The sequence below is a fragment of the Scyliorhinus canicula genome, chromosome 18, assembly GCF_902713615.1.
Source record: "Scyliorhinus canicula chromosome 18, sScyCan1.1, whole genome shotgun sequence".
Classification (NCBI taxonomy): domain Eukaryota; kingdom Metazoa; phylum Chordata; class Chondrichthyes; order Carcharhiniformes; family Scyliorhinidae; genus Scyliorhinus; species Scyliorhinus canicula.
In genome coordinates, this window is record NC_052163.1 from 124,842,290 (window position 1) to 125,419,005 (window position 576,716).

At 48.7% G+C, this 576,716-nt stretch overlaps 2 protein-coding genes, 1 long non-coding RNA gene and 1 other non-coding gene across 18 annotated transcripts in view; 3 read left to right on the forward strand and 1 right to left on the reverse strand.

Moving 5' to 3' along the window:
* LOC119952908 overlaps positions 1–3,733 on the forward strand; it is a 10,973-nt gene extending 7,240 nt beyond the window's left edge. Inside the window, exon 2 of the long non-coding RNA XR_005457914.1 lies at positions 3,583–3,733. This is a non-coding gene — a long non-coding RNA (uncharacterized LOC119952908). The remainder of the gene's footprint in view (positions 1–3,582) is intronic.
* A 76,815-nt stretch (positions 3,734–80,548) lies between these two features.
* Positions 80,549–294,614, forward strand: LOC119953663 (transducin-like enhancer protein 4). 12 transcript variants are annotated; one of them, XM_038778151.1, is made up of 20 exons: positions 80,549–81,225; positions 84,241–84,353; positions 102,111–102,186; positions 117,179–117,223; positions 156,179–156,241; positions 176,350–176,424; positions 180,589–180,784; positions 181,633–181,655; positions 237,306–237,425; positions 253,058–253,111; positions 253,776–253,928; positions 256,754–256,928; positions 258,172–258,332; positions 263,226–263,302; positions 267,699–267,948; positions 275,083–275,330; positions 279,338–279,485; positions 284,681–284,831; positions 290,615–290,691; positions 293,103–294,614. In XM_038778151.1, exons 1-20 carry the CDS (start codon positions 81,202–81,204, stop codon positions 293,208–293,210), a joined length of 2,337 nt encoding a protein of 778 aa, XP_038634079.1. In that variant the 5' UTR covers positions 80,549–81,201; the 3' UTR covers positions 293,211–294,614. The 12 variants fall into 12 exon arrangements, with proteins under 12 accessions (XP_038634079.1, XP_038634081.1, XP_038634080.1 ...); XM_038778153.1 differs by having other exon boundaries at positions 237,306–237,413; XM_038778152.1 differs by having other exon boundaries at positions 180,592–180,784.
* A 3,477-nt stretch (positions 294,615–298,091) lies between these two features.
* LOC119953674 (transducin-like enhancer protein 1) lies at positions 298,092–485,963 on the reverse strand. 4 transcript variants are annotated; one of them, XM_038778186.1, is made up of 20 exons: positions 485,332–485,963; positions 475,017–475,129; positions 461,690–461,753; positions 452,929–452,973; positions 405,429–405,491; positions 403,908–403,919; positions 386,084–386,282; positions 384,350–384,366; positions 355,943–356,047; positions 340,034–340,087; positions 337,806–337,976; positions 337,215–337,344; positions 335,989–336,164; positions 334,796–334,872; positions 333,467–333,716; positions 326,235–326,482; positions 318,982–319,129; positions 316,147–316,297; positions 303,023–303,099; positions 298,092–301,174 (listed from the first exon to the last, which is right to left on the reverse strand). In XM_038778186.1, the coding sequence occupies exons 1-20, from the start codon at positions 485,353–485,355 to the stop codon at positions 301,067–301,069; spliced, it is 2,232 nt and encodes a 743-aa protein (XP_038634114.1). In that variant the 5' UTR covers positions 485,356–485,963; the 3' UTR covers positions 298,092–301,066. The 4 variants fall into 4 exon arrangements, with proteins under 4 accessions (XP_038634114.1, XP_038634113.1, XP_038634111.1 ...); XM_038778185.1 differs by having other exon boundaries at positions 403,908–403,931; XM_038778183.1 differs by having other exon boundaries at positions 403,815–403,931.
* Positions 415,506–415,577, forward strand: trnae-uuc. Its single transcript has one exon. It is a non-coding gene; the product is annotated as a tRNA-Glu (tRNA).
* Positions 485,964–576,716: the final 90,753 nt, after the last annotated feature.

Sequence of the window (576,716 nt, forward strand, 5' to 3'; positions counted from 1 at the left end):
ATGATCTCTGGGAGCCAGAGGGCACCATCTCTGAAAGTGCGGGCATGAACTGTGGTTCCCGGGTGGAAATTCTGCCCTGGCATCCTGTGGTCATGATACCGTCACTGCGGGTCCCACTGCAGCTCCACACTCCTACCCAGGCTTCGGAAAGTCAGGCTTAACCAGGATGTGAGGCATCGGCCTATCAGCAGCTCCATTGGTGCCACCTCTCCATGGCCCTGCACTCTACCCTGGAACACCTAGATAACAAAGACCCCTATGTCAGACTATTATTTATCGACTACAGCTCAGCCTTCAACACCATCATTCCTACGAAACTCATCTCCAAACTCCGTGGCCTTGGCCTCGGCTCCTCCCTCTGCGACTGGATCCTGAACTTTCTAACCCACAGGCCACAGTCAGTAAGGATAGGCAACAACACCTCCTCCACGATCATCCTCAACACCAGTGTCCACAAGGCTCTTTCCTCAGCCCCCTACTATACTCCTTATACACCTATGACTGTGTGGCCAAATTCCCCTCCAACTCGATTCTCAAATTTGCTGATGACACAGTAGTGGGTCAGATTTCAAACAATGACGAGACAGAGTATAGGAATGAGATAGAGAATCTGGTGAACTGGTGCGACGACAATAATCTCTCCCTCAATGTCAACAAAACGAAGGAGATTGTCATCGACTTCAGGAAGCGTAGTGGAGAACATGCCCCTGTCTACATCAATGGGAACGAAGTAGAAAGGGTTGAGAGCTTCAAGTTTTTAGGTGTACAGATCACCAACAGCCTGTCCTGGTCCCCCCATGCCGACACTATTGTTAAGAAAGCCCACCAACGACTCTACTTTCTCAGAAGACTGAGGAAATTTGGCATGTCAGCTACGACCCTCACCAACTTCTACAGATGCCCCATAGAAAGCATTCTTTCTGGTTGTATCACAGCTTGGTATGGAGCCTGCTCTGCCCAAGACTGCAGGAAATTGCAAAAGGTCGTGAATGTAGCCCAGTCCATCACACAAACCAGCCTCCCATCCATTGACTCTATAATTCCTGCTGCCTCAGAAAGGCAGCCAGCATAATTAAGGACCCTTCGCACCCCGGACATACTCTCTTCCACTTCCTTCCAGCAGGAAAGAGATACCAAAGTTTGAGGTCACGTACCAACCGACTCAAGAACAGCTTCTTCCCTACCGACATCAGACTTTTGAATGGACCTACCTCGTATTAAGTTGATCTCTCTACACCTTGCTATAACTGTAACATTATATTCTGCAGTCTCTTCTTCCTTCCTTATGTACGGTATGCATTGCTGTACAGCATGCAAGAAACAATACTTTTCACTGTATACTAATACATTTGACAATAATAAATCAAATCAAATCAAATCAAATATGGCCTGGTCCTTTAGTTGAAAAGGAATCTCGCCAGTTGATGGTCCAGCAAGCCTGCAGTCGCTTCTTTCTAGATGTGAGTCCAGTTTCAATGGTTGATACGTGTGGTGGTTCATATCAAGTTTTATCCAGTCCATCCAATTTTGCATCTAAGTCACCTCCCCGAGGCATAGGGTAAGGGTCCAGGTGGGAGTCCCTGTTCACCATTAGTTTGTAGTCCACACAGAGGCCAACACATTTGTCCAGCTTCATCACTGGCACTATGGGTGCAGCCCATTCCACAAATCACACTGGGCGCATGATGCCCAGGTTTTTCAGCCACCGTAATTCTACATCTACCTTAGTTGGTAAGGCGTAAGGAACCCGCTGTGTCCTGAAATATCTGGGCTGAGTCTTTGGGTCTATGTAGGTGGGTATCCTGGCTCCTTTATCTTGCCCTGGCCTTCCTGGAATACCACTGGATATGTGCTGCGGACCTCATACATATTTCTTTTTTTTTAATATATTTTTTTTAAATTTAGATTACCCAATTATTTTTTCCAATTAAGGGGCAATTTAGCGTGGCCAATCCACCTACTCTGCACATTTTTGGGTTGTGGGGGCGAAACCCACGCAGACACGGGGAGAATGTGCAAACTCCACACGGACAGTGGCCCAGAGCCGGGATCGAACCTGGGACCTCAGCGCCGTGAGGCGGTTGTGCTAACCACTAGGCCACCGTGCTGCCCTTCATACATATTTCTAATGCCCAACCAAAACATCTGCTGCCAATCAAAATGGATGACTCGTAGCCAATCACAGCCCAGCAGGTTAGGTCCCAGCCCCTGAACCATGACCAAAAGTAGCCTGACAGTTTGCTATCCATGGGTCACCGGGGTCACGGTGGTTGTTATGATGCTCAGTGCTTCGCCCATGTAGGTGACCAATCTGCCCTTGGTTTCACGCAGGGTTAGTGACAAGATTCCTATGTGAAGTTGGCGGAAGGTCTGTTGACCCATGATGGAGACAACAACCCGGGTGCTCATTCCACTGCAGTGTGACCCAAATTGGTTTCACCCTAGAGGTTGTGATGCAGCTTAGCTGCACCATGTTGTCTTCCTCGGTTGGGGCCACGTTCAAGGCCCTGGCTCGCAGCAACCTCATCTCCTGCCCAGGGCACCGCTCCCTCCGTGGATTCTGGCAGCCCTGACTACCTCGTGCTCCACACCCACATGCCTGGCAAAGCTGTCGAATTCTCCCTCGTCCTCGGGGGAGCTCTCCTGCTTGTCTCTGGCGGCTCCCGAATATTATGCCCGGTTGCAATTGGAGGTGACCTGGTCATTTGGCTGCTGCCCTGGGATGTTGCGAAAGTGCCCCTTAATTGGAAAAAATGAATTGGGCAATCTAAATTTATAAAAAAGAAACAAATGATTTATTTAACTTCAGATAAAGTCTGTCCATGGCAGTAACTATTTACACTCCACAGTTCTCGTTGGGAAACCAACATGCCAGTCTCTGCTTGGGCCGGCTTTTATGCTCAATCATACGAGCCCCAGCTGGCTGGGCCTCTGCCCACTGCCAGGGAATCTCATATGAGCCCCACAGGAAGATCAATTCTGGATTCCCGTGGGCTTCGTGGGACTTATTGCAATTGCAACTTTAAAGACCTCTATTAGTTCACCCTTCAGCATTCTGTTTTCAGCAGAAAAAGGGACCCAGCCTGTCGACCGTTTCCAGATATGTAAACCCACACACTTTCCCATCTTTCCTCCCCAAATCTCCCGAGGACCCGATCAGGCCAAGAGTCAACTGAGGTGTTATGGAATGTTGCTATCGGACTCCTCTTTTTGGTGATCTTTAGCTTCCCACGTCCCACAGGTTGTGTTTTTATTTGCCAATATATCCAGATACATTAACGGTATGCTTGGGGAATGAATAGGGAACACTGTTCCATTTATTTCAGTTATTGACTTTATCAAAGGATCTCAAAAGAGCTTCCTGCCTTTCATTGGCAGCTGAAAATTACTGGAGTAAACTTCGACCTGGGCTTTAACTTTCGAATTGAATAAACAGGGAACAAGCAAAGGGTTGCACTGACATTACAGACATTTTTGCAATAGTCATTAAGTTTAGCAAACTCCCCGAATAATAGATAACAATAAATACTGGGCAAATGCTGTGATGTTCTAACACGCCAATTCTTTCTATTTTTCTCACAGTAATCATTGGGTTTGATTACCTTGCTGACAAAGGCTGACAGAAGTGGCTGATTTGAACAAGATGGACTGTTCAATACCTTCAACCAAGTCATTGGGAACAAGTAGCTTTAAGGAAGTGTTTGTAAATTTCAAATAAAGATCACCAACTGACTAATTGTTAACAACTGCCCTAAATTAAGCAGGTACACGAGGCTGTACATTTACCAAGTGCTCAGCACACACACCCGATACCTCACACACTGTGGGTGGGCAGCAGAGAATTGCGGGAGTTCCCTCGCTGCGTGTGAGAATCTAGAAAATGTATCCTTGGATTTCTGTGCATGAAACTGTTTTTTAACCCTTTATGCACCATGGCAGAATTAAAGGAGAAATCTAAGACAGAAATTCTTCATGTCTTCCCCCCACCTTCCCCCCCCCCCACCCCCAACCCCGACTTCATGTCACCCCACCCGCTGCTCCCCCACCTCATGCCCCCATGCCCACATCATGTCCCCCCCACCTCATGCCCCTCCACCTCATGTGCCCCACCAGCAGCCCTCCCCCCCCACCTCAGGCCACACTGAGCTAATTGCCGTTTAGACTGCAGCAGTCACTGGCAGATTGCAAGGAAGGTGGCTCTTAGAAAACTAAAGGCCTTTTACAAAGCTGCTGTCCACAAAGATAATTGCAGGTGAGCCCAACATTCCTTTTCGGGAACCTAATAATCTCTTGCGCAATTCTGGTGTTTCTGCATCCACGACCCTTTCTGAAAGGTCACTCCTGGTATTGATCATTCTTTCATTTATATAGCGACTGTCACGTCCGCAGGATGCCTCACAGCGCCACACAGTCAATTAACTACTTCTATTGTAATGCTGAAAATGTGGCTGACAATTTGAAGCAAGCTCCCGCAGACAGAGATAACGGCCAGGGAGAAATGGGACAGGACACTGAGAAGCACTCCCTCCTCCTCTTCCACAGCACCATCGAATTATTCACTCTCACTTCACACAGCCCTGGTTTCATGTCTTGTCCAATAAGCAGGACCTGCGACAGTGCGACACTCCTTCGCTGCTGAACTGCAGAGTCAGCCTAGATTACACCTCAAACTCCTGGTGTGGGGCTTCGGACCCAGGCGAAGAGAGCTATCAAACTGAGCCACAAAATGGAATGTTTATTGCTTTCTGCAGACATTTGAGAGGCTGGAGGGTTGAACATGTGACGGGTTGGATTGTCTGCTGGGAGCTTACGCTTTCCTCTAACAATAGCCTCTCTATCTCAGTCTCGAGGTGCGCTTCCCCAATGCCACTTTCGTACCGCGACAGTCCAGTCCTGCCGAAAGTCAGTGGACTCTGAGCTGGGCGGGTCCCAGCAGTGCCAGGTCGGAAAATCCCGGCTTGGTTGCTGCAAGGTTCCGAGTCGTTGGAATGTGGAAAACTGGAAACAAAGTTTTAGAAAATTCTATCCCACAGTATCAGCACTGGAGCTAAGCTGTGATTTTCCATTGAATTGATTCCAGGAAGTTACTGTGCAGTTGCTATGTTTGGGCAGACAACAGAATATCTGGCAGGAACAGAGAGCAGCATTGGGTGCTGTCATTGACTGAGTGACTGAGGATTCATCACCTTTGGTTGAGTTCACACTGGAAATAATGACTTGCTGGAAATCAGACCCATCAGGATGCATCAGTTTGGTGAACTCATGTCACTAGGAAACAAACCACGGTCAAGTCAACGTGGGTCAGTGAGAGTATTTTGTATCTCTGAGACAGAAGGCGATGGGTTTGAGTTAAGAACTTAGACTGCTGGGGGCGGCAAGTTGGCACAGTGGTTAGCACTGGGACTACGGCGCTGAGGACCCGGGTTCGATCCCGGCTCTGGGTCACTGTCCGTGTGGAGTTTGCACATACTCGCCTGTGTCTGCGTGGGTCTCACCCCCACAACCCAAAGATGTGCAGGCTAGGTGGATTGGACACGCTAAATTGCCCCTTAATTGGAAAATGAAAAATAATTGGATAATCTAACTTTATTTTTTAAAAAAGAAATGAGGCTGGTGCTCCAGTGCAGTACTGAGGGGGTGCCGCACAATTGGAAGCGCCGTCCTTCATGAGGAACGTTATACCAAGGCCTTGTCTTCCCTCATAAAACAAAGAAGAGTAGGGAATCCTCAGCAATATTCATCAGTCAAAACCTAGAAACAGATCGTCAGCTCATTATTGCATTGCTGTTTGTGGGATCTTGCTGTGCACAGATTGGCCGCCATGCTTGCTACATCACAACAGTGACAAAACCTCAGAGTGTTTGGATGGCTGTACAGTGCATTGGGATGGCCTGACATTGTAAAAGATGCTAAATCAATGCAGGCTTCTCCTTTCTTCTCCCGATCTCAGTGGAGGCGGGGGAGAATCCCAGACGGCTGAAATCTCTGTTGTGGAACATTTGTTTAGGTAAATGGTGGGAGCAAGCTCAGCTAAGGAGCTCCCGAGACTATGGACACACTTTGGTGCTCCAGACGAACCCCGCATTATGAGCTGCACGACCGGAAGGCCCAAGCTGCCCCGCAAACTCAGTGCAGCCTCACGCAGCCAGCCAGCCAGCAGGAGAGAAATGATATGCAGGCACACCCAATTCTCAGGCTGAGAAGCTGTGAGTGCCCCACTAACCTCTGTGTCAAATGTTCCTGTTGACAATGCCACAGTACATGGCTGCACCCTGGGGATAATTCAAGCTGCTTGAACGGTTATTTGGTCTAGAAGGAGAAGACCAGAAGGCCCCTCGAGCCTGCTCTACCATTCAATATGATTGTAGAATCCCTACAGTGCAGAAGGAGGCCATTCGGCCCATCGGGTCTGCACTAACCCTCCAAAAGAGCACTCTTCCTCTGCTCAATCCTCCATCCCATCCCCGTAACCCCATCTAACCTTTGGCTATTAAGGGACAATTCAGCGTGGCCAATCCACCCAACGTGCACATCTTTGGGCTGGGGGAGGAAAACCCACGCAGACACGGGGAGAATATGCAACCTCCACACAGACAGTCACCCGAGGCCGGAATTGAACCCGGGTCCCTGGCGCTGTGAACCGGCAGTGCTAACCGCCGTGTCGCCCTGCCCACTCCTCTTTGGTTCAGGGTCTCCTGCTCCCCATAAAGCTTGATTCCCTGAGGGTTCAGAATTCCCTCTCCGGGCCGGATTTTCCGGCCTCGTTGCGCCCTGTTTTCCGGAGGCAGAGGCAGCACGCCAGAGGCAGGTCCCGCCGATGGCCAAGCTGTTTTGCATGGCTCCCCCTGTCCCCCCCTCAAGCCTCTGGGATAGGCAATTCCTGAAAGAACGGAGCGGAGTGGAGAACAGGAAGGACGACCCCCATCTTCATTCAGCGCTATCCAGCGGGGATCAGCGAGCGGGAGAAGGAGGTTGTTGCTTTCCCTCTCTCTTGGTTCAGGGAGAAGTGGGGGGATGGAGGGTGGGTCAGTTTGTCCGGTGATCCACTGAAACCAATAGTAGTGTCAGCGGCAACCGACCTAACAATGTCCCAGGAAAATATTATCGGAATAGTCATGAAGACTGTGAGCCGCGGTGAAGATCAATCTTTTTAATGAGGCTTGTTCTGCCTTGGATGAATTCTTGCAGCATTTAAAAAAACAGAATTAACACTGATCTCTGCAATATTCTTCCGCTACAAATATGTTACCCTCCTTGCCAGAATCAGACTTGAAAAGTTTCCTAATTGCGACGTTAACAATAAAATGCCGTTTATGCCTTTGTGTAAAATCTGCTCACAACAATAGGGATTTGTTTACGTCCGAGATCAGTACAGTTGTACAAGTCCTTTTGATCAATAACAGCTTCGGTGCAGCTGGGTAAGTGTGTATGTAGGTCATAAGAGTGCTAACCCACAGAATTGGTAACCACAGCAGATGTCAGGAAGCTGGGGTGAGAGGGGGAGAATATTATAAGCTTCTGGTTTTTAATTTTAGAGCTAGCTTGGGTGTAATGCCGCTATCTAATGCAAAACCACAGGTGAGAAAAAACTGTTCCATTTTCGCCTTGAGTCATGCAGGTTGTGACTACAGGCTGGTGATTAACGCTTTGAGGACTGAATGGGTTCCACTTGGCCAGTGTGGACAACCTTGAATCCCACTCAATTCACGCTGTAATGATAATAATAATAATCTTTATTATTGTCACAATTCGCCTTCCATTAACACTGCAATTAAGTTACTGTAGGACATAACGGTAAATATACTTTGTTCAAAAGCCCAATAAAAAACATTTATATAAAAAAAGTTGCTGTCGGGCAGCACAGTGGCACAATGGGTTAGCACTGCTGCCTCACGGTGCCGAGGTCCCAGGTTCGATCCCGGCTTAGGGTCACTCTCTGTGTGGAGTTTGAAATTCTCCCCATGTTTGTGTGGGTTTCGCTCCAACAACCCAAAATATGTGCAGGCTAGGTGGATTGGCCACGCTAAATTGCCCCTTAATTGGAAAAAATGGATTAGGTACTCAAAATTTATTTTTTTTAAAATAAAAATTAAGTTGCTGTGAAAATCCCCTAGTCGCCACACTCCGGCGCCTGTTCGGGTACACAGAGGGAGAATTCCGAATGTCCAAATTTACTAACAAGCGTGTCTTTCGGGACTTGTGGGAGGAAACCGGAGCACCCGGAGGAAACCCACGCAGACACGGGGAGAACGTGCAGAGTCCGCACAGACAGTGACCCAAGCCAGGAATCGAACCCGGGACCCTGGTGCTGTGAAGCAGCAGTGCTACCCGTTGTGCAACCTTTTAGACCACCCAACGCCTCGCCCGAGTTAGCTCTCATAACAATGAGAATTCCGGCTGTTCCTTCCCCATGTACTTCAGAGCCCTGCCTGATCCTCTTCCCACTCAGCCTCCTACTCTGCTGCTTTGGCCGCGATTGATTCGCCGCGCACTGGGAATTTGCGACTGGGACCTCCTGGCCCTATGTTACTTCTGCGAGACAGTAAGGCCTTCAGCAACGCTCGCTGTCTGTGATCCAGATACACAATTCTTTAAAACCCCTGACGTCAACTTGGAGCCCGAGAGCATAATCCCAAACATTAAAAAATTAGTTGCTCCATTGGGCTTAAAAATAGATCTTACATTCTGTATAAGTGGCCTGGGAATGAGCAGACAACAGATGTTTTAAGGATATAAGGCAATTCTTCATCTTCCGTCGGCGGGCAATTTGCGTCAGTTATCAAGACTGAAAAATAAGAGCAGAAACTCTGCGATGATCTCACTGCAGTCTGATCGTGACTTGGACGGGTACTGATTCTGAATGGCTGCGTTCTCAAGCTTGGGCGATGAGTTTTCCTTGTTACATAAATTATGCAGGAATCTTTGGCCCCAGGTTCAGCATCCTGCTTGGTGGAAACTAGAGTTGGGGATGGGGGGGAGGTGGGATTGGGGGAATTAAAATGAGGGACGCAACTGATCTGATTTTGTGCTGTGATCTGATGGTATTCCACTCGTTTGAGTGGGCAAGTGGGATACCCTCATGAAGCAGTCCCCACATTTAACCAATAGTCTGAGTCCTGAGCTGGTGTGCAGCGGTGGTCCCTCCTTCAGCTATGATCTGCCAGGAGCTGGATTGTCTGCCAGAAGATTGAAAGCATTTTGAAAAATGATTTGATCTGCACTAAAAGGAACACGTGTGCTTCTCTGGACATACTCACACCCATTACACACACTCACACAGTCTCACACACACTCACACAGTCTCACACACACTCACACAGTCTCACACACACTCACACAGTCTCACACACACAGTCTCACACACACACACACACAGTCTTGCATACACACAGTCTTCCACACAACCTCACACACACATACACACAGTCTTATACACACACTCACTACCACATAGTCTCACAGTCCTACACACACAAACACACACACACGCAATCTTACACATACACAATCTTACACACAGTTTCACACTCTCTCTTACACGCGCACAAGGGGCTGGATTCTCCGTTGTCGGGATTCTCCGTTTTGCCGGCAGCCCAGGGATTTCCCGACGGCGTGGGGCTGCCCCTCAATGGGAAACCCCATTGCCGCTGGCGGGACGGAGAATCCCAGGGGCGCGTCGCACCAGAAATCTGGTGCAGCGGGACGGAGAACCCCGCCCATGGTCTTACACACATACACACACAGCCTAACACACAAACACACAGTCTTACACACATACAGTCTTACAGTGGTTAGCACAGTTGCTTCAAAACTCCAGGGTCCCGGGTTCGATTCCCCGCTGCGTCACTGTCTGCGGAGTCTGCACGTCCTCCCCGTGTCTGCGTGGGTTTCCTCCGGGTGCTCTGGTTTCCTCCCACAGTCCAAAGATGTGCAGGTTAGGTGGATTGGCCATGATAAATTGCCCTTAGTGTCCATAAAGGTTAGGTGGGGTTACTGGGTTACGGGGATTGGTCGGAAGTGTGGACTTAAATTGGGGTGCTCGTTCCAAGGGCTGGTGCAGACTCGATGGGCCAAATGGCCTCCTTCTGCACTGTAAATTCTATGTTTGTATACATATGCACATTCACTGCATGCACAGTCTTACACAAAGTCTTACACACAAAATCTTAGACACACAGTCTCACAGTCTTACGCAGACACACATAGTCTAACATACAAACAGTGTTACACAGTCTTGCACACAGACACACAGTCTCACACACACACAGTCTCAGAGTATTACACACAGCCGTACACAGTCTTACAGACACAATCGTGCACACAGTCCCACAGTCTTCCACACACAGTCTCACAATCTCACTTTCAGTTTTACACACACGCAGTCTCACAGTCTTACACAGTCTTACACTCACAGTCTTACACACACACAGTCTAACATACAAACATACAGCGTCTTACACACACAGTCTTGTGCACAGACACAGTCTCTCACACACATAGTTACACACAGTCTTACACACACACAGGCACACACAGCCTTATGCACAGTCTTACAGACAGTCTTACATACACACACAGTCTTACACACACAGTCAGACACACACACAGTCTTACACACACACTCACACAGTCTTACAGACACAGACTTACACACACACAGAGTCTTACAAACATACACACAACAGACACACACACACACCCAGCCCACTGCATAGGACAGATATTCCCTCTGTGCTATTCCTGTGTGCTGCCAAATGAGATAGCCAAATTGGTCATGGTCAGAATAAGAATTGAGCAATATGTAGAAATCAGAATGAAGGGCTGTTTGGAATCCAGTTCACGTTGGATGTTTAATACCTATCAGTGGTGGTCGGGTAACTAGAACAACTTGGAACAAAGATTGCCTTTGACAACAAAGAACATTTTTAAACATTGTGCCTCACCATATCTGATGCAAAGGTCACCCTTCCTGCACAAAAGTTTTTACCCAGGTATCGTTCTCTCACTGTACATAGCTAAGCAGAGTAACTGCATGCCCCAAATAATTCACTCACCCTGAAGCATTTTGGGGCGTCAGAGTTGGTGTGGAATGCGGGGGTGCAATGGTCTTCTTCACATTCTGAATTAGTCTAACACCAGCTTAGTCCCTCCTCCACTCAGAGGTGGCTACATTCATTCCACTACTTTCCCCACAGTAACACAAGTGAGTTTGGCTCCTCGTGCTAATGATGCCCTTTGACCTGTAGCCACCTGAGGTGGCCATGTCCCGATTCCAAAATGGACACTCGCAAAGAGTACAGGGAAAATTGGACAGTAATTGGAAAACAAGCAGGTGCAAGGTTTCCTGTGGATTGGAACTTGCAGATCCCAGACAGAACTGATACTACAAGCCATTAGCATAGTAATGAGCTATCTCCGGGGACAAAAGAGAAACATTTAAGCAATCGGTGCCAGGGCAGACTCCCCGGCGCCAGTGGAGACTAAAACAAAGGCAGGCCAACAGGTACCTAGGGCCGGCCCAACGATCGGGGAACGACCCCTTTATTGGAGAGAATCGATACAAATGATTGGGACATGGTCCAATTAATTGGGGCCAAGTTCAGGAACCGCCCAGAAGGGCTCGAAACCCTTTGGGGCATAAAGAGGAGTCCCCAAAGACAGATTGCTCTCTTCTTCTTCACCTTCACCTTGGCCTTTGGCTCTCAGCGACGAGAGGCCCGCCAAGCACCAGCCAAGTAAGTCTACGGTCAACGCTCGCTACGAGATAGGCGCTCCTAGCTACTACTCTATACCAGTTCGAAGCCAACAGTATCAGAACCGGACAACGGCCATTGTTCCTCTGACTGAGTGGGTGCCCGAAGCTAAGTATAGGCTTTTAGTAGTAGTTGTAGTTTAGTGAGTAGAGTTTGTGCATGAGTAATAATTGACTGTGTGTGTAAATAAATGTGCATTGATTTCAAACTTACTAACTGGTGTATCGAGTCATTGATCAGTATTCGGGTTTGAACCTTGTGGCGGTATCAGAAAGATACCTGGCGACTCTTGAGCAAAGGTAATTAAAACAGAGCAAATTAAGGGAAAGCATAACGAGCAACAGGCCTGCATGGCCACCCACAGGTAGAGATTTTCTGCACTTTAAATACCGTGTCTGTGCAGCCACACAAAAAATATTTAATTAAAATACTGACCACATACTACAACAACAACATTTTACAGGAATGTCACTCGGTGCTGTGCGGATTTGAAGTCTCGTTGCCCCGGTCCAGGGTTGTATGATGTCTACCGATTCTCTGACGCACTTTACGACGTTCGGTACTTTTCTTTGAGGAGAAATAAAGTACTGCAGGTGCCGGCAATCTGTAACAAAATTGGAAAACCTTGCCCCACCCCCGCCCTCCCCCAGCAAGTCCGACAGAAAAGAATGTGGCATCTCAGGGGGAAGAAAGACTTGTGGTTATGTAGCGCCTTGCACAACCTTAGGACTGTGGTGAATGTGATTCACACCAGATTATAATCTGTATATACATGTGTCTGTATTATAAGTGCAGTTGCACTACTTGTCCTCCAGGGGGAGTAGCTCCTGGAATGCTCGAGTTGTACAGGGCTTCTCCCTTGGCTCTGCCCAGGACTCCTCCCCCGGAAGCTGCTGTATAAAAGATCAGTGTGCCATATGGTCAGCCGGCCAGTTCACCGAAAGTTCAATGGCCAACAGGCTGGCTCTGTTGTGAGTATATTAAAACCGCTATTCTAATCCTACAAGCACGTGTCCGTAGAATTGTTGGTTCCACCAAGGACGTCCCCACGCGCCTTACAGCCAATTGTGCATTTTTGAAAGGGAGCCTATTTAAGAGCGGCATGTCGGCACGGCGGTTAGCACTGATGCCTCACAGCGCCAGGGACCCGGGTTCGATTCCAGCCTTGGGACACTGTCTGTGTGGAGTTTGCACTCTCTCCCCATTTCCTCCGGGTGCTCCGGTTTCCTCCCACCGTCCAAAGATGTGCAGGTTAGGTGGATTGGCCGTGCTAAATTATCAAAGTTTAGGTGAGGTTACGGGGTTACAGGGATAGGGTGGGGGACTGGGCTGAGGTAGGGTGCCCTTTCGTACGGTCAGTGCAGATTCGATGGGCCAAATAGCCTCCTTTTGCATTGTAGGAATTCTATGATTCTAAGAGCTTATATGAAAGAAACGATTGAGGGTTAGGTGGGGAGGTGGGGGGGGGAAAGAAAAATGACCATAAGTTCAGAAGTTTTAGGGGCAGAATTACGCCATTTGGCCCAGCATCCACCACACTCTGGGGTAGCGAATTCCACAGATTCACAACCCTTTGGGAGAAGTAGTTTTTCCTCAAATCCGTTTTATATTTGGTACCTCTTATTCTAAGACTATGACCTCTCATTCTAGAATGTCCCACAAGAGGAAGCAGCAGCTCCACGTCAACTTTATCCAAACCTTTTAGCATCTCGTACACCTCAATTAGAACTCCCCTCATCCTCTAAACTCTGGAGAGTATAGGCCTCTCTCCTCATATGACAAACCCCTCATCTCGGGAATCAATCTAGTGGACATCCTCTGAACTGCCTCCAATGCCACTACATCTTTCCTCAAATAAACAGACCAAAACTGTGCACAATACTCCAGGTGTGGCCAACTTGTATAATTGCAACAACACTTCCTTACCTTTACATTCAATTCCTTTTGCTATAAATGCCAACATTTAATTTGCCTTCTTTATTATCTGCTGCACCTGCATGCTCGTTTTCAGTAACCCATGCACAAGGACTCCCAGATCCCTCTGCACCGGAGAACCCCGAAGTCTCTCCCCATTTAGATAATGAGTTGTCTTCCCATTTTTCCGATCAAACTGCATAACTTCACACTTCCGTTAAACCCCATTTTGGCCCATTCTCCTAACCTATCTATATCCATTTGTAAGGTTCTTATTTCAAGGTTCAAGTCGTTTATATAGATTGTAAATAGCTGGGGCCCAAGGACTGAACCCTGTGAATTGTTCGTCGTTGGGTGCGGGGTGGGGGGGGGGGGGGGGGGGGGGGGGGGGGGTTATATGTTTGGACTAAAATACATTTTTTAAGGACAAGATTGAACCCTGTGGCACCCCACTAGTTACATCTTGCCATCCAGAAAAAGACTCATTTATCCCCAGTCTCTGTCTTCTGACCGTCAGTCAGTGCAAACAACAAAGAAATAGTGTGTTTCGACGGTGTAGAACATTTAAAGTTTGAGAATGGGTTGAGAGTGTTTCGTCCCCAAGGCCTCTGATCATTCGCTTTTCCAGATGAAACTGTGTGTGGCCAGGCACCAGCTACCCAGCGGGAAATTCCAGAGGGAACCAGCTACTAGATGACAGAAGTGATGACAGAAGCGATGATAATGTGAGACCAAACAGCATGAGGGGAGAATTGAACTATGTACACGCGTCCCTGAGAATGAAACAGCTCCGGGGATGGGGAGAGAGAGCAAGTTGGTGTTCGGGGTGAAGGGTTTACCCATCAGAATAATGGTTGGCAGCTCCACACCCCTGGCATTGTCCTGACTCTTGTCTTCCTCTGCCCTCCAGGGTCACTGCACACAATCTGAAATACCAAAACTTTGTTTTAAGTAAACCTAAAAATTCTATGAACTAGAAGGAGAAATGGATTCATTTAAATGTTTGTGTTGCCCTAAATGCTACGAGGAGACTTGTTCTTTTGTGCTTACTGGCATCTGTAGTCTTCGTTGTTAGTCCGTCATTTCACAATTTAAATGTGTGGGCCTAATCAGACATTTTGTGTTGAATCCTTCCTTCAGTGACATCGTGACACTCCACTTCTATTGGATGGTGACTCAGGATGACAGGGACCCAGCCGGGAATCGAAACTGGGACCCTGGAGCAATGAAGCAATTGTGCTAACCACTGTGCTACCGTGCAGTCACTCAGAGGCTGACACCAAAGTGCTATGACCAGCGGTCCGTTCCTGTTGGCAAAGACTGAAGGACGACACGATCTGAATAGCTAAAATTACAAAGGGACTCGTCGGACTATTGCACAGGAATTCTTCTCATTGCTCCAGGAAATAAGAGATAAGGTTAAGGAATGGGTAAACAGGGTATTCTCGGAGTTCGGCTGACTCAAATGGCTCATTGGTGATGGGAAATTGGAACCTCTGATTGGCTAACCTAGGGCGGAATTCTCCGACCTCCCGGCGATTCTCCGGCCCCGCGATGGGCTGAAGCTGTCATGCTGGTCCTGCCGGCGTGGATCAAACCACCTACCTTACCGACGGGAGCAGGCGGCGCGAGCGGGCTCCGGGTCCTGGGGGGGGGGGGGGGGGGGGGCAATCTGGCCCCGGGGTGTGCCCCCACGGTGGCCTGGCCCGCGATCGGGGCCCACCGATTGGCGGGCAGGCCTGTGCCGTGGGGGCACTCTTTTCCTTCCGCCTTCGGCGTAGCCTGCACGATGGCGGAGGCGAAAGTGACGCTCCGGCGCATGCGCGGACTTCCGCCGGCCGGCGAAGTCCCTTCGGCCCCGGCGCCAAAGGCCGTTCCCGCCAGCCGGCGGAGCAGGAACCACTCCGGCGCGGGCCTAGCCCCTCAATGTGAGGGCTTGGCCCCTAAAGGTGCGGAGACGTCCGCACCTTTGGGGCGGCCCGACGCCGGAGTGGTTCACGCCACTCCATCACGCCGGGACCCCCCGCCCCAGCAGTGGGGAAGAATCCCAGCCCTGATACCTGAGCTACACAGATCTGCACTATTCTGGGGCAGAATTGAAAATTTAACCAGTCAACATGCCTTATTTATGGGCGGCACGGTGGAACAGTGGTTAGCACAGGATAGATTTTTGGAGATGTCTATCCCTAGGAATTTGAAACTGCTAACCATCTCTACCTCAGCCCCGCTGATGCTGACAGGGATGTGTACAGTATTTTACTTTCTGAAGTCAATGACCAGCTCTTTAGTTTTGCTGGCATTGAGGGATAGATCCAGGTACGACCTCCGCAAAGCCATGTCAAGAGGGAGTATCAGACAAAGCTAGAGTCACAGACTAGCGTTACAGACCCTCGGCAGTTGTGGCAAGGCCGAAACAACATAACGGGCTACAAAGCAAAACCGAGCAGTTTCTCTAACGTACACCTCCCCGATGAACTCAATGCATTCTATGCTTGGTTTGAGCAGGAAACTAACGATCTACTGTTGAGTGACCCAGCAGCCCATAACTCACCCATACCCACCATCACAGCTTCCGAAGTCAGATCGGCCTTCCTGAAAGTGAACCCTCAGAAGGCGACGGGTCCGGACGGGATCCCTGGTCGTGCACTCAGAGCCTGCGCGGGCCAGCTGGCAGATGTGTTCACGGACATCTTTAACCTGTCCCTACTCCACTCCGAGGTCCCCACCTGCTTGAAGAAGACCACCATTGTACCAGTGGAAAGAAGAAACAGGTAACATGCCTCAATGACTACTGTCCGATGGCCCTGACTTCAGTTGTAATGAAGTGCTTCGAGAGGTTGGACATGAAGCGCATCACCACCATACTCCCAGAACACCTTGATCCACTGCAATTCGCATACCGCTGCAACCGGTTCACAGAAGACCCCCATCTCCCTGCCCTTCACTCATCCCTAGAACATCTCAACAACAAGGACTCCTACATCAGACTCCTATTTATTGACTACAGCTCCGCCTTCAACACAATAATCCCAGCCAAGCTCATATCAAAGCTCCAAAACCTTGGACTTGGCTCCTCACTCTGCAACTGGATCCTCGACTTTCTAACCCACGGAACACAATCAGTAAGAATAAACAACAACATCTCCTCCACGATAGTCCTCAATACCAGGGCCCTGCAAGGCTGCATAATTAGCCCCCTACTCTACTCCCTGTACACACACGACTGCGTGGCAAAATTTGGTTCCAACTCCATCTGCAAGTGTGCTGACGATGCGACCACAGTGGGTCGGATCTCGAATAACGATGACTCAGAAGACAGGAGGGAGATAGAGAACCTAGTGGAGTGGTGCAGCGACAACGATCTATCCCAATCAGCAATCCATTGGTGAGGGAGAATGCGAGGCTGGTAAGACAAGAGTCTGATCATGTCTGGCAAAAGGGATTATTTTTGCACCAGTAGAAATGGAAAGGGTTGAAAATGCTCAGCAGCATCTGTGCAGCAACAAAGGTCAGTGACCCTTCGTTAGAACTAATGCAGATCATGGGCCTGAAGCATTGACTCACATTTTCCTCTCCACAGAGAGGCTGCCTGACCTGCTGAGTGTATCCAGAATTTTCTATTTGTATTTCAGATTCCCAGCACCCGCAGCACTTGGTTCTGTTATCTGCTCCATGCTGGGCATTTGTAAGTGTGGCTAGTTTGAATTTAAAATGAGAAAATATTTATCATTCAATGTAAAATGTAATTTTTCTGTTAACTAAGCCCATTTTTGTGGATAGAAATAGCACATTTTTGCATGTGAATTGGTTGGTGCTAATTTACAAGCAGGTTTCGCGATTTTGATCTTGACAGTGAAACCAGGAGCCATGCACCAACTGTACATGTCACTGTTAGTTCCAAGTATTTCTCATTTATACATAGGATTGTTGTTTGCGGTGCTTGCCTGTGCACGCGAGAGTGCTTGTGAAGTTCAAGTCCCCTGGATGTTGTTGTGCAGATACTGCATAGGGGCCAGCCAGGTTCAAAAAAATAGAGCTGGTTGCATAATATGCATGGCCAAGTGGTGTGTAATTGTCTGACAAAGCTGTGGTTGCAATGTGTATCATACTGAAACCTGAGCTTTCCATCGGTTTTATAAATAGAGGAATAGAGCTCAAAAGCCAAGAAGTTTTGCTAAACCAAATCAAAGAGTTCAATCCCACTGTAGTAATAATAATAATAATCTTTATTAGTGTCACAATTAGGCTTACATTAACACTGCAATGAAAATACTGTGAAAATCCCCTAGTTGCCGCACCCCGGTGCCTGTTCGGGTACACAGAGGGAGAATTCAGAATGTCCAATTCACCTAACAAGCACGTCTTTCGGGACTTGTGGGAGGAAACCGGAGAAACTGGAGGTAATCCATGCAGACACAGGGAGAATATGCAGACTCCGCACGAACAGTGACCCAAGCTGGGGATCGAACCCGGGTCCCTGATGGTGTTAAGCAGCAGTGCTAACCACTGTGTCTATGGTTCTCAATTCTGGGAAGCCATGGGATGTGAGGGGAAGGGTTAAAGAAGGGGCGGGGGAGCAACATCAACAGGAGAAGCACCAGAGACGATGATTTGTTTCTCTGGGCTCTACATAAACCCGCAACCATATCCCTAACCGATATGGTGGTCCGAACTGGATGAGTGGCATATTTGCTCGTGGTCTGTGCTGTCAGGCCTTCCAGTTGTAGCCAGTTAAATTCCAGCCTGATGACTTGCAGGCTTTATAGGTAAATGGATTCAATTACTACAGAAGATGAGACAGTGCATTGCATATTAAGGAATGAAAATCCTCTGCATGCAGATTACACAATAGTTTTGTTTCGAGACATCCAAACATGGTGGTTAAGTGCATTCAACAGCTGGTTAACCAAAATGAAAAGAGAAGTGGCACCAAAGTCTTAAGGAAATGAAAATGATCTAATTGGATCCTTTCACTCAAAAATAAGGCAAAGTGTACACTGGGCAAGAGGCACTTTGGCCATTTAAGGTCTTTGTGTTAACAGGCCGTGGATAATTCGCACTGACATCAATATGCAAGCAGTTCTCATTTCCTTCATTGAACGGGTAGAAATTGCACTCAATATAAAATCAATGTATGTTTCTACTTCCAATAATCGCGAAATGAGAACACAGACGGGTGCTGCAGTATTGGGTTAGTCCCTCATAACTGACTGGCTAAATGGTGTCGGACTGCGCAACATATCTCAGGAAGCTCCCAGGTTCAATCACTTCATGTTGACAGGAAACCTCCAACTTATTACACTGAAATGCTTCAGCTACACCCCGCACCAGCTGTTCCTTCCGTTTCCATGGCAATTTAAAAAAAGATCTTGTTTTCTCCTGTCACTTCCATCCGTCCCTAAAGGAATTGAACGCTGCTGCCGGTGTCCATCCTGTCAGGATTGAGAAACCTCCAACGCTTCGTCTAACTGGGCAGTCCACCTGAGGGTGCAGGGACAAAAAACATAGGTAATAGGGAAGGCAAATGGAATGTTGCCCTTTATGTCAAGGGAAATGGAGTAGGTGAATGGAAAAGTCTTGCTAAAACTATACAAGGCACTTGTTAAACCACACCTGTTATTCTGTGTACAGTTTTGGTCGCCTTATCTAAGGAAGGGTCGGCACAGGCTTGGAGGACTGAAGGGCCTGTTCCTGTGCTGTTTGTTCTTTGTTCTTTGAAAGATAGGCTGGCATTGGAGGCAGTCCAGGGAAGGTTCACGAGGTTGATCCCGGGTATGGAGGGATTTTCTTATGAGAAGAGGCTGCGTAGGTCGGCCCTGTACTCACTGAAGTTCAGAAGAAGGTGAGGCGACCTTATCAAGACGTATGGAATTCTCAAGGCCTTGACAGGGTAGATGCTGAGAGGTTGTTTCCCTTTAAGGGCGGGTCTCGGACCAGAGGACATAATCTCAGAGTAAGGGGTCGCTAGTGGCACGGCACGCAGTGGTTAGCACTACTGCCTCACGGTGCCGAGGACCCGGATTCCACAGAATGTGGAGGCCATTCACCAACTTGATCCAGGACCTGTTCGAGGCCAACAACCAATAGAGCGGGATGGGGGGGGGGGGGGGGGGGGGGGTTTGCAGGGAGCCAACAGGACTACGGAGAACAGACAGGGAAGGGAGTGGAGGGGTGCTGGGGAGGGCAAAAAAAAGTAGGGGGAGGCTGGAAGAAGGCCAATACACAGAGATCAGGGGGCTTAGGACAGGCCGGAAAAGAAATGGGACCCCAAAGAGACGCCGATAACAGGATAAATCATAGAATCATAGAATTTACAGTGCAGAAGGAGGCCATTCGGCCCATCGGGTCTGCACCGGCTCTTGGAAAGAGCAGCCTACCCAAGGTCAACACTTCCAGCCTATTCCCATAACCAAGTAACCCCACCCAACACTAAGGGCAATTTTGGACACTAAGGGGCAATTTAGCATGGCCAATCCACCTACCCTGCACGTCTTTGGGCTGTGGGAGGAAGCCGGACTACCCGGAGGAAACCCACGCACACACGGGGAGGATGTGCAGACTCCGCACAGACAGTAACCCAAGCCGGAATCGAACCTGGGACCCTGGAGCTGTGAAGCAATTGTGCTATCCACAATGCTACCGTGCTGCCGGGAGGTGGAAACAGGATAAGGGAGGTGGAAGAGAAAGGGGTGAGGTCAAAGAACAAGAGGGGGGTGGGGGGAGTGAAGGGGAGGACAGCGCTCACATGTAAATAGCAGATAACTGCCCACTGTCCAATAATTGACCCGGGAACCGATCCTGAATCATCAAATGTGTGTGTGTGTGTGTGTGTGTGGGGGGGGGGGGGGGGGTGGGGGGGGGGGGGTGGGGGGGGGGGGGGGGGGGGAGGGAGAGGGTGTCATTGCTGATGTGTTAGGCAGGTTGGGTCGATGTGGACTTCACTTGTAGCGACAGACAGACCTCTAACACTGGATAAGATCCAACACTATTTTATTTAACGTCTTAACTAATATACATGTTCAACTGTGGGTTGACACTATACTGAATTGACTGGAGACCTCGTACTAGCCTGACTAGACTTACTAGCTACCGCATGGTGTTTGCACTGACTAACTCATGGACCCTGACTGTCTCAGTGGCTGGGTCCAGAGAGAGCGGGAAACCGGGTGCCCTCTGGCGTTATAGTGGTCGTGTCCTGTCTGGTGATTGGCTGCTGTGTTCTGTGTGCTCACTGGTCATCCTGTGTGTCAATCACTGCCTGTCTGCACTCCATCATATACACGGGTGGATATTATGACAGTTATAGAGGAAAATTGCTTCTGTTGTATATTGTAACCGACGTATATATCCTTAACGAACATAAAGTATCTAAAATATAAAAACCTCAAAAAAACGTTTTTTAAAAAAAGACGAGGGTTCCTCCAGCCCAGTGTTATTGTTCCCAGTGGCTCCTGGGACAATAGTCAGCGAGTCCAGGTTCCAGGCAATCGGTCAAAGAATCAGAGGCAATGTGAAGAACGATTTTCCAACACAATGATTGGTTAGGATTTGGAATGTGATATTTGGTGGAAGCATATTCAGTAGTAGTCTTCAGAAGAGAATTGGATGCACAAATGACCTGAAGGAGGAAGTATTGGAGGAGCCACGGAGTGCGACTGCCTGGATTGCCCTTCAATAGAAATGGTTCAGACTTGAAGAGCCATTCGGTCTCCTTCCACGCTGTACTGTTCTGTGATTAATCTTGAAGAATCATTTTAACGTCCAGTCCTGATGCATTTTAGGAGAGCCAATCAATACGTTTCCCCCATTCTCATCTACTTTGTTTCTGCCTTGGCATGTCCATGTCCCCACCCTTCGCTAACCATTTCAATCAGAATCTGACGCCTTTTCTGATCGGGAGTTGCAGCTTACGTTTGGACGAAGGGGCTGAATGTCAATATGGTCAGCAGGCATCTGGAGCACCACCCACAATAGAATATAGAACATACAGTGCAGAAGGAGGCCATTCGGCCCATCGAGTTTGCACCGACCCACTTTAAGCCCTCACTTCCACCCTATCCCCATAACCCAATAACCCCTGCTAACCTTTTTGGACACTAAGGGCAATTTAGCATGGCCAATCCACCTAACCTGCACGTCTTTGGACTGTGGGAGGAAACCGGAGCACCCGGAGAAAACCCACGCACACTCGGGGAGAACGTGCAGACTCCACACGCAATGACCCAGCGGGGAATTGAACCTGGGGCCCTGGCGCTGTGAAGTCACATGTAAACAGGCAAAAACACATGTAGCTACACTTAACAGAGAAAGCTTCACTTTATGAAAGAAGCCATCACCCATTGTGCCTTCTGCTGCACCCAGGCCTATAAACCAACTCCATCATAGATCATAGAATCATATAATCCCTACAGTGCAGAAGGAGGCCATTCGAACCATTGCTTCTGCACCAACCCTCTGAAAGAGTGCCCTACCATACCCCTGACCTATCCCCGTAACCCAGCAACCCCCCTAACCGTTAGACGTTAAGGGACAATTTATCATGGCCAATCCACCTAACCTGCACATCTTTGGACTGTGGGAGGCAACCGAAGCACCCGGAGGGAATCCACACAGACACGGGGAGGAAGTGCAAACTCCACCCAGCCAGTCACCCAAGACTGGAATTGAACCCGGGCCCCGGTGCTGTGAGGCAGCAGTGTTAAGCACTGTGGGCAGCACAGTGATTAGCACTGTTGCTTCACAGCACCAGGGTCCCAGGTTCGATTCCCGCTTGGGTCACTGTCTGTGCGGAGTCTGCACGTTCTCCCTGTGTCTGCGTGGGTTTCCTCCGGGTGCTCCGGTTTCCTCCCACAAGTCCCGAAAGACGTGCTGTTAGGTAATTTGGACATTCTGAATTCTCCCTCAGTGTACCCAAACAGGTGTTGGAATGTGGGGTTTTGGGGTTTTTCACGATAACGTCATTGCTAATGTAAGCCTACTTGTGACACTAATAAAGATGATTATTATTATTACTATTAGCGGATTCCCTGTGCTCATGGTCACAGCTACAGGTAATAACCCCATGGGAGTGCCTCACCAGTTTGATCCCGACTCCGGGTCACTGTCCATGTGGAGTTTGCACATTCTCGCCGTGTCTGCGTGGGTTTCACCCTCACAACCCAAAGATGTGCAGAGTAGGTGGATTGGCCATGCCAAATTGCCCCTTAATTGGAAAAAAATAATTGGGTACTCTGAATTTTTTTTTTAAAAGAAAGAAAGTGGGATGTTGTAGTATGCCTTTAAGGGACATCAGCATGACATCACTGGAAGGGAAGTGTGTCATGTGATCTAGCCTTAGTTTCACTTTTGCCTTGAGCAGAGCAGATATGCACAGCTCTGATGCCTTCATGCACTTATGTATAACATTTCTCATGTGCCTAGACTTAATAAATGAACCCACGACCTGCTTACCAAATCCCTTCGGAGTGATTGGCATCATTATACTAATGAAGCAGTAACCATGGGTGCATGAGATTTCAGCCCAGCATCTGCTTTCTCTCCTGAACTCTCCATCGTGCAACTCCCCCGGGAGGAGGGTGGGGTCTCTGACTGTGGCGTTTTGGCATGTGTGAGGACTCGTAGAAATGAACACGTTTACCCAGTTGCTTCACGGTGCAGTGTTTTGAAGACCTTCTCTGAACCAATTTACCTCTGTTGTTGAGTAGGATTTGTAAATAGACCCAGCCTTCTTAAAGCAGCCCAGCCTAATTTATCCACTTGTGGTCTGACGGGAACCACAGCAAAAAATCTTAACGGAACCACAGCAAAAATACACTTCTGAAATCAAAATCTGTTTTCTTTTCGCCTGAGGCTCTTTTGAATATTTTGACGCAGATAGATTAAAAGGAGAATGTAAAACAATCCTCTCGCATCTCACCACAGGGTGGCAGTTTCCAGTATATGCTTGATCTTTATTTGTGTAAAGCTTGATCATGGTAGTCCGCATGGCATGGAGATGATTACTTGTGACATAACCATACATGTACTTGTTGAATCGATATCACAAGACTGTTATTTTATCAGAGATATTAACCAGGTTATCATTTAATGGATTAACACCTCCACTGATATAATGGGCAAAAGAATTTGACCATCATTTCTTGGTTTGCACCTTTTAAAATGTTTGGACTAGAGAAATTGATCAATGTCAATCTTCTGCCTTTATTTTATGGCGCTATTAATCAGTGATAATCTGGGGTCATCAGGTAGAATATCACTAAAACGAAACCCATACTGTAAACCTGAAATAACAACAGAGAAGCTTGAGTGGACTCACCAGGTCAGACTGCATCTGTGGAGCAAGAAACAGAATTAATGAGCGTGATCTCCGGTTCCCCCAGCCCCATCGTTCTCTGGCGGTGGAATTCTCTCTTCCCGCCACTTGTCCATGGGATTTCCCATTGAATCCACCCCACGCCACCGGGAAACCTGCGGGCGGGAGTGCGCTGCCGGCGGGAAAAGAGGATCGCAACGGCCAGAGAATTCCGGCAATGTTCCCGATCATCAGAACTGACCAAGGGAAAATATTCCTGTTGCCGGGGTCCAAAGAAACCCTGGACCTGAACCACAGGGGGCTAAGCTTTCATTTGACATGTCACTTAACTATTAACCTGCCCAGGACCAATTCAGCCTCACGGAATGGGCCAGGCTATTGCGTTAAAGATATTGAATTGTGAAATAGAATTTGTCAACTTTCTACTCACTGTTATACTCACCTTGAAACTCTTCACCTTGAGATGGAAAATGTTTGTGGGTTTAAGCCCCACACCAGATTCTGATTATTTCGTCAAGGCTGAACTTATTCTTAGTTAGGGAAGGTAAGGGCCTTGTCCTTCCCAGACTGTGTCGTCTATGTGTAGGTGAACTATATATGTCTGTGCACAGTGTAAGGCACAACTAAGTGACACATTCTTTAGTTAAGTAAAGCTTCCATATGCATTTCCTCTCTAACAAATGTTGTCACGTGTGATTTTACCTGCGTATTCTGATGTAAGGGAACCTGGGTATGGGGATTTTTAGTGCTCCTGGTACTGGAGGGAGTGCTGCATTGTCTCGCATTTCTGATGAGGTTTGTTCGGGGGGGATTTGAAAAATCTCGTGGCGTTAGTGAAAGACGAACAGGCAGTTCTCTTGGTGTTCTGCCCAAGGATCCTCCCTGAGACAGTGCCACCGGAAAGCTGGCCATATTTTGCTGTTTGTGGGATCCTCCTGTGCGCATATGGCCTAGAGTCATAGAATTGACAGTACAGAAGGAGGCCATTTGGCCCATCGAATCTGCACCGGCCTGTGGAAAGAGCCCCCTACTTAAAACCACGCCTCCACCCTATCCCCGTAACCCCACCTCACCTTTTGGACACTAAGGGGCAATTTAGCACGGCCAATCCACCTAACCTGCACATCTTTGGGCTGTGGGAGGAAACCGGAGCACCCGAAGGAAATCCACGCACACACGGGGAGAACGTGCAAACTGAACACAGACAGTCACCCGAGGCCGGAATTGAACCGGGCCCCTGGTGCTGTGAGGCAACAGTGCTAACCACCTTGCCGCTCCTCAAGAGGTTCTTGCATTTCAAACCCAACAAACTGTATATGAGGTGCTTTGGGGGCATGACAAACTCATTGAGACATTGAAATAATCCTGAATATTGCAGTTATCAAGTAATTCTGATATCAGGATTCATTTAACATCTAAATAGGCAATATAACAAAAATTGAGATTTATTTTCCTTAAAGAAAAGGGAAATTTTTGATTCCTTACTATTTCTGTTTTATCTTTTCATAAAGACAGGGAACAAGTAAAGATAGCGAATTTCAGTTGACAGGTTTCCTTGAACAGTTAGTCCTAACATAATAATAATCTTTATTATTGTCACAAGTAGGCTTACATTCACACTGCAATGAAGTTACTGTGAAAAGCCCCTAGTCGCCACATTCCGGCTCCTGTTCGGGTACACAGAGGGAGAATTCAGAATGTCCAACTCACCTAACAAGCACGTCTTTCGGGACTTGTGGGAGGAAACCGGAGCACCCGGAGGTAACCCACGCAGACACGGGGAGACCATGCAGACTCCGCACAGACAGTGATCCAAGCCGGGAATTGAACCTGGGACCCTGGAGCTGTGAAGTAACAGTGCCAACCACTATGTTACCAAGCCACCTGATTGGACTGCCTCTGTAATTTCTATGATGCTACTGCTTTACACTGTCCTCTAATTTTACCCTATTTCTTCTTCTCCTTATTTTTTTTCTTTTCCTTCTTGCAATTTACCTTCCTTTGTCTCTTACGTGGTGCACCCCATTTTCCGCCTGTGGCTATTGAAAATAAGTTGAGAGCACGGTGGCGCAGTGGGTTAGCCCTGCTGCCTCACGGGGCCGAGGTCCCAGGTTCAATCCCGGCTCTGGGTCACTGTCCGTGTGGAGTTTGCAGTTCTCCCCGTGTCTGCGTGGGTTTCACCCCCACAACCCAAAGATGTGCAGGTTAGGTGGATTGGGCACGCTAAATTGCCCCTTAATTGGAAAAAATGAATTGGGTACTCTAAATTTATTTTTTAAAAAGAAAATAAGTTGACAAATTAAGGGCTATTTTTCCGCTGGATCCTTCCATTCCTCCTCGGTGAAGTAATTAACTTCTAATCAGCCCAGTCTCATGCCACTCACTCAAATGCCTGTGGGTTCAAGCCCCGTTATTTACTTGTGCACATATTCCCGGTTGGCACTCCACAGCAGTATTCTATTTCAGTTGCTGCAATATTAAGCCAAGATCTGTCTGCCTATTCAGGTGGACTTAAAAGGTCCCCTGGCACTGTTCAAAGTGGAGCAGGGGAGTTCTCCCAAGGTTCTGGCAAATATTCCACCCTCAAAGGGGGAGGGAAAAACGCGCAAAAAACAAATTAATGACTTATTTATCTAATTTTCTACTTGTGGGATTTGCTGTTTGCCCATTGGCTGTCCTGTTTGCCTTTGTGACAGCACTACCTGCACTTCAAAAGTAATTCATTGTTTATGAAGTACTTTAGACTGTTGCAAGATGTAGAAGAGTGCTGTATAAAAAGTAATCACTTGGTTTAATTACTTGGCAACAAGCCCCAAAGACTGTTTCATTTCAATCCATTGAAGCCAAGAATGATCAATTTCAGCAAAATTGCATCATCTTTTTAATGGCATTTTTCAACGAGTTCCTTGCTCCCAGTTCCATGGGGGATTAATAGGGGGGTCAGGAATTATGGGGCGAAGGCAGGAGATTGGGGATGAGAAACGTATCAGCCTTGATTGAATGGCGGGGCAGTCTCGACAGGCTCAATGGCCTAATTCTGCTCCCATGGGCAGGATTCTCAGCCCACGCCGGTTCGGAGAATCGGCGGGCTGGGCATGATTCGCACGACGCCACTCCGATGCCGGCATTGGCGCCAGCGTGGTCGCTCGGAGCCAATCAGGGGCCGGTCTCCGTTCTGCCGGGGGCGGTCTGGTTGGGGGGGGGGGGGGGGGGGGGGGGGAGGGGTCTGGGGGTGCCCCCACCGTGGCCTGGCCGCGATCGGGACTACCAATCGGCGGGCCGCCCTCTCCTGGTAGGGGCCTCTTTTACCCCGCGCCGGCCCCTGAAGCCCCACGCCATGTTGCGTCGGGGCCGGCTCGGAGAAGGGAAACATCGCGCATTCGCGCCGATCGCAGCGCGCATACGCAGACCCGCGGCGCCCATTTGACGCCAGTATCGGCAGCTGGAGTGGCGCGGGTCGCTCCAGTGCCATGCTGGCCCCTGTAGGGCAGAGGATCGCTACAGTTAGCGGTCTGATGACGCCTTCGTTAAACTCTCCACTTTTTACCACGGCGTCAACACTCTGCTGTCAGAAGGGAGAATCCCGCCCTATGTCTTACGGTCTTACGGTCTTAAGGCAGATTTAGCCATGCTGAGATTAAAAGTGTTTGTGGCCAAGTGGATAAAAATCATTGTGCAGCAGAGTGCAAAGCCACCTCAGCAAGAAACTTCAACCTTCAACCCTTGATGTGAGAAGCTAGCAGATCTTAGTCAGGGCAGCGGTTCAGAAGCTACAGTTGACCTCTGCCCTATGGAAAGGCAAAAACAAATCAGCTGGGCCTTCTGTCCCTGATGATTATCCAGTGGCTATTGCTGAGAAGGATTAAACTCGGCCATGTTATCTAAGCACTGTCTGTCAATGCTAATGCATGAAGAATGGCCACTTGGTTGAGGTACCAATTCACTGTTGATGCCAGTGTTGGTGGAACTGTGAAGAACAATAACCTATGCCTCCAGGATGAGAATGAAGGAGTTGAAACAGTTGGAAGAATGACACTGATGTTATGATTGATAGGTTAGACAGCCTTTGCATTGAAACACTGTGAGATCCTTACCGTATCAATCAACAACAGCTACTAGAAACAAAATGTGAGGCTGCAATTACAAACAGTTTAGCCACAGCATATTCCAGAAAATTAGCTATTTTTCACTGTCAGTAACACTTCTATTCATTTTCATATTTCCATTAGCTTCAAAGGGGATGAATTACAATTGATTTTGCAACTGCAAGCTGGCAGAAACTCATATTAAATGTCAGCGTTAGAGCCAACCACAGCTGAGTGTCGCTCAATCAGAAACGGTGCAGCGTTTACATTACCCTCCAAAGGCTTCTCAAATGGGCAGCAACAACTCCATTTCTGTAACGCTCAAGAAATACCCAGAGGTGTCTCGGAGCAGCCTTACCTGGCGGAGTGTTGTGTGTGGACACCAATAGGGAGGGGAAAGGGGGCAAGAAGAGGAGAGGAGCACCATTGCAAGAAAGGATCACGAGGAGGACTTTGCAGGTAGGCAGCAAAGTGACAAGGAGGAGGTGCCAAAGGAAGTAGCGCAACAGAGTCGGAGCACGGTGGCCGAAGAAGAGCGTACTGATGGCAGCAGATGGAGGAACCAGGGAACAGGAAGTAGGCCTTGTGGCGTTCTTTGTGATTCTTGTTCTCAGGATGGATGTTGTAGCGTTCACAAAGACCACAGAAGCTAAGGTCATTAACAAAGCTAACATTGGGCAGCACGGTGGCGCAGTGGGTTAGCCCTGCTGCCTCGGGCGGCATGTGGTGCAGTGGTTAGCACTGGGACTGCGGCGCTGAGGACCCGGGATCGTATCCCGGCTCTGGGTCACTGTCCGTGTGGAGTTTGCACATTCTCCCCGTGTCTGCGTGGGTTTCGCCCCCACAACCCAAAAATGTGTAGGGTAGGTGGATTGGCCACACTAAATTGCCCCTCAATTGGAAAAAATGAATTGGGTACTCTAAATTTTTAAAACAAACAAAGCTAACATTTATTTACACTACTTATTAAAGCTCACCACTTACTCCTATAGTAAACAATAGTCTTGCAATCTACAATCTACACTCTACTAACACTAGTCTCTACACTCTATAACTGTACTATCCTCCCGATCACTGTTCTCGCTAGCTCTCCACTCCAGCCTTCTCCCAGAAGCCTGTGAGTCAGTGCTTTATGTAGTTCTGCATCTGGCTCCATCTAGTGGTTAATTTTGATATGACATTAACTCTTTGTATTCTGAACATTGCCCATAATGTCACAGGCCTGCGTTGGAGAAGCTGATGGCACACCCAGCAGTCTAGTCGGGAGAGATTCAAAGAAGTAAGGAGGGGAAAGATATTAAGGTTACGGTTAGGGTTGTGGAGGGTTGTGGACGTGAGGATGAGAAGCTTAGAATTCATTTTCTGGTGAACCGGAACTAGTTGAGTTTGGACAAAGGTGACCAGGGCAATAGCGATGGGACCGTGCGTGCAGGTGAGAACATGTGTCTTTCTCCAGCTGCCCAGTTAAATGCTTTATAAAATAAATTTAGAGGGCCCAATTTTTTTTCCAATTAAGGGGCAATTTAGTGTGGCCAATCCACCTACCCTGCACATCTTTGGGTTGTGGGGGCGAAACCCACGCAGGCAGGGGGAGAATGTGCAAACTCGACACGGACAGTGACCCAGGACTGGGATTCGAACCTGGGACCTCAGCGCCGTAGGCAGCAATGCTAACCACTGTGCCACCGTGCTGCCCATTTCTGAATAATACTGATATTAAATGTTAACTAGGGCTAAATTTGAGGATAATATTGTGCAAGGAACACACTAAATTAAGATTGTTCAGATTTGTTCATTTGGGATCATCATAGTCTTGATGTTTTCCAGTCCAGAAAATAAGATGGTGGACAACATCGAAGCTCCCTCCAACCCCCCCCCCCCCCCCCACCACCCCATGCTATCCAATCATTCAACCATAAATTTTCCACATGGAAGATGACAAATTATTCACGCTCACAAAAGCTGCTTGTTGTTGTACGTATCCCACAATGGCAACAGTGTGCTGAGGGTTCTCTAAGGAGTTAGGAAATTATTATGAAAGCTTTTACCCCATGTCTGTGTAGCAGCAGCAGGCTCCATTATAATCTGCAATGTATTGGAATCAGGAATCGCCTTCCGAGCTGGAACAGTTCAGTATTAATTTGGTTCAAGAGGAAATCATCATCAGGAAACTGATGTTCTGCTGTCATTAGGACCAGAATAGAACAGGTGATCCGATTAAGACAAGACAGCTGTGGTAGCGCAGCCCCTTTAAGGGGTGAGCTCTCACACCCCACCTGACCGGCTCTGGGGCCTATCACGCGAGAGCGTTTGAAGCCCAATCTGTGGGGAGAAAGCACCGGGCCCTGGGAGTGGGTCCCGGGCAGATTGGACCCTGGGGCCAGAGAGTGAAAACCTGTTTAGTGACTCTGGGCTGGGTTCTCAGTTTCTGCGACTAAGTGCCGAGGCCGGTGTGGGACCCGTGGGGTTTCACGACTGGCAAATCGGCGCGAACCCCTCTCCGATTCCGATACCGGTGAGGGGCTAGCACCGGCGCTGCATGAAACGCCCGCGGACTGCACAGAAAACAGCCAGAGAATAGTCGGGTCCTGGGCCGCGCATGCACACGGCTGACAACCGTCGCGCCGTACAACATGGTGCCGGACGTGCGTGTAACCTTACCCGCAAACCGCGATCCCACCCCCTGGCCACCCCCCACCAATCTCCCAGCGTAACAGACGCCCCCCCCCCCCCCCCCCCCCCCCCCCAGCCAGCGGCATGGATCCCGGCCGAGTGTGGCGGTCTGCACACAGTGCGCAGCCAACACACCGGGTTCCCGACCGCTGAGACCACACGTGTCCCACACCGTCAGGAACTCGGCCCATCGAGGACGGAACATCGTGTGTGGGCTGGCCGATGACGCACCAACGCAGTTGAAATGGTCACGATGACGGCAGTTTGGATGGGGCGGAGCATAGTGGACCGGCGCCGACCCCGATTTCGGCGGGAAAATACATTCTCCACCCGATCGCCGAACACGATTTCGGCATCGGGCTACGGAGAATGCAGCCCTCTGTGCCTGTGAATAGTTTACCGTTACCTGTTACCAATAAACCCTTGTTCTGTTAGGCTGCAAGTCTCACTCGTGCTACCTCGAGCCATCACCACTGCTGTGTTTTCCAAAGCATTCGGTAGCATGTAAAATGGCGCAGTCAGGAGATAAACAGAAAGAGATGACATCAAAAGAACACACATGTGAGAGAATGAGAGAAAGCGAGAGACTGAAGGAGCGAGAGACAGGTCATTTTGAGTTTGTGCTATAGTTGTGAATCAATGGAAATAAAAATCAGGAGAAATGTAAAATAGACTGCCACTATACAAAGGGAAAATCTATCCCCAGAGAGAGAATGTTGGTGGGGGGGTGGGGGGGGGGGGGGGGGGGGGGGGTGGGGGGGGGGGGGGGGGGGGGGGGGGGAGAGGAGCAGAAAGGGAAGACAAGCAGAGTGAATTCTATGGAAAGAGAGAAACCAGATTGGTTTACTGCGTTGTGGGCACAGTGTTGGAAGTAGGATTAATAAAAAATGTGTTGCTTCTATCAATACCAGCGGGTATTTATTCTTGCATAAGATAACTTTTGTCACCAGATGCCACTGCTGTGCTATATAACCTCAGGAGGTGAATATTGTAATAGTACAATATTGTGGGAAGGGGATTGCAGATTGGCACTAGTAGTTCAGGAGTTGGGTTCAATGACCTATTAAAGAATGGGACTAAGAGGACATGTCTGTATCAGCAACAACTCTGCCATACTTTGGAAACCATTAATGGTATTAAATATTAAAGAATAATATAATTAAACTCTGAGGCAATATTTATTATTCCAATGTTAAAAACAATGTTTTTTAAGGCTTCATAGGATGTATAAACTATAATTTTCGCAGCTCCAGTAATACACCAAGTTTGTTGAAGGTGGAGGATAAAATTATCACAAAATCAGAATAGTAATCACATATTTTAAATATCTTTGAATTGTAACACTATATAGCTGAAATGGAAATTCTTTGCTGGGAGGCTGGTTTTCTTTAAGGTTTAGCTCTGCAGTCCAACTTCCTGCTCTGCCCTCCTGAAGGTGCGGACTCATGGAAGAAAACATTCCCATTTGGTACTGCATCCAACTATCCCTCTCTGCCGTTTGAGTTTAGGTGGGGAGTGTTGGGGTATCATTGCTCCCCAGTCTTCCACCAGGGAATTTTCACAGCAAGTGCTCCATGAGTGCATCACTTTAAAAAGTTCCGCAGATTTTCCTGAGGCAAAGCCTCAGAGGGCATGGAGATTAAATTAGTGGAAAAGTGTTCCAGTATTTAATTGTTCTTTAGGGAGCCAATAAGGAGCCATCCCGGCCAAATTCGATCGCAGCCACCCTCAAAGTCTACGCACAAGCATATGTTCTAGATTGAGTCAGGAGACAGTAATCAGGAGCAGGAACCCTGGTCCACTCCCCTAACCCCATAGACTGAGAAAACCAATTGTAGCGCCCCAACCTGTGGCGGAATATTATCAGTTAACTTGACATTGACGGCAAGTCAATCCTGCCTGAATCACTCTGTTTGATTTGAGAAAGTGTCCTTACTAATTTGACCATTCAGGGAGTAGCGGCAGATTGAGGACATTGATTTGGGTGGGAGAAGGAGTTGGGCGACGGGGGTGTGGGGAGCGGGTGGGTATAGTTTCTGATCTCTGTCCGACAGCTGAGTGTCAGCAACAACAAAGCAAAATAAATGTCTCTGCCAGTCATTGTGCTAGTTCTGCCGCTTTTCGATCTGGGGCGGAATTCTCCGACCCCCCCCTCCGCAGGGTCGGAGAATCGCCCGGGGCCTTCGTAAATCCCACCCCCGCCAATTCCCGGGTGGCGGGGAATCACGCTGCGCCGGTCGGCAGGCCCCCCCGCGTCGATTCTCCGGCCCGCGATGGGCCGAAGTCCCGCCACTGCCAGGCCTCTCCCGCCGACATGGTTTAAACCACCTCGGCGGGAGCAGGCGGCGGGAGCGGGCCCCCGGGGTCCTGGGGGGGGGGGGGGGGGGGCGCGGGGCGATCTGACCCCGGGGGTGCCCCCACATTGGCCTTGCCTGTGATCGGGGCCCACCGATAGGCGGGCGGGCCTGTACCTTGGGGGTACTCTTTTTCTTCTGCCGCCGCCACGGCCTCCACCATGGCGGAGGCGGAAGAGACCTCCTCCACTAAGCAGGCACCGGGGTGATGTCAGCGGCCGCTGACGCTCCGGCGCATGCGCGGACTCATGCCGACCGGCGAAGGCCTTTCGGCCAACCCCGAGGCCGGTCGCGATCGGCGGGGCGCCAAAAGCCGTTGGCGCCGGTCGGCGGAGCGGGAGCCACTCCGGCACAGGCCTAGCCCCTAAAGGTGTGGAGAATTCCGCACCTTTGGGGAGGCCCAACGCCGGAGTGGTTCTTGCCACTCCGTCCCGCCGGGACCCCCCGCCGGGTAGGGGAGAATCCCGGCTCTGGTTCTGAGTGAGGTGACCTCGCAGTCTTAAAATGAAACACTTTCTCATGCCAAATATATTGGGGTTGTGGGGGGAGGGGGGGTTTGATTAACACGGAGAGCAGGTTCTATTGCAGCACAGATTGAAGCCTTAAAGAACCAGCATCAAGGAACGGTGCATTCTTTAAAATAATTACTTATCCAAATTGTTTGAAATGGTTTCACCGACAAACACGAAAACAATGCGTTACTATGAAAAGTCACAAAACGAGACAAGAGCAGAATACTGCTATTCTCTCAGGAGGCCATTCTGTCTCCAACAGTACAACAAAATAGATCATTCACAATATCAACAGCCTCATGATAAGGTCTTATCAGAACAGCAGGGACTGTCTAATGGGAATCAGCTTGCAATGTGTTCCACTCTGAATGTGCCCTCGGCTCTGCTTGTTTCAAGAACTTTGAATGCTGCTTCTGTTTGCTAATTCCAGTTCTGAAAAGCAATCTTGCATTTTTACTTATTGAATTCCATTTGTTTCGTTTCAGAGATGCCAGACGTCTTAACCAGGCCAGCACGGTAGCACAGTGGTTCGCACAATTGCTTCACAGCTCCAGGGTCCCAGGTTCGATTCCGGCTTGGGTCACTGTCTGTGCGGAGTCTGCATGTTCTCCCCGTGCCTGCGTGGGTTTCCTCCGAGTGCTCCGGTTTCCTCCCACAGTCCAAAGATGTGCAGGTTAGATGGATTGGCCATGCTAAATTGCCCAGAGTGTCCAAAATTGCCCTTAGTGTTGGGAGGGGTTACTGGGTTGTGTGGATAGGGGGAGGTCTAGACTTGGATAGGGTGCTCTTTCCAAGAGCCGGTGCAGACCCGATGGGGCGAATGGCCTCCTACTACACTGTAAATTCTATGATTCTTAAGAGTAAAAGTTAAAAGCCCTGATTCTCTCCCTGTCTGAACTGAGCCAGGGTGATATTTCTTTATGTATATTATGCAATTAGATTTGTTGTCACCTGTACCAAGGTACAGTGAAAACTATTGTTCTGCGTACAGTCCAGGCAGATCGCTCCAGACATGAAAAACATAGGACATATGATCGATACACAATGTAAATACATAGACACAGACATCGGGTGAAGCATCGTGGTTTTAGAATTAAGTTTTTTAAGATTAGTACGGTTTTATGTAGGAGGAGGATGTGTGGGGGAGAGCTCACAGAGAGTCGCCACGCTCCGGCGCCATGTTGAATGATGGTGGCCGGGTTTGATGATTGCTATCGGTAGCCATGGGTTTGGGAGAGGATGGGTGGAAACATCAGCCAGAAATCCTGAAACATGCGCATACGTGGACATCAGGGCAGGTGCAAGGTGCGCTGTGCTTTTAATGCACATATTAGCCCAGGTTGTCCCTTCACATGTAGCATGACCACTTGGGGCAGATACTCGAGACTACCAGAGCTGATAGAATCCAACCCCAGAGTTAGAGGAGAGCAGAAAATTGGAGAATGGAAACATATAAAGAGATGGAAAACCAAAGCATTGCAATACTTCCTTAAGGCTCATAGCAGCCCTGCACTGTGTTATTGTGGTGATCTACCACTGTATATATATGTGTGTGCTTGCATTAGGGGATGTACGACAGTACCTGCATTACAGGTTTTCCGGTAAGCCCCTGCCTTCTAGCTCCGCCCACAGGGAGCAGTATAAATATTCATAAGTTTCCCTGAGATGCCATTCTACAGCTGCAGCCGGAGGAATAGCATCTCACAGTAATAAAGCCTCTCTTGTACCGATTCAAGTCTTTGTGTGCAATTGTTAGCGCCACAGTTATTCTAAAAGGTAAAATTTAGAACCACAACAATAGCCTGCATTTCGGTAGCACTTTTAACATCGCAAAGGCCCCTCACAAGAGCATCATCCAGCAAAACGTGGTACTGAGCCCACAAAGAGATATTTGGACAGGTGATCAGAAACCTGACAAAGGAGGTAGGTTCTATAGAGCGTGGTGAAGGAGAGAGTGGTAGAGAGGCAGAAAGGTTTAGGAAGGGAAGTGCAAAGCCAAGAGCCCAAGTGGCTGGAAGTACATCTACCAACGGTGGAGCAAGACGAATTAGTGATGTGCAAGACTACATTTACTGTCCATGGGTAGTTTGTGTTCCTTGGCATAGGAATTCCTTCCTCTAGCCAAGTGAACTTTAGCTGCAACTATAGGTTTTCAGTGAGTGTACAATGTCCTGGAGCAGTGGGGGGAGCTCTGCCAAATCAGGAAGAATCGCAGACCCGTGCTGACCTAGCAGAATTAAAGAAACCTCTAATCGGCAATCAACAAAGCCCCACTTTGCCTGCCCGGCCCAATAATTGAATGGGCGATGAGCTGGTGCAGCGACGTGGCTCCACGTTCCTGACTGATTAATTGTGAATGAGAGAGGTCAGAACTAGAGGCTAGAGGCCACCTTGGCACTGGAGACGTGGGTCAATGACCCGTGGTGCACTTCACATGGGTGATGCCCCGAGAGGGGGGGGGGGGGGGTCACCCCAATGCCAAACGAGCGAGGTCACCTCCCTCAGCAGCAGCAGCTTACTGGCTGGCGGTGCAGAGTTTGGAACAGTGTGGGTCTGGGGTGCGGGGGGGAATTCTAAAAATAATAATCACTTATTGTCACGAATAGGCTTCAATGAAGTTACTGTGAAAAGCCCCGAGTCGCCACATTCCGGCGTCTGTTCGGGGAGGCTGGTACGGGAATTGAATAAATAATTCTCAGCTGGCTCAGTGCTGTTGGCAGCAGAGAGAGAGAGAGAGAAACTTCCACTCTGGGACACGTTATTGCTGCCTCCAGGTTGCAGGAAACAGATAATTAAACAGGAGCAATCCTGGTCCCTGGATACCAGGAACGTGCGATTCCAGGTGAGACTGGTGCCTGAATGGGAGTGCTGAGCGTGACACGAGAGGGAGGAGGTGGAAGAGTACATTTTGCTGCTGCTTTACTGCCGTTAATTATGGGCATTTCCTAGCTGCCTGGATGGGGCTAATATGTCTGCAAGTAGCAAAGCTTTTGATTTGTAACATCAACAGTTACAAATGATGCGTAGCCAGCCCCGTAACTGCTACAAGCCAGCGAAGGGAAAAGTGGCCTGCTGGCATTCGTTCAAAGGGATCCTTGCAACAGAAGTCCTGACAGATGGCTCTGGAGGGGATGGAAATGAGTCTTTTCTTGTCAAGGCACAAGGGCATCAGCGGTGAAGAAAATACGATCGGAAAGGTGTCATTTTTCCGAGCGGGCGAAGGCGTGCTATTTTCTCAGAATGATAACTAATGTTCAGGACAACAGCCCACATACACACACACACACACACACAGAGGAAAAAATGCCTTGTCTGCGAGCTGGATTTATTCCGCCGGTAGCAATCGAACTAATAACAGTGTTAGTGAAGTTCTCAAATTTAAATAATGAATAAATAATTAATGACCCATCTGCTACTCCATTCACCTCGCCGCCTAGTCCAATTTGATTTGCTTCCTATTTATAAACTGCACGGTGTGGCAGCCAGATAGACAATTGTTTTCCTTGGAAATCGCCTTAACCAGAGACAGCAAACATTTAAAATGAGCAATTATCCTAGCACAACTCTTTCATTACCAACGCTATTTGAATTCTATTATTTATGTTTTTGGTGAGATGGAAAGGCTGGGGGAGGAGTGGAAAGTCCGAGGCAAATATTTGCCTTCAAATTGAGGAATAGAGTGCTTGTTTTCGTTTTTACATCCGGCATCATCAGTGCAAGGCCCGAGCTCGATACAATGTGGGCTGCGTTCAGCGGAAAGCTCAGCTCTTCTTCCCTGTTAAGTCCCCTCAGAGACTGGCATCAAACAGGGATGAAAGCTGGCAAACAAACTGGAGTGGCATCAGCTGGTGGTTTTCACCATTTTACTGCCCCGTGGAACGATAATTTATTAACTGCTTCGTTCTGCCATTATTTCAATGATCCTACAGTGCCGTTGCCAACACAGTTACTCTTCCTGCCAGTTGTCCCAGTTTTCCGATGGGAGTAATCCCACCCACCACCCAATGCTCCTGACCTGCATGGGAGTTGGATTGGATTGGATTTGTTTATTGTCACGTGTACCAAGGTACAGTGAAAAGTATTTTTCTGCAAGCAGCTCAACAGATCATTAAGTACATGGGAAGAAAAGGGAAGAAAAGAAAATACATAATATGAAAAATGAAAAAAAAAATAGGGCAATACAAGGTATACAATGTAACTACATAAGCATTGGCATCGGATGAAGCATACAGGGGTTGTAGTGTTAATAAGGTCAGTCCATAAGAGGGTCATTTAGGAGTCTGGTAACAGCGGGGAAGAAGCTGTTTTTGAGTCTGTTCGTGCGTGTTCTCAGACTTTTGTATCTCCTGCCCGATGGAAGAAGTTGGAAGAGTGAGTAAGCCGGGTGGGAGGGGTCTTTGATATGCTGCCCACTTTCCCCAGGCAGCGGGAGGTGTAGATGGAGTCAATGGATGGGAGGCAGGTTCATGTGATGGACAGGGCGGTGTTCACGACTCGCTGAAGATTCTTGGAGTCCTGGGCCGAGCAGTTGTCATACCAGGCTGTGATGCAGCCAGATCGGATGCTTTCTATGGTGCATCTGTAAAAGTTGGTCAGGGTTAATGTGGACATGCCAAATTTCCTTAGTTTCCTGAGGAAGTATAGGCGCTGTTGTGCTTTCTTGGTGGTAGCCATGAATGAGCGTATTTCTTGGAGAGCCAAGCCAGGTTGCGAGTTGTAGGCGGAAAAGTGTACTGTCCTGAATTACTGAGCGAGAGAGTTGGCAGATCAGAGGAAAGGTTATTGTTACCATTATTATGGAACCTTTCTACGGCCAGTGAGAAACATTTTAATCACAGTCAGTATTGTTAGGAAGGAAGGGCTCTGTAGTTAGCTCCGGGACTACGGCGCTGAGGACCCGGGTTTGAATCCCGGCCCTGGGTCACTGTCCGTGTGGAGTTTGCACGTTCTCCCGTGTCTGCGTGGGTTTCACCCCCACAACTCAAAGATGTGCAGGTTAGGTGGATTGGCCACGCTAAATTGCCCCTTAATTGGGGAAAAAAAATAATTGGGTACTCTACATTTATAAAAAAAAGTATTGTTAGGAAGGCAACCGTAGTGAACAAGGTAAAAAAAGTTAATAACCCACTTGGGCACTTTTGGGTTCTTTCCTCCTGCATTGGGGGGGGGGGGGGGTGGATTTAATGGTAAAGGTTCTGAGTGTCATATCGTGAACGACTTCCTGGGTATTTTCCGACAGCTGACCTGGCGAGGCCACAGCCCATAATAGTGCCAGAAATTAACCGTCACAAGCTTTACGCCGGTACTGGCTGCCCCGCCAGCTGATTCGCCAGACTCGCGCTCAGCAGCTCACTGCTCACAAGGGGGAGCTGCTTTAAATGCTCCCTCCAATCTCACTCCCAGTCAACACACAAGCATGGCACCCCGCAGACCTGCTCCACACTTTGGGGCGCCAACCTGGCCAGGCTGCGGGGGTGAGACGGGGCACCCTGTTCCCCCAAGGGGGCCGGAGGGCCAGCAGCAGGGGCCCACTGCCGCCAGGGAGGCAGTGGCCCTCAGTTCGGGCAGCGTGATCAGCTGTACAGTGCAGGAAGAAATGAAATGAAAGGAAAATCGCTTATTGTCACGAGTAGGCTTCAAATGAAGTTACTGTGAAAAGCCCCTAGTCGCCACATTCCGGCGCCTGTTCGGGGAGGCTGTTACGGGAATCGAACTGTGCTGCTGGCCTGCCTTGGTCTGCTTTCAAAGCCAGCGATTTAGCCCTGTGCTAAACAGCCCCAGCCGTCGACCTCCGCTGGGTTGAAAGGATTGGTTAACACTGGCCCCCTGAATTAGCAAACCCCCCCCAACCCCGGCACAACAGGTCCGCAGCTGGCACCTCGCACCCTCTCCACGTCCAGTCACTGTGCTTGTGACCCAGCACACCCTGGCACCCACCAGTACAACCCCTCCATGTCCAGGTGCGGTGCCCACACATGCCACTTGCCATAGACACCCCGGCAATGCACCAAGCACATGGCTCACAATGCCCCCTCTCTGTACCCGCAGGAGAAGTTCGCCCATTATAGGCAGGAAAGGGCCCAGGAGCCTGGCGAAGTCCCAGACATCAGAGTTCCCCCCCCCCCTATGAGGAACCGGCCTTTGAGATTGTGAGGTTGCCCGGGGAGAGAGCAGTCACCGACCGCGAGGTTGGCCTGCGCCACAGAGGTGAGGATCCACTGCCCCTTCACCCAGGTGACCTGTCTCAAGTGAACAGTTCATGTCGGACAAAATGATCCTTCCCTCTCGCTAACCACATGTCCCTTCTTCCACAGGATCTCCACCTAATGGGAAAGGGCCATTAGGGATCACCCTCCGCCTCGCCACGCCAAAAGAATACCTCGGAGGACAACAAAAGGAGGAAACATCAACAGCAGCCTCCAGGCATCTGCAGCCACCAGCAGCAGCAAACCAACCTGCAGCTGTGGAGCTGGGTACTCTAAATTTATTTAAAATAAAATATTACAGGTTATTAAAAGGGCGGCACGTGGCGCAGTGGTTGGCGCTGCTGCCTCAGGGCGCCGAGGTCCCAGGTTCGATCCTGGCTCTGGGTCTCTGTCCGTGTGGAGTTTGCACATTCTCCCCGTGTCTGCGTGGGTCTCACCCCCCACAACACAAAGATGTGCAGGGTAGGTGGATTGGCCACGCTAAATTGCCACTTAATTGGAAAAAAATACATTAAAAATTTATTTACATTATATTAACATTTATTATGAAAAATTAAGTACCTTTAAAACCGTGACTAGAACTTGATAAATTTTAGTAAATTTCTGTTGAATTTAAGAGGAGCTGCTGATTAGGTTCTAAAATTCTCATCCTCTATTAATTTCAATGAATATTGACCATCAGTTGGTTAATAAACAGAGAAGGGTTTATTAACTATGAACTATATACAGTGAACAATCAATGATGTCTTCATTCTCAGCACTATGGCTGCAGAAGTCCGTACTCTAACCTAAATCCCTGTGCCCTTACTCCATTGGCCAACCGGCTAACTGTTCAAAAAAATGAATTTAGAGTACGCAATTCTATTTATCCAATTAAGGAGCAATTTAGCGTGGCCAATCCACCTACCCTGCACATCTTTGGGTTTATGGGGGTGAGACCCACGCAGACATGGGGGGAACATGCAAACTCCACACGGACACTGATCCGGGGCCGGGATCGAACCCGGGTCCTCAGCGCCATGAGGCAGCAGTGCTACGCCACCGTGCTGCCCCACCAAACGGGTAACATGACCCTTCCGAATCCGATGCACTATTACAGCTGTTACATCCCTCCTCCTTTAAGTTCCTTGTTACAGCAACAACCATAGGTTCACACCAGCACTGACTGACGCCACCTTCAAAAGGATGGAGGCAGGACGGGGGGACACTGACAGTCAGGGACCTATACACGGACGACAGGATCGCAACACTGGACGAACTGACAGAGAAATTTCGACTAGCCAGGGGGAACGAGCTACGGTACCTGCAGCTCAAAAACCTCTTACGATAGGAGACAAGGACGTACCCACAACCGCCACGACAGACACTACTGGAAGACCTACTGGACGCAAGTATCCTAGATAAAGGGAACTGTAGCGACATGTATGACCGACTGGTAGAAAGGGACGACACCGTACTGGACGCAACAAGAATGAAATGGGAGGACGACCTGGGGATGGAGATAGGGTGGGGACTCTGGAGCGAAGCACTGCATAGGGTCAACTCCACCTCCACGTGCGCAAGTCTCAGCCTGACGCAACTAAAAGTGGTACATAGAGCCCACTTAACGAGAAACCGTATGAGTAGGTTCTCCCCGGAGGTGGAGGACAGATGTGAACGGTGCCAAAGAGGCCAGGCCAACCACACCCACATGTTCTGGTCTTGCCCCAGATTTGTGGAGTACTGGACAGCCTTCTTCGAGGCTATGTCCAAAGTGGTGGGGGTGAGGGTGGAGCCATGCCCGATAGTGGCGGTCTTCGGGGTTTCAGACCAGCCAGATCTATTCCTGGGGAGGAGGGCGGACGCCCTTGCCTTTGCCTCCCTGATCGCCCGCCGTAGAATCCTGTTTGGCTGGCGGTCAGCAGCACCGCCCAGAGCTGCAGACTGGCTGTCCAACCTCTCGGAATCTCTCCAAATGGAGAAAATCAAATTCACCATCAGAGGGTCAGACGACGGCTTCCACAGAACGTGGGAGCCATTCATGCAATTGTTCCGGGACCTGTTTGTGGCCAACGAACAAGAGGAAGAATAGTCGGGTGGCCAAGAATCAGGGGAAAATGGACGGGAATCGGGGGAAGGTAGCCGGGGGGGGGGGGTTCGTTATGGGGGTTTGAATGCAAGCTAAGGCCCAAAACCAAACTATAAATAAATGCCTATAAACATGTGCCTCGGCCATATTGGGGAATGTAAAATATGTATGCCGGCTAAAGGGGGCGGCCACAGTTGTTATTATGAAGTTGCTTACCTGTAAATATACATGTTAATTTTTACGTGTGTTTTTTTTTCTTCTCTAATGATTTGTAATATGTTGTATATAAAATATGAAAACTCAATAAAAAAACATTTTTTAAAAAAGTTCCTTGTTACATAATAACATAATAGTGGGCGGCACGGTAGCAGTGGGCAGCACGGTTGTATAGTGGTTAGAACAATGGCTTCACAACGTCATGGTCCCAGGTTCGATTCCGGCTTAGGTCACTGTCTGTGCGTTCTCCCCGAGTCTACATGGGTTTCCTCCGGGTGCTCTGGTTTCCTCCCACAGTCCAAAGATGTGCAGGGGTAGGTGGATTGGCCATGCTAAATTGCCCAATGGTGTACAAAGATGTGCAGGGGTAGGTGGATTGGCCATGCTAAATTGCCCGTAGTGTCCAAAAAAAAAGGTAAGATGGGTTATGGGGATAGGGTGGCGGTGTGGGCTTGGCTGGGGTGTTCTTTCTAGGGGTCGGTGCAGACTCAATGGGCCGAATAGCCTCCTTCTGCACTGTAAATTCTGTGATAACATATATGGCGTAAAAACATTTACAATAATGAACAATTTATTTTATCAGAAACTCTGGCCGGGATTCTCCCGCAATCGGCGCGAGGGTCTGTACCGGCACCAAAGAATGGCGTGAACCACTCCGGCACTTCCTCTGCACTTCTGTGGGCTAGGCCGGCGCTGGAGCAGTTGGCGCCGTGCCAACCTGCGGCGAAGGGCCTCCACCAGCCATCGCGAGTTGGCGCATGCGCAGGACCGCCACGCGTTCTGGCGCATGCACAGAACCGCTGGCGTGTTTCTTGTGCATGCACAGAACCGCTGGCGTGTTTCTTGTGCATGCACAGAGGGTTCTCCTCATTGTCTGCCACCATGGAGCCCGGCGTGGAGGGAAAGAGTGCCCCCACGGTACAAGCCCGCCCGCAGATCGGTGGGCCCCGATCGCGGGTCAGGCCAGCGTGGGGGCCCCCCCCAGGGCCGGATCACCCTGCGCCCACCCAAGGACCCCGTTAACCGCCCTCCAAGCCAGGTCCCGCCGGTATGGACCTTGTCTATTTCACGCCGGTGGGACTGGCCGAAAATGGGTGGCCGCTCGGGATTCGGCAGCCGGTGTCGGAGCGGCGCGGCGGGATTCACGCCCCCTCCCCCCCCCCCCGGCGATTCTCCGACCCATCGGGGGGGGGGGTTGGAGAATCCCGCCCTCTGTCTGTCAGAGGACTTTCTCTTTCTCTGGGAAAGACGTGGCTCAACTGGTTGGGTTTCCGCAACAGAGGTAGCTTCAGCTGGGCCTGTTACACTGGAACTCTCTGGGTGGTAGTGCATCACTTTCCACTGTGTCCTCGGTTCCGCTGAGAACAACACTTTGGTCTGCCAGAGGCTGATCAATCGCTGCGCCCGTTGGGCACACCCTACCCGCTGGCACAGTTAGATCACTGACCCCTGAGACGGTTCCCTTCTCCGCAAATCATCTATGTGTTTCTTCAAAAACCTGTCCTGCACTTTCACTTCATAGGACAGTGGCCACATCTTGGCCACCGTGACTCCCTGGATCCAACTTGGCCCACTTCCAAAATTGTTTACAAAGTCTGATTGTCTATCTCAAATGCTCCTTCCACATTTGCCGAATCACGGCTCCTTGTCTGCCAATTCTGCCTTATCCCCACCCTCCCCGCCAAATTTGGAACTACCAGGCTTCACCTGGTTCTCAAGAGTCGACCTATCGGCAGCTAGATATGTTTTATTCCATTAAATGTCATGAACTGTTGGAATTGCACATTTGTGAATGGAGTTCCCTTGTCCGAGACAAGTACTTCTGATAAACCGTGGGTGATGAAACAATGGCACAGTTTCTCCACTACTGTGGCATATATAGTTGTTGACCTCATTTTAAATACCTCCACTCATTTTGAATGGGCTGCCACTGGAAAAAGGAATAGAACACCCATGAACAGGCAAACGTAATCTACATGAACTCTCACCCAATGTCGACCCGACCATTCCCAGAGGTACAAGGGAGAGGCCGCTGGTAAATTCTGCTATAACTGTTATTACAATCCCAGCCAAGACCCCAAGAGTAGCTAGGATACTGGACCAAACCTCCAATATGTTATTTTATTTTGTAAGACTGTGCGGAAATAATACTTCACTCCCGGAGTGATTGCGCAAAGAAATAGAGATTTGGTATTTTAAACTAAAACTTTATTATTAACACAATATTAAATTCTTTAACATCACACCCAAAAATAACTTACATTTACCCCTTAAACAATACTACTGAATACAGTAAACACAATACCCTTAATTACCATTTCTATTCCCAATTAAACAACAAGAAAGAAACAAACATACAGCTCTCAATCCGGCCTACAACCCAATGGCACAGAGTAATATTTACCTTCCAGAACAGATTTGGCTCCTGTTGGAGCCACTGAAGACTCTGGCTGGATGTCTTCAAAAAGCTGTTTCAACTGGTTTGTTTCAGCTTCCCCCTTGTCCTCAGACAAGTCTGCACTGCTTTAAATGCTATTACTCTTTTTTTTACTATCCCACTGTGAGAGCAAAATACTTTACTTGCGGTCTAAAGGGTAACCAGATCAGAACTCAACTCAAAAGCTTTCTCATAGCCTGACTTACCGTCAACTTGTAATCTCCACAGATAGGAATGGTCTTGTCTGGTTTGACTACCAGCACAATGGGTGCTGCCCACTCTGTAAATTGTACAGGCCTAATGATGCCCAAATCTTTCAGCAATTTTTATTCAGTTTCTACCTTCTCTTCTAAGGTGTAGGGCACCAATCTTGCTCCTAAAACCCTTGGGGTGGCTTTTGGGTCCATGTGGATTTTTGCTTTTAATACTTTGATCTTTCACAATTACTCCTGGAACACATCTGGGTATTTCTTCATGACTTTGTGCAGCCCCCCCCCCCCCCCCCCCCCCCCCACCCAACTCCTTTATTTTAAAAATTTCCAGCCAATTCAACGTGATCTCCTGGAGCCAGTCATGCCCCATTAAACTCAGTCCTTGGCCCAACACCACTAACAAAGCGAGCTGTACAGACTGCTGTCTGTAACTCGCTGGAGTCATGGTCACACCGACTATTTTTATGGCCTCTCGAGTATATGTAGCCAGTCCAGCTCCAGCACCCTTCAATCCCAGGCGTTGAAACCGTTCTTAGAGCTACCGGGATGTCTGCTCACTCGTCGACAGCACGGTAGCACAGTGGTTAGCACTGTTATTTCACAGGGTCCCAGGTTCGATTCCCGGCTTGGGTCACTGTCTGTGCCGAGTCTGCACGTTCTCCCCGTGTCTGCGTGGGTTTCCTCCGGGTGCTACGGTTTCCTCCCACAAGTCCCGAAAGATGTGCTGTTAGGTGAATTGGACATTCTGAATTCTCCCTCTGTGTACTCGAACAGGCGATAGGGGCTTTTCACAGTAACTTCATTGCAGTAAATGTATGTCTACTTGTGACAATAAAGATTAACCCTAACCCTGTCCACTTTCATCTTCAGTGGCTGGCCATTCACTAACAGCGGCACTGTGACGGGGGCTACCTTTCCCCCTCTGATGTTTTTAAGGGACATAGCCATGGGGATATCCTCCGTCCTATACACTGGGGTTTGATTATTTATTCTACTGGGCAGGCCCTGCTTGATTTTACACCTGAGCCTCAAATTTCCTTTCCTCCCACATGTGTAGCAATCTGCTTCTCCAAATCTACACGTTTCCAGAGGAGTGACTTCCCCCACACCGAAAGCACTCTGTCATTCCTTGGCTGTTGTTTAAATCTTCTATACCTTGTGGCTCTTCCGACCTCTGCGTTATTCTCTCTATTTAAATCAGTGCCTTCACTCCTGGTTCCACTGTTGCTCACAGCTTCTCCCCCCCCCCCCCCCCCCCACCTCCCCCCACTCCCCACGATCATCACGCTCTGCACCTTGAAGTACCTGGATACCCTTCTTGGCGATCTGTATCGCTACCGCCTTTTCCAGCGTCTTCTTAAAGGTAAACTCCGATTCAGCGAACAATTTTCTTTGCATAGCTGCATGCTTTACGCCACATACCAATCGGTCCCTCAACATGTCGTTCAAAGCAGACACAAAATTGCAATGCTCCGAGTTTGGCTTAGTCTTGCTACATCTTTCGGGACTCGATGGGCCAAATGGCCTCCTTCTGCACTGTAAAATCTATGAAAGGCTGCAATGGTCTCCCCTGCACTTCTCCCCATTGAGTTAAATTTGTATATTGTAATATCATTGAGGGCTCTGGGTGGTGATGCCCCTTTGTTCGCTCAATGAGCTCTGTAAATGTCCTGTGTCGGGAGCATCCGGGGTCACTAAACGTTGGATCAAGTTATACACCTGGGTCCCACTTGTAGTCGGCAAAATGACCTTCTTCCTCTCCTCTCACTCTATTTCATTAGCCCGGGAAAAATATTGCAAACTCGCCACATATTGTACCCATTCTTCAATAGCAGTTTTGAAATCTTGTAATTTTGCTAAGAGAGGCACAACTACACTGCTCCTTTTTCAGGCTGGACTCAATTGGACTTGACGCTTGTAACTGAGCTCAGCTTCAAACCTCTGATGCAATTTTAGTTGCTGTTGTTCTCTTGTCATCAGTATAGGAAGTACAATGATTGGTGACCACCAGTTGGCTGATGGAAAACAAAGGGTTTATTTACTGATAAACTATATACAGAGCACAATCAATGGTGTCTTCATTCTCAGCGCTAGGATTGCAACTGGCTGCAAAACCCACTCTCTGCACCGAAATCCCTGCACTTATACCCCTTTGGCCGAAATCCCACCCTATATAATTCCTGCTGGTAAAGCTTTTTGTATCCCTTATACATGCTGCGGCCAGAGATAATGAAAATCAATGTGACAGGCTGGTGGTCTGCAAGGGTTCTCCATGTGATCCAGGAGTTGGCCTGAAATGCAGTTCACTGATGCACCGGAAGGGTGAGGACTTTTCACCAGGGATGGCGGGATTGCCCCCTCTGAGGGAAGATTGAGGAGGCTGGGCCTGCATTCACGACAGTTTAGAATGATGAGGGGGTGATCCAATTGAATGATACAGGGCTCTTACGGGCCTCGATGGGGGTAAAACAGAAAGGCTGTTTCCCCTGATTGAGGGACCTAAAACCCGGGAGGTGCACAGTCTCAGAGTAAGGGGTAGATATCATAGAATTTACAGTGCAGAAGGAGGCCATTTGGCCCATCGAGTCTGCACTGGCTCTTGGAAAGAGCACCCTACCCAAGGTCAACACCTCCACCCTATCCCCATAATCCAGTAACCCCACCCAACACTAAGGGCAATTTTGGACACTAAGGGCAATTTACCATGGCCAATCTACCTAATCCTGCACATCTTTGGACTGTGGGAGGAAACCGGAGACCCGGAGGAAACCCACACACACACGGGGAGGATGTGCAGACTCCGCACAGACAGTGACCCAAGCCGGAATCGAACCTGGGACCCTGGGGCTGTGAAGCAATTATGCTATCCACAATGCTACCGTGCTGCCCACGTAGGGCATTGAGTTCTGTGGTGAGGAGGAATTTATTCACTCGGAGGGTGGTGAATCTTTGCAATCCTCTACCTCGGAAGCTCAGGCACCGAGTGTGTTCAGAATACGTTCAAAGCAGAGGTCAATAGACTACTGGATACCAGTGACGCCAATGTGTGCGGGATAGTGTGGGAAGATGGTAGAAGATCAGCCATGATATAGTTAAATGGTGGAGGGGGGCCAAATGGGCCACTCCTATTCCAAAGTTCCTAATCCTCTCCCCAGGACTTACATTACGTCAAACCACCAGAAAAGTTCCCACATGCAGGCACGAGTCATAAGCCGGAGCAACAGCAATGCAGTTTTATAAGCAAGATTTATATTAGAGTTAATTTTGTTTGATTAATTTAGATCTAAGAAAAGTATTAGTTTCCTAGAAGAAGATTATTGTGATGGTTTTATAACATATTAGAATATTCTCTTGCAATATTAATACTTTCAGTATGAAAACTGTCTCTGGCACAAATTAATAATTTGCTTATAATATTTAATCTAAAAAATTAGTGCCTGTAAATTTATTACATTTAATAGTTAAAAAGCAGCAAAATATTTATAGTTTCCATAAGTTCCTATTAATTCTTTTCTTTTAATTTTTCCAATTAAGGGGCAATTTAGCGTGGCCGATTCACCTACTCTGTGAGACCCACGCAGACACGGAGAGAATGTGCAAACTCCAGAGGGACGGTGACCCTGGGCCGGGATCGAACCGGGTCCTCAACGCCGTGAGGCAGCAGCACTGCGCCACCGTACCACCCAGTTCTCATTAATTCCGATGACTTTTTCTGCAGTGGCAAATGGAGGTAGGTGGGTTCAGAGTGGTAGGTGGTCCGTGGGGCCTTTTTGCCCTGCGCAGGTGGTCAGAAGATGAAGACGTTTGAGAATCAATGCCACTGAGCACTCATACCCGCCTGCAGTAACTACTTTGAGTGTCTTGTGTCGGGGTTAAGTATTAACTGCCTGTTTCCAATAAGACTAAAACATGAAATGCCTGAGGCTATGCAGAGAGTTGGTTACCAAACCCTGCACCTTCCAATTGGCCAACTGTAGGGAAGGTCTTCAAACTGCTCTGCTCTCTCCGTGCCGGTCAATACAATTACAGCACAGAATTCTGCAAATACCCAGCAGGTTAAGGAGAGTAAAACAGTTGTGGCCTTACATTTGACCCCCCCACTCCCCCCACCGCGGTGTTTTTTTAGGCGGGGGTGAGTGGAGGGATTGAAGGGACATGATTCACCCTTGGTTTCAAGCTGGGACAGGCAAAACCTAAACGGGGTGCCCATCCTTGCCCGAATTGACGCCATTAATTGGCCAATTATTGGCCACTGAAGGGACCTTTCCGACTGAGTCTCAATTTTTAGGATGGTGAGAGGTAAGGTCAAAAATTAACAGGCCTCACTCTCGGCTGAGAAGTCAGGGGTGCCTGAGGGGACACCGCCATCATAAGTCCCCTCTGTCTTCAGCCACCCCTCTCCCCCCCCCCCCCCCCCCCCTTGAAGTTCAGTGGACACAGGCCCTCCTTACCCTCCCTACCCTGGGATCCCTTAAGCTTATCTTACCCTTCAGTCCTGGGACTGGGCTCGGGCACCTTCCTGAAGTTTCTCCGCATTCCATGACAGCTCTTGTCACTGCCGGTAGCCAATCAGATCGGCCGATAGCTAGACAAGGCAGGACTCCCTCCCGCACGAGGGACGGGAGAGCCACCTATAATAATAATAACCTTTCATTGTCACAAGTATGAAGTTACTGTGAAAAGCCCCTGGTTGCCACATTCCGGCGCCTGTTCGGGGAGGCCGGTACGGGAATTGAACCCACGCTGCTGGCCTTGTTCTGCATCACAAACCAGCTGTCTAGTCCACTGACCTAAACCTGTAGCCACTAAATGCTCGCTCTGGCCTGAAAAAGCTGCGGGAAACCCGGAGTCGGCGGGGATGAGATCGCCTCCGACTCTTTGGGTGGCGAGAAGGGAGATCCCACCATCGCCAGGCCACTCAGGTCTGTTTCTCCTTCCGCAGAAGTTGCCTGGTCTGCTGAGTACTTCCTGCCATTTCTGTTTTTACTTCAAATGTTCAGCACCGGCAGCATTTTGCTTCTGAGTACAATAATAATAGTGTTCTGTTTCTGTGCCACTCAGAACCTGAAGGCTCCAACCAGCGACAGCACGGGGGTGAACAATTGTTCCGTCCATCGAGCCCTTTAGACGGATGATTGATGTTTGGTCATTAGAAAATCAACCTCAGCGGAGCACAGCAGTCCCAAAGTCAGCTGAGCTTCTATCAATTAGGGTGATTCACTGGAGAATAGTCATGATGCTATTCAGGCAGAATCCAGCAGTAACATGACATACATAAATCAAAAGGTCTTTCATGCTGCTAATGTGCATCTAATATGTGACTGTGACTTAGAATTATCCGTGTGGGTACCCACTTTCCCAGGAGTCCCCTTGGCTCACACGTTCTGCATCAATCCATATTATCCAGCTCCTCAAAGGGGAGGAGAGTCTCCGAGGCTGGCTCCTGAGCCACGCACTGGAAGTGTGGTTTACAATGCTTCGAGAGGACTTGCCCACATATGGGCATTGAGCAATCGTGGCCGGAAAGGACCACGACGTGGTGTCAATTGAATAGGTCGCTGCTGTGTTTAACCACTCATTTGGGAGCAGCCTCTTAAATGGTCTTGAGCACAAAGTCAGCGCACCACGACCATTGACAATGCCGCCAGCACGGATTTCACAGGTGGATCAGAATGTGGAATGATAGGAACTTATTTTTCACTCAGGAAAGAAAGTAACGCAGGAATTCTGGCAGAGCTGGCTTCAACCCCTGAGATGCGGGACTGGGAGCATCTGTATCATAATGATAATCTTTATTATTGTCACAAGTCGGCTCACATTAACACTGCAATGAAGTTACTGTGAAAAGCCCCTAGTCGCCACACTCCAACACCTGTTCGGGAACACAGAGGGGGAGTTCAGAATGTCCAATTCACCTAACAAGCACGTCTTTGAAATGAAAATCGCTTATTGTCACGAGTAGGCTTCAATGAAGTTACTGTGAAAAGCCCCTAGTCGCCACAGTCGGGCGCCTGTGGTACGGGAATCGAACCATGCTGCTGGCCTGCTTGGTCTGCTTTAAAAGCCAGCGATTTAGCTCAGTGAGCTAAACCAGCCCCTTTCGGGATTTATGGGTGGAAACCGGAGCACCCAGAGGAAACCCACCCAGACACGGGGAGAATGTGCAGACTCCACACAAACAGTGACTGAAGCTGGATTCGAACCTGGGGGCCCTGGCGCTGTGAAGGAACAGTGCTAGCCACTCTGCTACCATGCCGCCCGTTTTGGCTGTAGTGATGTCCACTTCATGTATCAGACCACTGTTGGTCTGAAATTTATCGATACCTCTTTGATGTAAGAATGTGTAACAGCCACAGGATAACTAGAGACACCGCGATGTTTTAATTTGTGTTAATTTGTATTGAACGATAATATGCATTAGTGTACAGGTATCACTTAAGCGGCTCTGAACATTCATAGAGTGAACATGTATTGGGTGAAACAAGTATACTTGTGCGGAAGAGTTTGTGGAATTGGGTGTCCCCAGTAAACAAGTGAGATGTATTAACTGTAGGCTCTATCTGAAACTGATCGCTATGTTCTTACCTTCCCCATGAGATGTGGTCCCAGAGGTTGGTGCCACTAAAGCACCCCAATGCACTGCAGGAGGAGCAGAAGCCCCTCTGCCACAATCTGATGCATTAAAAACCTTGGGACAGATAATCCATTGACTCTTGTGCTGGGGCACGGCTTTAGCACATATTCGCCACCACCACCTTGATAGCTAACTGGCAAATTCTACACAATCACTGCATGTCCTTGCATGGGGTTATCGGCCTGCTGGAGCACAGCTTATTTAAATTACAGCAAGTCCTCCAGCTGTGAGGGCTGAAGCCTTGCACCTAATGAGTCAAAGCCGGTCAAAAGACTTGGTCCATTTAGCGCCCCCCCCCCCCGCGAGCTTTCTCTACATCTGCCTAACCTCACTGGGTATCATGTTGCCTAAGTGTAAAACCGATATTATCGGAGTTGTTTGAAATCAGCCACCTATTGGCCCTTGGGCCATGCAGGCGTGCCTTTGACCTTTCTTTACCAATGGAGTTATTTTTCTTCCCCTGATGTGGATTTTGAATTGCTTTGGAAAGGGAAAGTCGCAGCCGGGAATTGAACCTGGGACCCTGGCGCTGTGAAGCCACGGTGCTAACCACTGTACTAACGTGCTGCCCAAAAAGATATAAACGTCTTGGTTCTAACATTTTAGTGATGTCATTGTACTCTTTCAGAAAGAAGGAACGTTTGACATTGACTGTAAGGGTTAATGTTATGTCCGAATCAACCACTAGAGGGAACTAGATGCAGAACTATATAAAGCATCAATGCTAAGCCTTCTGGGAGAGTGTTGAGGAGAAGGCTCGGAGAAAGGCTGTAGGAAAGCTAGTGTGAGTGAGAGCAGATCATAGTTATTGTATTAGTGTAGAGATTAGTGGTAGATGAATGTAGATTGTATATTTATTGTCAATTGTTTATTATATAGAAGTAAGAGGTCGAATTCAATTAAGTAATATAAATACATTTTTAGCTTTGTTTAATGCGAAAGCGGTCTTTGCAACTCTACACCAACCCGGGTCACTGCCCTTGTCTGCGTGGGTCTCGCCCCCATGACCCAAAGATATGTAGGGTAGGTGGATTGGTCACGCTAAATTGCCCCTAAATTGTAAAAAAAAAATTGGGTACTCTAAATTTATTGTTTAATAAAAAATAAATTTAACTTCTCACTGGCAGTACAGTGGCTGGTTAGGTGGATTGGCCACGCTAAATTGCCCCTTAATTGGGAACAAAAAATAATTGGGTACTCTAAATTTTTTTTAAAAGAGTCTGAAAGCTTTGTATTTATGGTAACAGAACTCATGTAAAGTCCCGCTGCACCACGCCTCGAGGAATTGGCACTATAATCCAAGGATGGCCAGAATATTTTTAAGTATAATTAATTTATCAACTCTCCTTCATTTCTGACACGAGTCTGCCTTGTGCCTGTATGTAGACTTCCTTCAACAAACAGTGGAGCTTAAATAAAACTCAAAATAGGATCAACAAGGGGCAGCATGGTGGGGCAGTGGTTAGCACTGCTGCATTACGGTACCAAGGACCCGGGTTCGAATCCCGGCCCCGGGTCACTGTCCGTGTGGAGTTTGCACATTCTCCCCGTGACTGTGTGGGTCTCACCCCCACAAGATGTGCAGGGTAGGTGGATTGGCCGCGCTAAAATTATGCCCCTTTTAATTGGTAACTTTTTAAAAAATAGGATCAACTGAGGTAAAGTGAAGGATTGAAACGACTAATGAACAGCAAGAAGAAACTTACCCAGACTCCTCCGGGCAGGACAGGTCATTCACCTGCCTGGCACCAGACTCCTAAAGCTGCTGTCAACCTGAAGGTCCGTCGGGAAGGAGGTTCCCAGGGGGGCAGCAGAAATCTTTTAGGGATGACCTTGAAGAGGTCAAACACCCCCACCGACACATGGGAATCCCTTGTTTCTGACCAGGGAGGATCTTCATTCAGGTAGGCACCGAACACATTGGGGAATCTTGTCGGGCACACAGAGACACAAAGCCTAGGTGTCAGAAAGAGGGCACACAGGCCACCCAACCACTCATCTACCCCGGCCCTTACTCCAAGAATCACCAGCCCCTCATGGAACACAGTCTGCAGATCATGCAATGAATATTCCAGACATCTCAGCACCCATCTAGCCAGTGGAAGGAAGTCACACTTAACCCGGAGGGACATGCTAAGGGAGGGCACAATTTCAAGACTAAACCAACAATTGGAGCATGAGCCTGGATTTTATACGGTAATGGTGTCTGGAACCTCAGGGGGGCAATCATGCCTCCGCTGGCCCTGGAGCCCTGACTGAATTTGACGTTGATCGGGCAGTTAGTTGTCTGGAGCCATGGTTTACAGCCCCCAAGGAGATGTCCTGCCCCCCCCCCCCCCCCCCCCCCCAAGAGCTGCTGGACAGTTAGAGTGCTGTCAGCTCCTCAATCCCACTGGGAGCAGTGATCACTGATGTCACTTCAGTCAGTCCCGGACCAGCCATTTTGAGGAGGCCCCAGAGTACAGCTATGGTGTGTCAGGCTCGCCAGGACAATAAGGCAGGCCCCAACTGGGGGGGAAGGGGGGAGAGGTTGGCGTCAGAGGGTGGGTCAGGGGTCATGAGGGCAGGATGTCTTTCAACCTGGGTGGCCCTTGATACTGGGGGAGCCCACCATGGGTCACAATGTGCTCAATCAGAAGGTCCCCCTGCCCATGGTCATACTGTGGCCGCCAAGCCCATGTGGCAAAGTGCCCATTCCGTGCTGGTAAAATACCAGCGGCAGCAGGATAGGGCTCTTAAATGGCCAATGAAGAGCCTGAATTGCCCTCAGGATGGGCAGGCCATCCACCAGCTCCCCTGCCATTGGGGAAATGTCAATGGCTCAGGTAGGCAATTAGCACAGTATCCCTGCCATCCACCCAATTCTACACCCTCTCTACCCCCTGGCACGCACCCTCGGACTCCGTAAAATCCCAGTTAGGTATGTTTGCAGCTAAGACTCTTTCTACAAGCTGCACTTACCTGCCAGCTGTTACTGAATGTCAGAATCAATCACACCTACATTCAGCATTAACTATTTCCCCTTGACTCGACCTGCATTTCAGTGTTTGTGCAGAGGTTTATGCTCAGAGATGGCAATATCGTGCCCATCTGTTAATTGTCATCTATTTCCTGATTTGAAAGGAGGAAAACAGATGATACAGGCATTTCCCTGGCACAGTCTGATGGAAATGAGTACCAACACACCAACAGCTTGACTTCTATCTCAATGACAATATGTCACTTTCCCCTGCTCGTAAGGAACTACCTACAATTGCTGCCTTTTCAACCTCCCAAGTTCGTCTCCTCGAATTATCTTTTCTTCCCCTCTCACTCCAGCTCACTGTTCAATTAAAACCTCCATGTCTGAGTTGAGAATGAGTTTTGGAAGGCCATTTTTATCATGGATCACAGCTGAAGTTCCAGCATCTCAGCCGAGGCCAGAATTGAACCCGGGTCCCTAGCGCGGTGAGGCAGCAGTGCTAACCATTGTGCCACCATGTTGCCTATGGGGTATTGAACACTAATATTATACATGCAAAAACAATGGGCGAAGTTCTCTGGTCTGCCAGTCGTGTTTTCCTGCACGGCGCGCTATTCTCATAGATGCACGCACGCACGCCCATTCAGTTTGTGACAGTCCTGGGCACTGGAAGAGCTTCAGAAATGGAAGGTCTGGTTAATTTCTGCCATCTCTATCTTTCACAGAATCATTACAGTGCAAGAGGAGGCCGTTCAGCCCATCGTGTCTGCACCAGCCCTCTGAAAGAGCATTCTACTTAGCCACATTCCCCTGCCTTACTCTCCCCCCCCCCCCCCCCTCCCCCACCCCCACCCCCTCTAATCTTGCACATTCTTTCTTTTTGGATAACAATCCAAGTCCCTTTTGAATATCTAGATCGAACCTGCCTCCACCATCCCTCCCAGGGAGTTCGTCCCTGACTCCAACCAACAATTGCCCCAACCTCTCCAATCTATCCTCATAGCTACAGTTGTTTAATCCCTGGAATTGTGGTGACTGGTTTAGCTCAGTTGGCTAAACAGCTTGTTTATGATGTGGAGCAAAACCAGCAGTGCGGGTTCAATTCCTGTACCAGCTGAGGTTATTCATTTTTAAAAATAAATTTAGTGCACCCAATTCATTTTTTTCCAATTAGGGGGCAATTTAGCGTGGCCAATCCACCTATCCTGCACATCTTTGGGTTGTGGGGGTGAAACCCACGCAGACACGGGGAGAATGTGCAAACTCCACACGGACAGCGACCCAGAGCCGGGATCGAACCTGGGACCTCGGCGCCGTGAGGCAGCAGTGCTAGCCACTGCGCCACCGTGCTGCCCTATTCATGAACGCCCTGCCTTCTCAACCTATAATAATCTTTATTATTGCCACAAGTAGGCTTACATTAACACTGCAATGTAGTTACTGTGAAAATCCCCTCGTCGCCACTCCGGCGCCTGTTCGGGTACACAGAGGGAGAATTCAGAATGTCTGATTCACAAGAGTGGCATGTGGCGCAGTGGTTAGCACTGGGACTGGGGCGCTGAGGACCCGAGTTTGAATCCCGGCCCTGGGCCACTGCCCGTGTGGAGTTTGCACATTCTCCCTATGTCTGCGTGTGTCTCACCCCCACAACGCAAAGACGTGCAGGTTAGGTGGATTGGCCACGCTAAATTGCCCCTTAATTGGGAAAAAAAAATTGGGTACTCTAAATTTATATTTTAAAGAAAGAATGTCCAATTCACCTAACAAGCACGTCTTCCGGGACTCGTGGGAGGAAACCGGAGCACACTTAGGAAACCCATACAGGCACGGGGAGAATGTGCAGACTCCGCACAGACAGTGACGCAAGCCAGGAATTGAACCTGGGACCCTGGAGCTGTGAAGCAACAGTGCTAACTACTGTGCTACCACGCTGACCCTCAACTGAGGTGTGATGATCCTCAGGTTAAATCATCACCAGTCAGCTCTCCCCCTCAAAGGGGAAAGCCGTTTATGGACATCGGGACTACGGAGATTTTACCTTAACTCTTGTGAATCTCTTCTGCATTCTCTCCGATGTCTTCAGACTGGATGCAGTCTCCGGATGAGGCCTAAATAGTGGCTTATACAAGTTCAACGTGACCTCCTTACTCTTGTACTCAATGTCTCTATTAATAAAACCTAGGCTGTCATATTCTTTATTAAATGCGCTCTCAACTTGCCCTGCCACCTTCAATGAATTCTATACATATACAGTAAGGTCCTTTTGTTCCTGGCATAGTGGTAATGTCACTGGATGAGTTATCCAGATGCCCAGCCTAAGCTCTGGGGCCATGGGTTCAAATCGCACCATTGTGAAATATAAATTTAATTAATAAATTTGGAATATAAAGCTAGTTTCAGTAATGGTGACCATGACAACTGTCATCAATTGTAAAACCCATCTGGTTCACTAATGTCCTTTAGTGGAGGAAATCTGCCAACCTTACCCTGTCTGGCTTACATGTGACTCCAGACCCACAGCAATGTGTGTCTCAACTCTGATCTGACCTCTTTCAACAGCCCCCAACCGGCGCTGCATCGACCGCACGCGCGCGACTGCCGGCGATTCTCCGGTCACGGTTCTCCGGAAGGCGTCGGACCCACGATCGGATCCAATGCCCCATTCTCTGCCTCCATGCTGAGTGCCATTGTGGCATGGAGGCTCAGAGAATCACAGCCCTGAAGGGTTTTAAACCCAGTTGACTGCTGTTCTCTTTCCAGTAATTGACAGGTGCTGCTTCCTGTGGCTGGGCCAACACGTGTATTGCACAGGTGAGTTTTAAAGCAGTGATTTGTGTTCACTACCTCTGTGCAGACTGCTCGCCAGCTTCCAGGCAGGACTTTTTCTTATGGGGGGCTTCCGGGCAGGAGTCACTTCTATTTGGAGTTTCCAGACAGGAGTTTCTGTAACTGGGGGGGGGGGGGGGGGGGTCTCTGGTGCGGTCTCTGTAATTGGGGATCTGTGGTAGGGGGGTCTCTGTAATTTGGGGGTCTTTGGTGGGGTCTCTCTCATGAGGGGTTATCTGGTAGGTCGGGTCACTCTCGTACTGTGGGATTTGTCTTATGAAGAGAGATTGAGCAGTTGGGCCAAACTCTCTCAAACTTAGAAGAATGAGAGGAGATCGAATTGAGGCCAGTGGGATGATAAAAGCTATTGAGAAAGTAGAAAGGGAGCAGATGCTTCCTCTTGTGGGGTATTCTAGAACGAGAGGCCACAGTTTTAGGATAAGGGGTAGCAAATTTAAAACCGAGATGAGGAAAAATTACTTCTCTCAAAGGATCATGAACTGCCCCAGAGTGTGGTGAACGGTGGGACATTGAGTAAAGTTAAGGAGGAGATAGACAGTTTTAATTAGAAATGGGTTGAAGGGAGGGTGGCACGGTGGCGGAGTGGTTAGCACTGCTGCCTCACGGCACCGAGGTCCCAGGTTCAATCCCGGCTTTGGGTCACTGTCCGTGTGGAGTTTGCACGTCTTCCCCGTGTTTGCGTGGGTTTCGCCCCCACAACCCAAAGATGTGTAGGCGAGGCGATTTGATGACGCTAAAAATTGCCCCTTAATTGGAAAAAATGAATTGGGTATTCTAAAACATTTATTAAAAAATAAATGGTTGAAGGGTTGTGGAGAAAGTGGAGATGAGGCCGAGAGGCGATCAGCCATGATCGTATTGAATGGTGGAACAGGCTCAAGGGGTTGAATTGCCTAATCCTGCCACTAGTTCTTCGGTAGTAATTGTTTTAGAATAGTCACCAGATTACGGACAAACCTTTTGGAGAAATTTAGTAAACCGAAGAAAGATTGGAGGTGGTTGACGTCTTGAGGTGCAGGTGCCTCGGTGATGGTTTGGACTTTTGAAGGTGATTCATGGAGTCCCTTGGTGTTGATAACATGACCCAGATATTCATCTGAAGATTGGAAAAATTCACATTTGTCTTTTTGGATTCTTAATCCATAATCTTCTAACCTCTGGAATTTGACTCCTACATTTTTTATTTTTTTTTTCCTTTTTATAAATTTAGATTACCCAATTATTTTTTCCAATTAAGGGGCAATTTAGCGTGGCCAATCCACCTACTCTGCACATTTTTGGGTTGTGGGGGCGAAACCCACGCAGACACGGGGAGAATATGCAAACTCCACACGGACAGTGACCCAGAGCCGGGATCGAACCTGGGACCTCAGCGCCGTGAGGCGGTTGTGCTAACCACTAGGCCACCGTGCTGCCCTATTTGACTCCTACATTGCGGAAATGTTCTTCCTCATTCCTCCCAGTAACCAAGGTGCCATCTAGGTGATACTGGACTCCGTTGAATCGCTTAAGATTTGGTCCGTAGCTCGTTGGAACAACGTTGGCGCTGATGTGATGTCAAATGGTTATAGACCATAGAATTTACAGTGCAGAAGGAGGCCATTCGGCCCATTGAGTCTGCACCGGCTTTTGGAAAGAGCACCCTACCCAAGGTCAACACCTCCACCCTATCCCCATAACCCAGTAACCCCACCCAACACTAAGGGCAATTTTGGACACTAAGGGCAATTTAGCAAGGCCAATCCTCCTAACCTGCACATCTGTGGACTGTGGGAGGAAACCGGAGCACCCGGAGGAAACCCACACACACACGGGGAGGATGCGTAGACTCCGCACAGACAGTGACCCAAGCCGGAATCGAACCTGGGACCCTGGAGCTGTGAAGCCATTGTGCTATCCACAATGCTACCGTGATGATCTGCTACCCCTTGGTGTTGATAACATGACCCAGATATTCATTTGAAGATTGTATCAAAATAACCCCTTGTGTTGCAATCATCAATAACTGCTGTGAATGCTGATCCACGTTTATTTGAAGATCTGCTTGACTGAAGTCGAGTTTACTGAAGTGTTAGCCTCCAGCCAATCCAGCGAATAAGTCACCAATCAGGGATCGAAGGTACTGCTTTGCACACAGTACAGGATTAATAGTGACCTTAAAATTGCCTCCAATGTTAAAGGTAACCAGAGAACAAGGTCCATTGTCTAAACTTTTGAGTTAATTCCTGCTCACATACAGGGATACTGCGCACTCAGCAACCCAAGTTTCCCAAAACCACCCAAGACAAAAGAAATTGTCGTGGAAAAAGCAGCAGGATCAGATCATACGGTGGGAGAACAAGGTGGATCAATGTGTTTTTTGTCAGAGTCAAGGAATTCTGGCAAGATATTATACCACAAGTTAAAAGTAGATTCCTGTCTTGACAGGACCCGTCACCTACACCGTTCAAACCCGAGGCGATGTAATGTGGAGAAGGTGCGGGGACCAACTTTGGCGACAAGAACTAATACGCCACAGGATCCAAATCAAGATGTCCCGAGAACCTTGCGCGCAGGGCCGGCCCAAGGTACCGGCAACTCGGGCAGTCGCCCGGGGCGCCATGTGCTATGGTGCGCCAAAGACTCGGGTCCCACGCATGCGCAGTTGGGCCGGTGCCAACCAGCGCATGCGCGGTGGCCGCCCTCCCCCAGGGCGGCCCCCTCCGCCCCCCCTCCCGCCGCCCCCCCCCCCCTCTGGCCGCCCCCCCATCCGTCCTCACCTCCGTCTGCCCCCCCTCCGTCCGCCCCCCTTGGCCCCGCCCCCCTCGCCCCCCCGCCCTCGCCCCCGCCCTCGCCCCCGCCCCCCCCCCTCACCCCCCCCCTCGCCCTCGCCCCCCCTCGCCCCGCCCCCCCGCCTCGGCCCCGCCCCCCACCTCGCCCCCCCCGCCTCGGCCCCCCCCCCCCCCCGCCTCGGCCCCGCCCCCGCCTCGGCCCCCGCCCCCCCGAAGGGCGCTGAAGTTCAGCTTGCCCGGGGCGCCAGCAACCCTAGGGCCGGCGCTGCTTGCGCGAACCGAACCAACTGGGGAAAACAGCACCTCAATTGCAAATCAAACACCGACTCAACCTCAGATCACTATGGCAACTGAGGTTAAGGTCACCACTGACGATGCTCACCAAGCCAAAGACACCAGAGGTTGCAACAAGTACTAAAAAGCAAATGCCTGAACTTCGCCAACAACCACACAGAGAACAATGTCCTCCAGACATCTGACGTACTGACTCTGGTTGCTGATTGATTGGTTATGACACCAATTGATTATTGATGTTGTTACGACACCCTGAGCTAGTGCACGGTCAATTCCAGCCCCACAGGCCCCCCCGAGTGCCAAAATAAGTGAACTAACCAATAATTCATACATATATATTCTGAGATCTTTGACCCTTGATTGCTCCAATGACTTACAGGCACCAGATTTGTAAGTAAAACTTAAAAACTGTTTATTTATAACAAGAAAAGAGATAAAAATGTAATGCCGATAATAGAACAATGGTCTGCTAATCCAACCCCCTCACCGCCCCACCTTCTACCCACACACATACAAGAACAGACAGACACAGAGCGGGGAAGGGAAGGATAAAAATATCTGGGATTAAAATGGAAATGAGAGATGAGCAGCACGGTAGCATAGTGGTTAGCACAAATGCTTCACAGTTCCAGGGTCCCAGGTTCGAATCCCGGCTTGGGTCACTGTCTGTGTGGAGTCTGCATGTTCACCCCGTGTCTGCGTGGGTTTCCTCCGGGTACTCCAGTTTCCTCCCACTGTCCAAAGATGTGCAGGTTAGGTGAATTGGCCAGGCTAAATTGCCCTCAAGGTCCAAATTGCCCTTAGTGTTAGGTGGGGTTACTGGGTTATGGGGATAGGGTGGAGGTATGGGCTTGGGTAGGGTGCTCTTTCCAAGAGCCGGTGCAGACTCGATGGGCCGAATGGCCTCCTTCTGCACTGTAAATTCTATGAAAAGAGTATCTTTGCTGCTGAGATTGTAGTCTCTGTAGTCGGCTATCTTTTGGGACATGAAGTGTTGAAACCTACTGGTTGGATCGGACCAACTAGAACCCACAAGCTGTAGAATTGCATCTGGGGAGCCAGTTTCACTTGACTGACCTCCACCAGCTTGACTCTCAGTCTCACTGAGCTAAAATTAGTATTCTGTGCCTGAGAATTTAAAGAAAACTCTCCACCCTCATCCACTGGCCAGCTCTTCCCACAGGTCAGAACTAACTGCAGTGGAGAGAGCGAGAAAAAGAGTATTTTCTTCAAGACCTCTAGAAGTCTTGGGAGAGATATTAGCCTTTCAAACAGAGGTTAAGCTTTCACAGGCTGCCTGCAGAGAGAGACTGTTTGCAGCCTTTTAACATTCACAGGCTAGCTGGTGTGAGTTGTAATCGGCAGGCATTAGCTGATAGAGAGGGTCCAAATCTGTGTCCCGCCCTACTGAGTCAAAATAAAACTGAACTCAAAATGGCATTGGCCTTCTTCCTCCAGAATCTTCTGAAGCTCTCAATCAATCAAAATCGAAAGCTTCACAAGTCCTGGGTTCCAAAAGAGTTGATTGGCTGCTAGCCAAGTCCATCGAAATGTGACATCATTGGACCATGCACACTCTACCGAGGAGAGTACTTGGACCTGTCCAAATAGCACATTAGACTGGATTAGTTCAGTTTAACAGCACAGTCTGCAGAATTGTGGCAGCCAGCATTACAGAACATAAAGGGGATTACACAGGAAAGTAAGATTTAAATGGGTAATGCAAGGTTTAAACATGAGGATCCTGACAATTTAATACTGTTTATCGTGTCAGGGACCTTTGATTTAAAGAGGGACAAAATGTTGCGCATTCATAACGAAAGGGAAAATGCTGGAAAATCTCAGCAAGTCTGGCAGCATCTCTAGGGAGAGAAAAGAGCTAACGTTTCGAGTCTGATGACTCTTTCTCAAAGCCTGCAGACAGAGAGAGTGGGAAATATTTATACTGTGGAGTAGGAATGAAAGATGAGTCATAGCCGCAGAAACCCAGGGAAACTTGGTGCTAATGGCTACAGAAACCAAAGGGGAAAGAGTGTTAATGGCAGTCCCCAGAGAGGACAAAAGATGTGAAAGGTCAAACAGCAGAGAAACTAACATCAGAGGATGATCTGTAGGTGTGGGGGGAGGGGAAGGGGGAAGCAAAGAGGAGAAAGGTGCAGGAAAGGTGCACGAAAGAAAGAAATGGTAAAAGACAGTTAAAATGAAATGAAAACAAATGGGTCGAGGTGGGGCTGATCATCTAAAGTTGTTGAATTCGATGTTCAGGCCGGAAGGCTGTAGCGTGCCTAACCGGAAGATGAGATGTTGTTCCTCCAGTTTGCGTTGCGCTTCACTGGAACATTGCAGCAGGCCAAGAACAGACATGTGGGCATGGGAGTGGGGTCTTTTGTTAAAATGGCAAGCAACAGGAAGGTCAGGATCCTGAATGCGAACAGACCGAAGATGCTCAGCAAAGTGATCACCCAGTCTGCGTTTGGTCTCTCTGATATAGAGGAGACCACATTGGGAGCAGCGAATGCAGTAGACCAGATTGAAAGAGGTGCAAGTGAAACGCTGCTTAATCCGGAATGAGTGTTTTGGGCCTGGAATGTTAAGCATGGAAGAGGTAAAGGGGCAGATGTTACACCTTCTGCGATTGCATGGGAAGGTGCCATGGGTGATGGGAGAGGTACTGGGTATGGTGGAGGAGTGGACTAGATTGTCTCGGAGGGAACGGTCTCTGCGGAATGCTGACAGGGAGTGAAGGGAAGATGTGTTTGGTGGTGGCATCATGCTGGAGTTGGCGAAAATGGCGGAGCATTATGCTTTGCATACAGAGGCTGGTGGGGTGAAATGTGAGAACGAGGGGGTCTCTATTCTTGTTCTGGGAGGGTGTGGAGGGGGCGAGGGTAGTGGCGCAGGAGATGGACCGCATACTGTTGAGGGCCCTGTCCACAACTGTAGGTGGGAAATCACGGTCGAGGAAGAAGGAACACATTTTCGAAGCACCATTTGGGAAATTGGCATCGTCGGAACAAATGCGACGGAGGCGAAGGAGTTGAGAGAAAGGGATGGAGTCCTTACAGGGTGTAGGGGGTGAAGAGCTGTAGTCCAGATAGCTGTGGGAGTCAGTGGGCTTGTAGTGGATATTAGTGGATAGTCTATTGCCGGAAATTGAGACAGAAAGATCAAGGAAGGGAAGGGACGTGTCTGAGATTGTCCAGGTGAAAGTGATGGAGGGGTGGAAACTGGAAGCGAAGTTGATGAATTTTTCCAGGTCCGGTCGAGAGCATGACACGGCACCAAAATAGTCATCAATGTATCGGTAAAGGAGTTGTGGGAGGGGGCCCGGATAGGCCTGGAACAAGGAATGTTCCACATACCCCATAAAAATGCAAGCGTAGCTAGGACCCATGCGGGTACCCATTGCTACACCTTTGATTTGGAGAAGGTGAGATGAGTTAAAGGAGAAGTTGTTGAGAGATAGAACATGTTCAGCCAGGCGGCGGAGAGTGGTGGTGGATGGGAATTGTCCGGGCCACTTTTCGAGAAAGAAGCAAAGAGCTCTCAGGCCATCCTGGTATGGGATGGAGGTGTAGAGGGATTGCACATCCATGGTGAATAGAATGCGGTTAGGGTCCGCCAACTGGAAGCTGTCAATATGACGCAGGGCATCAGAGGAATCCCGGATGTAGGTGGGGAGGGAATGGACCAGAGGAGTGAGGATGGAGTCAAGATAAGAGGAAATAAGTTGGGTGGGGCAGGAGCATGCTGACACAATGGGCCTGCCAGGACAGTCCTTTTTGTGGATTTTGGGAAGTAGATAAAAGCGGGCTGTCGGGGTTGGGGGACTATGAGGTTGGAAGCCGTACAGGGAAGGCATCCGGAGGAAATGAGGTCACTAACGATGTTGGAGATAATGGCTTGATGTTCAGTGATCTGGTCATGGTCCAGGGGGAGGTAAGAGGAAGTATCGGAGAGTTGGCGCTCAGCCTCTGCGAGGTAGACGTCAGTGCGCCAGACGGCAGGTTTGATGACAAAGTCGGGGTTAGACCTGGCAGAGTGAAGAGCAGAAAGTTCAGAAGGAGAGAGGTTGGAATGGGTGAGGGGGGCAGAAAAATTAAGACGGCCAATGTCCCGTCGACAGTTCTCAATGAAAAGATCAAGGGCAGGTAATTGTCCCGGGGGGGGGGGGGGGGGGGGGGGGGGGGGGTCCACTTGGAGGCAGAATGTTGGAGGCACATGAAAGAATCAGGGGAATGGGGGAGGATTCTTACCCAAAGAAATGGGCACGGAGACTAAGGCGACGAAAGGAGAGTTCAACATCATGTCGAGCCCGGAATTCATTGAGGTGGGGACGTAAGGGTCCAAAGCTGAGTCCTTTGCTGAGAACAGCATGCTCAGCCTCAGAGAGGGGAAGGTCAGAAGGTATGGTGAACACGCGGCAAAGGGCTGGGATTGGGAGAAATGGGGTACGAGGGATTGGGACTGGTGGAGGGTCTGGGATGGGCTGTGGTGTTGATGAGTTGGAGGGAAGAAGTTGCGCATTCATAGTCTTTTTAGTGTTTCCCCACAAGCAGCCTTGTAGTTGAATAGGGGCACCTAATGACAATTGCATGATGTCATCGGATGACATCGTCAGCCGTTTGCACGGGCAAACGGGAAGTCTAACACCACAGCCTGAAGAGGTACCGTTGTCTAAATAAAGTTCTATGTTTTGGTTGAACCTCCAAGACCTGTAGACTCAATATTGAATCCACCACAGTAGCCACCAATGTAACCACTATCTCTCTAGGCACCTCCTTCAACACTCTGGGATGAAGCCCATCTGGTCCAGGCAATTTATCACCCTTCAATGCTGTCAATGTTTCACGTACCACCTCGTTACCGATACTAATTTCTTTCAGTTCCTCAGTTTCACAAGTCCCTTGGTTGCCAAGTATTACTGGCAGATTTCCTGCAGCATGAGGGCAGACACAAAGTAACTGCTTAGTTTTCCACCACTCTCCTGTTCTCCATTATAAAGCCTCCTCTCCCCACCTGTAATTGTCCTAACTAATCGTCCTTACCACAGACCTGAAGAAGCTTTTGCAGTCCACCTTTGTGTTCCTCGCTAGTTTGCATTCATATTCGCTTTTCCCCTTTGAGATCATCTTCTGAGTCCTTCTATCTTTGCTGCTTGTAAATTGCTCTCAGTTTTCAGGTTTATCACGTTTTCTGACATCCTTATAAGCCATTTCTAATGTAATCTTTAACTTCCTTGTTAACCATGGTTGTTTTACCTTTCCCCCACAGGAATGCATGTCTGTTCTGGACAGTGCAATATTTCTTTAAATACTAGCCATTACCTGTCCACTGCCAAATTTTTCAGTGCATTTTTTCAATCAACCATTGTCAACTTGCCCCCCTCCCCATACCTTCATAAATTCCTTCCTTCAGATTAAAGACCCTAGTTTCAGAATGAACGATATCACATTTAAATTTAATGTGAAATTCTATCATATTATGCTCACTATTTCTCAAAGGTTATATTTGAAGTTAATGCAGAGTTTGCTGGGACTGGGTTACTGCTGGGTCTCAGTAGTATTTGATATGGTAAGACTATCTAACAGTACTATCTGTCCTTAAGACTGCAAGTTACAAAATGTTGCTTTCAACCTTTGCCATATTTATCACTTGGCCATCCTAAGCTCTCTCACAATCTTACGACTCTATCAGTGAACATCATTCACATCTAAACTTCCACTGGGCACATTCTCAAATCACAATTCACCATGAAAGCATTTACCATACTCTCACATCTCCAAGTGCTTCACTTATCAAATCGCTGTAGCAGAAATGTGGTCACTTACTGATATTCTTGGTTTGGGGTTAGGTGCCCAGCGATCATCATTGGCGCCTTGTACTTTGGGAAGTCAAAACATGCTGACGTTGGAGCAATTTCATACTATCCAGTAGGAAACTAGAAGGCAGAGCAGACTTGCTGACCAATCCATCAGATCATCACGGTAGCATTGTGGATAGCACAATTGCTTCACAGCTCCAGGGTCCCAGGTTCGATTCCAGGCTTGAGTCACTGTCTGTGCGGAGTCTGCACATCCTCCCCGTGTGTGCGTGGGTTTCCTCCGGGTGCTCCGGTTTCCTCCCACAATCCAAAGATATGCAGGTTAGGTGGATTGGCCATGATAAATTGCCCTTAGTGTCCAAAATTGCCCTTAGTGTTGGGTGGGGTTACTGGGTTATGGGGGATAGGGCGGAGGTGTTGACTTTGGGTAGGGTGCTCTTTCCAAGAGCCGGTGCAGACTCGATGGGCCAAATGGCCTCCTTCTGCACTGTAAATTCTATGATAATCTATGATAATCACACCAGCAGCAATTGCAATTCTCCCTGGCAAAAAGGCTCAAAGCTCACAACTGAGGGCAGTGCCATCTCTCTGTGGCAGTTTCCCTTGCAGGTGTGCTGCTGCAGATGGTATGGCTGTACTAACTGGCACTCTGCTGACCACAGGAAGCTCAAGCAACTCTCCAAACTCTTTGATATGTCAGGATCTGTACATATGGTTTGTGGCCAGGGCTGGGTTGAGTTCCTTTCATCTGGAATGTAGCTCCAGACTGTTTTATTTTGAGAAATGGAACCTTTAAAAAACACACACACAGCTAGAATAGTCCCAAATGTTAGTATATTCTCCATTCACAAGAGAAAGCTGATCCGCCACGCTATCTGCATGAAACAGTGATTTAGTTGCACATCTTTCAATTTACTCTACTGTATTCACGCTCACAATACATTCTCCGCTACATTGGGGAGATGAAGCACATTCTAGATGATCGTTTTTCAGACTTCCCTTGCTCTGGCCGCAAGCATTTAAAAAAACAATTTAGAGTACACAATTATTTTTTCCACTTAAGGGGCAATTTAGCGTGGCCAATCCACCTACCCTGCTTGTGGGGGTGAAACGCGGGTTGTGGGGGTGAAACGCAAGCAAACACGGGGAGAATGTGCAAACTCCACACGGGCAGTGACCCAGAGCCGGGATCGAACCTGGGACCTCAGCGCCGTCAGGCAGCAGGGCTAACCCACTGCGCCACTGTGCTGCCCTAGACAGCAGTGCTGACCACTGCGCCACCGTGCTGCCCACTCTGGCTGCAAGCGTGACCCTGACCTTCCTATCGCCCGCCATTTCAATTCTCCATCCTTCTCTCCTATCCTCGACCTGCTACAATGTTCCAGTGAAGCCCAATGCAAGCTTGAGGATCAACAAATCTGATTAGGCACTTTATAGCCGTTTGCACTTTACATTGACAATTTCAACAATTTCAGGCCACAAACTCCTGGTCCATTTGGAATTTCATTCCCCCCACCCTTGGAGCCAGTCAGTATCATGTTTTCATATTTTGATTTTCACACACCTTTCTGCTCTTAACACATTCTGCTATTTTGCTTTCAGACAGCGCTGACCTTTAGTCTGCTATTAACACCTACTTTGGTCCAAAGTTTTTGGGCGCGATTCTCCCAAACCGGGAGAAATCGTAAGGCTGGCGTCAAACCCGCCTGGGTTTGACGCCAGCCCCCCCCCCTTCCCGACCGGGAACCGATTCTGGTCCCCGGTCGGGGCTAGCAGCCCAACGCCGTAAGCTCCGGCATCACGGGCTTAACGAATTTCGTTAAGCCCGCTTGCCCGAGTTAGCGCCGGCTGACGCGTCATATGACGTCAGCAGCGCATGCGCGGATTGGAAGACTCCAACCCGCGCTTGCGCGGATGACGTCATCGCGTATTTGCGCGAAACCCGCGCATGCACGGGCCGGGATGCCCATCAGCCGCCCCGCAAATGGATACTGCGGGGCGGCGGAAGGACAAATAGTGCGCGGGCATCGGGCCCGCTGCCCGCGATCGGTGGGCACCGATCGCGGGCCCATGGCACCCTTGGCACGGCCGTGGTACTGCCGTGCCAATCGGTGCCATGGTTATAAAATGCGAGTGTTTACGGCCGTTTTTACGAACGGCCAGACCAGGTGTGTTTGCCGTTCATAAAACAGCCGTAAAGGGCTGGGAACTCGGCCCATCTATCAGCTGAGAATCGCTGCCGGCCGTAAAAAAACGGCGGCAGCGATTCGTGTCGGGAGTTGGGCGTGGGGGGGGGGGGGAGAATAGCGGGAGGGCGTCGGAACAGCGTGGCCGTAAAATTTTACGATCCACGCTATTCTCTGCACCGTCGGGAGTGCGGAGAATCTCGCCCTTTGTGTTTATTGCATTCATTACCACTCCCTTTGTGTTATGGTCTATCACATCTTTGTCATTTAATCTCTCCTGCCCTCTCCCTATCCCTTCCCTCCTATTTTGCTCCACCTGCCCTTCCTCCCTTTTCTCAACAGCATAAAACCCATCACATTTCCACCTCTCTCTGGTTCCAACGAAGAGTCATCCTATTGGACTCAAAACGTTAACTCTGCTTCTCTTAGGGCAGCACGGTGGCCTAGTGGTTAGCACAACCGCCTCACGGCGCTGAGGTCCCAGGTTCGATCCCGGCTCTGGGTCACTGTCCGTGTGGAGTTTGCACATTCTCCCCGTGCCTGCGTGGGTTTCGCCCCCACAACCCAAAAATGTGCAGAGTAGGTGGATTGGCCACGCTAAATTGCCCCTTAATTGGAAAAAATAATTGGATAATCTAAATTTATTTAAAAAAAACTCTGCTTCTCTCTCCGCAGCGGATGCTGCCTGACCTGTTGAGTTTATCCAGCCTTTTCTATTTGTGTTTGTTTTGCTTTTATCCATCATAGCATCTGTCCAGAAACGAAAGAGAAAATGCTGGAAAATCTCAGCAGGTCTGGCAGCATCTGTAGGGAGAGAAAAGGACTAACGTTTCGAGTCCTGATGACTCTTTGTCGAAGCATCTGTCCATCCCAGGCCCCATGGGTGAGGGGCATCCTCTCACTTAACTGCTTTGAATTAAAAATAATTCTTTTGAAGCAGCTTCAAGGGAAAGCGTTAAATACCAATGGAGCGAACCTCAGAGCTGAGTTCTAATGAAGTTCACACACCAGCCATTAATCCATACTTTCCTTTTTTAAGATGCAGATCAGCTTGCTGTGAATTTCAAACATCTTTTGGGTTCGGAGCATGAAAAGACAAGAATAATGAAAGAATTTCCATTTATAGAGCGCATTTGTCATGACCCCCCCGGAGGTCCGAAAGTGCTTTGCAGCCAGTGAGGCATTTCTGAAGTGTAGGCACTGTCGTACAGTGAAAAATTAAAACAGACAGTTTGCATCCAACAAGGTCCCACTAAGCAAATGATAAATGGCCAGATAATCTGTTTTTAGCGATGTTGGTTGAGGGCACATTGGCAGGACAACTTCCCGGTTCTTTCACATCCACCTGAGGGCAAATTCAAAAGCATGAGGAATGCTGCTATTCATAGAGTACCATAGAATTGCTACAGAGCCGAAGGAGGCCTTTAGCTCATCACGTCTGCACTGACCCTCTGAAAGAGAACCCCACGTAGGCCTACTCCCCCACCCTATCCCCATAATCCCACCTAACCTGCCCATCTTTGTACACTTAGGGGCAATTTAGCATGGCCAATCCAGCGAACGTGCATCTCTGCGGACTGTGGGCCGAAACAGGAGCACCCGGAGGAAACCCACGCAGACACAGGGAGAAAGTGCTGACTCGACCGGCGGCACGGCAGCACAGTGGTTAGCACAGCTGCTTCACAGCTCCAGGGTCCCAGGTTCGATTCCTGGCTTGGGTCACTGTCTGTGTGGAGTCTGCACGTACTCCCTGTGTCTGCGTGGGTTTCCTCCGGGTGCTCCGCTTTCCTCCCACAGTCCAAAGATGTGCAGGTTAGGTGGATTGGCCATGATAAATTGCCCTTTAGTGTCCAAAAGGTTAGGTGGAGTACTGGGTTAGAACAAAGAACAAAGAAAAGTACAGCACAGGAACAGGCCCTTCGGCCCTCCAAGCCTGCGCCGACCATGCTGCCTGTCTAAACTAAAATCTTCTACACTTCCGGGGTCCGTATCCCTCTATTCACCATCCTATTCATGTATTTGTCAAGATGCCCCTTAATTGTCACTATCATCCCTGCTTCCACCCCCTCCTCCGGCAGCGAGTTCCAGGCACCCACTACCCTCTGTGTAAAAAACTTACCTTGTACATCTCCTCTAAACCTTGCCTCTCGCACCTTAAACCTATGCCCCCTAGTAATTGACCCCTCTACCCTGGGAAAAAGTCTCTGACTATCCACTCTGTCTCTGTCTATTTCCACATAATCTTGGAGACCTCTATCAGGTCTCCCCTCAACCTCCTTCGTTCCAGTGAGAACAAACCAAGTTTATTCAACCTCTCCTCATAGCTAATGCCCTCCATACCAGCCAACATCCTGGTAAATCTCTTCTGCGCCCTCTCTAAAGCCTGCACATCCTTCTGGTAGTGTGGCGACCAGAATTGAACACTGTACTCCAAGTGTGGCGTAACTAAGGTTCTATACAGCTGCAACATGACTTGCCAATTTTTATACTCAATGCCCCGGCCAATGAAGGCAAGCATGCCTTCTTGATTACCTTCTCCACCTGTGTTGCCCCTTTCAGTGACCTGTGGACCTGTACACCAAGATCTCTCTGACTGTCAATGCTCTTGAGGGTTCTACCATTCACTGTATATTCACTACCTGTATTAGACCTTCCAAAATGCATTACCTCACATTTGTCCGGATTAAACTCTATCTGTCATCTCGCCGCCCAAGTCTCCAAATGATCTAAACCCTGCTGTATCCTCTGAGAGTCCTCATCGATATCCGCAATTCCACCAACCTTTGTGTCGTCCACAAACTTACTAATCAGACCAGTTCCATTTTCCTCCAAATCATTTATATATACTACGAACAGCAAAGGTCCCAGTACTGATCCCTGCGGAACACCACTCGTCACAGCCCTCCAATTAGAAAAGCACCCTTCCATTGCTACTCTCTGCCTTCTATGACCTAGCCAGTTCAGTATCCATCTTGCCAGCTCACCTCTGATCCCGTGTGACTTCACCTTTTATACCAGTCTGCCATGAGGGACCTTATCAAAGGCCTTACTGAAGTCCATATCGACAACATCCACTGCCCTGCCTGCATCTTTGTGACCTCCTCGAAAAACTCTATCAAGTTAGCGAGACACGACCTCCCCTTCACAAAACCTTCTGCCTCTCGCTAATACAGTATGACCATTTGCTTCCAAATGGGACTAGATCCTGTCTCGAAGAATTCTCTCCAGTAATTTCCCTACCACTCACGTAAGGCTCACCAGCCTGTAGAACATAGAACATAGAACAGTACAGCACAGAACAGGCCCTTCGGCCCTCAATGTTGTGCCGAGCCATGATCACCCTACTCAAACCCACGTATCCACCCTATACCCGTAACCCAACAACCTCCCCCTTAACCCTACTTTTATTAGGACACTACGGGCAATTTAGCATGGCCAATCCACCTAACCCGCACATCTTTGGACTGTGGGAGGAAACCGGAGCACCCGGAGGAAACCCACGCACACAGGGGGAGGACGTGCAGACTCCACACAGACAGTGACCCAGCCGAGAATCGAACCTGGGACCCTGGAGCTGTGAAGCATTTATTTTTATTTTTTTTTTAAAATTTAGATTACCCAATTATTTTTTTTATTTTTTTTTCTATTAAGGGGCAATTTAGCGTGGCCAATCCACCTACTCTGCACATTTTTGGGTTGTGGGGGCGAAACCCACGCAGACACGGGGAGAATGTGTAAACTCCACACGGACAGTGACCCAGAGCCGGGATCGAACCTGGGACCTCAGCGCCGTGAGGCGGTTGTGCTAACCACTAGGCCACCGTGCTGCCCCTGTGAAGCATTTATGCTAACCACCATGCTACCCTGCTGCCCCTGATTATCCTTGCTACCCTTCTTAAACAAAGGAACAACATTGGCTATTCTCCAGTCCTCTGGGGCATCACCTGAAAACAGTGAGGAGCCAAAGATTTCTGTCAAGGCCTCAGCAATTTCCTCTCCTGCCTCCTTCAGTATTCTGGGGTATATCCCATCAGGCCCTGGGAACTTATCCACCTTAATATTTTTTCCAGATGCCTAACACCCCATCTTTTTGGATCTCAACGTGACCCAGGCTATCTACACACCTTTCTCTAGACTCAACATCCACCAATTCCTTCTCTTTGGTGAATACTGATGCAAAGTGGTCATATCGTACCTCGCCCATTTCCTCTGGTGCCACACATAGATTCCCTTCCCTGTCCTTCAGTGGGCCAACCCTTTCCCTGGCTACCCTCTTGCTTTTATGTACGTGTAAAAAGCCTTGGGATTTTCCTTAACTCTATTTGCCAATGACTTTTCGTGACCCCTTTTAGCCCTCCTGACTTTTGCTTAAGTTCCTTCCTACCTTCCTTATATTCCACACAGGCTTCTCTGTTCCCAGCCTTCTAGCCCTGACAAATGCCTCCTTTTTATTTTTGACGAGGCCTACAATATCTCTCGTTATCCAAGGATTCCGAAATTTGCCGTATTTATCCTTCTTCCTCGCAGGAACATGCCGGTCCTGAATTCCTTTCAACTGACATTTGAAAGCCTCCCATATGTCAGATGTTGATTTACTCTCAAACATCTGCCCCCAATCTTTGTTCTTCAGTTCCCGCTTAATATTGTTATAATTAGCCTTCCCCCAATTTAGCATTCACCCTGGGACCACTCTCATCCTTGTCCACCAGCACTTTAAAACTTACTGAATTGTGGTCACTGTTCCCAAAATGCTCCCCTACTGAAACATCCACCACCTGGCTGGGCTCATTCCCCAATACTAGGTGCAGTACAGCCGCTTCCCTAGTTGGACTGTCTACATATTGTTTTAAGAAGCCTTCCTGGATGCTCCTTACAAACTCTGCCCCGTCCAAGCCCCTAGCACTAAGTGAGTCCCAGTCAATATTGGGGAAGTTAAAGTCTCCCATCAACCCTGTTGCTTTTACTCCTTTTGAAAATCTGTCTACCTATCTGCTCCTCTATCCCCTGCTGGTTGTTGGGAGGCCTGTAGTAAATCCCCAACATTGTGACTGCACCCTACTTAATCCTGATCTCTACCCATATAGCCTCGCTGCCCTCTGAGGTGTCCTCCCGCAGTACAGCTGTGACATTCTCCCTAACCAGTAGCGCAACTCCTCCACCCCTTTTACATTGCGGGGTTGCGGGAATAGGGTGGAGGTGCGGGCATATGTGGGGTGCTGTTTCCAAGGGCTAGTACAGATCTCATGGGCCGAAAGGCCTCTTCTGCACTGTAAATTCTATGCCTCTGTGACTCCACACTGACAGTCAGTCACCCGAGTCTGGAATTGAACCCGGGTCCCTCACTCTGTGAGGCAGCAGTGTTTTTTAAAATAAATTTAGTGTACCGAATTCATTTTTCTCCAATTAAGGGGCAATTTAGTATGATCAATTCACCTACCCTACACATCTTTGGGTTGTTACCACGCAAACAGGGGAGAATGTGCAAACTCCACCCGAACAGTGACCCAGAGCCGGGATTGAACCTGGGACCTCGGCGCCATGAGGCAGCAGGGCTAACCCACTGCACACCATGCTGCCCGAGGCAGCAGTGTTAACCACTATGCTTCCATGTCGCCCCATCAGTAGTGGCATATAGCAACAAAAGTAAGGAAGTTATGCTAAACTCTTAGAAATCACTGATTAGGCCTCAGCTGGTGTATTGTACCCAATTCTGGGCACAAAACCTTCGGAAGGATGTCAAAGAGAGATTTGAGAATCTGTGATTGTTCTCCTTAGTAAGAAGCCTTACAACACCAGGTTAAAGTCCAACAGGTTTGTTTCAAACACGAGCTTTCAGAGCGCTGCTCCTTCCTCATGTTTGAAACAAACCTGTTGGACTTTAACCTGGTGTTGTAAGACTTCTTACTGTGCTCACCCCAGTCCAACGCCGGCATCTCCACATCATGTTCTCCTTAGAGCAGAGAAGGATCAGGGAGGATTTAAAAGAGGTGTTCAAAATAATGAAGGATTTTGCCAGAGCAATAGGGAGAAACCATTTCCCCTGCTAGGTGGATTGATACCAGAGGGCACAGATTTAACATGGAGGTCTTGTGGTGCAGATGGTCGCGTCCCCACCTCTGAGCCAAAGGTTCAAGTCCAAGCCCAGGTCTTGATGGCCAACGAAGGTGCATTCACAACACAGTCAATCTACAAATTCTTCCAAACACACCAATGAGTGGGGGTAAACGCGGAAAACACCTGGTCACACAAACTAGTGGAGGGGCTACTTTGAAGCTATGAGCCCCTGGCAACAGACCCGCGACCTGTTCTGGGAGTTACTAGCTATGGAAATGGATGAAAATCTACCACAGTGTACCGTTGGGTGCGGAGAGAGAATTACAATTGAACAGATGTAATGTTAGCAGCAAATAAACCAGAAAGAAGCTGAGGATAACCTTTTATTTCATGAAAACCATCAGTGGATTGTACAGAGCTTGAATATTGCTGAAAAGAGAGACAGGTTGTCGAAGATTTTCATCTCACGCTCACTAGAACAAATGCAAGAATTGCACATTTCACACAACCTCAATAATTTATACTACGGGAGGAAAGAGGGCTGATTGGTTGGCAAGTCAACTCCGATTGGCCAAAACATTTTCATGGGGAATTATTGGCTCCCCTAGTCGCCCCTGGATAATTTAACAAAAAAATGCAAAGCTTTACCATGTTTTTCATGGCAGCTTATCATCTGAAATGCACCACCTGATACAATTGTAATTTTCAAAAAGAAATTAAATATGCATTGAAAAGTTAAAACATTGCAGGGCCATGGGAAAGAACAAGGAAGTGACACTGATTGGACAGTTCTTACTTTTAAAAAAAATAAATTTAGAGTACTGAATTCTTTTTTTCCAATTAAGGGGCAATTTAGCGTGGCCAATCCACCTGCCCTGCACATCCTTTTGGGATTTGGGGATGAGACCCACGCAGACACGGGGAAAAATGTGCAAACTCCACACGGACAGTGACCCGGGGCTGGGATCGAAGCCGGGTCCGCGGCACTTTAAGGCAGCAGTGCTAACCACTGTGCCGCCCTTTGGAAAGCTTTTTCACCAGATTGACACAGTCTAAATTCTATGATTGCGCCTCTCACAATGCAGCCCTCCCTCAGTACTGTAATGATGCTTCAATTTAGAATATATATACTCCCTTCTCTGGAGTTCAAATGACCCAGACTCATAACTTAACAGTTGAGCCAAGGGTGGTTCATATACTGTAGGAGGACATTTAACCACTGTGCTATTTCAGGTGCCAAAATTTGCATGTTTCAAAAATGCACAGTACAACACAAGAAAAAAACAGCAACACAGCCATTCTGTTGTCTGTTGGTTAATTAAGTTGTCTTTCTACCTCAATATAGTACCACAAATAAATCACATGTAATTAATGAATTGCTGTGGGATTGTTCACAGTTTGATGAATAGGCTTCCTATATATAAAATAGTGTCTGGGAGACTTCAGACACTTATCCACGGCATTGCCTGCTGCCTAATGTGTTACAGGCAACTGTTTACATACAGGAGTTCCATTCTAAATGTTTACATTGGCAGTTTCCATGTTAAATGTTGACATAAAAGTGTGGACAAAGATCACGACAGCAGGAATTTGCACAGGAAGTGTGTGATTTTGAATTGTATACAGGGAGTCATGACCAAATTGAATATTCAGGTAACATGCAGCGAGGGAGAGAGAGAGAGAGAGAATAAGATAAATCGACCAGGACTCACGGAGGTAATTTGACCTTGACACCATATATTCTGTCTTCATCTTTGTATTTCTGTCAAATATTCCTCTGTGAGTGTGTGAACTTGTGGAACTGCAGTGGCTCCATTGGAGGGAGGGTGTAATTGCAATGTGGTAAGTTATAAGCATTTTCCCATGTCCCTATGGACATAGGAATCTATAGTAGACAAAGTTTTCAGGACATGAAAGCAGATATCAATATTATTCATATATTACAGTTTTAAAAAAATTCATTTGTGGAATGTGAGTATCACTGGCAAGATTTCTATTTAATGGCTCTCGTTGACTGGCTTACCAGAGACCTTTTCAGAAGACAGTTAAGAGCCAACCCCGATGTTATAGATCTGGAGTCCTGATTTCCTCCACCAAAAAAGGGTAGCAAACCATTTTTTTTAAACATTAAATTTAGAGTACCCAATTATTTTTTTCCCTCAATTAAGGGGCAATTTAGCGTGGCCAATCCACCTACCCTCCACATATTTTTGGGCTGTGGGGGTGAGGCCCGTGTTTGCGTGGGTTTCGCCCCCACAACCCAAAGATGTGCCGGGTAGGTGGATTGGCCACGCTAAATTGCCCCTTAATTGGAAAAAATTTATTGGGTAATCTAAATTTTTAAAAAAAAAGTTTGTGCTGCACATGAATAGTCAAGGCCAAAGGCAATCTTTTTGTGCAGTGGGTTCAGAGGGCAAGACATAATGGAGCTGGACGTTGAGGCATAATTGAGTCGGCATCTTTAAACTTGACTTGATTTTTTATATTTTCATTATAAGTTCCCTTGCTCACAGTCATGATTGAAACTTCCCATGTAAACCCGTGACGCTGGAAATACACTTGCCCACAAGTCGAGTCACTGCAGTCACTGTCCTGGAGGGCAAGACAGTTGTTCCTATAATTCTGGATTGACGACTGAACAAAGTTTTTTTTTTTAAATTTAGAGTACCCAATTAATTGTTTTTTTTCTAATTAAGGAGCAATTTAGCGTGTTCAATCCACCTACCTTGCACATCTTTGGGTTGTGGGGGCGAAACCCACGCAAACACGGGGAGAATGTGCAAACTCCACACGGACAGTGACCCAGAGCCGGGATCGAACCTGGGACCTCAGCGCCATGAGACTGCAGTGCTAACCCACTGAGCCACCGTGCTGCCCGCTCGACTGAACAAAGTTGACAGGAAGCACCCGCACGTGTAAGATTTGGAATATGTTTGAACACTAGCTTGCGTGCCTGCATCTTTAATGTAGAGAAAACATCCCAAAACACTTGACAGAGGCATCATCAAAAATTGGACAAAGGAGCCTGAAGAGATTTAGGAAGAGGCTGATCAAAACAGCACAAAGATGGGTTGAAGGAGGATCTTAAAGGAGGAGAAAGGGTACAGAGAAGGAATGGTTTAGGGAGGGAATTTCTAAATTTATGTATATTAACGTGAACAATGTCGCGTTTGGTAGAATACAGAAGACTGCCTAATAACAGATTAAGTTTGCAATAGTGCTTCTTTATTGAAATGAATAGTGGAATCCAACCTACCTCAAAAAACCCTCTCTGAGTAATGTCCTTTTCTGGTTTATAATGATGTGGAGAAGCATTCACCTGAGGAAGGAGCAGTGCTCCGAAAACTCGTGTTTGAAACAAACCTGTTGGACTTTAACCTTGTGTTGTAAGACTTCTTACTGGTTTATAATGGCAGTACAAAGAGTCATCAAATTAAAAAATGACGTTTACAGGAGACTATTTGGGGCAGCACGGTAGCATGGTGGTTAGCGCAATTGCTTCACAGCTCCAGGGTCCCAGGTTCGATTCCCACCTTGGTTCACTGTCTGTGCGGAGTCTGCACGTTCTCCCCGTGTGTGCGTGGGTTTCCTCCGGGTGCTCCAGTTTCCTCCCACAATCCAAATATGTGCAGGTTAGGTGGATTGGTCATGTTAAATTGGCCCTTAGTGTCCAAAACTGCCCTTAGTGTTGGGTGGGGTTACTGGGTTATGGGGATAGGGTGGAGATGTGGACCTTGGGTCGGGTGCTCTTTCAAAGAGCCGGTGCAGACTCGATGGGCCGAATGGCCTCCTTCTGCACTACAAGTTCTATGATTCTATGACTCTATTCAGCCCATCACACTTGTAACAGCGCCATGATAGAGCTTTCCAATGAATCGGATCCTCTGCTCTTTGCACATAACCTGTAAATGTTTTTTCTTCAAGCATTTTTCCAATTTCCTTTTGAATGCCTTTATTGAATTTGCTTCCATCGCCCTTTCAGCCAGCACTTTTCAATACACAACAACTGGCTGTGTGTAAAAAAAAAAAATTTCCACACGTCGAACCATAAGCTCATCAAAGGAGAGTGGCTTAACGTGCTGCCAAAATCGGGTCAGCACCCTTTTTTTTTGTTAGCTATCTCTGGCAGTCATAGAGAGCCAAGTTACCTCATCACTTTGCTATCAATTTCAGGGTGTGTGATAATGTTACAGGAAACAGAACTGCACCGGAGGTGTTGCTTGCGTTGCTTTTCTAAAGTGTGTTGGAGATTATTCTATCTGGAATGTTGTCTTCCAAGAAGGTTTGGCTATAAAATATTCCCAACTTTGTTTTAAAATTCCTCCATGGCCTCACCCCTCCCTAGCTCTGTAATTTCCCCCAGTCCCACACCCCTCTGAAATATCTGTGCTCCCCTAAATCTGGCCTCTTCTGTGCACCCGATTTTAATCGCTCCACCATTGGTTGCTGTGCTTTCAATGGCCTAGGGTAGGCCCTAAACTTTTGAATCCCTTCCCCACCTCACTGTCCTCTTCTTTGGGCCACCTGACCAAATATCTCATGTGTATCAGTGTCATATTTTGTTTTACAACACTCCTGCAAAGCACCTTGGTACAGCTTATTACATTAAAGGCGCTATATAAATATAAATTGTCACTGTCACTGTTGTTGTTATGAGAATGCAGCCGTGTGATAAATGCAATGGTGCAGCTGTAGTGCCATTTACATCTGTACTGGGCACCAGCCATCTTCCAGCATTTTCACCCAAGTGACCATTCTTCATGCTGAACCTTGACAGTGAATATTGACAGGCCATTCAACCGTGAAGGGCATCGCAAGACAGCCCAATCATCTCCACACCTGACCTCACACATGTGCAGCCTGCCAGCATGAGTTAGTAGCTATGAATCCGAAGTGGCAATCTGGCTGATCTGTTCATCTGCCAAGCCCTGGGGGTAATTGGGCTATTTTGAGCGTGCAACCATCTAACCGGGACTGGCCAATTTAGGGCGGGTAAGGGGTTGAAATGTGGGACTTTCCTGTGCTGTGATTCAGTACTGTACTGGGTGGGGGTGGGGGGGGGGGGGGGGGTGGGATAGAGACACGAATAAAGAATGTGATTAAATAGTTACAGTGCCTGCTGCATAATCAGTCTATTGTAGCAAACATGTCCTTCCTTTCACTCACTGATCTTGGCTCAAGATTATCCACTGAGGCAATATTGCCCTTAAAAAGTAAATATAGGAAATCGTGTAAATACATAAGCAAAATGGATTGCTGGCCAGCCTTTGTTTTTTTTACCCCCTCCCAGGCTGTCTTGTTGAATGTGGAAATGCGTCCCTTGCTGAGGATTGCAGGAAAATACATTTCCAGCTCCTCTTGAAGTCGAAACCATTTCTGGGAAAACCTGGGCAGCAGAGTGACCCACAGTCCCAGGAAAGAAAATGATGCAGCCGACCGGCTAGGGGTGGGGGAGAGCCACACAGCAGCACTCCTGCAGTTAAACAAGTCACCCTGCTCCCATTATAACCAAGCCTTTGTCCCTAATCCAGTGGGTTCTGTGTTCCACTCTGTTGCTGCTACTCCAGGGGAGGAGGAGGAGGGGGAGGGGAGGAGGGGGAGGGGGGGGGGGGAGATGTGAGTGTTAAATAAATGCAACTTCTAATCAGGGTGGAGACAGCTTTAAATCTGGGCATTTATGGTAGAGTTTCACTCATTAATCCAGCAACAGCAGAAAAAAATGACTCAGTCCCAGCTACTTCAAAATGACAATCCTGTTAACGCGATTTTTTTCCCCCTCTCTCTCTCTCTCTCTCTTTAATGCAAATCACAATGATTTGTTTGAGGCAGAACAGGACAGCCGCAGAATGTCTGTTCCTACTACACTATAATTAATCCGCCCTGGCAGTGGGCAGGGCCCCAGCAAAGCTGCCCCACGTTACTTTGATTGACAGTCTGCCTTGCTCCCCCGGGGGGAGGGAGGGGGAGGGCCTGCGCGGGGCCGACCCATCTCGCCGCGGTGCTCGCCGGGAGTTGTAGTCCGGCTACCCCGGCTGCAGAATGGGCGCGGGTCAGCGGGAAGACTACCTCTCCCGGCGGCCCCCGCGCACCCTCCTCCTCCCTCTCCCCGGCGGCGGGCGCTGGCCAATGGGCGGGTGGCCGCCTCCTGATTGGCTGGCGGGGCCAGGGTGACCTGCCGGCCCCACGTGGGGGCGCCGGCGCCCCATTGGCTGGAGCCTCCCGGCTGGTGTGTATCCAATTGAGGGGATTCTCAAAGATGTTGCAAAGACGGAGAGGAGGAGGTTTGCAACACTGAGGCCAGCCTGCGATTGAGGATTAACACAGGACCGGGGCAATTGCTGCAATATCACCCCCCGGACACCATTGCTTCTGCAAGCATGAACTTTATTTCGAGGAGGGGATTTATTCTGTCCAATCTTCACACTCTCAGCGGTTCCTGCTCCCTCAACACTCGTCTTTAGCTCCGGGCTTGGAGACTGACATTTTGTTCCCCCTGAAAGTTGGAATCGGTGGTGGTGGTGGGCAGAGTGTGTGTCCACACACCCATCACAACATTGTCTTGTCTCTTGTACTAACCTTTGGATTTACCCCCCACCCCCCTCAGACCCTCCGCCCCTGCCCTGGGTCTCCTCGCCGACCTGACCCATCGCCATGTGAGTGAGCCGGGCTGGAAGGATGGTTCTGCGGGGCCAGGACGCTCAGCTTGCCGTCCTCCTGATGTTGGGAATGTGAAAATTGCCTCTGACGCTCACAGCATTTTCTTCCCACGACTCTTGTCAAGAAGTCACCGGAGACATCGCCGTGTTTGTGTGTGTGTGTGATTCCTTTTTGATTCTCTTTTTAAAAAAAAAGAGCAGTGGGAGAGGAGGAAAGAATAACATCCAAGGATGTATCCACAAGGCAGGCATCCCGTAAGTACCAGTTTACTTAACAACATTGCAAATCATAGGCGAACGAGAGGGAAATAAAGATGTACACGGCCGTGTGTTGTGGCCTCTGATATTCCGAACATGTCGATTTCCACCCTTGTTAATATCAGAGATCGTTCGTGACATGGATCAGCCCCCCCCCCCCTCCCACAACCACCACCCCAGACAGAATTAAATGAATTTATCAACCATTGGGGGGTGGGGGTCTATAAATATATGTTTTTTAAATCTTTCTGATCCTTGCAAGTTGGTGGTATAGAAATGGGAATGAGTTCTGTTTGAAGGGAGGTGGCTGGTGAGCAAAGCAGCTCTAATTTCCCCTTCCTAATTGAAAGAAGAATTGTGCTTTGTTGCTGAAAGACTTGTCTATTCAGACCTGCTTTCATTATTGGGGGGGAGGGGGCAGGGCTGGGATTTCCTAATCCCTGGACATTCACATTCAGTGCACGGAGTGCCTGGTGATCTCAGCATCCTGCCCACGTCGTTTCATGTCAATATCCCAAATGTTATTTCTTCGGAGGGGCTTGTTTTGGGGGTTGGTTGGAGGAGGGAGGGAGGGGTGTGTGTGGATTTTAAACACATACAAATTCCAGCAGGTGGCATTGGTTAGTGACATTTCCGCAGAGGTTTAGTTTATTTCCGTTTCTCTCTCTCAGTTTAATCGCCTCGTCAGATGTGACCAAAATATGGTCGAAAAAGAACTTCTCATGCGCGGAATGTTACACGTGTAATGCTCCAGTTTTATTTTTGGAACCCGAAGTGCCCCCCCCCCCCCCCCCCCCCCCCTCTGGCGACCCACTCTGGAGATGATCGCCAGCGATAATACCATTAAGTCAATAAATCTAATCTGAGCACAGTATTAAAGATTGAGGGGAGGGGGAGCATTTCGATTTAACTACATTAACTACATTTAACTACATTAACTACTTCGGGGCCTCACGGTAGCATGGTGGTTAGCATCAATGCTTCACAGCTCCAGTGGTCCCAGGTTCGATTCCCGGCTGGGTCACTGTCTGTGTGGAGTCTGCAAGTCCTCCCCGTGTGTGCGTGGGTTTCCTCCGGGTGCTCCGGTTTCCTCCCACAGTCCAAAGATGTGTGGGTTAGGTGGATTGGCCATGCTAAATTTCCCGTAGTGTAAGGTTAATGGGGGGATTGTTGGGATACGGGTTACGTGGGTTTAAGTAGGGTGATCATTGCTCGGCACAACATTGAGGGCCGAAGGGCCTGTTCTGTGCTGTACTGTTCTATAATTCTACATAAAATATTGGATCAGTGAATTGGATCAATATAGCACTGTCCATAAATCCTTCAGGGAGATTGGCCGCTGAATCTGTTATTTACACACAGCAGCAAGTGGGCGAGGTTTCTCTCGACTTCTGGAGCACATTGTGCTGGCTTTAATGTAGAATTTGAGTTTAAAATACCCCCCCCCCCATTATATACCCCCCAACTCGCAAACAATTGTTATAATGGAATTGCGATCACCTCTCCCTCATTCGGCCCCCTCACCCCTTCTTTCTTGCCATCATCTTTCACTATGGACCCAGAGTGCCCAACTGGCGAGGTGGCAGCTTGATGCCCTGGAGAGGCTGGGTGTGTGTGTGTGCCTGGGCCCGGTGCATTGAGAGGTCCTCTTGAACTGTAGTCTTTGTGGATTTGCTCAACTGTTTAGAAGTAGCTGTTTAAATTGCAGCCCTTTATCTTATCAGTGGTTGTAAGGTGTGAAGACTTGCTATCCTGATGTTTCTCTCTCACGCACACACACACATTCGCACATTTTGTTTACCAATCGTAGCAGAATGAGAAATATTTTTTTAAATAAATTTGAGAGTACCCAATTCAGTTTTTCCTATTAAGGGGCAATTTAGTGCAGCCAAGTCACCTACCCTGCACATCTGTGGGTTGTGGGGGCGAAAGCCATGCAAACACAGGGAGCATGTGCAAACTCCACACGGACAGTGACCCAGAGCCGGGATCGAACCTGGGACAGTGCTAACCACTGCTTTACCATGTTGCTTAGAATGAGCAATAATAAGAATGGTACGATAGAGATCATTACTGCACTGGGCTGTTTAAATGGGTTTTTTAGTCAGACTGACCCTGTTGGCCACAACTTAGTTGGTAGAACTCTAGGCTCCAAAAAGTTCTGGATTCAATTCCCACTCAGGACTTCAGCACAAAACCAAGGCTGACACTCTGGCGGTGAGGGAGGAGTGCTGGCAGTGAGGTAGCACTGGCTGTGAGGGAGCACTGCTCTGCCATCTTTCAGCTGAGATATTAAACAGAGGGCTCCGTCTGCCTTGCGTGGGTGGAGGTAAAACAATCCCATGGCACCTTTTGGAAGAGCATGGATGTAATCCCTGGTGTCCTATATTTACCCCTCAGCTGAGATCACAAAAGAAGAGATCTTGCGTGGGCTGGAGTGTTTCAACCATGAATAGAGAGCTGGTTAGGCCGGGGTTGTTTTCCTTGGAGCAGAGAAGGCTGAGGGGGGCGGACCTGATTTGAGGAATACAACATTATATGCGATGTAGATAAGAGGAAACCTTTCCCCTTGACAGAGGTGTCAGTAACCAGCGGCGTAGATTTATGGTAAGGAGCAAGAGATTTAGAGGGGATTTGAGGAAAAACCCTTTCACCCAGAGGGTGGTGCCCGAAAGGGTGGTCGAGTCGGGAACCCTCACAACATTAATAAAGCATTTAGATCAGCATTTGAAACGCCGCAGCAGACAAGGCTACGGACCAAGTGCTGGAAAATAGGATCAGAATAGATAGGTGCTCGATGGCCGGCACAGACACGATGGGCCGAACGGCCTCTTTCTGTGCTGTCAAACTCTGGCTCAATGGTGATAATCACATCGCTGTTTGCGGCTGTTTACTGTGGTGCTCATTGGCTGCTGGATTTCCTACAATCCAACTACACTTCAACAAGTATTACTTTGGCTAGAAAATGCTGTGAGACATCTGGTGGTTGTAGAAGGCGCTATATAAATGCAGGTTTTCCTTTTGCAGGCAGCGCACCAGCCGGGGCAGCCATTTAAGTTTACAGTGGTGGAGACGTGTGACCGCATCAAGGAGGAATTTCAATTCTTGCAAGCGCAGTATCACAGGTAAAGTGATTATTACCTACAGTATCAATGTTGCAAGCGAGACCGGCCTGACTCCCCTCGGAGCTGATTGAAGCAGTTTAAGCTCTGACATTCCCATTCCTTGAAGTTATGGGGTTTGTTTTAACAAAGAAAGGTCTCGGTTTAACCACTTTGACTTTCGAAAATAAGGGTTCACGTTTTGAACTGGAAACGGGCCAAGTTCTTCTATGCCGAGAATATCCCCACCGAGATCAAAAGAAATCTGGAAACATTAAACCTCCAGAACGATACAATGTGGCAAAATCGGAGTCAGTGGCTGAAAAGCTAGATTAATATTTTAATTGTTGACTCACCTCGGGATGACTCTGATCAAGGTTCTCAACCGAAAATATTAAGTAGGTCTGCCAGAGTCAAGGTTCCGGATGCTGACAGTCCTGCTTTGGAAAATAAGCGAGAGAAATCCCTGGTAATATGGCCAGACGGGCTACAGGATCAGACACAGCTTCAGGTTCTGAAGAATAAACATGGGAAGCTTTTCAAAAGGCACAAGTGCTTTTAAAGTCCCAACAATGTTGCCGAAATAGTAGAGGATAGACTGTGGCATGCGAACATATGAATTAGGAGTAGGCCTGCTCCATCATTCAATAAGATCACAGCTGATCTGATTGTAACTTCCACTTCACATTTCCTCATACCCCCGACAACCTTCCAAACCCTATCTACCTCTACCTTACAGTACTCAAAGGCTCTGCTTCCACTCCATTTTGAGGGTGCAGAATTCCCAAGACTCACGATCCACTGAGAGAAAGAAAATCTCTCATTATTTCTGTAATAACTGGGCAATTCCTTAGTTTTAAACTGGGACCCCTAGTTCTAGGTTCACCCACAAGATCCTCTCCATAGCCACCCCGTCAAGAGCTGTAGCATGATGGCAATATCACTGGATTAATAATCCAGAGACCCAGTTTAATGCTCTGGGACTCTGAGATCAAAGTCAATCGGCAACTGGAAGAACTTAAAGGCAATGAAAAAATGATCTGGAATTTTTGTTTTAATTATCTTAGTAATGGTGACCATGAGCGTATCACTGATTTGTTGTAAGAGCCCATCTGGTTAGGGCGGCACGGTGGCGCAGTGGGTTAACCCTGCTGTCTACGGCGCTGAGGACCCCGGTTCGATCCCAGCCCTGGGTCACTGTCTGTGCGGAGTTTGCACATTCTCCCTGTGTCTGCATGGGTCTCACCCCCACAACCCAAAGATGTGCAGGGTAGGTGGATTGGCCACGGTTAATTGTCCCTTAAATGGAAAAATATAATTGGGTGCTCCTATCTGGTTCAGTGTTCTTTAGGGAAGGAAATCTGCCGTCCTTGCCTGTTCTGGTCTACGTTTGATTGACTCTTAACTGCCTTCTGAAGTTACCTGGAAAGCCATTCTGTTCAAGGGAAATTAGAAATGGCCAACAAGCTCTGGCCTTGCCCAGCAACACCCAGATGCCATGAAAGCAAAAGAAAAACGATGTTGAAAAATAATTGAATCTGGAATTTGTTCACTTCTATTATGAGTGAGGAACAGTTGCTTGTTTCAATTCAGTTGACTCTGAGTCACAGGGTTGTAGGTCAAATCCCCAAGACAGTACAGTCTAGGGTCATGCTCCAATGTAGTAATGAGCAATTGCTTTCTTGGTGGATCCATCCTTTTGGAGGAGATGTTTTTGAGGTACTGTCTACCTGTTCATTGATTTATGTAGATACCAACTTTTCATTTCTATAATGTCTTTAACTCAAACTAATGTACCGGGTGCTTCTGTAGACAGGTGCAAGGAACATGGGTGCTCTTCCAGAAATGAAAAGGCTAGTAGAGGTGACGGATTGGTTTATGAGTTTGTTTTCTAAGGGGAAGGAATTGCATGACTTTTGGGAAAGAACAGGGGAGTGGGACTAAGTCACCAGCACGGGCATGATGCGCTGAGTGCTATGTGGAGACTTGGGGACATGGGAGTAAGGCTTTGTGAAGAGATGCTGAGCGGATATGCAGAATGTTTTTTTCACAGGGAGTGGTAATGACCTTGAATTCACTGCCTTTGAGCCAGGTGACTGCACAGCCAGTGAATGATTTTAAAAGGAAATTGGATGAGCCCTTGGAAAAAAAATAAACTTTTCAGAGCTATGGGGAATGGAACTGAGTGGATTGCTGTACAGAGGACTGGCATGGACTTGATTGGCCAAATGGTCGTCTTCAATGCAGTAATGACTCTTGAGAGGCGGAGAGAACTTTGTGGAGCTGTTAATTGAAAGAAAAGTGCTGAGATTTGCTAAGCTGCAATACTGATACAAGACGCAAACTTTCCTTAATGTGTTGGTGTGTAAATTTAAATGATCTCATCCTTGACGACAATTTTAATCCTCACTTATCGCAAGGGTTTCAGCAAAAACCTTGACGATGGGCATGTTTAACGTTGATATTGCGTCTGCTGAAACTGAACAGTAGAGTTCTGGGCTCAGCCTTGTTAAAGTTGGAGAGAGTGGCCTGAGCTATCCTCTTCTGGGGTGAACTCTGGGTGATTAGAGATTTGCCACTGATATTGGCAGCAAGTTGAGGTGCAGAGGCAGAACCATTAATGTAAGAAGTTTAATGGCGAATGCTGTGGAGAAATGGTGAAAGTGCAGTTCGAATTCGAGCGGGACAGGGCGGCATGTGGCAAAGTGGTTAGCACTGGGACTGTGGCGCTGAGTACCCGGGTTCGAATCCCGGCCCTGGGTCACTGACCATGTGGGGTTTGCACATTCTCCCCATGTCTGCGTGGGTTTCACCCCCACAACCCAAAGATGTGCAGGTTAGGTGGATTGGCCACGCTAAATTGCTCCTTAATTGGAAAAAAAAAAATTGGGTACTTTAAATTTATTTTAAAAAAAGAAGAATTCTAGCGGGACATCATTCAATCCATTGCACCTGTGCTGATTCTTTAGAACAATCCAATTAATCTCACAACCCTGTTCTTGTCTCACAACGTCTTTTCTCAATTCTCCATCCAATTCCTGTTTGAAAGTTACTATTGAAACTCTTGGCACCACCATTTCAGACAGTGCATTCCCAACCACAACACCTTCATGCATAACTCGATAGGCCGAATGACCTCCTTCTGTACTGTAAGTTCTATGATAACAGCAATTCTCTGGTTCTTTTGCTAACTCTGCTTACTGACCCTCTGGCCAGTGGAAACCCTTTCAACCCAGTTACTTTATCAAAAGAAAAACCATCATAATTTCGAACATGTCTATTAAATCTACCCCGCAAGGTTCTCCACTCCAAAACAATAATCTAGCGCCTCTGGTCTCTCCCAGGTCTTCACAATAGAACATTGATGTCAGCAGCGTAAAATAGCCCAGTGACAATGCAGTATAAAACACTCCGAGCTCGGCTTTCATGGTTGATCTGAGCCTCCTTGATTGGATTACTGTGTTGTAATTCCCTGACAAGCATCCATTATCCGCTATTTATTTACAGCTATTTGTGGCTGTCGTAAACTTATGCAGAGTAGTTTTAACCAGCTCACTGCCTATTTTTGTGCCACTGGGAACCTGTAGCCGTGCGATGCAACTGAAGAACACACTCGACAGGAGTGAGAAAAGGTTTTTCCTGGACCTTTCCAACCCATTCTTAATGCATTTGCTTTCTGAACATGCGGACGGGTGGCATAGTGGTTAGCACTGTTGCCTCATGGCGCCGGGGAACGGGGTTCGATCCCGGCCCTGGGTCACTGTCCGTGTGGAGTTTGCACATTCTCCCCGTGTCTGCATAGGTCTCACCCCCACAACCCAAAGATGTGCAGGGTAGGTGAATTGGCCGTGCTAATATTGCCTCTTAATCGGAAAAAAATAATTCTCTTTTTTTAAAAAAAAAAAAAATTTTTTAAATGGACAAGAAGTTGGAATAGGCCATTCGGCCCCTTGAGTCTGCTCGACCATTTAATAAGATCATGGCAGATCTGATAGTAACCTGAAATCTGCATCCCGCCTACACCCTGATTACTCATCGCCCCCTTGCCTACCAAGAATCTATCCACCTTTAGGGTTGTAATTGGAGTTGTGTTGGGAGCTGGCGTGACTGGCAGATGCCCTGGCATGCCACACGAGTATGCTTTGGTTTATAGTGTTTACTTTCTGAAGGTTGATATTCATTTGAGGGTGCCATTGATCTGATTGTGGCGATAGCGTAAGTGGTGAGCTATGCCATTCTATGCCAGTGTGAGCCTTGACTGCCAACTGTGTCTTTCTGCACCCAGATAGATCGCTCATCTTTCAGATGGTAGAGCAAGGAAACTTTTAACAAGTTTCAAATGACTCTTTCTGCACTTTAATTAAACTGAATGTTCTTCAGTAACTATTAGGATTACTGTGAATAGGGCTTTCTGACTTACAGTGCGCAATGGAGAAGTAAACTTCAGCAAAAAGGTTAGTTCCTGGATTGCTAAGTAATTAAAAGCAAAACTTCACTCATTCAGTCACCATAACCCAATAATTCTGAAGATGAAAGATTGTAACTGCTTTATTTAGAAGCCAACATTTCTTCATTCTCAGCGATAAGTGAATCGAATTGCAGAATGTGGTTTTCCAAACCACCTGTTTTAAAAGAAAAATTAAATCTAGAATTTGATTTATTCATTCTGGTAGAGCAGTGGCCCTGAAAGGCAGACTAAAGGGTGGTTTGAGTCTAGTTGACAACTTTGTGGCCTCTTTGAGTGACTGCACATCAACACAAGAAGTTGCAGACTCCAGTGATATTTGCCACATCAGCCAGTGTGTGGATTTTAACTGGACAGCTCAAAGTTCTAGGCGACGGTGGGTGACCCTGAGTGGCAATGTGGGTGGCAAGACGAAACCGAAGCCCCAGCCCGTAACCTGGCACTGATTTTCTGATGGTTAAATAATGCCAGACAGAGGGCAGCACGGTGGCACAGTGGTTAGCACTGCTGTCTCACGGTGCTGAGTGCTCAGGTTTGATCCCTGCCCCGAGCCACTGTTCGTGTGGAGTTTACACATTTGTTTTTATAAAAAAAAATTTAGATTACCCAATTCTTTTTTTCCAATGAAGGGGCAATTTAGCGTGGCCAATCCACCTACCCGGCACATCTTTGGGTTGTGGGGGCGAAACCCACGCAAACACGGGGAGAATGTGCAAACTCCACACGGAAAGTGACCGGGGTCGAACCTGGGACCTCAGTGCCGTGAGGCAGCTGTGCTAACCACTAGGCCACCCTGCTGCCCGTTTGCACATTCTCCCCGCATCTGCGTGGGTTTCACCCCCACAATCCAAAGATGTGCAGGGTAGGTGGATTGGCCACGCTAAATGGCTCCTTAATTGGGAAAAAAGAATTGGGTACTCTACATTTTAAAAAAAAAAGTAATGCCAGGCAGTCGGTCAATGGATGATCCAGTTCCCGTACCAGCCTCCCCGGACAGGCGCCGGAATGTGGCGACTAGGGGCTTTTCACAGTAACTTCATTGAAGCCTACTCGTGACAATAAGCGATTTTCATTTCATTTTTCATACAGTTCCCCCTCTGAGTGACAATCAGTCCGTGCCCCGTTCCAACCACTCCTGAAATGGCAAATCAAAGTTCCCAACCGTCATTCTGCGACCAACTACTATTTTGACTTGTAACTCATTTATTTAGCAAGCCTTTCACGTGAGTTTTTTTCTTTCACATCCTTGCCATCCATTTGCTCCACCATTGGCAGCTCTGCTATCAGTTGGTTCGGTCCAAAGCTCTGCAATTACCGCTCTAAATCTTTGCTCTCTTTTTCTTTCTTTTTTTTCTCTTTTCTCTCTTTTTTTCCCCCCTCTCTTTTCCCCCCTCTCTTTTCCCCCCTCTCTTTTCCCCCCTCTCTTTTCCCCCTCTCTTTTCCCCCCTCTCTTTTCCCCCTCTCTTTTTCCCCCTCTCTTTTCCCCCCTCTCTTTTCCCCCCTCTCTTTTCCCCCCTCTCTTTTCCCCCCTCTCTTTTCCCCCCTCTCTTTTCCCCCCTCTCTTTTCCCCCCTCTCTTTTCCCCCCTCTCTTTTCCCCCCCCTCTTTTCCCCCCTCTCTTTTCCCCCCTCTCTTTTCCCCCCTCTCTTTTCCCCCCTCTCTTTTCCCCCCTCTCTTTTCCCCCCTCTCTTTTCCCCCTCTCTTTTCCCCCCTCTCTTTTCCCCCCTCTCTTTCCCCCCTCTCTTTTCCCCCCTCTCTTTCCCCCCTCTCTTTCCCCTCTCTTTTCCCCCCTCTCTTTTCCCCCCTCTCTTTTCCCCCCTCTCTTTTCCCCCTCTCGCTTTTCCCCCTCTCGCTTTTCCCCCTCTCGCTTTTCCCCCTCTCTTTCCCCCCTCTCGCTTTTCCCCCTCTCTTTTCCCCCCTCTCTTTTCCCCCCTCTCTTTTTCCCCCCTCTCTTTTCCCCCCCTCCTTTTCCCCCCTCTCTTTTCCCCCTCTCTTTTCCCCCCTCTCTTTTCCCCCCCTCTCTTTTTCCCCCCTCTCTTTTCCCCCCTCTCTTTTCCCCCTCTCTTTCCCCCCTCTCTTTTCCCCCCTCTCTTTCCCCCTCTCTTTTCCCCCCTCTCTTTCCCCCTCTCTTTTCCCCCCTCTCTTTTCCCCCCTCCTTTCCCCCCTCTCTTTCCCCCCTCTCTTTTCCCCCTCTCTTTTCCCCCCTCTCTTTTCCCCCCTCTCTTTTCCCCCTCTCTTTTCCCCCCTCTCTTTTCCCCCCTCTCTTTTCCCCCCTCTCTTTTCCCCCCTCTCTTTTTCCCCCTCTCTTTTCCCCCCTCTCTTTTCCCCCCTCTCTTTTCCCCCCTCTCTTTTCCCCCCTCTCTTTTCCCCCCTCTCTTTTCCCCCTCTCTTTTCCCCCCTCTCTTTTCCCCCCCCCTCTCTTTTTTCCCCCTCTCTTTTCCCCCCTCTCTTTTCCCCCTCTCTTTTCCCCCCTCTCTTTTCCCCCCTCTCTTTTCCCCCTCTCTTTTCCCCCTCTCTTTTCCCCCCTCTCTTTTCCCCCCTCTCTTTTCCCCCTCTCTTTTTCCCCCCTCTCTTTTCCCCCCTCTCTTTTCCCCCCTCTCTTTTCCCCCCTCTCTTTCCCCCCTCATCTTTTCCCCCCTCTCTTTCCCCCCTCTCTTTTCCCCCCTCTCTTTTTCCCCCCTCTCTTTTCCCCCCTCTCTTTCCCCCCTCTCTTTCCCCCCCTCTCTTTCCCCCTCTCTTTTCCCCATCTCTTTCCCCCCTCTCTTTTCCCCCCTCTCTTTTCCCCCCTCTCTTTTCCCCCCCTCTCTTTTCCCCCCTCTCTTTTCCCCCCTCGCTTTTCCCCCCTCTCTTTTCCCCCCTCTCTTTTCCCCCCTCTCTTTTCCCCCCTCTTTCCCCCCTCTCTTTCCCCCCCTCTCTTTTCCCCCCTCTCTTTTCCCCCCCTCTCTTTTCCCCCCCTCTCTTTTCCCCCCTCTCTTTTCCCCCCCTCTCTTCTTCCCCCCCTCTCTTCCCCCCCCTCTCTTCCCCCCCCTCTCTTCCCCCCCTCTCTTCCCCCCCCTCTCTTCCCCCCCCTCTCTTCCCCCCCCTCTCTTCCCCCCCTCTCTTCCCCCCCTCTCTTCCCCCCTCTCTTCCCCCCCCTCTCTTTCCCCCCTCTCTTTCCCCCCCTCTCTTTCCCCCCCTCTCTTTCCCCCCCTCTCTTTCCCCCCTCTCTTCCCCCCTCTCTTTCCCCCCCTCTCTTTCCCCCCCTCTCTTTCCCCCCCTCTCTTTCCCCCCCTCTCTTTCCCCCCCTCTCTTTTCCCCCCCTCTCTTTCCCCCCCTCTCTTTCCCCCCCTCTCTTTCCCCCCCTCTCTTTCCCCCCCTCTCTTTCCCCCCCCTCTCTTTCCCCCCCTCTCTTTCCCCCCCTCTCTTTCCCCCCCTCTCTTTCCCCCCCTCTCTGTCCCCCCCTCTCTTTCCCCCCCTCTCTTTCCCCCCCTCTCTTTCCCCCCCTCTCTTTCCCCCCCTCTCTTTCCCCCCCTCTCTTTCCCCCCCCTCTCTTTCCCCCCCTCTCTTTCCCCCCCTCTCTTTTCCCCCCTCTCTTTTCCCCCCCTCTCTTTTCCCCCCTCTCTTTCCCCCCTCTCTTTTCCCCCCTCTCTTTCCCCCCTCTCTTTTCCCCCCTCTCTTTTCCCCCCTCTCTTTTCCCCCCTCTCTTTTCCCCCCTCTCTTTTCCCCCCTCTCTTTCCCCCCCTCTCGTTCCCCCCCTCTCTTTCCCCCCCTCTCTTTCTCCCCCCCTCTCTTTCCCCCCCCTCTCTTTCCCCCCCCTCTCTTTTCCCCCCTCTCTTTTCCCCCCTCTCTTTTCCCCCCTCTCTTTTCCCCCCTCTCTTTTCCCCCCTCTCTTTCCCCCCCTCTCTTTCCCCCCCTCTCTTTTCCCCCCTCTCTTTTCCCCCCTCTCTTTTCCCCCCTCTCCCTCTCTCTCTTTTTCCTCTCCCTCTCTCTCTTTTTCCTCTCCCTCATCATTTAAGATGTCTTTAAAGGCATAGAACCTCGACCATGCATTTTGATCACCGTATGTATTCCTCTTTGGCTTGGTGTTGATTGTTATTTGAATTTCCACCCCGTGAAGCACTTTGGGGTGTTTCACTGTTAAAGACTTTATATAAATGCTAATTGTTTGTGGAGAAAAGAATATGCCAGCAGATCTCCCTTGGTATTGCTCGTGGCATGCTGGATGATATCCTGTTTTATAACTATCGGCGAGTTATGCCTTTAATATCCAGCTGTATTGTCAGATCCACTGATATATGATGACTTCACGCAAATTTTATCAAACTGAAGTTGCGTAGAATTTATAGCACAAGAACAGGCCAGTATGTCCATCTGGCATGTGCACCAGCCCATCAGCATAAACTTCCATTCCTTTCTCCCTTAACTAGCAGTCCTGAAATGTGTATCTGTGCCAGGAATCCTGTTGCAGGAAGCGCAAGACTTTAAATGAGAAGATCTTCCATTGCTGAATGAGTCAGAGGATTGTGTAAAAGAGTAACATCTGCTGTGATGATAAACATGATCATAACTGACTCCTGTGTGAAAAGCTATGTGCAAGGTGTTTAATACATGACAAATTGTGATTCCACTCGGTGTGTGTTTGGTCTGCTAACTTAGGTGTTCAAAATACCTTTTGCCCCATCCCTTTTCTTTAAATTTAGAGCACCCAATTATATTTTTTCCAATTAAGGGGTAATTTAGCGTGGCCAATCCACCGAACCTGCACATCTTTGGGTTGTGGGGGCGAAACCCACGCAGACACGGGGAGAATGTGCAAATTCCACATAGACAGTGACCCAGGGCCGGGATTCGAACCCGGGTCCTCAGCGCCATAGTCACAATGCTAACCACTGCGCCACCGTGCTGCCCTCTTTTGCTCCATCCCCGAGTGTCTTTCTTTATTGAGTATCCAGTATCTCGAGAGAGAGAGAGAGAGAGAGAGCGTGCGCTCACCAATGTATCATATACACACACACACACACACACACATACACATATACACATATACACATATACACATATACACATATACACATATATACACACACACACACACACACACACACCTGGCACTGCAAGGTAGAACCCTCTGGCAGGGGCAGTTCAACTTAATGCCAAATAAGCTGTAAAAAAATTAATTGTCTAGACTGCACTGTTAAACATGGCGATACCAGCTACCCCAGTGTATTCATTAAGCAGCTGGGCTGCACATACTGGGAGGGTTGCCCCTATCTTTGCTCATCTCAACTAGGCCCACAGTCAGGCTCCTCGAGTTGGCCCTGTGCATCCTGTATTGGAGACGGGGAGAATTGGCGCGGGCTCCTGGCCCTGATTGGTAGGCAGACAATCAGTCCTTCCGGAAGAGTGAGCACATGTGCGTTTTGGGAGAGGACAGAGCGAGGCCTGACTGTGAGACCCGCACAAAGTGCGGGCACCTGGGTGGGTGCTCGAAGGGCAGCCGGTGCCTACCTCGCCCTGCCCTCGCATGCTCAGTGGGGGGAGGTGAGGCAGACAAACTGGATGTAACATATTATTCCGTGCTAGTGCAAACTTTCCCACCCCAGCTGAATCCTGGCAGGGAATGTTTCGGTTAAACCTCCAGTGGTGTGTGTGAGAGGAAACTGAGAGTGCGAGAGGACATTAGAAGTTTCATGTTTAGTTAGAACGGAAATGAGCAGCGCCGTGCATTCTGAAATCACTGTGTTGACAGGTTATTTATGAGCTAGTCCAATGGTAAAGAGGCAGGCGGGTGTTGTGTTGTGTGTGTGATATTTTCCAAGTATAATAAACTTGCCTTAAGAAAAATAGGATGGAAATTGCTCTGATTTGGAAAAGTAATAAGAAGCCAAGTATGAGTGTCAGAACTAAAGATGCTGAACATTTGCCCCAACAGATGTTTTCAGCTTTAATCTCAAGCAGCAGGAAGTGACATATTCCCTGTTAACAGCCTAGCTGTTTAGGAAGTGTTGCCAGTGAATGCTCAGCAGTCCAGACTGGGGAATGCCAGTGAATGTAGTTAAGGAGGGCTAATTAGTTCCCAGCTAGTTTTGGGGGAGGGGAGATATTTTTAGGCACCGGTAGAAGTGTTGTAAAGTTATATTGTCCTATTGTCTGATCCAGTCTCAAATCCCAGGTTACAGTAAGCATTTGAAACGTACCTGTCCTCTAAAAGCCATGCTGATTTCCAAACTAATTCATTGTACAGCAATGTTCAGTTTCTTTCTGTGAGTGATGTTCACCTAATTGTTCTTTAGATCAATTTCCCTCCTTCCGTATTGTCCCTCCTTCTTGCTCCTCCTCTCGTTCTTCCTCTCGCCAAGGTGATAGTCTTTCCTGAAGTTAAATGTGCAACAGGTCAAATATTTACTCTTCATCTGTGAACCTAACAAACCGGAGTGTGTTGGGAGCCAATTCCTTTTTTAAAAATTTAGAGTACCCAATTATTTTTTTCCCAATTAAGGGGCAATTTAACGTGACCAATCCACCTACCCTGCACATCTTTTGGGTTGTGGAGGTGAAACCCACGCAGACATGGGGAGAATGTGCAAACTGCACATGGACAGTGACCCAGGGCCGGGATTAGAACCAGGGTCCTCAGCGCCGCAGTCCCAGTGCTAACCACTGCGCCACATGAGGCCCTCTTGTTGGGAGGCAATGCCACTGTTCGGGGTAATCGTGTGATCACGCCCACCTTCCCACAGCATTCACTGGCTAGCAATCCAACATGGCAGCTTCCTTCACCCTGCATTTATTTCCCAGAGTGTTAACGTCAGTCAATGCCGCGCGCCTGTGAGTCTTAACATGTAACTTTCTGGTCTCTATTGCTCAATTCTGCACTGGACTATCCAATTGAGCAATTTGGGAAAACAGTTCTTTGTTATTTTCTCCTCTTAAGATTTTCTACAACCCCTCCCATTTCCCATTACCCTTGCTGCATCTCATATCTTGGCCATAGGAATCTTATATCTGCCAATGCTGCTTATGAACCAGTTGTTAGGAGGTGCACCATTGACCACATCTTGGCGTGACTCACCCTCTAGTTTATCCTTTCTTCCTTATGGTGAGGCATCTGACCTCAGTCTCTCTGTGGTCACAAATCCACTCTACAGTTCGGAGTATTGCAGAGCTCCAACTTCCTAGTGCCAAAAATGAGTGGCTTTTCCTGGGAGCATTTTTTAAAGTCCTTTAATGATTGACAGTGGGTTTTTTTTAGTGTATTTGTCAGCATGTAGAAGGGTTATGAGTTGAGCTGTTGGTGACTCTTGCATGCTTTGAGATAGTCTTCAAAATTGGATTCATGGTACTGTTATCAATAATGATATTTGAGGGTGTGGCACGTGATGCAGTGGTTAACACTGGGTCAGCGGCGCGAGGACCCTGGTTCAAATCCCGGCCCCGGCTCACTGTCTGTGTGGAGTTTGCACATTCTCCCGCATCTGCGTGGGTTTCACCCCCACAACCCAAAGATGTGCAGGGTGGGTGGATTGGCCACGCTAAATTGCCCCTTAATTGTGGGAAAAAAAATTGGGTACCCATAAATTTATTTAAAAAAACCAATGATATTTGTCTCAAAATATTGGAAACAAGAAATTTTTCGGGTGCGAACAAGATCCATTGAATTTTCTTCCTCAATTCATTTTCTATCTTTGGGTTGTGGGGGTGAAACCCACTTAGGCACGCGGCGAATGTGCTAACTCCACACGGACAGTGACCCAGAGCTGGGATCGAACCTGGGACCTCACTGCTGTGAGGCAGCAGGGCTAACCCACTGCGCCACCGTGCTGCCCATGTCTTCTAATTCCTGATGGTCAAATGATGAAACAGGAATGCTGCTGACTAATCGTAGCGAGTCTCACGATATAAACTTGTGTTATTGAGAAATCAGATGAAGGGTGGTGATCTAATTGCAGAAGTTAGGGACCGAAAATACCACCCTGCCCATTAGGCTGGTCCTATCCTGTGGACAATGGAACCTTCTCCACTGATGGCACGTTCCCTGATAATTTGAGAACAACATTTTTCATCTCCTTGTTGGACACTGAGATTTGCCAGGGGGGGTAATGAAGCTCCAACAGTCTGGAAGGATTGATCACAGACCGGCCTGTATCACCTAAAGAGCCACAGGCTACTTCGCTGTTGGTTAATCTGCCTTTCCTTCCATCGCTGATCCAGGGGATTCCTTACACTCTAACCTGAAAACGGGAGGGTCAGCCCCACTGTCTCCCGAGAGGCACAGCGATGCAGGAGCCAATACCGGAAAAATAGCCCTCTCCGAGAGCAATTATGGGAACTCCATAATTGACTCTGCTCCTCCTTCATCAAGATTGCGAAGAGTGGGATGGAAGGCTGCCCAAATGAGGAAATGAAGGTTAAATAAATAAATAAAAACAATCTTTATTGTCACAAGTAGGCTTACATTAACACTGCAATGAAGTTACTGTGAAAAGCCCCTAGTCGCCACATTTCGGCGCCTGTTCGGGTACACAGAGGGAGAATTCAGAATGTCCAATTCGCCTAACAAGCACGTCTTTCGGGACTTGTGGGAGGAAACCGGAGCACCCGGAGGAAACCCATACACACACGGGGAGGATGTGCAGACTCCACACAGACAGTGACCCAAGCCGGGAATCAAACCTGGGACCCTGTGAAGTAACTGTGCTAACCACTGTACTACCGTGCGGCCAAGCTTCGGATTTAAAAGCCTGTGATTTGTAGGGAGGATGGAAGGTGAGGCACTCTCTAATTTTCAGACCCTGGGGAACAACTGGTCTGAAAAGAACATGAGTTTCGAAAACGCCTTTGACCAACCTCCTCCAGTTCCCAAAGTTCTTTCTAGCCCAGGACATACTTTGGAAGTGTATAGTCACTGTTACGATGTCGGCAACGTGGCAGCTAATTATGGTTTAAAAAAAAAAATGAGTTGGCCTCGTGAGGATGCAGAGATTAAAGGAATGTATAGGATGGATTAATCGGATGTTGGACAGAAACGTTTCGAGGATCAGTGATTATAGAGATAATGATAGAATGTAGACAGCACGCAGGACTGGGGTTAAGATACAAAGTTGGTAAGACCGCAGTCTTTCAACTTACACCTAACCCAATTATGTAGCACTGGTCGGCAGTTTTATTGAACTGGTTGCAGATGGGGCTCCATTATTAGGCATCTGGTTTTGTTCATGTGTATTCGTTTAAAGAAAAGTTCAGTAAAATTTAGAATTACTTGGCTAAGTGAGTTCAGCCGCAGAGCCTGGTGACAGCAAATTGTAGGTCAGTTCTAGCTTTGTTTGTTCACATGTAATAGGTTTCAGATTTAACCTGAACATCTCTTGTTAGTCTATTCCGACTCCCCCCTAATTACCTTCACGAATGCCTGGTTTAAAATATGTGTCCATCCCCATTTTCCCCTGAGCTAGGCTATTCACAGCATGTGACCCTGAGAATACCTGCCAATTACATATGTACCCCATTCACTAAAGTCACCTGCTACCATTCCCCTAACATTGTCCATCTCTGAACCCGCCTCAGCTTGTCTGCTGCCGAAGCCTTCATCCAATGCTTTGTTGCCCCTGGTTTTGACTAGTTTAATGCTCTCTTGCCAGTCCCCTCATTTCCACCCCCCACCCCATCATTTTGCTGCTGTGACAATGCATCTGTAAAGTGCCTCGGGATGTGATTTAAAGGTGCTCGAGAAATCCAACATATTCAGGCCGGTTGGGTGGGAGGGAAGGTACGCTCACAATGTTATCAGCTAACCTAGTTAAATGGGGTAATAACAAAGGGGCAGGTACGTGTTCAAGGTCCATCAGTACGTTAGCCGTTTGAGCCGACACATTAACTCTCTCCACAGATGTTGCCAGATCCGCTGAGTTTGTCTAGCATTTTCCGTTTTTATTTCCGATTTTGCTTTTCTCTTAGTTGTGTGGCAAGGGGTGGGACGGTGGCACAGTGGTTAGCACTGCTACCTCACCGTGGCAGGGACCCAGGTTCAATTCCGCCCTCGGGTGACTGTGTGGAGCTTGCACGTTCTCCCTGTGTCTGCGTGGGTTTCCTCCTGCAGCCCAGCGATGTGCAGGAGAGGTGGATTTGCCATGCTAAATTGTCCTTGGTGCCCAGGAATGTGCAGCTTCAGTGGGATTACAGGGATAGGACGGGGGAGTGGGCTCTTTCAGAGGATCAATGCAGACTAAATGGGCTGAATGGCCTCCTTGTGCAATGTAGGGATTCTATGGTTCTAAGGAAGGTGCTGGTTTAGAGGGGCTGGTTTAGCACAGGGCTAAATCGCTGGCTTTTAAAGCAGACCAACGCAGGCCAGCAGCACAGTTCAATTCCAGTACCAGCCTCCCCGAACAGGCGCCGGAATGTGGCGACTAAGGGCTTTTCACAGTAACTTCATTTGAAGCCTACTTGTGACAAGCGATTTTCATTTCATTTCTCAATGTGCTGAGTGGAGACTTGGAGTATCTCCGAGCAAACAGAGAGGAGTACCGAGGGCTGTGCTTGCAAAGTCCATGTCATTTCAGTGATTGACTAGGTGACATTTGCAATGACCTGGGGGGCGGGGGGGGGGGGCAGAGGAATAATGTACACCCACACGTCTAACTGTGTAGAGGTCATCAAACATCCGGACAACGAGGAAGGTTAGAAAAATTCTATAAAATAAACCACAGAAACACCCATTAAAATCCTATTTAAAATGGTAGCTTTAATCCCACCACAAGGCCCCACATTTATCAATGATCAGCTCAAACTAGGGTAGCTGATAACATTGTGAACGTACCTTCCCTCCCACCCAACTGGGCTGAATATGCAAGAATTCTCGCCTGCCAGCAATAAATTCCTCGTGGTCACGCGCCTTTAACAATGCGCATGGTCAATTGCTGTTTTAGAGCCCAAGGGTAGAGGCCTTAATCTAGGCTGAGCTGTTTGGATAAGCGATCCGAGACATTGTTGACTGGCAGCTTTGAGATGTAAAAGTTGATAATAAGGTGCGACATTTAACTGGCGCAAAGCCATGGGTTTCAGTTGTTTTGGGAGTGCTGGGGGGAGGAACGGGGTTGGTAGATTTGTCGCACAAAGGTTATTGCATCCTCGAGTGCAGCTCGGGGTACATTTGTATGGGTCTGTTGGTAAATCTCCTCCAGGAATCGGTCCTCCTCTGAATAGTTTACTGAGAAGGTTGATGTTTGGGATGGCGCAGTGGTTAGCAGTGCTGCCTACGGTGCTGAGGACCCGGGTTTGATCCCGGCCCCGGGTCACTGTCCGTGTGGAGTTTGCACATTCTCCCCGTGTCTGTGGTTTTCTTTTTAAAATTTAGAGTACCCAATTATTTATTTTTGTTTCCAATTAAGGGACAATTTAGCATGGCCAATCCACCTAACCTTTGGCTTGTGGGGGTGAAACCCATGCAGACACGGGGAGAATGTGCAAACTCAAGCACCAATTCAACAACATTGGTGTGGGCTCCACATCCCCACCACTTTCATGGGTGCATCTCATTTTCCAAAACTTTGGCTTCCTCCTCAGTCCAGATGAGTTTCCGTTCCACCATTTTATGTTCACTGCTGTGGCGCACTGACTCCTTCAGTGCTCAGCTTTTATCCCCGTCTTTACTCCCACTGACTCCTCTCGCCCCATCTGTAAAGGACCCTTTGGCCGTACATCCGGCTGCTACACCCGTGGTGTTCCGCGTCTACTTTCATACACTCACACTTTACCTGGCTGGTCACTCAAAGTCTCAGAAGCTCCCCCTCTAAATCTCCCAAGAGCTCTCCATTTTAAAACCCACATGACCAATTTTAGGCCAAGCACCACTCTCCCAATCTAACCCTCTGTGACCTGATGACCATTCTCCTATCCACTGCGTATCAATTAGGAGCAGGAGTAGGCCACTCGGCCCCTCGAGCCTGCTGGTCATCGCCGATCTGATAACTTAAACACCACATGATTACCTCCAATAACCTCTCCCCCTCTTGCTTATCAACAATCTATCTAGCTCAGCCTTTAAAAAAAGGTGAAGTATCTTGACACGTAGCTGCCATGTGATTTACTTTAAAATACCAAGGCTATTTTATTACTTGTTCCCTCGGCTTACTATCCCAGTTCCACTCATCACCCACGCTGTATCACTGTGGGAATACTGAAATTATTTATTTTGTACATTGTCTGTGGTGAGTTATGAGATTAGAATGTATTTTTGTAGTTCCCCCTCCTATTCATATGTTACTTAAGCTGAGACCCTGAGACCAAATTCTGTTCATGGTGCCCAACTAATTTTCTGCATGCTTGGGCGATATACTATTCATATCTACTTATCTCTTCCTTTCAAAAACAAAAGATTTGCATACTGCCTCTCGCATGACCGTGGGATATCCCAAAGTGCTTTGCAGCTAATGCGGTACTTTTGAAGTCATTGTTGTCATGTAGGAAATGTAGCAGCCAATTTGCGCACATCTCTGTCCCACAACTGTGCGATAACGGGTGGATAGTTTGTTCTGGTAGTATTAGCTGAAGGGTAAATGTTGGCCGGGTCTCGGGGGAGAACTCTCTTGCTTTACTTTGAAATCATCCCAAGGGATCTTTTGCATCCGTCCTAGAGGGCAGATGGGACCTTTGTGTAACATCTCATCAGATATTCAACATTTTCCACACCATGGCACGGCCTCATAACGCACTCAAATGCCAGCCTAGATTTGTTTTTGTTTGAGACTTTGGTGGCGCAGTGGTTAGCTCTGCTGGCTCACGGCGCCGAGTTCCCAGGTTCGATCCCGGCTCTGGGTCACTGTCCGTGTGGAGTTTGTACATTCTCCCCGTGTTTGCGTGGGTTTCACCCCCACAACCCAAAGATGGGCAGGGGAGGTGGATTGGCCACGCTAAATTGCCCCTTAATTAGAAAAAATGAATTGGGTACTCTAAACTTGTATAAAAATAATGAATATGAGGTTCACGTATTACCCGTTACTCACGGCTGTGTTGTAAACCAGTGGCTACTCTCACCGACTGTTTGTTCTTCCAATGAGTTAATACCCCTAAAATATTTCTGGTAGCGCTAAACTGTCTCGCTTCAGTGGTATCGGCCCTGTTGTTTACAACGTCCTAGCCTCCGATTAATGTGAGCAGTGCCACAGGGGGTCTACTAGTTTGGGGGGGGGGGGGGGGGGGGGCGGTGGAGAAACAGCATCTCTGTGGCTTCAGTGCACAGTGTTGAACAATCGTGTTTTGGAAAGGCTTATCGTTTTGTCCCACCTGCACTTTGTCATTATTTCACGTAAGGGTATTAAGCTGTCTTCTGTTTTATTGCAGTCTGAAGCTGGAGTGTGAGAAGCTGGCCAGCGAAAAGACAGAAATGCAACGGCATTACGTCATGGTATGTACTCAAGTATGTATGCCAATAATATCTATTATGCTTTCTCAAATACAGTGTGAAAATGCCTGTTTAATGTAACTTCTCCCCAAGTAGCAGCTTTCAGGAGGGAATTCCCCCTGCCGCCTGTGGCCCTAGTTTCAGTTACTGCCCCCTGGAGAGTACATTCAGCTCGGGTCATCCAGGGTTTAATATGAGGGGCTGTGCTGAGCCACTCCATTCACTGGGAGCTGTTAAATTACCCAACTGAAGCAGGTACTGGGTTTAACAGCTGTACAGCTGCAATCTGAAGCCCCACTCCCGCTTTGAGGATTCATATTTTCCTGAGGTGAACCTAAATATATACTATCTTCAAAGTGATTATTTTTGCCATACATAGTTTTAATTTGCTGATTATAATAATGTTAATCTTTTTTGTCACAAGTAGGCTTACATTAACACTGCAATGAAGTTACTGTGAAAAGCCCCTAGTCGCCACATTCCGAATTAGAGTTTCATTACTAGGTAAATTGGTGACTCAGAGTGTGGTTTATCAGAAAACCAGGGTGATTCGAGATTCCATATCTGACTTGCTGTGAATTGATTAATCTCAGTCAGGGGGAGGGTTGAGGATGCGGAACCCGCTCGCACTTGGGTGGAGTCTGGTCAAATCGCGTGGGTACGTTTTGGGGGACGTTAGCTCATCACATCTGCGACAAAGGAATAGGGGGACAGGGTGTTAGGAGTTCGATGGAGGGGGTGAGAGGCGGCTTGTGTGGAGCACAAGCTCACCGGCATGGATCGTTTGAGACTAATGGCTTGCTTCTGTGGTTAATACCACGTGGGGTGAATGTTGAGCACTCCAATTGGTCACTGCGCCTCTCTGGGTGGGGGAGGGGGTTCCTGTTTTTGTGCGTACGTGTCCGTGCGTGGGTGTGTGTATGTGCGTCTCTGTGTTTTGGCACACCAGTATCTGTGTAGGCACGTGTGTGTGTGTGTGTGCATTTGCTAACTGAAGACAAAATTGAGCTCAGCTGTTGAATAGCCTGCCCTGCCAACACTCCACTGCCAAGTATCGCACATTGGACGAGGCCCTGGAGGAGGCCTGGCACCTCTTGAACTGGGCCCCAAACAAAGGGTCAATTCCTGGAGGAGAGGCGGAGAGAATATTGGCAAGAAACAACCGATACATCTGCTTCTGAGTCCATGCAAATCCATTCTTTGGGCACATTTTTGCAGTTCTGACAGAAACGGAGCATTAGTTTAAGTTGTCTAATCTTTTCCTGTTTAGGATCCAAAACCATGTCACTGGGTGCAAATTGAACCACACTTCATTTTTTTTTAAAAAAAGGAGCCAAAAATAACATGATGCTGGGCTGAATGTGACACCAACAGTATTGTAATCACAACTGAATAAAAAAGGACTTTTGCTTCATGTGAAACACATCGAGATGGCCAATGAATCTTTAGAAAGAAAGGGGGCTGAGTTTAGTGGGGTAGTGGTTGTCCTGTCTGCCCTGTAAGCAGAATGGAGGGGGGGGGATGGGGATGTGGAATGGTGACCATGCTTCGGTAGTCCGCGGGATCCAGCATGCATTGTGTCAGCGGCAGCCATCTGAAGAGCGTATATCGCAGGATGTGAACCCTCCCAGCCCGTCAGGCTGACCCCAGTGAGCGGTTGGTGAGGACCAGTGGCCATTTTGTAACAGGGGGTCCCTGCCACCAGAGGGCCCCTCCTGGGACCATTGAATGCCTGAGAAAGAAAGCTCCCTCACACTGACTGCCAGCAAGTGACCAAGATTTAGCTGGCAGAATCCCCATGCAATTCAATTCCAGCACAGGTGGGAAGAGGCCCCCTAAGGGGACCATTCACCATATTTGTGATGGCAAAGTGGCAGGGTGACTGGCAGGCCACCCCATTGTATTCCTGTGCCATCTTGCCAGCCTTCCCACCTCCCAGCCTGGTCAAGTGGGCAGTAGGGTGTTGGGAGATTGGGTCTGCAAAGGGATTTTCTCTCCGCCTCTTCCCTGCCCATCCCACGTGTCCCCCTGCGCTGTTTGAAACAATAAATAGTGGGGCCCTGGGGAAATCTTCTTAACCTGCCCGCCTCACGTTGGGGGTCGTGTTTGGCCAGTCTCCATAGAGTTCCCAGCAGGTCAGTAGCACAACACGGAGTTTGTGTGCGATAAAGCCACAAGATCCTGTGTGAAACATTGGGAGAGGCAGGATTATGGTACAGGCATGTTGCATGTACGAGTCATCATGGCGGTTACCAGAACTTAAATCCACAACCACCACTTTCCCCTGCTGTAAGGAGCTGGGGTTGGGTGGGTTGCCTTAATATTTAGTCAATATAGGTTTAAGAACATGGATCCTGTCTGCTTTGTGTAAATACCTTCTACTGTGGTTGTCTTGTAATAACTTGTGCAACTACATGTTAAGATATCTCTGTTCCGTTGAAACTTGCCATTTAAGACAATCCTGTTACTTAAAAAATATATTGTTTCACAGTTTTCTACATTGAACTGTATCTGCCTCCGACCTGCCCTTTCTAGATTCCTATCTGGCTTTACTGCTTTCTTACAATTTTCTATCATTGTCAATTTCAATATTGTTTCCTCAGTTCCCAAGTCCATGCCATTAAACGTGAGCCCAAGACTGATCCATGGGGAATGTCGCTTGCCATACCTGTCACTCACTCTGTCTTTCCAGTTTCACAGAAGTGTTTGTGTAGCCACATGGCACAATCTTTGCCGTGACATGAGAATGTGATACCTTGTCGAATGCTTTTCCGAAAGAATGTCAAAGCCCCTGCTGCACTTTCACCTTATCTATCCTCTGTCAGTTGAGAAAAGGATTGGGTAAGGTTGGTCAAACACAATGTGCCACCTGCAACCGGGCACTAACTGGCCTTAATTGCATGGTAACCCAGGGCACGATTTAGCTTAAAAAAAGGAGTTTTGTTCTGGTCGGGATTAATAGCGGCGGGAACGACCCTGCTATCTAATGGCACTTTATTAAGGCCCGCCGTGGCAGCACTTCATCACATTCTGGAGCTCCTCCGTGCAGAGAGAGAAAGGAGCATCATTTTTAACTGGTGCCCACATCTCCCAACGCTCCCAACCCAATCCACGGATCCCTCCACAACTCATCTATAAGGGGGTGCTCTGGCTCTCTGCACCACACCTATATGGGCAGGACACATCCTGGGCCTGATCACTGGCGCAGGCAAAATGCCAGCTTAGCCCCCTGCCGGTGCCACCTGGGCATCCTGGCACTGGCAGTGCCAAGGTGCCCAGGTGGCACCAGCAGTGCCAGGATGCCACCCTGCATGGAGGCCGGCCACCTGGGGGCCTCCGATCACCTTCGAGACACCTTCCTAAGTGCCGTTCGCCTGGTCCTCGTTTGTGGGGACCAGTGCTAAACAGTGTGTGTGCTGTGGTCTCTTAGGTGAGGCCAATTGATGCTCGCTGGTCGTTCAATCTGGCGTCAGCAAGGTTAAGTGAGTTTTTAAAATAAATTTAGAGTACCCAATTAATTTTTTCCAATTAAGGGGCAATTTAGCGTGGCCAATCCACCTGGCCTGCGCATCTTTGGGCTGTGGGGGTGAAACCCACGCAAACACAGGGAGAATGTGCAAACTCCACACGGGCAGTGACCCAGGGCCGGGATCGAACCTGGGACCTCAGTGCCGTGAGGCAGCAGCGCTAACCCATTGCGCCACCGTGCCGCCCATCGGCTAAGTGAGTTTTTAAATTCCCTTAACTGTGTGAGGCTGGGTACCGCACAATATGGGCAGAATTCACATCGCAAGATCTGGTTGGATTTCATGAGGCGGAATAACTGTTGGGTCTCCCGGAAGATGCCACTCCCGCGATCTACCGGTTTCATCCCGTCCTGATTCCACCGGTAAATCACGCTCTCAATGTTATAAACCTTCATAGTTTGCCAACCAGTGTCCTGATCAGCATTCCTCTCTCAACCAAATCGTACCTAAAAACGGATTAACTCAGCACTTCTCTAGGGTGGCATGGTGCACGGTTGCTAAACAGTTCCAGGGTCCCTGGTTCGATTCCCTGCTGGGTCACTGTCTGTCTGTGCGGAGTCTGCACGTCCTCCCCATGTCTGCAGTTTCCTCCGGGTGCTCCGGTTTCCTCCCACAGTCCAAAGACGTGCAGGTTAGGTGGATTGGCCATGCTAAATTGCCCGTGGGTGTCCAAAAAAGTTTTTAAAAAAAATAAAATTTAGATTACCCAATTATTTTTTCCAATTAAGGGGCAATTTAGCGTGGCCAATCCACCTACTCTGCACATCTTTGGGTTGTGGGGGCGAAACCCACGCAGACACGGGGAGAATGTGCAAACTCCACGCGGACAGTGACCCAGAGTCGGGATTTGAACCTGGGATCTCAGCGCCGTGAGGCAGCTGTGCTAACCACTAGGCCACCGTGCTGCCCTCAAAAAAAGGTTAGGTGGGGTTACTGGGTTACCGGGATAGGATGGAGGCGTGGGCGTAAGTAGGGTGATCTTTCCAAGGGCCAGTACAGACTCGATGGTCTGAATGGCCTCCTTTTGCACTGTAAATTCAATGATGTTAGCAAAATCTATTTCCATGGCAGAGTAGACTCGAGGGATTGAATGGCCAACTGTTCCTATGGTCCTCTCTCCAACTTTTAGCGACACCACTGGGATTTATTACAAATTTCCATCGATCAGGACATTGATAAAAGCCTGCATCCCTTAACGAGGAATAATTTCCCATTTACTCGAGAGGTTTTCACAACCAGTGGGACCCCCAAAGCACTTCGGGGCAATGAAATATTTTTGGAGTGTAGTCAGGTTTTTAATTTGGAGAAAAGAATATGTGGATTCAAACATATTAGTTGATGTTAAAATGTTAGTAGGGATTTCAGGGTTAACTGGATGACTTAGTCCATGAAGTCTTGCGCAGGAAAACAAAATTCTAGTGGTGTGGTCAGTTCTTCCATCGCATTGTTTTTGCCCGTCGGTCTCTCATTCTTGTGGTTGGAGAATTCTGATTGCTGTTTTGCAGCGGCAGTATTGCATCCTCCAGCTCAATTTAACTCTCGCCCACTCTCCCGATCGATCGTGGAGGGTGGAGATTCCCACAGGAAATAACATGCCTTCAGTAATGACATTGTAATGATTATTAATGTGAAAAATATGCAGTGGCGCAATGCAATGCCCAAATAATAAGAGGGGGGACACAGTGTTCTTGCCACAGAAGATATGTAATGAGAAGCTGACCTCATAACTGTGGATGAGTTCCTCATTTAACCGATTGGCTACTTCACGAGAAACAGATTCAAAGTGATGTCCTGGCTTGCTGCTCTTATTTCTCATGTCAGTAAATCATAGGATATACAGTGCAGGAGGAGGCCAACGAGTCTGCACCGGCCCTTGGAAAGAACACCCCGCTGAAGCCCACGCCTCCACTCCATCCCTGTAACCCACAAACCCCATGGCCAATCCACTATACTGCTGGAATTGAACCTGGGACCCTGGAGCTGAGGCAGCAGTGCTAACCACTGTAAAGCCAGAAGGTGGTGGTTTTCGGGGTCGCACACAAAATGTTTGCAGGTGGCTTCAGAACTGGTCGCTCGCCCACCTCGGCCCCACAGCCGTAGCCAACCCCCTTTTTAAAAAAAATTATTTTTATTGAAATTTTTACAAAATATAAACATCTCAACTCTATTAACAAAACAACCGCGGTAACACCCCAAGAACAATACCCACCCAACTTCAAAAGCAACTACAAACAAAAGAAAAGAACACCCAAACAACAAAAGGGAAAGAGATAACACCCGCCACATCCCACAAACCCATATACACAGTTCTCCCTCCCACCGATCCAAACCCCCCCCATTTCCCTATTTCCCTACCGTTCCGCCAGGAAGTCTAGGAAAGGCTGCCACCGCCTAAAGAACCCCTGTACTCATCCCCTCAGGGCAAATTTCACCTTCTCCAATTTAATGAACCCCGCCACATCATTGATCCAGGCCTCCACGCTTGGGGGCCTCGCATCCTTCCATTGGAGCAAGATCCTCCGCCGGGCTACTAGGGACGCAAAGGCCAGAACACCGGCCTCTATCGCCTCCTGCACTCCCGGCTCCACTGCAACCACAAAAATTGCGAGTCCCCAGCCTGGCTTGACCCTGGATCCCACCACCCTCAACACCGTCCTTGCTACTCCCTTCCAAAACTCCCCAAGCGCTGGGCACGCCTAAAACATATGGGCATGGTTCGCTGGGCTCCCCGAGCACCTAGCACACCTGTCCTCGCCCCCGAAAAACCTACTCATCCTCGTCCTAGTCATGTGGGCCCTATGCAGCACCTTGAACTGTATGAGGCTAAGCCTCGCACAGGAAGAGGAGGAATTCACACTCTCCAGGGCATCCGCCCACGTCCCCTCCTCAATCTCCTCACCCAGCTCCTCTTCCCATTTACCCTTCAGTTCCTCCACCGAGGCCTCTTCTATCTCCTGCATCACCCAGTATATGTCCGAAATCCTCCCTCCTCCAACCCACACCCCCGAGAGCAACCAATCCCGCACCCCTCGTGGGGGCAGCAAGGGGAACCCCTCCATCTGCTGCCTGGCAAACGCCCTCACCTACATGTACCTAAACATGTTTCCCGGGGGGAGCCCAAACATCCCCTCTAACTCCCCCAAGCTCGCGAACCTCCCCTCCACAAACAGGTCCCTCAACCTCCTAACCCCTGCCCTGTGCCAGCACAGAAATCCGCCATCAATGCTCCCTGGGACAAACCGATGGTTCCCCCGTATCGGGGCCTCCATCGAGCCCCCCACTTCTCCCCTATGTCATTTCCATTGTCCCTAAATTTTGAGGATAGCCGCCGCCACCGGGCTCGTGGTATACCTCCTTGGAGGGAGCGGCAACGGCGTCGTTACCAGCACCTCCAGGCTCGTGCCCACACAGGACGCCACCTCCATCCTCTTCCATGCTGCCCCTTCCCCGTCCATTACCCACTTATGCACCATCGCTGCGTTGGCAGCCCAATAGTACCCACAGTGGTTGGGCAACGCCAGCCCCCCCCCCCCCATCCCTGCCCCGTTCCAGGAACACCCTTCTCACCCTTGGAGTCCCATGCGCCCACACAAATCCCGTAAAACTCCTGTTGACCCTCCTAAAAAAGGCCTTCGTGATAAGAATGGGGAGGCACTGGAACAGGAACAAAAACCTCGGGAGCACCGTCATCTTAACGGACTGCACCCTCCCCGCCAGTGACAGTGGTAACATATCCCACCTCTTAAACTCCTCCTCCATCTGCTCCACCAACCTTGTGAGGTTGAGCTTGTGCAGGGCCCCCCAGCTCCCAGCCACCTGGACCCCTAGGTACCTGAAGCTCTTCCCTGCCTGCTTCAGTGGGAGCCTACCAATCCCCTCCTCTTGATCCCCCGGATGCACTACAAACAACTCACTCTTGCCCAGGTTCAACTTATACCCAGAGAAACCCCCGAATTCACTAAGAATCCTCATCACCTCCGGCATCCCCCCCCACCGGGTCCGCCACATACAGCAACAGGCCGTCCGCATACAGCGACACTCGATGCTCCTCCCCACCCCGCAACAGGCTCCTCCAGTTCCCTGACTCCCTCAATGCCATGGCCAGGGGCTCAATCGCCAACACGAAGAGCAAGGAGGACAGGGGGCACCCCTGTCTCGTCCCCCGGTGCAGCCGAAAGTACTCCGACCTCCTCCTATTTGTGGCTACACTCGCCATCGGGGCCTCGTAGAGCAGCCTCACCCACCGGATAAACCCCTCCCCAAACCCAAACCTCTCCAGCACGTCCCACAAATACTCCCACTCAACCCTATCAAAGGCCTTCTCCGCATCCAATGCCACCACTATCTCCGCCTCCCCTTCCATGGCCGGCATCATAATGACATTGAGGAGCCTTCGCACGTTCGCATTCAACTGCCTTCCCTTCACAAACCCCGTCTGGTCCTCATGAATGACCTTGGGCACGCAATCCTCTATTCTAGTGGCCAGGATCTTTGCCAGCGTAGCAAACCCCCTTAATCACTGAAGCTGGATGGCCAGCTGTAAAAGGGTGTGGCACACCCAGAGCAAGAGTAAGGCACTGGAACAACATAAAAGGGATGGAGGGATATGTCGAGGGGGGTGAGGTGGGAGGAGACTGGCGTGGGGCATAGACAGGAGCATTTTGCTGAATGGCCTGTTTGTAGCCTGCAAAATACCCCGTCCTTCAGCTATTGTTTCGTAACATTGCAGCGAGGGCTTACAACAAAGGCATGTTTGTTTCATAATTTGTCGCGATACAAGAGGGTTGGTTTAGCTCAGTGGGCTAGACAGTTGGTTTGTGATGCAGAACAAGGCCAGCAGCGCGGGTTCAATTCCCGTACCAGCTTACCGAACAGGCGCCAGAATGTGGCGACTAGAGGCTTTTCACAGTAACTTCATACTTGTGACAATAAAAGATTATTATTATTATTATTATTCTAAGTATAGCCTGCACAAGGTCTAATTGTCTAGCAGCGGGACAGAGGGTGACGTGAATTGTGACAAAGAATCTTATAAAAACTGCGTTGGTGCTTTCCTGTAACATAAATATTGTTGCTGAAGTGTTACATCATCTGGGGAGATACTGAGACTGACAGTTTAAGGGAATGGAGTTAAAGTAAGTACCGATAATCTGAGCTTTTAAGAGGCTCTGGCTGTCTCGCCACTGGAACTCCTGCTTGATTCATCTTCAGGTTCACCAAGCTGGTTTCCAATGATGCAATCAGCCGCTGGCAGAAATAAATGGTGGCTTCCCTCGAGGTTCGGTGGGTAAGCGAGTTTGCAGGACTATCCACTCGGAGCAGAAGGCCCTGTGAACAGAGTCCCGGCCTGCGCTGAGTTAGTTGATCTCGGCTGGGACAGTCGGGACCCTGTGGGCAAGGGAGAATTGCAAATCAGCCAGCATTCAAACCTTTTTCTCTCTCCCCCAATCGTTCTCCAGTGGCTTCTACGTGAACAGTTGCCTCGCCATTAACGTCCAGCTCATTCATCGTCCCTATTCCCATAGGCTCCAGAAACTTCAATCTCCTTTACCAACCCGTCTTTCCATGGCCTCACCGAACTTGACATCTTCAGGCTGATATGTGCGGCCTGTGTTCCTCAGTCTTCTGATTGTTAGCCGCCCTCTGTTCTGACAGGAAAACGGATGTTCTCTTATTCTTAAAATAAATTTAAAGTGCCCAATTATTTTTTTTTTCTAATTGAAGGAAAACTTAGCGTGGCCAATCCACATACCCTGCAGATCTTTAGGTTGTGGGGGTGAGACCCACGCAGACACTGGGAGAATGTGCAAACTCCCCACGGACAGTGACCTGGGGCCGGGATGGAACCCGGGTCCTCGGCATTGTGAGGCGGCAGTGCTAACCACTGCGTCACCGTGGCGCCCCAGGCAAAATTGACATTCTGAAGCTTGTCCGTCTCCTTGTAAACCTTGAATGTCCTTTTCAGTCACTCCACCTAAATCCTCGATGACGATCGGTGCCTCGTTTGTCCTTGCTTAAGCCTCCAAACGTGTGTATTCCATGTTGAAAGCTCCCAATCGATGCAAGTTATTGTCGACGTTATTGCCGTCACCATCTTTATCCTGAGGCTAATTGCTGAGGACAGTTTCGGCAGATTGTCAAATACCATGCTTCCTGCCTCGGGGGGGAAAAGGCTAAGATGTGGAGATCGGGGAGAAAAAAACACACCAAGAAATGACTGGCTTTCATTCTTTCCCTTTGAAGCGTGACAGGCTTAATACTTTGATGAAGGCCATTCGTAAAGAAATACCTCTATGGTAAATACCCCTATGGTTGCAGTCGACAAAGTGTAAAGTAACCGCCCTCCATTGTTTTTAAAAAAAAAAATATATATATATATATATGCTGGATATGAAATTCCACTTGATGTTTGTTGCTGTCTGGTTTCTTGTTCCAAGTTTGTTCTTACCGTGGGAATACTATTAGACAAGTGATGGGACTGAAAATTGCCATTCAATTTGTATAGCATTGTACTCTCGGTGTCCACTCTCGACGTACAGTCCTTGGCCATTGAGTAACACAGTACAATATCAGAGATGCTCTATAATGTGGAGAGTAGATGAACTTCCATCTGTGGTAGTGAACTGCCGGTGCGGTAATTTACCGTGCAGCTTATTTGCCATTTGGCCCCCCCCCCCCCCCCCCCCCAATTGTTTTGCCCCCTTTCTCCTCATCTGAAGCCTGGGGCAAGATTCTTCAGCTGAACCAGTCTCCCACCCACATCTTGACAAGAAGTCTTCACGTGCCAGGCTAAACAAGGTGAACAGGCTGTTCAGCTGCATAGTTTCCCACAGCCACACCCAAAGCTGCCCGAGGACCATTCATGTAGATGAGGGGGAGGCGAGATGATCTGGAATGTGCTGCACAAGATGGTGGTGGAAGCATATCCTACAGTTACTTACAAAAGGAATTTGGATGAAGTTTTGAAGGGGCAAAGTTTGTGGGGGATTGGTAGAGGAATGAGCTGAAGTGGATAGCTGTTCCAAAGAGCCATCATAGGCATAGTGGATGGAATGGCCTTATCCTATGTATCGTTCTATGATTCTAGATTGATTGATATTTATTTCATATGTACTGAAGTACAGCGAAAAGTATTTTTCTGCAGCCAAGGGAATGTACATAGTAGGCAAAAAGAAAATCGACAGAGTACATTAACAAGTGGTACATCAACAAACAGTGATTGGTTGCAGTGCGGAACAAGGGGCCAAACAAAGCAAATACATGAGCAAGAGCAGCACAGGGCATCATGAATAGTGTTCTTACTGGGAACAGATCAGTCCGAGGGGGGAGTCGTTGAGGAGTCTAGTAGCTGTGGGGAAGAAGCTGGTCCTCTGTCTGTATGTGCGGGTCTTCAGACTTCTGTATTTTTTTTTCTGCCTGATGGAAGGGTCCGGAAGAGGGCAAAGCCTGGGTGGGAGGGGTCTCTGACCATGCTGTCTGACTTGCTGAGGCAGCGGGAGGTGCAGACGGAATCAATGTGGGGGTGGTAAGCTTGTGTGATGCGTTGGGCTGAGTTCACCACAGACCTTGGAGCGAGCAGTTGCCATAGCAAGCTGTGATGCAGCCAGATTGGGTGATCTCTATGGCATATCTGTAGGTAATTCTAGAGGTATTTTCCCCATTGCTCTATAGCCCAGGGCCAATTGAGAGGAAATTGTTGCCCCTCAATCTCTCTGCCCTGTTAATTCATCACATGAATTTCCCCCGCTCAACTATTCTCAATGGAAGTGCAAAGGAAGGGTATCTTCCTCTGTGGGCATCCAATGTGCTGTCTCTCTCACTGCTGGAGTTCTCCAATGGAAGCCGTCACCTGATTTCAGTGCTGCAAAAAAATTAACAACAATAAATAAAAATGGCCCAGTAAAGGGGCCGAATGTTGTTCTGCTGCCATGTCCTGGAAAAGTGAAATCACAGTACAGCTGTGAGGGATTGCTGCCTTAAAACAAGGAACACCGGTTAATGTTTTCCAGCAGTTTCAGTATCAAATTCCAGCGAAATGCGTCCTACCTTGATCTCACTTTGTCTGGGATCTTCAGTCCACAAGTGCATGTTATTTAAATCCTTAAGATAAAATCACACGTCCCCCAAAGCAGCAAGCTTTTATGACGTGTGGACTCCCTTTTATTGAGTTCCTTTCGGAGAAAGAATCTGAATTGCCAAGTTGTTACGGTAATGTTTGCATGGTAGTTTCTGTATAAACAGTAACTGAAGGTAACATTGTTGCTCAGTCTTTGGCCAAATGGAGCAGTTTCATCCAAATTTGGTTAAACAGGGATGATGCAAGACTGCTTCAAGAGTGGAGTTGCTGAAACTTTTAAGTTTTAACTCTAAAGCCGTGCATCATGTCGTCCTCCGAACTTGTGCACATGACCTTTTTAAAATTCTTTCATGGGATATGGGCGTTGTCATGATGTGCAGACATGCAGATGATGATATACAGACAGGCAGCTAATGAACACAGAGAACAGGACATGACCAATGAGCAGGCAGGACACTCGGGGGTGGTATCTCACTGTAAAAGGCACGAGGCACTCACACTCCACCTCTTTCCACTGATGAACATCTACAGTGTGAGTCAGGGTGTATGTACAGTATCACACCTCCAGCACGTGGCTGAGAGCTAGTCTGGTGCAGTCAGATAAGAGTAACCAAATTTAGGTTAACAGTGAGTCGAACTCATAGAGAACTGTGCTACTGGTTCATTAAATCAGATTGAACTAACTTCAAGGTCCGGAATATCTTTTGGTTAAAGCTGCATCCAGTTGCAGCCTATGTTATCCCAGAGTACATAACACATCAGACGTCACTGGCAAGGCCAGTGTTTATTGCCCATCCCTAATAGCCCTTGAGCAGGCAGATAAGAGTCAACCACATTGCTGTGGGTCTGGAGTCACATGTAGGCCGGACCGGGTAAGGGCGGCAGATTTATTTCCCCTAAAGGGACAATCGATGGTAGTTGTCAGGAACTCCATTACTTTAAAAAAAAAAAAAAAAAAATTTTAGAATACCCAATTATTTACTTTTTCCAATTAAGGGGCAATTTAGCGAGGCCAGTCCTCTGCACATCTTTGGGTTGTGGGGGTGAAACCCTCGCAGACACGGGGAGAATGTGTAAATTCCCCATGGATTTGCACAGTGACCCAGGGCCGGGATTCTAACCCAGGCCTCGATGCTAACCATTGTGCCACAAGTCCCCCTAGGATCACCATTACTGAGACTATCTTTCTATTCCAGATTTATTAATTGAAGGGGGGGGGAGAACTGGCATCCGAATATATGAAATGGGAGCAGCAGTTGGACATTCGGCTCCTTGACCCTCCTGTACCATTAGATAAGATCGTGGCTGATTATAGTTTTTGAATTCCAAATTTCAGCGGGTTCCAAATATGGGGGTCAGCTGGCTGTTTGTGTTGAAATTACTGTAGGAAAGTAACAATGGAATTGTATCATCGGTACACTATGTAGGAGTGTTTTCAAGTCCTGTGTATTGAGTCAGCTTCCACGTGGGGTTATTCCCTGTGGCTCAGCTCATTACAGAGAGGAACAAACATGACCACCTGGACAAAGATGGCTTATTTAATCAAGTTTGTTACGTGTACATGGAGAACGGACTGGATATCGGCCAAGACCTGTTCTGCTGAACAAATACCAGAACACAGTACATATACAACGTTCAAAAATCAATAGCCCACCCCAGTTGGATGCGATCCATTCCCTGAAGCTGCTACTTTTAAACTTATCCAATAGAATCGCAAGCAGTGTTTAAACTTCACCCAATAGATTTGCAAGCAGCACATAATTGATCCTCAGCCTGACAGTTGTGTACAATCCCAGCAGCCTGTGCTGACTGTTTGTGAGAAGCAGAACAACAGAACCAGCGCCCTCAATTGTTTTACAAAGACAAGGGGTGGGATTCTCTTCACCCCCCCCCGGCCGGGTCGGCATGAATCCTGCCTCGGCCCCTCAAAAATCGCCCAGGCGCGAATTGCGCCGCCCGCCTTGGAGAACGGCGGGGACCAGCGCGACTCAATGGGCCCCGGGGCCGCCCGAATTCTCCGGCCCGCGATGGGCTGAAGTCCCGCCCATTTTTTGGCAGTCCCGCCAGCGTAAATTGGAGTAGGTCCTTACTGATGGGAGGTGGCCTCTGGGGTTCTTGGTGGGGGGGGCTGCGGGGGCACCTGGCCTCGGGAGGTGCCCCCACGGTGGCCTGGCCCACGACGTGGCCCACTGATCCGCGGGCAGGCCTGTGCTGTGGGGACGCTCTTCTTCCGCACCGGAGGCTGTACCGGTCCGCCATGGCCGGTGCGGAAACTATGCCCTCTGCGCATGCGCGGGGATTACGCCAGCACGCTGGCGGTCCTGTGCATGCGCCAACCCGCGCCAGCCGATGGAGGCCCTTCGCCGCCAGTTGCCGTAGCGCCATGCCCCTTTCTCGCCGGCCGGTGGGGTGCAAACCACTCCGGGGCGGGCCTAGCACCTGAAGGTACGGAGGATTCCGCACATTTGGGGCGGCCCAACGCCGGAGTGGTTCACGCCACTCCTCGGCGCCAGGGACCCCCCGCCCCGCTGGGTAGGGGAGAATCCCGCCCAAGATGTCAAAACTAATGTCCTTTTGGTCAAGTTAGCTATCCTAAATCCCATTTGATTACTTATTTCTGCTGTGACCTAAAAATACATGTTTAATGGTTACTCAGTCCTGTAATTCATCTCAATCCTTCATAAAATAACTTGTGTAAAACCACTCTAGCGGCATGCTATCGATTCAGCCCCCCCCCCGGCTCACAATGCCACTTTGAGATTGACCCACACCCTCACTCACTTGACTTGGCTCCACGCGCCTTGACAATCTTTACCTCACAAAAGTAGTTCAGAGACAGATTGCTCTCGTGTTTTATCAATAAATAGGCGACTGAACAACTGAGGAAGCTGGATAGGTACGTGAGGGAGGATATGCTGATGGGATAAGAAGAGGTTCATGTGGAGAATTAACATTAGCATACACCAAAAAGGGGTTGGATGGCCACTTTGTGTTGTGAAGCATTGTGAGCTTTCTTCTGTGAGTTTTCAGCAGTAATAGAACATAGAACAGTACAGCACAGAACAGGCCCTTCGGCCCTCAATGTTGTGCCGAGCCATGATCACCCTACTCAAACCCACGTATCCACCCTATACCCGTAACCCAACAACCCCCCCCTAACCTTACTTTTATTAGGACACTACGGGCAATTTAGCATGGCCAATCTACCTAACCCGCACATCTTTGGACTGTGGGAGGAAACCGGAGCACCCGGAGGGAACCCACGCACACACGGGGAGGACGTGCACACAGACAGTGACCCAGCCGGGAATCGAACCTGGGACCCTGGAGCTGTGAAGCATTTATGCTAACCACCATGCTACCGTGCTGCCCTAATGTTCTCTCTTCCTGTTTTGTCTTCCAGTACTATGAAATGTCCTATGGCCTGAACATCGAAATGCACAAACAGGTAGGTTTGTTGTCTTCGACTGCTTTGCAGGCTGCGCTGTTCCATTAATCTCTGTTTACTGCACCTTCCTTTTCCAGACTGACACTAATTTCTCCTATCTACACAGTCACAGACTGCAATGTGTCTCCGCATCCGATTATCATCCATCTCGAGCTCTGGTAGCAGCAGCAATCCCCCAGGAATAGCTTCAGATGCAGCACTAACCCTGTTAAAGGAGGCAGGCCCAGATGGAGGGGAATGGGGTCGTGAAGCAGGTGTTGCTATCCCTGTGCTGGTTTACCCCCCCCCCCCCCCCAAATTCTCAAAGCTTTGGTTGATACGCTGAGGCTCTTTGCGAATGAAAGCTCCTGAATTGGGAACGGTCACTTTTGTTTACTTTCATACCAGTTCCACTTTTCAGTGGTTAGCACTGATGTCCCATGATGCCGAGGACCCGGGTTCGATCCTGGCCATGGGCCACTGTCCGTGTGGATTTTGCAAATTCTCTCGTGTCTACATGGGCCTCACCCCCACAACCCAAAGATGTGCAGGGTAGGTGGATTGGCTACGCTAAATGGGCCCTTAATTGGATACTCGAAAAAAAAAAAAAATGTTTTAAACTATTGATCTCAACCATGAAAATCCATACAAGAAGAATCCATAAAATTCCTGCAGTGCGGAAGACAGCCATTTGATCCATCAAGTCTACAATGACCTTCCGAAAGAGCACCCCACCTAAGCCCACTCCCCTGCCGTATCCCTATACCCCCACCTAACCTGTACATCTTTGGACTGGGGGTGGAAACCGGAGCACCCGGAGGAAACCCACGCAGACACGGGGAGAATGTGGAGACTCCACACAGACAGTGACCCAAGCCAGGAATTGAACCTGGGACCCTAGTACAATGAGGCAGCAGTGCTGACCATTCTGCCACTGTGCCGCACTTGAAAATGTTCAAGGATTGGGCCTCCACAGCTTCCTGGGGCAAATAATGCCAAAGATTCACAACTTTCTCAGAGAAGAATTTCATCCTCAAATCTGTAATTAGTGAGCACCACTTTTATTCAGTGACTATGCCCACAGGCTCACTGTGCCACCTCCTGCATTTGTGCTTTCTTGTTTCCTAATTTTGACTGGGGGGGGGGGGTCACTTATCTGCCTTTTATCTGAATGGTCCAAATAATCTTTATTATTGTCACAAGTAGGCTTACATTAACACTGCAATGAAGTTACTGTGAAATTCCCCTAGTCGCCAAACTCTTGCGCCTGTTTGGGCACACTGAGGGAGAATTCAGGATGTCCAATTCACCTAACAGCACGTCTTTCGGAACTTTTGGGAGGAAACCGGAGCACCCGGAGGAAACCCACGCAGACACGGGGAGAACGTGCAGAGCCCTCACAGACAGTGACCCAAGTCGAGAATCGAACCTGGGTCCCTGGTGCTCTGAAGCAACAGTGCTAACCACTGTGCTGCCGTGCCGCCCCCCCAAAGGGCAAGCACGACCTTGAATGGACATTGGAAGGGAGACAAAATGTGGAAAAGGATCACGATAATTTATTCCTGTCTCGCTGCTTGAGACTAATGAAGCAAAGGTCTAGGAGGAGAGCAAACTTTGCAGTGGGATCAGCAGCTGTTTTGGTGCTTGAGTCTTGAGGCATTTGTCCTGATTAAACACCGTCTGCCTTCCTGTGGTCAGTCTAACTTACAATTATCCGTTGTAACTTCCAAATAAAACCTGGAGTTACTGTGGCAGTTTGTTATTCAGTGGGGACAGTATCCAGGCTCTGACTGCACTTTGGATTATTACCGTGTTTCCATTTAAAATGTTGGGTACAGCAGCCCTGCAGTCATTCTGGTTTAGCACAGTGGGCTAAGACAACTGGCCTGTAATGCAGAACAAGACCAGCAGCGCGGGTTCAATTCCCGTACCGGCCTCCCCGAACAGGCACCGGAATGTGGCGACTAGGGGCTTCTCACAGTAACTTAATTGAAGCCTACTTGTAACAATAAGCTATTATTATTATTTTCCAGCCGGCTGGGCTGTGGGCACAGATCCGTGGCAGTGACTGGCAAAGGAAGGCCGGCGCTATGGTTGACTTGTCTTAACAACACGCCTTAACCATTGACTGTGGCTGTCATGGAGCTCAGCAGTGGGGAGGCGCTCTGTAGGGTGATGTCAGCTTTGGTCTGGATTGCAAACAACCACAGAAGAAGAAAAAAATGCTTATGTGATGTGTTTGTGCCATGATTAGTCTGTGGTCTGTGGGTAGCGTGTGATTAAAGCTGCTCCTGTTTTGTTTTCATACACTTTTTTTTTGGTATATGTAAACTCTGCTCACTGCTTGGGAGTGTTCGAGTGAGTTTATTACTTCGAAACCACAGGTGCAAGTAGGCGGTATGATAGCATCGGCATCTGAACCACTTTAACCAGAAGGAACTGTTCCAGCGCACAGTATGGCTGCCAACTGGGGACAAAATTAGCTTGGCCCAGAAGGTAGCACTTTTGCCTCTGACTCAGACGAGTTGTGGGCTTCTGGACCACACCGAGATTGAGCTCTTAACGCTGGGCCAACGCACCAGTGCGGTCCTGGCAGGAAGTGTGGCACCGGGGTAAGTGCCTTTCCTCAAATTAGACCCTCGACCAAGGTTTTTCGTCTGCCCCTCCTGGTTGTTCTTTGTGATTTGATTGGGGTATTTAAGGTGGTTAAAGGATTTGATAGGGCAGACAGGGCGAACCAGCCCCTCTGGTGGAGGAGTGCCGAGGCAGGGGATACAATCTGAAAATTAGAGCTGGTCCATTCGGGAAGCATTTCCGTGCACAAAGAATCGCTAACATCTGGAACTCGCCATAAAGCTAACGCGGCTAGGTCAGTAACAAGCGAAGATTGATTATGGGCGCGATTGAATGGTCACACTGCGCCCAGAAAGCAGCTTGACGTGGCGTGGTGTGGCCGAGCTGGCACACCCCACACCCAGGAGCTACCTGGATCGCATGCCTTGTGCAATCTAATGTGATCTCGTGCGACGTTGTGATGTGAATCCACCCAATGTGGGCGGGGTCACGTGTTAGAAAATCTACATATTAAAGCGAGACAGCTAGTTTCCCTTTAATGTGCAGATCCCTGAGGTAGCCGAGGCGTGGGATTCATCCCCTCTGGAGACCTTGGGCAAGCGCTATTCAGAGCTGGTCCCCACAAATGGAGCCCCTCCCATAGTGCCTTGGGGCTATGTCTTCCCTGTTGAGGCCCCTTGTCAAACGCAAGCGGCGTTTTATAGCCTTGTGTTTCTCGGCACTCCGAGCACCAGGAAACACGCAGTTAAACCCCTCATTATGGGACTTTGTTCCCATTTAGTTAAATCATGCCCGATGTTTTTGTTAGGTGAGGGTATCGGGGAATACAAAGTCAATTGGCCATGATTTTGTTGAATGGCAGGACAGTTCAGTAAATCCAGCTGTTCTTGCTTTCATTTTTTAAACAGATCCGTTTAGTCATTACTAGTTGGGCTATTTGAGGTTGGAATAGGAATGTCTGGGAGCCTTTTTCGAGTCCTTGGGCAGCGTTTTCCCAGCCAGGCAGACGGAAGGTTCCATACATGAAGGGTGGGAAAATCCCGGATGATGCTATTGAGTCAGGATCTCAATTTCATCCCACCCTCTTCCGAATTTCTCCGGGGCAAGTTCCCCAAGTCCTGGTTTTGTAAGTAATAGCCGTTTTAACCATTAATTGCTACTTTCACAGTGGTGCATGGCATGCCTGCTGTGTTAGTGACTGGCCAAGGTCACTGAGGTCGAAGCGCAGAGGGAGGAGCTGCTTTGGGGAGAAGGACAAGCTGTAAAGGCTTTGATCAGCGACAAGGTGGAACGCCAGTCAGGCCCAGACGACAGGCTGTTGTTTAAAACACTTCTCACACGGAGGGCTGTCACTGCTTGACAAGTGATTGGCAACTTCTTGGAAAGACACTTTCTCCATTTATCACTTCACTCGCCCTCAGCTGAATTTCCCTGTGGTCAGCCTTCATTCAGCATGGCATGGGAGCAACTTGGGCAGCTGCCCTGCTTGTAACCTGGGCCTCGCCACCACCAGCAGGAACAGCATCCGCTGTCGACTTCTCCGCACCATGTCCCCCTCCACAGGGCAGAGGGGATAGACACCAAGATCCAGCTGGGAGGAGGCAGGGGCCGCAACACCGTCTACAAGCAAAGGGCCTTCTCGACACCGGGCACCAGCAACCCGGGAGGCACAGACTCGAGCGGCAGGTCACTGACATCTGCAACATCCTGCAACCAGATCACTTTCCAAGTGGAGCAGGTGGGCAAGCATTGCCAATGCCCAACAAAGTGCCCGTCACTGGGCGGCCAGGTTCCTTCCTCAAATCTCTACCTTTATCGTTCTACAAGGAGAGAGAGACAGGGAGCTGTGAGCATCCATTGTGGCATCTGTGGCAATGAGAACAGGGACCCATTTGTGGAGAGTCACTGTGAGGCACGGGGTGCAGTAGGGTGAGACCAAAGAGAAGATGCTGGAAAATCTCAGCAGGTCTGGCAGCATCTGTAGGGAGAGAAAAGAGATAATGTTTTGAGTCCAGATGACCCTTTGCCAAAGGTTGAGAGTTTGCTGATTGGGGCTGTGGGCTGCCTGCAGAGGGGAATGAATGGAGCTGCCAAGGATGATGTCCTGAGGAATGCTGAGCAGGAGAATGTTGGGCAAGTCGGCAAGAGATTTGGCACCTGCAGATTTTCTTCCACTCGCCTGACATGTCCTCCTGAGATCAGAGGGAGCACGCTCCAACTATTAACTTCCTGAGCAAATTAGCGCGGCCAATCCACAAAACCGCCATCTCTTAGGGCTGTGGGGGTGAGACACACACACAGACTGGGAGAATGTGCAAACTCCCACGCAGACAGGGGGCTGGGATCGAACCCGGATCCTCGGCTAACCACTGTGCCGTCTTTTCATAACTTCCTGCTGTTAATATCTAGTCTGGGGAGATGAGTAAGAACTTGGCACAGACCCTGTGGCCTGGATTTAGTTTGTGGATTAGGTGTGATGAAATCGTACTGAACTTGGGAAGAGAAGTAGGGGCTGGTTTAGCACAGGGCTAAAGCGCTGGCTTTGAAAGCAGACCAAGGCAGGCCAGCAGCACTGTTCAATTCCCATACCAGCCTCTCCGAACAGGCGCCGGAATGTGGCGACTAGGGGCTTTTCACAGTAACTTCATTTGAAGCCCACTCGTGACAGTAAACGATTTTCATTTCATTTTTCATTTTCATTTCATTTCATTTCAAGAGACCCGTGTGGAATGTAAAACAACATTGGCCACACCAGAATGACCCTTACTGTAAAATCGACACAATTCTGTGCATATTCAGTCAGTATTGTAATCAGTTAAATGCTGATTATATCACACCTGTGTTGTAGCACCTTGGAAGCTGAATGTTTCCTCAAACAATGTGTGTAATACAGTGAGTGACGCCACAGAATGGCATTCAATATTATACACTTGTGACCACCCTGGGGAATGAGGACCATGGGGAATCACTGATTGATTTCCCAAGGGGCTTCATAGAATACAAATTCCCATGGTGAGTGGGCAGAGGCCCATCCAGCTGGAGCTCATTAGCGGGGCCTTTAAATGTAGCTCCCAGAGGGTGGCACGGTGACGCAGTGGTTAGCACTGCTGCCTCATGGCACCAAGGATCCAGGTTCGAACCTGACCCTGGGTCACTGTCCATGTGGAGTTTGCACGTTCTCCCCGTATCTGCGTGGGCCTCGCCCCACAACCCAAAAATGGCAGGCTCGATGGATTGGCCACGCTAAATTGCCCCTTAATTGGAAAAGAAAATTAATTGGGTACTCTAAATTTATTAAAAAGAAAGGGAAAAAAATGTAGCTCCCACACCCGGCGAGGTAGTTCCCGATAGTAATAATAATCTTTATTAGTGTCACAAGTAGGCTTACGTTAAGACCGCAGTGAAGTTACTGTGAAAAGCCCCTAGTCGCCACATTCTGGCACCTGTTCGGGTACACAGAGGGAGAATGTCCAATTCACCTGACAAGCACGTCTTTCAGGACCTCTGGGAGGAAACCGGATCACTTGGAGGAAACCCACGCAGACATGGGGAGAACGTGCAGACTCCTCACAGACGGTGACCCAAGCCGGGAACCGAACCCGGGTCCCTGGTGCTGTGAAGCAACAGTGCTAACCGCTGTGCTACCGTGCTGTCATAATCCTGGGGTGGGGCGTTTGTTTTGTGAGCCTTGGTGGCGGCTTCATCTTCAGTTTTAAAGGCTTTTCGCTCTGTGCCTCCTGGAATTATTACATATGCAATAAACCACAGAACCAAGGTCTTGTTGACATAAAACAAAACTTTGCAACCACCGGCCTTCAATGAAGGTGAAGTGATATTCTTGTTGTACTTTATCGGTTATTGAGAAGAGGGGGGGGGGGTTCGCTGTAATGTTTTCCCACCAGATTATCATTCAATTTAAATATGCCGCTCAGTATCATTCCAGGATTTCATGAACTTCTTTAGCGTCTTTCGACATGAAAACCCCAAGCAAGTTCCTTTTTCTTTTCCTTAAAAAGTCAGTGAGTGGTGACTGTTTGCAGCCGCTATGCAGCTGCTGTTTGGAGTTTAAGTCGCTGTGGCTTTGATTCAGGTCACAAGCAGGAACCAAGTCTGCACCACAGACTTTTTCAAAAAAAACAAAGTTTATTGTATAACTGCCAGTTCCAATGCATAATCCGTGTTGGGACTTCCAGCCATTCCCCCTGTTACTCTGCCAGGCTGTGGCCCCTGGGTTCCATTAAAGTCGAGGGAGTGTAGTGAAGGCTCGCAGTGCAGGATCATGAAGGTTGAAAGGAGTAAGCAAGAAGATGAGGGCAATTAAGGCATCTTGATTAGGCACTATAACTCTTGGGGTTTAACTGAGATATGTGTTTATAATTTCATAGAATTTACAGTGCAGAAGGAGGCCATTCGGCCCATCAAGTCTGCACCGGCTCCTGGAAAGAGCACCCTACCCAAGGTCAACACCTCCACCCTATCCCCATAACCCAGTAACCCCACCCAACACTAAGGGCAATTTTGGACACTAAGGGAAATTTATCATGGCCAATCCACCTAACCTGTACATCTTTGGACTGTGGAAGGAAACCGGAGTACCCGGAGGAAACCCACGTGTCGAACAGCATCAAGGATGTAAGAAGTGGGAGAAGGTGTGGGAAATGAATGAGTGCGCATGCATACTCACATGTACGTAGGTTAAATAATGTTCCATTATTTTGCATAGAAAAATAAATATCTTGTTGTCGATACCAATGCTATTGGTGTTCTAATTTAGAATTTGCCTACCGATAAAACAATGGCCCTTTCTAAAGCTCCAACCAAGAAAGTTAAATGAAACGTGTATGAAATATGCAGCAACTTAGTTGTGAGGGCTTTGTGTGTGTATATTTGTGAACCTTTAGGGGCACGAATACAAGAAATAGGAGCTGTAGACCATTCGGCCCATCCAGCCTTCTCTGGCCTTCAATACTATCATGGCTGATCTTGTGCTTCAACTCCACTTTCCAGCCTGTGATCCCTTAATTCCATGGGAGACTAAAAATCTGTCTGTCCCGGCCCCCCCCCCCTGTGTTTTAGATACCCCGACCAGCGGAAACAGTCTCTCCGTGTCCATCCTGTCCAACCCGCTCCAGAATTCTGGACATTTCAATGAGATCACCTCCTGGTTCTTCTAAACTCCAGAAAATGTGAACTCAATTTACTTAGCCTCTCATCATCATAGGATAATCCTAAGGGAAACACGGTGGTACAGTGGTTAGCACTGCTGCCTCACGTCTCCAGGCACCCGGGTTCAATTCCGGCCTTGGGTGACTTGTCCGGGTGGAGTTTGTATGCTCTCACCGTGTCTGCGTGGGTTTCTTCCGGGTGCTCTGGTTTCAAAGATGTGCAGGTTAGGTGGATTGGCCATGCTAAATTGCCCTTGGTGTCCAGAATGCTGAGGTTATGGGGCTAGGGAGTGGTTGTGGGCTGAGGTACGGTGCTCTTTCCTCGGGTCGGTGCAGGCTCGATGGGACGAATGGCCTCCTGCACTGTAGGGATTCTGTGAAACTTCTCATCCCAGGGACTTGTTTGGGGAACCTTCGCTGTCCCACCTCCAAAGCAAGTATATACTTTCTTAAATGTGGAGACCAAAGCTGCAAACAATGGGTGTGATCGAACCAAATGGGAAGTATGTCTTCTAACGAGCGCGTTTGCCCGCGTATTTCCTGACTTTCGCACCACGGAGCAACACACCGCTATCCGACTTTCCGACGACGCTATTCCGGTTAGTTACGGGACGCAGCTCGGAACGCTCAGCCAAGGCTGAACTTAGTGCTCCTCAATGCAGAAAGCGAGACTATCTCCGAAATGGCGTTCGGATCTGTCGGCCCTGCAAACCCCCCCCCCCCTCCCCCCGCGCAGGGCATCCCCCCTCTCTCCCGGCCTGATCGGCGCAAAAATAATACCACCCTGGCCCTGCCACCTGGGCACCTTCATGTCAGCCGGCACCCAGGTGGCACTGCCAAGCTTGCACCAGCAATGCCAGGGTGCCACCCTGTCCAGAGGGCAAGCAACTGTGCGCCTCCAATCTCCTGGGAGACCCCTTTGAGCGCCTTTCCGTCTGGTCTCTCTTTGCGGAGACGGCGCTCGCCTGAGGTCACTACAATGGGCGCGCTTCACATCGGGATGTCTCGCGATGCATGGTGAGACGGGTAGATCCTGGAAGCGGCGGCTGCTGGCATTTACCGGCCACGTAAATTTGCTTTTTGGGCGCAACGTGGCCGGTTGTTTGTGGTGGTCTTACCAAATGGTGGTCTTACCAAATATTCCAGGTGGTCTTACCAAAGCCAAGTATAATTTTGTTTTAAATCTTTTTCTTTTTTAAATTAAGGGACAATTTTAGTGCGGCCAATCCACCTGCCTTGCACATTTTTGTATTGTGGGGGTAAAATTTGCGCAGACACGGGGAGAATGTGCAAACTCCACACGGACAGTCACCCGGAGCCTGAGTCCTTGGCAGCAGTGCTAACCACTGCACCACCGTGCCACCCAAAGCCAAGTATAATTGTAGCAAGACCTAATTATACCTGTACGTCAAACCCCTTGCAATAAAGTCCAACACGCCAATCACCTTCCTAGGTGCTTGCTAAATTACCGTCGGTCCTAAATTACAATCTCCCGTGTTATGATTGTGTAATCATAGTATAAAAGTTCTAAACACTCCTAATTGAGACTAAAAACTGTAGCAGATCATGTCCTCAGCTAGGAGCATTAGTTAATCAGGCACTCAATTAATGGCTCTCCTGTAATGCAAGCAATTGAGATTAGAGAACCCTGAATTGAACTAATCGAGCAGTCAGTTGTAGGGCAATAATGATGCAGAACATTTCGCAACTGTGCAGTCGACCAATTCCTTTTAATGCGAGAGGTTATTGATATTCCCCAAAAACTAGTCAACACCTCACCACAACAACATTTTATTCCGATATTTATTTTCCTTCGGTGTCTCTGGAGTGTAAATTGGAACAAATCCATCTTACCAAGGTTACCTTCTGCTTGTTCTCTGCGCTTTAGTCACTTGACCAACATATGAATTAAGCATTACTATGTTGCAGTTGCCCTCGGAAGGTCTTATGAGATTGAATTATGGCATCTGCTAGAAACAGGAGGCCTTCAAAAGGATTGATGCATTTCTAATCAATAGATGAAGGATGTCCAACCCAGCTGAAAATGCAGTCGAGTTTAAGGAGCAATATACTGTTATTGATGCCCTCGTTATGAGCTCAGGCACGTCTAGTGTAAATATAGGGCTTGAAGAATCAAAATCAGTTAACCACAGTCTCAGTTCCTCCTTTGGCCGATTACCATCGATGGTGGTGGAACCTGGCACGGTGTGCTTTGGAATTGGCACCTCCCGCAGTGCGCACCCACATCTGAATTTTGCTTTTCCCTGTATGGGTCATGATGCCATTTCTAAAAACTCTTTGGCTATTTACCACCGACTGGGGGGGGAAAAAAAACAAAACAAACGGAAGTGACGTAAAGAAGGACCTGCGAGAGAAGTGGATTGGCAGGAATTTAAAAGATAAGAAATGTTTTTAGATGAAAGATTGTAACGTGTGGCATTTGACAGTTTTCCTTCTGGGACCGTGGTCTTTTCCCAGTGGGTTAGTGTGGAAGCGTAACGGATCGCTTTGATGATCAACTGTGCAGGGCAGCAAGATTTGGGTCTCATTATTTAAACTCTGCTGTGTTAAGCGGTCTCCTTTGCTCTTCTGGTCCTAGGAAGGGGAGAGGCCGCCCTGACGGTTTTTCTCTAATCGTCGTAGAGTCCCTGCTGGAACGTGTACCTTCATGTGGCATCGGTTCGGGATTTGGGGGGGGGTCAGGTTAATCTGCTGAACAACCAACCAGAGCTTCATCTCACACATTCTTTTTGTTTTTTTTTATAAATTTAGAGTACCCAATTATTTTTTCCAATTAAGGGGCAATTTAGCGTGGCCAATTCACCTAACCTGCACATCTTTGGGTTGTGGGGGCGAAACCCACGCAGACACGGGGAGAATGTGCAAACTCCACACGGACAGTGACCCAGGGCCGGGATTCGAACCCGGGTCCTCAGCGCTGTAGGCAGCAATGCTAACCACTGTGCCACCGTGCTGCCCATCATCTCACACATTCAATGTGCTGCTTAGCGAGGCATCGTGCTCTTCAATCCCATCACTTCACTCCCATCAGGAGCGGAGACGATGGCGATTTTTCTGGGAGGAGGGGGTTGGAAATCTGGCTGTTTCCCATTGAACATATGGTGGGAGACGGGGAGGAAGCCTACAGATTTTCAGGGTGAGCAAGCGTGGTCACGTGCTCTGGCGTTGCGTGTGCACAACATGTATTGTTTTGTCTCCGTGGATAGAGGATGCGTTTGCATGGTTTTTATTTTCTATGGTGTGAGACACTCGCCTCCAGTGACAAATACCGTCCAACGATTCCATACCACAGAGTGGCTGGTCATGAGCATAATGTTACATAGGGGCTGCAGGCCAGGAACAGACCATTCAGCCCAACTGGTCACTGCTGGCATTTATAATCCAAATCAACCTCCTCCCCATCCTCTTCATCAAACCATTTCAGCATATATCCTCCTGTCCTATATTTCTTAGTTTTCATATAAAATGAAAATCGCTTATTGTCACGAGTCGGCTTCAATGAAGTTACTGTGAAAAGCCCCTAGTCGCCACATTCCGCGCCTGTTCAGGGAGGCTGGTATGGGAATTGAACCGTGCTGCTGGTCTGCTTTAAAAGCCAGCGATTTAGCCCAGTGTGCTAAACCAGCCCTGTGGGGCTGTGGATTTATCGAAATTAGCTCTTGTGTGTCACGTCACTGAGGAATATCTCAACATTCTTTGATACTTCAAGACACAGAAACAATGAAAACTAACATGCTGAAAAAGGAGATTTTTTTTTTCTTGTCCGAGCTTTTCACCTTCCACTCCTCTGGACAATTTGCAAGAATTCAGTGCAGACTATGGGCCAAATGGACTCTTACTGCTCTGTAGGGATTCTATGATTCTAATACCAAATGTGAAGGGAACAACAATTTATATTGTACGAGAAGAGATTGTTGCTTGGTGGAAAGTGTACACTGCTAGAGTTGCTGTCTTGGAGAATGCACCAGTGGATGATGACTGACAGTTAACTGCCTAACATTGTTTGACATTTAAACCAGGCAGCTTGACTCTACACACATCGCCTGATTCAGCTAAACAAAATAAGTTCCAGCCATTCACTGGTTCATTCCACAGGGAACTCTTGATGAATCAGAGTCAAGCTGCCTGGTTTAAATTTCAACCCATGCATGACAGTTAACTATCAGTCACCATCAACTGGTGCATTCTCCATGGCAATGACTCTACCAATCAGGGTCCACTTGTCAAACAATCAGTACGGTCTTCTCATACAGTATGAATAGTTGCCTTTTCATGTGATATTCTTCTGCATTGTCCTGATGAGTGCAAGACGAAACGCTTTGACAAAAAAAGTATTTTTTCAGCGAAACTAAAGCTTCTGCCAAGAAAGAAAGGTGTTGGTGTTTAAGGTACACGAAAACTTTGTTGCAAATTTCTCCTCCATCCCCCCCTCCTGAGCATTGTTGCTTTGGTGCCAGATAGTCTTGCTAATGCTGTGCCCAAATGCCCATTCTGCATGGGAGGCTTGGCTGTTCGACTGTGGAAGGCATTGCAGCAGAGCAGAATCCAAACCTCACCTGCATCCTGGAATAGTGAAGCACATGAAGGAGGCCGTTTGACTCGTATTCCTCCTATCCCTGCATTTGTTTATCACTCCCAAGTATTTCTCCAATTACCTTTTGGAAGCACCCCCCCCCCCCCCCCCCCCTCCCCCCCCACCCCCCATTGGAATGGTGATTCAGTGGCTCATTACCGGGGAGATTTTGGCAGAGTCTGTGGTGCTGATGGGTCTTTACACAAAGCCGGCAGATGTCTGATGTGTGCTGACTGCACATGAGCTCTCCCCCAACCTTGGACCTCGCAGCACTTACCCTGGTACCTTGGGATGTACCCTGGGCCAGTGTTTAGAGGGCCCCAAAGTGTATCATGGTGTTCACCTGACCCACGACTTACTAGATTGTGGTATGGGAGCACACGGCCCACTCTACAGGTGTGGTGCAGCAGAAATTTAAAAGTAATTTTTAAAGCAAAACCATATTTATTCTATGAACTCAGTTTACCTTTTTAAAACATATAGTGAACATCTTAGCAACCATCAATTCAAATACCCCCCCCCCCCCCAAAGAATACAACACTCTTAAGTAATCCTTAAACTTTCCTTTTAACATCCATAAGACAAAAATCATTTTAACAGAAGCACATCAGGTTTAAATTCACTACTGAGAACAGTTATCGCCCTGAATTCACCAAATTATCAAGAGATAGTCTTTACATGGCAGAGAGAACAACATTACACCTTCTTTGGCTGGCTGCGGCTCCAACACTAAAACGAAACCAAAAAAACACAGTCACACCCAAGCTTTTCCTCAGAGCAAAACTAAAAGAAAACGCCAGAGCTCAGCTCCACCCACACTCTGATTTTTTTTTTTTTTTTTATTAATTTAGATTACCCAATTATTTTTTCCAATTAAGGGGCAATTTAGCGTGGCCAATCCACCTACTCTGCACATTTTTGGGTTGTGGGGGCAAAACCCACGCAGACACGGGGAGAATGTGCAAACTCCACACGGACAGTGACCCAGAGCCGGGATCGAACCTGGGACCTCAGCGCCGTGAAGCGGTTGTGCTAACCACTAGGCCACCGTGCTGCCCCTACCCACACTCTGATATCACGAAATGAAAATGAAAATTGCTTATTGTCGCGCATAGGCTTCAATGAAGTTACTGTGAAAAGCCCCTAGAAGCCATATTCTGGCGCCTGTTCGGGGAGGCTGGTATGGGAACACTCACTGCAGCCACTTGAGCAGACAAACATTTCTTAAAGTGACATTCCCATGACACCTGGTACCTGTCACTGTTGCGGCCCAAATTCGAATCCAGCCTAGGCTGATGGGTTAAATACATTTGCCAGCAGCCAGGCACCTACTATATGAAATGAATTCAGACGACTGTAACCCTGGTCCAAATGGGTGCTGGTCAATAGCATGGGATTGGCAGCATGTTGGCACAAAGTTGCTTCAAGTTGACAATCTCTCACTGAGTGCCTGTAACAGATGGCATTGCGTTACTGTTCTCGTAATCTTGCTCGGAAAGGTCAGAAAAGGTTGACCGACGTGGGGAATGGAAATGTCAAGACTGGTGCAGTGGGGGGCTGCTTTTCACAGGTTAGAGGTTCAGACATGTTGTTGAAGTAGAGAAGAGGGACCGTTGTTTTGTTTTCGCATTCTGCTCCTGATCAAGAAGCCAGAGATGTTGACACAGGATTAAAAAGTAGAAAACTCTACACACTGGCTTCAGTTTGAAAACGGGCAAGAGGTCATTCTACTTTCAATTCTCTTTGTTTTAAAAAAAAACACACACCTATTTGATCTATTTTGCAAGGGAGATCTAATAGCACACAGCACGGCAAGCTTGGCAGGGAACATCGCAGGTTATTTACGGAGTCTGACTGATATTTTCCATTATATTAGACAGGTTCTGTTACCAATGCGTGACACCTCTGCAGGTCACAATGAATAATGGAGTGAAAGGGCTGGCTTTAATGTACGGTCAACTATTGTGCCCCAAGGCTGAAATAGGATAACTTGGCATTGAAGAGGGATCGAACTGGAGACTTGCATCTGCACAACAACGGTAGCATTGTGGATAGTGCAATTGCTTCACAGCTCCAGGGTCCCAGGTTCGATTCCCGCTTGGGTCACTGTACGGAGTCTGCACATCCTCCCCGTGTGTGCGTGGGTTTCCTCCGGGTGCTCCAGTTTCCTCCCACAGTCCAAAGATGTGCAGGTTAGGTGGATTGGCCATGATAAATTGCCCTTAGTGTCCAAAAGGTTAGGTGGGGTACTTGGTTAGAACAAAGAAAAGTACAGCATAGGAACAGGCCCTTCGGCCCTCCAAGCCTGTGCCGACCATGCTGCCCGTCTAAACTAAAATCTTTTACATTTCCGGGGTCTGTATCCCTCCCTTCCCATCCTATTCATGTATTGGTCAAGATGCCCTTAAAACGTCACTATCGTCCCTGCTTCCAGCACCTCCTCTGACAGCGAGTTCCAGGCACCCACTACGCTCTGTGTCAAAAAATTTACCTTGTACATCTCCTCTAAACCTCGCCTCTCGTACCTTAAACCTAAAAGATGTGCAGGTTAGGTGGATTGGCCACGCTAAATTGCCCATAGTGTCCAAAATTGCCCTTAGTGTTGGGTGGGGTTACTGGGTTATGGGGATAGGGTGGAGGTGTGGATCTTGGGTAGGGTGCTCTTTCCAAGAGCCGGTGCAAACTCAATGGGCCGAATGGCCTCCTTCTGCACTGTAAATTCTATGATTCTAAGCTGCACGAGGATTTTTTGAGTACATTTATATGTAAATAGCAATACTGCACAAGAGCTGGCATTGATGTCGTAGCCTTTAATGTAGTAAAATGCTTCACAGGAGTGTTACATAAAATCTGACACCCAGCCACATGGGGAGCTATTAGGACAGGTGACCAAATGCTTAGTCAACGAGGCAGTTTTTAAGGAGCATCTTAATGGAGGAGAGTTTAGCAGAGAGTCTTGGGGAGGGAATAGTGAGGTGGAAGGTAGCACAGTTGTTGTCGCTATTGCTTCACAGTGCTAGGGTCCCAGATTTGATTCCTGGCTTGGGTCACTGTGTGGAGTCTGCACCTTCTCCCCGTGTCTGCGTGGGTTTCCTCCGGGTGCTCCGGTTTCCTCCCACAAGTCCCGGAAGATGTGCTTGTTTCGTGAATTGGACATATTGAATTTTCCCTCCGTGTACCCGAACAGGTGCCGGAGTGTGACGACTAGGGGACTTTCACAGTAACTTCATTGCAGTGTAGATGTAAGCCTACTTGTGACACTAATTTTAAAAATGTATTATTAATATCTGGAGTTTGGGGCAGCTGGTGCAAACTTTGGAGGGTGCTTTTTAATTGGCGCCCTTCCCATTTGAATGCTTGAAGAACTGCTCCTAAATTCCTCCCTGTGCTTCTGTTGTTAAGACAAGTTAATGGCTGCACTTGGAAAGAATAATTTTATTACAGTGTCATCAAGCTTTGACCCAAGGACCATGCCAGTTAGTTAACATAGCCATCGCACAGGAAGACGCGATGTGGAGTAGGCCATTTGCCCCCTCGAGTCTATCCCAGCATTCATTTGGATCATGGTTGGTTTGCAGCGGAACTGTTTAAAAATAGACTGCTCTCATGATGAATTATTGTCTAAATGCACTGGAAGCAATCACAGGTTGCTTCAGTCATCTCTTTGTTACAAGATGGAAATATAAAATGAATGGAATCATTGTGTTTATCTTGCGCTTTTACGAGGAAATGATTCACATATTCAGGTGGACCGTTTTAATGCTGGAAAATGGAACATTTTTCATTTCAGCCACTTAATTTCAATATTGAACACTCCCACGTCATGTAGAACACGGCTCGATTAGATTAAAGCTTCCCCACTTCATCTCAATGATGTATCTCAGCCCCGGCCTCCCCCTACAGAAGCAGTGTAACATTTCCCTCCTCTCCTGTTTCCACGCCAGCTACTGCATTGAGGCAATCCAATCCCATTCAATATGTGACACCTGCACCAGTGTTGTGCTTATTTTACTTTTTTGTTAGACATAGTAAGAAGATGCCAGCTTGAGGAGACTGTTATGAAATTCTCTAGTTTATTCTCTCTCTCTTTCTCCCATCCGACCGCTTTTTTAAATCCTGTTTCCCCGGGGTTGTTTACTTTTGCTATTTTTTTCCCTCATTCGTTCAGGGGACGTGGGTGCTGCAGGCTGGGCCAGCACTTATTGCCCGTCCCTAATTGCCCTTGAGGGGAGCGGGGTCTGGAGTCACATGTAGGCCAGACCGGGTAAGGGTGGCAGATTTCCTTCCCTAAAGGACATTAGTGAACCAGATGGGTTTTTACGACAATCGGCAATGGTTTCATGGGCATCATTAGACTTTTAATTCAAGACATTTTATTGAGTTTAAATTCCATCACTTGGCGTGGTGAGATTGGAACCCGGGTCACCAGATTATTATCCTGGGTTACTAGTCCAGCGACATTACCACTACACCCCCTACCCAATAAGGGAGTTACAGGGACGGCAGCAACATTTTTGACAGGTGAAACTCGACAGTCAGCAAGCTGTTTGATTATATATTTTTTTTAAAATCTTTCCAATTAAGAGGCAATTTAGTTTGACTGATCCACCTACCCTACACACCTTTGGGTTGTAGGGGTGAGACCCACGCAGTCTCTGGCAGAACGTGCAAACTCCACACGGACAGTGACCCGGGTCGGGATCGAACCCGGGTCCTCGGTGCTGTGAGGCAGCAGTGCTAACCACTGCGCCGCCGTGCCACCCACTAGCTGTTTGATTCATTGGTCACACCCACAGTCAATGAGCCCAAATTATTTGGAAATGTGTCTAATTTTAAATAGGCCTTTTGTTGAGAAGTCGGTGTAGCTTTATTGAAGGGCGTTGTGAAATCAAATTGTACGGGCGCCAGGGTCGAAGCAGCTGATTATTTGTCATGTTGAGCTGGGAGCGCACCAAAAGGTGGAAAGATTAACTTTGGGGAAAGCGCTCAAAGGAAAGTACATGATTTCCACAAGGCAAGGAACTGGAGACATAGCGATTGTGAAGTGTTGTTACGCAGGAACCTCTGTAAAAAGAAAATTCTCCCAGACATAAACCTATTCAGTTCCCATATTCTCTACAACCTTCACTTACTATAAGTGACAGTATAAAGGGAGCACTTAGTTGCTGCAGAAGTATTCCTATTAAGAAGGCCTCTGTTGTACCTCTTTACAATAATTCACTGGTACCAGCGGGTACAGGACGAAGAATTATAGTCCATTCTTTTGGCATTTTCCCATTGCAACCAATGGAAACAAAGGATTGTAATACATTTTCGACACTGGCCTGTGCTTATTGTTCTCTAGTGCTGTGTCAGAAATGTTAGATAGGAGCTACTGCCATAATGCTTCTTCATCCAGTTCACATAACAGAAATAGGGTATGTTATATCTACAAGGCCTTTCTTTAAGGTGATATAACACTGCAGATTTACACCAACTGGGAAAATCTGGAAGAAATTTATAAATGTTTTAATTTTGTGGGGTGGGAGCCAAAAGGGGGGAGGGGGGGGGTGCGGGCAAACAGTTGTTTGGTCCTAAAGACTGCCTCATCAGGTGTCTCTGCTTCAGAAAGCAAGGCCGACCTGTTAGTACAAGGCTGGTCAGTTCCCTATTTAAATGCCAGGCTGCCGCATCCAGGTGTGGCATATTATCATAGAACAAGCGAGGGTGAAAGCTAATAAGTATTTTGTGTCGGATAGACGCCTGTTAATTAAAACCTTTTCCGATGATGTGACTGCTGGGAGAAATCCAGGTATCGTTCTACATGGTGGAAAGCAGGATTAGTGGCAGGGCTGTGTGGACTGTCAGCACTGTACCTGCTACACAATTCCCTTCTATTGCTGGCTACTCGGGGGCCCATTATATATTGTTTCGTCTCCGATATTTTTTTTTCAAATTTGAAGGTTGTCGTATTGCGGCTGATAACCCATTGGGCGACTCCTGCAACCCATTGCAGGTGGCAGTAAAGAGAATTTGACCTCTTCCCCGTTGTTATGGCAGCTGCTTCCTGAGATTTCACTGAGTCAGTTCATTCATTAGTCTGCCAGCACGCGGGTCCATCACCTGCCCTCCCCTGAGCTCCTCCCAAGTGGCCGAATAATTGCACATTGTGCTACTTTGAAACCATTCTCTTGTTATTCAGCTCTCCCCACCAATCCCACCACCCCAGTCCACACTCCCCAGTTTGCTCCTGATGCGTAAAGCTCTCATTACTGGCTCTGGATTTGAGTGCAATAGGATTCTTCTAAGCAGGTTTTCATGAGGACGGGGCTTACAGTTAAAGAATTGGGTCCTAAATCTCTGAGCGAGTGAAGGAAGGGCACCGCAGGGCAGGCACTGTGCACTGCTATGCTTGGCTGGAGCAAATGTATAGTTAATACAGACTTGGATATGCCCAGAGTGCAGTCAATAACAATATCAGATGAGCTGGTTGAGGCCTGATGTAAGTACACAGCAGTCGCACTGCGTGAAGACTGCTAACCTACAGAGAGCCGGGGAGACGCTGTAAAACAGAACTGGAGCATGTAATCAGAAGCGGACACCTCCAAGACGGCACTGAGGGTGTGCTGGAGGGTTGGAGGTGCTGTCATTCTAATCAAATGTCAAACTGAGGCACTGCCTGTCTGTTCAAACAGACATCAGCAGTAATTTTGTGGTACTAATTCTCTGTGTCCTGGCCAATATCGATCACTCAACCCGCACCACTCAAACAGTTATCTTATTGTGAGACCTTGCTGTGGGCTGCCTCGCCTCTCTTCCAAGCAACGATAATTGCAGTTCAAAAAGGTTTCCTCGGCTGTGAAATGTTTTGGGGTGCCTTGAGTGAAAAGGTGCTATTTGAATGCACGTTCCATTTCCTCTGCTTCCAGCTGAACTATGCGCCTCTAACCCAGAACAGTAAGAAGTCTTACGACACCAGGTTAAAGTCCAACAGGTTTGTTTCAAATCACTGACTTTCAGAGCACTGCTCCTTCCTCAGGTGAATGTTCTCCTGAAGAAGGAGCTGCGCTCCGAAAGCTAGTGATTCGAAACAAACCTGTTGGACTTTAACCTGGTGTCGTAAGACTTCTTACTGTGCTCACCCCAGTCCAATGCCAGCATCTCCATGTCACATCTAACCCAGAAGACTGCCCTCTACTGCATCAGTATGGCATTTCACTCCCACCCCATTTTCCACACCAGCCAATCTGTGGCCACCCATTTATTCCTCCACAGCCATCAAGCAAGCAAGTAAAAGGAGTCCAGCTGCTCAGACCTGTTGAGCTTGGGATCCTGACGGTCACCAGTCTGAGCAGGAGAGTTCCCCAGTGATCCGGGTTTGACTTGAGCCGATATGGCCATGGGTGAACGGGCCATGCCTAATTTGTAGCCCCACAATGTGCGGCCAATGATATAGAGGATATGGCAATTCCTATACGTGAATAATGCTCAACCCTTCTGTAAAAACATGCGATCCAATTTTCTGATAGGCCATCATTTTCAGGTTCCCTACATAGAACAGTACAGCACAGAACAGGCCCTTCAGCCCTCAATGTTGTGCCGAGCAATGATCACCCTACTCAAACCCACGTATCCACCCTATACCCGTAACCCAACAACCCCACCCTTAACCTTACTTCTTAGGACACTACGGGCAATTCAGCATGGCCAATCCACCTAACCCACACATCTTTGGACTGTGGGAGGAAACCGGAGCACCCGGAGGAAACCCACGCAGACACGGGGAGGACGTGCAGACTCCGCACAGACAGTGACCCAGCCGGGAATCGAACCTGGGACCCTGGAGCTGTGAAGCATTTATGCTAACCACCATGCTACCGTGCTGCCCTAACATCTAACTGAACATCTTATACACTGATGCGGTTTACATATAAATAAAAAAATGGTACGCCATTTTATTTAGTGCAATTTTTAAATATTTGTTCATGGGACGTGGAAGTCACCGGCTCAGCCAGCATTTATTGCCCATCCCTAATTGCCCATGTGAAGATGGTGGTGGGCCACCTTCTTGAGCTGCCTCAGTCCATGAGGTGTAGGTACACCCACAGTGCTGTTAGGGAGGGAGTTCCAGAATCCTGACCCTGATGTATTTCCAGGTCAGGATGGTGGGTGACTTGGAGCAGGAATCAAACTGCGGTTAAAGACCATGCTTTCCTTTAGTCCATGCCCCATGAACAAATATTTAAAAATTGCACTAAAAAATGGCGTACCATTTTTTTATTTGTATGTGAATCGCATCAGTGTATAAGATGTTCAGTTCGATGTAGGGAACCCAAAAATGATGGCCTATCAGAAACTTGGATCGCATGTTTTTACAGAAGGGTTGAGCACTATTTACCTTTCCGTCACTTTGTGAGTTTGGCTGGCAGTTTGCATCCAGCTCTTTCCCCATGCATCCACCCCCTAGTCTCACCTGGAGCTGGGTTAAAGAAGCGGATTTTAAACAAAACCTGTTTAAACAGAGAGGGAAAAAGAAGCTGTGACACTGAGATAACCAAAATTGGTCGGCGCAAAGCGATATGGTCAGAGAAAGAAGAAATCCGCTTGAGAAAGTGATCGATTGCTGATTGTGGGGGAGGGGTTTAATTTCTATGAGCTGACACAATGTGCTGGTATATAAAAAAAACCCACGTGGACCTCGGGGTGTGCCATCGTGCTCGATACCCAATCATGTACCTTCTGAAGTGCAGTCACGATTACAATGCAGGAAAGGCGACAGCCAATTTATGCACAGCAGGATCCCACAAACAAGGTCAGAACGGTAGCACAAGTGGCTCGCACTGTGGCTTCACAGCACCAGGGTCCCATGTTCGATTCCCTGGTTAGAGGGGTTATTGGGTTACGGAGACAGGGTGGAAGTGAGGACTTAAGTGGGTCAGTGCAGACTCGATGGGCTGAATGGCCTCCTTGTGCACTGTATGTTCTATGTTCTAAAACCACGGCAACGACCCGATAATCCCTTTTTGTGAGGTCAATTGAGGGATAAATATTGGCCAGGCGACTGGGGGTTGCTCCCTTGCTTTTGTTCAGAATAGTGTTGTGGGATCTTTGATGTCTACTTGAGATAAGGTTTAACAGCTCACCTGACAGTGCAGCACTCCCTCAGTACTGAATTGACGTACCGGTTTTAATTTCTTAGTGGCTAATAAAACAAGAGTAACAATAAAAGTTAATTTCTTTGTGCTCAAGGCCCGGAGTGGGGTTTGAACCCACAAACTCTCTGGCTCCGAGAGAGGCTTGCTCCCAGTGGAGCAAACATTAATTTGAGCTGAGGTATGTTGGGTGTTTCCGGATTTAATATATTATGGCATGGGCCAGTGTTTGTCACCTTTCCAACTCTGAAATGCTACTTCCGCCTACTAATGGTTCCAGCAATCTGTTCGTCCACCAGTCAGCCTTGCGCCCTGGCTGAGAGGTCACTGATGGCTGCAATACATGAAAGATCTTTTCAGCCTCAATACTTTTGGAAGGGAGGGCGGGAAGGGATAAAGGACACTTGTTGGGATTCGATGTGCAGGTTAGGTGGATTGGCCATGATAAATTGCCCTTAGTGTCCAAAATTGCCCTTAGTATTGGGTGGGGTTACTCGGTTATGGGGATAGGGTGGAGGTGTTGACCTTGGGTAGGATGCTCGTTCCAAAAGCCGGTGCAGACTCGATTGGCCGAATGGCCTCCTTCTGCACTGTAAATTCTATGAATCTGCCCAGGATGAGGTGCCACCCAGTTCTGACCTGGCTCCACGTGCCTCCATTTTTGAGCTTTGACGTTAAAATCGGGTCACAGTGCGCAAAACGGGCCTTGCATCAGCCGTTAGGATGTGCGTCCCGTGTATGGCGTGGAAGTGCAGACGGCAAGTGGTCACTGTCCCATAAACACCTGAGCACAAGGAAGAGCAGTCACATTATAAATATGGGGAGGGGTCAGCGGAGATGGAGGTTGTTTGATGTGTGTGTGTGTGTGTGTGTGTGTGTGTGTGTGTGTGTGTGTGTGTGTGTGTGTGTGTGTGTGTGTGTGTGTGTGTGTGTGTGTGTGTGATCAACAAAATGAAGGGGGGGGGCTCTCTTGACTCATCATTGAACTTCTAATTGTGGTAATTAGTGCCACAGGAGTCATATTTTATACGTGAAGCTTCACTAATTGCTACCTGGGTTATTTGTCTCACTCTTGTGAGTCAGCCAGGCAGAATGACTAAATGCAGGAGCCCGTTTCCTATTTCAGATTCTTGTGGGCACCCATCCCCCTCCTAGTAGCTTTCTTAATCTGAACAGAGGAGCCAACCTCGATGCATCAACAGATAAACTATGATGAGTGGAGAAGACTCAGTAGGCGGTATATACATAATTCAGTGCAAAACACGGTGTCTTAGAACAAAGCAAATGAGCGCAGAACAAATGATGTATTTTAGCCCACCTGATGCCCCTCTAACAGTTCTTCTGTGTGTGCTGGTGACGCGTGTAGAGTATGTGGCTGGCCCCTGTGGTTACTCTCATTTCTGTCACAAATATATTCTTGTGCAGAGCGGAGGCAGGGCTGGTGACTTGAGCTGCGGGTCTCTCGAGAGCTTGGGCTGCTGGATCGCAACGGCAGGCCTCGAGTATCCGAACAGGCCCGAGCACGCTGGCTGCTGGATAGGCCTGTTCTTGTTACCAGCTGTGAATCTAGTGACATGTTACCTTACAGCTCGTGGACCCCTAATGCCCAATTCAGGACCTCACCCCGACAAAGCTGGTAGTCAACCATTGCCCCCCCCCCCCGCCCGGGCTCAGAAACAGGAGACTTCCCAGCTTCGTGAATCCAACCATTAAAACTGGTTGCACGTTATTATAAAATATAAAAGTGCAGGCCTGATGTATGATTGTCAGAGGGGGGGTGGGGGGGCTGGCTGATATAGTAGTTGGAGTGGGCGACCCCCGGGCGAGTACAGGGGCTGACGGGTGAGATTGGGCACAGGGCCTGCTTCTGTGCTCCAACACTGTTTAATTTTAAAAAAACATCCTTCCAGCCCTCATTGCTCACCTATCTTCCCCCCCCCCCTCCCCCACAACACATGCCCAATGCCCCATCCATGCCAACTATTGTCAACCCATACCCTACCCGTGTCCATATATCCACCCCATGGCCCCACAGCCCCCTCCAACTTAGTGTCTACTTATGCCACCACGTAACCTCTATCCTCCAAGCTTTGCAATTACCCCCTGCATGCCAACTTGGCTAGTATCCTTTGACAGTTCCTCGACTGATCGACGGTTCCTGGACAACCTGATGGTTCCGGGACAGCTTGACCATTCCAAAGAGCTTGTGTGTAAATTCTAACAATCCCAACCGGTGTCTTGCCACCCTCCAAAGGGTCCCAGAACTCTTCCAAAGTTGTCCCAGGACCCAATCGAAAGGGCTATTCGAAGAATCCACCAAGTTCAAACCTCCTTTTTCCTGGCCTGCTTTGTGCACTCTGGGATTCATACCGCCGGGCTTCAAAAACTGGAACTCCATGGAGGCAACCGGAGATGTAAAGGGCCAGTTGACTTTGCGAGGTGTACATGCGCGAACCACTGCTGGCCATTTAGGTGCCTGTTCAGAAATTGATTCGGTGAGTTCACAGGAGATGGCACCCGGTGTCTGCTGGCTCTCCAGGCATATAGCAGAGCACCCATTGCCTCAATTAAATAATGTCCAATGTCACTGGACTAATAATGCACGGGCCCGGACTAATGTTCTGGAGACACAAGTTCAAATCCCAACATGGCAGCTGGGGGGATTTAAATTCAATTTATTGATAAAATGTGAGTCTCATTAAAAACGATCATAAAACTACTGGACTTGTCAATTAAACTCCATCTGGTTCAATGATGCCCTGAGGGGAGGAAATCGGCCATCCTTACCCTGCCTGGTTTACACATAACTCCAGATCCACAGCATCGTGATTGCCTCTTAACTGCCCTCTGAAATGGCCTAGCAAACCACTCCGACGTATCAACCTGCGACAGTGGCAACATCGCACAGACTGGAATGGGTCAAGAAGGGGGGTGGCAAGGTGGGGCAGTGGTTAGCACTGCTGCCACACGGCACCGAGGACCCGGGTTCGATCCCAGCCCTGGGTCAATGTGGAATTTGCACATTAATCTTCCCGTATTTGCGTGGGTCTCGCCCCCACAACCCAAAGATGTGCAGGGTATGTGAATTGACCACACTAAATTGCCCCTGAATTGTAACTTTTAAAAACAAGGCATCTCAACATGTTTTCTGAAGGGCAATTGGGGATGGGCAATAAATGATAATCTTGTCAGTCACACTGACATCCAGGAACAAAAAATAAAAAAATCCCAACCTGTTGGGCACCAGTGACACACCACCCTCTTCCGTCCACTGTATAGGTGCCTGAAAGAACAGCAAAGTCCAATGAATGGCCTTTCCAACAGGCTGTGCTGCTAAATATGAATACTCCATGTGGTACAACACCCATCAAACCCGAAGGACCCCGGGGCCGCTCCACTGGCTGCCCTGATCTCAGTCGAGAGCCGCGACAAGCTGCTATAATTGGCCTCAGCACCCCTTGGCAATAGAGGAGAGAAAGCGCCCAGGGAATCTGGAACCCACTGCCTGAAAGTGGTGGTAGAGGCGGTGTGGTATTATCACAAATGTAAGAACTGCAAGGGTTAATGAAATGTCTAGATCAGCCACTAGAGGGAGATAGAGTTACAAGTATATAAGGCATTGATGTTAAGCCTTGTGGGGAGAGAAGGGAAGGAGTTGGCTGGAGTACAGACTGAAGGAAAGATAGTGTGAGTAAGAGCAGGTCATAGTTTATAATAGTGTAGTGATTAGTTGTAGGTGAGTGTAAATTATACGTTAATTATCTACTGTATTATTATCTATGATGATTTCTCCTGCTTATTGCTGTCTATAGGGCTGGTTTAGCACAGTGGCCTAAACAGCTGGCTTGTATTGCAGAACAAGGCCAGCAGCGCCGGTTCAATTCCCGTACCGGCCTCCCCGAACAGACGCCGGAATGTGGCGACGAGGGGATTTTCACAGTATCTTCGAAGCCTACTTGTGACAATAAGCGATTATTATTATTATTACTATTATTATTTATTGTTGATCTGAACTGGAAAGTTTGTGTGTGGGCGAATGTTGAGTGACCACAAGATGAGGTTGGGCTTCGATGTCCCTTGTGCCAAGTGGGCTAACATTTCCTGCTGAAGTTCACATGGGTGAATAAAGACCACACGGGCGGGTACCAGAGGCAGGTGGCACCCTGGGGAAAGAAACAGTGTCTTGAGGAGCGGATTGGGGTAAATGGAAGGGGAAAAATACCGAAGTAGAAAGTAGAATCATAGAATTTCACAGTGAAAAAAGGAGGCAGTAATTGCATAATCTCTGCTTCAATTCACAGTGACCATTTAGCAAGTCAAAACACACATTGCGGTGACTATCTCGAGAATTTGCATTCTAAATCCAGGTCGCGAGCTGCAATCATATTACGTGCCAAACTCTTTATTTATTGAATTTCCATTACAATGTACATAATCCCTAACTTGTTATAAATTTTAAAATGGAGGAGATTGCCTCGGCAGCCTTCGAGGTGTTAGATCAAAAATGTAAAGTAATGATTTTTTTTTGTGTGGTTGGTGACCTTGCTCAGCGCTCTCAATCAATGTAATAATAAATGGCTTCAAGTGAAGGCACTTTGTACAGAGGGCAAATCTAATACCACTCGGTGGGGATAGGTTCTCCAGCTGAAAACCCAAAGAAAGGGAGAGCATTGGAAGCCGGGTGCCCCTCTGGGAGGACAAGCGTGTAATAAGGGAGTGAGGCGGACATTTTGTGTTTACAAGCTGCACTTAACTGCAACCTGCTGTGTGAAATGTAAAAATATCCCCCGTCTCTCTTCTCCCTGTCAGCAGCAGAGGGCAATGTTCTTGGAGGTCTCTGGTCTGACGGTAGCTTCTGCTAGCTCTGCGCCCGATGGAGAATGGTGGCAGGCGGAATGGTGGAGAGCATGGCCGAGTCTGCTTGAGCAACGGCCCCCTGGAGCTCTAACAGCGCCTCACCTGTAGTAATAATAATCTTTTCTCACAAGTAGGCTTACATTAGCACTGCAGTGAAGTTACTGTGAAAAGCCCCTAGTCGCCACATTCCGGCGCCTGTTCGGGTACACGGAGGGAGAATTCAGAATGTCCAATTCACCTAACGGCGCGCCATTTGGGACTTGTGGGAGGAAACCGGAGCACCCGGAGGAAACCCACGCAGACACGGGGAGAACGTGCAGACTCCGCACAGACAGCGACCCAAGCCGGGAATCGAACCTGGGACCCTGGTGCTGTGAATGAACAGTGCTAGCCACTGTGCTACCCATCCCTCCTTCCCCATGCCCACCAACCTTCCTCCTCCTCACTTTATCCCTCACCACCTGCCACCTTAAATCCACCCCCCCCCCCCACCTCCACCGTCTTCATGCCACCGCCCACTTCAGCGCCCCCTCTGCTCACTAAATAAAATTCGCTGGCATGTGTGGGAGCTTTCAGTGTGCAAACTGGCTGCTGCCTTCACTAAGTCACACCCCGAGCTACACTCCAAAAATCGTTCACTTGTCGTGTGGCTGCAAAAGGCACCATGAAAATCGCAACCTTCATTTTCCCATCACCGCCATACCTCCTCTTTATCTCCCTCCAACTCCCTCTTTCTCTCTCCACCCCCACCACCTCCCCCACCCCCCCACACACACACACACAAAAACACAGCCATGTCATTGATCGATTGCCACCGTCGCTTAGCGTGCCCCGAGGGCTGGGAAAGTATTGATTTCTGGGGAAATAAAGAAGGGAGCTCTTCTGGGTAAATACTCTTGGCCGGCTGCTTTCTGGGAACTGGCTGTCAGTGACCTTGCTGACGCTGCTATCATAATACAAATAAATGGAAGTCTCGCAGGGACAGGAACTGCTCCCAGCTTTCTGGACTGATTTCATGGCCATAATTTGTTCTGCTGCATTGCTCTATCAATCAAGCTGAATATGTGTGCACATCAAAAGGCAGGCGCCGTGCCAGTGAAATGAAGCTGGCAAGGTGCCCAGTGACAAACAATGAAGGAGAACACAATTTTCATGTGCTACTGAAGCGTGTGTACGTTTGTGACTGATCGCTGCTGCAACCCAGCCCATCGATCCATATAATGGCAAATAATGCTCACCGAGGTATCTTAACGACTTGCTGTGGGTCAGCGCTAATTTTCTCATTTATCTTTCGTTTAATAGACTTTTATTTTCCCTCCTCCCCCACACCCCGCCATCACTCTTAATTTTTTTTATATTGCTCGGATCGTCTTGCATCATGGGAGATTTTCTCCCCTCCTCCGCTCCCAAATGTTGTGCTTTTTTTTTAAAGCAATTGCGCTTGTACAGGCGATAAACACAGTGGCAGCAGGATAAGCCCTAATTGGAGTGCATGTGTAACAAGGTTTAATTATGGTGTGAATCTTAATGACTTGTCTCCTGTCTGCGTTTCCACGGCCAGTCAATTAGAAGCAATATTTCTGTTATAGGTCTGTTTATGTTGGATGTTGTACCTCTGCAAAGAGGGTAAAAGGGAGCCTCAAATTCCCCCCCCACCCCGCCCCTCACGTCCATTCCTGTCAGCACCATGGGTGGACCTACGCCACACAGACTTTCAGGGGTTCAAGAAGGTGACACGCCACCGCCGTCTCGAGGGCAATTAGAGATGGGCGATAGGGGCGGCACGGTGGCGTAGTGGTTAGCACTGCTGCCTCACGGCGCCGAGGATCCGGGTTCGATCCCCGCCCTGGGTCTCTGCCCGTGTGGAGTTTGCACATTCTCCCCGTGTCTGTGTGGGTCTCACCCCCACAACCCAAAGATGTGCAGGGAAGGTGGATTGGCCACGCTAAATTGCCCCTTAATTGGGGAAAAAAAAATAATAGGGCACTCTAAATTTTTCAAAAAGAATTTTAACGAAGAGATTAGCGATAAATGCTGGCATCACAGATGCTCACATCCCGCGAAAGAATTTTTGAAAGCCTCTTCCCCCGACCACCGCAAGCAGCAGCGAGGTGAATAATAATAATATTTATTGTCACAAGTAGGCTTACATTAACACTGCAATGAAGTTACTGTGAAAAGTCCCCAAGTCGTTTGACCCTCCTTTGGTTAACGTCGGTTGGTAACAGTCAGGAACGCAAAGAACCATCTGCCCGTCTCCAAAAATTGTCCCAGGGCCATTTCTCTCTTTTGGACCTGGACATTTTCAATAACATCCGGCAACTTGCGAAGAAAGGTCCGGCCATGAGGAATAATGGGACATTTCCCCAAAGTCCATGTGTAATGGTTCAATGAAGCTGTATTATTGGTGCCTGCCTATCTGGACGAGCGCTCCTGGACGAGTCAGGCTACCCCTGAAGGACTCAATCCGTGGCCACATATTTTGGAGTTTAAAGGATGGATTTACGGAACGTCGTTATTTTAAACTGGTTGACGGCAACTTTGTTAAAAATAAATGTTTAAAATCCACCTAACCAGCGCATCTTTGGGTTGTGGGGGTGAAACCCACGCAGACACGGGGAGAATGTGCAAACTCCACACGGACAGTGACCCGGGATTCGAACCCGGGTCCTCAGCGCCGCAGTCCCAGTGCTAACCGCTGCGCCACATGCCGCCCCGGGTCATGGCAACTTTAAAATAAAGCTGATCGGAAAATCCAGCCCGAATCTGTCCGCCAGCGGAATGAGATTTGCGGCCAAAACGGCACTTTCCCGAGGGTTTGATTTTGACCTTTTCCGGGCTATAGGAATCACCCCTAGGCAGTCCCTAGTGGTACTCATTTTTGCAAGGGTCGTCCTTTTTAATTTCCTCCCTGTTTCACTGGCTGGGAAGCCCAAGGGTTTGGGCGGGCTTGGTTGAGAGCGCATTTGGAAATCATTTATTTAATCGTAGAATGCACTGGCAGTCTCCTGGGTGACTCGTTAATGAAATGTTTATGATTGTTAGACTCAACCCCAGCCCCTCCCCCCCCCTCCCCCCCCCTCCCTTTCTCTGCCCACTTCCCAAGACTCTCCCCACTGGCAGCTAACTGGCCGAATTGGAAACGCTGATTTGCAGTTAGGTAGCAGCAGCAGCAGCATGCCGTGTCATGTCCTGTAGATACCATTGCCATGACAACAGCCTCGCTAGCTCTAATTGTATTGATTCCTCAAAACAGCCGGAAGTTGATAATGAGGCCTTTGGCAAGAGACATTGTGAGGCCTCTTTATTTCCTGATTTGATCCAAAGATGCTAGCGTCTGTCAAGATTAAAATGTTTGTGTGTGTGTGTGTGTTTTTGTCATTTATATATTTTTTGGCTTTTTCCCTGAACGATGAACTGCTCCCGGCTTGCCTGTGCTGCTTTGTGAGCAGGTATCAGACCACAGAATGGTTCCCTGGTGGCTCAGCAAGCTGATACAGGGAGATGGTTAAACCGTGCTCACACCGGCAAGGCCCCAGATTGCAGATTGGATTTCTGGGCAAGTGTGTGGAGAGACACTTTTTTTTTTAGAGAGAGAGAGAGAGCTTCAGGGGGAGAGGGAAATCAGCCTCCGTTGCCACAAACTGATTATGTCAAACTGATGCCCTGTCTGATCGCTCAGGTCGAGCTCGAAAGGTCTTGTGGCAATATTTCAAAGTCAGAGTTCTGCCTGGTGTCCCCACTCAATACATGGCCTTCAACCAGCATCGCTAAAACTGATTATCCAACATTGGTGTGCAAGCTGCTGCATTTGTTTCTATTTTACAACAGTGAGTGCTCCCCAAAACTCATTTCATTGGCTACAAGGTGCTTTGCGATATCCTGGGGTTGTGAAAAGCGATATATCGATGCAAGACCACTCCTCGCTCTCGTACTGTCCCGCTGTCTCAAGAGGGCAGGTGAACAATCGGACATGGTGATTGCGAACCCATAGTTCAGCAGGAGGGAAGGGCAGAACATTAGCACGAGGAGGAAGGAAAGCCACTAAAATGGAAAGTACCCAGGCTCACCCAGCAGCTTTCCATGCCCATCAATCCCGTGATGGCACATCTAAAGCTAGTAGCCTGTCAACCGAGGATTCACGCGCAACCGTTTGTCCAAACACCGGCCAGATCTGAGCAGTGGCGTGTAGCTCTACCCGAGCCCTGTTACCAGCTGTACGCTCGGTAGGGGTTGGGGACTGAGATCAGGACAGGCTATGCAGTTGGGGGGGGGGGGGGGGGGGGGTGAGGGGCAATCACTTTGACATTTGTGAAGCTGGGGTCGCCGATGTGTTTAGGCCCTCCCCCTCTCAGTGCCAGTCCAATCCCCCCACCCCCCTATGTGTGGGTGGATTGCAATCTGGATCATGCCCAACCACCCAGCGGGACTTGCACCTCGGACGGGATTCTCTCAGCCCAGGGCCGGGCCGGAGAATCCCCGCGACTGGCGTGAATCGCACCACGCCGCCCCGATGCTGGCACGCGATGCTGTGGAGAGTTGGCGCAGCGCTGGTCGCGGGCCCCTCTGCGCGGCCGGCCCGCCGATTCTTGGGCCGGGATGGACCGAGCGGCCGCAGACCCTTCGGTGCCGAGTCCCGCCGACACCGTCCACACCTGATCTCAGCTGGCGGGAACTCCGCATTGAAGGGTCGGGGAGCGGAGGGAGGGTCCGACCCCGGTGGGGGGGGGCTCCCATGTGACCCGGCCTGCGATCGGGACCCACTGATCGGCGGGCCGGCCTCTCTATCTCCCGGCCTCCTTTCTTCCGTGCTGGCGCCGGTACTCCTGCGCCATGTTGGGTCGGGGCCGGCGCGGACAAGGGAGACACCGCGCATGCGCGGAAATCGCGCCGGTGGGATTGCGCATGTGCGGGTTCGCGCCAGACCCACTGTGCATGCGTGCATCCCCCGGCGCCCGTTCCATGGCCGGATCAACAGCTGGAATGCCGTGAACCGCTCCAGCGCTGTGCCGCCCCCCCCCCCCCGGACGAGAAACTCGACGGCATTTCCAAAGGCGTCAACACTTAGCCTCAGGATCAGAGAATCCTGCGCCACGTTTCCCGCCGGAGACCGCACTTCAAAATGTTTTAGGAGCAATTTTTGGGGTTTCGGAAGACCCGGGAGTCCAGGGTGAGAAAGAGGCCGATGTTTTGGCCTTTGCTTCCCTGATAGCCCGGCGACGAATATTATTGGCATGGAGGGACTCAAAGCCCCCGAAGACTGAGTGGTGGCTTGCGGACATGTCGAGTTTTCTGGGTATGGAAAAAATTAAGTTCGCCTTGAGGGGATCTGTACAGGGGTTCGCCCGGAGGTGGCAACCATTCATTGACTTCTTTGCGGGAGAGTGAGCGTCAGCGGGGGGTAGGGGTTAGAGTAGAGTAGAGTAGGAGGGATAAATTGGTGGGTAGTGCCGATGGGAAAGGAGCGGGCTTGTGCAGTATGTTACGATTGAAGTATTGATTGTACGTGGATGTTTGTACATTTTTGCCTTTTTTGCTTTCTTTTTGTTGATGCAATGCCGACATCGTTTACAATGCTGAAAAATACCTCAATAAAATTGTTTGTTTAAAAAAAAAAGAAATGTTTTGGGAGAATTGCACCCCAGATACTTCAAAAGCACTTCACTGACTGTAGTGCACTACAGGAAAGACAGTGGAAAAAACAATGAGTAGACGTGCGTTGATATAGTGGCTCTCGCAACCCCAGGACATTGCAAAGCTCCTTACAACCAATGACTTTCTTTCAAAGTGCAGTCGCTGTTGTAAAGTAGGAAACATGGCGGCCCATTTCTGCACAGCAAGCTCCCACAAACAGCAATGGTGAATAACCCGTTTTAATCTAGGTATTGCAACAGTTTCTTTAAACACATCATTGTTCCAGCTCCCTCAAGCAGCAACTCACTGAAGATCAGATCATCTGGGTTTTTTGGGGGTGATGGTGGTCAAAGGATGAATATTGACCGTGCGCATGGGTGCGAGGAGGGAAGGTTGGGGTGGGGATTGATATAAAGGGGTGGCACAGTGGTTAACACTTCTGCCTCACAGCACCAGTGTCCCAGGTTCGATTCTGACCTCAGGTGACTGTGTGGCTTTTACACGTTCTCCCCGTGTCTGCGTGGGTTTCCTCCGGGTGCTCCGGTTTCCTCCCACAGTCTTGTCCGGTTAGATGGGCAGGTTAGGTGAATGGGCCATGCTAAATTGCCCAAAGGTTAGGTGGCGTTACAGGGCTAGGAGTGGGGAAATTGGGCCGAGGCAGGGTGCTCTATCGGAGCAAGGGCCGGTGCAGACACGATGGGCTGAATGGCCTCCTTCTGCACTGTAGGGATTCTATTCTATTCTATTCAGTAAAGGACCCTCCAGCACTTCTTTGAAATGGTGCTGAGGCCACTATTTGCCCACCTAAGACGCAGATGGGGCCCCAATTTAGTGACATACCTGAGAGATGGCACCTCTGACAGTGCAGCACTCCCACAATTGCTGCACTGGAGCATCAGCCTGGCATGTGTGTGCTCGGATGCAGATGTATTCTAATACCCACATGGCCTCTTCAGCCAGACCATGCCCAATGTGAGAAAGGTTGTTAGATGTAATGGGAGTGCTGAATGAATAGATCAAACAGCCTGGGAATGTAATGTGAAGTGCTCTTAATAGCTTTTCATTCAGGGCGGACAAAAAAAAATGGAAAAATATCAATACAAAAACTGGGCTATCACCCTTGCGCAAACTAGAGTAATGTGCTCGTTAGCTATGGGCACCTCAATCACGAAGCCAGCCTTTCATGTAAATGAGTCAATCCTATTCAGGAGCATGGTGTCACCTGTTTCTGATTGCTGTGATAGCCGTGTTGTCTTTGTATTCTAATTACTCGCAGGAGATCTCAGTTCCCCTGCCCTCTTGTCCTACCCTCATGTGAATGACTGTGGTACAAAACATTGGGTTGTTATTGATAAAGAAGCTCCGTGAGTGATAGCAGTATGTGCATACAAAGCAGATCAGCTGCTGAAGCAGAGAGTTTGCAATGTAAACACAGCCCTCTCCATCTCCTCTCTCGCTGGCTGGGTGAGGGATCAGTGCCGGTGTAAAGCAGCCCTGCGCAGTGGTTTGCTTTTCTCTTTGTCGCTGCAACGGTTCGATGCCCGGATCAGCTGATGGGCTTTCCTCCATTGCCACTTTCTTCAATGGCTCTTCCGCCCTCAGTGGGCACAGACCAGCAATTGGGTTCGGTAGCTGAAAAATGGCACCGTGGCAGGTGGGATTCAGCATGATGCCTTCTTACTTGCCAACGTTCTAAATCCATTGCCCTTATTTTCAAATCCCTCTACTGTCCCGTCCATCCGTATCTGTGCGATCTTCTCCAGCCCCGCAACCCCTCCTGGGCTTTCTGCGCTGCCCCAATTCTGGTCTCTTGCACACGGTGACATGGTAGCACAGTGGTTAGCACTGTTGCTTCACTGCTCCAGGGTCCCAGGTTCGATTCCCGGCTTGGGTCACCGTCTGTGCGGAGTCTGCACTTTCTCCCCGTGTCTGTGTGGGTTTCCTCCGGGTGCTCCGGTTTCCTCCCACAAGTCCCAAAAGACATGCTGTTAGGTGAATTGGACATTCTGAATTCTCCCTCTATGTACCCGAACAGACGCAGGAATGTTGCCACTAGGGACGTTTCACAGTAACTTCATTGCAGCGTTAATGTAAGCCTACTTGTGGCACTAATAAAGATTATTATTATTATTAGTTGCAATGTTAACCGTATCACGATTGGCCGTTCACCGTTCCAGAGCTGCCTGGGCTCTGCTGCCTGGGCCCTGAGCCCTGGGCCCTGCTGCCAGGGCCCTGCTGCCTGAGCCCTGGGCCCTGCAGCCTGAGCCCTGCTGCCTGGGCCCTGCTGCCTGGGCTCTGCTGCCTGGGCCCTGAGCTCTGGGCCCTGCTGCCTGGGCCCTGAGCCCTGCTGCCTGGACCCTGAGCCCTGGGCCCTGCTGCCTGAGCCCTGGGCCCTGCCGCCTGGGCCCTGCTGCCTGAGCCCTGGGCCCTGCCGCCTGGGCCCTGCTGCCTGAGCCCTGGGCCCTGCAGCCTGAGCCCTGCTGCCTGGGCCCTGCAGCCTGAGCCCTGTTGCCTGGGCCCTGCTGCCTGGGCTCTGCTGCCTGGGCCCTGAGCTCTGAGCCCTGCTGCCTGGGCCCTGAGCCCTGGGCCCTGCTGCCTGGGCCCTGCTGCCTGGACCCTGAGCCCTGGGCCCTGCTGCCTGGGCCCTGCTGCCTGGACCCTGAGCCCTGGGCCCTGCTGCATGGGCCCTGAGCCCTGAGCCCTGGGCCCTGCTGCATGGGCCCTGAGCCCTGGGCCCTGCTGCCTGGGCCCTGAGCCCTGAGCCCTGAGCCCTGCTGCCTGGGCCCTGAGCCCTGGGCCCTGCTGCCTGGGCCCTGAGCCCTGAGCCCTGAGCCCTGCTGCCCGGGCCCTGAGCCCTGAGCCCTGCTGCCTGAGCCCTGAGCCCTGAGCCCTGCTGCCTGGGCCCTGAGCCCTGGGCCCTGCTGCCTGGGCCCTGAGCCCTGGGCCCTGCTGCCTGGGCCCTGCTGCATGGGCCCTGAGCCCTGAGCCCTGGGCCCTGCTGCATGGGCCCTGAGCCCTGAGCCCTGGGCCCTGCTGCATGGGCCCTGAGCCCTGCTGCCTGGACCCTGAGCCCTGGGCCCTGAGCCCTGCTGCCTGGGCCCTGAGCCCTGGAATCCCCTCCTTGCACCTTTCCACTTTCCTTTTTAACGCACCCCTTTGAAAGCTACCCGTTTGCACAAGCTTGTGGCCAGGTCTCTTGCATTGTCCTCGTGTGGTCCAGTGCCAAATCTGGTTTGATGGCTGTCCCTGTGAAACACCGTGGGATGATTAACGCCCAAAATAAACGCAAGTTGTTGCTGTTGCCACTGTACGTGTCATATTTAGCTGCCAGGCAATTAGGACAGCTCCTCGCTGGTTTCAAAAGAAGAAACAGTTGAAAGCATTCGGTTAGAATGCAGTTGACTGGAATATTTCCCCAGTTGTCCCAACATCATTTAACTTGTATGTACTGGCGGCTATCGATGTGTGACAGCCTGAGTTGCATTGACACACACCTATTATTTACTACTTGTTGTAATTTTGATTATTGCGATTTAGCACTTCCATGAATTAGAGGGGTGACGTTCATTTCTCAACCCATCAGCCCCCCCCCTCCCAACTTTTACCTCCATGATATAATCACGCATGCTAATGTAGGAAATGAATGAGAGCGTGTTAGCACTGAGGGACACACTCGAGCAGTTCAACTGCTGCCCAAGAATGAGGTTTGAACTGGCTGCAAAGCTCAGGAGAACGTTGCAGCCTGAGGCATTCCTTCTCCTTAATAATGCATTCAGTTTGTCAATTGCAAACGCCTTCCTGTTTGGAGTGTTCCCATCGCCTCCTGTATTACGGCCATTAACCGTCTCCTCTCTGACTACCAAAGTCTATTATTGCAACTCGCTGCCATATTCTAGTTGAATTTACAGTGCAGAAGCTGGTTGTTTAACCCAAATGATCCATGCCCATGTTTATGTATTGGCTCACTGCCTTGGGTGGCACAGTGGTTAGCACTGTTGCTTCACAGCGCCAGGGTCCCAGGTTCGATTCCCGGCTTGGGTCACTGTCCGTGCGGAGTCTGCACGTTCTCCCCGTGTCTGCGTGGGTTTCCTCCGGGTGCTCCGGTTTCCTCCCACAATTCCTGAAAGACGTGCTTGTTAGGTAATTTCTACATTCCAAATTCTCCTGCTGTGTACCCGAACAGGTGCCGGTTGTGGCGACTAGGGGCTTTTGACAGTAACTTAATTGCAGTGTTAATGTAAGCCTATTTGTGACAATAATAAAGATTATTATTATTAATGCTTGCCCCGGTCTCTCTGTTGGTCAGTGTTCCACACATTTTATAGCTGGAAAAAGAGGCACAATGTTTACCCCATTTACTCACTCTACACCAAGATAACCAGTGCAAGTCTCTTTAGTAAATGTCCATGCCTGTCTGTCTGTCTGAAGACAGAGCTGGAACTGTTTCTGCATGGCGAGGACAAGCAACAGTTACAGAATGGAGATACTTCAGGGTGTTAGGATACCGGACCAGACCCCAATGTTTGTTAGGATATCGGTCAAGAGCCCTAAACAGTTTTTCTATTTGTAAAATTGAGGAAAGGATACCTCACCGCAGGACTGATGACTCTAAACAATAGGTGTCTTTTATGTTAAATTTTAATTTAAACACAGAATGAACTACATTAACATCAAATAAATAGTTTTACAATTATCAGTTAAATTATACTTAAACAAAAGGAAAAACTTGAACTTACGATCTACATCTGCTGCTAATTCCAATTAAGCAACCCAATACAGTTCAAATGCCACTCATAAATAAAGTTGACAAAACAGGTTATTTGCTTAGCTTTGGAAATCTCTGGAGAGAGAGATCCCTTCAAGATCCAGTACACTTCTGCTCAACCTAACAACGTGTGGCAAAACTGCTATTCAACTTAAAATTCTCTAATGGACTGCAAAACTACAGACCGACCTGGTTCCTCCCATTAATGACACCATCTGCATCCCGCTAATTTCCATGGCCTGCTTAGCTAGGACTAGACACAAGCCCTAATAAATTATCTACACTCCAGGGAATCTCCATCAATCAAAACACTATTCCATTAGCCTTTTGTCTGGAACCAAGTAAGTGGTTAAAATCAATAATTATCTCACCATTTACAACTTCCTAATTACAGCTTTAGCAGGCATACTGCCGGTATGTATTTTAAAGCAGGGTTTTTAATAACGTTGCTGCAGCAAAGTATGAAATATAGTAGATAACAATTTCTGCCTGTATGTATACTGCCTGCATGGATTTTAAAGCAGGGTTTTAATAACGTTACTGCAGCAAAATATGAAATATAGTAGATAACAAGTTCTACATTCATCACAAGAGCAATCTCCTGGAGGTACTTAATTGCCACGGTGAATTTTATTTTTAAATCTAGTTTTGTGCCTTTCCCAGGAGATCGCATGGTTTGAGCTGGGGGAGTGTGAGTATTGTGAAGCACAAGATATTGCAACTGTGTGGGACGGTGAATGAAGCAGACTGTTTCATCATTGTTCGTACCTTTATGATGCTCTCTCGTTGTCTGTCTAGCTGGCCAAGCATCCATTTCAAGAAGAGGCTTTGTGCCTGTACAATTGTAAGGACCCTCTGCTTTATGACTGGTCCAAAAGTGGCCAATCAGATGACGTCACTAGTGTAGAAAGCAATACTGTGGTTTGTGGATGGTATATGGCTGATGTGGCAGGAAGTGCATGGAGATTTATATTCCGTTTCCCCTTCAACTTGTGAACATATTTATGCTGTAACTCGCACCTGTAATTTTTTTTTGTTTTGAAAATGTATTTCCATTTTCCTCTTGAAAGTTCACAGGATTGTTGCAGCACCGAAGAAGGCCATTTGGCCCATCATTGCTTGTGCCAGCTCTCTGAATGAGCAGTGCACCTAGTGCCACTCCAATGCCTTCTCCTCGTAACCCTGCACATTCTTCCTTTTCAGAAAATGAGCTAATCCTCGCTTGAATGCCTCGGCCGAACATGCCTCCATCGCCCGCTGGCTGTGCATTCCAAATGTTAATCACTCGCTGTGTGAAAAGGTTTCTCCTCGTGTCTCCACTGCTTCTTTGACTAGACACCTTTAAACCTGTGCCCCCTCATTCTCGACCCTTCCACCCAATGGGAACAGTTTCTCCCTAACTACTCTGTCCAGACCCCTCATGATTCAGAAAGTCCCCATCAAATCTCCTCTCGGATATTTGGCACTGACTCTCCCAATCGTCTCCACGGAAAGCATTCCCAACTTCCCCAATACACCTGCGCACCTGAGATTCATCGTCCCTGCAATCATTCTCGGGAATCTACACGTCTCTCCTCAAGTGTAGCGCCCAGAACTAGAGGCAATGAGTTCCTGTGCAGTCAACGCCTACCACCGCCCTCGCAGGCAGCCAGTTCCAGTTCACAATAATTTGCTGCAATTCCCCTCCCGGTTCTTGTGCCAATTATTTTAAACCTGGATCCTCCAGCCGAATCTCAAGCTAGCGGAAACTGTTTTTTCCCCCTATCTAATCCATTAAAACCCTTCACAACCCCAGACAGCTATTAAATCCCCCCCATAGGTTTTGCAGCTCTTAAGAGAAACAGTTATGGTTCCTTGTAACACGTCTACAGAACTAAATTTCCTCACCCCCCACCCCATACGAGTAAATCTTCTCCATGCCAAGGTAGTGTCCAGAATTGGATACAGTACTCCAGCTGGAGTCCGCCCAGTGATTTCAAAATGATTATAAATATTTACATTCTATGAAATATCTTCTTCAAGTTAAGAGGTACAAATAGGCCCTGGATCATAGTCCTGGGTAACTCTGATCTTTGTACCCCTGTCCCATTAGCTGTAATGAGTCGGGATGCCAAAAAGGACACGGTGACTGTGAGTGATGAGAATCGGACTCAGCTCCTCGAAGGTTGAAGAAGGAAACTGTCCTAACTTTAACAATGTGGATGTCATGATTAAAACTGTAGCAATTTCCAAACTTCACTTTTTTTTTTGTTGCAGGCAGAAATTGTGAAGAGACTGAGCACAATTTGTGCACAAATTATACCTTTCCTCTCTCAAGAGGTAAGTTTGCTTCTCTTGTTGTTAAACAGTACAAACTGGTGCATGGAAGGCTGAGTTTTAACTCCAGTGCAGCGACATCCAGCTCTGATGCATTGACACATCTTCGAAATGTAGGACGAGACCATTCTGTTCGAAACGTTGCTGGCCATTTGTTTAGGAAGCTTGCTTGTTTACATGGCGAGGCACGTGTAAACACACTTTCCAAAAACAGAAACCGCAAATCAATCGAAGGAAAGTTTTCAACAAGGAGACGCTCGATCACTAATGGTTGCTGTGTCCTCTGACTGGGCTCTAGGACACTGTGAAGTATTCAGACTAAAGTTCCTCCTTCAGTGGTTGATTGTTGCCCATTCCCACCCTCTCCCAATGACCGCCACCTACCAACCCCTGGAAAATGCCAGCAATGGTGGGGCAATGGCACAGGTAAGAGGTTGTTAAAACCTCATCCTGCCCAGTTTGAAAGCATATTTATGGTCGTTTTGCTGAAAGGCTGCCACAATCTTTACTTCCTTTGGAATAAATTAGTTGCTTTTTTCTTAAAAGAGAAGAAGTGATTGGCTGCTCATTGTTCCCCATAGTGTTTTTTTTCACCGGTTACATCAACCGGCCGTGTCACAGTGTGTTGACGTGGGCAGAAGTTGCACTCAGCACTTACTTCCAAAATAGCGAATGTTCCCGTCTTTAGGGCAATGCCAGAGGGCGGTATGTGTGAATTTTGTGTAACAGTTGGCTACCCTTTTGTCAGACTCACCTCAGGGGTTTGCATTAGCACTGGCAGGGGGAGTGGAAGATGGAATCTAGTGTATTTTAATTCAAAACTCAGTGAAGTGTGTAACGTGCTCAGGCAGCAGAGATATGAATGGCTCATGAATTGACACAGGACTGCTGTCAGGGGGGCTGGTTTAACAGATCACGTTTTCTTTGGGACAACGTTCTTCATGAGTAATAATGCAGCTGGATAATAACCATATGTGTTCTTGTTCCTTGGCCAAAATTAACTCTTTAATTCCCCCCCACCACCCAAAGCTTCTGGTGTGTGTGTACGTGTGTGTGTACGTGTGTGTGTACGTGTGTGTGTACGTGTGTGTGTACGTGTGTGTGTACGTGTGTGTGTACGTGTATGTGTACGTGTACGTGTGTGTGCACGTGTGTGTGTGCACGTGTGTGTGTGCACGTGTGTGTGTGTGTACGTGTGTGTTTGTGTGTGTGTGTGGTGTACGTGTGTGTTTGTGTGTGTGGTGTGTACGTATGTGTGTGTGCGTACGTGTGTACGCCAAGGACTGTGAGCTCAAGGCCCCACGTGGAAATCAGGGAACTACATCTAGGTGATACTCCAGGGCAGTAATAATCTTTATGATTGTCACAGGTAGGCTTACATTAACACTACAATGAAGTTACTGCGAAAACCCCTAGTCGCCACATTCCGGTGCCTGTTTGGGTACACAGAGGGAGAATTGAGAATGTCCAATTCACTGAACAAGCACGTCTTTCAGGATTTGTGGGAGGAAACCGGAGCACCCGGAGGAAACCCACGCAGACACGGGGAGAAGGTGCAGACTCCGCACATACAGTGACCCAAGCCGGGAATCGAACCCGGGACCCTGGCGCTGTGAAGCAACAATGCTAACCACTGTGCTACAGTGCCGCCCACTGCACTGTACTGCACTGTCACACATGCCACCTTCTGAATGAGGTTAAACTGAAACCCCGCCTACCTGTGAAGGTCAAATATCCCAAGGCACCATTTTGAAGAGGAGCAGGGGAGTCCAGTAAGAATCCCTACAGCACGGAAGGAGACCATTCGGCCCATCGGGTCTGCACCCACTCTCCGAAAGAGCACTCTACTGAAGCCCACCTCCCCACCCTATCCCCGTAACACTGCGCATTGATCATGGCCAATCCACCTCACCTGCACATCTTTGGACTGGAGAGAACCGGTGCACCCGGAGGAAACCCACGCAGAAATGGGGAGAAAGTGCAACTCCACACAGACATTCACCTGAGGCCGGAATCGAACCTGGGACCTTGGTGCTGTGAGGTAGCAGTGCTAACCGCTGTTCCACTGGTGCCCTGGCTAATATTTATCCCTGAACCTGAACCACAATTCAGGTTGCCCAGTCATTACCTATTTTATTTTTTGGGTGCTTGCTGTGTAAATTGGCTGCTGCATTTGCTACATTACAGCAGTGACTACTCGGCAGAAAGTCCTTCATTGGCTGTAAACATCTGTGGGCTGACATTTGCGAAGCTGCCAGAGTGATTATTTAAATTTGCTTTCACACCCAGGTTGATGCAGTTACAGTTACTGTTAAGTTTTACGCTCATAAGTGATTGTCACTGCAATTCTCATCACTCCTAATTGCTGCCGCGTTAAGGTCCAGTATGATAGCAGGCGGAGCGGGAATCAGTCTGGGTAGCCTGAATTTACAGTTTTATTTGATGGAGAGTCACCTAGTGCAGGCTCTCAGCTCAATGCAAGGAGTGAATTCAAATTTAGGAGGATGGCTGTGCCTAAATATATTCAACAATGTTTTGAATGTGCTAACCGTGAATGTGAACCTTGCTAAACACTGGTTTAGCACACTGGGCTAAATCGCTGGCTTTTAAAGCAGACCAAGGCAGGCCAGCAGCACGGTTCAATTCCCGTACCAGCCTCCCCGAACAGGCGCCGGAACGTGGCGACTAGGGGCTTTTCACAGTAACTTCATTTGAAGCCTACTTGTGGCAATAAGCGATTTTCATTTTTCACAAGATGCTGAATTTAGACGTTATCTTTGTTCGCCTCAATCCTTTGCCAAGGGATTTGAACGTAGAGGCGTTCAGCTCCCGGTTCCAGCAGTGCAATGCAAACAAACTTGGCTCACATTTCAACAAGTACAGTCCAAACATCCTCAACCGCCACTTCCTGCAGGAATTGTGCAAATACTCTCATTAAAAACCAACGTGTAAATAGAGCCAGTGATAAGAAAGGCCAAAGCTGTAGTGATTTGCTCACAGATCAGCGGGTTGGCCCTTCGGGGAACAAGGGGAGAAATCGGAGCAAGTCTTCAGGTCCTGGGTGAAGGGGGAGGGGGATTTCTCCAGTGTGCTGTGTATCACACAGTTCGGAACATGTTCCTTGCATGTGGTCGACAGGGTAAATCTCCACTGCGGCTCTCGCTGGGAAGTGGGCTAACTTGGTCTTTGACGAGGGCAACTCTGCTGCTCAACTTGCCAACAGCTGGAGGGCATTCATCCTAAACATCAGCACACAAAGGACATCCGCTCGAGGGCGGCCAGAGGCATCGGTGGAACTGTACCCCAGCACTAGTCACCATCTTCAAAAGGGGCCGGAGGAGAAGAAGGATAGCGGAGAGAACAACAGAAAGTGCTGGTAATGGATAATGATCTCTCGGTGTGAACAGTTTTAGGCAATATTGATTAACCATTGGGAGTGCGAATATTGTGCTTAACAAAGAAAGTCGGCAAAAGCAGATGCTACACTCGGCTAACAGCTCCAGATGCAGGATGGTTGACAGATGTGATTAAAGAGAGTGCTTAAGAACTGGGAGCACATAGTCCTTCACGGTTGATTTGACATGGCTGGAGGTATTGATATCTTGAATGTCCTCTGGTATTCCGTTCAGAGTTCATTTAATCAGTAAACAAGCATCTTGGTCCCTCAGCACCGTCTGACTGCACAAGCGACAGAGCTGGGCGCTCCCAAGCCACTTGACAATATTGTCACTACATCAAGTTACGTCCTGTTTCGCTCATCAGATCGTTGAAGGCAAGAAATTACTTTAGCTTTTGTTGTGTTGTGAAATTCTTTGCTTTCAGTACAGTAGCGTTATTGACCCAATTTATTCCATTGCTGCCCAGGAAGCACTCGTTTGTGTTGGGCTGTAGACGCCATTGGTACAGATAGCACTTCAATATACCCGTCTCCAGATAAAGATGCCAACTTGTTCTGTGTACCATCACACTGGTACTAATAATTCTCCTGTTCACCATCCCCTTCTGAGGGGACATCCTCTTTTGGGATGCCAGCCTAATGGTGGTGATGATGCTACAGTACGCTGCCCTCTCCTGTATGTGTGGGTACTCTAGGGCATCTTTTGCCAAAGTCTTAGCCACCCTCTGCCACCTCTCTCAAATGGCTTAGACAGTAAGTGTTGGCATAAGAACAAAAGAAATAGGAGGAGGCGTTTCCAAATGGTCTGTTGGGCCTTCTCCATTATGCAATAACACCATTTCTAATTGTCTACCTCCGGCCCACTTTCCTGCCCTCCTGTAGCTCTTTGTATCCAAAAAGCAATCAATCATAGTCTTCAATATGTTCAACCACTGAACGTCCCTCTGGCTTAGAGAATTCCAAAAAACAAAATCACAACCGTATGCAAACATTTCTCCTCATATCAATCCTAAATGGTTGTTCCAGCAGTATTGAGCATTACTTGCCTGGATGAGAGCAGCTCCAACAACACTCAAGAAGCTCAACACCATCCAGGACATTGATATCCTATGTATCATATTCAGCATCTACTCCCTCCACCACCGACGCACAGTGGCAGCCGTGTGTACCACCTGTACGATGCACTGCAGCAACTTACCAAGGCTCCTTCAACATCATCTTCCAAACCCACGTCCTCTACCGCCTAGAAAGACAAGTCCAGCATATACACGGGAACACCACTGACTGCAAGTTCCCCATCAAGCCACTCACCATCCTGACTTGGAAATATTATCCACGTTCCTTCAGTATTGCTGGGACAACATCTTGAAACTCACTTCGTCACAGCACTGGGTGTACCTATACCAAACAGATTGCAACGGTTCATAAAGGTGACTCACCAGCATATTCTCAAAGGCAATTATGTCGGCCTAGCCGTCGATGCCCATGCCTTGTGAAAGAATAAAATAAATTACTGGTGCAAACAGTCTGCCCTAATCTATTGCCCCACGACACACTTTCCAGCAGAGAATATGAATCTGCAGTTACGTGGGGAATCTGGCAGATTTATTATTCACACTGTGACCCAGGAGTACTGAGGCTAACTTGCAGCGTGATTTGGCTGGGTGGGTTTCCCTACAAGGGACAACCAACACACTGGGGTAACTTTGATCAGGAATTGAACGTACGTCACTGGTTATATGATTCAGTCAAAATCGGGGTGATTTTGGTCAGAAGAATGTGGAGACGCAATATAAAGGGGCAGAATTCTAAAGAGGGTGCCAGGGCAGAGGGGTAAGGTGTATTTGTGTAAGGATGCAGTGGTGTCGTGGTATTGTCACTAGACCAGTAGGCCACAGACACAGGGTAATGCTTTGGGAATCTGGACTCGAGCAGCACTACAGCAGATGGTGAATTTTGAGTTCAATGAAAACACAGAATTAAAACACTAATGATTTTTTAAAAATTAATTTGGAGTACCCAATTAATTTTTTCCAATTAAGGGGCAATTTAGCGTGGCCAATCCACCTACTCTGCACATCTTTGGGTTGTGGGGGCGAAACCCACGCAGACACGGGGAGAATGTGCAAACTCCACACGGTCAGTGACCCAGAGCCGGGATCGAACCTGGGACCTCGGCGCGTGAAGCAACAGTGCTAACCACTGCACCACCGTGCTGCCCCTCTCACACTACTGATGACCACAAACCCATTGCTTTTTGTGGTTAAAAACCCACCTGGCGCAGCATGGTGGCACAGTGGTTAGCACTGCAGTCTCACGGCGCCGAGGTCTCAGGTTCGATCCCGGCTCTGGGTCATGTCCGTGTGGAGTTTGCACATTCTCCCCGTGTTTGCGTGGGTTTTGCCCCCACAACCCAAAGATGTGTAGGGTAGGTGGATTGGACACGCTAAATTGCCCCTTAATTGGAAAAAATGAATTGGGTACTCTAAATTAAAAAAAAACACCTGGATCACCAATTTTCTTTCGGGAAGGAAATCGGCCATCCTCACCTGGTCTGGCCGACAGTGACTCCAGATCCACAACAATGTGGTTGACTCTTAAATGCCCACTGAAATGGCCCAGCAAGCCACTGAGTTCAAAGGCAATTAGGGAAGGACAATAAATGCTGGCCCAGCCAGAGATGCCCACAGCCCATGAATGTATTAAAAAAAAATCGTTCATGGAGACAAGATCGGTTGAGAGCGTGTTTATTAAAGTGTACAGTATCCTGAGCTTTATTAATAGATGCATAGAGTTCAAAAGCGAGGTCATGTATAACACACACACAACATGTTTTTGATCTGAACTGGAGTATTGCTTCCAGTTTGGGGAAATCTCATTTTGGACGGAAATGAAGATATCAGAGAGAGCGCAGAAAAGATGCATGGGAATGGTTTCAGGGATGACGAACTTCAGCAATGTTGATAGGTTGGAGAGGTTGGGACTGTTTCCCTTGGAGAAGAGAAAGTTCATGGATAGAATCACAGAATCCCCACAGTGCGGCAAAAGGACTTTCGGCCCATCGTGTTTGCACTGACCCTCTGAAAGAGCACCCTACCTCGGCCCATGCCCCCACCCTATCCCGTTACCCCATCTAACCTTTGAACACTAAGGGGCAATTTTAGCACGGCCAATCCATCTACCCCGCACATCTTTGGACTGTGGGAGGAAACCGGAACACCCGGAGGAAACCCACTCAGACGTGAAGAATGTGCAAACTCCGCACAGATAGTTGTGATGTTCTCTGTTTTGTGAATCAGAATGTGTTGAGAACGTAGTGTAGAACAAAGAACATCAAGCTAAGTTACTGCACAAAGCGCATTTATTTACACTACTTAAATAAGATTCCAACAAGGTCCAAGGTTAAAGTTATTAAATGAAACTGTACGATATCTCTAAATGCAGATCTCTGAACTATGCAACTAATCTCTCTCATGCCTAAACACCTTCCCTCAGAATCACAGGAATTGCATGATACTTTTATGATTGCTCCTTATCTCCAACTGGTGGTGAGAAGTAATAACATCAGATTGTTAACCCTTTGTATTCCTTGCAATATACATATTGTTACAACAGTCACCCAGAATCGAACCCGGGTACCTAGAGCTGTGAGGCAGCAGTTAAGTGGTGATTTGATAGAGGAATTAGAAATCACAAGGGGTCTGGACAGGGTGGGTAGGGAAAAACTGTTCCCATTGGTGGAAGTTAACATCGGAAAAGGAAGAATGTGCAGGGTTACGGGGAGAAGGCGGCGGAGTGGTGCCTGGTGAAACGCTCCTTTGGGTGATGGGCTGAATGGCCTCCCCATATACTGTAACTAGTCTGTGAAATGTTCCTCCGCGTTGAGCCTGACACTTATCGCAGCCTGTTACGAACCTCTCTGGCTGTCATACTGAGCTAGCACGGGGAAAGTCCTGTAGCGTTGAAGAAAATGGTGTGGACTTGCTGGCACTAACAACACCTCTCCTTCAGATCTTCTGTATGGTGCAGTTGGACCTGTGGGAGATGTAATTATTAAGTTAACGAACTGCCCAGGATTAATTGCAGTATTGAACTTGAGGTGGCCATACACCAAATCAGTTTGACCCATGAGAGGCCGCACTATTAAAATCCTGTTATGATGGCACCGGATATTAGATTTATTGGAGCAGCCTTACTGCACAGTTCCCAATCTGGCACCTCTGACTGCCTGTTTCTAGTGAATTTACAAGCCAGCAGCAGACCAGTGAAGAAACAGCCACTGCTGCGATTTTGTGGTCACAATTTCTAAGTATCTTTATTGTGGTGCCTCAATCGATCCACGTTCAGTGACCCATGAAGTGGGGGGAGGGGAAAAGAGCCATAAAGCCAGCAATTTGTAATTTGGCCCACCGTGTTTACACACGGGGCACGATTCAACGGTCACCCTGCGCCTGAAAAGCAGCTCGCCGCGGCGCAGCGTGCCGTTGAAACCCCGCTCCCAGGATCGTTGGATCTCGCGAGATGTTGTGATGTGAACCCCACCCGCAATGGGCGGGATCACTTTTTAGCAAATCTGCATATTGGAGCGAGATAGTTAGCCTCACTCTAATGTGCAGATTCCCGAGGTACCTGAGGTTTTGGGATTCATCCCTTTTGCTTCAAAGACCTCGGGCGAGCGCCGTTCAGCACTGGTCCCCACAAACGGGGATGAGACTCAAGGGCACTCATGGGGGTCTCCCAGGGGATTGGAGCCCCCCAGCTGCAAGCCCTTTGGGCAGAGTGGTGTCCTGGCACTGCTCATGCCAGCCTGGCACTGGTGTTACTGTCAGCTGACAGAGGCACTGCCAGGTTGGCCCTGGCAAGCTGGTATTTGTTGCGTGTGTGTGATCTGGCCAGGGTTGCCTGGTGTGGGGGTGGGACGGGGACCCTTCTATACTGCATTCGGGCTGGGGGTGGGGGAAGGTTGGTGATGGGTTTGGGGACTTCGGACATCAGGGCGCCATTTAAAAATGGTGTCCCGATCTCTCGCTACACTGGGGAGTTCCGGCGAGCGGCGCCCCTCACTGTACAAAACGGGGCTGTGGGTGGCCTCGGCCGTGTGTTCCCCGTTCAGACCCCTTACTCAACGTGAGTTGTGTTGAATAGTCATGTGTTTCTCGGCACTGCGAATGCTGGGAAACACGCGGCTAAACGCACTCGGCAAGGGGACTTTGTTCCATGTTGGGGGAATCGCGCCCACTGTTGCCACTGTTCATTAGTGGTGAAGGGAGTGGATGTTGAAGGTGGTAGAAGGGGTACCAATCAAGCGGACTGCTTTGTCCTGCATGGTGTTGAGCTTCGAGTGTTGGAGCTGAGCTCATCCAGGCAAGTGGAGAGTTTTCCATCACATTCCTGACATGTGCTTTGTAGATGGTGGACAGGCGTTGGCAAGTCAGGAGGTGAGTTCCTCACCACAGAATCCCCTGCCTCTGACCTGCTCTTCTAGTCACGGTATTTATCCCTTTCTGGTCAGTGTGGCGCATAAACAATTATATGCTGAAGGTGGAGGGAGCAGTTGCAAATATTATTTTAGATACATGGGATTCAGACACGTATCTTAAGATAAGAGCTAGGCCATTTAGGAGGTAAACGTAGCTAAGGTGAGTGAGTGGAAATGAGGTATGGGTCAGTAATGATCTAGTTGAATAGCAGAACAGATTTGGGTGGCTGAATGGTCCACTGCTTTTTAAAAATTCAGTTACGGGATGTGGGGGTTGCTGGCTGGGACAGCATTTATTCCCCATCCCTAATTGCCCTTGAGCAGAATGGCTCACGAGGCCATTTCAGAGGGCATTTAAGAGTTAACCACATTGTTGTGGATCTGGAGTTACTGTCGGCCAGGCCAGGCGTGGATGGCAGATTTCCTTCTCTAAAGAAATTTAGTGATCCAGGAGCGTTTTTATGACAAAAAGCAATGGATTTGAGGTCATCATTAGCCTTTTAATTCCAGGTTTTCATTGAACTCAAAACTTCACCGTCTGCCGTGGTGCTGTTCCAATGTTCAATTATATGCCCCTGGCTCCCAACAGCCTTCACCCGTGATGGCCGTGCCGTCAGCCATCTTGGCTCTAATATGTGGATTCCTTCCCTCCACCTCTCTCCTCACTCTCGTCCCCTAAGGATGCTCCTTAAAACCCACCATTAGACCAGACTTATTTGTTACCTGCCCAAATATCTCCTGGCATGCTTCAGTGTCACATTCTAGTTGAACATGCTCTTTGGGATATTTTATTTCATTAAAGACGCCGTACTACGTGTAGCACAGTGGTTAGCACTGGTGCCTCACAGCGCCGAGGACTCAGGTTCGATCCCGGCCCCGGGTCACTGTCCATGTGGAGTTTGAACATTCTCCCCGTGTTTGCGTGGGTTTCGCCCCCACAACCCAAAAGATGTGCAGGCTAGGTGGTTTGGCCACGCTAAATTGCCGCTTAATTGGAAAAAATGAATTGGGTACACTAAATTTATATTTTTTAAAAAAGATGCCGCACAGATGCAAGTTGTTTTCATTGACCTGGGCAGTCACTTAATAATGCAAACAGAAGACCTTGTTAGCTAATATAAAAATGCAGCTGGAGGAATCCAATCCTTTTAGTGGTTAGTAACTTGAAGTGTTGTTGTTCAGCATTCATAAGGATCACTTTTCTCATAATGCTGCTCTCCCTCAGCTCTGAATTTAAAAGAAACCTTTGACTCCTGTCCAGGTGAACGAAAGGGGCAATGTTGTTGGCACCTCAAGTTGCCGGAATAAAAGCAACCAGGATTCCATTCACGGATAAATATTTTAAGATCTTCTGCCGACACTGCAGAATACTCAGCAGATCAGGCACCATCTGTGGGGAAACAAAAGTAGACAATTTGAGATGTTTAGATCCTCCTTCAGGACCTATAATATTAATTTATATTTCGCCAAGGTTGCTGTCCGACTTGCTGCGTATTTCTAGCCTCTTTGATTTGTCTTTCTAGTTACTGATTGCTATCCAGCATTCTCTGTGAAGAATGTGTGTGCACATTTATGTTTGTAACACACTAGTGTTTGTGTGTGGATGTCCATTAGTAAATCTGTGATCAAAAGAGACAGAGAAATACACATTTCTATTTCCTCCCTGCCCCCAGTCCTCCAGACCAAGTTTCAGTCATGTCTCTGGCGATAGAAACGCAGCAGTGGGGAAGGATTTGTGGCCAAAGGATTGTACACAAGACCCCTGTCATTGAATTTGAGATTTACCTATTTATTAACCTTTCTGTTGGCTCAAACATCAACAGCGAGAGCAGAAGAAATAAGCAGGCGAGGGAATGGGGGAATTGGAATGATACACCGTTTTCTGCAGTAACAAGAAATGAAAGGCCAGTATCGAACCTCCTGGGCCACCTGGGATCGTGGGCGGCATGGTAGCACAGTGGTTAGCTCTATTGCTTCATAGCGCCAGGGCCCCAGGTTCGATTCCCGGCTTGGGTCACTGTCTGTGCGGAGTGTGCACGTTCTCCCCGCGTCTGCGTGAGTTTCCTCCGGGTGCTCTGGTTTCCTCCCACAAGTCCCGAAAGACGTGCTTGTTAGGTGAATTGGACATTCTGAATTCTCCCTCTGTGTACCCGAACAGGCACCGGAATGTGGCGACTAGGGGCTTCTCACAGTAACTTCATTGCAGTGTTAATGTAAGCCTACTTAATAATAATAATCACTTATTGTCACAAGTAGGCTTCAATGAAGTTACTGTGAAAAGCCCCTAGTCGCCACATTCCGGCGCCTGTTTGGGGAGGCCGGTGCGGGAATTGAACCCGCGCTGCTGGCATTGTTCTGCATTACAGGCCAGCTGTTTAGCCCACTGTGCTAAACCAGTCCCTAAAGTAGGCTTCAATTAAGTTACCGTGAAAAGCCCCAGTCGCCACATTCCGGCACCTGTTTGGGGAGGCCAATACGGGAATTGAACCTGCGTTGCTGGTCTTGTTCGGAATTACAAGCCAGCTGTTTAGCCCAGTGTGCTGAACCAGTGTATCCTTGTGACCCTAATAAAGATTCTCCTTATTATTATTTGTCCTTGACTCAGGCCAAGATGCAGGTAGTCTGCATAGAGGAATTTTGAATCCGCTGAACCTTGCTTTGACTAATTTAGTGAACTTTTCTAATAACTGTGATATAATGATGCAATAAAATCAAGACTACCAGACACCATAAAATTAATGAAAAGGGAGAAATTCCCAATGGAGCCACAAAAATCGCTAGCAACATAAAGATGATGGAGATGATTCGGTCCACCTTAGTTCTTCCAGCCTTCGACAAGCCTCACCAACTTTCCTTCATTGCCCATGTCTTCAGTAGTAATGCTCGTCAACCTCGGCCGACTCTCTACCTGTGTTATTTTAATACTTGTAAACCTCTATGAGGTTACTTCTCAGTCACCTTCATTCGAGCCAAAAGGTTCCCATTTTCTCCAGCCTCCTCGCCATTGAGTTCTTTGATGTTTGGAAACTGCCCGTTGGCTTTTCTCTGCTGCCTGGATGGCTATAATAGTTCCCGTGTACCTTGGTGGCCAGCGCTGAACTTGGTGCTCATATTGGTGAGCTGGATGTGTGGAGGGGGAACTGAAAGTTGCTCATGTCAGCAGATGGTGGAAACCAGACTATAAATAAGATATCAGTCTGTGATGGACACGCTGAGATAGATTTCCGACTTTGGGAAATACAACATTTGTCAATTTAAGGCAGTGATGCCTCTTATCCACTCAGTGGGTTAGTTTAATTGATCTTATCATAGCAAAGCCAGGATTACTGATGAAGAAGCTCGCTTTTCTTTCTCTCTCAGGCAGAGAGCTGCACTCTCGAGTCTGGGCTGAACGACTGGTAACATTAAAGTCTCCCCAGAGTTTGGAAAAGAGCAAGCTGGGACGGAGTGTTACTGTCTGGAGTTTGTTCTGTTATTGACACTTCAGACTGTAGCACGGTCTTGTCTCCTGGCCTAAAGCAAGGACGGGGCGAGGGAGGATGGAGCAGAAAGAATTTTAGTGAGTGTTAAAACTTGCACTTGTGTTGGAAAGCCTTTTCCACACATGAATGAAAGGATATATAATACATTCCACAACCTCATTGAAATGTCGACACTATTGCCTTGTAGGAAATGCAGCAACCAATTAGCATGCTGCTCCCACAAACTGCAATGAAATAAATGACCAGGTCAGACACCGGGCGGGAGTGCCCAGTGCCAATATCGTAATTGACGATTGGCGGAGAATCGATTCCGACGCCGGATGGTCCTTGTTTCCGACGGCGCGGGATACGTGTCCTCGCACAAATCGCGAACTCGGCGTGGTGGCTGCGGACTGGGTCCGGTGCCGCCACACTCGGCCAGCATCCGTGTCGGGGGGGCTTCAGTGAAGACTGGGGGGGGGGGGGGGGAACTGGTGGGGGGTGGTCAGGCGGCGAGCTTTGGGGTCGCAGTTTGTGGGTCGGGTCAGCGCACAGCCAGCGCCATGTTGTACAACGCGACCGCTGCAGGTCGTCAGACGTGCGCATGCGCGGCCCGGGACCCGGCCATTCTCTGGTCGTTTTCGATGCGAGGGGGCGGGAGTTTTGGTCAGCCACACTGCTAGCCCCTCTCTGGGACCAGAGTCGGTCAGGGGTTCACGCCGATTTTTTTCTTCCTGCGGACTCTCTGTTCAAGCCGGCACTTAGCCGCAGGAACGGCGAATCCTGGCCACAGTCTTTGGCTGTGAAGTGCTCATTTTCTCAGTTGTGTGGTTATGGAGGTACCTTGGACCTCACCATTCCAGCACAGAGAATGTTCCCATTTCAAATGGAACTAAATTTCTCAGCCCATATATGTCTCGCGTATTAGCTAAAGAGAAAGCCTTGTATGTATTTAGTGTCTTTATGACAGCCTGACATCTCAAAGTGTTATTGAACCAGGCAGGAGGGGTATTTTGATGAGCAAGTCTTTCTTGAGTAAATCTGCTCTCTTAAGAATTTTAATGACAGTAAAGACTGCTGTGAACAATGAGAATCACCACTTGTCGCAGTATTACTGTTGGATGAGTTCAGGGGAAAGGTCACTGTCCCTCCGATGGAGGACAATGTAGTTCCAGACCTCTTTGACTCCTTCTGCATAAGGACCCTGAACAGTGTTTGATGTCTTGAGGATATGCACTTAGGGTGGGACTCACTGATCATTTTAATGCTTTGGAATCATATTTAATTGCCTGCGATAGCGTAATTTTCTTATCATTATTATTCCTTATATTTTTAATGCATGAGTAATGTTTCCAAAATGAATTTCTTTATGGCCAATAAAGTAAACCTGAATTGAGTTCTGAAGTGTAGTCACACAGTAAACTCTCACAAACAGCAATGTCATCCTGACCAAGGAGCCCATTTTGATGTTGTTATTGAGGGAAAAATATTGGCGAGGATTCCAGGGATAATTCCCCTGCTCCTCTTCAAAATAGTCGCCCGAGATCTTTTCCATGCACCCTGGATGATATCTCGGTTTAACGCCTCATCCGATAGATGGCACCTTGGCCAGTGCAGCCCTCCCTCAGCGCAGCCCTCCCTCAGCGCAGCCCTCCCTCAGTACTGCCCTCCCTCAGTGCAGCCCTCCCTCAGCGCTGCCCTCCCTCAGTGCAGCCCTCCCTCAGTACAGCCCTCCCTCAGTGCAGCCCTCCCTCAGTGCAGCCCTCCCTCAGTGCAGCCCTCCCTCAGTGCAGCCCTCCCTCAGCGCAGCCCTCCCTCAGCGCAGCCCTCCCTCAGCGCAGCCCTCCCTCAGCGCAGCCCTCCCTCAGCGCAGCCCTCCCTCAGCGCTGCCCTCCCTCAGCGCAGCCCTCCCTCAGCGCAGCCCTCCCTCAGTGCTGCCCTCCCTCAGTGCAGCCCTCCCTCAGCGCAGCCCTCCCTCAGCGCAGCCCTCCCTCAGCGCAGCCCTCCCTCAGCGCTGCCCTCCCTCAGCGCTGCCCTCCCTCAGCGCAGCCCTCCCTCAGCGCAGCCCTCCCTCAGTACTGCCCTCCCTCAGTACTGCCCTCCCTCAGTACTGCCCTCCCTCAGTACAGCCCTCCCTCAGTACTGCCCTCCCTCAGCGCAGCCCTCCCTCAGTACTGCCCTCCCTCAGTACTGCCCTCCCTCAGTACTGCCCTCCCTCAGCGCAGCCCTCCCTCAGCGCAGCCCTCCCTCAGTACTGCCCTCCCTCAGTACTGCCCTCCCTCAGTACTGCCCTCCCTCAGTGCAGCCCTCCCTCAGCGCAGCCCTCCCTCAGCGCAGCCCTCCCTCAGCGCTGCCCTCCCTCAGCGCAGCCCTCCCTCAGCGCAGCCCTCCCTCAGCGCAGCCCTCCCTCAGCACTGCCCTCCCTCAGTACTGCCCTCCCTCAGTACTGCCCTCCCTCAGTACTGCCCTCCCTCAGCGCAGCCCTCCCTCAGCGCTGCCCTCCCTCAGCGCAGCCCTCCCTCAGCGCAGCCCTCCCTCAGCGCAGCCCTCCCTCAGCGCTGCCCTCCCTCAGCGCAGCCCTCCCTCAGCGCAGCCCTCCCTCAGTACTGCCCTCCCTCAGCACTGCCCTCCCTCAGTACTGCCCTCCCTCAGTACTGCCCTCCCTCAGTACTGCCCTCCCTCAGTACTGCCCTCCCTCAGCACTGCCCTCCCTCAGTACTGCCCTCCCTCAGCACTGCCCTCCCTCAGTACTGCCCTCCCTCAGTACTGCCCTCCCTCAGTACTGCCCTCCCTCAGTACTGCCCTCCCTCAGTACTGCCCTCCCTCAGTACTGCCCTCCCTCAGCACTGCCCTCCCTCAGCACTGCCCTCCCTCAGTGCAGCCCTCCCTCAGTACTGCCCTCCCTCAGCGCAGCCCTCCCTCAGTACTGCCCTCCCTCAGTACTGCCCTCCCTCAGTACTGCCCTCCCTCAGCGCAGCCCTCCCTCAGCGCTGCCCTCCCTCAGCGCTGCCCTCCCTCAGCGCAGCCCTCCCTCAGCGCAGCCCTCCCTCAGTGCAGCCCTCCCTCAGTACTGCCCTCCCTCAGTACTGCCCTCCCTCAGCGCAGCCCTCCCTCAGCGCAGCCCTCCCTCAGCGCAGCCCTCCCTCAGTGCAGCCCTCCCTCAGTGCAGCCCTCCCTCAGCGCAGCCCTCCCTCAGCGCAGCCCTCCCTCAGTGCTGCCCTCCCTCAGTGCAGCCCTCCCTCAGTGCAGCCCTCCCTCAGCGCTGCCCTCCCTCAGCACTGCCCTCCCTCAGTACTGCCCTCCCTCAGTACTGCCCTCCCTCAGTACTGCCCTCCCTCAGTACTGCCCTCCCTCAGCGCAGCCCTCCCTCAGCGCAGCCCTCCCTCAGCGCTGCCCTCCCTCAGCGCAGCCCTCCCTCAGCGCAGCCCTCCCTCAGTACTGCCCTCCCTCAGTACTGCCCTCCCTCAGTGCAGCCCTCCCTCAGCGCAGCCCTCCCTCAGCGCAGCCCTCCCTCAGTACTGCCCTCCCTCAGTGCAGCCCTCCCTCAGTGCAGCCCTCCCTCAGCGCAGCCCTCCCTCAGCACTGCCCTCCCTCAGCACTGCCCTCCCTCAGTACTGCCCTCCCTCAGTACTGCCCTCCCTCAGTACTGCACTGGAATGTCGGCCTTAATATCTGTGCTCTGGATGGTTTTGAACCTGGGATCTTCTAACTCGGGTGAGAGCTGACGCTTCAAGCCATGTGTTGGTGAGGACCCTGGGAGAATGCTCAGTAATGTTGTTAGGATCTTTTGCATCCACCCAGGAAGCTAAATGGTCTCGCACAAAAGACAGCACCCGTGACATTGCAGAAGTCCTCAGCCAGTCCTGTATCAAAGTGTCTGCCTGGGATATGTGCTCAAGTCTGTGGAGTGTGACACCCACCTTGACTGCGAGGGGTGACTGGTACCAATCTCTTCACATCACCGGGTGGCGTTGTGGTATTATCACTGGACTAGTAATCTTACTAGCTGCATGGTAGCATAGTGGTTAGCACTGCTGCTTCCCAGTGCCAGGGTCCCAGGTTCAATTCCCGTCCATGCGGAATCTGCACGTTCTCCCTGTGTCTGCGTGGGTTTCCTCCGGGTGCTGCGGTTTCCTCCCACAGTCCAAAGACGTGCTTGTTCGATGAATTGCACATTCTGAATTCTCCCTCCATGTACCCGAACAGGCGCCGGAGTGTGGCGACTAGGGGATTGTCTCGGTAACTCCACTGCGGTGTTATTGTAAGCCTACTTGTGACAATAATAAAGATTAAAAACAAAATTATTATGAAGTCAATTAATAAAATCTGTCATCGAAAACTGGTCTCAGTAATGGCGACCATGAACCTATCATTGACTGTTGTTAAAAATACATCTGGTTCGCTAATGTTGCGAATGACCTGGTCCTTAACTGGTCTACATGTGACTCCCGACACACAGCAACAAGTTGATTCTTAGCTACCCTCTGAAATGGCCAGCAAGCCACACAGTTCATGCATGATTCAGGATGTGCGCAGACACACCCTATGGAAGAATCAATTTTTAAAAAAACAGGACACAGCAGCACGTTTTTCTAATTACTACTCTTTGTGAAAATCTTGAAAGCTTCTTGACAGCTCAGTAAAACTAAATGGGTGGAAAACTCTTAGGATATTCAAGCACCTTGTTGTCTTTGATTGTGCGCGAAGTAAGAGAGGTATTGCATTTGCAACCCCCTAGTTTGCAGCTTTATGGAAAAGCAGATACAATCACACACTGCCGTCCCCAAAATGCCAATAAAAATCCACAGAAGTGTATGCTATAAAAATTGAATTAGCAGTTGCTGCAAACTTAACAGCTCTTTGAGGATATGAGCGGTTAATAGCCCAATGAAAGATATACCTCCCTTCCATTTGCTCACAGGTAGGAGGAAGTTAATCCTGCCGAATACCACTTTGTCTCTCGTCAAAACCTCAGGAGACTCATTAAAACGCATTCTAGGCAGCCAGGCTATTGCTGGTGAATTTAGATTTTTCCAAACATTGTTCATGTATCGCACATCGCACTGTCCATTCTATTCATCATCAAGACTACCAAAGACATACTGATTATTGTCACTGGACTTGTGTTTGAAATCCACCCCGGCAGATGATGAAATTTAAAATAAAAAGAAATAATGCTGGAATGAAAACATGACCATGAAATCATTTGTCAATTGTCGTAAAAACCCATCTGGTTCGCTAATGTCCTTAAGGGCAGGAAATCTGCCGTCCTTACCCAGTCTGGTCTACACGTGGCTCTAAATCTACTACAGTGTGGTTAACTCTTCACTGCCCTCTGAAATGGCCCAGCTAAGCATTTTGTTCAAGGGCAGTTAGGGATGGGCAGCAAATGCTGACCCAGCCAGCGATGCCCACATCCCAGGAAGAAATACATAAAAAAAAAAAAATTATAGGTATTAAAGGCACAAATGAGGGTTTCAGCAACAGATGAACTTGAGCCAGACAACGTTATGGAGTTAGAAATAGACTGTGTATTAGTGACAGTATTACAGTATCGGGGGCTGACCCAGCTCACTTGGCTGGCCAGCTGGTTTGTGATGCAGAGCAAGACCAGCAGAATCACAGAATAGTACAGCACAGAAGAGGCCCTTCGGCCCATCAAGTCTGCATGAAGAACACCTGACCTACCTTCCTAATCCCGTTTGCCAGCACATGGCCCATAGCCTTGATGATCTGACGTGCTGAGTGCTTGTCCAGGTACTTTTTAAAGGATGTGAGGCAACCCGCTTCTACCACCCTCCCAGGCAGTGCGCTCCAGACCGACACCACCCTCTGGGTTAAATGTTTTCCTCAAACCCCCTAAACCTCCTACCCTGACCTTGAACTTGTGTCCCCTTGTAACTGGCCCTTCAACTAAGGGGAACAGCTGCTACCTATCTACCTTGTTCATGCCCCTCATAATCCTGTGCAATTCTGGTTCAAATCCCATACCGGCTGAGGTTATCCATGAAGGCCCCGTTACCTCAACCTTACCCCTCGCCTGAGGTGTGGTGACCCTCGGATTAAATTCCCGCCAGTCAGCTCTCCCCCTCAAAGGGGGAAGCAGCCTATGGTCATCTGGCACTGTTACAGTTATTAGTGATGGCATGAAAATGTATTTGGGGTCAAACATGACACGCAGGTTAATGAACTTGCCAGGGAGAGGAATGGAGTCAACACCAAGGGAAAGGAGTTTGGTGCGGGTATCGAAAACTATTGCTTCAGTTTTCCCAATATTTAATCGGAGGAGGTTTCCATTCACCCAGTACTGGATGCCAGATAATCACCTTGGTAGCAACACTGGAGGAGTCGAGAGAGGCAGTGCTGAGGAAGAGCTGGGTGTCACGAGTGCACATGCAAAAACAAACTCTGTGCTTCCTGATGATGTTGTTGAGGGGACAGCATGTACTGGAGAAATAAGAAGGAATCGGGAATAGATCCTTGGGGGGCACCAGGGGTAACAGTGGAGCAGCAGCAACGGATTGGATTGTCAGTCTGGCCCCCTTCTGCAGCTGAGTTTAGCCCAGGGCCACCAAACTCTGCCAATCAGCACTCTTGATGTTTCAAGGTGACTCCTGCATTTTTCTAACCATACAGTGCTGTGGGTGCAGTCCTTCATAATATTGAAATAAATATTGGGATGGTTGTTGTTGAGAATATGATCCCCTGGGCAGCACGGTGGCGCAGTGGCTAGCACTGCTGCCTCACGGCGCCGAGGTCCCAGGTTCGATCCCGGCTCTGGGTCACTGTCCGTGTGGAGTTTGCACATTCTCCCCGTGTCTGCGTGGGTCTCACCCCCACAACCCAAAGATGTGCAGGATAGGTGGATTGATCGCACTAAATTGTCCCATAATTGGGGGGGAAAAAAGAATTGGGCACTGATTTGGTCCCCTGATTGGACACATTCATAACTTGCATTTATATAGCAACTTTAATATCCCCAGGCATGAGACAGGGGAGGAAAAAAATACAATGTGGTAGTAATGGGAAAGGCATAATCAAAAGACCTGGACATTGAGGAAGCAATGCCATGGAGCCCAGATTGTGATCAATTAGTTAATGGCTGTAGAGCTGGGATATGGGAGGAGAGGGTGAGACAGTCAATGATGTGAACTGACTTGTGAACTGGAATTGTATGGAGATGACGGGGTCTGGCTGCCCCCCCCCACCTCTCTTTTCTCCTTTAAGACACTCCTGGGCAGCACGGTGGCACAGTGGGTTAGCACTGCTGCCTCACAGCGCCAAGGTCCCAGGTTCAGTCCCGGCCCCAGGTCACTGTCCGTGTGGAGTTTGCACATTCTCCCCGTGTTTGCGTGGGTTTCACCCCCACAGATGTGCAGGGTAGTTGGATTGGCCACGCTAAATTGCCCCTTAATTGGAAAAAATGAATTGGGTACTCTAAATTTATAAAACAAAACGACGCTCATTACCTCTTTGACCGAGCATTTGTCATCTGACCTGAATTCTCCTTAAGCGGCTCGGTGTCATATTTTGTTGATTAACACTCCAGTGAAGCATCTTGGGTATTTTTTCTTTCAACATTAAAGGGGCTATAGGAATGAAATTGTTGTTGGTAGTGTCACCGTTTTTTTTAAGCCTGAAGAGCTGGGGTCTGGTGAAAATGTGTGTGTTTGCGGTAGTCAAACTGAGAAGTGAATGTTATCCTCTTGAAATCTAATAATCTTAAGTATTTCTCGGGCCGGCTAAACTTCCTCTCCGCTTCATTTTGCCACAGCATCAGCAGCAGGTGGTCCAGGCGATCGAGCGCGCCAAGCAAGTCACCATGGCTGAACTGAACGCCATCATTGGGGTAAGGCACCCTCTTATACACCTGAGTTAATGTGAGAGGATAACTGCAGCTAAGGGCAATTACATCAGTACCCTCAACATAAATAGCCCCCCGCGCTATGCGGTGACTATATTCCCCTTTCCCCCACCCCCCCAAAATAAACCTCATTCATAAAAGTTGTAAAAAAAAATACCTCGCTTAACAGATCAAATTTGACGATGCATAAAAGTCCAATTCAATTCAATTTCGATCAATGTACAGTGGTCGGGGGTGCCCCCACCTCACTTACAATTACTGCTTATCTTTGCAAAATACATTTTAAAAAATAATAATCTTTATTATTGTCACAAGTCGGCTTACATTAACACCGCAATGACGGGCAGCACGATGGCGCAGTGGGTTAGCCCTGCTGCCTCACGGCGCCGAGGTCCCAGGTTCGATCCCGACCCCGGGTCACTGTCCGTGTGGAGTTTGAACATTCTCCCTGTGTCTGCGTGGGTTTCGCCCCCACAACCCAAAGATGTGCAGGGTAGGGGGATTGGCCACGCTAAATTGTTCCTCAATTGGAAAAAAGGAATTGGGTATACTAACTTTATTTTAAGAGAAAGAGAAAAAAACACTGCAATGAAGTTACTGTGAAAAGCCCCTCGTCGCCACATTCCGGAGGCTGCCAAACGTTCAGCCCGCGAGTGCGTTGACACGCATTCCAGCTTTGAGGTGTGCAATGGCAGTGGGGCCGTAAGACTGTGGCCATTCTCCAGTGTGGCTTTGTAACCCTGCCCCAAGTTTCGCTGCGACCGTTGACACCTAGTCCTGGGCTTTCGATCGCGTCAGTCTGCAGCACTCGGCCGCCGTCACCTCTTTGGTGAAACACCAACAGATTTCTGGCAAATCGAAGAGTGTCTTTCATCGAGTTGATGGTCCTCCAGGAGCAGCTAATGTTTGTCCCAGGGTGCATCCTTGGGAATAATCTGTTACTCTGACTCGTATTTTGATTTTGGGCTCATTTACTTTTGGCCCTCAACCTCCTCTGGATTAATGTCTCAGTTCAGAATGAATCCCGTTAGAGTTGCTAAACCGGTGTGTCGCTTTCCCGCTGCAAGAAGTTAGGGATCAAACCCAGGATCTTGCTGGCCTGTGGGGCTAAGTTACACGTTTGGTATCCTGTTTCCTCACCTCTGTAGTTTTGGCGGAGCGTCTAGTAATGCTGGCAATGCAGGTGGCTCCTGCCGTGGCAGAGCGCTAGTTCTATGTTCGCCGATGATCCTCTCCTGTCCTTGGGCGAGGGCAGTATGACAATGGGCGGAATCTTCAGGTCCCACGATGGCAAACTCCCCACAGCGGGTTCCCTGATGGCAAGACAGGCGAGCCACGGTAAACGATATAGGCATCAGCGGGACTGGACAATGGGGAGGGAGAATTGTATTCGGGGTCAGAATTGGATGGAACACCAAGTCCTCGGAGGATTGTAGAAGGTTATAGGAGGTTTCGATGATGGGGGAAGGGTCAGGCAGTGGAAAAATTTCAACACAAAGATGAGAAATTAAATTGGAGGCCTTGAGGACTGGGACACCGAGGAACAGGAGTAGATCATCCAAACCCTCCAGTCGATTGCCTTTCAACTCGATCGTGGCTAATCCATATCTTATCACCATCAACCCTGTCTTGTTTCCGTAATCCTTAATACTCACGTCTAACAAAATTCAGGTAGGTTCAGCATTATACAAACAAGCTGGACAGGGTTAATAAGTTATTTGAGTTTAATTATTATTATCCAGAGTATTAATTAAAGCCAAATCAGTAAAGCGCTATTGAGCTGTCCATGTTCCAGGATTTCTGCTCAGCAGCTTGCTATAAAATTCATTGTGTGTGTCACCATCTCAATATAGTTTTCATGTCCTCTTAAGTGCAGGGGAATGATCTGCACACTGAGCCGATTTCAACGCTGAATTTCTTAGTATCTAATAAAAGGCCCTATCATCCTCTAGCCATGCGTGAAGATAACCAGCTGAAGCCTACAGAGCCATGGAGTTCCTCACTGGCTCACTGCAGCGTCACATCGCAGACGGGCCTGATTACTGCAAGTGCCTGCACAGTGGTTGCCATAGCAACCACCGGAGAGCCATCCACTACAAACCCCACCATCCACTGTGTTGCTGCTCAATCAGAAGGTTTTGGCCCGCTCCAATTTTTCTCCCGTTGGGCTGGAATTTTACCCCCCCCCCCCCCCCCCCCCCCCCCCCCCCTCCCCCAACCCGGCTTGGCCAGGTTTTGCCGAGGAGGGGTGGCGTGTAAAATACGAGGCTCGGCAAACCCAGCGGGCCTCCCCCCACCCAGGCCCCACAATACGGTGGGAGGGCAGCCAAATGGGCAGCCCACCGTCATTTTTAAACAGACCATCAACGAGCAATTGAGTCTGTTGCCCAGACAATTGACCCATATTTTGCGATGCCCAATCCCATAAAACGGTCGGCATGAATAGGTGGGGGCTGGCTTTTGCTGTTTGCATCGAGGGGATCACTCTTCTCTTCTCCACAGCCCCCCTCCCCCGCCTCCCAAAGATGTTACCCGTCTTCTTTTATGCCTCTCTGCATGTCCTCCAAAGCCCCCTCCCGCACACCCACCCCTCCATCTTGTTCCCTCTGTCCAGGTTGCCTGATCCCTCCCTTTACAAAGAGGCCTGAAGTACCTTGCTCCCAGCGTCCACCCTCTCGCCTTCATAGACCTACTGGCAGCCCCGGTAGTTTGCCTACTGTTTAGTTCCGGCACTGCTAGAGACTGCCGGCCACTCAGATTAGACGTTAGCTCTTGAAGGCGGTTCGTCCTCCCACAGAGGAGCGTGAGACCCACTTTCCACCTGAATAGCCAGCAGCGTGTTCACATTTTGGGGCTGGCTGTCCTTTTTGGGCGGGGGGGGGGGGGTCCATCAACTGTGGACTGATTCCTGTGGTGGGGTGGGGGTCATCCCTGAAATTCCATTTTGGAATGAGCAGACCCTCAATGTGATGGCGCAGTTCGAAGGACACCACCTCCCGGCTCCCACCACCATACGCATCAGCATGTTGAGCCACCGGCTATTTAGCCACAGTAGGCGTCACGGGTGATCTTGGGACACGCCCCGGTCTCATATCCACACACATTCACTTTCCTACAGGGATCACTGAGTCATAATCAGGAGTTAGAGCCCACGCTGAAATGTTCCTTCTGTTTCTAGCCAGTGTGGGCCGATAAAAGATTTTTAAAAAAAAATGAATTGGAAGCAGTGATGGAGCAAAGATTTTTAAAGCAATGTTGGAGAAGAGCAAATTGCTTTATTAAACCGTTCTGTTCTCTTCCGAGGGGCGGGTAATTGTGCCGAGCGATGGTGCCTAACTCCTGCAACAGCTGTGGAGATAGCTGGAGGAACGTGCGGGAATGTGCGGGCTCAGTGCTTTTAAAAAATAAATAAACATTGTTTCTAGGTGCTATCCTTGGATCAGGGGTAGTCCACACCTGCTCTGAGCCAGCAGGTTGACTGACTCCAGGGACGTGAGCGTACAAATCACCCCGGGGCGGAACTGAGAGTGTGCTGGGCCACCTTCTGAATCAGGCGTCCAATCTGTCTTCCCACTGGGAGATGCCAGGGGTCGATTTGAAATAGGGCAGTGGCATTCTCCCCATGCTAATATTTATCCTTCAATCAACATCAGATTAACTGGGGCTGCACGGTGACGCAGTGGGTTAGCGCTGCTGCCTCACGGCGCCGAGGTCCCAGGTTCAATCCCGGTTCTGGGTCACTGTCCGTGAGGAGTTTGCACATTCTCCCCGTGTTTGCGTGGGTTTCGCCCCCCACAACCCAAAGATGTACAGGATAGGTGAATTGGCCACGTCAAATTGTCCCTTAATTGGAAAAAATGAATTGAGCACTATATATAAATAAAAAATGTTTAAAAAGCAGATTAACTGGCCGTGTAGTTTATTGCTGTTGTGGGATCTTGCTGTGTATTGATTGCTAACCCGTTTCCATCAAGTTACTGCACTTGCCGAAGTCCCGTGGCTATATAAATGCAGGTTGCCGCGCCTGCCTATCTAGTAGCCCAGCCTCTTTTTGGCAGAGTTGAGCAGAGTTTTGTCATGACATTAATTTGCTGCCTTTCTCTATGAATTCCGCCGATCCCGTACTCATGTCAGAATGCTCACTTACAGCAGCAGCAGCTCCAGCACCTGTCCCATCACGCACCTCCAATTCCGCTCACTCCGCATCCGGCCGGCCTCCAGGCGGCAGGAATCCCGTCGATCAGCGGTGGCTCAGGCCTCCTGACCCTGTCCAGCGCCCTCGGAGTCCATGCTCACCTTGCAATGAAAGAAGACAAGAATCATTTGGACATGGACCATCACAGAGGTAAGGGGGGGGGGGTGTTAAGCTGTATCCAGCAGGTTTAGGCAAAGATCAGGAAAATAAGTTCATTTACATAAATGTGAACGCCAGTTTGAGATCTTAACAATCCAGTAAGTGCTGGGATAAGGGATTTAATGGGGTAGAGATTTTGGGAGGCAATGGCAGAACATGGGCAAGTTGGGAAGGGGCGCTGATGCAGTCAGTTTGCTAGAGATGAGTTTCTACGCCTCCGTGTCTGGACGTAGGCGGGATCTCCTGACCTACACATTGCTTTGGTCAGTGAAAGTGTCGTTTTTCTTGTATACGAGGGAAGAAAATTGAATACAATTAAAACCCCGTGCAGTATTTGATGCTTGGGGAATCCACGTGGCGGTTTCTATTATCAATCTCGCTGTATGGAAAGGTGATAGAATTAGATGGCGAATAGGGTGGCACGGTGACGCAGTGGTTAACACTGCTGCCTCACGGTGCTGAGGTCCTAGGTTCGATCCCGGCTCTGGGTCACTGTCCCCGTGGAGTTTGCACATTCTCCCCCTGTCTGCGTGGGTCTCACCCCCACAACCCAAAGATGTGCAAGCTAGGTGGATTGGCCACGCTAAATTACCCCTTAATTGGAAAAAAGAGAAGAATTGGGTACTCTAAATTTAATAAAAAAGAATTAGATGGCAAATTCCCCACACTCAATGGGGAGTCCCAAGTGAAGAGCCCCATGTTAGACAAAGTCTGGCTGCACTGTCGGTATTTTGGTGAATGAATTTTCCCTTATTTTCCTGTTGTTTCTTCCCTTTTTCCTCTCGGCCTGCTTCACTGAATCTGTCCGGCATCCTCTGCAATGCTTCGTCTGCATCCAGATCGTGACCGAGACCCCAGTCGAGTAAGTGAGATTCTGTTTTTTTTTATTCTGGCACTTTTCACGCCCCCACCCGCCCCCCGGCGAGTCGGTTACATGTGGACAGCAGTAACGCTGTGACTTAACAGCTCAGATACACACAGGCCCCGAGAAAATCTGCAGGGTCCGCGGTCCCGTGGCTCACACCAGGACTGCGCCTCCTGCGGAACTCTGCCCCACTGCCAGGAGGCCACGGCGCCCACCATTAGTGGATCTTTTCTACCAAGGAGACCGGTGGTGGCGGATGCCGCGATTTACCATCCTGCCAGAAATGAGCTAACGCAGAGTTGATCATCCTGGGCAGAGGCATGCCAGGTGGGTTTAGGCAGAGGGATTGAAGAGATCGGGGGGGTTGTGCTGCTAATACTCAGGATCTAAACTCAAGCTCGATGATATAATCGATAAACATCATATTCACGTGAAGCCTCTTTGCCAATGATACAAAAAGCGCATTAACCTGATGTCATTAATGCAGCATGCCAGACAGAGGAAATGTGTACAGTCAACTTCATTAATATCGTCACATGGCACAAGTTAAGGCTGTAATTTGTCAATGAGATTAACACGGAATAGTCCTCTGCGAGTATTTGAATTTGACATTGCTAATGATGGTAATTTGAGGCCTTATAAACTACTGATTGACAGTTACCAGAGTATTTCACATTATCCAGTCTCTGGCAAACTCCAGCAAATGGTAAGCATCCTTCTACAAATACTAGCATTGAGACTGACAGCTCAGACACGTTCATGGCTGGGCTAGACAGATTCTTAATCAGTAAGGGAATCATGGATTAAGACGCGAAGGCGGAGTTGAGGATTATCCGATCAGATCAGTCGTGATCTCATTGAATGGCTGAGCAGACTCGATGGGCCGAATGGCCTGCCTCTCTGCTCCTATGTCTTATGGTCTTAAATAAATATTGACTTTAGTTTTCTGCGGGTGTGCTTGTTTTTGCAGATGCATTTAAAAAAAAAACTAGCTCAGAAATAGGGGGAAAAAAACCAAATTGAACGTGGCCTGGGGGATATCGGAATTGGTAAATGCAGAAAGAGCAAAGTCCATCTCGTTCGTCTTCCATCGTTCTGGCAGCTCCATGATACGTCCGGCATGGAGTTGGTGAATAATAGAGATCAATCTCTCTGTCAATGAGACCACCACCGGCCCATGTGCTGGATCTCAAAAATGTTATTTTCTGAATTAACTTTCCATATCCCAAGAGAGGCCATTCCATAGGTTGTCCACCTGCCCACTGAAATATCGGCCCAGGTCTCCCGGGGACAGGACGTGTGACTGAAGATGTGCCTCGGGAGGGACCCCGTGGAAGTCCTGACGCGCAGTGCCTGCGGGGATTTGCCCAGTAAGTTTCAAATTCCAATAGGTGATTCCCCTTCACCCCGAGACCCACCGACTCTTGATGGGGGGGGGGGGGGGGGGGGGGAGAAGAGTATCTGGAAAGTTGCGCAGGAGATTGCAGAGGGCAGTTAAGGGTCAACCACATTGCTGTGGGTCAGGAGTCACATGTAGGCCAGACCGGGTAAGGACGGCAGATTTCCTTCCCGGGAGGACATTAATGAACACGTGTCTCCAGAGCGTTAATTTTGGATGAGACTCTATGCAATACTAGTCCAGCGACATGAAATGAAATGAAAATCGCTTATTGTCACGAGTAGGCTTCAATGAAGTTACTGTGAAAAGCCCCTAGTCGCCACATTCCGGCGCCTGTCCGGGGAGGCTGATACGGGAATCGAACCGTGCTGCTGGTCTGCTTGGTCTGCTTTAAAAGCCAGCGATTTAGCCCAGTGAGCTAAATCATCCCCTGGGGACTGCTACGACAAGGTTTTGCCCTGTTTCAAATACTTTGTGCTTTGAAGTGTGATTACTGATGTATAGAAAGATCTAGGAGTAACCATCACCATAGATACCCACGGTTGCCTTCCCAGCCCTGGCTTGGGAATCATCTTTAAGTTATACAAGTGCGTTTATTGTTCTTGTGCTGTTCAGAGAAAAATATATCCGTTGACAACTTTTCATTTTTGGCCTGCCTGTCACAGCTGGGCACACAAATCTAGGCCTTACCAGTGGGCGCGGAAGGAAGCTGAAGTGACCAGACAGGGGGCAAAACATGGATACTTGGGTATACTCAGATACTCAGGCACGGGGTATGGCAGGTCAGCTGAGGGGCCAGAACTGGAGTCCGTGCTAAAAGAAGTAATCAAAGACATGTGTAATGGATAAGCAAATGCCAAAACCTAACAGGAAAATATTATGGGAAGTAAGTGTTACAGTGAGAGGAAGTGCAGGCCATGTATTCAAATGGTTTTATTTTTATTCTGGTAAATTACTTCTTTTCTATGCAGGTCCATGCAAATCCCCAGAGTTAAGCATCAAAGTCTGTCATTATATTCTTAAGAGCCAGACTGTAATTGTATAATCAACCCACGGACACTGAAGGAGAATTAGATTGACAGGAAACCCTACGCCAGAGGCTGTGCCACCCTAATAATGGACAGCAGCTTGCTGAATCAGAAGGATGTTGACTTTGCTGTTATCCTCTGTACAACACATCCGTGGCCTGGTTCTGAGCAAGGCAGGCCACATCTGGCCATTGTCCCAAAATGTGCTGGCTGATTTTCCGTCTGCTGCATCTATTCTAACGTCCTCGGGGATAGCCTTGTGAACAGGAACAATGCTGACACATACCTGCTTGTGTCTGTCAAAATCCCCGCTTACCTTCCCCTTCCCTAAACAAGCGGCTGCCCCTGTCAATATCTCCCTCAGGGTGGTGAGGGAATGATCCCCCCCTGGCCTGGATTCACTCTCCTGATTCCCATCAGGAGATACTGGCAAATGTTTGCACGTGTTGGGAGGGGATCGGGTATAGCTATGACGCCCGCTGTGGTCAAATAGCCAACTCCAGAGTCGGTGAGCGCATGTGAAGTATGGCTTTTAAATATTTGCGTGCACTCACTAAATATCATTGAAATTGTGTGTGTGGGGGGGTGGAGGGGGTGCGCTGAGGAATCGAGTAGCTGCTTCTTGCCATTTGTGAGACCCTTGCTTACTGGAGCAAAGTGGATGTGGCAGGAGAGTCTCCCTTGTGGTATTTGACTTGGTGAAAATGTACTTTGAGTTCAGTGCGAGTCCAAAACATGAAGTACGGGTGAATGCCGCCGTGCAAAGGCATGACACAGGCAATACTCTTCCTGTCCACAATCGGCTTGTTCAGACTGGTTAAGAAGTATCTGGTTACAAAGCAATTTTCCCATCGCCTGGGTGTGGAGGCGATCGGAAACACAGATAGCTTTCCTTTTTTGTTTATCTTTGAAAGTTGAAAACTATAGGTTGTGAGTTCAATTTAGCCCCTTCATTCAGGACATCCTGCCCAGTTGTTAGGCTGTAATTACTCTATAATAAGCTCTTTCTATTATAGACTGATCCTAATCTGTTTACAAAGTGAGTACTGTTTGATACTCAAGCCTGTCCGTGTCTGTTGCCGTAGTTACACGCCGGCCCTTTTTTTATTGCATTTCAACCGACGCCATAGGCCATTTTGTGCCTTCTTGCGAATACAAAATGGTGATCTTCACCAGGGTGATGCCGTGTACGGGTCTTGGGTCGGGAGGTGGGGGGGGGGGGGGGGGGGGGGGGGGGGGGGGCAACCTCCCAGTCTCTCTAAATGGAAACCAGGTGACAAAAGTCCCAGGTTTTTGTCAATGATTTTAAAAGCATTGCTCGGAACGTGGAAGTTGCCCAGCTTTAGGGCCCACATAAGCATTGACAATAATAGGGGGAGGTTGATTGCGGGGGCAGTCACAGTCCTCCTTCATGCCTGACGTTTACACAAGCACAACTCTGACAAAGGCTGCTGGATAGCCGATCAGGAGTGGGAATCCTCACCCTCTCTGGGCGAGATCCAGATTAACGTATTTTAGTGAGCCATTATGCTCATTTAAATATGTTCAGCGCCCGATTCTCCCAAGGTCCAGGAACTAACACCCGTGCCTGGGAGCCCTTGCCATGGCACGTTTAACACTGGTGCCAACAAAGGTAGACCAGGCGTAATGGCAACTGAGGGCGCCACCAGGTCATTGGAGGACCCCGGGTGGTAGGGCTCGAGGCAGGGTGATACCCTGGCACTTACGCTGGCACCCAGGCACTTTGGCACTGCCAGCCTGGCACCGTGGTGCTATCACACGGGCACCCTCCACTGCCAGTGTGCCCAGGTGGCACTGCCACGCTGGCAGCGGCATTACCAGGGTGACAGGCTGGCAATGCCAAGGTGCCCAAGTGGGCAGGGTTGCCCATACCAGGGATCGGCCTGGGGGCTGCCCTGCCCGGAAGATGTGAGGTAATGGGGGGTGGGTGGTGGGGGGGGGGGGAGGGGGGGGGGGGGAATTCGAGGTCCCCCGGAGATATGTAGGGGCAGTGGGGGGGGGGGGGGGGGGGGGCAGGTGTTTCTGGAGGCCATGGTGCGGCATCCAAGGGGTTTGAGAGATTGGAATGCCGCCCCGATCTCTTCAGTTCGTCAGCGCAGGAAATGAGAGAAGCATGGCCACGGCGGGGCCAGAAAAGACAGCAGCGAAAGATCCCGTTATGTGCGTTCAAAATGTGGCTGTTTTTTGCGATATAAATCGAGCTCTTGATGTTCTGTTACTGTCTCGTGGAGATGTCGACGTTGGACTGGGGTGAGCACAGTAAGCACAGGTTTGTTTGGAGTCACTAGTTTTTGGAGCCCTGCTCCTTCTTCAGGTGAATCCTCAGCTGAATCCTCACGTGAGGAAGAAGCAGGTGCTCCGAAAGCTAGAAACAAACCTGGTGGACTTTAACCTGGTGTTGTAAGACTTAATATTCTTTTACTGTAACCCTTTTGTTTATGTATAACTGTAAATAAAGAGTTTTTCTATTTTTGTATTACTGGGATCTGTAAGGGAATTTAAATGGGGAGGAATTTGGTAGCATGACCCCTTTAAGGGACAATACTTCATGGGCTGCTTCGTGGGGCCGAGATCCAATGGGTGCACAGTGCAGCAACCTATCAGGGGTCTAGGCACAGTCCTGCCTGTTGGGGCTTAGCCAGCGTCAGCCGGGAGTCGTGGGAACAGGACCCGTGTATTAGTAGTTCCGTCCAGTGTATACAGTTCGCCTTAATCCAGTAAACCTCGTTTGTGTTTCCACTCTGCCTCGTCGATCGCCTCGCGATAAAACACACATTTTTAAAAGTTCTGAATGCAGTGCCCATTGACGTAATACTTTGCATTCCCACATGCTGAGGAGCATAGCTAGAATATGGATTGAAGCAAAGAATGCAGAGGTGAGGCGCTGTATCTGGTTTAATGCGAATGATATTTGGGGCAACCTATGTTTCACGACAGAATCCGTTCAATCCTTATTACGAACCATTGCACATGGAACATCCTGCCTTGATTCAGTAACTTTTCCAAACCATATTCCCCTGATAATGTCAGCACTGTGCATGGTGTGCCTCACTGGGTCCTCCAGATAATGTTATTCTGATGATACCATCACTTCTGCTAACAGTCTTAATACCAAGGTTCAGAACTAAGTCAGCAACAAAAAAAATGGCTGAAAGAAAGCCCAAAAGAATGTTAAAAGTTCATCACATTCCTTTTTAATGGTTTGCATTTTTAGCAGGTGTCAGCTAGCTTTGTGTGATTTCGAAGACATTACTGGAAGCAGAACTTTGCAAAATTGAGAAATCACCTGTCCCTTTTAAAAAAATAAAATTAAAAAAATTGCCCTTTGTTTTTGGGACTGGATTAGGGTTTACAAGCTGTTTCTCGTTATATATAGAAAAAAGTCCAACAGGGTTTTTACTGCTTTGCAGGATTTTGTAGATAAATGTATAATCATGTAGGATTTGTGATAGAGATTTTGGAGCCTGGCTTAACATCCTTGAAGCACTCACCGAATTATTGACCTCCTTCTTGGAAAGCCCGTTTCCTTGGAGATCTAGGCCGGGATTTTCCACTCCCATTCGCGTCGGGCACGTTTGGCGACGAGAGCGGGAAATGTCGCGAGAATGCCAAGGTCGCGTCTCACCTTTACATAAAGGCAGGAAGCGATGGTCCCACCCCCCAATCGGTGGCAGGGAGCGCTGAATGTCGGGAACATCATCTCATGATCGAGTTGTATGCTGGAATGATATCCCGTCAAACACCCGCGTCAAACAATGTGCCCGCAGCAGTGTGATGTCAGGAGGGGGCACCTGGGTGAGGATTATTTCCTGAAATGCTCTCTATACACTGGGACAGCCTTTAAGAATGGCCCCAGGATCTCGCCCCTCGAGTTAGATTTTGATTTATTGCCACGTGTACCGAGGTACAGTGAAATGTATTGTTCTGCGTACAGTCCAGGCAAAGGGTTCCATTCATGAAAACTTAGAACATATGATAAATACACGAGGATAGGTGAGTTTGTTAGGTTCTAGAGATGCCTTGTGGATTTTGTTCAGTCTTAAATCAGGAACATAGTAGGCAGGTTGGGCATGACGTGAATTAAGGAGCCCCTTAAACATGATCTAATTCAAGCTGGCTTTGATTGGAATACTGTTTTTTTAATAACATTTTTGAAATATAAATTTAGAGTATCTAATTTTTTTCCAATTAAGGGGCAATTTAGCGTGGCCATCCACCTACCCTGCACATCTTTGGGTTGTGGGGAAACCCACGCAGACACGGGGAGAATGTGCAAACTCCACACGGACAGTGACCCAGAGCCGGGATCGAACCTGGGACCTCAGCGACGTGCGGCAGCAGTGCTAACCACCGCACCACCATGCCACCCCTGTTTTAATGACATTACATTGTGTAAGGGGAGGTGAGGTGGTTTAGCTCAGTTGGCTAAATGGCTAGCGCGAGGTCCAGGTTGTGTTCCGGTTCCAGCACCGACTGAGATAGATCTGCCTCCTCGTTCTACCCGGAGAGGGAAGGGAATGGCAAACCAGCACTGTTCAAAAAAAAAAATAATTTACTGAGGAACCGGCTCAGGTTGAAGCTTCGGCAGACAATGAGCCTAGCAAGGTGCTTAGCGCCGTTGCTGCATAGTGGCAGGGTCCCGGGTTCGATTCCCAGCTTGGGTCATTGTCTGTACGGAGTCTGCACCTTCTCCCCCTGTCTGCGTGGGTTTCCTCCGGGTGCTCCGGTTTCTTTCCACAAGTCCCAAAAGATGTGGTTGTTGGGTGAATTGGCCATTCTGAATTCTCCCTCTGTGCACCCGAACAGGCGCCGGAATGTGGCGACGAGGAGATTTTCACAGTAACTTCATTGCAGTGTTAATGTAACACGAATAAAGATTATTATTATTATTTGGGCTGAACACTGATGAATGGGCATTGTCCAAACAGTTTTCAGGATCCCTGTAATGACACTAAGACATTGAATCGAAAAAAATGACGAAAACAATCTAAAATGACGTGAGGCGAGAAAAGCCACACAGAATGTGGGTGAACCTGACACACTACTGCTGATAAATAAATCTTGTAACTGTGGAAATTAGCTTCTTTGATGACTCAATCAGCAAATATCCCATGTGGTGTGCCGTGCAGCCTGGGTAGGCCTGAGGCTTGATCCTGTCTCTTAGCTGGGTGAGCTGATCCCAGCTATGATTGGGCGAGGGGCTGGTACAATTGGATTCAATCTGAACTGGGTTCGGAGAGGGGAAATGGGCCACCTGATGGCCTTCTTTGCACTAGTTCCCACCTCCGTGACGTTTGATATTCACTGTCGCTGGGTCCACACAGGAACCGGAACCGGCAATTTCGATCAGATACCAGGACGCAACTAACGGCTGTGGGATTACACCCCAGCATCGGGAGTGCAGGCGACTTGCTTGGAGTGGAAATTTAGATGTATTTTTAAAAAGAAACACCAATAAACTTGGGAAAATTAGTCCGACTCTCTTGTTGGCAAATCTCCAAACCACTGATATTGGTAGGGAGGGGAAACTTGAACTGAGACAGGGAGCGGTTTGTGGTATCATATTTTGATGTTTCAACAGCTGCGCCAATCCTTTTATACAGTGTGTAAATGGCTCTTCGTTTGCAAGAGGGGATAAGCCTCTTGTTTTTAAAATGAATACTCGTTTGGGAAACGAGCGAACATGTTTCCAAAAACAGTCAGATTTGGATAAGGCCAGGTGACTAAGCACAGCCACTGAAAGGGCCACCCTGCTGTGAAACTGTCAGGGTGAGTCGGCATTGGGGTTTGCCTGTGATGCCCCATGTGGTTGAATGGCCTGCGGATGTTCACTTCTGCAGCCCCCCCCGCCACACGTCACATTAATGAACTGTCTGCCTAATACTATCCAGCTCTCTGAGGGAAGTGGGTGGGGGGTCTGGGGGCCGGTATGAAGGACATTTGTATGGGCTGGGCAGAGGGAGACGAGATTGGAAGGTAAAAATAGTTTGGAGACGCAGCAGAATTTAAAGAGGCCCGTGCGCGTCGTCAAAGGCTGGGGCTGTGCTGTGGTCGACGCGAATGCTGCTTGTGGTCTGCTGTCAGCTCGAGAAATAAGCAGAAGCTGTGGGTACAGTAGTCGGGGTTTGAGTATTCAGGCCTGTGCTGAGCTTTCACACAGATCCTAGCTGTTTGCTGCAAAAAGAAAACCGCAAGCAGTGCTGTGTGGCGAAATGGAATAAGATTAAAATGTGATCACTTAACCTCCTCCCCCCCCCCCCCCCCCCCCCCCCCCCCCCCCTCACTCCACCTTCCCTCCCCACTTCCCCCCCATTCCCAGCCAGAATGCTTCACACAGTCTTCTACCAAAATAACTCAAAGGTGACTGTACGTTCCGATGCTTGGCATGTGCCAGAAATGCATATCTTACAAATGCTCTCTTTCCTGTTAATGATGTTAAGTGTGAAGGAGCTTTATTTCAGCTTGTTTTGGAAGGAAAAGGTTTTTTTGACTATGAGTAGATGGCAAAACCATAGACCTAGACTGGGCAATTCTGCCACATGTGTTCGGGGCAAGTGGCCCGATACAGCGAGAATTACTGCCTCAAAGAGATGAGGGGGAAATTCGAGATCAAGCCCATGAATGTTTTTCTCTTGCTCTCGTTTGCTCTGTCACTCTCTCTCTCTCTCTCTCTCTCCTTTTACCAGCACGGTAGCATTGTGGATAGCACAATCGCCTCACAGCTCCAGGGTCCCAGGTTCGATTCCGGCTTGGGTCACTGTCTGTGTGGAGTCTGCACATCCTCCCCGTGTGTGCGTGGGTTTCCTCCGGGTGCTCCGGTTTCCTCCCACAGTCCAAAGATGTGCAGGTTAGGTGGATTGGCCATGATCAATTGCCCTTAGTGTCCAAAATTGCCCTTAGTGTTGGGTGGGGTTACTGGGTTATGGGGATAGGGTGGAGGTGTTAACCTTGGGTGGGGTGCTCTTTCCAGGAGCCGGTGCGGACTCGATGGGCCGAATGGCCTCCTTCTGCACTGTAAATTCTATGATCTGTAAATTCCTGCGCTGCCTCTCTCTTTCTCTCTTTCGCTTTCGCTTCTTCGCTCACTCACTCATTCGTTCTCCCTCTCCCCTGCGGAGAAATAACTTGGCCATTCTCGCAGGCCTTACAACCGTCAACATGAGCCTACCAGTGGCTCTGTGACCAGGCTCCTGTTAAGGGACTGGTGTTTCGACTGATGTGGGGGAGGGCGGCACAGCAGCGCAATGGTTAGCACTGCTGCCTCACCGCGCCGAGGACCCGGGTTCGATCCCGGGTCACTGTCCGTGTGGAGTTTGCACATTCTCCTCGTGTGTGCGTGGGTTTCGCCCCCACAACCCAAAGATGTGCAGAGTAGGTGGATTGGCCACGCTAAATTGCCCCTTAATTTGAAAAAATAATTGGGTAATCTAAAAAGGAAAGGAATGATATTGGGGCAGTGAAGTAAGATGGTGTCTGAGGCGGAAGAGAGGAGGATATTTATCGATGACATTTTAATCAGGGAGCACTGTGAATGAAGACCGGTTTCATCCCTGCTGTCACTCTGTGCTGTGGCAGTCATAATTGAATAGTGTAAAATTAATTTGTCTCAATATTAAAAGCATTCTGGAGCAACCTGTTAGTCGGAATGCTAAACGGAGTGACTCTGTACAGGACAAGAATACTTAACGCAGTCAGGAATTTCTTCATCTGCTATTTTAACAAAGGGGCAGCACGGTAGCATTGTGGATAGCACAATCGCTTCACAGCTCCAGGGTCCCAGGTGCGATTCCGGTTTGGGTCACTGTCTGTGCGGAGTCTGCACATCCTCCCTGTGTGTGTGTGGGTTTCCTCCGGGTGCTCCGGTTTCCTCCCACAGTCCACAGATGTGCAGGTTAGGTGGATTGGCCATGCTAAATTGCCCTTAGTGTCTCTTAGTGTTGGGTGGGGTTACTGGGTTATGGGGATAGGGTGGAGGTGTTAACCTTGGGTAGGGTGCTCTTTCCAGGAGCCGGTGCAGACTCGATGGGCCGAATGGCCTTCTGCACTGTAAATTCTATGAGTACAATTCTATGAGTATATGCCTGCTTCAAACAATTCGAATAGATTGGAGCTTTCCTTAAAGAAAGTCTTACAATTCTATAGCGTCTTTCATGATCTTGGGTCCAGTGTACGTAAGAGCCAATGAGTTAGTTCTGTGCATTCATTAGTGTAATAGAAGTATTGCAACGGTCAATTTTCCCAAAGCAGGCACCCAGAACTGACCAGATAATGTTTTAGTTGGTTGAGGGATAAATATTGGCCAGAGAGCGATAGAGTACTCCACTCTTCCTTCAGATGGCACCATGGGATCCTTTCCTGTTCACCTGAGAGGGCAAATGAGGCCATTGTACAACCTGTTCTTCTGATAATATCATAAAGTACTCTTTGTGTAAATAATGAGCCAGTAATGTTTTATGAAAGCAGCAACGGTCTGACAAATCTATTAGGTGTACACAGCAGGGTAGATAAGGGAGAACCAGTAGGTGTAGTATATTGAGATTTTCTTAAGATATTCAAAAGGTGCCATTCGGCAGGTGCCAAGTTGGTAGACATGATTAGGACTCATGGGATGGGCGGCATAGTGGTTAGCACTGCTGCTTCGCAGCGCCAGGGACCAGGGTTCGATTCCAACCTTGCGTGACTGTGTGGAGTTTGCATGCTCTTCCCATGTCTGTGTGGGTTTCATCCTTCTTCCTCCCACAGTCCAAATATGTGGGGAAGGGGGCCTAGGTGTGGTCCTCTTTCAGGGGGGTTGGTGCAGACTCGGTGGGCCGAATGTCCTCCTTCCGGGGGCTAGACTGGCGCCGGAGGGGTTGGCGCCGTGCTAACCGGCGGCGGAGAGCCGCCACGGGCTGGCGTGAGTTGGCGCATGCGCAGAGCCGCCGGCAGGTTTCCTGCGCGTGCGCAGGGGGTTTCTTCTCCACGCCGGCCCTGTTGGAGCCCTACAGAGGCCGGCGTGGAGGGAAAGAGTGCCCCCGTGGCACAGACCTGCCCGCAGATCGGTGGGCCCCGATCGCAGCAAAGGCCACCATGCCCCCCCCCCCCCCCCCCCCCAACTCCCCGAGGACTCCGGTAGACGGCCTACCAGCCAGGTCCTGCCGTGTGGGACCATGTCCATTTCACACCGGTGGGACTGCCCGAAGGAAATGGGCGGCCCCTCGGCCCATCGGGGCCCGGAGCATTGCTGGGGGGGGGGGGCTGCCATCGGCCCCCCGACCGGCGCGGCGTGAACCCCGCCGGATAATTGCTGAGGGGGGGTCGGAGAATCCCGCCCCATAACAGTGACTGCACTTCAACATAATTTATTACCTGTGAAATGTTTGGATTAGCAGCCGAGGGACGGTTTACCAGGCTGATACCTGGAAGGGGAGGTTGTCTTACGAGGAAAGATTGGACAGAGTCTGCCTGCCTTCATTTTAAAATTCTCTCCATGGCCTCATCTTGTAATGGCCCCTTGCCCTTATCGTGGTACGCCCCACTGCCACAGTGCACTGGTGGTTGAAGCAGACGATGTTGAAGGTGGTGTTTGCGGTGCCAGTCAGGCGGGCTGCTTTGCCCTGGATGGTGTTGAGTGTTCGCGAGTGTTCCTGGGGGTGGCCTAATCCAGACAAAGGGGGCGTATTCCGTCACTCTCCTGCCTTGTCCCTTGTCGGTGGTGGGCAGGCTTGAGAATCAGAAGGTGAGTTAAACTGCCGAATTCCAAACCTTTGGCCTGCGTTGACGGGATTTATCTGGCTGGTCCAGTTAAGTTTCTGTTGTTTCGGCACTGTCGACCCTGTGTTCAGCTGCCTGGGTTCGAGGCTCTGGAATTCCTTTCTGCCTCTCGACCACCCCCTCCTCCTTGAGGATACTCTTTCAGCCCTCTCTCTTTGACCGGGTTGTTGGTTGCTGGTCCTAATGTCTCTTCCCTCCTTCTTAGGTGTCAGATTTCATTTGATAATCGCTGCTGTCAAACACCTTTTGGTGTTCTACTATTGTCCAGGCTCCCCACTGAAGCAAGTTGTGTTGTTGTTGTTGCTCTGATTGATCCGGCCCACTTTTCAGGCCTCAATCCAGGCCGTCTCCTTGCTTCAGTTGAGAACGCGCACCGGAGATGTGACGGTGCAATGTTTTGTAAGAAAGGAAGTCTTTGCTTCTGCCAAGGAGATGCACAACAAATCAACAGTTGCTAAAAAAAAACTGTCGGGGATGAGTTTTATTTAACAAACAAAGATTTGGAACCAGTTAGCCCGTTGCGGTGTAAGGTTTGCAAGGGGTTAAATACAAGTGCCGTTCCTTGTTAATGAATCAGTGCCAGTAACCAAGAGGAAGAGGAGGAGGAAGAGACTCTCTGGAGCATAAATATCCAGCTGACCCCTATTCTTATCTGCACCTAGACTAATATATATTTCAGTGACAGTGTTTAATTCCGCACAACTCCCACGTTTTATTACAGCATCAGATTGATAGTGATCTGACAGAATCAATATCGCACTGCACTGAAAACAAAATGCATTCAGACAGATGGGATCAGCACGCTGCTGTCATGCCCTGTAACCAGTGGCTGCTTGTTGCATTAATAGTTACGTGGTGAGGATTGTGTGGGAGCCTGTGGACTGGTTGCCAAACAGGTGGAGTTAGCCAGTGTGAGATTCCAGGAGTGGTTCTACATCCAGGGCCTCGTCCTGCCCTGTCCCCAGCATCACCCTGGCTGCAGTTTGATGTCCTGCCTACGTTTGCAACTTCGTTCTCAGGTGGTTTGATAAATGCTCCATTCCAGACCAGTAAAAGGAAGAAGAACGTATATTTACCTCCACACATTCGCGGGAGGCCCTGTCACACCTTTAACTGCCAGCCATTTGGCACACCTCAAAACTGATAAGTGGCCAGACGGTCAGTTTTTGGTGTTTAATGGGCTGAGTGTAGAATGTTGGCCGGGACATGGAGAGCAATCCCTGCTCTCCTTTGAATACTGCATGCCATGATCTTGTCTGGATTCAGCCTTGGTTTGAAGCCTTATCTGGAAAGTGCCTCACCTCTGTCCGTGCCGCACTCCCTCAGCACTACTCTGATGTGTCTGCCTAAATCACAGGCTCAAGTGGAGCTTAGACACTCAACCTTCCAACATAGAAAATGCAGTGCCAAAGGAGGCCATTTGGCCCATTGAGTCTGCACCGACCCACTTAAGCCCTCACTTTCACCCTATCCCCGTAACCTAATAACCCCTCCTAACCTTTTTGGACACTATGGGCAATTTATCATGGCCAATCCACCTAACCTGCACGCCTCTGGACTGTGGGAAGAAACCGGAGCACCCGGAGGAAACCCACGCAGACACTGGGAGAACGTGCAGACTCCGCACAGACAGTGACCCAGCAGTGAATCGAACCTGGGACCCTGGCGCTGTGAAGCCACAGTGCTAACCACTTGTGCTGCCGTGCTGCCCTAGGTAGGAGGGCTATACAGGCTCCAGTGATAAGGTACGATGAGTGAATGAATTTGCCAACACCCCAGGAACCCTGTTGAACTACAGAATCATAGAAAGAGACCATTTGGCCCATTGAGACCATGCCAGCTCTCTGAAAACTCAGCTAGTCCCACATCACCACCTCTTTACCGTAGCCTTGTAAATTACTTTCTCTCTTTTTAAAATTCTTTCACGGGATGTGTGCGTTCCTGGCGACTGTAGCATGTGCGGTCCACCCCAAATTGGCCCTGAATTGAGTGTCTCGCTGGGCCATTTCAGAGGGTAGTCAACCACCTTGCTGTGGGTCTGGAGTCACAAGTAGGCCAGACCGGGTAAGGACGGCAGATTTCCTTCCCAGACAGTGAACCCAGATGGGTTTTTACAACAATCGATGTTATTGAGACTAGCTTTTCAATTCCAGAGTTATAGATTGAATTTCAATTCCACCAGCTGCCGTGGTGCGATTTAGCACCAGGGGCTGGTTTAGCACACTCGGCTAAATTGCTGGCCTTTAAAGCAGACCAAGCAGGCCAGCAGCACGGTTCGATTCCCGTACCAGCCTCCCCGGACAGGTGCCGGAATGTGGCGACTAGGGGCTTTTCACAATAACTTCATTGAAGCCTACTCGTGACAATAAGCGATTTTCATTTTCATTTGAACCGTGTCCCCAGACATTAACCTGGGCCTCTGGATTACTAGTCCAGTGACATTTCCACAATGCCACCCTCTCAATTTTACCCAGGTAATTATTCAATACCCCTTTCAACGCCATGTTTGAATCTCTCTTCGCAACCCTTCCACGCAGTGCATTATAGAACCTAATGATTCGTCTTATAGAATTATAGAATTTACAGTGCAGAAGGAGGCCATTTGGCCCATCGAGTCTGCACCGGCTCTTGGAAAGAGCACCCTACCCCCTACCCAAGGTCAACACCTCCACCCTATCCCCATAACCCAGTAACCCCACCCAACACTAAGGGCAATTTTGGACACTAAGGGCAATTTATCATGGCCAATCCACCTAACCTGCACATCTTTGGACTGTGGAAGGAAACCAGAGCACCCGGAGGAAACCCACGCACACACGGGGAGAACGTGCAGACTCTGCACAGACAGTGACCCAAGCCGGAATCGAACCTGGGACCCTGGAGCTGTGAAGCAATTGCGCTATCCACAATGCTACCGTGCTGCCTCTTAGGTTCTTTCACATTAAATTGCAGTCCTTTGGCTCTTGACCCTCCCATCGTGTGTTGTGTAGGACAAATTTGAGAGCTATGCAAACAATCATGAAATGTTAACAAGAAGCCAGGATGAGGCCTCGGATGCTCCTTCATTGCTGCCCTGTGGACTGATGGAGGCCCAGGAAGGATTGAGTTGTGCGAAGCTTCTCTAGCATTGATCTCAACTGGCACTGCCAATCCCCAGGGCCTGGGTTTGACGCCGCTGGCACTGACCACATTGTAAAGGTTTGAAATAACTTGTCATATTGAGTTGCCAAAAAGCTACTGGAATAAATGAGCTAAGAGTGGATCAGTTCTTTTTCTGTTTTGCTATCAGTGTCTGCCTGCTGTTTCACTTTGTGACCCAGTCAGCAGACGATGTTAGACAGACTAAATACCAGCCAGACAGACCATTCCACCCAACTAACCATCAACCCCCTGCCCCTCTTCATCAAACTCTTATCGGTCTAGTTAGCTAGCCACAGAGAACTGAAAGGTGAAGCCCGAACCGAATGGGTCATTTTAATCCTTCAGCAGGTTCCCATTTAATTTATCCCTTTCTCACTTCCTCTGGTTTTGTTTTCAAACCCACCGTTGCCGTCTGCCAGGGGTCTGAGTTCACCTCGTGTTGTTTGGCAAACTCCGAGCCTGCAGTGCGAGACTGCGACCGCTCGCCGTGTGCTTGTTCAGAGATTGCAATCCTCATCCACGATTGAGTTGAACTTTGGAAGCTTGCGTTGCTGACCTGTGGAACTGGAAGCTCAGTCTGGCCAGTGTCAGTAGAAATGGCGAGAGGGCAGCACGGTGGCACAGTGGTTAGCATTGCTGCCTACGGCGCTGAGGACCCGGGTTCGAATCCCGGCCCCGGGTCACTGTCCGTGAGGAGTTTGCACATTCTCCCCGTGTCTGCGTGGGTTTCACCCCCACAACCCAAAGATGTGCAGGGTAGGTGGATTGGCCATGCTAAATTGCTCCTTAATTGGAAAAAATAATTGGGTACTCTAAATTTATTTAAAAAAAGAAATGGCGAGAGGGCAGCACGGTAGCACAGGGGGTTAGCCCTGCTGCCTCACGGCGCCGAGGTCCCAGGTTCAATCCCGGCTCTGGGTCACTGTCCGTGTGGATTTTACACATTCTCCCCGTGTTTGCGTGGGTTTCACCCCCACAGCCCAAAGATGTGCAGGGTAGGTGGATTGGCCATGCTAAATTGCCCCTTAATTGGAAAAAATGAATTGGGTACTCTAAATTTATAAAAAAAAAAGAAATGGCGGCCAATGGTTTCCTCAGTGTCACCGTGTTGGCCATTTATGTGAGTACCAGCTGATGCAACAAATTTGACGTGACCCAAGTTTGAGACAGCCATAATTCCGTTCCACTCCAGAGATGTGAGGACACAATCCAGCTATTACTCAGGAAATTCCTTCTTGCCCTTCACCTGAACGCACAGGTTTTCCTGACTGAAATTCGATAGAAACCAGATGAGGAGAAATTCCATGCTCCCACTTCCACTTTGAGCTTCAAACCTAGAACAGAAATCGGGTAGGGGGGCAGCACGGTGACGCAGTGGTCAGCACTGCTGCCCCATGGCGCCAAGGTCCCAGGTTCGATCCCGTCTCTGCGTCACGTCCGCGTGGGGTTTGCACATTCTCCCCGTGTTTATTTATAGAACGTATTTACAGAATTTACAGTGCAGAAGGAGGCCATTCGGCCCATCGAGTCTGCACCAGCTCTTGCAAAGAGCACCCTACCCGACCTCACACCTCCACCCTATCCCCATAACCCAGTAATCCCACCCAACACTAAAGGCAATTTTGGACACTAAGGGCAATTTATCATGGCCAATCCACCTACCCGGCACATCTTTGGACTCTGGGAGGAAACCGGAGCACCCGGAGGAAATCCACGCACACACGTGCAGATTCCGCAGAGACAGTGACCCAATCTGGAATCGAACCCGGGACCCTGGAGCTGTGAAGCCACAGTGCTAGCCTCTGTGCTACCATGAATGGAGTTTTGGGTGATGGCGTTTGCTTATAGTGCTACATTGTGACACCGAGGGTGGCGTTTTCCCTGTGGCCTTGGGGAGAGGGCGAGAGAATGGCTCTGAAGAAATTGTTCATTCAGAGAGCTGTGAGGGAGCATAGAACATACAGTGCAGAAGGAGGCCATTCGGCCCATCGAGCCTGCACCGACCCACTTAAGCCCTCACTTCCACCCTATCTCCATAACCCAGTATCCCCTCCTAACCTTTTTGGACACTAAGGACAATTTAGCGTGGCCTATCCACCTAACCTGCACTTCTTTGGACTATGGGAGGAAACCGGAGCACCCGGAGGGAACCCACGCAGAAACGGGGAGAACGTGCAAACTCCGCAGTCACCAGAGCCCGGAATTGAACCTGGGACCCTGGGACTGTGAAGCAGCAGTGCTAACCACTGTACTGCCCCTGCCCCAACTCTGCAGCAGTACACCGGTGACTGCTTAATGCTGACAGACATGCTGTGTTTGGCGCAGAAGAGAGCAGCAGCCTTCAGCTTATTTCCCCTGCTGAAGATCTTTCGGACACTGACTGTGTCACTTGCAATCTCTTGATAGTCTTGCCCTCAAGTGTGTAACCGATTGTGTATTTCCAAGCGGTTCGTTCAGGGGGTGTGAGGCATCACTGGCCAATATTTTTTGGCCAATTAATTGCCAGCTGAGTGCTTGGCTAGGCCATTTCTGGCCAGACCAGGCAAGGGTGGCAGATTTCCTTCCCCAAAGGACATGAGTGAACAAGATGGGTTTTTATGACAATCGTTTCACGGTGATTATAATTTTAATTCCAGATTTTTATTGAATTCAAATTTCACCGTTGCGGGATTTGAACCCGCTTCCCAGAGCGTTATCCTGGGTCTCTGGGACACTAGTCCATTCACTATTCCACTACGCCACTGCCTCCCCTGCAGCGGCCAGTGTTTCAATACCCAGCACTTTGCATTTAGACTGTTACGAGATTCATTGGGAATCTGGATTATAGGAAATGTCTCACTGTTCACCCCCCCCCCCCCGGCGATCTGTTACTCATCGTCGTGTTGGAATGTGGCTGTGCGTTTTTAAGCAGTTTGTTCTGTTGCGGTTCAAACTGCAAAATTCCAGTCAATTCATAGTTGAAAAGTCATATTTTTCAAAAATAATGGGACCGAGCCTCCTAACAAAATGCAATTGTAGTCCTAACCTTTTGAGGAGAAAGTTACAGCGCTGTTAATAGAGGTGTACAAAGAACAAAGAAGAACAAAGAAAAGTACAGCACAGGAACAGGCCCTTCGGCCCTCCAAGCCTGTGCCGACCATGCTGCCCGTCTAAACTAAAATCTTCTACACTTCCGGGGTCCGTATCCCTCTATTCCCATCCTATTCATGAATTTGTCAAGATGCCCCTTAAAGGTCACTATCGTCCCTGCTTCCACCACCTCCTCCGGCAGCGAGTTCCAGGCACCCACTACCCTCTGTGTAAAAAAACTTGTCTCGTACATCTCCTCTGAACCTTGCCCCTCGCACCTCGAACGTATGCCCCCTAGTAATTGACCCCTCTACCCTGGGAAAAAGCCTCTGACTATCCACTCTGTCTATGCCCCTCATAATTTTGTAGACCTCTATCAGGTCGCCCCTCAACCTCCGTCGTTCCAGTGAGAACAAACCGAGTTTATTCAACCTCTCCTCATAGCTAATGCCCTCCATACCAGGCAACATCCTGGTAAATCTCTTCTGTACCCTCTAAAGCCTCCACGTCCTTCTGGTAGTTGGCAACCAGAATTGAACACTATACTCCCAAGTGTGGCCTAACTAAGGTTCCATACAGCTGCAACATGACTTGCCAATTCTTATACTCAATGCCCCGGCCAATGAAGGCAAGCATGCCGTATGCCTTCTTGACTACTTTCTCCACCTGTGTTGCCCCCCTTCTCCACCTGTGTTGCCCCTTTCAGTGTGCGCGTTTTTCCATTTTCTCCAAACACTTTGACTCATTGGATATAAAAGTATTGGAGATGTTTGGTTGGATGATGAAATCTCCAGGAATACGCGTCCAATTAGAGCTAGTCACCAACCTCCCAGGGAGCGCCTCCGATTCGGACAGGCCTCGGAAAGCAGTCCTGCCAAGCAAAAGTGTTGCACTCTGGAGGGGGGGTTACCGCGGCAGGATTCCTGTCAACAGCCTTGCGCAGAAGAGAAACCCACTACCCCGGCACTCATCGACCCCTCTTTCTCCTTCCAACTTGGCAGGGGCCTTGACCGCTGCCGCCCTCTGACCCCCAAAGTGTGAGGGCAGGCTCTCTACCTCCGTCAGCCATGACGCCCCCCGGGGCGCGACTTACTGAGGCAGGTCGAATGGCAAACTTACAGGGAGCTGCGGAAGTGACGGATGAACGCAAGGCAGGAGCCAGTTTTGTGGTGACAGGTGTTGGTCAGACCTGGACTCTGCTGTCAGGTTAAAGCGTTTGGCTTGATTCTCATTTCCAGCCCAGTGAAATCAGCTAGCCTGCTGACAGTTGGGATCATGGGTTTCACAGTTAAATGGATGAGATTGAAGTTGCGCATTTCGTTCCAATTAAGGAAAAAATAAATGTATTCAGTTTCTCTCAATCATAGAACATAGAACAGTACAGGCCCTTCGGCCCTCGTGTTGTGCCGAGCCATGATCACCCTACTCAAACCCACGTATTCATCCTATACCCATAACCCAACAACACCCCCCCCCTCCCTTAACCTTACTTTTTAGGACACTACGGGCAATTTAGCATGGCCAGTCCACCTAACCCACACATCTTTGGACTGTGGGAGGAAACCGGAGCACCCGGAGGAAACCCACGCACACACGGGGAGGACGTGCAGACTCCGCACAGACAGTGACCCAGCCGGGAATCGAACCTGGGACCCTGGAGCTGTGAAGCATTTATGCTAACCACCATGCTACCATGCTGCCCCTTTAACTTGAACTTCCTCCCTCACCCTTACTATAAGTGCACCATTTTAAACAATTGTATGCCGAGGGTCAGAAACAGGCAGGACAGGCACATGGCGTGTTCCCAGCATTTACCTTGATCAGACCCAGCCCCGCATCGACCTCTTAACACTCTGATGAGTGCAACAATATTGTAGAAACGCCACCCACTCCGGATTACACACCACCCTGACCGGGGACCCACGACGCCAATCCTTCATTATCGCTGGGGCCACAAATCTTGAGAATCCTGAACCATTTGGGCACCTGGGGAGCACACCTTCCGCAAGGTGCCCAAGCAGCGGACCCACTGACTTCTCAGGGGAGCTGGGGATGGGCAATTGGGACGGCACAGTGGTTAGCACTGCTGCCTCACAGCGCCGGGGACCCAAGTTCAACCCCGGCCGCGGGTGACTGTGTGGAGTTTGGACTTTCTCTGCGTGGTGCTCCGGCTTCCTCCCACAGTCCAAAGGTATGCGGGTTAGTTGGATTGGTCATGCTAAAACTGCCCCTTCGTGTCCAGCGTTAGGAATAGGTGGGGTTACGGTGAGAGGGCGACGGAATGGGCCTTGAAAGGGTGCTCTTTCAGAGGGTCGCTGCAGACTCGATGGGCTGAATGGCCTCCTCCTTCTCTGTAGAGGTTCCCTGATTCTAATAAACATGGCCTTGTCTCTGCGACGCCCAGAAGCCATTTAAATTTTTTTTTAGCATACCCAATTAATTTTTTCCAATTAAGCTTGCACATATTTTGGGCCGTGGGGGTGAAACCCACGCAGACACGGGAAGAATGTGCAAACTCCACACGGACAGTGACCCAGAGCCGGGATCGAACCTGGGACCTCGGCATCATGAGGCCACAGTGCTAACCACTGCGCCAATGTGCCGCCCTGACGCCCAGCAGTCATGACCTTGTTGAATGGCGAGGGGCGCCAGTGGCCTACCCTTCCCTGCTCCGACTTCGTATGCTCGTATCCCAGGGACCGCGACCCGCGCCCCCCCCCCCCCCCCCCCCCCCAAAGCACCGCCTTGTTTGTCAGCTCGAGCTGCTTGACAGTGAGTCTCCCTTCGGACCTCCCGCCTACATTCTGCCCTGAAGACACTGACTCTCTGCTGTGGTTGGTTTCTACAGGGACTGGTTGCCCTCTTGTAACTCCCTGCAAAAGCCGATTGTCAGTTCAAAAGGCTTGCCCGTCAGTTTCGACAGGATAGTTGACTGCAGTAGGCATCACACACATGCAAATGTATAATGGGATAATGAGCATGGGTAGGAACGCTGGTTACCTTTCCTCTCCAGGGCTGCAGAAGGCAATTATTATGTTCTTTACTGACAGCTGGGTTGAAGTTAACTCATTGCAGTGACCAGGGCTTGTACATAGGGCCGGCATACCAGTATAGCTGTGTAGTTATTTGAGTAGTCAGTCTGCCATGGAGGATATGTGTGTATATTTATATTTAATACTTTTGCAAACATGAACTTGAAAGAGTTCAGTCAGACTAATGACCATTACTTGGGTGCTGGTGATTGCTTTGTGAAATTCAGCACCTCCTGAAGGTATGTGTGGGCCCAGGCAGAGCAGATTGGAATTCATTCACAGCAGGTAATTGCCCGTAACAGGAAGTGGGTCGGAGGGAAAGCAGTCACTTGCTACGGTCTGCAGGTTTGAGGTTAAAAGCTTGTAATCTTATCAGGAACTCCTGGAAAACTGGCTAGTTCAGAGCGGTGTTGGTGACGCACCTACAGACTGCGCTGATAGTGATCTGGTGGATGCAGTGTTTGTGAGGCTGCATGAGTGAGTCATGAGATGAAGTTTCAAATCAACAGTTGGGTTAAACACCAGCCTTGCAACATGAGCTGTCGTGTGATGTTTGTGCCTGTTTAGGGGGCACCGTATCAACTTAATCAAGGCAAATAGCATGATGCACTTCTGACCAGGTGTGTGTGTGTGTAATTGTGTGTATAATTTTGTGTGTAATTGTGTGGGTGTGTGTAATTGTGTGTGTGTGTAATTGTGTGTGTGTGTGTAATTGTGTGTGTGTGTGTAATTGTGTGTGTGTGTGTAATTGTGTGTGTGTAATTGTGTGTGTGTGTGTGTAAGTGTGTGTGCTTGTGTAATTGTGAGCTTGTGTGTAAAGTGTGTGAGTAATATTGTGTGTGTGTAATTGTGTGTGTGTGTGTAATTGTGTGTGTAAGTGTGTGTGCTTGTGTAATTGTGAGCTTGTGTGTAAAGTGTGTGAGTAATATTGTGTGTGTGTAATTGTGTGTGTGTGTGTAATTGTGTGTGTAAGTGTGTGTGCTTGTGTAATTGTGAGCTTGTGTGTAAAGTGTGTGTGTAATTGTGTGTGTGTGTGTAATTGTGTGTGTGTGTGTAATTGTGTGTGTGTGTGTAATTGTGTGTGTAAGTGTGTGTGCTTGTGTAATTGTGAGCTTGTGTGTAAAGTGTGTGAGAATATTGTGTGTGTAATTGTGTGTGTGTGTGTGTAATTGTGTGTGTGTGTGTAATTGTGTGTGTAAGTGTGTGTGCTTGTGTAATTGTGAGCTTGTGTGTAAAGTGTGTGAGAATATTGTGTGTGTAATTGTGTGTGTGTGTGTAATTGTGTGTGTGTGTGTAATTGTGTGAGTAATAGTGTTTGTGTGTTTGGGGTGTGGGGGGTGGTTGGGAGGGTGTGTGTGGGGGGGGTGTTTGGGGTGTGGGGTTTGTTTGGGGGGGGGTGTGGGGGGGATTGTTTTGGGGGGGGTGTGGGGGGTTGTTTGGGAGGGTGTGGGGGGGGGTTGTTTGAGAGGGTGTGTGTGGGGGGTTGTTTGGGAGGGTGTGTGTTTGGGGGTGGGGTGGAGGGGGAGTGTGTGGGTGAGGGGTGTTTGGGGTGTGTATGTGGGGGAGGGTTTGGGAGGGTGTGTGTTTTGGGGGGTGGTGTTGGGAGGGTGGTGGTGGTAGAGAGAGGACAGTAGGTGGTTATTGTCTGTTTATCCAGGTGGGCTGCGAGTAAAGGGAATGTTTGATGTTGAGTGCAGCTTATGGAGAGGTAAAGCTGCAATAATTCACAAGGAGGCAGCATTCAACAACCAACCCCCTCTGGGACAATTGCTTCAAGAGCATCAAATGTGTTTCCCCTCGACGGCTGGCGTGTTGCCAACGTCGCACCTGTCATGTTCCTGCGTGCTTTAAGTGTTTCGGGGTGTGTCGGGAGCTGCTTGAGATATAAGAGTCTCTTTGGAAGTCAACACATGGACTGTGTGCCTGCTCTTGACAAACCACAAACTGTAAAGCTGGGCTGACACATCAGTGATGATAACTTAAGCTTTTTGGCACCTTGAGAGGTGATATGTTTTTTTTTTAAAAAAGGAGCAGCTGTACCTGTTCTTTAACTTTTATGGTTTAATCCCCAGTGGGTGTTTGTGTAACAGACTGTTTGGTGGATAGGGCTTCATGCCAAGAGGCCTCTTGAGGGTCTGTAAATCCTGTCAGTCATCGTGTTACATGAGTGTCACTTATACGGGTGATATAAATGCATGCTTGCTTGCTGATAATCAAGGCACAGCAGGCACCATCCGCTGTGTGCAGAGCTGCGCAGGGCAGGCAGCTGTATAACTGGAAAATATGAACGGCTGCACTGAGGTGAAAAGGGTTCTCGAGGAATGAAGTTGCATTTGGAGAGCACCTTTCACTCCCTCAAGTCCAAGGTGAGCGGATTTGAAGGTATTCCGCACATCGCTGGTTTGGCCGTGGGTGGACAATACCAATAACTATCGGGCTTCATTCTCCTTCGATCAGCTTCGAAGAACCTAGTTTATTTCCCTAAAGCCCTACATTGGTGTTCAGCCATCTCTGCCGCAGTCCTGGAGATCTCTCGCTTTCCATCCTCTCTCCTTCAAGATTCGCCTCGAAATTCCGTTTTAGCTTTCAGCTACCCTCTTCTAATATCGGCGGAGTTCCCTCCCTATCAGCACGGTGGGTGTACCTACACCACGTGAGCCACAGCAGTTCGAAACGGCGCCTCGCCACCATCGCTTCGAGGGCAGTTAGAGATGAGTAGCAAATGGTGGCCTTGATGTTGCTTTGAGGCAGGTTGTTGTTGTGGAGTTCCAGCAGTTCCAAATGCAGCTGAAATCTCGGAAAGTTGGAATGTCAGGGGATAGGCCAAAGGATTCGATCACCTAGGGTTTTACTTACATTTTGAAGTTTATGGATGTGTTTAAGAGCCTGGGTTGCTCTGGGTAACTGGGTTGCTCTGTCCCCCCTTCTCCCACCACCCCAAGCACACCCCAGTGTGGCAAAGCAACATTGACATTGTACCTTTAATGCAAGAATGACTCCGGATAGTTGAGATCTCATGCCATGAGTCAGGCATTCACACTCCCGTACTTCGCTGGCCTCCTCTGACCATGGCAATGTGCAATTGGCCAGGATTGCTGGCATTTTCCAGCAGTCACTCTTGGATTTTCTTCCCCCTCACGGTTGAGTTGAAGTAAAATCTACAGAAAAGGTGATTTACAATAATTTTCATTCTTGCATTAAAACAGTATCGCGACCTCTCATCTCTCCATCTGTAACTGCCTTCAACTCAATAATCTCCCATCTGGTCCTTCACATCAAGCTTCTCACTCCAGCCTGTTAATATCTCTTTGCCCCACTGTTGGTGACCAGATCTCTGATCTCTGGACCCTCTCTCCAAACAACTTCACTTTCGCACATTCCTCTCCTTCTCTAAGACCCTCCTTTGCGCACTTTGATAAAGTTGGGGATCACACCTCCCAATATCTTTATCCGTGACTTTGCTGACATGCTTCTCCTCGACCCTCTGTGCAACTCCCTCGCGACATGATTTTACATTCAAGACATTGACCGAGCAGGGTGGTACGGTGACGCGGTGATTAGATCCGCTGCCTCACGGCACCGAGGACCCGTGTTCGATCCCGGACCCGGGTCACCATCCATGTGGAGTTTGCACTTTCTCCCCGGATCCGCATGGATCTCGCCCCCACAACCCAAAGAGATGTGCAGGGTAGGTGGATTGGCCGCACATGGGCAGCACGATAGCTCAGTGGTTAGCACTGTGGCTTCACAGCGCCAGGGTCCCAGGTTCGGTTCCCGGCTTGGGTCACTGTCTGTGTGGAGTCTGCACGTCCTCCCTGTGTGTGCGTGGGTTTCCTCCGGGTGCTCCGGTTTCCTCCCACAGTCCAAAGATGTGCAGGTTAGGTGGATTGGCCGTGCTGAATTGCCTTTAGCGTCCAAAAATAAATGTTAGGAGGGGTTATTGGGTTACGGGAATAGGGTGGAAGTGAGGGCCTAAAGTGGGCCGGTGCAGACTCGATGGGCCGAATGGCCTCCTTCTGCACGGCATGTTCTATGTCTATGTAAATTGCCCCTTAATTGGGGAAACAAAATTCACGACGCTGAGCAAGTGCGAGATTTTCGTTTTTTCCTTGTAGTGTAAACAAACCATGTTGCACATTCCTTCTTGGCGTGGCTCAGATTCCAAACGACGGCGCGACGTCCTGGCTCGATACGTGCACACTGTGGAAATTTAAGACGCCGTGGAGACATTACAGGAGGGCGAAAGATCCCCGGATTGCCTTTGGAAAAGCGCAGGACAGGCCCTGAGGAATTTGTTCTGTTGTTGTTGCAAACCGTCAACATTATTGCCTCAAATTCTTTCTCCCTCCAGGAGCTGGAGCAGATTTACCCCGGCTCGCAGAAACAAAGCCGCAGCAGGACCCGCAGCGTTGCCACGGCAACGGGACACAGGTCAAGATTTAGTGCCTGAGTCTGTTGAGCATGACATTTGTCTAGATGTAATCCTCAGTGGGAGTCTGTAATCAGCACTAAGCTACGCAGGCAGGACAGTGAGAAATGGTTATGATCACGGTAGCCTCAGTCAAGGGCGGCTAAGCCAAGAGCTCTGTACGGAGCAGACTCTGCCAAACCCGCCATTAGATAAATTTAGTAGTGCAATTTTTTTTTTCTCGTTGCCTAAGTTGGTGGGCTTTGACCTCCCACTCCTCAGGGGCCAGGGGAGACTCTTTTGACAGTGTTATCATGCCTGGGAGCACGTAATCCTCGAGATCTGCTAAAGCTCTGTTAAGCCTCAACACAAGTGCAGTTACCAGTTCACAAGGCTGCACCCACATACTTCATTTCCTGTCAAGCGGCAGTGTCATGAGTCACAAACTGCCTCGGGAGCTTGACGCTGACCCCGTGGGCTGCAGATCTGAGATCTGCGTCCTAAGTAAATAGCTCCCGAGCGAAGATTTCATTTTCTATCTCAATTGGCTCAACTGCTTCTGGGAGAAGCGGAATAATGTGTTAGGCTGAAGGGCTGTATGTGGAATTGAAGAAAGGCACATCGAGGACTGGGGCATTAATCGGGGGCATTCGTCTGACTAATATGTTTCATGATTTGGGCAGCAGAGTACGACGGCTTGCACCTTTAATGTAAAAAAATGTCCCCTATTGTTCAGAATTGTATGAAAAGTGTACTTTGAGATTAGAAAGGATGGATTTGCAGGGGTAACAAAAATCTCAGTAGAAGAGATGGATTTTGAGGCGATTAATGGAACAGAGAGAGAGAGACTCGGGAAGGGGTGAACCCAAGTTGGTGAAGGCCTCACTTGACAGTGTTGGGACTGAGGGAGGCGATTGACTCGGGATGAGGGCACAATCAGCAGAATGGAGTGTGCACAGTGCAGGCTTGGTAGTGGTCATCGAGTTATAATGAGGTGAGAGCCAGTGAAATATGAGGATGCAAATTTTAAACGTAGGACGCCGGGCATATGGGTAGTCGGTCAGGGTGGACAGTGTCGATGGGTGCCCAGCGCTTGATGCAAGATGGGTTTGTGCAGCCAAGCTTGGCACACTCTGGAGTTTATGATGGGAGACTAACGAGTGGAGCTTACCGCCAAAGTTTTACGTTGCTTGGGCGGGTGCGCGTCCAGACATCATTACGTACTCCTGTCCGTGTGGAGTTTGCACACTCTCCCCGTGTTTGCGTGGGTTTCGCCCCCATAACCCAAAGATGTGCAGGTGAGTTGGATTGGCCACGCTAAATTGCCCCTTAATTGGAAAAAAACTGAATTGGATACACTAAATTAAAAAAACAATCATTGCGTACTCGCGCAATATTTCAGTCAGCGGATGGATGCGAGAATTAGAAGTGCATCCACTGACATTCAAGTAGACAATTTAGTGGGCAGCACGGTGGCGCAGTGGTTAGCACTGCTGTCTCACGGCGCTGAGGTCCCGGGTTCGATCCCGGCTCTGGGTCACTGTCCGTGTGGAGTTTGCACATTCTCCCCGTGTCTGCGTGGGTTTCACCCCACAACCCAAAGAGGTGCAGGGTAGGTGGATTGACCACGCTAAATTGCCCTTGGAGTCCAAAAATATTAGGAGAAGATATTGGGTATCGGGGATAGGGTGGAAGTGAGGGCTTAAGTGGGTCGGTGCAATCTCGATGGGCCGAATGGCCTCCTTCTGCAATGTATGTTCTATGTCTATGTCCATGTCTAGGTGCAGGGTAGGTGGATTGGCCTCGCGAATAAGCTGTGTGTGAGTTTTTGAGATGGGGGCGGAGGCCTTCAGTGTTGAAGACAAGAGTCTTTGCGATGGCGAGGGGATGGGATCTGCTGTTGTGCTGAGTGCCAGGGAGGACAAGGTGGCTGTGAAGAGTCCGGTTTACGGCAGCAAGAAAGGCTGGGAAGGGGGCAAATTCGTCAAGACAGCAAAATGTGTGGGTGGGATAGACGATGATGGCCTGATTCTCCGCTTTGAGCAAAAGGAGCTGATGATTCGTCTAAAACGAGCAGTGACATCCAGCAGAACCTAATTGAGGACACCATTGTCATTCCTAAATTTTGATTTCATGTTACAGGTTTTGTACTCGACTGGTGCTGAACCTTGCCCAGAATGTTTGAAAATTAATACCCCACCCCCCCTTGGGAATGTGCCAGTGGTAATTTGATGGGCCGTGGTTTCCTCCCTGCGGTGCATTTTGCGACGGTGCGAGGTGGCTCGCCATGATCGGCGGCAGAACCTTCCAGTCCCGATGCCGTCAATGGGGTTTCCCTTGGTCAGCACCCTCTGCCGCCAGCAGGGCCGGTTGATCCTACCGGAGGGCATGGCCGGAAAATCCAATCCTACGTTTCTGCCTAAAACCTTGGGTATCGGAATGAAGACAAGTACAAGAGAAAAATGCATAACCAAAGGAATATTATTCACCAAGGGAAGATGAGCTGTGAAGAGTTCCTGGGTAACAAATGGCGAAGAGTGGATGTTTCCAGTTAGGCCATATGTTGTGCAACCCACACAAAACCAGCCACTTCCAGTACTGAGGAAGTGCCACACTGCCTCAGGTGCTGCCCACTCAGATGAGCTTTTAAAGGAGGGCGTAAAAGATCTCCTGCCGCTATTTCGAAGCAGGACAGGAGAATCCCGGCAACGTCCCCTCTTGGCTGTCTGGACGAGCAGCAGTCTTTAATGTCCCACCACCACAGTGCAACAAACAGGCTGCACAAAGTGAAATCAAATCGAGGGCACGTTGGTCCTGGGCAATGTTTATTCCTCAACCGACATTTGTAAAGCAGATAAGTTGGCCATTGCCTCGTGGGGGTTTGTGGGAGTTTGAAATGCGCAATTTGGCTTCTGCATTTCTTACATTACAATAGTCACTGAACCTGAAAGGGGAGTTTTTGGCCTGTAGGGTGCTTTGGGACGTTATAAGGACATGGAGGGTGTGTCTTACTCTTTACCTGGTTTTTTTCTTCACTTCTTGCCAAAGTTGGAAATGATCCCTCATTCTTTAAGCCCTTAAAAGCAAAGCCTGGGTGGGGTGATGGGTTAACTTCACCTTTTGAGACAGCAGTTACAATCCAGCTCAGTCTCATTCTATAGATGGTATTGATGGATGGTGCACTGCCGGCACTGCTGTGGGAATATTCAACCGCTTAGAAACTCATTGTATTATTCAGTCATTTATTTACTCAGAGCTTTACTGTTTAAAGTTCTCAACAAAGTCAGTTCACTCCATCCTTCCTGATCTCAGCATTGCCAATCACCAATGACTCTGCTAATGGTTCATTGACTTTCCATTGTTTTACTGTACACATCTAATAGGCTAGGAAGTTGAGAGAGATAAAGGTTTTATTTCCCCCGTCTCTCTCACTTCCATTCTGGTGGACCTCATAGAGCAAAGCAACAGTGAGAAATCAGCTATTCATTGCGCTGTTCCTAGTCTGCTCTCTCTAACCTCCTCCACCTCTACGGCGCTCTGAGATCGCTCTGCTCCATCCTCTTATACATCTATGATTTATATCGCGCCACCATTGGTGACTCTGCCTTCACTTAGGCCCTAAGCTCAGGAATTCGCACACTAAAGTTCTCCACTTCATGACACCCATTTAAACCCTACGGGCGCAATTCTCCGCACTCACGACGGTGCGGAGAATAGCGGGGGTCGTAAATTTTTACGGCCACGCTAGTCTGACGCCCTCCCGCTATTCTCCCCCCCCCCCCCCCCCCCCCCCAAAGCCCGACTCCCGACACGAATCGCTGCCGCCGTTTTTTTACGGCGAGCAGCAATTCTCAGCTGGCCGATGGGCCGAAGTCCAAGCCCTTTACGGCCGTTTTTACGAACGGCAAACACACCTGGTCTGGCCGTTCGTAAAAACGGCCGTAAAGTTCGGATCTTGGCAACCATGGCACTGATTGGCACGGCAGTACCACGGCCGTGCCAAGGGTGCCATGGGCCCGCGATCGGTGGGCACCGATCGCGGGCAGCGGGTCCAATTCCCGCGCACTCTTTGTCCTTCCGCCGCCCTGCTGTATCCATTCGCGGGGCGGCTGAGGGGCATCCCGGCCCGCGCATGCGCGGGTTTCGCGCAAATGCGCGATGGCGTCATCAGCGCATGCGCGGGTTGGAGTCTTCCAATCCGCGCATGCGCGGCTGACGTCATGTGACGCGTCAGCCGTCGCAAACTCTGGCAAGCGGGCTTAACAAAATTCGTTAAGCCCGCGATGCCGGAGTTCACGACCGCGGCATGCTAGCCCCGACCGGGGACCAGAATCGTTCCCGGTCGGGGGGGGGGGGGGGGGGGGGGGGGGAGGCTGGCGTCAAACCCGCCCGTTTTTGACGCCAGCCTTACGATTTCTCCCTGTTTGGGAGAATCGCGCCCTACATCTTTGAACTAGGAATAGGAGTGGGCCATTCAGCCCTCGAGCCTGCTGCAAGTTGATCAACAATTTGCAAAAAGATGCCAATAATCTGAGTTGACAGGACCAGAACTGATCTCTTTGTGGCCGCATCTGCACTTCCTGTTTTCCCCCAAAACTCCTCATCCCTCGTCCATCAAAAACCTGCTCAACGTCAGCCTTGAATAAATTCAATGACCCAGCTTTCCACAGGCTAATGACCCTCGGAGAGAAAAATCTCAGTCTCCAATGAAAAAATGAAATGAAATGAAAATCGCTTATTGTCACAAGTAAGCTTCAAATGAAGTTACTGTGAAACGCCCCTAGTCGCCACATTCCGGCGCCTGTTTGGGGAGGCTGGTACGGGAATTGAACCGTGCTGCTGGCCTGCCTCGGTCTGCTTTCAAAGCCAGCGATTTAGCCCAGTGTGCTAAACCAGCCCCTCCCCAATGGTGAGACCCCGAATTTTTCCAATCTGTCCCCTAGTTCTAGACTCTCCCTCTACCGGCAACGCCCTCTCAGCGTCCCCTCAGGATTTTATAATAGGATCATCTTTTATTCTTTAAATTCCAATGGTTATCGGGCCAACCGCAACGACCCTACCCATAAGACCACCTCTTCCTCACAAGCGTCAGTCGAGTGAATGTTCTCTGAACTGCTTCCAATGTAATTCGCTCCCCCTTGAAATAAAAACGTATGCAATACCCCCGATACAGTCTCGATATATTCCTCTTTGATACTCGATTCCCCTCGCAATAAAATCCAGTGTTGGGTCACCTGTCCTCGCCCTGCCTCCGGTGACTTCCGTATCCAGTTGTGTTTGTTCTTTTATAAATTTAGAGTACCCAATTCATTTTTTTCCAATTAAGGGGCAATTTAGCGCGGCCAATCCACCTACCCTGCACATCTTTGGGTTGTGGGGGCGAAACCCACACAAACACGGGGAGAATGTGCAAACTCCACACGGGCAGTGACCCAGAGCCAGGATCGAACCTGGGACCTCGGCGCCGTGAGACAGCAGTGCTAACCCACTGCGCCACCATGCTGCCCACCAGTTGTGTTTGTCAGCGCTCGCTCCTGCGAATCGGCGTGGGGCGTTCCACTGCATTACATAATATGGTCAATCTAAATGAAAGCCGTCGTTGTTCCACCTTGGACTAATTCAGATTGTTGGCATCTTTTTGCAACTTGTTGATCAGAAGGACAGGCGGGGAGCCCACATGCCAAGCAGCCCCTTCCCCCGTCAGACAGTCGCCGTGACCGTTTATTGTTTTGGGGGGGGGGCGGATTGCGAGTTTCCTGAAATGCTGCTTTGCCACTCCTCTCCTGCGAGCAGCTGGTCACTCAGCACTGTCGGGCTGACCCATTTGAGATGCCCAAAACTGACTGAAAATAGCCAATTGATGCTGGCACGGCTGCGCAGCCGGAACAACCACTAAAGCTGTCAGTAGTTGTGACCTTTAGTGTGGTGGAAAAACTGACATCTATGCCAAAGATGATGAAAGGATTAATTCCACAAGCCGATATTAATCTTGTGCCCTTAATTAAAGGGGAACGGTGGTGTAGGCTTAAGAACTACAAACACAACATAAATAATAGTAAATGCCATTTTTAGTAATTTGCAGTAATTACCTTCAATGGCTCCCTTGCTTATTATTGTCACAGGAGCAGCCTTTGCTGAAGTGGCAGGGAGACCAAGGGGGTCTCTTGCTGCGTGTTCACCTCGTGTATCATGGGCATTAACATGGAATGATCTGTTTTTGAGAAAGGGGTTGCAATCGCAGGACAACAAATTTTCACTCCCCATGACATTGTTGTATAGGGTTCGGGGGCGGGGGGAACAAGAGACCACCTTAATTATGGATACAGTAGCCAATATTCCCCCTTAACCCACGTCAGTTTCCGTCCAAATCACAAGATGTATCTTGTTGACATCGACGATACCAAGTGGACGCAAACCCTACTCGTTTGAACTCCTTCCGATGACTTTGCCAATTTTTAGTCGCGCTGAATTAAAAACCTTTCTGTTGGGATTTAAGCAGAGGTAAGTGTTGATGGTGCTTAGTACTTAGTGTTAAAATTAGCATAGGTGTGAAGGTCACACCCACTGCTTTTACAAATGATGTCGCGAGTACCAGAGTGCACACTTTGCCCTGAAGTAACTGCTAATTTTTTATCTATTAAATGGCAACCGATAAAAGCTGTTAGCCGACCATTTGTTTATTACCACTTGAACAAAAGGGCTTGTCAAAGTGCCTCACTAGTTTCTATTTATCCGATTAGGATAAGATTTGGGTTAGGCTGAGGGTCGGACGAGGTACGGCCGCCTGCTTTGAGTTACACTCGCACTACGGCATTGACCAGGAGCGTCCGGAGGCACCCTCTGACCTGAGGAAAGTTCTGACGGCAGCTTTAAGCCCTCAGCGAGGAAGTAACAGACTTTGGTTGTGTGCCTCTGTGCTGTTCAGGAAGTTGTATGGTTTGGATTGAGCATGTTCTCAACACAGCCAAGGAGAAATGAAAGGCCCCAAACAAAATCATCCATTGTGCTTGAAATTAGGTCAGCTGTCTGACACAATCTTATTTTATAATCTTGTACCCGGCTTGCACAAGATTCTTACCCATTGTGAGGTTTTGCACAGGTCTGCATAGAAACTGCGGCACATTAAAAAAAAAGCACAGGCCATTCAGCCCAACCACTCCTACTTCACATGAGACCCCCTCCCACCCTCATCTCACCCTATTGGGCTATTCTCTCCTTCCTTTCCCTGCATTTATCTAGCTTCCCCTTAAATGCATCAAACGACGCAATCGCCTCAACTTTCCAATTGGTTTTGTTTGCTTTATCGTCATGGACTGGCAGTTCCTAATTGTAAAATTAGAAAGAGGTTGGGCTGGGGGAACAGCAGTCGGTTGGTTGGGTGGGGGTCGCTTTCAGAGGTGGCGGATGGGCGGGATTCTCTAAGCCCGGGGGGGCGGGGGGACCTCCGATGGGGTCTGGCCCGCGATCGGGGCCCACCGATCGGCGGGCCGGCCCCTCGCTTCCCGGGCCTATTTTCTTCCGCGCCGGCCCCTGAACTCCCGCTCCATGTTGCGTCGGGGCCGGCGTGTTGAGGGAGGCCACCGCGCATGCGTGGGTTGGCGCCGGTGCCACTGCGCTCCCGCGGCGCCCAGTACGCGCTGGGATGGGAGGCTGGAGCGGCGTGAACCGCTCCAGCGCCGTGCTGGTCCCCTGTAGGGGCCAGAATCGGTACTCCAAGCGGCCCGTTCACTCTGCCGCCGAATGGGAGAATCCCGCCCTGGCACTTCTATCAAAGTGAATAAAACAGCACTTTTGTGATTGAAAGGTACTTGCTCTGTGGAGATTTCCATTGCAGAGTGGGTGCCTCCTGTGTTGGATCCATCATATTGGCCCCAGTTGGATCCATCATATTGGCCCCAGTTGGATCCATCATATTGGCCCCAGTTGGATCCATCATGTTGGCCCCAGTCGGATCCATCATGTTGGCCCCAGTTGGATCCATCATGTTGGCCCCAGTTGGATCCATCATGTTGGCCCCAGTTGGGCTGTTTTGTCTTTGTTGGTGAGTTTGGGTCTAACTTTGGTCTGGAGGACATGACCTCGGTTGATATTCCAGTGTGGCACTGAGGGAGTCCTGCGCTGCCAGGAAGCCCGTATGCAGACGGAATGTCAAAGCTGGGCCCGGTTCGTCAGCTCGACAGGATGTCAAAGATCCCGTGACGTATTTTCAAGAAGAGCCAAGAATGGTCAACATTCAGTACCTCCGCCAAGAATCTGGCACTTTATCGTGTTTGATATTTCTCGGACCCATGCTGTGCGCATATTGGCTGCAGTGTTTGCTTAAGCATTTACAGTGATTGTACTTCAAAGAGAATTAGCTGGCTGTGAAAAAACATCCTGAAGATGTGTAATGTGCTGGAAATCTGCACCTTTATCTCTCTTTCCTCATGTGATTCTAAACTGTTTGCTCTTGCAGTTCATGTCACCTTTCAAATTGAAGTACGCTGCAGCCATGAACCCACCCTTTTGCACACGGCCGGCTTAACGCCGAGTTACTGAGACCAGAATGTCACTGGTTTGAATCCCTGCCTTTTGTGCCTTTGTTGTTCTCAATCTTGGCAGCGATGGGCGATTCACAATTAGCGCTGGCACCCAAGAGCGAAGGAGAATGGAACACAGGATGTTTCTTGTTCTTATTGCTCTTCAGCGACCCCTGCTGGAAGTTGAGCACGAGTAGACATCAGTTGAGCACAGAATTGAACTGCGATGGGCACGTGTCGCAATGGTCAGCACTGGGACTACAGCTCTGAGGACCCGGGTTCGAATCCCGGCCCTGGGTCACTGTCCGTGTGGAGTTTGCACATTCTCCCCGTGTCTGCGTGGGTTTCACCCCCACAACCCAAAGATGTGCAGGGTGGGTGGATTGGCCACGCTAAATTACCCCTTAATTGGAAAAAAAAATAATTGGGTAATCTAAATTTAAAAAAAAAGAATTGAACTGCGATGCACCCCATGGTCAAATAGCCAGCTGGCTTCCAGATTTGAACAGTGACCCTGCCAGCTAGGGCGGGAGGTGGGACTAAAGCGCAGGGTGGGTGGGAGAGGAGGCACTCGGCCTAATCACCTTTTATTCAGTAGATTATTGAGTGGAGATCTGCCTGTACGGCTCTGCTTCGGATGAGAGCTGCCTGCCCCCTGCTGTCGTTCACGGAGACCACACTTGGCTGCCTCTCTCGTGCGACACGGCTCAAAAATATTTTTAATCCCGTCGAGCTCCTTTGCCGTGGTTTGCACTGTGCAGGGTGTGGGCACGGCATCAATCCACACAGATGAGCCAAGGCCAAGATTCCAGGAGTCTGCGCTCTCAACATCACACCCACAGTATTTTGTTGACACTGAAATATTTCCCTTCGATCAAACCCTTCTCTCTCTCTCTCTCTCTCTCACACACTCACACACATACACTCTCGCGCGCACGCGCACACACACACACTCACACACACATGCACTCTCGTGCACACACACACACACGTATGCACGCACACACACGCACACACACACACACATGCACTCTCGTGCACACACACGCACGCACGCACACACACACACATGCACTCTCGTGCACATGCACGCACACACACACGCACACACTCACACACACATGCACTCTCGTGCACACGCACGCACGCACACACACACGCACACACACACTCACACACACATGCACTCTCGTGCGCACACACACACACGCATGCACGCACACACACACACAACACATGCATTCTCGCGCGCATGCGCACACACACACGCACGCACACACATGCAATGCACTCTCGCGCGCACACACGCACGCACGCACACACATGCAATGCACTCTCGCGCGCGCGCGCACACACACACGCACACACATGCAATGCACTCGCGCGCACACACACATGCACTCTCGCGCGCATACACGCACGCACACACACGCATGCACGCACACACACACACACAACACATGCATTTTCGCGCGCACACACACACATGCACTCTCGTGCGCGCACACACACACACACACGCATGCACGCACACACACACACACAACACATGCATTCTCGCGCGCACACACACCCACACACATGCACTCTCGTGCGCACACACACACAACACATGCACTCTCGTGCGCACACACACACAAGAGATCATGGCCTCAAGCAGCTTAGGCAATGTGGGAATCGCTGCCAGTAGGGTGGGGTGGAAGGTTATAACAAGCGCACTCACCAGTCATCAGACAGAGTTTACTGCTGTTTGCATCGCCCCTTCAATCACCTCACTAATACCAGTGTGCTTAATCGGGGAATAAAAAGCAGATTAATACCCCAGTGGGGACCAGCGTTGGTTACAGGCCTGTGCCTCGGCGAGCCCCTTCACCCCAGTGATCTTCCAGTTTTGAGCGACGGGAGAGAGGATGGCCATGTGGGAAAAGAGAGCAGATTATTGTTTTTAAAAAATATATATAATGAGCCAAACTGGAGAGAAAGATTCAGGGAAAAGGCAAAGAAAGCGATGATCTTAAAAGAACAGAATCAGATCACGAAAGGAAGAAAATTAAATACACTGCGATTCAAAATTTGTAATTCAAGGAACAGGAATCCTGAATTGAATTTTAAAAAACAAAACTCTTAACAGGTCATTAAAATTTAATGTGGCCTGTGAAGATGATTGTCTGCCTGTATATGTATCAGCACTATGCACACTCCTGGATGATGAGTGACAGCCCATAATTTAAGATCTCCTGGAGTTTACCAGCACTGTGACACTGAAGACCAAAAAATGAAGACGTTTTCCTCCCCTCGTCTCTTTGTAACAGGCACCAGTAAAAAGAATGATATGTTTTGCTACAAATGATAAGCAGAACAATTAGCGAATTCTCCTCTCTCTCTCTCTCTCTCTCCCCCCCCCCCCCCCACCCCCCCCAACCCTTCCCCACATTGACATAGAAAACATTCTTTCTTTTTATTCTAATTTATGGTGCTGTCCATTGTAAACAAAGTAAGTAATGCCTGTAACATTTCTCTCACACTGCCAGCAAGTAATGTTTGGATGGAATTGAAGGGTTTACTAAACTTCACAGGCCCTTGTGCTTGATGGATGACTCGTGAATGCTGCCCATACAAAGCTGCTCTCTCTCTCTCTCGCAGTGTCTCAGAACGTTTGTCAAGGGGTTTGTGGCAAGAGCTTGTGGCGGAGTTTTTTTAAAATGTGGGGAGGCCGTTGCACTGCGTCCTCCTCCGTCCTGGCTGGGCAGGAAGTACACCCTAACTGTACCACCCTACGTAGGCCTTTTGGAAAGATTTTCGGATTGATGATCATCCCGTTGGTCCACATTGTGAATGCACCTTCCATTGGCGGCGGCAGAGACAGCTCGCCACTGGTTGGTGGCGGGATCGTTTGGTCCCTCCTGCAGCATCTGTGGAGATAGGAAAACGGTATAGCTTTCTCAGGTAGAAGATCTTTTGTCAGAATGGGAAAAAGTGCGGGTTGCGGCACTGAATCCCCCACAATCTACACCCTGGGGGTTACTATTGATCAGAAACTAAACTAGACCCAGCCATATAAATACTGTGGCTACCAGGGCAGGTCCAAAGGTTAGGAACCCTATGGCGAGTAACTCACCTCCTGACCCCCCCAAAGCCTGTCCACCATCTACAAGGCACGAGTCAGGAGTGTGATGGAGGGCAGCACGGTGGCGCAGTGGGTTAGCCCTGTTGCCTCACGGCGTCGAGGTCCCAGGTTCGATCCCGGCTCTGGGTCACTGTCCGTGTGGAGTTTGCACATTCTCCCCGTGTTTGCGTGGGTCTCGCCCCCACAACCCAAAGATGTGCAGGGTAGGTGGATTGGCCACGCTAAATTGCCCCTTAATTGGAAAAAATTGATTGGGTACTCTAAATTTATTTTAAAAAAAGAAGGGGAGTGTAATGGAATACTCTCCACTTGCCTGGATGAGTGCAGCTCCAACAGCAATCAAGCTCTGCACCATCCAGGACAAGGCAGCCCGCTTGATTGCTCCCCCTTCCACAAACATCCAAACCCTCCACCGCCGGCAAACAGTGGCCGCCGTGTGTACCGTATCCAAGATTCACTGCAGTAACTCACCAAGGTTTCTCAGACAGCACCTTCCAAACCCATGACCACGACCATATGAAGGACACGAGCAGCAGATACCTGAGAACCCCACCGCCTGGAGGTTACCCTCCAAGTCACTCACCACCCTGATTTGGAAATATATCGTCGCTCCTTCACTGTCGCTGTGGCAACTTCCTCCCTAACAGCACAGTGGGTGGACCTACCCCATAGGGCCTACAGCGGTTTGAGAAGGCAGCTCCCCACCACCTTCTGAAGGGCAACTAGAGATGGGCAATAAACGCTGGCCTAACCAGTCATGCCCACATCCCATAAATCAGGGGTGGGCAAACTACGGCCCGCGGGCCGCATGCGGCCCGCCAAAGGTCTTTATGCGGCCCACCAAGATCAAGTCATTAAAAAAAAAATTTGGGGGGGGGGGGGGGGCTGTTGGGTTACTGGTATAGGGTGGATACGTTGACTTGAGTAGGGTGATCATTGCTCGGCACAACATCGAGGGCCGAAGGGCCTGTTCTGTGCTGTACTGTTCTATGTTCTATGTTCTATATGAGGCGCTCAGAATCATAACCGGGTGAAGCGCCATTTTTGAAAAGTAGAGAAAAAGAGGGCTAAAGGCAGGATGCTGCCGGGGGAAGCGCTGAGGTATATGCTGAGGTTTAGCACAACGCTAAATTGCTGGCTTTGAAAGCAGACCAAGCAGGCCAGCAGCACGGTTCGATTCCCGTAACAGCCTCCCCGGACAGGCGCCGGAATGTGGCGACTAGGGGCTTTTCACAGTGACTTCATTGAAGCCTACTCGTGACAATAAGCGATTTTCATTTCATATGCCGCACGCTAATTGGTTACAACCGGGACTATTAATTAATATACTATGCGGCCCTTTAAAATTGTGAATTTCTGAATGTGGCCCTTGCACGGAAAAGTTTGCCCACCCCTGCCATAAATTAATTTAAAAAAAGGTTTTAAGCAAGTACTGGGGTAGAAGATTGGGGAAGGAGGAAAGAGAAAAAGGGAACGTGTGAGATTGGGTGGAAGGCAGGAGAGATTGAATGACAAAAGGGATGACGATGAAATGCAAAAGGAGATGATGATGGGATAAGTAAAGAAACAAGAGATGGAATGAAAAAGGTGTAAATGGGAATCATTAGGGACACCTACTATCTGAAAATATGGGGGCAGTGGCGACGATGTGAAATTGTTAAATTAAGTGTTGAAACCGGGTGGCTGTAAAATGCCTAATCGAACAACAAAGTGCTGTTCCTCAAACCCCCCCCCCCGAGCTACATTGGAACAGCGTAGGAAGTCGGAGAGAGAGTGGGACGGACAATTAAAGTGACCGGCTCCATGAGGTTTGGGGTTAAGCTGTGGACTGAAAGGCTTTCTGCAACGTGATCACCCAGTTTGTACTTGGTCACCCCGAAGTAGCAAAGGCCACATTGTGAACAGCAAATATCATATATTAAAATTAAAAGAGGAGTAAGTAAATCACACATTCAACAGGAAGGTGTGTGTCTCTCATCTCTGTCCTTAGCCTGCTAAATATTCCAATGAAGCCAAAGAGCAGCATCTTGTCTTGCGATTAGACACACAACAGCCTTCTGGACCCAACATTGAGTTCAACGACTTCAGGCTGTGAACTCTGCCCCCGCCCATTTTAATTCTATTCTTTTGTCATCTGTCGGTTTGAATCATAGAGTTTACGATGCAGAATGAGTCTGCACCGGCTCTTGGAAAGAGCACTCTACCCAAGCCCATGCCTCCACCCGATCCCTGTAACCCCACTTCACCTTTTTGGTCACTAAGAGCACTTTATAATGCCCATCCACCTAATCTACACATCCACATTTCCGAGCGGATGGTTGATTATCGGGAAAAGAGCCGTCCTCCCCGTCTCACAGAGATTGAGAGAATTGCGCCCCCTTTCCATGAAAATAACCGCGGAAGACAGCCCCGCGTGTCCAGATTCGAAACTTGAACTAATGGCGTCCCTGAGATCTCCCTTAAACATGCTTATGATTGACAGGGCGGCACGGTAGCACAGTGGTTAGCACTGTTGCTTCACAGCGCCAGGGTCCCAGGTTCGATTCCCGGCTTGGGTCACTGTCTGTGCGGAGGCTGCACGTTCTCCCCGTGTCTGCGTGGGTTTCCTCCGGGTGCTCCGGTTTCCTCCCACAAGTCCCGAAAGACGTGCTGTTAGGTAATTTGCACATTCTGAATTCTCCCTCTGTGTATCCGAACAGATGCCGGAATGTGGCGACTAGGGGATTTTCACAGTAACTTCATTGCAGTGTTAATGTAAGCCTATAATAATAATCTTTATTAGTGTCACAAGTAGGCTTACACTCAGCATGGCCTTGACGTTGCACACGCTCTCAGAGAGTGCTCTCACATCTTTTATTTTTATGTAAGGGGGGATTCCTCAGGGAATGGATGTGAAACCCAGGAGTGTCGATAACAGCAAGTGTTTGCATTGCCTCTTTGGGACGAGTCTGCTTGCTGCAGACTGATCCTCTCTCTGCATCTGTGCAGAACTTCCCCCCCACCCAACACCACCACTCTCCCTACTCCAGTGGTTAAAACCTCAATGTTCTTCCGGTACAGAAGGCACTGCCTGACAGGAAACATTTCAATAACTGCAGCCTGTCTTAAAACAGGTCCATGGTCTCACACCGTACTGTCACCTACCTCCCCCTATCCTCCCACCCGCCCGCCCGCTCTTCTTCTACCCCAAGGTATCCCCTCGAGTCTTTCCAAAATAAATTTGACATTACGCAGCATTGCCACTTGACGAGGTGTCAAACTGCAGCAGAGACAGCCCTGTCTCGAGGGAAATCTCTGTAGTCACGTCGGGTGGATTTCTTTCCGAGATTTCACTCTGAAGTGTTGGCATTGCCACATCATAGAGACAGAGACAATAGGAGCAGGAGCTGACCATTCGGCCCTTCGAGCCTGCTCTGCCGTTCGTTGTGATCATCCAACTCAATCGCCTGATCCTGCCTTCCCCTCCCCTTATCCTTTGAACCTACAGAGTTGGATTCCCCGCGGAGACCAGAGTGTTGACCTGGGGCAGGATTCGTGGCCTTTCAAGGCGGCAGAACTGACGCCGAACCTGGACTGAGGCAGCGACTGTGGAGGGGCTAGCACTGGCACCAGGTGGACACAATCCATTCCAATGAAAAACGGTGCGGGATTCGCCGGGTCTGTGATTGACACTCGGGAGGCTGACAAGCTGCAGCCGCGTCTACGCACTTCATTCCCCACACATACCATCCCAGCCAGCAAGGTGGCACTGGTTGTGCTGGAGCGCACCCATACAGCTGATAGGTCGGCTGGGGCCAGAAGGCACCCAAAGGGGTGCCCTAGAGGGATACCTATACGACCCATAGCACTAGGGTCACAGTGGGCTGTCAGCGGTGTGCGCAGTTGCATGGCTGCCTTGCCGGCTGCAGCAATGGTGTTCCGCGTCCGTCCACCCCGACCCCACAGCCAACCTTCTGCCGACCCTACGGCCAATCTCCTGGCCACCCCCAACTACCCCCTCTGGCCCTGGCAGAAGCCTCCCCCCAGCAAGCAGCACAATTGTGAGCTAACGATGATGATGTTCCGTACCCCCTCTCCCTCAGCAGCCACCAAGCCGGTATCACGACTTTTAAAAGCACAAGTAAACCGCGTCATCGGAAACTCGGCCCATCGGAGGCGGAGAATTGCAGAGGCTTCGGCGAATACCGGGTCAGGTCTGGTAATGATATGCAAACGGTGTCAACTGTACGTGCGTTCCAGAACGCATTGATGTCGCTGTCGAGGTGACGGAGAATTGCGATTTGGCATCAAACCGTCACTTGCCATGACTTTGGCATCGGAACCTATTCTCTGCCCAATCGCATTTCCCAATTTCAGCATCAGCCGACGGAAAATCCCACCCTTAACTGATTTCTGTGACAGCAATTTTACAGGCCGATCATTGTCTGGATGAAGAACTTTCTCCTCATCCCAATCCTAAATGGTCTACCCCATTTGCTCGGACTGTGACCCCTGGTTCTGGACACCCCCACCATCGGGAACATCCTTCCTGCATCTACCCTGTCTAGACCTGTTAGAATTTTATAGGTCTCCATGCGATCCCCCCCCCCCCCCCCCCCCCCCCCCGTGCTGAGACTGCAGTATAACAGGTTACCGAGGCTGAAACCTCAATATATAGATGCAATCCAAAAACATAGTCTCTACAGGTCACCAAAGTTCAAAGGCACTTTTGAGGTATGTTGTTTCAAGCAGTGTGACATTGCTACATACAATCGTTGCACTTCAAAGTCTGCTACATTTGTGTTTGACATTGTTAGTGGTTCCAGTGGGTCATTCACCTCTATGCACACCATTACACTTGACAAAATGTTGCCCTGCACCGTGGACAATTTTCGCTCGCACTGCTGCAATCTTTTCAATGCAGAGAAATTCTGTTTGAGATGTCCACTTTTCAAGACCCTATTTTCCTAACTACACTTTTTTTTGTGGCAATTTTCAGTCGGAGAAGATGTCAAATTGGATTCGGCCTCACAAAGGGAAATGGTGGGGCTTTAGATCTTGGCCATTCCACTGACCCTTTTGGACGACTGCACCAAGCTTCGATATGCCTCTCAGTACAAAGACCCCAAACATGGGCGGCTGTTTGTTCTGGAAGACCAGTAGGCTTTAGCCTGGCCAGAGGTCCTCTTTCACCAAATTGACGGCTTTTCAGCAGTAGTTGGTCTTTGGCTTGCAAAGCCTGGACTGGATTTGCTATTAAAAGTGGAGCAGAAGCTTTGTTTGAAAGTAGTAGTAGTAAGAAGTCTTACAACACCAGGTTAAAGTCCAACAGGTTTGTTTCAAACACGAGCTTTCGGAGCACGGCTCCTTCTTCAGGTGACCTGAAGGTGACCTCACCTGAAGAAGGAGCCGTGCTCCGAAAGCTCGTGTTTGAAACAAACCTGTTGGACTTTAACCTGGTGTTGTAAGACTTCTTACTGTGCTCACCCCAGTCCAACGCCGGCATCTCCACATCTTGTTTGAAAGTGTCATTTGTAAATCCTGGACTGGATTTTGGAATGCAAACCGTCAAGGAAAAGCATTATTACGAGAGATTTTATAGCATGTTTTTGGGAGTGATGTTTGGAAACTCTCACGTGACAATCATTTGGGGTAATTTGGAGGAGAAAATCAGACATTGACTTGGGTCCAGAGAGGAGTGTGTCTTACCACAGTCACATCGTGTGTGCTTAAAAGGGACTTTGTGGGGGCAGCATGGTTGCGCAGTGGTTAGCACTGCTGCCTCACGGCGCTGAGGACCCGGGTTTGAATCCCGACCCTGGGTCACTGTCCATGTGGAGTTTTCCCCCATGTCTGCACGGGTTTCACCCCCACAACCCAAAAAATGTGCAAGTTAGGTGGATTGGCCAAGCTAAATTGTCCCTTAATTGGGAAAAAAATAATTGGATACTCTAAAATTATAAAAAAAAGGACTTTCTGTGTTAATGAGATTATTGTAGTTTATGATGTACTTTGTAATCAGTGTTAATCCTAAAATCTGGGTGTAATTGTTAAGCTAAAGGGAGTATCGGAGTATTGCATCATCATCCAACTCTTCAATGTTTATGTGTTTTTCTTGCTTGTTAAAAATTAATTAGTGACTCTGTCCCTCCACGCTTTATTTGTTAAAAAGTAAAAGTTACAGTCTTCTGAGTCAGGGTTCCATTCTGGAATTTTCCCGTCCAGTTACAACATCAACTGGGATTGCAAATCTCCAAAAAAAAGATTTTGAAAAAAGAGGGTGAACATACACTGAGAGAAAGGATATCAGAATGGGATGGAAAAGTGCTGTTGTCTCAGAAAGGTCTCAAGGGGGCACGTGGCCCGTTGCTGCTTCGATTAATAACTTGGATTGCAGACTCCTGACTTGAACATTCTCCTGTAAAGTGATCGCGATTGTATTAAAATTCAGGTATCCCAACCTGATGATTGGTCACGGTGGGGGGGTGGGGGGGGGGGGGGGGGGGATGCAGAAGTAAAATGAATGGAGTCTTGTGTGATCAAAGGATGATTATCTACATTTGTACACATTCCAGACTGTCACTGCATTATCACCATTACTTGAATCCTGACTGGTATGTGGTGGGAGGGGAGGGAGGGGGTGGGGGGGGGGGGGGGGAGGGGGTGGGGGGTGAGGCTGGTCCCCATCTGCCACCACTGCAAACAGGACCTCACTGTCCAAAGGCAAATCAAAGCCATTTAAATGTTTACATATGCTGAGTACAATGTTTGACCAGGGTAAGCCTGGAGAAGTGCACTTTGAACTTTGACCCCCCCCCCCCCCCCCCCCCCCCCCCCCACCACCACCACCACCACCAGTCAAGAGTTACTTAACACCAGTTAACTCTGGTTTGCCAGCCGGCTCAGACGCACGCCTTGGATTAAAGTAAATACCATCAGTGGATTGATCCCGAGTCACAAACTGTGATTGTCGGGAGGAAGGGGTTTGTGAAAATGTTCTCACTCACTAACCTTCACATGTGCACAGTTCCATTGGGCTGAGGCGGGGCAAAGCTGGAACTGGAATGTCGGAAGATGAGGGGAGGGTAGAGGTGTAAACAGTCAGCAAGGGCATGAATCTTGGCCGTACAAGCTGGCAGCTCGAGTAACATGCACACACCTTGTGAAACAAAAGACTTGGGTTTGTTTATACAGTGCCTTTTACGAGCACTCGATGTCCCAAAGTGCTTTACAGCCAATGATGTGCTTTTTGGATTGTATCCACTATTGTAATGTAACAAACACAGCGGTCAATGTGTGCGCAGCAAACTACTACAAACACCAGTGTGATAATGGCCAGGTAATCTGCTTTGGTGATGTCAATCGAAATGAAATGAAAATGAAGATCGCTTATTGTCACGAGTCGGCTTCAATGAAGTTACTGTGAAAAGCCCCTAGTCGCCACATTCCGGCGCCTGTTCGGAGAGGCTGGTACGGGATTTGGCCAGGACACTGGGGTAGCTCCCCTGCACTTCAAGACAGTGCGTGCCAGGGGACATGTTACATCCACCAGGCAGAAGGAGGCCTCGGTTTGTTATCTCCTCCAAACGACGCCACCTCTGATGGTGCAACACTCCCTCCAGTACTCCCCTCGACTGTCAGACTTGGTTTTTGTGTTACAGCCTCTGAGTGGGGCTGGAACTTGGCGACTCAGAGGCAAATGAGTTGCAAACTGAGTCGCAGCTGATATTCTGTGCCATCTTTGTAGTGCCTGAGGCCGGTATCAGGCGACCAATGATCCCCAAGTACCAGGCAAGCAACGCCTATGCTTGGGTGGGGCAATGCTAAGGCTGTCTCTACCGCGTCAGCCAATCTCAGCCAGGTCACCAGTCGGTGCACCCTATTCGGCCTCTGTACCGGTGGGGCCAGGAAAACCACAAATCAAACAATCCAGTGGCCAACACCCTTTAGATACGAGGATTTGAGTGTGCCTCCTGTAGTTGAATAGCCCCAGTGGCAGGCTGGGAGATCATGCTCCAGCGAGGTGTCAGGAGCTGAGACATTCCGAATCTAATTGGTATTAATATAGTATTGTTTAAAATGAATGGTTTCATGTCGGCTGTATCACTGGTTAATGTCTTCAGGAATGAAGGGAGGACGACACAAACAAATGCATGAAAACAAACTATCCATTGATTCGAGCAGAGCCCAGAATTATTAACCTTAGAGATTCAGGACGGGAAGGGTTAATCTTCTCAATGTTGAGGCACGTTCAGGCAAACCCCCTACCAGCAGTAATGTATGTAGCTTTTACAGCAAGCAATGATCATTTAAAATTCATTAATTCCGGCAGCTGCGCCTTCGAAAGTTCCTGATGCAGCAGATGGGAGAAGTGCTCCGTAAGGGAACACTGAGAGACTCTCTACTGTGCCTCCATCTGCTCGAGCGAAGATAAATCAGTGCCGAGTAAAAAATGGGCCGGTGTGAAGTCAAAAGCAATTCCACACTGCGGGTTCTGGGGCAGGAGCGGTAAAATGGCAATTTTGTCCCTTCTCCGCGCCCCCTTTGCTGGGTGGTTGTGGCTTAGCTGGGGACCCCTGGGAGCCATTTGACAGTGGGAGGTGCCCAATCGCTGCCACGTGCAAATGCCAGGGCACCGGGGTAGTGGGAGAAGCCGGGTGCTCCAGGTCTCTCTGCCCTGAAGGTGCTGTCGTCCGTTGCAAGGGTTCGAAGGTCGCAGGTTGCGATATATTTGCAGCCTCGCCTTAGCGGGCAGGAAATTGAGACTCGGTGCCGTACAACGTGGGAGCTGGCAGAGTGGGGCATTGCCCTGGTGGAGCTGGCAACCAGCACCGAGTCAATGGGCATTATTTTGACTTCCAAGATTTTAGAAGAGTACGCGGCAACTTGATCGAAACCTTTAAGGTTCTGAGGGGTACAGACAGGGTGGATGTGGAATAAGCTGTTTCCTCTTGTCGGAGAATCTGGAACTCGGGGGCCACTGTTTAAAAAGAAGGGGTCACCCACTTCAGATGGGGACGAGGAGAATACTTTTCCCTCCAGGGGATCTCTCTTCCTCAAAAAGAACATTTTTACGGCGGAACTAAATAGATTCTTGATTAACCGGGGGGGGGGGTGAAAGGTTATCGGGGGTCAGCAGGAATGTGGGGTTGAGGTTACAATCAGATCAGACATGATCTTATTGAATGACGGAGTAGGCTCGAGGGGTCGCCCCCTGCGCCCAATTTGTACGTTTAAATGTTCTTTGTGCGATCGTTTAAGACAGGAGATGCCCCAAGTCCCCAGCCCCCTTCATATCTCTCTCAATTTTTATTTCTGTTCGCCTGACTTGAAGTAAAACATCAGGACTGATACGAAAGGGGCTGTCAACTGGCTACTGCCTATTTCACTAAGTCAATATAACCCCGGTTGACTTGAAGGCAGGAACTGGCAGAGAAACAATTTTAAGTTAAATCCTTTTACTTGCCTTGGGCGAAATTCTCCCCTACCCGGCGGGAGGGGGGTCCCGGCGTAGCGGAGTGGCGCTAACCACTCCGGCGTCGGGCCTCGCCAAAGGTGCGGAATTCTCCGCACCTTTAGGGGCTAGGCCCGTGCCGGAGTGGCTCCCACTCCGCCGACTGGCGCCAACGGCCTTTGGCGCTATGCCGGCCGACGTGAGTCCGCGCATGCGCCGGAGCGTCAGCGGCCGCTGACGTCACCACCGGCGCATGCGCAGTAAGGGGGTCTCTTCCACCTCCCCCATGGTGGAGGCCGTGGCGGCGGCAGAAGAAAAAGAGTGCCCCCACGGCACCAGCCCGCCCGCCGATCGGTGGGCCCTGATCGCGGGGCAGACCACCGTGGAGGCACCCCCCGGGGTCTGATCACCCAGACCCCCCCCCCCCCCCCCCTCCCCCCCCCCAGGACCCCGGGGCCTGCTCACGCCGCCTGCTCCTGCCGGCACCAGAGGTGGTTTAAACCACATTGGCGGGAGAGGCCTGACAGCGGCGGGACTTCGGCCCATCGCGGGCAAGAGAATCGCCGCGGTGGGGGGGGGGGGGCCGCCGATTGGCGGGGTGCGATTCCCGCCCCCGCCGATTCACGGGTGGCGGAGAATTCCGGCCACGGCGTGGGCGGGATTTACGCCGGCCCCAGGCGATTCCCAGACCCTGCGGGGGGTCGGAGAATTCCGCCCCCTGTTTCTTCTCCTTGCTGGTTTAGAAGAATTGGGATTTAATTGACTGTATTTAACGTCCTCCTCCCCACTCAGTGAAAACCCCAAACATTGGATGGATAATAGTCACGTCTCTTGTCACATGTCATTCTCGTGTCACGAATGTTCCCCTTTGCCAACAGCGTTGACCACTTTCCGAGGTGGTCATCTTCTCGGGACCTCGATATCTTCGCCAAGTGACCTGGCTGCCTTGATTGCGAATGTCTGCAGACTTTGGAACTGCCGATGTGTCATAGTAAAGCCTGGTGTCTCCGCGCACACCCAGATGGTGCTACAGTACCCAGGGATCCTGGCCCGCTTCCCTCTCTAACCCAGGAGCGCTGAAATCAGTTGTCGTGCCTGCCGCTCTGGCGTGGTTGTGATCAGTTAGCCCAACACCAGCTGTAGGATTGAACCTGGGGCATTTCTCTATCTGTGCAACTTGGCCAAATGGGAGAGGAACTTACTGAAGCACGTTTGACCTCCTCTCTCTCATTAAGACGCCTACTTCTCAACCAAAAAGGCGCCACAGTGAGAGAGATTCTGTCCGTGACACTTGGTTTAAAAAAAAAGTAACTCGATGGAATTGGAAATTGAATTTGAAGCGTTCCACCTACTTAAAACTGTGACACACCACTACTGTTTTAATCTCAATTTCAGCTTGTTTTAATCAGTAGGTGTGAACGTGTTTAAGGCAAGTTCAGGCACGGAAATTTGGATGTGTTATTTTTACACATTGCACCTGATGTTAACAAGGGAATAAAGCAGCATCGATACTCACTGGCAAATGTTATCCAGGCACGTGTCCTCATTTCGACTCTGCACCAGCACCCCCACCCACCGACACCCTCACTGGAGGCCAGTCGAGTTTATTGAAGGTTTGACATTTAGGCCTGGGCTATAGAGAGACTCGTCTCTCCTGGCATTGTCTGGGCAGGCTGGATTGTAGGGTGCTAATGCCCCCATTTATCAGAGGACAGGCCTTGCATCATGGTTTGGCCCCAATAAAGGAAGCTTACGAGATTCGCCAAAGGCGGGAAGGTCTGGGAAAAGATGTGAGCTTCTTGAATTTGGCAAGAGCGGCGTTGGCTGTGCAAAGCCTGCGCTGAGCAGCAATTGGAACTTGTTGAATAAAACTGGCCCTTGAGATGCTTTGGCACCAGAGAGACTGCAGCTCACGGCTCTGTAACTCTGCATGGAATCATAGAATTTACAGGGCAGAAGGACACCATCCGGCTCTTGGAAAGAGCACCCTTGCTTAAGCCTCTGCCCTATCCCCGTAACCCCACCTAACCTTTTGTACACTAAGGAGCAATTTAACATGGCTGATCCACCTAACCTGCACATCTTTGTGCGACAATTGTAAATAGAAATGGCCCAATCTTAGTTACCCTAGCAAGCAAAACTTGTTTTTTCTTGTTGGTGATGTGATGATACTGGACTTATCAACTCAACTTTTAACCCTCTTATACCTGTGGAGCTGGTTCAGTGTGTTTGATGTGGTAGTGTAACCATTGGCACTGATGCTCCTAAATTGGCGTAATTGCCAGCCCCGAATGCCCAAAGAACCTGGCCTCCACCTCCCCACTTGGCATCAGTGCGAGTGGCAGAGATGAAAGTAAATCGGGGCGAGGTTGTCACGGTGCCAATCTTCACAAAAATGGATCTTTAATGGCAGGAAATTAAAAGCCTCTTTGAATTGAATTCGTTATCGGCGATGAATTGAATGGACGAGGCAGCAATGATGTTCTGGCCTATCACACATGCTCTTTAACGGTGCGCAGTGGCAGTTTAATAATTTTTACAAATGGCAGAACATGTGCAGTTTTAAGATTTTGACAGCCTGTCCAAATTGGACATATGGGCCGGTCTCCCTGTATCTCAACACCTGCAATGCAACCTTCTTCTGGGAACAGCCTTTTCACAAGTCGGTCAGTCCACCACCAATGATGTGGGGAGGAAGCAATACAACCCCCCACCCCCCCCTGTAAAATCCAGCCCATTGAAGGAACAATGAAAGACTTGCATTTATGCAGCGCCTCACACAACCGGTGTACATCCCCAAAACCCTCTACAGCCAACCAAGTATCTTGAAGTGCTGTAACATAAGCACGGCAAACTTGCAAAGATTGATGTGAATAATGGCCAGATATTGATTGCGGGATGAATATTGGCCTGGCACACAAGGAGAACAGCCCAGCTATTCTTCAAGATAGTGACCAGGGATCTTTTAGGTCCAGCCAAGAGAGCAGACTGAAAGATGACACTTCTGACAGTGCAGCACTCCCTACATACTGCATCCGGTCCCCGGCGTGTTCCCCGGCGGCGGAGGGTGCAAATAATGGAGACCCTGTTCTTTTAAAATAAATTTGAAGTGCCCAATTCCAATTAAGGGGCAATTTAGCGTGGCCAATCCACCTACCCTGCACATCTTTGGGTTGTGGGGGTGAGACCCACACAGACACGGGGAGAATGTGCAAACTCCACACGGTCAGTGACCCGGGGCCGGGATCGAACCCAGGTCTTGAGGCGCCGTGAGGCAGCAATGCTAACTACCGAGCCGCTGACAATGGCGGAGCCACAAGATACCATCGCTGGCCAATGGCGGGCGTCTCCACTACGAAGAAACCCACCGCTGGAGGGCATGGAAAATCCCGCCCTTGATTTTTCAACTCCACCCCTGAAGTGGGAATCCACAACCTTTCGGTTCAGAGGCAAGTTGCAGCGCTGCTAACACCGAGCTAGAATTCTCCTCTTTCTTTTTTCCCTTTTTGGTGGAGCCAGTTTTGAGGTCTAAATCAGCTGGATGAATAAACAGCACTGCAGGTGCTGAATGGCCTAAACAAACACATCAACCAGTTGTCAATAGTTAGTCCATCACCATGACAGCTCATTAACTCTTTGCCATGCCAGGGGCGTGGCTCCAGGAGATGGAAGCAGCTTTGTGTTTCCATGCCTGATTGGTTCAGGAGGCGATTTTCGAAACATCGGAATTTGATAAGGGAGGTCACCAAGAGGTCACAGGATAGCAACGCTTTCTAACTGGCCGGTGTTTGAATGAATCCAGGTGGCAGTGTTTAAGAGTGTTTGCTTATTTCACGCAATATACTTTTACTGGGGAGGATTTTGTTTGAAAGCACAGGCTTGTGCTCTGCAGGTGACAGAGGAAAAGATTTGAGCTGAACAACCACATTGCTTAAAAAACCACACAAACAGGTTAAAGCTGAAGTCTCTTATCAGCAAAAGCACTTTTGTTTTCTTTTATTCCTTCATTTTACCCATCCTATCCTGCAATCTGTTGCTTCGTGTAACTGATTGGCATCAACAGATTGAATAAAACTCGTTAAAGCTCAGTCTCATACTGAGGTTTTCGTTTAACAAGATTTACATCAAAGATGGGTGAAGCTGCACCCATACCTCCCAATTTGTATCATCCAGATACGTTAAACCAGTGTTCTTCAAACTTTATTTCTCGGCATCCATTTTTACTAACCGGCCGACCTTCGCGACCCACGCCGGCCGACCTTCGCGACCCACGCCGGCCGGCCTCCGCGACCCATGCCGGCCGACCTTCGCGACCCACGCCGGCCGACCTCCGCGACCCACGCCGGCCGACCCCCGCGACCCACGCCGGCCGACCTTCGCGACCCACGCCGGCCGACCTTCGGGACCCACGCCGGCCGACCTTCGCGACCCACGCCGGCCGACCTTCGTGACCCACGCCGGCCAACCTCCGCAACCCACGCCGGCCGACCCCCGCGACCCACGCCGGCCGACCCCCGCGACCCACGCCGGCCGACCCCCGCGACCCGACCCCCGCGACCCACGCCGGCCGACCCCCGCGACCCACGCCGGCCGATCTCCGCGACCCACGCCGGCCGACCTTCGCGACCCACGCCGGCCGACCTTCGCGACCCACGCCGGCCGACCTTCGCGACCCACGCCGGCCGACCTTCGCGACCCACGCCGGCCGACCTTCGCGACCCACGCCGGCCGACCTCCGCGACCCACGCCGGCCGACCTCCGCGACCCACGCCGGCCGACCTTTGCGACCCACGCCGGCCGTCCTTTGCGACCCACGCCGGCCGACCTTCGCGTCCCACGCCGGCCGACCTTCGCGACCCATCATTTTCGCTTACCTTGTTTGTTGCTGACAAAAATGGAGGAAATGGTTTGGGGTCCCTTTGGCCCCCCCGAAGTTGGAAAAAAAAGGCTGCGACCATATTTTAAAAAATGCGGCTGCACCACGCATGTGTACCCGATCATCATGCATAGTTTTGCTCACGCGCACCGATGGTTGGGCACACGCGCAATGCAGGCAAATTTGAAAATCTTTTCCTGGCCATTGTGAAAGCCGCTCGCAGCCGAGATTATGAAAAGCCGCTGCTGCGGCAGTCGTGCGATCAGCAGCGCCCCCTGAGTTTGAATCGTGCCCCCCTCACATATAACCTTCATAGCCAGCCCGCCCCCGCCCCCCCACCCCATATATTGGACAGGAATCTCTGGTCTTGTACAGGGCAGGCCCTTTGCGAGCGAGAACGGAAACATTGGCGTTCCAGCCAAATCTCCGTTAAGTTTCAGCAGCACCGGTAAATCCCAGCCGTGAAGGAGGATGGAAGAATTTTGGCCCTAATCTTTATAGCCAGTGGCCCCCCCCCCTCGGGTATATAATCTAATACCCCCGCATAGATATTTTTAAAAATTTAGCGCACCCAATTTTTTTTTTCCAATTAAGGGGCAATTTATCGAGGCCAATCCAACTTCCCTGCACATCTTTGGGTTTTGGGGGCGAAACCCACGCAGACACGGGGAAGAATGTGCAAACTCCACACGGACAGTGACCCAGAGCCGGGATCTCGGTGCCGTGAGGCAGCAGGGCTAACCCACTGTGCTGCCCTTCACCCCAGCATATATAACCATCATATCCAGAATCCCATCCCACCTAGATCATTTTATAACCAGCCCCCTCGAGGTATATAATATACACAAACACCCCCTCAGATATAATCACCATGTCCAGAGCCCCCCGCCACCACTTATATAATCTTTATGCCACTTGTTCTCAACCAGTTTGCCAAGGTGTGCCGTGCAGACTCCCCAAATGTGCCACAAAAAAAAGATTCAGAATGATTGAAAACTCATGCAATTAAATTTAAGCTAACGTTCGTCTTCTGCTGATTGACATCTCCGAGTCTCGAGGAACCCTGGGCCTCCCCACGTGCGAAGGCCGCACACGCGTGGTTTAGATGTTCTATGTCGGTCAGGCCCATGCGCATGGCCAACGGGACCTGGAGCTGAAGACAAAAGGTCCCCAAGCACCAGCACAAAAAGCAAAAACTCGAAAAGAATGCAAAATACCCTGGGAGAAACCGGAGAGACGGGGAGAGGTTTATTAAAAAAAATCAGTAGATGGGACAGGAAGAAGTTAAAAACAAAATTCCCAATAAGGGAAGAAGGGAGAGAGAAAAGGAGGCCTCATTTTCTTTTTAATAGTGTAGGGGTGTGTCATGAGATATAAATGGTGGGAAGCACCACATGATGCCGAGAGATGTTGCACATTGATGTCCAAACTCAGACATTCACCAGCAACCTCCCCTGAGCCCCCAACGGCAGGCAAGGCAGCACAGTGGTTAGCACTGTTGCTTCACAGCACCAGGGACACCGGTTCGATTCTCGACTTGGACCACTGTCTGTGGGGAGTCTGCACGTTCTCCCCATGTCTGCGTGGGTTTCCTCCGGGTGCTCCGGTTTCCTCCCACAAGTCCCGAAAGACGTGCTGTTAGGTGAATTGGACATTCTGAATTCTCCCTCCGTGTACCCGAACAGGCGCCGGAGTGTGGCGACAAGGGGATTTTTACAGTAACCATTGCAGTTTTAATGTAAGCCTACCTGTGACACTACTAAAGACTTATTATTGTAACTCCCCGGGCAGCACGGTGGCACAGTGGATAGCGCTGCTGCATCACGGCGCCGAGGTCCCAGGTTTGATCTCCTGGCTCTGGGTCACTGTCCGTAACACCCCGCTGACATGTATAATCTTCATACCCAGTGCCATGTTCCCCCTCATGTATGTTCCTCAAACCCAGCACGTTATCTCGCTAATCTTCCAGCCCCACTTTAATTTTCCACCTTTCCTAAAGTGTGGATCATGGGCACCGGCTGACCCTCCATCATCCTTCCTGACAATTATTCTCAAGTGAGTCCTGACACCGAATATTAATGGAAAAATGCAACTTGGTTGGCAGCACGAAATGCGAAATAAAATCGGAAAATGCTGGGAGCGCTCAGCGGGTCTGACAGAATCTCTGGAGGGAGAGAGAAGGAGAGACATTCCAGGTCAATGACTCTCTATCAGAACTGTTCTGAGACCACCCATATCCCGATGATCCTGCCTCCAGTAGGGTAGTGATTATTCTACTGGGTTAGTATTCCAGACAACTGACCTGATCATCCCACAGAATTTGAGGTTCAAGGGCAGCATGGTGGCACAGTGGTTAGCATTGCTGCCTACGGCGCTGAGGACCCGGGTTCGAATCCCGGCCCTGGGTCACTGTCCGTGTGGAGTTTGCACATTCTCCCCGTGTCTGCGTGGGTTTCGCCCCCACAACCCAAAGATGTGCAGGGTAGGTGGATTGGCCATGCTAAATTGCCCCTTAATTGGAAAAAATAATTGGCTACTCTAAATTTAAAAAAATAATAATTTGAGGTTCAATCCCACCATGGCAGTGCGAGAATTTGAATTCAATTAAAAACAATCTGAAAATGAGATCGCATCAGTCACAAAGTGACCTTTTACGTTTTTGTCGTTAAAAATCCAGCGAGTGCACTGTAGTATCCATAGGGGAAATAAACCTGCTATCTTTACCGATCCTGTGCGCAAGTCCAGTCCCACACCAGTGTGGTTGATTCTTGAACTGCCCTCTCACAAAGCACTCCGTTGTGTCCAATCGTTACCGGCAGCCCGAGAAAACAGTTTACCAGCACCGTTGTAAGGGATAAGTAATACAATAATAATAATCTTCAGTGTCAGCGGCAACACGGTGGCCCAGTGGGTTAGCCCTGCAGCCTCACGGCGCCGAGGTCCCAGGTTCGATCCCGGCTCTGGGTCACTGTCCGTGTGGAGTTTGCATATTCTCCCCGTGTTTGCGTGGGTTTCGCCCCCACAATCCAAAGATGTGCAGGGTAGGTGGATTGGCCACGCTAAATTACCCCTTAATTGGAAAAAAATGAATTGGGCACTCTAAATTTATAAAAACAAATCTTTAGTGTCACATGTAGGCTTACATTAACACTGCAATGAAGTTACTGTGAAAAGCTCATCGTCGCCACATTCCGGCGCCTGTTCGGATATACGGAGGGAGAATTCAGAATGCCCAAATGACTTAACAAGCACGTCTTTCGGTACTTGTGGGAGGAAACCGGAGCACCCGGAGAAAACCCACGCAGACACGGGGAGAACGTGTAGACTCCGCACAGACAGTGACCCAAGGCGGAAATCGAACCCGGGTCCCTGCCGCTGTGAAGCAACAGTGCTAACCACTGTGCTGCCGTGCCGCCCTGAGGATGGCAATAGATGGCAGACTTGCCAACAAGGCCGACATCCTGAGAATTTGATGCCGTCAGCTCCTGACCTTGTCGATATTGTGCAAACTAACTTGGTCAGAAAGTCAAGACCAGTTTCAGGCTGAATGCAGGGGAAATGAGTGTTGATTTGTTGTGGTGATATTGTGGCAGGTCAACAGTACCTTGCACCAACTCAGCAGCCTAGCTACCACAGGCAGTGGCCCTTGTCTCACGGATTGTTCTCCTGCAACTGTAACATGGCAACACATCTAGTTTACTGTGGGCCAAGCATACAATGTAAAACAACCAGAGAGTAGGGTGGCACGGGCAACTGAGGGTGCACCTTTGACAAGTGAAAAGAGCGACTGGAGGCAGTATTCAGAAGATTAACACATTTCAATGTCCTTGTCTTTCCCCAGAGTAAATCTGTCTCTCCCTCCGACAGTGTGCGAGCTGAAGACAAACACAGAGGCTCCCTCGATTACAGCACTGATGGGAAGAAGAGGAAGTGCAACGACAAAGACTCGGTGGGACATTACGTATGTTAAAGAGTTCAGATCACATTGGCAGCACGGTACTCACAGCAGCAATGTGAGCAGGCGACTCCAATTTGAATCTTAAATCTTGTAAACTTCTCAAGAGGGCAGATTTTGATGACTTTTGAACAAAAATATCCAGTTCCTTTCCCTGCTAGCCCCCAGAGATATTAGCAGGCTTCCTGTGGCATTGTTTGCCGTGAACCAGAGCATATGGTGATTTATAATAGTAAGGGCCTTGTCAACAAACTGTGGCGATGGAAATGTGACAAGAAATGGGGGTGACTCTTCACAGGAAAGTGCATGTTACTCACAAGATTTGAAAAAAGATAAATTTAGAGTACCCAATTAATTTTTTCCAATTAAGGGACAATTTAGCGTGACCAATCCACCTAGCCTGCACATCTTTGGGCTGTGGGGGCAAAGAATGTGCAAACTCCACTCAGACAGTGACCCAGAGCCGGGATCGAACCTGGGACCTCGGTGCCATGAGGCAGTAGAGCTAACCACTGCGCCGCCGTGCTGCCCTACTCACAAGGTTTTAAATACAAGTTCTCCCACGGTGCTGCCCCTGGTGAGTCATAGGGTTTGATATTTGTTGTGGGCTTAGGGTGATGAGGAAAACGTTACATGTCATGCTTTCAGGCAATGTGACCAAATGCATGTATTTTAGTGTATTCTAGATCAATACAGAGATGCATGTCATAGAGTGACAGTCGTCAATCGCTCGGTCGCGTGCTCGCCTCTGAGTCACAAGGTTCCATGTTCCAGTCGCGCTCTGGGGCTGAAGCACAAAGATCCATGCTGGCACTCCAGTGCAACACTGAGGGGGGCGTTAAACCGATAGAGGCACCATCTTTTGGATGAAGCGTTAAACAGATCCCCCCCCCCAAACCCCCCCTCCCCCTGATGCCAGAGCACGATTTCAAAGAAGATCGACGGAAGTTACCCCCAGTGCTCTGGCCAATATTTATCAACGTCACAAAAAGACAGATTATCTGGTCGTGTATCACATTGCTGTCTGTGGGAGCTTGCTGTGCACACATTGACCGCTGCGTTTCCCACATTAACACTGTGGCTACACTTCAGGAAACACTTCATTGACTGGGAAGCGCTTTGACGCGTTTGGTGGTAATGAAAAGTGCTTTATAAATGCAAGTCTTCCTACACGAAGATGAAAAGCAAAACAACAGATGAACACATGCCATTCACTAACTAGAGCGGGTATAGAGCTCAGAGTTCCCTCTACCGTAAGCATGATCTATCACTTTTCTTTTTATTCTTAAATTGGACGGCCAATCTGCAGAACGTTATTGCTGTGTATTTGGACATACGGGCCACCGCTTCACTTTAACTTGTATTAGTCGGCCTACGTTTTGATTCTAATTACCCAAGCCTAGGGGCATTTGGCCGCTACTGTAGGCAGCAAAGTGAGATGTGTTTGTGTGTCTTCTGTTGGCAGCATTTCTGGTTAATCTAAGAGTACTTGAAATGTTGTCTGAGACATCCCGGAATCTGGTTAAATGCACTTTGTGGATCTTGTGGCCCACATTTACTTGTTGGCAGTTTGAAGAATTTTGATGCAACAAAGACAATTCTGGGGTGGCACGCTGATTAGCACTGCTGCCTCACAGCGCCAGGGTCCCCCGGGTTCAATTCCAGCCTGGGTTGGTGACTGTCTGTGCGGAGTCTGCATGTTCTCCCCGTGTGTGTGTGGGTTTCCTCCGGGTGCTCCGGTTTCCTCCCACAGTCCAAAAATGTGCAGGCTAGGTGGATTGGCCACGATAAATTGCCCCTTGGTGTCGTGTCCAAAGGTTAAGTGAGGTTACGGGGATAGGGCGGGAAGCAGGCCTGGGTAGGGTGCTCTTTCAGAGGGTCAGTGACTTGATGGGCTGAATGGCCTCTTTATGCACTGTAGCGATTATGAAAGACAAATGCAGGACAGCAGACTTGAAACCCCATATTTGCTGTTATGTTCCTTATCTCTGATAGAAGCATTTTTTAATTGTGAAGCGATGATTTAATTCCCTTGATGCATTGGTTTGTCAGGGAAAATGATGCGGATGTAATTTGTGTGGAATGGTTGGTTTTAAAAAGCGGGATCGTTTTTTACGCTAAAGCCAGGTGTCGCACAAATGGCTGTAGGGAAGCTCCCTCTGTTCTGTTCCAGCCTTTGGCAAGCAGTCCCAACCACAGCTGGTCTTTCCAAGTTTCTCACCAAGCATTCCGTCGTCTCTCTGAGTGTGATCGACGCTTTAAAGCTTCAACTGGGTTGAGACTCCAAGCTCGTTTGACGTCAGTCCCGTTTCTGCCAGCCGGCAGAGTAAGCTCTGTGATCAGATGGGCCTGATTCACACTCAACCCCCTAGAGGCGAAACACCCAGGTCAAACCACATGGTTAGGGGGGGTGGGGAGGGGGTGGCAGGCGGGAAGGTCAATCATGGACCTTCTGGGAGGGTCAACTGTGGGACTTCCCATCCAGAACCGAATTGTGGAGGAGGTGGGATGGTGGTGGGGTTTAGCTACCCCCTCCACCCACACACACTTAATTAACCCTCACACCTCCAAGCTCGCTGTCTCCAGGAGCAGAAGTTCCTATCTATTGAGACAGAGGGACATTGCCTTATTGGTTTAGCTGGTTTAACTCTGTGGGCTCGACAGCTGGTCTGTGATGCAGAACAAGGCCAGCAGCGCGGGTTCGATTCCCGTACCAGCTTACCGGACAGGCACCGGAATGTGGCGACTAGGGGCTTTTCACGGTAACTTCGCACTTGTGACAATAAAAGGTTATTGTTATTATTACTGGGACATTAGAACATAGAACATACAGTGCAGAAGGAGGCCATTCGGTCCATCGAGTCTGCACCGACTCACTTAAGCCCACACTTCCACCCTATCCCCGTAACCCAATAACCCCATCTAACCTTTTTGGAGACTAATGGCAATTTATCATGGCCAATCCACCTAATCTGCACGTCTTTGGACTGTGGGAGGAAACCGGAGCACCCGGAGGAAACCCACGCAGACACAGGGAGAACGTGCAGACTCCGCACAGACAGTGACCCAGCGGGGAATCGAACCTGGGACCCTGGCGCGGTGAAGCCACAGTGCTATCCACTATTGCTACCATGCACAACATTGCTTATTTTCACACCTCAATCGGTATAGGATTGGGTAACTTAGTGGTTATGTTACTGGATTCGGAATCCAAAGGTCCTGTCTAATAATCTGGAGATGTGACTTTAAAACCCCAACGTGGCAATTTGTGACTTTGAATTCAATTGATCAAAACATCTGGAATGAAAAGCCACTTTCAGTAAAGGTGACCGTGGGGGTATCAGATTGTTGTATAAAACCTTCTTTATTAATGTTCTCGAGGGCTGTAAATTTGCCCTCCTTGTCTGGCCTAGAGTCCACACCTGCAGTACTGTAGTTGACTCTTTACTGCCCTCAAATTGCCTCGCAAACCAATCAGTTGTTTCAAACTGTTGCAAAAAAGAGTAATAAGAACAAAACCATCAGCACCTCCTGGCTAAGCATTAGATTCAGATGCAGTAAAGGTACACCCAGTCCAGCCGAGCCTGCAGTCCGTCTCACAAGGCTCTGAGGATTGCTGTTAGAATTGGTTGACTGTCCCACAGAGCAACAGGCTAATACACATCCATATCTATCAGCCACCCTCCAGCACTACCCACACACCCTCACCACAGTTTTTTCCTGGGATGGGGGCGTCGCTGGCTGAGCTGCCCATCCCTCAATGCCCGTGTACTGAGTGGCTTGCTGGGCCGTTTCTGAGGGCATTTATGAGTCAGCTACATTGCTGTGGGCCTGGGGGTCACTTGTAGGCCGGACCGGTTGAGGACGACAGATTTCCTTCCTTGAGGGACATTAGTGAACCTGATGGGTTTTCACAGTCACTATTATTGAGACTGGCTTCCTATTCCAGATTTGTTAATTCTGCCAGTTACTGCGGTGGGATTTGAATCCATGTCCCTGGAGCATCAGTCTGGGTCTCTGGATTACTACCCCAGTGACATTACCTCTATGCCAATGTCTCACTGTCTTCACTATTCCTGGACAGGCCCTGAACCCCACTGGCTGGACAGATCCACCAGAGGTGGGCAGAGAGTGGTATGCAGTGGGAAGGGAGTGGCTCAGGAAATCCTCAACATTGAGTACAGATTAAAAAATGAAAATTGTTTATTGTCACGAGTAGGCTTCAATGAAGTTACTGTGAAAAGCCCCTAGTCGCCACATTCCGGCGCCTGTCCAGGGAGGCTGTTACAGGAATCGAACCGTGCTGCTGGTCTGCCTTGGTCTGCTTTAAAAGCCAGCGATTTAGCCCAGTGTGCTAAACAGCCCCTTACCATCCCATGTAGATCCCATGTAGATTCAGAGAGAGGGGTAATCCCAGGTTAAAGAGATGTGAATTGTCTGAAGGCAGGACAGTTGGTAGGATTTGGCAAGCCCAGGCCAGATGGTGGGGGGTGAATGTAATGCGACATGAATCCAAGGTCCCAGTTGAGGCCGCACTCATGTGTACGGAATTTGGCTATAGGTTTCTGCTCGCCGATTCTGCGTTGTCGCGCGTCCTGAAGGCCGCTTTCGGGTAAGCGTTCTCCAAGGCGAGTAATGGGAAGAGGATGAATATCTCTATCCACAGTGATAGCAGAACCCAGTGCCTGTGTGCAAAATGTGAAGCTGAAACATCGCAGCTATCTTCAGCCAAATGTTCATCTCAAACTCTTCCTGAAATCTTCACCATCACTGATGCCAGTTGTTCTTTTTTAAAATGAATTTACAGTACCCCGTGTGTGCGTGAGTTTCCTCCGGGTGCTCCGGTTTCCTCCCACAGTCCAAAGACGTGCAGGTTAGGTGGATTGGCCATGCTAAATTGCCCTTAGTGTCCAAAAAAAAAGGTTAGGAGGGGTTATTGGGTTACAGGGGTAGGGTGGAAGTGAGGGCTTAAGTGGGTCGGTGCAGACTTGAAAGGCCGAATGGCCTCCTTCTGTACTGTATGTTGTATGTTCTATGTTCTAGATCCCGGTATATTCACAATGCTGTAACTTTGTGTGTCAGCAAAAGAGGGAATCGCAATGAACACATTTTTACTATCCGATATTCTCCAGTGTCTCTGTGGTTTGTTCGTAGCTCACTGGCCTCTGAGTAAGTAGGTACTGGGTTAATGTCCAATTGGGGCGGCACGGTAGCACAGTGGTTAGCGCAGTTGCTTCACAGCACCAGGGACCCGGGTTAGATTCCTGGCTTGGGTCACTGTCTGTGCGGAGTCTGCACGTTCTCCCCGTGTGTGCGTGGGTTTCCTCCGGGTGCCCCGGTTTCCTCCCACAGTCCAAAGATGTGCGGGTTAGGTGGATTGGCCATGCTAAATTGCCCCATGGTGTCCAAAGATTTGGTGGGTTGCTGGGTTACAGGGATGGGGTGGAGGTGTGGGCTTAGGTAGAGTGCTCTTTCAGGGGCTGGTGTAGACTCGATGGGCTGAATGGCCACCTTCTGCACTATAAATTCTGCGATCCTATGAATGTCCCAAGCTAGAGATTGAGGACAAAATCTCGGCTGACACAGTTGCACTGACCAAGACGCTGACCAAGATACCATCTGGTCACTCGGATAGATGTACAAGAACCTTTGGAAGGCCATTCCAAGAAGAGTAGTTAGGTTTTCCCGAAGTCCTGGCCAACATTCATCCCTCCGACCAACATCTAGAATGTTTCTCGAGTCACACAGACCTGAAAAGTGAACTCTGCTACCAGAAACATTGGGTTTCCCCAGCATGTTCTGCTTCACTTCAGATTTTCAGCATCCACAGTATTTTATGTAGAATGGGATCATCTGGTCACTTAGTTCATTGTTGTCTGTGGGAGCTGGCAGTGTGTACATTGCCTGCTGTTGTTTCCCACATTCCAACAGTGACCACACTTCCAAAGTACTTCATGGGTTGCAAAGCACTTTGCAAAGCCCCGAGGCAGCCGCTTTTTAGACTGTGCAACCAGAGACTGTTTTCACTGAAAGAACGCTTCCAGCAGCCTTAATCAATATGATATAAATCATGTCAGCCTTCTGCGGATTGAAAACAATCACGCAAAAATGGACCGAAATAATACTCATGCCCCCTGGGGAAAGGAAAGTGTTGCATTTATATAGCGCCTCTCTTACAGCCAATGAAATACTGCTTGAAGTGTAGTCACTTATTATAATGTGGGAAACACAACAGCCAAAGGGGCTGGTTTAGCTCACTGGGCTAAATCGCTGGCTTTTAAAGCAGACCAAGCAAGCCAGCAGCACGGTTCGATTCCCGTGCCAGCCTCCCCGGACAGGCGCCGGAATGTGGCGACTAGGGGCTTTTCACAGTAACTTCATTTGAAGCCTACTCGTGACAATAAGCGATTTTCATTTCAATCTCCACGCAGCAAGATGACACATCGCAAAATGATGACTAACAGTTTTTTTGGATATTTATTCATGGGACGTGAGCATCGCTGGTGGGGCCAGCATTTAGTCATTTAAGAGTCAACCACATCGCTGTGGGTCTGGAGTCACACGTAGGCCAGACCGGGTAAGGACGGCAGATTTCCTTCCCTAAAGGACATTTGTGGGTTTTTCCGATGATGGACCATGGCCATCATTTTAATTCCAGCTTTTTGCTTTTAATTCCAGATTTATTCATAGAATTTACAGATTATCATAGAATTTAGAGTGCAGAAGGAGGCCATTCAGCCCATTGAGTCTGCACCGGCTCTTGGAAAGAGCACCCTACACAAGGTCAACACCTCCACCCTATCCCCATAACCCAGTAATCCCACATAAGGGCAATTTATCACGGCCAATCCACCTAACCGGCACATCTTTGGACTGTGGGAGGAAACCGGAGCACCCGGAGGAAACCCACGTAGACACGGGGAGGATGTGCAGACTCTGCACAGACAGTGACCCAAGCCGGGAATCGAACCTGGGACCCTGGAGCTGTGAAGCAATTGTGCTAACCACTGTGCTACCGTGCTGCCCAATTTTTATTGAATTCAAATTTCACCATCTGCAGTAGCGGGATTTGAACCCAGGTCCCCAGAGCAATTACCCTGGGTCACTGGTCTACTAGTCCAGTGACAATACCGCTACGCCACCGCCTCCCCTGAATGATAAATATTGGGCTGGACACCAGGGATATCTCCCCTTGCTTTTTATTGAAATAGTGGCATCGGATTTGATCGTTGACCTGAGTGGGCAGGCATTCCTTGTGCCACATTTTCAAACTCCCATGCGAATCCCGTTAGTGTTAACTGGATGTCATGAATGCTTATTAAATTGAACAGGTCACACAGCAGTGGGCAGTTCTCCAGCTTTTGTTTTGTCACTGTGGTTTCAGATATTTAATTTTTTTTACAGACCCTCGAGAAAGGGAAGATGTTGGAGTGATACAGATCGTTTATTAAAAAAAAAATTAATTTCCTCTCGCATGAATGGATTTGTGTTGTAAAGGAAAAATCACCAGGCAGGAAAACACTGTGCACAGATAAAGCTTCTTAACCTCATCTCCTGCTCGTTCGCACAATTGAGAGACCTCCCATTGTTCAGCCCTTGGGCCTTAAGCGAACTGCCGGCTTGCCTCCTGTGTGCCTACTCTGTGGATGTGCCTGACTATCCTGAGGGGGATTTTCTTTTTGAGTGTTTCCCAGGCCCCTTCAGAATGGGGTGTTGGGGACCCCATTGTGCTTAACTCAGCCTAATAACAAAGCTTAAGGAGCCTGTTGAAAAGGCCTGTCTGCGTTAATTGGTTTTGTCCTGCAGTTCCCAATGTTGTGCATTTACTATCAACATACCGCCAACTGTTAATTCAAGGCTTTTCCTCTTTTTTTTTTGCATTTCAAGTGGCTTTGAGTTGCTCACCCAACAGGGCTGCAATTTTAAATGCAAGTGCTGTGAGCAAGCTGCCTGCTCGTTTGATCTGGGCAATCAGACACCGAACCTCTCTCCTCCCTCTTTGTCCCACGTGCATTACCGGCTGACACGGATGTTTCACTGACCCCAGGCAGAGCCAAGGGCCAAGATGGCGGCATTGTAAAATGCAGTGCCCTGTTAATATCACAGTTGTAGAAACTGCTCCCTCGGCAGGAATTAAAATGCACAAAAGTCACGTTTAAAATAACGTATTGCCCGACGTCCAGTTGATGGTATTTTTGAATTGACGATGAGGATATATTGGGGGGGTCAGTCTCACTTTCTGCCAGGTGATAAAATTGTGATATTAGATTAGATATCCTTCTGATTTTCACTTTCCGTGACGTTGATACCTTGGCCGAGGTGTATAATGGTTGATCTGCTTTTCCATTTTTACTCTCAATCAGAATGATCTCCATGGATTCCCGCGTTGGAGAATGTGGAGGCCCTAACCCCCGATCAGTCCTTGACACAGCAGGCAGCTGCTGCTGTGTCCCCCTTTCCAACCCACCATAAAGGCCCCTTTCAAAATTTACACAGGCTCGGAAATAGTCCTCCCAAGCATTGCGTAAACCCAGCGGCCATTTTCTCCTTCAGACCTCTCTGTGGCTTCTGCTCATTGGCACAGGAATCTACTCAAAGACCCGATTAACTTTAGATTATGCCCACAAAGAAGACATTTCAGAAGACATTCTTAGTGGAATGTATTCAGGCCCTCGGTCTCTCTGGGGTGCTTTCCACGGTCAGGCTACAGTCTGGTGACCTCTGCTGGCTGCCATGAAATGAGCTGCAACTTCACTGCCGAGTTCTGAGCATTTTATTCCCCAGTGTCAGTTCCACCGAGAGTTCAAACTGAAACAATCAAACCCTGCGCAATGTAGAAAACGCTCAATTTAACATGCCGGGCCGCTGTTTAGACCCAGTTACGTCAAATCAAAGCTGAGCTACATATCAGCACGGTAACAATATAAACAAAAACGTCAGGCATAGAAGCTACGGCAGACCCGCCTCTTATTTTTTTCCCCATTACCCAGTAGCTGGACGTCATCGACTCGACTGGCATCAGTCAGCAAAGCCGGAACTGAAATCCCCGGTATGTCCCGCTGTCTCACTTAGTTTCGGGCCTTCTTGTTCACCAGCAAACCCAACAACACTTTTGACAGGAAAAATATCTCAAGGTGCCTCGCAGACACTTAGGGCGCGATTCTCCGCACCCCACGCCGGGTGGGAGAATCGCAGGAGGGCCGGGTGAATCACGCAACCTCCCCCCCCCCCCCCAAAATGGCATGTTGCGTTTTTCAACAGGCCGCTCGGAGAATCGGTGATTCTCCGGCCCGAATGGGCCGAGCGGCCTGCCGAACCCGACCGGTTCACGCCAGCGCCAACCACACCTGGTCGCTGCCGGCGTGAACAGCGCGCGACCTCTGTGTGTGGGGCCTGTGGGGGGCGGGGGGAGGATCGAGCACCACGGGCGTGCTCAGGAGATGTCTGGCCCGCGATCGGTGCCCACCGAACGTCGGGCCGGCGTCTCTAAACGACGCACTCTTTTCCCTCCGCCCCCCCGCAAGATCAAGCCGCCATGTTTTGCAGGGCAGCGGAGGGGAAGACGGCAACCGCGCATGCGTGGCTGACGTCACTTAGGCGCCACCGGCCACGTCATTCCCGGCGCACCACTTTGACGCAAGCGTCGAGGCCAGGCGCCCGAGATTCATGCACCGCCGCTCCTAGCCCCCCGGGGGGGGGGGGGAGAGCGAGAGAGAGAATAGGGGGCGAGGAGCGGCCTCCGACACCGGAGTTAAACACTCTGGGTTTCACTCCAGCGTCGGCTGTTTGTCTCCCGATGGGAGAATTCCGCCCTTAATCTGAAACACGGGGAATGTTGGACTAAAGGAGGAGTAGTTTGTGTATGTGTGTGTGGTTGGGGGGCAGGGGGGGAGATGTGGCCAAAATCTTCACAAAAGTGGGTAGCAAGCCAGCCCAGCATTGGCCATGAAGAATGGACAAGTGGGAAAGTGTCACCCTGGCTGCATACTTTCAGCTGTTTCCCAGAGCTACAAGTACTGGGGGGGGGGGGGGGGGGGGGGGGGAACATGAGGGTGGCTTTAAAAAAAAATCAGTGAGTGCTAAACTCTTCAGCACCCTGCCTGTCTCTTTTCAGGGCTTGGATCTAGCTGAGCCGTCTTATCTCTCTGTACGGCCTGTGTAAGACTGGGAGATAGTTTGAAAATAAGGAGTGTTGTACTCACTAAAGAAAAAGGACTACATAACGTAACTGCCACAGATCCCTTGAACGTCAATCTCAAACTGGTCAGTAAATTTGTATGAATCGGCTGCTTTCTAAGGCACTATTGTTGGCTTGACTCTTGAGGTCAGTGACCCTCTTGATTTGGTTGCTAAGGAACATGACAGCCGGCCAGTGGTAGCAGCTATTAACTTTGATTAGAATCGTATGAGGGAAGAGGTGGGTGTGGGTGTGGGGGAGGGGGGGGGGGGGGGGGGGGGGTCAGTTTAACACGCCCCACACGGAGCGCTGCTGTAATGACTTCTTATTATCATCCTAAGTGGGCCAAATGGTGATTGGGCCCAGGAGCACGTCTGGGGCCTGCGAGATGGGCTTAATCACTGCCAAATGGCCGATCAATGTGGTGGCAGGAGCCGGATCTGTTAGCCTTTGCTGAGGAGGATTCTCGGCTCGCCACGATAAACCAATGATGCAACCGAGACTTTGTAAACAGCTCGATTAGAGCACAGATCATTTAGAAGACAGTTTGCAGTTCTTCAGGATGGAGAGCTGAAGGGGCGCAGGGAGATGCATAGACAGTTGCTGAGTGTTCCTTTGATAGAAGCCAAATCCGGTAGGAGGCTAAAAATAGTGATATAGCTTCATTTTGTTAGGCCATTATAACCTCTCCTTCTTCTTAACAGCCAGGCTGCTATTGAGATAACCTCCTGTGGAAGATTAAAATACCACAGTGCCCTCTGTTGCTGTTATAGTAGATGGTTCATTATAATCGAACAATCTAATTGGCAGGTCGGTGGGCACTAATGCCCAGTAGCAGTCTGCCTTGTTGTAATCCAATTTAAATATCATTGTACAGATCCGCACATCCTTAAAAGGGGCCACACAGGCTGGCGAATTCACTCTGTTGCAGGGTTTGCTGCAATGAGGGAGCCCAGAGTTTAGAACATAGAACATACAGTGCAGCAGGAGGCCATTCGGTCCATCGGGTCTGCTCACTTCCACCCTATCCCTGTGATCCAGTAACCCCATCTAACCTTTTTTGGACACTAAGGGCAATTTAGCATGGCCAATCCACCTAACCTGCACGTCTTTGGACTGTGGGAGGAAACCGGAGCACCCGGAGGAAACCCACGCAGACACGGGGGGAACGTGCAGACTCCGCACAGTGACCGAGCGGGGAATCGAACCTGGGACTCTGGCGCTGTGAAGCCACAGTGCTATCCACTTATGCTACCTTGCTGCCCCAAATTCAATGATTGACGTTCTTATTTATCAGCCTCTGCCTCAGTTATGCAAGTTATATTCCGGTAATAATCTTGTTTGCTTCTGTACCACAGTTGCTCGATGTGCTGACGGGTCCGGCAATGTTTGCGCTTGTTGTCGAAACACGCGGCCAACTCTATTCATTCCCCGTGGTTGCGTTCAAACCTGTTTATTCCCCCCCCCGCCCCAGTTTATTTTTATTCTCCTCCTGAAGGTGCTGCCTAGTGTTGGCATTGAGACCTGCGCGGAGCGACCATCCACCAGCACCGGACCCTCGTGGCAACGTTTCCATGTGTTTAGCATCGGTCATTGCAATGAGCTTGTTCCTACCCTCCACTGACTTCCAAGACATAGAGGCCAGAATTCCCTGTCCGTTCAAACTCCCATAGAGATGGATGGATACTTGAGCCATTATGCCTGTTCCCGGGCTCCCCCAGGCCATTTTACCATAGGTGGAATCATAGAATTTACAGTGCAGAATGAGGCCATTCAGCCCATCGGATCTGCACCGTCCCTTGCAAAGAGCACCCTACTTTATTTTTCATTAAAAAAAATAAATTTAGAGTACCTGATTAATTTTTTCCAATTAAGGGGCAATTTGGCGTGGCCAATCCACCTGCTCTGCACGTCTTTGGGTTGTGGGGGCGAAACCCACACAAACATAGGGAGAATGTGCAAACTCCACACGGACAGTGACCCAGAGCCGGGATCCAACCTGGGACCTCGGCGCTGTGAGGCAGAGTGCTACCCACTGCGCCACCGTGCTGCCCCTAAGAGCACCCTACTTAAGCCCACGCCTCCTATCCCCGTAACCCGATCTCACCTTTTGGACACTTAGGAGCAATTTAGCACGGCCAATAAACCTAACCTGCACATCTTTGGACTGTGGGAGGAAACCGGAGCACCCGGAGGAAACCCACGCAGACACAGGGAGAACGTGTAGACTCCGCACAGACAGTCACCCGAGTCGGGAATTGAACCCAGGTCCCTGGAGCTGTGAGGCAGCAGTGCTAGCCACCGTTCCCAACCATAACCCCTTCTCCACTGAATGGGGGGGGGGGGGGGGGGGGGTGAGGAAGAGGGGTTATAGTTGGATACAGCTCTTCACCCACAAGAGACGGGTAGCAAATTAAGATAGGGAAGGAAATCTGCCGTCCTTATCCCGTCTGGCCTACATGTGACTCCAGGTGGACTCAGAACTTCCCTCTCAAATGGCCTAGCAAGTCATTCAGTTCAAGGGCAATCTGGGATGGACAATGTCAGCGACACCCATGAAAGAATAAAGGAAGAAAAGAGCGACAATGAGGCCAGAGCAGTATGTGAAATGTCCTGTACGTACGGATATTTTATATAGTCAAATCTGTTTAAGGAGAATGATAAATCTGAACTATTCATTTATTAATGCTTGACCTTGTGGAAAATGTCATCAGCCCTGGCCCCATTCACCGTCCCCATTGTTCCACTGCACAGTCTTGATATTGAACAATGAGCTTGTTCCTAACGCGAGCTCTGCGATTCTTGGATGACTTTTGAACTAAACTGTCCATAAATGAAAAACAAAATGGTCCAAAAATCACGAGGCCCACTTAACGTTACATCAGGATGATGCAAGTGTGCAGATTATTCTCTATCCACCCAGGCAATGATACGCACAAGGAATTAGCATGAGGAATAAGTACGTTTACATATAGGGACACAAATGTTTGCAGGCTGACACTGCGTTCACTCAATGGACTTCTTCACTCGACAGGCATGCTGAAATATCAGATTTTTAAAAAAATTGTTTGACATTGCTGACGAGCATTTGTTGTCCATCCCGAGTTGCCGTTGAGAAAGTGGTGGTGATTTGCTTTCTTCAACTGCTGTTGTCCATGTGGTGTAGATACATCCTGTTACTGAGGCAGTTCTGTGATTTTGACCCAGCGACAGTGAAGGAGCAACAATATATTTCCAAATCAGATGGTGAGTGATTTGGAATGGGACCTCCAGATGGTGGGGTTCCCAGGTATCTGCTGCTCTCATCCTTATAGGTGGTAGTGGTCGTGGGATGGGAACATGCTGCCTAAGGAACCTTGGTGAGTTACTGCAGTGCATCTTGTAGATGGTACACACAGCTGCCACTGTTCGTCAGTGGTAGGTAGAGGGAGTGAATGGTTGTGGAAGGGGCAGCAATCAAGTGGGCTGCTTTGTCCTGGATGGTGTCTTCATGAGTGTTGTTGGAGCTGCACTCATCCAGGCAAGTGGGGAGTATTGCATCACACTCCTGACTTGTGCCTTGTAGATGGTGGACAGGATTTAGGGAGCCATGAGGTGAGTTACTTGCCACAGGATTCCCAGCCGTTGATCTGCCCTAGTAGCCACAGTATTAATGTGGCTGGGTCCAGTTCAGTTTCTGGTCAATGCTAACCCCCAGGATATTGATGGTAGGGATTCAGCAACAGTATAGTCATTGATTGTCAATGGGCAATGGTTAGACCCTCTCTTGTTGGAGATGGTCATTGCCTGGCACTTGTGTGGCATGAATGTAACTTGTCAGCCCAAGCCTGGATATTGTCCAGATCTTGCTGCATTTGGACATGGACTGCTTCAGTATCTGAGGAGTGGTGAATGGTGCTGAACATTTGTGCAGTTATTAGCGAACATCCCCAATACTGACCTTATGATGGAATGGAGGTCATTGATGAAGCAGAAGATGTTTGGTCCTAGGACACTATCCTGAGGAACTCCTGCAGTGATGCCCTGGAGCTGAGATGATTGACCTCCAACCACCACAACCATCGTCCATTGTTCCAGGTATGATTCCAACCAGCGGAGAGTTTCCCCCCCAATTCCCATTCACTCCAGTTTAGCTCGGGCTCCTTGATACCATACGCGGTCAAATGCTGCCTTGATGTCAAGGGCAGTCACTCTCCCCTCACATCTGGCATTCAGACTTTTTGTCCATAATTGAACCAAGGCTGTAATGAGGTCAGGAGCTGAGTGACCCTGATGGAATGCAAGCTAAGCATCTGTGAGCACTTATTATTGAGTTAGTGCCGCTTGATTGCACTGTTAATTATTCCTTCCATCACTTAGCTGATGATGGAGAGTAGACTGATGGGGCGGTAATTGGCTGGGTTGGATTTGTCCTATTTCTTGTGTACAGGACACACCTGGGCAATTTTCCACATTGTCGGGTAGATGCCAGTGTTGTAGCTGTACTGGAACAGCTTGGCTAGGGGTGCGGCAAGTTCTGGAGCACAAGTCCAGTACTATTGCCGTGATATAGTCAGGGCCCAGAGCCTTTGCAGTATCCAGTGCCTTCAGCCATTCCTTGATATCACGTGGAGTGAATCAAATTAGCTGAACAGTAACATTTGTGATGCTGGGGACCTCCGGAGGAGACCGAGATGGAGGCCGAGACCGAGACCGAGATATACGGGGCCATGAGGTGACTGATTGTGGTTGAGTACAATTCTGCTGCTGCTGATGGCCCACAGTGCCACATGGATGCCCAGTCTTGAGTTGCTTGATCTGTTTGAAGTCAGGGTTATAGACTATATGGCTTGTCCACTGCTTCCGGTTACGGAGGCCCCGTTGCAAGGTTCTTCACTGGCAGTCTGGGCTCAGAAAATTATGTTTCCGAGACTTGGGGTTTGCAATCAGCCTGTGAAATATCGCCAACAGCTTTGTGCTTGTCCACTTTTAAGGTGAAGTTGATGACCTGCTTAAAATAAATTTTAACCAAAGCCGGTATTAAAATAGACCAGGAGGAGTGGAGAGAGAAATTTTGTATTGCCAATCTCAACCCATCAGCTACTGATATTGCAAGGGCAGCACGGTAGCACAGTGGTTAGCACTGCTGCCTCACAGTGCCAGGGATCCGGATTCGATTCCCGGCTTGGGTCACTGCCTGTGCGGAGTCTGCACGTTCTCCCCGTGTCTGCGTGGGATTCCTCCGGATGCTCCGGTTTCCTCCCGCAGTCCAAAGATGTGCAGGTTAGGTGAATTGGACATTCTGAATTCTCCCTCTGTGTACCCGAACCGGTGCCGGAAAGTGGCGACTTGGGGATTTTCACAGTAACTTCATTGCAGTGTTAATGTAAGCCTACTTGTGTCACTAATAAAGATTATGATTATGGTTTGTTTCATTTGCCTTGTGCATAGCTTCTTACATCCTTGTCTCTTTTCTTATCAGGACAGTGATGGCGATAAGAGTGATGACAACTTGGTCGTGGATGTTTCAAACGAGGTTTGTAAGCATTTTTAGCAATTTTGCTCTTTTGCCGTTTTCAGTTTTACGAATCTGTCACACTAAAAGGCTTTGTAACATACACACGCATATATATTGGGGCAAAATGACGTGATTAATCAGCAAACACACTAATCCTGCCACTGATGTGCATTTTCTGGGAATCTGATAAAGTTTGAGGTCGTGAAAGTTAAAAGAGTCCACATTATGAAGATGTTCCCACTTATAGGGGAAACTAAATGCAAGGGACATTAATATATGCTCGTTAATAATAAACCCAATAAAGGATTCGGAGGAAACCTCTTTTGCTCTGGTTTCCTCCCATAGTCCAAAGATGTGCAGGTTAGGTGCAATGGTCAAGCTAAATTGCCCCATGGTGTCCAAAATAATTATGGTTAGGTGGGGTTACGGGATAGGGCGAGGTCGTGGGCCTTGATGGGGTGCTCCTTCGGAGGGTCAGTGCAGACTCAATGGGCTGAATGGCCTAATTCTGCAATGTACGGATTCTATGATCATTGAAGTAAACCCTTTGTGCCCCTTCTCCAGTGCCTTTGTATCCTTTTTTTATAATATGGAGATCCGATCTGTTCACAGTATCCTTGGTTTGTACAGCAGAAACCTGGGCTGTCATAGTTTCTGACCCATTGATTCTCTTTGAATTCAGGACCCATCGTCTCCACAAGGCAGCCCGTCCCACTCGCCCCGTGGAAATGGGATCGATAAGTTCCTCCTTTTGAGAAAGGATGCCCCGAGCAGCCCCGCGTCCCTGGCTTCCTCACGTAGCACACCACCCACCAAATCCAAAGAGCCGGGCCTGGTAAGTAGGATGACTTTGCCTTTCCAAAGGAAGTGAATGCCTGGGCCGTTGGGAGCTGATGGGTGTCCACACGGCTGAAGCTATGGTTCAGCGGCTATTATTCTCACCTCTGCTTCAGGGGATCATGTGTCCCACGTCCCACAGCACAGACACGAGCAGAAAATCTAGGCCGACAGTCCAGGACTGCATTGTCGGAGATGCTGTCTCTCCGATGAGATGTTAAACTGAAGTCCCGTCGGCCCTCTCAGACTTTGCGAGATCGCTAACGAGCTGGGTAATCCGCGCTCCCTGGTCGTCTGGCAGATGTTTATCCTTAACCAACATTGTTAAAACAGGTTGTCATCACATTGCTGTTTGTGAGATCTTCCTGTGCATAAATTGGCTATTCCATTTTCTATGTTACAACAGGAACCACGTGTCAAAAAGTTTCTTCTTGGCTTGAAAACAGCCTGAGGTCACGAAAGGTGCTATAAAAATGCGGGTCTTTCACATTGTGGAATGTTGTCTTTGGGCCATTTCTATTTGGCTTTAAGTGTTTGATGTTCAGCTTTGCTAACGAGGGCAAGACGATCAGATTGTTACAATGCCCTCAGAATACTGAGAGCTATGCTCCACCTGGTCAGTTTCTGATATTTGCTCCAATTTGGGCTATTTCTTTAAACAATTCTTAAATTTAAATGGATTTCAGTTCCTGCTCCTGTTGTTTACTCCCTCCCATTAAACAAAGGCCCTGTGTGCCTGGTCAGGTGGAAGTACAATGACCCCACCGCACTTTTCAAAGAAGAGGAGTTCTCAGGCTGGTCAGTCCAAGATACATCGATCAACGTCACAAAAACAAATGAACTGGTCATTGATTGCATTGCGGTTTGCCTTTCCGCGTGTAAATGGACAATGGTGCCCCACAAGTTTCAAAATCATTTATTGGTTGTGAAGCCCCTTCAGGCAATGTGAGGATGTTTAGGACGCAATACAAATGAAAATGCTTTCATAAAAGCAAATTACTGCGGATGCTGGAATCTGAAACCAAAAGAGAAAATGCTGGAAAATCTCAGCAGGTCTGGCAGCGTCTGTAAGGAGAGAAAAGAGCAAACGTTTCGAGTCCTGGTGACCCTTTGCCAAAACTAAAAGGCATAGAAAGTGGGAGATATTTATACTGTAGGGCGAGGGAATGAAAGATGAGCCATAGCCACAGAAACCAAGGGACAAGAGTGCTAATGGCAGTCCCCAAAGAGAATAAAAGGTGCGAAAGGCCAAACAGCAGAGAAACTAAGATCAGAGGGTAAGCTGTGATAGATGAAGATGTGGGGGGAGGGGGGGGGGGCATGGGTGGGAGAGAGGTAAATTGAGAAAAAGAGGTGGGAAAGGGGGAAGCATAGCGGGGAAAAGATAAGGAAAGGGGGGATAAGATGGGGGAAAGAGTGGGGGAAAAGTTTATATAAAGAAAGACGAGAAAGAAATTTCTTAGTTGTGAATTCCATGGCAGCAAGGTAGCACAGTTGCTTCACAGCTCCAGAGTCCCAGGTTCGATTCCCAGCAGGGTCACTGTCTGTACGGAGTCTGCACGTTCATCCCGTGTCTGCGTGGGTTTCCTCCGGGTGCTCCGGTTTCCTCCCGCAGTCCAAAGATGTGCAGGTTAGGTGGATTGGCCTGGTAAATTGCCCTTAGGTTAGGTGGGGTTACTGGTTTACAGGGGTAGGGGGGAGGTGCCGGTGCTGGCTTAAGTGGGATGCTCTTTCCAAGAGCCGGTGCAGACTCGATGGGCGGAATGACCTCATCTGCACTGTAAATTCTATGATTCTATAAATAAAAGGGTATAAGACAGTTAAAATGAAATGGAATGAAAACAAAGGGGTCGAGGTGGGGTAGAGCTAATCATCTGAAGTTATTGAATTCGATGTTGAGACCGGAAGGCTGTAGCGTGCCTAACCGGAAGATGAGATTCCTCCAGTTTGCGTTGAGCTTCACTGGAACGTTGCAGCAGGCCAGGAACAGACATGTGGCCATGGGAGCAGGGTCTGGTGTTAAAATGGCAAGCAACAGGAAGGTCAGGGTCCTGTTTTCCTCCTTCCTGTGTAAGCTTAGTGCACCATCCCCAGCTAATATGGGCGTGAGCCAAGAGGGTGAGCAAAGTCCGAGCCTTGATCTCAAGTCAGTGCAGTAGCTTGTGGGCAACAGTTGGCCCCAGTGGAAGAGTTGGGACCAGGGCCTCCACGCCAGCGATGGAAAGTGATGGCGGAAGCTCCAAATTTAGTTCCATCACCTGGCCGACCAGGAGTCTGTCCCACTCCAACGCCGATCATTGGTGGGTATGTTGGAAAGATTTGCAGGTTGATGGTCATCCTGGTTTGGCCACGTTATGAACGCAGTGGGTAGGAAATTAGAGAGAGTAAACATCCGACTGTAAGGCCAGTTAACAGAGGCCAACTTGAGAGTTTCCCGTGGCGGTCAAATTAGGTGGTGGGCTGCAGATTCGGAGCTTCTCTGAGGCCGGGTTCCTACCCACCTTTGCCACATGACCTCTACAACCATGGTTAAAGCCACTGTCTGGGTTTGCAAAGGAGAATGGTCTCTTGGGTGAGGTGCAAGGGAACTGCAGCACCATCAGGAGAAAACTGGAGGGAAACGAGCATTAAGACTATTGTTCTGTTGGGGGCGTGATAACTTAAAAAAAAACTTCAAAAGAACATGGTCTGATAAATGTACCGCATTGACCGTCACAATCCAATCGTCTAGGCAGAGATATTTCTGCTCGGGCAGGAATTGGAAATTCATTTGAAAGGTGAATTCACTTTGACCTCACTATTGCTTTATTTGTCTGTCAACAGAACGACAAGGCCACCACTCCAGTGTCCAAGTCTATAACGCCAACTCCCCGCAGCGATTCCTTGACCCCTGGGCCCAGCTCAGCTTCCAGACTGAGACAGATCTCCAGCAAACCCTCTGTCGATGCACTGGGTAAGATGCCAGTCTCTGAGGAAATGCCGGGCGGACTTTACACAGGTGGTAATGAATTTAATGTACTGAAGAGTAAGGGGGAATATTTTAAGGGGGAGTGATTGTTCTTGTCGTCCTGTGTACACGCTGCATGGAGATTTCCGTGATGGTGAATGCATGCGTCAGCATGAAGCTGCTGAACAGAGAGCATGTGTTGGAGCACTTGGATGTGTTTGGATGAGCACAGAGGTGGACGGCACGAAACATCACATCGCCAGCCAGTGTGCCGATTCGCTGGAGGCAGATCAGGTGTGGATGGCCAATTTGCTCACAAGTGGAGGGCAGGAAAATAGAATAAATGGCTACAGTGAGGCCAATTAGCACAGACCATCTGGTCGGGAAGAGGAGCAGCACGGCGGCACAGTAGTTAGCACTGCTGCCTCACAACGCCAGGCTCCCAGGTTCAATTCCGGCCTTGGATGACTGTCCATGTGCAGTATGCACTTTCTCCCCGTGTCTGCGTGGGTTTCCTCCGGGTGCTCCGGTTTCCTCCCACATTCTAAAGGTGTGCGGGTTAGGTAGATTGGCCATGCTGAATTTCCCCATAGGATACAAAAGATGTGCAAGTTAGATGTGGGGGTCACAGGGATAGGGCGGCGGAGTGGGCCTAGGTAGAGTGCTCTTTCAGAGGGTCAGCGCAGACTCAATGGGCCAAATGGCCTCCTTCTGCACTGTAGGAATTCTATAATTCGATGACCTTCCAGTCTGCCTCCATTACCCTGCCATGTAGGAAATTGGGCCAGCTGCCAGGAGGTCACCACCCAGCAACAGCCCAGAGAGCCAGTGCTTGAGGGAGGCCGTGATCTCTCTCCCTCTTCCCCTCTCGCCGTTACCTGAACTCCAGGCTGCAGCTCCTGCCGGTCTGGAAGTTATCCTGTTGGCCCTCCAACCTCGGGGGCCCACCTGCCATCCTTCATTAGATCGTGAGCCCGTCCCATGGCCACTAATTGACCAATTCTTGAAAAATCACTGCCGGGCGACTGTTCCCTTGCACAGTGTGGGGTTAGGACCCTGAAGTTGAGGTCCCAAACAAACCCCTAATCAAGCCCATTATTTCAATCCTCCATATTGGTGTGAAGTAATTGTATGAATGCGGCAAGATCTTGAATTATTTGGTGTGTCTGAATGTGTTGTTTCAGTTCGAGTGCCTCCCTCAGTCGAGTGTGTGTCCGCGAGTGAGCGTGTATCTTTTGTGTAAAAATCAGTGCATTGCAATTTAAATGGTTCCCTCGTATCTTTCGCCACAAAGGTCTGAGGAGCCCGCTCACCGTACCAGGCCCCTACGCAACACCATTCGGCATGATGACGCACGCAGGAATGAACGGGGAGTTGCCCAGTCCAGGGGCCTACGCAAGTCTCCACATCTCGCCGCAAATGAGCACTGCGGCAGTGTACGGCCGTGCCCCCATGGTGAGGGCCAGGGCTGTGTTTATGTCTTGCGCGAAATAAACGAAAAATATGATTCTCATGATACTTTCAGCAACAACAGCTGCGTGGAGGCTTTGAAGGTGGAACAAGTGTCGGGCGGAACTGTGGGATCGTATTGACAAATCTCTCTGCGCAAAACTCCTTTTGCCTTCATTGTAGCCAGGGTTATCAGCGCAATCATACGAAACTGGTTGGCGTCCTTAATATAGAAGAGAAGAATTTCCCCCAGACACGTTACCTGAAATATGAAAATGAAATGAAAATCGCTTATTGTCACGAGTAGGCTTCAAATGAAGTTACTGTGATAAGCCCCTAGTCGCCACATTCCGGCGCCTGTTCAGGGAGGCTGGTTCGGGAATTGAACCGTGCTGCTGGCCTACCTGGTCTGCTTTCAAAGCCAGCGATTTAGTCCAGTGCTAAACAGCCCCTAGTTCGCACCGTTTCTATCTCACAGCTGAGAACGTTCAGCATTTTCTGTTTTTAAGTTGAGATTTCCAACAGAATTTGGAATTGAGCCAAGCAGACTTTTGCTTTCGTCCCAGTGCTACTGTTTGTTGTTCATGTCGCACGGCCTTGATTTCACCCCGTTGTCATTGCTGAGTGGCAGTGCATTTACTGGCGTTGTAACTATGACTCTTACAAATAATTGGGAGCGAGTAAATGGACTGTAATTTAATTAAGGGGGTTTGGATCATGGAGGAAACCTCCAAGAACAACCGCACATCTGAGCTGAATTGAAACCACGAGCTGGCTATTTAATATAGATTTTTCTGAATGTACCTCACAGCGCTGGTTTTATTACAGTAAGGTCAGTAATGGTGATCGAACATTGATTGAGGCTTGTGACTGGCTGTTACCTTGTGACTTGAAAACAGGCGCTGTTTCACCATCTGCACACAGGTATAAAACCGGCATTTGTTTACAGACAGTAAGTCAAATAATAGGCCCATTGAGACAGGGGAAGGCGGAGGGCGAGAGAATCCCTGTCCCTGTTTTGCGTAGTGACATTTTCAATGTGCCCGCAGAGAATCATTAAATCCAGCAAAGTCGGAAACACATCATGGAAATGTGGCTCTGAGCAAGTAAAACACAAACTCTCAGCGAGTTCATCTGAAATAGCTTCCTTTGTTAATTCACCCATTTGCTTTCATTGGGCCAACCTCTTCATCAACCTGGAGGACATGGGAACTTAAGGCTGGAAATTTCCTTGGATACGGTTCCCACTCTGCTGCCTAGGAGGGCGTTTCCACTGGATGTTTAGCAAAGTTGCAGCGATGAGTAAATTACTGGTCTTAGCCGTCGTACGTTATGATGCCACCACCTCACTTCAGAACCAGCAGCTCTGCGGCTTCCCTTGAAGCCGCAAGCAGTGGAAACCTTCGCAAAAGGTCGGGCAGGCTGCGCGCGCCGGTGCACGCTGACACGCATCAGGAAACCTTGCGTACATCAGCTGGAGATTTTCCATACAGCTTCCCTGTGTGTTCCTGGCTGAGCCCGGAAGTCATTCCACACACACACATTGGGCTGGGTCCTCCGACTTCGAGGCTATGTCCAAAGTAAGTGTCTAGAAAATCAGCGAGGCCTCAGCACCGACCCTCCGACCAGTGAGGGGCTGGCAGCCGCGCCACGTAAACCGCCCGGCCTTCACAAAATAAACGGCCGGAGAATTGATGGGTCCGTGGCCGCGCATGCGCAGAGCGATGGCCTGCAGCAGGCGCCATACAACATGCCGCCAACTGCACGCGGACCCGACCTGCCCAGGTAGTGACCTCCTGGGCACCCCCACCAGTCCCCCCAGCCCTCGCCAAAGCCCACCCCCCCCGGCCAGCAGCACGGCTAACCCCTCCCCCCCACCCCCATGTCCACAGCTGCCACGCCGGGTTCCCGACCGCTGACATCATGAGTCAACCGCGCGGTCGGGAACTCAACCCATCAGGGGAGGGCCTTCATGTGATGTCCTGAGGCCGTCGCAACGTTGTGCAGCGTATTCCCCAATGACGCCGTTTTGGAGGGGGGCGGAGTATCCAAAAACAGGCACCGCCCCCGATACGGTGGTCAGGACCGTTTCTGAAATAGGCGTCGGCAAGCGGAAAATCCCGCCCCTGGAGTGTGCGTTATGGATGGATAAGAATGATTTGAATTGAAGTGAAGAATAGTGACCCAGTATCTGTGTTATTTTCACGTGCCTCAAAACGCCACAGCAAGACTGATTAAATGTCATAACTTTTAACGGAAGGAATAGAAATGTGTCAGTCAGTCCAGTAACTCATCAGGTTCTGAACATAGGAAAAAGGGGCTGGAATTGGCCATTCAGCTCTTTGAGCCTGGTCCACTATTCAACTAGACCATGGCAGATCTACCTCGGCTACACCTTCCTGCTCTGGCCCCATAACCCTCAGAGTTCAAAAATTGATCAGTCTCTGTCTTGAATATGCGCAATGACTCACCATCTCCACCCTCAGGGGCCAAGAGGTTTCTTTGCCTTCTGGGTGAAAAAGCTTGTCCGAAATGACAGACCTCTTATTCTGAGAGGGTGAACCTTAATTCTGAACTCTCCAGTCACCTTTACAGTAAACAGTTCTTAGATAAAAGGAACCGGGGGGGCTAGTTTAGCTCAGTGGGCTAGACAGCTGGTTTGTGATGCAGAGCAAGGCCAGCAGTGGGGCTTCAATTCCCCAACCGGCTGAGGTTATTCCTGATGGCCTGCCTTCCCAGCCTTGCCCCTTGCCTGAAGTGGTGATCCTCAGATTAACCCCCCCTCCCCCCCCCAGTTCCTCCGCCCACCCCCCCAAAGGGGTAAACAGCCTATGGTCATCTGGGACTATGGTGACTTTACCTTACACCTGGAACTACTTTATACTAGTTATGTATATTGCAATTAAGCAACTCAATATAGTTCAAATCCCATTTATAAATAAAGTTAACAATTTTTTAATTAAGTGGTGGAGCCAGGTCTGTCTATGGTTTTGCATTTTAATCCATAGGATTTTGTCTGACAAGACAGAGGCTTCACCCCTTAAGGCATTCTTTGGTGTCCTCTCACTAAGATGTCCCATGACCTGTTTATCCAGGACTAAGCACCATTCCTCATTAATTATCTACAGCCTAAAATAAATCCTCAAATCAAAACAATTTTCCATTAGCCATCTATCTGTAAATAAGTAAATGGTTAAAACCCATGATCAACTCTCTTTTACGACCCCTTAATCACAGCTTTATTAGGAATGCTGACTGTATGTGTCTTAAACAAGGATTTTTTAAAGTGACATTACTGGAACAAATATAAAATATAATAAATAGCAATTTCCAACATTCATCACAAGCCAACAGAGAGAGTGCAGTACAAATTTTTCAAGAATGATTTCAGGGTGAAGATCTTGAATTATGTAGGTAGACTGGAGAAGGCTTGGGACTGTTATCCTTGTAGGTGGTTGAGAGGAGATTTGATCTGGGTATTCAAAATGATGGTGTGTCTGCACGGAGTATTTAGGGAAACTGCTGCCATTTGTCGAAGGATGAGAAGGCAAGGGCACAGATTTTCGGTAATTGCCAAAAGAAGCAATGTGACATGCGGAAAATCTTTTTTACGCAGCGAGTGCTCAGGATCTGGAATGCACTGCCTGAGAGTGTGGTGCCGACGGGTTCAATCAAGGAACTCGAGAGAAAGTTGGATAATGATCTGAAAAAGAAGAATGCGCAGGGCTATAGGGAGAAGGTGGCATGGGGAACTAGGTCAATGAATTGCTCCTCACGACCTGGTGCAGGCATGAGTTGGGCTGAATGGCCTCCTTCTGTGCTGACCCAACACCTTGGAGGGTGGGTGCGGGGAGGCTGGAGAGTGACTGGCAAATTCCAATTCCAGACAATAGTCTTGTGGTCTTTAAACAGCCTTAATTGACTATCGGCGACTTGCTGGTGGGCATCCCCACTGCCCCCTTCCCGGCCAACCCGCTGCAACCTGGGAAAATGACCCCGGGGAAAAGATGCTGCAGGCAACACGGCACGTCAGCTGGTGACACAAATGTTCACCCACCCAGGGCTGGCATGTTGACACAGTGGTTAGCGCTGCTGCCTACGGCGCCGAGGACCCAGGTTCGATCCTGGCTCGGGTTACTATTCGTGTGGAGTTTGCACATTTTTCGCCCCCGCAACCCAAAGATGTGCAGGATAGGTGGATTGGCCACGCTAAGCTGCCCCTCAATTGGAGAAAAGTAATTGGGTAGTCTAAATTTTTTTTATTTAAATGTTCACACCCACCCACCTGTCTCTGCACCCAACCCTCCTGAATCCTGCCCACAGGGTCAGTCGGAAACTCTGGTCTTCTCGATGTCTATAACTTGTATTTGCTGATCAGACATAATCCCAGAATCCAAACGATCGTGGCTATATCTTCGCAGCCCCCTGGGGGTGGTGGTGGGTGGGTGGGTGGGTGGGTGTGGGGGGGGGGGGGGGGGGGGGGGTCAGTCGTTGCTCTTTGCTTTCGATTTTGAACCTAAACTAAAAGAAAAAGCAGCTTCTGCTCTCGGCAGAAGTTACAAAAGCGACAAGTGAACTGCGCGGCATTGTACCGAGGTGGAGCAGGTCCGTTCATTGAGATTAAATTGTCCGTATTACCGAGTCACAGAAGGGAGAGATCGGGCCGCATTCAGTGAAGTTCTGCGCGCGAGTGTGCGCTCTGTTTCAAGATGAATATTTAACGAGAACCATCGGCTGAAGTTTCACAAGTTGGTTTCACTTCTGTGTGGGGGGTGGGGTGTTGTGCAGAATGTTTACCTCTGTGCTGACCTTGGAATGCAAACTTCACCACATTCCAGTGGCTGTGACGTGCGTGGCAATTCCACCCGCGGCTGACACCAATTATTTCTGTACTTTCAGGTTGCCTTTGACTCCCATCCTCACATGCGTGCTCCAGGACTTCAGCCGAGCCTGCCCAGCATTCCTGGGGGAAAACCGTGAGTGTCATGACTCCGTCACACACACTGGGTGCGCCGTGTAAACTAAACGGCTGACTTCTCAGAACCCCCCCCCTCCCCCCACCGAGTCGGAAGCTCCTCCAAAATCTTTATATTCTCGCTCTTGCTGTACAATTGCCATGTCGACATTTTTGAGGCCTGTACTCCGGGAACTACTTTCTTCCTAAGGAGAGTGGCCCCCTATGCTCCCTGCGTCCAAACAATCTGATGCATGTTCGATATTCATACCATTGGAAAGCGGCTTTGAAATCATTTGGAATCATTAGTAGAACCTTCTGTTTTTCTCTTCATTTGAATCTCCGACCGAGGGCTTGAAAGCCAATCATCCAGGTCCATGAACAACATTCCCCTTCAAGCACGCGAAGGAATAGGCTAGTCTTCCCCTGTGATCCAGAGTCAGCTCATTGTGCTAATTTGACCGTACGTCCTTGTGTTCGGCACACATTTAGCGCTGGGGGAGGAGAGGGAAGATGTGAATTGGGGATTCTGGTCCAAAGGCCAGTTAAGGACGCAGGAAGATGAAAGATTGGGATGGAGGAGACACCGGGCAGGGTGTTGAGGCATTGTGGCACTGTATCTATTTTTAAATTGAGCCTTCCCTTGCAGACACAGAGTGCCTGGAGTGTAGACTGGCGCGTTGACCTGAATTTTCACTCGTGGATCCTGGCTCTCCAAACCCGAGCTGGGATAAATTGTCCCAGAAGCTGGGATTTTTGTTCCAGGGCAGCAGGGTTCTCCGGTGGCTGTTTTGGCCATCCCAGAAAGTGGGCGAAGGCTGCTGGCTGTGGAGTGGGGGACTGGGTGGAAGTCCCGCCTCCATGCCCGAGCACTTTGTCAAAAAAAATATTTTGAACAATAAACATCCCTCCAACCCTCGGCTCTCACACCCCAATCACCCACCCAGACACTCCCATCCCCAGCCTTGCCAATTCATGCCACCTTGTGCACTACCCACCACACAATCCTCATGCTTTTCATGCCATCCTGTGCCCCCTCCATGGTTCCTCATGCCCTCTACCCACCACGGTTCCTTATCGTCCCTAACCCAACTTAGTGCTAACCCCTCCTCTCCCAACCACCACCCTTTTCCCTGACACCTACCATGCCAACCTACCCAGTATCCACCACGGGCGAGACTTCAGGAACCATGCGGAGATGAAATAATATAAAGTTCTAAGCGTCTATTGCAGAGTTTCAACAAAAAAAAAGTTCATAACGTTTTTAAAACACTTCAAGTACATTGTAAGAAAAAATGTTTCATTCAAGTGCATAATCCCTTATAAAAGAAGTTATAGAATTCATTATCCCACTTCAGAGTCTGTAAGCACTTGGAGTTGTCAGTCAAATTGAAGACACCCTACTGTGAAATTGAAAGGTTCTGAAATTACTCACGCAACGCCACTCCAGTAATGGACATCGTCAGGCTTACGGAAACAAAGTGTAATAGAAATATTTTTTCTTCAACACTCCAGACTTTTAAAGATTTAGGTGGCAGAAGTTTTAAATACCATGACACTTTGCAGATGATTTTAACAGTTGTGTTTGACAGTTTTTACAGTTTTTCTTGATGATTCCAATGAGCTTATTCACTTTTAAAGCACATCCGTGTCCACCTTTAACAATCCCAAAGGACATCTTCCCCACCCTCCACAAAGAGCAGCTTACCCCTCCCATAGGAGTTGACCTCTCCTAAAGTTGGCCTAAGACCATCTCTCCTGTTGTCTCTCTGCTCCCCTCTTTCCTCTCCTCTCCTCTCCAAAAGAGTACCCCACCGCTGCAAAGTGGTCTTCAACGTTTAGACCTGCTCCTTCCAGGTCCAGTCTGCACATTATGGGCAGATTTCTCCGCCCTGCCGCATCAGATTTCTGGTGCGGCGCGTTGTCGGGATTCTCCGTTCTTCCGGCTGGTCAATGGGCTTTCCCATTGTGGAGCAGCCCCACGCCATCGGGAAAACCCCCGGGCTGCTAGCAAAACGGAGAATCCCGACGGTGGAGAATTCAGCCCATTGAGTTTCCCCCTCCTGGCTAACAAAAAACAGACATGGCTCCATGCAGCTGCTGTTTTAGACAGGGAACGGAAATGATAGGTTCCAACTTCGTGGGGGGAGGAGGGGTCTTCCTGATTTCAACCACTTTTGCCATTTTTACAATGTCAGAGTGGCTGTTTCCTTGGAATAAGTCCAGGCCATTCCTCTTTGAAGTATGTTAAACTGTAGGCCTCAGGCCTTGCTGCCCAGTAGTAATAGGGAGTTGGCACCCAAATGGCACCCAGCGCTCTTATCAACCTCCAAATTCCAAAGGAAGGCAACTTTGGGTGTTTGAGTTTTATCTCGGGCCAAGCATTTTTGCACTAGCATTTTCTGTTGCCTCATTTAAAACACTCCTCCCTGTGAGCTGCTGGGTTTGCCGATCCCGCAACATCACCTAATTTCCCCCTGCACACCTTCACCAACTCTCCCCCGACGTCACGTCAGCAGGGTTTGAATATTCGATGAGGGGGATCATGTGATGAATTGGGCCTTGAATGATTTGCAGATTCAATAAAATGTATTTAAATGAGAGAACCTAGTTTTCTCACCAACGAGGGGCGGGAAAAATGGGAAAATATTTTTAAAATAAATTTAGAGTACCCAATTATTTTTCTTCCAATTAAGGGACAATTTAGCATGGCCAATCCACCTACTCCGCACATCTTTGGGTTGTGGGGGTGAGACCCACACAGACACGGGGAGAATGTGCAAACTCCACATGGACAGTGACCCAGAGCCGGGATTCGAACCCGGGTCCTCAGTGCCGCAGTCCCAGTGCTAACCAATGTGCCACTGTGCTGACCGTAAAATGGGAAAACATGATCTCGCCGGTGAGAATCTCGTTGCCCGATTATCGCAATATTTCGCCCCCGTGTTGCCATTCTCGCTGACGGCCAACGCAAAATCACCCCTAATATTTCTGAGTGTAGCAATGAGCAATTGTCCTTTAAGAGGGAAATGTGGAGAAATAAGAAGTTATATCACACACCAGCATTCCCTGGGCTTCATATTGACGATATCGGCATATCAAAATTGGGCTGTATAATTATTAATAGTGGGTGCAATATTGTCTTTGTGGAAATACCGATGTTCATGATTTCAATTAAGATGTTAATCTGTCTTATCTCGATACTGCTACCAGACTCTCTGACTTCAATTCCTCCGCGTAGTTTTAAATTCCAATTTTTTGCGTTTCGTTAATCGCCAGCCAAATTCTTTGTGGAAATTCTTTTTGAATTCTATCGGATTTAACAGGGTTACTTAACAAGAGAATCTCCAACCTAAATCACAGGCACGTTACTGCAATCAGGGCTCAACTGGAGCTCAAGCTTTTATTGGTGATAAGCAGGTCCTGGGGCCAATCTTATTCGCGGATGAACCGTGACAGGGATGCCTGACGCGCTGTTTGACCATGAAGGGATAAACAGCCAACCTCAAAGTGGCTTTCATCTGCTGTTCCCAGACACCGAAGGTCATCCGATATCAATCAGGAGTGAGAACCTTGCCTGGAATGTTTAACTCCCAAACAGAGCACCCATTCCATGGCTCCTTGCACTTTCCCAGTGCAAATCAAAGATAAACCCCCTCGGCACAAATTAGGAATCGAACCTGGAGCCTGTGGTGGAAACAGTGATTCATTTAGGGAACAGAAACGGTGATCGATTCCAGTCCTGGTCACCGCTCTTTAAGAAGAACGTGAGGGTCTTTGAGGGGGTGCAGAGGAGATGTGGCAGAATGGTGGCTGACGTGAAGGATTTTAGCTGCAAGGTCAGGTTGGGGAAGCTGACGGTTTTCTGCTTGGGGCAATTGAGATTGAGGGGAAATTTGATGGCGGTGGAGAAGATTATAACAAGTTGGGAGAAGGTAGACATGAAAACCCTGTTTCCATTAGCTGACGGTGCAAGGACTAAGGGACACCGATGGAAGGTTTTGGGCATTGGGGAATACGAGGAAGTGCTTTTCAACGCAGTGAGTGTTCAGGAACTCGCTGCACATGAGGCTGGTGGAAGCTGGGGTGATGAATGATTTCAAAGGGAAATTGGATGGATGCCTGAATGACAGAACCTTGCAGGGCCACAGGGATAGAGCGGGGAATGGACCTGGCTGAATTAGCCTTCAGAGAACCAACATAGATTCGTTAGGCTGATTGGCCTCCTTCTATGCCTTAATTGATTCTGTGATTGTCGTCAGCCCATTGAGCCCAAGCTGAGTCGGCACAGTTTACAGGCCCGCCAAACGGATACCAATTGGCTGATGAACGGCAAGAGCATTAAATGGTCGGTATCGATGTTGATAGTTGGCCGTTTCCTACGGTTTTTGTTCTAATCTCCTACCTCTTGCTCCCAGAGCCTACTCCTTCCACGTCAGTGCTGACAGTCAGATGCAGCCGGTCCCGTTCCCTCACGATGCCTTGGTTGGACCCGGGATACCGCGGCACGCTCGGCAGATCAACAATCTGAATCACGGGGAGGTGGTGTGCGCCGTCACGGTCAGCAATCCCATGAGGCACGTGTACACGGGGGGCAAAGGGTGCGTCAAAGTTTGGGACATCAGTCAGCCTGGAAGCAAAAGTCCCATCTCTCAGCTCGACTGCCTGGTAAGATAACATCATTTTATTTGTATGCGACCGATTTAACACAATATAATAAGTCCAAAAGAATGAACGTTTATTGTCCTTATTAAGTCCTAAGGGCGTTATCGATTATTTCAAGTCTTTTGAAGTTTAGTTGCTCCTGCAACCTAGGCAATTGTGGCAGTCAGTGTGCATAGCAAGATTCCAGCACTGCAAATGAGGTACCCAATCAGCTAATATGTTTTGGCGGTGTGGATTGAGACCTGTTGACCAGGTCACAGAGAGCTTCCTGTTCTTCTTTGAATATTCCCACGGGATCTTTTACATTCCCTCAATTAAGACCGCCTTAAAAGTTTGGTCTGAAAGAGCATGGCCCTGGCAGTGTAGCACTCCCTTAGTACTGCTCTGAGGTTGTCAGCCGAGATTACGAGCTGATGTCTCTGGATCGAGTGCATCTTAAACCCACAATCTCTCACTTAGAAATGAGAGCTGCACTAACGGCTAGGCTGCTATCAAGGCTAAAGCATCTGAATTTTGATTTATCTTCTAGTTTTTCTCTACTCGTTCTCTGCCCGTTTCTTCTGATTTCCCTAATTAAGGTTTCGAGCAGGAAAACCATTCCTAGGCCTTTGAAGATCTCCTTGCTTTTAAACAAATTGCACCTTGCTTAGTTACTAGAAACATAAAAGCAACCAAGGAAACTAAGATGGACTTGTTGCTGTGTGGGGCAGTGCCCAGTGACCGCTTTCTGTAGCAGCTGTGCAATAATGACCCACATGATACCACACCCTACTACCCGACGATTCAATCCATTGGTCCTGCTCAGTGGGGTATCTCTGCTACACCAATGAAACAGGCCAATGACTGAAAGCAGGGTTCAGGTCAAGCTGTGCGACCTAACCAGAATTAACTGAAAAACTACGGCTTTGCCTCAAGTCAGTGGCACATCCACATTTCGCTCATCGTGCTGGGGAAGGTAAGATTCTCCTACATTAGGCACAGTGTTGAGATTGGTCGTCCCCACCACAGACCAGGGCTCGGCAGACGGTGCAAATCTCAGAGAGCCACTGAGAGCCAGGGCGAACACTTGGTAGGTCAGTCAGCATCTATGGAGAAAAATGGACAAGTTTACATTTCAGGGGGGGACTCCCCTCTCACTTTCTCCAGGAAACTGACCTCTTCCTGAGTGTTGGACAGTGTGGATCAATCCCTCTACTCAGCCCCAACATGGTACTCCAACCCAGTACTGCCGCAATGTGGACTTTATTTTTGCTGCAGCACAGTCCCCGATGTCCTCTTGGCCAATTATCACTGAATTATGGGCAGTGGTGTGCTGCTGTTTGCAGCAACTATGAATGGGCTCCAACTGCCCAAATGTCTTTCACTTGCGTCCACCAAAAGACCCAGATTCTCATTGCTGGGCCAATCCATTCCGTAACGTTTTCTGTGCTCGTCACATATCCTGCCCGGATGCGGGTCACCTGGTAGCACACTTGCCACTGGTTCAGAAGATTGTGGGTTCAAGTCCCACCCCAGAGCCTTTTGAGCACATCATCCAGGCTGACGCTGTCCGTGCAGTACAGAGGGAGTGCGCAGCACTGTCTGGGATGATATGTTAATCTAAGGCCATTCCTCATGCGAAGGTGAGTGATCCCCTGGTATGAATTTGAAGAAGAGCAGCTGAGTCCTGCACCGTTCTTGGCCATGATTTATCCCTCATGCAACATCACTGTGGCAGATTGTCTGGTCTCTCATGCGTTGCTGCTTATGGAGTCTTGCTGGGCGCAGATTGGTTGCTATGTTTCCTGCATTTCAACAGTGACAACAACATGTCAAAGTACCTCAGGAGCTGGAATGTGTTTTGAGACATTCTCGGGTTGTGAAAAGCCATATAGCAATGCAAGTCTTTATTTCTTTATCCTACATTTTTGTTCAAGACGGGACTTGGGCTGGTTTAGCTCAGTAGGCTAGACAGCTGGTTTGTGATGCAGAACAAGACCAGCAGCATGGGTTCCATTCCCGTACCGGCTCAGAATTCTGAATTCTCCTTCTGTGTACCCGAACAGGCGCCGGAGTGTGGCGACTAGGGGCTTTTCACAGTAACTTCATTGCCGTGTTAATGTAAGCCTACTTGTGACAATAAAAGATTATTTAGGGGCTGGTTTAGCATACTGGGCTAAATCGTTGGCTTTGAAAGCAGACCCAGGCAGGCCAGCAGCACGGTTCAATTCCTGTACCAGCCTCCCAAACAGGCGCCAGAATGTGGCGACTAGGGGCTTTTCACAGTAACTTCATTGAAGCCTACTTGTGACAATAAGTGATTTTCATTTTCTTTTCATTTCTATAATTCAGTGCGTGGCTCGTTGATGGAGGCATTCTTGCTTCATTCTCTGGTTCGAAGTAATGGGACTGGGAGAGAGGCAGTGAAGTTTGTTGTGCCCAGTACATTTTGTGATACTGCTGCCCCGCTATTAGTCAGAGGAAATTGTGGGTGGGTGTGTGACGATTATTGCTCCACTCGGTCCTGTTTCACATTGGTGAGATGTTTGACCATCTGCTCCCGAGCAAGAAATTAACCGAAGGAAGTTAAAAGATACTCAGAAAACAATCTCCAGTGAGCAACAAGAAAAGAGAACTGAAAATAACTTACCCCAGTGGTAAAACCCTCCAGTGTAAAAGGCCTCGATTTTAAAACGCTCACTCTTGTTTTCAATCCCATCCGCGCCCTCTCACCCTCCCTATCTCTGCAATCTTCCCTGGTCCTTCGATCCTCTTTTGAGATCCCTGCCCTCCTCCAATTCTGCTCCCTTGTGCATCCCTGATTTTCAACATTTGGTGGCCTAATGCCTCAGATCTGGGATTTTTCTCCCTGAACCTCTGATTAAGGGTCAACGCTTTGAAGAGGCTTTTGGTCATCTGTCTTTCTGTCGCTGTGTGTGGCCAACACCAGTTTGATGTCAAGTGTCAGAGTAATGTCAAATGAAACATTTTGGTGTATAAGTGCAAGTTGGTGTTCTTGTGCACAGAGTTTAATAATAATAATAATCTTTATTGTCACAAGTAGACTTACATTAACACTGCAATGAAGTTACTGTGAAAAGCCCCTAGTTTCCACATTCCGGCGCCTGTTCGGGTACACGGAGGGAGAATTCAGAAAATCCAATTCATCTGATAAGCACGTTTTTCAGGACTTGTGGGAGGAAACCGGAGCACCCGGAGGAAACCCGCGCAGACACGGGGAGAACGTGCAGACTCCGCACAGACAGTGACCCAAGCCGGGAATCGAACCCGGGCCCCGGCGCTGTCAAGCAACAGTGCTAACCACTGTGCTGCCGTTCAATAATCACATTTATACACACACCCATGCCAACAACAATTTCCATACCAACGTGAAAATAGTTTTACTAATTTGTCCTTAATAAAGAACAAAGAAAAGCACAGCACAGGAACAGGCCCTTCGGCCCTCCAAGCCCATGCTGACCATGCTGCCCGACTAAACTAAAATCTTCTACACTCCCTGGGTCCGTATCCCTCAATTCCCATCCTATTCATGTATTTGTCAAGATGCCCCTTAAATGTCACTATCGTCCCTGCTTCCACCACCACCTCCGGCAGCGAGTTCCAGGCACCCACTACCCTCTGTGTAAAAAAAACTTGCCTCGTACATCTCCTCTAAACCTTGCCCCTCGCACCTTAAACCCATCTTTTCTGATGCTTGGAAATATTCAGCAGTTTATCATTTCCTGTGCATTAGAGTCGATGCTGCATTGGGAGGATCTTCAATGTTCGGACTGGTCTTTCCCCAACACAGTCATTCCTTCTCCAACACAACAAGTTAAGCTGTTCCCAGTAACATTCACCATCATCTCAAGCCTGCCCTCACAATACTTCACACAATTCCACTGTGACACTTCACCGGCAATTTTAACAATGGAAAGTAACAATTAAAAGAGGGAAAAAGAAAAAAAAAATTCAAATTTGGCACTTTTCGCAATCTTAGAGTATCGTGAAGTGCTTCACAGTCAGTGACGTATTTTTGAGGTGCCATCATTGTTGTACGTAAGCACAGCAAGGTCACACAAACATCAGGACGATGGTGAGGTAATCTATTTTAGTGATTGTAATGATATGTATACAGTCAGGTTAGTGAAGGGTTAATTATTATATCTCAGTGTAAATCAAACACTGGAGGGCACCATCACTTCTCTGTATTTAAGTCAGACCCTCAGGGAATTCTGGGTATAGTGTAAAAAGTTAGTGAAGGAGAAAGCCTGACAACAGGAGAAGATTAGATTAGAGAGAGTTAACACAAGGTCATTATCAGTGATTATTTAGATTATTGATTACTGCGAGACAGATTGAATATTACTTAATTGTTAACTATAGCTCAGTAGCGTGTGCAAACTTCATTTAATTTTAATTAATCGTTACACAATAAATTAGTTTTGTTTCAATCTAATGATAGGTGGATTCTTTGTCATCAACAAAGAACACAACATATTACCACCAAGGGTAATATAACTTAGTAGAAGGAGTGGACAGCTTTAAGTTATATTGTACCACAATATAACATGCCACCAGGAGCTGAAACATAAGTGATGCCAGTTACGGTTCAGCCGATAGCCAAGACGCCAGAGTGACTTCAACTGCTCTTCTCCCTACAGTGGCATGGGATCTTCTAAATCCATCTCTGAGAGAGGAGACGGGAACCCTTTTTCACGTCACCTCCAACATTTACGCACCCCCGCGTCACTGCCCTGGGTTGGTTAGCCTTGACTTTGTGCTGAAGCCTGTGAAAGTGGGTTTTGAACCCACAAGTTTCTGACTTCCAAGATGAGTGTGTCACCACAGCTGACACCATTAAAAAGAAACGGCCAACGCAAAGGTCTCCAGTAAACATTTTTTTTTAAAAGCTCAATTTTGGAAGGTTTTAAAACACCTCACGCCAACAAATTACCTGTTGAAGTATAATCACTGTTCTGAAGCAGGAAATTTGCATATATCAAAGTACCACAAACTTCACACCTGCAAAATAGGGGCAGCAGTAAACCATTCAGCCCTTGGCACCACCAAGGTGCCAGGTCAGCACTGCAAAGGTGCCAAGCTGGCATTTTGTGCGCCCACGTGATCAGGCTGGGTAGGTGTTGGGCAGAACCGGGGGGGGGGGGGGGGGGGAATATGGGAGGAGCCCTCCCATATTCCATTCGGGCTGTGGAGGGGGGTGGGGGAAAGTTGGGGATTGTTTTGGGAGCCTTGGAGATCGGGACGTCACCAACAATGGGGAGTTCTGGCGAGCGGAACTCCCCACTGTACAGAACGGGGAGCCATCTGTTTCTCAGCACTGCGAGTGCCCGGAAACACGCAGCTAAACGTGCTCGTAATTCTCTGCTTCTTTATACTTCTTGGTAAAGTGAGTAACTTAACTACAGTGTACTCCATCTGCTAGAATTTTGTCCACTCGCTCAACCCATCCGCATCCACCTGCAAACTCCATTAGGTAACTCAAGTTAGATTTTTAAAAAAACTATGGGGGGGCGATTCTCAAAAATGGAGCCCAAGTGTTTGCGTTGTCGTCGAAACGGGCACAGGGATGACCGATTCTGTCCCCCACAGGGGGCCAGCACGGCGCTGGAGTGGTTCACGCCGCTCCAGTGTCCTTTCCCGGTGCCAAATGGGCGCCGCGCCAACTCGTGCATGCGCAGTTGGGCCTCGCAGTTGGACTTCCTCAGCGCGCGGCCCCGAATCAACATGGCGTCGGTGTTCAGGGGCCAGCCACGCGGCGGGGGGGAAGAGGCTGGCCCGCCGATTGGTGGGCCCCGATCGAGGGCCAGACCCCTCGGAGGCCACCACCGGTGAAGGATGGGTGCCCCCCCCCACAGGCCGCCCCCTGACCCTTCGCGCAGAGTTCCTGCCGGTAGTGACCCGGGGTGAACGGCGCCAGCGGGACTCTGCCGTATCCGCTCGGCCCATTCGGCTGGACAATCAGCGGCCCCGCCGATTCCAGCGTCTCACGGCTGGCGCTGTGTCAAACGCGCCGGCACAAATGGCGCCGATTCTCCGCACCTCGGAGAATCACGCGCCAGCGTTGGGGCATCATGGCGCGGTTGCGGCGATTCTCCGACCAGGCACGGGGCTCGGAGAATCGCCCCCTATTAGTCTATTTTGATGTGTTGATTGCAAAAATAATTTGGGGCAAGATATCTGATGGAATGTCAGGGTTCGAAGGGCTGACTTTCCTACTCCTGCTCCTAATTCCGATGTTCTTCTGAATGGAGCCATGGAATTCTTCACAGGGGAGCGGGTCGCTGTTTTATCATCAAAAGACTGACCCTGCATCATTCCCTCAGTCAACCCAGATAATGTGCTCACGTTTTGCAGTGCTGCTTGATTCCAATTGTGAAGAATAAGTTGCTCTGAAGTGTGTTTCAAGCCAGAAAGATATCTCACAAAGTTAATAATTGCCCAAACCCTACAGCAAGCCCCAGACTCCGTCATACCGACTAGGGGTAGTTTCCCAGAAAGGAAAACCTCAGTTCCCACTATCAAATCAAAACATTGCAAGGTTTAGCAACAAAAATTTTTAGACAGCAATTGGGGCAAGGAAAATATATGATTTCCCCACCACTTTTTAAAAAAGAAATTTAGAGTACCCAATTAGTTTTTTCCAATTAAGGGGCAATTTAGCGTGGCCAATCCACCTAACCTGCACATCTTTTGGGTTGTGGGGGCGAAACCCACGCAGACACGGGGAGAATGTGCAAACTCCACACGGACAGTGACCCGGAGCCGGGATCGAAACCTGGGAGCTCGGCGCCGTGAGGCAGCAGTGCTAACCCACTGGGCCACCGTGCTGCCCCCCCAACCCCGATTTTCCCCAACCCTAACCCAAAGTTACTGACGTTAACACTCCTGACAAGTGCCTCGACAGGTTTTATTAAGTTAAAAGGCGCAACATAAATATATTCTTGTTAGAGATCGTTCCTGGGTCTTTCTGATTTAGGCTCCTCACCTGGTAGGGGAACTGAATTATTCACCGAAGATTATTAAAAGTGCAGAACGCACATCTGTTTTCTTAGTGGTGAGCACTACTGGGTAAAGAGAAAGCCATCGCAGGGACCTTCGACCTCACCTCACCATTGCCAACTCCTATATTTCCAGAACCGCGACAACTATATCCGTTCCTGCAAGCTTCTGCCTGACGGACGCACTCTGATCGTAGGCGGAGAGGCGAGCACGCTTTCAATCTGGGATCTGGCAGCACCAACTCCACGCATCAAAGCTGAACTGACGTCTTCGGCCCCCGCCTGCTACGCGCTCGCCATCAGCCCTGACGCTAAAGTCTGTTTCTCGTGTTGCAGTGACGGCAACATCGCCGTGTGGGATTTACATAATCAAACCCTGGTCAGGTAAGGTGTGGGCAGGGATGTTGACGGCCATCTCTTTTGTGTCTTGTTTCCATTTTTCCATGGCCCACAGGCAAAGGCAGTAACTTTCCTTGGTTGATAGCCATTCTTTACACAAGAATCATCCCAATGAATGTCTGTAGAGTAATCGGATTGGACATGATCATTAAAACAATCAAGGGCAGCACGGTAGCACAGTGGTTAGCACAATTGCTTCACAGCTCCAGGGTCCCAGGTTCGATTCCCGGCTTGGGTCACTGTCTGTGTGCAGAGTCTGCACGTTCTCCCCGTGTGTGCGTGGGTTTCCTCCGGGTGCTCCGGTTTCCTCCCACAGTCCAAAGATGTGCAGGTTAGGTGGATTGGCCATGCTAAATTGCTCTTAGTGTCCAAAAATTGCCCTTAATGTTGGGTGGGGTTGCTGGGTTATGGGGATAGGGCGGAGGTGTTGACCTTGGGTAGGGTGCTCTTTCCAAGAGCTGGTGCAGACTCGATGGGCCGAATGGCTTCCTGCACTGTAAATTCAATTCTGTGTAAAAGAGTTTGATCGTGACCCTAATCCTCAGCCAATGCCTGCAAATGCCTACTTTTAAGGGGAGCTGGATGAGTTTTGGCTCAGTACTGATTTAATTTATGGACATTTAATTTATGGGCCGGTGCGGTGGTTAGCGCTGCTGTCTCATAGCTCCAGGGACACGGGTTCAGTTCCGGCCTTGGGTCACTGTCTGTTTGGAGTTGGCACTTTCTCCCCGTGTCTGCGTGGGTTTCCTCCGGGTGCTCCGGTTTTCTCCCACAGTCCAAAAGATGTGCAGGTTAGGTGGACTGGCCATGCTAAATTAGTGTCCAAAAGGTTAGGTGGGGTTATTGGGTTAAGGGGAGAGGGTGGGCCCCTGAACCTAGGTAGGGTACCCTTTCAGAGGGTTGATGCAACTTGATGGGCTGAATGGCCTCCTTCTGCAGTGTGATTGTATATTTTGGAGTGAAAAATAATGAGGTGCGATGCCAGGATCAAAAGCATGGTGCATTTCAGAATTCTGAATAATTGGAATGAATTGGAAGCCCTCGCACACTCGAGTTCTGTGTACTTGGGTCAGAGACTTGTCCAAATTAGGGATGTGGTCACCTGGGGTTGACCAGATTACAAACATATCGCAATTGTGCTGGAAATGATCAGCTCTGGATTGGACTTGTGCGTAGAATCCGTACAGTGCAGAAGGAAACCATTCAGCCCATCAAGTCTGCACCGGCCCCATGAATGAGCCCCGACCCAGACCCACTCCCCTGCTCTGTTCCCATAACCCCACCTAACCTACACATCACTCGGGAGATTTTAGCTTGGCCATTCCATCTAACCTGCACATCTTTGGACTGTGGCGGGAAACCGGGGCACCCGGAGGAAACCCATGGGGAGAACGTGCAAACTCCACACGGACAGTCACCCAAGGCCGGAATTGAACTTGGGGCCCCTGGTGCTATAAGGCAGCAGTGCTAACCACTGTACCACCCCAGGTATCCGTGTCTGGATACCTCTATTGTAGCGATTAGAGAAAGGACCCTTTTTAGCAATGGTGCAAGTCTAAGCCTCAATTTTCCTAAAGGTGTTGTCATAAAAGGTTGTGGGGGGGCGGAGGGAAGGAATTGCTGAGCTTCGGACTGAGACAACTGAAGGCACGGCCAACAATAGTGGAGCAGTTGAAATCGGCCTGTGGTTGGAATTGGTAGGGTGCGGAGAACCTGGCGGGTTGACGGGCTGCAGGAGGTTACAGAGATGGATTGAGGCGAGAGCCTCTTGAGGGTTTTCAAAATGAGGTTAATAAGAATTGGAAAAACCCTGGAAGCAGCTGAGCTTTGACATCGGCTCCTTCCCTCAGCTGGGAATAAGTCATTTGATCTGAGGCGGAGAAGCAACAGACATATTTTGATTCATCACAACAGTCCTGGGACTAGGGGAGGGAAAGCTGACGCCAGCTATTCCCTCCTAATCATCAGCCAATGGGCTCTTCCATCCATGTCTCTTTGGACTAACTTCATTTACCATTCCAGGTACCCAATGAGAAGGGGTGAGCGCAGGGTCAGCCTTGACTGGAAGAATTCTCCAGCTGAAGAACATATTGATGATGGCCATTGAGGCCCACATTTTACAGCCCCTACAGGGGCTTGTTTAGCACAGGGCTAAATCGCTGGCTTTGAAAGCAGACCGAGGCAGGCCAGCAGCACGGTTCAATTCCCGTACCAGCCTCCCCGAACAGGCGCCGGAATGTGGCGACTAGGGGCTTTTCACAGTAACTTAATTTGAGGCCTACTCGTGAGAATAAGCGATTTTCATTTCATCTTGGCGGCTTACCAAAGGATGGTTAACAGCCACAGGACAGACTTCCGGCAGCTTCTAGACCAGGGGAGCTTGTGTTTTACCCTTCGTCTGGGCTGTGATCTGAGGCGGACAGGCCTTAAAATTAGCACCGCTGGCCTGTGCGCTGGTTCCTGGGTTTCAACCCGCCCTCTGGCCATTTTAGCGGAAGTGGGATGGAGGGGGTGGGGTGCTACCTGCCTGCATGCAGGGGTAGCTGATGCAAATTGTTAATTGCCAATTAAAACCAATTAAATGAGGCCAAGCAGGATTTTCCAGTCAGACTCCCACAGATGGCGGGGGCCAGGTTGACTTCAGCAGCCGCCGCCCCCCCCCCCCCCCCCCCCCCCCCCCCCCCACCTCAAGGCAGACCAGAGAGCCAGGGCTCCAGTGATGCCAACACGCCCTCCCTTGCATATACAGTAACAGCAGCAGCCACAGACTGTCAGCCCCACACCCTCTTTCCCGTCCCCCCCCCCTCCCCCGTCCCACCCCAAATGGTCGTCTACTGCAAAAGCCATTTTTAATTTAGACTTTATAAAAGTTGGAGAGATGGTACCTCCATTTTGAAATATCATCTCTCACATTTATCTTTCACTGCGGCCTGCTTCTCATTTCAAATTTAAAGGCATCAAGCTTGAGAACTGAGCCCCCCCACCCCCAGCCTCATCCATCCGCATAATAGCTTGGCAAGCCCACTTTCTGGCCATTAATTGGCCGCTCTAGGCTAAATCGCATTCAGTGACCGTTACACACAGGCTTCTGAACCCCATTTGGGCCTAAGGGTGGGAGCTCGGGGTGGGGGGGGGGGATTCAGAAGTCCACAGGGTAAACCCAGCAAAGTACACCAGAGAAGATGTGCAGGTCAGGTGGGGTTACGGGGTTAAAGGGATAGGGCGGGGGAGTGGACCTAGGTGGGGTGCTCTTTCGGAGGGTCGGTACAGACCCGATGGGCCAAATGGCCTCCTTTTGTAGGGATTCTATGGAAAATGGCTGAACAAAAAATCAATAGATGGATTGATAGAAATAGGAGTTGTTCATTACAATGTTCCGTTCTGATTCTATAATATTCTGTAATCCATTTCCTAGCATCTCCATACCTCTGATATTTGTGATGTGGAGATGCCGGCGTTGGACTAGGCTGAGCACAGTAAGAAGTCTTACAACACCAGGTTAAACTCCAACAGGTTTGTTTCAAAACGCGGAGCAGAAACTTATAGCCAAGTTCTGCACACATGAGTACGGCCTCAACCGGGACCTGAGATTCATGTCACATTATATTCACCCACCACCATCTGGCCCGGGCTTGTGAAATCCCACCAACTGTCCTGGCGTGAGACAATTCACACCTCTTTAACCTGGGATTACCCCTCTCTCTGGATCTGTAAAGACTCAATCACCTGCAAATGCTCGCATTCAAAGCATTGACTTACATCTTTGACTTTGCCTATATATACGTTTCTGGAACATATCTCTTCATTCACCCGAGGAAGGAGCAGTGCTCCAAAAGCTAGTGATTTGAAACAAACCTGTTGGACTTTAACCTGGTGTTGTAACACTTATTACTCTGATATTTGTAACATTGAAATCCATTCTCATCGATGTAACACATCTTTATTTAACAATATTTAATTTCACTTTTCCTTTTTATATATTCTGTATGCAGGCAGTTCCAAGGTCACACAGATGGGGCCAGCTGTATTGACATCTCGAATGATGGGACCAAGCTGTGGACTGGCGGCCTGGACAACACAGTCAGGTGCTGGGACCTGAGGGAGGGGCGGCAACTTCAGCAGCACGACTTCACCTCACAGGTATGGAGCCTGGGATTACTCCGTAGAGGGAGTGCTGGGAGGTTCAATCAGTGTTGACTTTAATAATTGCCCTCTCCACTGTCGTCCAGCTGGGTGGGGCTGTACTTGTCTGTTCCTATTCTGGTCTTGGCCAGAGAATCACCTGCAATGGCCTCTCTTCTTACTCCTACACTGTTACGTCTGGTGCCTTTGGGGCAGCAGGGTAGCATGGTGGTTAGCATAAATGCTTCACAGCTCCAGGGTCCCAGGTTCGATTCCCGGCTGGGTCACTATCTGTGTGGAGTCTGCACGTCCTCCCCCTGTGTGCGTGGGTTTCCTCCGGGTGCTCCGGTTTCCTCCCACAGTCCAAAGATGTGCGGGTTAGGTGGATTGGTCATGCTAAATTGCCCGTAGTGTCCTAATAAAAGTAAGGTTAAGGGGGGGTTGTTGGGTTACAGGTATAGGGTGGATACGTGGGTTTGAGTAGGGTGATCATGGCTCGGCACAACATTGAGGGCCGAAGGGCCTGTTCTGTGCTGTACTGTTCTATGTTCTATGTTCCCAAGGACCGATCCTTGCCCGCCTCCTACTTCTCACGCTGCATTCTGACCCTCAGCAACATCATCCCAAAATACAGTGTTAGTTTCCACATGGAAACTTGTGGCATCCAGCTGTACCACAACACCACCTCTCTCGACCCCTCCCCTGTCTCTAGGTTGTCCAACATTCAGTACTGAATGACCAGAAATTTCCTCCAACAAAATACTGGGAAGACAAAAACCAGTGTCTTCAGTCTCTGATGCAAACCCTGTTTCCTCACCACTGACTCAAACCCTTTCCGCTTCGGTAGCAAAAATTGGAAGGCTGATTATTATTTGAATGGGTGTAAATTGAGAGAGGCGGATACTCAGCGAGTCATTGGTGTCGTCGTGCATCAGTCGCTGAAAGTAAGCACACGGTAGGATGGTGGTTAGCATAAATGCTTCACAGCTCCAGGGTCCCAGGTTCGATTCCCGGCTGGGTCACTGTCTGTGCGGAGTCTGCACGTCCTCCCCGTGTGTGCGTGGGTTTCCTCCGGGTGCTCCGGTTTCCTCCCACAGTCCAAAGATGTGCGGGTTAGGTGGATTGGCCATGCTAAATTGCCCGTAGTGTCCTAAAAAGTAAGGTTAAGGGGGGGGGGGGGGGGGGGGGGTTGTTGGGTTACGGGTATAGGGTGGATACGTGGGTTTGAGTAGGGTGATCATTGCTCGGCACAACATTGAGGGCCGAAGGGCCTGTTCTGTGCTGTACTGTTCTATGTTCTATGTTCTAGCAGGCAGTAAAGAAGGCAAATGGCATGTTGGCATTCATAGCAACAGGATTGAAGTATAGGAATAGAGATGTTTTACTGCAGTTGCATAGGGCATTGGTGAGGCCACGGCTGGAGTATTGCGTGCAGTTTTGATGTTCTTGCTATGGAGGGAGGGCAGCGAAGGTTTACCAGGCTGATTCCTGGGATGGCGGGGCTGTCAGATGAGGAGAGATTAAATCGGTTAGGATTATATTCACTGGAGTTTAGAAAAGTGAGAAGGGATCTCAAAGAAACTTACAAAATTGTAACAGGATTTGGCACGGTAGATTCAGAAAGAATGTTACCGATGGTGGGGGTGTCCAGAACCAGGGGTCATAGTTTCAGGATAAGGGGTAAACCTTTTAGGACTGAGGAGAGGAGAAATGTCTTCACCCAGAGAGTGGTGAATCTGTGGAATTACCTACCACAGAAAGTAGTTGAGGCCAAAATGTTGTGACATTTCAAGAAGGAATTAGATTCGGCTCTTGGGGGTAAAGGGATCAAGGGATATGGGGGAAAGCGGGATCAGGATATTGAACTTGATGATCAGCCATGTTATAATGAAAGATGTTGCAGGCTGGAGGGGCCTCCTCCTGCTTCTATTTTCTACGGTTCTATGAAATGATCTGGTGATGAACCACTCAATCTCATTATTGTTTTTGAGACTGAGGTGAACTGACCTTTAGACTGCCTACTTCCATTTCCAACCCGGTCTCAGCTCATCTTTTGCTGATACTCTCATCCATTCCTTCGTTACTTCTAGACTCAACTATTCCAAAGCACCTCAGGATGCCTCAATCATTCCAGGTCCTGTTTCTCAGTCACCCCTGTGCTCGCTGACCTACATAAGCGATGCATTTTCACTCCCTATTAAGCAATGCGTTTTCACTCCCCTCTCCCTATTTCTGTAAAATCCTCCAGGCATACTAAAACTGTTTTCTAAATGCTGCATGCAGGTGGGCAAGAATTAGGAGCCGGAGACTGCTCGTCCCCTTGAGCCTGCATCACCATTCGATAATACCACTCCTGACCCGATTGTGGCCTTGCCTCCACATTCCTGTCTGCTCCCATTAACCCTCACCTCCCTTGTCAATGAGCAATCTGGCCAACCCTGCCTTGAACAGACTGGATTGTACAGTCCCTACTTCTCTTTGTGGGCAGCATGGTGGCACAGTGGTTAGCACTGTTGCTTCACAGGGCCAGGGACCGGGTTCAATTCCCGGCTTGGATCACTGTCTGTGCGGAGTCTGCAAGTTCCCCCCATGTCTGCGTGGGTTTCCTCCGGGTGCTCCGGTTTCCTCCCACAAGTCCCAAAAGACGTGCTGTTAGCTGAATTCGACATTCTGAATTCTCCCTCTGTGTACCCGAACAGACGCCGGAATGTGGTGACTAGGGGATTTTCACCGTAACTTCATTGCAGTGTTAATGTACGCCTACTTGTGACACTAATAAAGATTATTATTATATGCAACCTCCACTGCCCCTTGCAATAAACACCAACATTCCATTTACCTTCCTGATCACTTGCTGTGCCTGTGCACCAACTTTTGTGATTGATGCACTGGGGCACCCAGGTCCCTCTGTAGCACAGAGCTTTGCAATCTCTTTCCAGTTAAATCATCTACTCACTGCTGAAGTGGAAACTTCACATTGTCCTGGTTATTCTCCCATCTGCCAAGTTTTTGAATCCCATAGTAAACTGAAAGATGCCACGTTGATCGCTCACAGGTTAGATCATAGAATTTACAGTGCAGAAGGAGGCCATTCAGCCCATCGAGTCTGCACCGGCTCTTGGAAAGAGCACCCTAACCAAGGTCAACACCTCCACCCTATCCCCATATCCCCTTATCCCAGTAACCCCAACCAACACTAAGGGCAATTTATCATGGCCAATCCACCTAACCCGCACATCTTTGGACTGTGGGAGGAAACCGGAGCAACCGGAGGAAACCCACGCACACTCGGGGAGAACGTGCAGACTCCGCACAGACAGTGACCCAAGCCGGAATCGAACCGATTCCGTTGACCCTTTTGAGGTGACATTTCCTGCAAAGCCATGTGATTTAAAGGTACAGAATATTCAAATGAACAGGCCACACACAACAAAGAAAATGTAGAGTGAATATTGTGTACAACCCATCTGAGATCTCCCTGCTCCTCCACTTCAGGCTTTTTGAGCACCCTGGATTTTAAACACTCCACCGTTGATGGCCATGCCTTCAACTACACCATCCCCAAGCTCTGCAATTCCCTTCCTAAATTTCTCCACCTCCCCATGTCTCTTTCCTCCTCTCAGACGGTCCTTAGAACCTACCACTTTGACCAAGCTTTTAGTCAGCTGTCCTCATACCTCCATACCCGATTCTGTGCCATGTGCTGTTGGATCATCGCACCTACGAAGCACCTTGGGAGAACTTACTGCGCTAAAGGTGCCATACAAATGCAAATTATTGTTCTGATGGGTTGAAGGATAAATGTTGTCTAGAATAGCATCCACATTTTCTGATCTGATGGGGCCGTGCAATCTTTGACATCCTGTAACGCTGGGTTTCTGAACTGCTACCACCTTGTCCATTTGTAGCTTTATGGTAAAATGATAGGTTTCACCATTCCGTACAATTCTCGACATTCCGAGCAGAGTCATAAAGACAATAATCACTGTGCCTCATCCAAAACCGATCCCCACTGCCTTACTTCCACCTCCACCCCACCATTAGCCCTGAGAGAGAAGGGCAGCTGGCACAAGGATTTTCTGGGAACTAGAGCATGTTGATGTCTTTTGACAATCGCAACAAGAGGGACCGTTAGCCTCAATCTCTGGGATGGCCCAAGACATTCCTGACTCCGCAATAATGCGAAGCTCCTCCATTTGTAGATTCATTGGCACAGTTCAACCTCTGCAGCTGAAGAACATCATTGACACAAACCTGACCAGTTGAGCTGCAGAGGATGAATAACAAACCATTAATCAATGACGGTCAATTGGCTTATTTAGTCCACTACCCAAAATGGGAAACATTTTCTTCAACGAATACAGATTTTTAAAAAAAAAATCATGAGATGTGGGTGTCCCTGGCTAGGGCAGAATTATTGCCCATCCCCAATTGTCCTTGAGAAGGTGGTGGTGAGATGGCTGCTTAAACCGCTGCAGTACATCTGGAACATCTGGAATAGGTATGCCCCCAGTCCTTTAAAGGAGGGAGTTCCAGGATTTTGTCCCAACGATCGTGACATTTCCAAGTCAGGAAGGTGCTTGAGGATAAGGGGTAAACCTTTTAGGACTGAGGTGAGGAGAAATTTCTTCACCCAGAGAGTGGGGAATCTGTGGAATTCACTACCACAGAAAGCAGTTTTGTTTTTTAAATTTAGTGTACCCAATTCTTTTTTTTTTTCCTATTAAGGGGCAATTTAGCGAGGCCAATTCACCTACCCTGCACATCTTTTTGGGTTTTGCGGATGAGACCCACGCAGATACAGGGAGAATGTGCAAACTCCACGCAGATAGTGACCCAGGGCCGGGATCGAACCTAGGTCCTCAGTGCCGTGAGGCAGCAATGCTAACCACTACGCCACTGTGCTGCCTCCTCTCTCTCACTCTTCTAAGCTCCAATGAATATAATCCTTACCGACTTAGTCTCTCCTCATCCGACAGTCCTGCCATCCCAGGAATCAGCCTGGTAAACCTTCGCTGCACTCCCTCCATAGCAAGAACATCCTTCCTCAGATAAGGATCTGAGGAATGGATCTTCAGATCCATTGACCTTTGAATCAATATGAACCCCCAGCATCTCTTCGGTATGTGTTGTAGGACCAGTTCATGATGTTAGAGAGGAATTACTGGATACTAGTGAAGCCATTGCTAAAAGCCCTCTTGATGGTGTTTCAGATTTTCTCCCTGGGGTACTGCCCGACCGGCGAGTGGCTTGCTGTCGGAATGGAAAGCAGCAACGTTGAAGTGTTGCACGTCAACAAGCCAGACAAGTACCAGCTTCACCTACACGAGAGCTGTGTGCTCTCACTCAAGTTTGCCTGTTGCGGTAAGAAACGTTCCCAGTCTTCAGTCGCCAGCACACGCTGTATGAAGCTGCATAGGAGATACTGAAGCATTTTGGGAGAATTGTTGTATCTGTGTGAACCCAGTTCCTTCCTGCCAATTCATCCCATTATAACACAGCTCTAGCACTGTGATGTATGTTCCACTTCTGTTTAGTGAATATAGGAAGGCGGTGGCGTAGTGGTATTGTCACCGGACTAGTCAACCAGAGACCCAGAGTAATGCTCTGGTGGTCCAGGTTCAAATCCCGCCACTGCAGATGGTGAAATTTGAATTCAATACAAGTCCAATGAAGCCAATATCGATTGTCGTAAAAACCCATCTGGGGGCAGCACGGTAGCACAGTGGTTAGCACAGTTGCTTCACAGCTCCAGGGTCCCAGGTTCGATTCCTGGCAGGGTCACTGTCTGTGCGGAGTGTGCACATCCTCCCCGTGTGTGCGTGGGTTTCCTCCGGGTGCTCCGGTTTCCTCCCACAGTCCAAAGATGTGCAGGTTAGGTGGATTGGCCATGCTAAATTACCCTTAGTGTCCAAAAGGTTAGGTGGGGTTACGGGAATAGGAGTGGGCTTAAGTAGGCTGCTCTTTCCAAGAGCCGGTGCAGACTCGATGGCCTGAATGGCCTCCTTCTCCACTGTACGTCCACGATCTATGATCTATGGTTCACTAATGTCCTTTAGGGAAGGGAATCTGCCCGGTCTGGCATACATTTGACTCCAGATCCACAATAATGTGGTTGGCTCTTAACGCCCCCTCAAGAGACATTTGGGACGGGCAATAAATGATGGCCCGGCCACGCCCCATGAAAGAAAAACAAAACATTCCTGAGGTATAGCGAGGCTGGCATTTTTTGCCGTCCCTAACTGCCCCTGATCGGCCCCTTGAGCGCTACAGACCAAGTGCTGAGGGTGCTCCCACAATGCTGTGGGGTGGCAAAACAGGCCCAAGTCAGAATGGTGGGTGAGCTGGACTGGAATCTGAAGATGGCATTCCTCTCCACTGACTGCCCTTGTCCTGGGAGGTGGCAAAAGGCCGCGGGTTTGGGAAGAAGCCTTGGTGAGTTGCCGCAGTGTGTTCTCTGGATCGGACACACTGCCATCAGCATTGGTGATGGAAGAAATGGATGTTTACGCCGGCGAACAGGTTTCTGATCAGCTGGACTGCTTTACCCTGGGTGGTGTTGAGCTTTGAGAGTGTTGTCGCAGGTGCATCTATCCAGACCTTCCTCTGTGGCTTCACCTCACCATGTTTGCATTTTGACAGCATTAGAATGAGATCTAAACATCAGCAGGAAAACTCAGCCTAAGCTAAAATCAGTGTGAGCTATTTGAAGTGACGTTTACCACTGCTTGATAATGGACGATGGAGCCCTTGCAGTGGGTCATGTTCCACACTGATGGCCAAATTTTACTTAACATGTGAATATCTGGTAAGCAGATAGGTAAAATGTCGTAAGCAGGGTGTACGATACGCAGGAACTTACTGGGCGGAATTCTCCGCTCCCGCGCGGCACCGGGAAGGCCGTCGTGAACTCGGCCTAGTTTCAGGACGGCCTTGGAGGCCGCTCCTCGCACCCTATTCAACCCCCCCCCCGGGGGCTAGGAGCGGCGCTCCCTAAATCTCGGCCGCCGGGCCTTGATGACGCCTAAGTGACGTCAGCCGTGCATGCGCAGGTTGGCCAGCTCCAACCCGCGCATGCGCGGCTGACATCACGACGGCTGCCGGTTCCAACCCGCGCATGCACGGTTGTTGTCTTCCCCTCCGCTGCCCCGCAAGACGTGGCGGCTTGATCTTGCGGGGCAGCGGAGGGGAAAGAGTGCGTCCCTTGGGCACCGATCGCAGGCCAGTCCCCTCCCGAGCACGGCCGTGGTGCTCACTCCCCTCTCTGCCCCCCACATGCCACAAACAAAGCTTTGGCGCAATGTTCACGACGGCAGCGACCAGGTGTGGTTGCCGCCGGCGTGAACAGGTCGGGAACGTCAGGCCGCTCGGCCAGTCCGGGCTTGAGAATCGGCGGTCGCCGTGAAAAACGGCGAGCGCCGATTCTGCGAGTGGGGGGTGGGAGAATCGCGAGGGGTGCCAGGGCGGCGTGTCGTGAGTCGCCCAGCCCTCCCGCGATTCTCCCACCCGGCGTGGGGAGCGGAGAATTCCGCCCACTATGTCGAGACTTGACACTAGTGCGGATAATTTCAGTACAAGAGCTAACACCATCACTGGTGCGATGGATGTCAGTCCTGCCTCCTTCGATACTGTGACATGCGATGACCCTGACCAATGGTCCTTTGAACGTCGCCGCAAATAACTCGGTTTAGCTGACCATTCGTTGCATTGTTTTTGTGGGATCATACTGTGCCCAAAATGCTTTCCTTGGTCTCCTACGCAACATCAATTGGTGTAATCCACAGCAGCTCCTTAATGTTGAATGAAGCACTCTGGCTGTATCTGAAAGAGGGGGTCCAGCAAGTTCAACCTTTTTCAAACAAAAGGACAAATATAACTTGAAGGCCGTGCATCTCTTCAAAATGACGGCCGTTGCCTGAGAGTTGCATTTTATATCTTGCCATTTTAACCAGGAACTTGCATGATGGTGGTGAACGGAGTGACAGATCTATCCAACATCAAAAATACATTTACGGTCAGATTCAAAATGATTACTGTGAAATGTGAAAATGTCCTGTGACGTTGTACATCCTGCTACACTCTTTGTTTAGGGCAGTGTTTTACAAAGCGGGGTGCGTCGTGGGATGCCGAAAAATGGGGATTGCCAAAATGATCCCCCACGTGTGTCACAGTTTAGATCCGCCCCCACACACACAGCTGAATATCTACGGTTGCAATGTGTGTTTCCCCCAGGCCCTAAATGATAAAATACTGCGCAAACCGAATCTTTCCTGAGCGATGTCACCACTGGCACAGCCACACCGATTGACCACACAGTCACATAATAATCTTTATTTTTGTCACAAGTAGGCTTACATTAAATCAGTAATGATACTACTGTGAAAGACCCCACATTTTATTGATTATTTTTTTTCCCCCTCTTCAAAATTGTGGGTCGACAAACAAAGTGGAAACCTGTTTCACCGATTTGTCAATGAAGTCGGGGTAGCTTGCTGCTCCTCTCTCTCTTCCTGATATTGTTCAGGGGGGGGAACCGCCTGGTTTGGGGCCATCCCGATTTCAATGTAACTCCTCCCAGTGCCAGGCGGGAGGCAGGAATCCGGCCTCTTAAGTGACAACTCCCAAGTGAATTTCCAATGTTTCTAACCAGCCTGCGTTCATTCCCATTACTGATGAAAACGTGACACTTTGGTACGTCATTCTAATTCGACATTACAAAACCATTCCCATCTATTTGTGAATGAGAACTGAAATATCTTCATTTCAGTGCATGCTGTACCAGGATATAGTATTGAGAAGATCAATATTTTTTACCCAAAACATCACGTTACATAATTGTGGGTGGCGTGAGGCCGGCCATTTGGGTAAAAGTGGTTCGCCAGACAAAAAAGTTTGCGAGACACTGGTTTAGGTGACTGCACTCTGCTCCAGGTTGTGGCAAATTCCGGGTTTGTGCGATAACGCTGTGTTCAATCTCTGATGCACAGAAAGACTTTCAATAACCACAGTGTGTTCAAACCAATAGAGGCCCTGGGCTGGCGGTGTGCGCACACACACAGGGTCTGAATGCCCGTGTAGTGCATTCTGTGACACACGCACTGACAGTTCGATTGACTCTGCTAGTGTGTTCAAACTGTGACAGTCGCTCAAGGTTTGCTTGATTCAGTAAGTTGTTGGAACTCCACTGCCCTGATTTACGGTGCTTGCCAAACCTGACTGTTCTCCAGCCATTCATTTATTCTGAATGTTGCATGAATGGACACTTTAAAGCCGCAAGACTCTTTTAAGCTCTTTGCAGACAATGAAATTCTCCCACCATGGCACACTGCCAATATGAAAGCTCACTCCTCTGGTCACTAGGGGTTTCTCAGCAGGTTCAGGAGATTTTTTATTTCCTCCTCACACACAAATAGATGACTTTAGCAGTCAATTATAATGAAGTATCTGCTCCAGATTTCAGGAGAAATAGTTCCCCCGTGTGCTTCCCACACAGGGCCCTTGCTACTCTTCTCAAACTTCCGGTTCCTCCCTAATGCAGCCCCTGAGAGTGTTTCTGAGGAAGCACAAAGGCAGCTTGGTCCCATCTCACCGTTGGTCTCCAGAGGACGCCAAGCTAGTGTCTTGAAATTGCTGCTCTTCTAACTCTCCTCCCCTGCAGGTAACAACAGTCGAAAGCTCTGGGCAGTGACCATAGAAATATTTACATTGCTGCACAACCTTAGAAAGTCACAAAGAATTTTCCAGATGATGAAAGCTGGAATTCTTGGCATTGCGATTCACTTTTCCCGCTGGCAGTTCACCCCCACAAGTGGGTTTTTTGTTTTAAAGTGATGTTAGATAAGAGATAGAGATTAGCCTGAATGTTAGAGAGCACGCCCCTGCTTTCATTTGAAATGGTGCCAGGGAATCTTTTACATCCACCTCAGAGGATATTGCCTCAGATAAAATGTTTCTTCCAAACGATGGCACCTCAGAGTGCAGCACTCCCTCAGTACTGACCCTCTGACAGTGCGGCACTCCCTCAGTACTGACCCTCTGACAGTGCAGCACTCCCTCAGTACTGACCCTCTGACAGTGCAGCACTCCCTCAGTACTGACTCTCTGACAATGCGGCACTCCCTCAGTACTGACCCTCTGACAGTGCGGCACTCCCTCAGTACTGACCCACTGACAGTGCAGCACTCCCTCAGCACTGACCCTCTGACAGTGCAGCACTCCCTCAGTACTGACCCACTGACAGTGCAGCACTCCCTCAGCACTGACCCTCTGACAGTGCAGCGCTCCCTCAGTACTGACTCTCTGACAGTGCAGCACTCCCTCAATACTGACTCTCTGACAGTGCGGCATTCCCTCAGTACTGACCCTCTGACAGTGCAGCACTCACTCAGTACTGACCCTCTGACAGTGCAGCACTCCCTCAGTACTGACTCTCTGACAGTGCGGCACTCCCCCAGTACTGACCCTCTGACAGTGCAGCACTCCCTCAGTACTGACCCTCTGACAGTGCGCACTCCCTCAGTACTGACCCTCTGACAGTGCGCACTCCCTCAGTACTGACCCTCTGACAGTGCAGCACTCCCTCAGTACTGACTCTCTGACAGTGCGGCACTCCCCCAGTACTGACCCTCTGACAGTGCAGCACTCCCTCAGTACTGACCCTCTGACAGTGCGCACTCCCTCAGTACTGACCCTCTGACAGTGCGGCACTCCCTCAGTACTGACCCTCTGACAGTGCAGCACTCCCTCAGTATTGACTCTCTGACAGTGGAGCACTCCCTCAGTACTGACTCTCTGACAGTGTAGCACTCCCTCAGTACTGACCCTCTGACAGTGGAGCGCTCCCTCAGTACTGCCCCTTCGGCAGCGTGGTGCTTCTTCAGTACTGCTTTGGGAATGTCAGCCTAGAGTTTGTGCTCAAGTCTCTGGGATGGATTTTGAACTGACAACCTTCTGACCAGAGTCTGCTGCACTGAGCGATGGCTGATCAGCAGAAGTGGAATACGGCCTCAGTCTCGGGAATGTGGCATTAACAGGTTAATACTTCAATGGTCAAACTAACTTTCTTAGTCGTGAAAGAAACACATTATAAAATGAAGTCTTCAAAAGCAAGTTGCGGTGCAAGTTATGACTTTGGTTTTATTTTTCAGGTAAATGGTTTGTAAGCACAGGGAAGGACAACCTACTCAACGCGTGGAGGACTCCGTATGGAGCCAGTATATTTCAGGTACCGACTTATTGTTAGTGAGTAACTCATTGATATTGAACGCCACATTTCCTGACACTCTTATTTGAGGGATGCCCTCAGGAATTCTGTGTACGAGAGTTTCCAGGTGGTCAACTCTTGATTTAACTCGAGCGAGCTTCCAGTGTTTCCAACTGGTCCTTCCACTTGAACACAAGCCCAATCTCTACCAACCCAATTACTCTCTCTTGCCCCTCACTTCCACCATCTTTTCCACAGATCTGCTCATGCAGGAAACCGCCCTTTTCCGGGACCATAAAGCCCAGGAAATGTATAATTGCAGGCGGTGTCATGGATGATAACACTGTACTTCAGGAAGTGCTTTAAAAGTCTAAGGTGGCGCAGTGGTTAGCACTGCTGCCTCATGCCCCCAAGGACTCTGGTTTGATCCCAGACCCGGGTCACTGTCCGTGTGGAGTTTGCACATTCTCCCCATGTTTGTGTGGGTCTCACCCCCACAGCCCAAAGATGTGCAGGGTCGGTGGATTGGCCACGCTAAAATGCCCCTTAATTGGGGAAAATAAATGAATTGGGCACGTTCTCCCCGTGTCTGCGTGGGATTCCTCCGGTTTCCTCCCACAGTCCAAAGATGTGCAGGCTAGGTGGATTGGCTATGCTAAATTGCCCTTTAAGTGTCCAACGGTTGGGAGGAGTTACTGGGATATGTGGTCACATGCAGCCAATCAGACAAGAACCCATTTGTGCATGCTCTGTGTTCTGCCAGCCAGTCAATTTCAATCCAGGCTAATGTGTCACCCGCTACACCATGAGCTTTTATTTTTTTGAACATTCTATAATGTGGCACCTTATCCAATGCTCTCTGGAAATCCAAGTGCAACATGTCCACGTGCTCGCCTCTATCCATAGCTTATGTTACACCTTCAAGGGCAGCACGGGGGCGCAGTGGGTTAACACTGCTGCCTCACAGCACCGAGGTCCCAGGTTCGATCCCGGCTCTTGGTCGCTGTCCGTGTGGAGTTTGCACATTCTCCCCGTGTTTGCGTGGGTTTTACCCCCACAGCCCAAAGATGTGCAAGGTAGGTGGATTAGCCAGGGTAAATTGCCCCTTAATTGGAAAAAATTAATTGGTTACTCTAAATTGATTGAAAAAAATGTTACACCTTCAAAGAATTCTAGTAAATCGATAAACATGATTTCCCTTTCAGAAAACCATGCCAACTCTTTCCAATTACCTTGAGCTTGTCTATGTGTCCAGCTGTAACCTCTTTATTGATCAATTCTAACACCTTCCTCAAGGCAGACATCAAGCTGACTGGCTGAGAATTCCCCGTTTTCTGCCTCCCTCCCTCCTTGAAGGGAAGGGGTTATATTTGCTACTCTCCAGTCTGATGGAACCATTCCCGAATCTGACGAATTTAGGGAAAATTAACACCAATGCATCTGCTACCCTATTAGTCACCTCTTTCAAAACTGCTCATTTGAGAATTGAAGGAAAGGTTTATACAGTGTTTAGCCTTCAACACAAAGTACAAGTTACTGACTTTTTGCCATTTGTGACTATTCATTGGCCACAAACGGACTATCTGCAGAGAATGACAAATGGATTCAGTAGCCCTGGTTTACAAAGTTAATTAACTAGTGTTCCTCGTTATGATCACTATCCAGCACCTCCCCCTGCCATCAGTGCTTACAAAACTTGTGAATACTCTTTTGTACATTGGAGTCAGTGCTTTCAGAAAGTCTAAATTCCCAGGAGGGGGGTTTTGGCGTAAGGTGAACTTGAAAGTTAGGACTATGGAGCTGGATTCTCCAATTCTGGGGCTATGTCCCCACGCCGGTTTGGGAACGGTGAAACTGGGGCAAAATGGCCAATGGTTCCCTGTTTTGCTGGGGGCTGGCAGGACGGCAGCGTAGAGCTCCTGGCTCTAGCTGCTGCTACGCCTCGGAGAATTGCCGGGTCCGCGGTCGCACATGTGGCTGTTTCATGGCGGAGATCGCTCGCGGACCCGGCCCACAAAATACTCCCCCCGCCCCCCCCTTCAGCCGGCTTGGACGCCCCAGACCACAATGCCCCCAGCCTGAATAATGTCCCCCCTACCCACGTATCGGCCCTTCTGCGCTGGACTGAGTCGGCAGCCTCCACCCTGAATTCCCGACGGATGAGACCACACGTGTCCCGTGCCGTCGGGATCTCGGCCGGTCGGGGCGGAGTTGATACGGCCTGGAGTACGCCGCTCTGGAGGTGGCGCAGCATCGCGAAAGCGCCGCCGCCCCCGATTCGGTCGGGAAATGTGATTCCCCAGCCATTCACCAAATATGATTTCGCTGTCGGCAACCAGAGAATCTAGCCCCCAGTTTCTATGTCCAGGGACAAGTTTGTTTTCCTCAACTGAGTTACTGACACTATACTTGATGTTTTTCTTCTAATCAAGTCAAAGGAGTCATCGTCGGTGCTGAGCTGCGATATTTCTGTGGACGACAAGTACATTGTTACCGGCTCGGGTGACAAGAAGGCTACAGTCTATGAAGTGATTTACTGAGTAGCAAACCCTCGGCCACAAAGAAATCTAAAGGGACACCAAGCTGTTAATAGACATTGGATTTAACTCTGGACAAGTTAAGGACAATAACAGCTACTGCCAAAGCAGACTGCATTTGTACTGTTTCAGGCGGCAATATACTATAGAGCAAAACCTTCAGATATATTTAGGCAAAAAAAAAGTGGGGCGTTTGTCTTGTTTATACAACATAGTGAATTGTAATTGTGAAAATGTACATATTTTTGAAACAAAATGGTTTGTGTTGGCTGGTTTAGCCACAAAATGGTCATTCATGGATGAAGTCCTTTCTTTTTTATACTGTGTCTATCTTCAGGAAGCAGGAATCCTGCTGAAAGACTTGTACGTAATATTGATTGACCACATCCACCACTGTATAGGGGACAAATGCACTGTGTAGAACTACTTTGTGATTTAAGCGGCAGTCTCTATGTGAAGTGTTGAATGTTATTGTCGGAGTAGCACCTCTAATTCTAGCATTGGTTTCTTTTTCTGTCTCATCAAACTAGTGTCACACACACACACACACACACACCTGTGCAGGACACTGCGCCACAAGGCATAACCAAAGGGATAAAAGTTGCTATTTAACTCCTCTTGTCTCGTACTGTGATCACTTTGTCTCGTTTTTCACCCAGTAACCATTCACGTCTTACCTGCGTCGCAGAGTGTTGTCGGAAAGGTCGCTCCATGTTTAAGCCATTAATGTGTATTTCGAAACCTCAGCTAACAGGAGGATGGCTTTGATGACGAGGTACTATTCCCTCTTCGGTCACTGGTCATGATAACCGTAAACACCCAAGCAACCAAGAGTCGGCGAAAGCCTTTGAAGTCCATTGGAGGCAGATTCGCACGTCGCCCATTACTACATGCCCCTACTTAATTTTTATTTTTTGAAGGCGGTCAGAATTGCACCCACCCCCTGCCTATTATAATCTTCTCAATTTGATTAGAATTTGAATTCTTTAAATGTCAGTAAGTTATTTCCTGGAGAAGGTCTGTCTGTAATAGCACGCTTTGCGCTAAAAGTGCTGTTCCAAAGAATTGGGTTCAATGCATCATTCCAGTGGAAGTACCCTGTGGAACACACAAGTGAGTGAGTATGCACCAGTGTAGAGCCAGGGGAGGAACAGAGTGATGCAGTGTCCTTAGTGTGTGACTTGAAAGAAGTAGGTTAAGCGACGGTGAACAGAGAGGGGACTGAGCGTGTGATGTACTATCTAATATATTGCAGCTTAAAAAAAAAAGAATCTTTGCACATGAACGTGCGTTTCAAGAACAAGCTTCTCTTTTGTACAGGTCGATGTAAGTTGAGTGACTGTAGATCACTGCTGTAAAGTAAAAACAAAACAAAAAAAAAATCCATTAAACATGCACCGCTCTGCCCATCATTGTACCAGTCTGTTGAGTGTTCCGTTATCGCAAAGCTGAAAACATAACTAGATTTAAAAGTAAAACAGTCAATATTTATTATAGTTAAAGCAAATTCAAATAAATTGACTTAATAGCAACACCGGTGTGGATGGCCCAGTGATGCGGATATTACAATGGGAGTCTCTAAATGGGAATCTATCCCCAAAAACCCATCTAAATAATTAGGTATCAGTTTGCAGAACTGCGTCTCTGCGTCGCAACAGGGGCCGGGGGAGTGGGAATAAGGAAGTCACTGCGCACTTTCAGGAAGTGATGGACAGTGGAAAACTCCCACTTAACACCTTTAACAGCACCAGTACACTTTTATTCATCTTAAACGGCAAACTACCGCTGGAACTCTCTATCCCAAAGTTGGGGATACTCAGAAATTGAGAATATTGAAGTCAGACATCGATAGAGTTTTGGGTACTTCTTAAAATAAATTTAGAGTACCCAATTATTTTTCCTGTCCAATTAAGGAGCAACTTAGCATAGCCAATCCACCTACCCTGCACATCTTTGGGTTGTGGGGGCGAAACCCACGCAGACACGGGGAGAATGTGCAAACTCCACACGGACAGTGACCCAGAGCCGGGATTGAACCCGGGTCCTCAGCGTCGTGAGGCAGCAGTGCTAACCACTGTGCCACCATGCTGCCAGGAGGACTTTGTGGCTGGTATGGGATCAGTGTAGCTGAGGCAGATTAGCCACTCTCTTATTGAACAGCAAAGCAAACGGAAAGGCCGTACGGTTTAAACGCTTACCCCAGTGGAATATCCCTCTGGTCAGCATGCACACTGAAGGCAAGTCACATTTGAAAGGAATGTGCACAATACTAAACACAACTACTGCCTGTAGCCCCGACTAAAATGCACCAAAGGTTATTTAAATGTGGCTCACATTCACACATCCCACAGCATTTCACAGTCAATGTCTACAGAACAGGGCAAGTAGCTCAAACAAATATAAATACAAGAAAGAAGGGGCAGTACGGTGGGCCAGTGGTTAGCACTGGGACTGTAGCGCTAAGGACCCGGGTTCAAATCCCGGCCGCGGGTCACTGTCCGCGTGGAGTTTGCACATTCTCCCCATGTCTGCGTAGGTTTCACCGCACAACCCAAAAGATGTGCAGGTTAGGTGGATTGGCCACCCTAAATTGCCCCTCAATTAGAAAAAATAAATAAATAATTGGGCACTCAAAAAGCAAATACAAGAAAGGGGAGCAGTTGACCAAAAAGCCCCTTGAGCCAACTCTACAGTTCAATGAGATCATGGCTCACTATCCACATGACTTCACTCTCACAAATCTTCCCGATGAACCCAATGCATTCTATGCTCGTTTCGAGCAGTAAGCCAATACACTGTTGCCAACTGCCTTGGACATCATCCATACCTACCTCAGAAATCGGATCGGTCTTCTTGAAAATAAACCCATGGAAATCAATGGATCCTAACGGAGTCCCTGGTCGTGCACTCAGATCCTGCGTGGACCAACTGGCAGGTGTGTTCACAGACATCTTTCTCCCTACTCCATTCCGAGGTTCCCACCTGTTTTAAGAAGACCATCGCACCAGTGCCAAAGAAGAAACGGGCAACATGCCTCAATGACTACCGTCTGGTGGCCTTGACATCCATCATTATGAAGTTCTTCACGAGGTTGGTCATGAGATACCACCCCATACTCCCAGACTGCCTTGATCCACTGCACCGCATACCGCCACAACTGGTCCACACTAGACACCATCTCCCTGGCCTTTCACTCAATCCTGGAGCATATCGACAACATGTCAGACTCCTACTCATTGACTACAGCTCCACCTTCAACACCATTATCCCAGCCAAGCTCATATCAAAACTTAGGACTTTGCTCCTCCCTCTGCAACTGGATCCTCGGCTCATAATAATAATAATTTTATTAGTGTCACAAGTAGGCTTACATTAACACTGCAATGAAGTTCCTGTGAAAATCTCCTAGTCGCCACATTCCAGCACCTGTTCGGGTACACTGAGGGAGAATTCAAAATGTTCAATTCACTTTACAAGCATGTTGAACCTGGTAGAGAACCTAGTGGAGTGGTATAACGACAATAATCTTTCCCTTAGCATCAGCAAAACTATAGAGCTGGTCATTCACTTCAGTAAGCGAAGTATAGTACACACCCCTGGTGCCAAGGGAGGTGATGGTTGACAGCTTCAAATTCCTGTGTGTATACACCACCAATCTGTCCTGGTCCACACATGCCGACGCTACCACCAAGAAAGCACACGACAGCGCCTATAATTCCTCAGGAAATTTGGCATGCCCACATTGACTCTTACCAATTTTTACAGATGCACCATAGATAGCATCCTATCTGGCTGCATCACAGCCTGGTATGGCAACTGCTCGGCCCAAGGCCATAAGAAACTACTGAGAGTTGTGAACACTGCCCAGTCCATCATGCGAACCCGCCTCCCATCCATAGACTCTGCTCGGTCTACACCTCCCGCTGCCTTGGGAAAGCGGGCAACATAATCAAAGACCCCTCCCAGCCGGGCTATTCTCTCTTCCAACCTCTTACATCAGCAAAAGATACAAAAGTCTGAGAACACGAACTAACAGATTTAAAAACAGCTTCCTCCCCACTGTTACCAGACTCCGGAATGGCCCTCTTATGGACTGACCTGATCTCTCTACACATCTTCTCTACTGTTGTAGCGCTTCACCCGGTGTCTATGTCTATTTACATTGTGTATTCACGTAATGTCCTATGTTTTTCATGTTATGGAACATTGTCTGGACTGTGCGCAGGACAATACTTTTCATTTCCTCCATACATGTGACAATAAATCCCCTAGTCACCACACTCCGGCGCCTGTTCGGGTACACTGAGGGAGAATTCAATGTTCAAATGACCTTACAGCATGTCTTTCGGGACTGTCTCTCCTGTTCCCCCAAAAGGGGAGCCAGCCAGCGATGCCACCCCCCCCCCCCCCCCCCCCCCCCCCCCGCCCCCCCTCCCCCAATTTAACCATGTTTGAAGGCCTCCCTCAATGTTCCAACGCCTGGTCCACCTGCAGTACCTGCAGTGGCCACAGCTCCGGTGGCACTGCTGGGACCTGAGGCAGCAGCCTCGGATTAGCTAGCAGCGTTGGGAGGGCGAGACTCTCATCATAAACATCCCAGCAACCCAGAAGTGCCTGAATGGGGTTAAATCCCATTCATTATATCCTCAAGTCCTGCGATGCAACTTTACCTATAACCTTCAGGTGCAGAGAAAAACGTAACCAAGGAATCAAACTGCAATACAAGCAAAGAAATATTGGGTAAGCGTATGAACAGAACCAATCGTCAGTGATACGGCCACCAACCTTTGAGCAGAGAGCTGAAATAGTCCATCTTTGTGTCACTCATGACAATTGATAAAGTTAACAAGTCGTCTAATTAAAGAGGTAATAAAAATACAGAAATCACATACAAAATAGTTTATTGGGAATTTAAATGAATAAACTACAAATTCATCCCAAATTGGGATGCAAAAGCATGAAAGATGGAAGGGTTTTGGGACATTACAAATCACCAGATTGGGCAACGGAAAAAAAAACATTTGTATCACAGAAGAATTTAGCAATTTCTTTCCTCCATAAGAAAGGCTTGAGGTGCAGTTACCAAAGAGAATATACAAGTGGTAATTAGGGCACGTTTAAATGTATACAGTCAGTCATTAATTTTAACTGCGGAGGCAAAAACAAAAATGTGTACAACCTTCTGGCACTGCAGACATCCCATAATATCAAGAGAGGAACTGACTCAACTAAGGTACTGGCCAGCTGCCCGTGGAGCTGAACTGGCCACAGCTGGTATTGACCACAGCAGACGCTTTGCTGGATGTTTTTACTGAAGAAAGTGGATTTCACAGTAACTTTGATGCTCCCATTCGTGTCCACGCCATTCCGAGTACTGGAACCAGAAGCATCCATATTCAGCTTCAGAACAGGCCAAAATGGGAAGGCGAAAGAGAATGGGAAAGCAAGAGGACAAAAAAAATGGAATAACTGTTTTATAAACAGATATAATGAATGGAAAAGGGCTTGAATAAAATATGCAAATGTGACATAGGACAGCTTATTTGGTTTATACTCTGCTAAACGCGCTATTCAACAGTCTTTCCCCAAACTTTCCAATGACACATCCTGAAGACATACAACATTGCCAAATTCATCACTTCTCAGGGAATAGCTGCACTCTTGACTATTTTCCCCAAAGGGGCAAAGTTCCGAGGCGAAGATGCATGTTTCTAGGTGTTTAAAAGCTGTCACCAACCCCAAAGCTCTTTACTTTGGTCCATCTGGGAAATGCAAAGAGCTTTTGGAAACTTTGCATAATCGGGTTTGGTGAACGTCAATAGGACAATCGATAGCCCCTTTCAACCCTCATGAGAAATCTCCTGGGGAACACGTTGCCACATTCCATTAGTAAGATCCCGTGCCATCCATCTTCAAACGTCAACAATGACGGGGTTGATAAGTGCACTTCCGGACTACAAGCAATCGATGCTGGCCAAGAAGGACACAGTTCGATCACTGACCTGATCACTGCACTGAATTAGCTGATTTCAGAGTTAGCCATAGCACTACAATTGGCCTCAGGGCTAATTTTGATGAGGCTGTGGGTTTGGAGAGGAATACGGTGAGAGAATTAGACCCTGGTTCTAGGCTCAGTCAGATGTCAGGCAAAGACAGGATCTCGCAGAGGTAGAATCCTCCCAGATCAGGTAGTCTTAAGGGACCCACTGGTCAGGCACACACACACACAAAAGACTGGGAAAAATGACAAATCAATTAATGTGGAACGGAACATCTGCAAGGAATCAGCATTTTGAAGAATGATGAGTTGCAGGGGGACTGAGGCAGGAAACGGAAAAAATATCATCGTTGCTTTTTAATGTTGTGGGTGGCTAAGAAAGGAAGAGGAGACAAAGCAGATTAAATGGTAAATAACACACCCGTGGCTCTCAAATCCAATGCCTGAATTGGAACCATTCCACTACTGTGCAGATTAGAGAATGAAAAAGCGTCATCCTACTGCTTGGATGCTAACAGGACAAGACACGGCCAACAATAGACAGGCTACCTCATTGCAATTATTGCCCACTTACGCTGAAGGGAAATGGCATCATACCGTCTTCCATTATATCAACAATCTTACTCAATGACTGTTCCCTAGTTTCAGAAAATATAGATGGAATAAATGTTCAGTGTCTAAATCCAACTGGACATGGGTGGATTCTAAATGGCTTGTGATCCTTCAGCTCAACTGATGTGGGTTCCTTTCAGTTTTGCTGTGCGAGTATAGATATCTACAGTGTGTTCACCAGCTCCCCAGCTGCTAGACAACAGTTGCACCCACATGGGACATCGATAACACAAGCTATTTTTCAGTGAATGGAATACATTGATGGTTCAGATTTTTGATTTCTATAAACGGTCTATTTCATTACATCACATTGATGGCCCTACTGCAGTCAGTGTGATCCCAGCGCTCTCCTCTCGCCTCCCCGGAGATTTACCGACAGCTTAACCAAAAGACGGATTGCTCCATAAGTCGATGTTCACAGTGTGGCAATCTGTTTTTGCACAATGATGTTAACTCTGATCTCTGGCGCAGCAGAGAATTAGCTGTGCCAGTTGGTAGGCAAGGCATCAAATCAATTGAAAGCCTCCAACTGTAAACCTGGAGCCAAGTTTTCAAAACAGGCAACTCCTACAGTCACATTTGAACATCGGTCTATGAAAGGCTTAAAAACGCTAGTTTATATTAGTGGGATGGGGGAGGGGGTGGAGTGGTTAGGAGAGAGGAGAGCGAACCAAGGTTTTGTGTTTCACTCTTCACCAGAAAGAGATGCGGTTTTATAAATATGTTTTGAAGCCTAACTCACTGAAAATATTAGGACACAAAAGTTCTGCTGCTGTAAAGACCTTCTCAGATCAGAGGGGCTCGTGGGGAGTTACCACTGACTTAAAAATCAAGCAGCTTTATATTCAACTCCACCAAATGACCAAACCCAACAATGGATTTTTTTTTTTTTTTTGAAGTTACAGATAACAAAAATGAACAAAGAAACAAAAAATGTACAATTAATGTTACCCTAAACATTAACATCAGATCTGGAGTTAGCTGGGCTGAGTAGAGAAAGCCTTCCTCTCACAGGTGAGCATCCGTCATTTTGGTCAACTCACGTTATCTTCTTTTGTTAAAGCAAGTCAAAAGTTAAATTTCAACACCCAAGTCAAGGCCACATCAGATAGTCTTCCAGCAAGGGCAAAAGACTCCATTAAACGTGATCCTTGGGTAATCCATTCACCGATCCAGGTTTAGGGTCTCTTCGTAAGGTTAAAGGCTCCCACCTCCGCCATCCCATCTCCTCCGATACAGAACGGAATCCTCAGTAAATTACTTCATACACCGTGGCCTTCTTGTCCCCTGAGCCGGTAACAACATATTGGTCATCAACGGAGATGTCACAGCATAGCACAGACGAGGATTCTTTGGACTGAAAGGGGAGGGGAAAAAAAAAAGTCACCACCAGCAATATCAACTATTTTTATTTGTCAAGCACCTCTAATGTCATAAAATATCCCAAGTCACTTAAGGAGTGAATAAACAAACAGACGATTCAGAGGAACATGAAGCAGTACGATATTTAACCTTTGATTGTAACTGAATGACACTGTTGTCTTAACCAACCGAATTCTCCTTGTATGAAGGCAATAACTCTCGTCTAGGATACGGTTCCATGGGCAATAGGCAGCCGTGGCTGTGCCTCAATGAAACTCATTTATTCCAGGCCAGAGCCAGGGCAGTGAGTATGGTTGGGCTATTCCACACAGGGACAGATTAACCTCCAAATCTGCTACATACCTCTGTGGTTTTTCCATGGTCCACTGAGTATGAATCAGGATTGGAGGGCTGATTCCTACCCTTCCTAGTCGAAGGCCAGCCAGACACATTGCACCAGCACTGCTGTTCCTCTGGCAGAGATCAGCTGTATTCAAGCAACTGTTTTCTCAAGAAGTGCCAGCACAGGGACAGCAGGTCGAATGGCCACCTTTTTGCACCTAAATCTTTATAAACTCAGCGGCAACCATGGACCAAATCTGGGGTCTGTGTGCACTGTTTCATGCCACTTGGGGAGGTTTATATAATGTAATGGGTTAATAATGGGATATGCTAATGAGTGATGGAGACTCTGATACATCTGTAACATCAGCAGTCAAATTTGAGCTACTCTGGAGAGCAGACAAGTAGCTTTCAAGGAGGAGATGTGCCCTTGGTAACCCACCTTGTTTATGTTGTGTATAGTGCAAATAAACTAGCTTTGAGTAAATACCCAAGTACGGCTACAGGCCCTCTTCATAAGATACAAGGCCTACCTAGCAAGGCCATCAAACCAGCACGTCCATCAAACAGTACATGCACCACTTACTTTCATGAGACGCAAACTAATTGTAACCTACAATTTAGGGGGAAATTAAGTTAAGGTCCTCTCTATCCCCATTCGTCCCCACTATTCTCTCCGATAGAAAGGTCTATACTCCTTGGCCCACTTCCAACAATCAAAAACATCAATCTTGGCTAAGGAGCAAATAGGCGATTGCAACACCCCCTCCCTCTCCCCCTCCCTACACTACCCTGATAGAGACTAACCAGCTGAGAACAGAATGGGGATTCAGCCTGAGGGTTTGCCCACACTGGTAAATGCATCACACTGCGCGAGCCCAAAATACACATGGGTGGCTCAGATCTTGACATCTTGCATTCGTGAAGAATGCACTGCTTTTAGTTTTCAAAGTGTGAGACAGACGAGATACCAGTCTGCCTCAAGCAGCACTGGTGTGTTTGAAAGATGCACTTAAAAAAATTTAAGAAAACGTTTCCCTTCATCAACCATTAGACAGTATTTTAAAAATATGAATTATTCTCCAAGGACTGAAAAGAACCAGCAATGTTACCTTACACAAAATATGTTAAGCAGGGTGGGTAACCCTACAAGTGCAAAAAGGAGCGTGTTCCTGATCTAAGGGTTCTCAGAGGATGGTTGGGGGGGGAGCAGACGAGTAAAGAGGACAAAATAAATGAGAGTAAGGATAAAGCTCAGTAATGACATATTAACCAAGGGCACGCAAGCACAACTTTGCATTGACTCAACTGCAACATCAGCACAATGCACCTTTTATGAATATGTGCCAAATCTTCCTGACCATTGCGCCCATATTTTACCCGCTTCATACGAGCTACAAATCAATTGACAGACATCGTTAGCCAGGGAGAAAACAGCATCGGAAATCATCAGGTTTAAGATGCATTCCCAGTTAAAGTCCCCCTCACAGACATCACTTACCTGGAATATACTGGCTCCATACGGTACTCTCCATGCATTTAGAAGGTTGTCTTTCCCAGTGCTTACAAACCATTTACCTGAAATGGAGACACAGAGAGTCAGAACACAAACGGTTTAGTTTTGAATACAGGTGGTCCCTGCCTGCACATGTTTCCCTCAAAGTTAGAAGCCCCTTGTGAATCACAGATAGAGCAAACTCCACGTCAGCAACTCCACGTGTCCTCTCCTGGCTCGTGCTCATCTCTATTAAAAAACAATCACATTAACGCAGGGGGGTGGGATTGGCCAAGAGGAGTTACCAAGACAACAGCGTGAAGGAATTGGACATTAGCAGAAACGGTCTTTAAATCTGGGTCATTACAACACTGCAAGTTTATTTACCTCCCTTGCGTTTTATCTCAAGGAATCAGCGCAGACCTCAGTTTATATTTAACTTGCTTGATGGAAAAACATATTTAACTGATGTTAAACCGATTATTTTGAAAAGGTCCTCATGGTAATAATCCTTTTATCTCTTCTCCCAACTCCCTTTATTGGTTATGTTCAGTGCTTCTTGGCTCCATTGTTAAGCCAACTGAGAGATAACAATGCAATTTACTCTCAGGCTAGGCAAATGGCACCAAAGTAATTTGAGCAAACCTCAATGCAACTTATTCGCCTTCTTTCTACTGGAAGATGAAAAAAAACCCGGACAACACAAACACCAGCTGAACATGTAAAAGTATCTCCAGTCAAACCAATGGCACCAATCTGATCAAGGATCTCTAGTGCAGTTATACAAATAAAAGCTGAATCAAGCAATTGTTCAGAATGCAGTACTGATCTACAACGAGAACTGCATGGCACGTGGGCTGATCGTTTTAAAAGAAAGGGACCTTGAAGATTATTCAAGGCTCTGGGGATGTCATGTCACATTGGAAACTGACCTCATTATAGTTAGTCACTTAATGTTATGCTCACATCATCATCATCTCCTGTTGCGATACATATGGAATCCAGAGATTACTAAACTACTTTTGCTATCAACTAGATCTACCTCAATAAGCAGAGGGCCAAAATCACTTCCCCACCGCCCAAAGGTCAAGTTTCAAGAATGCTTCCACATGCTTGAGACTCACTCAAGTCTCTGTCCTTGAACACAATGTTGGATTGTCATCATCCAGGACTCTTTGGTCCATGAGGGCCAACTTCACTCTCCAGCCACTGCGAGATTGAGCCGAATGAGAGAAGGCCCCATCCTTTTTTTTAAAATTTAGAGTACCCAATTCATTTTTTCCAATTAAGGGGAATTTAGCGTGGCCAATCCACCTACCCTACGCATCTTTGGGTTGTGGGGGTGAAACCCACGCAGACACGGAGAGAATGTGCAAACTCCACATGGACAGTGACCCAGAGCCGGGATCGAACCTGGGACCTCGGCGCCGTGAGGCAACAGGGCTACCCCACTGCGCCTCCGTGCTGCCCCAGAACGCCCCATCCTAATCAATTCCCTCAATCTCACTCCTGGACCAGTCAACTGCCAGCAGTTCTTCGCTCGCTCAACAAGATCTCATTCAACAATGCCCGACTCATTGTAGATTCAGCGACTGTAAAACTGCGCACTGTAGTTAATATTGCAGATCGGAGTAAATCAAGGATTTGTACGCAGGGTGGAGTTTGTAAAAAAAAAAAAAGACAAAGTGTCAGGTTCTGACTGAAAACCGGTGTTTCACCCGTCCCAGAAACAGAGCCAGGCTTTCAACCCAGATCATCCGATACTTGGACAAGTTTGGTCTAAAAGGTCTTTGTGCCGTCATTCTGGTGGGGCGGGGCCCCCAGAGCCAACTAGAGAGAACGGGGCAAAATCTTTCAAGGACACCCTGATTTCAAGGTGGAGCTCAAGGACTCTCCCCCCCCCCCCCCCCCCCCCCCCACCACCTCCCTGGGACTATACTCACCTTGGAGCTCCTGGCATGGTTGTCACAACAGGTTCAATTTTTGAATTTGTCCCCAGCAAGAGGTGGGGGAGAAAATGACATCCAACGACCCCAGGAGCAACAGCTTTAAGCCGCTTCTGAACATTAAAATGAATTCAAATCACTGCGCGCAAACCTGATTATGTCGGCAGCAGATGACAGGGAAGATCACAAACTGAGATCTCACCAGTGCAATTCAGCTATGGCCTGATGTGTTGGGTAAGCTGGGTCTATGTGGACTGCGTTTGATGCAGTGTAGAGAGAGACAGGCTTCCAACACTTGATGAGATGCAACATGATTTTATTGAACATCTAATTATATTACATGCTTAACTGTGGGTTGACACTATGCTGACTTGACTGGAGACCTGAGGCTAGCCTGACCAGACTAACTGACTACCACATGGTGTTCGCACTGGCTGCTGCTCACGAGCTCTGACTGTCTCAGAGGCTGCATCCCGAGAGGGTGGGAAACTGGTGCCCTCTGGCTTTATAGTGGTCGTGTCCTGTCTGGTGATTGGCTGCTGTGTTCTGTGTGCTCACTGGTCATCCAGTGTGTCAATCATTGCCTGTCTGCACTCCATCATATACATGGATGTATATGATGACATCTCCCCCCCCCCCCCCCCCCCCCCCTCCTTTTAAAAAAAAAATGTGTTCAGGTCAATAAATAATGGGTGTGTGTACGGGAACTTGACTGTTTCCAGAATATGGTAACTTATATACATGGGAAGGTGTCTAGTGCAGATAGAGGGCAGATAACACATGAGAAAAACGATATGTACAGATGTCAAAACGATGAGATAACAAGGTAATGCAACATTCAGTCTATAAATGTATTCTCTGTGGCGGGCGATGAATTCTGGTTGACTGAATGAGCATTTGGCCCTGTTGAGTCGGAGGCCATGCTCGTGGATCCTGTGAAACACCCGCTTGAGGCGATTGATGTGTTCTTGAGGAGTTATGGAGCAGATTATGACATCGTCGACGTACACTCGCACCCCCTCGATGCCCTCCATCATTTGTTCCATTATGCAGTGGAACACCTCTGAGGCGGAGATGATGCCAAAGGGCATTCGGTTGTAACAGTAGCGACTGAACGGGGTATTGAATGTGCACAGCTTTCGACTGGACGCGTCCAGCTGTATTTGCCAAAACCCCTTGGAGGCGCCCAGCTTCGTGAAGAATTTGGCATGAGCCATCTCGCTGGTTAGCTCTTCTCGTTTAGGTATTGGGTAATGTTCCCTCATGATGTTGCGGTTTAAATCTTTGGGGTCGATACAGATTCGAAGCTCCCCTGACGGCTTCTTGACGCAAACCATGGAGCTAACCCAGTCCGTGGGTTCCATGACCTTAGAAATGAAGCCCTGGTCCTGGAGGTCTTGCAGCTGCTGCTTGAGGCGGTCCTCGAGGGGTGCCGGCACCTGACGCGGTGCGTGAACCACAGGGGGTGGCGTTTGGCTTCTGTAGGATTTTGTATCAGTATGGGAGTGTGCCCATACCTTCGAACACGCTATGGTATTGCGCTATGATGTCATCGAGTTGAGCCTGGAAGTTATCATCTGGTGAGGCTGTTGCCTGTGCGGATGCCATGGTGTGGACCCACTGCACAAGGTTCAGGAGTTTGCAGGCCCGAGCACCAAGCAGTTCCTACAATTTCAAATTGCAGCGTTGCTTTTAATGACCTATTGGACACCACAAGCTGGCATGAGCCACTGGCAGCAATGGCATTGCCATTGTAGTCGAGGAGCTGGCAGGCCGGTGGAAGAATGCTTGGTCTGACGCGGATGGTGTCGAGGTCAGATTTTGAAATGAGGTTTGCTGAAGCGTCGGTGTCCAGCTTGAAGCGTATGCGAGCCTTGTTAACCGTAAGGGTGGTACACCACTCATCGTCTGGATCAATGCTCATTATTGGGAGTTGTTTCACCTTCGTTGAGAAAGGCAGCGTATGCTTAGTGATGATGCCCACCCGGAATGGGGATTTGAGGCACTCAGCGTCGGGATCTGGTAAACTGTCGGGGTCGGAGTCTGTCACGGCCTGCTGTACCGAACGGACGCTCCTGCGCTGTGGCTGGGATCGCTGGATGCTGGGCAGTGGAGCAGATCTGCAAAGGGCTGCGTAGTGGCCAAGCTTGCCACACTGGAGACAGCATCGTGATTTTGCTGGACATTGCCGCTTTAAATGGGCGGAGCCACAATTCGAAAACGTCATGACGCCGACGTCAGCACGTTCCGTGTGCCAACGCGCATGCGCAGTGCGGTCGAACGACGTGCACACCTGCGCAGGCTGGTCGTAGGTCTCGCCGTCCCCTCGGTCGTGGTGCGCATGCGCTGGAGCCCGGGAAAAGCACGCAAAATGGCCACTCTCATCCAGACTCAGGCACTGCACTTGTTTGATGGGCTGCACCCTTTCTGCCTCGTGGGGGTTTAGCCGTGCCGTTTCTGCCGCCCTGTTGTGAGAGTACCGGTTGTTAGCGTGCTTGTGGAGAACGCAGGTTTCGGTAGCGATGGTAAGGGTGAGTTGCTTAACTTTCAGGAGCTGCTGGCGAAGGGAATCGGAGTGGGCCCCGAAAACAATCTGATCCCGGATCATGGAATCAGTAGTCGAATCATAGTTGCAGGACTGCGCGAGGATGCAGAGATCGGTTAAAAAGGACTGAAAAGGTTCATCCTTACCCTGAAGCCTCTGCTGGAACACGTACTGTTCAAATCTCTCGTTCACCTCAATGTCGCAGTGGCTGTCGAACTTCAGCAGGACTGTTTTAAACTTTGTCTTGTCTTCGCCTTCAGCAAATGTGAGGGAGTTGTAGATGTGGATAGCGTGGTCCCCGGCTGTAGAAAGGAAGAGTGCGATCTTCCTGGCATCCGATGCAGCCTCGAGGTCGGTGGCTTCAAGATACAGCTGGAACTTCTGCTTGAAAATCTTCCAGTTTATATCGATGTTGCCGGCGATGCGGAGCTGCGGAGGAGGGCGGACGCTCTCCATGTTACCGGATGGCTGATCGCTGGTCAAGGCAGATTATGTCGAGCATGACTCACTGGTACCATGATGTGTTGGGTAAGCTGAGTCTATGTGGGCTGCGTTTGATGCAGTGTAGAGAGAGACAGACTTACAACACTTGATGAGATGCAACACGATTTTATTTAACATCTAACTATATTACATGCTTAACTGTGGGTTGACACTATGCTGATTTGACTGGAGACCTGAGGCTAACCTGACCAGACTTACTGACTACCACATGGTGTATGCACTGGCTGCTGCTCACGAGCTCTGACTGTCTCAGAGGCTGGATCCCCAGAGAGCGGGGAAACTGGTGCCCTCTGGCTTTATAGTGGTCGTGTCCTGTCTGGTGATTGGCTGCTGTGTTCTGTGTGCTCACTGGTCATCCTGTGTGTCAATCACTGCCTGTCTGCACTCCATCATATACATGGATGTATTATGACAACCACCACCGCCTCCCTGGAACTATACTCACCTTGGAGCTCCTGGCATGGTTGTCACAACAGGTTTCAATTTTTGAAATTGTCCCCAGCAAGGGGCGAGGGGGAAACTGACATCCAACGACCCCAGAAACAACAGCGTTAAGCCGCTTCTGAACATTAAAATCAATTCAAATCACTGCGCGCGAACCTGATTATGTCGGCAGCAGATGACAGGGAAGATCACAAACTGAGATTTCGCCAGTGCAAATTCAGCAATGGCCCTCTCACAGGAGAGTTAGCAGCCGTAACGGAATTTGCTCCCGAGGCAAAGGGACCCATACAGTTTCACCCTCGATTCCTAATGAACCTGATGGGAGGTAATTTGCAGCTTTCCTCCCCCCATGATATGAAAGAGTATCGTCAATGGTAACAGTGCAACATTTCCTTTTAGTTTCGTTCATAATCTTTGGCAAGATTTATCTAGTTGCTGCCAACATCAAGCAACACTTCTGCTTTCAAAGGTCCTTCGACACCACAAGCGGTGGTAGCGGTGTTTCCCGACATGGATGAAAACATACATGGCAACCAGTTAGCCAGAAATATTGTCTTCTGGCTGACAGGAGTTAGTGCTCAGTCGCTTAACCGGATCTTCTTCAGCCAATGGGGACTCATCCTCATTTTCAGTTTCCCTCTCCTTCACACCTTCCCCTTCACCCAACATCGACCGTAACCCTCCCAGTGCCCTAGGCACGCTCATCCCAGGAATTTTCTCATTAAACCCCAGTTCTATCCGTCTCCTTTAAGACCGATTTGGAAACATCAGTCTCCAGCTAAGGTTTTGATGGCGCCTTCCTCCTTTTCTTGCGACACGGCATCTATTTCTATCCTTGGATCTTTGAAGCAACTTTAAATGTTTGGTCTCCAGTAAAAACAAGTGTAGAAATAAGAGATGCTATTCTTGGGCAGAAGATACAATTTGGCGCGCCCACACAGAAATCTTTCAAACACATTTTCCAATACCTTTGTGCGCCTCCAATTCTGGCCTCTTCAGCTTCCGCTGATTTTTTAATCACGTACCAGTGTTTACCATATCTTCAGCTGGTTAGGCCCCAAATTTTGATATTCTCTCCTTAAATCTCTCTCTCCTCCTTTACAACATCCCTTAAAACCTATTTATGGCCAAGCTGTCGCTCATCTGTCCCGGTATTTCCTTAAATGGTGCGATGACAAATTTTGATTACACTCTTGTGACGTTCCTTGTGACGTGTCACCATGTTAAAGAAAACATTATACAGATACAGACTGTTGTTTTGTGAATTTGGCAATACAAGAATGATTCGGCAGTGAGTCATGCTTCAATCCGAAGCTGCATCGCCTGGAAAACTGCTTTGCTGTGAGACAGAAATTCATGGTTGGTACCTACCCACTTTACCAGCATCACTGCCTCCATCCCATCTGCCTCCATCTAATGTGCCTCCATCCCATCTGCCTCCATCTAATGTGCCTCCATCCCATCTGGCTGAGAATCAAAATACGGAGGACGAAAGACGACACCGTTTTAAAAACCCCAGCCCTACCTATGGCCTCTTCCCCCAAACACAACCGAGACAAAGTTAGAGGGGGTTCGGCAATTTCCCAATAAAGTTCAAAATAAAACTGGACTGTGTCATTTAAAAGAGAATAAATCTTAATGCAACTGGCAGATGTGAACTCCACATTCAGAAATTTTATCTTTCCAAATAAGGTGACCAAAATTCACTTGATGCCTATTATAATAGCCACCTTTATCATTGTCACAAGTAGGCTTACATTAACACTGCAATGTTAATGTGACCCGGGGCCGGGATATTTTACTGCGAAAAGGCCCGAGTCGCCACATTCCGGCGCCTGTTCGGGTACACGGAGGGAGAATTCAGAATGTCCAATTCAAGCGCATCTTTCGGGACTTGTGAGAGGAAACCGGAGCACCCGGAGGCAACCCACGTAGACACGGGGAGAAGGTGCACACTCCGCACAGACAGCGACCCAAGCCGGAAATCGAACCCGGGACCCTGGCGCTGTGAAGCAACAGTGCCAACCACTGTCTTGTAAGACCATAAACAGTGGGGCAGGAGTGGGCCGTTTAGACCCGATCCCTGCTGAGCTCTTCAACAAGATCTGACTGATCTTCTATCTTGGCTACATCGACCTGCACTTTCCCAGATCCCTCAGTTAATTCCATTTGAATCCCATCTCATTCTTACCACTAACATATTTTTTTTAAAAGTCAAATGACACATCCCAAAAGATTTTAAACTTGAAAAGTTTAGGGTGGCAACCCATTTCAAATGGGCTAATGATTTAATTGAAAAATTGCAACTAGTTCAGTAATGTAGGAAGCACAGTGTCCTTGGCTACACAGCTCTGTAGCAGAGTCGAAATGAATCTGGGGGGTGGGGGGGCGAGTTGGAGGATGGGAGGTAAACAAGCGAGGCAATTCTGCAATCACAATTATATGTAATTAATTAACCTGAAGTGTACAATTAATTAAATTACTGGGCCATGCACAGCCTTTGGTCCTTCAGCAATTTTAAATCCAGTGACCTTTTTAAGTGACAGTTGAAAGAAAAATGCTTTACACAAATGAAATAAACAGAGCGCAGTAAATATATAATTGCCTAAAACAGAATTAACGACAAATAACTTGCAGGCACACCAGCCAAGGATCTTCCTATTTAAAGACAGTCCCTCATTTTAATGGATGTGGAAGAAACATCTTTCATAAATGTTTGTTTTGCTCACTGGAATGATCGGTGATGTGTGCCAGTTCCCTCTAGTGGCAGATAGGGGGAAAAAAACAAATCACTCAACACGTGCGGAGCAGAGTTCTCCCACTTCCTGCTTCGCTTTACACCGAAGGTTTCACCATTTACCGTTTTGTTTTAAAGAAAAGCAACAAATCAACACTCTAGCTGACTGGTGATGGTCACTTCGTAGGCCTTGTAGGATACAGGCAACTTATTATGTTACAAGGGGTGAAAGGCCCCTTTAAAAGGAACAGGCTAAATCAGCAAACATCTGCATGCTCGGAATCAGGTGATGTAAATTCAGGGCCATTGTGCTTAATCAGGAAAAGATGCTGTACTCTCTTTACCTCCTGAACAGAGATCTGTATCACAACCACACTTTTCACATGCTCATTTACATGCATGATTCACTAAAAGCTTAAGGATATAACAGGGTGGCACGGTAGCATAGTGGTTAGCACTGCTGCCTCACGGCGCCGAGGAACCGGGTTCGATCCCGGCCCCGGGTCACTGTCTGTGTGGAGTTTTCTCTTTATAAATTTTGAGCACCCAATTCATTTTTTCCCAATTAAGGGCAATTTAGCATGGCCAGTCCACCCACCCTGCACATCTTTGGGTTGTGGGGGCGAAACCCACGCAAACACAGGGAGAATGTGCAAACTCCACACAGACAGTGACCCAGAGCCAGGATTGAACCTGGGACCTCGGCGCCGTGAGGCAGCAGGGCTAACCACTGCGCCACCGTGCTGCCCCGGGTCCGTGTGGAGTTTACACATTCTCCCCGTGTCTGCATGGGTTTCACCCCCACAACCCAAAGATGTGCAGTTTAGGTGGATTGGCCACGCTAAATTGCCCCTGAATTGGACTTTAAATTTTAAGAAAAGGATATCAAACGTGCACAACATTGCTGTTCAAATGTCGCACAGCACAATGGGGAGGAGTCAGCTAGCTTCAACTCATTCTGCTTCAGATCTGATCTTTTCACCACCTACGTTCAGTCCGATCATTTGTATAAACTAAGCTGCAGCCCAAAATTCTGAATTTGCCTTAATCTTGACCGCTTCAGATCCCTTTTGACTATTCTTTCCTGCTCCCTCCCTCCCCCCTCTGCTCTGCACCCCCCCCCCCCCATGTTATACATTCCGTTCTAGCTTTAATTTTATTCTGCATAGAGAAAGGGGGTGAGAATTGGCGCAGTTTTGCAGAATGCATTTTGACATTACTGAGGGCCGCACAGTAGCACAAGTGGAGAGCGCCAGGGTCCCAGGTTCGATTCCCCGCTGGGTCACTGTCTGTGCAGAATTTGCACGTTCTCTCCCCGTGTCTGCGTGGGTTTCCTCCGGGTGCTCCGGTTTCCTCCCACAGTCCAAAGATGTGCAGGTTAGGTGGATTGGCCATGCTAAATTGCCCGAAGCGACCAAAAAAGTCACGAGGGGTTATTGGGTTACAGGGATAGGGTGGAAGTGAGGGCTTAAGTGGGTCTGTTCTATCTTCTATGAGGGTCAAGTTCCAGCGTCCTTGCATACCACTTTTAAAATCACTCGTCATGTCTAGTCACAATGCACACTGAGGTTAATAATGAAAACCCAAGGCTATGGAGAACATTAGAATTGATTCTAATACTTTACTTGCCCATTAGAGTGCATAATGCATGAATGGGCCCGTCAGGGGACCTATTCCTTGACCTATAGACACTGTACCTCCCCCCCCTCAACACCTCTCAAGTCAGTCTTGTAGCCATTAACAGACTGAGAAGAGCTAATCAGCAGGACACAAACAGCTAGGGGCCATACAAGACATGTACAATCTTTCTTCCAAATGGTTCCCAGGTACACATCTTCTATTTGCCCATTTCAATCTCTGGAAATAGCACAATTCTGAACATTGGAGGCCCCGTGAGATCACCGACAAGAGCCCAAGCCAATAATTACCAGCCCTGCCCAGCCCGGCAATAAAAAAAACTACAAATCCCCCGCCTCCCCTACGAATAGCTGTAGAGCTTTAATCTGCAATCGGCAATACAGGGTCTCTCCGACGAGATTATTCTGTGGAGGAGGTGGTGTAATAAGAGGGTATTAATTTTCCGACTTAAAAACTATGGGATGTATGTTTGGGAAGATTTTCCTCTTTTGGGGTGCAACAGAATGAATGAGTGGGAGAAATAGAGTTCTGCAATTTCAGTGAAAATTAGAATGGATTGGCTATAGTCAGTAAACCTCCCAGAGATCTTTGCCTTCCTGCTGTTTAGAGAAACCCACATTATAAGCAGCTCAGTTTAATCAGTGGGAATTATCTCAAATGAACAGAAAAGCACCAATTAATGGAAGTTAAGTTTCAATGCTCTTTCCCCACAGGTGAAAGGCACAAGGTAAAAATCACTCTTAAAACAGCATTCTGGAAGGAGATTTTGGACTTGGAAAGGCTGCCGAGCAGATTCAGAATTACATCTGGGCTGAGCAAGTTAAGAGAGGAGGACAAGTGGGCAGCAGGGTGGCGCAGTGTGTTAGCCCTGCTGCCTCACGGCGCCGAGGTCCCAGGTTCGATCCCGGCTCTGGGTCACTGTCAGTGTGGAGTTTGCACATTCTCCCCGTGTTTGCGTGGGTTTTGCCCCCACAACCCAAAGATGTGCAAGGTAGATGGATTGAACACGCTAAATTGGCAGTTAATTGGGAAATAAAAATGAACTGGGTATACCAAATTTAGAAAAAAAAGTTAGAAGGACAAGTTCTACAAGTTAAGCTTGTATTCCCTCAAGTTGAGAAGATCAAAGCATGATCTGATTGAGGTGAAGATGATCAAAGGATTTGATATGGGTAAAGTGAGAACATCCGCTTCCTCTGGCAGTGGGGCAGGATATCCAAATGTGGAGGCATAAGATTCAATTTAGAGCTGAGCCATTTAGGGCGATGTCAACAAGCATTTCTTCACACAAAGTATCATGAAAACCTGGAACGCTCTCCCCACATTGTTGCATCTAAGGGGTGGATTCTCCGTTTGGGAGACTATGGGGGTTCTCCATTCCTCGGATATCGTAATCAGCGATCGGGTGGAGAACCCCTGTTTACGACCGAATCGGGGAGACGCCTGTTTTCAGATGCTCCGTCCCACCCAAAACGGAGGGCGGGATTCTCGGCCCCGCCGTGCCACATTCCCATCCCGACTGGCCGGCGGTATTCTCCGTTACGCCGGCCGGTCAATGGGCTTTCCCCATTGTGGGGCAGCCCCACGCCGTCAGGAAACCCCCAGGCGGCGGTATAACGGAGACTCCCGGAGGAGTACACCGCACACCATTGGAACAGCCTCAGGACGTTACCTGAAGGCCCTCCCTCGATGCCCGCTCCTGATTGGCCGAGTGGACGTGTGGTCTCAGTTTTCGGGAACCCGGCATGGCAGCTGCGGACTGTGTCCTGCGCCGCCGCAGTCGGGGGGGGGGGGGGTCCACGGGGACACTATCTGGCAGGCTGGGTCCATGCACGGCCGGCGCCGTGTTGTATAGCGTGACCGCTGCAGGTCGTCGCTATGCACAGTCACGGTCCTGGCAGGAGTTTTGCGTGACGCGGCTGCTAGCCCCTCACAGGTCGGAGCATCGTTACGGGGACGGCACCAACTTTTACATCGTAAAACCAGATACATCCTCCGGACATAGCCTCAAAATAGGAGAATCCAGCCCCATGTTCCCCCGCCGGAGGAGAATTGCACCCGTTTTATAATCCCCCTTGGAGTGCAGATCGGGATGAAATTCAGTATCCCTCACTATGCAAATTTATGCATGGCAAGGAATACAAGGGGATCCCGCTATTGGGCCGCTATTTTGGGTGCTCAGTGCATTCCAATAACTCAAGCATGTGATTGCAATGCACTTACCTCTCTTTGATGCGGTCATTGTTTGTAAACATTGGGGTTTCACCACTGTCCATGAAGGGAGATGAATGAATCGAAGCTGCAGCTAGTTTGTGGAAGCTGTCAATCACAGCCCACTGCTAAAAAGTTTGTGAATGGCTTGCAGCTAATGGTTCTGTGGGGTTGAAACACAGGTCACAGCTGTTCTCCTTCAAGGAATGGGCACATGGAACTTTCAGGTTAAGTGTTACAACAGTGCCCATGTGGAGTTTGCACATCCTCCCCGTGTCTGCATGGGTCTAACCCCCACAACCCAAAAAGATGTGTAGAGTAGGTGGATTGGCCACGCTAAATTGCCCCTTAATTGAAAAAAAAAATAGCATTGGATACTCTAAATTTCTATTTTAAAAAGTGTTACAACAGTAATTATTTTCACTGCCCCTGTCTGGACTGCTCTCCAGCTTCCAGTCAGGAGCCTCTTTTTTGGGGGGTGGGGGTGGGTTCCTTCAGTTAGGGGGTCAGGGCGGGTGGGGGAGTCTGGTAGAGGAGGGGCGAGCAGATAGTGCATTGGGAGTGGTGGCCCTCGGATGGACCCTGGGGTCAACTCCCCGAAGGGGTTAGTTAACCCTATGGCCCACCTCACCAGGGCCGCGCTGGTAGTGACCACAAGTGATCCGTGACCACGTGATTCTCAGACCCGGGGGCCAGAGAATCAAGCAGGACCAGAGCACAGGGCGCTGGGGCCTGCTAAATGGATCATTAAGACCCATTTGAATTAATTTACATCCTCTGCTGGCACATGGTCGTGGGCCCCGGTCCTGGTGCCAATGGGGTGTTGGAGGATCGCGGTTGGGTCGCCCCCCCACACGCGCGACGCCAGATTCTCTGTCCCATCGGGAAACGCCATCCGGGCGTCGCGGGACGGAGAATCCAGCCCTTAGCGAATTGGAAATTTTAAAACCAAGGTGGATAGATTTTTAACAGGTTAAGATACTAAAAGATCATGGAACCAAGTTGGGATTGAAGATTCAGATCAGCCATGAATTAACAGAATGGTGGAATAGGCTGACGGGCTGAATGGCCTCCACAGTTCCAATATCGCAGCATCAGTTCTTACCGCAATAGGCAAACTTGAGCGACAAAACACAGCTCTCGTGAAGGTGAAGCTGATATTTATCCGGTTTGTTGACATGTAAAACCTCTACATTGCTGCTCTCCGTACCGACAGCTAGCCATCCCCCCGTTGGGCAGCATCCTAGTGCAAAAATCTGGGGAAGAGGAGAGAGGGGGGAAAAAAAATGTGTTAAGAGTTAGATTTTCATTTTAACACACAATAGTCTCCCCTCGTGCAGGGAGAGACGTGTATTGACAGGAGCGGACAGGAAGAATTCAAGTGAACGATAAAATAGATTGCTGAAGTGTTATCAAAGCAGAAGTCTTTATTTGATATCAGAAACAGAATCTGCATTAATTGCGATGACCACCTCAGAGCACCTTCATTTTTGTAGATTCAATGATTTTTCTATGATGACAGCATCTCGAAGGGCCCATCAAACCCAAAGACACAATTGGATTAGCATTCCTGGATTATTGGGCACATTAACAAATAAGACAACCCCCACTGCGAAAGAGGACATGGAAAGCGAAGTTAATGTCTCAAGAACTATAATTTGCATCCAAGAATAAACTTTAGGCCATTGCAGTGACTGATTAGATGAAGAAACTTGCGAAGAACCTTCCTCGTGGTTTGCAAAACCAGTTCATCGGAATTAGCCCAAATGAGTTGGGAGCAAATATTTTAACGGTAGCATTAAAAGTATACGTACAACCTCTCTGTCAAAGGAAATAAAATATGGCCGTATAGCCAATATCATGGAACTGTCAGCTACGGAGGGGGAATACGGGTCAGGTGCCTTCATTTCAAATGATGTTGTGTCACTTTTCTGTTTGCACCTTCTAATTACTACCAATGTCTGATCATTGAAACAATCTGGTATAAACACAATTCCAAATCTTCAGAAGGTTAGGAGACCTTAGGTCTAGTTAAATATGGAAGCAACGCCTCAAGTCTGAGATTGAGCGCGGTGCTGATGTCCTCCAATGCTTTGGAAGTGAAAAATAGACAGATTTCAATGCTCATCAGATCTGCAGAATCCTAGGATCTGGATTCTCACTGGAGGCTACTATATGGCCAGTTCCCAATCTCCAATACATGATTAGAACTGGGCACGGAAATAAACAGAGTGCCAACCAACGAGTCTCACAACAAATAGTCCATTTTACAGCAAACAAAAAAGCAAACAGAATCTATTTAAGCTGCACTGCAGAGCAAACAGTCCACAGAGTCTATTTAAATGTAGAGGCTGTATACACCAGAGGCTGTATGCACCACAACAAGACGGAGCTCATGACTGAATCAGGGGGCTAACACCTCCCTGTTTAAAGCAAGATGGTTTCTCCAACAAAATGCAGAGTGGATTTGAATAATGATACAAATGTTTGTGCAGAAATTCAATACCAATCATTAACAGCAACATAATTGACTGGAAGGATTAACCAATCATCACCATTCTGGCCTGAAATTGTGGTGTCGCTAAATTCAAATCAAAAACAGGGGTGAAACTGTACCCTCAACCCATCAAACAGATTGATCAAAACAGCTACTTGCCCTGTAGACCAGATGTACCAAAATGAAATGGAGCAAGCGACAGCATATTTCCTCTTTTTAATTACTCTCTGCGTATTGGGAGTGGGAATCTAGACTCTTAATAAAGTAGGGTGGTGAAATAATTCACTGAAGATATCTCCCAAGATAGAAACTAATCATGACCTCTCAAAACAGCATTTCCCAACGGAAGAGAATTAAATGATCGCCTCTTGATATTCAGCAGCATTCCTATCGCTGAATCTCCCAACATCAAAATTCGGAAGGTTACAATTGACCAGAAAACTAACTGGGCCAACCATATATACATTGTTGCTACAGGAGGCTGGGAATTCTGCAGCCGACGCTCCAGAGCCAGTCCGCCATCCACAGGGCATAAGTCAGGAATGTGATGGAATATATGCCACTTGCCTGGGTGTGTGCAGCTCAAGCAACACAAGAAGGTCAACACCACCTTGGACAAAGCAGCACACTTGATTGGCAGTCCATCCACCAACTTAAAACATCCTCTAGCACCAGCGGATAGTGGCTATGACATGTACAAGATGCACGTCAACAACTTGTTAAGGCTTCTCCAAAGGACCTTCCAAGCCCACAAACTCTATCACCTGTTATGACGAAGGCAACAGGTGCTTTGGACAACCTCCACCTTCATGTCCCCTCCAAGTCACACGCCATTCAGATTTGGAACTCGATCACCGTTCCATCACGGTGTCAACATCCTGAAACTCCCTCCCTATACCACATGGGCAGGAACATTCAAGGCAGGAGATTCACTACACCTTCTCAAGGGAAAATGAAGGATGGACAATAAACGGCTGCCTTGCCAGGAATGGTCACATCCCAGGAATGAATAAAACACATCCCATGAATGAATAAAAAAACATGTCAATTAATCCACAATTTACTATTACCACAGAATCTAACCAATGTGGACATGTGTCTAGCAGAAAGAAGATCTATGGTGCTACTAAACGTGGTAATTTTACCCCAATTCATCACATCACAGAATGGTTGAATATGGGCTCAATAACCATCTTGTTTCTGACCTAGCTGTACCTCAAGATGGGCACTGGCCAGAATCTCGTCACGATGAAAGGGTGGGGGAAAAAAAGTCCCCCTCAGGCTTCTCCATCACCTAGCAACATGCTTACAGCACAATTGAGAGAGGTTTAGTCAGGAAATAGCACATAGCTCAGGGAACCTAGGATTATTCTAGATTGGGGCAAGAAGGAGCAGACACTTCAGCAACAAGCTTCCTCACATTAGCCAGCAGGCATGATGTACCTGTGATGCAAAATCATGTTGATGCACCTGACGTCCCTCCCTCAGGTCCCAGCACCTGACCGTGTTGTCCAATGCTCCAGTCCATAGCTTGGTCCCATCGTTAGAAATGTCAGTGCAACTGACGCCATCAGAGTGGCCTTGAAACTGCCTGAATTTTAAAAATAAAATCAGAGGTAGAGTTTACATAACATTCCAATTGTCAATATAATAGAAACAACTTCACAACACTGACGTACAGCATTCCCAAAGCCGAATACCAACTCCTGGAAGGAAGTTATTGAAAGTCAATGATCACCGACCAAAAGTACACAGCGCAAATACCAACAGTTTACACAATCCTGCCAAAATATCCACTTCTATCTTTATTCAGCTCACTAGGGAATCTCTCAAGTCGTTCTCTAAATCACTTCCTCCAACCACTAGGAGGAGCAAGAGTACCGTCCAGGAAAATTGCCCCTTCTGACTGCAGAGAGAAAAAAAAGTGCCTGACCCTACTTATTGCCTCCTGCAGACTGCACGACAAGAGATCAAACGTGTGGGGTTGGGGAGGGTCAAGAGAGTTGAAATGTATAAAGTGCCAGAACTATCCACGCAATTGGAACTTGCAATATCAAACACAATTCTAAGAACCTCAGAGGAATTCTCAAACATGGACTGCAGGCACTGCATCAACATAGCTTTTTGGGAACAATATATTGTTTTTTTTAGGTAAGAAATTGTTAAAATATTGGAGGGAGATGGAGTGGTGAGGGCTGATTTGATATTTGTGTACAATTCTAAATAGAATTCTCAACTCATCTTTTTTGAAAAATTCCAAAAGGAAAAATATTGTTTTTAAAAATAAATTTAGAATACCCAATTCATTTTTTCCAATTCAGGGTCAATTTAGCGTGGCCAATCCACCTACCCCGCACATCTTTGGATTGTGGGGGCGAAACCCACGGGGAGAATGTGCAAACTCCACACGGACAGTGACCCAGAGCCGGGATCGAACCTGGAACCTCGGCACCGTGAGGCCGCAGTGCTAACCACTGTGCCACCGTGCTGCCTGACGCAATTTTAAAATGTGTACAGGGACAGAACTTGGAGCCCAAAGAAATAGGATAGGGTTGTTAAGAAGGCGTACGGTGTGTTAGCTTTTATTGGTAGAGGAATTGAGTTTCGGAGCCATGTGGTCATGTTGCAGCTGTACAAAACTCTGGTACGGCTGCATTTGGAGTATTGCGTGCAGTTCTGGTCGCCGCATTATAGGAAGGATGTGGAAGCATTGGAAATGGTGCAGAGGAGAATTACCAGGATGTTGCCTGGTATGGAGGGAAGACTGAGGGACTTGAGGCTGTTTTCATTAGAGAAGAAGGTTAAGAGGTGACTTAATTGAGGCATACAAGATGATCAGAGGATTAGATAGGGTGGACAGTGAGAGCCTTTTTCCTCAGATGGCGATGGCTAGCACGAGGGGACATAGCTTTACACTGAGGGGAGATAGATATAGGACAGATTTCAGAGATAGGTTCTTTACTCAGAGAGTAGTAGGGGCGTGGAATGCCCTGCCTGCACCAGTAAGGGACTCGCCAACACTATTTAAATGGGCATTGGATAAACATATGGATGATAAGGGAATAGTGTTGATGGGCTTGAGTGGTTTCACAGGTTGGTGCAACATCGAGGGCCGAAGGGCCTGTACTGCACTGTAATGTTCTATGAAGGTAGCAGAGAGAGGAATAAGCAGAGCACATGGAATCTTGCGCTTCATAAAGAGAGGTAATGAGTGCAATGAGCAGGGAAGTTATGCTGAACCTTGATAAAGCTCTGGTTGGACCACAAGTAAGAGTACTGCGCCCAGCTCTGCCCACCATTCTTTAAGGAGGATGAGAGGGTCCTCAGGAAGGCGCAGAGGAGAGTTACCAGAATGTTTGGGCAAATTTGGCGTCAAAAGTTAGGCAGCAAAAGCCGGGGCTATTCTCTCTGGAGTAAAGGAAGTCGAAGGGAGATCTGACAGAGATGCTGTTAATACAGGTGTAGGTAGATCGAGAAAGAAAAGTTCTTTCTGATGGGACAAGGATTAAGTGACATAGATTGAAAGATTTTGGGCAAGAGGTGTCAAGAAGAACTCCCTAAGCACAGAGTGGGAAAGACTCGGAGCCCACCAGGGTTGTGGAAACAGGTGATCAACAATTTCAAAAGGAAATCGAATGGCCACTTGAGGGAAATAACTTTCCAGAGCTCCGGGGATACAGTATGTAGAACAGAACGGACTAGTTTGCTCTGCAGAAAATGGCATGGATGAGATGGGCCAAAAGGCCTGCTTCTGTGCCATAATATCAGTCTGCTTCTAAGGCTGGGTCCCGCCAGGTTCCATATTTATAATATAACTCATCAACAGCACCTCCCAACCCATAACCTCTACTATCCAAAAGACGAAGGGCAGCACATCTCCAAGCCGCATACCATCTTGGAACTGTAGCACCATTCCTTCACCGTCGCTCGCTCAAAGCACAGGGTGCAGATGTGGTTACCTCGCAGAGGAGGTTACAGAGGTGGTTCATCACTACCTCCTCGAGGATAATTAGGGCTGCGCAGTAATTGATGGCCTTTCCAACAACATCCACACCCCATTGAATGAACAAAAAAATTAATTACTGTCCATCAGAGGTGCAGCATGGCCACCTGTGGCTGAATGAGTTTATCGTGGGTGATTGCGTATTTAGGTTTCCAAGGAGCAGACAGGATTCTAAAATCAGGCCCAAGCACGTGTCTACTTGACCAACTATTAGAACCCGATCTAACTTGCAGGAAAGGCATAAGTAAGGTGGGGGATGGAAAGAAAAAAAGAGAGAATGATTGTGTCATAACCCGATGACAAATTACTTGTGGTCTTGAAATTATGGCAACCAAACGTGTTCAACAGGAAGTATACTGTATTAATGAGTAAGAAGTAAAGCAATGATTAGTTTTTAAAAAAAATTTAGAGTACCCAATTCACTTTTTCCAATTAAGGGGCAATTTAGCGTGCCCAATCCACCTACCCTGCACGTCTTTGGGTTGTGGGGGTGAAACCCACGCAGACACGGGGAGAATGTGCAAACTCCACACGGACAGTGACCCAGAGCCAGGATCGAACTTGGGGCCTTGGCACCGTGAGGCATCAGAGCTAACCACTGCGCCGTTGCCCTGCAAAGCATTGATTACTAAAACAATTTCAATAACTGTACAACAGAAGCACTGATAGGTGCGCAGAGTGAATTATTTTCTCAGAAACACATTCAATGTAGGCTTCAAAATTCACAACTTGCTCCTCTGAGAAACCTTCATCATCAATTTGTGCAATCGCAGATCATCATTTTGAAAAATGAAATGAATGAAATGAAAATGAAAATCGCTTATTGTCACGAGTAGGCTTCAATGAAGTTACTGTGAAAAGCCTCTAGTCGCCACATCCCGGCACCTGTCCGGGGAGGCTGGTACGGGAATCGAACCGTGCTGCTGGCCTGCTTGGTCTGCTTTAAAAGCCAGCAATTAGCCCTGTGAGCTAAACCAGCCCCTAATTTTCACCTTATTTACGAGCTATCTACAAATGTTTTCTTCCCCAAGATGTGAAACGCAAGCTAAAGCTAATTGGGCAGCGCAGTTCGGGAAAGAAAGCAAAAGAGGGAAAAGACAAGATCAATCCAGCAGGAGTGGCTCTGTGTTGCCAAGTTCAGCTGTTAAAAGCAGCTCCGTGCACAAACGAGGACAAACTGAGCAAGAAGCGTAGAAAGAGGTAAACCAGGGAACTGTGTTTTTAATCTGGCATGCTGGCACAGTGGTTAGCACTGCAGCCTCACAACGCCAGGGTCCCGGGAGCAATTCCGGCAAGTTTACACTTTATCCATGTGTCTGCGTGGGTTTCCTCCGGGTACTCCAGTTTCCTCCCACAGTACAAAGATTTGCAGCTTAGATAAATCGACCATGCTAAATTGCCCGTGTCGAAAGATAAAAATAAATAATCTTTTATTGTCACAAGTAGCCTTACATTAATATGGCAATGAAGTTACTGTGAAAAGTCCCTAATCGCCACACTCCGGTACCTGTTTGGGTACACGGATGGAGAATTCAGAATTCTCAGCCGGTACAGGAATTGAACCCACGCTGCTGGCCTTGTTCTGCATCACAAACCAGCTGTCTAGCCTACTGAGCTAAACCAGCCCCCGAGCACCAGATGTGCAGGTTAGATGGAATTACGGGGATAGGGCAGGGGAATGGACACAGTTAAAGTTTGGCCGAATAGCCTCCTTATGCCCTGTAGGAATTCTATGGAACCTGAGGCAAATAAGATGGTCACTGGAATTTTTTTGCACCTCTTCACACCAGCAGCAACCTATATAAACCACCTTTTCCTTCTCTCTCTTCCCTTCGGCCCTCTCGACCTCCCGCCTCTCTCTCTCCTCGTTCCCGAAGACCCTTCGCTTCCTTTCTCTGCCCCAACCTGTGTTCTCTCTCTTCCTCCCCCACCCAAATACACCTAACTACGATACAATACACGCACTGGCAGGAATTGGATATCCACACATCTGCCCCAGCAAACTAAAAAAACCTCAACTTGCATTACCACGCACATATCACTGATAGAAGACACTTGAACAGATAAAGATGGCAATGCATCAGTACAAAAACATGTGGCACATTTAAAAATGAGCCATTGAGGATACAATTCAACTTCAATGATGTTGCAAAACAGCCAGTAGTGGATTTCTTATTGAAAAAAAAATGCAAAATTGAGTGGGTGTATAGTGATGAGGACTCAAATCTTCAATCCACACATTTATATTTTATGCATGTAGATTTAACCATGGTCTGTGATGCAGCAAGAATCATACACATTTTGTTAGGGTTTATAAAAGGACACAGACAATAGTTTAGCACAGACAGTTCCAACAGTGGTCATTATTTCAACAGAACTCCGGATCTGATGAAAAGGCATTCAAAAGTTTGGAGAAAATTCAAAACATAGTTATTGTAGCGATGGAGGCACAGTGGTTAGCACTGCTGCTTCATTGTGCCAGGGATCCGGGTTCAATTCCAGCCTTGGGTCGCTGTCTGTGCGGAGTCTGCATGTTCTCCCCGTGTCTGTGTGGATTTATTCCGGGTGGCCTGGTTTCCTCCCACAGTCCATTATGTAAATTAGGTGGATTGGCCGTGCTAAATTGCCCCATAGTGTCCAACGATATGGGGTTACGGGGATAGGGTGGGGGATTGGGCCTAGGTAGGATGCTCTTTCAGAGGGTCGGTGGAGAGTCGATGGGCCAAATGGCCTTCCTCTGCACTTTAAAGATTCTATGCACTAGCTGATTACCAGCTGTCAGAATGTCTAGCTTTCAAAAAATTGGATTGCTGGTTAGAAATTAATATGAAATCCAATTTTCATGATTTAGGATTGACCATTCCCCTCTGCCCAGCACCCTGAAAGGGTTGAGATGGTAGATCAGTGGTGGAAAGTTAAGATGACTAAATGTTGATGGGATACGCATTTCCCCAAGTACAAGCCATTTCTTAGTCTGTCTCAGCAACTGATAAAACATCTCACGCCCATTGCGTGATGTGGTCGCTGTGGTCCTTGATTCCAAGATACTCAGAAGTGGTTTTGGCAAAGGTTGGATTGGATTGGATTTATTTATTGTCACGTGTACCGAGGTACAGTGAAAAGTGTTTTTCTGTGAGCAGCTCAACAGATCATTAAGTACATGGAAAGAAAAGGAAATACATAATAGGGCAACATAGATATACAATGTAACTACATAAGCACCGGCATCGGATGAAGCATACAGGGTGTAGTGTTAATGAGGTCAGTCCATGAGAGGGTCATTTAGGAGTCTGGTAACAGCGGGGAAGAAGCTGTTTTTGAGTCTGTTCGTGCGTGTTCTCAGACTGCTGTATCTCCTGCCCGATGGAAGAAGTTGGTAGAGGGAGTAAGATGGGTGGGGGGGGTCTTTGATTATGCTGCCCGCTTTCCCCCGGCAGTGGGAGGTGTAGATGGAGTCAATGGATGGGAGGCAGATTCGTGTGATGGACTAGGCGGTATTCACGACTCTGAAGTTTCTTGCGGTCCTGGGCCGAGCAGTTGCCATACCAGGCTGTGATGCAGCCAGATAGGATGCTTTCTATGATGCATCTGTAAAAGTTGGTAAGAGTTAATGTGAACATGCCGAATTTCCTTAGTTTCCTGAGGAAATATAGGTGCACTTTGGAAGCTGTTGTGCTTTCTTGGTGGTAGCATCGACATGGGTATCATGACTGGTACAGGCCAAAGGGCCTGTTCCTCTGTTGTATTGTTCTTTGTTCTTTTTTGGTTGTGATCCTCGAGTGCTCAAAGATAGGAGTTTGCTGCCAGTCATGACCACCAAACGGTAGCTATTTTAAAACAATTAAGGTGATGCACTGAGCATAATGCGTTTTCATTGCTTTGTATTATTGTGCCCAGGTGAGTTGCATTGATAGTTTGGAGGGAATCGATAACTTGCTCTATATGTTCACTTGCAGCCTGTGAAATAAAGCAGCTTATGATGATTCACATCCATCCTCATTTCACTAAGTGCTTCCTCAGATCATCTCTGAATAGACTGGAGAAGCGCACACAATGGAAAGTGCAAAAAACCCTTCCACCATCCAGTTTGTGTGCCAAGTCACGTTGTATCATCTTCTGGGTGATCTCCCAGTGTCTGTGCGGGTTCCCTCCGGGTACTCTGAATTCTCCCTCTGTGTACTCAAACAGGCGCCAGAGTGTGGTGACTAGGGTCTTTTCACAGTAACTTCATTGCAGTGTTAATGTAAGCCTCCGTGTGACACTCAAGTGGATGAGGAGCAGTGAGAGTCCAGTTAACACTAAATGAAATGAAAATCGCTTATTGTCACAAGTAGGCTTCAAATGAAGTTACTGTGAAAAGCCCCTAGTCGCCACATTCCGGCGCCTGTTCGGGGAGGCTGGTACGGGAATTGAACCGTGCTGCTGGCCTGCCTTGGTCTGCTTTAAAAGCCAGTGATTTAGCCCAGTGTGCTAAATCAGCCTCTTCAAAGTGTCAGGGAGAAAAAAAGAATGACCGTGGGGAAATAAGCTCTGGAGACCGAAAGCAAAACAGATATTTGAGGAAACCTCGGGCATAAACCATCAACGCGATAAGCCAATGCCCGCAACCATGAACAACTGGAGCCATTTACAAACTGAACCTGTCCTTTTTCTGACTGACACCGCCTGCATTAGAATTTCAAAACAAACTCACCTGATGAGTGTCTCATTGTGCAAATCCCAGACAAAAATGCTTCCGTCGCTGCAGCAGGAGAAACAGACTTTAGCATCCGGGCTAATGGCCAGTGCGTAGCAAGCGGGAGCCGATGAGGTCAGCTCAGCTTTTATTCGCGGGCTTGGAGCTGCGAGATCCCAGATGGAAATAGTGTTGGCCTCTCCTCCCACAATCAGACTTCGTCCATCGGGGAAGAGCTTACAGGTACGGATATAATTTTCTCTGTTCTGGAGCGAGGGAGAGAGTACATTCAAATGTTAATTTTTCCTCGAGAGGCAACAACGATACACTCGAAACTCTAAAAGCTACTAGTCATAGATTCTGAGAAATGTCTCGCTGTTACACAATGCTCCAATTGAACATAGTTTTAGGAATCAGCCAATATGCTCAGGTTGGTCAAAGTGACGGATGCCGTGGTGATGTACGAATGGGGGTCCAGTGGCTTCTCCCAGTGGTAACACATTGAATCCGAGTCAGCCGGCAACGGATTCATGACCAACTCCTGAGACCTGAGCACTAATTCTAGGCTGACAGCTCTAAGGGCGGTACAGTGGCAGTTCTGTATTGGCAGAGGTGCCACCTCCCAGATGAGGCATTTGAAAGAGCCTTTTCTGACCCGCTGAGGTGGATGTAAGAGATCCCATGGCACTATTTGAAGTCGGGCAGAAGAAATCAGAGCAGTAGCTTATACAGCCCCTCAAGTCTGCTCCACCAACTAAGCTTATAACTGATCCGATCTTTGCCTCAACACCACTTTTCTGCCCATTTCCCCAAAACCGTTGGCTGCAAGATAGGTTCAAAAGTGTATCAACCGCAGTCTTGGATGCATTCAATAACTCAACCTCCATAGCTGTCTGGGGTAGAGAGTTCCAAAGATTTGAGACTCGGACACCTTTTTCTGAAAACTAGGCCAACATCGTCACCCAGATGCAGACGTTCCGCGCCCATTTCTAACGGATCCCATTCGTGCCGAAGGGGGAAGAGGACAGGGGATGATTCACACAGGAGGAAATCTAAACTCAGCAAGGTCATTAGAACTCAGTGCCGAGTTCAAACAGATTCCATTTTGGCTGCTGCAAGAACCTTAGCCCGTAGTGTGGGAGCCACGAATTGATGGAGTATGCAAAACACCTGTTTAAAATGTAATGTCCACGATCTGAAGTTGTTTTTAAATGACTCACTCACTAAACTGTAAATGAAAATTGGCTGCAGCTGTCACTGATTGCTGAACAACAAGTCTGCCGGATTGCTTTCATTGGCAAGGCAGTTGGTGTAGCAACTGTTCATGCAGTTTTAATAGAGGTCTTTGTTCACATTTCCTCCAAGAACCATCATCATGGCCTTATGAAAGCTTGGCAAAGTTTCAAAAGCTACAATTATCTTGGCGGGGGTTCTGAGTTCACAGTCTGATTGACAGCCTAAAGTGTCCAGTAAAGGATTAGCTGTTTATGATGTGGATTATGAATAGAAGGCGTTTGTATTTTTAAGAGATTAACCATTTGAGATTGCACGTGGTGGAGATTTGGTGAGTTGGCATGCAGGGTATGAATGACCAGGGGGGTGGAGGCACGAGTTTGCACAGGGGTACAAGGAGTCAAGGAAGGGTGGCGCGTTAGTGAGGGGTGAGGACTGGAGGGCGGAATAATTTTGAAAACACAGAACCGAGGCAGACCTTCTAGTCTAACCAACCTGCCTCGACAACCTGCCTATGTTGCAGCGGTGTCTATACTTTGCCAGACGCAAGTGGATGTAAACACTTGGGAAGCCAAGAGTTTGTAACAGCTGCTACATAAATGCAAGTGTTTCTTTTTGTAATGACCCTTCTCCCGCCCCAAGTAGATTGTTTGGTCACAATAAAATGTTTACGAGGGCAGCACCATGGCGCAGGGATTAGCACTGCTGCCTCACGGCACCGAGGATCCGGGTTCGAATCCGGCGGCTGGTCACTGTCCGTGTGGAGTTTGCGCATTCTCCCCGTGTCTGTGTGGGTCTCACCCCTCACAACCCAAAGGTGTGCAGGTTAGGTGGATTGGCCACACTATTGGAAAAAAAAAGAATTGGGTACTCTAAATTTTTTAAAAATTAAATAAAATGTTTACGGAATATGAAAGGAGGTGCGGGATCTGAAAATGCCAGTTTTGCGAAGCGAGCTCAGGACGAATCAGGAGCCTGCGATATACCCAATTTTCCATTCCTTTGCAGTCAGTGAAAGCGATCTCAGGCCCAGCGTGAAACAGATCGTGCAACCGGCGAAGCATATTTCACCTTGTGTGAAGTTCCTTCAAAAGCCGAGATAATAGCACGGACCCGGAGAATCGGGACACACGCCCGGGGAGGCTGATGCAAATCCATCCCGGATTTCTCACAATCCAGGAAATGTAAAGATCTCAACAGCATGGAAAGCACCAACCAGAACTTTAACAGTCCTTGAAAACATGCTGAACAGTCACGAGTCGATAGAAGAAAACTGTAGAGGTTTGAGGAGTGAAGACTAAGAATGAAATAAAGAATTGCCAGAAGGAAGTGAGCAATGAATAAAAATGTGCCGGTCTCCACTGCGGGTAGTTGTCAGGAATGCAGCATTTGCCTCAAAAAGAAATGGAAGAGGAAACGTGCTCGAAGCAATAAATCAGAAGTAGGTTGATTCTGGCCCAAGGCTCCTTCCAGGCTGTTTCCCCCTTTGGCCTCAATGACATCAGTACACAGAGCCCAGTTTCCTGGTTTTTATGGTTTTTGTGACTGAATAAGCACCAGACATTAAATTGGTGCAGGCTTTTACACCGTCTCTCTTCCGCAATTTGTGGTAGTCTTTCCGTGGAGGATGAAGAAACGCAATGAGACAACACATTTGTGAGGGGCTTTGTATGGGTAAACACATAATGTGAACACTGGTACTTTTGAAGGCCTTGGGCAATCAGTCAGATGTACCGTCCGGTCACATTGACCCGCTTTGCTGGATTCAGTCAAAGTGCACCATCATCTTATTAATTTATTCCCTGAAGTGCAACAGGCGCCTAACTGCTGTGAGGAATGCCTTTGGAGAAGGTGCTTTGAAAGGCAGCAAGGTGGCACAGTGGTTAGCACTCCTGCCCCACAGCTGCAGGAACCCGGGTGCGACTCCGGCCTTGGGTGTGAGTGTGGAGTTTGCACTTTCTCCCCGTGTGTGCGTGGGTTTCCTCCGGTTGCTCCCATTTCCTCCCACAGTCCAAAGATGTGCGGGTTAGGGGGATTGGCCATGCTAAAGCTACCCCTTAGTATCCAAAGGTTAGGTGGAGTTACGGAGATGGGGTGGAGGAGTGGGACGAGTTAGGGTGCTCTTTCGGAGGATCGGTACAGACTTGATGGGCCGAATGGCCTCCTTCTGCACTGTAGGGATTCTAGGAAATGCAAAATAGAGCTGCCATGTGGCCATTTTTCTAGCCATCAATTGAGGGCTGGGGGCATAGGTTGGGGACTGAGTGCTGCATTATCTGCCGTAACAGTCTTGCATTTATATAGTACCTTCAAATGTAGAAAAGCATGACAAAGTGCTTCAAATGGAATGTTATCAAACAAAATTGGACGTCAATATGTAGGTGGTAGGGCAGCAAGAGAAGCCTCTTAAAAAGGATCCATCAGGGTGGCATGCGGCGCAGTGGTTAGCACTGGGACTGCGGCGCTGAGGTCCCGGGTTCGAAACCCGGCCCTGGGTCATTGTCCGTGTGGAGTTTGTACATTCTCCCCGTGTCTGCGTGGGTTTCACCCCCACAACCCAAAAAAGGTGCAGGTTAGGTGGATTGGCCATGCTAAATTGCCCCTTAATAGGAAAAAGAAAAATAATTGGCTACTCTAAATTTAAAAAAAAGGATTGATCCATATTGGATTAGGTTTTACTTTATTTAGTTTCCCTCCTTCCCGAGCCGATAAATCTGGAGAAACCTGAAAAGGTCCATTTGAGACTTTAGAAAAATGGGAATAATACTCTTCTCTCCATAAGCCACTTTTAGTCGATGTATTCTTTTACCTTTGACCTTCCAGGCAGATTCTGGCACCTTCCCCATTCGTCTGGCTCCAATCACCAGATCAAAGCTGAACAGACAGCCACCAGTAATTATTGCTGGGATGTTGTGACTGATTGTCAGCTGATTTCGCTGTTGTCCAGCTCTGTGCCAGTCGCTCAGCAGAGGAGCCTAAGCCAGGCCGGAATGATAGAAACCGACCTTTAGAAATCAGGTTATCATCCAGCCCTGCTTCAAGACAGCAGTGCTGACGAGATCGGAAAGCAGAACATTAAAATCCAGCTCGCCGATCTCAATCCAACACATTCAGGAGGGATCGTTTGCCAAAATGGTAAATATCTAAATAAATTGAAATGTGGAGCCAAGATTTGCTATTCTGATACTTAAGTGATTAAGAGTCTGGGCAGGCTGCCAGAATCCAATGGCATTTATTAGGTGCTCTAATAGCTGCTGATGGGGGTAAGGGCAGGCAACGAAGAGGAATCAGGCACTTTATAACAATGCAATAAAACATGACAAGATATTTAAGTTCAAGCAGTTAGAGTCAAACAACTCAAATTATATTGGTTTTAGCTGCTCTGCCACCAGCTACAGATCTTCAGCCAAATGCCAGAAATCCTTCCAATTGTATAGGGAGCCATTACTGGGACAAGAGCTTCCAGCCTCATTACTACAGCTTAGGCGAGTTCCTTCCTCCTCCACTCCTGATTCTGTTAGTGTGACGGCGGGCGTATTCTGTGGGCACCCTGGCTAAGTGACCACTGTGTGCCTCACACCATCAGCCAGACTGGCCAAGTCCAATCCCATCTCCACTTGCCATTCAACATGCAGCAGGAAGGAGCGGAATGATGATCGGGGCAGGAGTTCCCCCTCCCCAAGCCGGCAATGCTAAGAGCCACTCGAGGTTCCCAATTACCACTCAATGCCATGGGAGAGTGTCCCTTTCAGAAATGTTTTGTCTAATCACATGCCACTGTGCAGAGAGACCTGGGTGTGCTAGTGCATGAGTCACAGAAAGTTGATTTACAGGTGCAACAGGTGATTAAGAAGGCAAATGGAATTTTGTCCTTCATTGCTAGAGGGATGGAGTTTAAGACTAGGGAGGTTATGGTGCAATTGTATAAGGTGTTAGTGAGGCCACACCTGGAGTATTGTGTTCAGTTTTGGTCTCCTTACTTGAGAAAGGACATACTGGAGGGTGTGCAGAGGAGATTCACGAGGTTAATCCCAGAGCTGAAGGGGTTGGATTATGAGGAGAGGTTGAGTAGACTGGGACTGTACTCGTTGGAATTTAGAAGGATATGGGGGGGATCTTATAGAAACATTTAAAATTATGAAGGGAATAGATAGGATAGATGCGGGCAGGTTGTTTCCACTGGCGGGTGAAAGCAGAACTAGGGGACATAGCTTCAAAATAAGGGGCAGTAGATTTAGGACTGAGTTTAGGAGGAACTTCTTCACCCAAAGGGTTGTGAATCTATGGAATTCCTTGCCCAGTGAAGCAGTTGGGGCTCCTTCATTAAATGTTTTTAAGGTAAAGATAGATAGTTTTTTGAAGAATAAAGGGATTAAGGGTTATGGTGTTCGGGCCGGAAAGTGGAGCTGAGTCCACAAAAGATCAGCCATGATCTCATTGAATGGCGGAGCAGGCTCGAGGGGCCAGATGGCCTACTCCTGCTCCTAGTTCTTATGTTCTTATGTCATTGTGTGGGTGGAGCTGGGCTGTGGCTCTGAGTTTTTAACTTTCGCTTGGACTGGGTTTTGAACTGCACATGTTGAAAGAAGTGTCTCTCTCTTCATTTTAAAAGTTGTTTTCAGACTGCTTGGTAACGTAAAAGAGATCATTGCTGTCTGGAAGGAATTCAAATCTGCTGTTTGAAAAGGGGATCAGAGCATCAATCACAAAATGCCGTGTGCTGAGCCACATCTTTGAAAAGGGGCTTCTGGTTTTACTTGGATTTTGTTATTGAATTGGAACAGTTAAGGGGGAATTTATTAAGGGATATATATAGATTACTGTAGCTGTGTGGGGGCTTTATGTTTGTAGTTGATAATAATTCTTACTGTGTGTGTTTATACAGATGTTATCTAAATTTGTAGAATAAAGCTTGTTTTTTGAGTAAAAGCGCCCAGAACTCAGTTGAATAACAGATGAAAGACAGGCTCTTGGGAGACTGGGGGCCAAACCGGAGCCTTTCTTGGCCTGCAGGTTCAGCTGTCTGCTGCTTCAGTAGGGATTGCTTGTGTTGCAAAGCAGGAGGCACACGTGGCTGGCATGTATTTGCACTGGGCACTGACTCATGCTGGAGCACAATCAGCTCTCCAGTACTTTGCCCAAGTGACTACTCGCAAATAACTTGGGACAGTTAACGCGAGTCAATAAATCAACGGCATTGGCGTTGAATGGTGGGCGAGATGCGGATAAGCCCGATATTCTTTTCGCCAAAACCCACACGTGGATTTTCCAGAAGGAGTTTCTAGACGGTGAAATGAGTGCGTAGTTTGGCTGACCTTTCTGCTCCTGGCATCTCTTGGATAAAGTGCTGGAGGACGAGTGGCATTTGTGATTCTAGTGAGTCAGAATACGGGGAGATTGCAAAGGGCGACGAAGATGAGGAAAAACTTATGCCAACCGGACAGGCCTCCTGCTTTGTAATGCAGGCATTGTCAAGAAGTGAAGGTGGCTCTGCTCATTTATCCAGCGCAAGGGACCCGTCTTATCACCCAACCTGCGATTATAGGTCAATCTGCCAACCATCTTCACTTCCAATTGGGTGGCATTCCCCTACCACAAGCTTTAGTGAAAGAAGAGAGAGTAGAGAAAAATGGAGGACCACCACTTTAACCCAGGCAAACAAGTGAAATTAATTACTGCCAAGTGCATGGACTCGCCCATAGCAACAGAGCACTGTACAGATGATTCTGCTTTTAACTGAATACAACCTCTTCAGAGCTGCCAAACTACCTGTGCAAGGCCAAGCCTGGGCTGTGTGGAGTCTGGAAGCTGCCATGGAGGAGGAATGCTCTGTAAACAACCTTTGAGAGCTCTGCTGGGATATCCTGTATAAATAACCTGAATAAACCTGCCCTGCATGAGTAATGTTTATATGCATAAGGACACAGTTTTATCCCCGCACTCTGCCTTCGATCCCAGACAGTGTGTGACCCGCAGCAAGATTTAAAAGAAAAAGATAAATAAGGATACTGTTTTACCAGACAATCCAGCTGTGAGACTGGGCTCCTGTTTCCTGGCTGACTGATATCCCATACTTTCACGCAGCCTTTCCCCCCAGTGTACACGTGCTTTGTGAAGTTACTGACGGCTACGGCGCACACCACTTCTCCGTGGGGAAGGTTGTTGATCTGCCGAGCGTGCCGTGGGATGCCTGGGCCGGTGAGAGCATCAGTTGGAAAAGCAACAGGCTGCATCTGTCTGTCTGCTCCAACGTGGAATGAGTAGGCACTGTTAAAGAGGATAAGAGGCAAAATAAAAATAATGATAGACAAATCTTTAGCTACAGGCAAAGGACTCTTAACCCAGCGAGCTTGCTGATCGTTCTGGACTCCATTTGCCCGCTTTCGCATGATTACCCACCTTGCTGTGGGTCTGGAGTCACATGTAGGTCAGACTAGGTAAGGATGGGATAGTGGTGATGTCGCTGGACAAGTAAACCAGGGATCCTGGCTAATGTTCTGGAGATGTGGGTTCCATTCGCACCACGGAGACTAAATTTAGTTAATAAATCTGGATTATAAAGTTAATCTCTGGGATGGCGGGTGTGAAACTATCATTGATGGCTTTAAAAACCCATCTGGTTCACTAATGCCCTTTCGGGAAGGAAATCTGCCGTCTTTACCCAGTCTGGCCGACATGTGACCCCAGACCCCGCAGCAATCTGGTTGATTTTTAATTTCCTTCTGCAACGGAGGGCAGAGCAAGTAACTCAAGTCCAGGGACAATTACGAATGGGCAACAAATGCTGGCATTGCCAGCCCCATCCACACCCCCATGAAAGAACAAATAAATAATCCAATACTGCCTCACTCTTCCATCACTCCTGAGCAATATTAGCTTCTGACTCTCTAACTCTTGCCTCCCAATCCTCGGCGTGGCCAATTAAAAATGCCTCACGCCTCCCCATCCCGGAAATGTTCCCTCCATCAATTCTGGAACCCTCCCTTCACACGCTACCATCGATGGCCGTGACTTTAATATCAAAGTCACAGGCTGTGAAATGTTCAACCCACAGCCCTCCAGCTCCCTCGCCTTCATCATCACAATTGCCTCAAAACCCCCTTCATTGTAATAATAACAAAGGTTGTTAGATTTTTGTTGGTTTGTTGGACAAGGGTGCAAAGGGCTGCAGAGTCAAGATGGGTAGATGGAATTCTGACATTGTGGAACAGAACAGTGCGACAACGGTTCAATGACCGACACACATTCCTATATTTATGCAAAATCAAGTTCAATTCAAGCTCAAAGCCACATTTTGGCCAAACGGTACTCGGACTGGATTTTACTTTCATTCTCACGGTACTTACGGTTTTCCCGCGGTTGCTGCCGATAAGCTCCCCGGGAGACCTGGACCTCGTTTGTGAGAGTGAGGCTCGAAACCAGCCTAGGCAATTCGAAAAATGGTGTTAAGGCAAGAGAGTAAAATAGATGAGAGAGTAAATAGGTGAGAGCAAAAGGTTTAATTGACAAAATAAACGATTGCTTTATGTGTGACCAATAACCTCAGGAGTGGCTGACGATGGGAACTCGGGGCGGCACGGTGGCACAGTGGTTAGCACAGCTGCCTCATGGCGCCAAGATCCGAGGTTAGATCCCGGTGCCGGGTCACAGTCCGTGTGGAGTTTGCAGATTCTTCCCCGTGTCTGCGTGGGTTTCACCCCCACAATCTAAAGATGTGCAGGGAAGGTGGATTGGCCGCGCTAAATTGCCCCTTAATTGGAAAAAAAATGAATTGGGTACTCTAAATTTAAAAAAGAATATAGAGTTAATTAACAATCTTACTCAAGGGGCCTCACCTGGGCTGGTGACGGAAGTGATCCCTTCAGAATAGTAATGACTGAGCATTTTATATTTGTCACCCATGAGAGCAGTGTATCAAAGAAGCTCAGGAGGCTGCATTTAAAGTTTTTTAAGCCAGGCTCCCATTAGCTTGCATATCTCAATGTCTACTAATACAAACACAGCTTTGGTTTCTGATTTGAGATTCAGGTCCCTTTCAAAATGTCCAGGCCATAATACTCCAAGGATAACTCAGTATCTGAGAAACAGAAGCACAAGTAGGACCAAGGCCTTGGGGAGCTTGACATCAACACTGACGCCCAACGTGGTAAGTTACAGCACTAAAGACAAGCATTTTTTGCCTCGACAGACACAAACTTCAAACAAAACAAAAAAAAAACTTTTATTGGGCCTCAATCCTCGGGACATGAATATTCTCCCCTCCCTTTCTTCTCCTGGTGTTGCTTTGTAGGTTGTCAACGCTGGGTGGGATTTTCCACCTCAGCCTTCCCCTTGTGCGGTTCGCGACGTCAGTGATGGTGGCCCACCATTGGCCGGCAGCAGGATCTTACAGTCCTGCCGCTGTCAACGGGGTTATCCGTTGTTCGCGCCCTCTGCCACCGGGGAGGACCGGAAGATCCCACAGGCGAGAACAGATGGAAAATCGCGCCCCCCTCATGTCTTTTAAGACCTGTTGGACAACACAAAATGCATGGCTTACCACAGACGAGCGTCCAAACGTGGAGGCCGAGGCTCCGCCGTTGAGTTGAGGAGAAGCAAAGTGTAACCCCGCGTAGGCATTGGCCCCAGCAATCCCACCATTGACAGCGGTGTGGACCATGCCAAACGGAACAGGGAAGGCACCCTGTACAGACAGGGGTGTTTTTAAACTTAAACCTGAAGGGAGAGAGCATCAAATTAGTTAGCTCCAGTTACGACAACCGAGTGCACAATTTGTGCTAACCTTTGATTTGATTCGGAACATTACAACACAACAGCAAACAACAAGAATGTGCTTTTTTTTTATAGAACTATTGGATGATTTTAAAAAAACATTAATCTGTTCCTGACAAATCTACTTCAGTTTAGTTGTTTATCTTCAAGAGCACAAGCAACAAAAAAGAGTTTGTCATATGGTCCCTCCGAGCCAAATCAGCCATTCATTTAGCCCTTCAATCAACTCCACTTTTGACACCCGATCCCCTCCAATTCCCCAAGAGATGTTTGAAACAAGGCAGTTCTTGGTCCCACACCATGAGCAGAGATATGCAGCAGGGGAAAAGAACTCCAAACAATTCTATGTGCCTACGCAATGGGCCAATGCAATTAACCGTGCAGCTCTTTCGAAAAGCCCGCACAGGAATGGCAGGCTGAATGTTTCTGTGATTGGAAGGGCCTGTTTTCATGGTACTGAGCACCATGGGAGAGTAAGAACGTGTCTGAACATGTAGATCATGCGAACAGCTTGGGAGAACCACCACGCAGTGCAGTTCAGATTCACTTCTCACTTCACTTAGCTCTGGATTTGAGCGTGGTGGAAAGGTGCCATCATCGGGCAAAGGGGAAAATAGATACCAAATGGGGGGGCCCGGGCCAACGTTCCCTCCAAGTTGCAATCAGGCACTTTCCACACGAGACAAACTGACCACGTAAAAGCAGATGCGCATATGCTCGATAATCTCAAAGGGACCAAACCGCGGACAGAGAAGGGGATTTGGAGGCAATTAATGGGAAGAAAGTGATGAGCTGCCAAAAAGAAAAGATGCAGAAATCTGGAGGCTGGGTCCTCAACCTCCAATTCGTGCTAGACATCGTTGGTAACTCAGATTGCACAATCTAAAATCAAGTACTTTAAAAATTTGTGAGCATCATAGAGTCTCCATTAATAATGCAACAATAGGCACATTCTCAATAAATAACAAAACGTTCAGGTCAAGGTCACATTACCTAAAGGATCAGTGCCCGCTTTGCTGGAGGCGGGACAGAGCTGTGATGTACCACTGGTGCCAGGGGTAGCGGAATCGCTCCTTGATGATGATATATTCGACTTAAGACCAGGTGTATTGGTTTTCTCATTCTGTCGACAGGAACAGAAATGTTAGTTTGACAGTTTTTAAATCGAAGCTCATCTTTATTTTACACTAATCATGAACTTGGCGCCAGGACCTTTGAGAATAGGCTTCTTTTCAGCTGGATTCTGGGAGAATGGGCTCCGTATTTGCTGTTAAATCGGGCTTCAGTCGACTGGAGAACCCAGAGAGCGCTGCGGCGGGGCACAGGCTCGAGGGACAGCGGCGGGAGAGGAGGGGGTCCCGTGACGAAAGGGGGAAAAGGAAGAAAGGAAAGAGGAAATAAATAAAGGAAAAAGAAAGAGAGCCAGAGTGACCTCTGACTTAATTTGGGGGGGGGGGGGGGGGGGGGGGGGGGAATACTTTCAGTTGAGCCACTAACACATTCCAGATGAACCTTTGGTCATTTTAATTCAGCGACCCAGAGGATGTGACAAATGAAGAGATAGAAAAGGGAAGAGGTGCTTACCGCAACTGGGTCTTTACTCTTGAGAGGCGGCGGGGGAGGGGGAGGAGGAGTGCTACTGGTGGAAACCAAGGAGGTGGGACTATTCCCTTGGTTCTTCCTCCTCACGTGCAGTTTGTCTAATCCATTTTCATGTGCTGCTTGGGAAGGACTGCTGTACGGTGATGAAGGTTCCTGCAACAGGCAACACCACATTGTTAGCCCACTGTAAGAGGTAATAGAACCTGATTTTCAACAAGTACCGCCAACCTCCAGTCTACACTGACTGGGCTGAACTTCGCCAGTGGTAGGAGTATCATTGCAGCTGGACTTTGGGGAGGGGAGTAGGAGGACAGTAAAGTGCAGGGGCTCTCTCATTTTTGACCATAATCTTTACTTCCCAGGATACACAGCTAATGGGTGGACAAAATGTATCAGGGTCACAGTGGAGACCAGCCGTATAGCAGCAGGACTACAAGGAATGAAGGAATTTTGCAATGGGGCCTCCTGCGGTTTAATACACCTGGGGGGATATAGGCCGGGGGTTGGTGGTGAGTGGGGTTTGGCTCCTTGGGGATTCCTGATACAAGATCCCAACGTTTGACACCACCAAGAGTGGGAGTTGGAAAGCATCACCTTATGCCCAGCTTCAGTTTGCAGTCCTGCCCAGGTGAAGCCAACTCACTCTCGGCCCAAAGCCAGTTTTCAGACTTCAACACAGGGTTTCCTTTTAAGTCAGCAATAGTTACAACCGCAGTCAACAAACATTAGTACGGAGAGCATGTAGAACTGAAACTTGCTTGGGGATTCTTCGGCGATCACTTGCTAACGAGTACGATTGTCCACCTCAGAAACTCCGTGTTACTGGCCATGGGTTTGTGGCTGAGGGGTCCGATTCTAGAGACAGTTTCGACCGCACTCTTGGTAGGTGGTTCCGGGAGGTGGGATGAGTCCTTGCTCTCTAGATCGTTGGTGTTTTTTTCCTCAGGCTCCTTTTCCGAGCCTCCTCGTGTCATTGGGTGTCCTTGAAGAACTGTGTCCCTTCAATCAGGAGATTCCTCCAAGTAGGTCTCTTCTGAGCAAGGGTCTCCCAGGCGTTGAAGGCGATGTTGCATTTTGTGAGGTAAGCTTTCAGGGTGTCTTTGAAGCGCTTCCTTTGTCCTCCTTTTGTTTGGAAGCCTTCCTCGAGTTGGGCGAAGAAGATTTGCTTTGGCAGTCGGGACTCTGCCATCCCAAGCACACGGCCGGCCCAGCGAAGTTGGCTTTGAATGATCGGCGGTGCTCTGGGCTCCTTCAAGGACGCCCATCCTCCCAAATGATGTATTGGGAAAACAATGAGGCGGGGGAAAAAAAACACGAGTCAGGAGGCACAGTGGTTGGCACAGCGCCAAGGTCCTGGGTTCAACCCCAACCTCGGGTGACTGTCTGTGTGGAGTTTGCACTTTCTCCCCGTGTCTGCGTGGGTTTCCTCTCGGTGTTCCAGTTTCCTCCCGCAGTCCTAAGATGTGCAGGTCAGATGGACTGGCCATGCTAAATTGCCCCTTGGTGTCCAAAAATGTGAAGGTTAGGTGGGGTTATGGGGATAGGGCGGTGCCTAATCAGAGTCTGCGCAGACTCGATGGGCCAAATGGCCTCCTTCCACACTGTAGGGATACAATGAGTTGATGGTGAGCTAGGAATGGAGTGCTACAAGTTGGGGCAACAGCATTCTGGGATTGACCAGGCCTAGTTTGGGCAGCAAGTAGGGCAACTTATCGGACGGAGACCTTTCTCAGAGCAGCATTGCCACAAAGGGCTGGGCTGCCCAAGAGAAGCAGACAGCATCGTGGGAGCCAACTTGACAACATTAGACTTTAATAAACACGTTTCCTACAGGAATGAGGCAACTTGGAGCTATGTGTTGAAAGAAATATGGAAAAATGTCAAAGCTTTTTCATTCATCTTATCAATTGTTCTTTAACTTGTATTAATAGTTGGCAGACGGAGGGGGAAAATTGTAGTCAAAATAAATTAAGGAAAAATATTTTAATGGTTTGAGTTTGTTTTTATTGGTAGATTTTCTTCATTGCTCATAGTTCCAATTTCTGATTCATTGCCATTTAATGAACACACAACTCGAGTCACTCAAAGGGCAACTCCAGTACATGAGAGCATTTTAATATTTACATGAAGAATGGACAGTTGTGGGCAAGGTAGGCTGTAGCCAAGCTTTCAAAATGTCAAAACCTGGCCGTACAAACAATTTAACTGACCTCGTTGGAAACATCAACTACAAGATTATCATCGCTTTTGTCTTCGTCGCTGTCCTGTTTAAGAGAGAGAGAGAGAAAGAAAATATTTAAACTTCTTGGAAGATGTGCTTGGTTGAAGTCCTGGCCATGTTTCTATCATGGGGTGACTGATTAACATTCAGCACATTGTCCAATTCACAACAGGTCAATAGTTGACCCCAAATCATCGTTGTGAGCAGTGCAATGGCTTTATTCAAATCAAGCTGGTAAGTGTCATGATGTGCAGACACGCAGATAATGATAGACTGACAGGCAGCTAATGAGCACAGTGATCAGGACATGACCAATGAGCAGGCAGGACACTCAGGGGTGGTATCTCACTATAAAAGGCACGAGGCACTCACATTCCGCCTCTTTCCACTGATGAACATCTCCAGAGTGAGTCAGGGTGTACGTACAGTATCAAACCTCCAGCACGTGGCTAAGAGCTAGTCTGGTTCAGTCAGACAGAGTAACCACACTTAGGTGAGCAGAGAGTCGAACTCATTGAGAACTGAGCTAACTGTGTGACAGGTTCAATAAATCAGATTGAACTAACTTCAAGGTCTGGAGTATCTTTTGGTTAAAGCTGCATCCAGTTGCAGCCTGTGTTATCCCAGAGTACATAACACAACAGTAAGTAAGCAAGTGGAAGGTCCCTGGTTTGCTCCCTCACCGTGTCATCCAAGGACTGCACTCCTACTTTCGGTCATCAGCTAATGACTCAAGTTTTAAAATACACATTGTGGACGTCTCAAGAAAGGCGGCGGCCCATTTGTGGTCAATGAACCTGCTGAGCACAGTCTTTGTTAAGTCAAATAAGGCCATGGTAGATGCTGCTGTTACTTGTAGAATTTTGGTTGTGTGTGGAATTTACATTTTCAAACGAGGGGGGTAGAAACAGGGAGGGAGATTTGCTAGTAAAATATGGATGTCCTATCAGGGTGGTCGTCCAAACAGGCGGAAACACTGGCTGGCCAAATCGATGGATATTTGAAGGGCTCAGCACATGGGTCATGAGGCTAGAAAATCCTGGCCAATATGTAGCTACAAAAGGCAGAATTACCAACAACTGAATGCAACCCAAGCAATCAGTGCAAGAGGAAGTGAACACATGGGAGGTACGATTAAAAGAATGAATGGGGAAACAATAGGAAATAAGTAGAGTTTCTAATCAGTTGAATTTACTTATTAGCCTCCCTCAAGCAAACTTGAAGAGAATTAACAAAGTGTAAACTGTGTCACAACTTACAACTTCAATAATTCTGTACCAAACACCCTTTCTCCATCCCATCAATTTTGTTTCCTATTGAGTGAGCTTTTATCGTTCCACAACCCCCAACAGCTTATCATAGGGGTGTCTACATAACTTTTCTTCATGTGCACACCATGGCAGAAGATATCATCGGCCTCATTAACGGGTGACATCGTCGGTGAGCCCAATTCAAATCGTACACGCACACACACCCTGGGGGTGTGCCAGAATTAACAGGGAACAGGGACCCCCAGCACTACTCTGCCCTATTCCTCAGGCAACGGAGGCAAATTTTAACTCCATGCAGCCTCAGATATCAAACCCTCAGCTGTAATGCTCTGCGTGACATAGCTACCCTCCAACAATCAGGACAATAATGACAGCGTCCCATTCAAACACTCGTGTCAATCCATCACGAACTTACAGTCCTTCGTTGTACTTTCCTTTATCCTTTCCCAGGATGCGGGCATGATTGCAAAGTCAGCATTTTTATTGCTCATCCTGAATTGCCCTTGAGGAGGTGGTGGTGAGCCACCTTCTTGAACCGCTGCAGCCCATGTGATGTCAGTACACCCACTGTGCTGTTAGAGAGTTCCAGGACTTCCAGCCACCGTGAAGGATCGGTGATATATTTCTAGGTGGGGAGGACGTGTGGGTTGAGGGGAACTTGCAGGCAGTGGGTGTCCCCGTGTAACTGCTGCCCTCGTCCTTCTAGGTGGTAGAGGTTACAGATTTGGAAGGTGCTGTTGAGGGAGCCTTGGTGAGTTGCTACCGGACCTCAATGGTTGCAAAGCACTTTGGGACATTTGGTGGTTGCGATAGGCGCTATATAAATCCACGTTGTTCCATCTCCTTCCTTAATCTCAATCATAGAAGTGCACACGCTGTATTGCCAGTGTAAATCTGGTCTTCTTTGCACATCAGCAAGCTCATGGCTTCTTTGAACAGCCTGGCTAATATTGGCCCAGATTTGTGGGACAATTTGATGCTTTTACTCCAGCCCCACTGCTGAGTCAGGTCGGAATGTCAAAACTCATTTCACCGAGCCCGGACATGCATCGTGCCAGGCTGGGCTGGATTCAAGAACAACATCCTGAAGTTAAAAACAGCGCATAACCACCCTGTGCTTTCCTTCAAATTTAAACCATGGGGGTGGGGTTTAATCACTTTGGCCGAACTGCAAAGTATGCAACAGAATCTACAGACGCTAGAATAAGCGAAAAAATAAAGGGGCAAAATCAGGTAAAACACTTTCCATTTGAACTCAATGCTGCGGTTTGCAAATTGAGATCCTGGGGAGGTGACAAACATCGGGAAATTTAATCATGAAGCAAGCGATAGCCAGGGCTGAACTCACAGCAGTGGAGGGATTGTGAAGGAGGGAGTGGAATATACAGGGACAAAAAGGTATGTGACAATAATCAGTGAGCCACAGTGTTGGAGGCAGTATATTGGCATGGATAGAGCATTGGCTAATGGGCAGAAAGCAGCGATTGGGGATAAGGTGTTCTTTTTCAGGTTGTTGATCCGGAACCAGTGAGGTCCTGCAGAGGTCAGTGCTGGGACCGTAAATATTTACAATATATATGAATGACTTTCATAGATTTCATAGAATTTACAGTACAGCAAGAGGCCATTCGGTCCATCGAGTCTGCACCGGCTCTTGGAAAGAGCATCCTACTCAACCCCACACCTCATCCCCATAACCCAACACTAAGGGTAATTTTGGACACTAAGGGCAATTTAGCATGGACAATCCACCTAACCTGCACATCTTTGGACTTTGGGAGGAAACCGGAGCACCGGGAGGAAACCCACGCACACACGGGGGAGAACGTGCAGACTCCGCACAGACAGTGACCCAAGCCAGGAGTCGAACCTGGCTTGGAGGAAAGAAGCGAATGTACTGTAGCCAAATTTGCACGGCGACACAAAAATAGGTGGAAAGGCAAGTTGCGAGAGGGATCCAGACCGTTTGCAGAGAGATAGTGATAGGTTATGCAAGTGGGCAAAAGGTTGGCAAATGGAGTATAATGTGGGAAAATGTGAAGTTGTCCATTTTGGAAGGGAGAACAAAAGAACAGAGTCTTATTTAAATGGAGAAAAACTGCAGAAAGCTGCAACACAAAGGGGACACTTGTGCACGAAACACAGTAAGCTAGCACAGCGATACAGCAGGTAAGCAGCGAGGCGAATGGAATTTCAAAGGGGTTGGAGTACAAGAGCTGGGAAGTCTTGCTGCAGCTGTACAAAGTACTGGTAAGACCACATCTGGAGCACTGTGAGCAGCTCTGGTCCTTTGAGGAAAGATATTATTTCATTAGAGGCGGTTTACAGAAGGTTCACGAGGATGATCCCCGATGCGGAGGGACTGTCTGTGGAGCAAAGGTTAAACAGGTTGGGATTCTACTCTTTGAATGTAGGAGAATGATATCGATCGCATTGAAACATGTTGGATTATTAAGGGATTTGACAGGGCAAAGGCGGAGGATGCTTCCCCTTTTGGGAGAGTCTCGGACCAGAGGGCAGAGTGTCAGAATAAAGTAAAGCCAATTTAAGACTCAGATGAGTAGGGATTTCTTCTCTGAGGGTTGAGAGTCTTTGGAATTCCTTGTCAGAGAGAGGTGTGGGGGCTCGTGTATATTTAAGGCTGAGATGGATGGATTCTTGTTCAGTAAAGGGAATCAAGGGTTACAGGGAAAGGGCGGGAAAGGGGAGGTGAGGAACGTCAGATCCTGTTGAATGGCGAAGCAGGCTCGAGGGGTGGAACGGCCTACTCCTGATCCTATTTCTTATGGAATTGGAGAACTATCTGAAGAGAGGGATTTGCAGAGCTTTGGGCAGTAGATGGGGCAGTGAGACTAGCGGAGTTACTCTTGCTGAGAGTTGGCACGCACACAACCAGTCAAACCGCCTCCTTCTGTGTTGTAACTATTGGCTGGTCCGACGTAACAGGAAAGCAGTTGTAGGGAGGAGCGTATGTTTCAGAGCATTCCACATTTCCCCAGCGGTGACCCATATGCGTCCAGCATTCTCAGAGGAGTTTATAGCACTCTTTACTCACAAGATGGCAGCGCACAACTACTTATTTGCAGACAGAAAGCTGCACAGCGGCGTTTGTCTTCATGAGCAGCATCATTAGGCTACTGCAGTAAATACTTTACACCATACATGGGCAGCACGGTAGAATAGTGGTTAGCACTGTGGCTTCTCAGTGCCAGGGCCCCAGGTTCCATTGCCCGCTGGGTCACTGTCTGTGCGGAGTCTGCACGTTCTTCCCGTGTCTGCGTGGGTTTCCTCCGGGTGCTCCGGTTTCTTCCCACAGTCCAAAGATGTGCGGGTTAGGTGGATTGGCCATGCTAAATTGCCCGTAGTGTCCTTAAGGTAAAGAAGGGGGGGGGGGGGGGGGGGTTGTTGGGTGGATACGTGGGTTTGAGTAGGGTGATCATGGCTCGGCACAACATTGAGGGCCGAAGGGCCTGTTCTGTGCTGTACTGTTCTATGTTCTATGTTCTATGTATGGTCTATATGTTCTATTTTAACTTCCACGGTAACATTAGCTGTAGATTTCTCACCGCGCATCTCCCCCTTCCTCCTCCCCCCCCAACCCTCCTCCAAACCCGACTCGCCGGTAAATGTAGGCAGGTGTAGGGGGTCACTTTACTGCCTCACAGCTGAAGCAACATCGATCGGGAACACTGCTCCGACAACCACCATCGACAAGTTCTGACCCACTTAGGAAACGGATTCAATCACTGCATTAGAAAAAGTGGCGCAAACTTGAGACAGCACTGGGGAAACCAGGCATGGGGCTCAGTTACAAAGGACACAGGCTCCTTCCTCTGGACTGGTCTCTGGGGTCGATTGTCCTGGACCCTCCAGGAATTAAAGATTAACCTCCAAAACGCTGCCCTGAGTAAAACTCGGAAGAAAATCATTGAGGAATTATTTAGAAGTGAACTTTAATTTTTGGAAAATTTCCATTATTTAAATACGTGATGAATGCAGAAATAGTTATACATTATGTTTTATATTTGTGACAGTGTTATTAATAGATCGGTTACGGTATCCAGACCATGCTCTGGATTCTCGGTTGCTAGCAACGACGGAGAATTTGGTGCTCTGCCAAATCTACCATTCAATGCAGCAGGACCGGAAAGTCCCACTGCCATAAACGGATGGGAAATCCCATCCTGTGTGTCTGCTAGAGCTGTAATTAAGAAGTCGTAAAAGGTAAGGTCATGATTGAATCGAGCCATTTACTTGTTTACATATAGAGGACCAATGGAACATGTGCTGGAGATACCCTGCAGAGTAGAGAGTTGTATTTAGGCCTGGCTAAGCAGGTCATGTGACATCTTAGTGGGGTACAGACGATGGAACTAATCGGAGGAGCCAGGTCTGTCTGTAGTTTTGCAGTTTTCCATAGTATGGGTCTGACAAGACAGAAGGATTTTAAGCTGAACAGCAGTTTTGCCAAATACTGCTAGGTTGAGCAGACGTGTACTGGCTCTGCTCTTGAAGGGTTTCCCTCTCCAAATGCCTCTACATCGCTCAGCATGTAATGTATTTGTTAACTTATAAAATGGCATTTGAACTGTATTGAGTTGCTCAATTGGGAGTTAATAGCAGGTTTAGACAGTAAGTTCAGTTTTTTCGTGTGCTTAAGAAACGTTGTAAAGCTATTTTCTTTGATGTTAATGTGGTTAATTCTGTGTTCACATTAAAGTTTGTTTTAACATACAAAGGTACCCATTGGTTCCAGAGGGTGGGTAGGAGAAGGGAGCGTCTCGGACATTTATAAGGAGCTTATGGGGTTGGAGGAGAGACAGACCGAGGAGCTGAAGCGCAAGTGGGAGGAGGAGCTGGGAAGTGAGATAGAGGATGGTCTGTGGGCGGATGCGTTGAGTAGAGTCAACATGTCTGAAACATGTGCCAGGCTCAGCCTGATACAATTTAAGGTTGTTCACCGGGCTCACATGACAGTGGCCCGGATGAGCAGATTCTTTGGGGTTGAGGACAGGTGCGCAAAATGTGCGGGAGGACCGGCGAACCATGTCCACATGTTTTGGACAAGTCCAAAGCTTAGGGGATTTTGGCAGGGGTTTGCAGACGTCATGTCCACGGTGTTAAAAACAAGGGTGGTGCTGAGTCCAGAGGTGGCAATTTTTGGGGTGTCAGAAGACCCGGGAATCCAGGAGAAGAGGCAGACGTTCTGGCCTTTGCTTCCCTGGTAGCCCGGAGACGGATACTATTAGCTTGGAGGGACTCAAAGCCCCTGAAGTCGGAGACCTGGCTATCGGACATGGCTAGCTTTCTCTGTTTGGAGAAAATCAAGTTCGTCTTGACAGGGTCACTGTTAGAGTTCACCCGGAGGTAGCAACCGTTCATCGACTTCTTTGAGGGAAATTAATCGTCAGCAGATGGGGAGTAGCTTCGATTAGGGTAGGGGGTCAATGAGGGTGGGACCTGTATGAGAGGTAAATGGAGCTTTTGCACTATAGAACATAACAGCGCAGTACAGGCCCTTCGGCCCTCGCTGTTGCACCAGCCTGTGAAACCACTCTAAGGCCCATCTACACTATTCCCTTATCATCCATATGTCTATCCAATGACCATTTGAATGCGTTTAGTGTTGCAGGCAGGGCATTCATGCCCTTACAAAATGAAATGAAATGAAAATCGCTTGTTGTCACAAGTAGGCTTCCATGAAGTTACTGTGAAAAGCCCCTAGTCGCCACATTCCGGCACCTGTCCGGGGAGGCTGGTACTACTCTCGGAGTAAAGAACCGACCTCTGACATCGATTTCAATTTCCCCTCAATTTAAAGCAATGTCCCCTCATGCTGGCCATCACCATCCGAGGAAAAAGGCTCTCACTGTTCACCTTATCTAATCCTCTGATCATCTTGTATGCCTCAATTAAGTCACCTCTTAACCTTCTTCTCTCTAACGAAAACAGCCTTAAGACCCTCAGCTTTTCCTCATAAGATCTTCCCTCCATACCAGGCAACATCCTGGAAAATCTCCTCTGCACCCTTTCCAATGCTTCCACATCCTTCCTATAATGTGGCGACCAGAACTGCACGCAATACTCCAAATGAGGCAGCACCAGAGTTTTGTACAGCTGCAACATGACCTCATGGCTCCAAAACTCAATTCGTCTACCAATAAAAGGGAACACACCGTGCGCCTTCTTAACAACCCTCTCAACCTGGGCAGCAACTTTCAGGGATCTATGTACATGGACACAGAGATCTCACTGCTCATCCACACTACCAAGAATCTTACCATTAGCCCAGTACTCTGTCTTCCTGTTACTCCTTCCAAAATGAATAACCTCACACTTTTCTGCATTAAACTCCATTTGCCACCTCTCAGCCCAGCTCTGCAGCTTATCTATGTCCCTTTGTAACTTGTAACATCCTTCTGCACTGTCCTCAACTCCACTGACTTTAGTGTCATCTGCAAATTTACTCACCCATCCTTCTACGCCCTCCTCCAGGTAATTTATAAAAATGACAAACAGCAGTGGCCCCAAAACAATCCCTGTGGTACACCACTAGTAACTGAACTTCTATCAGCTAGCCAATTTCTGATCCAAACTGCTAAATCACCCTGAATCCCATGCCTCCGTATTTTCTGCAATAGCCTACCGTGGGGAACCTTATTAAACACTTTACTGAAATCCATATACACCACATCAACTGCTTTACCCTTGTCCACCAGTTTGGTCACCTTCTCAAATAACTCAATAAGGTTTGTGAGGCACAACCTACCCTTCACAAAACCGTGTTGACTATCCCTGATCAAATTATTCCTTTCTAGATTATTATAAATCCTATCTCTTATAACCTTTCCAAGACTTTGCCCACAACAGAGGTAAGGCTCACTGGTCTATAGTTACCGGGGTTGTCTCTACTCCCCTTCTTGAACAAGGGGACAACATTTGCTATCATCCAGTCTTCTGGCACTATTCCTGTAGACAGTGACGACATAAAGATCAAAGCCAAAGGCTCAGCAATCTCCTCCCTAGCTTCCCAGAGAATCCTAGGATAAATCCCAACCGGCCCAGGGGACTTATCTATTTTCACACTTTGCAGAATTGCTAACACCTCCTCCTTATGAACCTCAAGCCCTTTAGTCTAGTAGCCTGTATCTCAGTATTCTCCCCGACAACATTGACTTTTTCCTGCGTGAATACTGACGAAAAATATTCATTTAGCACCTCTCCTATCTCCTCGGACTCCACGCACAACTTCCCACCACTGTCCTTGACTGGCCCTACTCTTATCCTAGTCATTCTTTTATTCCTGACATACCTATAGAAAGCTTTAGGGTTATCCTTGATCCTACCTGCCAAAGACTTCTCATGTCCCCTCCTGGCTCTTCTTAGCTCTCTCTTTAGGTCTTTCCTAGCTAACTTGTAACTCTCGAGCGCACTAACTGAACCTTCAGGTCTAATTTTTACATAAGCCTCCTTCTTCCTCTTCACAAGAGATTCAACTGCTTTAGTAAACCATGGTTCCCTCGCTCGACTACTTCCTCCCTCCCTGACAGGTACATACTTATTAAGTACACGCAGTAGCTGTTTCTTGAACGAGCTCTACATTTCAATTGTGCCCATCCCCTGCAGTTTCCTTCCCCATCCTATGCATCCAAAGTCTGGCCTCATCGCATCATAATTGCTTTTCCCCAGCTATAACTCTTGCCCTGTGGTATATACCTATCCCTTTCCATCGCTAAAGTAAACGTAACTGAAAGTCACCAAAGTGCTCACCTACCTCCAAATCTAGCACCTGTCCTGGTTCATTACCCAGTACCAAATCCAATGTGGCCTTGCCTCTTGTTGGCCTATCTACATACTGTGTCAGGAAACCCTCCTGCACACATTGGACAAAAACGGACCCATCTAAAGTACTCGAACTATAGCGTTTCCAGTCAATATTTGGAAAGTTAAAGTCCCCCATAACAATTACCCTGTTACTTACGCTCCTATCCAGAATCATCTTTGCAATCTTTTCGTCTACATCTCTGGAACTTTTCGGAGGCCAATAGAAAACATCCAACAGGGTGACCTCTCCTTTCCTGTTTCTAACCTCAGCCCATACTACCTCAGTAGACGAGTCCTCATCAAACATCCTTTCTGCCATTGTAATACTGTCCAATGCCACCCCTCCCCCTCTTTTACCACCTTCCCTGAGCTTACTGAAATATCTAAACCCCGGAACCTGCAACAACCATTCCTGTCCCTGCTCTAGCCATGTCTCCGAAATGGCCACAACATTGTAGTCCCAGGTACCAACCCACGCTGCAAGTTCACCCACCTTATTCCGGATGCTCCTGGCGTTGAAGTAGGCACACTTTAAACCACCTTCCTGCCTGCCGGTACACTCCTGCAACCTTGAAACTTTACTCATGACCTCACTACTCTCAACCTCCTGTATACTGGAGCTACAATTCAGGTTCCCAACTCCCTGCTAAATTAGTTTAAACCCTCCCGAAGAGCATTAGCAAATTCCCCCCCCCCCCCCCCCCCAGGATATTGGTACCCCTCTGGTCCAGGTGTAGACCACCCTGTTTGTACAGGTCCCACCTACCCCAGAATGAGCCCCAATTATCCAGGTATCTGAAACCCTCCCTCCTGCACCATCACTCTAGCCATGTGTTCAACTGCTCTCTCCCTATTCCTCGTCTCGCTAGCACGTGGCACGGGTAACAACCCAGAGGTAGTAACTCTGTTTGTTCTAGCTCTAAGTTTCCACCTTAGCTATGTCTATGGTTTCATGTATATTGTTTATTTTGTTGTTGTTACTGTACTGAAAATACCTCAATAAAATGTTTATTAAAAAAAGGTACCTATTGGTCATCACCCTGGGGTGAAGAATTCTTTCCGCAGTTTTACAAAGGTTTGGGTGGCTTCTACCAGCCTTGCCCTTCACTCTGAAAGGAATGTGCTTACCCTAAACCCTGGCTCACACACTTTTGAAAGCCTCCCACTTACCAGCCGACCCTTTGCTGCCAACAGACTCCCCCAGTCAACTTTTGAAAGTTGAAATTCCTCCTGAATACACTCAACAAATTTCTCTCCTTCCAAGCCGCTAATGCTATGGGCAGAGTTCCTCAGTGTGGGAAACGGGACTAGGTGCTACCTTGACCACCCATTCCCGGTGGGGCCCCCTATCTACCGGAATGGCCGTTCCATAGCCTGGCGTCTTCTTGGTGCTCCAAGCAGCAGGAAACACCCGGCTAATTGCGCTTGCTGATGCAACTCTGTTCCCGTTCAGGAAGATCAGCACAGGGGGTATCTACACCTCAGGGACTGCACCGGTTCAAGAAGGCAGCTCACCACCACCATCTGAAGGGCAACTAGGGATGGGCAATAAATGCTGGTCTAACCAGCCACGCCCACGTCCCGTAAATGAATAAAAATAAAAAGACACGGCCTTTGCAAGAGAGCGAAGTCCCTCGTTTTCTGTTGTCTGAGGGACTGGAGGAGACGGACAATGTGGTCCTGCCAGAGGTGGGCATGGCTGAAGGCGGGAATTGGAAAATCTGCCGGATGGACAGAAGTGAGGAAAAGTGTTTTCACATTCACGGTTTGACACACACGTTTGTAAAAGGGTGGACGAATCAGATTCCTGGAGAACTTTCAAAAAAGGATTTCGGACACGTACTTGAAGACGACCAATTTGCAAGATGGCGGGCGGGGGGGGGGGGGGGGGGGGGCACTAAAACACAGGATGTGGGACTAAATTGGACAGTTCTTTCTAAGAGCCAGCAACAGGCACAATCAGATAAGTATCCCCCTGTGCTGCAAAATGATAGGGTTCGCGGTGCTATTTCACACTCTGCCCAATCTCTCATCCAGACAGTTGATATTCCTTTCAAAGCCGAGAGGAAGGGATGACATAGTACTCAATGTTGAGGGAATTGTAGATTGCCTGCTTCAATCCTTACCCAATGTGTCTACACCCAGCTGTCCATATATCTAAACACACACACACACACACACACACACACACACACACACACCACAGTCTTAACCAAGGTCACCAGACACCAATGAGGGGCAGCAAGGTCGGACATCAAGGGATGGCTGAAAGTGCACTTTTGAGCGTTATAAATTAGGCCTCCTTTGAAGAATAATTTCTCTTTCAGCAAAACAAAAGGATTGCATAAACAGTGGACAAAGTGCAAATTGGAAATGGTTTGACCGTGTGGCTGCATGCGGCAAAAGAACAGTTCAATTAAATAACGGGCATTACGGCCATTTCCTAGTGACGGGGGTTCAAGTCGACAACAGGGAAAAAAAGTGATTGTCAAAAAGGACAAGGGCTTGTGGGTGGGGGCAGCAAAAAGGGACCGCGTCAAATCAGAACGGCCCAGCTTCAGAACGTTCTGAATGTTCATCTCTGTCCCTCTCCTAGAGGAGGTTTTCTTATTTTGTCAGGATGTTGAACAAGAAAGTGAATAGATTGTGCTGGACACGTCAAAGGGCAACATGAGAAACTGAGGCTTTATGGGCTTCTCGATGTCACAAATAAAATTATTTTCCATTCATCACATCACCGAGTTACATCGCTGTATCTAATCAGTTCAGTGGGGAAAGTCTGCAACAACAGTGCCTGGAGATTTACTTCTCAAATCACGCTGATGGTAATCTATTACCTTATTAAAATGTGACAAATAAATATTGCACCAACATTTTTATTATCTACTGGAAGCTGTTCAGCTGCAATGCACGGCTGAGATAGAGTGCACTGGATAGAATGTAAACTGACCACTGGGTAGCTAACAGCATAATGGATCAAAGCCAGGCTTCACTGCTCCCAGGTTGGTTCAGATAACTGAGTGCATGACAATATATTTCAATTCGAGAGAGAGAGTAGGGAAGCGAGAGAGGGAAAGAGGGGAGAGAGACAGAGAGTGAGAGTGAGGCAAAGAGAGGGAAAGAGGGAGGGAGGGAGGCAATGAGAGGGGAAAAGTGAGGGAGGCAAAGAGAGGGAAGGGGAGGGAGGCAGAGAGAAGGAAAGAGGGAGGGAGGCAAAGAGATAGGGAGGCAAAGAGAGGGAAGGGGGAGGGAGGCAGAGAGAAGGAAAGAGGGAGGGAGGCAAAGAGAGGGAAAGAGGGAGGGAGGCAAAGAGAGGGAAAGAGGGAGGGAGGCAGAGAGAGGGGAAGAAGGAGGGAGGCAAAGAGAGGGAAAGAGGGAGGGAGGCAGAGAGAGGGAAAGAGGGAGGGAGGCAAAGAGAGGGAAAGAGGGAGGGAGGCAGAGAGAGGTGAAGAGGGAGGGAGGCAAAGAGAGGGGAGGAAGAGAGAGAGGAAGGGAGAGAGAAGAGAGAGGGGGAGGGAGGGAGAGAAGCAAATAGAGGGGGAGGGAAAAGGGAGGGAGGGGGAGAGAGAGGGGGGAGGCAAAGAGAGGGAGGAAGAGAACGGAGGGAGGGAGTTATAAGGGAAGGAGGCAACGGCTGGGGGGGAGGCAAAGAAATCAGGGAGGGAGAGAAGGGAGGGAGAGAGGGGAGGGAGAGAGGGGAGGGAGGAGGGGAGAGGGAGAGAGAGGGGAGGAGAGAGGGGAGGGAGAGAGGGGAGGGAGAGAGGGGGAGGGAGAGAGGGGAGGGAGAGAGGGGAGGGAGGCAAAGGGGGGGGAGGCAAAGAGGGGGGGAGGCAAAGAGGGGGGGGAGGCAAAGGAGAGGGGGAGGGAGGCAAAGAGAGGGGGGAGGGAGGCAAAGAGAGGGGGGAGGGAGGCAAGGAGAGGGGGAGGGAGGCAAGGAGAGGGGGGGAGGGAGGCAAGGAGAGGGGGAGGGAGGCAAGGAGAGGGGGAGGGAGGCAAGGAGAGGGGGAGGGAGGCAAGGAGAGGGGGAGGGAGGCAAGGAGAGGGGGAGGGAGGCAAGGAGAGGGGGAGGGAGGCAAGGAGAGGGGGGAGGGAGGCAAGGAGAGGGGGAGGGAGGGCAAGGAGAGGGGGAGGGAGGCAAGGAGAGGGGGAGGGAGGGCAAGGAGAGGGGGAGGGAGGCAAAGAGAGGGGGAGGGAGGCAAAGAGAGGGGGAAGGAGGCAAGGAGAGGGGAAGGAGACAAGGAGAGGGGAAGGGAGGCAAGAAGAGGGGAAGGGAGGCAAGGAGAGGGGGAGGGAGGCAAGGAGAGGAGAAGGGAGGCAAGGAGAGGAGAAGGGAGGCAAGGAGAGGAGGAGGGAGGCAAGGAGAGGAGGAGGGAGGCAAGGAGAGGAGGAGGGAGGTAAGGAGAGGAGGAGAGAGAGAGAGGAGGGAGGGAGAGAGGGAGAAATGGTGGGAGGCAAGGAGAGGGGAGAGGCAAAGAAGGGGAGAACGGCAAATAAAGGGGGAGTAAGGGAGACAGAGACATGATGAGAGAGACGAGAGAGAGGGAGGGAGGGAGAAGAGGGTAGAGGGAGGAGAGGAGGGTGAGGGGGAGAGAGGAGGGTGAGGGAGAGAGACAGAGAGAGAGGGAGGGAGAGGGAGGGAGGGAGGGAGAGGGAGGGAGGGAGGGAGGGAGGGAGGGAGGAGGGAGGGAGGGAGGAGGGAGGGTGGGAGAAGGAGGGAGGGTGGGAGAAGGAGGGAGGGTGGGAGAAGGAGGGAGGGTGGGAGAAGGAGGGAGGGTGGGAGAAGGAGGGAGGGTGGTAGAGGGAGGGAGGGTGGGAGAAGGAGGGAGGGAGGGTGGGAGAGGGAGGGAGGGAGGGTGGGAGAGGGAGGGAGGGAGGGTGGGAGAGGGAGGGAGGGTGGGAGAGGGAGGGATGGTGGGAGAGGGAGGGGAGGGTGGGAGAGGGAGGGAGGGTGGGGAGAGGGAGGGAGGGTGGGAGAGGGAGGGAGGGAGGGTGGGAGAGGGAGGGAGGGTGGGAGAGGGAGGGAGGGAGGGGGAGGGAGGGTGGGAGAGGGAGGGTGGGAGAGGGAGGGAGGGTGGGAGAGGGAGGGAGGGTGGGAGAGGGAGGGAGGATGGGAGAGGGAGGGAGGATGGGAGAGGGAGGGAGGATGGGAGAGGGAGGGAGGATGGGAGAGGGAGGGAGGGAGGGAGAGCGGAGGGAGAGGGAGGGAGAGGGAGGGAGAGGGAGGGAGAGGGAGGGAGAGGGAGGGAGAGGGAGGGAGAGGGAGGGAGAGGGAGGGAGAGGGAGGGAGAGGAGGGTGAGGGAGAGAGAGGAGGGTGAGGGAGAGAGAGGAGGGTGAGGGAGAGAAAGGAGGGTGAGGGAGAAAGAGGAGGGTGCGGGAGAGAGAGGAGGGTGAGGGAGAGAGAGGAGGGTGAGGGAGAGAGAGGAGGGTGAGGGAGAGAGAGGAGGGTGAGGGAGAGAGAGGAGGGTGAGGGAGAGAGAGCGGGGTAAGGGAGAGAGAGAGCGGGGTGAGGGAGAGGGAGGAGGGTGAGGGAGAGAGAGGAGGGTGAGGGAGAGGAGGGTGAGGGAGAGGAGGGTGAGGGAGAGGAGGGTGAGGAAGAGGAGGGTGAGGGAGAGCGGGGTGAGCGAGAGAGCGGGGTGAGGGAGAGGGAGGAGGGTGAGGGAGAGGGAGGAGGGTGAGGGAGAGGGAGGAGGGTGAGGGAGAGGGAGGAGGGTGAGGGTGAGGGAGGAGGGTGAGGGTGAGGGAGGAGGGTGAGGGAGAGGGAGAGGGGTGAGGGAGAGAGAGGAGGGAGAGGAGGGTGAGGGAGAGGAGGGTGAGGGAGAGGAGGGTGAGGGAGAGAGAGGTTTTACTGGTGGATCTTCACCATTGATAGAGTCACGAGGAGAGTTGAGGGGGTTCTGTAGAAGTGCATCATTCTGGTGAAAACCTTGTCTGTGGAACTGTGGCTGGTTGGGAGATGGCATTGAATGAGAATCATTGGCTAAATTTGAGGAAAAGCATTTTTACCCAGTGGGTGTTGATGGTCTGGAATGCGCTGCCTGGGAGGGTGGTAGAGGCGGGTTGCCTCACATCCTTTAAAAAGTACCTGGACGATCGCTTGGCACGTCATAACATCAAGGCTATGGGCCAAGTGCTGGTAAATGGGATTAGGTGGGCAGGTCAGGTGTCTTTCATGCATCCGTGCAGACTGGATGGGCCAAAGGGCCTTTCCTGCACTGTATTATTCTTATTCCCGCCTGCAAGTTCCCCCCCAAGTCACACAACATCCTGACTGTTCCGTCAACATCGCTGGATCAAAATACTGAACTGCCTCCCTAACAGCCGGTAGATGTACCTACACCGCATGAACTGCAGCGGTTCAGGAAGGGAGCTCACCGCCATCTTCTCAAGGGCAATTAGGGATGGGTGATAAATTGTCGGCCTAGCCAGCAATGCCCACATTCCTCAACTGAATAGAAAAATAATAATAATTTGCCTGTGAATTTATGGTTACTTTAAGCTGATTTTGCTCCAATTGTTAAAAGTTTAAAAAGTGAAATTTTGTCCACGAGTTTTCTTGTTGGCGTCATTCGGTAACTTCTGTTCTTTTTGTTAGTTGGCCGATATGGGGATCATAACGGACACCATCACCCTCTGGATCCCAGCCCAAACCACGTTGAGGCAACATTAGAGATTAAAATCCCAGACATTTGTAATTGGGGGGTGGGAGAGAGAGAGGAGAGAGAGAGGGGGGGGGGGGGGGGGGGGGGGGGGTGCAACCGGTGTCAGGTCGGAGGAAGACCCAAATACAAAACACTAGACCTACGTAATCGTTGACCGAATCACGTTCCTCGGTCTTCTTCTTCTTCAGATGGTTTGGGTATTCAGTGGAATTCCTCGGTTTATCTCCATTGGACGAGTGTACGGAGGTCTGCAAGAGACAAAAAGGGTAGAGGGGGTGGGGATGAGAAATAAAAGCAATCTAAACAAATTCTGGCTGTGATTCACGCAGGCAAAAGGATCTCAGGCCCAGGATTTCCTCGGCATCTCAAACCCCAGCGCAATATTGTTTTCAGGGATCGGCAGGCAGGGTGCAAGCGGAAGATTCCAGAAAGAAACCGATTTGGAATTTCCCCCGCCCCTTCTAATCGTTTTCTGCTTATAAAATTCAAAAAGGTCTACCGCGCAGGAAGAAACCATTCAGCCCACCAGACCAACATCAGCTATTTGCAATGGGTATTCAAGTATTTGCACACTCCTGCATTCCTGTCCCCTCCCTCCCTCCCTCCCCCCAAACACAGCCTTGCTATTTTCTCCAATAAACATCCAATTCCCTTTTGAACGTTCCTGATTGAATCTGTCTCCACCACTCTTTCAAGTCGTGCATTCCTTCTCCTGAAGGCCTTCACCCATTAAATGCTGGCAGCCTTCCCGTACCACAAACAGGTTTGTTTTCACACACGATCGAGACAACAAGGAGTTTGATTTCCAGCAGAAAATGGGCAGAAACGTCGAGCCCAAAGTATGCTATCAGACCATGGGAGGCATGGCAACAGAGATGGGATATCTGCTCTCGCCCAATGTGCCGCCAAAACGCTTTCTAGTTAAGATTCACAGGGAAGCAGTGACCAACTGACTAGTTCACCCGATATTGGGAATGTTATGGAGCCATTTGGGAAAAACTGTCAGCCATTTGACCAGCCAAGCTCATGCCAGTTGTTTGAGGAATGAATATCGGGCAGTAAGTGGGAAACAACCTGTTTTCCTTTGGTTAGTGCCTTGGGAGACAAATACAAATACCCAATTTGGGTGCCAGATGGCGCTAACTAATTGGCAGTTCCTGCAACAACTCCGCATTCCCCCAGCACGGCAGTGTCAATGCAAACTAGGAACTCAAAGTGTGTGTTCTCCAGGTCTTTGGTGTGTGGCTCGAACCCATGAGGTGGGATCCTGCACATCGCCGGCAGCGCACCCACGCTCGTGGGTTTCCCGACAGCGTGGGATGGCCACAATGGGAAACCCCATTGGCCGGCTGCCGGAAGGGAGGATCCCGCTGCCGGCGGAGGGCACGCCATACCGGGAAACGGAATTGGCAGGATGGAGGACCCCCTGCCCGTGATCGTTGAATCCAGAGGTGTGGGTGCTTCATGGTCCCTCGGCCATGGTCCCATACCAAGCATTGCATAAACCCACTGGGCCACTTGCATAGCGCCCAGCAAAGACAATGGCCCAGTGAGGTCTTTGAGGAAATTGCATTTTAATTTATTTAATCAATATTATAGCGGTTGTACTTTGGCCTGATTGAGTTTCCAACAATAGGAAAGAGGAGCGAGAATACTGGGATGGGAAGGAGGATAAAGTTAACTTTTGCTAGGGTGGAAGTTCATCCATTTTTAAAAAAAAAAAAAACAACTCAACCAGGAAACAACCCGATTGTCAAACCCCGTTTGGACTTGGGATTTCCAGTTTAGTTCCGTCTCGAACCCCCTCAAAAGACCATTTAGTAGCAGTGCAAAGTGCCCAGGTTCCGAATGCTGAATTGGTGCCCAATCGTCTTCAGAGACACACGCATTGCAGATCCATCAGTTCTGTTGCCCATTTAAATGCGATGGATGGATTCACCCCAGGGATATGTAAAGAGAGAGAGAACAAAGGGAACTGTGGACTGATCCTCATTAAAAGTCAGCATTACGAAATGTATATATTTTACGACTAACTTCATTCACTCCTCCACCTTAAATCGACCACCTTTCACTGAAGCAAAGGTTCCTTCCACATGTGGGGATTGAGCGGCTCTTCCCGTTACCAGAGCGGAACCACTGTGTACAAACCAAAATATACGTGCCTGTTTTTGGCATTCTCCCCCCCCCCCCCCCCCCCCCCCCCCCCCTCCCCCGCCCCCCCGCCCCCGAAGGCAACGCAACGAAGCAACAACAATTGCAGTCGAGTATAATTGGCATGGGCTTTGTGCCCACTGGCACAGGCCTAAGGCAGGTTTTTTTTTTTGTATATTTGAGTGCTTGCCTGGTCATGTTCGAGATCCACTGCGAGATGGTAAAATCTGCTTACCTCCACCCCACCACCCCTCCAAACCCCAAGAAAGCATTCCTCCACAACTTTTGAAATTAACAAGTCGCTGACAAATGTCCTTCAGTAACTACCAGGGAATCTTAAAATGCAGCCCAGCGTTACAGGCAGGTCAGATGTGTTGCCACCCTCCTCTTTGACCCAGCACATGTAGCTGGAAGCCCACTTGGCTGCACGATCTGCATTTCAAAACAGAGCAGCTGCCATTTACAAGACTCGAGATCCCTTTCAAAGGCTCACACAGCCACTGAACTAGACGCCTGCTCATTGTGCTGGCTGCTGTTGCTGTGTTGCTGAGAGAGAGAAAAAAAGAGAGAGCTTTATTGTAGCACAGAGGCTCCAGAATGGCCACAGGTCCTATTTACAGCCGAAAGCATTCTGGATTTAGTCCAAGAACCTCGCCAGTGGGAAGCATGAAGCATTTAACTCCGTAAATCCAGAGTCAAGTCAGTCAGCAGTTACACAGGACATTTAGTCACACAGCAGCACCAATGCCAGATTCACTGTGGAGTGAAAAATCTTTAAAATAAAAGGGAAATGGCAATCGCTTATTGTCACGAGTAGGCTTCACATGAAGTTGCTGTGAAAAGCCCCTAGTCGCGCCATATTCCGGCGTCTGTTCGGGGAGGCTGGTACGGGAATTGAACCGTGCTGCTGGCCTGCCTTGGTCTGCTTTCAAAGCCAGCAATTTAGCCCAGTGTGCTAAACCGGCCCCTATCTGTAAAGAGTTATCACGGCGACTTTCTGCAGAGGTTTAGCGGAGTGACTTGGGCGGGAGATCATGTTTCATCTGCCCACGCAAGACCCATCCTGGGGCTGAAGCCGTTACGACAGATTCTGTGCCCCTCCACCCCCACCTGCTTCACTCTGGCAGCCAGCGCTACACTGATTGTCACTAGTTTGAAATCAAGAGCTCGGGAATCACTTAGTGCTCCTGTGAGGTCTCGAGACAGCTTCTCACTGCCAATCTCTGCTTGGAGGCCAAAAATAAACTAGGCCACAGCCGCAGAACCAAACCTTAATTCACGATAAATTAAATGCGCAATGCTAGTCAGCTTCAGGTGAATTGTGCAAGACTTTGATGCAACTTGATCGGTCAGATGCTCTGGTCTAACCTTTCAGGCTGGCATTCTGCCAAGCTCTGTGCTAACGTGGTCAATGCCGGGCTCGATTAAAACACATTTCCTTCCGTCACTCAGAGACCATCCTTTCTAAAATTGGATTATTGCTACAGAGTCAAAAAGGCAAATTTAACCGAGCAGAATATTAACCATTGGAACACTGCAAATAAAAAACAGGCCACTTTGTCGCCTCAGCTTATTAAAAACCCACAGGCCTGATGGAGGAAAACCTAGAGGCTGGCTAAACATGACCGTCAACAAGAAATCCAACTGGCAACTTTGTACTGTCATGCGGATGTGGACACTGCGGGCACGGCTAGCGCTTGTTTTCCACCCCTAATTTCCCTCGAACGAAGTGGCTTGATGGACCATTTCAGAGGGCATTTAAGAGCCAACCACATTGCTGCTGATCTGGAGTCACATATGGGCCAGACCAGGTAAGGACGGCAGATTTCCTTCTCTAAAAAGACATGGTGTCGAGGTGGAGATGGTCGACAGCTTCAGATTATTACGTGTACACTTCACCAACAATCTATCGTGGTCCACCCACATTGATGCTACAAACAAGAAAGCGCAGCAGCGCCGATACTTCCTCAGGAAACTAAGTAAATTCCACATTGACTCAATTTTTACCGATGCACCATAGAAAGCATCCTATCTGGCTGCATCACAGCCTGGTACAGCAACTGCTCGGCCCAAGACGTAAGAAACTACAGAGAGTTGTGAACGCAGCCCAGTCCATCACATGAACCCACCTCCCATCCGTAGACTCTATCCACACCTCCCGCTGCCTTGGGAAAGCGGGCAGCATAATCAAAGACCTCTCCCACCCGGGTTATTCTCTCTTCCAACCTCATCCATCGGGAGGAAGATACAAAAGTCGGAGTATACACACTAACAGATTCAAAAACAGCTTCTTCCCTGCTGTTACCAGAGTCCAGAATGGCCCTCGTATGGACTAAACTAATCTCTCTATGCATCTTCCCTTCTGCTGTAGCAATACACTCTGTTTGCTTCACCCAATGTTTATGTATTTACATTGTGTATTTATCGTATGTCCTATGTTTTTCATATGTGGAGTGATCTGTCTGGACTGTACGCAGAACAATACTTTTCACTGTACCTCGGTACACGTGACAATAAATCGAAATCGAAACTGGAACAAGAGTTTAAGATTCTCAATCTGGATTTCCAATCTTTCCACGGCCTTGCCCCTCCCAGTCTCCACAATCTTCACCAATTCCTCAACTCTCAGAGACATCGGCATTCATCCAATTCTTTAAAAATCGGGGATGGCGCACTACACCATTGGTGAATATGCGCAGGCCCAAAGCTCTAAACATCCCTCCCTAAACCACGCTGCCTCACAATCCCTCTTCTTACATTGGCTTTTAAAGCAGACCAAGCAGGCCAGCAGCATGGTTCGATTCCCGTACCAGCCTCCCCGGACAGGCGCTGGAATGTGGCGACTAGGGGCTTTTCACAGTAATTTCTTTGAAGCCTACTCGTGACAATAAGCGATTTTCAAGATGTTCTTTGAAACCTACTTCTTCAACTGTGTGTTTTGGTCATTTGCCCCCAACACCTCATGGGGCATCAGGTCAAAATTCTCTTTAGAATGCACATGAAGCATCTTACATAGAAACAGAGAAGATAGGAGCAGGAGGAGGCCTTTTGGCCCTTCGAGCCTGCTTCTCCATTCTTCACGATCATGGCTGATCATCCAACTAAATAGCCTGATCCTCCTTTCTCCCCTTAACCCTTGATCCCATTCTCCCCAAGTGCTATATCCAGCTGCCTCTTGAATATATTCAATGTCTTAACCTCAATTATTTCCTGTGGTAATGAATTCCACAGGCTCACCACTCTTTGGGTGAAGAAATGTCTCCTCATCTCTGTCTGAAATGGTTTACCCTGAATCCTCAGACTGTGACCCCTGGTTCTGGACACACCCATCATTGGTAACATCTTTCCTGCATCTACTCTGTCTAATACCGTTAGAATTTTATAAGTCTCTGTGAGATCCCCCCTCATTCTTCTGAACTCCAGAGAGAACAGTCCCAACCTTGTCAATCTTTCCTCATATGACAGTCCCGCCATCCCTGGAATCAGTCTGGTAAACCTTCGCTGCACTCCCTCGAGAGCATCCTTCCTCAGAAAAGGAGACCAAAACTGCACACAATATTCTAGGTGTGGCCTCACCAAGGTCCGGTATAACTGCAGCAACACATCCCTGCTCCTGTATGGGATAAATCTTGAAATGATTTGGAACATAAAAGGCGCTATATAAATGCAAGTTGTAGCAGATTTTGGATTCCATTATAGTACCCACTCAGTCTGCATTTGCACCAGTATTTGAGTCCTCAATGAGGAGGTTATGGGTGCATTCCTGAAAATAGTGATTTTAAGCAAAGCGACTTTAAGTGAATCATTGGTTCATTGAATCATTGGACCAGACTTGGGTTCCTTTGGGCATTGCTCACCCTAGAAAACCAACGTACAATATTCACGTGCAGCACTGTGCTGAAAAGACTTGCAAAATAAAACAGGTTAATTATATTAAAAAACACAATGTACAATTACATATTTAAAAATAACAGCTGTAAAAGGTGCGAGAGGGAGCCAGCCAATCAGGTGCACATGTTTTGGTCATGCCTGAAACGGGCGAAGCTCTGGGACCTACTTCAGCAACATGTCGGCAGTGTTACAGCTGGACTGAGAATCCAGCCCCTGGGGGCCATATTCGGGGTGTCGGACGTGCCGGAGCTCCAGGCAGAGGTAGGTGCCCTGACCATTGCCTCGGTGGTGGGGCCAGGGCCTATTGGGTTGGAAGTCAGTTGCTTCACCCCGTGACTCCATATGGCTGGGAGACTTGATGGAGTTTCTAAGCCGACAGAAGGTTAAATTTAGCTTAAGAGGGAAGAAGGAGGGTTTCCCCAAGAGTCGATGTCCGTTTATATCTCACTTTAAGGAATTAGCCTCAGTCAGGGAGTCGCCAGGAGTCACAGATAAGGAGATTCCGAGGCCCAAGGCAAGAACAGAGGCGGGGAGGAAGAGGGACTGAGGGCGAGGGCAGACGCACTGCGGGAAAGGACATGGGAGCAGACAGGCCACAGAATTCCTTCAGTGCAGAAGGGGGACGTTCGGCCCATCGTCTCTGCACCGGCCCTACAAAAGAGCATGCTATCTCAGTCCACTCCCCGTCCACCCCATCCTATCCCCATAATCCAAACTGCACATCCCTGGACACTAGGGGGCAATTCAGCATGGCCAATCCACCTAACATGCACAGCTTTGGGTTGTGGGAGAAAACCGGAGCACCCGGAGGAAACCCACGCAGACACGGGGAGAAAGTGCAAACTCCACACAGTCACCTATGACTGAAATTGAACCTGGGTCCCTGGCGTGTGAGGCAGCAGTGCTAAATGACTTTGAAGTGAAACCGGCAACGTTAAATGGATACACTGACAATATTAATAATGTTAAGCAGAAACATTACGCGAGACGTTAAGCAAGGGATAAATGAACCAGATCGCCTGATGTTTAACTGCACACAGTAATATTTTAGACTTTTGTGTAACCGCACTGTTGCAGTCTGCTTCAGCTCCAATTATGCAGCTCTCAGTTACATCCAACATGACACTGCTGTCTTGTTCAAATAAATGGCTAGACATTTCACAACAATGCCAAAGATTCCTGTTAAACTTTTTAAAAAACTGGAGTTTTACACGAAGCCTCAGTCAAATGGGCAGGACAGGGGTCATGGGTTAAACAACAACAACTTTTATTCATATAGTGCCTTTAAATGCAATGAAATGTCCCCAAGGGCTTTACAAATGATACCGAGCCACATTAGGAAATAATGTCAAGGGGTGCCTGAAAGGACACAAAGCGAGGTGGAGAGCATTGGAGGCGATCTTATAGAGGTCTGTAAAATAATGAGGGGCATAGATAAGGTAAATAGTCAACATCTTTTCCCAAAGGTAGAGGAGTTTAGAATTAGAGGGCATAGGTTTAAGGTGAGAGGGGAGAGATACAAAAGAGACCAGGGGGAAAATTCTTTCACACAGAGGGTGGTGAGTATCTGGAACGGGCTGCCAGAGGCAGTGGTAGAGGCGGGTACGATTTTATCCTTTAAAAAGCAGTTAGACAGTTACATGGGCAGGGTGGGTATCGAGGGATATGGGCCAAATGCGGGCCAGTGGGATTAGCTTAGTGATAGAAACTGGGCGGCATGGACAAGCTGGGCTGAAGGGCCTGTTTCCGTGCTGTAAACGTCTATGACTCTATGAGGGAAAGGCCGAGGGAGAGGTTTGGGGACAGGATTTCACAGCTTAAGGCCCAAGAAACTAATGGGTGGAACCATCAGATATGCAGCCTTAAACTGCCGTGTGCTCTGTTTTTATAATGGCGGGTTACATGGCGTCAAGAGTGTTCTCCCTCACGGATTCTCCCCCCTACGCCAGCCCGTCCAGGAAGCCTCCAGCCTTTCCGCCACCAAGTGCAATCCAATTATCCCCCCCCACCCCCAGCAATACTAAAGACATCCGTCTACCCCTCCCGATTGGTAGGAGGAGGTGGGTGGTGTGGGGGGGCACTTGTTTTCCCTCCCGACAATTTGTTCAGCTGCAGGGCAGGAAATGGATCAAATAGAAAATAAATCGAGGCTGTGCTGTGAAGCTCAGCGGTGCGTACACCCCTCCGGCCTCGAGTCACATTTGCACATCAGCTCCTCCGCCCCCCCCCCCCCTCCCAACCCTCTGTAAATACCGGGACCCTTGCTTCCGAAGACACACTCCTGCATCCCTTTAACATTTAAAAGCCATGCAATCCTCAAGTGCTCGTACACCCACCATCAGCTGCGAACTGAAAATTGTTAATGGTTCCTTTGCTGGCATGACTCACCCAGCTATTAAACAGCAGGAGCAGCATAATGTATCAAAACGGTGATATGTTTATTGTATCCCATTATACCTCACTGCAGCTCATTCAAATTACAAACCCTGGAGTGCTATAACATAAATTGATGTGAGGAGGAGGGGGAGGGGTGTGGGGGTTGGCGGGGGGGGGGGGGGGGGGGGGGGGGGAGGAAGAGAAGAGAGACGATGATAATCAGAGAGAGGTTTTCAGTTCCTCTGTGTGCTGGTTTAAGGAGGGACTTGGATCAGGCGTACATGTTCCATTCGCCAGCAAAGATTATAAATAAAATGAAGCACTGGGAAGTAAAGCGAATGGGCAGGAGATAAGCAAGGCTAATGGGTGCTTTATTTAATTGGTATTTGTGTGTCACACAAAAGGACAGACGACCGAAAAGAATTTAGTGGGATGCTCGGGTCGGATCCACAGCAGCCTCGTTCTGCCTCTCGATTGTAAAAGGCACTTGGGCCAAAACACTCAACCCTCTGGATACGTTCAAGTTGGCTCACGGTCTGAAAGCTTTGCTTACTGCTCTCGGTTTGTTCGATTTAAAACATGGCTTCTTCTTACATTGGGGATGAGGGCCGAGCTCAGCGGAATTCATTTCGGATCTCAAGGAAAGGAGGCACAATGGGCTGACTGGCCTTGGGGTGGTGTGGGGTGGTCTTTCTGCGTTTGCCCAGTGCAAACTTACCGATCTCACACGGGGCTGGTAAACCAAATGCAGATTTGGTTTATTTGAGGATTTATTACCTTAGAACATACAGTGCAGAAGGAGGCCATTCGGCCCATCAAGTCTGCAACGACCCACTTAAGCCCTCACTTCCACCCTATCCCCGTAACCCAAAAACCCCACCTACCCTTTTTGGACACTAAGGAGCAATTTATCATGGCCAATCCACCTAACCTGCTTGTCTTTGGACTATGGGAGGAAACCGGAGCACCCGGAGGAAACCCACGCAGACACGGGGAGAACACGCAGACTTTGCACAGACAGTGACCCAGCAGGGAATCGAACTTCGGACCCTGGCGCTGTGAAGTCACAATGCTAATCACTTGTGCTACCGTGCTGCCCTGTTGCTCGGCAGACAGTATTACTATAAGGATTCAACAGCTATTGTTAATCTGAAAGAGCAGCTGCAACTCCTTCCCACTTGCTGCTAGCTAAACGTGAAAAACTCCTCTGCACAATGTCTGTTGGCCACATGGTATCCATCCTGGCTATATACTCATAAGCAGATTCTCTCAAAGCAATATCACAACACAATGCTCCTCTCCTCCCAGCCCCTCCTCTCCTGGAGGGGGGCAACTAATGCTCGAGAATCCACAGCGAGGTTGAAAATTAACCACGTGTAACACTTCAGAGGAAGCATACAGGGGTTCAATTCAGCTACACAGAAAACTAGGCTGAGATTGGGCGGCCTCAGACCATTCTACACAATGATTCAAATAGAGATGAACATTTCTCAGAATTCCAGATTCAAATCAGCACTGAATCTGATTGACTATACTTCAATAATTTGAAATATCAACTTCTATCTCGGGTTACGCTCATCCTGGCCAATGGTTGGCATTTTGCCCCCATTTTGGGACCGAATTGGACCAGGAAACACAACAATAGCACATGGAGAAGAGGGGAAGAGATGTGGGGGGTGGGAAATAGGTGCCCCTTTGTCAAAAATAAATAAATAATTGCCTTCGACTCCACAAAGATCCTACACTGTATTTCTAATTATAAAAAAAAATTTGCAGTACCCAATTAAATTTTTCCAATTAAGGGGCAATTGCCCTCACCCTCACCAACTTCTACAGATGCACCATGGAAAGCATTCTTTCTGGTTGTATCACAGCTTGGTATGGAGCCTTCTCTGCCCAAGACTGCAGGAAACTACAAAGGGTCGTGAATGTAGCCCAGTCCATCGCGCAAACCAGCCTCCCATCCATCGACTGTCTATAATTCCCACTGCCTCACAAAGGCAGCCAGCATAATTAAGGACCCCACGCACCCCGGACATACACTCCTCCACCTCCTTCCATCAGGAAAGAGATACCAAAATTTGAGGTCACGTACCAATTGACTCAAGAACAGCTTCTTCCCCACTGCCATCAGACTTTTCAATGGACCTACCTCGTATTAAGTTCATCTTTTCTCTACACCTTGCTATAACTGTAACATTATATTCTGCAGTCTCTTCTTTCTTCCCTCTGTACGGTATGCATTGTTTGTACAGCATGCAAGAAACAATACTTTTCACTGTATACTAATACATGTAACAATAATAAATCAAATCAAAATTTAGCGTGGCCAATCCACCTACCCTGCACATCTTTGTGTTGTGGGGGTGAAACCCACGCAAACACGGGGAGAATGTGCAAACTCCACACGGACAGTGACCCAGAGCTGGGATCGAACCTGGGACCTTGGCGGCATGAGACATCAGTGCTAACCACTGCGCCACCGTGATGCCCCGTATTTCTAAATTTAAGATATCGAGTTCTTGGGCAGCACAATGGCTCGGTGGTTAGCACTGTTGCCTCACGGCGCCGAGGTCCCAGGTTCGATCCTGGCTCTGGGTCACTGTCCGTGTGGAGTTTGCACATTCTCCCCGTGTCTGCGTGGGTTTCGCCCCCACAACCCAAAGATGTGCAGGCTAGGAGGATTGGCCATGCTAAATTGCCCCTTCATTGGAAAAAAATAAATTGGGTACTCTAAATTTTTTTTTTAAAGATAGAGTTCTTGAAGCCTTTGAAGTTACAGGAATTGGAGATATTTGAAATCTGGAATGTGCTCAGTTTGTTTTGTTCCCTCCCCTCCCCCCCCCCCACAAACCTCTTCAAATCAGTAAACTCAGTCCTAATACATCAGTAAGTGAGATCTGATTTGAGAAATGTGTGCATGTTCGGGAACGAGCAAATTAATACCAGATGATAGCTTCCTGCCTGGAGACTCTGAATATGCATTAGGCTTTTTACAAACGGGTTTAAGCCGAAAACGTTAGGTTTTGGAATGTTCAAGGCATGGGGCTGTGGCAGGCAGCTAAACAAATTGCGGCTCTCAAACCTTTAAAAAAAAGTGACAAGTTCCAGAATGTTCACTCCAAACTCCAGCCAGTAAACCGACGGTTTGGAGCCAGTGGAAGATGCAGATGATGAAACCTCTGCCAAAGAAAAAAACAAATCAGAGTGCAGCTGTTGATTCAACATCCCTTCTGGCATGACAGAGGGTAATACATAAAACAGGTCTGCACATGCCCAGCCAAGAATGGAAGCCAAAGTCTCTCATTGAGGGACGTTTTGTCGGAGGCAATGCAAGTATTTAAGTTAGTACGGCATCAAATAGTGTTTTGGGGGCAGATTCACACACACACGCATGTGCACGTGCACATGCGCTAACACACAGTCACACATGCGAAGATGGAGAAGAATCATGTCAAAATGTGTTGCCAGTGCCCGCATTTAAAAATCAACGCAGCTGCTCAAAACTAAGCTACTGCCGGCGGGAAAAAGCCCCCATTAGCTCGGCGACGGGTTAGCCTAGTCTCAGGTAGCTGCAACTAGCCTCAGTGTCCCTGGACTCGGAAGGGACGACAAACTATAGGCTCCCAGCCGCCGACCAAATTCCTGGAAGAAAGTGTGCACGCGGGGGCGTCAGGTCAGGAAGGTTGTAACGCTGGTCACCCTCTTCCCAGTTGGAGGGCCTATAAACATCACCATCGTGATTGGCACAGGAGAGGTACCACAGAGCAGCGTGCCTTCGCCAGGTTGTACTTATCTCCGTGTCAGCCGGGGCCTGGAGCAGTAAGGACAAGATGTTTTAATATTTTAAAACTGGGAAGGCAGCATTGAAACGAAGGATGTGGCTGTTTAAAGAGAAGCACAGATTTTAACACTCAGCGGGAATGCTGAAGGCCCACTGCCTGAGATGCCATAAAATCTAATGCACTTCAAGACATGTTTGGACTATTAAACACGGACAAGCATTTTCCTAGAATTATCATCCTCCTGAAGTCCATTAGCAGAGTGTCTGCTGAAGCCTTTGCCACTGCAGCAGTGGCACATTTACTGCACTTATTAAATGCTAAAGAGGATGACGAATCTCAAACTTCGAGCAAGGCAACATATTAAGCATGGAGGTTATATAAAATCTGGAGCTCTCAATAAGCAATGCATGGCCTGCTACCTAAAAAAGGATCGCAGGCCACGCAAGATGGCAGAAAGTGCCTGTTCCACCACCCCTACGTGCTGCGTGATGACGGATTAATCCCATTCCCCAAAAAGTATTCGTCAAGGATCACAATCCGAGAAACGCAATTAGCCAGATTCTGTTCATTTGAATAAAGTTGGGTTGCAGAGTTCACACTGGAACTCAACAGATAATTTCACGCTGCGCAATTATTAAGCTTGCAGTAACTCACTCAAAATAGCCCCCCCCCAACCACCCACTCCACCTACCTCCCCCTCTTCCCAAGTTCAAGGCTGCGCTGAATTCTGTCCTGCGTCGGGGCAGTGACGCAGTCCTGGGTTAAATGGGGGTGAATGAATCGATTCCATTCCTGGTCACTATTCAGCAACCTCTACTGGAGGTTGCTGTATGTGCGGAGGTTTAGCAAGACGGGTTTAGGCAGAGCTGTGATGTTCCGGACTAGCTCGCCAACACTCAACAACTGTACATTATTAAAGGGAGTCAGTGCCAACAAACACAAGGAGAGGGACTCAACAGAAAATTCACTCAAACCCAAGTCACCAACAAGAGGTAATGTTATCGGCATTGAGTTCAAAGTACCATATAACGTCTTAACCACGTATTTAGGATAGTTGAGATTATCCGTGGTACCTACTCACCAGAAAGCATGAGAACATTATATTCGACACAAACATCCTATCCAGTTTTACAATGCCCAAACATTACATCATTTACATTGTGTCAGTGACACTCAGTTACTCTTGAAGTGGGAGAGGATCACTGAGCAGATTCAGTTAGCAGATTTCTTCCTAGTTCAAACAACTATTCAGAACTATGCCACATTAAGATGTTTGGGGTGGGGGGGGGGGGGGTGAACTGCCTGCAGCTTCACATCACTCCATGTGGCAGCTCTCCCATGTATAGATTTGTGCCAGCTGTTAGTCAACCATACCCTCCACTCCCATCCCTCCCCACCCCCTCCACCCCCTCTCCCTCCCCATCCCTCCCCACCCCCTCTCCCTCCCCATCCCTCCCCACCCCCTCTCCCTCCCTCCACTCCCATCCCTCCCCACCCCCTCTCCCTCCCCATCCCTCCCCACCCCCTCTCCCACCCCCTCTCCCTCCCTCCACTCCCCTCCCTCCCCCCCTCTCTCTCCCTCCACTCCCATCCCTCTCCCCCCCCCCCTCCCCCTCTCCCCCATCCCTCCCCACAAACAGAAGTACGTCTTTCGGGACTTGTGGGAGGAAACTGGAGCACCCGGAGGAAACCCACGCAGACACAGGGAGAATGTGCAGACTCCGCACAGGCAGTGACCCAAGCCGGGAATCAAACCCAAACCCCTGGTGCTGTGAAGCAACAGTGCTAACCACCTGACCTGTCTACCTAATCCCATTTGCCAGCACTTGGCCAATAGTCTTGAATGTGATGATGTTCCAAGTGCTCATCCAGGTGCTTTTTAAAGGATGTGAGGCAACCCGTCTCTACCACCCTCCCAGGCCGTGCATTCCAGACCATCACCACCCTCTGGGGAAAAAGGTTTTTTATTCCCTCCCCCAAACTTCCTGCCCCGCACCTTTGTCCCCTCATAACCAACCCTTCAACTAAGGGGAACAGCTGCTCCCTATCCCCCCTGTCCATGCCCCTCATAATCTTGTACATCTCAAATTGGTCACCCCTCAGTCTTCTCTGCTTCAGAGAAAACAATCCAAACCTATCCAACTTCTCTCCATAACATAAATGTTCCATCCCAGGCAACCATCCTGGTGAATCTCCTCTGCACCCCCTCCAGTGCAATCACATCCTCCCTATAATGTGCCGAACAGAATTGCATATGACTCCAGCTGTGGCCTCACCAACATAGAACATAGAACATAGAACAGTACAGCACAGAACAGGCCCTTCGGCCCTCGATGTTGTGCCGAGCAATGATCACCCTACTTAAACCCACGTAACCCGTATACCCGTAACCCAACAATCCCCCCATTAACCTTACACTACGGGCAATTTGCAACGTTCTACACAACTCCAACATGACCGCTCTGCTTTTGTACCTTGGCCAACTTCTCATTCCTGACTCCGCCACTGTGGTTGTTCCTTCAGTCACTATAACCCTGTTGCTCAAGTTCAGTCCGTGCAGGCCCGATGGGCTGTATGGCCTCCTTCGGCACTGTAGTGATTCTATGATTCTCCACTGTACTTACAAGCACCTTTAAGTCTTGAATGTAAATTTTCTGCTTGGTGTCCACTGCACAGCACGAGAGAGATGAGCGACTATTCACACTGGGAGACTGGAGAAGTTGGGATTGCTCTCCTTAGGGTTGACAGGAAATTTACTGAAATGTCCAAAATTGTGAAGAGCTTCGATAGAAGATGGGGAGAAATGGTTTCCACTGAAACAAGCATTGATAAACAGAGGGTACAGATTGAAGATAATTACCGAAGGAATCAAAGGGCAAGATGTGGAGAATTCACAGACTGCCCTGCCTGAATGGGTGCTGAATGGGTGCTGAATGGGTGCTCCGGTTTCCTCCCACAATGCCAATTTCAATTTGCAGAGCTATAGGGAAAGCAAGAGGGAGTGGGGCTAACTAAATACACTCTCAAAGTGCTGGTACAGGCATGTCAGGGTGATGGACCGAATGGCCTTGCTCTGTGCTACAGGATTCCATCATGCTACGACCCTCCAAAGAGAACATAGAACAGCAGTTGCAAAAGCGACATGGTAGCACAGTGGTTAGCACTGTGGCTTCGCAGCACCAGGGTCCCGGGTTCGATTTCAGCCTTGGGTCACTGTCTGTGCCGAGTCTGCACGTTCTCCCCGTGTCTGCGTGGGTTTCCTCCGGGTGCTCCGGTTTCCTCCCACAAGTCCTGAAAGACGTGCTTATTAGGTGAGTTGGACATTCTGAATTCTCCCTCGGTGTACTCAAACAGGCGCCAGAATGTGGTGACTAGGGGCTTTTCACAGTAACTTCATTGCAGTGTTAATGTAAGCCTACTTGTGACAATAATAAAGATTAAGTTAAAAATGATAATGCAATGTCAACTCTAACGCAGACAGTTGCAAGTTTTGGGAAGCGCGCCATGTAGGAAGACTCGAGAGCTAATGGCGGAGCCTGCGTGGACAGAGGAGGGTTAAATTCTTTCTGCAACATTAGGGTTTGGGGCTATTTAAGCCGGTACAGCAGTAGCTGAAAATTCATTTTCCCCTTTTCTGGTTCCATGATCATTGTGTACATTGAGGCAGCTAATTATTAATAAGGCAGGCAGGCATGCGTGACAGATGCACTACATCTTTGTCAACACATTCCCCGTGGACAAAGAAAGACACCGTTCTGGCTGTTGTAGCAATTGTCAGGTCAAACATGATGGATCTCCAGTCTTTTGATTACATTCAAAGGAGATCATTCTACCTTTAGTCCAGGGTCCTAATGCAAGGAGAGGGGAAACTGAATAAACAAGAGTAGGCAGCCACCTAGTTTAACAATTCCCAAATTGGCATCGAGTCAGGTGCAATTTTCAACTTGATTCCAATTCCAGGGGTTCAAATCAATCCAGTCAGTTTGCATCATTCAGTCCACACCTTCCATTTTTGTTTCAAACAAAACATACTCTCAATTAGGTAGAAGTGTTCCAGCATTGGAGTATTGAGCCTCCTTGAACTTCTGTACTTGGTGGTAGCATCAACCAATCACATGTCGCCAAGAATCTTTTGAAGACAACCCTTACACTTTAACGAATTCCACTTTCCAACTTTTCGTGTCAAACCCTTTTTTTGCGAATAACTGCAGCCGGGGGTAGGATGTGCGCCCACCATCCTAAAGACCAGGGCTTTGAGTCAGTGAAAGAGACTTTGAACCTATCGCTGGAATTCACTTCCGATCCTGACGTTGAAGAAAATGAAGCTTCAATACACTTTGAAACTGCATTTTGGATCAGCATGAACATGCATGCGCACGCACGGGACACACGCATCTAATGTATACTTTGCATTGTGACATAAATATCCCAAGTCTCGTTTGGCAATTTGGTTTAAGCAATTAGCAAAAAAGCCAGAAAGTGAAACGGGACATATTTATTGTACGCAGCATGTTATGATAATCGGGAATGCACAGCCCACAATATGGTGCTGGAAAACAATTCCATCGGGAATGGTGTGATTTCCCGTGGCTGCCATGAAGTGAGTGGTCACACATTTGGTAGCTCGCGCTCAAGGTGGATTTTGTTGGCCCTTCCCCACCAAAGATCAGCGGGGTAGGAGGATTGGCCACGTCACATTGCCCCTTAATTGGGAAAAAAATAATTGGGTACTCCAAATTAAATTTTTGAAAAAGAATGTTTGGGGTGGGTTTCGACAGGACAATGGCGATAGTGAGTGCGCCTTTCTTTATTTGTTGGTACAGTAGTTGGGAGGGGAGGGGGGGGGGGAGAAAGTTAGAGGCCTTGGCAGGCGTCACCATGAGCTGGCCGGGCTAGTAGACGGAAGTGAAATGGGGGGGGGCCTTAGTAGAAAGGAGTGGGGGGGGGGGGGGGGGAAGAATGGGTGCTGACTTGGGGGCTGGAGGGGTGCGTGACACAGGCAGGGGGCTGTTTCAAGCTGGGGGTATGACTGATTGGCTGGGGAGGTGGGCGGGGAGACCCCGACCAGGCTGATCACGTGGAACATGGGAGGGTTGAATGGGCCAGTTAACCGATCGCACCTGAGAAGCCTGAAGGCGGACGTGGCGTTTTTACAGGAGACACACCTGAAGTTGGGGGATCAGGCGAGGCGGAGGAGAGGATGAGTGGGGCAGTGTTCCACTCAGGGCTGGACATGAAGACGAGGGGAGTGGCGGTGTTGATGAATAATAGGGTGGCGCCTGAGGTGGGAAGCATTGTGGTCGGTCCAGGGATAGGATAGGTCTGTGGTGGTTAGTGGGAAGCTGGAGGGGATGCCTGTTGTCATGGTAAATGTTTATGCCCTAAATTGGGATGATGTGGTTTTTATGAGGCAAGTGTTGGTGAGGATTCTGGATTTAGGTCCGCACCAGTTGATTATGGGTGGGATCTTAATTCGGTCGTGAACCTGATCCTGGACCAGTCGAGCCCCAAAGTCATCGAGGGTGCCGGCGGTGGCTTGGGAGCTGGGGGGGGGGGGGGGGGGGGGGGGGGGGGGGGGGGGGGTCATAGAGCGCATTGATTTTGGGGAGGGGGGGAGGGGGGGGGTGGGGGGTGCTGGATCCGTGGAGGTTTGAGGGTGGAGGACGAAGAATTTTACATACTTCTCCTATGTGCACAGGGTGTATTCCTGGACTAACTTTTTTTGTAATGGACAAGGCGCTGTTGGCAGGAGTACCCGGCTCAGGGTGGTTGATGCCCATGGTCTCCGACCACGCTTTGCATTGGGTGGATTTGCGAGCGGTTCAGGGGGAGGCCCAAAGGCCGCAGTGGAGGTCAGATGTGGGGCTATTGGTGGATGAGGGGATGTGAGGGGATGTGAGGGGATGTGAGGGGATGTGAGGGGATGTGAGGGGATGTGAGGGGATGTGAGGGGATGTGAGGGGATGTGAGGGGGTGTGAGGGGATGTGAGGGGGTGTGAGGGGGTGTGAGGGGGTGTGAGGGGGTGTGAGGGGGTGTGAGGGGGTGTGAGGGGGTGTGAGGGGGTGTGAGGGGGTGTGAGGGGGTGTGAGGGGTGTGAGGGGGTGTGAGGGGGTGTGAGGGGGTGTGAGGGGGTGTGAGGGGGTGTGAGGGGGTGTGAGGGGGTGTGAGGGGGTGTGAGGGGTGTGTGTGTGTGTGTGTGTGTGGTGTGGTGTGGTGTGGTGTGGGTGTGGGTGTGGGTGTGTGTGTGTGTGTGTGTGTGTGTGGCCAGGTGTGGCTATGGGGAGGTGAATGATACAGGGAGGTTGCACCTGCCATGTTGTAGAAGGCACTCAAGGCTGCACTTAGAGGGAAGTTTATTTCGATTTAGACGCAGAGGGAGCACGACGAGACGGCCAGGCTGGTCGATCAGATCCTGAGGGTGGATAGCAGATACCTGGTGGCAACGGAGGAGGGGTTCCCGAAGGCAGCGCCGGCCCTAGGGTTGCTGGCGCCCCAGGCAAGCTGAACATCAGCGCCCTTCGGGGGGGGGGGGCCGAGGCGGGGCCGAGGCGGGAGGGGGCGGCCGAGGCGGGGGGGGGGGGGGGGGGGGGGGGGCGAGGCCGGGGGGGGAGCCGAGGCGGGGGGGGGGGGGGGCGGACGGAGGGGCGGCCGGAGGGGGGGGCGGACGGAGGGGCGGCCGGAGGGGGGGGGGGGGCGGAGGGGGCCGCCGTAGGGAGGGCGGCCACCGCGCATGCACTGGTTGGCACCGCCCCAACTGCGCATGCGCGGGACCAGAGTCTCTGGCGCCCCCTAACACATGGCGCCCCGGGCGACTGCCCAAGTTGCCGGTACCTTGGGCCGGTCCTGCCCGAAGGAGAGACAGAGGCTCCAGATGGAGTTTGGGTTAGTGTCTACGGGGAAGGCAGTGGGGCAGTTGCAGAGGGCAGTTTATGATTACGGGGAGAAGGCAAGTAGGATGTTGGCCTATCAGTTGAGAAAGCAGGCAGCAGCAAGGGAGATGGGTAGAGTGAAGGATGAGGAGATTGGGGGGTGGGGGGTGATCGACCCGAATAAGGTATTTGAGTTGACGGGGGCGGGGGGGGGACTCCGCCCTATCGCAGGTTTTCAAAACCCTGATTCTAAAAAATGATAAGGAACAGTGTGGGTTGTATTGCCAGATATCGTTATTGAATGTCAATGCCAAGCTTTTGGCCAAGGTGCTTGCTTGCCTCGCAGATTGAGGACTGTGTGCCGGGGGTGATAGGGGAGGACCAGACGGGATTTGTGTATGGAAGACAGTTGTGGCGAATGTGCAAGGGTGTAATTATGATGCCCACGGAGGAACAGGAGGTTGAGGTAGTGGTGGGGATGGACACAGAGAAGGCATTTGATTGGGTGGAGTGGACGGATTTGTTTGAGGTGCTGAGCGGTTCGGGTCCAGACAGGGGTTTGTGGATTGGGTCCGGCTGCTATACGAGGTGCCGCTAGCAAGTGCGCGGACGAACAGAGTGAGTTTGGGCTACACTGGGGTCGAGACAGGGGTGTTCATTCTCCTCGTTGCTTTTCACCTTGTCGATCGAGCCATAGGCAATGTCGCTGCGGGAGTCGAGGGATTGAGCGGGTGGGGGTGCCAAGAACAGGGTTTCATTGTACGTGGATGACCCGTTATAAATTTCGGACCCACTGGGCAGCAGGTTTTCAGGATATTAATTGAATATGGGAAAGAGTGAGGTGCTCTCAATCAATGCTAGAGGGCAGGAAAGGAGGTTAGGGGAGTTGCTGTTCATGGTGGTGGGGACGAGAGTTAGGTACCATGGTAAAGAAAAGTAAAGTAAAGTAAATCGCTTATTGTCACGAGTAGGCTTCAAATGAAGTTACTGTGAAAAGCCACATTCCGGCGCCTGTTCGGGGAGGCTGTTGCGGGAATCGAACCGTGCTGCTGGCCTGCCTTGGTCTGCTTTCGAAGCCAGCGATTTAGCCCAGTGTGCTAAACCAGCCCCTCCAGGTACTTGGGGTTAGAGCAATGTTCTTCAAAGTCAGGGGCCCTCCCAATTGCGCAAATCCCCACGCAGCAGCCGGCTTTTAATAACGCTGGCTGCAAGCGGCCATTAAAATGGCCGCGAACGTGTAAAAAGAATTTTGCGTACAGTGTGCCAATGATCAGGCACGCATGCGCAGTACCGCCGCTATTTTTTTTTTAATGGGCACCGCTTTTTGTTTCAAGTTCGGGAGGGGTTTTATTCATTTTATTCATATTTTGATTCATTTAATTTTCATTTTTTTCATTTATTTTATTCTTTTTTTTAAAACAAGTTCAGGGGGGTTTTATTTGATAAAATTTTACAGGAAAAAAATGCCGAACTTTGGACAGAGGGAGACTCCATACTTTCCGACACTGGAAGGCTTCACCTTCATCCAACAGGTTCCATTGGAGGAGCGTGTACGAGGGCCAAAGGGACCCAAAACCATTTCCTCCATTTTTGTCAGCAGCAAACAGGGTAAGAGAAAATGGTGGGTCGCGCAGGTCAGCCGGCTTGGGGTCCAAATGTCGGCCGGTTGGTAAAAATGGGTGCCCGGAAAAAAAGTTTGAAGAACACTGGGTTAGTGGGTATGTCATGTGGGCGCCGGATTGAGTACAGGCCCTTGGAAAGAGCATCCTACTTAAACCCAATGCCTCCACCCTATCCCCACCAAACCTTTGGGACACTAAGGGCACTTTAGCATGACCACTCCACCTAACCTGCACATCTTTGGACTATGGGAGGAAACCGGAGCACCCGGAGGAAACCCATGCAGACACTGGGAGAATATGCAGACTCAGCACAGACAGTGACCCGAGGCCGGAATTGAACCCGGGACCCTGGAGCTGTGAGCCGGCAGTGCTAACCACTGTGCCACCAGGAAGGTGCTGGATATCTACAAGGAATTGATGGAGAGGGAGGGCACCCTGGTGGGAGGAGCTGAGAGAGCAGGTGGGGTGCGGAGCCCTTCCAGAGGGTGAACGCGTCCTAGTCGTGTGCAAGGGTGAGCCTCATCCAGTTTAAAGTGGTACATTGGGCCCACATGACGGTGAAATGAAATGAAAATGAAAATCGCTTATTGTCACAAGTAGGCTTCAAATGAAGTTACTGTGAAAAGCCCCTAGTCGCCACATTCTGGCGCCTGTTTGGGGAGGCCGGTACAGAAATTGAACCTGCGCTAGTGGCCTGCCTTGGTCTGCTTTAAAAGCCAGCTATTTAGCCCACTGTGCTAAACCAGCCCCTAAACCAGGTGGTGAGGATGAGCAGGTGTTTTGAGGGGTTGGATATAGGTGTGGGCGGTGCACTGGTGAATCTCGTCCACAGGTGGAAACCGTTTATTGATTTCGTCAAGGAGGGTTGAGGGTCAGCGGGGTGAGAGGGAGCAAATGGCTGGGGGTTAGCATGGGGGGGGGGGGGGGCTGGAGGGTTGTGGCTGTTTGCTGGGTTGATGTGATGCTCTTTTGATATTCTGTATATTTATATTTTCGTTGAAAAGCCTCGAATAAAAATATTATTTTTAAAAATAGAGACTCGGGTACCTACTCCAAGAGAAAAGGATTGCAGGTCTATGGGGAATGAGCACGGCACTGGGACTAATTGGATAGCTTGTTGGTGGAGCCAGCATTGGCATGGTGGGTTCAACAGCCTCCCCCTAGGCTGTAAGATTCCAGGATTCGAAGCTGAAGTGGGCTCGGTATTGAAAAGTTTGTGTCCTGTTAAGAGTTAGCTTTAAGCCGGTCAACAAAATGTCACAAAAAGCTTGCAAAGATCAAAAGAAAGTTGGGTGGGCGGAGAGCATTGAATTATAAGTTTGCTAAAGCATTTATTTGCTGGCAGTAACACTGACTAAAATTCTACCACTCACCCATTCCGGCAAATTAAACTATCTTCAGTGCAATCAACAAACATGGAACAATGTTAAAACGTTTATGCTGAAAAATATTCTGCTTTGTTTAAATTATTAGAGAAAAGTCAATGACCTAGCAATATTTGTAAAGCACATGAAAATTCAATAGAAACATAGAAAATAGGAGGAGGAGGCCATTCGGCCCTTCGAGCCTGCTCTGCCATTCATTATGATCATGGCTGATCATCCAACTCCGTGACCTGACCTCGCTTTCACCACTATGTCCTTTGATCCCTTAGACCCAAGAGCTCGAACTAACTACTTCTTGAAAAAATGCAATGTTTTAGCCTCAATGTACTAGGCCTTGGGGCTGGTTTAGCACACTGGGCTAAATTGCTGGCTTTTAAAGCAGACCCAGGCAGGCCAGCAGCACGGTTCAATTCCTGTACCAGCCTCCTTGAACAGGGCTGGAATGTAGCGACTAGGGGCTTTTCACAGTAACTTCATTGAAGCCTACTCGTGGCGATAAGCGATTTTCATTTCAATTGCGATAGTGAATTCCACAGGCTCACGATTCTCTGGGTGAGAAATTGCTCCTCAGCTCAGTCCTGAATAAGGTCCTTAGACTATGTTCCCTTGTTCTGGACTCCCCCGCCATCAGGTACATCCGTCCTGCATCTAACCTGCCTCGTCCTGTTAGAATTTTATAGATTTCTATGAGATTCCCCCCCTCGTTCTTCTAAACTTGAGCGAATGCAATCCTATCCGACTGAATCACTCCTCATACATCAGCCCCAGAAATCAAACTGTTACTCTCACTGCACTCCCTCGATGGCAAGAACATCCTTCCGCAGATCGAGACCAAAACTCAACACAATATTCCAAGATCGTAGATCATAGAATTTACAATGCAGAAGGAGGCCATTCGGCCCATCGAGTCTGCATCGGCTCTTGGAAAGAGCACCCTACCCAAGGTCAACACTTCCACCCTATCCCCATAACGCAGTAACCCCACCCAACACGAAGGGCAATTTTGGACACTAAGGGCAATTTATCATGGCCAATCCACCAAGGCCTTGTATAATTGCAGCAACACATTCCTGCTTCTGTACTCAAATCCTCTCTGACGGCCAGCACACCATTTGCCTTCTTTACCTCCTGCTGCACCTGCCATGCCTACTTTCAGCAACTGGTGTACAAAGACATTCGGGTCTTGTTGCACATTCCCCACTCTCAATCACCACTCGGATAATAATCCTCCTTCCTGCTTTTACTACCAAACTGAATAACCTCCCTTTAGCCACATTATATTGCGTCGGCCATGCAGGGGCTGGTTTAGCTCACTCAGCTAAAACGCTGGCTTTTAAAGCAGACCAAGTAGGCCAGCAACACGGTTCGATTCCCGTACCAGCCTCCCCGAACAGGCGCCGGAATGTGGCGACTAGGGGCTTTTCACAGTAACTTCATTGAAGCCTACTCGTGACAATAAGCGATTTTCATTTCATTTCATTTCATTTGCCATGTACATCCCTAGACACTATGGGGCAATTTTAAAGTCTCCAATCCACCTAGCCTGCACATCTTTGGACTGGGGAGCACCGGGTTTTAATGAGAGGGAGCAACTGAAGGAGATCAGGATCAATAGGGAAATTAAGGTGGGGATATTGATGGGATTGAAGACTGATAAATCCCAGGACCTGATCATCTGCATCCCAGAGTACTGGCTAGGTGGGGTAACGAGGATAGGGTGCTCTTTCAGAGGGTCGGTACAGACACGATGGGCTGAATGGCCTCCATCTGCACTGTAGGGATTCTATGATTCTATGAATATTTCTGGTAAGTGTGTCCCCCTTACAAAATGAACACACAAATAAATGTGAATTAATTGGATAATTCAAAACGAGGCAACCGAATAGACATTCGGTCCCAACTGAGTCAAGGAATGGGGAACTGCCAGTGTTGGAACTCAGCACCCACAGATTGATCCTGACAATCACTGACCCTACTGCACCATCCTGGAAAACCGATGGTACACAAAGGACTCAGCAATATCCAGGCCTATCATAAATTTGTAGGGAGCATTTACAGGTTAGCTGCCAGTCTCAAATGTGTTTTTTTTTTAAATAAGAGAAGAATACTCCAAGTAAGCGAGCATCCAATTTTCTGGATTTCGATGTTGCACAGGCCACGTTTGCTGACTACAGTAATAGCTTTAAAACAATGGTCAGAATTCTCCAATCGTCGCAATTCACTTTTCCTGCTGGTAGTGCACCCTTGCCTGCGGGACTCCCGGCAGAGTGCGGGAGCTACAATTTGAAATCCCATTGACACCCGGCGGAAAGATAAAAAGCACTAAAGTTTGCCTTAGAATTTAAACTGGCTCCCTGCGTGTGTGGATGGAAATGATGCCGAGGTACCATTTAGACCCTGGGGTCTTAGGCGCATCACTGTTGGCATTCAGCCCATCGAATCAATGGCGGCTCACGGTACAACATCCAGTCGGTCCCATTCTTCCAATGCCCCAACTAGCCATAATCATGGAGTCTTATGATGCAGCAGGCCATTCAACCCATCAGGCCTCTGCTAGCTCTTTGGATGAGCTATTCAATTTATTCCCCCATCCTAGCTGCTCTGTTTACCTGGTGTCACCTTGCAACACCTGACACAACAAAAGAAAAAACAAATCGGCTATCATCTCGTCCCTTGTCTGCAGATTCCTGCTGTGCATAAACTGGCTGCCACAAAAATAAATCATTGGACGTGAAGCACTTTGCAACGCTGCATTCCATTGGCTACTTTTATGATTACATTCCTTAGCGGCTCCCTGGCCTGCGCTGAGAATTCCATCACCATTGCTCATAGAATTCTGCATGAATAATGGAAGTGATTCTCGAAAGATGACTCAGTTGTGGTTTTCAAAGTGAATGCATTGCTCTTAAACTGTGCGGAAGGGGCTCTGGTTTAGTCCTCCATCCAATTGCAAATGGCCACATGTCTCAAAGATTACACAAATACAGATAGCCCTTTTTTTAAAAAAAAACAGCCTTCACTGATTCAAAGATATCTAGAGTGCGAAAGCTCAATGTTTGCCAGCACAAAAATGCATTTCAACTACAATAAACAGAATAGGAACGGAAAACAAATTAGGGACATTGCTGTTCGAGCGGGTCCCTGTCCGTGTGGAGTTTGCACATTCTCCCAGTGTCTGTGTGGGTCTCACCCCCACAACTCAAAGATGTGCACATTAGGTGAATTGGGCACTCTAAATTGCCCCTTAAATCGGAAAAGAAATGTTAAATGTCATTTACAAAAACCCGGTTAAGGAAAATGTTCCAAACGTAGCTCAGCGCACTGTGAAATGAAGCTGCAACAAAAGAGGTGAACCTGAGGGTTGGAAGCATTTTAGAATTCTGCAAGGAGGACCAAGAACAGTTTAAGAATGGAAAAATAGAATGGAAGAGTAAACTGGCTGGAGAGAATAGAAACACGGTCAGTAAAAGCCCCTATAGGTATGTAAAAAGAAAGAGATTAATTCAAATAAATACGGGTTCGTTACAAGGGGCACCAAGAGAATTTATGATGGGGAATAATGAAATGGCAGAGAAACTAAACAAATACTTTGTATTCACAGAGGAAAATACTAACAACCTCCCAGAAATAACGGAGAGTGAAGGGCCTTGTGTAAACTGCAAGATATCAACATTCATAAAACAAAAAGAGAAATAAATGGGACCTGGGCATGCTTTATATCCCAGAGTGTTGAAAGAGGTGGCTATAGAGATAAATAGTGGTCACCTTTCTTTTTTCTTTTATAAATTTAGAGTACCCAATTATCTTTTTTCAATTAAGGGGCAATTTAGCATGGCCAATCCACCTACCCTGCACATCTTTGGGTTGTGGGGGTCAAACCCACGCAGACACGGGGAGAATGTGCAAACTCCACACGGACAGTGACCCAGGGCCTGGATTTGAAACCGGGTCCTCAGGGCCGTAGTCCCAGTGCTAACCACTGCGTCAACCGGTCATCTTTCAAAATACTATAGACTCTGGAAAGGTTCCGGACTATTGGAAGGCAGCAAATGTAACCCCACTACTTAACAAAGGAGGGAGAAAGAAAACAGGCCATTGGTTGGGTTAACAGGATACTTAGAAATTAATGACAGGCTTAGGCAGAGTCAACATGGATTCATGAAAGGGAAATTATGTTTTAAAAACTTGTTGGGAATTCTTTGAGGATCTAACCAGTAGAATAGATTTTTTTTAAATTTAAAGTACCCCATTCTTTTTTTCCCAATTAAAGGGCAATTTAGTGTGGCCAATCCACCTACCCTGCATATCATTGGGTTGTGGGGGTGAGACCCACACAGACACGGGGAGAATGTGCAAACTGCACACGGACAGTGACCTGGGGCCGGGATCTCCTTAACCACTCTGACAACTGATATTAAATTACGCTCCAATTAAATTACACTCCAATTGTACTTTATACAAAGGAACTAGGATATAATCTCCATTTATCCCATTCAATAACAGCTTAAACTTCCAATGAACTCTCCAGAGGGAAATCCAAATCTCTCTCCAGTAGGAGTTTTCTTCACACCCATGTCCCTTAAAATAGTTATTGGTTTGGCCACATCATTTGATGAAAATGGGGTGATCTTCCCCTTAGAATAAAACATCTCACATCTACCTGATTCACCGCACCTGCCCCCGAGCAGCAGTGCTCCCCTTGGATCTCCTCGTTCAAATCAGACCTACTGTTTGCCTTCTAGTATTCTCAACTTGTCGTCCCTTTTCAAAATCCTCCTTATGAACTCCAACAAGTTCCACGAACCAGCCGGGGTTTGAAACGGGCGCGGAGGCAGATGTCGTAACCTTCGCCTCGTTGATCGCCCGAAGGTGGATCCTGTTAGGGTGGAGATCAACCTCTCCACCCTGAACCCTGGCGTGGCGGGGGGACCTGCTGGAATTCTTAACGCTTGAAAAAGTCAAATCTGAACTGAGGGGAAGTATGGAGGGGTTCTACAATTCACGGGCATTATGCACTTTCGAGAAATGGATGACATCAAACATTAGATTTCCTTTCCTGAAAGGACATTAGTGAATCAGATGGGTTTTTATGCCAATTGACAATGGTCATCGTTAGACTCTTCCAGATATTTTATGGAGTTAAATTCCATCACCTGCAGTGGTGGGATTTGAACCTGGGTCCCCAGACCATTATCCTGGGTCTCTGGATTACTAGCCCAGTGACAATACCACTATGCGTGATTTTCCCAGTCCACCTGCATATTAAAGTCGCCCACGAATATTGTAATATTGCCTTTCTTGTATCCCTTTTCTATCTCCCGATTTATGTTCTGCCCCACATCCTGACTATTGCTCGGGGGCCTGTACATAACTCCCATCAGGGAGTTTTTCCCTTTGCAACGCCAAGTCCGATAGCGAACCCTATCCAAACCTTGATAGAAGCTCACTTGGTTGAAGGACTTACATGTCAAGAGGTGACATCCCCTGGAGAAATAAGGACGTGTTAGATTCCCATTAAAGCAGGGAACTGTCCGTTCCATTCCCCAGAGAGCAAGGTACAAGTGGCCTTTCACCCACCTCAACTTTGCAGAATGAACTTGCTCAACTTCAGCCCGATGACATTAGTGGTCGTAACCTATTGTATATAGTCAGCATAGCAACCTTTATGGGAGGTAATTCCAGCCTGTCCAGCTCTAGAAATGAAGCACAAGTTGATGGGAACATGGATTCAAACATCATGTGACCCCCCAGAACTCCACAGTATGGACTGGTGACCCCCCAGAACTCCACAGTATGGACTGGTGACCCCCCCAGAACTCCACAGTATGGACTGGTGACCCCTGAAGAGCACACGCTTGGAGGACCCGGCTTTATGGCCCTCACCAGAATTGTTCTCACTAATTCACTGCAAAAGATCATCCATTCTCTTGTGCCCTTTAAAAGATTGTCTGTTGTTTGGGAATCTATCCGCTTGCCTCATACATCAGGGGAACACGAGTGAAACAAATTTAAGAACTCAAGCCTCAGGAGAAAGGGCAATACCGAAAACGGAGTGTATAAACCGCTGTGTACCAGTATTATATTGCAGGGTGGCATTTGTGGTGATCTGAACAAATACCCAGCAACCACTTCACGCGCGAACACGAATTGGAAGGAAGACATTAGCTGAACATTTGATTCAGCTTTCATTAGCCTTCCAGGCCATTTGACAAACAGAGAGCACATTCGCCCTCCAGAAGGTGACATCTGAAAATAATTTTGATAGATTTCCCATATTTGTCACTCACACACAGGTACGTGCACTCAAAGCACTGAACAGAGTACTTTTCTAAACATCATACTCTGGCAGAGCTCCAGCTTAGCAAGCAGAGTCACTAACTCCCTTACTATGCATTTCTGGAAATAATCGTTTTGCTTGACCTCCCATGTTTTCTTCACAGAATGGATAGGAACAAAATGTCACTACTTACCGAGCCTTGGTCTCTGTCTGACTCGGTTGGAAGTACACCACACCATAAGGAACAAGAGAAACAAAAGCCAAGTTAGTAATTTGCCCTTCAGCATGTGTCATATAAAACACAATCCATTCACTTTGCTTCATGACTACAACAGAGGAAATGTCAAACACTGAACCAGTCCAATTCAGACCTTCAAAAGGTCAACCTTTCTTGTATGCCATTTCCCACTGCAACATCCAGTTGACTTTTTCTTTTTAAAATAAAAACATTCTTGAGGGAATATTGTACCTTGTGATGGCAGCACACAACCATAAAACGTCACGGCTTGCCTTCTCAATGAATACATCAAGCTGCCAATTTCAAAGCTGGTCAATACCCTCATCAACCCTCTCGCTGTCTGCAGCATTCTTAATCCACCATCACCTCTCACAAATTGTTCTAAAGCTTGAGTCTCCCTTTTCAGCTGAGGAAGCTTTGTCATAATTTAACTAATGCCCACCAAACCCGATCTCCCAGTTAAAAAATAAATAAATAACATTCAGCCTTGTCTCTCATCATTCAATTTGGGCCGGGCTTCTCCGGATCTGCCAGCTGGAAGCGGGGTTCGCAATCGGCGCAGAACAGCACGTCGGAAAATCGGGATTCGCGCCAAGCATCAGACCCTTCACTAGTCTCCAGGCCTGCCCAACCAGACAAAACGGGATTCCCGTGCAATGCCAACGGGAACATGCAAAGCACTAATGAGCATTCATATGAATGCGATTAGTGGGTAGGAAGACCGATCCATCTCTTGCCCGTGATTCTCTTCCATCTCCCCCCCTCTCGACCTGTCAATTAGTAAACGTTTAGCAATGGGGCATGAAATCAAATGTAAACAATGCAGATCAAAGCTTTCGGCCTTCTTGGCATACACACGGACCTCTAAATTTAAAAGAGCATTTCAAAAGGTTTCCACCACTTTAAAGTGATTACTTCTACCTTAATCTCGCAGACTTTAATACCGACAAACGTTTCAAAAAGATTTAAGTGCGCAGATGGGGTGACTTTCACTTTATTATGAGGGATGTGTATCTCTGAGATACAAAGTTACTGTTTAAATGGTTTGGGAGTACAGAGGAGAACACTTTCACTTTATTGTGAGAATTTTCGCAAATTATCAGCTACGCACTCGTGCAAACCCACAGACACCAGGGAGCCCAAATCTATTTTCAACTCCATACTCCTAAAGGTCAGGGAAGCTCCAGGCTTAGATTTTCCTTGGGCCAGTCTCACAATCACCTGTGCTATCTTTAGCAGAGGATTAGTGTAAACCCCAGGTCACTTCAGTTTATTCGGCGCGACAACTGACCATTCGACAAAATAATAGCGACAGCGGCGCAGTGGTTAGCACCGCTGCCTATGGCGCTGAGGTCCCAGGTTCGATCCCAGCCCCGGGCCACTGTCTGTGTGGAGTTTGCACATTCTCCCTGTGTCTGCGTGGGTTTCACCACCCCCCCCCCCCTCCCCCACAACCCTAAGATGTGCAGGATAGGTGGGTTGGTCACACTAAATTGCCCCTTAATTGGAAAAATAATCGGGTACTCTAATTTTTTTTTGAAATTACAGCAACAATGGGACAATTTCCCGTGGATGTGGTTTAATAGCAAGGAGCAAAGTGCAGGTATCACGTCAAAACCCTCACCTGGCAAGTCAAGTAGTTTGAAATGCTCCCAGCAGTTAGGCAACAGGTTAAGCGGGATACTTTACCTCGTCGATGCTCCGGATCTTGGTGATTCTTGTCTTCTTTCAGGGCGAACGGGGGATGAGCTGCAAGTGCGTTGGAGAGCGCCAGGAGACCCGAGCTGGCACCGATCGAAGACATGGCCGGAAGCTGTAATCCAGATGGGTGAAGGGCGAGAGGGAATGGTGAAGCATGGTGCGACAGCTGCTGGGGTTGGAAGTGGTGCTGTGCCAAAACGAAGGGAGCAGGAAAATAAAAATAAAAAATGATTAGAAATTAAATTCCTCCACATACTTGGACCTAACCAAACCATTAACACCCCATAGAATATGCTCCAAAGAACACTTGGAGGTTATATCATATAAATCCAACACTGCAGTCTCATACGATCATTATTTCCTGATCTGAACAAGGGCAGCATTTTACCAATGGAGACATAAAATAATAGAACATCCCTCTCAACGAGGGGATCCCTATAGCCCAATTAGTTGGCGAAAGTGGCGGGAAGGCAGAGGACTTGTCACTGGACTAGTAATCCTCTGTTAACCCGAACTAGTTAACTGGACTAGTAATCCTCTGTTAACCCGGTGTCTGCGTGGATTTCCTCCGGGTGCTCCGCTTTCGTCCCACAGTCCAAAGATGTGCAGGTTAGGTGGATTGGCCACGATTAATTGCCCTTAGTGTCCATAGAAAAGGTTGGGTGGGGTTACTGGGGATAGGGTGGAGGTGTGGGCTTAGGTAGGGTGCTCTTTCCAAGGGCTGGTGCAGACTCGATGGACCAAATGGCCTCCTTCTGCACTGTAAATTCTATCATTCTGTGAAACCTCGGGAACTGGGCATAAAGGGCTAAGAAACAAGTACCCGGCGGGAGTTCCCTGAAGCACGACCTCCCCCGACTTTCCGTCACCGGATGTCTCAAACTTTAAACTCAGGAATGCAACATGAGCCAATAAAGCGCAGAAAGCTTCAGTTGGGGCCGTCCCATGTCCTTGCAATACCCAGATTACAAAACCAGCTGGCTTCTGCATGCCCAACATTAATACCTTGTTCAAAAAGGCCATTCTTCACACTTGAGGCAGACATTTTCAGTCTGTTTTCTTAATGTGGTCCCTCAAGAATTTGAAACACATGTGGTAACTTTTAGGTGACGTTTAAATTGACCAGGTCCGACATGGTGAATGTTGACGCGAAGTCTGGTTAACGTGTCTGATTAAAATTATTCAAAGCATTATTTCTGAGAGAGAGAGGGAGCGAGGGGGAACAGAGCGACGGGGAACAGAGCGAGAGGGACTAGAGAGAGAGGGAGCAAGAGAAAGAGCGCAAGAGGCAATAGAGAGAGAAAGCGAGAGGGAACAGAGAGAGAGGGGGACTGGAGAGAGCGAGGGAGCGAGAGGGAACAGAGCGAGAGGGAACAGAGCGAGAGGGACTAGAGAGAGAGGGAGCAAGAGAGAGAGCGCAAGAGGCAATAGAGAGAGAAAGCGAGAGGGAACAGAGAGAGAGGGGGAACAGAGAGAGAGGGACTGGAGAGAGCGAGGGAGCGAGAGGGAATATAGAGCGAGGGAGCGAGAGGGAATAGAGAGGCAGGGAGCGAGAGGGAATATAGAGCGAGGGAGCGAGAGGGAATAGAGAGGCAGGGAGCGAGAGGGAATATAGAGCGAGGGAGGGAGAGGGAATAGAGAGGCAGGGAGCGAGAGGGAATATAGAGCAAGGGAGTGAGAGGGAATAGAGAGGGAGGGAGCGAGAGGGAACATAGAGCATGGGAGCGAGAGGGAATATAGAGCAAGGGAGCGAGAGGGAATAGAGAGGGAGGGAGCAAAAGGGAATAGAGAGAGAGGGAGCGAAAGGGAATAGAGAGAGAGGGAGCAAAAGGGAATAGAGAGCGAGGGAGCGAGAGGGAATAGAGAGCGAGGGAGCGAGAGGGAATAGAGAGCGAGGGAGCAAGAGGGAATAGAGAGGGAGGGAGCGAGAGGGAATATAGAGCATGGGAGCGAGAGGGAATATAGAGCGAGGGAGCGAGAGGGAATATAGAGCGAGGGAGCGAGAGGGAATAGAGAGAGAGTGAGCGAGAGGGAATATAGAGCGTGGGAGCGAGAGGGAATAGAGAGGGAGGGAGCGAGAGGGAATAAAGAGCGAGGGAGCGAGAGGGAGGGAGCGAGAGGGAATAGAGAGGGAGGGAGCAAGAGGGAATACAGAGCAAGGGAGCGAGAGGGAATAGAGAGGGAAGGAGCGAGAGGGAATACAGAGCGAGGGGGAATAGAGAGGGAGGGAGCGAAAGGGAATAGAGAGGGAGGGAGCGAGAGGGAATACAGAGCGAGGGAGCGAGAGGGAATAGAGAGGGAGGGAGCGAGAGGGAATACAGAGCGAGGGAGCGAGAGGGAATAGAGAGCGAGGGAGCGAGAGGGAAAAGAGAGGGAGCAAGAGGGAGGGAGCGAAAGGGAATAGAGAGAGATGGAGCGAGAGGGAATAGAGAGGGAGGGAGCGAGAGGGAATACAGAGCGAGGGAGCTAGAGGGAATAGAGAGCGAGGGAGCGAGAAGGAAAAGAGAGGGAGGGAGCGAGAAGGAAAAGAGAGGGAGGGAGCGAGAGGGAATAGAGAGGGAGGGAGCGAAAAGGAATAGGGAGGGAGCAAAAGGGAATAGAGAGGGAGGGAGCGAGAGGGAATAGAGAGCGAGGGAGCGAGAGGGAATAGAGAGGGAGCAAGAGGGAACAGAGAGAGGGAATAGAGAGAGAGAGCGAGAGAGACTAGAGAGAGGGAATAGAGAGCGAGGGAGCGAGAGGGAATAGAGAGAGAGGGAGTGAGAGGGACTAGAGAGAGGGAACTAGAAGGAACAGAGAGAGAGGGAGCGAGAGGGAACAGAGAGAGAGGGACTAGAGAGAGAGGGAATGAGAGGGAGCAAGAGGGAATAGAGAGAGAGAGAGCGAAAGGGACTAGAGAGAGAGCGAGAGGGACTAGAGAGATAGCGAGAGGGAATTGAGAGGGAGACAGACTAGCGAGGGAGCGAGAGGGAGTGGCGAGGGAGCGAGAGGGAGTGGCGTGGGAGCGAGAGGGAGTGGCGAGGGAGCGAGAGGGAGTGGCGAGGGAGCGAGAGGGAGTGGCGAGGGAGCGAGAGGGAGTGGCGAGGGAGCGAGAGGGAGTGGCGAGGGAGCGAGAGGGAGTGGCGAGGGAGCGAGAGGGAGTGGCGAGGGAGCGAGAGGGAGTGGCGAGGGAGCGAGAGGGAGTGGCGAGGAAGCGAGAGGGAGTGGCGAGGGAGCGAGAGGGAGTGGCGAGGGAGCGGCGAGGGAGCGAGAGGGAGCGGCGAGGGAGCGAGAGGGAGCGGCGAGGGAGCGGCGAGGGAGCGAGAGGGAGCGGCGAGGGAGCGAGAGGGAGCGGCGAGGGAGCGAGAGGGAGTGGCGAGGGAGCGAGAGGGAGTGGCGAGGGAGCGAGAGGGAGTGGCGAGGGAGCGAGAGGGAGTGGCGAGGGAGCGAGAGGGAGTGGCGAGGGAGCGAGAGGGAGTGGCGAGGGAGCGAGAGGGAGTGGCGAGGGCGCGAGAGGGAGTGGCGAGGGAGCGAGTAGGAGTGGCGAGGGAGCGAGAGGGAGTGGCGAGGGAGCGAGAGGGACTGGCGAGGGAGCGAGAGGGACTGGCGAGGGAGCGAGAGGGAGTGGCGAGGGAGCGAGAGGGAGTGGCGAGGGAGCGAGAGGGACTGGCGAGGGAGCGAGAGGGAGTGGCGAGGGAGCGAGAGGGACTGGCGAGGGAGCGAGAGGGAGTGGCGAGGGAGCGAGAGGGAGTGGCGAGGGAGCGAGAGGGAGTGGCGAGGGAGCGAGAGGGAGTGGCGAGGGAGCGAGAGGGAGTGGCGAGGGAGCGAGAGGGAGTGGCGAGGGAGCGAGAGGGAGTGGCGAGGGAGCGAGAGGGAGTGGCGAGGGAGCGAGAGGGAGGGCGAGGGAGCGAGAGGGAGTGGCGAGGGAGCGACTAGCGAGGGAGAGAGGGGAGGGACTAGCGAGGAAGAGGGACTAGAGAGGGAATAGAGAGCGAGAGAGGAATAGAGAGCGAGAGAGGGAATAGAGAGCGAGAGAGGGAATAGAGAGCGAGAGAGGGAATAGAGAGAGAGAATAGAAATTGAGAATAGAGAAGACAGAGAGAGAAAGATGGTGGGAAAGGAAATGATTTGGTTGGTACATTGGAACCTCTGCTTGGGTTACACATGGATTCAGAGTTCAATAGATTTCAACTTTTGTTATTTTGACCCATGTCAGTCCCTCGTGGGCTAAAGTCTGTTCTTAATTATTTTTAGGAAGCCCATTTAATGTGAGACCTCACTTTCCTGAGGCATTAAGACGCCATTCTTCTCTGACATACAGTCCCCTTACTTATAGCAGCCATGGCGATGAAGCTGTTACCACCAACCCTTCCTGCAGATGATGGATGCGATCCAGATGTTTGAAACCACACAAAACAAAAAGTGGAAACAAGCTTCAGAAAAGGGCAGGGGCGAGAAATCCAACCACATTTGGTAGGCCAGAAAATAAATGAGAGTGACAACTCAGCTGAGTGGCAATGGCAAAATGCCATAACAAAGCCATTTTTGGGTCACGTCCTGTGGCCTCAAACTAAGCACTTACCAATTACTACCACATTCACAAAAGGAAATGCTTTTAATGCCAAATTTCGGCATCTGTCCACAAAAAAATAAGGAATAACCATCTGACTCTGTTTTTCTTGATCATCGTCTTGCCGCAGGAGTTTGATCGTCCTGAGTTCCCGGTGTAACATGTGGCAAGCTGGCACAGTTCAAATAAATTCACTTCACAAAACGAAATCCATCGCAGTTTCTCGGCAAGATTAGCAAACGATTTTCATTTAAGCCCTAGTTGTTAGCCAGCAAAGGCCAAAGTAGCAGTAAACACAGGAAGGAAGTCGAAGTGGAACTTCTGGCATTGGCATCAGTGGGTCTGAACAACGGGTCAAGGGTCAGTCAGACAAAAAGAAACAGACCACCAATATATCTGCTACATTTTTTTTTTTTAAAAACAAACTTTGATTGAGACTGGAAGAAGAGAACACTGACAACACTGCTTCCTGTGACTTGCCTAGCATGGAGCAAGTTGGGAAAAGCCTTACAACAGCCAATATTAGAAACTTGGCCCTTAATTCAAGCATTTCCCACTTCGAATGCCACAGCGGAAATCTGAAGATGCACCCTCCCATTGATACGGTGAACAGATTTTTATTTGTTTCCCAAAAGTGAGAATCAATTTTCAAAACCTATAAGGTGGGTGGAATTCTCCCAAACTGCTGTTGGTGGTTCAATGGAGGGGGGGGGGGGGGGGGGGGGGTGGAGAAAGAGATATGGCAGGAAGGCCCAGAAATTGGTTTCACGCCTGAGTGAATTTACAGTAGGATCGTCTGCTAGTGCCCACCATCGGTCGGCCTGAAAACCCGCCAGAGATTGATGTGAATCTCATTTACATCTCGTTAAGGATCTGGGAATGGTGTCCTCACAGCCAGCGTCTCAGTGAAACAGTCGTGTTGGAAGAGGGGATTAACTGAGAAACAACAGGAAGAAGTGAAAGTCAGGATCATCAAACAAAGCAGGGTCAGGGAAGTAAAGTTAACAGAAGGCGGTAAGTTAATAGTATTCCTATACCAGGATAATTGTTTTGTTGAAAAGGAGAAAATAAAGGGCTTAAGGGTAATGATGGCAGGAGAGCTTGCACTTGCACCCGTGATACACTCCTCCTGTGCTATGTGATACTCCTCCTGTGCTATGTGATACTCCTCCTGTGCTATGTGATACTCCTCCTGTGCTATGTGATACTCCTCCTGTGCTATGTGATACTCCTCCTGTGCTATGTGATAAGTCACGGAAGCTTCAGTTGTGACAATGTACGCAGGAAAGTGTGTCCAACTGCAGCCACTGGCTAACCGCATTTCGGAGGGTGGATTCACTGTGGAGCATCCGCAATGCTGAGCAAGTCGTGGATAGCACGCCCAGTAAAGGGGTCACACTGCAGGTGGAGGTTGAACAGGCAGAAAGGGCATGGGTGATCACCAGGTAGATTAGAAGGCAGCAGCTAGTGCTGGACACCCCAGTGGCCATCCTCCTTTCTAACAAGACATATGGCTTTGGATACTGTTGGAGGAGATGACTGTGCAGGGGAAAGCACAAGAGGGGAGGAGGAAGAACGGCAAGGTTATCATGATCGGGATTCAATTGCAAGGGGAGCAGACAGACATTTCTAAACTGCAAAAGAAGCTCCAGGGTGGTATGTTGCCTCCCTGGTGCCTGGGTCATGGATGTCACTGGACGGCTGCAGGGCATTCGGATGGGCATGGGAAAACAGACAGATGTCATGGTACATATCGGACCAACGATATTCGCAGAAAAAGGAATGAGGTCATACAACCAGAATTCAGGGTGCTGCGAAGTAGATTTTTAAAAAACAGGATGTAAAAGGCAGTCATCTCTGGGTTACATCTGGTGCCATGTGCAGATAAATACGTGACTGGAGAAATGGTGCAGGGAGGAGGGTAATCACATTGCTGGAATGTTCTATAAGCCCTCCAACAGCAAGAGAGAAATAGAAGAACACATTTGTAGGCAACGGTCATACAAGAGAGGGGGCGGTGCATGACTTAGTTCAGGTAAAAAAAAGCCAGACAAATAGTTGAAGTATCAGCGGGAGAGCATTTCGTAGACAGCGATCATAACTTAGATTCAAGGTTGTTATGGAAAAGGGCAAGGGCCTGAAATCAAAGTTCTAAATTGGGTGACGGTCGATTTTAATAAGATCAGACATGATTTGGCCACAGTGGACTGGGAGCTGACAATTCTAGGGAAACCTGTGACAAAACAGTGGGATGCATTCAAAAAGGGCCAACATGTTCTAATAAGGAAAAAGGGTGGGGCCAACAAATCCAGTAAACCCTGGGTGGGGGGTTTCACAGCAGTGGATAAAGAGAAAAAGGGAGGCCTATGGCAAATAGAGGGCACAAAATGGCAGAAGCCCTTACAGGCATATAGATTGTGCAAGAGGGAATTTAAAAAGAAAATTAGGAGAGCAAAAAGAGGACTTGAAAGTATAGTGGCTGGTAAAACAAATAAAAAGTTGTTTTGCAAGTATATTAAGGGTAAAAGGATAACTAGGGAAAGATTGGGGCCCATTGATGACCACAGTGGTAATGTGTGTGTGGAGCCAGAGGATGGAGACAGGGTTCCAAATGAATACTTTAGGCACTCTCCAAAGAAGCTCGCCGTAGTGCAGTGTGGCTGATAAAAGCCGGGAGACCTTGCTCCCGGGATCTAACCGCCTCGCAACGCCTTGTGAGATCCAACGCGATCTTGCACAGAAGTTGTGATGTAAATCCTACCCACAGTGGGCGGCATCGCTCTTTGGCAAATCTGTGCATTAGAGGGGGACATCTAGTCTACCATAGCGCGTCTGGGCTGGGTGGCAGTGCCAGGCTGGCACCCAGGTGGCACTGCCAGGGTTCTTGGGTGGAACCAGCAGTGCCAGGGCACCACCCTGCCCAAAGGGCATACAGCTGGCAGCCTCCGATCCCCTAGGAGACCCCCACGACTGCTGTGCCACTTGGTCCCTGTTTGTGGGGAGCAGTGCTGAACTGTGTCGCCCGCGGTCTCGGAGGTGAAGGGGGTGAATCCCAAAGCCTCAGGTTCCTAGGGAATCTGCACATGGTCTCGCAAGATCGCATTAGATCTCGTGAGGCATCGAGCGCCGGGTAGATCGCGGGAGTGGGATCTCCCGGCATTTATCGGTCACGCTATGCCGCGCATGGCAAGCTGCCTTTCTGGTGCAGTATGGCCGTTGGATCGTGTCCTTAGTCTCAAAATGGGAGAATTCCACCCGATATCTTGAATATTATATTGAGCATCACAAGGAAGGCATTAACATGAGCAATGATTAGTGCAAGTGTTTACAAAGTACATGTCAACAAATTAAAAAGGCTGTATTTTAAAGAGACCACTAATGTAATATTCACAGTTGTCAGAAGTGACAACTGAGAATTCCAAAGTGACTTTTACATAGGAAAATATCCCAAGGAGTTCAGGAGGCAGACCCGAAAGATGGTGTTTTTAAAATTATTTTTACAGGCGTGGGCATCGCAGGCTGTGCCAGAATGTATTACCCTGGAGGGGGGCAATTAATAGCCAATCACATTGCTGCAAGTCTGGAGTCACATATAGACCAGACCGGGTAAGGACGACAAATTTCTTTCCCTAAAGGACATTAACGAACTAAGGATCGGTTCTTAGCTCATCATTAAGACTTTTCATTTCAGGGCAGTACAGTGGCGCAGTGGTTAGCACTGCTGCCTCATGGCGCTGAGGATCCGGGTTCAATCCCGGCTCCGGGTCCGTATCGAGTTTGCACATTCTACACTTGTCTGCGTGGGTCTCACCCCCACAACCCAAAAAGATGTGCAGGGTGGGTGGATTGCCCCCACTAAATTGCCCCTTAATTGGAAAAAAGTATTGGGCTCTCTAAATTAAAAAAAAATACTTTTATTTCGGGCTTTAAAAAAAAAATTCAAATTGCATCATCTGCCGTGGTGGGATTCGAACCATGTAGGCACGGTAAGTGGCAGAGATATCTTCAGGCTTTCAGAACTGTATTGTCAGGTGTACAGGAGATTGAAGGATGATCTAATATAATGAAATGATTAAACAATTTGATGAGGTTGATAGAAAGGAACAATTTTCTCTGGTGAGGGAATCCAGGATAATTATTTTAAAATTAAAACTGGTCGACCAGGAGGGAGATCAGAACATACCCCTCAGAGGGTAGTGAAAGCCTGGGCCCACTGCACACAAAGTGCTGCTGAGGTGGGCAGGAGTTCAAAGCCGAGATTGACAGATATTATTGGGCAAGAGTATGGAATCAAGGTGCTAAGTAGAATGAAAATACAGGTCAGCCAAGATCAACTTGAACAGCAAAACCGGTTTGATGGGCTGAATGGCCTACTCCAATTTCCAGGGTCCTAAAGAAGTGACCCAGGCAAGAACAGATGGCAGCCTCATTGGCTAAAGCAAATTAAAATCTGATGTTGTACGGACAAGGAGGAGGCCATTCAGCCCCTTGAGCCTGCCCCTCCAGTTAATAAGATGGAGGAGGATCTGGCAGTAACCTCAAATCTGCACTCCGCCTGTCCCCAATAATCCATCACCAACAATCTATCCACCACAACCGTAAAAATGTTCAAAGACTCTGCTTTCACCGCATTCCCAGAGCTCCAAAGACTCATGATCCTTCATCAGCTTTGAATGCTCGACCACTATTTTTAAAACAATGGCTCTTAGTTCTAGATTCCCACAAGAGAGGAACCATCCTCTCCACATCCACCCTGTCAAGACTTCTCAGGATCTTGTGTTTCAAAAATGTCGTCTTCTAAACTCCAGTGGATGTAAGCCCAGACTTTCCACAAGACACCCCACCCATTCCAGGTATTAGGCTGGTAAACCTTCTCTGAACTGCTTCCAATGCATTAACATCCTTCCTTAAATAAGGGGACCAATACTGTACACAGTACGCCTGATGTGGCCTCATTGCAGCATGGTAGCATAGTGGTTGGCACTATGGCTTCACAACGCCAGGGCCCCAGGTTCGATTCCCGGCTTGGGTCACTGTCTGTGTGGAATCTGCACACCCTCCCCAGTGTCTCCCTGGGTTTCCTCCCACAAGTCCTGAAAGATGTGCTGTTAGGTAATTTGGACATTCTGAATTCTCCCTCTGTGTACCCGAACAGGTGCCGGAGTGTGGGGACTAGGGGCTTTTCACAGTAACTTCATTACAGTGTTAATGTGACAATAATAAAGATGATTTATGTATAACTGAAGCATGACCTTGCTACTTTTGTATCGATTCCCCTCACAACAAGTAACGACCTTTAATTGGCTTCCCTGGTTACTGGTTGTACCTACATACTCGCATTCTGTGATTGATGCACCAACACACCCAGATCCCTCTGTAACTCAGAGCTCTGTAATCTCTCACCATTTGGATAATATGCTTTTTTTTTAATTCTTCATGCCAAAAAATGGACAATTTCATATTTGCCAAATCTTTGCCACTCACTTCACCTTTCTGTGTCCCTTCTAGCCTCCTTATGTCCGCTTCACAACTGACTTTCTCTATCTTTGTGTCATCAGCAGATTTGGCAACTATCCTTTCATCCAAATAATTAACATCAATTGGAAACAGTGGAGGTGATCAAGAGCATCTGTGCAGCATCGACGGAGAATGCATTGTACACATTCCAACCGGGTATATGGGGCGGAATTCCCCCACCACCCACGCCAGGTGGGAGAATCACCGGGGCACCGGCGAATCCCACCATGCCGCGCCGGCACCCGCACGCGATTCTCCCCCCCCCCCAACCAGCGTGGCGAGAATCACGGCTGGCCACTCGGAGAATCGCCGCTCGCCGTTTGCAAAAGGCGAGCGGCGATTCTCCGGCCCGGATGGACCGAGCGGCCACGCCAACACGGCAGGTTCCCACTGGCGCCGTCCACACCTGGTCGCTGCCGGCGGGAACTGCGCGGGAACGCCGGGGGGGGGGGGGCCTCTCCCGATGCTCCGCCCCCGGTCGGCCGCGTCGCTCGCGTGTGCTCACACCATTCAAGGACCTTGCGTGGCTGCTATGGACTGTTTCCAGTGCCGCTACAGTTGGGGGTGTCTTTGGTTGGGGGGGGGGGGGGGGGTGGGGGGTAGCGAGGGGGCAGTTTTCAGCAGGCTGGGTACACGCGCGGCCGCCGCCATGTTGCATGGCGTGGTCGCCGCAGGCCGTGCGCATGCCTGGCCAGTCTCAGCCATTCTGTGGCCGTATCCGGAAGTAAAAGCGGGGGCTTTACTCTGCGCGGCTGCTAACCCCCCCCCATCGGGCATAGCCGCAGGATCGGAGAATCCAACCCCACCTTCCTGAAAGAAACCCAAAGACAAGGACAGAAACTGTTCGCTGCTTTGGAATGCGCCTGGTCACAAAAGACGTTAGTTCAGAATTAAAGCGATTAACGATCTAAAGGAAACAAAAATGGGGACAGAGAACCAACAGTGCAGGAAATTCAACTTCTCCCAACTTCTAAAGAGCTGGAATTATTGCTTTATAAGTCACTTCCATCAACTTTCCTCGCCTCTTCAGATCGATCTGAAACCACGCAGCACAGAAGGATACCATTCGGCCTATCATGGTCTTTGCTAGCTCTTTGAAATTTCTCCGAATTCCCCCCCCCCCCCCCCCCCCCCCCCCCCCCAGCCTCTCCCCAATAGAATAACATAGCACAAAATTAAGGGCCACAAGTATTTTAAAGACCATTTCTAAGTGCAATTGTGCGTAGCCATCTGGGAGAAATCCACATCATGGTTTCCCAGGATTGTCAGTTTGCTAAGCGCCACTTGGGCCAGAATCACAGCCTCCCACTCTTCACAATCCATCCATCTCCTTTAATAAGCATCCCCCACAGAGCCTCAACAGGGAAGCAAGCTTACCAGAAACTCAACTGAAACCAGTCAAGAAATTTCACCCAAGTGCATTTTCCAAAATAGCAAAAAGGAGGTCCAGTTCCCACCCCCTCCCTCCTCTGCCATTTTCAGCACAGCGCTGTCGTTCTCTCTAATGGACACCACAGGAGTGCCTTCGCAGAGTGAAAACACTGGCCAAAAATCAAGCCTCATCGCTGTTCAGTGGAAATTAATGAAGAAAATTGACCGGTTGGATTGTTGAAGGTTTAGATTACCGAGGTAATTAAAAGACCAAGTATTACACAGGAGGTCACAGCATTACAGGAAACACCAGAGGATGCATTAGGAAAGAGCAGTCCTATATATGATTACATTACATCAAATAGAGGAATAGATCGAAGGAAAGCCCTGCTAGTTTTTCATATTTTTATTGATGGAAAGACAATACAAGTAAGAATGCAGTATTACTGTAACGAGGCCAACAGGGAGATTGGTAGGAGGCAGAAAACAGTCAATTGCCCTCAAGATCACATCATCGAGTCAAAATTCACTCTCGTCTTAATGCTACGGAGATCATCAGACAGGATACGGCTGTCCCATCAAACCCACTCCACCACCATTATTCAATTGTGTACCTCCTTCCCTCACCCACATCTCAACTCAAAAATAGAAGCAGTGCTGTTGACATCCACTGTGGATATAACTGTGACAGACGCATAAAGAGCATGTCAGCAGCTTGGGAGGAAGTCATCTGATTCACAGGTCTTTGGTGCACTTTCTCCCAAGTGAAGTGCAGAGCTGCAAGGCCTCCAGAGACCGCCAAAGAAGTTTCAATTTGCGAAACAGGGGAGCGGCACAATTTAATATAGAATGAGAAAGAAGTATGCAAAAATAAACGGCTTGAACTATCAGAAACAAAGCTCACCCACAAGACATCTGTCCTTCAGACACGTTGGAGACCAAAACCCCAAAACACCGAGTTTAAGCAACATGGAATGCTTTTTGGAGATACAATATAACCACAAGTGCTAACTGCCATGCAAATTCAAGGCAACAAGAAATGGCTGGAGAATAATCCTTGAAATGGGCTGCAAGTTACCATCAACACCAGCATCACCCCACCTTCCAATTATCAATGGTTCCACAACCCCAGCCATTATCATTGCCTTGAATATTTCACTGCCCCAGAACAAATCTTAAAAATCCACATTCAGGGAGTCCTAATAAAAGGTACCTACATATGGCAACCTCACACACCATTTGCAAGGCATTCGTTTGGAATGCAAGGAACGTTTGGAACCAAGGGGTTTTGCATATTTTGCAATTTGAACGCAGGCCGAACTTGTTTGTAGTGCAGTGTACTTTTGGGAAAGGAGCAAAACCATTTCTTCCTTCCCCACATGACTTTTTTTTTCTTTTTTTTTATAAATTTAGATTATCCAATTCATTTTTTCCAATTAAGGGACAATTTAGTGTGGCCAATCCACCTACTCTGCACATTTTTGGGTTGTGGGGGCGAAACCCACGCAGACACGGGGAGAATGTGCAAACTCCACATGGATAGTGACCCAGAGCCGGGATCGAACCTGGGACCTCAGCACCGTGAGGCAGCTGTGCTAACCACTAGGCCACCGTGCAGCCCTTCCCACATTACTTAATGGGCGTTGTATCAACTGTGGGTCGAGGTTAACCTGCTTACACCTGGGACGTTCTACAGGACACGAGACCATCAAAAGCTGTCTACTAATCAGCATCTCTCACCATATTTCCAAATGTATGAATTAGGAGGAGTAGGCCACTCGGCCCCTCGAGTCTGCTCCATCATTCGATTAGATCATGGCTGAGATCATGAGCTTGAAAGTGACAAGAGGGCAAGGAGGATGGAAAAACAGAATTAAATATTCCACCCATTAAAAGCCATACCATGCGATGCAGCATTTAAAAGTTTAAAGAAGAATAAATATTCCTTTCCTACTTTCTCTTCCTTGGAGAAAGAAATGTAGATACATAAAGACAGAAGAAAATTTCAGAGTACTGAAAGTTTAAAGGGTACAGGAGACTCCGAATACAGATTCAGTCCAATTTAATTGGACAGTTCCACCCCAGCCCCCTCCTCTTCAAGACTTTTTGAATGTTGATAAGAACAAACGGTAATCCAATCTTGCAATTTCTAGCCTCTATATCCAAAACACTCGTTGATCCCCCCTACAGCTTCTTACAGAACATTCCTAATGGTGTGCTGGAAGAGACAAAAACGCACAGATATATTGAAAGGTTGAAGGGGGATCCAAGCACATCAGGCATTTTCCTGCGGGGAGATGATACACTCCTCCAATGTAAATTTGGGACATTTTCAAGCAGACCATTTTGAGACAACAAATGGATCAGTTAGTCAGTCTATTACTCCCCCACCTGAACTAGGTAACACCATCATGAATAATGGAGCGTGAACAAAATTAGACAGCTAAAATATTAACGGCAGCGATTAATATTTCATCGCTCAACTAATTCATATGTTTTCTGAAACCAAAACGCAACTTTTTTTTTAAAAAAGGAACAATTTATAATATTCTTTTTCAAGTATTTCAATTTTTAATTACATTTTGATATATTCAAATACATCAAATTACAGTTTCAAAATAGATGGACAAGCAGAAACTATTTATCTTTCAAAATTATTTTCTTTCCAATAGTTTGTAAAATAGTTTCAACAGTTATTTGCATCATTGGAGAGAGAGAGAGAGAGAGAGAGGAAAAGATTGGGATTTTCCTTCCTGTTCCCACTTCATGCAAGGTCACTATTCGGAGAGGGACGACACCGGATATATTGTCCGACTAGGAACTATTCATGGGCTTCTGCAGTCCCTCAGAACAGAGCTAGTCAAGCCCGAGCCAGCATTTGTCGGGATCTTACTAGAACATAGAACATAGAACAGTACAGCACAGAACAGGCCCTTCGGCCCTCAATGTTGTGCCGAGCCATGATCACCCTACTCAAACCCACGTATCCACCCTATACCTGTAACCCAACAACCCCCCCCCCCCCCCCTTAACCTTACTTTTATTAGGACACTACGGGCAATTTAGCATGGCCAATCCACCTAACCCGCACATCTTTGGACTGTGGGAGGAAACCGGAGCACCCGGAGGAAACCCACGCACATAGGGGGAGGACGTGCAGACTCCACACAGACAGTGACCCAGCCGGGAATCGAACCTGGGACCCTGGAGCTGTGAAGCATTGATGCTAACCACCATGCTACCCTGCTGCCCCAACCCCCCCCCCCCCCCCCCTTAACCTTACTTTTATTAGGACACTATCATACTAATCATAAGGCATTGGCAATGCTTCCAGCTACATAACCTCATCTCAAAATGATGCTTCCAACATCACAAACACTTGGGGCTCTGCAGAAGGATTTCCCCAACCACCTCCTCACTCTCTGCTGTCAATCCTACAAACTACATATATTATATGCATTATACTATACTATTATATACAAGTTACCACTATTGCCTAGCAACCAAAGAGCTGACACTCATCACCATATTGCCAATGCAACTTATAAGCTGTGCCCCAAAGCCTTACTTACAAACATATCATAGAGAGAAAAGCCAATTCAGAGCTTCACTTCCATTTGCCTCACCATGAACTATCTTAGGGAGCAGCACAATGACACAGTAGATCTGCCTCACGGAACAAACTCACAGGCACACACCAAGGTAGGGAGAAACACGGGATCACTTCACAAAAGGTGGAGATTCCAGACATTTCGGTAGAGGCTTTACTGAAAGATTGAACTGTACGTGTGGTGACAAAAGCAAGAGTGAGGGTGTGTCATGTGAGAGTACCTTTAAGAATTGGGTGTTTATCAAATAGCTGCAGCGATGTCAGTGTGTGTGGGTGGAGCTGGGCTGCCTGTTTTTACTTTCGTTTTTGAGCTGGTAGCTACAGTGTGTGTTTAGTTTTGTTTTCAGAGTTGGAGCTGCATCCAGCCAAACAAAGGGTGGCAATTTTGATCTTTCTCTGTATAAAAAAAAGTCTTCAGATCACTTGCTAATTTAGAAGTGATAACTGCTCTCAGTAGAGAATTTAAACCTGCTGTCTTTGTCAAAGAGGGTATTTGTTTTATGGATGTTGCTGGGAAAGATTAAGGGTTACTTATAGAGTACTGTATTCTTGGGGGCAGTATTTGAGTTGATAGTTGCCAAGATGTTTACTGTGTGTTTATAAAATGTTAACTGGATTCATATAATAAAAGTACTTTAGATCTCTGTTGCATCACACCTGTAGAGTGGGCCCTTGTGCCCCTCATAACCAAAATCTATTAAAAGTTGTGGGTCAGGTGAACTCCGTGATACACTTTGGGGTTCTCTAAAGCCTGGCCTGTTAATAGGCGGGATGTAACTAAATGGGAGCAAAGTCCCATAGAGAGCGCGTTTAGCCGCGTGGTTTCCCACACTCACAGCGGCGAGACATACGCTACAAAGTGGCACTCGCATTAGATAGCGGGCCTCAGCGCGGAACGTGTGGCCGAGGCTGCACATAGCCCTGTTTTGTGCCCGGAGGAGCGCCGCTCGCCGTAGCTCAGCGTAGCGAGAGATCGGGAGTGATCGCTGGAGGCCCTGAAGTGACCCCCAGTACAGTGGGAGGGTCCGCCACTCTTTCACCCCCCACCCCCCCCCACCTCACTCCCCCTCATCCTGTGCCGGAACAGCGTTGCGCAGACAAAGCCAGCTTGGCACCTTGGCAGAACCAGGCTGGCACTCAGGTGGCACCAGCAGTGCCAGGGCACTACCCTACCTAAAGGACATGCACTTGGGGGGCCTCTGATACCCTGGGAGACCCCCACGAGTGCCGTTCCGTCTGCCCCCCCGTTTGTGGAAACTAGTGCTGAACGGCGCTCGCCTGAGGTGAAGGAGATGGGTCTCACGCCTATCTGCACATTAAAGTAAGACTCGGGGTCTTGCTCGAATATGCAGCTATACTAAAAAGTGATCCCGTCCACTAATCGGTGGAATTTAGATGGTAATGTCTCGCGGGATTGCGATAGATCTCGCGAGGCACTGCAAGCTACGTGGATCCCAGGAGCGGGGTTTCCCGGCTTCGATCGGCCATGCTGCGCCGCGGCGCGCTGCCTTTCGGGCGCAGCGTGGCCGCAGCGTGGCCTTTCAAGCACCCTCAAGTACAGAAGAATTGTAGTTGCTTTGCTGTTGTCATCAGCTGCAGATGTGGAAGTCCCCGCAAACTACAATAACTGAGAGCACCTTTGGTCATACTCAGCAAGACCAGATGTTGGGGGGAGATCTAATAAAATATCAAACAAAGAACTGGTCTTCCCAGCAGCCCTTCATAGCAAATCCAGAAAGGTTACATTGATGCCAGCTGTACGTGAAAAACACACGTTCTGCATGCCCATTAAACTCAACATAAAGAAAACATATCGCCTCATTATTTACACATAATTGTGTTCACATATCATTTACATATTATTGTTAAAATTGCATTTACAGGAGCCACAAACCATCGAGATTTCCACCAAACCAAGTGGACAAGCAATTATAACCTTTAGATTAGAGAGCAGTAAATTAACCCTTTGCAAAGCACATTCTGGAGCATCCAGACAACCATAATCTAGCTACCCAAAGCGGTTAGCCCTCCCAATATAACCCAGGCATCTCAATCATCCTTTCATCATACTACATTGGTTTCTGTACTGGGCAGACACTAAACACAGCACAAGCTTTGAAAGTAAAATCCAGGCGGTGTTCTCAACTTATGGAAAAGTGTTCCTAAATTGCTCAGCCAAAATAGTATCTGCCCGCACGAGCAATTTTTTTTGTTTGAAAGCAGAGCCTGAGCAGTCATCCACCCGTCAGCCTAAAAACTGAGGCTGGGCGGGAAACGGCCCTTCAGAGGCTATGAATTGGCCAATTAAGGGTGGGTTTCCCGTCCAAGGCCCTGCCCGCCACAGTGTAAATTCGCTACTAGGTCAGGGCGGGTGGGAACCCGGAGGGAATCCCCTCCGTGCATTTCCCCCACTCGCCGGTGGTTGAGGAGATCTTTAATCCAACCATATGGGATTATTGAATCTCACTGTTATCTCGGGAGTCTCAACATCAACTCCTTTCTGGGAGTGAGGGAACACGGTCATCATTTATTTTCTTGTGTGGAGATGGAGGTCGGAGGGGGGGGGGGGGGGGGGGGGCAGGGTGTCACGCAAGAAATGCCAGTTACGCAAAGTCTACAGTGCCCAACTAAAAGTAACTCCATTGGAATAAAAGGTTGTTAATAAATATACATACTGGGGGTGGTAGAATGGGAAGTCCTCTGACCCCAATGGCAGCATTTAATTCGCCCATGGTCACCTGCTTTGCACGTTCTATGGTCTGGATTACCTGTTGTTGATGCTGGAAAGATACCAAAAGAAAAGAGAAAGAAAGTCTGATAAAGTTGGATGGAATAAACCAATTCAATCGCTGCATTCAAAGTCAAGTAACCGGGTTACATCACCGCCAAGACCCAATAGTGAGAGTGGATATTTGCCACAGTGTAATAGCTTATAAAAACTTGCTTGGGAAAAAAAACAAATCAGCATTCTATTGGGGATTCCACATCCAAATTATTAAACACGAGTGCCAGTTACCTGACAATACAACAACAGAAACACTTATTGGTTGTAAAGCACTTTGCAATGTTCCATGATCGTGAAAGATAGCAAATAAATGCAAGTTTTTTTTAAAACCTAAGAGTGCGGTCGCATTTCTTTACTGGTGTTGTACATTACTGACATAGAACTGTCAACCCGCCCAGAATTGTCAACCTGCCTGGAACTGCCAACCCATCTCGGAGAACCCCAAAACCGGATCACAAATATTGCGATGAGGGTTATAACCTCAGGAGGTCCCCTTTATCCCTTTGGAAATTTGACTGTTTTTTCCCTAGATGAGATGTTAAACCAGCGTCCCGTTAACTCTCTCGAATAGGTGTAGCCACACAAGAAATAAGAGGGGTCCGCCAAATGGCCCACCGAGTCTGCTGCGCCATTTGATACAATCGTGGTTGATCTTGGGCTTTGACTCGGTTTTCCTGCCAACTCCCCATATCCCTTAATTCCCCCGGGACACCAAAAGAATCTGTCCATCCCAGTTTTCGATGTGTTCAACAATGGATCATCCCCAACGTACTGGGTAAAGAATTCAAGAACAATAACCTTTTAGATAGAAGACATTTCTCTTCATCTCAGTCCGAAAGGATTGGCCCCTTGTCCTGATACTCACAACCCCACCACCTTGCCGTGTTTTAATACTGCCCAATCAGAGGAAGCAATCTTTCAGCATCTATGTCCTATCCTTGAGAAGCTTATAGAATCATAGAATTTACAGTGCAGAATTAGGCCATTCTGCCCATCAAGCCTGCACCCGCCCTCGGAAAGAGCACCCTACCTAAGCCCACACCTCCACCCCCACCCCATCCCCCTAACCCCAGCTAAACGCTTTGGACACTAAGGGCAATTTAGCATGACCAATCCAGCTAACCTGCACATTTTTGGACTGTGGGAGGAAACCGGAGCACCCGGAGGAAACCCACGCAGACACGGGGAGAACGTGCAGACTCCGCACAGTGACCCAGCAGGGAATCAAACCTGGAACCCTGGAGCTGTGAGGTTAGCAGTACTAACCACTGCGCTACCGTGCTCGCGTTATAGCACTCGCTCAAGCAGTGGAGATACCCCCAGTGTCCTGGCCAATAGTTATTCCTCAATCGCCACACAGAAACAGATATTTATCTCGTCATTATCACAAGGAGCAAAAAGTGAGCTTAAACTTAAACTGCTATCTAAAAACAAATTTTACATTTAAAATATTAAACTTTCAGAGAAATTAATAAATTGCGCATCTGTTAAAAGTCACACTTACTTCCTGCGATAAGTAAGGAAGGAGCTGGGCACAGATCACATTCAGTCTCTTCGCAATTTCTGTCTAGGAAGAAAAGGATTGGGTTTTAAACAAAAATATTCTAGAAACGGAGCTGCAAATGTGAATTCATGAAGTTAATGCAGAAAACAGGTTGCCAGCATTTGGTTTTGCTCCAAAGGATTAGCAAGCACACTTGCATGCTATCATACATCTTGCACAACAGGAGAGATACCTTTAAAGGCTGTCAGTTAACCAGTTCAGTCTGTGATCCAACAGCTTGCACTATGCAGGAACTGCGAACCCATTGCTACAACTCCCTTGGTAGTCGAGAAACAATGCACTTTCTCTGGGCTGCATTTTATGTGCTCCCCCGCACCAGGTGTGTTTAAGACAGGGTTGGGGGCACGGACCGCCCACCCATGTCCCCTCCTCACTCCACCCCCAGCTCATCACCTAGGTAATCAATGGTCAATTAGGCTCGTTACCAAGCCAATAATCCTGATAATGTGTGACCACACCGTAAAACATTTGATGTGGGCAATCAGATAGGAGCAGGCAGTCAAATACTTTAAATAATATCTTGGGGGTGGGGAAAGAGAGGAAGAAGGTGTTCTCTCTTTAGGGGCTGCCCTTTGCCAATGGCGAATGACCCCCCCCCCCCTGTTGACAGACGTAAATCCACCATCCCCACACCTCCTCCCCGCCCAAGATCCCGGGATTACCGGATTCCGGGATCCATGGAACCTCTCCCTCCTCCTCCTCCAACTCCAACCCCCCCCCCCCCCCCCCCCCCAAGCAACACCCACTAACACGCTCTTGGCACTGATGGGAGCTGCCGGCAAACGGGATTGGCTCCAAAGGGTGGGGCCTCCTCCCTTGTGTGGGGCAGAAGTTCCACTTGGCCCTGGTTTAGCCTGTGGCGGGAAGTGGTTGCCATGGCAAGTTTGCTTGGGGGGGGGGGGGGGGGGGGGGGAGTCAGGCGTGGTGACCTGGCCGCCCCTATAACATTTAGCCCTTTCTTTAACCAAGCAATTTACAGTACAAATTGAATTGAAGATGCATGGTCCTCATTGTGGACTCGCGTTCCTCCCTCAAGCACACTTCTTTGGAGACGCACATTTTTGTTTTATAAATTTAGAGTACCCAATTCATTTCTTCCTAATTAAAGGGGCAATTTAGCGTGGCCAATCCACCTACCCGGAACATCCTTGGGGTGTGTGGGGGGGGGGGGGCGAAACCCACACAAACACGGGGAGATTGTCCACACGGACAGTGACCCAGAGCCGGGATCAAACCTCGGTGCCGTGAGGCAGTGCTAGCCACTGCACCGCCGTGCTGTCATCTTGGAGACCAAAATTGCCACAGTCCATGAAACACTGCGCGGAGGTCAGCTGGAGGTCAGCTGAGGGCATGACTGTGAAGTGCAGGTGGTTTTTAACTCCTGTGTAGTGACCAACTCAGAGGAGCCGCTACCAAACTATCAGCAACGTTTCAATTCATTGAGATTGAAAAATGGTAGATCTGTTTGTAGGATTCACACTTTGTTTTTAAAACATAAAACACAGACAAAGTGGGGATTCAAACCCACACAGCGTTGGAAGCTCTAGCTTTTAATTAGGATTCAGTGCTGACGGGTGAATGCAAAGTACAGGAGACAGAGACGGGCCTAGGAGACAGTGCACACGCTCCAGAATATTTCAGCTGCAGAACAGGCTGACAAACCCATCAAGCACAACACAAAGCAGCGAAGATAAAAGTGACGCAATTTAATGTGACTTGCACTGGAAGGGAGACGAGGAGGGAAAAAAAAATCCTAGAGGAGAGTGCAGCCAAAATAAGCTCCTAAAATAAAAGAACAAAATCCCCACCCAGTCCGCTCCCATCACACACGCAGCAAAAATCAGGAAATCAAATAACAGGGCTCAGGTTTAATAAATTAATAAATTAGAAAAAGAGTCAGTCACCTTCAGAAAGCAATCGGTGAAAAGAATCCCTCACACATACACAGTAAACACACTGTATTGTAAACAGACATGCAGCAGGCCTGCACAAAGATGGCCCTCCCTTGTACCAGTATCTACCAGACTCCAAAGCCGTCAAGCAATCTCACACTAACTGTGCAGTCTGCAGAGGCAAGTGGCAATTAAGCAGCAGGCTCAAGCACATTGCTGACATAATGTGCCCCTCCATAGTGCATAGTAATTGGTCATGGAGTATTTTTTTTTAAGGTAGATACCTCCATCAAATCCTTGCTACCTATTGAATTCCAGGGGCGGGCAGAATATAGATCCACTTTAAAAAGATAGTGACCTTAAAAAGAACAAGCTGGATGAGTGAGCTGGAAACAGGGCAATTACAGGAGGATTTGGTAATCCAAACTGAAGTGGTCAAAACCCCTTCGCTCAGCGTCACTCCTGCTTCTAGTTCCTACGGCTTCAGCCAAGAGCCATATTCTTCTTTCACAAGCTTGGGTAGAGTGTGCCAGCGGACTCCTCAACTATGGATGGCACCCCAACAATGCCCAAATCCCTCTTCCCCCCCCCCCCCCCCCCCCCTCACTATTCCCTATCCCAGAGGCACTGAAGCCTATCACAGCACCGCTACTGTGCTCGGCCCAGCTACTAAAACACACAAAACATGGAGCGGCATATGGCGCAATGGATAGCACTGGGACTGCGGCGCTGAGGACCCAGGTTCGATCCACTTCCAGGTCTGAGTTATTAGGAAAGATTTGATACGCTGAGGCTGTTGATCAGTGATGGTTAAAGGTGCATACGATTATGAGGAGCATTGATAGGGTAGCTGGAAGGCATGGTGCCCACTAGTAAAGGAGTCAATAACCAATTGGAAAGAGGTAGAAGGCCAAGAGGGGAGTGGAGGAGAAACCTTTTCATTCTAGAGGATGGTGGGAGTCTGGAACTCACGAAAAGGGTGGTAGAGTCAGAAGCTCTCATAACATTTTTGTGTTTAGATATTCACTTGCGCTGCCTCCAGGCGCTGGGAAACGGGATTAGTGTAGTCTGGGACTTTTTTCCCCTGGAGCGTAGGAAGCTTAGGGGTGATCTCAGAGGGGTGTGTAAAATAAGGAGGGGCAGAGATAAGGTAGATAGTCAACATCTTTTCCCAAAGGTAGGGGTGTCTAAAACTAGAGAGCATAGGTTTAAGGTGAGGGGAGAGACACAAAAGGGTCCAGAGGGCCACTTTTTTCCACACACAGGATGGTGAGTATCTGGAACGAGTTGCCAGAGGCAGTACAGGTGGGTACAATTTTGCCTTAAAAGCTTTTAGACAGTTTTATGGGTAAGATGGGTGTAGAGGGATATGGGCCAAATGTGGGCAATTGGGACCAGCTTAATGATAAAAACTGGGCAGCATGGACAAGTTGGGCCGAAGGTCCTGTTTCAATGTTGTAAACTTCGATGCCTCTATGACTTCTATGACTCTAAGTCAGATCTTTGTTGACCAACGTGGACACGATGGGCCAAATAGCCTCCTCCTGTGCTGTTAACATTTATGAATCTCTGAATTCATTGCCTGGTTCTTGTCATAATATCCACTCATGTATATAATGAGATGCAGACAGGCAGTGATTGACACACAGGATGACCAATGAACACACAACACAGAACAACCAATCACCAGACAGGACACGACCACTATAAAGCCCACAGGGCATTAAGACTCCCGCTCTTTTCGGGACCCAGAGACAGACAGTCAGAGTGCACAGGTTCGTGGGCATTATTACCATGTGGTAGCTAGTAAGTCTGGTCGAGCCAGTAAGAGGTCGTCAGTAGGATTAGTAGAGTGTCAACCCACAGCTGAACATGTACAGCAGTTCACAGTTAAATAAAACAGTGTTGGATCATCTCCGGTGTCAGACGTTTGTTTCTACCTTCCCTGCATCCAGTTGCAGTCGACGTCGAACCAACCTGCCTAACACATCAGTTCTGAGTAAGATGCAACTGTTGCAACTCCAACAATATCATCATGCCACTTCATTTTTAAAGCCAATTAACTCAGGGGTCTATAAATTCAAATTAGTTCAAAAATTAATAAATTATTTCCAACCTTCTAAACTCCTAAAAACAGGAGAGAAGTAAATGGCACTTCACATAATGACACTGCAGCACAGTATACTTAAAGCAATTTACACCAAAATAAAATTGATGTTGTTAAAAATTGCGTTTTGTTTTTAAATTGCTTCATACCACAACAAAATCCTCAATGGTAGACAGGTCAATGTGACACTTAGCACATGAGTGAACAAAGCAAAATGGCTCACAAGTACTGACAGAGCTCGAGAATTATTGGGTTTACTTGGTCAGGACACAAATGCAGACAAGTATCCTCCATGTACACCTCGACGAATCGATAATAAACCAGCAACAAAGCTCCCAGTGGAGCAGTTGAGAGAGACTCCCAGCAACGAGGCAACAAGCAAACATTTAGAGGTCTCTTACCCATTCATGCCGCCCCCAAACTTGGTCACCTCAAATTTTTTTGGAATCAACAACAGTTAGAGGATGCTACAATTCACAATCTTCCAGGGTCACTGCTCCAAGCAGGGACTTAAATTAGGAGTGACAAAAACCCTACCCATTCAGTGACAGAAACTCCTATTTACTATCTCCATACAGCTCAACACATGCATGACTATTTATCACAGCTCAGCTGGTAAACCTTCTCCTGTCACACACGCATCAGATTGGCTCAAAAAGCAACAAACTCACCACTGAACACGGCAAGGGGCGGCACGGTGGCACAGTGGCTAGAACTGCTGCCTCACAGCACCAGGGACCTGGGTTTGATTCTGGCCTCAGGTGACTGTGTGGAGTCTGCACGTTCTCCTCGTGTGCGCGTGGGTTTCCTCCGGGTGCTTCGGTTTCCTCCCACAGTCCAAAGATGTGCAGGTTAGGTGGATTGGCCACGCTAAATTGCCCCTTAGTGTCCAAATGTTAGGTGGGGTTATGGGGATGGGGCAAGGGAGTGGGGTGTTTTTTCTGCACAGTCAGTGCAGACATGATGGGCCGAATGGCCTCCTTCTGCACTGAAGGGATTCTTTGGGCATGATCTAATGGCCACCCTGCACCCAAACAGTAGCTCGCTGCAGCGCAGCGTGGCTGTTGAAAGCCAGGAGACCCTGCTCCTGGGATCTACCTGGCTCACAGCGCCTCGCGAGCTCCAACTCGACCTCACGAGATGTTGCAATGTGAATCCCACCCACAATGGGATTTTGGAAAATCTGCTGGTCTCACTAGTGCAGATTCCCGAGGTGCCCGAGGCTTTGGGATTCAGCCCCTTCCCCTCAGAGACCTCGGGTGAGCTCAGTTCAGCACTGATCCCTACAAATGGGGACCAGACAGAATGGCACTCAAGAGGTCTCCCAGGGGATCGGAGGGACCCCAGCCACATACCCTTTGGGCAGCGTGATGCCCTGGCACTGCTGGTGCCACCTGGTTATTCTGGCAGAGCCAGCCTGGCACCCTGGCAGTGCCACCTGGGTACCTACCCTGCACATCTTTGGGTTGTGGGGGGGCGAGACCCACGCAGACACGGGGAGAATGTGCAAACTCCACACGGGCAGTGCCCCGGGATCGAACCCGGGTCCTCGGCACCGCGAGGCAGCAGTGCTAACCACTGCGTCGCCATGCCGCCCTCATCACCCAGTATCTAACTGAATGACGGAAAAGACTCGCGAGCTGGAACGGCCTTTTCCGGTGTGACAGATTATGGAACACAGGAGAAACTGGGGGTGGAATTTTATTGGTGCCAGCTGGGTGTGGGGATGCGGCGAGCTGTTCAAAAGTCCATCGGCTTTGGCAAGATTGGGGGGAAACGAGGGCCCGTTCATTTCCACCCTGGGTCCCTGCTGCAGCTCCCTCAGGATGGAACGTTCTGTAGCACGGCGTCGTCAACTGCACAAAATCTGCCTTCCGCCACTCAATCAGTAATCGTTAAAAACCTGATTGAGGGACAAATACTGTTCTCCGAGTGGGGGAGGGCAGGGCGTGGGGCAGAGAGACAGGAGGAGGAGGTAGAGCAGTTGATGCTATGGTCTTTTGAATGTTTTTCCACCCATGCACACTGTAGCAGATGGATCCAGTTTTGTAAAACTCTCCGCGATGGAAACCCAGCGATAGTTAAGGGTTAAGTAGCATATACCTGTGGGATGCAGTCAAGAAGACAGTTTGCCAACACCTCGGAATTTAAACCTTCCGCTCGCTGAAGAGATAATTCAGGAGTTGGCAGCATTTAACAAGGCGTTATTTACAGTCCCTAAGGACTGACTATGATGGATTTCCTACATTTGTCCTGTGTAAGGCAGCAGCACTTTTGGACCACAGTTCCTGCTGCACTTACACTCATTTAATCAATCATTTACAGGCTATTTGCGCTCACCATGGGAAATCAAAAATTCTCTACAATATCACAAATGGATTATTTGCAAGCTAATTTGTCTTTATTATTTTTGCAGTCAGGCAGACAGTTAAATGGTTTCTGCATTAACGCAATCTCAAAGCACAAGGCCAAAATAAAAATGATCCAAGAAAAAAGAAAGATATTTTCCTCTTTTTTTTTAAAAAAAAGGGAGGGAACAGCATGTTTTGGCCGCGATCGTTCATCGCAAATCAACCTTCAGGAGTTTGAACTCTGCCATTCTTTTCCAATCCCAAAAGCGAAACGAATTCACCCTCCACCCCGTCGGAACACACATCTATTCTTGCAACATCGCTGTATCCGGCTTTGGGACAGCAATAAAGTCGCTGGTCTCCCAGCAGTGCTGGGCTATTGTTATCTTGTGGGCGTTTCATCATGAACAAATACACTGGCCAGTTCTCAATCCAAAGCACATTGAGAACAACAAAGGACTTTGGAAATGTAGTCACTGCGGTTCTGTGGAAAAGGCGGCTGGGATTTGCACACAGCTCTCACATACAGTATGAATAATGACCTGACAAATCAGTTTTGACAATGCTAATGGGGGAAGGGGGGGTGGGGGGGATGAATATTGGCCGGGACATGGGGAATAACTCCACTGGTCTTCTTTCGGAGTCGTGTCATGGGATGTTTTACGTCCCACTTGAGGGGTTTAACTTCTCAGCTGAAAAAGGATGCCACCCCCAACAGTGTAGCACTCACTCAGTGCTGCACTAGAGCGTCAGTCAAGGTTTTTGGCCTTCAGGTCCCTGGGGCGGGACTTAAACTCACAACCTCGTGACTCAGAAGTGAATGCTTTCATTATTCAGCCACAGCTAACACAGAAGCACTTGGCTCTTCAATCCCTGGGCTTGTTCACACTCTGCAGCTGGCTTGAGGGAGATGTGTGTGTCTGCAGTATTCATATACTGTAATAACGCTCAAGATCACTGACACAGACTGGGAGCCTCAATGTGGTTAGAGACTCGAGATTAAATACAGACACAACTGGTTTGAAGATTTAGCGCAACTTCCAATTACCTAGTTAAAACAGCAAATAGGTTATGCAATTTTTACAAGAGTCACCACTTCCTCCAGGGGAGTGGGTGGAAAGAGATACCCTGAATTATGTCATTTTCCACTTGCAGCCAAGCCCGGTGGACTCCAAAGGCGCATTGCACAAATCTGCAACAGCCAATCACCACCTACCCCATTTGCAGAAGGCTAGGAGAAGAGGAAGGGGTTAATCATCTCCCAGACAACATCGCACCAGCACCATACCAACGGTGCAGTTACAAAAAAGGGGGGGGGGGGGGGGGGGGGGGCCAAGAGAAATGGAAATTTGGTGAGCATACATAAACTATTTCCAGACAGGTAGCAACCCCATGTGCGGGGAATGTGACCTGCGCCATTGAGGCACAACACACATTTCAATGCTGGGGAGCAGAGAGGTTATGTGTGGGGAGGGGGGTTGGAAGAGAAAGAGTTCAACAAGCACTTGCTATCACGGTGCTAATTAGCTGCTTAGCGACCAATTAACACTGACAGGATCAGGCAGATTATCTCTCGACATCATTCATGAGCTGTCTAAATCAGTCAAAGCTTCTCCAGGTTTGGTTTCTTTAAACTCTGATGTGCAAACGGAGCCCTGGCAGTGTATTTTATATCACAGCACACTTTTGTTTTCTTTCTTTTTTTGTTGTAACTTTAGAGTGCCCAATTAATTGTTTCCAATTAAGGGGCAATTTAGCATGTTCAATCCAACTACCCTACACATCTTTGGGTTGTGGGGGTGAAACCCATGCAGACACGGGGAGAATGCGCAAACTCCACACGGACAGTGACCCAGGGCCGGGATCGAACCTGGGACCTCGGCGCCATGAGGCTGCAGGGCTAACCCATTACGCCACCGCGCTGCCAATAATCACAGCACACATGATGGTCAGTGGCCTCAGGGCGTGGGCCGAGCAACCCTTCAAAACTAGATTTTAAAAAAACAAGTTGGACATGAGAGCTACCCACTCGGCAAGAATGAATTTGCTGCCTGCTCGATCGAAGAAGTAGAGAAAACAATGGCTATTCGCCACACTAAACAGATGGAAACACTAAACTACAAAAACTTTGTAGATGTACAATGTCCTTTTTGGAACTCATTTTCTACCCCATGTTCGGTGTGACTTTAACTCATCATCTTGGCTACTTTTAACGTGTGTTTGTTTGCGGATTCATTTGATTTCACTTTGTCCCTTCAGGTCTGCACACAAAGGAAGCTCGTTGAAGTCAAAACTCCACGAAAATATTTATAAAGCGGAAAGTAAATAATGGGTGGCAAAGATTTCATTTTTCGTACAGTAAATCTAAAATAGCCACAAGGAAGACCTCTGTTTTGTAACACAGATAGAACTCCCCCAGCACACAAGAGGAGGGAGGGGGTACCAGTAACTGAGACTCATAGAAACAAGCTAGGTGGGAAGGTATGATGAGTGGTTTTTAAAAAATAAATTAGTGTACACCCAATTAATTTTTTCCAATTAAGGGGCAATTTAGCATGGTCAATCCACCTACCCTGCACATCTTTGGGTTGTGGGGGCAAAACCCACGCAAACACGGGGAGAATGTGCAAACTCCACACAGACAGTGACCCAGAGCCGGGATTGAACCTGGGACCTCGGCGCCGTGAGGCTGCAGTGCTAACCCACTGTGCCTGCGTGCTGCCATAATGAGTGTTTCTGTGCACAAGTGCAGGATTTTCAGCGTGTTGCAAATGGGGTTGGAGGCTCTGCCCATGTGACACATTTACCAAGAACACTGGGCTGGTTTAGCACAGTGGGCTAAATAGCTGGCTTGTAATGCAGAACAAGGCTAACAGCGCGGGTTCAACTCCCGTACCGGCCTCCCCAAACAGGCGCCGGAATGTGGCGACTAGGGGCTTTTCACAGTAACTTCATTGAAGCCCACTTGTGACAATAAGCGATTATTATTTATTATTTAATTAACAGGAATGCCGGAAGCACAGCAAGCACCCTTTAAATCTGGTGGAGCGCCGTGAATTTTGTTTTAATGTTGTTTCCCACGTGATGCGATCGCCACCAATTTGTTGCCGCCTATTCCCCTGCTCCCCCATCCACCCTCCTTCATTCCTTCCCTCTTCATAACCTCCTGTCCCTTGGCTCATCCTCTCGCTGCTTCCCTCTCCTGGACCGCTCGGTGTTCCCATTCAAGATCCAGATCCAATCGGAAGCCGAATTTGTGGAAATGGGAGCCACGATGGTGCGGACGTGACTAGATGGGAGCTGCCACAATCCAGGTTTTATTCATCTTTTTTAAATGACTGCTGAAGATGCTCTTGCCTGGCTCCTCTTCAGCGAGGAAAGCAGTGAGCGGGAGCATTTTACAAAAAGGCAGAGATTGTAACATCACAATGTTCGGAAATTCATCCGCAACTTTGGTGTCGGCAACATTTGTACTGAGAAAGCGGCATTGCAATCTCCCAGAATGCTCTCTTTGGCCACCGCACATTCCTTTTTAAAAAATAAATTTAGAGTATCCAATTTTTTTTCCCCAATTAACGGGCAATTTAGTGTGACCAAGCCACCTACCCTGCACATCTTTTTGGGTTGTGGGGGTGAGGCCCACACAGACACGGGGAGAATTGCGGCTTCCCTGGTGATCTAGTGGTTAGGATTCGGCGCTTTCACCGCCGTGGCCCGGGTTCGATTCCCGGTCAGGGAATTGTTCTTATAGGGGCCTCACGGTAGCATGGTGGTTAGCATCAATGCTTCACAGCTCCAGTGGTCCCAGGTTCGATTCCCGCTGGGTCACTGTCTGTGTGGAGTCTGCACGTCCTCCCCGTGTGTGCGTGGGTTTCCTCCGGGTGCTCCGGTTTCCTCCCACAGTCCAAAGATGTGCGGGGTAGGTGGATTGGCCATGCTAAATTGCCCGTAGTGTAAGGTTAATGTGGGGATTGTTGGGTTACCGGGTATACGGGTTACGTGGGTTTAAGTAGGGTGATCATTGCTCGGCACAACATCGAGGGCCGAAGGGCCTGTTCTGTGCTGTACTGTTCTATGTTCTATGTTCTAATGTGCAAACTCCACACGGGCAGTGACCCGGGGAAGGGATTGAGCCTGGGACCTCGGTGCTGTGAGGCAACAGAGCTAACCACTGCGACACCGTGCCGACCATGTCACTGGATTTGTAATCCAGAGAACCATGGTAAAGCTCTGGGGACCTAGGTTCGATTCCCACCAGGGCCGTTGGTGGAATTTTAATTCAATAAAAAAAATTCTGGAATTGAAAAACTAATGACGACCATGAAACCACTATCGATTGTTGCAAAAACCCATCTGGTTCACTCATGTCCTTTAGCGAATTAAATCTGTCGCCCTCACCCGGTCCGGCCTACATGTGACTCCAGACCCACAGCGATGTGGTTGACTCTTAAATGCCTTCAGGGATGGGCAATAAATGCAGGCCCAGCCAGCGACGCCCACATCCCATAAACAAATTTTAGAGTACCCAATTAATTTTTTCAAATTAAGGGGCAATTTAGCATGGCCAATCCACCGAACCTGCACATCTTCGGGTTCTGGGGGCGAAACCCACGCAAACACGGGGAGAATGTGCAAACTCCACACGGACAGTGACCCAGAGCCAGGATCGAACCTGGGACCTCAGCGCCGTGAGGCAGCAGGGCTAACCCACTGCGCCACCATGCTGCCCATGAACAAATTTCTATTTAAAAAAAACTGAACTGGCAGAGGCCAAATGTCTTGAGATTGAGATCTAGACTAGAGATACACAGACTGCCACACTCCGGTTCACACCCAAGCCTCGAAATTTTAAGAAAAATGTGGGAAGAACACATGACAGCACAAATCGCAGCAAGTCCCAAAGGGAAGTAAACTCAGAGCACAGCAAGTGACAAATGTCAGCACAATCCCCCACCATTGTTGTCACACTTATGCTCAAGTGAGGGAAGCGAGCCAGAGAAATACAGGGAGGTTGGGGAAACATATGGTGTATAGGAAGTCTGGTGGTAGCACGAGAGAACCAATCTCTTTTGAATGTAAACAGCTGAGAAATATGCAATGCTGCTTCAGGACTACATTCGCCCGGGTAGAAAGTCAGCCGTCTATTCAAGTTCACGATCATGATGGCAAACTCGGAGGAAGAAAACGATTTTGCATTTGAATTAAAGCAGTCTTATTATTTACACAACCTGGAGGGCTATACTGCATACTGAAGATTCTTAATCCCAGAGGGGAGGTAGGAGGTGGCTGGAACAGGGTGAAGAAATAATGTAACAGAATATATTTGCAAATAAATTGATTTCAGAACAGTAGAGTCCTCATGTTACACTATTTACCAGGAGGCAATGATTCTTTTTAAGTTTCAAGTCCAAAAAAGCACAACTTGTTTGATCAACATATATATCTGTCAATGTAAGCCAATTGGTCTCCCACATTTAGCTCAAATATTAGTCTTAACAAAAGGACTATGTGGTCATTAATTATTTCTTATTAAGTTGGTGGAGGAGGCCAGGGAGGATCTTAAGAGGTGGGATACACTGCACTTAACGTTGGCGGGAAGGGTCTCCCGATCTTTATACCAAAGACCGTTTTTCGGAAAGTGGACACAACCATCTCTGACTTTGTGTGGGCGGGGAAGGTGCCGAGGGTGGGGAGGACCCTGCTACAGAGGCAGAGGCAGCAGGGGGGGTTGGCGTTGCCAAACTTGCTTCATTATTATTGGGCGGCGAATGTGGACAAGGTGCAGCGGTGGTGGGAAGGAGAATGGGTGGAGTGGGTTAGGATGGAGGAGGAATCTTGTAAGGGGTCTAGTTTGAGGGCTATGGAGACGGCAGCATTGCCAATGGCTCTGAGTAGGTATTCAGGGAGCCCAGTAGTGCAGCCCACGGTGAAGATATGGAATCAGCTGAGGAGGCATTTTAGGGTGGAAGGGATGTCGGTGCTAAGGCCGCTGTGTGAGAATCATGGGTTTGAGCCGGGGGGGGGGGGGGGGGGGGGGGGGGGGGGGGGGGGGGGGGGGGGATGGATAGTGTATACAGGATGTGGAGGGAAGTGGGGCTGGTCAAGGTGAGGGATTTGTATTTGGAGGAAGGGTTCGCCAGTCTGGAGGAGCTAAGGGAGAGGGTAGAGCTGCCGAGGGGTAGTGAGTTCAGGTACCTACAGGTTAGGGACTTTGCACGAAAGGTCTGGAAGGGTACCCTAGATTGCCGGGATACACCCTGCTGGAGTGACTGCTGCTTTCAGATTGGATTGGATTTGTTTATTTTCACGTGTACCGAGGTACAGTGAAAAGTATTTTTCTGCAAGCAGCTCAACAGATCATTCAGTCCATGGGAAGAAAAGGGAATTAAACAAAATTCAAGAAAATACAGGAAAATACATAATCGGGAAAAGAGAGAGGTTAGTAATAATGTTAGCTTTAGAATAAATTTTTAAAAGATTAAAACGAGTACAAGTTAAGTAAAAAGTGGATCTGTTGGGGAGAGCTTGCAGAGAGTCGCCTCGCGCCATCTTGAATTCATACATATGAATTCAATATTCATTCATGTGGAACAGGAGGGAAGAGTTGGTGATATATATAAGTGGCTGGGGGAGCAGGGAGGCGAGCGGGTGGTGAAGATCAAGGAGAAATGGGAAGCGGTGTTGGGAATGGAGATCAATTGGGGAGTATGGAGTGAGGCACTGCGAAGGGTAAACAGGACCTCCTCTTGTGCAAGGATGAGCCTGATACAGTTTAAGGTGGTGCACAGGGTGCATGTGACTCGCGCGAGAATGAGTGAGTTCTTTCAGGGGGTAGCAGATGAGTGTGAGATGTGGGGCGGGGGCCAGCGAATCCTGCGCACATGTTTTGGGGTTGTGAAAAATTGGGAAGATTCTGTGCGGGAGTGTTCGCGGTCTTAGCCAGGATAGTGGAGGAGGGAGTGGACCCGGACCCTTTGGTGGCGATATTTGGGGTTTCAGAGAAGCCGGAGCTCATGGAGAGGAGGAAGGCCGATTCATGGCCTTCGCCTCCAATTGCACGGCGACAAATCTTGCTGGAGTGGCGGTCGGCATCGCCACCGGGGGTAGCAGCATGGTTGGGTGGCCTGTACGACTTCCTGCAGTTAGAGAAGATAAAGTATGAGTTCAGGGGCTCAGCAGGGGAGCTTGAGAAAAGGTGGGGGATGTTTGTAACCGTGTTTGAGGAATCGCGCGCGGGGAACGGGTGAAAAAGGAGGAAAATCTGTACAAACTGTATAGTTGATTGTTGGAGAGAATGTTTCCCAGGGTGTTTATTTGCTGTAACCTACTTTGATACAGTTTGAATAAAAGGAGTTTTTTTAAAAAATTTGTTTCGTATTGGCTTCTCGAGTTTGTACATCCGCCCCGTGTCTGCGTGGGTCTCACCCCCACAACCCAAAGATGTGCAGGGTAGGGGGATTAGCCACACTAAATTTCTTCTAAATTGGAAAAAAAAAAGCCATTTGGCCCATCGAGTGCGCGCCGACCCTCTGAAAGAGCACCCCTACCTAGGCCCACTCGTCTGCCCTGTCCCCGTCACCCCACATAATCTGCATATCCATGGATCATACCAAGGGGCAATTCTTTAGCATGGCCAATCCACCTCACCTGCGCATCTTCAGACTGTGGGAGGCAACGGGAGAACCCGGAGGAAACCCACGCAGACTCGGGGAGAGCGTGCAAACTCCACACGGTCACCCAAGGCTGGAAATCGAACCTGGATCCCTGGCGCTGAGAGGCAGCAGTGTTAACCACTGTGCCGCCATGCCGTAAGAATCTTAACCGATGACAGTGAAAAAATACGGACAGATCCGCAACAGATTGGAGTGTGATTTGGCCGGGGGGGGGGACAGGTCTTGGGGCACGACAGTAGTGTTTCCATTGGAAAACGTTGTAATTTTCACACAGGAGTAATCCAACTAATCCCTTTCCCATTAACTGGGAGAGTCTGAGCTTAAACAGATTCTTTCTGCTGTTTCGCCGCTTTGGTTCCAGTTCACTAGTCAGTCCATTTAGAAAAGTTAATAAACTATTAAACAGGAATGAACATCCCTTTTACAGACTAAATGGAGAGTACTTCATGCCGACTGGATACACATGTTTTATTTTTAATTCTCGCAAAAAGTAAGCAACGCGGCATTTTCGGAAATGGAATTCCTCATTCCAGTCAGCATGAATTACCGTCGAAGTGCAGTTCGGTCAAATGCAGTCTTCCCAATGTGCCTCAGCCAGCATCTCAAACGAGCACACGCTACCGAATCAGTGCAATGTTGCTTTAGTTCATGGAACGACGTTGGTCAATTCAGCTGAAGGTTTGATGGGAGGATTCATATGTGCACCAGAAACTGGATCAAGACTCAAAACACACATTTTACTGGGATCCTTACGCTCTACAGATAGAAAGAGCTTCCTTTCCCTCAGTCGTGACTGTATTCAGGCACCAGAGAATTAAATGACCAGGAAGCAAGAAAAATTATAATTTTCCGCACCCATGATCCTCAACGGGCAGTGAACTTATTGGGCGCAATCTGCCAGCCGCGTCCCACTAGAATCTGAGCGAGGCGTGGCTGGTAGATCCCGGGAGAGGCCACCCCGGGATTGCCGATGGGCGGTATGCCTCGCGAGATCCAACCCACAACGGGTGGGACCCCAGCCTTGCACAGCTAAGTGAGTACAGAGACCCACGTAGCCGCGTTAACGCCGAACTGAACGACCACCCGGCATCTATCAGCCTCACAAGGGAGACCTCAGGGGGGCAATGTTCAGTGCTCGCGCCCCCCCCCCTAAAAAAACCTACACAAGCCCCCCCCCCCCCACACACACCATCCAAAACCTACACAAAGTACCCCTTGGCCCCTCCAAAACCTGCACAAAACCCCCGCCCCCACAACAGAACAGAGAACAGGCCCTCGATGTTGTGCTGAGCTTTGCCCGAAACCAAGATCAAGCTATCCCACTCCCTGTCATTCTGGTGTGCTCCATGTGCCTATCCAATAACCACTTGAAAGTTCCTAAAGTGTCCGACTCCACTATCACAGCAGGCAGTCCATTCCACACCCTAACCACTCTCTGAGTGAAGAACCTACCTCGGACATCCCTCCTATATCTCCCACCCTGAACCTTATGGTTATGCCCCTTTGTAACAGCTACATCCACCCGAGGAAATAGTCTTTGATCGTCCACTCGATCTATCCCCCTCATCATCTTAGAAACCTCTATTAAGTTGCCTCTCATCCTCCTCCGCTCCAAAGAAAAAAGCCCTAGCTCCCTCAACCTTTCCTCATAAGACCTATCCTGCAAACCAGGCAGCATCCTACCCCAGAAAACCCACAAACTGCCCCCCCCCCCCCCACCCCAAGACAACCTTGAGAACCACTCCCAGCTCCAGAACACCTATAGAACCATGCCCCCGCCCCCCCCCGCTAGAACACCTACACAAACACCCGCCCCCCCCCCCAGAAAATTTACACAAACCCCCGACCCCCACAGAAAGCCTACACAAATCCCCCCCCCCCCCCACAGAAAATCTACACAAACCCTCCCCACAAAAAAATCTACACAAGGCCACAAAATGCACCATCAAGATATTCCTAGGCTGACTACAATGAACTGAAATCATTATTATTGCCATGTGACGTTACTAATGAACTGAATAATGTGGCATAAGCCCACTTAATTCTACACACTAAAGATCTGCCATATAAACTCAACATCATTTTGGCCACCATTCAGACAGACAGTTAAAGCCAAATTCCTTCACCAATACACCGGCTACACTTGAGCTTTAGCTGGATAAAGGCCAGTTAAGTCTGTTATGAAGCAAAGCTGAATTAATTTGGCAGTTTTCACCTTGGTCCCTTCAGGATTGCTTCATGAAACCTACCCAAGTCTCGAGATGATTTCAGTTTCCACAGATGATGTAAACATCAAACTTGTTAAGGTTGGTGGTGGGGGAATAAAATGGCTCTTGCTCAGGAGCCATATAAATCAGGGTGCAACATGCATCAACACAGGTTAAAAGTTTGGTATTGCCACGAAACGTGATGGGAGTATTTTGCATCCATGTAAAACCTGGATTTCTTTCGCAAAAGCGAAATCCAATCCCACTCGGGTTAAACACGGCCAGAGTAAGAGTGGCCTCTACTCATCAATGAGCAGCAGACACTCCTCCTTTTGACATCATCACGCCACCGCACCCCCCACACTCACTACCATCTGTTAAAAAAGGAAATGGTTTTATTCCAGGGACACAAAATAAATGTTTCCTTTTAGCAGAGGTGCCTGTGGTCTAAAGACATTGGGAAGTAGGGAGGGAAAACCAGATGTGAAGAGAGACATTAATGGTGGCCCTGAAGTACAGTCCAGTTCGAAAGTCAACTGCAACTCCAGCAAGTAAAACTCATTTTCCTTATAAAATGTTTCACTCAGATGATCAAGACCCTTGTACACAGACTGGCAGACGTCATAACCTTTTGACGGAATAGAAGATGAATTTAATAATAGTTTCCATATTCAAATGAAGTGCCTGTAAAGTGACGGCGTGACGGTGGGCCACGCATTTGTGCTTCCCCCTTGTTGCCGGGGGAAGAACCTTTTCTTTTGTTTATTCTTTCATGGAACGTTAACTTCGCTGGCAAGTCCATCATTTGTTGACCGTCCCTAATTGCCCCGGAGAACACAAATGTACAGTACAGCAGGAAGCTTCTTCATGCTCTGCACATCACATCCCACACCAGGAAAACACAAGAGATTCATTAGTGCGATTGCACAACACCATAGCTTCAACGATAAGTAGAGCAAAGTTGAAAAGGATAAAATCCTTGGCTGTCCTCTCACTCGCCGAGTGGTTTGCTGCACTCAACCAGCATTGAAATCCCAGATCATGAACAGCCAGGGAGGAACAAAACGCTCTCCACAGCAATAACTGCACACCTCTACGAAGACGGTCAGCAATACCTGCTTGCCCGACAACATATCCTTTTCGCAAATTGAACCCCTGTGAAGAACGTAGTGTTTTTGTTGGCCAGGTCTATGTATCTAACTTCGTTCCAGTCGGAATGTTAAAAATGTTTCCATTCGAGTAGGTTTGTAATTAAAATTTTATTTAACTGGTTCCAAGGGCAAGGTATCAAAGTCTACCAGCTCGCAACTGATGTACAAACAGGTTTAATGGGAGCTAACTAACAGTGAGGAACACTTGAAACTCATCTCATGCCCCACTAACCCCTTCAGCCATTGCTTTATTAGACTGGTATATATAAATTATTCATATCATTATTTATTAAAAGGCAAGATTAAGTGTATGGATTAGGGAGCATATATTCATTAATGTGTTTCATACGTTCTCCTTACGCCCAGCAACCAGTGAACACTAACTTTTACACAAGAGGAGACCATATGGTTTATTAGGGAGTAGTCAAAATGGAGGCTGAAGCAATGCAATGCCTCGTGGCATCGCAAACGGCTGTGTTACTGAAAACAACATTTAAAAGAACCAATATAGGCTGTAAATTAAACAAACAAGCTTCTGTTGAGAGAAAAAATGAAGTGTTCTTGTTGGCAGAGATCAGCATAAAGCTTTGATTCAAAGTTTTAATCACAGAATTTACAGTGCAGAAGGAGGCCTTTCGTGTCCGCACCGGCCCTTGGAAAGAGGACCCTACCTATCCCCACACCTCTACCCTATCCCGGTAGCCCAGTAACCCCACCTAAAATTTTGGACACCTCTGCACTGTAAATTCTATGATGATAAGGGCAATTTATCGTGGCCAATCCACCTAACCTGCACATCTTTGGACTGTGGGAGGAAACCGGAGCACCTGGAGGAAACACACGCAGACACCGGTAGAACGTGCAGACTCCGCACAGTGACCCAAGGCGAGAACCTGGGACCCTAGAACTGTGGAGAAACGGTGCTAACCACTGTGCTACTGTGTCACCCAATAGTGGGCGGACAACGTGCATCCATAGAAAAAGCTGCAACAGAAACATCAATCCCGAGAATTTGCAGGTCTACAGGGCAGAGGAGTGGACCGGACTGAGTAGCTGTTCCAAACAACCGACACAAAGCACAATGCCCCAAAAGGCCTGTTTACGTCCTCTTCCCATATCCTTTTTTCCTTCATCCACCGGAAAGATCGGAGGGGAGATGAGGAAACAATGGGTGGAATTTTCCGGAGCAGAGTGGTGGAAGCGAAAACGCTCAACCCGGGTTAAAAGGTTTGTCCGAGGGCAGCACGGTGATTCAGTGGTTAGCACTGCTGCCTCACTGCACCGAGGACCCGGGTTTGATCCCGGACCCGGGTCACTGTGTGGAGTTTGCACATTCTCCCAGTGTCTGCGTTGGTCTCACCCCTACAATCGCAAGATGGGCAGGGTAGGTGGATTGGCCACGCTAAAACAATTGTCCCTTAATTGGAAAAAAAAAGAATTGGGTACGACTAAAAGGTTTGTCTGGGGGTGCACCTAAAGTGTAACAGACCAAATGCTGGCAAACGGGATTAGGCCGGTGTCTCATTTCTCAACCTGAACAGACGGGATGGACCATGTGGCCTTCCTGTGTCGGAAACTTTCTCCCGTGTCCGTCATCCCCTCCAGGAGTTTTATGACGTTCAAGCCTTTCAAGAATAACTATTTTCTCTTTTAATCGAGCTACGCGTCATTTTATTAAAAGTCTCTAACATTTCCCCTGTCTCAGTGGCCTGTAATTAGCCCGATTAGCTCCATGCCGTCTATAAACATGGGCACCACATTGATCATTCTCCAGCCCACATCAGTAGGAACTCTCTGGGGCCTCAGCTATTTCCGCCCCCATCTCCGTCAGGATCCTCAGATGTATCCTGACACTTCATTTTCCTTTAGCCCAACAAGCCAGCTTTCTTCTGAATTTTTATCTGGCTTAAATTAGTTAAACTGTCCTCAGGATTTACACAGATCGAGTTCGGTGCTGAGTTGAACCAACAAGAGTAAATACGCAGTTAGGGTCCAACCAGACCCGAGAATAGATAGGATCAATGTTTCCCTCTCCTACAACGAATCTCTGCTGTGGTCTAATATCAGATTCCAGGCAGACTCTGGGCAAAAGCTGCTTGTATCATTAGAAACAGTGTTGGGATTAAACTCAACTGCTTTGGATTGATACAACAGCAGTGGTTCAAATGCCCCCTCTAACAGATGGAAAAGCACTCCCAAAGACTTATGAACATGGTCCAAATGAAGGAATACGGTCATTTGATTCCAAGCGAGGACGATTTTATCCTAACCCTTCTTGCGCATTGCTTTGCACACTTACAGTTTGGCATAATACAGGTGCAGCCATTGCTGTGTGTCAAAAGCTAGAGCATCAATTTTGAATCAACTTCTGAGTCACAGACCCATATTTTGTTTTTTGAATGAGCTCCTGCAGGTTATATTTGAGAGTGCAGGCTAACAGCAGGAGAAATTACACTTCGATGGCACTTGAAGCGAGTCAGACGGCCACATGTTCAATCCCCACTTCAGAGTCTCGAGCTCATAATCTAGATCGACACCCCCAAGTGCAGTACTGAGCAAATGCTCCACGATCTGCTGTGGTGTCCAATGCTGCCAAATTTTTCCCGCACAGGTTTCGCGTTACTGCACAGCCGTGGGGAAAATTAAGAGGGTGAGTCACCATATCCTTTGGTGAAGGAGTTGAGATGTCTGTTGTCCTCTCATGTGGACATAGAAGCTCCCACTGTAATACTTTGAAGAGAAGGGTGGTTGTTCGTGGTCCAACTAAATAGAGATTATCTGATCACAAACGGCATTGATGTTTGTGGGTTCTTCCTGTGCACAAAGGATCTTCCTGTGGGCGGCACAGTAGCATATTGGTTAGCACTGTTGCTTCACAGTGCCAGGGACCCGGGTTCAAGTCACAGCTTGGGTCACTGTCTGTGCAGAAACTGCACTTTCTCCCCGCGTCTGCATTTCCTCCGGGTGCTCCGGTTTCCTCCCACAAGTCCCGAAAGATGTGCTTTTTAGGTGAATTGGACATTCTGAATTTTCCCTCTGTGTACCCAAACAGGCGCCGGAATGTGGCGACGAGGGGATTTTCACGGTAACATCATTGCAGTGTTAATGTAAGCCTACCTGTGACACTAATAAAGATTATTGCAAAGTAGCTGCCATATCTCCAACATAGGTGCAGACTCGATGGGCCAAATGGCCTTATTCTGCACTGTAAATTCTAGGATTTTTATTTTTAAAATAAATTTAGAGTACCCACTTCATTTTTTCCAATTAAGGGGCAATTCAGCATGACCAATCCAACCAGCCTGCACATCTGTGGGTTGTGGGGGTGAAATCCACACAAACACGGGGAGAATGTGCAAACTCCACACGGACAGTGACCCAGAGCCGGGATCAAAGCTGGGACCTCAGCGCCGTGAGGCAGCAGGGCTAACCACTGCGCCTATTCTACGATTACAACATTACACCAGCGGACACGCTTCAAAATAAATAAAAATGTACTCCCACTGGTTGTAAAAAAGTGATTTGGGATGCCCTACAAAGGGACCTGTATAAACAAAAACAAGTTTTTCTTTAAAGTACACAGATTGTTGCCTTGAAGCTGAACCCAAAGCTTTGACCTTTGAAGAGCGGGCCAATATTTTAATGCTAACTTAGCCCATTTTTCCCCCTCCTTGGCCATGAAGGGCATTGGGGCCAATCACAGTGACTACGGGGGCAGTTCCACAGTTCCAAGCATCAGGTTCCAATCTGGTGGGGAGCGGAACTCAGAAAATCAGGTTACAATCTCCAAACCGCGTTCTTTGGTTTCCTGATGGAATGCAGTATCACAATGACGGGGATCCCTCCTAGCAAAGATTAAATGGCGGACACCTTGCATAGATTAGTACCACACCACATGAACCACTTAACCACCAAACCACTCGAGATGGAATTGATTTTCTTCCGTGGGTATTTTCCCGACACAGCTGGAAGGTGCTAGAGAAAGTTGTTCAGTTACTGCGGAGCATTCATATCGCGCCAAAGTGCTTCAAACGAGAATTATCAAACAAAATTGGACTTCAAGCTACAGGAGGAGATATCAGGGCAAGTGAGCAAAAGCTTGGTTAATGAGCCACATCTTAAGAAGCAAAGGAGGAGAGGAGTCGAGGAGCTGCTGAAGACACCACCACCAATGCTGGGGAAATTCAAACTAGGCATATGCCACAATTGAAGGAGGCAGAGAAACTTTGGAGGGTTATATTGCTGAAGGAGTGAGATGGAGGGGCAAGGCTATGTATTAGGGTGGGAATTGTAAGTCTGGAGGTTATAGAACTAGACATGAGTCAGTCTGTGGATCCAACAACAAGGCTGCTGAACTACAATGGCAACATCAGTAGCCACACAGTATGCGCATTCCAATCTGAAGGCAGTTTGAGCCTTGCATCCAGTTATCATCAACTGGACCACAGGAGAAATTTTGGCCCAGAGAGTAGTGCAAGCAAGAGGCTACAGGCTCATGCATCGGAGAACTGAGACACGAGGAAAGACTGGGAAAGCCTTGGAGAGCGACAGACACAGACAGGCTGCCATTTCCGGGCAAACCCCTGAATGGATCCTCTCAAAGGGTGAGCGAGCCTGGGGAGATTAATCAAATTTTCATAGAATTTGTAGTGCAGAAGGAGGCCATTCAGCCCATCGAGTCTGCACCGGCTCTTGGAAAGAGCACCCTACCCAAGGTCAACACCTCCACCCTATCCCCATAACCCAGTAACCCCACCCAACACTAAGGGAAATTTTGGACACTAAGGGCAATTTATCATGGCCAATCCACCTAACCTGCACATCTTTGGACTGTGGGAGGAAACCGGAGCACCCAGAGGAAACCCACGCACGCACGGGGAGGATGTTTAAAAAGGCACTGAAGGAAAGTGCCTGCGTGGGTTTCCTCCGGGTGCTCCGGTTTCCTCCCAAGTCCCGAAAGACGTGCTTGTTAGGGGAATTGGACATTCTGAATTCTCTCTCCGTGTACCCGAACAGACGCCGGAATTTCACAGTAACTGCATTGCAGTGTTAATGTAAGCCTACTTGTGACAATAATAAAGAGTATTATAATTCTTCCTCGGTAACGTCCCGTTAGTGAGTTGGAACCACCCGTAAACTTCCGAGTTCAAACCAGAGACTTGGGAGTACTGCAGACGCAGGACAGTGGCCCATTGGAAAACTTCCCCGGCAATCTCCATGTAATCAGTGTGTCGGGATCTTGGAGGGAGCCCCCAGCATGCCTCTGGCAGGGGGTATAACCATCTGGAGATTGGAATATTTACTGCGAACACCGTATCCAATGCAGTGAAGTATTCAGATTCCGATAAACGCTGTGCCGCAGCAACTTAGCTTTCCCGTGAATGTTTCAGCTTCCACTTACAGTATGCTCTCCTACTCTCTCTAGTGGTCTATGACCCTTAATACCAATATGATTTACTGTGCGTCAGGCAAGTCTTTCCCGTGCAAAAGAAAGTTGTAATTTGGTCTCGTCACCCAGTTGCAAAATGAGCACTCTTTGCTTTGTTGAATCAGCGGCTGCACTTGCCTATTGTTTTTGTCTGTTTAGGATAAAATAAATGCATCCCATACGATACAGGCTGTAAACCAGAATCAGCTGCTCTTGGAACCAGTTCCCTCTGGTTTTGAGGCCACAAAGAACAAGCTTAAACTCCAGGGGTGCCCTGTGGAAATAAAGCTGACACCAAATCCAGTGTCTGGCAGTCCAGTCGGATTAATGTGTGCGGTGCGGAACAAAAAGCATACATCTCACATCTTCCTGTGGCCCCCACCAGAAACACGTCAACAACCTTTGGCGCCGTTCCCCCCCCCCCCCCCCCCCCAGGTTAGTTTGAAATGCCCCAGGATGGGGGTCCTGAAACAAGAGTGTATCGCACAGCTTTCCACTTCACTGCACAATTCATCAGAGCAGAACACATTGCCATAATCCAGCAAGCATGGACAGTTGTTTAAAAAAGGCCGTAACGGAGTCTCCGCATTTTCTGTTTTTGAAGAAAATATTTTATTGAAGCATGTGTTATTTTCACAGTTTAACACATTAACATTTCTTAAACAACCGCGCAGGCCAACACACGCAAAACACCTAAAAAGCAAAAAACAGTAAACAATTGTCCCCTACTACTCCCGCCCAATTCCTTAATTACCCATATACCGAGTTCCCTGTCCTTATCTAACATTGACATGCCTCCTGTTTCCCCCCCCCCCCGGCCGCCTTTACTGCTGATATTCAATTTTCTTTGAAGAAATCGATGAATGGCTGCCATCTCTGGGCGAACCCCTGAGTTGATCCTCTCAAGATTAACTGGATTTATTTTCAGACTGAGAAACCCTGCCGTGTCGCTGACCCACACACCCGACTTCGGGGGCTCCGAGTCCCTTCATCCCAGCAGAATCCGTCTCCGGGCCACCAGGGAGGAGAAGGCCAGGACATCGGCCCCCCTCTCCCCCGCTTGGCCCCTGGGTCTTCCAATACGCCAAATATTGCCAGTTGTCTCCGCATTTTCCAATGGGAGGATTGAGACCTGACCTTCACAGGTTCACAGTCTGGTGGTTGGGTCCTTGGTCTATATCATTCTGGAGATAAAAATATCCCAGCTGCCTCTTGCAATATGAAGATTGAACAGATGGGATTTGGTTCTGGGTGACGTAAACTTGGGTCCTCAAATTGGGTTCCATGGGACTCCTCCCGGGGGTTTCGCAGTCGTTCCGGCTATCTTGAATTTTTATTCAAAAGTTGTCCTTCCATCTTGACAAGGTGCTAGTTCTATTGCACAATAACAGTTTTTTTGTGGTGCAAGTCTTCACCCTATTGCACGTTCTCACTGTGTCTGCGTGGGTCTCACCCCCAAAACCCAAAGATGTGCCGGGTAGGTGGACTGGCCACGCTAAACTGCCCCTAAATTGAGAAAAAAGAAGAATTGTAACTCTTCTTAAAAACAGATCATTCTTCACCCCAACGTAGATGATGTTGACATCAGTCAGTCTTGTGTTAGACGAGCGAGAACACCCCAGTTGGCGATTCGGTTGGGGATCAATAATGTTTTCTTTAAAGTCGGCAAGTTTGAGATTCAAGGTATTTACGGAATGAATAAAGCCAAAAGACTCCAAGCATTTGGAACAGAGAAAAACAAATTTAACTATACAAGTTCAGAGAGATAGAACAATTTACAACAGCCACAATCAAGCGGCTAACGGAATTTTGCAACCCCCCCACCCCCAAAGTGGCGTGGTCGGGTCCACTCCCAAAAAAGGTCTGAACCAGATTTCCATATATTTTCATAAATTTAGATGTGATCACATGGTATCCGACCATGACACCCACCCCCACCCCCACCCCACTCTCGATGGTGTGACATCATGCTGACATGAATCACAACTGATTTCTATAAATGAAAATCAGGCGTGACGACCACGCAGGGGTACAGGTGCCTGGAGGCCGCAGCGGTTGAGGGGCAAGTCTGGGTGTTGCTCCCTGGCCATGCCCCCTGACAGGGGGATGGAGAGCAGGGAAGAGGGGGGTTGCCCCAATGTTGGCACTGTAGTTGGGGGTGGAGATCTCTTGGGAGGGCTGGCAGCCTTAAATTTAACTTTTCGATCGGGGTGCCCTTTTTGCAATCCCAAATTCCCTGGCGTGTTTAGCACCCCTCTCGCCAGTACTTTGCAGTTGCAAATTGACCTTAAATCAGGTGAGAAAAGGCATCTGTGAAGTTAGTGAGTTTCAGTTTTTCCTCGCCTGATCCAACACTCCGCATTTTTGGGACAATTGCACCCAATATCCATCTTATCTGAGGCCCATGTGAATTAACAGACATATGTTGGTGGTTAAACAGACTACACAATAGATGGCAGATGTGACCAAACACAATTCCATGGATTTCTTCACAACACACCCAGATGTTTGTCATATTGTGCGCAAACAAATCTAACTGAAATTTCACCTTTTTCCCAACTGAAACTTTATCTTTTTCCATCAGCATTTTATATCTCCACCTTTAAAGATCATGCCTCGGAATTCTCTCTATGTCACTCCAGCCTGGATGGCTTCAATGATGACCCACCTCACAGGGTTTCAATCTCGCCTTCTTGCGAGATGCCGTTCCCCTGAATTTAACCCCAGCTCACAAGCACAATTTCAGCTCTTTGGCAGCACCATGCAGAACACCACTACACCCAAGGAGAACCTCTGCCCGAGTGGCCCACATCTTGGGAGTCACCAACCTTGGAGTACCTTTTTAAAAAAAAAAAATTTAGAGTACCCAATTCATTTTTTCTAATTAAGGGACAAGTTAGTGTGGCCAATACACCTAGCCTGCACATCTTTGGGTTGTGGGGGCAAAACCCACACAAACAGTGAGAATGTGCAAACTCCACACAGACAGTGACTCGAGGCCGTGAAGTAGCAGTGCTAACCACTGCACCACCCTGCTGCCCTTGGAGTACCTTTTTAACTGGGAGCTCTTACTGTCCCTTAACTCTGGGATATTTCCTGGCTGACTACAACTGACTATTTCAAAAAGTGCTGTTCACTGATCTGGTGACCTATTAAAACACCCCAAGAGGGTTCCACCAGGAACAAATGTAACAAGCACTGGAACATGCTGCATCTCCACAGACTGCTAACATACATAGCACAAGAATGAATGGATTTAATCTGTGTTTACATGTAGTGTTAATAAATCATTGTTTGGCAAATACTAGAGTATGCCTACAGTCTGTGTAATAACTAAGTCCCACGCCTAGAGCCCAAGGTGGAAGGACCCATCTCAGAAAATCATGGCAACAGTGGAAACATGATTGTAAAATAACACCTCTGGGTTCTCAAAAGAATGACACAGAGAAGGAACTTTTGAAAGAGTCGGAGCAAGGCAGCACGGTGGTTAGCATTGCTGCCTCATAGGTTCGCTCCCGGCCCCTGGTCACTTCCCGTGTGGAGATTGCACATTCTCCCAGTGTCTGCATGGGTCTCACCTCCACAACATGTGCAGGGTGGGTGAATTGGCCACGCTAAATTGCCCCTTTGGAAAATAAAAGAATTGGGCACTTTAAAATTTATTTCAATAAAAGTTCCTTCCTTTATGCAGTAGTTCCTGAAATAGACAATGCTCTTCTAAAGCAGGGTGTGGAGGAGTCCCCTGCGGACCTTTAATTCTTAGAGCCTTTGACCCCTATTTTAGCCCACAGCAAGATTTGGTAATTGAGCGAGCACGATTTAACCAGTACCCACAACGACCTGGGGAAATCAATTGAATTATTCCTAACTGACCCGCATCACCTGGCTGGTTCTTGCAGATATTAAGGACAACATAATCCAGGATGGCAATGGTCAAAATAAGGGCACAGCCTAAAATTGGAAGATCGGGGTAACTAGCACAAACCAATACCGTTGCACCAACTGTTTGGGGTCTAGGTGGGGTTATTTAGCCTCTTGCCCATTTCCCCTAAGCGAGCTGCTCAAGACTTTAGTTTGTTAAATATCTGGATTGCGCATTACCTGGAGTTTATTTCACCCAGCTGCACAAACCGGAATCTAGCACGACCTCACAGAACCACATTAAGAGTCCTATTTGTAAATTAGTCTTCTGAAGGAAACCCATTTCCTCCCTGTGCTGTGCATTGTTTGTCACTCAGACTGGATAAAAAGGGAGGGGTGGCGGGGAGGGCGTCCAAGGCAGCAAACGTCCTCAGCTTTCACCTCCCGTCATGCTGCTCGCCTAACCGCACAAATTGGTGTAACAGGCCTGTTCAGGAACTTTCCCTTTCCCATAACCTCCATCTCGGAGCTCCACGTACACCAGCTGGCTTCCTGTGCATCACGCAAGTGATGATCCTTCACGCACAAATGAATGTTGCCAGGTTACGCAACTGTCAATTTGTCAGCCCAGCCTAGCCCGGTCCCTGAACAACGTCCATATCTTCCAGCGATGGGGGGAGTGGGGGTAGGGCAGAGGAAACAGAACGGTCTCCCCCCCCCCCCCTGACTAGGACCCTTTAATTTGAATGGCTCCATGCCAGCTCATTAACTACGAGCTGCAGTCTCCAGATCATTGAACCAAACCGCCGCCTCTATTCCAAGCTTTTACCTTCTCATTCTCCCTTCCCCTTGGCTCTCATACGGTCAATAAAAGAGGCTCCAAAACTCCCACTTAAAATATGAACTTGTCTTTTTTTCTTTCAGATCCCATTAGGCCTGATTCTTCAGGCTTCCGGGATTTTCTTTCCCAACATTCTTCCCACAATCGAATAGAAGTTGTTGAGCTGGAAAACCGAGGGCCTCAGATGTTGAGCTTCTTGCTCACGTTTAGTTCAATTGTTATCGAATGTCGAGTGATCTTGGCTGACTTTTTCACCCTTGGAAGATATGGCATCTGCCCATGCAATACCTTTTGGCACCAAGGCCAAAATTATCCAAAAGGATAGGTGCATGTAAATGATCTTCGAATCCCTACTAATGTGCAGGGTTGTGTAAAAAAAAAAAATTCCATACATTTCACATCACTAACCGAACGTAGTACGAATCAAGAGTATTCCATGTGAAATGCATGGGATTAACGAGCAACGGAAGTTGCTCTCAATTGCCTCTATTCAGACTCAAGTTGCAAGTCAATAACACAACTACAGGAGGCAAATAAATAAAACTACATGGCGATAAAGCAGAAAAGTGAGAGCCTCCATCAGCAGCCGGGAACATGGGAACTCCAGGAACACGAGTAGGCCATTCAGCCCCTCGAGCGTGTCCCACCACTCAATGAGATCATGGCTAATCTGTGACCTAACTCCATGTACCTGCCATTGGCCCATGTCCCTCAATATCTTTGCGTAACAAAAATGGCTCTCTCAGTTTTAAAACCAACAGATCTAGCATCAGTTGGCATTTGTGGGCAGAGAGTGTCAAACCTCTACCACCCTTTGTGTGTAAAAATGCTTCCCAACATCTCTCCCAAATGTTCTGATCCTAATTTATGCTCCCGAGTTCTAGAATATCCAACCATTGGAAACAGTTCATCTTTATCTATCCTGTCTTTTCCTGTTAATATTGTGAAGACTTTAATCAGATTACCCCTTAACCTTTCAAATTATTTTTCCCCCCAAATTAATCCACCAACCCTACACATTTTTGGGGTTGTGGGGGGGCGAGACCCACGCAGACACGGGGAGAATATGTAAACTCCATGCGGACAGTGACCCAAGGCTGGGATCGAAGCCGGGTCTTCGGCGTTGTGAGGCAGCAGTGCTAACCACTGTGCCACCGTGCTGCCCTAACCATCTGGAGAAAACAGACCTCATTTGTATAATTTCTCCTCTTAACTTCACCCTTGAAGTTCAGGTATCATTCTTGTAAACTTTACCTTACCCTCCCTCAAATACCCTTCCCACAATGTGCTGCCCAGATCTGCTGACACTGACTCCAAGTGGAGACTAACCAGGATTTTGTAAAGCTGCAGGATTACTTCTGCGTCCTTGTGCTCCAGTCTTCTAGATAGAAAGGGCAGCATTCCTTTAGCCATCTTGATTACTTTCATGGTATTTTAAACATGTATGCACCCGAGCCCCCTCCCCCGGTGTCTTTGAACATCCACTCAATTTGGTCCAAAATGGACAACCTCACACTGGCTTACATTGAAATCCACCTGCCACCGTTTTGCCCATTCACCTAGTCCATCAATATCCCAAATATCCCCTTTGTAATTTTATGCTGTCACCTACTCCGCCTACAATGCCACCCAACTTTGTGTCATTACCTAATTTGGATATTCGACTTTCTGTGCTGTCATCTGAGTCGTTAATGAATGTGAACAATTGAGGATCCCTGAACCGCTAGTCTTATCCTGCCATACCTATCCCATTTATCCCTACTCTGTCGCCTGTCACTCATTTCCCAGCCATGTCAGTAATTTACGCTCAATTCCGTGGGCTTCTACCTTAGTTAACAGTCTCTTATATGGGACTTTATCAACTGCCTTCTGGAAGTCCATATAAACAACATCCATAGACATTCCCCTGTCCGCTACCTTAAGTCGCCTCTTCAAAAAATTCAACAGGTTTTTCAGGCTGGATCTCCCAGATTAACTGAAAATTTGAGGTGTTCATTTATCCTATCTTTGGTTATAGACACCAACAATTTCCCCACCACAGGTGATAGGCTAACTGGTCTGTAATTCCCTGATTTTTCTCTTTTGTCCTTCCTAAAAGGCGGAATGAATGAGCAAGTTTCCAATCCAGAGGAACGAGTCCTGAAAGATTATAGTTGGGGCATCTAAAACGTGCTCCCTTACTTCCTTGAATACTCTCGGATGGAAACCATCAGGTCCTGGGGATTGGCCACTCTTTAGTTCCTTTAATTTCCTGATCACCAATGTTTGGCTTACGTTTATTCAGTTCCAGTCCCTGATCCATTATTAATATCCTCGGGATTTCTGGAAAGCTATCCACCTTTTCTACTGTAAATACTGGGGCAAAGTAATTATTGAACATGTCTGCCATGTCCCCATAGTCACCGACTAGGATATTTTTAAAAAAGTAGTGTTATGGGCCAAGGTTTAGAAAACTCCAAAGTATGTCATGGAGTTCATCTGACCCATGACCTTTAATGGATTTTGGTTATGGGGAGCACAAAGGTCCACTCTCCAGGTGTTATGCATCAGAGACCTCAAATATTTTAAAAACAAGACAATGTTTATTCTATGAATCCAGTTAACATTTTATAAAGACACAGTAAACAGTTTATCAACTACCAACACTGATAACCCCCTCCCAAAGATACAATACTCTACAGATAACCCTTAATAACCTTCCAAACAACATCCATAAAGTTAAAAAAAAACTTTAACAAAGGCAGTAGGTTTGCATTCCTTACAAAAACAGGTATTACTTTGAAATCATCAATGAGCTGAAGACATTCTTTAGTTTGTAGAGAGAAAGATCATTCTACACATCTGCTTGCTTTGAATACAGCTCTCCAACTCTGAAAACGAAACCAAATACAGAGCCACAAAGCAGCTTTTCAGCTCAAAACAAAAGTAAAAACAGAGACAGCCCAGCTCCACCCACACTCTGACTTCAATGCAGCTATTTGATAAACACCCATTTCTTAAGGTACATCCACCTGACAGTAGCACCATGGTCTCTCGAGCCTGCTCCACCATAACATCATGGCTGATCAGAATTCCACTTTCCCACCATATCACCGATTCCTTTGGTGTCCAACAATCCATCAGTCTGCACCTTGAATATACTCAGCAATCCAGACTTCTCTCACAAAGAGAATTCCAAAGATTCACCGCTTAGTGTCTGTCTCCTTATTCTGGGACTAGGATCTGTAGTTCTAGACTTCCTCTCAGGGCAGGGGAGGAAGACGAGAACTCCCCATTGACCCCGTCAAGCCCTCCAAGAATCAATCTAGTGAACCTTTGCTGCACCGCCTCCAAGCTATCATTCCCAAGTTAAGGAGATAACAGTACTCCAGTTGTGGCCAGAGAGCCCTACATAACTGCAACAAGTGTACACTTCACTTGTACTCCAACCCCCTTGCAGTACAAGGTGAACAGTGGGGAGTCTGCTTCAGGGAGGGGAACACTTCTTCCCCCATTGTTCACAGTTGCCCCCTGTGCACTGATGTAGCACTCACATAGTTAGCTCAACTTCAGGCACCTACTGGTTACTGTTAGCCTATGATGGGTTCTTAATCTCCCCTCCCTTTGTGGTTCTGTCAGTCCCATTATATATTTAAAAAGAGCTCTCCAGTTCCAACACACCACTTTCGGCCAAAAAACATGATGCGGCTTTTTCTCATTTACAATTTTGGCTCAGCAGCCATCTCATTCCAGGAAAGGTTGGAAGGGCACAAACGATGATCAGATTATTCCTACACCATACCCTGCACTCTCCAAAGGGACAACTCCACATCCAGCAACCCTTGTGACCCTTTTTTTCATTTTTTCCCACTGCCCGTTCTTTTGAACAGCGGCATTATTTTAGGAACAGTATAGGTACAAAACATAGTCGAGAATAAAACTATGAGGAAATTAAATGCAAATACAAAAATTCCAAAGAAAAGTACACAGTACTTTGCCATAGAAATCAGAAATGCATCACAGCACATTTATATAGTGGACTTGGTCTTGTCCCAACAAGTGAGTAAACTAAACAAATAGAGCCCAACAGGCCCCAAACATGGCAACACACATTTATTTTTCTTTTGTCTGTATAAACAAACAGATAATCTCGTCTGGAAAAGCAAGCTCAACACATGACCTTTTGTCCAACTCTTTAGAGTTTCAATCTCTGGCCCTACCTTCTCGGAGTGCTCAGAGTCTCGAGCTTTCTATTCCCTCCAGCTTTTACAAACATTCAACCCAATACCTTGTGGACAATACACGGCAAAAAGGGAGTGTTGAGCAGAAAATGGGCGTTCAGAAACGTGCGTCACGTGCCAGCTCTGTTCTGTGTGTGAATAGTAGCCAGGGTTCACCTCAATGTACAAAATTTAAGTGCCGTTTTCTTTTTTTTTATATATACAAATTTAGAGTGCCCAATTAATTTTTTTCCCCCCCAATTAAGGGACAATTTAGCGTGGCCAATCCACTTACCCTGCACATCTTTGGGTTGTGGGGGCGAAACCAACGCAAACACAGAGCGTGCAAACTCCACACGGACAGTGACCCAGGGCCAGGATCGAACCTGGGACCTCGGCGCCGTGAGGCAACAGGCTAACCACTGCGCCACCGTGCTGCCCTTAAGTGACATTTTCCCCTCAATGTTTCATGGCTACACCAAAATGGGTGAACTCCGGATTCCCAAAGCTGTCACTTGATCTCTCCAGCATCTTCTAGTGTTAAACAGTTGCCAATTTACATTATTAGTTTCTGCCAATACCAGGTATCCAGTGCTAAGGACCCATTCCCAAGAGAATTTTCAATACAGATCATACTAGAGAAAACCCAATAGGACAGTAACTTCTACTCAGAGGACCACAATGGATAATGTCAACCGAGGTGGCACTATGGTTCAAAACTTGGGTTAGGAAAAGTGGAAAATTTCGCTAAATCCCGGTCTCGAGAGCACGCAGACCATCCAGAAATTCGGAAATATATAAAGTGAAAAAAAAGCAAGGTATATCCACTTCTGGGAATATTCAGAATGGGGAAAAGCTGCAGGCCAATCCATTCAGGGGGAAACAAGTAACTCACTCAGTCTCCAAAGCACATTTCACGGAATGGTTTACAGCCAATTCATTACTGTTGGAAGTGCAGTCGTTGGTGTTTGTATGGGATGTGAAAAGAAATGTTATGGCCAAGATGGAGAAGGCTCATTCAGGAAGGTACCAAACACAGAGGCTTCATCAGGAACATGCAACGGCGAAGGGGCGAAGAGAGCGGGCAAACAATGCGCCAACCCCACCCTTCAAGCACCACCTGCCCCAGATGCGCCGGACAGTCACGTCATGGATATAATCGGCATTTTAGAATGTGGTGAACCAAAATGGAAGCAAGTCACCCCCAACCCCTCAGACACTGCCCAAGTAGGTGACACTCTAAAGGATCATGCAAATGGCAATCAGTTTAATAACCAGATTTTTTTTTTTTTAAAAAGCAAAGTTTGAGGATTGAATATTGGTCAACACACCAAGAACAATCATCACCCCACCCACTAGAATAATGGGTAGATTCAGGGACTTTAGTGGTGCTGGGGGATTAATTCTAACAGTCTGATATGCTAATGACCAGTGTACATTATTCCAGGAAGGGATGCAACATTTCATGATCTTGCTCTCCCTTGCAAATACCATGGAAAGATGAAAATCCCGAGTGGACGAGTGCGGCCTCAGCGGGCAGTTCATCGCCAAAGCCCCAAAATGAAGCCAAGTCCCATTCGACAGAGGAGTCACCCTTGGCGCCAGGAAACACCCGGCTAAACGCACTTGACATGGGGCATTTCATTTCCGTTAATCACATCCTCAATATTCTGTGTTAGCACAAGGATATTGATACACCCATTCCATCCTACTCATCTTCAGCTGGTGCGTTGGAACCTTTTGCATCCAGGGACTGCAGTTGGATCATCGGTTAAACATTTCATCAAAACAAAACAAAAGTGCATCCACAGTGCAGCAATGAATAAGGGCCCTGACAATATTCCAGCAATAGTGCTGAAGACTTCTGCTCCAGAACTTGCCGTACCCCTAGCCAAGTGGTTCCAGTACAGCTACAACACGGGCATCTAGCCAGCAATATAGAAAATTGCCCAGGTGTGCCCTGTACATAAGAAAGAGGACAAATTCAACCTGGCCAATTATCGCCCCATAAGTCTACTCTCAATTATCAGTAAAGTGATGGAAGGAGCCACCAACAACGCTATCAAGCAGCACATCCTCAGCAATAACCTGCTTAGCAATTTTCAGCTTGGACTTAATCAGGGTCACTGAGCTTCTGACCTCATTACAGGCGCAGTTCAAACACGGGGGAAAAAAAGAGCCGAATGCCAGAGGTGAGGTGAGAGTGATTGACCTTTCACATCAAGGCAACATTTGACCGAGTATGGCATCAAGGAGCCCAATCTAAACTGGAGTCAATGGGAATCAGGGGGAAAACTCTCCGCTGGTTGGAGTCATACCTGGCACAATGGAAGATGGCTGTAGTGGTTGGAGGTCAATCATCTCAGCTCCAGGACATCACTGCAGGAGTTCCTCTGGGTAGTGTCCTCAGCCCCAACCATCTTCAGCTGCTTCTTGAATGACCTTCCTTCCATCGCAAGGTCAGATGTGGGGATGTTTGCGGATGACTGCACAATGTTCAGCACCATTCACGACTCCTCAGATAATGAAACAGTCCGCGTCCAAATGCAGCATGACCTGGACAATATCCAGACTCGGGTTGACAAAGTGGCAAGCTACATTCGCGCCACACAAGTGCCAGGCAATGACCATCCCCAACGAGAGGGTCTTACCACTGCCCCTTGGCATTCAATGGCATTACCTTCGCTGAATCCCCCACAAACAACATCCTGGGGATTACCAATGATCAGAAACGGAACTGGACCCAGCCATATTAATATAGCGGCTACCAAAGCAGGTCAAAGGCTAGGTAACCTATGGCAAGTAACGCACCTTCTGACCCCCTCCTCAAGTCCTGCCCACCGTCTACAGGGCACAAGTCAGGTGTATAATGGAATACTCCCACTTGCCTGGATGAATACAGCTCCAACAACACTCAAGAAGCTCGACACCATCCCCATATCTGTGTGGTTCTCACCCTCACAACCCAAAGATGTGCTGGATAGGTGGATTGGCCATGCTAATTTGACCCTTAATTGGCAAAAATGAATTGGGTACCCTAAATGTATTTTTAAAAAGCTAGACACCATGCAAGACAAAGCAGCCTACTGGATTGCTCCCCCTTCCACAAACATTCAAACCCTCCACCACCGACGCACAGTGGCAGCCGTGTGTACCATCTACAAGATGCACAGCAGTAACTCACCAAGGTTCCTTAGTCAGCACCTTCCAAACCCACGGCTACTACCATCTAGAAGTACAAGAGCAGCAGATACCTGGGAACCCCACCACCTGGGGGTTCCCCTCAAGTCACTCACCATCCAGACTTGGAAACATATCACCATTCCTTCACTGCTGCTGGTTCAACATCCTGGAACTCCCTCCCTAACAGCACTGTGGGTGTATCTACACCTCATGGACTGCAGCGGTTCAAGAAGGCAGCTCACCACCACCTTCTGAGGGGCAACCAATAAATCGGCAAAAGTTGCTGATCTAGCGAGCGACGCCCGGATCACAGAAATAAATTTTTAAGAAGTCCTTGTGGAGCTGCACCCTACATGTACATTAAATCCAGGACGTGGGGTTTGAACCCTCGACCATCGATGGTAGGAGGTGAGAGTGCTGCCTCGAGCCATAGCTAACATAAGGAACTCACCATTGTGGAAGACTAGTAAAATAAATATTGCAGAGGCCGGGGAGGGGAAGGAGAAGACGTAATAAATGATTCACCAGCGTGTAGTCATCTTGGATGAAACTGTGATTACTTTTTGAAAAAAAGCAAAATGGTTCACTTTGGATGCTCTCGTTGCAGTATCTGTATTGGTTTTGAAGTTTTGCCAGTCACGATTCCGGTATTAACCTGCAATCGATGAGGTCAAGGCCAGCTCCTACAAATGTGAATAAAAAGGTTTTGCTACTAAAATAAATCCTCCCATGAGTGGGTGGTGAAGATCAAGGAGAAGTGGGAAGCGGAGTTGGGAATGGAGATCAATTGGGGACTATGGAGTGGGGCGAAGGGTAAACGGGACCTCCTCTTGTGCAAGGATGAGCCTGATACAGTTGAAGGTGGTGCACAGGGTGCATGTGACGCGCGCGAGAATGAGTGGGATCTTTCAGGGGGTAACAGATGAGTGTGAGAGGTGTGGGCGGGAGACAGCGAATCACGCACACACGTTTTGGGGTTGCGGAAAATTGGGAAGATTCTGGGCAGGAGTGTTCGCGGTCTTAGCCAGGATAGTGGAGGAGGTGGAGGACCCGGACCATTTGTTGGCAATATTTGGTGTTTCAGAGAAGCCGGATGCTCATGGAGAAGAAGAAGGCCGATGTCGTGGCCTTCGCCTCTCTGATTGCACGGCGGCAAATTTTTCTGGAGTGGCAGTCGGCGTCGCCCCCGGGGGCAGTGGCTCGGTTGGGTGACCAGTACGACTTTCTGCGATTAGAAGATAAAGTATGAGTTAAGGGACTCTTTAGGGGGGTTTGAGGAAAGGTGTGGGATGTTTGTGACCGAGTTTGAGGGGCTGTTCATCGCAGGGAGGGGGGGGGTGAAAAAGTGGAAAAATCTGTACAGACCGCATAGTTGATTGTTGGGAAGTATGGTTCCCGGGGTGTTTATACGCTGTAACCTGTTTTGATACATGTTTGTAATATAATACATTTTTTAAAAATAAATAAATAAATCCTCCCGTGAACCCTCAAAACAGGCAACACATGAAAGTCCAAAACGACTTTTAAAATGCTCTGGTGTCACATGGTGTTTTTCCAAAAACAAAAATATCCCGAGGCAACACATAAAATGAGTGGAATTCTTCCAGTACTGATATTTTGAAAAGAAAAGTGTGCATTGCGCCGACATGCACAGCAAGTTACAACAATACATGCAATTAATTTTGAAACCAAGTTCAGTGGCATATGCAGAGAATTAAATGAGGGAGGTTATGCACCAAACAGTTCCCCCATCACCGTTCCCCATTGTCCAACCCACAGTTTTAACGGCATGCTTGTGGTATTTCCACAACTGTAAGAACTGCAAGGGTTAATGAAGTGCCTAGAGTAGTCACCAGAGGGAGCTACAGTTACAACTATATAAGGCAGTGATGCCAAGCCTTGGGGGGGGGGGGGGGGGGGGGGGGGGAAAGAGTGAGTGCAGGAGTTAGCGACAGAGGGTGAGACGTACAAATAGTGCAAGTGAGAGCAGATCATAGTTTATATCAGTACTAAGATTAGCTGTAGATGTGTAGTTAAATGTTATTAATCAACTGCGTATTCTTTAGGAGTACGTGTAGAATCCAATTTAGTGTTAATAAATTTATATTACAATTTTGTTTGTTCAGGCTTTTGAACACTATGCCAACCATCCTGAAATAAGCAACACAAAGAACACCACAATGCTGATCCCCCCTTGTACTTGGCAAGCACATTTTTTCAAGCAATTGCCGCAATTAAAATTAATTTGCATATTCGAAAGCATATGCTGTATACAAACTTCAACAAATTCACTCAGGTGGTAACCTCTCATTCATGAGGTTGCGGAAGCAATCACACTCCACTTCCCATGAACAAATAAAAAAAACAAATTCACACGAGTGTCAGAGATATTTTCGCAGGGACCACTGGAAATTGCAAACTCAATTTCAAGCAATTGTATGGTGGTAGCCATAGCTGTAATCGTACTAATTACTTTCAGGGTTCTCCTTGTGACTTGCCACTGAGTAACTAAGCCACCTTGTTAGTAGAGCTTACGGGTCTGGAGGTCTTGCCGAAAAAAGTGGACAGATCTCTCAAAATTCTCAATTGAGAACCTGAGCTAAATTAATGGTAATATGAATTTAAATTTGGATGTGACACAGCGCAGTCATAGAACATCAACATGATTCACAAAAATCAACGGGCAGCCTTGTATAAGTAAGCCACAGAGGAGAACTTCTATTTATCAAGAGTTGAAATAAAGTATGAAAATAAGAAAGTATTGCTAAAGTTATATAAAAGCATTAGTCAGACCACATCTGGAACAGTTTTGGTTCCCATATCTGAGGGAAGATATATTGGCATTGGAGACAGCCCAGAGGAGGTTCACTACCAGACTGATCCTGGGTACGGAGGGATTTTCCTGGAGTAGAGGGGCTGTACGCATTGGAGTTTGGTAGAATGAGAGGCAACCTTATTGAGACATATTGGATTCTCATTGGGCTTGACAGGATATGTGCAGAGGTTTTTCCCCCCTTGTGGGAGAGTCTAGGACCAGAGGGCATAAAGAGTAAGGTGTGTCCATTTAAGCCAGAGATGAGGAGGAATTTCTTCTCCCAGAAGGTAGCGAATCTGTGGAATTCTTTACCGCAGAGGGCTTGTATTTATTTATTTTTTTAAATTTAGAGTATCCAATTTTTTTTCCAATTAAGGGGCAATTTAGCGTGGTCAATTCACCTACCCTGCACATCTTTTTAGGTTGTGGGGGTGAGACCCACGCAGACACTGGGAGAATGTGCAAACTCCACACGGACAGTGACCTAGAGCTGGGATCGAACCTGAGACCTCGGCGCCGCGAGGCAGCAGGGCTAACCCACTGCACCACCGTGCTGCCCTAATGCAGACGACTTTGAGGATAGGTCATTATGTTAAAGGCTGGGAAAGACAGATTCTTCATCAGTAAGGGAATCAAGGGTTATGGGGACAAAGCGGAAAACGGAGGATTATCACATGAGAATTGAATGGCAGAGCAGACTCGATGGGCTGAATGGCCCAGACCTGCTCCTACATCTTACGGTCTAATACTGGAAATCACACGGTTTACAATACATGTTCAGTGCCACGCAGCTTCGCACTTATCCATTGAGCAGTCAGCCACTGTCAAATTTTACGGCACAGAAAGATGATCATTCACCCATGGTGCTTGCCTGTGACGTCCCGGTCAGAGTTATTCGATTATGTGATGCATTTTCAGATCTCGTGACTTTATGCCCACTTTTGACAAAAGAATCCTAAAGCCTGGGGAGTCTATTACCAAAAAAATATCCAAATGCAATTTTGAAATAGTTTGCTGAATAGACTTCAATTTTCATCTCTTTCTGCTTGACCACCCCCACCATGTAAAGATCCCACTGCTGCGGTATGGAACTGCCAGGCAATGCTAAGAATACAGAGGGTGGGGGCACATAAGAAAATAAGTTGTAAGAATTTTAAGGCATAATTTCTTCCTTGGGGTTCTGGGAAAGCAAATGACAATTCGGAACTGCTGTTCGACCATTGAATTGAGTCACTTCTTTGCATTGCTCGACTCTTATTAAGTTGTACAAATCGAGTCTGTTAACCCAGACGGTGCTGAATGTGAATGGATAGCGCTGCTTTTATCTGGCTTGACAAGAGGCACTAGCTGAAGGCGGGTTTAAACTGGACACTTTTTGCAAAGTGCCGCCCAGTCATTGCAAAAATTAAAAAGAAACCGGCCAAGCGGCAAACTTGTTTCCACCACCCCCCAACCCCCGCACAAATTAACAATTTTAAATGTTTGTCCTTCAATTACTCAGCGTTTAAGAATGCAGTCAACCTCCAGTGCTTAAGACAACAGGTGTAGGGAGAGGCAGCCAGCAATCATGGGTGCAGGTTTCTCCCTTCAATAGATCAGCGTCAACTGTATTATCTCCATGGACAGCTAGTAGAGATCATCTAACACGAGACAGACAAGGGAAGTTCTAGCAACATGGTTCAACTCCAACCGTAAATGCCAAGATAGAAACTCGGGTGGCACATTTTGCTTCAAAGGGCCAGGTACCCGGGTACAGTTCCCGGCTTGGGTTACTGTCTGTGCGAAGTCTGCACGTTTTCCCCGTGTCTGGTCATGTTGCAGGTCAAATGATAAGAGATTGATTTGCCATAATTAATCAACAATTGCATTATTAAGGCACCATGCTGCTACCAGGATGGTAGAAGGCTAACTAGATGAGTCACAGGAATTGCGAGACGATGAAAGACTATGTTCTTGCACGAAGAGCTGAAGCTGTAAGCACTTAAAATGCAACAGGCAATGCGTGAAAGTATCAGAGGCAGGAACGGAGTTGAATAAAGCTCCAATTATTAAGGTCACGCAGTTAAGAGCTCATACTAGCTTCATGCTTCATTTAAGGTTCTGATAGCCCACTAAAATGATCATTTAAGGAACTTTAAAGTTCCCATCAAATTACCACTGCAGCTTCAATGATACAATAGGGAGCATTAAAGTACTCCCAGTGTTCATAATAATCACCATTAAAAAAAGTTGACAAATATTTTAATATGCAGTATGAAAACACAATGAATAATTAAGTTGTCATACAAAATAGCTGTTCCACTCATTCAAAATTTCAATAGATCCCATGCTGAACAACGGGGCCACTGCCTAGTTCGATTTGCGATCAGCACATGCAGCCCAAGGCATTATGTACACAGGTTGTGGCATTCTAAATCACCAATCTGGAGGTTTTAGCCAAGTGGCGACTCGAGATTATAAATTTTACCTTCACGCCTAGTTTCTCCATGGAAACAAAAAGATATCAAATATGCGGCAGCACCTTTACAACATCATAATTCCACAAAATGCTTTACAACCAACACCTTTGACAGATCACAACTTTTGTTAATGGTTTTTTTTTTAATTTAGAGTACCCAATTCTTTTTTTTTCAACTAAGGGGCAATTTAGCATGGCCAATCCACTTACCCTGCACATCTTTGGATTGTGGGGGTGAATCCCACGCAGACACGGGGAGAATGTGCAAACTCCACACAGACAGTGACCCAGGGCCGGATTCAAACCCGGGTCCTCGGTGCCATGAGGCAGCAATGCTAACCATTGTGCTGCCCAGCGACTTTGTTAAGCAGGTAACCCATCAACCAATTTTGCACCCAGCCAATTCCCACAAAGAGTAACATGATAAAATGACCAGGTTTTTTTGTGATGTTACTTGAGGAATAACTTCTCAACTAGTGATGTGGAGATGCTGGCGTTGGACTGGGGTGGGCACAGTAAGAAGTCTCACAACACCAGGTTAAAGTCCAACAGGTTTGTTTCAAATCACTAGCTTTCGGAGCGCAGCTCCTTCCTCAGGTGACCTCTTCATTCACCCGAGGAAGGGGCAGTGCTCCGAAAGCTAGTGATTTGAAACAAACCTGTTGGACTTTAACTTGGTGTTGTAAGACTTCTTACTGATCTCGAATAGTGCCAAGGGTTCTCACAGATCTATCTGCAGGGTGTGATCGGGCAAAGAGAGAGAGTGCGCGAGAGCCACAGCTGACAAATATTCTTCGCAGCTTGCCGTTCCCCTCCCAACTCATCACTGCATTAAACCTTCTCCAACTCGCAGCTTTTAAGAATAATTCTTACAAGAAGTGATTAGCACTTTATAAAACTAGCTTTCTTCCCTCCCGAAACCCCCAGCGAGTAAAAACACAGCAAAACGTCAACACCTGAAATTATTCCACAGGGAGTTGTCACCCAAGAGGATTATCCGATGGGAAGACAGCGAGTAGCTAAGGCTTAAAATGCCCGGAGATTAGAAGAACGAGGGGGGCGATCTATTTGAAACACTCAGGGGCTTGATCAAATGTTTCTCCTGGCTGGGGAGTCTAGAACACGGGGTCGCAGTCATTGCAAGAAGTCAACCCTCGAGGATGGAGAGGAGGAGAACTTAAGGGTCGTGCAGTGCAATTCTCTACCCCCGGAGGCAGTGGATGTTCAGCTGTTGAGTATATTCAAGACAGAAGTTGATAAATTTTTGGATACTGAAGAGAATGGAATAGTAATTGATCCGTGGGCCGAGGTAGGAACTAGGCAGGCTGCTTGATCAAGAATGAGGCAGCTTTCACTGGACATTCACAGCAGAGGACACGAGATAAAATTACAAGGGGAAGCTGGCTAGAGTTTCCCCCCTCTCACACATTTTGTGCAAAATCCAACAGTAGCACCAGGTGAGCTCAGGGCAGATTAGCGAGTGAAACTGAAGACATTCTCACTCCACGACTTTGCTCCACAAAGGTCATAGGTGATAGGTCACAGCTCTCAGGTGAAGCTTGGCAAGCAAGTTTGTAAAAGCACAATTAAATAAGAAAATAAATTATACAAACAAATGCAAGATACTGTAAATTTAAACCTGGAGGATGCAGCAATTTCGAGGAACAGATTCCTCTGTGTGATACTCGAAGCTGAGCAGGCACTGCAGTTGCTGCATCCACCCAGTCTGCAAGGTAACCTTTATTCATGAACATGGTTCTGCCTGCACTCATTTCCCAATGCTCCAGCAAGTTCAAACCACATATGCAAAATATTACACCAAATACCCTGGGCAATTGGCACAGTCGGGTCACTGACAACAAGTGTCACATTAGCTTTATTTAGATGAAAAGGAAATTTGAATAGTTGGCCTGAGGTGGGTTGGAATGAGTCACTACAGAACTGTTGAGCATCGTGTCACCCTTTTTAAAAAATAAATTTAGTGTCCCCAATTAAGGGGCAATTTAGCGTGGCCAATCCCTGAACCTGCACATCTTTGGGCTGTGGGGGCGAGACCCACACAGAGACGGGGAGAATGTGCAAACTCCACACGGACAGTGGCCCGGGGCTGGGATCGAACCCGGGCCCTCAGTGCCGCGAGGCAGCAGTGCTAACCACTGCACCGCCGTGTGTCACCCTATTTAAGAAAAAGGTCATCAGCAGTCTGCTGGAAAGCCAAGCATAAAACCTCAATTGAAGACCTAATCAAAGCCCTGTGTAATATGACTGGAGACAGTATTATACTAATGGAGGTGCTGTGTTAGAGGGGACAGAAGCTGCAGCTCCCTGTTGCTGTGAACATTTGATAATCCCCAAGGCGCTATTTGAACAGGGAGTTGTCATTTGGTCAACATTCTGACCTTAAGATGACTAGGAACAGAATATTCAGCTGCTCAGCTCGGTTTACGGAATTCCAACAGTTCAAAAAGTGGCACATTTTGCCCGAGACAACCCGATACTGCAGCAAAGTGATCCAACTGCGATACCGCATCAAGGCACGAGACAATAAGGTACTAAAATAAAGGTCGTTCCTTTTTGGAAAAAAAAGGGGAGATTATAAATGTTAAGAATGTGACTTGTGGGCAGCACGGTGGCACAGTGGTTAGCACTGCAGCCTCACAGCGCCGAGGGCCCAGGTTCGATCCCGGCTCTGGGTCACTGTCCGTGTGGAGTTTGCACATTCTCCCCGTGTCTGCGTGGGTTTCACCCCCACAACCCAAAGATGTGCAGGGTAGGTGGATTGGTCACGCTCCTTAATTGTAAAAAATTAATTGGATGCTCTAAATTTAAAAAAGAACGCAACTTGTTTCTTTTCAAAAATCCTTTTTTTTTTCATCACTTTGACGTTTAATGATCAAATATGCCTATTTCAATGCCGCTCTCAAATTAATTTTTTGAGAAAAAAAAAGGAAGAGGATCCATCCAAAGGAAGCTCCTCAGGGAAGCACATTGGTGACCGCATCCTAAACAGCATCGACGCTTCAAAAAGTAACATTCCATCGGCTGTGAAGCATTTTGGGTTGTCCTGCGATTGTGAAATAAGCAGGTTGTCTTTCAATGATCCCTCGCTGCGGCTGGGTGCTCACCTCCAACATCACACTGTTGCTGGACTCAGCAACCACGGCATTATTTAAAAAATTCATTCATGGGCTGTGGGTGTCGCTGGCTGGGCCCACATAACTCACCCAAACCCTAGCTGCCCAGGAGTTGATTGGTTTATTGTCACATGTGCCGAAGTACAGTGAAAAGTATTTTTCTGCGGCCAAGGGAACGTACACAAAAGAATAATCAACAACGTACATTGACAAATTGTAGATTGACAGTAGTGATTGGTTACAAGGGCCAAAGCAAATACATGAGCATGGGTAGCATAAGGAATAATGTTCTTACACATTATCAAAGAAATAGCTGTACAATTAACAGTACAGTACAGTTAACCAGCTCTTGCATAAAAGGAAAAACTTGAAACTTACGATCTATATCTGCTACTAATTCCAATTAAGCAACCCAATACAGTTCAAATGCCACTTATAAATAAAGTTAACTGGCGGCACGGTGGCGCAGTGGGTTAGCACTGCTGCCTCACGGCGCCGAGGTCCCAGGTTCGATCCCGGCCCTGGGTCACTGTCCGTGTGGAGTTTGCACATTCTCCCCGTGTCTGCGTGGGTTTCGCCCCCACAACCCAAAGATGTGCAGGGTAGGTGGATTGGTCACGCTCCTTAATTGTAAAAAATTAATTGGATGCTCTAAATTTAAAAAAGAATGCAACTTGTTTCTTTTCAAAAATCCATTTTTTTTGCATCGCTTTGACGTTTAATGATCAAATATGCCTATTTCAATGCCGCTCTCAAATTAATTTTTTGAGAAAAAAAAAGGAAGAGGATCCATCCAAAGGAAGCTCCTCAGGGAAGCACATTGGTGACCGCATCCTAAACAGCATCGACACTTCAAAAAGTAACATTCCATCGGCTGTGAAGCATTTTGGGTTGTCCTGCGATTGTGAAATAAGCAGGTTGTCTTTCAATGATCCCTCGCTGCGGCTGGGTACTCACCCCCAACATCGCACTGTTGCTGGACTCAGCAACCACGGCATTATTTAAAAAATTCATTCATGGGCTGAGGGTGTCGCTGGCTGGGCCCACATAACTCACCCAAACCCTAGCTGCCCAGGAGTTGATTGGTTTATTGTCACATGTGCCGAAGTACAGTGAAAAGTATTTTTCTGCGGCCAAGGGAACGTACACAAAAGAATAATCAACAACGTACATTGACAAATTGTAGATTGACAGTAGTGATTGGTTACAAGGGCCAAAGCAAATACATGAGCATGGGCAGCATAAGGAATAATGTTCTTACACATTATCAAAGAAATAGCTGTACAATTAACAGTACAGTACAGTTAACCAGCTCTTGCATAAAAGGAAAAACTTGAAACTTACGATCTATATCTGCTACTAATTCCAATTAAGCAACCCAATACAGTTCAAATGCCACTTATAAATAAAGTTAACTGGCGGCACGGTGGCGCAGTGGGTTAGCACTGCTGCCTCACGGCGCCGAGGTCCCAGGTTCGATCCCGGCCCTGGGTCACTGTCCGTGTGGAGTTTGCACATTCCCCCCGTGTTTGCATGGGTTTCGCCCCCACAACCCAAAAAGATGTGCAGAATAGGTGAATTGGCCACGCTAAATTGCCCCTTAATTGGAAAAAAATGAATTGGGTACTCTAAATTTATAAAAAAATAAATAAATAAATACATAACAAAATAAAGTTAACAAGACATGCTACTTGCTTATCTTTGTAGATACTTTTAGAGAGAGAGACACTTTCAAGAGCAGATCCATCACACATCTGTCTTGTTAGACTTGAATCACCGAGTCTCTACAGTGCAGAAGGAAGCCATTCGGCCCATCACGTCTGCACCAACCCTCAAAAAAGAGCATTTTACTTAGGTCCACTGCCCCACTTACCCCTATCCCTGTAACCTGATCTGCCCATCCCAGGACACTAAGGGGCAATTTAGCATGGTTAATGCAGCTAAACTGCACATCGTTCGACTGTGGGAAACCAGAGCACCTGGGAGGAAACCCACACAGATACAGGGAGTATGTGCAAACTCCACACAGACAAGGCCAGAATTGAACCCGGATCCCTGGGGCTGTGAGGCAGGAGGGCTAACCACTGTGCCACCCTGGCAAACAGCAAACGTCTGTTCAACTTAAAATCTTATAACAGACTGCCAAACCACAGACAGACCTGGCTCCTCCCATTAATTACATCATTTGTATCCCACTAAGTTCCATGACCTGCTTAGCTAGGACTAAATACAACCTTCATAAATTATCTACAATCCAGTGAATCATGCAAAATATAAAGAGTGTTCCATTAGCCCTTTATCTGTAACCAAATAAGTGGTTGGAATGAATGCATACCTCATCTTTTATGACACTCTAATTACAGCTATAATGTCTCTTGTGTGTTTTAAACCAGGGTTTTTAAATCAATCTAATATATTACAATTCCTACATTCATCACACTGATGAACAAAAAAAGATCTGGGAAGTCAATCCATTACATTCTGATTTGGAAGAAAGAACAGAGCCAAAACAGCTGATGTTGCCAAGAGGCATGTGGAAAGGAATACCTGGTTCCTCTGGTTGGAGGCATTTTTTTTTTCAGGAAAAACCTGAATAAACAATTCAAACTGACAGTAGAATACATACTGGACTAAGAACAACAGTCAGGGCAGAGTAACTAGTTTTACATTGCTCTAGCAAAGCCATGATGCAAAAATATCTTCGCGGAGAAACAAAATTGGATTGGGAAATAGGAGGATTAACAATGAAATAGAACATAGAACATAGAACGATACAGCACAGTACAGGCCCTTCGGCCCTCGATGTTGCACCGACATGGAAAAAAAAACTAAAGGCCATCTAACCTACACTATGCCCTTATCATCCATATGCTTATCCAATAAACTTTTAAATGCCCTCAATGTTGGCGAGAAATCTGGGAGTAGCGTGGAGGTGCAGTGGTTAGCACTGCTGCATTATGGCGTCAAGGTCCCAGGTTCGATCCCTGCCCCGGGTCAACTGTCCGTATGGAGTTTGCACATTCCCCAGTGTCTGCGTGGGTCTCACCCCAACATCCTAAAAAGATGTGCAGGGCAGGTGAATTGGCCACACTAAATTGCCCCCTAATTGGAAAAATATATAATTGGGTACTCTAAATTTATTTTTAAAAATTACAAGTTTGCAAACTCAAAAATACTGGACAATTGAGAGCTTGATTGAATCCAAGAGGACAGAGATGCACATGCCCAGCATGCTGAAAGATCATTATTTGTGACAATTACCAAAAAATGGCATCAGGTTTCTTACAAAATTGGTACTCTGCAGTAAATTAAATAAACCAGAAGTTCCCTGGTTCGATTCCGGAATGTGCCAAAACTGATCGCAGGTAAGGTAGAGGAAGAATGTTGAGAGGAGGGGGTGAGAAATGAAGATATTTGCACTATGTACTGTCATCTTCTCAGGAGCTGCAGGCATGGATCCTTCTCCTCCCCTGTATCCAGGGACCCTTCCCTTGCTGGATGCAATGGCTGTCTAGGGAACCGATTATGCACAGCACAGACTAATAATACTCATCATACTGACGCACGCCGCAAGAATGGTGATGGTAAGTAGGAGGAGATACAGAGAAACCATCCTCCCCAACAACAGAGAAGGGAGAATGCCAGAAAGCACAAGGAAATGGTCAGTCCACTAGACAGCCAAAAGCGAAACAGGACAGGCATGCACTTTTCACATGAACTCAAACCATTATATAAATAAAATTACATTTCACAATCAAACCGCCCTGGTAGAAAACAAGTTTCTTTCACCACCTTCCCCCTCAGGTTAAGGGCCTGCTGACGGCAATTTACAGGCCTCTCTCACTTCCACACACCCCACTCCTTTCCTCTTTAACCCAAGTCCCTTCCATCTGTTCCACAATTACCAGAAAAACTGTTTCCTATCATTACAAAAACACAATTCTTCCACAATGAATGTGAAACAGCCATCTGCCAACATCTAGACCTTATAGGCCAAGCTATGGGGGAGGAATTGCAAAACCAAATACTGATTTATATGCATACTACCCACATACTTGGTTTCGTGTGTGAACTGCAGATGACAGGCAATTATTCCATTCATTAACCTCATCAAAGGCTTTCATTTCCTCTCGTACTTACTTGTTTATGCATCTCAAGATTGAGGCCATATGACATCTCATAGTACTGAAATAAAACAAAACCACACATTAGCAAAGCAACAAACATTCAAAATGCAAGCCACAGAAACCGGTTTAATGCAACACAAGGGGGTAATCTACAAATCTTGAAATGGAAAGATTTCAACCCCTGGTCAACCCATTTAATTCCGTAAATACCAGGCGAGTTCAGTGACATTACCTCTTATCTCAAATTTGCATAAGTCAACATTTATACCCAAACTGGGAGGTGAACATAAATAAGTTTTGGGGCCTCACGGTAGCATGGTGGTTAGCATCAATGCTTCACAGCTCCAGGGTCCCAGGTTCGATTCCTGGCTGGGTCACTGTCTGTGTGGAGTCTGCACGTCCTCCCCGTGTGCGCGTGGGTTTCCTCCGGGTGCTCCGGTTTCCTCCCACAGTCCAAAGATGTGCGGGTTAGGTCGATTGGCCATGCTAAATTGCCCGTAGTGTAAGGTTAATGGGGGGATTGTTGGGTTACGGGTATACTGGTTACGTGGGTTTAAGTGGGGTGATCATTGTTCGGCACAACATCGAGGGCCGAAGGGCCTGTTCTGTGCTGTACTGTTCTATGTTCTATGTTCTAAGTGTGGTTAAGGAATTGTCTTGAGGAGCCACGCCATATTGGGGTTCAGTTCAGTTCCAGCAAACCTTTGAATTTGGGATCAGGGATTTTGGGAGTTATAAAAGAATGTTTTGGGCACAGTTTTGGGATTTTCTCTTGTAATCAAACTAGGGTTGCCAACTGCGATTAAATGTGCTCTTGGAGGTTACATCACATGACTCGACCCCCGTGCTCCAGCAGCTACAGCATGGCCAATATGCCAATCCTTGGGATGTATTGCCTTCCTATGCCAAGCAGAATACCAAAAGACCCTACCCAATTGGATGATGCTGAACGGACAGCCAAACTACCCCCCCACCCGCCATTTTCAATATTTTTAGATCTGGTGAAGAGAAAAACGGTCACAAAATAAATGTTTTTAATGTCCCCAGAATCTTTCTCCAGGATTGCACACAGCAGCGTCCTGGAGATTTACCTTCAATCCCTAGACAATCCTAATCCAAACATCTATACCCCTACCACTCAAACTCCTATCTCACACTCGCTTGTCAATAATGGACAACAACAACAACGACCCAAGGGCGGTTTCCTTCACCCGCTGTGCCCCACTCTCTCTGCAGCCACTATGGTGGGTGAGGAAGTAACAGCTGGGGTCTCAAACCCAGGATCTTTGTGCTTCCAATTTACCCACTGAGCCTGAACTGATGGGCAATCCCAAAAATACACATTGATAAGTATTCTCGTTCTGTGCTCACTGATGTCACAAAGCTAAATGAGAGCGTTTTGACACGTCCCGACAGCACAAAGCACACAGGCACGCAAAAATTGGATTGTCCCATCTTGGTGAAGTGCAGCCAGACTGTAGGTGATGGAGAGGGCCAAGCAATTATTTCAAACATTTGCTTCCCTGAAACAGCCCACTTCTGTACAAGTTCTAGAGTCACGCTTTAAAAAAAAAAATCTAAATTCTTCAAAAATAAAACCTTCGAAATGCCAGGCTTGTGTTTCAGAAGTTTGTGGATGAACCGTATCCCAAGGGTGCTGCCATTTGCCTCAAGAACAAGGTCAAATTAAAGGCATGTCCAGTTAAGAAAGAAAGAGTCTGTTTCGGATTATCACAGCCTCAAAGTTCAATCCAATGTCCCCAAGAGGTCCTTCATTTAAACAGTCCCAAGTACCAAGAGAACAATTTTCACAATAGGTTATTATTTTATCCAAGCTTATTGTTTGTGGCTCCTATGCTGAGCAACATTAATTGTCTCGCCTTTTTTCACCACCTGCAAGAGTTATCTAGCTTAATTGTTTGATACGCTACTACGAATCACATCACCGAATGATCAAACTCTGACACACAATTGAATTTAAAAACCTTATTTTCACAGGGAGCACTCACGTCTACAAAAAGACACCAAAAAATTTTACAAATCAGTCACGATCTCACTGAATGGTGGAACGTATTTGAGCATCTGGATGTCTACTCCTGTTCCTATCTTTCAAGAAATCATGAACTTGAAAGTGTTATACAGGAAAACGTAGCATAATTCTTCCCAATGAACGACCAATCAACAATTTTTAAAAATTGGCCCAGACAAGCCCATTAGCCAGAACACCAAGAATTCAGGGCAGCATAGTAGCACAGTGGTTAGCACTGATGCCTCACAGTGCCGAGGACCCAGGTTCCATCCCCACCCCAGGTCACTGTCCGTATGGAGTCGGCGCATTCTTCCCGTGTCTGCGTGGGTCTCACCCCCACAACCCAAAAGATGAGCATGGTAGGGGGATTGGCCACATCAAATTGCCTCTTAATTGGAAAAAAACTTGGGTACTATAAATTTTCTAAAACAACAAGTGGTTCTGCTCCTTTTCTCAAACAACTTTATTTCACTTTAACAGACTCTGCACAAAACTCTCTCATCACATCAGTTGACACAAAGGCCACCTGAAGGCCACTTTACATATCAGTGTCAATTATTAGATACTTAGCATAAACGAGACAACTAATTGGAATGTCTCTTAACCCGTTATTTAACAAGAACTCCTTACTCTTCTCCTGAAACAGAAACAAGGACATGGAACCCTTGTGCACGAGAAGGGGCAGAGTTTCCACTTTGCACTAGTTTTCAGAAGTCAACACAAACTAATTTGCATAATTAAATACAAATCTTCTTTGGACCAATGTAAAGGGGCTGCATGTCCCTCACATTTTCTTAACATATTTAGGATTGGTAACTCTGGTGGAGATTTAGCAATAAAGCCTATCCGATTTTAAGTAATTGAAACATATTCACTTAATTTATTTGTGTGCACTAGTGAATTTCTCAGTAAGTTAATGTCTTTTTACTATATATATTTTAAAACTTTAATTCCCAGGCATCTAAAAAAGCTAAAAAGTTGAGGACCTTCTTGAAAGGTCACAAATAGCAAAAACAGTAGAAACTTTGTCACACTAAACAAAATGATTTGGGGGCCTGGTAGTTTAGTGGGAAGGGCCAGAGGGTGCAACCAGCACGGGAATTGCAGACACAATTTACACTGGGGGTTATTTGCATGTGAACATTCGCTCTGCTGTGTCCAAATTACACTGGCAAGCATGACCTAGCAAAAGCTCCCACAGGAGGTTTATTAAATGGGCAGCACATCCAACAAAGTAGCGTTTTCTTCAGTGGCACTGGAGCGTCTGCCTTGATTATGAGCACACTGGAGGGGGACTTGAACAAGTTGCAAGAATGCCTCCTACTGGGCCAAGTAGACATCAAAACAAATTCATTTGGAGCTATAACTTCTAGCTGCAGATCACCAATTGGAAACTGAACCAATGGCTGTTTTGTAACCAACTCAGGTATACTTCCATCTATCTCAATATTGCATTACTCCAATTTTAGGGCTAGACATTCAATCACAAATACATGGATCCCAAGGCACCAAAGACCGTACGGCAAACATCGATCTTAAGAGCAAGAGCCTGCTTCTCCATTCGGACTCCACTTTCCTGTCTGCCTGCCCCCCCCCCCCCCCCCCACCACCCCCACTCTTCCCCCCCCCCCCCCCCCCTCCCCCCCCCTCACTCGACTACCTTGTCTATCAAAACTCTATCCAACTCAGCCATGGAATGAATTCAATGACCCAGCTTCCACTGCTTTCGGAGGGGAGCACAATTCCACAAACCAATCACCCTCAAGAGAGAAAAAAAATCTCCTCAGCTCGGTCTTAAAAGAAGGGAAGATCCCTTATTTTAGAAACCCTCGTCGGTATATACCCTATTCAGTCCCCCAAACATCTTGCATGTTTCAACAAGATCACCTAACGGGCAAAGTTCAATCCTTCTTCACAAGATAGGCCGCAATGCTGGCAGCAAGTCAAAGAGGCAGACATTTGGGCAAGTGACTAAACGCTAGGGTCAAAGGGGTAGGTTCAAGCAGCTTCGTAAAGGTACAGGCGCAGAGAGGTCTGTGGAGGGAATTCCAGAGCTCACGGCCTAGATGGCTGAAGGGTCAAATGAGGGGTGGGGAGGGGGTAAGAAGTCGTGGCTGAGCGCAAGAGGCCAGATTCAGAGTAATGCAAGCTTCTCAGAGCATTAACAGGGCTGCAGGAGGTTGCAAAGATTAAAAAAAGGTGCGAGGGCCATGAAAGAATTCAAAGTTTCCTTTCTAATCCCCACTGCACGCCAGTTATCCTATCGGGAATCCAGTCAGTTTCCAGGGAATTAGCATATTTTCTACAGCAGCCTCTGAAATTTCTAAATTGGTCACTGGAGAAATGACAAATCGACTTTAAAACTGCTCCAGTGCAAACTCCTGCAATTTATTTTCTTTGGCACTGTTAGACAACTTTCAAAATCAGGTTTTAATAAAAGTACAACATGTTGTACTTTGATGCGTCATTGCACACCTCGGTTTACAGTTCTGGCAGGGTGCCAAACATCAACATCCTATAAAAAGGAAAATACTTGCCTCTTATAGCAATCTAAGCTCTGAATCGTGACCCCCCCCCCCCCCCCCCCTTAACAAATACTTAGCTAACTTTTATTTGTGCGTCAACTTTTATTTGTGCGTCAATCATTATCAGCTGGAGTCGGCTTATCCCCAGCTTTTTTGAAACCCTTAAAAGTATCTGCCAAAAACATCACAAAAGATCGTCGCTGCCACATCTTCCAGTCACGCTCCACTTGATCCAAACAGCAGTATGCTTAAGAGAATTACCATATCTCCCTCTCAATCTTCTAAAAATAGCTGAACCGTTACAACAACCCCCTCTCCTCGGAGGAAAATAGGTCTGTAAAAAATTCAGGAGGCAAAATTCTACAAATAAAAAGAAAGCAACTTGGGATTCACTCAAAACAGGAGGCGAAAGCAAGCAGCAAGCATTCAAGCGACACTGCTGCCTTGTTTCAGGGCCAACTGCATCCATTGCACTCTTTGTCTATTCCAGAGCATCTATGTCCAGCTCTCCAATGCTTCCACGCTTTCAGTTGAGAGAGGCTCCAGGTAAAAAAGGCAGTATCTGGGCTGGGTTCCACAGGCATTCGCTGTCCCAACAGTTCCCACAGTCTCGGGTCCCCATTCTTCTGGCTGCAGACGTCTGTGGAGCGTTGATCAGATGCAGTCCAGCAGAGCGCCGTGCAAAGCAGCGCAGTGCAACGCGTGTGAAGCTTCCCATCAGCAACAAAGTAGAAACACTCACCAGTCAGACAGCCTCCATGAACGGGACAGGCGAAGTTGGCATTTCAAGGGGGAGTCCACCCAGCAGAACGCCAGCCGGTCCAACACCCGAAATGCCAGCTTGTCCATTCTCTGCAGATTCGGTCCTAACCTGTCAAATGTTTCCAGCATTGGTTCTTCCAGATTTGCAGTTCTTCTCTTACACCAGTTAGGCTGTTAGCAGACAGAATTGGGACAGGTTCACATCTCTTAAAATCCCAAAAAATAAGGTTGTAGAGGTTCAGTGGCAATAGCTCGAACATTTTTGGCTGAAGTCATACGTCAGCAAAGAGATACAAGGCAATCTCATGGAGGATTTTCTTTCTGCAATGGTGCACACTGATTTCTGGATAAGGATTCTGCAAGAGAGTCCAGTGCTTAAATTATTTTCTTCTGGTTAAATTGCATTTCGGAGTCACAGCCTGTTGAACCTTTCTTCCTCTGGACCACTTATCACCATTGGGTGAAAGTAGACACACAGTTATTCATCAAGAGATGATGTGCAGTGCTCCATAAATATTAGCGGTTCTTGGACTCAAAGAGAAAATGCTGGAAAATCGCAGCAGGTTTGGCAGCATCTGTAGGGAGAGAAAAGAGCCAATGCTTCGAGTCCAGATGACCCCTTGTCAAAGCTAAAAGACTTAGAAAACAAAAAATATTTATACTGTGGCATGAGAGAATGAAAGAGGGGTCATAGCCACGGAAACCAAGGGAACAGAGTGCTAATAGCCACAGAAACCAAGGGAACAGAGTGCTAATAGCCACAGAAACCAAGGGGAAGAGTGCTAATGGCAGTCCGGTGGAGCTAATCATCTGAAGTTGTTGAATTCGATGTTGAGACCGGAAGGCTGCAGCGTGCCTAACCAGGAGATGAGATGTTGTTCCTCCAGTTTGAGTTGAGCTTCACTGGAACATTGCAGCAGGCCAGGGACAGACATGTGGCCAAGGGAGCAGGGGTCCCCCCCCCCCCCCCCCCCCCCAAATCGAGGCCTGAATTTTAAACATTGTGCAAAAACAGAGTCATGCATCAGTTTAATTGAAGATGAATGTCCACATCTACATTCGGTAATCAAAGTGCAGGTGGTATGTTGGAATAGGACCCAAATCATGCGCCAATCCCGCTCTCTCTCTCTCAGATAAACACATGGCCCAAGACCCAACAACCAAACCATAGTCCTTCCAGAGACAGCGTCCAATTGAATAGACATTTGAGCAATTAGGACAGGATAGACCAAGCATTTTGTCTTCTGCCAATTTGCCGCACACCATGGAGACTCCAAACCACATGTGAAAAGTTTAAAATGAATGTTCCCATTAAATTTACATGTAATTCAACCTGCCAATACCAACAGATGTAAACACTCCAGTTTAGAACTTGGCCACCAATGAAGCAACAGTATTAAGAGCAGCCTTTTCAACACATTCTGGGCCATAAGAATTCAAACAAGGCAAACCAACAAGTGAAATACAATACTAGGGACAGAGGTGCTCTGCTTGAATCCTGAACAGATAAGTTCCAAATGGTGCTCGTGGGCTACAGTTTAAAGAGCCCAATGGTGCAAGTCGCTAAATCTACTTCAGGCAAACTGATCTTTCCCCTTTCAGCCATTAGCAACCAAAGGAAAACAAGATTTTGGTCAATTTGGAATAACGAACCCAAGAGCTGAAAGACTATTTCAAAATATTCCCCAAAAAAATGTTTTATCCCAGCACAAAACATTAGCTCATTCTAGTTCCTTTACTCTGCGTTAATATAGGTTCAGGTGGGCAGCACGATGGCACAGTGGTTAGAACTACTGCCTCACAGCACCGAGAACCCAGGTTCGATCCCGGCCCTGGGTCACTGTCCGTGTGGCGTTTGCCCATTCTCCCTATATCTGCGTGGGTCTCACCCCACAACCCAACGATGTGCAGGGTAGGTGGATTGGCCACCCCAAATTGCTCCTTAATAGGGAGGCACGGTGGCGCAGTGGTTGGCACTGCTGCCTCACAGCGTCAAGGTCCCAGGTTCGAATCCGGTTCTGGGTCACTGTGTGTGAAGTTTGCACATTCTCCCTGTGTCTGCATGGGTTTCAACACCACAACCCAAAGATGTACAGGTAGATGGATTGGCCACGCTAAAATGCCCATTGATTGGAAAAATGAATTGGGTACTCTGAATTTTTTTTTTTTTTTAATTGCTCCTTAATTGGAAAGAAAATGTAGGTTCATGCCTGATAAAGGTAGTTCAGCCCAAAGACACGGAAACAAAGACCTCTGGAGTCAAGACAGCAATTTTCACTGTACCAAATTTTTTTTTTTTTTTTTAAAAAGAGTACACTTAGAGTACCCAATTCATTTTTTCCAATTAAGGGGCAATGTAGTATGGTCAATCCACCCACTCTGCACATCTTTTGGGTTGTGGGGGCAAAACCCACGCAAACACGGGGAGAATATGCAAACTCCACACGGACAGTGACCCAGAGCCGGGATTGAACCTGGGAACTCGGTGCCGTGAGGCAGCAGTGCTACTCACTGCGCCACTGTGCTGCCCCTCACTACACCATATTTAACCAAAGTAGTCAGCATCAGTATTGGTAATAGTTTTCAGTTTCCCACCTCCCCACTCCCTCCAGGAGAATGGCCGTGCCAATTTATGTATCCCTATCTATATAATAATGGAAGACTAAGAGCAGCAACATAAGTAAAGGCATCAGAGTGAAGCATGATGGCAGAAGCTCATTATAATCACCGTTGGTGGTGGTGGATGTGTCGTTGGGTAATAATAGAGGAGCATTTAGGGCACTTTACTCAAACAGCTAATTCAATTGGTGGGAGGGGTGTCATTAACCAGCTCTTTTGATCAGCTTAACTTCTCTGTTATAAGTAGCAAATAGAGGGATTTCATGAATGCTTGATCACCACAACAGAATTTTTAAAAATCATTTCATGTAATGTGAGCATTGCTGGCAACACCAACATTTACAGCCAATCACTAATTGGCCTTCAGCTGCTTGGCCACTTTAGGGGACAGGCTAAGAACCAGCCTGTTCTTAGCGCACCGATCTGCAAGAACACGAGTGCTGGGTGAGGTGGACTGTGTTACTCACAGCAGCGAGGGCTCAAAAATATGGGGAACAGTATACCAAAAAAAAAAGTGGCAAAGTCTTGGGAATGACCCCAGCATCCAATGTGTAAAATGAACTTTATGCCTTAAATACAATTCAATTTTCAGTAATTTCTCATTCCAGAACTACAGCAAATAGCACTTCTCTGTACATTGGACAGGAAGTCTTACAATTAGATTTACTACAAACCCCATTGTACCAGTAACCTCATTGCTCTATTTAATTAGAGGAGCAATCAAGACATTTGCTCATTCTTTCATTTAATTTAAACTTTTGCCGTTGTACAACAAAGTATTAATTGATGGTCAAGACCGTGATGCATTGTACAACTCTTACTGAAGATCTTGTACTCACCATCACGTAATGCCGCTGCATCTCTGTCTTCTCACTGGCCAGTTTCTCACATTCCATCTTCAGGCTTGCAAACAAGGAAACAAATATCAGGACACATTTCAAAATGGCTTCCATGGCCCCTTAATCCCATTTTCAACATCTCACAGGATACTTCCAACTCTACTCCCTCAAAATTGTATTTTCAACTCAACTCTTGCACAGAAGGCAAGGACAAATCTTTTATTACCACTCTTTTCTAGGCTCTGGTTTCAACCACTAAATACAGTGGCTGCTCCTCAACTCCCAATTCTAGTTGCTCAAAGTCCCAAAATGCAATTTTTTAAAATACATTTTCGGGATGTGGGCGTCGCTGGTTAGGCCAGCATTTAATGCCCATCCCGCGTTGCCCTTCAGAAGGTGGTGGTGAGTTGCCAGCTTGAACCGTTGCAGTCCTTGAGGTGCAAATATACCCATCGTGCTGTTCGGGAGTTCCAGGATGTTGCCCCAGCGACAGTGAAGGAGCAGCGATATATTTCCAAGTCAGGGTAGTGAGTGACTTGGAGCGGTGCCTCCAGGTGGTGGGGTTCCCAGGTATCTGCTGCTCTTGTCCTTCTAGATGGTAGCCATCGTGCGTTTGGAAGGGGTTGTCTAAGGAGCCTTGGTGAGTTACTGCAGTGCATCTTGTAGATAGTACACACGGCTGCCACTGTTCGTCGGTGGTGGAGGGTTTGAATGTTTGTGGAAGGGGGAGCAATCAAGCAGGTTTTGTCCTGGATGGTGTGGAGCTTTTTGAGTGTTGTTGGAACTGCACTCATCCAGGCAAGTGGAGAGTATTCCATTATGCTCAAGTGCTTTTCATCGCTCTGCATCACTCGGTTGAAATCATGACCACCATGGCTAATCCCTTTCTTCCCAAGATTCAACTTGTGAAAATCTTCACCTGCTTCAGTGACCCCTTCAACCTATGTTGCAGGGGTGGGAATTTAAGGATAATTGACAAAAACAAAGGAAGATAATTAAGAGAACTAAAATATACATGCGGCGGCAAGTTTTGATCTTCAATGCGCTACCTGAAAGGGTGGTCGAGGCAGATTCAAAAAGGAATTGTTTAAAAAATAAATTTTAGAGTACCCAAGTATTTCTTTCCAATTAAGGGGCAATTTAGCATGGCCAATCCACCTAACCTGCACATCTGCGGGTTGTAGGGGTGAGACACACGCAGACATGGGGAGAATGTGCAAACTCCACACAGACAGTGACCCGGGGCTGGGATCGAACCCGGGTACTCAGCGCCGTGAGGAAACTGTGCTAACCGCCTTGCCGCCCCGTTCAGAAAGGCATCTGAAGATGATTTGAAAAGAGGAAACAAAATTGGAAAGTACAAGAAAAGAGCAGGAGAGTGGGACTAATGGAGGAGCTCTTTCAACAAGAGCCTGTACAGGCATAATAAGCCACAGGCCCTCCCCTGGGTCTGCACGACTCGATGGAATTCAATGACAGGAACACACGCCTTAAAATCATTACTTCAGGATTCAGCTGCTCTTCCTTGCCTATTCTATTGGATTGCTTTGGATACCTTTCACCCAAATATATCACTATTAATAAGAACATCCATATCAGCTTGAATTAAGCCAAGTTGTACATGCGGAAATTTGATGGGTGAAGCCCACACTAGCTTTCAGTCGCAAGGTACTCGTGACATTACTAGAATTAAAATTACAAAGGGTGACAGATTTCGCTCGTTAGAGCTCTGTCTCCATCAGGACATTTTTAACACCAGTCACTTCAATTGATGCCACTTGGTGTTCTGCATCTCCTCCTCGCCACAGCTTTCGGGGCTAAAAGGTTAATGAGGCTTCATTGAAAGCTATTAAGCTTCGGCAGTTCAATAAAAGGCGGCAGCAGCAGGTGGAATAATGCACTGCAGGGAACAGCTTATTAAAATGGAATCTTTGATATCAGAGTTTGATTTTAAAAGTAAAATCAGTGCGCATTATTTAAAAGGCATCATAGTTATACATTTTGTTCCTTCTCCCACAGGTAATTATGCCGTTAAGCAAAGGCCTCATCAATTTAGACTGGAGAACAACTAGGTTTCATCCTAGTTGTCAAAAGAAACATTAAAAAGGGAGGGAGATAGGGCAGCACGGTGGCACAGTGGTTAGCATTGCTGCCTACGGCGCTGAGGACCTGGGTTCGAATCCCGGCCCTGGGTCACTGTCTGTGAGGAGTTTGCACATTCTCCCCGTGTCTGCGTGGGTTTCGCCCCCACAACCCAAAAGATGTGCAGGGTAGGTGGATTGGCCACGTTAAATTGCCCCTTAATTGGAAAAAATAATTGGGTACTCTAAATTTTAAAAAAAAAAAAAAAAAGGGAGGGAGATGACCAGAAAGAAGGATACATATTTCAGATGCTTCAAAAGATATGAAGTGGTGCTAAGTGAGAGGTAAATTCAAGCACATTTGTGCTCATTGAGAGCAGGTTGGTCTCGGTCTCCAGGTAGTTTGCATATGTAGAGGGGTGGCACAGTGGTTAGCACTGCTGCCTCACGGCGCCGAGGACCCGGGTTCGATCCCGGCCCCGGGATATTGTTCGTGTGGAGTTTGCACATTCTCCCCGTGTCTGCGTGGGTCTCACCCCCACAACCCAAAGATGTGCTAGGTAGGTGGATTGACCACGCTAAATTGCCCCTTAATTGGAAAGGAAATTGGGTCCTCTTTAAAAAAATGTTTTTTTTTTAAATTTGCATACATTGGGCCAGCCAATCAAAATCCACTCACTGAAGTTACCATAGATATCTACAAACCAACGGCTAGAACAGACACTTCTACTGGACGGATAGGCCAACAAGCCTGGTTAGGAACATGGGAAATAGGCCACCCAGCCCCTTGAGCCTTCTCCGCCATTCATGTTTAGCATTTAGTCATGGGATGTGGGCATTGCTGGCTCGGCCGGCATTTATTGCCCACCTTAATTGTCTTTACAAGCTGGTGATGAGCTGCCTTCTCGAACCTCTGCAGTCTACCTGTTGTAGGTACACCCACAGTGCTGATAGGGAAGGAGTTCCAGGATTTTGACCCAGCGACAGTGAAGGAACGGCGATATATTTCCAAGTCAGGATGTGTGTGGGGCACGGGGGCGAGGTTCCCATGTATCTGCCAACCTTGTCCTTCTCGATGGTAGCGATTGGGGAGTTTGGAAGGTGCTGCCCAAGGGGCCTTGATGAGTCCCTGCAGTGCATCTTGTGGATGGTACACAAGGTCGCTATGGTGAACATTTGTAGGTGGGGTGCTAATCAAGTGGGCTACTTTGTCCTGGATCAACACCATTTTCCTGCACGATCCCCATATTCCCTCGATGGCTCCACTAACCAGAAACCTGGAATTTGAGAGTCAGGTTGGATTTTAATATTAACGTTTTACATCCACAGATGCTCCCAGACGTGCTGAGTTCCTCTGGCACTCCTTGCTTTTATTTCAGATCTCCAACATTTTGCTTTTATTATATAGAAATTTATCAATCTCGGTCTTGAGATATACTCAATGTTTGAGGCTCTGCAGCTCTCAGTGATAGGGAATTGCACAGATTCACCATCCTCCGACTGAAGAAATTCCTCATCTCAGTCCTAAATGGCCTACCCTTCATTCGGAGACTGTTCCCTGGTTCTACACACCTCTCCTCCCCCTCACCTCCCCTCCTACCTCCCAAGCCTTCCTGCATCTACCCTGTCGGACCCTGTGAGAATTTTGTATGTTGCAAGGATATCACCTCTCAATCTTCTAAACACTATACAATACAGGCCCAGTCTCCCAATCGCTCCTCATAGGACAGGAGAGAACTTCCCCGCTCCCCTTCCACACTCGATGGCGGTTAAACGTCTCGTCCCAAAGATGGAAAAACACGGAAAGGGGGTGCAATTAAACTGCAGCGTTCAAACTGCAGGACATGGATCGGAAACACATTCCCCGACATCTGGGCCTGGTGACGCATTCTCGATTTATTGCGACACTGTTTTATGTGCTTGGCTTTCCGATTAGTCTAGTTGATGAATTTTGAGGGCCCAAAAGTTTGAAAAACTATATCCCCCCCCCCCCCCCCCCCCCCCAACCCGCAGAGAATTTAATCACCCAAATATTTTATATAACGGCCCAAAAATGGTGCACAACAAAAAAGCAAGCTACCAAAGGAACATAGGGTGCGCCCTGAAGCAAATGATGGGGATGTTATGGGAGGGGCGGAATTGCTTGTCCGACATTTTACTAGGATGACGAGGCCCCTTTGAATTTCAGAGCACAGGCATCAGCATTTGGAGCAGGTTTCTGGTGGGTTTGATGTTTCAGTGAATGCTGCAACCATCGAGGCTACAGTGCTTGGCCAGGGTCCCGGGGAAATTGCTCTGCAGCCAATTTTGCTGCCCGCAAACAAAACTCGGAAGGCGTTTTGTGCCAAAACCGGCAGAGCCTACTTTTAGACTCTATTAGAAGGCTAGCGAAGCTGACAAAATCGTGATCGCCCTTAAAATCCCATTGGTATATTGTCTAAAAGGGAGGGAAGGGATTGGTTTCATTTTCATCTGCAGGTAAAATCATGAGAATTGGAGGGCATTATCTCATTCTGACAAAACAGCAAACACAGAGAATCTTTCATTTAGGGAAAAAAATGCTCCTCCAGGCAAGAGGTCGTCAATGTTGGGAATAGATTTTTTTTTAAATTTCGGCAGCTAGCAGCCACGGCATAGCACCTAGTCTAACAGAAACCGGCTTCAAACACGGAAGCTTGTGCCCTATAATTTATCACTAACTCGAGCCCTCTACATAGCCCAAAAATATACTTTGCAGGAAAGCACTCTACTATATGTCTGTCTCTTTGACGAGCCATGCAGTGCCCTTTCTGACTGAACTTATGAATTTACTGCCAAACACTTGGCAGTTCAGTGATATGGGCCTATGGATTGAGACTGCCTAAGGTCATTTCGCACAACAGAGACGACTTTCATGTGCTCAGTCTGGATTGAATTTGAATCCAGTGGCCCAGAGGTGAAAGGTCAATACTTAACCCGCTTAACCCAGTGTCTGACTTCAGGGATTCTCATCTTCCGGTACCCCCTGATGAAAATAGCAACAGAACAGAAGTTGCCCAAAGTCACTTCCCTAACTCCAAGAGTAATAAGGATAGGAATGTCAAATATAAAGAGATGCATTCCCCCACAGCCTAAGGGGAAGAGCCACTGCTTAATGTCGGGTCCAGGTCTGATTCCGGCATAGGAGCTTGTTGTTTGCAGAAAAGGAAGTAACAGAGTGTGCAACATCTAGACAACAGAAACATAGGACGCGATCTCAGCGAATGGGAACAGGGTCCCGAAGCGCAAGATGAGCCAGGACACTATCTTGCACCCATCCTGGTCGATTGCGGGCCTCAGTGGGGAACTCCCTCATGAGGCCGCACTTAGCTCAGTTTTCGGCATTGGTAATAATATTGTCACAAGTAGGCTTACATTAACACGACAATGAAGTTACTGTGAAAATTCCTGTTCGGATACACCGAGAGAGAATTCAGAATGTCCAATTCACCTAACAAGCACGTCTTTCAGTATTTGTGGGAGAAAACCGGAGCACCTGGAGAAAACCCACGCAGACACGGGGAGAACGTGCGGACTCCGCACAGACAGGGACCCAAGCCGCAAATCGAATCCGGGTCCCTGGCGCTGTGAAGCAACAGTGCTAATCATCGTGCTACCATTAGATGCTCCGCTCGCTGGAACTCCTCAGTGCAACGAGTGATAAAACGGTGTCCAAATCTCTCAAGCCCCCAACGCTACCCCCGACCCCCCTCTGCCGACCCGATCACCGCAAAAAATGTCAGCTTGGCACCTTGGCAATGGCAGGGTACGACCCTGCCCAGAGGGCATGCAACTAGCAGCCTCCAAACCCCTGGTCCCAGTTTGTGGAGACCAGTACTGAACAGCGCACACCCAAGATCTCCAAGGTGGGATCGGGTTAGATCCCAGGAACACATATTAGAGGGAGACTAGCTGTCTCACTCTAATATGCAGATTGGCCAGAAAGTGACCTGCCCATAATGGGTGGGATTCACTTTGCAACATTTCACAAGATCGCATTAGATCTCACGAGGCGCGGTGAGCAGAGGTGCCGGAAGTGGGATCTCCCGTCATCTACCAGTCATGATGCACCGCACTGCTTGTCAAGCGCAACGTGACCAATCGATCCCACTCATAGACAATGGGGCTTCCTTATTATCCATATCTTGCTGAAAATTGGATGCATGCAGAATGATAGATGAGAATAGAACAGCCGAACAACACTGCCAACATCAACAGAAGAAAAGGCATTTGAGTGTACCATTTGAGAATTGTTGTAACACACAGAAGATAGGAGCAAGCCATTCCACTCTTCATTCTGCTCCATCATTTAGTATGATCATGGCTCTATCTCCTGGACTCTCCCCAATCCCATTAAATGCCTTTGGGCTCTGGAAATCTATCTATTTCCTCCTCAAAATGTATACAGCCTCCACAGCCTTATGTATGAATTCCAAGGGCAGCACGGTGGCCTAGTGGTTAGCACAACCGCCTCACGGCGCTGAGGTCCCAGGTTCGATCCCGGCTCTGGGTCACTGTCCGTGTGGAGTTTGCATATTCTCCCCGTGTCTGCGTGGGTTTCGCCCCCACAACCCAAAAATGTGCAGAGTAGGTGGATTGGCCACGCTAAATTGCCCCTTAATTGGAAAAAAAAATTGGGTAATCTAAATTTAAAAAAAAAAACATGTATGAATTCCACAGGTTTACCACCTTCCAGGTGTTGACATTTCTCTTCACCTCAGTCCTAAATGGCCAACCCTGGATCGGGAGACTGTGACCCCTTGTTCTATAGAAAGCGGCATTAATGGAGTAAAACATCCCAAGGTGCTTCATGGGTCATTATAAAAGTATAACATCAAGCAACACAAGCAGATATGATCATCAAATGCTTGCTCACAAGAGTAGATTATGAAGGAGAATCTTAGAAGAGGCGGGTTAGAGAATTTTAGGGAGAATATTCCAGAGATCGAGACCAAGGTAGTGGATGGCATGGCCACCAATGGTGAAATGATTTTTTTTTTTAATAAAAAAATTGGGTTTGCTCAAGAGGCCAGAACTAGAACAGCACAGATAGTGCAGCGTTGTAGGATTGGAGATTATAGGGATACAGAGAAGCGAGGCCATGGAAGGGTTTGGAAACGAGGATGAGAATTTTCATGTGGTCACTTAACTTGGAATCAGCATAGGTTAACAAGCCCAGGAATGATGGGTAAATGGGATATAGCATGGATTAGTAGTGCACAAAAATCAGGGGGAAAAAATGCAAATCACAGTCCAGTGGTATTGGCGGGGGGGGGGGGGGGGGGGGGGGGGGGGGGGGAGACAAAGGGAACAGTTGCACACATTTTGGACGCTGCACTGCAGTGAGTTTTCAGCATATAGGAATATAGGAGAAGTAAGCAATTCACCTTACAGCCAATCAGATAATGGCTGATCTCTTCCTGGTCTCAAAGTCACCTCGTTACCCGTTCCCCATATCCCTTTAACCCATTGTTTTTATTTTAAAAATCAAAAATATATCTATCTCCCTCTTCAAACCATTTGATGATTTGGACTCCACCGTGCTATGGGGCAGCGAGTTCCACAAATTCACCACCCTCTGCAGGAGTATACAAAGCTATTCTGCTTTGGTTACAAAGTTAGTGCTTATTCTGCAAACCACACTCCCAGATAGTAGGGCTCCACACGTGGAAAGCAGCCTGGAAAAAACTTACTAAAATGCCCCAACTAGTTCAAAGGCAGCACTAGCTGAGGTTTGAAAGTTGTCTCGGATGCATGTACTTAGGAGATCAAATGGAATAAAAATGGACGGCAATGGATTGGATTTTCACCGAATTAGAAAGACTCCACAGACGTTTAAAAATGGCATCCAGCACCCAATTCAAGGCCCCACTCCTGGAACCCCCCAATTTTCCTCAAGGCAGGATAAGAGTACGGATCACACCCTACTCTCCTGACCTGGCCAGCTCTATTGGGGGGAAAGGCATCTCCTAGCCCACCGCAATTTCAGGCCAGCTATTCAAGATGTTGGGAACCATAGTCTGGAGGAGAAAACCTTATGAAAGGCAAGTTCAGAAGGTCTTACCCATGCCAAACTGTGCCCGTCTAGCCACTCCATGGCTCCTCATATCCCCATGCAACCTATGCCCCATCATTCATGGCCCTGCCTACTCTTACATGGCATGCGATGCATCTGTACCCACCACCCCAAAAGCCAATGCCAGCCTATGGGACTGGAATGCCCATTCACCCCGTACATATTCTGTACAGAATCAACGACCTCTCTCACATCACCAAGGACCCGGGTTCGATCCCGGCCCCGGGTCACATGTGGAGTTTGCACATTCTCCCAGTGTCTGCGTGGGTCGCACCCCCACAACCCAAGGATGTGCGAGATAGGTGGATTGGCGCCGCTAAATTTCCCCTTTAAAAAAGTGAATTCTGGACTTTAAATAATTTTTTTTTTTTAATTAATGAACCCTATAAAATATTTTATGAAACTTTTTCATAAATGACAGTGATTAATTCACAACTTTAAAAACTGCATCTGCCACAGCCCTATAAGTCAGCTCAGCTCCCAGATATCCAACAGTCTGTTGACACAGCTGCACCGAATGGAAAACACTGCTTGATTGACAGCTTTTACCCTTGGATATATTTCTCTATTGTTTATTTACAAAACAGTGTCAAGCCCTTGTTGTTTCTGATAAAGCTACTTTAAAGGTTTGGATAATTGACGCTTGTTGGGCTACAGTGAAAGGAGTTTGTATTTTTACAGCAAGTACAAATAAGTTAAGTTTGAAAAAAGGCATCATCACACATATGACATTACTGCTATAGGATTAGTTAGTTCTGTGCAGCATGTGTACTTGGAGAATCAGCATGGAAGTGCCATAGGAAGCCCATGGGGAGCAGGTTGTGGGGTGTAGCTTGGCATGGAGAGAACATGGGAGAGGCAAGGAGGGGCAAAGGCAAAAGAGCTGTTTTATTATAACTGGGAAGAAATCCCAGAGCATCAAGGTGGGCATTTTAAAACACCCTGTGGCTTCCGCATTGGGGGAATGCGGATTCTTATTGGGGGAGGCAGATCCCTCCCCCACCCGCTACCCACCTCTAGGCTGAAAGCCCAACATAATATGTTTGATACGGAATGGTTAGACCATCATTTTGGACCAAAGGGATTCATAGTCTATTAAAATAAACTGGCTCAGGGCAGCATGTGGCGCAGTGGTTAGCACTGGGACTGATGCACTGAGGACCCGAGTTAGAATCCCAGCTCTGGGTCACTGTCCGTGTGGAGTTTGCACATTCTCCCCATGTCTGCGTGGGTTTCACCCCCACGGCCCAAAGATGTGCAGGCTAGGTGGATTGGCCACGCTAAATTGCCCCTTAATTGGGAAAAAATAATTGGGTACTCTAAATTTTAAAAGAATAAACTGGCACACGGCGTTGAGTACCCGGGTTCGATCCCGGCCCTGGGTCACTGTCCGTGTGGAAACTGCACATTCTCCCCATGTGTGTGCGGGTCAGGGCAGCATGGTGGCGCAGTGGGTTAGCCCTGTAGCCTCACGGCGCTGAGGTCCCAGGTTCGATCCCGGCCCTGGGTCACTGTCCATTGTGGAGTTTGCTCATTCTCCCAGTGTTTGCGTGGGTTTCACCCCCACAACCCAAAGATGTGCAGGGTAGGTGGATTGGCCACGCTAAATTGCCCCTCAATTGGAAAAAAATTAATTGGGTACACTAAATTTATAAAAAAAATAAAAAAATAAAAAAATGTGTGTGTGGGTCTCACCCCGACAACCCAAAAAATATGTCGGGTAGGTGAATTGGCCATGTTAAATTGTCCCTTAATCGGAAAAAAACAAATTGGGTACTTTAAATTGATTTTTAAAAAGAATACACTAAGACAGGAGGCCATTTGGGCCATCAAGAATCTCTGACACCTATCCCACCTCTCCCAGGGCAGTATCCATTGCACTTTGAATGCCTCAATCTCTTCAGGGGAAAAGTACTAGGTCAAACTCACACTAAAACACTTTCAAAGTTTGCGTTTTGCTCGTTTCCAATCAGCGGGTCCGCCGTCGGTTCGAGTTAAGTAGACCCTTCCATCAGGAGCCGTGCACTGCTCTTTGTTGGAGCAGATGATATGAAATGAAATAAAAATCGCTTATTGTCACAAGTAGGCTTCAAATGCAATATCTGTGAAAATACCTACACCCATGTTGTTTTTATTCACAGTTCTTCCTTTGCCAAACACAAACAAGTGCCCCCATTGGCAAATCAAATGGCTTTGCCGTCTGGCCTCCTGTCTTAGCTAGCCGTGAAGTCAAACATCATGGTCAGCAGCACAAATGCAATTGTTTTTTTCTCAAAAAGCTCACCTGCAATATATAGAACCTATCAACACCGGGCTTTTCATTCAATTATTTAAGGCAGGAAAATAGAATCAGACTATTTGCAGAGAGGTTCAATTCATTTTCTTTATAAAAACATTTTTTCACAACTCCAGACCGACTCAAAACATTCTAACTCTGGTTTTCTCTCTCCACAGATCTACCAGACCTGCCAAATATGTCCAGAATTTCCTGCTTTTTAAAATTTGAAAACCCCGGGGCCATTAGAAATTCAACTGCAAATCTGTGAAGCTACTTTACAACATACACAGAAAGTGCCAGGTAAACCCAGCAGGACAAGCTGCCCCTGTGCAGAGAGAAATAGAGTTAGTCTAAATGACCCTTGACCATTTGTAGAAGGACCATTTTGACACAAAACATCAAACTCTGTTCCTCCCTCCACAGACGCTGGCTGACCTGCTGGGTTTATCCAGCATTTTATTTCAGATTTCCAACATCCGCAGTATTTTGCTTTCATTACAATATACGTAAGAAGTTTCGGATATAGCCAAAGGATCATTCGGATGGCCTCATAACAGTGACAACTTTCATCAGCAGCTTTACCTTTTCTTTTCTCTCCCCACCCCCCACATCCCAATTTTAATCAATCCAACAATACATGGGCGGTAGCACAATGGTTAGCACTGTTGCTTCACAGCACCAGGGACCCGGGTTAGATTCCCGGCTTGGGTCACTGTCTGTGCGGAGTCTGCACGTTCTCCCCGTGTCTGCATGGGTTTCCTCCGGGTGCTCCGGTTTCCTCCCACAAGTCCCGAAAGATGTGCTTGTTAGGTGAATTGAACATTCTGAATTCTCCCTCTGGGCGCCCGAACAGGTGCCGGAGTGTGGCGACTAGGGACTTTTCACAGTACCTTCATTGTAGTGGTAATGTAAGCCAGCTTGCAACACTAATAAAGATTATATAAATATACAACATAAAGATGTTGCCCACCCCATTTAAGTTTCCCTAAAGAGCTTCTGAATGTTTTTTCAAAATATAAATTTAGAAGTACCCAATTATTTTTTTCCTCCCATTAAGTGGCAATTTAGCATGGCCAATCCACCTACCCTGCACATCTTTGGATTGTGGGGGTGAAATCCACGCAGACACGGGGAGAATGTGCAAACTCCACACGGACAGTGAATCGGGGCCGGGATCAAACCCAGGTTCTCAGCGCCGTGAGGCAGCTGTGCTTTTTTTTTTTTATTTAGAGTACCCAATTCATTTTTTCCAATTAAGGGGCAATTTAGCCTGGCCAATCCACCTACCCTGCACATCTTTAGGTTGTGGGGGCGGAACCCACGCAGACACGGAGAGAATGTGCAAACTCCACACGGACAGTGACCCAGAGCCGGGATCAAACCTGGGACCTCAGTGCCGTGAGGCCGCAGTGCTAACTCACTGCGCCACCAAGCTGCCCAGTGAGGCAGCTGTGCTAACCACTGCGTCATCGTGCTGCCTTCCAGTATTAAGTGGCATTTCCATTTACAGATACTGACTGATCTGCTGTGCATTTGTAGCATGTTCTGCTTTTGTTTACTGACAAGTGCACAGAGAGAGGGGGAGTCAGAAAGGAAAGCGGAAACAGCAGCAGTTCTGGACCAGTTGCTACTCCTGTGTCCTCTATCATTACATGGGCTGTTTCAAATCCCAGACCTCTAGTCTAATATTTTAAATTGTTGACATACTAGCCTTCCAGTTGACGCTAAATGGAAGAGCTTTAATTGAGTGTGATGTACAAAATGTTTACAGCATGGCAAATTAATGCACATCAAGCCATTAAATTATAATACGCCTTCCTAGAGCTGCACTAATTATATGCTAATGATTCTCTGATCTGTTGACGTCACTGGTTTATTATGTACATAGTGATAGCATGCAGCTGCAGAAGTAGCTTAAGCGGGCGGCAGGGACATGTTGAGAGCCTGACGGACACAATCAGTCGAGTCCAAATTATGTGAAGATGTGTCAAAAGATGTGCAATTACACCTAAGCCCGTGCAGAAGCAGCACGCAGTCAACTGCACCCATGAGTTAAATCTGTCTGTATTTTGACAAAGCGTAGCTTGGGATCATTTTCCCAAAGACGGTCATTAAGTGAGATCAGCGAGCATCATTAACTGTTTGTAAAAGAGAATCATTATCCAAAAGAGAACCATAATACATTCCTTATCCCTCCTCGCACCCCTCCCCACCCACCCCTCCTCCCCCTCACTGCCAGAAAATATGGAAACAGGGGCAATGGCCCCTTCACCGCTGACAGAGAAAGCCCTTGTGACCTGCACCGAGTTCCACTGTGCATAACAAGTACCATCCAAGAATTTCTAAAAATCACAGGAGTGCTGAGTCACAGGATATGCGCTGTATACATTCAGACAATGTCAAACCTACATTTCCTTCCTCCTCAAGAGCTTTAAAAAAAAACGCCAGACTGATACATGATCCCTTCAATGCCACGGATTAATATGATCCAAAATAGAAAAAGGACAACGCCTGACCTTTTTTTAAAATGAAAGAAAATACAAGTAAAAATCCTAGAAAGCCCGAATCGGTGGGCTCTACTCTGGTGCAACTAATTTTGCTCTCAAAAGCCACCTCTTGAGATGTGGGGAGGAGGGAGGTGGGAGGGGGGGGGGGGGGGGGGGGAGGGGGGAGACCCAGCTACATCATTAAGTTTCGCCTCAATTAAGCACGGGTTTCACCTTGCAATTAAAATAGTTTCCAAGCCGCTGTAAGGAAGCCACAGCATGTGAAGACAGTGCCCCCTCGTGCAATACAGACAGAAAGGCACTTGTGGCCGGCCACCAGATACAAGGCAAACATTATTAGCTCATGTCCATTCTTATCCAACCATACCTGTGGTACTGCGCCTGCAGGAACTGGAATTCTTCTTTAATCCGATCCAACGTTTCTGGGAATGTGAACTTTAACGTTTGGGATGCTGCTGCTGGGGTAGCAGATGGTGGAACCTGGAGAGAGCGAGAGAGAGACAGAGAGAGAGATGGATAGAAATAGTTTGGGGTATATTCATGCAATGTATCACCCTCCATGGGGGATCACAGTGACTGGGAAAGAATCGCAACCGCACAGGAACATTTAATAAACCTGCTGAATTCTCATTCAGTGGCAACAGTGGGAGGCGGGGAGGGGGGGGGGGGGTGAAAGAGAATAAAAATCAAGATTTCGAGCTATTCCTAAATGGAGGAATAATGGTGACAGATGGCAAACCCCCCCCCCCCCCCCCTTCTGCATTTACCCGCTCCTCACATTTGGTTTAGTAGGTAAACTAACACAGTATCTCTTTCATCACATCTGACAAGAATCTAGTCAAGCATAATATTTAAGGTGGTTACAGCAAGCAGGTCAGTTCAGAGCTAACTCACAGAGCAGCAAGCATTTGTAGCAATGCAGATGGTGGACCCCAACTTAAGACATAGGAGCAGAATCAGGCCACTCGGCCCATCGAGACTGCTCCGCCATTCAATCATGGCTGATATTTTTCTCATCCCCATTCTCCTGCCTTCTCCCCATAACCACTGATCCCCTTATTGATCAAGAACCTATCTATCTCTGTCTTAAAGACATTCCGTGATGTGGCCCCCACAGCCTTCTGAGGCAAAGAGTTCCACAGATTCACCGCCCTCTGGCTGAACATCTGTTTTAAAGGATCGCCCCTTTAGTCTGAGATGGTTTCCTCTGCTTCTAGTTTTTCCTACAAGTGGAAACATTCTCTCCATGTCCACTCAATCCAGGCCTTGCAGTATCCTGCAAGTTTAAATAAGATCCCCCCCCCCCCCTCATCCTTCTAAACTCCAACGAGTACAGACCCAAAGTCCTCAACCGTTTCTCGTACAAGTTCTTCATTTCGGGGATCATTCTTGTGAACCTCCTCTGCACCCTTTCCAAGGCCAGCAAATCCTTCCTTAGATACGGGGCCCAAAACTGCTCACAATACTCCAAATGGCATCCGACCAGAGCTTCATATAGCCTCAGAATTACATATCTGGAACTTAACGAACTGGAGCCTAAAGAAATCTTATTGGAGCAGCAGAGAAACAGCACCTACGTCCAGTCATTTGTAAACATTGCCACAAGGTTACCTACTCTGACAAGACACACACACAGACCCCCTCTCCCCCTGGTACACATGGTTGGCACACACTGCTCCCGCTATGCCTGACCATGGCTCCCAGATTCACGCTGCTAGCTGGACAGTTCAAACAAACACGGTTTAAAAAGCACAGGTTTAGGTCAGCACGGTGGCGCAGTGGGTTAGCATTGCTGCCTCACGGTGCCGAGGTCCCAGGTTCAATCCCGGCTCTGGGTCACTGTCCGTGTGGAGTTTGCACATTCTCCCCGTGTTTGTGTGGGCTCTGCCCCCACAGCCCAAAGATGTGCAGGCTAGGTGGATTGGTCACGCTAAATTGCCCCTTAATTGGAAAAAATTAATTGGGCACTCTAAATTTAAGGATAAATAAATAAATAGAAATTTAAAAAATAAAAGCACAGGCTTCAACACTGAGTGCACCCTTTGCATCAACCATCTAGATTGCATCACCGTTTCATTCAAATACACTTGGCAGGCATGGAACACAACCCAGTAGCAAGAATCTATGGGTGAAGGAATTCTCAAACGGGACCTTAATAGGCATGGGGGGGGGGGGGTGTAATGGGGAGGGGGGGTAGGTGGCATGGTGGCTCAGTGGTTAGCACTGCTGCCTCACAGCTCTGAGGACCCGGATTCAATCCCGGTCCTGGCTCACTGTCCGTGGGGAGTTTGCACATTCTCCCCATGTCTACGTGGATTTCACACCCACAAGCCCAAGATATGCCGGGTAGGTGGATTGGCCACGCTAAATTGCCCCTTCATTGGAAAAAAATAATTTGTTACTCTAAATTTAAAAAAAAAAGAAAGAGGAGATTGGACACAGCTCCAATTCCTCATCTCCATCCAACAGCTTCTGTTAGGTGGAAATAGTGCATTCCGATACAGGTAATCTGGTCAGGGTGGGCATGACTGTGATGCCCCCTGCAATCACAGAGCTCATCAACACTCACTACTGTCTCCACTCGCATGTGACAGACGTCACTTGGGCAACGCACCAGTGGACTGCAGCTTGAAATCAGGGTAAAGCTAATAGAGAAAGACTCAGTTACAGAAATAAAGCAATCTCCATTCACTCGCTTCATAGATTGTATTCGAGGGAAGTTCCCATCCCTACCTATTGAGAAGCCATTAAACTAAGTAGAAAAGCTGCACTCAGTAACGCAGTATGGCAAGACAATTGCTTCCCGTCATTAGAGTCATTGCTTTAAATCCCATCAGTAGCTAGCTTTTAAAACTCATACCACAACATGTCAAAGAGTTCCATCCATTTTCACTCCGATTGTCTACAAAGCAGAGAAAACACACACTACCTTTTCACCCAATAATAACTATACTTGTCAGTTGTGTTGTATAGAAGTTTTGTATTAGAAGATGCATGTGGTGTATTCACCAGCTTTTCCAATCATTGATGAGCTGGAATGAGGGGAGGGATGCCAAAAAATATCTACAGCCTGAAGACTTGCACAGCTTGGGTTATTTATTTATTTATTTTTAAAATAAATTTAGATTACCCAATTATTTTTTCCAATTAAGGGGCAATTTAGCGTGGCCAATCCACCTACTCTGCACATTTTTTTTGGGTTGTAGGGGCAAAACCCACGCAGACACGGGGACAGCTTGGGTTATTTTAATATTGCGCCACCTACATAGCTGTGGCTATGTATAAAAATCACACCATAAAACTGACTTTAAACGTAACCTAGATTTAGCAGTGATAAAATGGGTTTGGGAAATTCATTTAAGCTATGGTGGCAAGTCAGGCATGACTGCACAGTCAACGCGCTATGTGAACAGGCATATTCAATCCAAGTTCAGGCACAATGGCACAAGCCTGCTTTTCCCAATGAGGACCAAGCTGCTTGATCAAAGCATTTGTGATGTGACTCGATGTAGATCTGAAATATTGCTCCAGTGTTAAAAGGAATCTTTTCCGCCTTATTTCCATCTCTGGATTGAATGATTACAAAGCTGCGCTCAAAGATACATCCCCCCTTTCCCTGAACCCAGCAGTCAAAGCACCCCCAGGCCTTTGCTACTCCAGCAACTACTTAGGGAGGCGCAGGCAGCGGCACTGATCAACCCTGTTCAAAAAGATTCCACCAACGCCATCTTTTCTTCAATCACCCCTCCAACTCCTCCCAAGTTATTTGTCAATCGTCGGAAACACTTGCGGGAAAACTGCCCAGTCTAGGCACCAAATTCTGTTCAGTACACATTCAGCAATTGGAGATATCTATCTAGATTAAGGGCAGCACGGTGGCCTAATGGTTAGCACAGCTGCCTCAAGGCGCTGAGGTCCCAGGTTCGAATCCCGGCTCTGGGTCACTGTCCGTGTGGAGTTTGCACATTCTCCCCGTGTCTGCGTGGGTTTCGCCCCCACAACCCAAAAAAATGTGCAGAGTAGGTGGATTGGCCACGCTAAATTTCCCCTTAATTGGAAAAAATAATTGGGTAATCTAAATTTATAAAAAAAAAAAAAATCTATCTAGATTAATGGGAACATGGATCTGGGCAACACGGCGGCCCAGTGGTTAGCACTGCTGCCTCGCGGCACGAAGGTCCCAGGTTCGATCCCGGCCCTGGGTTTTTTGTCCATGTGGAGTTTGCACATTCTCCCGTGTTTGTGGTGGTTCCACCCACACAACCCAAAGATGTGCAGGGTAGGTGGATTCACCACACTAAATTGCACCTTAATTGAAAAAAATGAATTGCGGGCTCTAAATTGTTTTTCAAAAGAAAAAGTTTTTTCTAAGTTTTAAGAAGGTGGCTCCTCAAGCGTCCGGGGTACTCGACAAACGTATCGCACAAAGATAAACGGCACTCCCGCTGTTTGGAGCGCTGCATCCTGCAGTCGAGCACATCCCTGTTCAGGAGGCAGTAGCAAGGTAGGCCCAAGGACGGGCAGCACGGTGGCCTAGTGGTTAGCACAACTGCCTCATGGCGCTGAGGTCCCAGGTTCGAATGCCGGCTCTGGGTCACTGTCCGTGTGGAGTTTGCACATTCTCCCTCGTGTCTGCGTGGGTTTCGCCCCCACAACCCAAAAATGTGCAGAGTAGGTGGATTGGCTACGCTAAATTGCCCCTTAATAGGAAAAAATAATTGGCTAATCTAAATTTTTTTTTAAAAGGTAGACCCAAGGACTTCCTGGAAACAGCAGCAGGGTTGTGGGGTCGAAATGGGGCAGCAAATGGTTGGCCAATCTGTCTTTGGCAGCAATGGTGGAACTGATGATTGGGGGTGGCACAGCTGGTCAAGAGGCTGGGACAACTCCCAGTTCGTGAAAATAGTGCTGTGATATCTTTTACAAGATCCACCTGTACAGCCAAACACGACTCCAGTTTAAGTAGATTGTCGGAAGGGCAGACCCTTCAAACAATGTTGCACCTTCTACTGCACTGAAATGTCAGCCTGGACGATACACATTTCCTGGACTAGGGTTTCTGTCCATGACCTTTCCTGATGGAGCCAAGCAGATGTTATTCTACAATATTAAAAAAAAAATCCGATACCATTTTTATTAGAAATTGCTTTAGGCTATCTCAGGGCAAGTCTGAGGCTTTATTAAAAGATACATATAAAGCATGCACCATAAGACTATTATATATCAGCATACCTGACGGGTTTACAAGATCAGATGCTGCCAAAAGTACCGAGGGAGATTTGCTCATCCCTTATCACTAAATGTAAGCCTGCTGCTAAGTGAGTGTAAGTCTGACCCATTGAGCTCTGTATCAGTGGGTTTTACTGTATTGGTTTCTGAAAAAAGAAATCTAATCAGCAGTCATTAAGAGTTACAGTGGCTGGTTAACTGCATGCAAATGAGAATTATCACTTTTGTGTCAAGTACTTCATCTGCTAATCCAATAAAGAGTCAGTTGTGGTGCAAGCTCTGTGCAATATCAAGTAGCCAGCCTATTCCCTCATTGCTATAATCCAATATTTCTATCAGAACACATGGTGAGAGGGAGGTGGGGCGAGAAAGCGAGGGAACTACTCCCCCAATGGTGTTAGGTACAAGTGCACCCCGTGGTGTACTGATAAACAATGTGCAGCAGCAGGTCCCAGGTTTAATCCCAAACTCCTCTAGCTGGTATCAGCAATTGGCATTTTGCCCCAGGGCAGGGGGGGGGGGGGGGGGGGGGGAGAGAGAGGGAGAGAGAGAGAGAGAGAGAGAGAGAGAGAGAGAGAAAAGAGAGAGGGGGATAGATTAAAAAGCAGCTTGGCTTCCCACTTCTGATTACTATCCAGCGACTCCTGCTGAAAAGTGCAGGTGTAGACAGGACAGACTCAGCTGTGATGTCCTCAACAGCTGTACATAGTCGGTTAATGCCTGCTCTGTAGGCTTTCACATGATGAAAGGCAATTTATATGAGGCAGGGTTGTTGCTGCCCCGTAGAGGTCAATGTCTCAGAAGGCGGGAAATGGGAGTAAGATAAATATATGGAGATCAAAGAAAAAGGAGGAAAAAAAAGTGTTCTACTTTTTAAAACCATACAGGGGGAAACATTAGGCGAGGAGATGGTGGCTTTGAAAAGGTATTTGGGAAGAGTGAGAAATGGGTCAGGGGAGCGTTATTGAAACTCTGTAGGAATTAGAAAGTCGAACACGTAAAGACAGGCAGACAGGAGGGGGGAGTGAAGAGATTCGTTCCCGTTTAGCTCAAATGAGGTCACCTCGGATGAAGCCATATGTTTAGAGCTCTCAAAATGGTGACTGCCCGGGGATTAGAAAATCGGGAAAGGGGAAAAACAGGGGGCCAAATTAGACAGCGATGGCCAGCAGGTTAGAGAGCTGATACAGGTTTGCAAGCTCAGCTGCTTGGGGGGGGGGGGGGGGGGGGGGGGAATAACAGTGTGACGTGAGGAACTCTTTCAAGAAGAGAAAGAAACACAGTCTTCTATCCATTCCAGCAGTGCATGAATCACAGCATTCATCTCAAACTTTCACAAGAAAATTGTTCAAGACAGACCACGTTATTGAAACTGAAATGTACCCCAACTTAATTTTTCCTTAAACAGTAAATTCACAAGTTTTATCCAAATATATTTACTCCATCCAGTAGGCCTGTTCACATAACAACAATTCTTGAGTCTGTAACTATTCACACAGGCATTTTTGCTTTTTGTGTATGTGCATAGGATGCAAGATGCAAATGGCACAAAACATCATGGAAAAACAACCCAGCTTCATTGCCGAACAGCTTCAAGCAGCTGTGTTTGGGGTGGACACTCAGCAGCACTGTCACAGTAGCCACTGAACCCTTACTTTTAGTCAAGCTCGGTGCCTGGGCAATGACCGTCTCGCCTTTAGTGCGGGCACGGGAAAAGGCTGAGGAACCCAAGAACACAGGCAGCACGGTAACACAGTGGATAGCACTGTGGCTTCACAGCGCCAGGGTCCCAGGTTCGATTCCCTGCTGGGTCCCTGTCTGTGTGGAGTCTGCACGGTCTCCCAGTGTCTGCGTGGGTTTCCTCCGGGTGCTCCGGTTTCCTCTCACAGTCCAAAGACGTGCAGGTTAGGTGGATTGGCCATGCTAAATTGCCCTTAGGTGACCAAAAAGGCTAGGAGGGGTTATTGGGTTACGGGGATAGGTTGGAGGTGAGGGCTTAAGTGGGTCGGTGCATACTCGATGGGCCAAATGGCCTCCTTCTATGTAACTCTATGTAACACAATTTAGGCTACTGCTTGGCAAATAAAAATGTTATGTGCCCATTGCACTTTCAGCATTGGTTGCCAGACATAACTCCACAAGGCAAATCTCTAATAAGACTAATATAGAAGAAAACATTGACACATATTACTCTATGCCAAAGGCGGGCAAGTGGGACTAGCTTGGTGATAGAAACTGGGCAGCCTGGACAATGCTGGGCCAAGAGGCCTGTTTCCATGCTGTAAACATCTATACAGACAACCCCCGGGGTGAACATGGCAAACCTGTACCTCAACGCCAATTAGTCATCCTGGTTTTAAAATATTCATTTTTGGGGCAGCACGGTGGTTAGCACTGCTGCCTCACGGCACCGAGGTCCCAGGTTCGATCTCGGCTCTGGGTCACTGTCCTGTGTGGAGTTTGCACATTCTCCCCGTGTCTGCGTGGGTTTCGCCCTCACATCACAAAGATGTGCAGGGTAGGTGGATTGGCCACGCTAAATTGCCCCTTAATTGGAATAAATGAATTGGGTACTCTAAATTAATTTTTTTAAATACTCATTTTTGTTTTCAAATCCCTCCATAGCATTGCCCCCTCCTTATTTCTACAATTTCCTCCAGCCTCCGCTGAAATCCTCCAATTGCATCCTCTTCTGTATCCATCCATTGTCAACCCCCCCGCTAGTGGTGTGCCATACCTACCCTGAGCTTTGAAATTCCCTCCCCAAATTTCTCCACCTCTCGCCTCCTTTAACAATGTTCCTGCAAAGCTAGCTGTTTGGACAAGCCTTTGGCACCTGTTCTAATATCTCTCTGTGGTTCAGTGTCAAATCTTATTTGGTATTACTCCTATGTAGAGGCAAGAAATTTGACTATGTTAATATGCTCCATTAATAAAAACTGCCGTGCATCATTTATCCTCAGTCATTGGACCAGCATCCACACTCTCTTAGGGGAGAAAATTATGGATTTCCACAACCCTTTGTTTGAACCATTTGGCAGCATCTACGTACTTCCCCAACGTTCCTCCCATCAAATGAGGAAAAGCCCACAGAGCACTCCAAGGGTAAAAGCTCACCATTCCAGCTCTACATTTCATACTTTCCACCACTGGCAATTAATTGGTCTCCCGTCTGGGGCAGTTGACTAATTGACAGAGATTGATTACCAATGATTAGCCAACAAGCCCATTATCATTGAATTATGCAACTACCAGAAAGACAGAAGATGAACTAAATTGGCCTTTTTCCCATTCTACCAATTCCTATGTTCTTAAGTGCTTCCCGCACGATATAAACAAATCAACCTGGGGTCCTCACGTGGAACATTAATCATTTTGTCATCCTAATTCAGACTCAGGATTATAGCTACTGCCCAAAAAGGTTTCACATGTACATCACATTTAAGGCCAAAATATAGAGTTTAAAATATTACAAAAATAGGTGTAGGGTGGGGGCCTGACCTAGGTAGTGGGGGGGGGGGGGGCAGAAAAGCATGGTGGCACAGTGTTTAGCATTGCTGCCTCACAGCACTGAGGTCCCAGGTTCAATCCCGGCTCTGGGTCACTGTCCGTGTGGAGTTTGCACATTCTCCCGTGTTTGCGTGGGTTTCACCCCCACAACCCAAAGATGTGCAGGATAGGTGGATTGGCCATATCTTTTTATTAAAACAGTAAAAAAAATATACAAGGCCAAATGGTACAACCACTCATTTTGTGTTGGAGAAACAGGGTACCCTCCCCTCAGTACCAATATACGGGGGGAGCGGGGGGAATACTCTGATTATTAAAACAGTTCAAACACATTTCTACAAAAAACAAATGGTACAAGCACTAAACTTTGCGCTGGAGAGACCAGATACCCTCGCCTCTGTACCAACAGAAAGGAAGGGGGCTGTTGGGGAGGGAGGGAGTCGGAATGTTGGTGAAGGGGGGAGGGGGCAAATAGGGCACTGCCTGAACTATCTACAGAGGCAGGAAAAATGAAAGAACCTTCATGTTAAATTGCTCCTTAATTGGAAAAACTGAATTGGGTACTCTAAATTTATTTTTTAAAAGGCAGGGTAAAAGGTCAGTGCAGACTGGATGGGCCGAATGGCCTCCTGCTGCACTGTGATTTTATGAGGCATGCATATGTATCTGAAAGGGTGATGGAAACAGATCCAGTAGCAATTTTACAAAGGGGATTTAGACGCAGTCTTGAAAATGAGGACGAGAAGAGTTAGATTAATTGGGTAGCTCTATATTTTTTTTTAAAGAGCTGGAGCAGACATGATTTGGCTGAATGGGCTCCTGTCCTGTACGAGTTTACTAACAAGGAAGGCCATTTTAAATGTGGGCTCAATCCAGAAATATCTTAAGTCTCACTCTTCCAATTAGGGGGGGTGTAAGTACAAAATGGCATGTCAGGGAGAAGAGGGGAGTGCACAAAAAGCTCAAGTTACCAAGTTATCCGAGGGGAGAGAGAGAAAAAAAAAATCAATGGGGGATTTTCATTTTAAGTGTTGACAGCAACCCTCGCCATTGCTGTAACGCAGTGGAACCCACAGAAGCGTTTAAGGAGTGGTGGTGTCATCCTGCACAGATCGGGAGGAGGGATGGATAGAGAGAGAGAAATCAACCCACTTGCAGTAACCACAAGGCAAAGTGTGACAGTCAGTCAGCCCTCCCATATATCCTCAACTAACAAGGGAAATTGCAAAGAGGGGGGGGGGGGTCACGGTACAGACAGACAGCACCGTGACAGGCACCCAGAATTATCTGACCTCCAGCACCCCCACCCCAGATAGCAATGTAAACAACTGGCTGCAATTACAAAAAGCCTTCCTTGCCCCACACACGTGTAGGGCACATGCCCCTCCGCTTAAAGAGCGTTTGTAAAACTGTGGGCGGGATGGATCTTTGGATTTTTTTTTTGAAAAAGTCTCAGATTGATTTACCATACGGTGTAAACAAATTAAAAGCCAATTCACTTGGGAGTCGCAATCCACGGATTCCCTAGCCTAACCTATCTCTCCCTACCCCCCCCCCCCCCCCCCACAGTGACAATCCATCTCCATTTTCTCCAGTTGTTACTAAGAGTTTTTGTGTGTGTGTGTCGAGTTCCCAGCTAAAGGCAGAACAACAACACTTGAGCCTCCAGATTAATCAGAAAGCCCCCAGCCCGGGTGGGGGGGGGGATGCACATTTGCAAAGGAGGTTCACAATGTGAAACTCACACCCCTCCCCAAACTAATCACCATTAGCCTCCTCCTCCTCCCCCCCCCCCCCCCCCCCCAGCCAGCAGCACCACCCCTGTGTCAATATCACTGAAACTGCATCTGGAAGGAGAGAAATAGGCCACAATATAACAAGAGGGTGGCAGTGTTAGGCAAGCGGCTCCTCTCGCACTGCGAACAAGAGCAGAGATCACTTACCGACGGACGGTTGTGGGGAAACATTTTTCCGCCGTGTTGCTAACGAAGGAAATCCTCCAGCCTTGCCGCGATCCTCTAGATTAGCAGCCACCCCGAATAATGTAGATTTGGGGGGGGGGGGGGGGGGAGAAAGAGGTGGTAGTGGTTTCGGGGTGGGGGGGGTAAACAACCCAGCCGCGATCAAACACAGTGTAATACAATGTTGTACATCCCCTGGATCCCTTTGTTCAAATGGGCTAATTCAAACAAGCACTTCTTCTCTGCCGGGATCAAATCATGTAGCCTTCAGGCGATGGTGCGCAATTGGCTCATAAATCTGTCAGTAATGTCGGATACTTTTTTTTTCTCTTTCACCCCCCTCCTCTCTCTCTCTCTCTCTCTCCTTTCTGTCTCTCCTCCGGGCGTCCTGGCTGATGTGTAAGAAAAGACAGATTAATAAATCACACGCAAACAAAAAAAAAGAGAGGAGGGAAGAAGAAGGGGGTGGGAAGGGACAGCGAGAGAGAAAATAGAAAAGGTAAATGAATATTTTTTTTCTGGAGGGGGTGTGCTGGTTGCAGAAACTAAGGCAGGACCGGGTTTTTTTGGAAATAGACTTTATAGGCTGGCTAAGATCAGGACACGCGGTTTCTTGGAGTGAAATCGAATGTTTTCACCGCAACTCGTCAATTACCAGCGCCCCGCCGACCAATGGCGACGCCGCTGGCCCGGCCCGGCCCACGTGGGGGCCTCGCCACCCTCTGCCACCCATTGGCTACATTTGGGTCCCAAGGTTTCCTGGCTACATTTCTGGTTACATTTCTGATGTAGCCTTTCCCCTCCTCGCATAAAGATATTTATTTCATTTCTAATTGATGTTCCAAAACAAGTCAGCCCCTCTCTCTGTGCCCCCCCCCCCCCCAACTCAGGACAACGCCTGTCCTTTATTTATCAGCTAGTCAGAGCCTAATTCCAGCCCCCTTCCCCAGGGAGAGTTTTTATTTTGTAATAGTTTTAATTCAGTGCGGTTGTCGCTGATCATTGAAGGCGAGAGTCGTTCTGGCTGAGTCCACATGATGAGGGCACAGATATAAAAGCAGAAGATGCTGGAAATGAGCAGAGTCTGTCTTTCAACCCGCTGGAAAGAACCCCAGGGCAAAGCTTTAAACTTGTTTCACAAACAGGCTAACTCGTTTTTGCTCGCGAATTACAACATCTCGCAGGGAATGCACGTTTGAGATGCTCCCTTCTGTTTTTGGGAGTCAGGCCAGAAGATCCAAACTCCTCCCTCGCCCCTCCACCTGTGTCAACTCTTGATGAGCCATCAATCGAACGCAAGACGAGTTGTTGTACAAAAGTTAGGCTTTAATAAACTAGAAGTTAGCCCTGCGGTCGACTACAGTAAATGGATGACCGCCGGGCATTCTGGCTATTTATACCTCGATCTGTAGGCGTGGTTAACTCAGCCTCTCGACCAATCGGAGAGCCGTCATATGACTGGTCTCAACCAATCGGTCGGGAGGCACATGACCGACCAGGGCCAATGGTAAGCCGGTGTTCTGCACCAATGGCAGACAACTATGCAAATCATACCACCACATTCACCCCTTGCGGAGAAAGAAGCCGGGGGGGGGGTATCAACGGGGGGCGGGGGGGGGGGGGGGGAGAGAACTGGTGGTATGAGTAGCAGCCAGAGAAGGAGAAAAAACATTTCTTATTTTTTTTATTTTTTTTGGCTTCCCACTGGCCCAGACAATTAACAATAGTACAAAATGTCCCAACAAGGTCCATGGTGTTGTTGTAAATTAAATCGACTCGATCAGTCTTTTCGTGGCCCGTGACGTTCTGGCAGACCGCCGCAGTGGAGTAGGTGACGTCGGTTCAGCCGATGGTGGTGGTTCCGCTGATGTCCTGGAGTCCGGGAGCGATGGTTCTTGAACAGTCTCCGTCACCCGAGCTGGCGGTGGAGACGCCGTGGATGGGGAAGAGGTGGCCAGGGTGGGGCGCTGGGGGAACAAAAACAGGGGGAGGGTCTGTGGTGAATGGGGGGAGGCCGCACGCCGGCGGGTGCCAGGTCCCGGAGGGAGACCGTGTCCTGCCGACCGTCGGGGTACTCCACATACGCATACTGCGGGTTAGCGTGGAGTAACTAGACTTGTTCCATCAACGGGTCCGACTTGTGCACCCGCACATGCTTCCGGAGCAAGATGGGTCCGGGGGCGGCCAGCCACGTGGGGAGAGGGGATCCGGAGGACGACTTCCTGGAGAAAACAAGAAGACGTTCATGAGGTGTCTGATTTGTTGCGGTACAGAGGAGTGAGCGGATAGAATGTAGGGCATCGGGGATAACCTCTTGCCATCGGGAAATAGGGAGATCTCTGGACCGGAAGGCCAGTAGTATGGTCTTCCAGATGGTACCATTCTCCCACTCGACCTGCCCGTTACCCCGAGGGTTATAGCTGGTCGTCCTGCTAAGGCAATGCCCCTGTTGAGCAGGAATTGACGCAGCTCGTCGCTCATAAATGAGGACCCCCGATCGCTATGTATGTACGCGGGGTAGCCGAACAGGGAGAAGATGGAGAGGAGGGCCTTAATGACGGTCGATGTGGTCATGTCGGGGCAGGGAATGGCGAAGGGGAAGCGGGAGTATTCGTCGATTACCGCCAGGAAGTAAATGTTGCGGTTGTTAGAGGGAAGGGGCCCCTTGAAGTCAGTGCTGAGACATTCGAAGGGGCGGGATGCTTTGATCAGGTGTGCGCGCTCGGGGCGGTAGAAGTGCGGTTTGCACTCTGCGCAGATGTGGCAGTCACGGGTTACTGTCCTGACTTCCGCGATGGAAAAAGGCAGGTTGCGGGCCTTAATGAAATGGTAGAGACGGGTCACCCCTGGATGGCAGAGGTCCGTGTGGAGGGAGCGGAGGCGGTCTATCTGCGCAGGTACCGCGGGACAGGGCATCAGGAGGCTCATTGAGCTTCCCAGGACGATACAAGATCTCATAGTTGTACGTGGACAACTCGATCCGTCACCGTAAGATCTTGTCATTCTTAATCTTGCCCCTTTGTGCATTATCAAACATGAAGGCTACTGACCGTTGGTCTGTGAGGAGGGTAAACCTCCTGCCGGCCAAATAGTGCCTCCAATGTCGCACAGCTTCGACTATGACCTGGGCTTCCTTTTCCACAGAGGGGTGGCGGAGTTCGGAAGCCTGGAGGGTTCTGGAGAAGAAGGCCACGGGTCTGCCCGCTTGGTTCAGGGTGGCCGCCAGAGCTACTTCTGATGCGTCGCTCTCGACCTGGAAGGGGAGGGACTCGTCGATGGCGCGCATCGTGGCCTTTGCGATGTCCGCTTTGATGCGGCTAAATGCCTGGCAGGCCTCCGTCGATGGCGGGAAGGTCGTGGTTTGAATGAGGGGACGGGCCTTGTCGGCGTAGTTGGGAACCCATTGGGCGTAGTAAGCAAATAAACCCAGGCAGCGTTTGAGGGATTTAAGGGTATTGGGGAGAGGGAGTTCCATCAGGGGGCGCATGCGTTTGGGGTCGGGACCTATCACTCCGTTACACACTACGTAGCCGAGGATGGCTAGACGGTCGGTGCTAAACATGCACTTATCCTTATTGTATGTGAGGTTAAGGAGTTTTGCGGTTTGGAGGAATTGCTGGAGGTTGGTGTCATGGTCCTGCTGGTCGTGGCCGCAGATGGTGACGTTATCGAGATACGGGAAGGTAGCCCGTAATCCGTACTTGTCGACCATTCGGTCCATCTGCCGTCGGAAGACCGAGACCCCATTTGTGACACCAAATGGAACCCTAAGGAAGTGGTAGAGGCGCCCATCTGCCTCAAACGCGGTGTATTTGCGGTCACTCGCGCGGAGGGGGAGCTGGTGATAAGCGGACTTAAGGTTCACAGTGGAGAAGACATTGTATTTCGCGATATCGTTTACCATGGCGGAAATACAGGGGAGAGGATACGTGTCCAGTTGCGTAAACCGGTTGATGGTCTGGCTGTAGTCGATGACCATCCGGGTTTTCTCCCCAGTCCGGACCACCAGCACTTGGGCTCGCCAGGGACTGTTGCTGCCCTCGATGACCCCTTCCTTCAGCAACCTGTGGACCTCGGACCTGATGAAGGTCCAGTCCTGGGCGCTGTACCGTCTGCTCCGTGTCGCAACGGGTTTGCAATCGGGGGTGAGATTAGCAAACAAGGAGGGGGGGTCCACTTTGAGGAACACAAGGCTGCAGACAGTGAGGGGGGGTATAGGGCCGCCAAATTGGAAGGTCAAGCTCTGCAGGTTGCACTGGAAGTCCAGTCCTAGGAGTGCCGGTGTGCAAAGGTCAGGGAGGACAAGGAGTTTGTAATTTTTAAAAACCTTCCCTTGGACCGTGAGGTCCGCAATGCAGCACCCGGTGATGCGGACGGAGTGCGAACCTGAGGCTAACCCAATTTTGTGTTTTACAGGATGGACAGGGAGTGCACAGCGTCTTACCGTGGCAGGGTGAACGAAGCTTTCCGTGCTCCCGGAGTCCAGCAGGCAGCCCGTCTCGTGGCCGTTGAGGTGGATCAGCGTTGTTGAATGGCCGCGAGCAGTGGAGAAGAACCATCATCGCAGTCGTCGTCGCCCGAGTAGTAGCTGGCAGAACCTTGCGTGCCAGTCCCGGAAGGTGGTGCCCCACACTCGGGAGAGCAGTGCCGCAAGAAGCTCCACGACCTCACGAGGGCGACTAGGGTAAGTACCCCGAGAGTTCCCCCTGGGTCACACCCCACCCCTCTCTCCCACCGCGCCCCCCCCCACCACATGCCGCGCTCCACCCTGCCCATGCAGGATGGGGGGACCACGTACCACACGATCCACATGGGCACCACACCGCCATTGCGAGCTGCCATGGCATGGTGCCCAGTGCCCCCTCAGTCATAATGTTGTCAACATCTGCTTGTCTTGCTGCTGCTGACCGCCTAACTCTGATGATCCCCCCCCCACCGCAGGATAAGACAGCCCACAACCATTGTGAGTGTGCAACAACCGGAGGCGGGATCACCTGTTCTGCACCCCCTCACCGTCCATGAGCAGAGGGCTCTGGACCTCGCTGCGGGAGCTGCCACCCGGGAGGTAGCGCCATGCCAGAACGGAGGCGCAGTACCAAGTGAGACTCCCCTGCCTGGCTACACACCCTCAGCCCCTCACTTCCCCCCCCTCACACTTCACCCCCTCACAATAACCCCTCCACCCCCTAACCCCCTCACACTCCACCCGCTCACAATGACCCCTCCACCCCCTAACCCCCCCCCGCACACTCCACCCCCTCACAATAACCCCTCCACCCCCTAACTCCCCCGCACACTCCACCCCCTCACACTGCCCCCTTCACCCCCTAACCCCCCTCACACTCCACCCCCTCACACTGCCCCCTCCACCCCCTAACCCCCCTCACACTCCACCCCCTCACACTGCCCCCTCCACCCCCTAACCCCCCTCACACTCCATCCCCTCACACTTCCCCCTCCACCCCCTAACCCCCTCACACTCCACCCGCTCACAATGACCCCTCCACCCCCTAACCCCCCCCGCACACTCCACCTCCTCACACTGCCCCCTTCACCCCTAACCCCCCTCACACTCCACCCCCTCACACTGCCCCCTCCACCCCTAACCCCCCTCACACTCCACCCCCTCACACTGCCCCCTCCACCCCCTAACCCCCTTACACTACATTCCCTCACACTGCCCCCTCCACCCCCTAACCCCCCTCACACTCCACCCCCTCACACTGCCCCCTCCACCCCTAACCCCCCTCACACTCCATTCCCTCACACTGCCCCCTCCACCCCCAACCCCCCTCACACTCCATTCCCTCACACTGCCCCCTCCACCCCCTAACCCCCCTCACACTCCACCCCCTCACACTGCCCCCTCCACCCCCTAACCCCCCTCACACTCCACCCCCTCACACTGCCCCCTTCACCCCCTAACACCTCCCGCACACTCCATTCCCTCACACTGCCCCCTCCACCCCCTAACCCCCCTCACACTCCATTCCCTCACACTGCCCCCTCCACCCCCTAACCCCCCTCACACTCCATTCCCTCACACTGCCCCCTCCACCCCCTAACCCCCCTCACACTCCACCCCCTCACACTGCCCCCTCCACCCCCTAACCCCCCCTCACACTCCACCCCCTCACACTGCCCCCTCCACCCCCTAACCCCCCTCACACTCCACCCCCTCACACGGCCCCCTCCACCCCCTAACCCCCCCTCACACTCCATTCCCTCACACTGCCCCCTCCACCCCCTAACCCCCCTCACACTCCACCCCCTCACACTGCCCCCTCCACCCCCTAACCCCCCTCACACTCCACCCCCTCACACGGCCCCCTCCACCCCCTAACCCCCCCTCACACTCCATTCCCTCACACTGCCCCCTCCACACCCGACTCAGCGTGTCTAACGATACACGCTTTATTGTGTATTCCAGGGCCGGCCGCCGATCGTCCCGGAATGTCTCAGACAAGCCACCGCCGTCCAGGTCCACGTCCATCCACCCACAGGGACACAAGCCAGGGAGGGGAAGGAAGACGGACAGGAGGGACCTCTACCGAAGCCGGGCCACAGGAAACGGACGCACAGAGGACTGACACTAACGACACTGACGAACACAGGACGGACAGTCAGGACACTGACCGCCATGAGATGGACGAAGAGAGGAGGGAGAGTCAGAACAGTGACGGACAGAGGACGGAGAGTCAGGACAGTGACGCACAGAGGACGGAGAGTCAGGACAGTGACGCACAGAGGACGGAGAGTCAGGACAGTGATGGACAGAGGACGGAGAGTCAGGACAGTGATGGACAGAGGAGGGAGAGTCAGGACAGTGACGGACAGAGGACGGAGAGTCAGGACAGTGACGGACAGAGGACGGAGAGTCAGGACAGTGACAGGCAGAGGACGGAGAGTCAGGACAGTGATGAACAGAGGACGGAGAGTCAGGACAGTGACGGGCAGAGGACGGAGAGTCAGGACAGTGACGGACAGAGGACGGAGAGTCAGGACAGTGACGGACAGAGGAGGGAGAGTCAGGACAGTGACGGACAGAGGACGGAGAGTCAGGACAGTGACGCACAGAGGACGGAGAGTCAGGACAGTGACGGGCAGAGGACGGAGAGTCAGGACAGTGACGGGCAGAGGACGGAGAGTCAGGACAGTGACGGACAGAGGACGGAGAGTCAGGACAGTGACGGACAGAGGAGGGAGAGTCAGGACAGTGACGGACAGAGGACGGAGAGTCAGGACAGTGACGGACAGAGGACGGAGAGTCAGGACAGTGACGACAGAGGAGGGAGAGTCAGGACAGTGACGACAGAGGAGGGAGAGTCAGGACAGTGACGGACAGAGGACGCAGAGCCAGGACAGTGACGACAGAGGAGGGAGAGTCAGGACAGTGACGGACAGAGGGCGGAGAGCCAGGACAGTGACGGACAGAGGACGGAGAGCCAGGACAGTGACGGACAGAGGACGGAGAGTCAGGACAGTGACGACAGAGGAGGGAGAGTCAGGACAGTGACGGACAGAGGGCGGAGAGCCAGGACAGTGACGGACAGAGGACGGAGAGTCAGGACAGTGACGCACAGAGGACGGAGAGGCAGGACAGTGACGGACAGAGGACGGAGAGCCAGGACAGTGACGGACAGAGGACAGAGAGTCAGGACAGTGATGGACAGAGGACGGAGAGTCAGGACAGTGACGGACAGAGGACGCAGAGCCAGGACAGTGACGACAGAGGAGGGAGAGTCAGGACAGTGACGACAGAGGAGGGAGAGTCAGGACAGTGACGGACAGAGGGCGGAGAGCCAGGACAGTGACGGACAGAGGACGGAGAGTCAGGACAGTGACGGACAGAGGACGGAGAGTCAGGACAGTGACGGACAGAGGACGGAGAGTCAGGACAGTGACGGACAGAGGACGGAGAGCCAGGACAGTGACGGACAGAGGACAGAGAGTCAGGACAGTGATGGACAGAGGACGGAGAGTCAGGACAGTGACGGACAGAGGACGCAGAGCCAGGACAGTGACGACAGAGGAGGGAGAGTCAGGACAGTGACGACAGAGGAGGGAGAGTCAGGACAGTGATGGACAGAGGACGGAGAGTCAGGACAGTGACGACAGAGGAGGGAGAGTCAGGACAGTGACGACAGAGGAGGGAGAGTCAGGACAGTGATGGACAGAGGACGGAGAGTCAGGACAGTGACGACAGAGGAGGGAGAGTCAGGACAGTGACGACAGAGGAGGGAGAGTCAGGACAGTGATGACAGAGGACGGCCAAACAGATGATGGGCAGACCTGACATGGCCCCTCACATGGGCCGGAGACAACGTCCATCAGTCCAAGGCTCAACCCAGGAGACCCCAGAGCTGGGGTCCGATGAGGACATGGACCTTGTGTCACTGCTGTCACCCACATCCTCCACCATCGCAGATACACTCACCTCGGTTGGGCACATTAGTGATGAGGCTTCTGGGTCACTGACTGGTGCGCACCGCACAGCCGAACCGGTACAGCAGGTGGAGGTAGGAGGAGCCAAGGGGCTGGACGGTCAGAGGGCAGCCCACCCCCAGCACCCAGCTGCCGCCCAGATGGATCCCGGGTTCCTGGACTTACCAGACGCACCCACAGACCCGATGTATTTGGAAACCTTGGGAATGGACAACGGGATGACGGCCACCTTCCAGCATTTGCAGACGCAGTTGGAGAAGTCCATCCATGTCCAGGAGCAGGGAATGGTGCCAGTCATGGATGCCACCCAGGCCGACACCGCACAGGTGGCATCCGCGGAGGAGGCAATGGGGACAATGGTTTCGGCCATGTGTCAGGTTCTGCAAGGCGTGGGGCTTCATGTGCACGTGTCATCCGTGGCCCAGGCCAGGGCTGCTCTCTCACAGGCAGCCATGTCCTAGAGTCAGCTGGCCATTGCTCCGTGGTCTGGACCAGTCTCAGCAGGCCACGGCCCAGTCTCAGCAGGCCATGGCCCAGTCTCAGCAGGCCATGGCCCAGTCTCAGTAGGCCACGGCCCAGTCTCAGCAGGCCATGGCCCAGTCTCAGCAGGCCATGGCCCAGTCTCAGTAGGCCATGGCCCAGTCTCAGCAGGCCATGGCCCAGTCTCAGTAGGCCATGGCCCAGTCTCAGTAGGCCACGGCCCAGTCTCAGCAGGCCACGGCCCAGCCTCAGCAGGCCATGGCCCAGTCTCAGTAGGCCATGGCCCAGTCTCAGCAGGCCATGGCCCAGTCTCAGCAGGCCACGGCCCAGCCTCAGCAGGCCATGGCCCAGTCTCAGTAGGCCATGGCCCAGTCTCAGTAGGCCACGGCCCAGTCTCAGCAGGCCACGGCCCAGCCTCAGCAGGCCATGGCCCAGTCTCAGCAGGCCATGGCCCAGTCTCAGCAGGCCATCGCTGAGAGCATCGAGGGCCTTGCGCACTTGCTGGATGGCGTCACACAAGGCCAGAGGGAGGTTGCACAGTCCTTGACATGGATGGCGCAGCACCTGAGCTCCATCACTGCGAACGTTCAGACCCTGGTCGATTCCACAGCGGGCCTCCAGGACTGGCAGCACCAGGTGTCGGTGGTGCCACAGCGCTTGTCTCCGCTTGCACCACCGTCCCATAGTGAGGCCCAGGGGCCACTGGGCTCCCCGAGGGAGGAAGAGCAGGTTCTAGGGCCCATCCCGGTGACTCATGCAAGGGAGGTCCTGGAACACTCGGACTCTCCCCGTTCCGTCCCTGGTGCATCTGGTGGGCAGCGGGCAGAACAGGGTGGCACCACGCCATCCAGCACGCCCATCGAGCAGCCTGGCCCATCCATGCTGGGCCGCCCCAAGAAATGCGCGCTGACAGGGAGCCAAATCGCAGGGCAGGAGTCTCAGCAGGTCCGTCTCCACTCCTGCTGTACCGTGTGGGGAAACACCAAGGCGTAATGGTCGGGCCCGTAAGGCAAAGAAGTTCAACACGTAGTAAGTTGGCACGGGTGCAGGGCACAGCTTAGTTATAGGGGCGAGGGCACTTGTATGTGAATGTCACGATTAAAGTCACTGTTACACCAAACCTAGATGCCTCTGTGCTACGTCCGGTGCCTGAGGGTCGTGAAGGGAACCGAGTGGCGCTGAGGTCAAAGTTCGGTACAACGGTAAGGCCGGGTGTCCCCCCCCCCCAATCCCCCTTCCCCGTCGTCCTTGGAACACCGACGCCAGCTACCCCACATGGCCATGTGATGGAGTGTCCGTGATGCAGACAGGGACCACCCAGCTGGAGGGTGTAGCTGTGGCTGTGAGTCAGACATTGTCTAGCGATCCGGAGCTCACAGCTCATCGCAGAGCGGGTTGTCATCATTCAACATGGCACTGATCACACCCACTTACACAAGCAATTGTGTGAGACCCTCACGTTGTGCTGCAGGTGTAAGGTACTATGGAAGTGGTGGTGTGGGAGTTAGGGTTGTCAGATGGTGCGGGAGGTGGGAGGCAGGACATTGTATGTCTTTCTTTCATTCATTCGTGGATCTGGGCATCATTGACAAGTCCAGTGTTTCTTGCTCACATTTTAATTGCTGAGGAGGTGTTGGGGCTTCCTTGAACTCTTGGATTGGATTTGATTTATTGTCATGTGTACCGAGGTGAAATGAAATGAAAATCGCTTATTGTCAAAGTAGGCTTCAAATGAAGTTACTGTGAAAAGCCCCTAGTCGCCACATTCCGGCGCCTGTTCGGGGAGGCTGGTACGGGAGTTGAACCGTGCTGCTGCCCTGCCTTGGTCTGCTTTCAAAGCCAGCGATTTAGCCCTGTGCTAAACAGCCCCAGAAAGCGGTCCAGGCACCTGAAGCGCATCTACAAGAGGCCAAAGCACCTCTCGACAACACCACTGGTTGCTGCATGGGCCTCATTGTAACGGGTCTCCGCGTTGGTCTGTGGCCTCCGCATAGGCGTCATCAGCCACGACAGCAACGGGTAACCCCTGTCGCCCAGCAACCAGCCCCTCAGCCGGGGGGGGGGGGGTGCCCCTTGAACATGGCGGGCATGAAGGATTGCGCCAGTATAAAGGCATCATGCACACTGCCAGGGTACTGGGCGCACACATGTATGATCTGCATGCGGTGGTCACAGACCACCTGAATGTTCATGGAGTATGTCCCTTTCTGTTCATGAACACGTCCCTGTTCTCCGATGGTGGACACATGGCGACGTGCAGCCCATCAATCATCCCCTGGACCATTGGTATCCTGGCCACGGAGGCACATCCTGCTCCCGGGCATCCTGGTGTGCGCGGTCCTTTGGGAACCGGATGTACCGGTTGGCGATGGCATACAGGGCGTCGGTGACTGCTCGGATGCACCAGTGCACCGATGCCTGGGAGATACCGGACAGGGCCCCGCTCCGCGCCTGGAACGACCCACCACGTAGAAGTTGAGGGCAACCGCCACCTTGACGGTCACCGGGATAGCATTGCCTCCCCCCATTCCACATGGTTCCAGGTGTGCCATGAGGTGGCATATATGTGCAACGGTCTCCCTACTCATCCGGAGTCTCCTCCTGCATGCCCTGTCCAGCAGGTCCTCGAAGGTCACGCGGTGACGGTACACCCGCGACCTCATGGGGCGCCTCCGGTGCCTTGGCACCACCACCTGCTCCTCCTCCTCCTCCTCCCCCTGCGCCCCATCATGATCGGTATCCTCATCCTGTGCATCCCCAACGATGTGATGGTCATCGTCCCCCTCCGCCTCCTCCTGCACCTGTCGGGCGGATGGGCGGGCCTGCAGCCTGAGCGGGTGGCACGGGGCCCTCTGCAGCCTGAGCGGGTGGCACGGGGCCCTCTGCAGCCTGAGCGGGTGGCACGGGGCCCTCTGCAGCCTGAGCGGGTGGCACGGTGCCCCCTGCAGCCTGAGCGGGTGGCACAGGGCCCCCTGCAGCCAGTCCCTTTGCCGCAGCCGCTGCTGCCGCAGCTGCTCTGAGCCGTCTGCGCCGACACTGCCAAAGGGCCACCTGCAGGGCAGCGGCTCCCGCCACGGTGGCAAACATCGCTGGCTGGTGCCCAAACATTGCGATCTGCAAGTGGGAGGGGGGGGTGGTGATACAACACGTTTAACGATGGCGCATTGACACCTCGACAGCTGGGTGCCATGGGATACATGTGTGCCCCGGTTGGCTGGTGTTGCTACAGACATGCAGGCACCCTGATCCCTGCCCACCGCCCAGTTTTGCCCGTCCCTCCTCATTGTGCCACCGTGGGCTGGTCATGCCCTCAGGGGGGCTGGCATGATGTCGCCTTGACCCTTCCCAGAGATAGTCTCCGTCAGCTGGTGTTGCGGCACCTGTGTGGGGGGGGGGGGGGGGGCTGGGCGCACCCAAGGTCAAGGCGTGTGGCAGCGCGGGATGGCGGTGCCAGTGGCCTTTGCCCATCAGCATGACCTCAACTTGCAGGCGTGGCTTCACCATCGTCCGCCATGGCAGGCCGGCTGGCATGTCGCTCCCGCGGAAAACCCTCCCCCCCTCCCTGGACACGGAGGCCCCCTTCCCCAACCCTCCCCACCACCCCTGAAAAAGACTGTACCCTCCCCTCTCTTCCTTCCCCCTCCTCCTCTCCCCCTCCTCTCCCCTCCTCCCCCTCCTCCTCCTTCCCCCTCCTCCTTCCCCCTCCTCCTTGCCCCCTCCTCCTTCCTACCTCCCTCCTCCACACCCCCCTTGCCCCCCTCCTTCTCTCCCCCTCCTCCTCTCCCCTCCTCCCCCCCCCGCCTCCATAAAATAAGTTCAAGGCTGATCTGATTGTATCCTCGACTCCACGCCCCCCCCCCCCCCCCCCCCCCAATAACCTGTCACCCCCTTGTTAATCAAGAATCTGTCCAGATCGGCCATAAAAAGTGCAAAGACTCTGCTTCCGCTGCCTTTTGAGGAAGGGAGATCCAGAGACTTCGAACCCTCTGAGAGAAAACAAATATTCTCGGTAATGCAAGTTTTGTCTTATATGCTGCACATTACAAACAATAAAAAGAGTGAAATGTGTTCCCTGCTCCCCACTGTGTGTGTGTTGATTATGATATAACTAGTGTAGCATAAATATATTAAGTAATCAATACAATGTTTTGAATCCAACTATGTTCATAAGAATAATTGAATACATCCCCACTCCTTACTGGGGATAGCTTACATGGAACTACAAACAAAAGTACAACAAATACACTTTATGGGTGAGGAGAGGTGTGTTGCCTTTGGTCATCGAGGCACTGGTGATGACTAGCTGCAGTAAAAACATTGTAATTAATGCATTGCTAATATGTCAGTGCAAATTTAGGGATGGGCAATGTTTGCAGGGGGAGTAGGAATTCAGGGAAGGGATCCTGACCAATTCATTTCCTTGTTATTGAAGATTGCCGGGGGTGGGGGGTGGGGGGGGGGGGAGTGTTCAAGGTCCTGGCAAAAACAGTGAGATGGAACTTGGCGAGCACCTTGGTTGAGGCCAAGAGCAACAAAGGGGACGGAGACAGTGCAGCAGGGTAGCATGGTGGTTAGCATAAATGCTTCACAGCTCCAGGGTCCCAGGTTCGATTCCCGGCTGGGTCACTGTCTGTGCGGAGTCTGCACGTCCTCCCCGTGTGTGCGTGGGTTTCCTCCGGGTGCTCTGGTTTCCTCCCACAGTCCAAAGATGTGCGGGTTAGGTGGATTGGCCATGCTAAACTGCCCGTAGTGTCCTAAAAAGTAAGGTTAAGGAGGGGGTTGTTGGGTTCCGGGTATAGGGTGAATACGTGGGTTTGAGTAGGGTGATCATTGCTCGGCACAACATCGAGGGCTGAAGGGCCTGTTCTGTGCTGTACTGTTCTATGTTCTATGTGTTCTAGGGGTCAGGCTGTGACCCCTAGGATCAGGCCCCGAGCAGGAAGGGTGTGATCAGATGTGGATAGCAAGCTGGAGATGGGCGACACGACGGTGCAGTGTTCGCACTGCTGCCTCACGGCGCTGAGGACCCGACTTCAATCCCGACTTCGGGTCACTGTCTGTGTGGAGTTTGCACATTCTCCCTCTGTCTCACCCCCACAACCCAAAGATGTGCAGGCTAGGTGGATTGGCCACGCTAAATTGCCCCTTAATTAGAAAAAATGAATTGGGTACTCTAAATATTTAAAAATCTACCTCTTTGACCAAACCACCCTTGTCAATACCTTCTTCTGGGTCCTGGCACCCCCAATTTGTATCTAATTACGGTTCCGTGAAGCACCTTGGGACATTGTAGGTGCTATGTATAGTTGAAAGGTATCAATTATTTGCTGTAGGAGCTCAGTTTAACATAATCCCTCCCTACCACAAGGGTGCTGAGGACCATTGTAGCACTTGAACACCACCCCAATAAACATTACCTAACTCAGCACAGACCACAAATTAAAACTGGGATGTTTCTTGTTTGTATGACATAGGATAACACATAGTCATCAAGCAAGTTCCAAAATAGGATGCTGAAATCACACATCGTAATAGCTTTTACACATTCTAAACCAACACCCATTTTCACAATAGAATTCTTTAAAAAAAACACCTTTAATATATTGTGCAAAGTAACTAATGTTCAAAGAATGAACCAGCATGTATGTTTTCATTTTGGGTCTTGTACATAAGCATTCATGTGTGTATAATTCAATCTTGGCACCTGTTAAGCACATAATATACATAACATACTTTAAAATTGCTCTGTTATAATGTGGAATATTTTGGCAACATGCGGTAATGAGTTTTTTTTTGTCTCACCTCTTCCTGTCATGTGACGTTGCCTTGTGATGAATGGGCCCAAATTACAAAACATTGGGGCGGCTTTATCATCAGTGACGGAGGAAGAAACAAACCAGAACTTGCCAACAGTAGCAGAACAGACAAGCCGTAGCAGCAACAGAATGTTGTATACATTATATATAAGAAACAGATGGTTTGCTTGGTGTTTTACAATATCGTAATCCAACTTTGGGGTTCAGATAACTTTACACACAGCTCAGGCTTTGCTTTGTGGTTTTATGACATCACCTGAACTTTGAGTTTGCGGTGCAGCCTTGTAACACACTCCAAGCAACTATTATTCATTTGTAGAAAGTACGCTTTTGTGCCAACTTGTGAAAATTTGTTTTCTGCCGCTTGCAATGCTGACGTTGGACTCTCAGGTTTTTTTGGTACTTTATGCGAGGGTAGATGTGGCCTGATTTTCTTACACCCCAATCCCAATGGATCACAGACCACCTATGGGCAATAGGGTGGGGAACCTGTCCCGCACCCTTTGCCAATATGGGTTTGCACTGATGCCAACTGAACTCCAGCACGGCAGATATAGAGGAGGCATTCCACACTCCTTGCCATGATGTGTTTGCTGCCCCGACATGCTTCATTATTTCACTGCCAACATTACAGTCGCTATGACACCAAGCTTCTTTCAGAGGATCTCCTGTGGCGTTGCTCATAAACTTATAGAATCATGGGATTTACAGTGCAGAAGCTGGCCATTCAGCCCATGAAGTCTGCACCGGCCCTTGGAACGAGCAGCCCATTTAAACTCACACTTCCAATTTATCCCCGTAACCCAGTAATCCCACCTAACCTTTTTGGACACTAAGGGCAATTTAGCGTGGCCAATCCACCTAACCTGCACTTCTTTGGACTGTGGGAGGAAACCGGAGCACCCGGAGGAAATGCACGCACACACGGGAAGAACGTGCAGATTCCACAGAGACAGTGACCCAAGCTGGGAATCGAACCTGGGACCCTGAAGCAACTGTGGTAACGACTGTGCTATCGTTCTGCTCGTGGATAGTTACAGGTCTGGCAAATGACTGATAAGTGGGCAAAACCATCCCTCATGCTCTTGAGTAACGGCACATCACAAACAAGTTCCTCATCCCTGACACCATTCTAGGAAATCTCTTCTCTGCCCTCTCTAGCATTGTGGTTGTGAGGGCCAGGAATGGGAGTGGCAGGCAGTATGTGTAAGAGCTGTACAATCTTATCTCTAATAAAGAATTTTAAAAAATACTTAGGGAAAAATGAGTCACAGCGATAATCATCTTAAATAGTTCCACAGCAAGACTGACGTGGTCAAATATGATTTCTGGGTAGAGAGGTCGGAGGATTCAGAACTTTTACTGAATCTACATAAATGTGTCTTTTAGGCCCAAAATCATTGGCCCGTAGTGTAACCACCACAGGGTTTCAATGGCTGCCAACTGGCGCTGATACCAAATCATAAGTGATCGCTGTCAATGGCGTGACACATACAATGGGTTCTGCTGAAGCCGAGGAACAGTCAAAGTAGTCAGAAACTCCAGGTCAGGGTATTGATGGTATCACACTTGTAAAAAAGAAAATGACCTATCTTTGTGGGTCACTGAGCACACCCACAGGTTAATAGTGTACTGGCTAAGCGTAATAAACCTTACTTTGATTAAAAGTTGATATTGAGGGCAGCACGTTGCACAGTGGTAGCACTGCGGTCTCACAGCGCCGAGGTCCCAGGTTCAATCCTGGCTCTGGGTCACTGTCTGTGTGGAGTTTGCACATTCTCCCCGTGTTTGCATGGATTTCGCCCCCACAACCCAAAGATGTGCAGGCTAGGTGGATTGGCCACACTAAATTACCCCTTAATTGGAAAAAATGAATTGGGTACTCTAAATTTTTTTTTAAAAGTTGATATTGCAGCAATTCGTGCCAAACAACAAGCATCGTTTAAAGTCCCAAAGTTAGAGGGTAATATTCAAAGAGGAATTTAAGAAGCAGGTAAAATGCTACATAAAAGTAACAATGTGGCATGAGGAACGTGGGAGTGACTATTCCAATGCTAAATTAATCATGCTTTTCTTTGGAGTCGTAGTGGCAGCTTCGGATGAAGAATGCCCTTCAACCCATTTTATCTCATTCTTCCAGAATGCAAGGGCAGCACAGTGGCGCAGTGGGTTAGCACTGCAGCCTCTCGGCACCGAGGTCCCAGGTTCGATCCCGGCTCTGGGTCACTGTCCGTGTGGAGTTTGTACATTCGCCCCGTGTCTGCGTGCGTTTCGCCCCCACAACCCGAAAGATGTGCAAGCTAGGTAGATTGGTCATGCTAAATTTCCCCTTAATTGGAAAAAATGAATTGGGTACTCTAAATTTATATTTAAAAATATTCTTAAATTTCATTATCCAGAACTTCCACGTTTACGGAATCCATTTGTTCTAACAGAGTGTCAGTTGCTTTCCATTCCCCTTCAGTCTAATGTTCCCCTTTATTCCCTTCCGAAGAGAGTAACTCATGTTTGGGGGCTATTTTAGTGTTCTGTGCAAGCGGGGATGCTCCATGCCGCAAGCAAGAGAAATGCATTTGTTTTTGCACATTCTCCCCGTGTTTGCGTAGGTTTTGCCCCCACAACCGAAATATGTGCAGGTTAGGTGGATTGGCCACGCTAAATTGTCCCTTAATTGGAAAAAATGAATTGGGTACTCTAAATTTATTTTAAAAAACAAATGTAGTGATTATGCATGCGCAGTGGTTTAAAAATCACAATCTCGCATGTGTGCAGTCGTTTATCTCGTGCCATCAGTGTTGAGGAACGTGTAAGGGGGCTGCTGGATCTGTGATGTCAAGTGGCTGGAACAGACAGGAATCCTGCAGTTTAAAGCAGTTCTGTGCAACAAAGAACTTCAAGCCTCAACATTTTCAATCATTCATCAGAATCTTCCAAAAGAAAAATGTACAGACAGCCATAAATATATACCGGAGTTCCGTTTTAAGGTCAGAAGGGCGATAACAATTAGGCTGCCAGAATTCACTGACAAAAAATAAAGGGAAAGCTTTCAGGTCGAGATGAAACTGACACACGGCTGGAGCTCATTAAATAGGAGATCTTGGTGCCTCTGACTTATCTGCTCACTTCAATTATCTAGCGAGCCAATATGACCCTCTCACTGTGGAGATAATCAAGGTGATAAGTCTTTCACCAACATTTCTATGAAGTGCTTTTAATGTGACGCAAGATTCCAAGGTGCTTCACAGGATGTTGCAAAGCAAAATTCTCACTGAGCCACGTATGGAGATAGTAGGGCAGGTGTCCAAAAGCTAAACCAAAGAAGTAGGCTTTAAAGAGCGCCTTTAAGGACAAAAGAGTGGCAGAGAGTTTTAGGGAGTGAATTCCAGTGTTTAGGACCTTGGCAGCTGATGGTACTATTGCTAGTAATGGAGCAATTAAATTCAGGGATGCTCAAGAGGCCAGAATTATTGGAGCGCAGATATATCGGAAGGTCGTGAGGCTGGTGGAGATTACAGAGATTTCATCAGCTGATGAGGAAGATTCCTATGAATCAACAGCCTGTGTGTCATTCTTTGCCTTTTTTAAAAAATGATGGCCATTTATGCATATAATTTGTTCTTTGTCTAAGCATCAACAGAAATCAACCTATTAGCTAAAAGTTGTAGAACTGGTATACCACTACCTCCTCAACAAATTGAAATCAATCAGAGACACTGTCAGGGGAAGGGCCTTGCTTCAGGTAAAAGCTACCTGCACCACAGGTGGTGTTGTAACCACTCATAGCTTGTCAGAACAAGCACAGTTCCAACCAACACCAAGCCAGCCGTGGGCGGGCGGGGGCGGGGGCGGGGGCGGGGGCGGGGGGGGGGGGGGGGTTTACATAAGTTGTGTTTCTTGCACCTAACACAAATTCATTATGTTCCAGATGTTACACTTCCCGGAGCCATACTTTGTTACAGATGCGTAAACAAACTTTTAACTAAGAAAGGAAAACAATTATTTTGTGTTGAGATCGAAGCCAGAGCCAGAAACACATAGTTAGTTAGTTACAATTACTTGGATTTGTCTTTTTATTTTTATTTTTAAAAATAAATAAATTTAGAGTACCCAATTCATTTATTTCAATTAAGGGGCAATTTAGCGTGGCCAATCCACCTACCCTGCACGTCTTTGGGTTGTGGGGGCAAAACCCACGCAAACACGGGGAGAATGTGCAAACTCCACACGGACAGTGACCCAGAGCCGGAATCGAACCTGGGACCTCGGCGCCGTGAGACTGCAGTGCTAACCACTGTGCCACCGTGCTGCCCTGGATTTGCCTTTTTAGACATCTTTGTCACAGGCAATATTTGAGCCGTGCTCTTGAAGGGATTAGTTCGGTTAAACATAGCTGCATCTGAGCTATTTCAATCATGGCTACCTGGGAGCAATGCCATGGGGAATTCACTAGTTGTATATGAATTGTTCAAATAGCAACACTATTCTGTGCAACATTTCTATTTTCCCCTGTACTTCAGCCAGCATGGAATATTTCTGCCATGACCTGCCGATAAAACCTTCTCCATGTGGCACTTAATGACTCCTGCCAAGTAAGTGAGAAGAACATAGTTAGAAAGGCGTTTTATTATCCGGGCAAAATGATCAAATAAACCGACATTAGAGGATATTTTGAGTACTGAATACAAATTGATGGAATTCTGGAATTGTCTATTAAAACTACATCATCTTATTTGTATATAATTCATTTAATGTGTCAATAAACATTATATGAAGCTCTGTTGATGCAAACAGGGCTATTAGCAATAGGGTGGAAGTATTGGAAGATAAATCTGATAGGTAAGCACTTGAGTTGCTGATACTTTCAATCTCAGAACTGTCCTTTATGCAACCATAAATGCTTTATAAATCAAGGAGGTTTTATACATGTCTTGCTATTTTGTTGCACTTTTAAAAAATAAATTTAGAGTACCCAATTGTTTTTTTTCTCCAATTAAGGGGCAATTTAATGTGTCCAATCCACCTAGCCTGCACATCTTTGGGTTGTTGGGGTGAAACCCACGCAGACACGGGGAGAATGTGCAAACTCCACACGGACAGTGACCCAGAGCCGGGATTGAACCTGGGTCCTCAGGCGCCGTAGGCTGCAGTACTAACCCACTGCGCCACATGCTGCCATTTGTTGCACTTTTTGATGGCGACTTGTGGAGTCTAGTGTTCCCACAATGGATGTGGTGTCGACCCACAAGGATACTGGTGGGTTTTAAAAAGACTCAAATAGACATTCTATTCCATTGAGCCAAAACAGTAACTCTTTCTTTCCCACTCAGCTGCCTGACCCGCTGGGTGTTTGCAATGTTTTGGTTTTATTTCAAATAGTCACCCAACGTTCTGCCATTATGTTACTTTATTGATAATTTTATGCACAGAATTGGGTGGATTCGGGGAGCACACTGGCGGGGCAGGGATGGGGATATGGGGAGCACACTGGCGGGGCAGGGATGGGGATATGGGGAGCACACTGGCGGAGCAGGGATGGGGATATGGGGAGCACACTGGCGGAGCAGGGATGGGGATATGGGGAGCACACTGGCGGGGCAGGGATGGGGATATGGGGAGCACACTGTCGGAGCAGAGATGGGGATATGGGGAGCACACTGGCGGAGCAGGGATGGGGAAGGTGCAAGGGTAGAAATCGGACTTCCTTGGAATAATATCAAACAGTTAAGAACAATTCAGGAGAGGTGCAAAACAGGCTACTGTTCCAGCATCACCTGTTTTACCATATCTACCAGATCTACCCTTTTAAAAAATAAATTTAGATTACCCAATTTATTTTTTCCAATTAAGGGGCAATTTAGCGTGGCCAATCCACCCACCCAGAACATCTTTGGGTTGTGGGGGCGAAACCCACGTAGACACGTGGAGAATGTGCAAACTCCGCACGGACAGTGACCCAGAATCGAACCTGGGACCTCGGTACCGTGAGGCAGCAGTGCTAACCCACTGCGCCACCGTGCTGCCCCTCAGATCTACCTTTAATGGTGGGAGTGAAACATCGCTTGGAAGGGGTGAAAGGACAAATATTTTGAAAGCTTTTTGAAAGGATCAGGTGGCATCTCAAAGCCTGAAGAGGGGAGGGGCCTGAATTAGTGACATAAAATTGAAGGGAAGCAAAACCATTGCCTGGGATTTTGTGTGTTAGCAGAGGGAGGAAAAGCAACAATGGGAATCTGTTAACATCTAGCTAAATGCACTTTTAACATGTGTCTTTTGCTGTCAGCATCTGTGTACTTATCATGGCTGAACAATTCTGGGCAGCCATTTCATGTGGGATGAGTTACACTTGATGTCCTGGAGCCCAAGTTCTGGGAGCACGATTAATATTTGAATTTAAATTTAGCACAGTGGTTAGCACTGATGCCTCACAGCACCACGGACCCGGATTCGATTCCAACCTTGGGTGACTGTCTGTGTGGAGATTGCACTTTCTCCCCGTGTCTGCGTGGGTTTCCTCCGGGTGCTCCGGTTTCCTCCCACAGTCCAAAGATGGGCAGGTTAGGTGGGTTGGCCATGCTAAATTGCCCCTTAGTGTCCAACGGTTATGTTGGATTACAGGGATAGGGCCTAGATAGGGTGCTCTTTTGGAGGATTGTTGCAGACTCGATGGGCCAAATGGCCTCCTTTTGCACTGTAGGGATTCTATAAGCGCGATCTAACAACCGCGTTGCACCCAACTCAGGATGTGACGCGGCCGGTAAATCTCTCGAGAAGCCCCTCGCAGGCTCTGGCCGGTTCATTACGTCTCGCGGGATCTAACGGGGTCCCGTGAGGTGAGGTGAACTGGACCCCGCCCACAATGAACAGGACCCAGATTTGCATATTCAAGTGTGTAGTCAGGCTCAGTTGAATATGCTCTTGCCCGAGTTACTGAAGGCACGGGATCTAACCCCCACACCTCAGAGACCCAGAGAGAGTGCCATTTGGCATTGGTCTCCACCAACATGGACCAGGCATACCGGCACTCGGTTGGAGGTCTCCCAGGCAATCGGGGGGCCCTGGGTGGTGGGCTCTGGCCAGGGTGGTACCCTAACACCCCTGATGCCACTTAGGCACCATGGCACTACCATCGGGGCAACCTGGCAATGCCAGGGTGCCCCATTGGCTTGGCACTGCCAGCCTGGCAGGGGCTCAACAGGGTTCCAGGTTAACAGTGCCAAGGCACCCAGGAGGCATTTTGCCCGTGCCAGGGATCGGGCCCAGGGGTGTGGGCGGCTCGATGACCCCCTTATAGGCGCGTTGGGAGGATCCAGTGGCTGCGATGGGGGGTCCAGCAGAGCTCGTTAGTGCAAGAAATTGGACTAGGTGCGACCTTGGCGGGACGTTCCTCACCCAAGTCACGCAATGAAATCCCGTTTAATAGTGGGGTCATTCTTGGCTAAATGCGCTTGACACGGGACTCTATTCCATTTTCGTTAAATCGCGCCCTGTGATTCTTAAGCTTGATTCTTGGATTGCGCACGTCTGATGCCCTTTGACCTCATTCCCACAAACTCAGCCACGGCCGGAACTCCTGCCCGATTTTTGTTTTGATTTTCTCTAGTAGAAAATCTGAGCATGTCCATTGCCATGTGTGGCAGTATGACTAGGGGTATTACGGTACCTGGGAGTGTGAGCTGCTATTGGTGTAGAAGGCTCGCTCCCCCATTGGCCCAAGTGTTGTCTTCTCATTGGTCGGGAGGAAGGTAGCTCCGCCTACCAGGCGGAGTATAAGAACCCGTGTTTCCCAGTAGCCAGGCCATTTCTGTACTCCTGCTGCTGGGCACACTTCTTGTAGATTAAAGCCTTCGATTCGGACTACTCCTTCGTTTCTGTGTTCACTGATTGCGCATCACCATGTTTCCCCACCCATTCAATTTTCCTCCCTTTGTAAAGGTGCTGGCCCCAGCTGGGTATGGTCCTCTCGACGTGTCATGTCTTGTACTAACCTGCACAGGTGGTTCATGGTCTTCACAGCTTGGCTTCAGAGTGGGCAGAGCAGCTTCCCGCTGAGACTTTGGAAGTGCCCAATACGGCAATTTGCAGTGTGCAATTTGCCGCACAAAGGAAGTCTCAGGGAAAAAAGGCAGTCAATCTTCCCATCAACATTCAAATTAAATGGAAAATCTCAATCCCATTATCACCATAAGACATATGTCATTGGAATGGAAAGCTGTTGAGGTCGGAAAGGAAGAGGAAACATGAGTTCAGCAGGTTCATATTCCAATAACTTGACCTGGATTGTTTTTTCTAAAAGGAGATGGAATGTGAGAGAAACCTCAGGGACTTTACTAGACAGTGGAACTTTGGCAGTTTGATCATTCCAACATCAGCCAAATTACTGATGACTAACTGACATCTGGTTTCCCATTTATGAATGGTAAAATATTGTCATGCAAAGGGCTCGGAGATCCTGTTTCAAGGTAGTTAAATTGTTTGCAACAAGGAATCAACATGTGCCATACACATACCATAGTTAGAGCTACAAATAAAGAAATGTATCCGTGTTTGCGTGGGTTTCACCCCCACAACCCAAAGATATGCTGGTTAGATGGATTGGCCACACTAAATTGGCCATTAATTGGAAAAAAAAATAATTGGGTACTCTAAATTCATTTTTAAAAATTAAGAAATGTATTTGGCAGTACAAAATCTGTCATCAATTTAAGAGAGCTAATGCCTTCATGCAGTAAGTGTAGGCAAACCTTTAATCACAATAGTAGCATAGTGGTAATGTTACTAAGTGAGTAATCCAGAAACCCAGACTATTAGAACATAGAACAGTACAGCACAGAACAGGCCCTTCGGCCCTGGATGTTGTGCCGAGCATTGTCCGAAACCAAGATCAAGCTATCCCACTCCCTGTCATTCTGGTGTGCTCCATGTGCCTATCCAATAACCGCTTGAAAGTTCCTACTCCACCAACTCCACTATCACAGCAGGCAGTCCATTCCACACCCTAACCACTCTCTGAGTAAAGAACTTACCTCGGACATCCCTCCTATATCTCCCACCCTGAACCTTATAGTTATGCCCCCTTCCTCTTCATGTGTTTAGTATTTAAAGAACTTACTCTATCTTAACTCAGGAAAGCCTGGTTAAAATGGCCCATTTTTAAGTGTAACTATTCGTAGAATCATAGAATCCCTGTACTGCAGAAGGAGGTCATTCAGCCCAGCGAGTCTGCACCGACCCTTTGAAAGACCCCACCCAGGCCCAATTCTCCCGTCCTATCCCCCTAACCCCACTGAACCAGTACATTCCTGGACGGGCTAAGGGGCAACTTATCACGGCAATCCACCTAACATTCACATCTTTGGACTGTGGGAGGAAACCGGACACGGGTAGAAAGTGCAAACTCCACAGTCACCCAAGGCCGCAATCGAACCCGGGTCCCCGGCGCTGTGAGGCAGCAGTGATTACCACTGTGCTGCCCAACCACTGTGCTGCCCATTGCTTGGGAGACACAATTTCAGTGGCAACTGATGGAATTAAAATTTAATTAAATAATAAATCTGGAATAAAATGCAAGCTTTATTATTGTCTTAATAACCCCACTTGCTTCACTGATGTCCTTGAGGGGAGGGGATCTACCTTCTTTACCCAGTCTGGCCTGTACGTGACTTCCGATCCATAGCTATTTTAAAAATAAATTTAGAGTACCCAATTCGTTTTTTTCCGATCAAGGAGCGATTTAGCATGGCCAATCCACCTACCCTGCACATCTTTGGGTTGTGGGGGTGAGACCCACGCAAACACGGGGAGAATGTGCAAACTCCACACGGACAGCGACCCAGAGCCGGGATCGAACCTGGGACCTCGGTGCCGTGAGGCAGCAGTGCTAACCATTGTGCTGCCAGATCCATAGCTATGTGGTTGAACCTTAACTGCCCTCTGAAATGGCTAGAAAGCCTCTCACACATGTGGTTTTGGGAGCACTTACATTTGCTGTAGCAGTCAAAGGAGGTGACTTACTCCCACCTTCTGAAGGAGGGTTCAGCACGGACGACAGTTCCTGGTCTTGTCAGCCACCCTCACATCTCAAGAACGAATGAAAAGCAAATAATGACACCATTGTCAATCCGTTGTATAGCCGTCATAATAGGGGCGGCACAGTGGCGCAGTGATTAGCACTGTTGCCTCACGGCGCTGAGGACCCGGGTTCAATCCTGGCCCGGGGTCACTGTCCGTGTGGAGTTTGCACATTCTCCCCGTGTCTGCGTGGGACTTACCCCCACAAAGATGTGGAGGGGAGGGGGATTGGGCGCGCTAAATTGTCCCTTAATTGGAGGAAAAAAAATTGGGTACTCTAAATTTATTTTTTAAAATCCCTCATAGTCGGGTCCACTTGCTGATGCCTCCCAGAGTTTCACATGGCCCACTGTTTTCTTGCTGTTATTGGCGGAGCCCTGCAGGAGGAGGTGCTCACAGAATGTATCCCCAAGCATGTTTTCCAATAACTGTAATAGAAGTAGTGTGCCTTTAACCATCTCCAGTACATACCTTTTAATCTGGGGTAGGAGCATTAGTTACAGTTCAGAATACATATTCCTTTCTCGTGGCTTGTTCCTCTCACCTCTGTCCTTCCGCAAGCAGACCCCCCCCCCCCCCCCACCGCCCCTCCCACCACCCTCTGTGTCAGTCCTAGCTTACACCAGGCTAACAGCAATAGTGAGCAGATCAGCGCTGGAATAAATTTAGCCACAGTGCCTCCATCAGCAGGTCTTGCTGGAAGCAGAAAGCAGCAGGGAGTCAGAAAGGAGGCAGTGAGGGCAGGCTCACATTACGAGCTCCTTCAAGGTGCTTCGCATCATTTCCAATTGAGCAATACCGGAACATATTTTCCAGATGCATTGCATTTTTTTTCTAATGAAATTATTATTCGAGCTGCTTCGGGTCTTGGCTTTGAAGCCACACATTAAAAGGGGTAATGTCATCCTGGCCTGATAACTTTAATTTAGTTATAAACAGAGGTAAGCATGTTGCTGCAATCAGTGCGTCGCTCCTAATTTATGATTTTGAACTCAATTTTGATTTTTAAAAATGATAATGAAGTTAAAGCAGGAATAGGGACTGTTGCAGTACAGATTTAGCAAAATGCTTTCATTTCCATAGCAAACTTGCCTGGTCTAAAATCTTCTTTCAATTTACTTGAGTGAAGCACCAATTTGCAAATTTTCCAACATTTTGATCAGCTAATGTAAACATTTGCAATTGCTTGGTTATTTTTGTCTGCAATTTCCACGTAAAATTTCCTGGAATGTCGTTTTCTCGCTCTATCTTGGTATACAAACAGTGCAGTTGAAAATTAGCTGTTTGGCTGCTATTGGACATTGCCTAACTTCAGCTCACCCATTGCTCAAACCCTGGGCGCGATTCTCCAAAATGGAGACTAAGGGTTCGCCGTTGTATTTCACAACGGCGCGAAACGGGCGCGGGGACAGCCGGGCCAGCACGGCGCTGGAGCGGTTCATGCCGCTCCAGCCTCCCTTCCCTGTGCCAAATGGGCGCTGCGCCAACCCGGGCATGTGCATGCGTGGGGGACTTCTTCGACGCTCCGGCCCCGACGCAACATGGTGCGGGGGTTCTGGGGCCAGACGCGGAACAAAGTAGGCCCGGGGGGGGGGGAAGGCCGGCCCGCCAATCGGTGAGCTCCGATTGCGGGCCAGACCCCATCGGAGGCCCCCTGGTGAAGGAGTGCTTTTCCCCGCCCTACAGGCAGCCCCCTGGCCCTTCGTGCAGAGTTCCCGCCGGCAGCGACCAGGGGTGAACGGTGCCAGCAGGACTTTGCCATTTCCGCGCTGCCACTCGGCCCATGCGGGCCAGAGAACCGGCGGCCCAGCCGTGGATGGCGGCCCACAACCTGCGCCAGGCCAAACGCGCCGGCGCAAATGGCGCCGCTTCTCCGCACCTCGGAGAATCGCGCGCCGGCGTCGGGACCGCGTGGCGTGGGTGCGCCGATTCTCTGGCCCAGCACGGGGCTCAGAGAATCACGCCCCCTGGTTTTGCAACTCTAGACTTCACTATTCCAAAGCCCTTGGCTGACCCCCTCACATTCTACCGATTGTAGACTTGAGTCATCTGCTGCCCGTGTCCCAACTTGCACCCAGTCCCATTCACACGTCTCCCCAGTGCTCGCTAACCTACACTGGCTCCAGGTTAAGCCAGGTATTAACCTTAAAACCCTCATCCTTGGACGGTATCTAATGGTGACGATGGGAGTCTCACCTCTCTGCTGAAGAGCCAGCTAAAGTTCTATGGGCTGTTTAGCACAGGGCTAAATCACTGGCTTTGAAAGCAGACCAAGCAGGCCAGCAGCACAGTTTGATTCCCGTAACAGTCTCCTCGAACAGGTGCTGGAATGTGGCGACTAGGGGCTTTTCACAGTAACTTCATTTGAAGCCTACTCGTGACAATAAGCGATTTTCATTTCATTTTCATTTCACGTCGCCTCTTTTGTGGAATTTCTGCCGGATTACAGGCATTTAATTGGTCAGCGGAGATCAAGGACTCCAGGACCTCAGGCCCACCCCCAACGGTTGCCAACTAATTAGAGGCCAACAGCTCGCCTTTGCTCAGTAGTGCCACCAGGGATGGCGCAGTAGTTAGCACTGCTGCCTCACGGTGCCGAGGACCCAGGTTCGATCCCGGCTATGGGTCACTGTCCGTGTGGAGTTTGCACATTCTCCCCGTGTTTGCGTGGGTTTCGCCCCCACAACCCAAAGATGTGCCGGGTAGGTGGATTGACCATGCTAAATTGTCCCTTAAATGGAAAAAAAGAATTGGGTACTCTAAATTAAAAAAACAAAAGTTAGTGCCACCCGGGAGACGGTGGCTGGCACCAATACTATATTCACCCAAGGCTGAAGATTGCGCAGAGGCAGAGGTAAGTAATGGCAGGAGGGGGTCGCGGGGAAAGGCCGGGTCATCAGAAAGGGTAGAAGGATGGCTATTCATGGACAGCCCTTCCACTTTCTTTACTTGATACCTGGCGCCTCAATCAGGCATGGAGCGTGTTTGAACAGGGAATTCCCCCACCCTGGGAGACCACAAGCAACCGTTTGATAGCGGGGTCGTTCCGGGCACCACAAGGCGGGAAGGACCCCGCAAATCCCACCCAGAATGGACTCTACCTTTTTTAGTTAAATCGTGTCCGTTGTTGTTGGGAATGGTTTGGAAAATGGAAATCCATGTAAACCGGTTTGAACTCTCTCTCCTGCCCTTTGAGAGTAACTGATCCACAAAGGAGAGTGAAAGAGACAAGATGGAATTAAGTGTGGATTTCCCTAATGGCTCAGGTAACCAGCGCATTGGAAGTAAATTCTGCTGACCAGGAAGGTTTCAAGTTCAGTGGATGGTCTTTACTGAGTAAATATGGGGGAAGGGGGAGGGGGGGAGAGGTGCTGGGGTTAGAATTGGTATCCATGCTCCTTCCCTCGATAGGACAGAAAAAAGGCAGCTTTCATCCTCCTGATCCCAGTAACTCAGATTGAACAAGGCTATATGAGCGAATGCCTGCTAAGTCTAAGATTGGACTCCCTGTTGTGCCCCTCCTACCTCTTAGTTCAATAGCCTGCTGACATTATTTGTTACAATTCACGGGACAGCACGGTGGCCTAGTGGCTAGCACAGCTGCCTCACGGCGCTGAGGTCCCAGGTTCAATCCGGGCTCTGGGTCACTGTCCATGTGGAGTTTGCACATTCTCCCTGTGTCTGCGTGGGTTTCGCCCCCACAACCCAAAAATGTGCAAAGTAGGTGTATTGGCCACTCTAAATTGCCCCTTAATTGGAAAAAAATGAATTAGGCACTCTCAATTTATATAAAAAAAAGAAATTTAAATCATTTCTCCAATGTGTGAGGGTTGGGCGGTGGGGAAGGATGATGAGGGAAATGAATGGTAAAAGTGTCAGGATTGCAAACAGCATTATTACTCCACTCATTGTTTTTTAAAATAAATTTAGAGTACCTAATTTGTTTTTTTCTAATTAAGGGGAAATTTAGGGAAATTTAGCATGGAAAATCCACCTACCCTGTCCATCTTTGGGTTTGTGTGGGGCAACATGGTTCTGCAATGGATTAGCACTGCAGCCTCAAGGCACCGAAGTCCCAGGTTCGATCCCGGCTCTGGGTCACTGTCTGTGTGGAGTTTGCACATTCTCCCCGTGTTTGTGTGGGTTTCGCCCCCACAATCCAAAATATGTGCAGGTTAGGTGGATTGGTCACGCTAAAATGCCCCTTCATTGGAAAAAATGAATTGGGTATACTAAACTTATAAATAAAATTAAAAAATCTTTGTGTTTGTGGGGTCGAAACCCTCGCAAACACGGGGAGAATGTGCGAACTCCACACGGACATCCACTTACTGTTAGCCCGGAGGGATAATCCGCATCAAGTAAACCTGTAAAAGATAGCTTTATTAGTGAAAAACTAGACATGCTACTGAATCTTTTTCTCTTGCACTTATCAGGGCAGATTCGCAAGATTATCAAATCTCAAAAGGAACAACAATTTATACTATGGGTGTGATTTTCCCAGAAGAGAACAAGCACCCCGAGCAAGCACGTTTAGCCGCATGTTTCCCGGCGCTCGCAATGCCGAGAAACACATTGCTATTCGATGCAACACATGTTGATTAAGGGGCCTAAATGGGGAACGCGCAGCCGAGGCCGCACATAGCCATGTTTTCTTACCAACAGGGAGCTCCACTCGCCGGAAGTCCCCGTTGTAGCGAGAGATTGGGATGCATTTAAAAATGGTGCCCTGATCTCCGAAGCCCACAAAATAATTCCCCGACCTCCTCCCAGCCCGAACCCAACATGGGAGGGTCCCCCGGCCTGCACCGCATCTCCCAATACCCACGGTGGGCAACCCCGGCCAAATTGCGTGCACAAAATGGCATCTTGGTACTTTGGCAGCGCCAGGCTGGCATTCAGGTGGCACTGGTAGAATGCCAGGCTGGAACTTCCAGGGTACCCAGGTGGCACCAGCAGTGTTGGGTACCACCCTGCCCAAAGGGCATGCAGCTGGGGGCCTCCAATCCCTGGGAGACCCTCCCGACTGCTGTTCCGTCTGGTCCACGTTTGTAGGGACCAGTTTTCTGTTCAAAAAATATACTTTATGCATAAAATCTCTAATAAACATTACAGAACATTTTGGATTGTCTTGACTATACATTTCCATCAAAGTTACACCTTCCCTTGGCATTCTTCCATTCAATTGTGATGGCATTACACACATATCCCTCTTTACGTTACAATTCTTTCTTAAATATTTACATCGTCATGTTTCTTTCATACATTGTGGTATTGAAGACCCGGACCGAGGGGTTTTACACTGTTACCCACCCCTCGGTGTACATTTGCTGGTCAGACCTTACACTGTGGTCTTTCCCCATTGCGCCTTGGCGGCAGCTGCCCCAAGCTTGAGTGCGTCCCTCAGCACATAGTCCTGGACCTTGGAATGTGCCAGTCTGCAGCACTCGGTCGAGGACAATTCTTTGCACTGGAAGATCAGCAAGTTTCGGGCAGACCAAAGAGCGTCTTTCACCGAGTTGATGACCTTCCAGCAGCAGTTGATGTTTGTCTCGGTGTGTGTCCCTGGAAACAGTCCATAGAGCACAGAGTCCTGTGTCACAGAGCTGCTCGGGATGAACCTTGACAAATCCCACTGCATCTCTCTCCAGACCTTCTTTGCAAAGGCACATTCCACAAGGAGGTGGGTGACCGTCTCATAAGAACATAAGAACATAAGAACTAGGAGCAGGAGTAGGCCATCTGGCCCCTCAAGCCTGCTCCGCCATTCAATTAGATCATGGCTGATCTTTTGTGGACTCAGCTCCACTTTCCGGCCCGAACACCATAACCCTTAATCCCTTTATTCTTCAAAAAACTATCTATCTTTACCTTAAAAACATGTAATGAAGGAGCCTCAACTGCTTCACTGGGCAAGGAATTCCATAGATTCACAACCCTTTGGGTGAAGAAGTTCCTCCTAAACTCAGTCCTAAATCTACTTCCCCTTATTTTGAGGCTATGTCCCCTAGTTCTGCTGTCACCCGCCAGTGGAAACAACCTGCCCGCATCTATCCTATCTATTCCCTTCATAATTTTAAATGTTTCTGTAAGATCCCCCCTCATCTTTCTAAATTCCAACGAGTACAGTCCCAGTCTACTCAACCTCTCCTCATAATCCAATCCCTTCAGCTCTGGGATTAACCTAGTGAATCTCCTCTGCACACCCTCCAGCGCCAGTACGTCCTTTCTCAAGTAAGGAGACCAAAACTGAACACAATACTCCAGGTGTGGCCGCACTAACACCTTATACAATTGCAACATAACCTCCCTAGTCTTAAACTCCATCCCTCTAGCAATGAAGGACAAAATTCCATTTGCCTTCTTAATCACCTGTTGCACTTGTAAACCAACCTTCTGTGACTCATGCACTAGCACACCCAGGTCTCTCTGAACAGCGGCATGCTTTAATATTTTATTGTTTAAATAATAATCCCGTTTGCTGTTATTCCTACCAAAATGGATAACCTGACATTTGTCAACATTGTATTCCATCTGCCAGACCCTAGCCCATTCACTTAACCTATCCAAATCCCTCTGGAGACTTCCAGTATCCTCTGCACTTTTCGCTTTACCACTCATCTTAGTATCATCTGCAAACTTGGACACATTGCCCTTGGTCCCCAACTCCAAATCATCTATGTAGATTGTGAACAATTGTGGGCCCAACACGGATCCCTGAGGGACACCACAGTCTCATTTCCCCCACAGTCACTCTGAGGGCAGCGTGCAACGGTGCTGAGCCTTCGGGTGTACATGAAGAATCTGACGGGGAGGGCCCTTCTCACCACCAGCCAAGCTAGGTCTTGGTGCTTGTTTGTAAGTTCTGGTGATGAGGCGTTCTGCCAGATGGCTCTGACAGTTTGCTCAGCGAAGGGACCAGTACCTAACAGCTCTCGCCCAAGGTCCCCATGGAGAAGGGGTTGAATACCAAGGCCTCAGGTACCTGGTGAATCTGCACATTAGAGTAAGGCTAACTACCTCGCTTTAATATGCAGATTTACCAAAAACTGATTTTTTGAATCTCGCGAGCAGCTGTGAGCCGGGTGGATCCCGGGAGCGGGGTCTCCTGGCTTTCAGCGGCCATGCTGTGTCACAGCAAAAAGCTTTTCCATCGCAGTGTGGCCGCAAGATTGAGCCCTATATCTGTGGAGAGAGAAGGGAGATAATGTTTGGATTCTGGATGCTTTTAAAGCTTTGACAAAGAGATATCTGGACTCGAAACGTTGGTTTCCTTCTCTCTCCACAGAGGCTGTCAAACCTGCTGAGATTGTCCAGCATTTTCTGTTTTTGTTTCAGATTCCAGCATCCGCAGTAATTTGCTTTTAACAATTTTTTTTTTTTAAATTTAGAATACCCAATTCATTTTTTCCAATTAAGGGGCAATTTAGCATGGCCAATCCACCTACTCTGCACATTTTTGGGTTGTGGGGGCGAAACCCACACAGACACAGGGAGAATGTGCAAACTCCACACGGACAGTGACCCAGAGCCGGGATCGAACCTGGGACCTCAGCGCCGTGAGGCGGTTGTGCTAACCACTAGGCCACCGTGCTGCCCTTTAACAATTTATACTGTATGAGAAGAGTTTACTGATTGCTTAGCAAGTGTGCCAACTCATGCCCTCGAAGAACTGGGCTATGACTATCCATTCTCATTTTACAAAGTACCCATAACCAGCAAACAGAGATTCATATCCTTGTGATTTGAACTCAGATACAAGATATGAAAGGTTAATGTATAACCTCCTGTGATCCACCAGCCCCAAAGTAGACTGTTTCAAATTGGCTGGAAACAAGATCAGGCACCAGGTTATCTCAGAATATCATCTTTTCACCTCCTGTCTGCGTTTTCTGCCTTTCCAATGTCCATGATTGCAGGTGGTGACTGATGCAAACTATGGCTGTCTGTGGATTTTTCAGAGATACTAAAGTTAGATATCATAGAATTTACAGTGCAGAAGGAGGCCATTCGGCCCATCGAGTCCGCACCGGCTCTTGGAAAGAGCACCCTACCTGAGCTCACAACTCCACCCCATAACCCAGTAACCCCACCCAACACTAAGGGCAATTTTAGGACACTAAGGGGCAATTTAGCACGGCCAATCCACCTAACCTGCACATCTTTGGACTGTGGGAGGAAACCGGAGCACCCGGAGGAAACCCACGCACACACGGGGAGAACGTGGAGACTCTGCACAGACGGCGACCCAAGCCGGGAATTGAACCTAGGACTCTGGAGCTGTGAAGCAATTGTGCTAACCACTATGCTACCGTGCTAACCAATCCATTCTGGAGTACCAAACATGCAGTGACATCCGCTTTGATATTCCAGCCACTAAATATAGTCACACAGAAGGATGGGGAGTGACCTTTCTCCACCGCTCCAACATTCAGGTCACCTGTTCCTTCAGCAGTTTGCGTCTGGTGAGATTGACTGTTTCCGTGCTTGATTGTTCAATTTGCTTAAGGCCGGTAATAAATTATTAATGAACAGGAGAACTCGTGGTTGCGGTTGAGCATTCCAACCAAAGTGGCTGCTGATTAAAAAGATGCTGAATCAAGAACTATTACCCCATCAGCTCGCTCGTGTGCAGGCAAATAATAATAACATTTTTTAAAATCCTGTCATTTGGTCAGAAGCAAATCCTTGCGGTCACCTCATGGTCGGTCAGGGGCAATGAGTTCCATTTAAGTCAAAACAGCTGAATGGTATTGCTGGTGTGTTGTGGTAGATCTGATGCAGCAACACACACACACGCTCTGGCATTCACGCATACATCAGATTACCAGTACAGAGGGCAGTACGGTGGCTCAGTGGTTAGCATTGCTGCCTCACGGCGCCGAAGTCCCAGGTTCGATCCTGGCTCTGGGTCACTGTCCGTGTGGAGTTTGCACATTCTCCCCGTGTTTGCGTGGGTTTCGCCCCCACAACCCAAGATGTGCAGGCCAGGTGGATTGGGCACACTAAATTGCCCCTTAATTGGAAAAAATTAATTAGGTACTTGTGGTGAATTCATACTGTATTGTAATTCACACTGTATTGCATTGCATTGTATTATGTCCTTGTGGGCTCTGTATGTGAGCCGTTGCACGGCTCTGCCCATAGGGGGAGATGAGGAGCTTGTACAGGGCTCCACCCTTGGCTCCGCCCATGGCCCCTCCCACTACCGGAAGTATAAAGTGCTGCAGCCGTGAGCCTGCTGTCAGTTCCTCTGGTCACAGGCAGGCTCAGTTGTAAGACTATTAAAACCACAGTTTACTTCCAATCGTGTCTCTAGTGAATTGATGGTCACATCAGTACTCTAACTTTTTTTAAAAACGATTACCAGTACAGGTTCTTAAACAGGCCAGGGTTCAATCCAAATCAGGGTATTCATCGAGTACGAGGTCAGCACAAACACACAAAAGGTTCTTCACACTCCGGGGCACCTTCCTTGCATTCACCAAGTTGTCTCTGGCCCCTGCCCCCAGAGCAAGACTCCGAGCTCTGCTTATGCAGTCTGGTTGATCCTTGTTGCACTGATTCCTGATAGGGGATTTCCCTCCATGTACCATGTGACTCCTGGGTTGACTTCCTGTGGCCATCTTGGTAGGGGGAACATCTGTCAAGAAACTGGAGAACCTGATGAGAAAAGTACGGTGCTTCCTGCGCACACCCCCTGGTGACACCACAACACACAAACACATACACACAGACATTTACACACATACGCAGACATACATACACACATACATACACGTAAACACCATATATACACCATGAGACGTAGCTGTAGAAATAGGCCATTCGGCTCATCAAGTATGCCCTGCATATACACATATACACAAACACACACGCACACGTATAAACACACAATACAAACACATGCATGCAAACACACACATGGCAGCAGAGTAGCATAATGGTTAGCACAGTTGTTTCACAGCGCTAGGGTCTGATTCCTGGCTTGGGTCACCGTCTGTGCGGAGTCTGCACGTTTTCCCCCTGTCTGCGTGGGTTCCCTCCGGGTGCTCCGGTTTCCTCCCACAAATCCCGAAAGACGTGCTGTTAGGTGAATTGGACATTCTGAATTCTCCCTCTGTGTACCCGAACAGGCGCCGTAATGCGGCGACTAGGGGCTTTTCACAGCAACTTCATTATAGTGTTAATGTAAGCCTACTTGTGACACTAATAAAGATTATTTATATCCCTATCTTCCAACCCTGAACGAGCCACTAAACCTCAGCATACAGAGTTTCCCATCAGTGGAAGTGAGGCAATAAATAAAATGTATTTTTCATGTGAGCGAAGAGGCCACCAGAGTAAGAGCCCTCTACCCTTCTGCACCAATCAGTGAATGAGTCCGCGAGTTTTGTTGAATCCTCCCTCACCCTATGTTTTACCCCACCACAGATGCACTGCAGCTCAGTATTGGGGTCTGTCAGCTATCAGTGCTCTGAGATTTTATTAAGAGTATCAGCCAGGATGTTTTTCCCTTGTGGGGGACACAGATTAAAAATGAGGGGACTCTCATTTAGGAGGGAGATAAGAGGAAATGTTTCCTCTCAGAAGGTTGCCAATCTTTGGAACTCTCTTCCCCAAAGAGCTGTTGGGGTTGGCTCAATGAATACCTTTAATAATAATAATAATTGCTTATTGTCACAAGTTGGCTTCAATGAAGTTACTGTGAAAAGCCCCTAGTTGCCACATTCCGGCGCCTGTTCGGGGAGGCTGGTACGCGAAGGCAGAGGTAGAGAGAGATTCTCGATTAACAAGAGAATCAAGAATTAAAGGATAGAATTATTCCCTAATCTAATGGGATTCTGATCTCTCCGTATAAACAGTTTTGGATTATTGTATGTTTAAGCACAGATTCTGAGCAAAAGGAAAATGGTGCAGAAGATGGATTTAAATAAAAACACATGTTCCATTCAAAAGATAAAACTGTTCACTCCCGTTATCTTTTTTGCTTTAATTTATAATTCTGGGTAATCCGAGCTCCTCTGAGCCCCGGATAATCTGTTCTTTAAATGATGTTATTTGGGGTACAAATATTGGCCAGGACACCCGAAATTCTCTGCTGTTTTGATGTGATAGTATGGCACACAGGACTCGCTTGCGTTTATATAGTGCTCTTCATGATCCTCAAGTTATCCCAAAGTGCTTCACGCCAAATGAATTACTGTTTTTTTTTTAATTTAGTGTACCCAATTCATTTTTTCCAATTAAGGGGCAATTTAGCGTGGCCAATCCACCTACCCTGCACATCTTTGTGTTGTGGGGGTGAAACCCACGCAGACACGGGGAGAATGTGCAAACTCCACACGGACAGGGACCCAGAGCCGGGATCGAACCTGGGACCTCGGCGCAGGTGAGGCAGCAGGGCTAACCCACTGTGCCACCGCGCTGCCCATGAATTACTGTTTGATGTGTAGTCACTGTTGTAATGTAGGAAACATAATAGCCAATCTGTGCACAGCAGGATCCCACAAGTAGCAGTGTGATAAATAGCAGGTAATTGTTTAAGAGATGCCGTTTGGGAAATATGGCTGCAATTTTGCCATCCATCAGCCCTCAAACTTACAAGATACCTGTTGACCAATGTCATTACTCTTGGGGTGAAGAACCCTTTCCTCACAATCTCACAAATAGAAAACAATTGTGCGTTATCCTAACAAATGTTGGGGTTTGGTCCGGGATCTTCTTTTGAAAAATTAATTTTGGAGTACCCAATTCATTTTTTCCAATTGAGGGGCAATTTAGCGTGTTCAATCCACCTACCCTGCACCTCTTTGGGTTGTGGGGGCAAAACCCACGCAAACACATGGAGAATGTGCAAACTCCACTTGGACAGTGACCCAGAGCTGGGATTGAACCAGGGACCTCAACGCTGTGAGACAGCAGGGCTAACCACGGCACCACCGTGCTGCCCTGGGTCCGGGACCTCAACAGCACCAATGCTCAGGTTTAAATTAGAGAATGAACTGCCTGTTGAGGCATTGGGAGTTTCTTGTTGGCTGGGCAACTTTTGTGAGGGCCACGAAGAATCCAGCACGAGTCTTCAGGATACAAGGAAATAACATTTATTTACAATAACATATATATACAACAGCAGCAACTTCCCTTGCTGCTCACTCCTCTCTCTCTGCTGGTTCCAAACTGGCCAACTCTATTTATGCAGGGAGTCTGCTAATGATTTCTCCGCCCCCCTCATAGGGGAAGCTCATACTCCCACAGGATTGTGGGATTGTCATTAGTCCCCAGCCAGTGGTAAGCAGGCAGGTTATAACAGTAACCAACCCTACAATCAAACCAGTAACGAGAGAATAACGCTGGGAGAACAACCTGGGTAATACTGTCATTCCAGTCTGTATTTTCTATTTCTTGGCTCCATTTGATTGCACAGGTAACTCAGACTGAGGAAGATGCCTCTTTTTTTCTCTGACTCAGAACATTGTGGTTGAATTTTCAAGGACAGTGTTGGAAGAAATCTCATCAATTTCAACTTCAATACATTAGGATTTTGTGCGTGAATTCGCATGAGAATGAAAAGTGAACCGCTGATCACTTTCTTCAAAAAGCCAAAAGAAAAGAGGCAACCAGAATAAGCATTAGGTTCGATGTTGGCCTTTGATACCTCCCACAGGGGATTCAAACCCTGCGGATGGGTGGTAAATCCTCCCTATTTGCTGACAAGGCGGACATTTGAGGAACTCGTCTAGTTTTTGGTCTGTGTGGGCCAACAGCACAAACCACCGGTAATTCATCGCAAATGTGCATCGTACTCAGAAAAGCCACGATGTGGCAGGATGTGGGAAATGGAAAACTGTCACCTTGCTGCTTGATGCTGGAGCCCTGCACATTGTTGACAACCCAACCATTATTAACCTGAGCCGGGAGTTGCATTTGTTTTGCTGGAGTTGTGTCTGGGGAAATACTCCCTTTCCTGCAGCTTCTGTCCTCTCAATAGGATGAGTACCACACAAAACAATCACCCAAAGAGGAGCTGCACTGCCCAAAAGCACAGCCCATCTCATTGACAGCTGTGGGATTGTACCACAACTCCTAACACTTATAGCAGAATGCCGGCCGCTATTCCAATGGAAATTATGCTAAGCATTGGATTGATTTATTGTCACGTCTACCGAGGCACAGTGAAAAGTATTGTACTGTGTGCAGCTCAGACAGATTATTCCGTACATGAAAAGAAAATACATAATATGGCAAACATAAAATACACAATGTAAATACATAGACATAAGCATCAGGTGAAGCATACAGCAGGGTAGTACTCCTCATTAGTGAGGGTGTGTGAAGAGGTCAGTCCATAAGAGGGTCATTTAGGAGTCTGGTAACAGCGGGGTAGGATCTGTTTTTGAGTCTGTTTGTGCGTGTTCTCAGACTTTTGTATCTCCTGCCCGATGGACGAAGTTGGAAGAGTGAGTAAGCCGGGTGGGAAGGGTCTTTGATTATGCTGCCCGCTTTCCCCAGGCAGCGGGAGGTGTAGATGGAGCCAGTGGACATGAGGCAGGTTCGTGTGATGGACTGGGCTGTGTTCACCACATTCTGTAGTTTCTTACGGTCTTGGGCCGAGCAGTTACCATACCAGGCTGCGATGCACCCAGATAGGATGCTTTCTATAGAGCATCTGTAAAAATTAGTCAGTGTCAATATGGACTTGCTAAATTTCCTTAGTTTCCTGAGAAAGTGTAGGCACTGTTGTGCTTTCTTGGTTGTAGCATTGACGTGGGTGGACCAGGATTGCTGGTGATGTCCACACCGGGGTCCTGAATTTGAGCTCAGATTTAAGCCTCTTCATTCCATTGCTCCAACAGATTGAAGTGAGCTAAGGGCCGGTTTAGCTCAGTGTACGGAACAACCTGGCAATTTAGCATGGCCAATCCACCTTACCAGCACATATTTGGATTGTGGGGGTGAAGGGAGACAGGGTGGGTAGACTAAGGGTGCTGTGACAAGAGCAACAGTTATCTGGGAACCCCACCACCTGGAGGTTTCCCTCCAAGTCACTCACCATCCTGACTTGGAAATATATTGGCCGTTCCTTCACTGTGGCTGGAGCAAAATCCTGGAACTCCCTCCCTAACAGCATTGTGGGTGTACCCAACCACATGGACTGCAGCGGTTCAAGAAGGTAACTCACTACCAGCTTCTGAAGGGCAACTAGGGATGGGCAACAAATACTGGCCGAACCAGTGACACCCACAACCCATAAATGAATTTGGAAGAAACATGGCTGCATTGACGACAAGTACCCTCGACAGTGGTTCTGTGTGGAGACCAGGATTTACCTGTTGCTGGGTATATGGCTTCCCATTGGGCAAAAATGTTCAGGGCAGGAGGGAGTGCCTCAAAGACTTTGCTAACCAGGTTGTACCGTACAAACAGATCAACTCAGGTAGACAGGCTGATGGGTCAGGTCAACCCAGTGCCTGTGCTAGCTCTGGTGCAGCTGTGGAGGAACTGAGTGAGGGTGTTCCAGGGCCAGGCAGAGCAATGGTCAGAACAGCAACAGGAGACAGCAACAGAGGGCCCAGTGCCGCAGGATGCTGGCAACCAGGAGACAGTGCGATGGCAGGAATTGATGCTCAATTAATACACTGGAGATTTACCAGGATGTTGCCTGGTATGGAGGGAAAACCTTATGAGGAAAGGCTGATGGACTTGAGGTTGTTTTCGTTAGAGAGAAGAAGGTTAAGAGGTGACTTAATAGAGGCATACAAAATGATCAGAGGGTTAGATAGGGTGGACAGCGAGAGCCTTCTCCCGCGGATGGAGGTGGCTAGCACGAGGGGACATAGCCTTAAATTGAGGGGTAATAGATATAGGACAGAGGTCAGAGGTGGGTTTTTTACGCAAAGAGTGGTGAGGCCGTGGAATGCCCTACCTGCAACAGTAGTGAACACGCCAACATTGAGGGCATTAAAAAATTTATTGGATAAGCATATGGATGATAAGGGCATAGTGTAGGTTAGATGGCCTTTAGATTTTTTCCATGTCGGTGCAACATCGAGGGCCGAAGGGCCTGTACTGCGCTGTATCGTTCTATGTTCTATGTTCTATTGCAGTCATTGCAGCTAACTGAACATATCAGAGTGGCAATATGGGTGGCGCTGAGGATGTCACAGGCTGCCAACACGCACAAGTCCTGCAGCCATGAGGATTGCGAGACCACCCAATGCCAGTAACATTGACAGTAACCACTATGTGCTAATGGGTCTTCCCAGGTTTTGATGGACTATCCCAGTTGGTCATGCAAAATGGCCTTTGGGACGTCACCAATGCCCTGTTCAGGAGGGGGAATGAATTTGTTAGATTTTCAAGAAACCCAGGGTGCCAGGCAGTAAGCGCTGTAGGATTCACAGCCATCGCTGTTTCCCCGCAGCTGCATGGAGCAGTTGACTGCACACACGTGGCTGTGAGAGCTCCCACGGGAGCAGCCAGCAGCATTCAGAAATAGAAAGGTGGTTTCAGTCTCTGAATGTACACCTGGTCTGTGGCCACTAGAAAGAAACGCTTGAGGAGTGTGTGTGTCACCCAGGGAGATCTCACGATGCATACATCCTCATTAACCCAAGTTGCCGGATGTGTTTCCTCCCCCTCGTCAACTGTAGGGTTGGTTGCTTGGTGACCGGGGATACCCACAGGCAGACTGGCTAATGACACGAGTGCGGAACCCGCAAAGTGCAGCCGAGGAGAGGTACCGTACCGCCCAGGCCTCAATAAGGGCAACAATACGACTGCTAAAGATGAGATTGTGCTGCATGGATCACTCGGGCAGAGTGCTGTGGTACTCACCAGAGAGGGTGTCCAGAATTGCTGTGGTCTGCGGCACCCTGCACTACCTCGCTCGGCAAAGGGGGAGGGGAATTTGCAGAGGGGGAGGTGGAGGAGTCAGAGCCTCCTCTGACGAGGAGGAAGGGGGAGACGATGCCAGTGATGAGGGAGTGGATGGTGCGGATGCAGCGACAGACAGGCCTGCGGCTACCTCATCGCCACCCGGTTCTAGGCCGGGTGAGGCACCGAGGGTGGGGAGTTCTCTGCTGGGTGTGGACATCTTTGTTTCTTTGCATTGTACTTTTATTTTGGTGGCTGTATTCAAGTTGATGTTTTCACCTGAGCTCTGCTGGTATTGTGAGCCTGTGTATATCAATTGGAACTAGAACACATCCAACAGGTACCTGCTCAGGCAAAACCGCAGCATTCAGTGCCAGCAGGAGCAGAACACTATCTGTATCACATTGTTCATTCCTGCGACCTCCTGTATCTGGGAGGGAAGTGCCTCAGGCCCTTGGCCAAAGCAAGACCCTATCCATGTTATATTGGAAGCCACATGTGCCGGTAATTTGGTAGGAAGTCACACCTCTCTCACTGACTCATTCTCCACAAGGGGGAAAGGCCTTGCCAAGAACTATGTCATGAGGACACTAGCAAGACATGCAGTGACCCAGATGTGGCCATTGTTCGGATAGATGGATTATAATCGGGTGGGCAAAACCTACTAGGTTGCTAAACCCCGACTTCACAAAGGATGCCCCAGGTTGAACTGCACACATGTCACGAAACTCAGAGATGCCCCTGCGGGGCAGCAAGGCGGCGCAGTGGGTTAGCCCTGCTGCCTCACGGCGCCGAATTCCCAGGTTCGATCCCGGCCCTGGGTCACTGTCTGTGTGGAGTTTGAACATTCTCCCCGTGTCTGCGTAGGTTTTGCCCCCACAACCCAAAGGTGTGCGGAGTAGGTGGATTGGCCACGCTAAATTGCCCCTTAATTGGAAAAAATGAATTGGGTACTCTAAATTTAAAAACAAAAGATGCCCCCGCTGACAATGTGATACGATAAATAGTGTATCCATAGGCTAACCCGCAACTATTGCAACAACGAGCAACATACTGAAAATTCAGCAATATGAATAGAGTGAAATGAAACATATATTTATAAGTGTGTTTCATACATACAATGTTGAGGCACCTTTATACATTTAATCTTTATTTTTTATTATTTTGGCAAAGAACACTGTTCACGATGTCCTATGTTGCTCTTGTTTGGCCCTTGTTCCGCACTGTAACCAATCACTATTTGTTGATGTACCATTGCCAATGTACTCTGTTGATTATTCTTTTGTCTACTATGTGCGGACTGTGTACGTTCCCTTGGCTGCAGAAAAATACTTTTCACTGTACTTCAGTACATGTGACAATAAATATCAATCCATCAAGTGCAGCCCTGATAACAGATGTGGAGTTTGCCAGCTCGCTGTGTTGGCCTGTTCACTGTGGTGACCTTGGCAGCCCTCCTCTGATAGCCTGCGGCCTGGAGAGCTCCAATGGGCTGAGAGTCTCCTGCACGGGTATATTGTGCTCCTTAGTCTGACTTGCTGGAGGCCATGGGCTCACTGAGGGGAGGTGGGGCGGCAGGGTACCCCTGGACTGTGCTGGGATAAAGACTCTGGAGTGACTGGCTGTTGCTTCTCCTCCCTGTGTGTGATGGCACCTCCCTGATTCATTTCGGGGAAGGGGACCTGGAGGGAGGTTGTGGTGCCTCGTCCTCCTCCCGCCTCGTCCTCCTCTTGCCTCGTCCTCCTCTAGCCTCGTCCTCCTCTAGCCTCGTCCTCCTCTCGCCTCGTCCTCCTCTCGCCTCGTCCTCCTCTTGCCTCGTCCTCCTCTCGCCTCGTCCTCCTCTCGCCTCGTCCTCCTCTCGCCTCGTCCTCCTCTCGCCTCGTCCTCCTCTCGCCTCGTCCTCCTCTCGCCTTGTCCTCCTCTCGCCTCGTCCACTGCCGCGCTGGACCCATGGCTAGACCAGAGCGCATGTCCAAGCACATTTCCAACAGACAGTGGGCTGGATTCTCCATTTTAGCGGCTACGTGCCGGCTGAAACAGAGAACCTGCAGGTGTTTTACGACGCCGAAATCGGCGCCGAACCCTCACCGATTCTGGGACCAGTGAGGGGCTAGCAGCAGCCCCAGGTAAAACCGCCGACTCCCGTGCCAAACATGGCCAGAGAATGGCCGGGCCCCTGACTGCGCAGGCGCACGGTGACGACCTGCAGCAGTCGCGTCGTACAACATGGCAACGGCCATGCGTGGACCCGACCCATCATCCGGGACCCCACAGGACACCACCTGGCCAACCCCTGGCCATCTCCTGGCCACCCCCCCCCCCCCACCAGTCCTCGCAGAAGCCAACACACCAGAGACCACACCTCAACCACACGGCCGGGAACTCAGCCCATCGGAGCACCAAGGCCAGACAAACCTGCTTGTCGAAAAGAAGCTGACGAGGCTCTTCAATGAAAAACTGTTCAAGTTAAAAAGCAAGATTGAGAGTGACCTCTCCGGTCTCTTCAACAAGCATAAAATTCCACATCCTGTGACTGCTGAAGCCAAATAGTGGAGTATTGGTGGAGGGCCTTCAGGTGCCTTCAGGTGCCTTCAGCGTGCAGCGCATGATGCATTGATGCCATTTCAGCAGGGCCATAGACTTGAAAACTGGTGTCAAACTGGAGCCACCCCGATTTGGGCGTTAGAAGGGATTCTCCGCCCGATGGCCGATTGCAATATCAGCGTCGGGCAACGGAGAATCCCGCCCAGTATTTGTTCTGCTGGACCTGATTCTCCAAGGCAGCTGTCACCCTTTGCGAGGAGTCAGCCAACTGCTTCCAGGCCAGAGCCACGACATCTGACAGCATATTGACGGACTCCTCCACCTTGTCCACAAGTCTGTGCGTGACCTCTGACATCTCTGCCTGATGTTCTCCTGCTGCCTCTGCATTTCCATTAGGTCGCTTATGGCCGCGTCCAGAGACTCGCCATCTACATTGGACTGAGCAGGGCCCTCAGGTGCAACAGCCCTCCGAGTGTCAGCCACCTCGACTGTCACTTCCTCCACCAGCTACAGGCAGCTGTCTGTGAGGTGGTCACCAGGCTGTGACCCCGAGACTACTGTATAATGAGTGTCCACTGAGGTGAATGTCTCTGCGTGGGTGGTGGGTGCAGAGGAAGGTCATAACGCTGCTTCCTCTGAAGGGTTTGAGTGATCACCCTCAGGGATGGTGCTTGAAGTGGTGGTGGAACCAGGGGAAGGCCGCCTCCTCTTATTTCTTCTTTACCTCTTGCAAGGAACTGCAGTGCAGAAGAAAAATAATTTGCTGATTGTTACACAACCAATTTTCTGAACAATGTTGCTGCTGATACCCCTATATGCCCAGATTGGAGATATCCTCACCAGATTGCTGAGGAACTGCAGACTCTCCATCTGTGCAGGCTCAATCCCATTACCCTGTGTCAAGTTCCGCAGCCTCCTCCTGATAGGGGGGTCAGGTCTGGGTCACCTTCACCAGTGTTTGTTTTTAATATATATTTTTATTGGAGTTTTTTCATTTTTACAAATAATGCAACAAATCCTCAGGATTGCACAGCACAGCATAAATGCTCCCAGTATACATGAATGCAGAAAAAGACAGGAGAACAACACAGTAGATTCAGCTTAGTCATTAAACTATGCCTCTGCTATGAGCCCCTGAGCTAGTGCACAGTCATTTCCAGCCCCACTTGACCCGGAGTCTCAACACAATTGAAATTAACTCTTAAATTAAAAAATTCCCGATAACTACAGTGTTAATTTAAACACATTCAACTTTTCTGAAAACAATAACTATAATTAAATAGATAGCAAATACAACTGACTAACTATTATCTAATTTCTAACCCTCCCCCCTCGTTAACTTGCCCCCACCCTCTACACACACACACACAGGCCAGACAAACACAGAGGGGAAAGAGGGGTGTAAAAAAATAAGAAACTTAAAAGGATGAGCAACACGGTGGCGCAGTGGGTTAGCACTGCTGCCTCACGGCGCCGAGATCCCCGGTTCGATTCTGGGTCACTGTCCGTGTGGAGTTTGCACATTCTCCCCGTGTTTGCGTGGGTTTCACCCCCACAACCGAAAAGATGTGCAGGGTGGGTGGATTTGCCACGCTAAATTGCCCCTTAATTGGAAAAATGAATTGGGTACTTTAAATTTATTAATTTAAAAAAAATAAAAGCATAAAAATCTATGTTTCAACGGGCGGCATGCTAGCGCAGTGGTTAGCACTGCTGCCTTACGGAACCGAGGACCTGGGTTCGATCCCGGCTCTGGGTCATTGTCCGTGTTGAGTTTGCACATTGTCCCCATGTTTGCATGTGGCTCACCCCCACAGCAGAAAGATGTGCAGGATCGGCGAATTGGCCACGTTAAATTGTTCCTTAATTGGGAAAAAAAGGATTGGGTACTTGAGGTAGTAGTGCTAACCACTGCGCCACCGTGCTGCCCCTCCCTCGATTCAATTTACTCGATGATACAGTCAACCTTGTCGGTTTAGCAGTATTGTAAATAAATCATTAAGCAAATGCATACTAATTGCCTTTACTGTTTATCCAATCAAAGAGCTCAGTTGCATCAACAATTTCTTTTGGAACCTAACAGGATTAATTTTGTGTTAAATCTGTAGAAAGTTAAAATTCCAGTGTGAATAATTTTCCTTACAGAGCACGATGATATCAGATGTGGTATGAAATGGGATGTATGCCCCAGCTAAATTTCACATAGTCCCTGTGAGATGTAACATCACACCAGTGGGACGCATTGATAGCACATTCATTTTTTACAATAAATTTAGAGTATCCAATTCATTTTTTCCAAATAAGGGGCAATTTAGTGTGGCCAATCCACCTAGACTGCACATCTTTGGGTTGTGGGGGCGAAACCCATGCAAACACAGGGAGAATGTGCAAACTCCACACGGACAGTGACCCAGAGCCGGGATCGAACCTGGGACCTCGCCATCGTGAGGCAGCAGTGCTAACACACTGCGCCACCCTGCTACCCTGATGGCACATTAATAACTAATATCAGCTTTATTATATTATCCCACTGTCCATTGGATGAATGGGTGGGACGCAAACACAGACTTAATCCTGGAGACACCGCTAATAATAATCTTTATTAGTGTCACAAGTAGGCTTAAATCAACACTGCAATGAAGTTACTGTGAAAATCCCCTAGTGGCCACATTCCGGCGCCTGTTCGGGTACACAGAGGGAGAATTCAGAATGTCCAATTCACCAAACAAGCACGTCTTTCTGGACTTGTGGGAGGAAACCGGAGCACCCAGAGGAACCCACGCAGACACAGGGAGAACGTGCAGACTCCGCACAGACAGTGACCCAAGCCGGGAATCAAACCTGGGACCCTGGCACTGTGGAGCCGTAGTGCTAACCACTGTGCTACCATGATACTGTTTCCTCCACAACCAGGTACGACTTTTCATGAAAAGTAGTAGGAAGTATATTTTCCAATTCATTGAGCTATCAATTTTGGATGTAGAAACAGTGAGGTGGTTACAAATGCACCTTAGCGGCAGCACGGTGGCGCAGTGGTTAGCATTGCTGCCGAGGTCCCAGGTTCGATCCCGGCTCTGGGTCACTGTCTGTGTTGAGTTTGCACATTCTCCCCGTGTTTGCGTGGGTTTGCCCCCACAAGCCAAAGATGTGCAAGGTAGGTGGATTGAACACGCTAAATTGCCCCTTAATTGGAAAAAATAAATTGGATACTCTAAATTAAAAAAAAACAAAAAAAAACAAATGCACCTTAACTGAGAGGCTCAGGCCTCATTAATATATGTATCAATGCCTGTTATGTCAGCACAGGATGTTCACCCATTTGAAGAAACAGATCCTGGACCACTTGGCTGACCGTTTGCAGTGGGTGAGAGGGAAGGGGTTGCGGAACAACAATGAGGGAATGAGGAGGGCAAGCGGTAACCTGTGGCATTGAGGGAAGCATTCCTACCCATCCTGACACCACAGCAATGATTTGTTGGGTTTTTTTTGATCACTAACCAGACTTTGTGCTTCCCCAGTGAGCCGGTTGGAAAGTGCTTGCCTACGTGGACACCACATGATCAGGCTGTGTTGCAATGGCTTTTTAATATGTCACTAAACTCAACTAAACACCATTAAATGGTGTTAGCTGTGATTCAGTGATGGTACGCTCACCTCCAGAATAGTAGGTTCAAGTTCCACTCCACAGACTTAAAAAAAATAAATTTAGAGTACCCAATTCATTTTTCCCAATAAAGGGGCAATTTAGCGTGACCAATCCACCGAGCCTGCACATCTTTGGGTTGTGGGGGCGAAACCCATGCAAACATGGTGAGAATGTGCAAACTCCACACGGACAGTGACCCCGAGCCGGGATCGAACCTGGGACCTCGGCGCCGTGAGGCAGCAGTGCTACACTCCACAGACTTGAACACAAAATGTCAGCTGACTCCGATGACCCCTCAGGAGTGCTACAATGTCAGAAGTGCCCTTCTTTTAGGAGACATATTAAAGCGTGTCTCCTGCAATCACACACCCCACCCACCCCCAGGTGTCCTGGGCAGTATATATTCCTCAATCACTTTTCCAATACTGTGGGGCGGCACGGTAGCACAGTGGGTAGCACTGTTGCTTCACAGCTCCAAGGTCCCAGGTTTGATTCGCTGCTTGGGTCACTGTCTTTACAGAGTTTGTGCATTCTCCCCGTGTCTGCGTGGGTTTCCTCCGGGTGCTCTGGTTTCTTCCCACAAGTCCCCAAAGACGTGCTTGTGAGGTGAATTGGACATTCTGAATTCTCCCTCTGTGTACCCGAACAGGCGCCGGAGTGTGGTGACTAGGGGCTTTTCACAGTAACTTCATCGCAGTGTTGATGTAAGCCTACTTCTGACACTAATAAAGATTAATATTATTATTATAAAACAGCGCATCTGGTCATCAGCACATTGCTGATTGTGGAATCTTGCTGTGTAGAAATTGGCTGCCATATTTCCTGCAGTGCAACAGCGTTTCGAAAGTCATTAGTTGGAAGCTGTAGAGTGCTTTGGGACATTCCAAGGTATGAAAGGAGCTTTATAAATACACATTCCTTCTTTCTTTAAAGAGTAAAGTTATCTCAAGCCGGAATTGAAGGGGTGCTGGGAGAAAGCACGGGCTGGGGGGAGAGGGTTGCTGCTGAAGGTGACGAAAGAGTTGGACGGGATGACGGATTAAAGGCTTCCCATTGATATTGCTAGAGGCTAATACTCTCCCGTCACGTGACACAGAAATACCCGGAAACAGGGAGAAAGTCACCAATGAGGTTCCTCCATCATTTTGTTGGCCGTGGCAGTAAGTTGTTCTTTAAAACCCCAATTTCCCATAGGGATAGGGCCAGGGGGAAACAAGTGGAACTTTATGCTGGAAATCAGACTTTGCGTTTCCGGTTTACATTTTTCGAGATTTCCTGACTGGCCACTCAAAAGCCAGAATGTCCGATCCAAAATTGGATGGGGTGCCAGGGTAAGTGGAGTAGAAAATAAAAATGAGATGAAGTATAAAGTAGGGGCTGTGTGTTATAAATAAACAAATACCCAACTACAACAGGATACAAATATTTACAGTTTCTAAATGAGAATTTATAACTTTGCTTCCTTTAAAACCCAAGCTGCCGGCATGGCTACATTTTCTGCTGTGACATTTGGCTGCAGTTCTTAGAAGCAAAGTTTCCACTTTATTGCAACAGCATTAGTCAGACAGATACATTTCCAAAGGTTCACGGGCCATTATACACACCACAGCCTCCTTCCACAGTAGGAACTGTCACCTCAGAAGAAAGAATGTGCCTTTACATAGCGCCATTTTGACCTCAGCACATCCTAAAGGACTTTACGACCTATTTCCTATGACTTTGTCAAGTGTAGTCACTGCAGGGGAAACGCAGGCGGTCAATTTACATCGAGCAGAGCTCCCACAAAACACCAATGTGTTAAATGGCAAAATTAATCTGGGTCTTTGAAGCTTGTTGGTTGGGAGATAAATATTGCACAGGATGCCCCAGAGATACCGGCGCGGTAGCACAGTGGTTAGCAATGTGGCTTCACAGCAGCAGGGACCCGGGTTCGATTCCCGGCTTGGGTCACTGTCTGTGCGCAGTCCGCACGTTCTCCCTGTGTCTGCGTGGGTTTCCTCCGGGTGCTCCGGTTTCCTCCCACACATCCTGAAAAACGTGCTTGTGAGGTGAATTGGACATTCTGAATTCTCCTTCAGTGTACCCGAACAGGCGCCGGAATGTGGCGACGAGGGGAATTTCACAGTAACTTCATTGCTGTGTTAATGTAAGCCTACTAATTTTTTTTTTTAAATTTAGATTAGCCAATTATTTTTTCCAATTAAGGGGCAATTTAGCGTGGCCAATCCACCTACTCTGCACATTTTTGGGTTGTGGGGGCGAAACCCACGCAGACACGGGGAGAACGTGCAAACTCCACACGGACAGTGACCCAGAGCCGGGATCGAACCTGGGCCTCAGCGCCGTGAGGCGGTTGTGCTAACCACTAGGCCACCGTGCTGCCCTTATGTAAGCCTACTAATAAAGATTATTATTGTTAGATCTCTCCCGCTCCTCTTCAAAGTAGCGCCGTCAAACCTTTTAGGTGCACCTGGAGCCTCAGGCTTAAGGGTCATCTAAAAAGAAAAGGTGCCTCTGACAGCCCGGCACTCCCTCAATACTGTCCTGGAGCTTCAGACTGGATTTTGTACTCACCACGATATGAGCTCCTGCTAACCCACACCCAAACCCTCATGCATGCCTCACAAGACCAGCTCTGATTTCAACAGTGATGCGCTATCAATTGTACTAAAGACTCGAATGGGTACAAGAGAGGCTTTATTACAGTAAGATGTTTATCCTCCGACTGCAGCTGGTAGAATGGCTGCTCAGGAGAACTCATACATATTTATACGGCTCCTTGTGGGCGGAGCTAACCGGCAGGGGCTACCGGCGAACCTGTAGTACAGGTACTGCTGTACATCCCCTAATACAGGCACACACACAATTACACAGTGGATCACCACAAACAGTGAATCTTTACAGATTTAATTTTGCTAGGAGCTAGCAAAGGCTGATCGATCGTTTCAAAAGCACCAGAGCACAGTCCTTTAAAAAAAAACCTGACAGCTCAAAAACAGCGTGGGCTGCAGATAGGGAGACACAAAGGAGATAGGAATTGGCCTTAAAGTGAGGCAGGACCTGGGCTTGTCATGACTTAAACTGTGGGCACACCTCACATTCCATCGTTCTAGCAGGAAGAAACAAAACTAAAGTACACAAACAGAGTTTATAGCATGGTGAGTTGAGAAATGAATGGAAGGTGAGTGTGATTTCAGAAGGAGAGAGCTTTATTTTCTGAGGGTTTGCTCTGCTCTCTACTCCCAGTCTGCAGTTGTTAGTTGTGTCCACAGAGCAGCACATTGCCTTCATTTGAAAGTCTGCTCTGGCATTCACTCAATCTTGATTTTCTCCATTCCAGGAGCTGCCAGTAAAGGAGGAAGGCCAGCGAGGGCGAGCAGCCACAGAATCTGATCCAAAACCCCCCTCAGAGGAGGATTTCTTCAGAGGGGCACCGTTACGGTGTTTATCCACACCCTCGGCAAGTTCAGATACTCTCACCCTGGTACGTCCACGTTTGAGAGTAGTTTCAGGGTCACAAGCTGGTGAGCAGATCACAAACATGGGTTGACAGCTGGAGGAGGAAATGACAGCCGGGGTCTCTGACACTCGGAGCCCTGCTGGGGCCGAGGCCCCTGTTCAGCCCCAATGCATTGATCAGCCTCTGGGCTCAGACCTGAGACACATGTTGGAGCCGTAGAGACAGGCAGGGCAACATCTGGCGTAAATTCCAGAGGCCATGCGCAGACTGGGCCGAAGGCTGGAGGAGTCCTTCCGCGTTCTGTCAGATATCATGGCTCCAGGGTGGCATGTTGGTGCAGTGGTTAGCACTGCTGCCTCACAGTGCCATGGACCAGGTTCAATCCCATCCTGGGTCACTGTCCGTGTGGAGTTTATCCATTCTCCCTGTGTCTGCGTGGGTTTCACCCCCACAACCCAAAGATGTGCAGGGTAGGTGGGTTGGCCACGCTAAATTGCCCCTTAATTGAGAAAAAAGAATTGGGTACTCTAAATTTAAAAAAAGAAAACCTGGCTCCTACATGCAAACATTTAGCTGCCTCCATGGAAGAGGCAGTGGCTGCCTCGGAGTCCCCGGTCCAGCAGAACGCACAGTGGCTGCCGGGTATGTGCTGTGTCCTACACTCCGTCGCTCTAGCCACGAGTGCAGTGCGGCAGTGTCTGGACAAGATGGGGATGGGGACTGGCCGCTTTAACCTCCCTCCGAGTGCCCCTTCTCTTCAAGTCATCAGGGAGTTGACATTGGGCACCCACAGGGCAGAGGAGCGCCAGCCAGGCACCCCAAGCTCTTCAGCCCAGGAAACTGCAAAGGTGCCACCACCCCTCTGTCACTGATCTGATCACCTCCAGCGCTGAGGTCCCAGGTTCGATCCCGGCTCTGGGTCACTGTCCGTGTGGAGTTTGCACATTCTCCCCGTGTTTGCGTGGGTTTCGCCCCCACAACCCAAAGATGTGCAGGTTAGGTGGATTGGCCACGCTAAATTGCCCCTTAATTGGAAAAAATTAATTGGGTACTCTAAATTTTTTTTTAAAGTTTACAAGTGCTAAAAATACATACATGTTCATTTGCACTGTTTCCTGGGATCCACCTTGCTGCCTCTCTTGAGGTCCCACTGCCTCTGACTGCGGAGGCTGTTGCTCCTGCTGGGACTGAGCCCACCTGCACAGCGAGGCTGCCTGGAGCCTGCATCATCGAGGCTTCAGTGGCTCTGTGAATGAATTGCAATAATCAATCCAGGGAGCAGATCCTCTTCCGGTTTGCATCCACCTGAGAAGCAGTAAGCCAGTGCTGTGCCCTGTGTCTAGCCGCCCCTCGCAGCTGTGGGACTTCCTGGAGGAACAGAGATGAGAGCTGCTCCTGTTCATACCTGACTGTGCATGGACACATTTCTCGGTTTCCAATGTGATGAGAGACATGTGAGAGACCCCTCCTCCTGTGTCTATTCAGCTGGCCTCCATTACCTTCAAAATTCTCTCGAGAGACCTTCGCCTTGGTAGCATAGAAAGATGAAGCATCACACGCTTCTGTCAGCCATGACCATTCGCCCAGGATGGTTTGGAGTTGGAAGTTTGCTGCTGTCCATCAGCTTGGAGGCATCCGCCCCCCCCCCCCTCCATCCCTGCCTCTTCCTCCATCTGCGGAAGGTCCCCCACCCCCAGCCAAGATTCCCCCACCGAGCACTGTGGCGGTAATCCCAGCACCCTCGTGCACCTATGAGCAAAGGTGGCTACTCGCCTCCTCTGCTCCCTGCACAAGGCCTTCTGCCAGGTTCACGTTTCTCAAAAGGAGTACTAATCGGCACCAGTATGACCACTTGCTGGGGAGGCCACTGAATGACGGGAGGGTGTTGGATATGGGGTGGCTCCCGTTAATTGTATGGTAATCGGGCTTCAGTGGTGATAATTGGTTTCTCGCCACGCACTGCGAGATCCCGATTTCGCCTCCGGGAAGAGGCTGATGGCATCACAAGTTGTTTGGCGCCTGGCTCGTTTCCCGTTTTTGGCCTCTCCCGTTACTCATCAGCCTTGTTTCGCTTGAGTGAGAGTTTAACCAGGCCGGAAGATCGCGCCCTTAAAAATATTTTGGTTGAATTCCGCCCCTCAGGTCCTGATGGACCTTATTCTTGAGCCTTAAAAGGAGTGGTGCTGAGATAATAGAGGCATGGGTTTAATTTTCAAAAATACCCTAGGTTCTAGAAAAGTCCCATCTGACTCCTCTATTCAAGAAAGGATGGAAACAGGAAGCAGGAAACTGCAAGCCAATTCGGTTAACATCTGTTGTGAAATTACTGGAACCTATTATTAAGGAGGTTCAATCAGGCACAGTCAACATGGATTTGTGAAAGGAAATCATGTTTGAATAATTTATTGGAGTTCTTTGAGGATGTAACAAGCGACATGGAAAAAGGGGAACTTACGGATGTACTTGTGGTGAATGTACTATGCCAATAATCCACCAGTGTATTTGTATCTGTGCTGTTGCCCTTGTATTTGTATCTGTGCTATGCTGTTACCCTTGTGGGCTTCTCCTATGGGCCATTGTATGGCATTACCCAGAGGGGAACATGTTGGGGCATGTATGGGCTCCGCCCATGGCTCCTCCCCTTGAAGGGAGGTATAAAGAGCAGTCGACCTGCAGGCAGTTCTCAGCATTGTTTCAGTCGCAGGCAGGCACTGTTCTAAGTTGATTAAAGCCACGATTTACTTCTACTCTTGTCTCGAGTGAATTGATGGTCACATCAGTACTGTACTTAAATTTCCAGGAGGCATTTGACAAGGTGCCACATCAAAGATTAAGGCCGCGATTCTCTCTTGTGTAAATGCTCCCATCAGTAGAGAAACCGGACTGGTCTCTGCTGCCCCTGGGAGCGGGGCCCAGGTGTAAATCCCATTCCTTAACCAGCAAATATATGCATGGTGGAGAACTCACCAGATCACATCAGAATCCTGTTAACGTGCCACCATTTTGTGCGGTTTGGCGGCACGCCCCATTTCCCCACCACAATGGTAATCCTGCTAATCCCCAACTAACAAGGAGGGGCATCCTCCCCTCCACCATGGGAATAATGGCCCCCCGCATCCCCCCCCCCCCACCCACAGTACTCACTCATGAAGGTAACCCGACCTCCCATCAGTCAACCCCATCAGAGACCCCATCAGCTAGGGCGGCACGGTGGCGCAGTGGTTAGCACTGCTGCCTCCCAGTGCCGAGGACCAGGGTTCAATCCCGGCCCCGTATGGATATTCTCACTCCCCTGAACCCAAGGATGTGCAGTGTAGGTGAATTGGCCACGCTAAATTGCCTGCCCCTTCATTGGAAAAAAAAAGAATTGGATACTTTAAATTTATTTAAATAAAAGAGATCCCAAACAGTCACCACCCCCGTTGGTCACCCCTGTCTTACAGCTGAAGAGAAATCCATTTTCACTGCATTTTCACTTACCCTTTCCTGAAATCTGCCGCCTCAGACAAAAACCTTTAAAGCAGCTGCTGCTACAAGTGCCAGAGGCTTCCTCGGAAGACAAACACATTTGAAAGGACTTCAAATCCCCTGTCAGCCTTTAAAATGCAAAACTCCTCTTCAATTTAACTGAGTAAAACCTTTCACTAGCCCGTGACTGACAGTTCTATGGGTCAGGCACAGCTCTTGGTGGATTGTTTATTTATCTTTCCCTTCACGCTTGAATGCATCATCATTTCCCCGATCTGATGCCAACCACAATGTTCATAAACACTCTTGCTATGATTGACAGCTCCCCCCTGCTTCAAAAGCAGCTGTGAAAAATACTTGAGGGTGTCTCTGATGGGGGCCTAAGGGTGTACCTGATTGGGATCTCTGATGGGGGCGAGGTATAGTGGGGGACTCATAGATTATCATAGAATTTACAGTGCAGAAGTAGGCCATTTGGCCCATCGAGTCTGCACCAGCTCTTGGAAAGAGCAGCCTTCCCAAGGTCAACACCTCTACCCTATCCCCATAACCCAGCAACCCCACCCAACACTAAGGGCAATTTTGGACACTAAGGGCAATTTATCATGGCCAATCCACCTAACCTGCACATCTTAGGACTGTGGGAGGAAACCGGAGCACCCGGAGGAAACCCACGCAGACACGGGGAGGATGTGCTGACTCTGGAGCTGTGAAGCAATTGTGCTATCCACAATGCTACCGTGCCGCCCCACTCTGATGGGGGTGACTGTCAGGACATCTAATAGGGGGCGGTCGGATGGGGGACTGGGGGGGGGGGGGGGTGACAATCCCCAGGACCCTTGGGGGAGGGCCCCCTCTGCAGCCTGGCAGTGGCAAAGGGGCACTTAATCAGTGCCCTGACTCCCTTGACCCCCCTTGGACTTCACCGTGCCAAGGCTGGCCTTGGCCAACTATGCACTGAAGCCCTCCTGGTGGAGCTCCGATGAGGGGGTGGGAGCATCACGGTGGAGGCTCAGGCTTCAAGCCCATTAATTTAATGCACATGTGTGCTTAACATTAATTTACATGTTCCCGGTGGAGTGGGCCGGGTCGCACGCTATTGCCCCGGCGGGGAATTGGAGCATAGCAACAGGTGCCAAAGCCGTTTTTCCGACGACACTACATTTTCCACCTGATTGAGAATCCCAATACTGGCATCAGGCAATGGGGAATCCACCCCAACAACTCAGAGTACGAGCTTGTGCTGTAGGTGGTAACATATTGGCATGGTTGGAGGGTTGGGTAGTTAACAGGAAACAGCAAGTGTGCATAAATGGGTGATTTTCGGATTGACAAGACGTGACAAGTGCGGTGCCACGATGATTCGTGTTGCAAGCTCAACTATTTACAATTCATGCCAATGACTTGGAGGAAGGGACCGAATGTGTGGTTGATAGATTTACTGATAACACAAATGTATGTAGGAAAGTAAATTGTGAAGAAGACATAACAAGGAGCCTACAAAGTTACATAGAAGGAAGAATAGAAAAGCAGCAGATTACGTATGCAGAGAGAGATATTACAAAACTCCGAGGTACAGAGGGATCTGGGTGCCCTGGTATATGTCTCACAGAAAGTTAGTGTGCTGATACAGCAGTGATTAAGGAGGCAAATAAAATGTTGTCATTTACTTCAAGGCCAATGAAATATAAAGGAAGGATGATTTATTGAAGTTGTTTGGGGTGTTGGTGGGATCACCCCTGGAGTATTATGTACAGTTTTGGTCTCCTTATTTATGAAAGGATATTAGAAATAAGGTATAGTTGGGGCGGCACGGTGGTGCAGTGGTTAGCACTGCTGCCTCATGAGCTGAAAATGGATTCAATCCCGGTCACGGGTCTTTGTCTATGTGGAGTTTGCACATTCTCCCCGTGTCTGCATGGGTCTGGCCCCCACAACCCAAAGATGCGCAGGCTAGGCGGATTGGCCACGCTAAATTGCCCCATAATTGGAAAAAATTAATTGGGTACTCTAAATTTATAAAGAAACAAAAAAGAAATAAGGTATTGTTTTAAGTGGGTTCAATTTAATGTTTCCGTGCCTAGACTGGTAAAACCTGTAGTTAGATTCATGCTGGACAAAGGTGTTTGTATGTGTGGGGGTTGGTTAAGTTCCAGCTGTGTTTCTATTGTGCTTAGAGAGGGCTACAGCCTGAAAACTGAATAATAGGCATACGCATGTGGTTGTTGCTTAGCAACTGGAGCCTTGTAAGATAGAGAAGCTTTTAAGTTTTAGTCAGCTAACTTTATTGCTGTTGATGGCTCAATGTTAATTAGTTTCAGAAATACTTATCATAGGCAGTTAACAAACTGTCCATGCAATCAGATGGCCTGGATTCTCCGTTGCGCGACACCAATATCATAATCGGCGATTGGGTGAGGAACCGCCTCTGGCACCCAAATCAGGTCCGGCGCTGGTTTGACGCGGGTCAGCCATGCTCCGCCCCCTCAGAAATGGCATAATTGCATTGTACGCTGCGCGCCATTGCAACGATGTTGGTGAATCATCGGCCGGCATTCCCCCGATGCTCCGCCCCTGATGGGATGAGTTCCCGACGGCGCGGAACACGTGTGATCTCAGCCGTTGGGAACCCGGCGTGGCAGCTGCGGACTGTGTCCAGCGCAGCCACACTCGGCCGTGATCTGTCCTGCTGGCTGGGCGGGGTTCCGTGAGGGCTGGGGGGACTGATGGGGGGGGTGGCCTGTGGGGTCGCGGATGGCGGGTCAGGTTCACACACGGCCAAAGCCATTTTGTATGGCACGACCATTGCAGGTTGTTGCCGTGCACATGCACGGCCAGGGACCCAGCCATTCTCTGAACATTTTCGGCGCGGTAGCCGGGAATTTCAGCCGGCGCCGCTAGCCCCTCACCGGTCCTGGAATCGGCGAGGCATTGCCGCCGATTTTTGGGCCGTAAACCTGCTACAAATTCTCCGTTCGTGCCAGCACGTAGCTGCTGAATTGGAGAATCCAGCCCATAGTTTCTCTGAATATCTGGAAATGCTTTGCCAGCTTTCCTTGATTTATTAGACAATTTTAAGCAGTAATTCGCATTTTTAAAATTCATTCATGGGATGTGGGCATGGCTGGCTTGGCATTTATTTTGTTGTTCTCTCCCGGTATTCTCCGGCCATGTTATCCTCTGGCTTGAGCGCAACGAGGCCAGAGAATCGCGCTCTAAACATGTTCTATGATCGGGGCAACAGCAGTCTTAAATTACTGCAAACATCCATGTATTGTACGTTAACATATATGTTAGAACTTTCACCTTTTTAATTGCCCAGGGGATGTGTCATGCACAGAAAATTATATTAAATATTTATATTGGAAAGTGAGCTTGAGGTAGATGCTGATATTTAACAATTTGGTTTGCTTGTTTCTCCCCCGGTGGAGGATGGGGAAGTTGTCCCTGAACTAGGGATACCTACAGGTGATAGAAGGAAAATCCACGAAGGTCCGAGGGTGGAGTGGGCTTGTCAGACAAATGGCATTTTTTCACTCCAAAGCTCCATTCTCAAAAGTGCTAACTACTTCTCTCCAGATCCGCTCATGGACACAAGATAAAACTGGACAGACACACTCACTCACACGCACACACACACACTCACTCCCCCTCACTCTCACCCTCACACACACATTCACACAGACTCATATAAACAGACACACTCTCTCACACATGCACTCACACAAACCCTCTCACACACACACACACACACACACTCTCACTCACCCTCACTCCCCCTCACACACACATTCACACACAGACTCATATTTTTAAAAATAAATTTAGTGTACCCAATTAATTTTTTTCCAATTAACCAGCAATTTAGCATGTTCAATCCACCTAGCTTGCACATCTTTGGGTTGTGGGGGCGAAACCCACGCAAACACGGGGGGGGGGAATGTGCAAACTCCACACGGACAGTGACCCAGGGCCGGGATCGAACCTGGGACTTCGGCGCCGTGAGGCAGCAGTGCTAACCCACTGCGCCACCATGCTGCCCTCAGATTCATATAAACAGACACACTCTCTCACACATGCACTCACACAAACCCTCTCACACACACACACACACTGACACACATCATAAAAAAAAGGGCGATTTAGCGTGGCCAATCCATCTACTCTGCACATCTTTGGGTTGTGGGGGTGAAACCCACGTAGACAAGGGGAGAATGTGCAAACTCCACACGGACAGTGACCCAGAGCCGGGATCGAACCTGGTTCCTCAGCGCCATAGGCAGCATTGTGCCACCGTGCTGCGCTCACACGAACATGCACACACTCATATACACACACACAGACTCAGACATGCACACACTCAGAAGCAAATAGACACTTAGACATGTGCACACACTCAGACACGCACACACACTCAGACACACTCACATCCACACACACTCAGACACACACATTTAAACTCTCACATATTCAGACACATACTCAAACACACATACACAGTGACACACACGCACACACACTCAGACACACTCACATCCACACACACTCAGACACACACACATTCAAACACTCACACTCAGACACGCATACACACAGTGACACACACGCACACACACACACGGGCACACTCAGACACGCACAGCTGTAAAGAAGAGGGAGTAAAGGATGGTTCCTCAGATAAAATGTCCTGTCCAGAAATGTAAGCGAGATGTCAGAGAGAACCCCCTTCAACATGTGGGCAGCCATCAAAAAGCTGAGGCAACTCAAGCAGTAACAATTAAGCTTTGGAGTTAGATCTGAGAGAAGAATCAAGCTTCAGGAACGGGAAGGACATCAAAGCCTTCGTACCGCCACCTCGTCCAACCCAATGACAGCTGCCAAGAGACGGACTTTACTGATTTGCCATCCAAATGTTTTTTTTCTCCTGTCTGGAAAAGCTGGCATGACAGACATGCGCACAAAGCTGTCAATAAATTGGAAGAGATCGCGGGGGATCTTTCCCACGTATAAAAAAAAACAGCCTTTGAATGAGGGGAACTGCATTTGCTGTCTGGATCGATAGTCCACTTCAATGATATCTCATAGCAGGAATGGGTCACCGATTCTCACACTCTGAGAGAAAAACAGTAGGAGTTAGAACCATCATTGTCCCTCTTATACTTGAGTTATGGCTGTGAATGTTCTTTCCACAGATATGTGGAGAACATGCTGTAGATTACCACGAGTGACACTTTAATATTGCTTTAACAGAGGAGATCCTTCTCTGTATATCGAACACTGACATCATGGCAGTGCCCAGAAAATGACCTTAAATGAATATTGCTAAGTTGCGTGGCAAACAAATCTATTGTGTCTAAAACACTTTGTTTCTATAATAATTACAAATTCAGGAACAACATCTGAACATTTAAATCCTGTGCTGTGTCTCTATTTGCCACAGCCTTGTTTGTTTCACACTAATATTGCTGTTTTCAAACTGATAAAAGGGTTTCTGCTGATTTCCACACATTCTGCTCCGCACCGATAGATAGTGTAGTAGCTATCGTTTCAACTCTTAGTAACATTTTTCTAATGGTCAACACAAGGTTTATTAAACTGTGTCGACTTTCACGGGGGAGGGCATTGCATTTGGTGTCTCATTTTGTCATTATTTATTACCAGTTACATATTCAAACAGAATTCAAATACTTGCAGAGTATATGTTGCAGATCCATTAACGCGACGCATTTAACTTAGTGAAAATGAAAATCGCTTATTGTCACGAGTAGGCTTCAATGAAGTTACTGTGAAAAGCCCCTAGTCGTCACATTCCGGCGCCTGTTCGGGGAGGCTGGTACAGGAGGTGGGGGGGGGGGGGGGTTTATTTTTTTCCCCTCCAAATGGGCAGCCTTTTGCAGCCATTTTCAAAATGATGCCGATGGACTTTAGTTCTGATTGGATCGAGGGCAGCACGGTGGCACAGTGGTTAGCACTGCTGCCTCCCGGCGCCAAGGTCCCGGGTTCGATCCCGGCCCCGGGTCACTGTCCGTGTGGAGTTTGCACATTCTCCCCGTGTCTGCGTGGGTCTGGTCACCACAACCCAAAGATGCGCAGGCTAGGTGGATTGGCCACGCTAAATTGCCCCATTATTGGAAAAGATTAATTGGGTACTCTAAATTTATAAAGAAAAAAAGAAAAAAAAAAGTTCTGATAGGATCGCCCATTGAAGGTTTTAATAATAATAATCGTTATTATTGTCACAAGTAGGCTTTATCATGCCAACTTGCGACCACTATTTATCTCCCTTTCCCTCTGCTCCTCAATGCTCATAACCTGGCCCAACTGAGCATTATTCAAGTATGACGCTTTGCAGTCAATGTGAGCGACGCTCTTTAAGTGCCAGGCAAGTCACTTTTTGCGCCCAGTCCTGTCCCTCTTCAATGCCCATGCAGTTGCTATTCAGCAGGGGTTGCTGTCTTATGCCTGTTTTCAGTGAGCCACATTGTCGTTATCTCTCAGCCTACTTGGTGCTTCTGAGTCACTGAGTTCAGTGAAACCTCTTAATTCGACTCACTGGATCTTAGCGGAATGCTCCACATGCATGCTTGAAAAATGATTTCCCTGCAAAATGATAATAATCAACTTTATTAGTGTCACAAGTCGGCTTACATTAACACTGCAATGAAGTTACTGTGAAAAGCCCCTAGTCGCCACACTCCAGCGCCTGTTCAGGTACACAGAGGGAGAATTCAGAATGTCCAATTCACCTAACAAGCACGTCTTTCGCGACTTGCGGGAGGAAACCGGAGCACCCGGAGGAAACCCACGCAGACACAGGGAGAACGCGCCGACTCAAAAGCATACCGGGTGTATATATTGAATGTATTGCACAGACCATAGTGTAAAGGCACATCGTGAATGCTGGGTTGGATCCTACCCGACTGTCCTTACACGTGTAGGTCAGATCTAAATACAATGGTGCACCAGAGACCTGCTCATAATGGACCATAATCAAAGACAAACAGGGATGTGCAGGTTAGGTGGGGTTACGGGATGGGGAGATGGGCAGAATAGATGCCAATCCACCAGGAACAACAGGGTAGTCAGTTGTAGTTACTACTGGCTCTGAAAACCCCGCTGTGAAATACTGAGGGACTGTTACGTTGTCAGAGGCGCTGTATTTGGGCCAAGATGTCAAACTGAACCTCTGTCTGTCTATCGTCTCAGTATCCTGTCCAAACAAGGATCCTTCAAGCAAAACCATCAAAACAGATTAGCTGATCATTCACATCCTTGTTGTCAATGTGACCTTGCTGTGTGCTTCATGGCTGCAATGTCTGTCTACGCAAAACTAGTGGCTGCAGTTCAAAATGCTTGTGAAGAAAGTCCTTTGGGACATTCTGTAGATGTGAAAGGCCCTAGACATAAATGCTAGTTCCTCCTTTCCCTGACAGCAAAAACAAAATGGTTTCATTGAAACTAAGGCTGATTTTGATGTGGACTCTACACTGGTAATTGGAGAAAATCCCCAAGGCATTTCCTTGGGATTTCCTCAGTCAGCTGCTTTGACTTTGGCAGAGGATGGTGAGAAACTCCTGAGTGCCTGCCGAATGTACAGTGACCCATCAGGAGAATCCTGTGGAGGGTCGTTTTGCAAGTTTAGACTTCAAACAGCTCCCTGCTTTCTGCTATAATATCTCATTAACACTCAAACCTGAAGCTGTAATTGAATCTGAACTTTGAGATGACTGTCTGCAGTTTCCTAAAAGTATCCACAGACGCGGCAGGGCAGTTTCCCAATCCAGACAGTCTATATAAACACAACAACTGGTGTCCAACTGTTCCACACCTTCCAAATCTGGCTCGCTCTCCCTCACAGCATGTTCCCTGACATACCTGAACTATCATTTCCCTCTCAACACTTCAATTGCAAGCTCAAAATAAATGAAGCGAGAGGGGAAAAAGAATGTGGCCAACATTCAAAGCCGGCGGCCACTCTCTGCACCCTGGGCATGATGTGTGTATTTATGGAGTTTGTACATAGAGTGAGGGCAAGGGTAACAATCGGCTTGTTGTGACATTGTGAATTGCTCAGGGGAATCTCGAGACCAGAGTGTAGAGGGACACCTGGACAGACTAGAATCAATTGGCACTGTCCTTCCCAGAGCAGAGAAGGTTCACTGGGAGGGGGGGGGGGGTTCAAAATTAGAAAGGCTTTTGATAGAACAAAGAACAATAAAGCACAGGAACAGGCCCTTCGGCCCGCCAAGCCTGTTACAGTCATGATACCACCCAAGCGTGCATGAGGAGAAATGTTTCCATTGTGTCAGGAGAATCCATGCCAGAGGTCACAGGGGTGGCACGGTAGCGCAGTGGTTAGCAACATTGCTTCACAGCACCAGGGTCCCAGGTTCGATTCCCGCTTGGGTCACTGTCTGTGCTGAGTCTACACATTCTCCCCGTGTCTGCGTGGGTTTCCTCCGGGTGCTCCGGTTTCCTCCCACAAGTCCCGAACGACGTGCTTGTTAGGTGAATTGGACATTCTGAATTCTCAATCTGTGTACCCGAACAGGCGCCGGAATAGAACAGTACAGCACAGAACAGGCCCTTCGGCCCTCGATGTTGTGCCGAGCCATGATCACCCTACTCAAACCCACGTATCCACCCTATACCCGTAACCCAACAACGCTCCCCCTTAACCTTACTTTTTTAGGACACTACGGGCAATTTAGCATGGCCAATCCACCTAACCCGCACATCTTTGGACTATGGGAGGAAACCGGAGCACCCAGAGGAAACCCACGCACACACGGGGAGGACGTGCAGACTCCGCACAGACAGTGACCCAGCCGGGAATCGAACCTGGGTCCCTGGAGCTGTGAAGCATTTATGCTAACCACCATGCTACCGTGCTGCCCTATGTGGCGACTAGGGGAGATTCACAGTAACTTCATTGCAGTGTTAATGTAAGCCTACTTGTGACAATGATAAAGATAATGATAAAGACAATGATAAAGATAATGATTAAATACAATCCGAAAGCATTGCCTTATAGGGGGGGGGGGGGTGAAAGCAGGTTCAATGGCAACTTTAAATATGGAATTGGATATATATTTAAAAAGAGAAAACAGGCTAAGGCTAAGGGGGGTGAGTGGGAGTGTGGGACATGGATATAGCTCTTTCATGGGGCTATAACAGATATGATAGGCCAAATGGCCTCCAATGTGCGGCAAGATTGAATGGGCCAGATGTGTGCAGGGTTCGGAATGGTGCTGGGCCGATTTCTGAATCGCAATCCCCCAGATCATCTCGGGGACGCTTACAGACAGCACGGTGGCACAGTGGTTAGCACCGCTGCCTCACAGCGCCAGCGACCTGGCTTCAATTCTGGCGTTGGGTGACTGCCGGTGTGGAGTTTGCACGTTCTCCCCGTGCCTGCGTGGGTTTCCCCCACTGTCCAAAGATGAGCAGGTTAGGTGGATTGGCCATGTTAAATTGCTCCTTAGTGTCCAGGGACATGCAGGTTAGGTGGGGTTACGGGGATAGGGACATCAATGAGGAGAACTCCCTAATTCTTCAAAATTCTGCCGTGGGATCTTACGGACAGCACGGCGCTGAGAGGACAGGTGGAGGATCAGTTTAGGAGCTCAACTGAAAATCAGCCCGTCCAGCAGTGTTGCACTCCCTCAGTAATTCTCTATAGCATAATTCCATGTGCAAATCTCATGAGTGGCTCAGAGGAGAGAACCCTTTGGTTAATTCATGGTTGGCAACTTTAATTCAGTGTTGGAGCTTCGAAACGCAATCAACATTCAAACAGCAACATTGGGACGCAAGTGGGGCCTTCCACAAATGGAACGAATTGGATTTTGGTGAGGCAGATCTTTTTAAATTCTGGTAGATTTTCCATAATATCTTCCTTAATAAAAGGAAGTTTCCTATTGCCTGGCGCTTTGCCATCACTAGAGAAGGAAGAGGTGTTATGTTGCAATTCAAATTCAATTTGGATCAGCACAAGTCTTCGATCAAATTACCATATCCCGATGTGTGAGGGGGCAGAATTTCAAAGGACTGACATTCCTTCCACACAAACAAGTCTCCTGTGAATAGACCCAGACACGACGGTGGATCCAATATCCCCGGAAGAATCTTAATCTGCCTGAGGACTGACAGGAGAAGCTGCGGAAAGGAACAACCAGGGACCAGGGTTTCAAACCAAGGCAGACTAAGGAGATGAAGATCTCTCTCTCTCTCTCTGTCTTTGTGGCAGTTCGGGGTGTTTAAATGAGCTGAGGCAGTTTGAATAGTTTCCAGTGGGCACACATCCACGGCACAGGCATATCCTCCTAATTGGCAGAAGAAAATCTGGGAATGAACAGAGAGTGTGAGATATTAAAGTCACATTGGTACAGTGGGGTCACTGCTACAGTCGCTGTTCTTTTGAAGTCAAGAGGAACATAAGGGTATAAATGTAGATTTTCAAATATCCGCTGCAAATGGTCCAGATTAAGCCATACTGCCGCAAAATAGTATGAGTGCACAGCCTGCCCATTACCTATTGCCATCCGCCCTTGTCAGGTGATGATGGAATTATTATAGAATCATAGAATTTACAGTGCAGAAGGAGGCCATTCGGCCCATCGATTCTGCACCTGCCCTTATAAAGAGCACCCTACTGAAGCCCACGGATCTACCCTATCCCCATGACCCAGACTTGTGCCCTGGGTGAATGACACTTCTGTATTGAATATCATCTGTTCTGGATGTGGGGCAGCACGGTGGCCTAGTGGTTAGCACAACCGCCTCACGGCGCTGAGGTCCCAGGTTCGATCCCGGCTCTGGGTCACTGTCCGTGTGGAGTTTGCACATTCTCCCCGTGTCTGTGTGGGTTTCGCCCCCACAACCCAAAAATGTGCAGAGTAGGTGGATTGGCCACGCTAAATTGCCCCTTAATTGGAAAAAATAATTGGGTAATCTAAATTTATTTTTTAAAAAAATAAAAATCTGTTCTGGATGTAGAAACCGAATCATGAGTGGCAGACCCTCCGTGTTCTTGAAAAGGCAAAATTTTTTTTGCGCCATCAAGAATCATTGCAGTATCAGGCACAGTACCATGGGCGGGATTCTCTCAGCCCAGGCCAGGCCGGAGAATCACCAGGACGGGCGCGAATCGCACGCCGCCGCCCTGACGCCTGAACAAAAACACCCGAGTCCCGCCGGCTCCGTTCACACCTGGTCTTACACGGCGGGACCTCGGCGTGAATGGATCCGGCAGCGGCCTGGTTGGGTGGGAGGGAGTTCCGACCCTGGCGGGGGCCTCCGCTGTGGACTGGCCCACGATCGGGGCCTACCGATCGGCGGGCCGGCCTCTCGGGCAGGGAGCCTCTTTTGTTCCGTGCCGACCCCTGTAGCCCTACGCCAGGCTGTGTCGGGGCCGGCGCGGAGAAGGGAGCCACCGTGCATGCGCAGCAAATGAGCCGGTCCCACTGCGCATGCACGCATTGGCGCCAGTCGCACTGCATATACGCAGACCAGCGGCGCCTTCTGATGCCGGGATCGGCAGCTGTAGCGGTGTGGGTCGCTCCAGTGCCATGCTGGCCCCCTGTAGGGGTCAGAATAGCTGCTCCTGAGGCCATGTTGACGCCGTCAGGAAACGTGACGGCGTTTACGATGGCGTCAACGCTTAGCCTCCGGATCAGGGAATCCCACCCCTTTGTCTGCCCATTTGGCCAATTCCACGAGTGCTAAGGTCTCTGGCCCTCCAAATTCCTGCCTCCTTTCTTGTGCAAGGCAACAGTTGGCCCTGTCATGGCTGCCGTCTGCCTTGGGGCTTTCCAGCTCCAATAGACACCCTCTGCCTCCTCGCAGAGCTTGCTGACACTAATTGGATGCCAAGCTCACCTCCGGACCCAATTGTGACGTTGAAATGTTAAGGTTGTGGAAGAGGGTTTAGAACCCAGAAACTACCTGGGTACCAGGTTCCCAGCCCCGATCTGCCAATCATACCCTGCATGTATGTCTGTTACTCCTATTAAAGTTAAATGTAATACCAGGACGATCTTTCCACCACCCCACTCTCCACCACCCCAGACTACTGGATGTGGTGACAAGCTATACAAAACAGAAAATCAAATCTGATGCTGCCTGGCTGGAGGTCATGTCTTATGAAGAAAGGTTGAGGGAGCTCGGGCTTTTCTCACTGGAGCGAAGAAGGCAGAGAGATGACTTGATAGAGGTGTACAAGGTGATGAGAGGCATGGATAGAGTGGATAACCAGAGACTTTTCCCCAGGGTGGAAATGGCTGTCATGAGGAAGGTATAGGGAGATGTCAGAGGTCGGTTCTTTACGCAGAGAGTGGTGGATGTATGGAATGCACTGCCAGTGGAGGAGATATAGTCTGAGTCATTAGGGACATTTAAGCGACTCTTGGGCAGGCACATGGACAGCAGTAAATTGAAGGGGTGTAGGTTAGGTTGATCTTGGATTAGGATAAATGGTCGGCACAACATCGTGGGCTGAAGGGCCTGTACTGTGCTGTACTGTTCTATGTTCTAAATTGTTGATCCTTTGGCTGTGCTGAATAACCAATCGCAGCTTTTGAGCCAGTGGCTGAGTAACAATTAGCCGTATCATGCTTGAGTTAAGGAAAAAACCTGACAATGGATTGCTCTGCAATGTATCAATGTTGTGTAAAGAGAAGACCAGGGACGGCTGTGATGCCTTCTCTCCCAGGAGTGCCCCCAGGATTGACATTATTTTTGATGTCAACAGTCACGTGATGTTATAATAACAGGCATTGGACAAACCAGGCCATGCTCATGGAGAATGGCCTCTTGGATAAAGGGCTGAGGGGGGCAAAACCCTATGGATCTGTACCCACTAAGTACCTTCAAGAGAATAGAATGGGAAAAAACATTGCTCCGGAAAATCCTACCCTAGAGTTGCAACTTGGTTTTAGCTTAACTTTTATGAAAGAGCTACATAGTGAAGCAATCCAAAGGTTCCAGTAGAACAGCACTTAGTCCTCTGAACTATATTTGTACTTTGTCTCCTGAGGCAGCTTGTGTGGCACCTATTGTTGGCACATAGGGGGCGATTCTCCAAAATGGCGACCAAGTGTTCATGCCGTCGTGAACGCCCACGCATTTCACGACGACGCGAAACGGGCACGGGGACGACCGATTCTGTCCCCCACAGGGGGCCAGCACGGCGCTATAACGGTTCACGCCCCTCCCGCCTCCCTTCCCGGTGCCAAATGGGCACCGCGCCAACCCGTGCATGTGCAGGGGACTTCTTCAGCGTGCCGGCCCCCACGCAACATGGCATGGGGGGTTCAGGGGCCGGCCGCACAACAAAATAGGCCTGGGCGGGGAGAGGCCGGCCCACCAATTGGTGGGTCCCGATCGCGGGCCAGACCCCATCGGAGCCCCCCCCCGGTGAAGGACCGCGTTTCCCTGCCACACTGGCCGTCCCCGCCCCTTCGTGCAGAGTTCCCGCTGGCAGCGACCAGGAGTGAACGGCGCCGGCGGGTCTCTGCTTTTTCCACCTGGCCGCTCGGTCCATCTGGGCCGGAGAATTGGTGGACCCGCCTATTCCAGCGGCCCGTGTCCGGCGCCGTGTCAAACACACCGGCGCAAATGCCGCCGATTCTCCGCACCTCGGAGAATCGCGCGCCGGCGTCGGGGCGTGGCGGCGTGGTTGCCGCGGTTCTCCGGCCTGGCGCGAGGCTTGGAGAATTGTGCTCATAGTTTCTTAAAATGGGCTTCTCCATGTGAATAATATGTTATTATACTGTTAAGATACACAGATGAGGGCAGCACGGTGGCCTAGTGGTTAGCACTGCGGCCTCACGGCGCTGAGGTCCCAGGTTCGATCCCGGCTCTGGGTCACTGTCTGTGTGGAGTTTGCACATTCTCCCCGTGTCTGCGTGGGTTTCGCCCCCACAACCCAAAAAAATGTGCAGAATAGGTGGATTGGCTACGCTAAATTGCCCCTTGATAGAAAAAATAGTTGGGTAATCTAAATTTAAAAGAAAAAAAAAGATACACAGATGAAGGGTGTTGTTTAATTAAGTACTTTGAGCACATATAATAGGGAACGCATCGGCATGCTTCAGGCCTTCCCTGACTGGTGGGCACTGTAGGGGCTGCGAGGCATCATCACCAGCGGAAATTACATTTTGATTTAGTTAGTTAGGTTTCCTTTGATGTTTTGTGTTAGTTACAGAGCCCCATTCAACCCCCTCTCATTATTGCTTAATTTTTTTGAATTTGCGTTTTATTAAAAAGGGTATGAATAGGGTACACCTGGGACACTGGGGCAGAGAGACGAGCTATGAGACGGAACAAAGTCAGTGAATTCTCTCAATTCTCTCAGTAAGGAAAAGCTCTGGGTGCGATTCTTGGGCCGCGTTGCAACCGGTACAAATCCCACAATGTCAGGAAAATCCCAGGAGAAGCCTGAAACGGGATTTGTGTTGGGCGCCGAACAGTCACTGATCATGCTGGGGGCTCAGAGCCCTTTGTAGCTCCTGGGTGGTTAGGGATATGGCAGTGCAGTGCCATGGTACTACCAGGGTGCCAGGTTGGCACTGCCAAGGAGTAGGGCTTTAAGGGGGTGGGGTGCAAAGGGTCTGGGAATGAAGGGGTAAGATCCATTGGGAGGGCCTGATGACAGCAAACCTCAGAGGGGGTGTAAGAAGGGGTTTATGCCATAAAGGATGGGCAGGGGGAGTAATGCTGGTGAGCATGGGGGTGGGGAGTGGTCACCCTGATGTCTGTGTGGGAGGGGGGCCCTACCATTTAGTGGTGGGAGGATGTTGGCCCATTGTGATCAAGGGTTGGGGATGTTCCCCTTGACTGGGGGCTTTGCAATGTTCGTGGGGGAGGGTTGCAGTGAAGGGGGTCGGTCACTTAACTTTGAGATCTGGGCATCCTTGTCTGGCGTGTTTAGGCCACGCTTCTCTCAGTGCCCCCCCCCCCCCCCCCCCCCCCCCCCCAAAAAAAACTACTATGTGTGGGAAGAGTGCGACCAGAATCGTGTCGGAACAGTTGGCGAGTCCCGCACTGATCTTCGTGCCCAAAATGTCATTTAGTCATTTTTTGGGGGGGAGAATTCCGCCCTTCTGTGTAGTGGGTTTGACTTGGCCAATCGGCTTGGGTCCTGCGAAGATGCCAATGGCAAAGCAATTGCCGGTGTGAGAATGAGCTGCACAGATTGGTTATCTGGGCTGAGTTCATTCACCTGCACCAAGATGAAGGCACTTGCGTTGGCCTCAGCTCCTGAGCGGTGCTGAGATTGTCCAGACAGCGTGGGGTGTGTGGAGGAAAGATAATCAGCCTGATTCCTGTTGAATAATGCACGTGCCTGGTCATCAAGGGAAAGCAGGATCAACCAAAGTATGTTGGAGGAATTGCTTGGCAACAGTCTCCTGCCAAAGCTTATCTGAACATATTGGAGGGCAGCCAGGGAGGAGCCTAAACCTGCAGGCAGGTGGGGAGAAAATTTGAAGTGAAGCAAAACATAGAGAAGGTGAAAAAGTGCCATTTTATTGAGGCGAGGGAAAAACGCCTCCAGATCCTTGAATATAAGAAATGCTGTTAAACTGTATTGCACATTGCGAGTAAAAAAACTGCTGTCGGGCCGTTGGATGTTAAGTATTGAGGACTGGCAGCCAAATATTAATGGCTCCTTCTCATTCATTTCATGTCATGGATTTGGACACCAATAAACAGCCCTTACCTGACACCCTACACAGCGTCTAATACAAAACGGGCAGGCTGATCAGTGCTGACATATGCATTATACCACAGTGACACCTACTGAATCACACACTGCGAGTCCATCAGCAATCTGTGGCCAGTCTGTCTCTGCAGCCAACTAAAGTCGGAGCCACTTAAAAAGCCCTTTCAAAATTCTCGTAAGGGGTCCTGCAGAAGACAGTTCTCAACATCTAAACATGCACTCCAATATTTATCGTTACTCCCCGTGCCAGCTCCAGATTAAGGATGGAAGACCCTTGACTTCATGGTTATGAGTGAGTGAGTTTGGCTGCATGCATCGTAGAAGGGGATTGAATAGCAGGTTGTTGGACCAGGCTTTTGGGCTGTGGTATTTGTGTGAACGAGGGATGCTGTGGTACACCTCCTGTGTAAAATTAACCATCATTTCCATCCAGGACAAAATGGGGTTCAGTGTGGCAATGTGTAAATGGTGGTTTTGCATTTTGATGTACACAGGTGAGGGCACAAATTGCGAATATACAAGAGTTCACCTTGTGCATCAGGGGCAACTGTGAGATCCAGTTGACCCACCTGCCAGTGTGCTCAGGATAGTGCACGCTCTCAGCTGCTCTGTGTTCACGCTACAGCCAGGCTGGCCTGGATCTTGGACAAATGTTGCATTTAAGATCGTAAGAAAGAGGAGCTGGAGTAGGTCATTCAGCCCCTCGAGCCTGTTCTATAATTTGATAAATTCATATGGCCAATCTCTTTCTGGTTTGAACTCCAAGTTCTTGCTGATGCCCCCCCCCCCCACCCCCTAATAACCCTTGACTCCCTTGTAGATCGAAATTCTGTCTACCCGAGTGTTGAACGTACTCGATGACCCGGCCCTCTTCTGTTCACTGGAGAAGAAAATCCCAAAGACCGACAACCCTCTGTTATAACCTGCCCGGATCCTATTGGCTGGGGACAATTGGTTACCCCATGCTTTATTTTAGGGCCCAAACAACTGAATAGAACAACAAAATTAACTTAGGGACAAATTGGGCAGCACGGTGGCACAGTGGGTTAACCCTGCTGCCTCACGGCGCCGAGGTCCCAGGTTCGATCCTGGCTCTGGGTCACTGTCCGTGTGGAGTTTGCACATTCTCCCCGTGTTTGCGTTGGTTTCGCCCCCACAACCCAAAAATGTGCAGGCTAGGTGGATTGGCCACGCTAAATTGACCCTTAATTGGAAAAAATGAATTTGGTACTCTAAATTTATTAAGAAAAAAGAAAAAAAAACCAAAAAAACTTAGGGACAAATTAAAAGGAGCCACTCCTGGTAGGGGAGCTGCCCAAAAAAAGAACAAAGCACAGCGGAAACTTACCGACATCATATCATTATATGAAAAGAGATGTGGATAAAGCAATCCAACTCCTGCAGTTCCCATTGGGCCTGGAAGGCTGGTTACCCCATGATCCTTGAGGAATATGAGCTCCCCCAGTGACGGGGGCAGGTGGGCAATCATTAGCAGTGCGGCTGTATGAATAGAGCTGGCTGGAGAGGGAACCAGTGATGAACTACTGGCACTTTGTACATACTGTTGTAAATAAAGTTACTTCCTGTTTTGCTCTACAAACCCGTGCTGGATTCTTTGCGGCCCTCACAAAACCCTCAGAAAGAAGAATTTGGGTATCTGGTCCACTGTTTAGGCGGCAAGGTAGCACAGTGGTTAGCATTGTTGCTTTACAGAGCCAGGGATCCGGGTTCGATTCCCGCTTGGGTCACTGTCTGTGCGGAGTCTGCACATCCTCCCCGTGTCTGCGTGGGTTTCCTCCGGGTGCTCCGGTTTCCTCCCACAAGTCCCGCAAGACGCACTTGTTAGGTGAATTGGACATTCTGAATTCTCCCTCCGTCTACCCGAACAGGTGTTGGAATGTGGCGACTAGGGGCTTTTCGCAGTAACTTCATTGCCGTGTTACTGTCAGCCTACTCGTGACAGTAAAGATTATTATGAACACCAATGGAAAAGAACGGAAATGTGAAATTGGGCAGTTGGGAAAGTATTGGAGCAACCCCAGAAAACTAGGGAGAGCGTCACGCCCCTACTCAATGCTGTCGGTGTGAAAGTTGACCCCACCCCCCAGATCTCACCCTCACCATTTTCCTTTTAGTCCCAACAACTTTCTTTCCCCTCAGGGGTACAGACGCTGCCTGACCATCCCATTCCCTTAGGCAGGGAAAAAGACTCCAATTGTCAATTCCAAGAGCCCCCTCCCCCCCCAGTCGAAGTCAGCTCGTCTGGCATTGCATTGCATCAGGAACTTTTATTTTGTGTTTCAGTGAAGTTGCCAAGTGAACCTTTAGGCTAGCCCTACCCACCATTATCACACGTTCCCTTGATCAGTGCATACAAACACACCCCTGTACATCCGGACAAGCGCACACGTTTACACAGGAACAGAAATATTCAGTGATTAAACTGGGCGTGGGAGACCGTCTGATTAAAAATCCAACACTCAGCCTGTACATTAGGTCAGCCTCCATGGAGAAATCTTTAAATCAATTCTGGTTTGGGAGTCATAGTCATTTCTTTGGTCAGCAAGCATTTAGGCTTACCTCTATATCCGGCACAGGCATTCTAATTTTTTTGAGTGTGTGTGCGCCAGAGGCTTTCAACAAACGATGTGACCGATGCTTTTTTCTGCATGGCCCTAGGCGATGTGAAGCTTATGTAAAGGGAAAGCAGCCCAAACCTCAGAACCGAATAAACAAACACATTTTTCAACCAGCTCACCAAATGATTAATGAAAAAGGCATCAGAAGAGTAAAGCTGCTATTCCATTATATTGAAGATGAGATTCTCAAGAGTGATGTTCTCTCAAAACCAATTTCTTTCACTGCTTTAGTTGGCTAGTGTGTGAAGCAGGGGCTCAGGCATAAAGATTACCGCTACCACGATGTCTGTGAATTGGGAACACCGACTGGGTGCCAGTGTATACCGGAGCCACCTCAGGAATCTCGGCATCATTCAGGGCACTGTTTCAGAAACATGGCCGTTAGCTTATTTTTGCTACAACTGCTGAATTGTGCTTGTCTGCCCCATTGTGTTCTTTGCGGAATGTGTGTCACAGCTGCCAGTTTCAGCCTGATTTCAAATATGCTCCCGATACAGCTTCAGAAAAATAGGAGTCATGTCTGCTTAGTATTGAGTCATTACAGACCAGATGAACCACAATCTGATTCCTGCTCTGCTCTCTGCTGATTGGACTAATCTCACTCAGGGCGAGGGGCTAGGCTACAGCCGGTCCACTCCATACTAGAGGTGGATCGGCGGTACTCCACGGCCCCCATCGTGGAACCACTGGCGGAGAGGAAAATGCTACAAATGGACTTTGACCTGCTTTCCACCGGGAAAGCAGTGCACCAGCTCCGCCAGACACGGGAGACCCTTTGTGAGCATGGAGGCAAAGCCAGCCAGTAGCTGCCCCACCAGCTGGGAGGGGAATAGCCCAGGTTAAGGGGCAGGAGGGGCAACCCGGTTGCAGCGCCAGAACAGATCAATGAAGCATTCGCAACCTTCTACTGAGGACTGTACACCTAGAACATAGAACATACAGTGCAGAAGGAGGCCATTCGGCCCATCGAGTCTGCACCGACCCATTTAAGCCCTCACTTCCACCCTATCCTCATAACCCAAAAACCTCTCCTAACCTTTTTTGGTTACTAGGGGCAATTTATCACGGTCAATCCGCCTAATCCTGCTGCACGTCTTTGGACTGTGGGAGGAAACCGGAGCACCAGGAGGAAACCCACGTAGACACGAGGAGAACGTGCAAACTCCACACAGACGGTCACCCAAGGCTGGGATTGAACCCGGGCCCCTGGCGCTGTGAAGCCACAGTGCTATCCACTTGTGCTACCGTGCTGCCCAAGAGTCCTCGGAGGGAGACTCGAAGATGAAGCAGTTCCTCAATGGACTGGTTGTGGGGGAAGATAGGAGACGGGGCCTGTAGGCACCATTAGAACTGAGGGAAGTCATAGAGAGCATTAGCTCCATGCAGGCGGGGAAGGCGCCGGGGCTGGACGGATTCTCTGCAGAATTCTATAAATTAGGGCCCTGGCAAGATGGCTGCAGAGCTGCATGCTGTCTGACAGGCTTTGTCAAGGGCAGGCAGCTAACAGCGATGATCACGCGCCTGTTGAATGTGATCATGACTCCATCCAGGGAGGGAACACCAGAAGTGATCAACTCTCTGGACGCAGAAAAGACCTTTGACAGGGTCGAATGGAAGTACCTCACAGAGGTACTAGAACGGTTTGAGTTTGGGCCAAGGTTCACCTCCTGGGTGAAACTACTGTGCAGTGGTCCCATGGCGAGCATATGGACAAATGCCACCATCTCTGAATATCTCCAGCAACACAGAGGCAAGAGGCCGGGTTGCCCACTGTCCCTGCTGCTGTTTGCCCTAGCAAATGAGCCATTGGTGATCGCCCTTCGAGCGGCGAAGGGGTGGATAGGTATCCAAAGCGGAGACAGAGAGCAGAGAGTCTCACTCTATGCAAATGACCTGCTCCCCTACATCTCGAATTCCCTGGTCAGTATGGAAGGGATAATGAAATTCCCGCAGGAGTTTGGAGCCTTCTCTGATTACAAACTTAAAAAAAAAATCTTAGAGTACTCAATTTTGTTTTCCAGTTAAGGAGCAATTTAGTGTGGCCAATCCACCTAACCTGCACATCTTTGGGTTGTGGGGGTGAAACCCACGCAGACACGGGGACAATGTGCAAACTCCACACAGACAACGACCCGGGGCCGGGGCCGGGATTGAACCCGGGTCCTCAGGCCCGTAGGCAGCAGTGCTAAACACTGCACCAGACTTTCTAAAAATTAATTTAGAATACCCAATAATTTTTTTCCAATTAAGGGGCGATTTAGCGTGGCCAATCCACCTACCCTGCACATCTTTGGGATGCGGGGGCGAAACCCACACAAACACGGAGAGAATGTGCAAACTCCACACGGACAGTGACCCAAAATCGAACCTGGGACCCCAGCGTCGTGAGGCAGCAGGGTTAACCCACTGTGCCACCGTGCTGCCCCTTACTGTGCCAAAATTAACCTGAGTAAGAGGAAAATCTTCCCTGTGAGGGGGGGGGGGGGGAAGGGACAGAGCTGTGGGGGGGGGGGGGGGGGGTGGGGGGAGAGGGGGGGGAACCACCTTCAAACTGGGCCAAACCAAATTCCACTACCTTGGGATCCAAATAGCTCACGACTGGACACGGATCCACATGCGGAACCTGACAAGTCTGGTGGAGGAAGTAAAAAGGACGTGCAGAGGCGAGGCGCACTCTCACTCTCCCTTGTGGGAAGAGTGCAGACGATCAAGGTGAACGTGCCGCCCAGGTTCCTCTTCCTGTTCCGTTCCCCACTGATCTACATCCCCGACACCTTGTTCAACGCAGTCGATAAGCGAATCGTAGCGTTTGTTTGGGGAGGGAAGAGCCCGAGGATTAGGAAGGAGGTTCTACAAAGGGAGGGGGAATGTGGGAGGCCTTTGCCTCCCAAACCTCCAGTTCTGCCAATGAGCAGCCTCCGCAGAATGAGTATGGGGATGGGTCAAGGAACCGGGAGCAGACCGCCAGCCATAACCGCAACCACAACCGCAAGATACATGAAAAGCCCAGTGGTCGGAGCCAAATGTCAAACGTGGAATCAAATGAGACAGCACTTCAGACAAATCAAAATGTTCGCCATGGTCCCCACCTGCAATAATCACAGGTTCACTCCCGCGGTACTGGGCATCTCCTTCAAAAGGTGGAGATAGGACGAGGGGACACTGATGGTGTACACGGGCGGTAGAGGAGCGACCCTGGAGGAACACATGGAGACGTTTCAGCTCCCGAGAGCCAACAACCTAAAGTACATACAGGTCAAAAACTTCCTCCACAAGGAAACAATGACATAGCAGGAGATTCCAGGACAGCCACAGCCAGAAAGACTACTGAACGTGGGCGAGCTAGGGGAGGGGGACTGTCTGGACATGTGTGGACGGCGGTCAGAAGAGGTACGCTCACCTCTGTATGAGACAAAGAAAAAGTGGCAGAAGAACTCGGCAAAGAGATACGGGGAGGGCTCTGGATCGAAGCACTGCACAGGGCAAACTTCACCTCCACGTGTACAGGGCTGAGCCTAAGGTAACTAAAGGTGGTACACAGGGCGCACCTAACCAGAACAAGCATGAGCGAGTTCTTCTCGAAGGTGGAGGAAAGATGTGAATGGTGCCAGGGAGCCCCAGCCAACCGCACCCACATTTGTAGCCTTGCCCCAGACTTGTCGGGTACCGGATGTCCTCCTTTGAGGCCATGCCCAGGGTTGTGGGAGTGAGGGTGAAGCCGTGCCCACTAGTGACCGTCTTTGGGGCCTCAGAGCAGCCAGAGCTCTTCATGGGGAGTGGGCTGATGCTCTAGCCTTTGCCTCCCTGATCGCCCGCCGGAGACTCCGGCTCGGCTGACGATTGGCAGCATCTCCCAAGGCTGCAGACTGGCTGTCCCACCTGGCGGAATTTCTCAGGCTGGAGGAGATAAACTTCGCCATCCGTGGGTCGAACGAGAGCTTTCACAGGACGTGGAAGCCGTTCATTAACTTGTTTCAAGACCTGTTCGTAGCCAGCAACCAATAAATTAGGGCGGGGCGGTGGGGGGACATGGGGCAAGGCACGGAATAAGGATCAGAAAGAAAGGGGAGGAGGGGCAAATGCATCCAAAGATGAACCTGGGACAGGTAGAAGTGAAGATAACTGCAAGAGACAGGTGGTTGGCAAATTACTGCCTTAACCACATGGTTTGTAAACTATTGTAAATACTGGTTTTGGCCAGAGGCGGCCTTGTAAAGTTTGCAAAGAAATATGAAAAACCCAAATAAAAATTTTAAAAACAAGAATGCACTCAGGGCAGCAGACCATGTGCTGCAATTGACCTCGGTACCCCCAGATTAAAGAAAAACAAATGTCGGCCGGGACTCCCTTTTCAAATCACTGTTCAATAACCCTTGCAGCGAAGAATGTGCGTCAAAACAGATGCAGGCCATTCAGCCCCTGCAGCGCCTCTGCCTTCAGTGTGAGCTTTGCTAATTTGTATTGCAACTCCAGTTACCGCCTTAGCACCGTATCCTGGTTTAACACAGTGGGCAAAACAACTGGCTTGTAATGCAGAACAAGGCCAGCAGCGCGGGTTCAATTCCTGTTCCAGCCTCCCCGAACAGGCGCCGGAATGAAGCGACTAGAAGCTTTTCACAGTAGCTTCATTGAAGCCTACTTGTGACAATAAACAATTATTATTATTATATCCCTTACCTGACCAGAACAATTTGGTGAAAATAGGATTATGCAGTGATTCCCTTCATGGACAAATAGCCCACCTATATTGCCTGACTCACAACCTCCCTGGGTGAGATACAGTAGTGACTAATTGCTCATTAGTGACAGTGTGAGTTGGTGCTTTAGAAAAGGGCACAACTGGAAACAAGGCTTTTTGGAGTATTCATGCTTAACCACAATTTGCTCAAGACTGAAAATTGAGAAATTCCGAACAAAAAGATTCCACCTGAGATCTGGGTCTTTCTTACTCCGGCCATTGACCAAACTTCCTTGTATTTCCAATGGATTCTGGAATGGCTTTGGCATTATCTTGTCAGAAATCTTGACAGTTGTTGATATGGTGATATTTAATACGGGAGAGGAAGACTGACCAGGGCCAGGAATCTCTTCCCAACTCTTTCTGCTGGAGCTTCGGCAGAAGCGAGACAGAAATCCCACAACAAGGGATTCCAGCAAAAAAAGGCAGGGTAGCAGGAGCAACTCGGAGGAAATTCCTGGCCTAGAATTCCCGTTCCTGAAAACTCAGTACAATGACCTCCTCTGAAAGATGGATGTGAACAAGTTTGTTTTCCATGGTGCATAGCTAGTTGGACAGATGACCACCTAGTCAAGGTACTAGAGCTCTACCAGGACAGGGTAAATGCAAGGCGCCAATGTCAATGTGAGAACATTGAGGGGGTAGTTGGGATTGACTGATAAGAGATTTGCTGCGCTTAAATTTCCTAATTTACTCAAGCTACAAACAGGTTCTGAATTTCACTATTTTGTCTCTATAGAGTGACCTGATGTTGACCTGGGCAAGGGTGATGCCGTTGACCTCACTGACTCCAGGCTAGGGAGAAGGGGGTCACCATATCTATTTTGCTCTGCTCTTCTTCAAAATCCTCTTTGACCATCTTTCTGGACCTAACCTTTCTCCTTACAATATTGCCTAATGTCTGGTCCTCATCTCTATGGAAAAAACCCGGGCTACTTTGTAGGGTTAACAGCACAATAAATGCAAGTTGTTGTAGTTAGTGCAAAACCTTAAAAGGAAGGGAATTAAATCGCCGTCACACTTTTCATAAGTGAACTTTTCCGATCCGCTCGCCCTCCTCTCTGCAGTCCAGACTTTCATTTGTGGTCATGGCTTAAGGGAACTCGACTGATGCACTTCATGATTGAATAGCCGGCAGACACTCACTCTTGGGCAGCAAGGTGGCACAGTGGTTAGCACAGTTGCTTCACAGCTCCAGGGTCCCATGTTCGATTTCCGGCTTGGGTCACTGTCTGTGCGGAGTCTGTACGTCCTCCCCGTGTGTGTGTGGGTTTCCTCTGGGTGCTCCGGTTTTGTCCCACAGTCCAAAGATGTGCAGGTTAGGTGGATTGGCCATGATAAATTGCCCTTAGTGTCCAAAAGGTTAGGTGAGGTTACTGGGATAAGGGGAAGGGGTGGACGAGGTGTGTGCTTGAGTGGGGTGCTCTTTCCAAGGGCCGGTGCAGACTCGATGGGTCGATCATGTGCCAGCCATTGATCGGTTGGCTGCACAGCTACCTCTGAGACAGAAAGATGCTGGATTTCCAGCCCAGACAACCGGAATCTTCCGGTCCCGCCAAACGTTGATGGAATTCTGACACACGGCAGGGCTGGAAAAACTTGAATAAGATCTGAGACCAACATTCCTCTCGGACAAGGTGCTTAAGCATGGCCCCATTTGCCTGCTTGGCTGAATGTTAAAGATCCCCTAGTGCTATTTCAAAGAGACAGGAAGTTATCCCCAGCCTATCGGCAAATTTACTGTTTAATCTACTTCACGAAAATGGACTAACTGATTATGATCACATTGTTATTTGTGGTAGTTTCCTGTATGCACCTTGACTACTGTGTTCCCTACATCACAACAGTGACTACTGCTACGGGCCAGTGTTTAGAAAACTCCAAAGTATATTAAGGAGGTCACCTGACCTACAACTGTTTATTTATTTTGGTTAAGCTGAGCACAAGGGGGCAGCACGGTGGCGCAGTGGGTTAGCCCTGCAACCTCACGACGCTGAGGTCCCAGGTTTGATCCCGGCTCTGGGTCACTGTCCGTGTGGAGTTTGCACATTCTCCCTGTGTTTGCGTGGGTTTCACCCCCACAACCCGAAGATGTGCAGGGTAGGTGGATTGGCCACACTAAATTGCCCCTTAATTGGAAAAAATAATTGGGTACTCTAAATTTATTTAAAAAAAAGATGAGCACAAGGGCCTGCCTTTCAGATGTTATTCAACAAACTTCTTGGGTGCTTTTAATCAAAAAACAAGCTTTATTCTCATAATTTAGATAACATTTGTATAAACACACAAAGCAAGAATTTTTAATCAACTACAACATAAAATCCCCACACAGCTACAGTAATCTATGTATAACCCTTAATGGATTGCCCCTTAACTGTTCCAATTCAGTAACAAAATCCAAGTGAAACCAGAAACCCCTTTTACAAGGCGTGGCTCAGCACACGGCATTTTCATTGGTATAAGACTTGTGATTGATGCTCTGTTCCCCTTTTCAAACAGCAGGTTTGAGTTCCTTCCAGGAAGCAATTATCTCTTTTAAGTTACCAAGGAGTCTGGAAACAGCTTTTAAAATGAAGATAAGGAGACACTTCTTTCAACCTGTGCAGTTAAAACCAGTCCAACCTCAAAGCGAAAGGAAAACTCACAGAGCCACAGCCCAGCTCCACCCACACAATGACATCACTGAAGCCATGTGATAAGACAAAAACATTTCTTAAAGGGACACTCCCATGGCAATACACTTCCAAAGTATCAGAGAATCATAGAATCCCTACAGTGCAGAATTAGGCCATTCGGCGCAACGCGTCTGCACTACCCCTCTGGAAGAGCATCCTACTGAGGCACTCCTTCCCCATCCTATCACTATAACCCCTTGACCAAACCTCCATGAAGGGACAATTTAGCACGGCCAATCCACCTAACCTGCACATCTTTGGACAGTGGGATGAAACCGGAGCACCCGGAGGAAACTCACGCAAACACGGGGAGAAAGTGCAAACTCCGCACAGACACCCAAGGTGGGAATTGAACCTGGGTCTCCGGCCTTGTGAGGCGGCAGTGCTAACCAACGTGCTGCTCGTGCATCATTGGTTGCAAAAAGCTTTGAGATGCCTAGCGGAGTGAAAGGTTCTACACAGATTAAAGCCTTTATTTCTTTCTTTCGCCCAGAATGGAGAATTGATTCAATATGGCCGGCACCAACGCGTGTTGTTTTTTCACAGCGATGAGGGCAGAGCACCAACAGACGAAAATCATTTTAAAAAAATGTTCCTAAATAAGTACCTTGTTCTGGGTGTGATGACTTTACATGAGGCAGTAAACCACAGCTTAGTAATGACACGTATGTAGTAATTTTGAACACAGAGGAGCAACATTGTTGAATTATAATTTTAAATACTTTCCAAATCTGTGTAATTATGATTATAACATCTGGGATATTATACCACAAAACATTGGTTGCCAATCTACAACCAAATGATCCTTTAGTCAATCCAATTCACAAGACAATAATACTGTCCTTTAAGAATTTTGTCTACTGCTCAATGTAGTGGAACAAACACTCTTATTGAGGGTCCTGCTGTAGCAAAAATGTAGCTGCCATTAGGACAGTTATAACAGCTTAGCACAACCCTCAATTATAAGGAATTTGTTAAATTACATGTGTTAAGAAAGCCAAAGGGTAAGAACATATTTTCAGGTTAACCATCTCAGACCTGGTGAAAGAACAGCGTGGGAAAGGTAAGGGATTCTTTGTTCATGCACACAATTGGAAGCAATTCAGAATCATGTCAATTGAATCCCAGTTGAGAGTGCAGATCAGTAGGGGCAGCACGGTGGCGCAGTGGGTTAGCCCTGTTGCCTCACGGCGCCGAGGTCCCAGGTTCGACCTCGGCTCTGGGTCACTGTCCGTGTGGAGTTTGCACATTCTCCCCGTGTTTGGGTGGGTTTCGCCCCCCCCCCACATCCCAAAGATGTGCAGGCTAGGTGGATTGGCCGCGCTAAATTGCCTCTTAATTGGAAAACGTAAATTGGGTACTCTAAATTTATTAAAAAAGAAAAACAAAGAGTGCAGATCAGTGGTATTCGCATGGCCCAGGGGCCACTCATGGCCCACCACCCCTCCAGTGACCAGCACAGAGAGAGAGATGGAAAGAGAGACAGACAGATTTTAAACACTTGTGGAAAATATATAAGGGGAAATATTTGAAAAGAAAACAGAATGTATATTTGGAGTTGTTTTAGGGTAGGTCTGTGAGAGCAGCTTTCGAGCAAATCGAGGTGGCGCAGTGGTTAGCACTGCTGCCCCACGGTGCTGAGGACCCGGGTTTGATCCCAGTCCTGGTCACTGTCCGTGTGGAGTTTGCACATTCTCCCCGTGTTTGCATAGGTTTCGCCCCCACAGCCCAAAGATGTGCAGGGTAGGTGGATTGGCCACGCTAAATTGCCCCTTAATTGGGAAAAAAATGAATTGGGTACTCTAAATTTATTTTTAAAAAACATACTGAGGAATCTGGGCGTGCAGGTCCACAGTTTCCTAAAAATGGAAACACAGGTGGCTAAGGTGATTTAGAAGGTGTATGGCATGTTTGCCCTCATCAGCCGGGGCATTGAGTACAGGAGTTGGGAAATCATGCTGCAGCTATATAAACATTGGTCAGGCCGCATTTGGAGTATTGCGTGCAGTTCTGGTCACCACATTATCAGAATGGATGTGGAAACTTGGGAGAGAGTGCAAAAGAAGGTTCACCAGGATGTTGCCTGGTCATGAGGGTGTTGGCTATGAGGGAAGGTTGAATAAACTAAGATTGTTTTCACTGGAAAGACGGAGGCTGAGGGGAGACCTGATAGAGGTCTACAAAATTATGTGAGGCATAGAAAGGGTGGATAGTCAGAGGCTTTTTCCAAGGATGGACGTGTCAATTACAAGGGGCACAGGGTCAAGGTGAGAGGGGAAAGCTTAAGGGAGATGTGCGGGGTAATTTTTTCACACAGAGAGCGGTGGGTGCCTGGAACGTGCTGCCAGAGGATGTGGTGGAAGCAGCACATTAGCAACATTTAAGAGGCATCTGGGTGGGTCCATGAATAGGGAGGAAATAGAGGGACACGGACCGAGTAAGGGCAGAAGGGCCTGTACTTTCCTCTGTTGTTTGTTCTTTGTTCTTTGTTCTACAGACAGCAAGGAATCCAGCACCAGTCCCTGCGGAACACCACTGGACATAGGCTTCCAGTCAAAAAAGCAACCTTGAACCATCAACCCCTGCTTCCTACCACAAAACCACTTCTGCATCAATTTGCCAAATCGTCCTGGATCCCATTCATTCTCCCTTGTCAAAGGCTTTACTGAAAACCATGTAGACTACATCAACTGCACCACCCTCATCTACACACCTCGTCACCTCCTCAAAAAACTCAATCAACCAGCACGGTGGTGCAGTGGTTAGCACTGCACCCTCACGGCATCAAGGTCCCAGGTTCGATCCTGGCTCTGGGTAACTGTTGTGAGGAGTTTGCACGTTCTCCTTGTGTCTGCGTGGGTTTCGCCCCCACAACCCAAAGATGTGCAGGTTAGGTGGATTGGCCATGCTTAATTGGAAAAAATTAACTGGGTACTCTAAATTTATAGAAGAAAATTCAATCAAATTTGTTAGACATGGGCCGGGATTCTCGGATCCTCCGTGCTGCAATCACGCCTGGCATGGGGGCAAACAATGGGGCGTTGGACCCACAATGCCTTCCCGCGATTCTCCGGCGATGGAAGAATCGCCGGCAGTTGCGTGCGTCGGTTGTGGGCCGTTGAAAGAGGCCCCCGCGGCGATTCTCCATGGATGACTGACCGAGTTCCCGCCGGCGTGGTTCACGTATGGTTCCACCCGGCAGGAGCTCAGAGTCGCAGCTGAGTTGGCCGTCCTGGTTGGGGGGGGGGGGATCCGTCACTGGGAGGGGGGGGGCCTCCACTATGGCCAGACCCGCGATTGGGGGCCACCAATCGGCGGGCGGGCACGATCTGAGGGGGGGTAGGCCTACTTCTTTTGCGCTGGTCTGCTGTGTGGGTCCGCCATGTCGCACGTGGCCGGTGCCGTGCGCATGCGTGGACCCACGGCCGGAAGTGCAGGGCCCCGTATTGGCAGCTGGTGCTGCATGGAGCACTCCGAAACCCTATCAGCCCCCTTAAAAATGAAGAATCACCCCAGAGTTTCTAGAAAAAAGTCCGGAGTGATTCGCACCCGTTTTCTCGCGGGCGTGGGGACAGAACCCCAGTATTGGAGAATCCTGCCTGTGATCGCCCCCTAACAAAGCCATGCTGATTAACCCTTGCCTCCCCAAAAGGAGATTAATTCCGTCCCTCAGAAGCTTTTCCAATAATTTCCCTACCACTGATGATAGGCTCACTGATCTGATTTATCCCCCACCACCAGTCCTCTGGCACCTATCCTGTGGCCAGGCAGGATTTGAAAATTACTATCAGAACCCTTGCAATCTCTTCCTTGCCTCACACTGCAGCCTGGGATCCACCTGGCACCAGCCGCCCTATCTCCCTCCCACAAACCCACCAGCAGGGGCGTGTAAAGCTCAGGTCACTGGCTACTGGATGCAATGTTCAAGGATCAGCCCGTTCCATTGGTTCACGTTTACTTAAAGACTGCGGCCGAGTTTGAGCAGGAATTTCTCTCACTTTCTTGGCCAATACTCCTCCCTCAATCAGCCAAAAACATGTCAACTGCTCATTTGTTTAATTCTGTGTGTGAGATTAAAAGCTGTGAGTGAAGTAGCCGGTGTATTTGCCTACATAACTCAACTCATCATATGAAAAGCAGATCAAAATGTTTCTGGAAGATAAGCTAAGACACCACATAAATGCAAATCCTTTTTTATTTGCCCTGTTATTGTAGTTTAAAGGTAATTTATCGTGCAATGTGCTTTGAGGCATTTCAGTATGATGTGGATCCCTATAATCTGAAGCATTATATTACATTTCTTCATTCCTTAAGCAAAAAATATTAACACAATTCACATCAGTGTTTTTCATTAGTGTATTGTCAAGAGGCACATTCCCAAAGCTAATCCTCCCTCAAGGGGTACTCTCGGTCATGTTTCGACACACTTCGGTACAGAGTGATGGACTAGTGGTTTCCCCACTTGTGGTACCTTGGCTAATTATAGGGTAAAAGCCAGGTTCCCCTCATGGGTAGGACTGCCAGCATTGATATTTTCTCTTTCAAGAAAAAATCTTTATGTCCGTAGCACCTTTATAATTGCCCTCCCTGTGTTGGGGCAGCTGATTCGTACAAGTTTAAGGAACGGACTGCTGCAACAGTGCTCCAGCATAAGCTACTGCTTTCAGGAAAGCAAGAGACGAAATTGGAAAAGCCATCAATAATAATAATAATCTTTATTATTGTCACAAGCAGACTTACATTAACACTGCAATGAAGTTACTGTGAAAAGCCTCTAGTCGCCACATTCCGGCGCCTGTTCGGCTACACAGAGGGAGAATTCAGAATGTCCAATTCACCTAACAATCACATCTTTCGGGACTTGTGGGAGGAAAGCGGAGGAAACCCACGCAGACACGGGGGGGGGGGAACTTGCAGACTCCGCACAGACAGTCACCCAAGCCAGTACCCTAGAGCTGTAAAGCCACAGTGCTAACCACTGTGCTACCAAGGAGAACTAACTCCAGACTGTATGTGTAAACGTTCTTCCCTCCTTCACTTAAATAAGTCAAAATTGGGTTTGACCTGAGTCACTTTAGGAAGGATGTGAAAGGGGATTTACTAGACTGGTACCAGGAGTGGGGAATTTTAGTTAATGCGGTGACTTTAGAAGCTGGCGTTCCTCTCTTCAGAGCAGAGAAGGTTATGGGAAGATTTATTAGAGTTGTCCACATTGACAAAAATGTTTTGATTGAGTAGGTGAGAGGACGGCACAGTGGTTAGCATTGCTGCCTCACAGCGCCAAGGACCTGGGTACAATTCCAGCCATATCTGTATGGTGTTTGTATGTTCTCCCCGTGTCTGCGTGTGTTTCCTCCGGGTGCTCCGGTTTCCTCCCACAGTCCAAAGATGAGCAGGTTGGGTGGATGGGCTATGCTAAATTGCCCCCTATGGTCCAGGGATGTACAGGTTAGGTTGCCGGGATAGGGCGGGGTGGGAAGGGGAGTGGACGTAGGTCCACTCTTTAGTGGGTTGGTATAGACTCATTTTTCAAATTAAAAAAAAAATCCAAACACAATCCTCTTCCATTAGCACCACCCCTCAAACCAACCCCTCCTACCTCCCCACCTCCTACATAACCACTCCCCTCTTCCCCCTCTCTCGCTACCCACCGCAAACCCCTCTCCCCCACTGCTTCTGTTTACCTTTTTAATATTAATTTAGATTACCCAATTAATTTTTTCCAATTAAAGGGCAATTTAGTGTGGCCAATCCACCTACTCTGCACATTTTTGGGTTGTGGGGGCGAAACCCACGCAGACACGGGGAGAATGTGCAAACTCCACACTGACAGTGACCCAGAGCCGGGATCGAACCCGGGACCTCAGCGCTGCGAGGCGGTTGTGCTAACCACTAGGCCACCGTGCTGCCCTAAGCAACAGTTATTCTGTTAACATAATTAAAAGGCCAGATAGGGGCAGTGATCCTAGAGGCTGACTGCAAAATCCCAGCCGTGACCATTTCCTTTTAAGAGTCAGTTCAAAGTGCCGATTGGCTGCCTCTGTTGTGAGGCTGCCTCTCTCTCCCTCCCTCACCTGCATGGCAGAGCTGCAACACTTGGAGGACCTCCTCATGGTTCCTCCAAACCTGGAGCCTGCCTGCCATCCGGAGTCAGAACCTGGAAATGACCCTGACGTCAGGGACTGACCCAAAAATGAAAATCTCTGTTTCTACTGCCACAAGGCTTGAGCACCAAAATAAACAGATTTAAATTCATTGGCTAAAGAAGTAGGAAATATGAGGATTATTGTTTCTTTTAAATTCAGCAAGTTATTCTGACCTGGAATGCACCGTATGATAGGCTGATGGAAGCAGATTCAAAGGGAACTTTTAAAGGGGAAATGGGATAAATATGGAAAAGGAATTTTTTCTTCTTTCAAGAGAGGAGAGTTCCCTCCTTCTGTTTGTTTCATCGAACCGCAGGGGGCCATTCGGCCCATCGAGTTTGCACCAACCCGACTCCCAGTGATTGCCTCTCAGCCTGGCTCAGTTGGTACAGTTCTCACTATATGGTTGTGGGTTTGAACGGATCCACAATGTGATAGAAAGAACTGATTTGGGTTATTGAGTGGAGGGAGCAATGATGGCCACAATTTTCCAAACACGCTGCACGCGACTCCGCGCCGGGAGCGATGGGTGAATCGCGGCAGAGCCCCAAATCGGGCTCTGTGTCGGGTGTGGAACCTCGCGCGAGTCACCCAACTCGCCGTGCCCGGCGCGATCTGGGTCAGCCCCTCACTGGGTATGATATCTAAATGAGCCATTAGGCACTCCTCAGGCTGCCGAGGTGCCTGGTTGGCATTGCCAAAGGTCCGGCCTGGGGGACAATGTCCATGAAAAGCTAAGGGTGCTAAGGGGTTTGAGGAGGCCTGGGTAAGGTTGGGGGAGAATGAGGGGGATCCTGAAAGCAGGAGCGGTTGGGGGGGGGGGGGGGGGGGGGGGGGGGTGTAGAGATCGGACCAGCCGCTCAATTCAGTGACCCGATCTGTGAGGAGCCGGCCCTGTTGGCGACCTCAACTCAAGTGTGGCCTTGATGGGGAAAAACTCCCGGAGGCCCCAAAAAAACGGCAAAGTGTCGCCCCCGCCGATAAACAGCCCGTCAAACGCACCCAAAACCGGACTTGGAAATCTCTGGGGTGAATCGGGCCCGATGTCTCTCTTTTCAGATCGACATTACAAGTTGCATGCTTCTTCTTCCACTCATCCTTCCCACCATTTCTTATTCAACCAATACCAGTGACAAAAAAAACACAGATTGCCGGCTGTACTTCCAAAATACCAACACGTACTAAACTCTAAATATCATTCATTGCACAAAGTGCTCAGAGATATTTCAAGGTGATTAGGAACTAAATAAATGCAGATTTTTTTTTCAAACCGCTTGGCTGCTATGTTACCATTAGTGCACTGATTTTGAAATTCTTGTCCTTAATTACAAATCGCTTCTCTACAGCAGCAGGTTTCATATTGCAATCTTTGCTCATTCTCGGGTTCATGTTGCATTCTCCCAATTCCTTACTCTGCATTCGTGACACGTCCTAAGGAAGCTGCACCTGATGACTCGACAATTCTCATCCTAAACCCCGGCCAGGATTCTCCCCTATCCGGCGAGGTGGGGGGTCCCGGCGTGATGGAGTGGCGTGAACCAGTCCAGCGTCGGGCCGCCCCAAAGGTGCGGAGACGGGGCCAAGCCCTCACCTTGAGGGGCTAGGCCCACGCCGGAGTGGTTGGCGCTCCGCCAGCTGGCATGGACGGCCTTTGGCGCCACGGCAGCCGGGGCCGAAGGGACTTCGCCGGCCAGCATAAGTCCGCGCTTGCGCCAGAGCGTCAGCGGCTGCTGACGTCATCTCCGCACATGCGCAGGGGAGGGGGTCACTTCTGCCTCCGCCATGGTGAAGACCATAGCGAAGGCGGAAGGAAAAGAGTGCCCCCACAGCACAGACACGCCCGCCGATCGGTGGGCCCTGACTGCGGGCCAGGCCACCGTGGGGTCACCCCACCCCGGGTCAGATCACCCCGCCCCCCCCCCCCCCCCCCCCCCCAGGACCCCTGAGCCCGCGGGAGAGGCTTGACAGTGGTGGGACTTCGGGCCATCGCTGGCATGAGAATTGCCGGGGGGTGGGCCATCCGACCGGCGTGGCCGCGATTCCCGCCCCCGCCGAAACTCTGGTGGCGGAGAATTCGGGACACGGCAGGGGTGGGATTGACGCCGGCTCCCGGCGATTCTCCAACCCGGCGGGGGGGTCGGAGAATCCCGCCTCAGATCACTATTCCAAATCCTCCCCAGTCATTCAGCCTCTTCCCTAAATTTCCTCTTCATTCTGATTACTATCTACCCTTCCCCGACATTTTTGTAAACACCATGGCCAGAATTGTACATTGAAACCGTCTGACCAAGCACGTGAAGTTGTCGGGCGCACAGTTTGGCATCTTTGTGCTCGCGCGCAACATAGCTGGGCCTGTATTCGCTGGAATCTGGAAGAATGAGAGGGGATCTCATTGAAATGTGTAAAATTCTGACAAGGCTGGACGGCCTGAATGCAGGGATGATGTTTCCTCTGGCTGGGGAGGTGGGGTGGGGGGGGGTCTCGAACAAGGGGTCTCAGCCTCAGGATTCTGGGTAGGTTATTTAGGACTGCGATGAGGAGACGCTGCTTCCCTCAGAGAGGGTGCGGAACCTCTGAAATTCTCTACCACTGAAAGCCGTGGGGGCCCAGTGACTGAATTGTTAAAGCAGGAAATAGATAAGGGCGCAGTTATCACGGCGCCGAAGACCCGGGTTCGAATCCCGGCCCGGGATCACTGTCCGTGTGGAGTTTGCACATTCACCTCATGTCTGCGTGGGTTTCACCCCCACAACCCAAAGATGTGCAGGGTAGGTGGATTGGTCATGTTAAATTGCCCCATAATTGGATAAAAAAGAAGGAAATAGATAGATTTCTATACTCCAAATTTGTCAGGGGGGGGGGGGGGGGGGGGGAGGTTGGGGAGCACGCGGGTGCATGGTGTTGAGATAGAGGATCGGCAATGATCATTGGTGGGGTAGAGTCAAAGGGCCGAACGGCCTACTGTGGCTTTCTGATTCTATTATATTTGGCGGGTGCTCGTGCAGAGTGGGAAGTTTGCCTGCCGACAATTAAGTGGCGATTAAGCCTATTGAGGAGACAATTGCCAGAGTTTTTATGTGGTCTGTAAGCTTTTTCAGCTGGCAGATGGGCCAATCGGCCAGGTGGGCTTCACATTTTCGCTTCGTACTCGACCCAGGGTGGAGTAAAATCTCCAGGTTGAAATTAGTAAAGTGGGCAGCACAGTGGCTCAGTGGTTATAATCTTTATTGGTGTCACAAGTAGGCTTACATTAAAACTGCAGTGAAGTTACTGTGAAAAGTCCCTCGTCACCACATTCCGGCTCCTGTTCGGGTACACGGAGGGAGAATTCAGAATGGCCAATTCACCCAACAGCACGTCTTTCGGGACTTGAGCGAGGAAACCAGAGCACCCGGAGAAAACCCACGCAGACACGGGGAGAATGTGCAGACTCCGCACAGACAGTGACCCAAACTGGGAATCGAACCTGGGACCCTGGCCTTGTGAAGCAACATTGCTAATGACTGTGCTACCATGCTTCCCAGGGTTAGCACTGCTGCCTCACGGCACCGAAGTCCCAGGTTTGATCCCGGCCCCGGGTCACTGTCCGTGTGGAGTTTGCACATTCTCCCCGTGTTTGCTAAGGTTTCGCCCCCACAACCCAAAGATGTGCAGGGTAGGTGGATTGGGCACGCTAAATTTCCCCTTACTTGGAAAAAATGTATTGGGTACTCTAAATTTATTTTTAACAAAGAAAATGGTAAAGGAAGTTGCTTGCGGGTTGAGGTGTTATGAGTTCTGCTGTCAGTTGCTTGAATTTGCATCACAAGAGAGAGTTTGCGGCACTATTTCATGCAAATTTTGTTGGAACAGTACCACAGCTCCCCGAGGCAGCTCCACCGCAGCTGACAGCTCTCAGGGAACTGGTTGGAAATGCCCACCCTCACGTCTTTTGGCATCTGCCCACTTCCTGTCACTAAATCAAGTTTCAGTTGCGCTCGCAGGCTGGAGCACATGTTGCTTCTGCTTCTGGGCACTGTGATGGTGCAAAGCACCACGAGCACAAAATTCTGGCTCAGGCGAGGTTTCTCTATTTTGGCAGCCGTGTATAAATGGAAGCCTTACAGTCGCGCGCATGATGGTGTCACAGGACTTCATGGCTATTTATGCCGCGCCATTTATATTGCCAAGGTAAAAATCTGAGTCAGCAAAACCCCAAGTGGTGCAGGCAGATTCAATAGTGACCTCCATAAATGAATTGTGCCGTGCTGGAGACAATCAGGAGAGAAGGGCGGGGGGAGGGGCTGATTGGACACCTCTTTCAAAGTGCTAGCACCGACACAGAGTTTTGAATGGCCTTCCTCTGGGCTGTACGAGTCTCTCTCGATTGCAGAAAATTGAGGAAAATTAGCAGTTGAAAAATCGGTGAACGGGGGAGAAATGATCCTCCACCCTTTCAAAGGGAGAGTGGCAGTATAACCTGTCAGTGAAAAATAACAAGAAGCTGGCAATCTGCTCAGGTTTAGTTGGAAGCTGTGCAATGGCAGAGGAGATGTTTTGAGTCAATAGCTATATATCTTTCTAATGAGTAGAATAAATGTGTACAGTTCCATTGGCAAAGAAGAGTGGGAACAGATTTAACACGCTGATGGCAGACAGACATGCTGCAGCTTGCACTGGTGGAGCAGTTTGTCTTTCAAAAAGCATTTATTTTGGATATTTTGACATGATGAGCTAACGTGCAACTGAACGGGGCTAAAGAGTTGGAAAGCTTATGAAAATTTACATAACGTGGGAATTAAAAAGTGCAAGTACCATAATCAGGTTTTAATTGTTTAATTGAAATGGATGTTTGACTAAAGCAGCACTGTTCTCCTTAATCAACTATTAATCAAAAGCTCCTTCAAATGTGCTCACTGTGTTTCACTCTGTAGCTTGTCACAAATCCAGAACTATATCGTGTTCTGTAAACTAATTAGCTGCATTCAGCACCATTTCCTGCATGCAAATTGAGGAAAATTAGTCATTAATTTCATGCCACCTGGTTATCTTGCTCAGAAGCTGCCTTAAAACAAAAGTGCTTCTAATTCAATATTCCGCAGGGGTAACAGGCTGTCGAATTGCAGTCGTTGGACTAACTCCAGAGCTCCTCCACATGGTCAAGATGATAAATTCACACGCGCCTTTGATAACCCTTTTAGCCTGTGGCAAAGATAGCTCTCATCAGCTGTGTATGCAGGAGGGGTGCCACATATGGCCACTGTGCACTTGACCAAGCAAAAAAAAAAAACCAAACACGTTTCTATTGTTGATTGCTATTTGGGCACACGTGAGTGTGTCTGCATGTGTGTGTGTGTGTGTGTGCCTCAGTGCTTCGAAGAGAGGGAGCAAATTGAAGGTGCAAACCTCTCCTGCTCCTCCCACAAGCCCACAAGCACACCTGAAAATAAAACGCAGTTACCCATTTTATTTCTGACAAAGCAAAGGTCTCCCGCCAGCTTTGACCAGGCGTAGAAGCCATCCTCGTTTTCCCACTCGTGGCATCTAACTTAGATTTCGCATCAGGACCTGATGAAGTAATTGGACTCTGATCTGCATGGATCCTGCTACTTTCCTGTGTGTGTCTCATTTGCCTGAGCAGGTTACCCTCTCAGGACACAGTG

What these genes read in the sequence shown, in the direction of transcription:
- LOC119953674 (XM_038778183.1), bottom strand. Translation starts at nt 485,355, where the DNA reads ATGTTTCCCCACAACCGTCCGTCG. An exon ending in TTCCTTACTTATCGCAGGAA is followed by an intron (nt 403,932 to 405,428) that starts GTAAGTGTGACT and finishes TCTTTTCTTTTG; the next exon opens with GTATCTTTCCAGCATCAACA. An exon ending in AGAGTAAAGACCCAGTTGCG is followed by an intron (nt 337,345 to 337,805) that starts GTAAGCACCTCT and finishes TCCTGTCGACAG; the next exon opens with AATGAGAAAACCAATACACC.
- LOC119953663 (XM_038778151.1), top strand. Translation starts at nt 81,202, where the DNA reads ATGTATCCACAAGGCAGGCATCCC. An exon ending in ATCCACAAGGCAGGCATCCC is followed by an intron (nt 81,226 to 84,240) that starts GTAAGTACCAGT and finishes ATATAAATGCAG; the next exon opens with GTTTTCCTTTTGCAGGCAGC. An exon ending in ACATCGAAATGCACAAACAG is followed by an intron (nt 117,224 to 156,178) that starts GTAGGTTTGTTG and finishes TTTTTGTTGCAG; the next exon opens with GCAGAAATTGTGAAGAGACT.